This window comes from Triturus cristatus, chromosome 11, assembly GCF_964204655.1.
Source record: "Triturus cristatus chromosome 11, aTriCri1.1, whole genome shotgun sequence".
NCBI classification, from domain to species: Eukaryota; Metazoa; Chordata; class Amphibia; order Caudata; family Salamandridae; genus Triturus; species Triturus cristatus.
Window position 1 is genome coordinate 20,813,178 of NC_140594.1, and position 576,716 is coordinate 21,389,893.

At 47.4% G+C, this 576,716-nt stretch overlaps 1 protein-coding gene and 1 long non-coding RNA gene across 3 annotated transcripts; one reads left to right on the forward strand and one right to left on the reverse strand.

Annotated features, from left to right (window-relative positions):
- Nucleotides 1-136,423: 136,423 nt before the first annotated feature.
- Nucleotides 136,424-463,472, reverse strand: SLC15A4 (solute carrier family 15 member 4). Of its 2 annotated transcripts, none has more exons than XM_085632757.1 (8): nucleotides 461,700-463,471; nucleotides 355,012-355,307; nucleotides 324,455-324,626; nucleotides 323,381-323,455; nucleotides 279,830-280,004; nucleotides 223,704-223,859; nucleotides 185,441-185,599; nucleotides 136,424-138,449 (listed from the first exon to the last, which is right to left on the reverse strand). In XM_085632757.1, the coding sequence occupies exons 1-8, from the start codon at nucleotides 462,294-462,296 to the stop codon at nucleotides 138,301-138,303; spliced, it is 1,779 nt and encodes a 592-aa protein (XP_085488883.1). In that variant the 5' UTR covers nucleotides 462,297-463,471; the 3' UTR covers nucleotides 136,424-138,300. The 2 variants fall into 2 exon arrangements, with proteins under 2 accessions (XP_085488883.1, XP_085488885.1); XM_085632759.1 differs by lacking the exon at nucleotides 136,424-138,449 and adding an exon at nucleotides 212,354-212,419 and having other exon boundaries at nucleotides 185,467-185,599; nucleotides 461,700-463,472.
- A 41,149-nt stretch (nucleotides 463,473-504,621) lies between these two features.
- LOC146783171 (uncharacterized) lies at nucleotides 504,622-544,050 on the forward strand. Its single transcript, XR_014970455.1, has 3 exons — nucleotides 504,622-504,689; nucleotides 532,624-533,173; nucleotides 543,969-544,050. It is a non-coding gene; the product is annotated as an uncharacterized LOC146783171 (long non-coding RNA).
- The last annotated feature ends 32,666 nt before the right edge of the window (nucleotides 544,051-576,716 follow it).

Below are 576,716 nucleotides of genomic sequence, written 5' to 3' on the forward strand. Positions count from 1 at the left end.
ACATTCCCCATGCATTCCAATGGGAGGGCAGGCCTATCTCACCACATGCACTCAGAGTGCGCACGCACTTTACCCTGGGACACAGGGAAAGTGCGCAGAAACCAAAAACCACTATCACCAAGTCACCAATAAAAGCAAAAAAGTTCAGGGGTGAACCTGCCAGAAGGGCGAAGTCCAACAGGCGCTATACGGCGGAGCGCAGACAATCAAAACCGGAGCATACCTGTGGCCGGTGAAGGCTCTTCAAACTCTGTCTGGTGCCTGGAAGCGTTCGAGAAGACCAAGTGGGTGCGGAATGCCCCCCCCATGCAAAACCCTCGGTGAAGGAAGGCATAGCGACCAGAATAAAGGCAATCCCTGCCGACAGGAAAACGGCTGTTTCAAAAGTGCAGACGCTGCTCGCACGCTTAGTCAGGAAGGGGTGGAGAGCGATGGCAGAACGCCCAGCGGTGAGCAACGTCCCGGTGATCCTGCAGTAAAGCCAAAATTTCAGACGGTGCCTGGGATGTTCTCCGGAAGGGGGGCAAGCGGCAAACAGGTAATACCGCCCCCTAGAAACAAGATTGTCAGTAAAATAGCGGATTTGGATAGAGACTTAGACCCAGGTACTGTAGTAAATGACACGCTCAAAGTCTCTCATGAGGCTGTTATATCAGAAGCTTCCATCTCAGATTCCAGCGACTCAAAAAGGTCTAATATGGGATGTAAAGAAAGGGTGAGGCAGGAGGGAGCAGAGCATAAAGATAACGAGCAAGCTTTCAGTTTGGAACTGATTGGAGGCTCCAGGCCTAAGGACCAGGGCAATGACACAGCAAGGGCTGGTGATAAAAAACGTTGGTACTCCGGATGGTGAAAAATTATTTTCTTTAACAGATGATTCGGATCATACAAATGTTAGCGATCCTGACGATACTGAGCCCGAAGCTACAGGGGAGGACAGTGATAGCCCCCCTACAACAACAGGTACTTTGAGGACGGCACCAAATCGTACAATGAAAAGGAGCCTTACTGGTCTAGGGAAAAACAGAGGTTCTTGCTCCGACAACAGCCAAGCTGGCCATCTACAGTGGGACTACTCTGCCGCTCAGTTGGAAACAGGAACTGAGGAAGGCAGTATGGATGAGTCCCCGTTTAAAGATCTCAAGGCTACAGGGAGCAAGACAGACCCTACTCCCTCTAGGGGACTAATATACGCTACGCTTAAATCAATGCAGGCAGATGCTCGTCAAGAGCATAAGAGGGCACAGCTAGCAAATAAAAAACTCCAGGGTGCGATCCGTAAAACGACTAAAGCTTGCTCAGAAATTGCGGCACGAACCACCACCTTGGAGGAGCGCATGGTGGAGCTTGAGGCTGGATTAGAGAGTACTGATCAAAAATCCACAGCAAATGAAGCTAGAATGAGTGATGTACTCTGGAAGCTGGAAGAATGCGAAATCAAACAGCGAAGGAATAATTTAAGATTGTTGGGAATTGAGGAAAATGTGGAAGGAAATGACATTCGCAGGTTTGTCTTGAAACTTGACAAAGGGGCTTATCCAGAGCTGTCACAATGGAATTGGGAAGCCGAGCTGCAGCAGGTGCATAGGTTCCCAATGATGTTGTAAAAAGTAATCCTGGCCAAAACGTGAAACCTCGAGCTATGCTCATTTTTTGGGGGAATTTTCTTTGCACCAAGCAATATTCAAGAAAGCAAGACCGGGTGCAAAAAGAACAGTGGAGGGGCACTCTTTCTTCGTTTGCCAGGACTTCTGCCATACAACGGTTGAAAGAAGATGGAGGCTTCACCAAATGATCAGTCCGTTTAAAAAAAAAGCTGCAAGGTGTTTTTAATGAACGCGGCACACTTAAAGGTTATCTTTCAGGGAAACACCAGAGTATTTCCCTCAGAGATCCTGGCCCAAAACTATCTGCAGGAACTTACAGGGGGCTGAAGGAACTTATATATGCTAGTAATTGGACAACTGATATTGCACATATTGCGATGGGTGAAAACTCTGCTTTAAGATAATGACTATTTGTATTGTTTGGGGTTCTCTTGTATTTTTTTTGCTTCCTTGCATTGGCTGGGGAAGGACCTGGGAGCACAGCGGAATGCAGGAGGCCTCACAAGGGTCCTTGGACTTTTTTGCCTTATTGAATGGGGGGAGGGGGTTGGGGAGGGGAAAGATCCAAATGAAGATATTGGGAAGGCTACACGTTTTAGACAGCGGTCTGCTAGACTTGTTTGGATGCTATCACGGGGTGCTTTAATTTTTCTTAATGATGACGGGAAACCTTAGGATTTCCTCAATAAACATTTGTGGGCTAAATAATCCCGCAAAAACATGTAGAATAAGTCTAGATATCCAATACCTGAAGGTCGACATTGTCTGCCTTCAGGAAACGCACATAAAAGTTGGTAGGCAGAAGATGCTGGCACTTGATGGATATCAATTGATTTCTCATACTACGCAGGTTGTTAGGACAAGAGGGGTGGCAATAATCGCTAGGAGGGGCGTAGCCACTTTTCCGTGAATCAGTGCTGATAAAAAGGGAAGATGGGTAATCACGCAGTGTTGTGTGGGCAATAGTATGTTTACTTTGTGTTTGATATATGGTTCTGTGCTTGACGACGCAGCACTATTTGATTGGCTGAATGTAGAGCTAGTTGGGTGGCCTCTCCCGCTTGTCATCTGCGGAGATTTTAATATAAATTTGAGCTGCTTGGTCTCTAACCACCCTGAAAGCACATATCAAGGGCGCAAACCCAAAGTCTATAAATCCCTGCTACAAATGAGATTATTGCATGGTCTGACGGATATTTGGGCTAAACAAGCAAAGGACGACCCTTGTTTTACGTATTTTTCCACCCCTCACAAGACACATGCCAGATTGGACTATTTTTTTTGTCACAAGAACTGATATTAGGTAGCAAAATATTTAAATATCTCAGGATGATGTCAGACCATAACCCGTTGGTTTTTGAAATTAATATGAAAACAAAGGTATAACCTGGTCGATGGACATTTAACAGAGCTCTGCTTAGCGATGAAGGCTATATTCATCATATGGAGTGGTTGGATTCCTAGTTTTATCAAGGAAAATATTAACAGCACTAGTATACAGGTAGTCTGGGATACATTAAAAGCTGCCATAAGAGGGGAAACATCTAAATTTGGATGGGAGATACAAAAGAAGGAAAAGCACCTGCTACATATATTGTATGATAAACTGAGCAATGCTGAAGCTCACTTGATTGAGGTTTTATCTGAGGGAGGCGATCCAAGTATGGCGCAATCAAAGATTATTATCGCTAGGTCCGCAATTACAGAAATTTCCATTAAAAACAATGCTGGCAAATATATGGCTTGGCGGAATAGAGCTTATGAGAGTAATGAAAGGGTCGGGCATATGCTTGCAGTTCGGACAAGGGAAAAAGCTATACAATCTTGAATAACTGAAATTATAGACCACAATATAGGTTTGGTTAAAGATTCTAACACTATTTTATCTGCTTTCCAAAAATTCTATCAAAAATTATATACAGAGGACAAGCGAGCGGAAATCTGCGAGATTGAGGAATATCGAAAGGAAATAAATTTAGAACTATTAACACCCGAGGAGAAGGAAATGCTAGATTCCCTAAATGAAATTGAAGAAGTAAAAGTGGCTATTGATTCTTTGCCATTAGGGAAAGCAGTGGGTATGGATTTAATACCAGGGGAATTCTATAAAAAGTTTAGGGCACATCTCATGTTAGAGATCTTCTGCAGAGTTCAATCAGGTGGGGCCCCACCTGAAACTTGGAAATCGGCTAATATTGTAGTTTTCCAAAGAAAGACAAACCTATAAATGAACTAGGGTCATATCGACCTATTACGCTGAACAACAGTGATGTAAAAGTCTATGCGAAAATTCTTGCTAATAGGCTGACCTCGGTGATAAAGAAGTTAGTATCCCTGTGTCAACACGGATTTGTGCCTGGTCGTGGGACTACGGAACATATTCGCCGGACCATTGCCCTGTTTGACTACACTAAGGTTACGGGAGACCCTATGGCTTTAATAGTCTTAGATGCCGAAAAGGCATTAAATAGGGTATCCTGGCCCTTTTTGTGGGCAACTATGGGAAAAATGGGTTTTGGCACAGGGTTCATCACAGCTATTAAAAGTATGTATCGGGAACCTACTGCAAGAGTAACATCGATGGGTGTCATGTCTGATATAATCAATATTACAAGAGGCACGAGGCAAGGTTGCCCCTGTTCTCCTCTATTATTTGCTATTTATATTGATCCCTTAATTAGAAAAATAGAGGAGGACCAGCAAATCCAGGGTGTCAACACCAGAGGAGGAAGCACCAAGATTCTAGCCTACACTGATGATCTGGCAATAGCCACACCTAACCCTCGGGGTGCCCTTATTGAGTTAGAAAAACTAGCTAGCCATTCTGGTAAATTCTCTGGCTATCACCTCAATGAAAACAAAACGATAAATGTTAAAAACCATAGAATAAACTTGAATGATCCCCGAATAGTTTGTTATGCTAGATATCTAGGGGTAGAGATTAGCGCTAACATAGATGAAATTGTTGACCTTAATCTAAAACCTGTGATACAGAAATCCAGTATAGATTTTAATAGGATAAATAATCTGCACCTTACATTAATGGGTAGGTGCAATGTAATTAAAATGCTATTTCTCCCTAGAATCTTATATTTTTTAAGAGCTATCCCACTGGAAATAAACAAAGCTTGGTTTGTAGCAATAAATCAAATCATCTCCAGGTTTCTATGGGCTGGGCAGCGCCCCCGAAGAGCTTTAAAATTCATGACTCTACCTAGAGATCGAGGGGGATGGGCGGTCCCAAATATCCAGATATATTGTTGGGCAACAGCTATGAAACAGATGGCCTATTTGCTGAAAGGTGATCTGGGGGATATAGGAGATACCATCTCCATATATGAGTTAATATATGGGGTAGAAGTTCAAGGGTGTCTCATGCGTCAGATTAACTTTGCTTATTTTAAAAGGGTTAGATTTAAGGTATTTTTGGGTGCTTTCAAATTATGGACCGACGTTCGGAAAAAAGTGAACATAGGTAGATATCATAGATATACCCCAATAGTCAATAATGAATTATTGCCAGATATATTTTACGACGGATATATGGGAACGTGGGCAAAAAACGGGGTACGATATCTGGGTGATCTTATGGAAGACAAGGTAATTCTTTCATTTAGTACAATCAAGGAGAAATTTGGGATTGGGAATAACCACTTATTCAAATATCTACAGCTAAGGGATTTTTTATTAAAAAAGGAGGTTTGCGGTAGTAAAATTCCTTTACTAGATATGGTTTTTAGGGATCGCCCTATACTGTCCTCAATATATAAATTATTTATTATTGCATGGAGCGCCTGGCAAAGGGCTCCTAATTACGCTGTTTTACAATTTATCCACTGTCTTTACATTGCATATTTTTTAAAAATTGCACCAATACCTTTTATTAATTGAAAAATATACTTGCGCCGCATTCTTACCGCCTATTGTAGCACACGATCCCCGGTCCACCACCGAATCTTCGGATTGTGTGGAGGGATTCCCCGTGCAACAGGAAGGGGCCGGCACTTCCGGTCCAATCCTCCAATCAGCTGCCGGCACAGATAGTGAAAGCCAGATGCCCAGCGCAACGCGCAGCGGACGCGCGCAGCGGGCGTGCCGCCGGCGCGCCGAAGGCAAGCCCGTCTGCGCCCGTCTTTGAAGGGCCGGGACCAGGGGCCACATCCCCTGCACAAATGTGTAGCCCCATCCTAGAAAAAACGAGCCGCCGTACTCATTACTCTAGTGATGAGCTCAGGAGCCTCAATATTTTAAAGGCAAGCAAACCAGCACTATGCGCACGAATGGGACCATTAAACACCACAGGCCCTTTCTGTTGCATTAACTGCAGATGGGAGAGTGTTAGCTGGCATGACCCCACTCCAATAAGTACCCCAAATCTTGCCCTCAAGTGCATCTACATTAACACAAGATCCCTACCCAAACATGCTATGGAGATATGGGACATTTTGACTGAACTCAAACCCGACTTAGCCTTTATAACCGAGACCTGGCTTGATCATCATAGCACCCCCGATATTGCAACAGCCCTCCCAATTGACTATAAAATACTTCATTTAAATCGAGTGAAGAAAAGAGGTGGAGGGGTAGCCCTACTATTTAAGGACTCCCTCTCCTGCAGACAAGAGGTGATCACACAGGCCAACAGCCATGAAGCTATGGCCTTTTCGGTGTCTATAAACACTAATATTCTATTTGGCGGAGTGATAATTTACAACCCCCCAGGCAGCACGATGGATTTCTGTGTCCAGCTTCTTGCACAAATCATGCCAGTCTGTCTCAAAAACAAAAACATCCTGTTGATAGGGGATTTCAACATACACCATGACAACGACAATAATGCCCTTACTAAACAGCTACTAGAAGATATGGAAATCCTACAGCTGACTCAGAGAATTGATCAGCCCACACACATAGCAGGACACACATTGGATCTGTTGTTCTCCAATATAGGAACCATCGACATCACTGCAATAAAACCAATGACTTGGACAGACCATTTTTTGATTGTGTTTTCTATCAACTTATTCTCTAGACACCTCAAATTACCGACCTGGGCATCAGTGAAAACAAGGAGCTGGAAAAGATTTTCGGTAGAAAAATTTCAGCAACATTTCTCACACACAAACACAATAACCACTAACACGAATGATGAAATACAACTACTCCAGAACAACATCAGCAGTGCACTGGAACACTGTTCCGTCTCACACTCTAAACACAAAAATAGATCCACTAGATCAGAGAAATGGTATGGATCTGAACTAAAGTTAATGAAAAGGAAATGCACACTATATGAACATAAATGGAGACTCAATAAAACTCATGAAACTAGAGCCACTTACAAAAAAGAACTTTCACTTTATAATAAAGCCATTAGGAAAGCGAAGAAGGAATATTTTTCAAATAGAATAACAGAAAATAAAAATTCTTCAAAAGAACTTTTCAAAATAGTCAAAGAACTATGCAGCCCTACGAGTCTTTCAATTGATCTCACTCCTTCGCAAGAAAATTGCAATAAAATAAACAAATATTTTTGTGAGAAAATAGACACAATCTATGCCTCTTTTTCAAATACCGATCTGAAACATACCGAACCTCATGTACCATCTTTAACCCAGGCTAATTGCCTCAGGTTCGGCCCCTTCTCAGAGGAGGAGGTGAGCAAAGTTATGCTAGAAGTAAAATCAGGCTCCTCCTCAGATCCATGTCCACATCACATATTTTCACAATTAACTTCGACAATATGTCCGGCCGTTACAAAAGCATTGAACTCTTCTCTAAACTCCGCTGAATTTCCTAAAATTTGGAAAAACGCCATAGTCACCCCCCTATTAAAAAAAGCGGGGACTGATGTTAACAACCGGCAAACTATCGGCCTATATCTCAGTTACCCTACTTATCTAAGGTGTTGGAAAAACTAGTCAACAGACAGTTGTCTAACTTCCTGGAAGTCAATGATCTACTGGATATATCTCAAACAGGGTTCCGGATTAACAACAGTACGGAGACAACTCTACTAGCAGTGATGGATAACATCAGAACCCAGGTAGATCAGGGGAAAATAGTCGCCCTGATATTATTGGACCTCTCGGCGGCATTTGATACCGTACCCCACAATCGGTTACTGGAAATCCTTGCAGCGAAAGGAATCCAGGAAAAAGCCCTAGGGTGGCTACAGTCTTTCATGCAAGACAGGACACAATCAGTACAGATGGGTGACTTCTCATCCCCTCCCCGGAACATCAAGTATGGGGTCCCACAGGGGGCGTCATTAAGCCCGACTCTGTTCAATGTGTTTGTCTCCTCACTGGCCAAAATAGGACGAAAATGGGGTGTTGATATATGTTCTTATGCAGACGACACCCAATTGATGATCACACTGGACGAGGAGGACGACCCTAAAGATAGACTACTCAATTGCCTTACGGAATTAGCTACTTGGATGCATAGTCACTGTCTTAAACTAAATGCAGACAAATCCGAAATAATGTTGTTTGGCAGACATTCACAGCTATGGGACAACAGCTGGTGGCCCGCAACATTAGGCACCCCCCCCCCTAGCCCGACATCGATGGCCAAGAATCTAGGGGTGTCACTAGATAACACCATAAGTATAAAAACCCACGTATCAATAATCTGTGGTAAAGGCTTCGCATTACTGAAAATGCTCAGAAGAGTCTTTCCATGGATTCCCATTGAATGTAGAAAGATCTTGGTTCAGTCTCTACTTATGAGTAGACTGGACTATGGAAACTCCTTGTTTGTAGGAATGGCTGACTATCTCTTTTCCAAACTACAGGTCGTACAAAACGCTGCAGCCAAGGCAATATGCAACAAAAGAAAATACGACTCAGCCAAGAGCTGTATGAGAGAGCTGCAGTGGCTGCCGATGAGACAAAGAGCTATCTTTAAGCTACTGTGCATAACGCATAGAACATTACATAATACAGGCCCCGGTATTCTAAAAAACAAAGTCAAAATTTATGTCCCATCTAGGAATCTACGCTCCCAAACTACAGCTAGAGCCAGAACCACACGCGTGAAAACAACAAAGATGGGCGGGCGAGCCTTCTCCCACCTGGCGGCTACCAGTTGGAATGAGCTGCCTGTGAATCTTAGACTAACAAACAGCCACCTGCTCTTCGGGAAGCAGTTGAAAACATTTCTCTTCCTTAAACCTGACTAAAATTGAACCATCTTGTACTTACCTTTCACTTCCTTCACTGCCACAGTAGCGCCGTGATATCCTATCTGGGATGATTGTTTGCGCTCTATAAGTACCTTAAACATTTAACATTAACATTAACATTAACAAGGCAATGGGGGATGATTTCTTTGAACACACAAATCAATGGCAGGAGCTTTTGCAAGCAGGGATAGGAGTATGTGAGGATTCTCTTCTGCTAAGCCAGACAGCAGGTATCTCTGCAAGCCTTCAAGTACAGTGCTTCAAAACATGGCTTAATTTATATATAACGCCTGCACAGATTTTTAGATGGGGTGGGACGTCTGGCATACAATGTTCTCGATGTGCGGCGGTAGCATATGTTTGCCATATGTCCTAAGCTTGCTCCTTTATTGACTGCTATAGGTCAAAATCGAAGTATAATGCTGGGATTCATTGTGGAGATCACACCTCAGGTAATAATTCTTGGGTTAACCAACCAGGAAATGGTTGAGTCTAATAGGATACTGATATTTATAGCTATGGCGGCCTATAGACTAGGGGCCCGATTCACAGAACAAACTTAAGACTAAATCCTAAACTTAGTACCATTCTGGTATTCACAGAATGCACCTAGTACTTCTGGTATTCACAGAATGAACTTACTACTTTTGCTATTCACAGAATGAACTTAGTACTTTTGCTATTCACAGAATGGATTTACGACTACTAAACTTACGTCCGCACTCGGGCCGGAAATTCCGGCCCGGAGGCGGAGCTTCCGGCCCGGAGGCGGAGCTTCCGGCCCGGAGGTGGGGATTCCGGCCGATTTAGTTATGGCCGAAATCTCCACCTCCGGGCCGGAAGCTCCGCCTCCGGCCCGGAAGCTCCGCCTCCGGCCCGGAAGCTCCGCCTCCGGCCCGGAAGCCCCGCCTCCGGCCCGGAAGCTCCGCCTCTGGGCCGGAATTTCCGGCCTGAGTGCGGACGTAAGTTTAGTAGTCGTAAATCCATTCTGTGAATAGCAAAAGTACTAAGTTCATTCTGTGAATAGCAAAAGTAGTAAGTTCATTCTGTGAATACCAGAAGTACTAGGTGCATTCTGTGAATACCAGAATGGTACTAAGTTTAGGATTTAGTCTTAAGTTTGTTCTGTGAATCGGGCTCTATGTGTTGCTAGCGTCTGACTAGACTGAGAACCTCCCTCGATACACTGCTGGATAGGGAAGCTGCTCGGGATTTATAGATGGGAGCTGGCAGTATATAAAAGAAGGGGATACAGAACAAAGAAAAGAGGTTTCGAAATGTGGGAGCCTATAAGCAGATGGATTAATGAAGATACCGAGTTAATGAACCTTACGTAGTTATGGTGACTATATAGCCCCGTGATAGGGTTTTTGTTTAATGTGTTTTTTTGTGTTTTTTTAATAAGGTTTTTCTGGCTAATTACTTTAATAATAAGCCATGCCTTTTGGATCTGGAGGGAGGGGGGTGGTTGGCTTGAAGGACAGGGGTTAGGGTGGAGGGGTGGGGAAAAAAGTGTAAAAATCTTGACATAGATCTTCTTTGATTTATGTAAAGATTCATTTGTATTTTTTTTTCCTTTGTCATGATATCAAATAAAGATTATAAAAATAAAAAAAGAAAGTTATCAACATGTTATGTTTCCTCTTCTTGCACTGCTTGAAAGCAGTGGGGTGACGCCCTTCCGCCATAGCGGAGGAGCCGCTACTGGGGGTGCGTCACCCACAGGTGATAGGCCGGGGCCCGACTCGACCCCCAGGCCTTCTCCGCTACGTGTACCATCTACTCCTCACCTGGACATTGACACTGTGGCGCAATCCGCTGCACTCTCTCCAATTGTGTGACTCAGTCAGCAGGAGCCTCAGCCGGGTGGGATTTCACAAGCCTGGGTACAGCAGTCGGCGCCAAGTCCGCTGGGGTACCTCCCGATGCAGGTAATGCAACAGGGCCCCCTAAGTCATGAAGTTGCAGTGCTCCCACCACACAAGTTTGCTGCACTTCAGGGGCCTCACCCTCTATAGCGTCCGGCCAGAACAACATCCTCCGGCTTGTGTTACAGAGAGGCGCAGACCACCATTCGTAATCTCATCCGTGCAAGCCGGTGTAGTGGTGACGCATGGTATGCAATTCAGACCTCCCTATGTCAATGCGCAGGAGCGCCTCTACCAATCACAGCTACAAAAGGCGCCAGGCGGCCCTCTCACAGGGGTCAGCAACGTATCTCCATGCGACCTGCCAGACAGCGCCACCAGGTAAGGGCGATCGCTGACGCCTCAATGTCTACCGCCACATTCCACAGGCTTGGGCATGACGCAGCACCGCTGCCTCCCACACCGGGTCTCAGACGCAGGCCCAGCGAGGCCTCTGGGCCCGGGGACTATCCATGCTTTCAAGGTTTTGGATGCCGTGGTGTTGCACGGAGGACGCAATGATAAGTGATTCATCACTTGGTTTGCCCATCGATGCGCCTCTTTTCATAGATGTAGCCCTGAGTTTCCTCTTCCCCTGGGACTCTGGCTGGTCATCCTGGCTGTTGGGGGATTGGGGGGGGGGTTGTTGATCTGTGCTGCACTTGGCCCTGGCTGCTCCATTCTGCACTCCATTGGTTTTGTTTCCTATTTTTCATTGGAGGTGGACTTATAGGTGGACTTATAGGCTATTTTCACCTCAAAAGGCAAAAAAAGTCATGTTGGGCTGATTAACGTGAGTTTCTTTGCTGCGAATGGGCCTTTTGTCAATTTTGGCCCGCTAACATCAGAATTTGTATCACCTTCCCGATAGTGTTGGCGGCAGTTTTCACCGTGGCTACCTTGTACATACATCGATAACAGGGTGATAGTTTTTGGTGATAGGCTGCATTTAGAAAACTGATGGTAGCTAGCGTTCGCGTTAGTTAGCCGCAGTTCTTGAACATATACCCCAAGATGTTTGTGTGTGCTGCAGTGGTCGAGCACACTCACCGTTGGGTAGCTGCAGCACTGACAAGAAAGGTCATGCCAGCATCACATTCCCGGTGCACATACAATGGCTGCGTCATGCAGCACATGAGAGTGTGTAGTATATGCAATGTACGCTCTACTGTCCCATCATACATGGCATGTAAGTAAGCAGGTCCATTTTTATTGTTTAGTTAATAAATACCTTTACAATTCAAACGCAGTTACACATCATCCAGTTAATACTTAATAACACCTCTGAATAAAACACAGTTTTAAAATCACCCAAAAAAGAGAATATAATGCATTCATTTATTTTCCAAGATTGCTAAAAATGTGTAAATAAGCTTAATACATAGTTGCCCGGGTTTGAAATGTTTTACCTATCAACAAGTACCGAGGAGCAGAACTTTGTTTTTAACAAGTGTCCTCGAACATCCTCCTACTAAAGGCATTTAAACATTTAACTGAGTGCTTTTGAGCGCTTTTGAGCGCTTTTGTTGTCTTTCTTCGTTCTGGAGTGGGTCTCCCCCTTTCTTTCTTAAAGGGTTTCCTGATGTGTTCTTCTTACCAGGTGATCATAAAATTTTAAATATTTTATCAGTTTGCAATCCAGCTGCGAATCTGAGGGGTCCAGAGCTTGTAGGATTGCTGCTCTACAAGTCTGTTGTATTTTATCATCTCAAATGTCTTTCTGTCCATGGTTCTCTCCACCCACCCCTCTTCTGTGCATGGGTCGCTCCAGAATGTTGTGAACCTTCCAAGGTGCGCTCCCCATTCCATTTCTTATACCCAAGGAAGGGGTTGTACTAACTCAGGCGACCCAGCTATGGGAGGGTCAGGAAAGAGGGCTGGCTACACCCAGTTTCTTTGTCCAGTTTCACGCCAGATCAGGGGCTGGTAGCCCCTGCAACCGATTTGAACTGGACTATGCACAGGGACACCAAATGTGCCCCCAGTGCTGAACTTCATAGCACTCTTGGAGTGCACCCACCCAGCCCTAATCCACTAAAGCCTGTCTGGGAGGTGATAACACCTCCCTGTGACAGGAAACCTATTGTCCAGGCCTCCCCTGCCGGAGTTTCGGTCAGCAGCAGGAGGCCAGACTTGTGTCCATTTTGTGATGCCAGGGCTCTGTTAGCTGGTACTGGGTATACCGGTGCTGTCATGTCTCTCCCTCTAGAAGGGTGGGATCATACTCCCACACCAGTTACTAGTGTTGGGGTATGATTCCAAGGTGTTTGACACCAAACACAACATGTTTCTGTGCAGCCATCCCAAAGTTAGCATGTACCGCGAGGTTATAATGCACTTAAAAGTATATGGTCAGGCTGCATCACTGACAACCCCGGAGAATAGATTCCGAAGGCTGCAGAGGGGCTCTGCTCATGCAGGGGCACCCTCTCACATAAAACCAAGCACCCTGCCTTCAGGATTATTAAGGCCTGCCATGGGGTGACTGATAGGTTTATATGTGCAGTGATAGGGTGAGATATAGTGAACCTATATCTCAATAAGGGGTGCATGCACCACCATACTCAGGCTGCAGTAGCAGACCTGTGGTGAAATTTTGGAGGGCTTCCCAGTGGTGGCATAATACATGCTGCAGCCCCTGGTAGGCCTCTGCAGTGCCTATGCCCTGGGTACATAGTATACCATATACTAGGGACTTATAAGGGCACCCCAGGATCCAATCTATGGTGTACCTAAGGTACATGGAATCCATTTAGAGAGGAAGCATCTAGGCTGTGGTCCTGAATAGCAGGGCCCCAGCCAGACTAGAGTCGAAAAACAGTGAAACATCAGCAAAAAGTGGGGGTAACCATAAGAAGCTGATCCTACTCTCCTACACCCCTTATAAAGAAGCGTGGACTAAAGAAAGGGATATTACCAAGAACTTTCTAATTCCACCTTCCAAGAGATGAAGGATAACAAATTTAAAGTATCTGGAATGAGACCTGAAGGGAATCCGTAGGGATGTCTCAGAGCTGGGGGACAGAGTAATCATAGTTGAATAAAATATGGATTAAGAATCCGATGACTGTAAGTGCCTCTAGACAGGTATGCTACAGCTAGAAAAAAAAACATATCATACTGCAAGGAAAATGAGAGGACCTAGAGAATCATTCAAGATGGAACAATATTTGCATTAAAGGTGTGCTGCATGGATTTGAGAGAGAAGTGATAGACCTATAAATATTGAATCTTTTTGATGAAATTCTAGAGCGAGTGGGACAGACCCTGATCCAGATAGATAGAGAGCACAGAAGCACAGAGTGCCCTCCCACCGCATTGAATAGAAACTTTCCTCAGGAAATTCAAATGAAAGTAAAAATCACTACTGACAAGAGATAATCATCACCTAAGTACATCAAGGAGGACAGATGTTCTATAATGCTGCACAACTGCAGTCCTTCCAAGACTTGTCCTCAGAGACTTTAGTGAACCGCATGGCCTTCAAACCCGCTTCTGACCTTCTATGAACCCAGGTAAACAGGTATCAGTGGCACCACCCAATCCGATTGCCGTCATTTTGGGAAGTGAAACTGTATACATTACTCTCACTAATAGAAGGTCAAGCAGCACTGAGAATGAAACCAGAGGAGGACAAGGGCTTCTCCCACATGTTGGGGTCGACTTTGCTGACCAATCGAAAGAGATGGCAAAGGTATGTCCTAGTGATGCAGTGGTAACTGCCTGGACACAGCCGAGATTACTGCAAGTAAAGAGAGATTGAGCCAAGAGCGACGCAGACTTAGTGGACACTCTGAAATGAGAATACAGGACAATCATGGCAAGTGGTGGCTGTGGATAAATTGGAACTTCTTTGAACATCTGTGCTTGCCTGAAAGTGCAAGGCTACTGAGTTATCTACAGACATGCACTCCCTTCATATGGTCGATGGGGGAAATTCAGTATTTGGGTGCCAAATTGACTCCTGACATGCACTTATGTGCAATGGAAAGTCTCACAGTCCTACTTAGGGTGTTCAAAGCAGCAATCATGTCCTGGAGCTCTCGCAGGCTGTCCAGAGAGGGACGAATAGTTCCCTTGAAAATGGTGATTCTCTTACATGATTGAGAGTAGCCCTGGGCGGTAAATTCCATTCAGCTTGCTGAATTTGTGGAATTTTGGCAATTCCGCGTTCCACGGAGAACGCAGAATTGCTGAACCGTGATCTGCGGCGTAGCGGAATTTTTTCCTTGTTCACGCTTTCAAAATGCATGTTCGCGCACGCGGTAGCGACTTACCAGGATCCCTGCATTCACCGACGAGTTTTCTTATCCGTTCGCAGCGAGAGTGTGCGATCGCGAACATGTCATTCGGACACGCCACGGGCATCCGTGTTTTCACGAACAGGAAACATGCATTGCTAGCGGGCAGACAAGTGAAACAAGATGGCCGCGCCAATTGTCGACCGGATGGGTACGTTCGTGAGATATTTCCCCCGAGCACGCAAACAGCGTTCCTGAACATGAAAAACATATCGCTAACGGGTGGAACAAGCAATTCCGCATGCTCGCGGAATTCTGCGAAGCTCGCGGAGATTTTTTACCATTTTGCGGAACTTTGCGTAACGCCCACCCTTAATTGAGAGGGGAGACAGAGAAGCTCTGGTGTTCAATCAAAACGTAACCTAACACCAGCTGCGCAAGATCCCCTAGGTTCTGAGAAATCAACAAGAATGAACTCTGTATCTGTCTCCTGTCACCAGGGTTACTCTCACAGTATAGTACAACATGACTCGCAGCTGCTCTGACCCGCTACCCCTTTCACTCCACATACTGGGAATATTCACTTCACCCCAGGACTGGACAGAAACCAATTCAGATTTGGAAGTAACAGGGGTGCTTTAGACTAGGGGACCTCTTTAACAGACGAGCAGTTAAGTAGTTTGATAATGTCACAAGGAAATTTGAGATTCCTGAACCAGAACGCTTTCACTCCTCACAAAAAATACTAGGTTCTCCTTCCTGGAGTTACAACGGGAGTACCAAATCTGTTGCGCAATTGTCACCTCATCTCTTTACTACCACACTGGGAAAAGAGTTCTGCAATCAATTTGTAAAAAAACATTCAAATTGAAAAACTGTTAGCCCTACTACAAATCAGGTTTTGACAAAGTGCTGAGCATGACGTCACTTCTCTTCTGGATGATGTTAGGAGTCCGGCGGATGGCAGTGGAGTCCGAGCTGGGCGTAGTTCGAAAAGTTTCGCTACGTGGAATGACAAAACAACTCCGCAGAGTTCTGCAAGTGACAGAGTGCAGTGTGAACTGCCGTTCATGCTGATATTCCTGCCGCTCGAATAGAAAGTCTACCCGAGTGGCAGCTTGCGTTCGCCAACTTACCGTTACGAGCGCGAGCGGGGTAAAAACAGCTGCACCACGTGAAGCGGAGTTTTCTGCACTCCGCGAGCTCCACAGAGAGCGGAGTGTAGAAAACTCCGCAAACTCTGCGAACGGAGCAGAGTTCACCGACCAGACCTAGCTGTACTACTAATAGATCTTTCTGTGGTGTTCACCGCCATGGGCCATCCCACCCTCCTGTAAGGATTGAATGCAAGTGGCCTTACAGGACTAGCCAAACAATGGCTGGAAAGCTTCCCAAATGACAGGGGGCAAACTCTTTCTCTGATTTTTTTTTGATCCAAAGTTAAGAGCATAAATCAGAGTGTCTCACAGGAATCTATTCTATCCCCACTTCTTTTTACCATTCAAAATGATTGACGCTCTTTGTCATGAAATCTCACATGTGCGCTGGAGGCACCCAACTGAGTGTGAAAGCAAAATAACACAATCAGATCAATACAATCTTGTCTTGCACCCATCCGATGGTGGATCGACAACGAAACTTCTGAAGTTAAACCCACACGAAGTTGAGCCACTAATTAAGAAAAACGACCAAACAACTTGTCCTCTGATTTCTGGCCAGATGGGACAACCTCCCAAACCGGCAAACTCCGCCCGCTAACTTGGAATTCTAAAATTGATGCTTGCTTCCCAGTAAGTCTCGGAGTAAAAGCACCAGTCCACTCTAGGCTGGCCTCTGGGACCTCTGTCTATCTAGGCTCCCTCCTCAAACTAGCAAATCCAATCCAACTAGCTCTAAACACTACTGCACATCTTATCTACAGCCTCTTCTGCCTAGACCACATTGGCCCCATCCTGAGTAACATGCACTAACTCCCCACGTGCAGCAGTACTATTTAAGTGCATGCCCATTGCGCACAGTATCATTTATAAATCCACCCTGGTTTTTTATTTTAATATGCATCTGTCACCCACCCTGTTGTGCACTGTGCTCTGCACAACGAGACCTGCTTGAGGCTCCTAAGAGCGGAACACTCAGATCTGGAGACCGCCAAGGCCTGGAGTGTCCTACCTCCCACCCTACGCCAAGAGTCGTCTCCACCTGCTGCCGCCAGGTCTCCCTAGCACGCCACACTTCGATTCCCACCATTCTTAGGTTAACTAATGAGCTTTCTGACAGTGCCATGGTGCTGCAGAATATGAATGGACGACAAATAAAGATATAATATGACGTCCCATAGAACATGCCGAGGGATTTACGCCCTTTTAGAGGTTCCTTCAATTCCTGTCCTCTGGAAGTAATTTTGGGCCAGATTTATTTCCCGGCAGATGGCCCGTGGTTCCACCAAGGCAACGGAGCAAACTACTCCATCGCCCTGGTGGAGGTACCGCCCCCTGATTTGTCAATGACCACCAAGCTGGCTGTCATTTATAGAGCATTAGCAGGAACCTCCGTCACGGCGGTCCATTTCACTGCTTGGTGCAGGGATCACCCAGCAGGACAGAGCCCGGCACCAAACAGTTTTCGCATTCCTGGTGGAGTAGTTTATGCAAGAATCAGCCTATGGTCTGCCCGCATCGAAAATTAGAGGGTGCACCATTATCTTGATGAAAAGCATACTTCGTTGCCATCGCGACGAAGTATGCCCTCTGCCAAGATACAACTCGGCCCTTAGTCTCTATCCTCTATTGGATCCCAATCTCTCGGCAGCCCAATCCAAGTGCATTGGGAAAGGAAGCGAAACCCAGCGTTGGACACCAAGGAGTGGCAGGAAATCTTCTCTTGAGGGAATAATTATACTTAACATGCATGGGGGAAAGAGACGACCTGTCACATCCTCTGCATGTTACCCTCCACACCAGCTAATCTCCACTCATTCGATGAGACATACCGAGGTTTGCTGAAGAGGATGTGGGTGATTAGGCAGGACTTACGTCAATAGCCCATGGGGCTACCCAAGATTAGAGACATGAGTGGTGCATATTCCAGAGGGAGCTCAAGAGGTAGCAGGAAGGGGGGGGAGTGATACAATACGCATGGGATGCCAAGCTCAAGATATTCACTCCCACACTCCTTCATAGCAATGGCTACTTGCATCCCTTATTGGGCCATATTACACAAAGTGTCCGGGGACGCAACAGGTGTATGCACCTGCTATGCACGCCCCAGGGCACTTTGGAATTGCAGAAGGGGCCACAGACGCTTGTACAGCACCTTCTGTAATACTGAAAGCACGGATGCACATGCAGCGCCAGCGCATTCTCAAGAGGGCATGCTGTCATTTGCATGGGGGTGGCTTCATGCAAATGAGAGAATCCATTTGCCTCTGCACCCGTGCTGTATTATAGACGTGGGCACAGAGGCAAAGAAGCTATCCGGCGGTGTACCGACAGGGTGCCACATAAAAGGTGGCACAATGTCAGTGCGCCGCCTGATGGCAGCCCTCTGGATGGAGGAAAGGGGTTCTACGAACCCCCTAGACATTCCCTTGCATGTGGGTGCAGTCACTCAGTGCTCCCGCCTGCAAGGGGATGTCTAATCCCCTTTAAAAGTACAGGCAGTTTGCCGCCTGCACGTTGAAACACAGAGCGGCTGCTTCAAAGCTGCTCCGTTTTTCACCTGAATGCGCTGCCCCTGGGGCAGCTTGACTGTGCAGCTGCCCCGGGACAGCGCATTCTATGTAATACGACACACTTTCCCTGTTTGCATCCGGCACACCTGTTTAAAGGTGCATCTGGCGCAGATAGGGAAAGTGTGTCCTATACATAATAGGGCCCAATAGCTGCCAAGCAAGCCATTTTGTCGCTGTGGGGTAAGAATCAGGTTCTAACGATGACATATGGATTCAGGAAGTGAAGAACTAATGAGTCCTGATGTTTGGGGCATGGAACAGGTACTCTGAACCTTTTGGACCTCAGCGCTCTCCTCCTTGAACCAGATGACATAGAGTAACGTGTCCAAAGAGACTAGGGGGCATATTTACAAGCCCCTAGTGCCACCTGAGCCTCATTTTTTATGATGCTCCTGTGGCGCTGTGTGCTGGCCGATATTTACAAAGCCACGCAAAGCCATTTTGCATGACTTCACACGGCCTTGTAAATATGGCCGACTTTAATGCAGCACTCTGTGAAAGGGGCATGTCATGGCTGTTGCTGTGGGTGTTCCCACGCAACACTCATGACTTTTTGACAGCGCCCCAGATTTACCAGGATCTGTAAATCCGAGGCAGCGCCAAAAAATTACGCCTTTCCAGGGGAGGCATTAAAGTGCTGCAACAAGGAGAATTACTTTTATTTCTCCTTGTTTGTTTGCTCTTTCCATGTGTACTACATTCTGCGCAGGGGAGGGCACAGGGGTGTGCCATATTCCTATAAATACGGTACATCCCTACTACACACCGGAATATGGATAATTGGAGGTAAGTAAACAATTAAATAAATAAAGCGAATTTCGTAGCGCGCGCTGCATCACCAATCCTGGTGTCTCTCGTTCTAAGTTCTGTTCAGAGCCTAGAAGAAGTGGACGGAAGACTACTTTGCCATTTTATTTGAAAGATTATGTCAACTAGTCTCTTTTCTGTTAATTTCATGCTAAGGCTTGTTACTCTTGTTTCTGTATTACGTACCTGTACATTTCTCTTTATTTATTATTGGAAGGGAGATGTGTGGTGTTCTCCTTCTTCCTGTTCCTCGTTCAAGGAACTATGGAATATAGAACACTGTTTGGTGTTGTGGGGGTTTTCTAGGAGTCAGTTGCTCACTGGCTACCGATGGCTGAGGTGTTGAGAAATAAACCTCCATGCTGACTGAGCTTTACCTGCGTGTCCCTCTTTATTAAGAACATTACAAACGCTAAAGTACTTATATAATTTGACCGATTCTAACACATGGCTCTTTGCCTGCCATAAAAAATGTGGCTTTGCCTTGTTGAAGGAACTCTCAAAACAGTCCACCAGCTCAGGAGTCGGTTTTCAGTCGGTCAATTAGGCGCTGCAAACCTACCAGCGTTTGGCTGAGCAGGAGGATGTAATCTGCGTTGTGGAAGCAATGGCATCCTAGTTATTCCTGTTGCAGCCTGCAGGGGTCGCTCTCCACTTGAGCCAAATGGGTTTTAAGTAACCCTGGGCAGAGCTGGCGTAGTGCCACTACGCGGAGGTCCACGGAGTTGGGAAAAAACGCCGTGGAACCCCGCAACCCGCCCCCAGCCCCTCCTAATACAAAATACTTAAAATGTAATTTAAAAAGAAATAAAGTCACTGACCTGTACTGCGGCATCCCTGGGCTGCCCTCCTCCTCTCCCTACATCTTGCGAGAATTCCTTTATCCTCTAGTAGCAGTGCTTTAAATGGGCCGGCATTCACCGGTACTGAGTACCAACACTTCTTATTTTTACCAAGCCGAGTACCGGCACTTCTCCACTGTCAAGGAGAGTACCGGTACTCAGGATCAGATTGATGAGTTGGGCACTGGACTGGAGCCCGACGGCCAACTGTGAGCCGTATGTTTTGGCAGCACGTTTGCCGTCCGTCAGTATTATTCAGCTGTGGCGGCCTATTGAAGCCAAAAGGGCAAAGGGCCTCTGCTTCGTTCCCACCCAAATGGAAGCTCTCCTTATCCTCACCACCCCCCTGCCAGGTGTCGATTCTGGGTCCTCCTGTTAGTGTTTGGGACATTGGCGAGGGCCTCTGCCTGACCGGCCAAGGAGGAACCCAGGTAAAAAGAGCCATTTTCACCACCTGGCCTCCCACTGGGGTCTGACTGTCAAATCCACCCCCACCCCGCCTGCTGGGACATTGAGTTCATGATGGGCAGGGGTGAAATTGGCCTAAGTGACCTCCCTGGTGCCCGGGTGAGGCAGGAGGAGGTCAAAGGACCTCCTCATGGGAGGCCAGTGTTGTTCTTCCCCTGACCTCTATCCTGCTGGACTCTGCACGCGCTCGGGAGCCTGTCTGCCACTGTAAGCTCTACGGCCGTGCGTGGGGCCTCCTGTCGATGGAAAGGCGGGAGAATGGGGGTGAGTGAAGGTGAAGAGTGAGGTGGAAGGAGCAGAGAGTTTAAAGTAGGAAAAGATAAAGAGGCAGAAGTGAGAAGGGCAGATCGATAGGGGACAGATCCAGAAGGCTATTGAAAGTAGAAGAGAGGCGCAGAGATGGCAGATTAGAATACAATTGGGGTAAAGAGTGGGACAGAATTAGCTACAAACGGGAGAGAAGTGAGTGCGGGAAGGATCACAAGTTTAGAGATGTGAAAACAGATAGAGTGTATCTTTGTCTCTGAGAGAGAAACAAACTCTTAGAGGAAGAGAATCAGCAGGTAGTCGAAAAGAAATGCGTGGAATGATATTGTTTGTGTGTGTGCACTCTTGAATACATAAGGATTGCTCCAAATGCAAGCAGGCAGGAACAGTAGAACTATTATAATATTAAGAAGCTGCAAATCTTACAAAACAAGAAAATGTGAACATTTGGTGTTTGGCTTTAATTCTGTGTAACGAGTTGACACATTTTGTTTTTATTCAGACATTTCTTTCATGTTATTTTCTATCCTACAACCTGTGTAAGTGCCAGAGTCTCTCCTGTCCTAGACATTGATTATTAGCCAGAGAGTGATAATAGTAGGGTTGATGGCTGGGCACATTCAGGGTTTTAGCAGTTGATCTGCGCGTGTGGGAAGTTTGAGACCACTATCCAGGGCAATGCAAGGGCAAAACGAATACTCAACAGAAGTGTTTGTAACACCATGTCTCACTCCGCCTCTAACCCCGCCCAATAGCCACGCCCCTAGCTCAATTTAATGAGTGCCTGCACTTATTTTTTCCCATTTAAAGCACTGTCTAGTAGAGCTCCTACAATGGAAAAGACAGTAATCCCAGTGTCTCATCGGACACCGAGTTCCTAGTCGGGACCTCCGTAACATGAGTGGGGGAGGCATCAATGTAGGCAACGGTGCAAGGAGACCTCGTCCGGCACCACCGCGTACTGAAATACCAGAGGCAAAGTGCCCCCAACCTACGCCTCCTGGGACGTGAAGGTATACACCTATGGAGCAGTAACTTAATTTGTAAAATGTTAAGTGCCAGGGCTCAGACCAGGAGGCCACTGCAGCTTGCACCACCCATCGCCCCTGGCATCGCTGCCAAAACAACTACTAACCATCGCTCTCGCATGTGAATGCGACAGTTCAGATTATTCCACGAGGGTGAGAAGAACTGCACTGGGTCCCCCGCATGCAGACTGGCAAAGCGGTAACCATCTGCAATGTGCGGCTACAGGGAGCGCCCACACCACCAGTCGCTGGGCATGACCCTACACTCCTAAGGGACCCTGCGGGGCTCTGGCCGGAGGCTCTGTCCCTTCCGGGGAGTCTGTAGCAGCCCTCACCCTCATGATGGAACTGGGCCAGGCCAACCAGAGCGTCTTCGAGACACGGGACTCTCCCTTTGGCACCACGAATGCTGTCACCAGATCGCCTCACACTCCACGTACTCCCTGCCGTAGGGGGACTACTGAAGCAGAAAGCGCACCCCACATGCTTGTTAAAACAGGATGCGCTCACCTCGCGCTCCTCAGCGGGGAAAGATCAATGAAGCATAATTTACTCTCTAACAAATACCTAAATCCACCCCCTTGAGCACCTGACCAGCCTGCGGGCACTTGGCTTCATGTGTGAATCTCTGTAAAGCGCCCTGATGCCCTCGGGTCAAAGTCAGCGCTATATAAAACTCTACAAATAAATAAACTAAAGCACTCATCACGCGCTTCATTAAACAGGACGTGCTGCTCCAGGAAACTTCCTTTTGGGAAAAGGGAGGTCTCCACAGGTCCCTTACCAACAAATGTTCACCCCGCACACTGGCAGAGATGAGTGGCACAAACAGCACTCTATGGAGAGCACTGGGGGACACGCAAGCAGGAATGTGGGCATCAGGCCAGCCCACAGGGTCCTTGTGGGCAAAGAGGCAGTCCTTCCAGAAAGGTCAGCACAACAAAGCAAAGTCCACGTGGTGGTCTTCCTAGCTGCACAGCAGTCCCCTGGGGTAGTATGTAGAGCCTGCACCGTCTGGTTACAAGTCCCATGCAGTGTCTAAAATCATGGCATCGGAGTGGCTGTTGTTATACTAAAAATGTATTTTATATGGAGGTACCATCAAAAGAACTTTTTGACGGGCACAACACCCCCAATTCAATACTAGTTCTGGCTCTAGACATCAGCAGGGTGTAAAGGAGCCCTCTGTGGGCGACAAAGCTCAAAGAGTCATAAACACATAGAAATGACCACTTTCTAAAAGTTAAAACAGGTGAAAATGCCTGCAAGGTTTCCAATGTTTGTGGATCCTGAGTGGGACCGTCTGACAAATGCCACGGCTGGAATGTGAAGAACGTGTAATGTACTAAAATTCACTCCCTCCATGAGAGGTCACTTAATTTCGAATTGAAGTCTACTTCTGTGTACCACTGAAGAGACCTATTTGATATATATTGTGCCGACCTTGAAATTATCGACCAAGGATCGAGGAATGTCACAAGATCCATTTATGTCCACAAGATGGTCTCATTGGCACATTGCGATGAAGACCGAAATATCGATGAATAACCCATTCTTCCTTTTAGTTATTGTTCAATTAGATTACTTTTTCAGTCTTGAATCCTGTGTACAGGACAGACTAAATTTTTGATTGTGTGAAGATGGGTATTTATACATTGATGACCAGTATACTTCCATCTTCGATTCATCTGTGATCTCTGTTATCTATGTACGTGACAATTGTTTGCTTTTGAACACCTGTTTTTTGCATTTTGAATATATATCAAATTATTTTCGATACAACCGGTTACTGTAATTTATTTTCTGAATGTATTGTGTAAGTTTTGATTTAATTATTTTATGTTGTCAGATGTTGTCACTTTCTAGAAAATACATTGAGTTTTTGAAGAAAACATTTTTTGAATGAATCCCTGTTTACCTGTTTAACTTTATCACCTAAGCTTCAAGTGTATATTGGGTTGCCTAAAGTCATTGATACACTTTCTAAAAGTGGTATTTGTAAATTAGTAATAAAAAATCCACCGTCACCAATAAGCAGGATTTATCACCACTATTAGAAACATACTAACCATGGCTACGCTACGCCTTTCTGATCAGAAATTACCACTGAAAAACGTACCAGATAATTCCCAATGCACACCTAAGAGAGGAGCAGGCCTCGAAGTAGTGAGAAACCAAATAGGCAGTTTGTCACTACCAGGACATACCACACAATGAAGACCCATTTCCTACCTTTTACCTGCACAGCACCCTGCCAATAGGGATACCTACCTTAGGGGTGTCCTATATGCAGTAAAAGGGGAGGTTCAGGCTTGGCAAGTAAGATTAAAAGCCAAGCCACGGTGGCAGTAAACTGCTGAAGCAGTCCCTGCAGTGGAAGAGGCCTTAGACAGGATTGAAAGGCTACTTCTATGGGTGGCACAAGCAGCGCTGCAGCCCCACTAGTAGCATTTAATTTACAGGCTTTGAGTATATGGCATACCACTGAACCTGGGACTTACAAGTAAATTAAATGTGCCAGACAGGTGTAAATCAATCATACCATGTTTAAAGGAGAGAGCACATGCACTTGAGCAATGAATAGCAGTGGGTTCCAAGGATTATCTCCCCATCTTTCCATGTGAGGTGCCTCAGATTGAAGGTTTGTGACAACGAGAATAGACCAATTGCCGCTGGTGCCCTTGGAGGTATTATGTTAATTACAAGGGTTTGGGCGAAATGATCACTTCGGCTCCGGGAATTGTGGCGAAGTTGTTGATCCATGGGAACAGGTCTGGTTCTGCCAGGGTGTGATCAAGGATGGAGTTGGCTCTATATGTCAGTCTCTTATATGCTGCAGGCTGATTGCAATGTGAACTCCTGTTGAGTGTGTATAGCCTCATGGCTTCCACGGCCCTAATGCAGTCCTTTCCATTCTGATCTGTTCTGGCGTAGCTGTGGTTTATTTGCGGCATGTGGGGAGGGGGCTTCTTGTGCGAGCCTCGGAGTAGGTTCATGTTAAACCCTCCTGAGAGCACTATATGAGCTTATGGATGAGTGGATATTAAGGTTTTAAGCAGGTCGGTCAGCATCTCAATTTTTAGAGGTTTGAGGAAAGATTGACAAAGGTAAATTGAGACGAAAGTCTGACATTACGACTTTCAACATTCTCAAAGGGCATTTACGAGTCGTAAAGCTAGACTTTTGTCTCAGTTAAACTTAAGTTTTGTGCTTAAGTTTAACTTTTTGGTTTCAGTTAAACTTAAGACCAAAACTTACGTTTAACTGAGACAAAAGTTACACTTTACTACTCATAAATACCCTTTGTGAATACCGGAAGTCGTAAAGTTAGACTTTCATCTCAGTTTACCTTTGTGAATCGGGCCCTTGGTCTTCTTGCCCGGGAGAATGTATGGATTGAACACCAGCAATGTGAAATTCTGCCCTGTGGGGGAGGGGGGTAGCAATCTGATAATTGTAGATTTTCCCTGGTGGCTTCTATCAGGGTGGGTCCAATTGCCCCCCTTCGCAGCCCTTGTTGTGCACTCTGTTTTTCCACAGGTGCCGGTGATTGCATGAGGAGTAGGCTTGGGTAGCAGATGGGTTCTGCTTTCCTCATGTCAATACCCCACAAAGAAATGTGTTCCCCATATAGCCAGACCGGAGGTGCTATGCCTGCGTCTGACCAGGTGATGTGGGTGATTTCGCAGCCAGGTGCCACTGGGTGAGGTTTACATTCAACTGCGTCTGTGTTCTTGGAGCTGTTTGTGGTTCAGCTCTTGCACTGCTCCCGTCAGTTGTAATATTTTGCTCCTGTTTCGGACGTGCTGGTGCTCTCTCGATTTACAACGGGTGTCATCTCCATCCTTGGTAGATCCTGTGTCTTACTACCTGCCCCTTGTCCCTGGGCCAAGATTGCCACGGTTTGTGATGGCGACATATTTGACTGCGCCTGGCGAGCAGGTACCTGTGTGGTTGGGTTCATGTCCCTGGGGGCCTTTTGTTTGTGTGGATAGTGGAGGAATAGAACATCGGCCTGCAAAGGTGGGCGGGGCAAGTGATCTAACTAACGAGCTTCACACAATTAAAACATGAGATCCAACCAAGCAATACATTCTTCAGATCCCCTCAGGCAGGAACCAATCAAACCCAGTGTTCTCTCTGTACTTGGTGTCAGCCTTCTTCTCACAGATAATACAATGACAACTTCTCTCATAGCGACCTTCACAGTATCTCACAAAGGAGTATGCACTTTCTCACTTTCTTACCCCGTACAGGGGCTGAAATCACTGTACAAACGAACTCATTGATTCCCTTTGGCCTTCAGACTGTAAGCTAACAAAGAAGAACATTTCCAAGTGAGCACAGGGTGTATCTGTAACAGATGATGTGTTATGCACAGCATGCAGAAATGCAGCGTTCATTTCAGAGATGGGGAAGGCACCTGGGCCTACCTATGTCAATGTTAAATGGCCCACAGGCAAACTCAAGTTACTCAGAATATATGATTCATTGAAACTGCTAACCCTGAATATAAGCAACACATTGGATAATGAGAGAAATAATATGCTGAAACAATGACTAAATCATGTGACAATCATGTAAGCTGTGGTTATGTAGGTTACAGGTTAACATACTAAGCGCAAGTAAGTGATGGTGACGCTGCGTCATCACAGGGGAAAGGGACAACAGCTAAACAGGTTCTCAGTACCAGTGTTCTTTCCTCAAAACTGTGCCACAATTGGCACAATTTCAGCAACCCCTACAAATCCCAAATAAATGGTACCCCTGGTACCTGGGGCCTGGGTACTGAAGAGGGCTCACTAGGGCTGTAGCACAAATTATGCCACCTTAGAGACCCCTCACCAAGACCATGCAAACTGCCACTGCAGGCTGCATGTCTTGGTGTAGAGAAAATTGAAGAGTCGACATGGCAGACCGCCCTGTGCGCCACGCCCTCAGACACTGCCTGAGATATAGGTAAGTCACCCCGAATGCAGGTCTTACAGCCCTAAGGCAGGGTGCACTATATCCCATGTGCGAACATATCTGCATGAGGAGAGATGACCCTACAATATCTGAGCCATTCTTGGATATTGTAAGTGCACAGGGAAGCCATGGAGAGTACATGGGCTGGATACTTGTCATTATGGGTTTCCTAGCTCTATGGTGGTTTTGCTGTACCCATGGACATTTGATACCAAACATCTTGTCTTAATAAATCCTCACTGATGTCAGTGTCGTATTTATTAATAAATACACAAAGAGGACACCTTAGAGGGTCCCCTGAAAACCTACAAAACACTGGTGTGGTCTCTGACTAGTTTTAGCCAGCTTGCCACCAGACAGGTTTCTGACATCATGGGGTGAGAGCCTTCACTCTCAGAGGCCTGCAACAATGCCATTCCAATGCAGGAAGCTTCAAAGGTGATGCTGCTTTTGAAATGTGACCCAGGCAGCTCCAGGTAGTGGAGGATGCAAAACCACCTGTCCTGCTCCCCTTTTGGTGGGAAGACAGGTGGGAGAATTAATTAGATTAAGAGGTGGGCCCACATTCAGCCATCTCCACCCCTAAGATGAGGCAGGTGATGTGGATCCCACTTTTCAGTTTCCCCCATCTTGTGTGAGAGGTAATTAGTGAATTAGGGTCAAGGTTGTGCTCCCTCTCCAAAAGAAGTGGCCACATAGAGGGTAGAAACACCCTTGAGGTAGGTATCCCATTGGCTACTACCTGTCTCCCCCTATAACACCCCTAATTGTAGTACTTAGATGGCATCCCTGGGCCTGAACTTCAGATCTGACCGACTTAAGAAGAGCAATGGACAAAGAAGAGCTGCAAACCGAGAACCGACTACCTACTGAAAATATTGGTGCCAAACACCTGCCTGCTGCTTCCAGGACTTAACCATTGCGGCCTGCTGTCTCGTCCTGCAACTGTGAGGCCTCCAAGATCTCTGGAGCAATCCAGCCTTCGACAAATTACTGAGAACCACCCTTGGAGTAGAGGAGCTTCACCCCTGCAGCCTGCTGGAACCGAACCACGAAGTTTGGTTTACCGATTTGTTGCTCCCCGGTGACTCCGACACAGCACCAAAGGAAGAAGAGGCACATCAGCTCCAGAGGGTCAGATCTATCTCCCCACCAAGTGTGAAGATGCCAAGACCTACTGGAGACGTGCCAAACCAATACCCAGGGTACCAGACCCCCTGCAACCAAAACAAAGAGTTTAATCCAGACTCCAACTGCCCAGGAAGCAAGCCCCCATCGAAGGATGTCGAGACCCCTGAGACCCACTTCATGAGTGGCCCAGCTGTCCAGAATCACCCCTGCAACCTGCCTGCTCCTGACGCCAAGTACATTCTCGAAGCACAACGCTTGGCTGCCCTGCCTGCTCTGCACCCAGTCCTCCCGGACTTTGTAATGACATATCAGCTGTGCTCCCACTGTTCCAATGCCCTTGCAACCTGCTCCCCCAAGTGGGACCTCCCCGGACTTACCTTTAAGTCCAGCTGTGGCATGTGTTTTCAGGTGGCCCCCTTCTTCATAGCGCCTGCTACCAACACCCTTTATACCCTGCTCCTGGCTGAATATGGGACGCACAGGATCTTCTGCTGCTGGAACATTGGCTCTGGCCTTGATAATTTCCCAAATCCAGAAGGTGAACCACGAGATCCCACCGTATGATTTTACGTGCTTTTTCCTATTTTTTCCCATGTATTTCTATTGTGCGTAATTGCGTACAACAGTATTTCTTTTGCGAACTTGAAAAATTCATAACATGGAAAGTACTTACCGTAGAACATAGTTATTGGTCTGAAATATTATAAAAATCGATGTTATTATTATAATTTGGTCTTGGATTTATTCTTGAGTGTGTGTCTCATTTAGTGCCTCTGTGAGTACAACAAATGCTTACCACTACCCCCTGATAAGCCTGACTGCTCGCCCACACTACCACAAAAAGAGCGTTAGAATTATCTGCTTTAACCTCGGTGTACCAGTCTGGGATGCACTGGACTCTCGGCACAGTGAACTTCATTTTAGTGAACAATTTAGAGAGCCAGCTCCCTAAAATGGGGACAAAGGGTTGGGATTGGCTGCTCGGTGAAGTCAGAGGCGTGAGTGCTGCATCGGTGGAATGGAATGCAGACAGGAGAGGGTTGAGGAGTCTACTGGAAGAGAGATGCAGAGTAGGAATGGTGGAAAGAAGGTGCTTCAAACTTATAGTCACAAAATGGTGGAATGGTGTGGTGTGTAAGTCAGGAGTAGAGAGACCCCAGATGAGGGTCATTTTAAGAAAAGGCTTCACCACTGTGCACCAGAAGCCATACAAGGGCTGAGGGCTCAAGAGAGCGTTGAGGCAGAGGGGTGTTTTCGAAGACGTTGAAGGCTCCTAAGCTGAAGGGTTCTGATGGAGCACAAGGCAGAGGAGATGACCATTCAAGTGGTGAGCTCTGCTGGTATAGTCTGAGAGCAGAGAAGTGTGGGTGACGGATGCTGCAGCGCCATGTAGTGTCGGCAGGATTTCATGAACAGTAGTGGCCTTTGAAGAGCGTATGATGCAGTCAAACAGTGTGAGTGGCGCTTGTGATATACACCCAGGTGGTGGTGGGTGGAGTCTGATGGTGGTACAGGCAGGTTACTCTGTGATGGAGTCTTATGGTGGTACAGGCAGGTCGCACAGTGGTGGTGGTTGGTGTATGAACGTGGTACAGACAGGTTACATAGTGGAGGTTGTACAGGCTGGTTACGCAGTGGTGGGTGGAGTGTGGGGGTGGTACAGGCAGGTTGCACAGTGGTGGTTAGAGTTTGGTGGTGATACAAGTAGGTTACGCAGTGGTGCTTGGAGTGTAGTGGTGGTGGTACAGGCAAGTTACACAGTGGTGGTTGGTGTGTGGTGGTAGTACAGGCAGGTTACAGAGTGGTGGTTGGAGTGTGGTGGTGGTACAGGCAGGTTACGCAGAGGTGGTTGGTGTGTGATGGTGGTACAGGCAGGTTGTGCAGTGGATGTTGGAGTGTGGTAGTGGTACAGGCAAGTTGTGCAGTGGATGTTGGAGTGTGGTAGTGGTACAGGCAAGTTACGCAGTGGTGGTTGGTGTGTGATGGAGGTACAGGCAAGTCGCTCCGGGTGGTGTTGAAGGGACTTTGGAAGTGGTCTGATGCGGTGCGGTGTTGTGATCAGGGACAGTGTTAGACCTGGCACCATTGGTGTGGGTCTCCCTTCCATTTTTTTGCTGTTGCCTCCTAAAAATGTTGCTATGTTTTTGCTGGTCTAGATGCTTTGGGCGCTTTGCCACTGCTATTCAGTGCCAAAGTGCAAGTGCTCCCTATTTTAAATTGTTGTAATGGATTAGTGACTCCATGATTGGCTTATTTGATTTACCTGTCAGACCTTAGTACAGTGTACCATGTGTGCCCAGGGCCTGTAAATCAAATGCTGCTGGTGGGCTTGCAGCACTGGTTGTGCCACCCACAGAAGCAGCTTGTAAAGTGTGGCTCAGGCCTGCCATTGCAGAGCCTGTGTGCAGTCTGGGGCTGACATGTCGACTTGGCAAGTGCAAACACTTGCCAGTCCCTAAACCTTCCCTTTTCTACATGTTAGTCACCCCTAAGATAGGCCCAAGGTACACCTGTTGGCAGGGTGCATTGTATGTGACATGTAGGACATGCCCTGGTGTGTGTGGCATGTCCTGATAGTGAATTACAGCCCATTTCGTTTTTCACAATGGCTATACGTTCCCTTAGGCCAGAATGGGCAGTTTAATTATAACATCTTATAAACATAACTGACCCTAGGAACAAGATAGGAAAATAAAGTTTAGTATGCCTGAACTCAGAATGTTAAAATACATCTTTTAGTGTGGATGATTTTTCCATTCTGTGTTTGAAAATACCACTTTTAGAAACTAGGTATTTTCTTGCCTAACCATCCAGTATGCCTCTGCTAGGTTTGTGTATTCCATGCCTGGTTTGTGAGTGACAGGGGGCTGGAGAGGGCTTTGGCTCCAATAGCCTGATGAGTCAGGGCTGGGCTGAATAGGACGTGGATTGAATAGAGAGTAGGGGGAGGAGATTTCCTTTCACTTGCCTAAGCCTTCATACAATAGAGAGTAGGGGGAGGAGATTTCCTTTCAGCTACCTGGGCCAGCTCTGCTTTCAATAATTATGTCTCCACCTCCTGCCAGGAAGCTGCACCAGGTAGACAGAACTGGTTTTGGCTGGGCACAGACACCCTCTGCCTTCAGAGGAAAAAGGATTTTGCAGTATAAATATTGGGGCCCAGAGCCCAGAACTTTAGATCACTTCTGGGAATCAAGACGAACCTTTACCAAGGAGAGAAACCAAGGACAAGGAGGAGACTGCCCATTGCGATAGTGACTGTTTGGGGTTGGCCTGGAGTGGTTACTCATTGCCAAGGAAAGAAGAAAAGGAACTTTGTGTATGTGCTTTATCATCTTGAGGAAGATCTCCAAGGGCTTGAAGTTGAGCTTGCCTCCTGTTCTGAAGTCTCAGGGACACAAAGACTTCACCACTAGCTCCCCCTCAATTTACTTGCTGGGAATTCTACCTGCAGAGAGGTGCCTGCTGTTGTTTTGAGCCCTCTGGAGACTGCGTGCCGCTGGGAGCTGGAAGCGTGACGCAACGAGGAAGAAGCGTGTCGCCGCTGCAGCTGTTGTCATTGCATCGCTGAAGAAGCATGCCGACGCCGCAGCTGTTTGCCATCGCATCGCCGAAGGAACGTGTTGCATCACCGGAGAAGCGTGTCGCAGGGCCTGTCGCGGCTCAAGAAACCATCAATTTTGCCGCGCGGCCGTCGGGCGTGCACGCATCGCATCCACGTTGTTGCATCAAAGATGCCATTTTGTCGCATCGCACTGGATCGTCGCATCGCATCGAGGCGCCATCTTGTCGCATCGTAACCGGAATGCAGTGAGAAACCGACGCCTCACCTCCCTCCAAGCAAGGAACCGACGCATCACCTTCCCTGCGACCCTTTTGTTTATGTTGCGTTAAGCATCCAAGGTACTTTGAGAGTAAAGTGTCGCATTTACCATCTACATTGAACTACGCTAGTTCTATCATTTGAAAGTCGTATTTGGATTGTGGATTTTTGTCGTTTGGGTTTGTGTTAAGTCTAGTAAAGTTTATTTATTTTTCTAAACTGGTGTGGTGTCCATTTGTAGTGTTTTCACTGTATTACTGTATGTGTTCACAAATGCTTTACACACTGCCTCTGAGATAAGCCTGCCTGCTCGTGCCAATTTACCAAGGGGGTGAGCAGGGGTAGCCCCCTTACGCTGATTAGAAGCAAGGGCCCCTACTTGGTCAAAGGTACCTACTTCTGCCAACTAGAGACCCCCATTTCTAACAGACAGTGTTTGAGGTCTCTGCAGTGGGGGTTATTTTGCATCATGTATGGAAAGATGCTCTCATGCTGGCTTTTGCTGAGGTCCCAGGCGGAGCATGTGATGCACATGTGCACCTGGGACAGGGTTTGTCAAATCTTGTTTCAAGGCACCTTTAAACAGGTGAAATGATGAAGGGCGTAGAGAGGCGAGAGATCATTGACTTTGTGACCGAGGAACAGGGGAGTGAGGAAGAAGAATCTTTGCGTCTGCAAGAAGGGGAGGGGCAACGAGGGGGGGGGGCGGGTGGAGTAGGTGGAGCAGTACCCAGAATGTTCAAGCTGGCATGATCGGAGTGACATGGGTTGATGCTGGGTGAGGTGCGGGTTATGGTGCCTGACCTCAGTATTAGAATCAGGGGCTTTCCTTACTATATTTGGCTGAGGAGAGTGTGACGAGAGGGAGTGGCCAGGCACAAGCTGAGACAGAAAAGGGGGGCAGTGGAGTTTATTGTTGCTGTACAGATAAACCCCCGGTTAGGGCGAGTAGGCCTGGGCGGAGTTCGCAGAGTTCAGCTGTGCGGATCTCAGCAAAGTGACAAAGATACTCTGTCATGCTCCGCGGAGTTCCGCAAGCAGCGGAGTGAGATAAGTAGCACTGCTGGTGCTGATTTTCAGCACCGTCGTTTGTCCTGCGTTGTAAAATCTGCGCGAATTACACCATGCACAGCGCAAGAGGGTGCAGCTTCTTTCTGCTGCTCAAGTGGATGTTCTACGTGAGAGGCAGCCTCCTCAACGCCAGTGGTGGGTTTCTAAATGAGAGCCATAGCAACCTGCTGTGACCGCCCACATTGAGAAATCTCGCCGGGAAGTGGTTGGATTTTCCTCTCTCACGCTCCCCAACTTAATGTTGACAAGCTGCAAGAGAGGAAAAACTCTGCTCCGCGGAGTGGGAAGAACTCTGCAAACTCCACGAGCGGAATGGAGTTTACCGCCCAGGCCTAAAGGCAATAGGAGTGCTGCTGGGTGGAGATTAAAAGACGGCATCAAGGCCAAGAAGCCCTTAGGGCGTGAACGGGGACAGAGGGTCCCAATACTGAGGTTGAAAGGGACAATGACCGACGTGGAAGGCTATTCCAAAGAGGGTGGAGTAGGCGTGTGTAGAATGGTAGAATGTATGGAACCTATAGTGGAAAGTGGCGGGGTCCATGGGAAGCATTGCAGTCTATAGGGCCAGTCTAAAGGGCCAGTGGCAGCTCTGGGGTGTACTGCTGGGCTGTGGGTGTGTCTAAGTGATCAGTGATGAAGGAGTGATGAAGGAGGGTCTCAGCTTTCGTTGAGTCCTTGGAGGGGGTGGGGGGCAGCCAGCAATGACTCAACCCCATTAACTATTTGCACACCGACCCTTGTCGACACCTCTCCTCTGTTGTTAATCGTGGGACATATGGGGCTGTCTGCAGGCTTTTACACACACAGCCACCTTTCTGTATTTTAAGATGCGGTTATGCCACATGCTGTGTGTGTTGTGATGTGCGGATACCAAACTAAGGGCGGGAAGGGGACTCTGAGGAAATGTCACACATTTATCCTATCACTACACGGACACAAGGGAAACATAGGAATTAGAACAAATGTGAGATACAAAAAATGACTGCACGTGCCCATGAGCTTCATAGAAATGCCTTTTTCTGTAAATGTGAATGTCATTGCCCCCCTCCCCCCCCCCCCCCTCCTCAGGGCGCATTATGTACAGTCACCGTTCGTCATTAGGCCCTATTCTTAAATACTAATTGAGGTTTAATTACAGCGAGTCACTCATGAGCCTGGAATTAATTAATGCATTGTTTCACGTGGAATTCTCCATCGAAAAACCGTCCTCCTGGGAGAGGCCTGGAAAAGGCTGCGCGCGCCAGGCGCCACCGGCACGCGCACTCTGCCACCCCCACCCACTTGAGACTGCACTAGGGATTCACTAGCCACACATTTCAGTAACACGTCTTAAGGAGCAGTCTGCAGGGGGCAGGCCCCCGTGCCCCCCGTGGGACGTGAGTCATGGAGTACAGTACACCTTACCAGGGCAACTACCCACACCGGGTACCTTTTCATCGCAGAACTCCAACTTTGCATGACAACCCTCCTAGCTGGGGGCGGTCTCCATGGAGACAGTCGCTAGGAGGAAGCGAGATGGAGGTAAGCTCTACATTAACACATGCGCCGGTTACTTTACAAGGTACGCGGTCCTTGCTTCTGCTCCCAAGAGCCCCTGGCCTGCAGATCTTGGCCAGCGCACTAGCCACCTGGGCTCATTAACAGGCCGCGGCGCGTGCGTTGCGCACTCGGGAGTCACTATGAGTTCACAGCCCAGAAGGACATTAATGGCGGGAAATCCACCAAAGCGGAAAACAGACGATAGTCGCGGACCAGGTACAAGTCCTATAAAAAGAAGTGGGGGGACTGACCAAGTTATACACTATGCCACTGACATCACGACGCCCTCCATCACAGCACAAGACGTCACGACGTAGCGCTATAAAAGAAATAAAGAGTGCTATTTAAATTATTTGTGTAAATACTGGGCCATGCCAGGCCCTCTGACAGTCTTACAGTGTCGGCACTTATGTAGATGGACAGAACAAAGGCAACAGCTGCCTCTCTTAAGTACCTGTGAAGAAATGCCAAGCTGTGTGCGTTTGTTTCCCTCTGTGGCATTTACATTCAAGTGAGAGGTTCCAGAAACGAGGCCTTATGGCCCATTTATTTAGGCCCAGCTGGAGGAGAAAAAAAACCAGCACCTTCCGGCGTCACCAAGAGCTGCAACGGAGCTTCCAAGGTAGGGGGTCCACCAGAGTTGCAGGGCTAGAAAAGGACCCTCTGGTACCCAAAGGGTTTTAAATGTTGTGCACCGCATCAGACGCCCCCTTGTCACAAAGAAGCGGGCAGAACACAGAGGGTGCCTTCACGGCCATCTGCACGCTGGACTTGAGCAAGCGCTGGTTCCTTGGGTGGAGTCAGGGTCACAGACACCAGCCGGCTCAACACCACTTCTGGAGGAAGGCATTGAGGGGGGGTGCATTATGGATCTCCTGATAAACAGCTTTGAAACATACATTTACAAAAAACAGAACATTTGCCGTACCGCTCTCCACCTCATAGAACACAAGAGTCCACCATCATTGGCCTCACAGCGTCGTCATCTCCTTCACTTCATGAACACCCTAAGAAGCTCAGAGCGCCATTCACTCCTCTGCGGCGTCAAGGTACTCAGTCAGATCTCAAAACCACCCTCCTGCTTGTTGAGCCTTAGTCCTAAAACCTGATCCTTCTTCTAACCAATCACATTAACAACCATGCACTACCGCACCCGGCCGGTGTCTGGGGGTGTTTCTAGTACTGGCTTGTCCGCAACACTGTCTGGTTGTGTTTCTGGTATTGACATGTCTAGAGTCTGGCGGTGTTCCTGGTACTGGCTCTTCTACAACACGGTCTGTTGGTCATTCTGGTACAGGCCTCTACACAACACAGTCTGGTGGTGTTTCTGGTACTGGCTTGTGTAGTGTTTGGTGGTGTTTCTGGTGCTGGATTGTGTAGTGTTTGGTGGTGTTTCTACTACTGGCTTGTCCACAACACTGTCTGGAGGTGTTTCCGGTACTTGTTTATCAACAACACTGTCTGGTGTTGTTTCTGGTACTGGCTTGTCTAGTGTCTGGTGGTGTTTCTGGTACTGGCTTGTGTAGTGTTTGGTGGTGTTTCTGGTACTGGGTTGTCTACAACACTATCCAGTGGTGTTTCTGGCTTGTCTACAACACTGTCCAGTGGTGTTTCTTGTACTGGCTTGTCTACAACACTGTCCGGTGCTGTTTCTGGTACTGGCTTGTCTAGTGTCTGGTGGTATTTCTGGTACTGGCTCGACAACACTGGTGGTGTTTCTGGTACTGGCTCTACAATACTCTCCGGTGGGGTTTCTGGCTCTGGCTTGTCTACAACACTGTCTGGTGGTGTTTCTGGTACTGGCGTTTCTGGTACTGGCTCAACAACACTTTCCGGTGGTGTTTCTGGTACAGGCTTGTATAGAACACTGTATGGTGGTGTTTCTGGTACTGGGTTGTCTACAACACTGTCTGGTAGTGTCTGGTGGTGTTTCAGTACTGGTGTGTCTACAACAGTGTCTGGTGGTGCTTCTGGTATTGGTTTATCTCTTGTCTGGTGGTATTTCAGTACTGGCTTGTCTACAACACTGTCTGGTGGTGTTTCTGGCTTGTCTAGTGTCTGGTGGTGTTTCTGGTACTGGTTTGTCTAGTGTCTGGTGGTGTTTCTGTTACAGGTTTATCTACAACACTGTCTGGTTGTGTTTCTGATACTGGCTTGTGTAGTGTTTGGTGGTTTTTCTGGTACTGGTTTATCTAGAACACTGTCTGGTGAGGTTTCTGGCTCTGGATTGTTTACAACACTGTCTGGTGGTGTTTCCGATACTGGCTTGTGTAGTGTTTGGTGGTTTTTCTGATACGGGTTTATCTACAACACTGTACGTTAGGGTTTCTGGCTCTGGCTTGCCTACAACACTGACCGGTGGTGTTTCTGGTACTGGCTCTACAACACAGTCTGGTGGTATTTCTAGTACTGGCTTGTCTACAACACTGTCTGGTGGCGTTTCAGGTACTGGCTTGTATACAAACCTGTCCGGGGGTGTTTTTGGTACTGGCTTGTCAACAAGACTGTCTGGTGGTGATTCTGGCTTGTCTACAACACTGTCTGGTGGTGTTTCTGGTACTGGCGTTTCTGGTACTGGCTCAACAACACTTTCCGGTGGTGTTTCTGGTACAGGCTTGTATAGAACACTGTATGGTGGTGTTTCTGGTACTGGGTTGTCTACAACACTGTCTGGTAGTGTCTGGTGGTGTTTCAGTACTGGTGTGTCTACAACAGTGTCTGGTGGTGCTTCTGGTATTGGTTTATCTCTTGTCTGGTGGTATTTCAGTACTGGCTTGTCTACAACACTGTCTGGTGGTGTTTCTGGCTCTGGCTTGTCTACACCACTATCTGGTGGTGTTTCTGGTACTGGCTTGTCTAGTGTCTGGTGGTGTTTCTGGTACTGGTTTGTCTAGTGTCTGGTGGTGTTTCTGTTACAGGTTTATCTACAACACTGTCTGGTTGTGTTTCTGATACTGGCTTGTGTAGTGTTTGGTGGTTTTTCTGGTACTGGTTTATCTAGAACACTGTCTGGTGAGGTTTCTGGCTCTGGATTGTTTACAACACTGTCTGGTGGTGTTTCCGATACTGGCTTGTGTAGTGTTTGGTGGTTTTTCTGATACGGGTTTATCTACAACACTGTACGTTAGGGTTTCTGGCTCTGGCTTGCCTACAACACTGACCGGTGGTGTTTCTGGTACTGGCTCTACAACACAGTCTGGTGGTATTTCTAGTACTGGCTTGTCTACAACACTGTCTGGTGGCGTTTCAGGTACTGGCTTGTATACAAACCTGTCCGGGAGTGTTTTTGGTACTGGCTTGTCAACAAGACTGTCTGGTGGTGATTCTGGCTTGTCTACAACACTGTCTGGTGGTGTTTCTGAAACTGGCTTGTGTGTGTTTGGTGGTTTTTCTAGTACTGGTTTATCTACAACACTGTCCGGTGGGGTTTCTGGTACTGGCTCTACAACACTGTCTGGTGGTGTTTCTGGCTCTGGCTTGTCTACAACACAGTCTGGTGGTGTTTCTGGTACTGGCTCCACAACACTGTCAGGTGATGTTTATGGCTCTGGCTTGTCTATAACACTGTCTGGTAGTGTTTCTGGTACTGGCTCATCTACAACACTGTCTGGTGGTGTTTCTGGCTCTGGCTTGTCTACAACACTGTCTGGTGGTGTTTCTGGTACTGGCTCCACAACACTGTCCGGTGGTGTTTCTGGTACTGGCTCATCTACAACACTGTCTGGTGGTGTTTCTGTCTCTGGCTTGTCTACAACACTGTCTGGTAGTGATTCTGGTACTGGCTCATCTGCAACACTGTCTGGTGGTGTTTCTGTCTCTGACTTGTCTACAACACTGTCTGCTGGTAATTCTGTGCCTGGCTTGTCTAGTGTCTGGTGGTGTTTCTGGTACTGGCTTGTCCACAACACTGTCTGTGCTGCAGACTGCAAAGGGTGTTACAGCCTGTGAAGAGTTTCTCCAGGTTCCTTACCAAAAGTGTATACCAAGGGAGTTGTCCTTAGATCAGGAAGAAGTGACACTGGTAGATACAGAGGTTGCACAAATGTTGCTCATTGGGGAGAATTGCATGGTCATGGCTTGTCTACAACACTGTCTGGTGGTGTTTCTGATACTGGCTTGTGTGTGTTTGGTGGTTTTTCTGGTACTGGTTTATCTACAACACTGTCCGGTGGTGTTTCTGTTACTGGCTTGTATACAACACTGTTGGTGGTGTTTCTGGCACTGGCTCTACAACACTGTCTGGTGGTGTTTCTGGCTCTGGCTTGTCCACAACACTGTCTGGTGGTGTTTCTGGTACTGGCTCTACAACACTGTCTGGTGGTGTTTCTGGTACTGGCTCCACAACACTGTCAGGTGATGTTTCTGGCTCTGGCTTGTCTACAACACTGTCTGGTGGTGTTTCTGGTACTGGCTCTACAACACTGTCTGGTGGTGTTTCTGGTACTGGTTTGTCTAGTGTCTGGTGGTTTTTCTGGTACTGGTTTATCTACAACACTGTCCGGTGGTGTTTCTGTTACTGGCTTGTATACAACACTGTTGGTGGTGTTTCTGGCACTGGCTCTACAACACTGTCTGGTGGTGTTTCTGGCTCTGGCTTGTCCACAACACTGTCTGGTGGTGTTTCTGGTACTGGCTCTACAACACTGTCTGGTGGTGTTTCTGGTACTGGCTCCACAACACTGTCAGGTGATGTTTCTGGCTCTGGCTTGTCTACAACACTGTCTGGTGGTGTTTCTGGTACTGGCTCTACAACACTGTCTGGTGGTGTTTCTGGTACTGGCTCCACAACACTGTCAGGTGATGTTTCTGGCTCTGGCTTGTCTACAACACTGTCTGGTGGTGTTTCTGGTACTGGCTTGTTTACATCACTGTCTGGTGATGTTTCTGGTACTTGCTTGTCTACAACACTGTTTGGTAGTGTTTCTGGTACTTGCTTGTCTACAACACTGTCTGGTGGTGTTTCTGTCTCTGGCTTGTCTACAACACTGTCTGCTGGTAATTCTGTGCCTGGCTTGTCTAGTGCCTGGCGGTGTTTCTGGTACTGGCTTGTCCACAACACTGTCTGTGCTGCAGACTGCAAAGGGTGTTACAGCCTGTGAAGAGTTTCTCCAGGTTCCTTACCAAAAGTGTATACCAAGGGAGTTGTCCTTAGATCAGGAAGAAGTGACACTGGTAGATACAGAGGTTGCACAAATGTTGCTCATAGGGGAGATTTGCATGGACATGGATTCAGAAAAGAGTTTTGTAAGTACTGTCTTCCAAGCAAAGATGGAGAAGGGCTGGTGACCAGTAATACACTTGAAGGAACTGAACAGGTTTTTGGTTTACAGGCACCAAAAGATGGAAGGAATCCATAGTGTGTTGGACGCTTTACAAGAAAAAAACTGGCTTGTGAAGTATCTCAAGGACGCCTACTTTACAATTCCTATGGATCTACATTCACAGACGTATTTACGGTTCAGTTGGAGAGGTATTTTGTACCCGTTTTCTGCCTTCCCTTTGGTCTGTCATAAGCCCCTTAGTGCTTCACCAAGGTCCTGTGCCCAGAAGTTGCTTTCTTGAGGAAGAGGGGAGTACGTTTACTGATTTATCTAGACAACATCCTACAGATGTCTCAGGATCAGGGGGAATTGGTGAAGCACATGAAGTGGTCAATGGATCTTTTACAAGCTGTAAGGTTAATTAACAATGTCGAGAAGCTAATCATGACTCCTACTCAGAATTTGGAATGTCTGGGATTTCTGGTGGATACCGATCTGACCCAGCTTTGTCTCCCTCAGAAAATATTGTCAAAGATGAAGGAGGAGGTAGCCCACATTCTAGCGAGGGAAGTAATAACTTTAAGAGGTCTAGCAACAGTGGTAGGACTTTTGTCATCCTCCATTCAGGCCGGTTCCTCAGGGCCGTTGCATTGCAGGGCTCTTCAGAGACTGAAATCCATGGGTGTGAGGAAGGGTCTGTGGTATGCAGATACAATTCCCCTGTCCCAAGAGGCTCGAGAGGACCTTCAGTGGTAGATGAGCAACCTGGACAGCTGCAAGGAAAAATATGGAAATGTTCCGGAATTTACTGTAGATTCGAATTCAAGCAACCTTGGTTAGGGTGCAAGATTAGAAACAGGAGGGAAATGGTCCAAGGGGGAATTATCCTTACACATAAATTGTTTGGAAATGTTGGCAGGCCTGAAGGCTTTGCTGAGTTTCAGGTCTAGTCTAACAAACAGTGTGGTATTGATCCAATGGACAATTTTACCACAGTATTTAATAGCAATCAACTAAGGGGAGCCAGATCAAAATAACTTGCAGATCTAGCCAGGGCAACGTGGTATTTTTGATGGAATCAAAAACATTCTTTTGAAAGCAGAGCTTATCCCGGGTCATCAGAACAAGAGATCAGACTGGAACTCGAGATTTTTGAGGGACATCAGTGACTAATAATTAAGTCCAGTGTGTTTCCAAAATATTCAGAACCTGTGAGGTCCTTTTCAGATCGATCTCTTTGCCAGCAAATTGAAATTCCAGGTATATCGGTGTTATAGCTGGAGGCCAGATCCCGAGGCATTGGCAGCGGATGATCTGCTACAGATGTGGAACGGAGAGATTGGAATGCTTCCCTCCATTTGCACTAACCCAGAGGGTGTGTCACGGTCCCTGCCCTGCCCGGGGAGGGGGAACGAGCTGACAGAAGAATGGTGGACAGAACCTGCTCCCAATGGTCTCCCTCTTTCCTCTCAGCAGGATGATTGAACAGACAAAACCTGCACAGAACCGGTATCAGACGCGTATGTAATACAGCCTGGTCCCTTTAATTGGAATACGGCCCACGACGACGACGCCCCCTCGGCATACGTCACCCACCCGGGACGAATAAGGGAAAAGGGGAACCGGAAGGAGGCGGAGAAGACCTTCAGGAGATGCGGAAGCGATCGAGAAGAGGACGCCGCGGGAAGGACGCCGGAGAAATCTGCCGGGGGAGGATCACCCCTCTAAGCAGCCCGAGAGGGAACCGAGAAGCTTGGAAAGTCAGGAGGCCACCGGTTCAGCGTTGCGCCCAGCCATGCTCCCAGAGAAGCATGGCTCAGTCAGGTACGGGAAAGAGTTGCAGGGTGGGTTGGGAGGAGGGAGAACTCCGACGTATAGGGCACTTCTCACTCTCTCTATAGTTACCCACGGCTCCCCTATACCTGAACACCAGCACCATTGTTCTTTTTCACGGTACAGCACAGAACGGGTGTTCCCTCACTCCCTTCCCCTTTGGCCTCAGATTAGAAATGGCAGTGACAGCCTTTCTTTTCCTCTTTTTATTTTATTTTCCTTCGCAACCAAAGACTTTGCCTACTGACAGGCGTAAACTTTATCGAACAATAAAACCTCGTGTAACCCCACTTAGTCTCGAGCGGAGCATCCTTTAGTGCTAGAAGGAAACTGGAACCTTCTTGTCTGGCGGATTTCAGGAGATCTTGTAGATACTCTGACCTTTCAGGAGAGGCCAAGAAGCCATTGCATGAGCCATGGGCACCAGGTATCAGGAAAAGATACACAGGATTGGGGAGAAAGTGTTGTAGTTGGTGCTTGGAGAGGAGCTCAGGACCCATGGAGGATCCTACATCAGAAGTAGCGGATTCCCTCGCAGAGTTGTCCAAACAAGGCCCGACTTAAAGAACTGTTAACTGTTACAGATCTGGTGTTTCGGCAGGGCATTCCTTGGTGAATGATTTTTCTATTGGTAGTGATCCTTTGATCCGCAGAGTAATGAAGGGAATAAAGCTTAGGTGTCCACCTGGGGATAGGTATGATTCTTTATGGAAAGTTTATCGTTGTTTTTGACCTGTTTCTCTCCTGGCCTAATAATTCCTATCTTTCCATGAGTCAGATATCACAGAAGTTAGCAACTTTACTCTGTCTCATATCTTTTAGAAGAGTCATTAAGGCATTAGAGGTTTGTAATAGGTTTAATTGCCCAGATGGGGTCCATTTTGAGATCTGTAAGAGGACCTAAACCAGGTCTGAAAGCATCTTTTATCCCGTTTTCAACGACTGCAAGAAATTGCGTGCAGTGAGTTGCATGAGAGATTATGAACAAAGAATACTGGAATTTAGACCAGATGGTGAGGATCAGCTATCAATTTCCTATGTTAAACCCTATAAGGCAGTTTCAACAGCTACTATTTCACTATGGGTGAGAGCAGTCATGTCTGGAGAAGGAATTGATGTATCCAAGTCCGGGGCTAAGGGCTGGCTTTAGGGCAGTGAGACTGGTGCAGCCACACTGGGTGCTGACCTGGAGGGGGTGCTGACCTCAGGGGGGGACTGTGTTTAGCAATAACTCATGATTTAAGAACACCTGCTGCAGAGTTACTTGTGTCCAGTTTTCAGGCAGCAATAAAAATGTCTAGATAACTCTTGTGATCAATGTTCCTGCTAGAGAGAGAGATCAGAGTCTTGTCTAGTGGCAGTTTTCACTTACTATTAATTAGTACAGATGGTTAATATGCCTGCTAAAAAGAACCCGTCCCGTGCAGATCACAGATCTCTACTTTTGTGGTCAGCTGAGTGGATTTCTGTTTTAGTCACAGGGGTCCTTTTGTCACTGCAGTTCATAAGATACAACCCTACAACAGAGCAGTGACTGTGACGAACTGTCGTCAAAGAGCACCATGCAAACTGCATAAAATAGGTTAGGATGTTATGTATCCCCCCTCCCCCCATTCTTTCATTATCTATTCCTAATGTTGCTGAAAAGGGTATGTTTTGGTCGTTACTCATTCTTTTTTAGTAAAGTCAGCCTTTACTGGTACTTTAAAACAAATTAAATGTGTGTGAGAGAGGGGCTTTGGAGAGATGAGGGGCACTTTTGCCCGGTGGTCAGGAGGGAAACCGAGGAGGAGGTCATGGGAGGCACCGGGCATCAACAGAGCTAAAGCCGGCCCTGTTGGGGCTCATTCTTCTAGGGGCACAATGCCCAGTAAAGTGGTTTGGGCATGTGGTACACTTGCAGACATTCTGAAATTGGCAGACTGGTCAAATGTTAACACATTTGTGAGATTTCTTCTTCAGCCTGTGGAGCATGTGAGAAGTGTGGTGCAGGGAAGCTTTAAACAAGCATTACGGAAGCCTCCGGTCTTGTAACGAAATTACGATTTTCCAATTAACATACAGAGAGAATCTTGATTTCATTGAAGACAACGGTGACTAACATGATCCTGCCCACCACTCCCATTTACATTTCTTACAGTTCTTTATTTGATGTAGTTGTTTACTATGTTTTATAGTGATTATATCATTAACTTGATGTTTTTCCTTTCAGATGTAAATTATTATTTACTGTAGAATAAAGTTTTTGGTTTCATCACTTGGTTTCTTGTTTTTCAGATACCTCTTTGCAGTAAGAAGATGTGCCAGTTAAGACATCTTTTGTTTTTTCTATTCTTGGTGACGTGGAGTTATACACTGTCTTGAAAGTTCTTAAAATGGAAAGTTTAGTAAATGATGTATTTTATGTTCTTTAAAGGGCAGCATGTTGGGGCATCAATGAAAGGTTATTGCATAATGTTAGCCTCTGTTGTGTTTAATAAAATCAAGATTCTCTCTGTATGTTAATTGGAGAATCGCCATTCTCTCTTTCTAGCTGAGTCCACGGCCACAGCAACAGTCAAGGAGGAGGAGGCGGTGGCTTCTCCCTCTCTAGATGAGCCCACAGCAAAAGTCAAGGAAGCGAAGGCGATATCTTTTTTTCGAATTGAGCCCACCACCACAGCAATTGTCAAGGGCAGGGGCGGCTTCTCCCTCTTCAGCTGATCCAACCTCCACAGAAACAGTCAATGGGGAGGAGGCGGCTTCTTCCTATCTAACTTAGGCCACAACTACAGCAACGATCTAGGGAGGCGGCTTCTCCCTCTCTAGATGAACCCACCAACACGACATTGGTTGGGAGGATGCTACTTCTCCCTCTCTAGATGAGCCCACCACTACAGCAACCGTCAGGGGGAGGCAGGTTCTTCCTCTCTAGATGAGCCCTCCACCACAGCAAGGGTCAAGGGGGGGAAGCGGCTTCTACCTCTCTAGAGGAGCCCACCACCACAGTAACAGTCGGGGAAGGAGGCTTCTCCCTCTCCAGACGAGCCCACCACCACCGCAATGGTTGGGAGGAGGCGGCTTCTCCCTCTCTAGATGAGCCCACCACCACAGCAATGGTTGGGAGGAGGCGGCTTCTTTCTCTCTAGATGAGCCCACCACCACAGCAACGGTTGGGAGGAGGTGGCTTCTCCCTCTCTAGATGAGCCCACCACCACGGCAATGTCGAGATGAGGCGGCTTCTCCCTCTCTAGATGACCCCACCACCACAGCAACGATCAAGGAGGAGGAGGTAGCTTCTTCCCTTCTAACTTAGCCCACCACCACAGCAATGGTCGGAGGAGGAAGCTTCTCACTCTCTAGATGGGCCCACCACCACAGCAACGAATGGGGAGGCAACTTCTCCCTCTCTAGATGAGTCCACCACCACAGCAAGGGTCATGGGGGGAGCGGCTTCTACCTCTCTAGATGAGCCCAGCACCACAGCAGCGGTAGGGAGGAGGCGGCTTCTCCCTCTCTAGATGAGCCCACCACCACGGCAATGGCCGGGGGGAGGCGTCTTCTCCTTCTCTAGCTGAGCCCTCTATCACAGCAACGGTCAAGGAGGAGGCGGCTTCTCGCTCTCTAGATGAGCCCACCACAACAGCAAGGGTCAATGGGGGAGGTGCCTTTTCCCTCTCTAGATGAGCCCTCCACCACAGCAAAGGTCCAGAGGAGGCGGCTTCTCCCTCTCTAGATGAGCCCCCCACCACCGCAACGGTTGGGAGGAGGCGGCTTCTTTCTCTCTAGATGAGCCCACCACCACAGCAATGGTCAAGGAGGAGGCGGCTTCTACGTCTCTAGATGAGCCCACCACAACAGCAAAGGTCAAGGGGGGAGGTGGCTTCTCCCTCTTCAGCTGAGCCCACTGCCGCAGCAAGGGTCAAGGGGGGAGGTGGCTTCTTTCTCTCTAGCCGAGCTCACCGCCACAGCAACAGTCGAGAAGGAGGAGGCAGCTTCTCCCATTCCTACAGAAAGCGTTTTTTGGTCTGGACGGTTGTCTCTGTACTTTGGATGTCACTCCATGATTGCATCTCCACAGCTATAGTAAATTACTCGCAGCCCGCCTCCTTCCTGTAATAATCCTGCAAACAATTATTGTTTGCCGTGGTGCGTGATTCAGAGCAGTCATTTAGTCTGACAGTCATCTTAAAATGAGGATTCCAATCTAATGGCTGGCTTCTTTCAATATTATGCGGTCAGGCTGGTTCGCCGCGTCCCCAGCCTCTGACATTTGACTCCGTTCCAAATTGAAAAGCCTCTAAAAATATGCGATATGTTCGAATAAAAAGAAATCCCTCAGCACAGCAGAGAGCAATTTAAAAGGTCTGTGGCACTTCACATCTTCTGGCTAAGTGCTGGGGCTTGGACGGCAGAGATATGGGCGCACGCAGAGGCTTAGGGTAGCTGGAGACCAATCATGCTCCTGAAGACGTGCGTCAAAGAAGGAGCCAAGGGTTCAACCTCATGCCACTGTCCTCCTAATGGAACCAAACCTTCACAATTAGGAAATGTTGACTCAATGGGAGAACCTGTGCGTCACCACTAGCATTATCAGTTGATGCACATGTAAAGGTGCTCTGGGGGTGGGGGGGGAGGGTAGGGGAGGTCAAGAGATTGCCCGAGAGGTGCCCAGCACCCCACGCCTCTGCCTTACCCCCAATCAATCAATCATTTGTAAAGCGCACTACACACCCGCGAGGGTCTCAAGGCGCTGGGGGGGGGGGGACCTGCTACTGATCGAACAGCCAGGTCTTGAGTATCCTCCTGAAGGTCAGCAGGTCTTGGGTCTGTCGTAGGCTCAGTGGGAGGGTGTTCCATGTCTTGGCAGCGAGGTGGGAGAAGGACTCCCGCCGGTGGTTGTTCTTCGGATGCGCTGGACGGTGGCAAGTGAGAGGTCGGCGGAGCGTAGCTGGCGGTTGGGGATGTAGGAGAGCCGTCTGTTGAGGTAGGCTGGGCCGGTCTTGTGGAGTGCTTTGTGTGCGTGGATGAGGAGCTTGAGGGATATCCTCTTGTTGACGGGGAGCCAGTGCAACTTTCTCAAGTGGGGGCGATGTGGTCATGTCGTGGTACGTCAAGGATCAGTCGCGCCAAGGCATTTTGGATGCGTTGTAGTCGTTTGATGAGCTTGGTCGGGGCTCCCGCGTAGAGGGCATTTCCGTAGTCGAGTCTGCTGCTGACGAGGGCCTGGGTGACTGTCTTTCTTGTATTTGTTGGGATCCATCTGTAGATCTTGCAGAGCATGCGGAGGGTGTTCAAGCAGGAGGAGGAGACGACGTTGACTTGCTTGGTCATTGAGAGCGTTGAGTCGAGGATGATTCCCAGGTTGCGTGCATGGTCAGTGGGTGTCGGGGCTGCCCCCAGTGCCGTCGGCCACCAGGAGTCGTCCCAGGCTGAGGGGTTGGAGCCGAGGATGAGGACCTCCGTCTAGTCCGAGTTCAGCTTCAGGCGGATTATCTTCATCCAGTCGGCGGCAGCCTTCATTCCTTCGTGGAGGTTGGCTTTGGCGGTGATGGGGTCCTTGGTGAGGGAGAGGATCAGCTGAGTGTTGTCTGCGTAGGAGATTATGTTGAGGTCGTGCTGTCGGGCGACGTGTGCGAGCGGTCCATGTAAATGTTGAACAGTGTCGGGCTGCGGGAGGATCCCTGGGGTACGCCGCAGAGCATCTGGGAGGCTTCGGATCGGAATGGGGAGGCGGACGCTCTGGGTTCTGCTGGAGAGGAAGGAGGTGGTCCATTCCAGAGCCTTGTCTCGGATCCCTGCGGTGTGGAGGCATGCGCATAGTGTGCGGTGGCAGACGGTGTCGAAGGCGGCGGAGAGGTCTAGGAGGATGAGTGGTGCGGTCTCAGCGTTGTCCAGCAAGGTCCTGATGTCATCGGTGGCAGCGATGAGGGCAGTCTCGGTGCTGTGGTTGCTGCGGAACCCTGACTAGGAAGGGTCCAGGATTCTGTTTTCTTCGAGGTATCGGGTTAGCTGTCTGTGGAAGATTTTCTCGATGACCTTGGCCGGGAAGGGGAGCAGAGAGATGGGCCCGGAAGTTCTTGAGGTCTCTTGGGTCTGCCTTAGGTTTTTTGAGTAGGGCGTTTATCTCTGCGTGTTTCCAGCTCTCTGGGAAGGTTGCGGTCTCGAGGGAGAGGTTGATGACGTTGCACAGGTGGGGTGCAATGGAGCTGCTTGCTTTGTTGAAGACGTGGTGCGGGAATGGGTCTGACGGAGAGCCGGAGTGGATTGTGCTCATGGTCTTGGTGGTGTCATCGATGCTCACGCTGGCCCAGGCTAGCAGGGGGTCGTGGTGGATGGTGTGCGGAGGGTCTGTTGTGTTGCTGTCTGTTGGGGCTGTCTGGGTGTTGAAGCTGTCGTGGATGTCTGCTATCTTGCGGTGGAAGAAGGTGGTGAGGGAGTCGCACAGGGCTTGCGACGACGGCATGTCGTTGGTGTTGGAGAGTTCCTTCACGATGTTGAAGAGCTCCGTGCTATTGTGTGCGTTGTTGTCGAGACGGTCTTTGAAGGAGGTCCTCTTGGCCGCCCTGATGAGGTGGTGATGGTTGCAGATGGCATTCTTGTGTGCTGCGTGGCTGTCTGGAGTTTGTTCACTGTGCCATTCCTTCTCTAGTTTCCTGCAGACTTGCTTGGAGGCAAGGAGTTCTGGGGTGAACCAGCTGGCCCTCTTGCTGGTGTCTCTGTGGGGGGGTTTCTTCAGCGGGGTGAGGGTGTTGATGCAGTCCTCGATCCAGTGTCAGAGGCTGTGGGCAGCGCCGTCGGTGTTGGAGGGTGGGTGGGCTGAGAGCGAGGTTTGCATGTAGTTGGTCTTTGGTGATTTTGCTCCAGCAGCGGCGGGGGATCTGTTGAGTGCGGTGGTGTGTGGTGGGTAACTGGAAGGCGAAGTGGATGCAGCGGTGGTCGGTCCAGAGGAGTTCGGTGGTGTGGCTGACGGAGACATGCGGGCTTGAGGAGAAGACGGGAGTCGAGCAATTGGCCGGCGGAGTGGGTGGGCATGTCGTCGGTGCTAGTCGAGACCCTGATGCTGTTCTTGTGGACGATGGCGATTCCTCCTCTGACTCCGTTGGTGCGGTCTCTGCGGGTGATCGTGTAGCCGTCTGGTTCCGGCAGGTGAAGGGACCATGTGTGCGTTTCGGGGCGGTCTTGAAGCAGTTGTGGGTCCGTCCGGAGTTTTGAGCGTGCAGAGTGCTGGCATCATAGTGGCAGCGGTCGTCGTGGTGGGTGCGGGGGCCAGGGGCTCTGGGCGTGGTACAGGCGCGGATGGGCGCGGATGGGCGCAGGCGGGTTTGCCTTATGTGCACCTTCGGCGCGCCAGCGGCGGCATATGTGGGGAGGTGGGAGGGAGGAAAAGCTGGGAGGCGGGGGCAGCGAATGGGCAGTGGGCAGTCAGGGGCGCGGGGCCGCAGGGGACGCAGCGGCGGGGGTGGTGAGGGACGATGAAGGGAACAGAAGGCAAAAGGGCACAAAAACGAGGGAAAACGAGTGTCACAGAGGGCAAGAGGGCAGAGAAATACAGGAAGAATGAGTGTCACAGAAGGCAAAAAGGGCAGAGAAATACAGGAAAAACGAGTGTCACAGAAGTCAAGAGGGCACAGAAATACAGGAAAAACGAGTGGCACAGAAGGCAACAAGGGCACAAAAAAACAAGGGAAAACGAGTGTCACAGAGGGCAAGAGGGCACAGAAATACAGGAAAAACGAGTGTCGCAGAAGGCAAAAAGGGCAGAGAAATACAGGAAAAACGAGTGACACAGAAGGCAAGAGGGCACCGAAATACAGGAAAAACGAGTGGCATAGAAGGCAAAAAGGGCAGAGAAATACAGGAAAAACGAGTGTCACAGAAGGCAAGAGGGCACAGAAATACAGGAAAAACGAGTGGCACAGAAGGCAAAAAGGGCAGAGAAATACAGGAAAAACCAGTGTCACAGAAGGCAAAAAGGGCAGAGAAATACAGGAAAAACCAGTGTCACAGAAGGCAAAAAGGGCAGAGAAATACAGGAAAAACCAGTGTCACAGAAGGCAAAAAGGGCAGAGAAATACAGGAAAACGAGTGGCACAGAAGGCAAGAGGGCACAGAAATCCAGAAAAAACGAGTGGCACAGAAGGCAAAAAGGGCAGAGAAATACAGGAAAACGAGTGGCACAGAAGGCAAAAAGGGCAGAGAAATACAGGAAAAACGAGTGTCACGGAAGGCAAAAAGGGCACAGAAATCCAGCGGCGGCATATATGGGGAGGTGGGAGGGAGGATAAGCCGGGAAGCGGGGGCAGCGAATGGGCAGAGTGTCACAGAGGGCAATAGGGCAGAGAAATACAGGAAGAACGAGTGTCACAGAAGGCAAAAAGGGCAGAGAAATACAGGAAAAACGAGTGTCACAGAAGGCAAGAGGGCACAGAAATACAGGGGCAGCTGAGAAACAGAAGGCAAACAAGCATTGGCATAGCCAATAGGTCTCGCCTTTGGGACCTTATAAGTGTTTAGCCATGCAACAGTTGCATAACTAAACACTTATAAGGTCCCAAAAGCGAGACCTATTGGCTATGCCAAGCGGCCGTGTGGCCGCTAAAGTGAAAGTAATCGCGGTAAAAGTCGCACGTCTGCGCACATGCACTCTAGCTTTAGGCTGGCCTGGTAGCACTTTTTGGAGCCCTCTCAATAAGTCTCGCCAGACCAGCGCATGCGCTGGGTCAGGCGAGACCTAAAAAGGGAGGAGAGGCACGGGGGCAGCGAGGGGTACAGAAGGAAAAACCGTGCAGAGACACGGGGGCAGCAAGGGGTACAGAGGAAAAACCGGGCAGAGACACGGGGGCAGCGAGGGGAACAGAGGGAGGAAAACGGGCACGGACCACGAACAGGCAGCAGGGGAAGACAGAACAACAGCAGTCACAGACACAACAATGAAATACAGGCAATACAATCAAACAATAGAGCGGAAGATGAACAAACCTACGGCCTACCACTGGCCACCAGGGATGAGGCACAGGTGGTAGCCTGAGGGTGGTGGAGGGCCTCGAACTTCCTCAGCAGCAGCGGCAGCTAGAGCAGGGACACACAGGCGGTGCTGTGCGGAGGGGGAGCGACTACCTGGTGGGGTCAAGGGTCCCCCACCAGCGTTTCTGTGGTGCTTTCTTCCAGAGCATTTACCATTATCTATATTTTCATAACTGCTCAACCAGTTGACGGTAACAGCGCGTCTGCGACAAACATTTCAGCATCACAATAATTTATAGCCCGTCTTCATGACAGTCCAGGAAAACCGACCAGACAAGGGCAGAGGGAAGCAGCCCACAGGCTGGACCCTGGCTTTAATCGGGCCCAAACTGAGATGAACCTCTGGCTGCCAGAAATCATTGAATGAGGTGAGAGGGTCGTACTTCCTCCCACCTCCCAGGTGACGAGAAAGCCTGCTCTGTGTGTACTGGAAAGAATCAGCAGCAACATGTCATGCAGACACATGTGATATGAAGCCACACTTAAAAACAGACACGGGTTGGGCGGGCCACAATTCTGGAACTGTCAGTAGATACCATATTTTGCATCTTATTAAATACCTCAGTAAAGAAATAAATATACTAGCGAAGCCCAATCAAGACTCAAGTCGCCACCTTTATCAGCCAGGCTGAATACCCATCAAGTAAGGAGGTGGTATTGGGCATAGGGGAGGCGCAAAAGAAAAAATACACTAACCGTAGGGAAACTTGCACTATTTAGGGACGGTGCAATAAGGAGGAGAGAACCACCCACTACTCCTAATCAGCAGCCAGGGCCGCCACAAGACACAAACATAAATCCTTAGCACACGTCAATATTTATAAACAGTCACGTTCAATCAGTAAAGTTGTAAGCAAGAATACAGATCAAATTCCACAACTGGCAGCAGGTATTTCTTGGTATTTCTTCACTCTTCAATCCATATTGTCATTCTTTGTTTTTCAGTAATTATTCAACGTAGCTGGCCCAGAGTTACACCGTACAAAGCCCGAAGCCAACACGTGTTTCGTCGCTATTACTTATGTGTATATGCAACTTTTTCAAGGCTGTAGAATAAATTGTCCTGAAGCTGCTAAAAATAAAATCCGCTTCAAACAAGCATCCAGTACGGTGTGGCAGCGTAGCAAGAAAAACATCCAAACGCAGAATCCGTGTACAGATCAATAGCCTGTATTCATAACCGGAAGCTATCTATAGTATAGCTAACGTCTGCCACAGTTCGGCCGTTGTTCTCGAGTAGGTACTTTTAGCAGCTTCAGGACAATTTATTCTTCACAACGTATGTGTAGAGAGTAAATGAATCCAAGCTTTTGGGTTCACACCCAGTGAATGCACAGCACCGTCTGTCCTTGAAACATATGAAGTACAGGGATATAGCTATGGAGGCTGCGAAAGCCCAATACCTCGCTATCCAACATCGCCTTTACAAGGTGGGCGATAGGGCTGGGAAGCTCCTCGCATGACTATATGAAAAGGAGAGAGCAAAAAGGTGGGTGGTTGAAATGATAGCTGCCACAGGAGAGCGGAAGCGAGACAGACAGGGTATAGCAAATGCCTTTGAGTTTGTGGACTACTATGTATAATCGTACTCCCCGACGCTAACGACCACAGTGGATGAGTCTTGTGAACTGTAGTCTGATATTCGACTCCAATGCCTTCCCCACTCCAACAGAATGGTCCTGGTGCAGCATATCACAGAGGATGAACTCGTACAGGCAATCCGCGACTTTCAATCTGGGAAGGCAATGTGTCCTAATGGCCAACCAGTTGAGCTCTACAAGCTTACGGTGATCACCCCTCATCGTCTCACAATGTCTATTGAGAGTCGTGAAGCAGGCTCCTTACTCAGAGACCAGAGAGTGGCCACTATTGTTGCTATTCACAAGGAAGGCAAAGTGCCAGAAGATTGTTCCTCAAACAGGCATCTTTCACTACTCAATGCAGAGGTAAAAGTTATGGCAAAGCTTCTGGACTCACAGCTGGTCCAGGTGATCGCAACGCTGATCCACCCCAATCAGTCCGGCTTTATGCTAGGGTGCAATACCACTCTTAACCCCTTCAGTGCCCATGACGAGCTGGACTCGTCATGGGCTGCGGTGGCGCTGTGCCCATGACGAGTCCAGCTCGTCATGAACTCCGCCCGCTAATGGAAGGCGCGGCACTGGGCGGGGAAAGGGGCGGGCATGCAAGGGGTTAATCTGTGGCGCCTTCTTGGTGTTCTGGGTTGTGCGGTGGGGATACTGGAGGGCGCCCTTGTGCTCTCTGTTGATGCTCATATGACCTTTGACACTCTTGAGTGGCTATTTATGTTCGAGGTTCTGCAACGGTTCGGCTTTGGCTCGTGTTTTCTGTCATGGATACAGCTACTATATACTGACCCTCTAGCTCAGGTAATGGTGAATAGTGGCACATCCTCGGCATTCTGGCTCCAGCGTGGCACATGTCAAGCCTGTCCTGTCTCCCTCTTAATATTCACCCTAATCTTGGAGCCACTCACGGCTTGGATATGGGGAGACCCCTTGATCAGATGACTTCAAAGAACCTCAGACTGGGAGGATTAGATCTTCCTCTACGCAGACAATATTTTGCTCTATGTCTTGGATCCAGATCACACCCTAGATAGAATCAGGCATATACTGTGAGAAAGTGGCTCTGTATATACTGTTCCCAAATAGGTACAGAGTGTACAGAGTTCACAGTCCCCAGAGGTTAAAGTTAGATATAACCTTACTCTCTAAAGTGGTAGCTTGGTCGAGCAGTAAGGCAGTATCAGAGGACAGTGTAAAGCATTTGTTGTACACACTCAGTCAGCAAATGTTCTCACACACTCAAGAACTGAACTCTAGGCCAATGGTTTATAGAAAAAATATATGGTTGTTTTATTTTAGAACCAACAATAGGTATCAAAATGTACTTTCTCAGAATGAGATGCTTTAGTTAAATACTGTGCAACAGGCAATTGACTTTTGCAGATAATAGTTACAGTTTTGTTGCAATAGGCAACACAATTTCAAACACAATAATACATTGAGCTCAATTGGAATTTTAAGTTATATGCAATTAATTACTTTCAGGATTACTTTTCTAACTCCAGGACTGGATCCTAGATTCAGTCCTGGGACAGTTCTTGGAAACAAGTGAGTAATTTCGCTGTAGTTACTGTTGTGATTTTTAAGCAATATTTTGCTATTTTAAAAGTTGACACTTAGAAACTTTTGCTAATCAAATTACCAATGTTATCCTATGGAAGGAAATTCACTTAGCAGATAAGTGGGGTTATGGTTACTTTTTCTAGGTCAGTGTTGGATCCTAGATCCAGCACTAGGGTACCACCTGTAAGCAGTTGAGAAACTGCGTTTAAGTTACACAGGCGATTTTTAAGGAATATTTATAAGTTTGCAAAATCGACACTTCGAAGAAATTTCATAGAAAAACAGTCAATGGTTTCCTATGGGAGAAAATTTAAGTTACAGGTAAAGTATGTTCTTGTTACTTTTGTAATCCAGCGCTGAGCTCCTAGGCTCAGTACTGGGGCATCTATCTAAAACAGGTAAGTAATTGCGTTTTCACAGTTGGTATGATTTTTAAAGAATATTTGTAGTTTGCAAAAATCGACAGAAGAAATTTCACAGAAAAACAGTCAATGGTTTCCTATGGGAGAAAATTGAGTTAGTGGTAAGTATGGTTGTAAGTACTTTTCAGGGTCAGTGCTGGGCACCAAGATCCAGCACTGGGATCTCTCCTAATAGCAGGTGAGTATTTCCGTTTTCGTTACTCGGTTGATTTTAGGTGAATATTTTAAAGTTTAGAAACTCAACACTTAGAAGAAATTTCAGAAGAAGCCAGTCAATGTTACCCTATGGAAGAAAAGTGAGTTATCGGCTTTTGGGTAAGTACTCGACTGGCAGAGTTAAGGTTCTGGGCATAGACTCAGGGGTCTCCCAGGGTCAGGTAAGTACAGTTGTTACACCCTCAGAGGCACAGGGGCAGCCGGGTGCAGAGTGAGTTAGGCCCAATGTTATCCTGTGGGAGGCAGGGGGGCCTTGGTTGGTGGCTGCTGACTAGCAGGCCACGCGGCTGTGGGAGCTGGGCTCCTGGTCACTTGCTCAGGGCAAATGGGGAAGTAGGTAGGAGTAGAAGTTGCACGGCCAGGGCCACTCGGGCGGCTGGGTGCTGGGTGCTTTTGAGCCTTCGGGCGCTCAATGGATTTCAATTGGAAAGCTCCAGGACGAACAAAGGCTGCAAGCTTGGGGACGAAGATTCTTCAGGTGCCACCACCACTTCAAGAGGTAAGTTGGGTAGTTGGAGGATAGGTAGGTACCCAGGAGTCGGGCACAGGGGGCTGCAGGGCGTCGGGTGCAGGGGTGCCTTTTGATGTCAGGAAATCTTACCCTCTGTTGATCGCGGTTCGGGGGTCCCTGGTTCTGAGGCTGCAGGCATCGTCAGGAGCGTCGAGGTGGGTGCCGGATTCGGGGTCACAGTCACCGGGAAGACGTCCTCGGGGTCTTTGTCCACTCCGGCACAGGCCAGGCTTGGCGGGTGCAGTGTGTGCAGGGTTCGCGGTTCCGGGCTGAAACTGGCTTTGAGCAGAGCCACTGCTCGTGGGAGTCCCAGGTGCTCAGAGTCACAAGGTAGCCAGGTCCTCCGGGGTTTGTGAGGTTGCTGGCCACAGGAGGTGCTGGGATTTAGCAGGAGCAGGTTCGAGGGTCGACAGGCTGGTAGGGCTGGAGGCCAAAGAAATTGGTGTCTTCCTCTTCTTAGCAGCTGCGGGGCAGGTCTTCTTTCTTCTTGTTCTTTTTTGCTAGTTTAGAATCTTGAATCTGAGGAAGGAAGGTTCAGGGTGCCCCTAAATACTAAATTTAGGGGCGTTAAAGGTAGGTAAAGGGCAGGTACCACTGGGTCCCTGTCCTGGGGTGGGTATCCTATCCTGCCACTCTCCTGTGGGAGGGGGGCAGTGGCCTAGTCCTGATTCGGTAGGGCTCCCCATCTTCAAGATGGCGAGAGCCCGGAGATGTGCTTTACCTCGCCTCCCCCACCTGAGGGGTGGGTTTGGCAGGGCTGGCACATCCCCTGTCCTTACTTGAAGTTTCCAGCCAGTCTTCCCGCCAGAGTGGGGATCAGAACCGGTGGGGGCCAGTTGCTGAGTACAGCAAGTGGCCTGGAGAAGCTCACAAAGGCGGCATGCCTTTGAAGCTTCCCCCTGCCCATCCTGGGGGTGGAGACCTAGCACCTCGCCCAGGATGTGCATTGTTGCAGGCCCAGGAGAGCGGGGGGCTCTCCACCCAGGGGTCTAGCAACATGTACGCCAAGGTGCCAGGTCTAACACAGGGTATTGGGAATCAGTGGTGGCCTGCCTGAATAATGTCTGCGAGAGTGATGTTGAGATCTCCCAAAGTGGTGTCTGTTAAATATATGGGAAGACATTGACCTCACCCGCATGGACCAAATCCTGATGACGTTGGGATAAATGGTAACTAGATGCAATATTGCACGTGTTTGGAGAGCCAAACAGCCACCATAGTTGAGTGACTGGTGGTTGGATATGGATTGGTGCATGCTGGCAGAGAGGGCAGTCCTTGAGAGTAGGGGCTGTCCGGACCAGAATATGGGGGAAACAGAACGATTACCGGGGTGGGTTGTGGGCCCCGTTTGGATCCTTGGGGATTAATGCTTGGAGCCCGGTGCACCTGGAGCCTGCTCATGTTTAGTAGATTGCTTATGTGGTGGGTGGGGGGGGGGGTAGGGTCAAGGGAAACGATAAAGGAATTCATCTGAATTGGCTGCGTCTTGATGCTACACTGCCTTCTGCTTTTTGCTGTGATTTTACTGGCAATAAAAAGGTTTATTAAAAAAAAAGAGAGGAAGCGCAGTGCTAGCTCATAAACAGCGATATGCACCACACTCACATAACATGGTCAGTAGCTCTTCACAACAGACTGCAAACACTACGGAAGAACAGAGATCACCTTTGACCATGGTCTGTGCCAGAAACAAGCTGTGCCCATACAACTGTTGAAGCTAGCTGTGACAGTGAGGGCGCTGGGTGCTGCGTGTGGACCAAATCCACCTCCTCCATCCAGAGCTCACTCAGCACATACAGAGTTGTTTCAGAGGTAGACACTGGGACACTGGCACTGAGCGTAGGTTTGGACCACATCTAGTGCCCGCTCTGCATGCTCGAAGGCAGCACAGGATGCACAGGATGCTCTGGTACAGCCCACAGCCCTGGAACCAGAGTCCAGTGCACACATTGTCGTACGGACAAAGTATATTATAACAAAAGGTAAACCAAACCTGTTGTGTTTTTTCCTTATGGTTCTGTTTTTTTAACGCAGTGGGGGGTTGGCCACACAACTTGTCCTGCTGCCAGACCCTGCGCCCAACCGCTGCATGCAGCCAACCCCACGCCGTGCAGTGCCTTTGGCCGTGTGCAGCAGGAGTTGGGAGCTGCGCTGTGCCTGCGGTCAGGACCTGTGGTGAACCCCCGGCCGCAGGGTCTCACCTGCAGCCAGACCCTGTGATCAACCAACCCCAAAGACAGCCAACCTGGGAGAGGGGCACGCATGCTGATTTTAGACACGGGCACCACATCTCCTGGGGCCTGTCACATTTGTTTTTAGAGTAGGGGGTGCGTGTCCCCCTCCCATGGCTACATTTTGGCCCCTGAGACCTCATGTCCTGGGGCCCGGCCTTATTGTAAATGGGGAAGGGGTCATGCAGCTCCCTTCTAGGGCCGTTTTCTGGCCCCAGGGTCCTCATCTCTCAGGGCTCGGCCATATTTAGAAAGGGGGAGGGGGCATGTGACCTAACTCCTTGGGCTGATTTATGGCCCTGGAAACCCCATCTCCCAGAGCCTGACCTTATTGTAAATGGGGAGGGGGCAAGCAGCCCCTCTCCCCAGGCAAATACTGTCCCTGGGGACCTCATTCCCCTGGGGCCACATCTTTTATTTATTAGGGAATGGGGCCAAACAGCCCCATAGGCTGAATTTGCCCCAGTAGCCTCCATCTTCCGGGGCCTGGCCATTGTTTGAAGGGGGGGACGCAGCCCCCCTCCCTGGACCAAGAGTGGCCCTAGGGACCTCATTCCCCAGGTAAAATGCAATTACTAATTGGGGAGGGGGGCGGCACCCTTCCCTGGCCGATGTAAGACCCAGAGGACCCCATCTCCCGGGGCCCAGCCAGATTAAGAATGAGGAGGGGGGGCAGACAGCTCTCCTCCATGGTCCAACATTAGCCCCAAAGCCTGCCAGTAAGGTGTGGGTGCCCTGGAGCCTCAGAGAGGCCCTGGGGACCCCAACTTACAGAGCCATAGTACATTTCAAAAAGGGAGAGGGGCCACTCAACCCCTCTGCTGAAGCATTATAGACCACTGTGAGCCTCCCCAAGGGGTCGAAATATGACAAAAAGGCCCTCCTCCACGAGCCTCAAAGAGGCCCTTGGGACCTCATCCCCTGGGGCTGTAACACATTAGAAGAAAAGGGAGGGGCCCCCTCCTCCAGGGCTGGCTCACACGCTGTGCCCTGGAAAACCCATCCCCGGGACACCGCACTTAAACATGTGTTTGCTCCCGCTTGGCAGCTTTGCAAATGGTCCTGCTGACTGGGAGCACACTTGAGATCTGTTACCCCGCTCGCACAGATGTGGGCAGAGTAACAGATCAAAATATTTCTCCCATTGGGAGGGAGCATTAGAAGGAGCTGCTCCTCGCAGGTGGGATCAATGCTGGCTCCAGCTCTATGCAGGAAGCCAAAGACACACAATTGATGGACAGAATGTAGAACAAATCAAAACATTCACCCCAGTCGAGAGATCTGGGTTAAATGGTTAATGGCTAAACTGTGGTGGCATGGTGAGCAAAATAATGATGGATTTAACCCAGATCTCTTGACTGGGGGTGAATGTTTTGATTTGTTCTGAATTCCGGCCATCAATTGTGTGTCTTTTGCTTTCTCACCCTAAATGTGCAGGGTATGCCCTGACGTGGGTCCCGGGTTCACTGTGCCACTGGATTCAAGCTATCTTGGCTGATGAGGTGTGAAACCCCCAAACCAGTTCTAGGATGCTTGTTTCCGGTCCAGGGAAGACCTGGCTTGGCAGTTCGGGCTGGACTGTTCCCATGAGGCACAGGGTCAAGACTAATTTGCATATGGACAGGTCTAAACTGGGGTGGCATGGTGAGCAAAAGAATGATGGTTTTAACCCAGATCTCTTGAATGGGAGTGAATGCTTTGATTTGTTCTGCATTCTGTCCATCAAGTGTGTGTCTTTTGCATGCGGGAAGCCGCTGGGACCGTGGGGGCCACAGGGCTGCCTCTGGCCCCCAGTCAATGTAGGGTAGGTGCCATGGGTGAGCACCAGGGGATCCACCTTTAATAAAAGCAGGCCTTTGGGGATGGGGGACTAAGCAAGCCCCCCCTCTCGCCTTTGTTTGAAGTAGTGGAGCTGAGTCGCCAACCCCATGATTTGTCAGCGGGAGTGGTGTTGCTGGGCCTTATTAGGCAAAAAGAGATTAGTTTGCAGGGAGTCAAACTCACCAGTTCGATTTAAATATGACTCCAATACACAGCACTGGCTGTGTTGTCTTGTAACTGTATGCACGGGACACAGTTGCCTCTTGGGGCCTATAGTCTACAGTCTTATTTTTGCTATTTGTGAGTGCCTGTGTAGGACTGCAACCCCAGGGCTCCTTTCCTAAGCACGGGACACTAGGTCCAAAGCTGGGTTCCATGACGTATCGCAGATTCTGATAGGCTGCAGCCAAGGAGAGAAGTGAAAGCTTTTATGTAAGCAGTTATCTGACACTTTGAAGGAACCAGATAAGTAATTTATTGATGTCTGCACCCTTACATGAAACCCCAGGGCCTCATAAGGTTGGGGGGGGGTGGGGCGGCACATGAACCTATCCCCTTAAATAATAAAAAGCAGCCCTGGGGCATGGGTCCCAAGAGGCTAATAAGGCTCAAGGATTGGGGTAACGAGGCCCCCTACACAAAAGATTCAGCCCAGGGAATGTGTTACCCGGGGCTAATAAAGGGTCGAGAGTGAGGCTGCCCTGCCCCCTCCCCTTGTATTTATCTTTCGGCTCCGAGGGGTGGGGTTCCCGGTGCCTAACAAATCTCAGGGAGTGGAGCTGTGCAGTCAGGCCCTGTGGCAAACCCCCTGCCATGCATGGCCGAAGGCCGTATGCAGCATGGGATTGGCCGCCTTTGAGGAGGTTGGCTACAGGGCCTGGCAGGTTAGTCTCTGTGGCCAACCGCCTGCAGCACATGGCCAAAGGCTGTGTGCAGTGTGGGGCTGACGGCATGCGGGAGGCCTCCTGCCATGCATGGTCACAGGCCATGCACTGCAGGTTTGAATTATCATATAAAACACAAGCAAATCTGAGATAACCACATTATAATATTCTAGGTATTGGAAATAAAAAGCATATTCTTATTCATTCATCTTTTGATGTTTATTCTTATTTTCTTTGAAGTCAAATTCACAATAATGCCAACACGTGTTTCGCGCACACTGCGCTTCTTCAGGGCTCTAATCAGTAGCTAGTCCCATTTCTTGAAATACATCTTAGGGAAAAGTCATCCGTGAAGTTGTTGAATTCCCTTTATAGGCATAGGTACCTTAGTATTAAATATATTCCACAGTGCTAGTCAAATCTTCAAAGTATATGTTTATTCATGATAAATCCTCAAACTAGCGTTCCTTGATAAGATCGCTAGGCAAAACAGCGTCCGTCTGACCGTATCTCCTGCAAGTTAACATATGTTCATAAAAGTTTACTTTACGTAAAAAAGAAAACTAGAAATTCACTGAAAAAAAACAAAGGTTATCTTAACATTATATGTAAATAAAATGTGCACTAACAACGTTATGTTTAAAGCTCGTAAAAACACAGAAAATGGCCAGTTAAAGTTATGTGAAGTAACTATAACTTGTGCCGTAATGTAACTATAACTCGCGCCCTCGCCAGGCAGTACTACTCACCCCACAAGTTACATCACCAATGACGTCTTCTATGACATCATTCATAATATCACCGAAACTTTTGCAATGAAATTATTGATGAGAAAACTGTGCACGGCAGGGTGTGAGGTATAGTGTCATTGCATGACTCTCCGCCTCTGATTGCAAAGGTGTGTTCTGCAAGAAGATATGAAATGCACAAACCAGCTGTACCATGTTCTGGCCTGATCAGTGCTGGAAAGCAGTGGGATTTTGCTGGATTCCTCTTCTGGTAGCTATATCTGGGCCGAAGCTGGGATCCAGCCGACCCAAGGAAACATGCTGGGTTTGTCTTGGTGTCATTTTCTGACACGGGACATAATTCAGCAGTGCCCGCACGTTATCTGCATCCATTCGCAGCAGCAGCCTGCAGACAGCGAGGGATGTTTCTTACTTTTACTTCCAGCCGGGCACAAGACAAAGGCTTGATTTAAAGGGCCATTATTATCCCTTCTATTGTTTGAGTATCACCCTGGCTGGGAGCTATCTGGAGCCATTACTAGGCTCCAATGCTATGGAAGGAAACAAAGCCACATAGCCTATCACTCCACAAGTACTTTAGAGAAGCCATGACTTGGAGGCAGGTTTTTCCGTCGTTCCCCCCTACATAAGATGGGTCTGCGCTGCAAGAATGCACAATGCATCTGTGTGTATGAGCGACTACACTAATAGTGATTTAACCCCTTCGCCGCGGCAGGAATTCCGCCGCGGTGCTGGGGGGGGGGGGTTCCGTCATGACTCCGCCCACGGCGCTAATCGCCCGCACAGGCGGGGAATTAGCGCCGCGTGGGCGGAGCAGCCGCCAACGGCCGCAGCATGACGGAACCACTCCGTCATGAGCACACAGCACCCGTGGCTCATGACGGAGTGGTTCCGTCATGAGCAGGGAAGGGGTTAAATGGCACCTGCTATTTTTCAATTTAATTGTTTTACAATGCTTCTCATCCCATGAGCTTTACATCACGCACAGCACAATAAATTATACAAGTGCGTAAATCAATGTACAGGAAATGTTACACAAGACAATGAGGGTCACAAGGTTTAGGAGTCGCACCTCATCTATACTTATAGACAAGTTTGCTATATGTTAAGAGTGAATGGACAGGAGAAACACAAAGTGAGGATATGAAACGTTACTTAGTGATTGTCGTTACCTATATTAAGAAGACTTTACTGCTACTCAATGGAACCTTTCTTTGCAATCCTAGAATGACAGCAGGTTGATAAAAAAACATGACTTACAGTTTGGCTGCAGCTCCTTGAAGCCGTAAATAGAGCACTGCGCTATATTAGAGAGTATTCAACTTATGAACTGGAAGTAACAAAACGTAATCAGTGTCGAAAGCAGGAGCCGACCTACCTACCGACATAAAATACCAATCTGTGCTCTGCAGCCGGCACATTACCCTCCATGCTACTTTATGAGTCAAAACTGTGACTGAACAAAACACAGGTCTCTTTCAGAGCGCGGGTAACCACCAGCATCCTCCTTCCTCTGTTATAAACCCCTCCTAATTTCTGTGCACACAGAGATCTCTGCAGCAGGTGTCTTAACCCTGTAAGATATTTTAAAATTACTCCTCTTGGTGGCCAGTTGAGCAGCCTAGAAAAGATTTAATGTGACATATGTCCTTGGTGCTAATTTCTTTGTAGCAGATTGTTTTAAAATAAATATATAAAGTCACTATTAGGCTGTGCTTTCAAGCTCTGCCCCTGGTGACGCCACCCCCTTACCTCTGCCACACCTTGACCCCCAATGTACAGGTTCCTGCGGTAAATGTTTTCCGAGTCAAGCATTCCCAATGACATGTTCCTGTCACATATACTTTCTATGATCCACAAACCACAGTGTTTTCTGGTAAAATGTCTGCCGACACCCGAGGTTAATTCTGAACTCTATGCAAGCTTTAAATAAAATACACACAGTTGCTACAATTTTTTTTCATGCCTTTGGTAACATGTTATTATTAGTGTTCGTTACATTGGCCAGATGTGTTTACACGCTACTTCTGCCAACATACAATGACTGTATCGCTTATTGGCGCCTCCCCCACAGGATTCATGCAGTTAGTCATGCAGAGTTCAATGCTTCCTGTTTTCATGACAGTAAAATGAATCCCAGCCTGCCCACATTCTGAGGATTTGCAAAACACCTACAAAAATCAACAAAAACTTGGTCATAATTTCACACTGCCATAAGAATATCAGATTTAATCAAATATAGTCAATTAATCAAAAATTAAAGGAGTAAGAGGGACTATTGAAATGTCTTTGAATGAAAAGTCTTTCTAAAAAATAATCACTCCTCCCTACTCCACTAAAATTAACAGTTGGGTGCCGATTCCGATCCGTTAAAAAAAATGTGTGTACGACTAATATCCTTATATTTTTACGTACAATTCGTACAAGTGCCCTACAACCGGCGAAGTACGATTCGTACGTTAAAAATACATACGAATAGCGTCGGGAAAAGTGTCCGATAGGGAGCCGGACATTTTTACGTGCAAATCGTAAAACAGAAGTCCGAGCGCACAAGTGCGATCCGTACCGCCCATCCGAATACACAACCGCATGTAAAAGGCCCCGTACGGAGCGATCGCTGTAGCACACATGTACACGGGTAAACTTGTGACCGGAAACGAGTCGTACAGCCCCCCGCATATGTCAGCACCGTAACCCCCCTCCGCATCGTACCCCAGGACCGTACCCCAGCCGCGCACCTGTACGCGCCGCACCCCAGGCCCGTCTCCCAGCCCCACACCTGTATGCACCGTACCCCAGGCCCGTACCTCAGTCCCCCACCTGTACGTGCCGCACCCCAGGTGCGTACCCCAGCCCCGTACCTGTACTCACCGTACCCCAGGACCGTACCCCAGCCCCGCACCTGTATGCACCGCACCCCAGGCCCGTCTCCCGGCCCCGCACCTGTACGCACCGTACCCCAGGCCCGTACCCCAGCCCCCACCTGTACGCGCCGCACCCCAGGACCGTATCCCAGCCCCGTACCTATACGCACCGTACCCCAGGACCATACCCCAGCCCCGCACCTGTACGCGCCGCACCCCAGGCGCGTACCCCAGCCCCGTACCTGTACGCACCGTACCCCAGGCCCGTACCCCAGCCCCCCACGTGTACGCGCCACACCCCAGGCCCGTATCCCAGCCCCGTACCTGTACGCACCGTACCCCAGGACCGTAGTGCCTGTACGCACCGCACCCCAGGCCCGTACCCCAGCCCCCACCTGTACGCGCCGCACCCCAGGCCCGTATTCCAGCCCCGTACCTGTACGCACCGTACCCCAGGACCATAGTGCCTGTACGCGCCGCACCCCAGGCCCGTACCCCAGCCCCGTACCTGTACGCACCAAACCCCAACACCGTACCCCAGCCCCCCACCTGTACGTGCCACACCCCAGGCCCGTACCCCAGCCCCGTACCTGTACGCACCGTAACCCAACACCGTACCCCAGCCCCGCACCTGTACGCACCATACCCCAACCCCCCACCTGTACGTGCCGCACCCTGGGCCCGTACCCCAGCCCCGTACCTGTATGCACCATACCCCAACACCGTACCCCTGCCCCGTACCTGTACGCACCGTACCCCAATACCGTACCCCAGCCCCCCACATGTACGCGCCGCACCCCAGGCCCGTACCCCAGCCCCGTACCTGTACGCACCGTACCCCAACACCGTAACCCAGCCCCGCACCTGTACGCACCGTACCCCAACACCGTACCCCAGCCCCCCACCTGTACGCGCCGCACCCCAGGCCCGTACCCCAGCCCCGTACCTGTACGCACCGTACCCCAACACCGTACCCCAGCACCCTCACGCAGCATCGCGTATGTACGGACCTTACCTACGCGAAAAAGACTCGTACAGAACCAGGACAAGGAGGGTCAATTCGACTCGCACAACACCACAAAACACGTCTACATGACAAAATACATCTCAATGACTGACCTGGCACATCCAAACAGGCAAACAGAGGCCCTAAATCACAACCACCTCTTATAACACACCCACCACAAATTCAAACCCAGCCACACTCACCAATGGACCAATAAAAAGGGCCCACACACACAACCCATGAGCCTTTGCAACAGGCCCACTGCTGCCAGACCCCACAGACAAACAACTGCACCTTACTTACACCTTAACTACACCTTAACTTACACACCTTCACACAACCTCCTTCACAAACACCCCCTCTTCACATTCACACACACACTGTCACATTCACACCCACACACCCACACCCCACACCATGCCCACAGACAAGAATCCAAAGTTCACAAGGGCGGAGCTGGACCTCCTCGTCAACGAAGTCATCAGAGTCGAGCCACAGCTGTTTGGAACATTGGTCAGACAGACCAGCATAGCCCAAAAAACTAGCCTGTGGCAGAGGATCCTCGATAAGGTGAATGCTGTTGCGCCCATCCGAAGGACCAGGCATGAATGCCAAGCCAGGTGGTACGATCTGCGCAGGGCAGTCAAGCGGAAAATGAACGAGGGATACGCCCAGAGCAACATCACTGGAGGTAGGCTGCCCCGCAGACCCGTACATTACAATCCCTGGGAGGAGAAGGTGATGGCCCTGCTTCCGCCGGTGGGAGTACACGGAGTCGAAGGAGTCGCAGAGCCTGGTGAGTACACAAACTACTTATGTAACATGGGGGCAATGGCATCCACACCCCAAATGCACCAAATGCACGCAACTAGCCCCATGCCCTCACCGGACACAACCACACTCAAAAACTACGCTCATGCCACTAACATGTCCATGCCCCGTTCACTAAGCAGGGCAATGCCATGTCCCAGGCTACACGAACCACAAACCCAAGACTGGATGTCCGGGATGCTGGGAGGGTGGGCCTCACAAAACACATCGTGACACTCAGAAGCAAACACCGATGCCCTCAGCCCATATGGCCCAGGAACATACCCATGCACCATGCCCAAGGCACAGGGACTGGCAAAGTACTGACAAGGTAGCTGACACTTGGCCCTGCTGTATGCAGCACAAGGCCCTCCTGTGACCACTGTACACTCAAACACCAACTCCACAAGCTCAGATATCTAGCACAGGAACTCACACTCACTGTCATGCCAGCATACACCATGAGGGGACAGACACATCACCTGGGAGACCCAATGACAAATCACACTACACCCAACAGCAGGCCCGGTCACACACCCCCCCTCACACAAGCACACACCCCCGGGGCAGGCCCGGTCACACACCCCCCCTCACACAAGCACACACCCCCGGGGCAGGCAACGGATTCATCCACTCTCACAATGGACATGTGACACAACAAGACCAATCCATAGCCAAATAAGCATTCTAGCCAAAATTCTACAGGTCAAACACTCAGGAGAACATATCAATCTGTCCCCCGCAACATACCCATCCACAAGTGGACATTGAGAGGAATGCTAGGCACATCCAACTACCTGGAGGAACTGTGCAAACTTGAATATATCTGAAACATGGATGTCGCATGAAACATCATTGACATTGTCTCTCTCTCACACACAGGGCAACCTCATGGATCTCCCCCCAACACTGGGGGGAAAGACACACAGGACCCAGCTCGGCGTGACGATGATCCCACCGGCAGCGACGACTCTCACCACTCCGTGGATGACCCCGACCAACCTGGCCCCTCTGGTGCCCAAGCCCCTGCAGCACCTGCTTCAGGTACATCTGTGCCAACCACCACCCCCATTCCTGCCACATCCCAGGAGACACCCAGGAGCCCTGCTCGCACTGAACAACACAGCCAGTCTGACCAGGAGGGAGAAGGTTCTCCGGGCACCCAGGAGAAGGCAGGCAACCCCGCAAATGCCATCCCTCAGGGGTTCCGTAGACCCGATGTGCCCACAACGGCAGGCCAGGCTCGTGTGGGCAGGGGTGGTGGGAGTGGAGGCAGGCGAAGGCACGAACCTGACCAGCCAGCTGAGGGAACCGGTATGTCACACATACACCACATCCTGGACACATACCGACGTGACACCAGGGGCATCAGCCAGGTAGTGGGGAGCCTCACAGAGATGAAGGGGACCCTCGACGAGATGAAGAACCTGCAGGCCGAGCAACACGCCAGTCAACAACAACACCAAGGACGGATGGAGGCAAGACTGGGTGAGCTCCTGGCGGTGCAAAGGGACATAAACCATTCACTCCGTCGGATCGGCGACAACATGGGCAACCCTTCCTGTGACACCAGGCGCAGACCAGCACCAGCCACAGGGAGGGAGGAGGAGGAGGAGGATTCGTCCGACGGAGCGTCCCAAACATCGTCAAGGCCTGCATCTGAGGGTCCCCGGAGGAAGGTGGGTCGTCCATGGAAAAGACCGTGAGAGGCAGCGGACCATCCACATCTCCCAGGTCACCTGGCCTGGCACATGGCCCTCTGGCGCAACAGCAGCACCACATCCAATGACATTCTCTGCCACATGGACTTGCTGGTCACAGTCTGATAAATGATGACCAACACTGTGGTCTGGACTCTGATGACTTCTAATGCCAAGGATACCATCTCCCCCTGTGAACTTTGGATTCCATGCACCCGGTAGACCACCTCATTTTATCTACCAAAACACATACCCCACCGCAAATAAAAAGATTTATTTTGTATCATGAGATGTTGCAGTCATTTTGCATTAGTCCACAACATATGTGTGTGTAAATGTCAAACTATGCCTGAGTGTTGAACTAACTCCACCCATCCATACTCTTGGATCTGAGTCTGGTACAGGACACACGTGGGTCAAAATGTATCATTCAATGCAGACATTGAGCACAATACTCACCTGTGATGGCCTCAAGCTGCTGAGGGTGGGCTTGCAATACTGTGCGGACAGACCTATTTGGAAGAATATCATTAAGGCGTAGAGGTCATGGTTCATGTGGAGGTTCCCGGGGAGGGAGTCCCAGGTATGTTTTCCCAGGTGGGATAACTATGTCCTGCATGCTGGAGTACGGTGGATGTGAAGAATGGTGGCCAGGGCAAGGTTGGATGCACAGAGATGGCCCAACGGGGTCTCGGATGACAGTGGTACAAGGTTGGTTTTGGGTCGAGGTTGTGACCTGCCTCCTGAGTGTGGGTGGGGAGTCTGAAGGTCATCCTGCAGCACACAGTGATCCATTGCAGCTATCTATGCTGGACGGTGATGTAGCTGGGGCGCCGGATGTTGAAGCTGAGGTGTGCAGATGCACCCTGGATGTGTACTAGTTTGCCGGGAGTTTGGATGTACTTGCTCCATAGAGGGCAGGGCAGTATTTGACACGGGCGTTGTCGTGGACCTGGGGGATGGTCTGTCTTTCCTTGGAGTGGATCTATCTGTGGATCATGTGCATAATGTAAGGGGACAATCTGCAGATGATTACCTCAGTCCTGTACAAGTCCAGCCTCAGGTGGCTGATGTTCAGCCATCCATCAATGGAACTCATGCATTCTTGATCATTTGAACTGGCAATGTAGGCGTCTTTGGTGAGGGTGAGGAGCACCTGGCTGTCAATGGCATACGAGCTGATGATGAGGTGCTGTGTGCATGTGATGGTGGTGAGGGGGGTCCTGGACACATTGTAGATTGACACGCTGAGAGATGATACCTGTGCCATGTGCCAGATGACGACACCATACTACATGCAGAAGCCTTGAGTCCCACGCACATGGCCTTGCTGGGGTACAGAGCCGGTGGGGAGTAGGAGGGACATGACCTGGTTGGTGTGACAGGGCCTGGAAGGCATGGCAGCGCTGTGTAGGCAGTCGGAGTTGCACACTCATCATGCAAAGGTGTTGTGTGTGCGCTTAGTGTATGCTGAGAGCAGCCGGTAGATATGCGGATGGACATTGCATGGAGGGTGGCTGCAACATCAGACTGTAGTGTGATGTGGATCATGAAAGGACATGAGGGTCGTGCAATGTGCACGTTGCATGTGCAGACGGTCCAGCCTTTGGCACCGCGTGGCCGCAACAGTGGCACAAACAAGCTGATGCCAGCCAAATGAATGGGTGGGGGGAGGAAGGGAGGAGCATCTTTGAGGCGTGTGTGTTGCCAAATCCGGAAACTCTGTGTGCCCTTGCTGCAGGGGCTGCAGCAGCAGGCGGCATGTCCTGGAAAATATGCCACAAGTTGCAGACAAAGACAAGGATCTCAGAAAGGCCAACTGCAACAGGCGTATGTAAAGGAAGGAGTGTCCGGTTTTCCATGGCACACCCAGAGACAATGGATGCACAATCACCAAAGATGACTGACACCGGATCATGAAACTGAAGGCCGAGCTGCGCACAGGAAACACACCCTCAGCAGGTGTTGAGGGCCCGTTGTGGGGACCAACATGGCCAAATACATACACAACCATGGACTTCATGCACAATAGAGATTCAAATCCATGAAGAACACCATGCATGTTGCTCATCTAGACATAGACTCATATGCACAATCTTTGACAACTATGCCAGAGATGCCGCATGCACAGTGGCACGAGACCTGCATTGACAGAGATGAGGCACCTTGGAGGGTTGAGGCACACCTTTATTACTCAGGCCAACAGTAAGGGAAATGCATCAATATGAACAGACTCACAGGTCATTTGGCTGAACATGTGGGACCTACACTGGACACCCCCTTCACACCACAGATGCTGTAAATCCATTGAACTGGCACATAAGTGAAGGGGGTGAGCCAAACCTCCCCTGCTGCACATTGAGAGGCTGCAATTCCCCATTGAGCCTCTTATGGGGATGTCCCACACTATGTCCACCCGTAGCCTCCCGTATGTTTCAGAGGGAAGTTTCACACACATTGATGCCTTCCTCACAATCCACAATCCCATTACAGATGACTGTCACGTAGGGTGACTATCAATTCATGGGAGTCATGCTACATGTCAGGTGCCCCATGGTGAGTCGACATGTATGCATAGTAACAAAACATGCACAGGGGCAGTGCCCACACATTCCAATCAAATACCACACCCAAAAAGCCTTGTTGCAATCCTACCCAAAGGAGAATTTTCACCATGTCCGTGCATGAAACGCTGATTCAGCACACGTTGCAATACTCATGAGGAATAGCAGGAGCCCAACAATGCCACGAGCAGACAGCATGCGCAACTACCTGGGGATGACAGACACACAAGAAGTCACTGAAAAGATAGTCAACCGCATGCATGGTCATTGACTCTACAGGAATAAGGTTGTCACCATGCTAGTTTTAAATTTACTGTCTCAGCCACAATGTGTGGAATGACATCATCACTCGAGTGACACATCAGAAGACACCTCTAAGTCACTTAGCATACAGTCAGCTGGACACACACATCGCAACACATGCCACACAACGCTAAAAGCATGCACACTCAGACCCAGGGACTCACCATTATGAGAAGAAGTTGCGTATGAGCTGACTCCGGATGTCCTCCTCCTCATCCTCCTCCTCCTCACTTGCCTCATGACCAAGCCCTTCATCCTCCATGGGTGGATGTTCCTGCTCATCCGGATCCAGGATGAGTGGCAGAGCTTTCTACACTGCCATGTTGTGCAGCATGCAGCACACGATGAAGATTTTACAGACCTTGACCGATGCATTTGGGAGGGATCCGCCTGTCTTGTGAAGGCACCGGAATTGGCTCTTCAGGAGCCAAACGTCCTCTCAATCACTCGCCTGGTCTGCCCATGGGTGTTGTTGTAATGGTGATTTGCAGCTGTTCTGGGGTTGCGGAGAGGCGTCATCAGCCATGGCATGTTGGGATAGCCAGAGTCCCCTACATGGAAACATAATGTACAGAAGTGGGTCAGGAGACGCTGTAAGATACAAAGATACCGCTAAATACAGGACAAACAGAGTATACCCACCAACAAGACATGCTCGTTCGTTGTGCAGCCGCTGCATAATTTCTGGCACCCTGCTACGCCTCATGATGTAGGCATCGTGTGCTGACCCTGGAAAACGTGCACAGACATGGGAAATCAGGTTGTTAGGTAGACACACCACAAGGGCATTAATGGAGTGATAATGTTTTCGGTTTTGATAGGCTACCTCCTGTGCCTGTGGTGGCACCAAAGCCACATGTGTCCCATCAATGGACCCAATTACATGGGGCATCACTCCCAGGGCATAGAACTCACCCTTGACACCGGTCAACTGCTCACGAGTGGAAAAATTGATTAATTCATCCAGGTGCTCCAACATGGCTTCTAAAACATCATGCAGGACACGGCTGAACATGGTCTGGGACATGCCACCCACATCAGCTATGGTGAATTGAAACGTACCGGTGGCAAAAAAATGTAGGGCTGTCATCACCTTTATCTTGGGGGTCAGCGCAGTGGGATACCTGTGTAGCGGTTGGAGGTGTGGTTCCAGGCGGGCGGTCAAGTGCTCAATCAACTCTTGCGAGAAGCGGTAGCGTTTTATGCAGTCACGTTCCCTCATGGCACCCAAGTCTGGCATTGGTCGGGGGAGAGGCGGTGCCCTGCAGAAATTTGGAAGGAATAACGAAGAGTGAGTACATCACAACACCAATGTCAATAAACTGAGCACATGTTCAACTGCTAATACACATCTGCGAAATACAGAGTCTGGTCTGTGCAATACATCCAGGACACGTATGCCAGCCAGATGAGACTCCTACGAAGAGCCAGCTACAACCGTTGATTGTCAAGTTCTACATTACATGCCCTGAAACAAGCTGTCCACAGGTCATCACACATCTATTGTGCAAAAACATGAGGAGAAATGTGCCATATCACTGCCTGACACACATAGGCCCTGCACAAGAAGGACTGCACTGACAATGACTTGATGTTCAGCCTTGTGCGAGTGTGAGACCTCCATTCCTGTCCTGTGCACCTCCTATCACCAGTGGAAGATGTGAAACGCACCGTACACACGCTCTGAGGGCGTGTGTATGGTACGTATCACTATATTGGTGTTGTCGTAGGAGTACGCGTGTGTGTAAGGACCGTACACACGTACGTGTACGACCAGTGCGTACACGGACGTGTACGACCAGTGTGTACACGGACGTGTAACACGGTAGTACACGTCCGTGTACACACTGGTCGTACACGTATGTGTACGACCAGTGCGTACACGTACGTGTACGACCAGTGTGTACATGGACGTGTACTACGGTAGTACACATACGTGTATGACCAGTGTGTACACGGACATGTTCTACGGTAGTACACGTTGGTGTACGAACAGTGTGTACACGGACGTGTACTATGGTAGTACACGTACGTGTACACACTGGTTGTACACGTATGTGTACGACCAGTGTGTACACGGACGTGTACGACCAGTGTGTACACGGACGTGTACTACAGTAGTACACGTACGTGTACACACTGGTCGTACACGTACGTGTACGACCAGTGTGTACACATACGTGTCAAATGCACTGTGCAACTGGTGCCATAGGGGTACATGTCAAACGCACCGTACCTGTGTGTGGATTGTAAAATTACATATGGGACACATGAGGGACAAGTATTATGGCCTAAATGCATGCTGGTTGTCATGGAGACCGAGGTTCCAGTTCAAATTTTTTCATCAGGTGGCCAGCAAAAGTCGGTTGGAGACAATATACAATGTTGCAAAGTGGTTGTTGACTTGACATGATGTTCAAATTTTGAACCATGCAAAGGCACTCACTGGTGTATGTTTAAAGGGATTGGAGGAAATGTAGGATGCAAATGAGTCTGACCAATCACTCTGTACTCCTTTAAATGAAACAGCCCAGCAAGGCAGATATAAGGCAGCCAGAACACATGAGAGGGCACTTGCCTGCACAACACGTCATTGGACACCACTGTTGCTGTCATTGCTTCCTCTGTCACCATGTCCAGGTCTGTGGAGAGGGCCCAGCCATTCACCCAGGCGGAGAATGAGGCGTTGCTGGACTTCATCCTCCCACAGTACCCCAGCCTGTATGGGAGACCAGGGGAACAGGTGAGTGCTGACTCCACTAGCTTTGACTGTGCACCTTTTTTGTGACTGTCACTTCTGGCATTGTGTCCAGGTGTGACAGACATGCAATGTTGTTTAGAGTGGGTCCCAGGGGGGGAATGCCTTATGGTTCCCATGCAGAGCATGATGTAGTTCATGTCTGCACTCCTCACTTGCATTGTGCTTACTGTGACAATCACTGCATGGTGCATGGCACATTCAGCCTGGCTAATCCTCTTGGGCATTTTTGTTCTATAGTCCTGATGTGATTCTGTGGTCCCCCCGGTGTGACAGGTGACTGTACCCACAGATGTGTGTGAGTTGAGTGGAGCTGTGGTGAGAGTGTCCAAATGATGTGTACGCCCCCTGGACATTGATGTGTGTGAATGTTCCTTGTCATGTGGGTGAGTGTCTATGTGGAGTGTTGCACCACAGCTGCATGGAGGAGGCAAATGTTCTACCCATCTGATGTGAGAAGGAAGCCGTGCTGTGTGTGTCTGACGTGCTGAGCTAGCCCCACACCTGTGACACCCCCCAGTCAAGTGGCACATGTGCAGAGTGAGGTTTGTATCCGCTGTTGCCAATGGCAGGTGATTGATCTGTGCCTGTGTGTGTCTGTCTAATCTGCTGAGGTTGCGTCAGTGGCCTAGGGCATGTGACTGCTTTGAGGTGCTGTCCATCAGCCTTGTGTTGCTTGTGACGCACAGTGTGAGCCATGATCAGTGAGTGTGTCGCACCCCTCATGCCACCTGTGTACTTTCAATGCCATGTAGTGCATTTGGGCTTCCCCAGAGGCTAATGTCCCTATGACAAAGGTGCTATTAGTTGGCAGCATACTATGCCCTGCTCAAAAAAGCTAAGATGTTCAAATGTGTGTCTCTGTGACATGGAGCAGGTGTAGTGATCTTGTCTCACTTTGTCATCCTCACAGGTAACCGCCTACGAGAAGGGGAGAATTTGGAAGCGGGACGTCAGGGCCGTGATGTCGGTGGAGGGTCGGTGTCGGCGCCTACCCCAAGTGAGGAAACGCTGGCAGGACATCCGGTGCTGGACCAGGAGGATCGCCCGGGTCCTGCTGGGGGACTCACCTCCACGCCCCTACGGCAGGCGTCGACGACTGACCCACCAGATGAAGCGTGTCCTGGCGGTGGACTTCCCTGACATGGATAGGCGGTTACAGGAGGGACAGCAGCAAGGAGGGGGTAGGTACATGTGTGTTTGTTGTGTGTCACCAGCTTTAGGAACTGCTCAGTCGCATGGATACACTGCCAGGGTTTATATGTGCAGTGCATATCCTGTTGCCCCAAGTCAACCAGGGCTGTTCTTCCTCCCTTCCCCTCCTTGACATGTGTTACCTGGTCTGTGTGTAATCACTCTTGCACATGGTCATCTAGGCTGCCAGTTAATCCAAGTGCACAATGCTTGCTGCATCATGTGTGGGGGTGGTCTGTGACATGTGTTGGTACCTTGCCTGTGCCCTGTCCTGTTCAGTCATTTGGAGGTCCATAATTGCTGGCACTGATGCTGAGTCTCAACATAGGAGTGTGAGGCTTAAAATGAACCGACTTGCAGCATGCATGACCGATGTAGTGGCCTCAGACATGATGTGCATGAGTGGGAGATATGCATAGTGCCGGGACGGTTGCTCCTGTTACAGTCAGATCATTCCAGGACCATGGAGCAGTGTGCCCACTAAAGTCCCCTGAGACACCTTTTCCTAGGAATCAAGTGTGTCATCCAACACTGTGGACATTCTCGGTGTGTTCAGCATAGGTTGGCCTCTGTGGCATTTTTCCCTGGCCTCATTTGTATTTACGTAAAGTGTGCTACATGTGACCCCATTTGGCTTGTGCATACTCACACTGGCCAGTGCCTGTGTGTCTATGTACAACTATCTGATGATGGTTGTTTGTCACTAATATGTGTGATCAGCCTCACAAGGTGATGTTGAGTACATTTAGGAGTTCTTGATGCACATTTTAGTAAACCCAGATTAAGAGGTGTAACTTCTTGCTCTGTCTCAATCACATTGTCTCAGGTAGGGGGGGGGGTTGTGCGGGCAAGGCCTACATGTCCAAACCTTATGTCTCCTTGCCAGGTCTGACCTGTGTGTGATAATTGTCTGGACAGACACTCAACATGCAGTGACCCATTCATGTTGTGCAGGGTTTAATGTTTGTGCTTTGCAGCATGTGTCAATTGTTTAAATACATGATTCCTGCTCATACATTTTTTGCACCAGTGTGTGGTACAGATGCTACCTAGTTTGGTCTTTGTGTGCTGACATCTGTGTGGACATTCTGGCTTGCCATGGGGGTGTCTCCTCAGTGCAGGTATGCCTTTTTACGACACAATTGCAGGCCCATTGGCTCATGCATTGTCCTGGGTTTGGACATGTGTGCCACTCCACATGACAGGCAGTGGGTCAGATGTGTTGGCAACTGTGTCGTCATGTAACGGATGGCCATATGACAACTGACATAATTCAAGTTGTTAGTCACAAGGTATTGTACCTTGGCACTCACAACACTTGTCTACAGGTCTTCATGTTTTAAATGCTTTAGTTTGATGTTTTGTTGTTAAGAACAATAATGTGCCTGCATGACAGATGTCTCCCAAGGACGTGCACACCAAACCACCTTTACACTTTCTGGGAACACACTGGCACAATTTTAAATAAGGCACTGTTCTAATGAGACTGTTTTTCTGATTATATATACACATGTTCCCCCAGTGTTGTGGAAATTGGGTAAGTCCTTGGTTGTTGGTGATACCAACTTACGAGTGTCAAGTCATCAAGACCTCTGTGGGCCCATGTATATGTACTTTCTGCAACAACATTTCTTTCTAACAGTGGCTTCTTTAAAGAAGGCTGCCAGCTTCTTCAATGACTGGGTAAATGTAGTTTTGTGTGCACCTCCTTGGGAGCTATCTGTTATGAAGGCACATGTGTGTTCTGTTCACAAAATGGCACATTCCCACATTCTGACCATGTCGATTGTGTAAAGTATTGTGATTCCCAAGGGACCAACATTTTTTCGTTTTGTGTTCCAAAGTACTTACAGGTCTCTGAGTACGGGGACACCTTTGGTATTGAGGTGTGTTACTTTGCCTTGGGTGCACCACTACTGTTTTTTTCAGGGTAAACAAGAGGTGGCATGACTTCATTGTATTGCTGTGCTCACCTGTTCCCAGACACTAGCTCCTCAGTGTATTTCTCATTCAAGTTTTGGGCTGGTGTGTCCTATTTTTCCTTGTGTCCAAGTGGCATGGTGGGTCTACCAACAGGGCTTACATATGTGCGGAGTAATCTAGCTGTTACTCATGATGCATTGACTGATATGCACTGTGACCTATTGGTTTTGTACTCATGTGTCAGATGTATACAGGTGACTGATGTTTTTCTGTATCTTCACCTTGCCCACAGCATCATCATTGGAAACCGAGGAAGACACCTGCACGGACCTGGATGAGGGACCCAGCACCAGTGCCACCAGTGCTGGCGAGTCTGCGGGAGCCAGTGGCACGGAGGGCGAGGGGAGTCAGTCGGAGGACCTGTCTGGTGGCGATTCCAACTACGACGCAGACGGGTCCGAGGCTGACCTCATCGAGGGGGCGGAGGCTGCTACAACACCTGGCAGCAGCCCAACCTCTGTCCCCGCCTCCTCCATTCCCATCACCGCCCTCCCAGTTGCTCCGGTCCCTTCTGTCCGTGTATGGCAACAACATGTCTCCTTCGTGCCAGGCACCGCACCTCCTGCCCCTGTCACCCCTGCTGTCCTCAGTGCAGAGTCTGTGGACATACTGCGGCAGTTGCAGGTTGGTCAGGCATCGGTGCTGACTGTCTTCCATGGCCACACCAGACTGCTGACACAGATGGTGTCGTACATGGAGGGCATGTCATCAGCGATGTCTGACCAACGGATGTTGCTGAGGTCCATGGACTCGTCACTGACGGCAGCAGTGAGTCTCCTGCAGCGCTTCGTCCCCCCCTACCACAGTCCCATCCACAATTCCCTCTCCCATACCTGTCCCAAGCACACCCAGACATTCCCAAGCACGCACCCCACCAGACACAGGCAGAACACCACCAAGTAAGGGCAAGCGCACACCTCCTGGCACGCACACTCACGGGGATGTAGGCCCACCCACTGGGTCTGGGGCAAAAAGACATACACGCAGCCACAGTCTGAGTCCGCAGGCCTCACAACCCAGTCCCTCCAAAAGCACTCCCCCTGGCTTCTCTGCCAAACTGACACCCAAAGAGGTCGACATGGGTGAGCTGCCCATCACCACCACTGTGACTCCACCCCGCAAGCGGGCGAGGAAGTCCCCGGGCAGGGTAGTTGAGTCCCACCCCCTGACCATCCCCTCCCTCAAGAGCGCTGCACCCCATCCCTCAGCCACCCCCCCTCCATTGGCCCTGGGGTTTCTTCCGGTGCAGGGCTTACCCTGGACACCCTGGCAGCAGTGTGCAGCGAAGTGCTCACCTCCACCTTTGGCGCTGCCCCACCCCCTGTGGTGGAGACGTCCACCGCTGCACCCACCACACCTGCCCTTCCCCCTCCTGTCCCTGCGGTGCCTGGTCCTTCCCCACATGATGCCCCCCCCCCGGTCGATGAACCTGAGGGTTCCACTGTGCAGGCAAGCTAGGGGAGACGCGTGCCCATGTGTCCTCCCAAGGACTTCTATTATGGACTGGCCATTGGCATTTGTATATAGTGTCATTTCATTATTTGTTTTTTATGCTGAATAAAGCATTTTATTTTTACTTTGAACACTATTGCATTTCAGGTATTGATGTTGGTGCTGAGGCTCCAGGAGTTGGTGTTGTGGTAATGTGTTATGGTTCTGAGAAATGTTCTACTCTGATGGTCATGAGGTGGACCATGGTATCTGCGTGCCATCACAAGGTCTCTGCAAAGAATCATTGGTAGTGTGTGTTATTTTGGTTTGGAGACATTGTCCCAAGGAGTGATCCTTCCTCTGTGGCCTCTGACATCTTCCCTGCAAAGAGTTGCACAATTGTTGTGCTGACCTGTGTCTACATTTCCTTTGTTGGTGACGGATCCCTTCAACTATGGCCATACCTGCTCAGCAATGTCTCCGGCTGCAACGTCTGTGCCATCCTTGCTAGTCACTGTACGTGTGTATTGAGTATGTCGAAATGCCTTCATGGAGAAATTCTCCCTTTTCAGCACTATGCATGTGTGTACTCCTGGCCTAGAACATATATGGTACTTGTTCTGCAGGGTATTTGGGCACCTGACTCACAATTGTGGGCATTGTATCTGTGGGAACTCCACCCTAGTCCTTCCATGAGAGACAACATCTTGGTGGCTGGCCCAGCACTTGAACATTCCTATCAGTCCTGGGATGTGCGTGACAGTGTGTGTTCCCTTTGGCTCTCTTAGTTTAGTAGGCAGTGACATGACTGTACAGTCTTGTGGCATGATCTCAGTGTGTGTATTGTGCTGCATCCGCCAGGGGTGGGTATGCATGTGTTATTTGTCCTCACACCCACATGTGGTGTGTCATGCAGTGGGGGAAAAACATCCATCCTCCTGGGAGTGGGGCACTGCTGTCAGTGATGTGTTGTTATGGCACTATCATCATTGTCCAAAGTTAGGGATGCGTACATACACCCATGGAGTTGTGGTCATCTGATAATGATGTACACCCCCCCATGTCTCTGTCCACTGCTGGGAGTCCTCTGCACCCACCCATATATGTCTTTCCACTGCTGGGAGTCCTCTGTGCCACCCCTCACATGTCTGTCCACTGCTGGGAGTGATATGCACCCACCCCCATGTCTCTGTCCACTGCTGGGAGTCCTCTGCACCCCCCCCATGTCTCTGTCCACTGCTGGGAGTCCTCTGCACCCACCCCCATGTCTGTGTCCACTGCTGGGAGTCCTCTGCACCCACCCCCATGTTTGTGTCCACTGCTAGGAGTCCTCTGCACCCACCCCCATGTCTCTGTCCAATGCTGGTGGTGATATGCACCCACCCCCATGTCTCTGTCCACTGCTGGGAGGCCTCTGCACCCACCCCCACCCATATACGTCTGTCCACTGCTGGCAGTCCTCTGCACCCACCCCTCACATGTCTGTCCACTGCTGGGAGTGATATGCACCCACCCCCATGTCTCTGTCCACTGCTGGGAGTCCTCTGCACCCACCCCCATGTCTCTGTCCACTGCTGGGAGTCCTCTGCACCCACCCCCATGTCTCTGTCCTCTGCTGGGAGTCCTCTGCACCCACCCCCATGTCTCTGTCCACTGCTGGGAGTCCTCTGCACCCACCCATATACGTCTGTCCACTGCTGGCAGTCCTCTGCACCCACCCCTCACATGTCTGTCCACTGCTGGGAGTGATATGCACCCACCCCCATGTCTCTGTCCACTGCTGGGAGTCCTCTGCACCCACCCCCATGTCTCTGTCCACTGCTGGGAGTCCTCTGCACCCACCCCCATGTCTCTGTCCACTGCTGGGAGTCCTCTGCACCCACCCCCATGTCTCTGCCCACTGCTGGGAGTCCTCTGCACCCACCCCAATGTCTCTGTCCACTGCTGGGAGTCCTCTGCACCCACCCATATATGTCGGTCCACTGCTGGGAGTCCTCTGCACCCACCCCTCACATGTCTGTCCACTGCTGGGAGTGATATGCACCCAACCCCATGTCTCTGTCCACTGCTGGGTGTCCTCTGCACCCACCCCCATGTCTCTGTCCACTGCTGGTGTTGATATGCACCCACCCCCATGTCTCTGTCCACTGCTGGGAGTCCTCTGCACCCACCCCCATGTCTCTGTCCACTGCTGGGAGTCCTCTGCACCCACCCCCATGTCTCTGTCCACTGCTGGGAATTCTCTGCAGCCCCCCCCCCATATATGTCTGTCCCCTGCTGGGAGTCCTCTGCACCCACCCCTCACATGTCTGTCCACTGCTGGGAGTGATATGCACCCACCCCCATGTCTCTGTCCACTGCTGGGAGTCCTCGGCACCCACCCCCATGTCTCAGTCCACTGCTGGGAGTCCTCTGCACCCACCCTCATGTCTCTGTCCACTGCTGGTGTTGATATGCACCCACCCCCATGTCTCTGTCCACTGCTGGGAGTCCTCTGCACCCACCCCCATGTCTCTGTCCACTGCTGGTGTTGATATGCACCCACCCCCATGTCTCTGTCCACTGCTGGGAGTCCTCTGCACCCACCCCCATGTCTCTGTCCACTGCTGGGAGTCTTCTGCACCCACCACCATGTCTCTGTCCACTGCTGGGAGTCCTCTGCACCCACCCACATGTCTCTGTCCACTGCTGGGAGTCCTCTGCACCCACCCATATATCCGGTCCGGTCCGTACCACGTATACCCCTACGGCACCACTACAATGGTGTTACGGACCGTACACACGCTCTGAGGGCGTGTGTACGGTCCGTACCACGCATACCCCTACGGCACCACTACAATGGTGTTACGGACCGTACACACGCTCTGAGGGTGTGTGTACGGTCCGTACCACGCGTACCCCTACGGCACCACTACAATGGTGATACGGACCGTACACACGCTCTGAGGGCGTGTGTACGGTCCGTACCACGCGTACCCCTACAGCACCACTACAATGGTGATACGGACCATACACACGCTCTGATGGCATGTGTACGGTCCGTACCACGCGTACCCCCACGGCACCACTAATATAGTGCTACAGACCGTACCCACGCTATGGATGTGTGAGTACGGTGCGTATCACTATTGTAGTGTTGTCGAAGGGGTACGCGTACACGTCCACTTCCGTTGTTGCGTGACGCAGGGATTGGTGGACACGCCCCCCGGAGTGACCAGACCCTGGAGGTAATGTATGTCCTCAATATTGTAGGTTTTAATTTGGGTAGGGGGTATGTTTCCTGCCCCTCACCCCCCCTTGGCCCCTGGGTGTTGTTCTCACCTTCTGTGGCATGTGCGTCGGGTTCAGTGCACCAGGTCGTAGGCTAAGAGGGCCGGGATGACACGTAGGATGGGGTCCATGGCTGTCCATTGCGTACCGGGGCTCCGTTTTCGCTTCGGACTCAGTTTTCCGGCATTTTTTGGCTGCCGTAAAAAAATAGCTGTGCGGAGTGACGTAGGGACGAATCGTATTTGCTGGTCCGTAAAACGCTGCCTGACTCCGTACGGACATCGCGTACGCGCTGTCCAGGATCAGACTCGTAGGTATTTTTTAGTCGTACGGTGTTTTGTACGAATCGTACGGAAATACTATTTCTGTACGAATCGTACTTGCTGGATTGTACAGTGGATTTCCCGGGTAAGAGTCGTATCGAGAATACACTCCGTATGACGAATCGTACCCGGGTTTTACAGGATTGGAATCGGCACCTAATTGTTTTATTCGTACTGTGCCCTCATTGTAAAGCGCTCTTTTACCCTACCCTGGGTCTGGTCCGCGCTATAGAAAACTCTAAAAATAAAATAAATAAAAAAAATAGTAATTGTTATTCCTGAGCTATTCAACACTTTCCCTATTGTTGCACTTACTGGAGTTGGAATAGTAATTTTTACACCTCCGCTATCCAACCCTTTCCCTACTGTTGCACTGACTGCAGTGGTAAATTTAAGTTTAAGGATTTTTAAATAGTTTGATGTTTTAATTTATAATAGAGTCTTTGTTGGACAGGCCACACGAAGGGCTTGCTCCCTCCCCGCACGACAGGGCCCGAGCTCCGGCCCACCAGGCATAACCCACGAAAAGCACCTGTACCCCGTCTCCCGACGGATCTTCTGCCCTCGGACCTCTACTCATCACGGGGCCCAGCCCCACCGGCTCCCCCGGCCGGTTCAAGCCGCCATCTTGGGCCCTGCACCACGAGGCCGCGTGGCCTCGCCCCGACCCTAACCCCGGGCCTGACCGGCCCCGACATCCCGGCACCACCATCCACCCGGGAGGTGAGCGGACCACTTGGCAGGTCAATGGGAGGACACAGTGTCAAGAGCTCTTCCCCCGCCAGGTGCCGATCGCCTCCAGCTCCCCCAGGCGCTGGCTCCACCCCCTGCTGGGTGTCTGGACACCTTCATCCCGGGCCCTCCGACCTCCAAGTGCGAGGGTCCGGACATCAAAGAGCGCCTGCCCTATAACTGGGGCAACTCCGGAGCAGGAAGGCAGTTGAAACCTGGAGTCGAGAGACACCGAGAGAACTCAGCCTTGACGGACTACTGGCGCTGCCGTAGCCCGCTCTTGTGAACCATCGTCCTGCCTGCTGGCGCTGCCGCGGCCTTCTGCAACATCCATCCTCGTCGGGACCTGCTGGCGCTGCCGCGGCCCGTTGTAACGACCATCCTCACCGGGACCTGCTGGCGCTGCCGCGGACCGTACATCGACCATCTTTCCGGGACCTGCTGGCGCTGCCGCGGACCGTGTACCGACCATCTCGACCGGGACCTGCTGGCGCTGCCGCGGCCCGTACCAACTAAACCACCAAGCTCGAGGATTGTGAGCTAGTCATCATCTCATCCGAACTACCTGACTGGTAAACAGACTGTCCCGCTCCCCCTTACCCTGCATTGAGAGACTTGAATCGAGGGGACCCCTGAGTCCAGACCTCCTTGTACCATTCAACCGTACCTTAAGAAGTGCTTATAAAGAACACTGAACCCTATCCGTGTGTGGTATCTGTCTGTGGGGGGGAAGTTACTTGTCTGTACGATCGCTGGAGACGGCTCTCCCCGGAGACCTCTCCTCCTGACCCCGGCCGACCCTCCCGGTCCGTCTACCCTTTCTAACATTGGTGGCCAGCGGCGCGATCCGAATCAACGCGTAATCGTACAGAGAGTAGCTCACCCCACGACAAAAACACGATGTCAGCCAAAGATAGCAGCTCCACCGAGAAATTCCAAATGGATAAGTTAGAAGAATACAACCACCGCGAGACAATTCTGCATAGAACTTGGCATTGCTACCACCGGCCTGAGTACCAAGGATGATCTAAAGCACGCCCTAGAGTCGTGGACAGAAACTGGGGTCGCCGGACCCTCCGACCAAAGCAGCATCACACCAGAGGGGAACGCCACGGCTCCCGAGGAGCGGGGAACGGGCCTCTCGCAGGAGGAGATCCGAGAAAGAGAAAGAACCAGATTGCACGAGTTGGAAATGGCACGACTCAAGATGGATGGGGAACTCAAGTTAGCTGAACAGAAACTCAACCTCGAGCATATGCGGCTCCGAGAAGAACGAGAAGAGAAGCAGAGACAGAGAGAGCTGGAGGAAAAAAAAATAACGCTCGAGCACGAGCGCCAACTAGCGGAGATAGAACTTCGGAAACAGAATAAAGAACTGGGGGTGCCTGAGCGACCACACACCCCGGGGCCAATCGAGAAAAAAGTCCACATCCCCAAGGATGTTGTCCGCGAGTATGTCCGAGAAGACGACATACAACAGTGGTTTAAAGCCTACGAGATCGCCATGACCTCCCACCGGATCGACCGGAGTGATTGGGGAGCCGGACTTTGGGGGAGGTTTGTCAACGAGGGTCGCGATGCCCTACTGCAGCTCCCAGATCACCAAATGTCGTCCTACGACCACATGAAGGCTGCCCTCCTCACCCGCTACGGCCTCACACCCGAGATGTACCGCCAGAGGTTCAGAGATTGCACCCGGATCCCAGGTACAACTTGGGTAGAATACGTGAACTATTTTAGCCGTGCCTTCGAGGGTTGGATCAAGGGGAGCCATGTCACCACCTACGAACAACTCTTTAACCTTATGGTATGGGAGCACCTGTCGAACAACTGTTTCGTCGAGCTCAGGCAGCACCTCCTCGACAGTAAGCTAACTGACCCCCGGCAGCTCGCCGCTGAAGCTGACCGATGGGAAAGCACCCGGGTGGGCCGGAGGGGGCCACACGAACAGAACAGAAGCAACCCAGGCCAGCACCGTCCTCGGGGAGGAGGAGGGGGCCAGGGGCGAGGGAGAGACGCCTTGCCAGCAACACCCGTGGCCAGCACCCCGCCTCCGGCCGGCCGGGGCAACCCCCCGTGGCGTCCTGGGTTCCGAGCCAACGTCACGTGCCACCGATGCCAGCGAGTCGGCCACTACGCCAATGACCCGAGCTGCCCGCAGAACCAAACACCCAAGCCCCGCCAGGTAGCTGCCGCCGCCCTGGGGGAAGAGCAATTACCGGGGGAACCAGAAGAGTATGAGCTGGCCCAGCAAGAGTGGGAACCGGCCGCCATGGTCCTGGCGTGCTTAGGGGGAAGAGACATGGCCCCACGGGCTCCCCTACCCGCTAACACCAGGAAATATGGTCAGTGGGTGACCATTAATGGACAGCGAGCCGAGGCCTTGCGTGACACAGGCGCCAGTGTGACGGCCGTCCGCTGTCACCTGGTGAAGCCCGAGCAGATCCTGCCGAACATTCTCTGCCCCGTCCGCTCGGCAGACAACTCTGAGAGTATGTGTCAAATGGCCTGCGTCCCGTTCGAATGGGGAGGGGTCTCCGGCCTGTTGAAGGTGACGGTCCGGGACGATGCCCCCGTGGACTGCCTCCTGGGGAATGACCTCGAGAGTTCCCCGTGGGCCACCGTTGAGAGAAGAGAGCACCTGGGGATGCTGGGCCTCCCGGACTGGGCCTGCGTAACCACCCGGTCCATGGCCGCCCGTGCCGTCCCCCGATCAGAAGAACCGGAATGGCCAGCACCTCCGCCCCCGGTCGCCCCAGTAGAAGACAACGACGAGGCCAGCCTCCCAGACCCGACGACCGAAGGGGACGCGCAACCCCAGAACCTTCCTGACCTGGCTCAGTGGCGTCAAGAAGGGGGGCCCACCCAAGAACAGTTCCGCCAGGAACAAAAGACCTGTCCCTCCCTCGAGGGACTCCGCCAACAAGCCAGCGCCCAGAACGCAGGGGACTCCACCGGAACCCACTGGGTCTACTGGGATAACGACCTGCTATACAGCGAGCAAAGAATCGCCGAGCTGGGGGCCGGTCGAGTACTGGTGGTACCTCTCCGCTTCAGAGACTTTCTGCTCAACCTGGCCCACGATGTCCCCCTGGCTGGACACCTGGGCCAGGACAAAACGTACAGCCGCCTAGTGACCCACTTTTTCTGGCCGAAAATGAGGAACGACGTCCTGAACCACTGCCGATCTTGCCCCACATGCCAAGCCAGCGGGAAGAGTGGTCGGAAGCTGAAAGCCCCTCTGCAACCCTTCCCTGTGGTCACCACCCCGTTCGAGAGGGTGGGGATAGACATTGTGGGGCCTCTGGACCCCCGCACGGCACAAGGACACAGGTTCATCTTAGTACTGGTGGACCATGCCACCCGCTACCCCGAGGCGGTGCCCCTACGGACCGTGACAGCTCCGGTGGTTGGCCGGGCCCTAATGGGGATCTTCTCCCGGGTAGGCTTCCCCCGAGAAGTCGTCAGCGACCGAGGCACGAACTTTATATCCAAATACATGAAGTCCCTCTGGCAACAATGCGGGGTCACCTACAGATTCACGACCCCCTATCACCCCCAAGGGAACGGACTAGTGGAGCGTTTTAACCGCACTCTCAAGGGGATGATTGGGGGATTGGAAGAGCCCCTCCGTCGCCAGTGGGATGTACTACTCCCGTGCCTCCTCTTCGCCTACCGAGAAGTTCCCCAGAAGTCCCTCGGTTTTAGCCCTTTCGAACTCCTGTACGGGCACCCTGTGCGAGGGCCCCTCAGCCTAGTAAAAGAAGGTTGGGAGATGGCCCCCCTAAAGACCCCTCCAGACGTCTTCAAATACCTCCTGGCCCTACGCAATCAGACCCGGCGCTTCAGAGAGATGGCCAAGGCGAACCTCGAGGCCAGCCAGGAGGACATGAAGAGGTGTTATGATCACAATGCCTCCTCCGTTGAGTTCGAGCCTGGACAACAAGTATGGGTGATGTCCCCCACCGAACCATGTGCCTTGCAAGATAAGTGGACGGGGCCCTTCAAAGTGGTCGAGCGCAAAAGCCCCGTCACTTACCTCATCGACCTGGGGACCTCCCGGAACCCCCTTCGGGTCCTCCACACCAACCGACTCAAGCCACACTTTGTGCGCTCAGAACTCAGCCTCCTGATGGCTACGGACAGTGGGGCAGAGGAAGACTCCGAACCCCTCCCGGATCTTCTGAAGACTCAGGAGAATGACGGCTCCGTGGACGGGGTCCGGCTCTCTGACGCCCTCACTTCGGAGCAACGCCAGGGCTGCCGGAACCTCCTGCTGCAGTTCGCCACCCTGTTCTCCCTCACCCCCGGGGTCACCCCTTGGTGTTTGCACGACGTGGACACCGGGGACAGTCCCCCTGTCCGACACCGGGCCTACCGCGTACCAGATCGGGTACGGGCCTGCATACAGGAGGAAGTGGCCAAGATGCTCACAATCGGGGTCATCGAGCCCTCGGACAGTCCCTGGGCCAGTCCGGTTGTATTGGTCCCCAAAGCCGCTGCCCCCGGCACCGCACCTGAACTGAGATTCTGCGTCGACTACCGGGGCTTGAACGCTGTCACCCGGACCGACGCTCATCCGATCCCCCGAGCAGACGAGCTGATCGACCGGCTGGGGGCCGCCCGCTACCTCAGTATCTTCGACCTAACAGCGGGCTACTGGCAGATCGGCCTCACACCCAGGGCTCAGGAACGGTCAGCCTTCTCTACCCCCGATGGCCACTACCAATTCAAGGTCATGCCCTTCGGCATGAAGAATGCCCCCGCCACGTTTCAACGCCTCGTGAACCAGGTCTTGGCGGGGCTCGAAGAGTTCAGCGCTGCCTACCTGGACGATATCGCTGTATACAGCCGCCACTGGCCCGACCACCTCCGTCACCTCCAAGAGGTCCTACAGGCCCTCCAGCGGGCCGGCCTCACAATTAAGGCCGGCAAGTGCCAAATTGGCCAAGGGTCTGTGACCTACCTTGGGCACCAAGTGGGAAGCGGGCTGGTGGCCCCGCTACAACTTAAGATTGCTGCCATCCAGTCCTGGCGGCCCCCCGTCACCCAGACCGAGGTCCGAGCCTTCTTGGGGCTCACCGGCTACTACCGGCGGTTCGTGAAGGACTACGGCAGCATCGTGGGGCCCCTCACGGGTCTCACGTCCAAGAACCAACCGAAGCGGATTAACTGGACCCCCGATTGTCAAGCGGCCTTCGAGAAGCTGAAGGCCGCTCTATGCACCGCCCCTGTGCTCCAGGCCCCCGATTACAGTCGGGAATTCGTGGTACAGACCGACGCCTCCGACCACGGCATCGGAGCCGTCCTTTCTCAGTTAAACCCCGAAGGTCATGACCAGCCGGTGGCCTTCATCAGTCGACGTCTCCTGGCCCGAGAACAGCGCTGGAGCACCATCGAGAGGGAGGCCTTCGCAGTGGTGTGGGCCCTCAAAAAGCTCCGGCCCTATCTCTTCGGTACCCACTTCCGGGTACAAACCGACCATCGACCCCTGCAGTGGCTGATGCAGATGCGGGGGGAGAACCCAAAACTCTTGCGCTGGTCCATTTCCCTGCAGGGAATGGACTTCACTGTGGAGCACCGAACAGGCCAAGACCACGCCAACGCGGACGGCCTGTCCCGCTTTTTCCGCCTCGACGAAGAGAGTCCCCAAGGAGATGGGTGACTCTCCCCGCCTTCAGCTGGGGGGGACGCATGTTGGACAGGCCACACGAAGGGCTTGCTCCCTCCCCGCACGACAGGGCCCGAGCTCCGGCCCACCAGGCATAACCCACGAAAAGCACCTGTACCCCGTCTCCCGACGGATCTTCTGCCCTCGGACCTCTACTCATCACGGGGCCCAGCCCCACCGGCTCCCCCGGCCGGTTCAAGCCGCCATCTTGGGCCCTGCACCACGAGGCCGCGTGGCCTCGCCCCGACCCTAACCCCGGGCCTGACCGGCCCCGACATCCCGGCACCACCATCCACCCGGGAGGTGAGCGGACCACTTGGCAGGTCAATGGGAGGACGAAGTGTCAAGAGCTCTTCCCCCGCCAGGTGCCGATCGCCTCCAGCTCCCCCAGGCGCTGGCTCCACCCCCTGCTGGGTGTCTGGACACCTTCATCCCGGGCCCTCCGACCTCCAAGTGCGAGGGTCCGGACATCAAAGAGCGCCTGCCCTATAACTGGGGCAACTCCGGAGCAGGAAGGCAGTTGTATCCTGGAGTCGAGAGACACCGAGAGAACTCAGCCTTGACGGACTACTGGCGCTGCCGTAGCCCGCTCTTGTGAACCATCGTCCTGCCTGCTGGCGCTGCCGCGGCCTTCTGCAACATCCATCCTCGTCGGGACCTGCTGGCGCTGCCGCGGCCCGTTGTAACGACCATCCTCACCGGGACCTGCTGGCGCTGCCGCGGACCGTACATCGACCATCTTTCCGGGACCTGCTGGCGCTGCCGCGGACCGTGTACCGACCATCTCGACCGGGACCTGCTGGCGCTGCCGCGGCCCGTACCAACTAAACCACCAAGCTCGAGGATTGTGAGCTAGTCATCATCTCATCCGAACTACCTGACTGGTAAACAGACTGTCCCGCTCCCCCTTACCCTGCATTGAGAGACTTGAATCGAGGGGACCCCTGAGTCCAGACCTCCTTGTACCATTCAACCGTACCTTAAGAAGTGCTTATAAAGAACACTGAACCCTATCCGTGTGTGGTATCTGTCTGTGGGGGGGAAGTTACTTGTCTGTACGATCGCTGGAGACGGCTCTCCCCGGAGACCTCTCCTCCTGACCCCGGCCGACCCTCCCGGTCCGTCTACCCTTTCTAACAGTCTTTTTGTAAATAGATTTTATGTTATTGATGTGTGAGCAATGCAGGAAGTGCCGAAACGCATTACAGCGTATACTGAATAAACCGAGACAGAATCGTTGAGCCAACCTCTGTGTCTGTGTCCGTCTCTTTATTGAGGGAATCGGAAGTGGAGTTGATATATACATATATTTATACATTTTTATATAATTTTAAAATTATAAAAACAATTAAAATTAACAGTTTAATAATTGTTTTAAAGTAAATATATATATTTTACGTATGTGTTTAACTTTTTTAATTTCGTTTAATTGTTATAATTGTTAAAATGTTTAAAAAATCTACTTTATTAAAAAAATATATTATTTATATACTTAATATTTATTTATTATATATTGTATGTCAATGGTCACGGTGGACCTGCACCATTGCGCAATTTGACACATACTGCAATGGAGCACAAGTCGGATACACCAGCCACGTTTATCCTAGTCAAAGACTCTAACTCCTTACTTTAGTCCTTTAACTCCCATTCCACCACAGGAGTACACTTCTAAAGTCCCCCAGGACCTCACGGGAGGCAAAGCCCCCCAGGACCTAAGAGGAGGTACTTGGAGACTCACAGAGTGTCAGGCACAGGCCAACAGCAGGGTCCAGATGAGGTTCAGTTGCCACTGGTCAGCTGGGCTGTTGCAGGAAAGGTTTTTTGAAGATTGTTGTATACCTGCACCTTGACCAGGGGACCCTTGGAGGCCATTTATTTGTCCTGGGTGCAAAAGAGAGAGCAGGTCAAGTTCTTCATGGCTCTTCCCAGGTCACAGACAGAAGGGCCAGTTCTCTTCTGTTCTTTTTGACTGGATCAGGAGTGTTTTGAGGTACCTGGAGGTGTCACATTTATGCCTGGCACAAGCTAGCGGGTAGGAATGACTCATGGGCACACCCTAACCAATGTAGTAAAGGTTCCTGGGGCCACCCCTACCCACTTTGAGCATTTTCAAGATGGTGAAAGTCTTCAGCCACACTAAACTTGGACTTTGAGGGTTGAAGTGTGTGTTAGGAGTATACTATGCTAAGCCTAGTGTCCTCCCACAATGAACACTAAAATCCAGTTTGGGGCAGTCACTGTGCCCAGATATAAACCCAGAGACAGATGTTTGGCAGAACAAAATTAGGATTTTCTAGCAACCGGACAGTGGATACATAAGAATTATTTTGACTTCCTTTTCCCCTTCCACTCAATTCAAAGTCTCAAAATTAATGCTTTATTTCAAACAGCCTTATAAGTAAGCTGCCAATTAGCCTACAGCCTAATTGCCTAATATTTCTTAACACAATATTCCTAAGCGATCTACCATTCTACATACTTATCTGAAAGTACCACATCATGATATCACACCTCCCCCTTTTTCTGCAGACAGGATTACATAAAACAAGACAAAATTTATTAAAGCAGATGAAATACCAAATTATATGAAGCAATTAACATTGCTCAACCAACCATTGAGGTTTCTTGATGCCTCTTGCTGATTTCCAACTTATGCCATTAATATCACTTCGATTTCGAACATTAGGTTGCAAAAACAGTTCAGTTTGAGGGTACTGCAAGATTATAGATACTGGCTCTGCATTAAAATCCATACGTTCATCATTGAATTCAGATTCAATGCAATTTCCTTTTCTTATTGGTTGTTTAAAACATTTGAAATGTGACCCATTTCTCATTATAGCTTTCTCCTTATTCTGAGCAGAAATCATTTGCCCCTTATTGTTGGTCACGGTTAAAGGATTTGGATCAACTGGCAATTTTGGGTTCTGGCATCTTTGTAAGCATATCCTTTCATCTGCTCTTTTGCTAACTCGTTCTGTTTTACAACTTCTTTGTTGCGCTCTGTAGGTCTTGCAAGAAGTTGTGGTAACCGAGTTTGCCTCATTTGTCCAAACATCAGTTCTGGTAGACATCTACCAGTAGAGTCATGGATGGTGTCTGATTAATCTCTGAACACTTGGCATTAAACTTGATTTAGTGTCACATATGTTAACTTTGCTCTCTACACTGTTTTTTTTTATAGTACTCATAAATCGTTCAATCATACCATTTGCTTGTGGCCAGTTTGGAGTTATTTTCCATTGAAGTGCTCCCATGTAATGTAAAAATCCTTTAAACTCTTCTCCATAAAATGATGGCACAGTGTCAGTTTTCAACACAGCTGGTATTTTCTAAGTTGAAAATATCTCATCTAGAGTCAGAAGCACAGAAGATGCTGTAGTTGACGCGATTTGCTTCACTAATCAAAATCTAGAGTATTTATCCAAAGCAATAAATAAAAAGTGCCCTGAATCCATGAGTCCAAATAAATCCTCTGCTAATGTCGTCCAGAATGCCTGTGGTAATTTTTACATTCTAAACTCTTCTGTGAATGTTTTTGTACCAGTAAATTGACACAAATGACAAGTTTGAACAATGTCTTTAACACAGACATCCAATACAGGAATTCACACTTTGGTCATTTCTTTTTTGTCGCAGTTTTTCCTCTGTCGATGTCATGAGCTATGTCAATAACACATCTTTGCAATGCATGAGGTATTACTATTTTCATTCCTCATAAAATAATGCCAGATGAAGCAATTGCAAGTTCATTAAGTACATTTTTAAAAGCTAACAAACGTTTTTGTAAAATACTGTAGATATACGTGTCAAATCCTCTATTTGTCTCCATCTATTCCTATTCATTATTGTTTTGTCTTCTTCTAAGACTGGATGCATTAATGAAGCTTCTATTCATTCTTTTTCTAGAATTCTTTCAGGAGTTGCAGTTTTAATTAGGGAACAAATATATTCTTTAGCTATTGATAGTTGATATTCATGAATTGAGATAGCATGTTTAGACAAATATTTTGCAAGATTTAAGTTTTTTCCTGGTGTATGCCCAATTTTAAAATCCTAATCCATTAACCTCATACCCCATCTTTCAATACGTGGTGGCATTTGCCCCTTCGGGTTACCAAATATTTTCAATAATGCTTGGTGATCAGTAACCAATACAAATGGTTTTACAGATAAAAAAAAGTTGGATAATGTTCACAAGCCCAAGCAACTGGCGGACTTTCCTTCACTGGCTGAGAATGTTTTCTTCCAATTTCAGGAAAGCGTCTGTTGGCATGAGATATTACATATTGAGAACTTCCTCTTTCACGTTTGTGTTGCACAAGTATTGCTCCACATCCTATAGGACTTGCATCCACAATAAATTCTGGGAAAAGTGTGTGGCCAAAATATGATAAATGAACTGCAGATGAAATGTCTTTTTTAATTTGTGAAATCAATGTCTCACGCTGTTCATTACATTCAAACTGGATTCCTTCCTTAGTTATTTCACGTTATAGCACACTTATAGTGACAAAACCTTTAATATATTTTGAACGAATATGTGATGTTACATCGCATGCACTACAACGCATGTGATTACAACGCGGTTGTCACAACGACAGTGTTATTACAACGCAAGTCATTACATTGCAAGTTGTTTCTACGACTTGCTCTAGGGGCCGGGCTGGAGCTCCAGCGTGTGCAACAGTAGGGAAGGTGTTGGAATAGTAAATTATACTATTCCTTAGTTCCGCGATCCGCCCGAGATCCTAAGAGTCCCCTTATTTTCTTTTCTACTCTACATTGTAGATACATTGGAACACTTCTATGTATTTGTGCTGCAGGTTTAATCAACTCAATAATATATAAAAGGATGGCTTTACCTTTCAACTTACCTGGACTTTGAAATAAATTTGGAAAGTTTCCTAGAATTGAGCGCTGCGTTGTGATGTGGAATGTCGTTGCAATTAAAACCATAAGCTGTGCAGTTACATCGCTCAATAAGGAGGGATCCAGGATTTCTCCTTGTAGCACATGAATTTCACTTGACATGCTCAATAGGTGAGGATTTCTGTAGGTTTTCCTTTATTATTGATAGGATGTTTAGCTCCCTATTGAAATACATTTACATTGGAAGAGCTCAATGCAGACCTTTAAACTATTTTTTCAAACTAGGGCGCACAAATGGTGTTGCAGCTTGCTCCACTATCCACAATAAATGGTACTTGTGATGACCTAACAAGATATCAACTGTGGCCCTTTTCTTTATGTGATCTCTTTATATTAAATCATATTTTTTCAGAGTGCACATTAGCATAGGTGTGCCTTGCATCGTATATAGTCTTTCTAAAGAATTATTTTTATCTGAGAGTCCTTGTAATGACTCAACATCACAATCTTCCACTTGTCTTATGTATTTGTCATACTTTTTTATCTTGATTTATCCAATCTTTTATATCTCTTTTTGTTGAAACCTCTGTTCTGGCTTTCAAGTGTCACTCTACAGATAATCGCAAAATTATTAATTTTCTCACAATATATTTGTCCCATAGCTAAACAATATCCTTTATGTGGAAATTGTAAAACACATCTAGATTGCTTTTTTTCTTCGCTTTGATTGTTTGACTTGTTACCTTTCCTTTCATATTTAGTTGATATTTGTCTCAGTTGTTCTATCGTTTTTAAGCATTCCTGTTACATGTTCACAGTGTGAGTGTTTGCTCCCACTTCTGCATGCGCCCTCTTTAGTATGGCTGATAAATCATATGTTTTTTCCAGCAATTTTATTCTGAATTCTGTCAAGTTGCAGCCTACAATTATTCTCAGTCTTGCAGCTTCCTCATCATTAAACTGACCAAATCCACAGAATGGAACAACTTTACTCATTCTGCTAACACAGCCTGTGAAATATGGAAGTGGGAATATTCTAAATGTATTTGCTCTGTGTCCATTAATTTTAAGAGTGTTGATTCATTCTCATGGAATAGGGTTTGCTGATTCTTATTATTTAGTTATTTATTTATTTTGAGACAACATTAACATTTTGAACTAAACACAACACAGAAATTCATCAGTCATGTTAGCAGAGTTAACTATAACGTGCACCCTACCATGCATATTACAACACTCATGACATGTTCCACGGCATCCTTTATGACATCACTGATGACATCACTGATCCCCCGAGGCCGAATAATTAATAAAGTGAGGGGGTGCTTGGCCCCCCTCGCTGAGCCTTTTATATGGATGGCGATCCTATCCCCTGAGGCGTGCATTATTTAAAAGGGGAGGGGGCTGCCTGCTCCCCCTGCCCCTAGCCTTATTAGGCCCCAGGAACCCTGTCCCCCGGGGGCAAATACGATAAAAAAAGGGGGAAGCGACTGTGTGACCCTCCTTCCAAAGCTATCTCCATACCAGGGACCCACATCCAAGGGATGTCTATTTTTTTTAAAAAGGGTAAGGGGGCAGCATGTGTCCCTCCTCCCCGAGCTTCATTAGGCCCTGGGGGCCCTATCCCCTGGGCCGCATTAATGTTAAAGGAGAGGGTGGCCATGTGGCGCCTCTCTCTGATTCTCATTAGGCCCTGGGGACCCCATCCGTCAGGGTCAGATTTATTTCAAAGAGGAGAGGAGCTAAGCAGCCCCCTCTCTGATCCTCATTAGGCCCTCTGGACACCATCCCAAAGGCCTGTATTATGTTTAAAGGGGAGGGGGCCACACAGTACTCATTCCTGAGCCTATTATTGACCAGGGTACCCCAGCCCGTGGCCCTCCGTTTTAGATAGGTGGGTGTCCTGGTGTCCACTTGGGGCACCATGCACATATTGGGGCCACGGAGGAAGATTAAAAAATGCTTCCCCAAGACAGGAGCAAACACATGTTTTTCTGCCCGTGTCGGTGCGGGCAAGGAAACCAATGTGCCCTGGGGGTGGGCTCCCCAGGGCACAGCATGTGAGCGGGCACTAGGGGGGAATGGACTCTCTAGGGCCATTATGGGCTCAGGGACGGGGAGATGCATGGTCCTATCAATGCACAAACTAGGCAAAAAAAAGCACTTTTTATTTTAGGAAGTTTCATGGAGATTCGTCAAACGGTGCCTAAGTTTTTAGTAGCACAAAAATGCAGTTCATGTGGAAACACTGACCCAGCTATAAATCAGTGGCGATGGACAGGGGAAAGGTAACTTTCTAAAAGTTACTTTTCCTTAATATTTCTTCAAATCCGACCACAACTGAATTGGATTTTTAATAACTATTTAAGCTCTTTAATCATTTTCCTATCTAGTCCCATCCCCGAGATACAGTATTAGGATTTTAACCTGTATTCTGGTTTTCTACATTGGGCAGTTAGGCCTATACCAGTGAACAATAGCTTTTAGGTGATTCTCACCGAAAAAGAGATGTTAACATTACATTTATACTGCACCCTGCCTTGTGTACTACAAGTCCTACATATGAGTGACATATTAATATTTAAAAGAGAGCTTTGACCTGTCAAAAAGGGTTTATTTTGACAGATCGAAGTGTAGTTTTAAACTGCTACAGTCCGGCTGGTAGGCTTGAAGCCATGTTTTACACCATCACTGATGTAGATGGCAAAATAGGTGCTGCAGCTGAGAGCCATGTCTGTCTGGCCCACTATGTGTGTTAGCATGAATGATATATCTGATTACGTGCACTTGCGGAGTACTAGCATTATTAGTGGTTTTAGGGTTCCACCATTTCAGCCTACGTCTACGATCTCTCAACTCGACATTGAGCGTCCATTGTCCGTTTTTCCCCCATTGGCTACATTTTTGGGGGCGTTGCAGCCTCTTTGCACTTTCTCCCTATCTTTACCACTTTTCAAGGACAAGCTGGCATCAGATGGTTTTGCCCCCAACAGTGTTGTTGTGCGAGGGACCATGGGGATCTTCTTTGCATTTGTCTCCGTCCTCACGGTGGTTTCTGTGTTTGGTGGGCCTTTCGGGACCTTGAGCCAAAGAGTTTCGGCTCGGTCCCTTTTGTGTTTACTTCCTTTTAATGTCTTTCTCAAAGGTTCTTTTTTTTTCAAATTTAATGACACTGGATCCTACCCTTTCGACACACCTCAGTGTCTTTGGGGTTTTCCTCCTCATCACTGGGTGAGGCCGATGTCCTTAAGGGGGGGCTATTTTTGTTTTGACTGGATCATGGCATAGTGCACCCACCTTTACTTCTCTCTGGCTTTAAGAATCTTGGGCTGGAACTCTGCACGCCCTTTGCAGCCCTCAGCGCTACAGACCTTTGGCAAGCAGAGGTTACAGATCTTGTGAGTGTCATTCTGTAAAACCTTGTGGTGCCACTATGAGCAGAACCTATAGGGAGTTTTCCTATCCTCAACAATGATAATTTATCCAAGGTTGGGCATTCTCTGGCCGTACGGTCAGGTCCCCATGAAGGGAAACCTGATGATTTCAGTGTTTTTGATCGTTCTTAATTGTAGAATTGTTGTTTCGTCCTATTTGCTGGGTGTTCATTGACTACTTCACCGCTCTGCTGTGACCGCCCTAGTGCCTCTGAGAAAGCTTTCTGTGGAGGACACCCATAGAAAAGAACCACAAGCATTGGCATAGCCAATAGGTCTCGCCTTTGGTACCTTCTAAGTGTACAGCCATGCAGCACATTATCAGCTAGTGTCAGCGCAGGGTGAGCTAAGGTGCACTACCACAGGTAGTTACTAGAGGTTCATGGATAGGAATATACAGCACTGGGTGCACTATGTTGCACTACCACATGTTACTAGAGGTCAAAGAGAAGGAGGAGGAAGAGGAGAGGTGTGCACAAAGAGAGAGGGGGAAGAGGAGAGGTGTGCCCGAATTAAGGGGGTGGGGGAAATGGGGAGAGGGAAGAGGAGAGGGGAGTCAGCAGAACGGAACATTTCACCCACCCCCACTACTGATTGTGTTATTAGTAGGAATAGTGGCTATGCTAATCAGTTTTATTGTTTCTAGCCATTGAACAAACATTTACTGCGGTCTCTGCATCAAAGAATGCGGTGAAGGTGAAGTTATGGAGGGTGATCGAGGATTTGAATTGGGACCTTCATTTTCATCTAGGGTGAAGTGGAGTTCACATTTATGGTTGTGGTAAACTGGGATAGTGATTTTCTTTTGTGTTCTTTGAATCTAGGAAGGAAAAAACGTGTCTGTCCAGGAGCATATGTCCTCAATAAAAATGTAAAACATATATGGAGCCCAGTTTGAGATTATGGTATTTGTCACTGACTGAGGTTTCTAGGTTACCGGCAGGGCTTTGCATTTTAACATGCATACAGGGGTCAGAGGCTGATCTTGTGTGAAGCTCTTTTCGTTTTAAACCAGTTGTCAAAAATAATATCATATAAAAATAATTGATTACTATTGGTCTTAAAAGCAGATTATATGGGGTACAGCCACAATATCCAGTCATGGAGTATCACTCAGGACAGAGAGTAGTGAGTTATTGTTCATTACATATAAAAGGTTGCATCAGTAGGACCCCCCACCCTCCGCCCCCATTTGATTGGAAGCATATCAACGTGCAGAAATCACTATGACTGTTGACAATTTTTAAGAGCCCACATCATGTATACATGCAAACATTCATTAATCGAAAGTAAGCCGTGTTGTGGTATCAAATGTGGGAGCAGCAGCACTTTTGAATAAATCACATTTATGTACAAAATGACCCTTGGTCCAAAGTCAACTGGAGGTTGGCACCACATGCAGATGCAAAATGACTAGAGAGAGGACAGTGGCAATATTATTAGCATACTGTTGCTTAACTACAGAGGTGCGAGAAAAAGGCTCTCTGTTGTATTGCACTGCCGCAAACCATAAATTGAGACAAAAGGAGCGAGAAACTCAGCAGAGGCAAGCGACGGAAAAGACCACCGAGGGAGGAGAAATAGCACCGGAGGGGATGAGGAAATTAGAGCGACACCAGAGAGAGCACGTGATTAAAAAGAATGTGACTGAGGTGCTGCAGACGTAAGGTGAAAGACGACTTGCAGCAGTGAACTCACAGACAGCGCAATGGACCGAGACAAGAGAGGGGAGACAGAACTTCCCAAGTATGTGAAGAATCAGAGACTCTCCATATTTTTGCCCCTCACAGCGCACTGATTTCAGTGCATGCCCTTTGATGCACCTTCTTATGGCGTGAAACTGCCCTTTGTCGAAGCAGCGCACCGAAAGCTACACACAGCTACAGTCTCTAAACCTGACCTCCGTTGTCCGTAGAGAGAGCTGCGCGGCGATTGGAGGAAGCCTGAACGGTGTGATTACAGTGGGTTGAGACCTCCAACCTACCCATAGCCGCGAGCTGTAACCCCCGCCTAAACAGAGCAATCAAGTCACTTGGAAATGAGATCAGAACACCACACTTTTATAAATATAAAAGCGGGCATCGTGCTCAAAGTATGATGCCCGAGCATATAAAAGTTATAAGCATGGTGGCTGGCATGGCATAAACAAGTACTTTGCTGAGGAGCAAGTGGGAGGGGGGGAATAGGCATCAAACCTAATAGAAAACAAGCAGGAAGTGGGATAAGGGAGGGGGTGGCAAATGGTGTGCACTTTCGCGGCCGCTTTGATGTTCTCAGTGGCCGCGCGGCTCACTGAGAACATCAAAGCGGCTGCGAAAGTGATCAGGCAGGCTGCCAAAGGTGCGCGCACCCGGCGCACATGCACTGTAGTTGGCGGCCTGAAAGCACTAGTTTGCACTTTCAAATCCACTTTTAACAAAAGCTCTCGCGAGAGCAGCGCTAAAGCGCTGGCTCAGGCGAGACCTAAAAAACTAGAAGAAAAAAAACAATTCCTGACCCAACCACTAGATGGCAGAATAATGCTCAGTTTGTGAATCCATAAAAGATTCACATAGCTAAAGATATTCATTTTAGAATAGTAGACATCATTCCGAATTGAGCAAGTTGTCAATAGCACAGACTGGCCAAGTTTTCCCTAAATAAACAAATTCCAATTATATTCCTAAAATACCGGCTATAAATGGGGATATAGAGAAATTGGTGTTAAGAGTATTATTGGTAACATTTTACATTGAAGGAAGATCTGCAAACGTATTGTTTCTACATTTGCAAGTAATTTCTGATTGGAGAAATCTAAAATAGTCATTGTTTGTCTAATACATGAGGTAGCCACAGCCTACAACTGAGCCACAGCGTACGATGATGTTCATTCACTGGGTTCGGGCCTTGCATCGCCTGACAGTGGAAAATGAAATTTTGCACTCACAGAAGCAAACTGGACTCACTCCTGCCATAACTCGTCACAATTCTGCTAGACTTTTAAATGTGGTCATTAATACCTAGTTTAGAGCGCTGGGTCTCGATCTGTTTCTTTGTGCAGATGGTCATCAACTATGTTTTATATTATCAAACAACATGAATAACTTAAAAGTATCAGACAAGTGTCTCAATGTCATCTAATATTGAAAATACTGGTTAACACACATAATTGGAGCAAAAAGGGAACTCTCAACCTTTGGAGAAATCACTTATTCAAACATTTGCCCACAACTAGGTAATGACATCAAAGTCGTTCACTAGCAGTCCAGGCCACATGCTGATGAAGCACTCACTGAGTAGGGATCCAGAGTCACCAATCTTTCAGAGAACCAAGGCCTGCACCTTTGCTTCTGAATAAAGCGCACTCCCCTATGACCCCCCCCCCCCCCCCCCCCCCCCACCCACAACCTCCACATATCACTGCAGCAGCAATAATGGGACGACGGGAACCTATTCTGTACTAATCCCTCTGGTGATCAGTTGAAGGATGCTTCACATCCCAAGTGCCGTCATCACACCCAAATGCCTGCGAGGATCAATAGTCGCTGTTTCTAGAATGAAAGACCCCACAGCCAGCATCAGCTGTCCCCACGGCATTTTTCAATGTGACCCCAGTAGGGTTTTCTTTCCTACATGGTGACTGTGGTAGGTCTTTTTTAAATTTTTTAAAAAGTTTTATACAGCGTGAACTTCACTCGAAGATATCCGGTATCAGAGCGCTTTACCGGAGCACCAGTTCCATTACAGAGGGACACATTAATGTTTGTTTGGCAGGGGGAGATTCATTGATTTGCCAGAATCACAGGATGTTGAGAGTCGTTGCCGAGATTCGAACCCGTTTCCCAGCTCCGAGGTAGACTGCTCTAGCCCCAAGGCTACATGCTCTCTTAATTGAAGGAACCATTAGCCAGTGATCGCAGCTCTCCCCTGGGGGGCGTGACCCTATTGCAGTAACAGGTGGAGACGTCACAGGTCCCTCACGTTATTTCCAGCGCTATGGTCGAGATGGTGTGAGTTTCATCAGTGTGCACATTTAGCAGGATGTGTGGTTGTGATGAGGGATGTGTGATTGTGATGAGGGATGTGTGGTTGTGAAGAGGGCTGCGTGGGTGCCTGGACTCTGGATGGAAGGTCCGCACTCCTGCAGCACTTGTGTCACACTCGATCTCAGGGGGAAATTCACATTTCTTGCACAAGGAACTCTCTTCAAACTGTGCTAGAAGAAGCCTGCAAACAAGCATCATTTCCGGGAAAAAGAGGTTAAAATCGAATTTATAGATGCACATTGATATAGGTTTCACATATAAATGCATAAGTATTCATGTTATTCATTGAAATGTGCTCATCAGCCAGCTTGAATATATTCTGCCTATTTTGAAATGCTTTTCCAGATATTGTTTTAAAAAGAATTATCAAGGTTTCCTAGAAATTGGCAGCGTGACTTCTCAGTAATGGTTTAGAACAATACGTGATGATACGCAGAACATAAGTAAGTGAAAGGTTAGAGGGTCTTTATCACCAATTGTTTACTTGAAAAATGTTCAACAATTCTCCGAATAAAGTTTATAACCTGCAACACCTTGTTAGAGGTGGGTCCTTTTTAATTAAGTCATAAAATAGACTGACTGTTCAGAGCCACAATAAATACATTAGTATAAACTTTCACTGCCCATCTTTCCCATATGGAACTCCTGAAATCAACTAAGCTTCAGAGTAGGTTCTCTAAAGAAGGGACCCAATGAAAGGTATGTTCGGCAGGCTGTTACTAGTGGCAGAAAGCTGGTGTGTAAACAGGTCAATACACCCACCTCAAAGTGTCAACCAGACCTACTGACGATGCTTCTACTGAGATGCTGGCCAGGTCCTCTCACTCAACAAGGGGGTGAGCTCACCCTCCTGCACTTCAGACATCTTGCAAAGCTCAGAAAATCAAGGGGGGAATGGATCACTTTTCCTGTGAAATCAGGGTCTTGGTAGTATTGGAACCATATAAAAACCCTCATAAACGTACACCGGCAACTGGCGGTATATCTTGATTCTCCGCCTTGGCGTACCGTTACAGCATCATCATAGGGTTTTTATATAGTATATATGCTGTCCTCCACCTGGAGGTAGACCAACTGATTTGCCAGTAGTGTCCAGAGATTAAAAGAGGGCGTGGATGTGCTCAAGTGCAGTGAAATTAAAATTCCCTACATCACCGGGTGACGAAGAACTTTATTCAGAAAGATGGTAATGTGAGAAATTGAAACATAAAAAATGGTGCGTGTGTAGACCCAGTTACCAGTCTACCGCACTAATAGGTCGTAGGTCAACATGTTTCAGCCTTCTCACATCTTCTCGAGGCTTTCGTCAGGACCAATTGTGTTTAGGTGCTCGCTGTGGCTCGTAGTAATGCGGTAACTTACCACGTATGCTTATCTGGAGTCAGATCTATCGTATCTGAAACTGCAAACAAGAAATTAACATTATCATAGTTCTTGAATGTATACCCGATTCAATCAACTAGGTCACTGTTGTGCGCCATGTTGGAACTCATAGATACTGTCACAGTTACTGAATGGTTTGACTATCTTGGGTCAAAATCTCAACTATAAGATGAAGATGTCGAGCTGGCTCAGAGGAGGGTGGCATGCCGGGCGGGTATAAACTATACAAAGGAAAAGGTTCAGCTGAACTCTCCTATGGCCAGTCTTAATAGGTGTGCTCAAAAAAGATAGGGGTTACTAAAGCTGATGTTCAGTTTGTTGCAGTGCTTGTTATATTTAGAATCATACAACATCAAAACCCTGCGTAGTGTTTGTAGAAGTGCAAGGGTTCACGAATCATAACACGTCTAAGATAGAGCGCTCAGTTTATAGCAACGTCCGTGTTGTTTAAAACCTCCAAAATGAGCAATTTTCAAACGTTCATTAAGCCAGAAAACTTATGTGCAGTGAGTTAAACGAACAGTTTTGAGTGCGGTAATAATACGATTTAACAGAATGGAAGGATTTTCCTTCAAAATGCCATAAAAACCTTTCAATTCGGCAATGTTAAAGCGTCTACAGAACCAAGCGTTTTCTTTCATAAAGGGCGTGTTAGGCAAATCGTTTTCGGGGCATTGACATTTAAAAAGAATCAAATGAAAGAGTTTACCTTCCGAATTCCGTTTTCTGCTTCCTTCGAGATGCCGTGCGGCGATATTAAAACCTCATTCTGAAAAGGTAAACGTATTTACTCTATACATCTTACCCAGATTGTAATTGCCTCGTCACGTTCAACGGCAGCTCACCGGTTCAAACAAGTCAGTGCCTTGTTCTGAGTCCATGCGCGGCTCCCGGCAGGCGCGGGCCCGCGCAGGGAGCCTATTTACATAGAGACGAGTATGGGAATGCTGAAAGGACTTCCCGGTCAATGTTGGTTGGCATAATTGGTTGGCACATCTAAGGTCCAATTGTTAAAAGCAAGGAAAGGCTGTTGTGACTGTACTTTCCTATTTAAATTGACATTTAAATTCCAAAGGTTTTATAAAGGATATTTTTAATGAGTGTTAGTTTATTCTATTGTGCATCACCTCGAGGAATACGTAATAGTTCGTTTTCTGAGTTGTTCAAAGGAATACAATATTTTGGTGATATTCATGTAGTGGCATAAATAGTTTATCGGTAGATGGCATTTACTGCGGTCAAGGAAAGGGGGATACCTCAACTTTGTTCCTAGTTATAATGGCAAGCTCATGATTAATGTCCGAACAGCCATTACCACTCCATCTTTCGCTCTTTTTTTCAGATGGATGTTTTAGGAGATACTGGTCCACTGGTCCATCTGTCTGCGTCACTCAGTGTACCTCTTGTTAGCAACGCTAGAAATTTTTTACTGTCGGACCCTGTGGTGACATGTTTATGTCAAAGTATGCCAAGGAATATTATCGTTCAATCATTCACAGTCCATTTTCAAGCGATGGATCCAACGTTGTTCATTTTCAAAAAGAACACGTTCTGCGTTGTTGGATTTTACATGTAGTGTCTCTAGTTCCACCCATTTGAGATCCTCTGCAGAGAGGTTGTTCTCAACAGAGTGCCTGCTCGTCTTGGTGGTAGCTCTCTTGCCGTTAACATTGCTCTTATGTTCTCCAATATGTAATTTTATTTTGCGGCATGTCATCCCTATGTACCTGCATTCACAAGGACATGTGATCATGTAAACCACATGGGTGGTATTACCATTCGTGGGCTGACGTAATATCCAGGTAAAGTTCGGTGAGAGTTGTAATGTCTTTGTAACCTTCGTAAGTTTACACACTGTGCATGATCCGCATGGATAATGACCCACTATGGGAGTCAAGTTCCATGCCGCTGCGAGGCTCTCTTTGCTAGTCACTGGCGATGGTCTTGTATGCACTAGATGGTCCTTTATGTTCCGAGTTCTTTTATTGGCAAATCTAGGTTTAGGCCATTGGAGAGTGTTGGATGTAAGAATCCTCCAGTTCCTGTTGACGATCTTCTTTATCATGTTCAATGACGTGTTGTATGTTGTTACACAGGTTAATAAATCTGCTGGTATTTCTTGTGGTATTGTTTCCAGCAGGCTCTCTCTTGGTTGATTGCGAGCTCGTTTTTGACATTTTCTGATGATTTTAACTGGGTAGTTTCTCTTCTCTAGTTTATCCTCCAGTTCTTGGGATTGGTCTTTCTAGTCCTTGAGAGTGCTGCGGTTACGTCTTATGCGTAAGAACTGGCTGTATGGTAAGTTATCTCTCAGAGGACGGGGTTGAAAACTGTTATAGGACAGTATGCTGTTTCTCGCTGTAGGCTTATAAAAAGTCTTAGTCTGGAGAGTGCCATTCGCAACGTAAATTGTGATGTCTAGAAAGTCTAGTTGTGTCTTGTCCGATGTACATGTGAACTTCAAGCATTCATCTCTACTGTTTATCCATGTTAGGAATTCCAATAGGGCTTCCTGGGTATCCTCCCATATCATGATGATGTCATCTATATAACGTCGCCAGAATCGTATCCGTGTCAAGAAGGGATTACCTTGATTTTGTATGTATTTTTGTTCAAAATCACTCACATACAGCCCTGCCACACTTGGACGTGTTATGATTCGTTAACCCTTGCACTTCTACAAACACTACGCAGGGTTTTGATGTTGTATGATTCTAAATATAACAAGCACTGCAACAAATTGGACATCAGCTTTAGTAACCCCTATCTTTTTTGAGCACACCTATTAAGACTGGCCATAGCAGAGTTCAGTTGAAACTTTTCCTTTGTATAGTTTTTCACCGCCCAGCATGCCATCCTCCTGTGAACCTGCTCGACATCTTCATCTTATAGTTGAGATTTTGACCCAAGATAGTCAAACCATTCAGTAACTGTAACAGTATCTACGAGTTCCAACATGGCGCACAACAGTGACCTAGTTGATTGAATCGGGTATACATTCAAGAACTATGATAATGTTAATTTCTTGTTTGCAGTTTCAGATACAATAGATCTGACTCCAGATAAACATAAATGGTAAGTTACCGCTTTACTAGGAGCCACAGCGAGCACCTAAACACAATTGGTCCTGACGAAAGCCTCGATAAGATATGAGAAGGCTGAAACATGTTGACTTACGACCTATTAGTGCAGTAGACTGGTAACTGGGTCTACACACGCACCATTTTTTATGTTTCAATTTCTCACATTACCGTCTTTCTGAAAAAAGTTCTTTGTCACCCGGTGATGTAGGGAATTTTAAATTTCACTGCACTTGAGCACATTCACGCCCTCTTTTAATCTCTGGACACTACTGGCAAATCAGTTGGTCTACCTCCAGGTGGAGGACAGCATATATACTATCTAAAACCCTATGATGATGCTGTAACGGTACACCAAAGCGGAGAATCAAGATATACCGCCAGTTGCCTGTGTACATTTATGAGGGTTTTTATATGGTTCCAATACTACCAAGACCCTGATTTCACAGGACAAGTGATCCATTTCCCCCCTTGATTTTCTGAACTAACCATTGGAAGCCGAATGGATCACAGCTTCTTATTCCCTCCCCCCTTGATTACCACATCTTCCAAAGCTGACGAGTTGTCCCCTTGAGAACATTTCTAACCATGGTTCAGGTTTCGACTCGGCCGCAGGTGGGGCTGCCCCATGGGACCCCAGTTTGATAGTTCACGGCGGCCCAGCTTCGGCCAGAGTGACACTGGTGGGGGACTGTTTTAAACTGGGTGCCGTTATCCCGATGGAGGAGCTCTGTGACCATCATGTCCTACCCAATGGCCAGTTCCTCGTTTATGGGGCATTGGTGTGGTTGTGTTCAAGATGAACCTGGGAAGAGAGGTGCCGCCACAGCATCCATGCTGCAGCCGCGGCTCTCCATTGGCTCAGCACAGCATCCGGTGACCTGGTTGTACAAGGCGCTGGATGACATGGGACAGAAACCACTGGTGACTCTTAGGAACCGATGGGAGGACGCCCTGGGCACTGTCACTCCAGAGAGGGAATGGGATAGAATGTTAGGTTACCCCAAACCAGGGTTGGATTGGGATTCAAAATCGGTCCAGGCACGCTAAAACAAAAATGGCCCACATTTGCATATTGCCTTTCCTCAAAACACTACTTCAGCGAAGTTTTATAAAAAGAAGGGTGGGGGAGGGGGAGGGGGACTCTGACAGAGACATGTTTTCTTAACTTTAATTAGACTTTAAAAAAATGCACAGTCAGGCCACTTCTGCTCAGGCCCCCGCTCAATATGCATACATTAATGGGCCGAGAAAGGGAGTGACACCTCTGCCCATTGATAAAAGGGAGGTAATGGGCACTCATCTGCTTCTAAAAAGGATACTCAGGGTGCCTGGCCACTGGCGGCATCTGAATAACACAGACACCGCCCAAATCGCTCCCTAGGCTGCCCAAAAAGGCAGTCGACAGCTGGAACTCGAATACCGCCCCCCCCGGCCATTGCCCGAGTGCCCATTTTTCCAATCCGACCCGGCACCAAATGCATTTCTGGCAACATGAGGTTGAAATGCATACAATTCATTCTCTTACATATGACCAGGGTTGAGTATTATCGACGGAGGGGATGCCCGCAAGTGCCCGTTGTGTCGGTCTCATGACGCAGATTTCCGTCACATGACACGGGATTCCCCTCCCTTCAGGTTTATTGGAATGCAGTTCTGCTTCGCCTCCATGCAGCTGTTGGACGTACAGTACCTTGCACGATGGAAACGTGTCACCTGGGAAGCTTTTCTAGACCCAAAGCTTGCAGTGTGGGCACCCGATTTTTAGATTTGGCCCTCGCATTGGTCAGGCGCAGGATAGCACTGACATGGTGAACGCAGATGGGAACGGTGGATGAGGTATGGGCAAAGGATGTATTTAGGCCCAGATCTCTGTACTGGGGTGAATGTATGACATTGTTCTGCATTCAGTCCATCAACTGTTGTTTTTGCATTTGTCACCCCGAGTGAGAAGGGTATGCCCAGACGTGGGTCAGGTGCTCTCCATGCCACTGGAATCAAGCTATCCTGGCTGAAGACGGGTGAAACCTCAAAACCGGTCCTAGGATGCTTGTTTCCAGTTCAGGGAGGACCTGGCTTTGTAGTTCCGGCTGGACTGTTGCCATGAGGCACAGAGATTTGCATATGGCTGGGTTCAAACTGGAACGGCATGGTGAGCTAAAAAAAACGGTGGATTTAGGCCCAGATCTCTCTACTGGGGTGAATGTATGACATTTTTCTGCATTCTGTCCATCAACTGTTGTTTTTGCATTTGTCACCCCGAGTGAGAAGGGAATGCCCAGACGTGGGTCCGGTGCTCTCCATGCCACTGGAATCAAGCTATCCTGGCTGAAGACGGGTGAAACCTCAAAACCGGTTCTAGGATGCTTGTTTCCAGTCCAGGGAGGACCTGGCTTTGTAGTTCAGGCTGGACTGTTGCCATGAGGCACAGAGATATGCATATGGCTGGGTTCAAACTGGAACGGCATGGTGAGCTAAAAAAAACGATGGATTTAGGCCCAGATCTCTCTACTGGGGTGAATGTATGACATTTTTCTGCATTCTGTCCATCAACTGTTGTTTTTGCATTTGTCACCCCGAGTGGGAAGGGTATGCCCAGAAGTGGGTCCCTTGCTCTCCATGCCACTGGAATCAAGCTATTCTGGCTGAAGAGGGGTGAAACCCCGAAACCGGTCCTAGGATGCTTGTTTCTAGTCCAGGGAGGACCTGGCTTGGCAAGTTCGGGCTGGACTGTTCCCATGAGGCACAGGGTCAAGACTGATTTGCATATGGCTGGGTTCAAACTGGAACGGCATGGTGAGCAAAACAACTATGGATTTAGACCCAGATCTCTATACTGGGATGAATGTATGACATTGTTCTGCATTCTGTCCATTCTGCAGCATCCATTTTGTGATGCCCAGGTCGAGAAAGCTGGTACCGAGTAGACCGGTGACCCACAGTAGTGGTTCTAGAAGGGAGGAATCATACCTCCCACACCAGTTACTGGTGTGGAGGTATGATTCCAAGGTGTTTGACTCCAAACATGACATGATTCTAAGCAGCCGTTTTAAAGTTAGCATTTACCGCAAGGTTATAATGCACTTAAATATATATGGTTGGCTGCATCACAAACCGCCCCGAAAAATAGGTTCCGAAGGCTGCAGAGGGGATTTGCTCATGCAGGGGCACCCTCTCACATAAAACCCAGCACCCTGCCTTCATGATTGATAAGGCCTGCTATAGGGGTGACTGATAGGTTTATATGTGCAGTGATATAGAATAGATATGGTGAACCTATATCTAAGTCAGGGGTGCATGCACCACCTTACACACGTTGCAGTAGCAGACCTGTGGTGTCAGTTTGAATGGTCTCTCAGGGGTGGCACAATACATGCTGCAGCCCCTGGGAGGCCTCTGGGGTACCTATGTCCTGGGTATACCATGGACTGATAAGGGTACCCAAGTATCCAATCTGGGGTGTACCTAAAGTACATGCAATCAATTTACAGGAGAAAGCAGCTAGACTGGGGTTCTGGATAGCAGGATCCCAGTCAGTTTCAGTCGAAATCAGTGATACATCAGCAAAAAGTGGGGGTAACTACAAGAAGCAGATCCTACTGTCCTACAGTGACCATGAAAAAAACCCACTCAGGAGCCCCAACGAACCCCTGTCCACCGCACATATTCAACAGGGCCGCTGCTGCCATCGCATCCCAACTAGGATGGACCATCAACGCCTCCTTCATGTCCGGCATCTTCCCCGATGACTGGAAGCGGGCGGAGATTAAACCCCTCCTCAAGAAACCAACGGCCGACCCAACAGAGCTGAAAAACTACCGGCCCATCTCTCTCCTCCCCTTCGCGGCCAAGGTCACCGAGAGACTCGTGAACGCCCAACTGACCGCCTTAATTGAAGAGAACTCCATCCTGGACACCTCCCAGTCTGGATTCCGCAGCAACCACAGCACCGAGACCGCCCTCCTCACCCCCACTGACGACATCCGCATGTTACATGACCAAGGACACATTGCGGCCCTCATCCTTCTGGACCTCTCCGCAGCCTTCAACACCGTTTCACATTGCACACTCACAGCCAGACTCCATGACGTGGGGATACATGGAACCGCCCTTGACTGGATCCAATCCTTTCTCTCAAGCCGAACCCAGAGGATCAGACTCCCTCTGTTCCTCTCCGAACCCACCGATATCAACTGCGGAGTACCCCAAGGATCATCGCTCAGCCCCACGCACTTCAAAATCTACATGGCGCCCCTCGACACCCAGCTCATCCTCTCACTCACGAAGGAGCCCGAAGACACCAGACGCTGTTTTCAGGAAGAAATGAAGAACGTGGCAGCCTGGATGAAAGAAAGCTCTGAGAAGACCGAGGTCCTCATCCTGCACCTCTGCCTGGGACAACACCTGGTGGCCCGCTGCCCTTGGGAACTCACCCACCCCTACTGACCACGCACGAAACCTTGGCATTGTCCTCGACTGCTCCCTCTCCATGAACCGCCAGATCAACGCCGTCGCCACCACCAGTTTCAACTGCCTACGCATCCTCCACAAGATTTTCAAATGGATCCCCCCCCCCCGACTGCAGAAGAACCGTCACACACGCACTCAAACAGCAGACTGGACTACGGCAATGCCCTATACGCCGGTATCAACAGAACCTTTCTACACAAGCTTCAAGCCATCCAGAATGCCGCAGCCAGACTCATCCTTGGGAACACGAACACATGACCCAACACCTACGAGACCTCCACTGGCTCCCCGTCGAAAAGAGGGTCTCCTTTAAGCTCCTCACCCTTGCCTACAAATCCCTCAACATCGGACCCAAATATCTCAACGAGAGATTATCCTTCCATGTACCCAAGAGGAACCTCCGATCTGCCGACCTCGCCCTGGCAGAGGTCCCCCGCATCCGCAGAAACAGAACATGTGGGAGAGCCTTATCCTACATTGCAGCCAGAACCTGGAAGGAGCGCCCTGTGAACATCAGATGCTCCCCGACCCTGCACACGTTCAGGAAGGACCTCAAGACCTGGCACTTCGACTGATCCGGAACTGCTCTCCCCCCCAGAGGCTTGAGACCCTCATGGGTGAGTAGCGCGCTCTATAAATCCCTGATTGATTGAGTGTATGTTGCATTCAATGCCTTAGGGCAAGACAACATGGTCGAGTATAGTTAATTTTAGGCCTTAATGTTCACTGGTAACTGTCTTGAGATTAGGGTCCAGCTCTGGTAGGTGAATCCTCTTACGGGAAGTGGGTCAAAGGAATGGAGTCATGGGGACTCATCCATCCCCTAAAGGGATCCAGAATCAAAGTTGGTGCCGGTAGCTGGATCAAGACTAGTAGCGCTTGTTGGATCAGGGAGACTGGTGGTGTTTCTTGGTTCTCGGATCTAGGGATCTGCAATAAAGCATGCTCATGCTACACCAGCCACGATCGGGTTCTGACCAAAGGACGGCGTTGCTACACCATGGATGGAGGGAGCCACACAGGAGCTGCACCAGGGATAGAGGGAGCCACACAGCAGCAGCACCAAGGCTGGAGGGAGCTGCACCAAGGATGGAGAGAGCTGCACCAGGGATGGAGAGAGCTGCACCAGGGATGGAGGGAGACACACAGGACCAGCACCAGGGCTGGAGGGAGACACACAGGAGCTGCACCAAGGATGGAGGGAGCTGCACCAGGGATGGAGAGAGCTGCACCAGGGATGGAGAGAGCTGCACCAGGGATGTAGGGAGCCACACAGGAGCTGCACCGGGGATAGAGGAAGCTGCACCAAGAATGGAGGGAGCAGCAGCAGGGATGGAAAGAGCTGCAACAGGGATGGACAGAGCTGCAACAGGGATGGACAGAGCTGCAACAGGGATGGAGGGGGCCCCACAGGAGCTGCAACAGGGATAGAGTGAGCTGCACCAGGGACGGAGGGAGCCACACAGGAGCTGCACCAGGGATGGAGGGAGCCACACAGGAGTTGCACCAGGGATGGAGGAAGCAACATAGGAGCTGCACCAGGGATGGAGGAAGCAACACAGGAGCTGCACCAGGGATGGAGGGAGCCGCACAGGAGCTGAACCAGGGAAGGAGGGAGCCACACAGGAGCTGTACCGGGGATTGAGGGAGCCACGCAGGAGCTGCACAAGCGATGGAGGAAGCCACGCAGGAGCTGCACCAGGGATGAAGAGCGCTGCACCAGGGATGGAGAGAGCCACAAAACATCTGCACCAGGGATGGAGGGAGCCACACGAGGGATGGATGGAGCTGCACCAGGGATGGTGGGAGCCACACAGGAGCTGCACCAGGGTTTGAGGGAGCTGCACCAGGGATGAACAGGAGCTGCACCAGGGATGAGCAGGAGCCACACTAGAGCTGCACCAGGGATGGAGGGAGCCACACTGGAGCTGCACCAGGGATGGGAGGAGCTGCCCCAAGGATGAAGGGAGCTGCAGAGGAGCTGCACCAGGCATGAAGGGAGCCACAGAGGAGCTGCACCAGGGATAGATGGAGCCACACTGGAGCTGCACCAGGGATGGAGGGAGCTGTACGATGGAGGGAGCTGCACCAGGTATGAAGGGAGCTGCAGAGGATCTGCACCAGGCATGAAGGGAGCCACAGAGGAGCTGCATCGGGGATGGAAGGAGTCACAGAGGAGCTGCACCAGAGATGGAAGGAGTCACGCAGGAGCTGACTGGGGATTGAGGGAGCCACACAGGAGCTGCACCAGCGATGGAGGAAGCCACACAGGAGCTGCCCCAGGGATGGAGAGCACTGCACCAGGGATGGAGAGAGCCACAAAAGAACTGCACCAGGGATGGAGGGAGCTGCACCAGGGATGGAGGGAGCTGCAGAGGAGCTGCACCAGGCATGAAGGGAGCCACACAGGAGCTACACCAAGGTGGAGGGAGTCACACAGCGGCTGCACCAGGGTGGAGGGAGCGGCACCAAGGTGGAGGGAGCAGCACCAGGGATGGAGGCAGCTGCAGAGGAGCTGCACTAGGGATGGAAGGAGCCACACAGGAGCTGCACCAGGGATGGAGGGAGCAGCAGAGGTACTGCACCAGGGATGAAGGGAGTCGCACAGGAGCTGCACCAGGGATGGAGGGAGAGGTAGAGGAGCTGCACCAGGGATGAAGGGAGCCACATAGGTGTTGTAAATTGAAACAGAATGTGATTAAGCATTTACTAAAGACATCAATGCTTTCCCTTTAGATCATGTTTTTCTTCGTTATGTTGACCGAAGTCCGGACTCCATTTTGTATTGACATGCTGCCATGTGTTCACCACGAGGAGAGTCCGACCTCTGTGTTAGTTGCTCTTGTAATCTGCCTAGTAACAGTTTATAAATAGCTCTCTCCTGTCCATCTGGCGCATGCCCAGACTTGACCACATCTGTTATAATTAGCCTTGCTTGACCATGTGTTTTCGCGGGCTCAAGGAGTGTGTTGGCTCCGCCCATGTATTGATTCAGTATTGAGAATGACCATAAATGGTAATGTTCTTCGGCCTCATGTTGTATCCACCCACTTATGAGCCCCTCTGTTGTGTATAAAAGGGGACTGTGTACGAATGTATACATCGGGGATGGAAGGAGTCACAGAGGAGCTGCACCAGAGATGGAAGGAGTCACGCAGGAGCTGACTGGGGATTGAGGGAGCCACACAGGAGCTGCACCAGCGATGGAGGAAGCCACACAGGAGCTGCCCCAGGGATGGAGAGCACTGCACCAGGGATGGAGAGAGCCACAAAAGAACTGCACCAGGGATGGAGGGAGCTGCACCAGGGATGGAGGGAGCTGCAGAGGAGCTGCACCAGGCATGAAGGGAGCCACACAGGAGCTACACCAAGGTGGAGGGAGTCACACAGCGGCTGCACCAGGGTGGAGGGAGCGGCACCAAGGTGGAGGGAGCAGCACCAGGGATGGAGGCAGCTGCAGAGGAGCTGCACTAGGGATGGAAGGAGCCACACAGGAGCTGCACCAGGGATGGAGGGAGCAGCAGAGGTACTGCACCAGGGATGAAGGGAGTCGCACAGGAGCTGCACCAGGGATGGAGGGAGAGGTAGAGGAGCTGCACCAGGGATGAAGGGAGCCACATAGGTGTTGTAAATTGAAACAGAATGTGATTAAGCATTTACTAAAGACATCAATGCTTTCCCTTTAGATCATGTTTTTCTTCGTTATGTTGACCGAAGTCCGGACTCCATTTTGTATTGACATGCTGCCATGTGTTCACCACGAGGAGAGTCCGACCTCTGTGTTAGTTGCTCTTGTAATCTGCCTAGTAACAGTTTATAAATAGCTCTCTCCTGTCCATCTGGCGCATGCCCAGACTTGACCACATCTGTTATAATTAGCCTTGCTTGACCATGTGTTTTCGCGGGCTCAAGGAGTGTGTTGGCTCCGCCCATGTATTGATTCAGTATTGAGAATGACCATAAATGGTAATGTTCTTCGGCCTCATGTTGTATCCACCCACTTATGAGCCCCTCTGTTGTGTATAAAAGGGGACTGTGTACGAATGTTCTTTGTGCTACTCCATGCAATACTGAAGAGTGTTGTGTGGATTGTAGGACCACCCTTAAGGGTTAATAAATGCTGTTTTTGTACTTTGCAGTTTCCGTGCCAACTTCCTTATAGATTCCGTTACAGGAGAGCGAACCCTTGTGTCCTGCGGGCCTAGCTGGGGCCTGTATTCATCAATTGGCGCCCGTCACGTGGGGCTCATCGGCGACTCGGATGCTCGAAGGACTGGTCGCGATGAAGGTGAGGAGTTTGGCCGGGGACGTGATCACTGCCAGCGGCGTCTTAGCCCTGGCATCCCGAGGTTTTTTCTTCCTTCCCTTCCGAGCTGACCGTCTGGGTGGCGCCGGTCATCGACTGAGACCTCTTCTGTCGGTCCTGCCGTGAGAGCCGTTTGGGCGATTGTGGAGCTTGGCAGTTGGAACCTGGACTCTTGATTGGTAAGAACCGTTGTACGGTACTTGCTCCGAGTTTTTGAAGCCTGGGTTGGCTATTTGAGTTTGATTGATGATGACTAGTCATATTTTGAATTTGTCTTTGTGAAAATATATGCGTTGCAACACATATAGGCAGGTTATGTGGAGAGATTTCTCCGGAGCTGTGTAAACTTTGAACGGCGCAACGATTAAGTGCCATTTTTCCTTATAATATTGCATATTTTGCATTATTCCTAGCATGCCTGCTTTTAGCGCACTCCGTAAGTGGTGCTGCTGTTTTGGTAACCGGTTGGACCTCGAGGAATCTGCTCCAGCTCCCCCAGAGGGGACTCCTAATAGGGATATGTATGTGAAGCATGGTCTTTCTTCCATAATGTACAGCACACTATGGAGGAAATACACGAAGAAGGATCCTGAGTTGCGATGGCCTTTGTATGGATCGTTTGATATACGTAAGATTGAGTATGTGGAACAGTGTATGTGTAAGCGACGTGCTCGTCAGGATATGTTTGAATGTGTGCGGTTGTGGGTGAAGGAGGTGCGTGAGCGAGAGAAACGTGAGAAAGCGCTGTTTGATAAAGAGCAACGGAAGAATGATCATGTGCGAGAGCAGGAAGCGAAGCGTCGGGAGGACAAAGAGCAAACGGACAGACAAGAGAAAGAGCGTAGGCTACAGGTCTCGGGTCAATATGTTGTTCGTCAGCCACTTTATCCTGTCCTTAATAATCCTGATGATGATTTTTATTTACTAGATCGCTCTCCGCCCCCTTATGTTGGCGCATCCGCTCCGCGGCCGCAAGATTCTGGCCCGGCTTCGGGTAAGGTAGACACACGGTCCATGTTATCGGCCGAGCATATGGCTGAGCTTCGGAAACTTTCCCTCCGTGCACTTAAGGGCAAGATGTCTAAGGAGGAGTTGTTTCATACTTGGGGGTCGTGGCAAGATAGAGAGAGGGTGTATTTTCTGTCTCATTTCGCGGATGAAGTAATTGCTGCTTTCCGAAAATATTCTAGTGTCCTTGAGCCTGACGAAGTGTCTTCGGATGCCGGAGCATTACGTAATGGTGTTTTTTCTCCCCCTAAGGCTCCTGAGGCGGCTCGGCGGCTGTTCGCTTTGCGGGACGAGGTGCTGGCCCTTAGAGAGAAAGCACGCCAACAAACGGAGGAGGAGAAGCAGTCGGATTCGTCTGCAGCAGGGGGCCACCCATCCGCCTCCCAGTCAGATAAGGATGACATAGTGCATGCTAAACCAATGCGAGAGGCGGCGCCTTTGTATGTTCCTCCTAAGGGAGCAGGGACTAGCTCGGATATTAACTCCGCCGATGCAAGGGGATATTTCGTATATAATTGGGTTTATACTCCATGGCATAGGGCCGATGTTATGGCGTTAAAGAATGCATTGCCTGACCCCCGCAAGAATCCAGCGGCCTTCTATGAAGAAGTCGAGGGGGCCTTGAATTCTTGCATTATGACCTTAGCGGATATAGACCTGTTCTTTGGCCTTATCCTACCGCCGGATACGTGGCGCTCTGTCCGAAAGGTAGATGATGCGGTTGCCTTCAAGGCCCGGTGGTCTGACCTTGAGGATGAGGATAGGGAACGGAAGCCCGCACAGAAACCACCCCAGAATATTTTAGATCTCCCTGCTGCTATTGTGACTAAGTTAAAGACGATTATCCCCCCTAAAAAGATTGACTGGAATATGTTAGCTGCATGTAAACAGAAAGTTGACGAGTCAGTTGCAGATTTCTTCACGCGCTTTGAGGAAACGTTTCATGATTTTAGTGGCCAGTCGCTTACTGACGACACGGGCCGCCACCTTTTCGCGGACAAATATGTGGCTAATCTGCTACCGGCAGTTGCGGCCCGGTTAAAAGCGAGCGAGAGTTCCTGGTCCTCCGCGACGCCGACGGCCCTTCTGACTATCGCTCAGTATTATGAGCGTCAGGAGCACGAGGCGAAGGGCCAGGAAGAGAAGAAATCGAAAGACCTCAAGACTAAGGTGATGTTAGCACAAGTATATGGCCCGCCCCGGCGGGGTAATAATAGAGGAAGGGGCGGATCTTATGGTCCCCCTTCGGGCCGATCTGATTTGAATAGGAACCAGTGTGCGTATTGTAAGCAATTGGGCCATTGGGCCAGGGATTGCCCAGTGTTGCGTGCTTCACGTCAGGGGCATACTCCGGGTGGCCCGAGAGGTAGAGGGGGTTCCTCGAACTTTAGAGGGAATTCTAATGATAATGCCCGTTTCGATACTGCTGGGCAGCACCGAGATAGCTCAAATGTGTTCGATCGCCAGCACCAGTATCATGTGTCGGACATCGATCGATCGGGATATCACGATTCGCAGCATGCATAGGAATGCGTTGGATGGGGGTCTGAATCAGTTGAGGTGCCGGTCGATCAGACGGGTCCTTATGTATCGGCTGAGGTTTTAGGTTCTACTGATCAGTTCCTAGTAGATACAGGAGCGACACGTAGTGCATTGTCTAGGTACTTGGTTCCGGGGGCTCCCCCATCCGGCTCAGTGGTTACATCGGTAGGGTTTGACGGTACACTCTCCCGAAGCCCTCTTTCACAGCCCCTTACATTTAAGGTTGATTCTTTTTCTGCGCCCTGTCCGTTTCTGCTTGCTCCGTACACACCGGATAACATTATGGGCCTTGATATGTTAAAGTACTTTAGGGCTACAATCCGCTGCTCCCCTGAGGGTGTGAGGGTGATCTTAAATGACAACTACCCCCGGTCTGGGCGGATGTGTACGATATCAGAGGATGCGTTGTTGGCTACCCTCCCCCGAGCTTTATGGGCGACTTCGGACACAGATGTGGGACAAATGGTGATTCCTCCGGTCCACATTAGTGTCCAGGAGGGGGCGGTGTTACCGCGCCTCCCGCAGTATCGTATTTCCCAGGAGGGCGAGGAGGCTCTCATACAGATTGTGCAAGACTTGATCGCAGTAGGGGTAGTGGAAGAAGTTCCCTATAATATCTGTAACAGTCCGATTCTCCCTATTCTGAAAAAGGACACGGATGCAAAGGTCTATCGGTTCATAATTGATTTGAGGGAGGTGAACAAGATCGTGATACCTCAGTACCCGGTGGTTTCCGATATCACGACGTTGCTTACCTTGGTCCCGCCTACGGCGACCATGTTTTCAGTGATTGATTTGAAGAATGCCTTCTTTTCCATTCCCATTCACCCTGATAGCCGATTTCTTTTTGGGTTCACATTAAATAATAGATCTTATCGTTTTTGTAGAATTCCCCAAGGCTACACAGAAAGCCCTAGTATTTACAGTCAGGCTTTGAAACGACAGTTGGATTCCTTTGTTTTACTCGAGGGGGTCGCCCTCATTCAATATGTCGATGACATCTTGTTGGCGGCTGACACCCTGGAGTTGTGTGAAAAAAGTACGTTATCCCTACTTTCCTTTTTAGCATCCCACAATCATAAGGTATCTAGGAAGAAATTGCAATTCTGTAGACCAAAGGTGACTTATTTAGGTCACCTTTTGTCTAAGGAGGGGCGTGCACTCACACCAGATCGTATCCAAGTAATTTTGGACACACCGAGACCATCCACGCAGAAGGATGTGCGTGCATTTTTGGGCCTTGTTTCTTTTTGTAGACAGTGGATACTGGGGTTTTCACACATAGCTAAGCCATTACTAGCTCTTTTGACAAAAGACACGCCTATCCCAATCCCTTGGTCAGATGAGTGTGATGCTGCTTTTCAGCAACTGCGACAGGCCCTTTGTTCAGCACCAGTGTTAGGGACCCCTGATTATGCAAAACCCTTTTCGTTGTATGTGCATGAGAAAGATGGATGTGCATTATCAGTTTTAGTGCAGATGCACGGCGACAAGCAGCGCCCTTGTGCATATTTTTCGGCTGTGCTTGATCCTGTCGCCCGAGCATTACCAGGGTGTTTTCGCTCGGTAGCGGCGACAGCTGTGTCAATACGCCAAAGTGAAGGAATTGTGTTGTCCCATAAATTGTTGGTGTTAGTTCCCCATGCTGTGGATGCCCTGCTCAATCAAACAAAGACGCAGCATTTGACCAGTGCCCGCTTAACGGGATATGAGTTGACGCTTTTGGCTCCTCATATTACGTTGAAAAGGTGCGTAACGTTAAACCCGGCCACATTGTTGCCATACCCCGAGACCCAGCCTGAGGCGCAGAAAGCGCATGATTGTATTCTTGTGACTGAGGAACAAACAAAGGGTCGTATTGATCTCCAGGATACGCCCTTTTCAGATGTAGATGGAGAGTTGTGGGTAGACGGATCATGCCTGAAGCTACCAGATGGTACGACTTCAGCAGCGTATGCAATTACCACATTACACACGATAGTGGAGACAGCACGCATACCACAGAAATCAGCTCAAGCAGCGGAACTGATAGCGTTAACACGAGCATGTGAGCTCAGTACAGGATTATGTGTGAATGTTTATACAGATAGCCGCTATGCCTTCGGAGTAGCACATGACTTCGGCCTACTCTGGAAGGAGAGAGGGTTTTTAACGTCACATGGAGTACAGATAATGCATGGAGAGTTAGTTCATAATCTTTTAACTGCATTGACATACCCAAAGAAAATTGCTATCGTTAAGTGTAGCGCCCATAGGAAAGTGGTTGATAAAGTTGGAGAAGGGAATGCGTTAGCGGATCGAGTAGCACGGGAGACTGCGATGCAGCCCGGCGCTACTGCCATGTATGTAGTAAAATCACAGGTGGAGAGATGGCGTGATGCGAAGGAGGAAGTGCGAGAAATGCAAAGGACCGCTTCTGATAAAGAGCGGGAGAAATGGGCTAGCGAGGGAGAGTTGGATGATGAGGGTTGTTGGAGAAATAAACAGATGGATAGATGGAAGTTACCCACGGCTTTCGTATGGTTCAGATGGCACATGGGCTAGCACATGTTGGAGCTTCCGCAATCGTGAAATTGCTTACCCAAGTCTGGGAGCATCCAGAGATTGCTAGCACGGCAAAGAGGGTGGTGCAGACCTGTATGATCTGTCTGAAGTATAACCCAGGGAAAGGCACTCGAACTCCAGCAGGAGGATTTGCGACACCCACTGCACCCTTTGAGGTTCTACAGATGGATTACATCCAGCTTGAGCGCTTGAGCGCTGTAACAATTTGAAGTACGTTCTAGTAGTGGTTTGCGCTTTCAGCAAATGGGTTGAGGCGTACCCTACGAAAGACAATACTGCAATGACCACGGCGAAGCTACTGCTAAAAGAGTTTTTCCCTCGATACGGCGTCTGTAGACTTCTGTGGAGTGATAATGGCCCTCACTTTGTAGCGGATGTTATAAAGTATGTCTTGAAGGGCCTAGGCATCACTCAGAAGTTTCATGCCGTGTTTCACCCCCAGTCTGCCGGACTAGTCGAGAAGTATAATGGTACACTGAAGCTTAAGATAGCCAAAATCCAAGCTTCAACGTCTTTGACTTGGCCAGACGCCCTGCCACTGGCGTTATTGTCAATTAGGTCAGTGCCACATTCTCGAACCGGCCTTACGCCGTACGAAATAGTATTCGGACGCCCAATGAACATTTGGGGTCTACCAAGGCCTAAGGCTGTGTATGATGTACCTTGTGTAATGATGAGCGATTATCTGGCACAGTTAACGGATAACTTGGTTTCTATTCATCAACAGGTTCGAGAGGCGCTCCCTGATCGGTCTACCGGCGAAGGACATGGTCTCCGGCCTGGAGATCATGTTATGGTGAAAGTCTTTGACAGAACGAACAGTTTGGAGCCGAGGTGGGTAGGACCTGAACAAGTCCTCCTTGCAACGAGGACGGCTGTGCGAGTCTCGAACCGAAAGAATTGGATCCATTCCTTGCACTGTCGAAAGGTACCGCCCGGATTGGTGGAGTCTGCCGTGCTGACCGATCAACGAGAAATCCTAGCAGCAGAGACAGGCCGTGCTGCTGAGCCACGAGACACTGAGGAGCTCTTTCCGGACCACACGACTTCTGGAGGAAGGCGATATCATCTTCGACCAAGGAAGTAAGGTTTCCAGTGCCGGGACATACTGTCAGAACGGCCCTTGGGTTAGTGAAACGGAGAGCCGATGAGGCAAGGGGGGGGGATCAGCCCTGCATTAGTGTAGTGACACCCGTCTTGGCCCGCTGGTGAAGAAATCAACCGCTGCCCAAGGGGAAGAGTTCTGACAGACCTTTTTAGTTTCAGGAAGATATCAGGGTATTGTTTCTTTTGACATGGAGAAGAAGAAAATCCTTTGTGCGTTGGGGTTCATGCTAACAGTAGCTATTGTTGGGATAACCACATGGTTTGTGGAGGAGGTAACTCCTGCTCGGAAAACACTTGTGTTGACAACTCCGGTGCCTGAGGAGCACTACTTTTATACATTACCGTATCAAGAGTTGAAGCATCGACAATCTTACTTGAACAACACTTTCATCCAGATGCTGCATCATACCCACGTTGCTACGAACGCTACGAACTGTTGGATATGTGGGATGATGCCGGCTCATCAGAAGAAAGGAGGTACGCCGTTCATACCACTCCCTTTCTCTCATAATGGCTCTTGTAGAGCATGGTACACTTTGCTTTTTGCCACTCGGAAACCGACAGTGGGTCGATTGCTTTTTAGACTTAATAGAGAATGCCATCAAGACAAGAATGGGTATCCACAAGCGAATGGGACAATTTGGGAATGGGAAGAGTACCGACCGGACAATGAATCCATTCCCTATATCTTCACGAACACCAGAGACACTGTGGGGAAGGACAAATTCGTGATCCAAGTGGCACAAGCTCAAGCGGACCTGTGTGTCCAGAGTGTGGGTTTTATCCCTGTTGGTGTCAGTGATTGTATAACTGTACTGAATATTGACGGGTTGAACAACAGTACCTTCCTAGCGTCCCATAATACTTACTTTGTATGTGGAAATAAAGGTTATTACCGTTTGCCGGCTGGGTGGTCTGGGGTATGCTATGTATCATTCCTATTACCTCCTGTATTTCTAGCACCCGCGTCATATCATAAGGATTTGAAATTGTTGAATAATGTGACTGTAAATAGGTATAAACGTACTCTATCAATTGATGATGTGGATCAAACCGATACTAGCTTGCAACAGTATATTGATTTTAACTTAGGACTGTTTTTCTTTGTTGGAGCCGCTTTGAATAGTAGGAAGATCCGAAGATTAACAAGAGTGGTAGAAGCTGTGACCAATCAGACTGCTGCTGCTCTTGGGAATCTTACGGAAGAGTTACAAATAACTAGGATTGTTGCATTACAGAATCGTATGGTATTAGATGTAATGCTAGCTGATCGAGGTGGAGCCTGTAAAATTATTGGAAGTAGCTGCTGTGTGTTCATCCCTGATCATACGCCATCCGTTTATAACGCCATTAACAAGCTGCATAAAATAGCAGCTGAAATCCACACAGAAAACGGCACTTGGTCCTTTTCTGGATGGTTTTGGGCGTTGGTTACTGCCTGGGGATGGAAGGTCTTAACTGGTTTCTGTATTATTATAGCAATTCTGTTCTTCTTCTGTATGTGTGTTCAATGTGGACCATTGTTCTGTTCCGTATGCATTTCATTCTGCATTCCGGATAAGAAAGCTATTGCCGATGTTGCTCATCAGAAGCGTCTAGCTAAAGAGGTTAAAGGAATGATGATAATTGACATATATGATGATTTTTGGAAACCGGATGTCTTCAGTAAATGCTGAAAGGGTCGTCTGTTGTAAATTGAAACAGAATGTGATTAAGCATTTACTAAAGACATCAATGCTTTCCCTTTAGATCATGTTTTTCTTCGTTATGTTGACCGAAGTCCGGACTCCATTTTGTATTGACATGCTGCCATGTGTTCACCACGAGGAGAGTCCGACCTCTGTGTTAGTTGCTCTTGTAATCTGCCTAGTAACAGTTTATAAATAGCTCTCTCCTGTCCATCTGGCGCATGCCCAGACTTGACCACATCTGTTATAATTAGCCTTGCTTGACCATGTGTTTTCGCGGGCTCAAGGAGTGTGTTGGCTCCGCCCATGTATTGATTCAGTATTGAGAATGACCATAAATGGTAATGTTCTTCGGCCTCATGTTGTATCCACCCACTTATGAGCCCCTCTGTTGTGTATAAAAGGGGACTGTGTACGAATGTTCTTTGTGCTACTCCATGCAATACTGAAGAGTGTTGTGTGGATTGTAGGACCACCCTTAAGGGTTAATAAATGCTGTTTTTGTACTTTGCAGTTTCCGTGCCAACTTCCTTATAGATTCCGTTACAGGAGAGCGAACCCTTGTGTCCTGCGGGCCTAGCTGGGGCCTGTATTCATCATAGGAGCTGCATCAGGGATGGAGAGGCTGCAGAGGAGCTGCACCAGGGATGAAGGGAGAAACACAGGAGCTGCACCAGAGATGGAGGGAGCCACACAGGAGCGGCACGGGGATGGAGGGAGCCACACAACAGCTGCATCAGGGATGGAGGGAGCCGCAGAGGAGCTGCACGTAAGCAACATAGGAGCTGCATCAGGGATGGAGGGAGCCACACCAGGGATGGAGGGAGCTGCAGAGGAGCTGCATCAGGGATGAAAGGAGCCACATAGGAGCTGCACCAGGGATGGAGGGCACTGCACCAGGGATGAGGGAGCAGTAGAAGTGCTGCACCGGGGATGAAGGGGGCCACACAGGAGCTGCACCAGGGATGGAGGGAGCCACACAGGGGCTGCACCAGGGATGGAGGAAGCCGCACAAGGGATGGACGGATCCGCACCAGGGATGGAGGGAGCCACACAGGAGCTGCACCAAGGATGGAAGGAGCTGCACAGGAGCTGCAACAGCACCTGAGGTTGTAGGAACTGGTGGACTCCTTAGTTTCAGTTTCATGCCTAGAACATCAATGACAGAGTCCAGGCCGAGTATCAAGGAAAGCATGGAGATGAAACATGCAGAGGCATCTGAAGAGACAGGAGAAACTGGGCAACTCCTGATGCAAATGCTGAATGGTCGGAAAGTTTTGAGGACCAGCAGGTCCAACGCATGACAATCCAGACTCTCTGCCAGGGATGCAGGGGCCATTTTGTGCTCCTCAATGAAAAGGGCCAGTAGAGAAGGTAACAGGGCCACATACAACAGGAGTGAAGCAGTTGGGCACCAAGATGTTGGCGGTGAAAGGGCCAGTGCCTCAGTGTGTTTTCCTACTCCGCCTCTCGGACCCATTACCTGTGCTTCTTGTACAGAGGCTCTCTGCTCGCTTAGAGTACCTGGGGAAACCTATGCTATTTATCCTAATGGGAACAAGTTACAAATGATCCACATGAGTTGGCTGTCACCTTTTGACTCCCTCCTTCCATTGGTCAACTGCTAGCACTGCTTTAGATGACCCTGTTGCAGGGATTCTATTCATGCACAGAACTATGCGCAGGAAACCAGGACCTCGGTGTATTGTGTACCAAAAAAGCCACCTCAGTGCCCAGAACCCCAATCCGACTAGCATTAGTGTCTCATTCGTTCTCCGTACTACAGCGAAGCTACCAATGATTAGACAACCTAGAACATGTGACTTAGTAAACTCTCAGGAATAGTGGGAAACAAGAACACTCTTTCGTTCACACTCATACTTGTCCACAACTTGAGTATAGTTTAAAATGTTTATTTTTAACTAACGTGCTCTAAGATGCAGTACTCTAGCCAATACGAGCAGCATAATGCATAAATACAATATAATTAGCATTGTTACAATTCCATAAAGCACAAAAGAGTTAATCATATTATAATGACAGTGGAAACAGGACTATAGCTCCTTTTACCACCCTTCCCGTGCTCATGAACTAGTTTAGAATAATTATAGAAGACCTCTGGGCTTTGTCAGCGAGACCCCATACCTACGAGTTTAGATTGCAGTGAATTACATCTCAGGATCAGCACAGCTCTTCTATGAAGGAAAGGTTTTCTCCAAGTGCCTTCTCATGCATGTAATGCCATATTAAAAGCACCAGAGTTGGGCCGCTGTGCTTCATGTTATGTCTATGTGCGTGGGACTGACCAAAGTGAATCAACAGCATACATTGTTATTCAACCTTGAACAGGCTGTACAGACAGAGATCGCGGTGCCCCACTGGACATGTGAAAGGTAGACAGTTCTCATGTGAAGCAGCTTCAGCAAAGTATTTCACGAGAACAGAGCCCTGTAGTGTCGCGTGCAAAAGCAGCAGAATGGCAGCCAAGCGTATACTACTCATGCTAACTTAGCAATGTCTGCTGTTCAACCCATTTCCTCACTACACCCTCCCCTTAGTCGGACCAACGGACAGTGGACACAATAGAACACAGAGTTCAAGTAAGAGTGAGCAAGAATTAAGTGAAGCAGCAGGCAGTGGCAAAGTACCGTAGCATTCAAGCATACGACTACGAAGCAGCAGCAGCCGATCCCCGGCTGTTTGGTGCCACAGGAAGAGCATCCATTTTGCAGCAAGCAAATTAACAGCAGGACAGCGGCTTGTGCCAGTAACAGCGGCAAGCCACCGAAAACGCTGGAAAAATAGAATGAATAAATGCTGGTATTACACCAAATATAGTTTGAAAAGAGGTCACAAGGCCAGAACACACAGTTTTAAAAAAAATGGGCAATGCCTGTTGTGTTAGAAGCATTGAAGATAGTATGAATCACCGCCCCACAATGTAGTGGGAGATCGGTATTAAGAAGCGCATATACTTCTGTACGGGTGTTAGCCACGTGAAGGACGAAGGTCTCATGGGTAGATGTGAGAGCAACTTCTTTTTGGGACAATAATGCTCTTATTTTGCTCAATTTGTTGAACTCTGCCTTCAAGGTCGGAATGGAAGGCCAAATCGAGAGGTCGAGCCTCCCATGCGTGGGTGGAAAAAGCAAATTTTTACAGCAAACCATGCGCTTTGAGACTGCTACAATGTAAAGGATGCCAGCAAGCATGCCGCAGCAATCTTCATTATTTAAAAGCAAATAGCTACCGTTTGCTAGCAGGGTAAATGGTATGATAGCTGGCTCTGGATGACCCTTCAAATACACGCCAGATTAGGCGCCGATAAATTACATGCGCCGTGCAATTGTATATTCTTACACACAAGAGAATGATTAGGTGAAGAATCACATGATTCCCCAGTGAGATACACCTCTATCATCCCGCAAGCATATGTATGTGAATGGTAAAGACCACACCTTGTGAAGAAATGCACTACCTAAAGGTTCATAGCGGCCTAAGGGATACTGTTTCATACATGAACTACATTTAAACAAGGAAAATGGCAGAGTTATTACCCCATGGATGAGCCACACTGCAGAATTAGTCTCTGCAACCGAAAAAGGCAAAGGTTCTAATTTTTCAATATGTAACATAGTGCATGTGGAATCCTTCATGGACATAAACTGTTGTCTATCTGTCAAGTTAAATGTCGTAAATAACGATGACGTGTTCATGAAATCCTATGGAACTTTTCCCATTTTCAAAGTTTGCAACGTCCAGGCAAACTGCATAATAGAACACAACTGATTTTGTCCATGATACAAAACAGACACCTCATCATGAACAATATCCATAAGAGATGATACAATATTGTCCAATGTATAAATACGGGAAGAAAGAGTGTTAATACTATCATCAACAACAGCAAGCACTTTTTCTAACTTAGCTTGGTCTATTGCCCTTAGACGTGAATCAGCTTCAATTTGGGACAGCTTTCAGATTTCGTCGTAAGGGGCATAAATAAATCTTTTTGGTCTAGGACTAACAGGCCCTTAAAATCAGTCACGTCAACGTCACCTGATAACGACAAATGGCGTTTAACTGACGTAAGGGTCGAGTGTTGCATCCAATTTTGACATACTTTGCCCACTGAATAAGTAGCAACCGAATGGGAGTCAGAAAAACGTGGATCAGGTCGATCCTGAATGCATCCTGGGGCCCTGCCTAGAAAACGGCGTTGGGAAGAATCTGAACTTTTTTGCCAAACCAACCAACCCTGGGGGTCCAGACTAGAGATATTAAAATAAATATTGGGAAGCAACAATTACAAATCCTCAATGGCCAAATCAGTATGATTATCCCAGGTGTCATAAGGAGCTAGTGTAGGTATTTTAGGTGCATTCATTTGTTTTGCAGTGGCCAAACCTAATCAGGTTGTTTGATAAATCGAGCTATTAAAAAATAGGATTTGTTTTGGGATAAGGCATGCACGATGCAAAGCTTCAGAGCCTAGTACCTGCCAGAATTTAGAACCCCAAACAGACTCAAGATCTACAGTATCCTTCCACAGCTCATAGCCACTAGTTGATCAATAAAGAATTTGGAATACACTAATGTAGTGTGGGTGAGCATGACCTTAGAAGTGGACGTAGTATTGAATTTGAAATAAAATTAATCCGGGTTGGAAATGTTGAAATCAGTGTAATATACACATTTTTTCAAGAGTTTTGGAACTGCCTTCAATGGGAGCTGGGCAATGTTCCCATTGTGTGTAGTTAAAAACATTTCTAAATGTATTAGCTTTATGCAGGTAATGATGGCCAAAATGCTGGTAACAAAATAAATCAGCATAGTTCGCAGTATTTAAATACAAATCCTCAGCATCAAATGCAGTATAATACTTTAAATCAGAAAACTAAGATTCAACGGCTTGTACGTCCCAATCATCAGAGCGTATATTCCGTTTCACTACATCCCCCATAGAAACACATAGTACATTGGGAACATTAACCACCTCTATTGGGCCATGAGTTTGGAAGTTCACTGCATCCCACACTATTCCATCCGCAACTGGCCAGGCAGAGATGTTGACAAAAGTCTGGTCCCTTTTCATGATGTGTGATGAGGAGTGGGGTGCCAAAGTTCCATCAATTACTTTAACTGCAGAGCGTTCAGTGAGACAGTGACCATTGATTAAAAGGAAGAAAAATTTCACAAATCCAATCGACATGAAGAAAAAAACGGCGATGAGCACCAACCAAATGTATGTCCAAGGAGGAACCAAATAATTTCTTTTAAACCAGGTGATAAAAATAGAAAATTTGGAGGGGGGACTCAATGATGTGGAGTTAGAGTCAAAGGAAAAACGCGACTGGTTCAGTGTGTTGTCTTGCAAACCAGGCAATGACTCTGTAGCGGGATACATATATTCAGTTTCTTCATGAAGACTGCAAGCCGGAGGGTGTAGCAAAGGATCAGTAACAGTGGTCATCTCTATGGCAGTGTCATGCCCGATGTTGCAGGAATTAGCCAAGACTGTATTCCTGGATATTGTTGGACAAGAAACAGCAGGTGTCATACTATGTAGAATCGTCCAGGAGTTGTAGTTTGACATTGTCCACTGAGATGTATCTGTTATCTTTGCAACCAGGAAGTGGTGGTAAAATGACTGTTCGAGTACCCTTCATGCCAAGCACTGGGACGGGTGCACGATAAGATGGGCCAAACTCTTTCTTGTTCTCCAACTACTCATGGACCAGGTCACCGATCTTGGGTAGCCAGTCGACTACCGGAATCTGCAGCGCCGCTTCAGTGGCGGAGGGTAAATGTTCCTTTGCAAGACTGTCTCGAGCCTCTTGTAGATTCTGTAACACATCAGAATGATTATCTATGTCAAAGGATGCAGCTGTAGCCGCCATGTCTAGACCATCAAGGTCTAGCAAGGGGAGCCTCATTGTAATTTTGCGAATCACCGAGCTGTTTACCTGTGACCTGTGGACCTGGGGCAGAGGCTTGGGACCGTTGGGTGTCCGGGGTCTCTCCTGCTCGATCCCGCCGACGCTGCTGTGGTTCCAGCTAGCAGCGCGCGGAGTGCGAGGACTACAATCCCCAGAATTCCTGGCTGTGGAGCCCGCCCCCAATTGACCAGACTTCCGCGCCCGGAGGCGCTAAAAGCCAACAGGCTTCCTCCGCGTCGCGGGACGTGCCGGGTGAAGTCCGGGCAAAGGGCGGGCCGTCTGTGGCCGTCCGGGGCAGAGTGAGGCAGGGCTGGGTCACCCCCTTTGGTTCCCGTTACATGTATGCCCGACGCAGAGGTAAGAGCAGCTAACTATTGGAAACATTGCTGGGGAGTCTACGGGTTCGGAAAACGAACATTTGAATTATATTAATTGCCACAGAGATAGTGCTGGTGTTTACAGTTGAAATGGGGAAAACTGCCACTGGACCATCTCGTCCCAACACCAGGCAGAACAAATCTACAAATAACCCTCTTCCAAGTCTAACAGCCATAGACAGGATGTTACAAAAGACTATTGGGGTCGTCGCCACAGCGATAGAGAACACGGAAAGACGCCTCTCGCTTCCTATTGGCTTAGACCCGCATACATTACCTGTTAATTCTTCCACAGTTATGGCTAATTCTTTTGACTCTATGCTGATGACATCGTATGCTGGATTACCAGGTGCAGACAAAAATCCTGAGACATTCAACTCTAACCATATTTTGCACTCGGATTTGTCCCCCCTGGTAAGCAGACTTTCAACTACACCAGTACTCCAGGAGCAGGACTTAAGCATAGAAGTCCAACTAGTCAATGACACTACGGATTTAGATAGTAATAATACCAAACTGTCGTCCATCACTACATGTATGGCCAAGAAACATGTTGTAATTTCACCTGTTAGAACAAGAGGGCAAAAGGCCAAAAGTAAACAAAAGCATATTAACAAAGAGCAAACTGTACACAAACATAGGGGTAAAGGCAGCAGAATACATCACAAAACTGCTCCAAATCTGCTGGGCCGTAAGGGGGATATGTGTGAAGAACAGTCAAATGCTATAGATGTCCAGCCTAATGGAACCAAGAACGAGCTTAGCAAAGATGGATTGTGGGAGAGAATGGAGATACTTTTATCAACACTCTTAGTGCCAATTAGTGAGAAAATTTGTGTTATTGAAGCCAGGGTAGGTTCTATTGAACAACATTTAACGGAAATTCCCTATTTAACTAAGTCCACTCACGCCTTACCAGCTGCCCCCTTACCCGAATCCACCTTAATTAAGGTTGTGTCTGAATCTGTTTTACATACGACCGAGGGTGTTAAGGATAAGATAAGGGGAACAGTTATGCAACGTACAGTTCCAAGTATCTTACCTGAAAGTATTGGTAATATCAGTAGTCGTCCTATTGATGGGGGAAGATGCGAAGGAAAGGATACAACTTTGTTGGAAAAAGGTGTTACCTTAATGGAAGGCACTGGGAAACAAGGGGGCCAAACAATAGACCAGTTAAGGGGCTCACATCACCCAGAAGATTTTAAAAGTAATAATGTACCTTCCATGATGAATTTGCCACCAGAATGTGGAGCATATGTTACAGTTCTTTGCAATGTTCCCAGATTACGGGAGGGGCAATTTGAAACTAATGAAACCCTTAAAAACAAAACTCTCCACTGGTTAACTAAAAATTGTGGTTTTTCAATATTAGATGCATATCAGATTATACTCACACAAAGAGTGGGGTGGATAGGCCCCACACCTAAAACATTTGACGGGGACTGCATCATAGTTAATTTTAGGTAACCAGTCTGGGCACACAAAGTTTTATTTAGAGCCCCTCCACCTTCTTGTTGGGAATTTAACACAACTTTATTGCCACTTGCCTATTTTTATAGACACTCAATGGTAAATAATCCTGTCACCAAGCCTATGGCCTACCATAACAGGGACAGCCTTGTCCTGGATCACGTAATTTTTGAGAAACCGCACCTTTCAGGTTTGGGAAAATAACTCACGATCAGCGGCAATCCCCCTCCAGTGTGGGGTACCACAAGGCTCCTCCTTAAGCCCCACATTATTTAATGTGTACTTGGCCCCAGAGGTAGTCGCCCCGTTTGGTGTTAAAATCGTGAGCTACGCTGACGACACCCAACTGGTCGTCTCTCTATCCCAACCCGACCACGGACCGGGCTCCCTCCACACCTGCCTATCAAAAATATTTACCTGGATGTGTGAATCCTCCCTGAAACTGAACGGGTCTAAGACCGAGATTATGCTACTAGGGCATAAAGGATCCACCCTCCCTCCATACATCTGGCCCACCTGTTTGGGGGAGCCCCCCTCCCCAAAAAATTTGATCAAAAGTCTGGGGATCTGGATGGATCAGGACCTCTCATTTAAGACCCAAGCAAAAAAAATGGCGGGAACCTGCTTCGGCCTCCTTCGATCGGCTCGGATAGTCCTGCCTCTCCTCCCACAGCCCTCTCGGAAGCAGCTTATCCAAGGACTTATTCTGTCCAGATTGGATTACAGCAATGCCATCTTCCTTGGGGCACCGGAAACCACTTTTAACAAACTCCAACAGATCCAGAACGCTGCAGCACGGCTTGTCACGGGCACCCCAGCCAGAACATCAGCCAAACCAGCACTTAAACTTTTGCATTGGCTCCCAATACGCGAAAGGGTAAAGTTTAAATCCCTATGTTTGGCACACAAATTGTTGCAGGATAAGGGCCCCCCCATCCTAAAGAACATAGTCGTGCCCTACAAAGCCAACAGACCACTCCGCTCAGGTCATGAACGCCTAGCCACAGTGCCCAGAGTAAAAACAAATACGTACAGGAGGACGGCGATTGTCAGTCAACACAGCCAAGCTTTGGAATTCCCTTCCCTTCAAACTCAGGATCGAACCCTGCCATCTGCGATTTCTGAAACTCCTAAAAACCTACCTCTTCCCTTGACCCCTTCCTTTTCCCTGACACCCCCTCTGGTCTCTCTGTTTCGGCTTAGCGCTGGGATGCTTTCGGGTAACTATGCGCTCTATAAATCCGCATTCATTCATTCATTTGAGTAATAACTGGTTACCAATGGTGCCGGCAACCCATTCAGTGCTATCCCCCTACCATTATATAACAGGTTTCAATGTCTGACACAAATGGAGGATAATGATTGACACATAAATAGAGCGGGGTCCATTGATAGGGGGGAAACGGAGAGTTCTAACTTAAATACAAGGCAAAGTGTAATAAGTAATACCCATTCTTCGCATATGGATTCCATCATGATGAATGAGTTATCGGGCACTAATGGTACTAATGAGATTGATATTTTAACATCTAGCATGCTTGTAGAGCCTATTGTGAGTTTGGATGTGCCCACAAACCTGAATAATGCCAAAGGAGCAATAACACAAGAGGGGTATACACTGACAACATGGAATATCGCAGGTATTGGAAATAAATTAGGTACGCCTTTTTGGGAAGACTTTATTACTTGCGGTAGCGATATAATGTGCCTACAAGAAACATAGAGCACAGATTTTGTTACAGTTGACGGCTATACCTCATATTGTGTAAATGCGACACCCTCTTTAATGGGTAGAGCCAAGGGTGGACTACTATTGCTAATTTCTACAAAATTGATTGGATGCAAAATTATAACCTACTCATTTATTGGTAATCACAGTCAAGTTTTGCGACTATCCTTCCAAAACGGTAAGGATCTGGTGATAATAAACCATTATAATAACAATTTTCATAAAGACAGGGGAGCACCTTTAGACCCTTTGGAAAAAGAGATAGACAGGGTACTAAAAATTTCAAACAAACTGGCGGTTGTTTTGTGGGCGGGCGATTTTAATATTCAAGCATGCCCCGCTACATTTACTAACTCATGTGGGTACATGAAGACCTATACGACCGCTGCGGGGACAAAGGATGACATGTTACATTTCCCACATTGTGAATATGGTATGACCCTTAATACTCTAATGGCAAAATTCGATCTCGAGCGGTTAGATTGTACTAAGAGAAAGGGCCATATTAAATGTCCAACATTCACTGGTAGGGAAGCAAATAGTAACATAGATCACATCTTATTCACGAAGAATAGCCCATATACGAACCTTTGGATATCCGAACAGGTGGTTAGTGACCACAATAGCATTTCCATAGTTCTGTTGGCTTGGGGCAACAGACTGACTAATACTGCCCATCCAATTACAGATATTCTCCCAATCAGGCCGAATGGTATGAGAATTAAGTGGGATGGCATGGACCCACATAAGATACAATCGGATGTGGTTAGTAAATGCAGAGACAATATTAATTACTGTCTCAGTGAAGTGGTTACCCCTGAAAAGTTATGTATGGAATTTTCTAATATAAATAATGTGGTTAGGAATATTTTAACCAGGAAAACTAAAGGTCCGAAACAAGATGGAAAGAAGTGGTTTGATTCTGAATGTACCGAGATACTATCTAACTTAAAATCAGTATTAAGGTCTAAACCCCGTAATCAAATTCTTGTTCGTAAGTTGCGAAACGATTATAAACAAGCTGTCCTGGCCCATAAAAAGGTGTTGAGATTAGATGCCTGGGATAAATTAGGTATGGCAAGTGAAACCAATAATATAAAACTTTTTGGGGAAATTGTAAATAGCCCCTTTTTACAGGATGATCATATTCCTGAACTGACGTCTTATGTTAACTGCACAGAATGGATTGAACACTTTTCTAATATTTTTAATCCAGATAAGGTCTTTTTAAATCCTCTTTTATTAAATGATTCTACATGGCCCACATTGCCGCTAACAATTAGTGTCGAGGAGGTGTGTGAAGGGATGGTAAACAGTAAAAGGGGCAAGGCACCAGGCCCGGGTGGTGTTCCGATTGATTTATACAAGGACGAAATGGACCTTTGGGCACCAATTCTTACAAGAATTTTTAATGCTGCCGCTATGGGGAATTTCCCAACATCATGGGCTGAATCATTAATAGTCCCCCTTTATAAAAAGGGTTCGCGTTCCGAAGTATGCAACTATCGCCCAATATCACTACTTGACTCTTCAATAAAAGTGCTAAGTAGGGTACTCCTAAAAAGATTGGAAACATGGGCTGAAGAATCGAAAATATTGACCCCAGTTCAATATGGTTTTAGGAAGGGCATTGGGACCATCGAACAATGTTTAAATTTGGATTTACTTATCAACAAATACACAGTGGTGAAAGGGGGTAATCTGTTTTTATGCTTCGCAGACTTGAGTAGTGCGTTTGACCTAGTGGACCATTCGCTCCTTTGGTCAGTATTGATTGAACTGGGGGCACCAAAGGAGATCGTGTTTTTCTTAGCTAGGGTATACGAGAAACTTTCTTGCAGTGTACGATATGGGTCTACTGGTGAGCGAACCCCTTTCTTTACTGTGCGAAGAGGCATCAGACAAGGGTGCGTACTGGCACCTTTTTTATTCTCCCTTTTTATCAATCAAATAGCCTTGCTTTTAAACAAGATCCCGGCTGATGCCCCCATAATAGATAACACTGTTGTATCCGTATTGCTATATGCGGACGATGCTGTCCTAATTTCACGTACTCCTTTGGGTCTGCAACGTCTTATCGATGCTTTTACTGATTTTATAAATGGCAGGAAATTGCTGATTAACAAATTAAAGACATTTACCATGATATGTGGCAAAAAATTAAAGTCACCGCGGTCCTTCTTTTTAGAAGGCTCAAAGATTCAAGCTGTTAAGACCTTTTGTTATTTAGGTATTAGCTTTGATGGAAACGGTAAATGGACCAATGAGCAAGAAAACATTGGACATAAAGTGATTAGAAACTCCAATGGTATTTTTCGTTTTGCTGCAAAAATTGGGGACCATAGAATAAAAGACATGGTAACCATATATAACGCTAGATGTGTCTCTTCGGCTTTATATGGAGCTGGATTATGGGGTTATTCCTCCACGGTCCAACTTCAAATAAACAAAAATAATTTCCTTAAACGATTGTTATGTGTCCCGGCTGCAGCTTCATCTGATTTAATACATCAAGAAACTGGTCTTAAATATATATCAGATCTGGCTGCCTTACGCCCTTTATTATTATGGCGTTCAATTTGGCACAAAAAGGAAACTGAGTTTACACAGTCAGTAATTAAAGACTGCCTCAAGTTAGACCATTGCTACCGCATTCCGTGGTTGAACTATATTATCTTTTGGTATAACACATTATTCGGAATTAATATCTCTAAAGACTCAGACTATATAATACCACTCTCTAAGAAGGAAATAAAAGACATTTCTGCTTCACAAGACGGAAGAAATAAATAAATTGCTCCGGTCTCAAAAGACTTCTGTATTTTATAGGCAGCTTAATCTTAAGAGTGGGTTCCAGTCATACTTGGTGGACGTGACTAGAAAATTGCATCGATTTGTACTAGTACGTTTAAGGTTGGGCATTGCACACCACCTTGTATCCTTCCCCGTAATCGGGGCAGGCTCTAACCAAAAGTGCCCTTGTGACAATGTCTCTAAACAAGGCTGTTGCCATTTTTTGCTATTTTGTAAATGTTATGTATTTTTAAGGAAATTTGATCTGAAACCTATCTTTTTAAAATACAATATTCATTTAACAGTAGATGCTATGAATTTATTATGTTCTCTACAGAGTCCAGATGTCTGCTTCCATGTTGCACTATTTATTTTGGAATGTAGAGCTGCCAGGAAATCCATAATTATATGATTAATGTAAAACTATGTTCTGTTATGGCCTAATTTGCACCTTAGCACAAGTCACTTTACGATAGCGAGGTAGAACTCTTTTACTTTGCTATGGCCCATTTGTATCTGTGCACAAGTCACTTTATTATGGCCAGGGAGAGCTCTCTATTATGGTGGTAATTAATGCGTTTTGAGCAATTCCATATATTGTTGTAATATTACAATGTTAAGATTTATTCTGCACATTTGCACAGGTCACTTTGTTACTGCGAGATGGCGCCTTTTACTGTGAAGGAAACTAATGTCTTCATGATTAATGTGAAATTGTGTCTACTATAGCCTAATCTGTACTTATGCAAAAGTCACCTTTTATAGCGAGGTAGATTTTTCTACTTTGTTATGGTCTTTTTGTACCTATGCACTTGTCACTTTATTATGATAAGGGAGAGCTCTTCAATACGACGGAAATTAATGTCTCCTGAGCAATCTTGGATATTGATGCCATACAACAATTTTTGCACTTATGCACAAGTCACTTTATTATAGTGAGGTGGAATTTTCAACTCTGTTGGAATTAACGTTTATTGAGTATTTCCACTTATGTAGTAGCGACACATGTCTGATTTTATCCTTAATTGATGTTATATTTGTTTATTTATTGCTGTATTCATGAGTAGTGTTTCACCATTCCTTGCGAGATACTAGGGCCGGTTCAGGAATAACTTTTTGCTTTTTTAACTGCTAAATTTGTGTGCTATAATATTTTATTGTATATTATTTTTGTGTAGCTTATATGGTTGTATTCATACGAACCGAATAAAAGCTTTTTTGACTTGACTTGACTTGACTGTACGAGTACCCTTCATGCCAAGCACTGGGACGGGTGCACGATAAGAGGGGCCAAACTCTTTCTTTTTCTCCAACTACTCATGGACCAGGTCACCGATCTTGGGTAGCCAGTCGACTACCGGAATCTGCAGCGCCGCTTCAGTGGCGGAGGGTAAATGTTCCTTTGCAAGACTGTCTCGAGCCTCTTGTAGATTCTGTAACACATCAGAATGATTATCTATGTCAAAGGATGCGGCTGTAGCCGCCATGTCAAGACCATCAAGGTCCAGGACAAACATCTTCATGCCAAAGAGCATTTCGTATGGGGTCCGCCCACCCAGAGATCTTCTAGGGAGATTTAGTACACATTGTACGCTATACAAATGTGCGAACCAGTTCCTGCCAGTACCTATAACTCTAGCTGTCAAGGCTTGCTTTAAGTCACGGTTCATTCGCTCCACAACTGAGTTGCCCTCAGGCCTGTATGGAGACGAAAATTTGACTTGCACCCCCAAAGACCTCATGGCATTCTTGTACGCCTTAGAGGCGAAGTCGGAATCCTGGTCAGAATGAAAGGTGCTGTTGGACATGGCCCTTCTGGCAGGTTCACCCCCCAAAATTTTTGCAATTATCCTAGCTTTTTCCCTATGTTGTGTGAGTGGTTTTAGGCCTCTAGGCGCTTTTACACTGTGTCCCAGTGGAGAGTGCGTGTGCGCTGTGTATGTCTTCAGTGAGACTGACCTGCCATCCCATAGGAATGCATGGGGAATGTGTGTGTCCATGGTAGTTCCTGGTGCGTGGGGAGTGCAGGGTCGAGTTTGGTATGTGCGAACTCGTGAGAGTGAATGCTGCGCGATGATGTGTGCGGCGTTACTGTGTCTAGTATAGAAGTGCCACTTCTAGATGCTGGCATAAAAGTGAAGTGTCTGTCTAGCGTGTGACTGGCTGGTGTGCCTGGCTCCAGGAGTCAGGATGGGTCTGCCCCAGTGGTGAGTGGAGAGATCTGCATGGATGAGTGGGAGGAGTACACCTGGGACCTGAATAGGGCTGGGCTTTCCCCATACAATGCTGGATTCCTGGCTGAAGAGGGGTGAAACCCCGAAACCGGTCCTAGGATGCTTGTTTCCAGTCCAGGGAGGACCTGGCTTGGCAGTTCGGGCTGACTGTTCCCATGAGGCACAGGGTCAAGACTGATTTGCATATAGCCAGGTCTAAACTGGGGTGGCATGGTGAGCAAAAGAATGATGGATTTAACCCAGATCTCTTGACTGGGGGTGAATGTTTTGATTTGTTCTGCAGTCCATCCATTAATTGTGTCTCTTTTGCTTTGGGCAACGCTATGGTGGGACACAGTGGGCCCTGCTGCTGTCACACTTAGAAGGCGAGGTAAATTCGCCTTATATGATCGCTGTAACAGGACACAGAGAAGATATGCCTCACGCCAAACGTGTGGGAACACGCTGACAAGATCTGTTGTCCTGTGATGGTTTCGATTACAAAGGATTTTGCTCTGAAAATACAGCGCCAATGACGTAACACTACACAGAAGCATGAGAATGTGAGTTACAGGTCAGGAATGGCAAGGTATAGCCTCACAACTACATCAGACATGATTTGTCAAATTTCCCTTCACAGTTACCTGCCAGTGAGATGGTTCAGGCAGAGAAAAATATCAGGGGTGGAAGCATACAGCTGTCCCCTGAGCAGCATCCCATCCACGTCGCCAAATTTGAAGACAATCACAGAGAGGCAGATGCAATAAAGGCAGGATTTATTGTTGAAATTGTAATTCTTCCAATCTCTTCTCAGAAATCCGCAACTGCCACTCACCAACTTTCCTCAGACTAATGCAAACAAGCTACACCGCTGTTTGGCACAGAACACACAAAGTGGAAGGAAGGGGGTGGGGGACAAGGGAAAGGAATGCACAATGTAGATAATACATTCACCAGTCTGATTCCCAAAAACAGAACTCATGATTGATTTGAGTTTGAAAACTCACCAGTAAGAACCCAGTCAAAAGAAAGACAGCAGGTCACAGAAAAAGCTATGCGTCTCTTACCCGAAATTTGAAACAAATCGCAGAAAAGAGCAAACATTACAGTTTGACAATTTTTATTTCAAAATATGTCTTCTTTCCATCAGAAAGCTTAAAAATACTTTTACAGGAATAAGGGTTAAATTCTCTAGGTGAATAAATACAATTTAAGAGATAAAAGTAATATCTTTCTTCTAAACTCACAACCCCCGAACTCTTAGTCTACAGCCAAACCAGTAACTGAAGGCACTTTAATTCAGGAACAAATATGCATTCGATACTTAAGGATTTTCTTTTATTCGCTTAATCAAACAGAAGAAACAAACTGTTAAAAACACAAGACAGCAAAAGTAAGGTCAGTAAAATTGACTTCAGAGATAAATTAGTTTACAATACAATTCTTCTATTTTTGTTACATAATTGTATGTAAAGTGTTACAGTAAGGAGTTGGGTCTCGCAGACTAACCCAGGAACAAAAAAATCAAAATACCCCAAAACCCATGATAAGGAAAATTGTGAAGGAGATGATCCAAGAGTGTGTTCCAGTATTCCTCCCGCCCTGGGACTGAACCAATGGGAAGGCTTATTGACCAATGTTGAACAATCTATTACTGGTCAATGGTCCAACTTGGGCAGAAAGAGCCGGTCCCACCTCCCCTGCCTGTATCATCCTACCCCTACTGAACGAGATATAAAGAGTGAGAAGAACTTAGCTTAAATGTCTGGTCCTAGGGAGTCAAAAAACATCACTTGCAGATTCATTTCGGGTGCCAGAACACTAGTATAGCTACATCATTTCACCCCGCCAGGCATGACGCACACTACAAAGGGGTGGACAAACAGGGGACACCGAATATCGGTAACAGGGTCATTGTTTAGGGTAAAACATATATGTACTCAACTGGTGAAAGACCATCATCTCCGGACATAGTAACAGCAAAGATCTCAGTTTTCAAAGCATGGCTGATGCAGCATATCCTAACAAGCATTGGTATGCTAATAGGTACATAAGCCCTACATGAGAGCCAAAAATACCGTGTTGATTTGGTGGGAACAATGGAGACCTCAACATTACACCACACAACATATGACAAGCCCTGACGAAAGAATCACAAAATATGGTAAAGTAGAACAGTGATCGGATTCAAAACAGTGCTTATAAGAACATCGGTGTGGTTCCCAGAAGCTATGGAATCCCCTCTACCTCTTTCCTCAAGCTGTCTCCAGCCTAATTCATCCATTCAACCGCCTCGGGCACACCTCGTAATGGAACTGCAGTCTATATATACCAGTAACAGATGCTTGGGGCAGAAATATGCACCTCTAGAAAAGCACAAGTTGATCAAAAGGGTGAAGTAACGGAAGACTGATTCTCACCCAGAACAGGTTCTGTATCATCACACACAAAAAACACAAGAGACTATGATTATCTTGAATTCTATAGAATATTAAAATATTATACATATGTATCAAACCATCGTGTGGTTATAAAACTATGAGAAATAACCTGTCATATGTTGTTAAATTGTTGAAAAGAAAATTCAGACTGGTGAAGCAATTTCATACCATAAACACAGAGTAAAGGCATAACACTTCCACGGTACGCCAGGTGGAGAGAACTATAACGCCCAGCGAATGACCTTCTTCAGGAAAAAATAGTGCAAAATTGTCTTGGACCTTTAAACAAGCTGGGCACTTAGCCGGTAACAAATCAGGATGAAGGAAGGTAGCTCGGATCGCAAGTGCAGCATGTGCTAAAATCCACAGATGGCGATCAAGAAAATATTTTAACATCTTCCGCTGATTCAGGAATCCACAGCCAGACTTTATGTCACTGATGGGCTGAGATTCCCTATGGCACTGACACGCTAGTTCATATTTCATCGGTGCACCTTCAATCGTTATTGCATAGATGAGCTCTGGAGCTGCTCTTGGTGTCAGGTCCTTCCATTGGCAGAGTGTCGGACTACCCTAGACCTCTGGCGCTCGAACCGCACTGAAACTATGAGGAACAGCAGCAGCGTCGCACCCTGGATTCCCGCCAGCAGGAAGAAGTATTTGTTCAAAAAGCAGCGGTTGATGTTTCCTGATGATAAATCAAAAGAAAGGTATGATATTAAAATCAGGTGTAGATCGCGGTAAATACAGCACTACAGAGTTATAGTCTTTGCAACTAGCGTATAGAATTGAACCTATTCGCCCGAGACTTACCATCAGTCCTAGTGAAGGTCCTCGCCCAGTTACATACTTTAGACTCTAGTCCTACGTGAAGGACCTCAACCAGTTACATACTTTAGACTCCAGTCCTACGTGAAGTGCCTCACCCAGTTACATCCTTTAGACTCTAGTCTTACGTGACGGGCCTCGCTCAGTTATATACTTTAGATTCTAGCCCTATGTGAAGGGCCTCACCCGCTTATATACATTAGACTATAGCCCTCTAGCCCTACGTGAAGGGCCTCACCCAGTTATATACATTAGACTCTAGTCCTCTAGCCCTAAGTGAAGGGCCTCGGCCAGTTACATGTTTTAGACTCGAGCCTACGGGAAGGGCCTCGCCCAGTTACATCCTTTAGACTCCACCCTAAGTGAAGGGCCTCACCTGGTTACATAATTTAGACTCTAATCCTACATTAAGGGCCTCCCTCATTTATATATTTTAAACTATAGCCCTCTAGCCACACGTGAAGGTCCTCACCCAGTTATATACACACTTAAGTCTCTAGTTTTCTAGCACTATGTGAAGGGCCTCACCCAGTTACAAACTTTAGACTCTAGCCATACACGAATGGTTTCACCCAGTTATATACTTTAGACTCCAGCCCTCAGTCCTATGTGAAGGGTGTCACCCAGTTACATACTTTAGACTAAAGCCCTCAGTCCTACATGAAGGGCGTCACCCAGTTACATAATTTAGACTCCAGCGCTCTAGCCTACATGGAGGGCCTCACCCAGGTAGATCCTTTAGACTCTGGCCCTACGTGAAGGGCCTCACTCAGTTATATACATTAGACTCCAGCCCTCGGTCCTACATGAAGGGCGTCACCCAGTTACCATCATTTAGATTCAGCCCTACTTGAAGGGCCTCGTTCAGTTACATACTTTAGACTCTATCCCTGGGTGAACGGCCTCGCCCAGATACATACCTTAGACTCTAGTCCTATGTGAAGGGCCTCACCCAGTTCCGTCATTTAGACTCAGCCCTACGTGAAGGGCCTCGCCCAGTTACATACTTTAGACTCTAGCCTACATGACAGGGATCACCCAGATACATACTTTAGACTAGCCTACATGACAGGGATCACCAGATACATGCTTTAGACTCTAGTCCTACATGAAGGGCCTCACCCAGTTACATACTTTAGACTCTAGAACTCTAGCTCTATGTGAAGGTCCTCGCCCTGTTACATACTTTAGACTCTAACCCTCTAGTCCTACGTGAATGACCTCACCCAGTTATATACTTTAGACTCTAGCTCTATGAGACGGGCCTCACCCAGTTACATACTTTAGACTCGAGCCAGACAGAATTTTACTGCTAAGCTTTTCCTGCAGCTCCCATACAGACAATGGAAGGAGTACGCACTAGAGCGCTCTGCGTAGTAGACAACAGACTGCTAATTCTATTTAACACCTAGCGCTTTAACACCAATAATTAACAATTTACTTCAAGTAAAACAAATCCTATAGGTGATACAGGTTAATGGCATTTGAGAGCAGCCTGCCTGCCATACTCCGCAAAGGATAACTTAGTGTAAGTCAGACCTTCCTTCCCAAGGTTGTTTCAAGTAAGGGCTCCCAAGATGATCCCAGATTACACATTAGGAAAGTGGCCTTGAAGATGGAAGGTTAACGTCCATTAGTAAATGCGCTCTAAGTGTCGCTACAATGTCACAAACAATAGCACATGGCCCGCTTCCAGCCGCCATGGCCAGCAGCGCACTTCAGCGTATTATTAGCGGAGGCAGGGGAAGCGATCCATCAGTAGTACTTCTTGCAAGCGGGGCAGACTCCGTGCACGTAGGCTTTGCATGCAACGGCCTTCATTAGGCAAAGTTAGGTGCAATTGTATCAAATTATATTAAAAGCGATTAAATAGAACTCCTCTCCTCCCAGCATTTAAAACAGTGTGTATTTAAAAAGCAGTAATTTTCCATTACTGGGTGACATGGTAATTATATGAAAATGTTACTTTTGTCTTGCAGGAACAGCTGAATCATTTCAAGTGCTGCATTAAAATTTGAAGTTTGAACATCTATGTTGAAAAACAACACAGTCTAATTCAGGAGCCTGCATAAGAAAAGGCCAACAGAGTTCTCTCAGCGCTCCCTGCCGACCGAGCACATGCACTGGTTGCATCTGTCTCCGCCAAAGATTCCACCATGCAGCCCTGCTTGTCTCATAACAGAGACAGACAAATGGCTTCTGTACATACACTGAGATGCCATTATGAGACCATGGGCCCGATTCAGATCATGGCGGACAGATTACTCCGTCATACTGATGACAGATAGTCAGTCTGCTCAAAAATAAATCTCATAGGATATAATGGGATTTACTTTTCGTCGGACAGGATATCCGTCACCATAGTGATGAGTAACCCACCCACCAAGACCTAAATCAGGGCGTATGTGTTTGAAGCATTTATGTTTTTCATGTTCGTGACTGCAGCTGAATGGTTCATCCAATATTAAAATGTAAACATAAGCAATGCCCCTCAAGCAGTATACGCCAATCAGTTTGACATGTCAGGACGTCACAAGTTTGGGGGGAGGAGGACGTAAGGCCACTTCATGAGCTCCTCCTATGTTGAGTGCTCTGGTAAGTGACAGGAAAGGTCTTGGTGCCAGTCAAATATTTCAAGTGCGGTAACAGCCTGATTGTGACCACTCTGCGTCATGTATCACAATAAATTTATTTTGTGAGGGAATAGTCACTTCACCAATCCTACTTGTGCAAGCTAGCCGTACAGAAGTGGCCTTGGAGGGACTATTTTGACAGAGATTCCCCTAAGGGTCCTTGGCTCACCACTGGTAGCCAAGCCAGAGCAGCAAGGCAAGTCCCCTGAGAGAACCGCAGGAGACGCTCAGCCTACGCACAGCCACAGTTTCAGCAAAGAGGGTGCTTGAAGATTGCCTTCTTTGGTGCAGTGCCCCACCAGCGCTGGGGTGAGCCCCCAAGAGGAGTGATGCACATGGGTCTCCTCAAAGCTAGCTCTGTCGGGTCTGGGCCTTTGCTTTACTTGTACCTTCTGTGCTTTGGTGAGGCTGAAGGCGTGACCTACACCAGGGAAATTAAAAAGCTATTTTTCACTGTGGTAGTATTTTCTTTTTTTTATGATTCTTTTTCATTTAATTAAGTGATGACCTCTTACCAACCATTTTCACAATATTGAACAGAGATCAATACTTCATACTGAATCATGATTCATAAGATCCCTTTCCATGTCTTACGTATGCTGCTCCTACTCCTAACCTATACTGCTACTCACTGGTCATGGTGGGGAGCTGGGCTGTCGGTGGGAGCAAGGGGGGGGAGGGGGGATGTACAGATGTTTCCTCTGTAAACATTCCACTTGTCCCATATTTACAACCACTTTTTGGGGCACCCCCGAGATTCATACACTGTATTTTCCAATAACATACACCAGTCCATGTATTTTTTGCATTCTGTAATCGTTGGTGTCTACTGTACACCTCATGCTTTTGCAATGTTATGTTTTGCAACCATCATTCCCAACATCACCCAGGTTTTCTCTTTACTTGTGATGTCTGTGGGTTTCCAGATGTTTAGGAGGCACAGTCCCATCTTAGGATCTATCCTTGTTTCTAACGCCTCCCCAATACATTAGAGCACTTCTGACCAACACCTTCTAATGTGTACACATTCCCAGATGATATGAATAAATGTACCCTTCTGACCACACCGCCTCCTACACTCGGAGTTTACTCTGTGCCCCATTTTCATTAGTGCAGGACCTGATAAGTATATTCTGTGTTGCACTAAGTTGCACCAAACGGAGTCTGGAGGAGATTGCAACTTCTTTGGGGGAGGCCAGGGCTTCCTGCCAGTCGTCATCCCCCAAGTCCGCAATGTTCCTTTCCCAGTGTTCATGGAGCAGCAGGAGGGGGGTCGAGTGTGTTATTAACTAGCTTCCGATAGGTCATAGGGATCGATTTCTTGGGTATGTACTCATCGAGGATTCTGTCTTCTAGTGAGGTGGACTCAGGGGGCGATTCACCCTTAGGGATAACGGATTGCAGGGCGTATCTTATCTGTAAATACCTGAATCTCTCTGTATTTGTCAGTTCAAATTCTTTTTTTAGATGATCAAAGGGAACTACTTCTACCACCTTCCACAGGTCCCCTAGCCGGGAGATTCCCATCATATCCCACTGTGGTAGTATTTTCAATGCATTCTAAGCAGCGCATTAGTCCAAAAGCACTAAATGGATGCACACACCCAAATCATCAGGTTTTCAAAAGAATCTCTTGTATGGAGGGTAAATATGCAGAAACCAAGCTGTACCAGGTAACACCTGTAAAGTTGTGTTTACAATCAATGTAAAGCAACTAACCAAGGGCTCTTACCACTGGGATATCACAAAGGGTCTAGAACCAGGAGAGCTCTGAACTAGGACCACGATTCAAACTTCTCAGGTCACGGATGCCCGAGGATGGGTTTTCCATGCAAGAGATTGTTGGACAGGCCACATGAAGGGCTTGCTCCCTCCCCGCATGACAGGGCCCGAGCCCCGGCCCCCCAGGTGTTACCCACAGAAGCAACCCGCACCCCGTCCCAAGACGGGATTCCTGCCCCCGGACATCTCTATCATGGGGCCGAACCACTACCGGCTCCCTCGCCCGGCCCGGCCGCCATCTTGGACACTGCACCACGAGGCCGCATGGCCTCAGCTCGACCCTAACCCTGGGCCTGGCCAGGCCCGACATCCCGGCACCACCATCCACCCAGGAGGTGAACGGACCACTTGGCAGGTCAATGGGAGAAAGAAGTGTCGATGGCTCTCCCCCGCCAGGTGCCGATCGCCCCCAGCTCCCCCGGGCGCTGGCTCCACCCCCCTGCTGGGTGTCTGGACTCCCTCATCCCGGACCTCCCGACCTCCAAGTGCGAGGGTCCGGACATCAAAGGGCGCCAGACCTATAACTGGGGCAGCTCCAGAGCAGGAAGGCAGTTGTATCCTGGAGTCGAGAGACACCGTGAAGAACTCATCCTTGACGGACTACTGGCGCTGCCATAGTCCTGCCTTGTGAACTTTCATCCTGCCTGCTGGCGCTGCCGCAACCTTCTGCATCCTTCATCCTCGTCGGGACCTACTGGCGCTGCCGCGGACCGTTGTAACTACCATCCTCGTCGGGACCTGCTGGCGCTGCCGCGGACCGTTGTAACTACCATCCTCGTCGGGACCTGCTGGCGCTGCCGCGGACCGTTGTAACTACCATCCTCGCCGGGACCTGCTGGCGCTGCCGCGGACCGTTGTAACTACCACCTTCACCGGGACCTGCTGGCGCTGCCGCGGTCCGTCCATCTCGAACGCCGAGCTCGAGGATTGTGAGCTATCCATCATACCATCGCATCTACCTGATTGGTAACAAGACTGTCCCGCTACCCCCTTTCCCAACCAAGAGACTAGAATCGAGGGGACCCCTGAGTCCTGACCTCCTTGTACCATTCTATTGTACCTAAAGATTGCTTATAAAGAACGTTAAACCTTATCATTGTGTGGTGTACCTCTGTGGGGGGGGGAAGTTATTCGTCTGTACGATCGCTGGAGACGGCTCTCCCCGGAGACCTCTCCCCTTGTCCTCGGCCGACCCTCCCGGTCCGTCTAACATTGGTGGCCAGCGGCGCGATCCGAATCAACGCGTAATCGTACAGAGAGTAACTCACCCCACGACGAAACCACAATGACAACCAAAGAGAGCGGATCCACCGAGAAATTCCAAATGGAGAAATTGGAAGAGTACAGCCATCGTGAGTTGAAACAATTCTGCATTGAACTAGGCATTGCTACCACCGGTCTGAGTACTAAAGACGATTTCAAGCACGCCATTGAGTCGTGGGCAGAAACCGGGGCCGCCAGACCCCCGGACCAAAACATTGCAGCATCAGAGAGGAACACCACGGCTCCCGAGGAGCGAAGAACGGGCCTCTCGCAGGAAGAGATCCAAGAGAGAGAGAAAAACAGACTACATGAGTTAGAAATGGCACGGCTCAAAATGGACGGTGAACTAAAATTAGCCGAACAAAAACTGAACCTAGAACATCTGCGGCTCCGAGAAGAACGGGAAGAAAAACAGAGGCAGAGAGAGCTCGAAGAAAAGAGATTAGCGTACGAGCACGAGCGCAAAATGGCAGAAATAGACCTACGGAAGCAGAACAAAGAACTGGAGGTGCCCGAGCAACCGCGCACCCCAGGAGCGACAGAAAAGAAAGTCCACATCCCCAAGGATGTCGTTCGAGAGTATGTCCGAGAGGACGACATACAACAGTGGTTCAAGGCCTACGAGATCGCCATGACCTCCCACCGGATCGATCGAAGTGACTGGGGAGCCGGTATATGGGGGAGGTTCGTCAATGAAGGCCGCGATGCCCTGTTACAGCTCCCAGACCATCTGATGTCATCCTATGATCACATGAAGGCTGCCCTCCTCACCCGATATGGGCTCACACCCGAAATGTACCGCCAGAGGTTCCGAGACTGCACCCGGATCCCGGGTACAACTTGGGTGGAATATGTCAACTATTTCAGCCGAGCCTTCGAGGGTTGGATCAAGGGAAGCCACGTAACGACCTACGAGCAACTTTTTAATCTCATGGTGTGGGAGCACCTCTCTAACAACTGCTTCGTCGAGCTCAGGCAGCACCTCCTCGACAGTAAATTGACTGACCCACGGCAACTCGCCGCCGAAGCTGACCGGTGGGAAAGCACCAGAGTAGGCCGGAGAGGGCCGCACGAACAGAACCGGAACAATCAAGGTCAGCACCGTCCCCGAGGAGGTCAGGGACGAGGAAGAGACACCGTCCCGGCCGCTCCCGCTGCCAGCACCCCGCCCCCGGCCAGCCGGGGCAACCCCCCGATGCGCCCGGGGTTCCGAGCCAATGTCACGTGTCACCGATGCCAGCGAGTCGGCCACTACGCCAATGACCCGAACTGCCCACAGAACCAAACTCCGAGAACCCGCCAGGTAGCTGCCGCCGCCCTGGGGGGAGAACAAATCTCCGAAGAACAGAAAGAATGCGAACAGGAACGTCAAGAGTGGGAACCGGCCGCCATGGTTTTAGCGTGCCTAGGGGGAAGAGACATGGTCCCCCGGGCTCCCCTACCCGCCAACACCAGAAAATATAGTCAGTGGGTGAACATTAATGGACGCCGGGCCGAAGCACTACGTGACACGGGGGCCAGTGTGACGGCCGTCCGCTGTCACCTGGTAAAACCAGAGCAGATCCTGCCGAACATTCTCTGCCCCGTCCGTTCAGCCGACAACTCGGAGAGTCTATGTCGGATGGCCTGCGTTCCCTTCGAATGGGGAGGAGTCTCCGGCATGTTGAAGGTGACGGTCCGAGATGATGCCCCCGTGGACTGTCTCCTGGGGAATGATCTTGAGAGTTCCCCGTGGGCCGCCGTAGAAAGAAGAGAGCACCTGGGGATGTTGGGCCTCCCGGACTGGGCGTGCGTAACCACCCGGTCCATGGCCGCCCGGGCCATCCCCCGATCAGAAGAACCAGAATGGCCAGCACCTCCTCCCCCGATCGCTCCAGTAGAGGACACCGACCATACCGACCCCCCAGAGCAAACCCCCGAAGGGCTCGCTCAGCCCCAGGACCTTCCCGACCTGGCTCAGTGGCGTCAAGAAGGGGGGCCCACCCAGGAACAGTTCCGTCAAGAACAGAAGACCTGTCCCTCCCTCGAGGGACTCCGCCAGCAAGCCCTCGCCCAGAGCGCAGGGGAGACCACCGGAGCCCATTGGATCTATTGGGACAACGACCTATTGTACAGTGAACAGAGAATCGCAGAGTTAGGGGCCAGTCGAGTGCTGGTGGTGCCCTTCCGTTTTAGAGACTTCCTGTTAAATTTGGCCCACGATGTCCCTCTGGCTGGACACCTGGGCCAGGACAAAACCTACAGTCGCCTGGTGACCCACTTTTTCTGGCCAAAGATGAGAAACGACGTCCTCAACCACTGCCGGTCCTGCCCCACGTGCCAGGCCAGCGGGAAGAGCGGCCGCAAACTCAAAGCACCTCTGCAACCCTTCCCAGTTGTCACCACCCCGTTCGAGAGGGTGGGAATAGACATTGTGGGGCCACCTGGACTCCCGTACCGCACAAGGACATCGGTTCATCCTGGTACTGGTGGACCACGCCACCCGCTACCACGAGGCTGTGCCCCTGCGAACGGTAACAGCCCCGGTGGTCGGCCGGGCCTTAATGGGGATCTTCTCCCGGGTGGGCTTCCCCCGAGAAGTCGTCAGCGACAGAGGCACAAACTTTATTTCGAAATATATGAAGTCCCTCTGGCAACAGTGCGGGGTCACCTACCGATTCACGACCCCCTATCACCCTCAAGGAAACTGACTAGTCGAGCGGTTCAACCGCACGCTCAAGGGAATGATTGGGGGGTTGGAAGAGCCCCTCCGTCGCCAGTGGGATGTGCTACTTCCGTGCCTCCTCTTCGCATATCGAGAAGTCCCTCGGCTTTAGCCCTTTCGAACTCTTGTACGGGCACCCTGTGCGAGGGCCCCTCAGCCTAGTCAAAGAAGGTTGGGAGATGGCCCCCCTAAAGACCCCTCCAGATGTCTTCAAGTACCTCCTGACCCTACGCAATCAGACCAGGCGATTCAGAGAAAAGGCGAAAGCGAACCTTGAGGCCAGTCAGGAGGACATGAAAAAATGGTACGATCAAAATGCCTCCTCCATCGAATTCGAACCTGGCCAACAAGTGTGGGTGATGTCCCCCACCGAGCCATGTGCCTTGCAGGACAAGTGGACGGGGCCCTTCAAAGTGGTCGAGCGCAAGAGCCCCGTCACCTATCTCATCGATGTGGAATCTCCACGGAACCCCCTCCGGGTCCTCCACACCAACAGACTCAAACCCCACTTTGTGCGCTCGGAGCTCAGCCTCCTGATGGCTACAGACAGTGGAGCGGAAGAAGACTCCGAGCCTCTCCCTGATCTCCTGAAGACTCGTGAGAAAGATGGTTCCGTGGATGGGGTCAGACTCTCAGATGCCCTCACCCCGGAACAGCGCCAAGGCTGCCGGGACCTCCTGCTGCAGTTTGCGACCTTGTTTTCCCTCACCCCAGGGGTCACCCCCTGGTGCTTGCACGACGTGGACACTGGGGACAGTCCCCCTATCAGACACCGGGCGTACCGCGTACCAGATCGGGTAAGGGCCTGCATCCAAGAGGAGGTATCAAAGATGCTCACGCTTGGGGTCATCGAGCCCTCGGACAGCCCCTGGGCCAGCCCGGTCGTGCTGGTCCCCAAAGCTGCTGCCCCCGGCACCACTCCTGAGCTCCGATTCTGCGTCGACTATCGGGGCTTGAATGATGTCACCAGAACCGACGCTCATCCCATCCCCTGAGCGGATGAACTGATCGACCGCATGGGGGCTGCCCGCTACCTCAGCATCTTCGACCTGACAGCGGGCTACTGGCAGATCGGTCTCACACCCCGGGCCCAAGAACGATCCGCCTTTTCTACCCCCGATGGCCACTACCACTTCAAAGTCATGCCATTCGGCATGAAGAATGCCCCAGCTACTTTTCAGCGACTAGTGAACCAGGTCTTGGCGGGACTCGAGGAGTTCAGCGCCGCCTACCTGGACGATATCGCTGTGTACAGCCGCCACTGGTCCGACCCCCTCCACCACCTCCGAGAGGTCCTGCAGGCCCTCCAACGAGCCGGCCTTACAATCAAGGCCGGCAAGTGCCAAATTGGTCAGGGGTCCGTGACCTATCTCGGACACCAGGTGGGAACCGGTCTGGTGGCCCCTCTACAACTCAAGATCGCTGCCATCCAGTCCTGGCAGCCTCCAGTCACGCAGACCGAGGTCCGAGCCTTCTTGGGGCTCACCGGCTACTACCGGCGGTTCGTGAGGGACTATGGCAGCATTGTGGGGCCCCTCACGGGACTCACATCCAAAAACCACCCAAAGAAGGTCAACTGGACCCCAGACTGTCAAGCGGCCTTCGAGAAGCTGAAAGCCGCCATGTGCACTGCCCCTGTGCTCCAGGCCCCCGACTACAGTCGGGAATTCATCGTACAAACAGATGCCTCCGACCATGGCATCGGGGCGGTCCTCTCCCAGTTGAACTCCGAGGGACTTGACCAACCAGTGGCCTTCATCAGCAGACGCCTCCTGGCCCGAGAACAGCGCTGGAGCACCATCGAGAGGGAGGCCTTCGCAGTGGTGTGGGCCCTCAAAAAGCTCCGGCCCTATCTCTTCGGTACCCACTTCCGGGTGCAAACAGATCATCGGCCCCTGCAGTGGCTAATGCAGATGCGGGGGGAAAACCCCAAACTATTGCGTTGGTCCATCTCCCTGCAGGGGATGGACTTCACTGTGGAACACCGACCGGGCCAAGACCACGCCAACGCGGATGGCCTGTCACGCTTTTTCCGCCTCGACGAGGAGAGTCCCCAAGAGGATGGGTGACTCTCCCCGCCTTCAGCTGGGGGGGGACGCATGTTGGACAGGCCACATGAAGGGCTTGCTCCCTCCCCGCATGACAGGGCCCGAGCCCCGGCCCCCCAGGTGTTACCCACAGAAGCAACCCGCACCCCGTCCCAAGACGGGATTCCTGCCCCCGGACATCTCTGTATCATGGGGCCGAACCACTACCGGCTCCCTCGCCCGGCCCGGCCGCCATCTTGGACACTGCACCACGAGGCCGCATGGCCTCAGCTCGACCCTAACCCTGGGCCTGGCCAGGCCCCGACATCACGGCACCACCATCCACCCAGGAGGTGAACGGACCACTTGGCAGGTCAATGGGAGAAAGAAGTGTCGATGGCTCGCCCCCGCCAGGTGCCGATCGCCCCCAGCTCCCCCGGGCGCTGGCTCCACCCCCCTGCTGGGTGTCTGGACTCCCTCATCCCGGACCTCCCAACCTCCAAGTGCGAGGGTCCGGACATCAAAGGGCGCCAGACCTATAACTGGGGCAGCTCCAGAGCAGGAAGGCAGTTGTATCCTGGAGTCGAGAGACACCGTGAAGAACTCATCCTTGACGGACTACTGGCGCTGCCGTAGTCCTGCCTTGTGAACTATCATCCTGCCTGCTGGCGCTGCCGACACCTTCTGCATCCTTCATCCTCGTCGGGACCTGCTGGCGCTGCCGCGGACCGTTGTAACTACCATCCTCGTCGGGACCTGCTGGCGCTGCCGCGGACCGTTGTAACTACCATCCTCGTCGGGACCTGCTGGCGCTGCCGCGGACCGTTGTAACTACCATCCTCGTCGGGACCTGCTGGCGCTGCCGCGGACCGTTGTAACTACCACCTTCACCGGGACCTGCTGGCGCTGCCGCGGTCCGTCCATCTCAAACGCCGAGCTCGAGGATTGTGAGCTATCCATCATACCATCGCATCTACCTGATTGGTAACAAGACTGTCCCGCTACCCCCTTTCCCATCCAAGAGACTAGAATCGAGGGGACCCCTGAGTCCTGACCTCCTTGTACCATTCTATCGTACCTAAAGATTGCTTATAAAGAACGTTAAACCTTATCATTGTGTGGTGTACCTCTGTGGGGGGGGAAGTTATTCGTCTGTACGATCGCTGGAGACGGCTCTCCCCGGAGACCTCTCCCCTTGTCCTCGGCCGACCCTCCCGGTCCGTCTAACAGAGATGAAGCTCATGAAATCACTTGTGTTCTGAAGAGGACATAACATATCGACATTAAGGTGACTATACGGCAAAAAAAGGTAATAAACAATGTTTAACAGGGCATGGATCTGCGACTGCCCCTTAGCAGGACACCTTGGTCGCCAGGACCTGTAAGGCACTCTACAATGGTAGTGAAGTTGGACAAATTCAGTGAGGGAGGGTGGTTGGAAGGACCTCAAGGGTTTAGCACGGCATCGATCTGCGACTGACCCTTAGCAGGACATCTTGGTCGCCCGGCGCTGTAACGCACTTCAAGATGGTAGTGAATGTGGACGAATCAAGGGAGGGTGGTTGGAATGACATCAAGAGTTTAGCAGGACATCGTGGTCCCCAGGAGCTGTAACGCACTCCAAGATTGTAGTGAAGGTGGACGAATCCAGTTGAGGGAGGGTGGCTGGAAGAACCTCAAGGGTTGAAGCTAAATGTGTTTGAACAGCGGACATCTTATTTCTACAACAAATCCTGCTAATTACGGACAAAGATGCCTCGAAGGTATGATGCACAGGTGTTTTACCACTTCAGGTCCTGCAGGGCATATTGGACACACTAAAAGGCCCCGGTGTGACAGACTGGACGCTTTCTCCCCAGTGCAGACGAGCTGGCGGTAGGTTGGACTTTAGTTGGGCATGAGAACGTTTTCCTATCCCTGTTTAATCTATTGATCTTCTCAACAGGAGGTAAATGGATTATCTTTACCAGGTGAACACAAACCACATGTTCAATTTGGGGTGGCGGGGGGAAGGGGTGCAGCATGGCGTCTATGTGTTTATGTAGTAGGTTCTTGAGCTTTTAATTAATACGCACTGAGGTTGTCCTTTAAAGCGCTATTTTTTTCTGCTGGCTTCGCTTTCAAGAGATCAACGTCAAGAGATGTGTAAAGCAGGCATCAGCCCCAAGAACTGGTAACCATGAGTAACCACCAGAGCAACTTCAGATTTTAGGACATACTTGATGACTCCACAAAGACGGTATTAAAAGTATACAAGTTCTGCGGGAGAACAGTTTAACCAATTAAATTAAAGAATACATCTCCCAAGCAGGGGCGTAGCTTGCTCAGTAAGATTGAGGGAGTGTGAGCTTCTGACACCCCAACAATCACGCTGGCGGATCATGTTAAAATACATCATACGACAAGTAGGGCGCATGAGACTGTCGTAAGGGGCAGGGAAGAGGAAAGCGAATTAGTAGGAGTACGAAGTGAGAGAAAACAATATTTCGTAGGATAAACATCTTTGAAGACTTTGAAAAGAGAGAGAGGGAGGGAGTGTGTGTGCGTTTGTCTGTGTGTATGCAAATCCAAAGTGAAACCCTACAGACATCCCACCACACCGATCTGAAAGCACCTGCACCCAACTAGTGATCAGAAAATACATGTATTATGGGGGGCGTATTACCCCAAGCAGCCCCCCCAAGCTATGCCCCTGCTCCCAAGAGTAGGTTAACACTCCGAGGGCTTCCCCGTGTAGTTCACTTGCTCCTGAGCCACATATAAGCAGTTGTATATGAAAAAGACACGGAGCACTCAGCCTAAATGAATGGCCCAAATTTAAAAGATACTTTCACATTTGGCAGGCACTCATTTCTGCAGGAGATCACCCAGGAACGCCTCGTCTGGCTTCAGGAATAATGGCTCTAAAAAGCAATAGATTAGAGGGGCAGCTAATATCGATGCAAGCAGATCATTCATTACCATTCAGGCTAACCCGATAAAAAGCCTGCAGGGATTCACGCTCAGCGGCTGAAATAATAAGATATTGAAGTATTCACAGAGCGCGCGGCATCTGCTTAGGTTTGATTGGCAGCTGTGGACTGTGCAGGACGAACTCTGGAAACGAATGACGCTCCGAACAGTGGACAAGCGCTATCCTGGGGCGCTCTCTGCAGTTGGAAATCATGCTCGCAACAGTGGTCAAGCGCCTTCCTGGGGCGCACTCTGGTTTGGAGTGATGCGCGCAACTGTGTGCAGGTGTTATCCAGGGGCGTTCTTTGTGGCTGGGAATGGTGCTTGGAACTGGGCGCAGGTGTTATCAAGGGACGCTCTCTGTGGCTGGGAATGGTGCTTGGAACTGTGTGCGGGTGTTAATCAGGGGCGCTCTCTGTGGCTGGGAATGGTGCTTGGAACTGGGCGCAGGTGCTATCCAGGGACGCTCTCTGTGGCTGGAAATGGTGCTTGGAACTGGGCGCAGGTGCTATCCAGGGACGCTCTCTGTGGCTGGGAATGGTGCTCGCAACTGGGCGCAGGTGCTATCCAGGAGCACTCTCTGTGGCTGGGAATGGTGCTTGGAACTGGGCGCAGGTGTTATCCAGGGACGCTCTCTGTGGCTGGGAATGGTGCTTGGAACTGGGCGCAGGTGCTATCTAGGGACGCTCTCTGTGGCTGGGAATGGTGCTTGAAACTGGGGGCAGGTGCTATCCAGGGACGCTCTCTGTGGCTGTGAATGGTGCTTGGAACTGGGCGCAGGTGCTATCCAGGGACGCTCTCTGTGGCTGGGAATGGTGCTCGCAACTGGGCGCAGGTGCTATCCAGGAGCGCTCTCTGTGGTTGGGAATGGTGCTTGGAACTGGGCGCAGGTGTTATCCAGGGGCGCTCTCTGTGGCTGGGAATGGTGCTTCGAACTGGGCGCAGGTGCTATCCAGGGACGCTCTCTGTGGCTGGAAATGGTGCTTGGAACTGGGTGCAGGTGCTATCCAGGGGCACTCTCTGTGGCTGGGAATGGTGCTTGCAACTGTGTGCAGGTGTTAATCAGGGGCGCTCTCTGTGGCTGGGAATGGTGCTTGGAACTGTGTGCAGGTGTTAATCAGGGGCGCTCTCTGTGGCTGGGAATGGTGCTTGGAACTGGGTGCAGGTGCTATCCAGGGGCGCTCTCTGTGGCTGGGAATGGTGCTTGGAACTGGGCGCAGCTGCTATCCAGGGACGCTCTCTGTGGCTGGGAATGGTGCTTGCAACTGGGCGCAGGTGCTATCCAGGGACGCTCTCTGTGGCTGGGAATGGTGCTTGGAAATGGGCGCAGCTGCTATCCAGGGACGCTCTCTGTGGCTGGGAATGGTGCTTGCAACTGGGTGCAGGTGCTATCCAGGGGCGCTCTCTGTGGCTGGGAATGGTGCTTGCAACTGGGCGCAGGTGTAATCCAGGGGCGCTCTCTGTGGCTGGGAATGGTGCGCGCAACTGTGCACAGGTGCTATCTAGGAGCGCTCTCTGTGGCTGGGAATGGTGCTTGCAACTGGGTGCAGGTGCTATCCAGGGGCGCTCTCTGTGGCTGGGAATGGTGCTTGGAACTGGGCGCAGCTGCTATCCAGGGACGCTCTGTGTGGCTGGGAATGGTGCTTGCAACTGGGCGCAGGTGCTATCCAGGGACGCTCTCTGTGGCTGGGAATGGTGCTTGCAACTGGGCGCAGGTGCTATCCAGGGACGCTCTCTGTGGCTGGGAATGGTGCTTGGAACTGGGCGCAGCTGCTATCCAGGGACGCTCTCTGTGGCTGGGAATGGTGCTTGCAACTGGGTGCAGGTGCTATCCAGGGGCGCTCTCTGTGGCTGGGAATGGTGCTTGCAACTGGGCGCAGGTGTAATCCAGGGGCGCTCTCTGTGGCTGGGAATGGTGCGCGCAACTGTGCACAGGTGCTATCTAGGAGCGCTCTCTGTGGCTGGGAATGGTGCTTGCAACTGGGTGCAGGTGCTATCCAGGGGCACTCTCTGTGGCTGGGAATGGTGCTTGCAACTGGGTGCAGGTGCTATCCAGGGGCACTCTCTGTGGCTGGGAATGGTGCTTGCAACTGTGTGCAGGTGTTAATCAGGGACGCTCTCTGTGGCTGGGAATGGTGCTTGGAACTGGGCGCAGGTGCTATCCAGGGACGCTCTCTGTGGCTGGAAATGGTGCTCGCAACTGGGCGCAGGTGCTATCCAGGGGCGCTCTCTGTGGCTGGGAATGGTGCTTGCAACTGGGCGCAAGTGCTATCCAGGGACGCTCTCTGTGGCTGGGAATGGTGCTTGGAACTGGGCGCAGGTGTTATCCAGGGGCGCTCTCTGTGGCTGGGAATGGTGCTTGCAACTGGGCGCAGGTGCTATCCAGGGACGCTCTCTGTGGCTGGGAATGGTGCTTGGAAATGGGCGCAGCTGCTATCCAGGGACGCTCTCTGTGGCTGGGAATGGTGCTTGCAACTGGGCGCAGGTGTAATCCAGGGGCGCTCTCTGTGGCTGGGAATGGTGCGCGCAACTGTGCACAGGTGCTATCTAGGAGCGCTCTCTGTGGCTGGGAATGGTGCTTGCAACTGGGTGCTGGGCGCAGGTGTTATCCAGGGGCGCTCTCTGTGGCTGGGAATGGTGCTTGGAACTGGGCGCAGGTGCTATCCAGGGACGCTCTCTGTGGCTGGGAATGGTGCTCGCAACTGGGCGCAGGTGCTATCCAGGAGCACTCTCTGTGGCTGGGAATGGTGCTTGCAACTGGGTGCTGGGTGCAGGTGTTATCCAGGGGCGCTCTCTGTGGCTGGGAATGGTGCTCGCAACTGGGCGCAGGTGCTATCCAGGAGCACTCTCTGTGGCTGGGAATGGTGCTTGGAACTGGGCGCAGGTGTTAATCAGGGACGCTCTCTGTGGCTGGGAATGGTGCTTGCAACTGGGTGCAGGTGCTATCCAGGGGCACTCTCTGTGGCTGGGAATGGTGCTTGCAACTGGGTGCAGGTGCTATCCAGGGGCGCTCTCTGTGGCTGGGAATGGTGCTTGCAACTGTGTGCAGGTGTTAATCAGGGACGCTCTCTGTGGCTGGGAATGGTGCTTGCAACTGGGTGCAGGTGCTATCCAGGGGCACTCTCTGTGGCTGGGAATGGTGCTTGCAACTGGGTGCTGGGCGCAGGTGTTATCCAGGGGCGCTCTCTGTGGCTGGGAATTGTGCTTGGAACTGGGCGCAGCTGCTATCCAGGGACGCTCTCTGTGGCTGGGAATGGTGCTTGCAACTGGGCGCAGGTGCTATCCAGGACCACTCTCTGTGCCTGGGAATGGTGTTCGCACCTGGGCGCAGGTGCTATCCAGGGGCGCTCTCTGTGGCTGGGAATGGTGCTCGCACCTGGGCGCAGGTGCTATCCAGGACCACTCTCTGTGCCTGGGAATGGTGCTTGCAACTGGGCGCAGGTGCTATCCAGGGACGCTCTCTGTGGCTGGGAATGGTGCTCGCAACTGGGCGCGGGTGCTATCCAGGACCACTCTCTGTGCCTGGGAATGGTGCTTGCAACTGGGCGCAGGTGCTATCCAGGGACGCTCTCTGTGGCTGGGAATGGTGCTTGGAACTGGGCGCAGGTGCTATCCAGGGACGCTCTCTGTGGCTGGGAATGGTGCGCGCAACTGGGCGCGGGTGCTATCCAGGGACGCTCTCTGTGGCTGGGAATGGTGCTCGCAACTGGGCGCGGGTGCTATCCAGGAGCACTCTCTGCGGTTGGGAATGATGCTCGCAGCAGTAGACTAGAGGTAGCCTGGGGCACTTTCTGGGGCTGGTAATGATACTTGCAATAGTACCCGAGTGCGGTCTTGACCAGGTGAGTAGCTTAGTTAGTGAGGTTTAGGGAGAGTGAATCTCAAATGACCAAAACTCGGGATTGACTGTTCCATTGAGGTGAAGGGTCAGTAGTGATTTGCATTAGGTGGGCCTCTGGGGCTCATTTAGAGTTTGGAGGACAGGCATTCCGTTGCAATGGCGATTTTTTTTTTATTGTCCATCACTGTCTGGTATAACCTGGTAGTGGAGGCAGTAAAAACAGAAATACGACTCCCACACCATGGAAGATATCTCCTATTCTATGGCGGCCATTCATATTACTTTAAACTAGTTTTCAGAAACAAACTCCTTATTTGGGAGTCGGTATTAGAAAAATAAAAAACTTTGGAAAAGTTTGACGGCCTGCTGTAAAGTTTGACAGAGTCTTCCGTCCAACCTTTCCTACATAGACTGGAAGTGCCAGGACAGCGGTTCCTGCCAATGTATAGACATTGCCGTGGGGCCTGCGGACATCTCATTGTTTGACTGGTGGAGTAAAGGCAATAAAGGCATCTGCCAGTCTCTCTGCCTTTACTCCGGTCTGCCTTTACTCCATCTGCTAAACCGTAAATCAAGCCTTCTGTCTGCAGTTGGTAGAGTGGGCGATAAACAATAGTTTGTAATAGGACTCCGAGGGATTGCCAGTGGTTAGAATATTTGTAAGCGTTTGTCCAATCACTTTTCGGGTGTTTGACAATACTATGCCTGGAAACCCGAGATTGGGCAGCTTTCTTTAAAAAAAAAAAAAACATTTTTTATTATTAATGCAAAGGGAGATCGTTGTAGCATATACAGATAAAAGGAAAAGACGGCAAACAAATAAAGCTGGGCGGCAATCAAACCACAGTATCTATTAAGCAAAAGTAATACATCAAAAACATATATAAAAGATGAGTCATATTTAAATTGTTAATCCTCGAGTACCCTATGCTATGGGTAGCGCGCATACCTCTAGTTTTTGCCACAGCTCTTTCCCTTTCACAAATGTCAAACAACATGGTCCACCATTCTACTGAGCTACTAGGTTTAGGAGAAATCAAGGCCCTGGCAATTGTAGGCCTTGCAGTGACTAATAAGATGGCCATGAATGCTCGACGTGCAGGGCTGGGGTCATTCTTAAAACCCAAAAAGGAACAAAATGGGGAGTAGAGAGGTACCACTCAACATGAGTAGTGGAGGTGGATACATCCTCCCGAGGTTAAGTTTATAAACATAGTGATCCACCCACAGGTGTGTATGTACGTCAGGTCCTCCCAGATTAGGTATGTAGCCCCACAGTGGTGGAAGATACACATTAGTTGTTCAAATACCCCTCACACACCAAGAGGGCCCTTGGTGTCATGCTTCATCATAGGGGTCTTCCCCACCCCTCTACGGGACGGGGCATGCTGCGACCTATGTTTGCGTGGGAGCACTGTTTTTGTGAGACAACTATGTGTCGTGCAGGGGTGTGAGAGGAAGGGTCGGGAGTGAGTTAAAAGATACCTGGCTCAATGGTCTAAAATATTTAATATACCCTTGAGCTGGTATCAATAAAAGGTGGGGAAGGAGGTCTGTATGCCTCAATGAACTATACCTCCTATACCTGCCGACATGTTTCGAAGCTCCCCAAGCTTCTTCTTCAGGACCTTAAGGATCCCTTCCTATACTCACAGTGATGTGTTTGCATAGTTACAAATGTACGGTGTAAGAAAAATCATATAAGCAGCGGAATTTGCTGCATAAAGTTATAAAGCCTCAATCGGACTTTGTAGTCATTTAAACTTGAAGTTTGTAGGGTTTTTTGCACCATGAGCCTTTGAACGGGTAGAGGAGTGCCTGATATGCTATAACTCCTGGGACAGTGCCCTGCCTCGTGCAACCTCCTCGAACGGCTCCGCTGGATACATTCTTAAAACCCATCATTATTTCCTGTGTAGTAAATCTTAGTTGTAATCCCAGTCTATCTCCACAAACATGGCTAATATCCTCCCAGAATCCCCCAATAGACGGGCATGTAGCAAACATGTGTATTATGTCGGCTGCAGTGGTTCAACATTTGGGACATTTTGTTTTCTCATCCAGGGCTTGGTCGTCTCCTTTCACCAGTTAACTTGCTATCTTCTTGGGCGTATAATATAACATACATAACGTGTTGGAGCTTTAGATTGATTGACACTACTGCCTCTTTTAATGTGGTGAATGCGTTCTTGATCACTTCAGCGGAGATATCTAACCCCAGCATACGGCTCCACTTCAGCGCAAGCTGTACACAAGGATCTGTTCTAGACTGTGTAAAGTGTTGGTAAGCAATGCGTATTGAATGCTTAGGAAGTACATAATGGATAAATGTCTAGATCTCATGTGAAAAAATTGATTCTAACCCTTGCGCTCTCAGAAAAAAATCTCTGATCTGTAAATACTTATAATAAAAATGTTGAGGAAGTGAAAATATATTTTGAAGACTTTGAAAGGTATTGAAGCCAGTAGTGTCGTATAAATGACCAAGTCTCTCCACCCCGTATGTAGCCCAGCTTTTTGTCAATTTATCCTTAAAGATCTCGGGCAGAAATGGGTTGTCCCAAAGAGGGAACCTATTGTGAAAAATTGGGAGCGAATAGCCATGAACAATGTCCCGCCAAATAGCAACTGTGTCTATAATAGTCTTAAAACGAACACGTTTATATTAATTCGGGTCTAGTGTGCAATATAAGAATCTAGCCCTTTCTTGACACAGTAAGAACTGATGATAAAAGTCTTGGTCTTTATTTACAAAAAGACTAAGGAAGCGCCCTGAGAAAGAAGCTCAAAAATAAAGCTTAAAGTCTGGTAGTTGGAGCCCACCTTGAATGTAAGGATGTTTTATAAATGTTATCGCTCGTCGAGCCCGCTTATAGCCCCAAATAAAACTAATTATTATACCGTCAAGCTTTTTGAAAAAAAAATTGGGGACTCTTGAAAGAAAAGCTCAGAATAAATATAAAAATGTAGGTAGAATCGTCATGTTTATTATATTGCATCTACCAATAATGCTAATGGGAAGATTATGCCATCGCTTTAGCTTTTTAATAGTTTCCTGTAACATTTATTCATAATTCAATTTAAATATATTTCGTATTTCTGAGGTAATACGCACGCCGAGATAGATTGCTACTTGACATAAGCCCGCTATGGGTCTAACAGGCTTAAAGTTAGCAATCACTAATGTCTTACTGGTGTTTAGTTGATAACCTGAAAATGAGCCAAAAATGTGTGCCTCTTCTGTAATAATTTCTAGAGAAGCAGCTGGATCTGCTGTGAAGACCGTGATGTTGTCAGCGTAAGCCGAGACCTTAAGTAGTGATATTCCAGAGCATAATGGTATAATTCTATTATTGATCGTCAAAGTCCGTATTAAAGGCTCAATGTAAAGAGCAAACAGAAGTGGGGACAGGGAACAACCCTGTTGTGTCCCTCTATATATACGGAAGGGCATGGATTGAGTGCCCGAGTAGCTCAGTTTAGCCTGCGGTGTTCAATATAAGGCTCAAACCCACTTCTGAAATCGGCCAGTTATTCCGAAGGCAGTAAGAGTTGACCATAAGCAATCCCAGGCTAAGCGGTCAAAAGCCTTTTCCGCGTATAAAAGTATCATGCCCAGGTTGCTACCAGTGTGATTAGCATAGTTGAAGGCCATGATTGCAGTGTTGGTATGTTCTGTAGTTATTTGGCCCACTATGAAGTCATGTTGCTTTCCTAAGACCAGACCCGGCATCAAAGGTGCCAGACGATTCGCAAATACTTTAGCGTAAAGTTTGGCATCTGCGTTTATGAGTGAAATAGGCCGGTACGAACTGCATTCATCAGGGAGTTTGCCCTTTTTAAGAAAAAGACGATATCTGAGATGTCCCATGTTGGAGGAATAGTCCCAGTGGTGCCGATCTCTTGTATGACCATAGCAAACACGGGTATCATAATGTTCTCAAACCGTTTGTAAAATTCCATATGTATGGAATAGTCTCCGCAGCCTTACCAGGTGGCATTGCCGACAAAGCCTTAAGTAATTCCTCCTGAGAGATGTCAGAAGTCAGTTGCAAAGCAGCTTCCTCCTGTAAGGAGGGAAGATCTGCTTTGCCTAAATACCTAGAGATTTCCTCGGTATTTATAAAATCAGATTATGCGTATAACGTTTCGTAGTATCTTGTAAACTGTTTATGGATCGAGTTAGTTCTTCTGACAAGCATGTTATTAATCCCTTTAATTACCTTAATTAACTTTGTAGCTTTTTAATTGGCCAGTTGATAAGCTAAAATCTTACCCACCTGTTCACCATATTCAAATTGCGAGGATCGTAGTTTATTGTAGTTCGCACCAATTTTCTCCCTTAAAGAGCGAACAACTAAAGCTCGAGTTGAAACCAGATCCAAGTAGATCTGGAATTGGCTCGGTTCATTATCTTTAACAGCAATAGCATGAGATCTTTCCAGTTTGGCAAGTAGCTCACAGGCAGTTTTAATTGTAGCCTCTTCAGTTTTATTCTGTCTCCAGATAAACTGCTGAGTAATACCTCTGATGTAGGCTTTCATTGAATCCCAGAGATTACAAAAACTTGTAGAGTTAATATTATTTTGAAAAAATTCTAACAGGAGTCCTTCCATATGTAGAATATATTGGTTATCTGATATTAAATATCGGGGAAATGAGACGGAGCGACTAGCTCTGATTGTCGGACATGTTTGAAAGCTGAGAATCAGAGGGCTATGGTCCGAAGTGATTTTTGGGCACACCTCAACCCTCCCCATCTTAAGAATATGATCATGAGCCCACACCATATCGATCCTGGAATACTGCCTGTGTGGGCATGAATTGTAAGTAAAGCCGGAGAGACCTGGATGTAACATTCTCCATACATCCCTACGTTCATGTATACGTGCTAATTCCAGAATCGCTGCCCTAACTTTGGGCATTCTACCAACGGTGCAATTACTATTAGAATCGATAGAGTAGTTCATCACCCAATTAAAATCTCCCATAATTATCAGTACCCCCTGTAATTCCAGTAGAGTTAACATTAGCTCTTTGAAGATCTCTAGGTAGTCGACATTGGGGCCGTACAGATTAACTAAAACATATTTCACATAAAAAATAAGCATCTGAGCTATTACCCACATCCCTCTTGTGTCTGCTAGAGCTCTAAGTGTTGTGTACATTAGTGTTTTATTAGCAAGAATAGCAGTTCCTCTAATTGAAAGATTTTATGATGTACAGACGACGATATGGTATTTCAATTAATTGAGAAGTCTACTATCTTTATGGGCTAGATGCGTTTCTGATAAAAATACTAAGTGTGGTTTGTATAAATGTACCTCTTCCCGGACAAGTCGGCGTTTGCTAGCGGCATTCAAACCAGAAACTTTCCAACAAACATTTAAGTAGCGCCATAAACCATCGTAAGTTGAACCCAATATGACCCAATACACGAAGTTTCCTTTGCCGAGGAGTAATCCTTTTTTAGTAGAATACATGTATAATAGACCTGAATCCTAGTACCACCCCAGCACATAATCAGCTTAGTACCTATTCTCTGCCTTGCCATTGGTATACTCCCTTTGCTTTTACCCAACCCCTTAATTCAGCACCCACCCATCATCCGAAAACTAACCCACCCAGATCCCACCCTGTGTCCTAGGAAAAGAATCACCCACCTCCCTGCTGTCGCTGAAGAGGCAGCTACTGAGAGCTTCAGCACCCTAAGAACCACCCCTCCCACCCACCCACTGCACCGTGAAACACAACAAAGTCTATTCAACCTAATAAGAGTAAGAAAAAGGCCAAATGTTGAAAAAAGGAGAAGCAACAAAAAAATGGTATTGATCCTAGTTCAGAGAAGAAGTCCCTCTAATAGTGAAAACAAGGCAAATAGAGGGGACCCTACCCAGTAAAACCACCTCTATCATCTTCAGCATTACGGTGCACTATTTGCTGGGAGTACGAGCCCCTCGAAATAATTTTTCTTCCTTCCCTGACCGTACTTTGTACTATTATTAATTATATCATTAAAGTGAAAAGAAGGGGCACAACCAAAAAGTCAGCATTATAAAGTTCCTGACTGCAACTTTGCCAAAACCTGCTGAGCAGCGTGCACTAGATGAACTTGACCATTTTTGATGATTTTCTCACGAGCCGGCTGTTGTAGGAAAAACTGCACTCCTGCAGCTTTTAAAGGGTCTATCACCTGATGCAAGTTCCATTGTCTGTCCATCGTGTGCTTGCACAAATACGATCTGCAGAAGATAGAGTAAGATCCCACCTTAATAAGAGCAGTGGGGCGGGCTTTAATGGAAACTGAATAGTTTCCGAAAAAGATGAGAAAAGGCCGAGGGAAGCGGCGATCTGCCGAGTTGTTAACAGCGGAAGGTAATCGATGTGCCCATTGTATCTGGCAGTTCCAGTCGTCTAAGTCTGGGAATGCACTTTTGAGTAGTTTTACTATAAATGCTCTTGGGTCAGCACCTTCCTCATTTTCAGGCACACCAAACAGGCGGATGTTATTACGTCGCTGCCTGTTCTCTAAATCTTCGACTTTGCTTTGCAAAAAGACAAGCTGGTTTTCATGTGCGTCAGAGGTCTTAACTGCCCTTGTCATATGGTGCTCAGTATTGGATACTCGTTGTTGCAACTCCGTGATATCTGCAGTTAATGTGGCGACTTTGCCGTTTACCTCGGTGAGTGCCTGCTTAATCGCTGAACTATCTGCCTTGACCTGCGTATAGTATGCCTGGGCTTCTTCCCTCTGAACCTGAAGCGCCTGTAAAATAGCAGCGGCAGAAGAATCCAGTAAGTCAGCAGGTGGAGCGTTCATTTGAGGCTGAGTGGAGACTAAAGATGTCATAGTAGAGGAAGAAGCAGAGCTTATTGAGTGGCTTATTTCATTGTCGGATGTTAAAATCGAGTCCTGTGGCGAGGTTGAGGCTTGACGTAGCAGGGCAGGGCCAGATGCAAGCCCTGGACCCATAGTACGGTCACTAGAGAGACTAGAGTCTGAGCCAAGGCTATAGCCAGAGAGTCTTGATATAAAAAAGTTCTCACACCACCCTTTGCAGTAACCCATTTGTGAAGCGGGCTATTAGTAATGGCCAGTTTAGTGGAAACAGATTTGGTGCTACGCCCGTCGCTTTCTTTATCACTCCCTTTTTTATGAATTCCGGCATCTTTAATATTAGAGTTACGTCTTTTCTTATTCTTCTTTCTTCTTCTTTCCACTAGATAAGCAGACAGATTAATCTATTATCTGCATGTCGCTAGACGTCCCATTACCGGAAGTGTCTGCCGGTAAATCATGATTTTGCAGAGTACTTTCTCTGCAAGGTATCTGAGCCCCTTTAGTAGTTGATGAAGTATGAGAAAAGGTGACTTGCTCGTACCTCACAGTAGAGGAGTACTGAGAGTCATTGAACTGTGCATCGCCTTCAGGTCCCAAGGGAGTTTCGCCTATTTGCCAGCTCTCTTCTGTACTTTGTTCGATGGATAAAGAAACATGGTCTACGCTGTCTCCATTAGGGGGTTGTTCTGAAGTCACTTGTTGAGGGAGAGCTGGTAGCGTGTCTCTTATCTGCGTGTCCTCTATTATAGAGTTGTCACCTTCTTTAGGTGGAGTTTCGCGAGATAAGCAGTTCGAGACCTCACCCATCAGCGCTTCTCCAAGTGAGCAGTGAAGCAGAGTCCTGCGCCAGAAGGCATTCTGTGCAGAGAAGAGTGATCCGAAGAGCGAGCGCTCAACTGCTTTCAGCCACTTTGGGCAGCCTCCAGTAGTACTTCTACCATTTCCCCCTTCAGGGGTGAATTTATGGTTCCCCCAGGGTGAATAAGCTCGCTCATCATGTCTGACTGCAAAATTTTAAGAATAGGGCGCCCAACCTTGGAAGTAGAGCGCTTCGCAGTGCCTTTTGAAGAGTGAAGCTGTGGTTCCTCCTTACTCAATGCGGTTTGCTCAGAGACAGCTGTGCGGGCGCGGGTGGCAGCTCTGCTCCCTTTCTGATTTGTCATTCTAGGTGGTGCCATTCTGAACAATAGAGTGCAGGAACGGGGGGAGTAAGACACAAAAGAGACCCTAGAAGGGGGGAGCGCCAAAGTGACAGTCTCGATTTCCCAGCAATCCTAAACCGCATCGAGGAGATGCAGGTTAGTTTAACCAAGGCTTTACTTGCTTAGTCAAATTTATCCCCTGTGAACAGTCAAAATAATTATTGACACAATGTAGCAAAAAGCAAGGAGGATATAAGCAATGCTCCGAGCAGTCGGCAGCAGAGTGTGAAAAGCGTCTAATAAACTCGGTATAACCGATGCAGGATAAGTGTGTAATACCAGCAAAAGTCTCAGCCTACGCATTCCTCTTAGCCCCAGTGTTCAATCGAACAAGCAGGCTCCTCCAGAGACGTTTCTCATAGTAGTGGAAGTGAGCAGTATCTGCAGAGGAGACAGGTATCTCAGCAGCGCACACCCTGTTCTCCCGGCAGAAGATTACATGCAGCGGCGGCAGGCTCCCAGCCGTGTCCCAGCCTCCTTCACAGCAAGACCAACACCGATCAGAACGGAACCGGAGCCCGACCCAGTCCCTCTCGGCAAGTTCCTTTTTCAGCAGACTTTCACGTAGGAGGCAGCTGTAAGTGAGTAGAGCTGTACCGCCGTGCTAGCGCGCTCCGTTTTGCAGCGGGTGGGCAGAGCAATGATTACTCAGGACGCAGCTCTCGGTGGCGGCGTCAATCCGCCATCTTCTTTTCCCCCTTCATTTTTTTTTTTTTGTATCCGGAATTTAAATATATAGTGATCGGTTTACCAAAAAAGTAGCGGATTTGCAACCATACAAGTACCCCTTGAATGGATGCAAAGGTATTACTTTTTGAAGTACACAAACGTTGGTGGTAGTAGTAGGCGTAGTTTTCTACGTTTTACTCATCCAAAAGCCTCCTCCTACTTCTAAGACCTAAAAAACAAATTTAAACAATGAAATCCTTCTCTCTTTTATCCCTCCACTATCCTTTTCAATCAAAATTAACAGACTAACATGTTCACTTCTCAAATTCCATATTCAACTATACTAATTCACCACTAATCCTTCCAGAGTAGCGTGCTATTCGCCAATAAAGCGTCTCAACACCCCATTAGTGTTACAAGCGCTATATAAATGCAAACCTTTTCCATTGTCTACCCCTCCCCAACCCTTCTCAATCCAAATAACTGACTAACATATCCACCACTAAAATTACTTTCTTGTTTCACCATACTAATTCAACACTAATCCTTATGGGTTCCAGAGTAGCGTGCTACTTGCGCTTCAAAACCCCATCAGGGGTAGCAAGCGCTATATAAATACAAACCTATTTCCCTCTTTTATCCCGCCACCTACCCTTCTCTACCCAAATAACTGAATAACATATACACCTCTCAAATGACTTCATATTTTAATATACTAATTTTCAACACTAATCATTTATGGGTTCCGGAGTGGCGTGCTACTCCCCAGAAAAGCGCTTCAACACCCATCAGGGGTAACAAGCGCTATATAAATACAAACCTTTTTTCCTTCTCTATCCTTCTGCTATCATTCCAAATCCAAATAACTGACTAACCTATCCACTGCTTTAAATGTACTGGCATGTTTCACTATTCTAATTCAACACTAATCCTCTATGGGTCCCGGAGTAGCGTGCTACTCGCCGAAAAAGCGCTTCGACGCCTCGTCAGGGGTAGTAAGCACTATGTAAATGCAATTGCAATACAATAAATACTGAAGTACTTTAAAGGTGTGCCAAGTCAATGAAAACGTTTGACCCCATTTAATTAAAAATGTGCAGTGGGTGCCCCTAAATGTTGTTAATTATCTCCATGTGTCAGGGCTAGAATTACTTGGTTACGGAGGGGTCCCAAATGCCACAGGCACTCTGTTAATGCCAAGAATTACACACAGAATGCCAGTGGCACAATGTTGCCATTGTCTGTATCCATATATATGTGCTGGGTGACCCAAAGGTAAAATATACCACTAGACTATGTCAGGCCAGAATGTTGTTGTGGTTGCCTGTGCCCCTGTCCAATATGCCACTGTTGTCCTCCGTAATGCCCAGGCTATCTTTAGTATGGTATCACCAGCATTTTGCTATAGGTGTCCCATAGGCCAAGAATCATCTCCAATAGGCCAGAGCCATCATTTTACCACTGACGTCGCGTAGACAACAAACTACCTCGAGCGTGCCCATTTTGCCATGGGTGGCGCATCCCATATGCCAAGAATTACCTCCAATATACCTGTGGATGCATTTTGCCATAGGTTTCCCTTGTACCAAGAATTATGCCCAGTATGTCAGCACCAGCGTTATGCCGAAGCTGTTCCATATGGAAGGAATTACAGCTTGTGTGCCTGCATGTTACCTCGTACATCATAAAGCCAGAATGACCCTCTCCCCGTGATGAGATGGGAGAGGATGAGCTGCCAGCATGACTGATGGGTAGCCCTGGGTGCGGTAGGGCTGACCACACGAGCGCCCAGGGCTAGTGACACTACAGCGTGCCTATAATGGGGAGGTCTTGAGGCCGGGCAGGATCCGCAGGCCAAGCCTCTGCTAGTCCTGGTCAAGCTCGCTGATGACTGTTGCAGCTGCCTCTATGCGCCTTTGCCATAATATTATTTATTAGAACAGTGAATAATAGGTTCACATTTATTAATGGAATTATCAAAAAAAGGGGCCGAAACAGGGGGGCGCACTACTGAAAAAAACAGGTTTTATTGGAACCCGCAAGAAGGGAATCGGGAGGCGGAGCCGCTCTTTCTCTTCCGCTCGTCATAAGTTCTTGTCCCAGGGATCCTGCCCGAAGCCCTTTCGCCCCTTGGGTTGCTACTAGATTTCTGATTGATGTTCTAATCAGAGTGGAAGACCTAGTTGATTGAGAGCAGGATTCTTGCGACCCTGTACAAGGCGCTGAGACTGAAATAAGTGTCAGTTTTTACAACTGCAGCATTTCAGGCTTCACCAAAGCTACTGACCCCTCAAGCCTAAAAATGCAAATACCGCACACGTTCCTCCAAAGACGAGCCTCCTGGTGCTAATCAAGCAATGTTTTGTGAAAGGTCGCGCTCCTCAAATGTGGCCACTTAAGTGGGGCTGCCCGGGCCCTTATCCGACCCTGCCCATGGGTACCGCGCTCTGCAGGCCTCTACCGAGGGCAGCGAAGGGCAGGCCTCCTCATCTTCCTCGCCAGCAGTGACCCTCTGCTACCGGACATGGGTGGGCGAGGAGAGGCACGAGGGAGGCCACAGCGGAGCTTTGGATGAAGTCTGAAGGGAGGTAGCAGTTCTGGACACGAGGGGGTTTCGGTTTTAGATTTTGCTATTCGACACCTTCCCCACCCATGAGGCTGAGGGGTTTATGTAAATGCAGCCGCTCCAGTCGATGCGATCAAAGACAAGCATTTGCAATGCAATAGGTCTCGCATTATAAAAGTGTGAGCAGCTGGCATTGCTAATAATAATGCAACACTAGCTATTGGTTTTGTAAATGATAAATAAATGCCATTATGTGTTTGTTTTATAAAATAGATTAAAAAAGGCATCGTCATGAACAATGCCAATAGCTTAAACTTTTGCAAATGCGAGACCTATTGCATTGCAAATGCTTGTTCATGCGGCTCCCATGAGTTATTCGGTAATACTGAATTAAATCCATACAGGAGGCTCCATCACGATTAACGCACTACGGATGGTTACTACAAATGACCCTGTAGAAGGCCTAATGTCCATGGAATGGCAAGACTAGGGTTTACAGGTACGATCATCTCGATGGACACCCCAATAATGGCGTCAGCAAGCTGTTATCGATAAAGTACCCACCACACATGAGGGAGGGGTTGCGCTGCCGTCCACTGGAGCGCTGGGGGGCATCCACTAAGAGCACTGCACCTATAAACAACAGTCGTACCTTTCGATAAGGTTCTGGTTTCCACGCGCCGCGGCGCTGAACTGCGAAGCCTGGAATGGGCTGACTTGAACGCGCATGATAAAAGCTTCGTCGTAGCAAGGGAGATAAACCGATGCCACTCGCCTCAAGCCTCGAGGAAGCGCTCTTCTGTGAAACACGTGTCGGCTGTAGGAGTAAATATATATTAATACAACGGTACTCTCTGGACTCGGGTATTTATCATCAAAGAAAAACGGGGTGATTCTGTGGACCACGCTGGATTGTGCACTGTTATTTGAGGTGGTTTGACGTATGCCCAAACCATATTGGATTTGCTAATAACTAATGCTTTGTTTACTTCGTATTATAATGGTGTCCTGTTCATGTCCCTTGAATACATTGGAACCCATACCAGCGATCTGCTGCCCTGGTCATTGGCTAGTGTTCGCAATGCATCCTGGGATCAGCACTCACCACTGCAGGCCCTCGGGGGAGCCGTACATACGGGCTCTCCTTGGGACAAAGGGCAAAAGCCCCTGACCCGAGCTGGAGGCTGGCTAATTGGAGAGAGCTGCTGGGTGTGGGAGGATCTCTCCTCCCCCACACTGATGTAGATGCAACCCCCCACTTCCCATCCATTGTTGGTGGACGGGGGGGCCCCTGACAGTGCGCCGCGGGGACCCTCTGTCCCAAGAGGAGGAAGGGCTGGCAGGCTGACTACAGAGCTTCCAACGTGTAGTCTTTCAGACATGGGGGGCGAGGTGCTTCCCTGCTCCAAGCTCTCTCTGCACCACGCCCCATAACTCAATAAAATGCATTCTGGAGTGATTAGCCGCAGAAGCCTTCCTGGCCAGGCCTGCTCCCAAGGGGCGAGCAGGGGCTGTGGGCAGGCAGCGAGTGCTTGGAAATATAAGGTCTTTTGCTGCAGAACATACCGGGCTCGGAGATTTTAACAGAGATATCAGGGCACCTGCAGTACACAGTAGGAAATCTATGCGATGTAAACGTTAGCCCGTGAGCGACCTGCTGGAAATACCAGCTGACCAGTTACAGATGGTTCTATGTGGGTCGGGTGTTGAGCCATGCCACCAGATTCTGTTGGAACATGAAAGTGAAATCAAAAGTGACTATTTCCAAAGTATTTGAATAGCTGTTGTGAAAAGTTGAATCAGTGAAAAACATCTGCACAGTTCCCACTGGTTCAACACAAAAGACACGCCAGCCCCCAGCTGATGCTTGTCCTGAATTTTTACTTTCACAGTCCTGAATTTGCAACAGTGCAAGGTGGTCACCCTAGCTGTTCGAAGCAGTCATAACAGCAGGGATGACAACCCAATGCCGAGCAATAGGTCTCGCATTAGCGAAATTTTAAGCTATTGGCATTGTAAATGACAATGCCTTTTATTTCTCTGTTTTTAAAACCAACACATAGATAAAAGGTTTGTCATTTACAATGCCAGTAGCTCAAAGTCTCGCAAATGAGAGACCTATTGCATTGCAAATGCTTGTTTAAAGCCCTCCCAAGAATGTGTGTAGACCACAAACATACTAGGATACCAAAACACAAAACAGTTACTGAAAACGAACAAATAAATGTACTGCTTTGAAAAACCATTTAAAATGTTCATTTCTTTCATGTTTACTCAAGATCACACAGGGCTTTCTTTAATACATCACAGAGTTACCACCTCAAGGTGAGAGGACTGGAACAAAACTCTGCTGCAAGAATGTAGCAGCCAGGCTGCTTGGCGCTTCAATCTCAAAGATGTTATCTTTTGCAATAAAGAATTCTGAAATGACAAAGGTAAGCACTGTAAACTGCCCCAGATCACCATATGTGAAAGTGACGCCAAGACTCAAATGGTTGTTTTGTACTTTAAAATCGCTGTGGTTTGTGAAAAAAAGAACATCAGCATGCACTTTTTTTTCCGTCTGTGGTTTTCAGTTCCGGTACCTCTTTGCCCTGCAACACCTTCACAAATAAGGGTAATATGCGATGCTACTCAGCCTATTCTCGCGAGAACTACGCATCAAACGACCACGATCCAAGTAAAATGTGTCACGACATGGCCACTGGAGAAGAAACGTCTGTAATTAAATCTTTCGGAGTATTGAAAGAGCGTGGTCAAAATAAAACGTGCGCACCTTTAATTTGAAAACAATGCTTACTATTTAAAAACGGACAGAGTACTGAGGAGTGAAAGGGTTCTTACAACCAAGGTGGCTAGAGCCATGAAAAAGCAGCACATGCGGGTGCTGGTGTATTTTCTCCACTTTCATGATTCTTTTTAAAACGTGAGCTCAGTTTAAGAACTCGGATTAACTATCTCTCGGGGATAAAGAACTTTATGAATAAGCAATTGAATACATTGGCATGGAAAAGTGCATGTCTAAATTCACCGAGGCGCAGTTTGTCTTACGTTTCTAGTGCGCTGGTCAGTTGGCATTAGAAACAGACACACTAAGCAAACTTATTTAGAAAGCATGCTGGATTTGGAATCGTCGTGAAATAACTGAGAAATAAGGTGCAACTGGATAACAAGCGCGCACTGAAGTTGACGAGGAGGGAGTGGGAGGGGGAGTGGGGGCGGGCACAGTGCAAATGGTGTGCACTTTGATGTCCTCAGTGGCCGCGGGGCTCACTGAGGACATGAAAGCAAGTGATCAGGCAGTGCTTTTCAGGCTGCCAAATGGTGCGCGCGCCCAGCACACATGCACTGTATTTGGCGGCCTGAAAAGCCACTGTTTGCACTTCCAAAACTCGCTTACTATAAGTCTCGCCAGAGCAGCGCTAAAGTGCTGTCTCAGACGAGACCTAAAAAACAAGCGTCTGAACACCCTGGACAGGAGGCCTTGGGTGCTGACAGGGGCGCTGGGCGGGGAGGGGGGGGGGAGGAGTCACAGAAGCGAGGCGGAGGGCGCAGACGGGAGGCGGTGGGCGCAGAGGGGGGGAGGCGGGCACAGAGAAAGAGGTGGGCGCAGAGGGGAGGCCTTGGGCCAACAGGCGCAGCAGCGGGCGCAGAGAGGGGAGGCAGCAAGTGCAAAGAGGAAGGGGAGCGGGCGCACAGGTGGGAGGCGGTGGGCGAAAGGGGGGGCATTGGGTGCAGAGGGGAGGCGGTGGGCACATGGGGGAGAAGGTGGGCACGTGGGGGATGCGAAAGGCCTAAAACGTTGAGAGCGTGTACAGGAGGCAGGTGGTGGGTACAGAGGGGAGGTGGTGGGCGCACATGGGAGGCCCTAGTCTTAGGGGTGAGACAACGGGCACAAAGAGGGGAGGTAGCAGGCGCACAGGGGGGGAGGCAGTGGGCATGCAAGGGAGGTAGCGGGTGCATAGGGGAGGGCCTGGGAGCAGAAGAGAGTCCCTCCATGCAGGACACAGGGCATGGGTGCACAGGGGAGGCAATGAATGAACTGGGAGGCAGCGGACACAGAAGGGAAGCCGTGGATGCAGAGGGGATCAGTGGGTTTAGAGGGGAGGCTGTGGTTATGGAGAGGGTGTGAGTGGCGGCAGCGGGCACACAGGGGAGGGAGCCATAATTTCCTAAGGGGGGGCAGACACACATTATGCTGTTCCTTACCTTTCCTAGTTCTCAACCGTTACAAACTTATCTACCAGCGGGTGGATACTCGATGCATCTTAACCAGCCCGTGGCAGATTTCAGAAAAATAAAAAGCATTCCTCATCAGCATCGCAGGCGCACTCCATGGTGGGTGTCTCTGGCGCACCTTTCTCAGCACCAGAACCCCTGATTCCATTTCATTGAACCCGCAGAGCCTGCAGTGAGCGGAGTGTTAAATGTTTGAATCCTGGCTAGCACTACAGAGCCACTGACATCCGACGCATTCTCAGTCTTGGTTCCTGGCCACGGTGCAGGCCATCACCCTTCGGAGGCTGGCACACAGCCCACGCCCCCATTACGCCACCCTTTCACCTCACACGCTCAGAAGCGTGCAGTTTCTTCACATCTCAAGGACCTACAATTTCTAAGCACAGCCATTTAGAGGAATATGATCTTTTGAATAGCGATGACTGCCCTCATATGTGACGTCTCTTGACATCCACATAGCTCTGCCATGTGCCCAGTGATATTTATTTATTTATTTTTATTTACTTGAGTTTTATATAGCGCTGGCTAGACCCGGAGGCATCAGAGCGCTTTACATGAGGAGAGTTGCGTAGCTTACAAATTCTACATTGTTACAGCAGGTACAACAGTTACAAGTTACATTTTTAGTAAAATGGCATGTAGAGGGGTAAGGGGTAAAGTAAAAGGGTGAGGGGGGAGAATTTAACGGAGCATAGGCAAAAGGATAGACAAAACCAGCAGGTGGAGAGGAATTCAGGGGAGAGAGGAAGGGAAAAGGGAGGTAGCCAAAGGATGAAGGAGGGAAGCAGATGTGGAGGGGGTAGGGGAAACAGCGTGGTGAACAAGGAGAGTAGCTGTGTCTGAACGTCCAGTTGGATGGGGCAGGGATCATTTTTCAGTCCTCAGTTATGTGGGATTCCCAAATTCACGGTGGACTCAGCAATGTCACTGAGACTCCATGGCATAAGATGCAGGATCCCTCCCCAACAAGGGGACAGGAGTGCTTTGGTCACGGGCACACTCTGAGGTATGAAGGAGGGAAGAGGTGGGGGAGAGGGAGGGAAACCCAGCAGGGACGCAGTGCCCGACGTCCGGCAGGGTAGAAGGCGGTTCCCAGTGGTAAGGGGATCAGTCCCAGTCCACCACTAGGTGTGTCACCCTTGTCACTGTGGACTCTCCCAGAGGGATCTCTGAGACTCCAGGGCGAAGAAGCTGGATCTATCCCCAACAAGGGGAGTAGGAGTGGTTCGGACAAGGGCAAAGTTGTGGGTCGGAGGAACCGAGAGAGGAAAACATGAAGGCCGAGTCCAGATGGTGGGTGTCGGGCTGCAAATCTGGAGTGTGTCGCGGGTCATTCCGGGCAGGGTCCGCAGAGAGCAGTACAAGATGTCGAGTCTAAAGTATATAGTACATATATAAATATAAAGTGGTCCACCTGTGCCACCATGTCCACTGGCATGAAATAGCCCAGTTCTGCCACCGTGTCCACTGGCATGAAGTAGCCCAGTTCTGCCACCGTGTCCACTGGCATGGAATAGTCCAGATAAGATGTGCGACCACTGATGCAAAGCATTTCAGTTCTGTCACCATGCCCTCTGGCACTGAGTAGTCCAGCACTGCCTTGTGCCCAGTTATATAAAGTTGTCCAGCTCTGCAGCGTGCCTGTTAGACCTGGTCCTGTCTGCAGGGCCTCCCCCAAACGGTTTGCCTTCGTCTTACCCTTTTTGTTGACTTTGTTGGCTTTAGGACTTCGGGCACTTTGCCACTGCTAACCAATGCTTAAGTGCATGCGCTCTCTGCTTAAAACATGGTAACATTGGGTTATCCACAATTGGAATACTGAATTTACTGATAAGTCCCCAATAAAGTGCACTACATGGGCCCAGGCCTATAAATTATGCTACTAGTAGGCCTGCGGCACTGTTTGTGCCACCCACTGGAGTAGCTCTTTAAACCCACGGCCTGCCACTGTAAAGCCTGTGTGTGCAGTTTTAAACTACCATTTCTACCTGGCAAGTTCACCCACTTGCCAGACTCAAACCTTCCTACTAATACCTATAGGTCACCCCTAAAGTAGGCCCTAGACCGCCCCAAGGGCAGGGTGCAGTGTATTTAAAAAGTGGGACATGTACTTGTAAGTTTTACATGTCCCGGTAGTGAACAACTCTAACATTCGTTTTTCACTATGGCAAGGTCTATTTTTCCAACAGGTTAACAATGGGATTAGCTTATTACATCTTCTAAGTTTAATTTCCAATTGGGACAAGCTGGATAGTTCGGGTCTGGTGTCCCTGGACTCACAAATTAAAATCCAAATTCTGATAAAGTCGGATTTTAAATTGCAAGTCTGAAAATTCCACTTTTAGAAAGTTGGCATTTTTTAACTTTAATTATTCTGTGCCTCTGCCTGTCTCGGAAAACACGAATGGGGTGGGTAACAGCTGGGCTTTGTGCATGCCCGCTAGACAGTCCCACATAAAGGGAGCGGAGGTTTGCTGATGGGCCATTCACATCCTGATAGTCATCCTGGGCAGGATGGGAGGGAGGAGCTGACTCTTGAATTTGAAAATGGCAGTTCCTGTCCCTACACAAGGAGCTGCATACCCCACAGTAGTGAGTCTGGAGCCAGGGTAGGGACCTTGTGCACTTCAAAGGTCTCTCTTTGAAGTCTCCCACACTTCAAAGGCACAACTGGGTATAAGTATTGGACCCCTGACACAACCAACTCAGTACACTCTGGACTTGAGGACACTCTGCCAGGAAGAAGGACTGCTGTGCTGCTGAAAGGACTGACACTTTGCTGGATTTGCTGGACTCCTGCTCTGCTGTGTCAGCCCTGCTATTTCAATTAAAGAGAGTAACCCTTGGTCACCCAAAGGACTAGGATTAAACTGAATGAAAAAAAGCGCGTCCTCTGGGGCTTCTTTATAAACTTATTTATACACACCTCATTCATATCAACACACTACATACACACCACTAGCATCCAAAAAGGTCACCGCCAACTTGGTGGATACAGTATGTTAGCCCAAAAATTCACTAAAGATCAACAGTATTTGCGATTCCCTGAGACAATTTACTAACATTATTTTAAAAAAGCAGAGAAGATTCAATAAAAACATTAATATTCAGAAATAATCACAAGCATCATATTTCATAATGAACACAATTGGTCCCATCAGCAAAGAAATGTCTTTAGAAAAACAAATTATAAATAAAAACACGAGAGATCGAATACCCGCCGAGAAATTCACAAAGAACGGGGGGTTTTATTATTTGAGTCTTGATAAAGAAGGTGGAATAAGATAAAGCCTTCGAAACGCGTCGACGCTTTGGTTATTGTTGCCATGAGCCCAGCCACACAGACATCGCCCTAGATGTTGATGGTCTACAAAAGATCAGGGAGTGTATACGTGAATGTTAATCTGGGCTGTGGCCATTAATGACAAAGAGAACGGTCTGTTTTTATCTCTCGTGTTTTTATTTATAATTTGTTTTTCTAAAGACATTTCTTTACTGATGGGACCAATTGTGGTCATTATGAAATATGATGCTTGTAATTATATTTCTGAATATTAATGTTGTTATTGAATCTTTCTTTGCTTTAAAAAACATTTTTTTAAATAAATGGTCTCAGGAAATCGCAAACCCTATTGATCTGTAGTTCATTTTTGTGCTAACACACTATATCCACCCGGTTGGCGGTGACCTTTTTGGATGCTTGTGGTGTGTATGTACTGTGTTGATATGAATGAGGTGTGTATAAATAAGTTTATAAAGAAAACCAGAAGACGCGCTTTTGTTTAGTGTCAGGCCTGCTGTACCTGAATCTCTAAATTCCCAGAATCAAGTAACTCTCAGGGAGATCAATGACTTCCTTCAACCCTGCTACAGCCTCTGGACTCTGCCAACTGCGAGTCCTACCCTGCCAAGTGGTGTCAGTCCAGTACCTGGGAGTGGGTTTTCAAGCTGTTTTCCTGCCGAATCCACGCATTGTCTGCTTTGCGCCGGTCAGAACTGATGCATTCGCCTTCAACGCGGATGCATCGCCGCTTCGAGGACTCCACAGCGCTGACAGCACGGCTCGACTACAACACAGGGCCTTCATCGCCAGGGTTCGGTGCCGACACATCCCAAAAAACTGTGTATCTCAGAACCAATGCATGACCGACAATTAAATTGGATTGAAGACAATGCATCACCTCAGACTGCTCCTCGAAGTCTACACTCTTCTCCGTGAAGGCACTGTTTCAGAACGACCTGCGTGGTTTCTGTATATGAGCCGTGTTCCATCACGGTCGGATTGACTTTTCAGAATTGACCTGGTCCAGGGCAACCAGATAGCCCTGGTGGCGCTTTATGACTCCAAGCTCTATATTTCAAGATATTCTTTGAAAATCATGACTCCGGTCTACCTATTGGATTTTTGCTGTTTTGGTTTTGTTTCGTTCATTAAATTATGCAATAATTTTCTGATCCTGGTGTGGATTATTTGTGTGTGGTGTTTTCATTGTTTTACTACATTAAGTGTTGAGCAAATACTTTACACATTACCTCTAAAGGACAGCCTGACTGTTCTGAGCCAAGCTACCAGAGGATGAGCACCGGTTAATTTAGGGTGTGTATCTGACTTACTCTGACTAAAGTTATTGTAGCTTCTTGGGGCGGGTGCATACCTCTGCCAACTAGACACCCCATTTCTAGCAGTGTCCAATAATATAAAGTAGTCCAGCTCTGCCTTGTGCACACTGATATAAAGTAGTCTACCAGCTCACCTCAAGGAAGGCGGCCTGTCTGACTATTCTAAGGAGTGATGGGCAACAAGAAGAACTGTTCTCTTGAGTGAGGAAGCCAGGGTGAGAGGCTAAGGAAAGGAGTGGTCTGACCCAGATTGGAGTTGGCTGCTGGACAAGTTATCGATGCTGCAGGTAAAGAGGCTATTGTGTGCAAGCCTGGCCTATCAGTGGGGGATTTAACCAGCTGGGTACAACCCAGGGATGCGGGTTATCCACTATCTCGAAGGTCAGGATATCAGTTAATTTATCAACACAAGAGATAAAAAACATTGAGTACCATGATCCTTTGAGATAAGGGGGAACACCGCTAGGGTGAGGGTAACTCCTAGAACACAGAATCAAACATAGATAAAGAACGGAAAGGAGGGTTTAAAATGATTGGACGTCAGGTAATCATGGAGGCATCCAATTTCTGCCCGTCTCAGATCTGAGTGTAGCGGCTTGTTAAACACAAACGTGGAGCACTGCGAGAACCAGCACATTGCTGGTCAAGAATACGGCCTTTCTTTTTCCTCGATCGCACTGTGCATCACCAAAGTGTGTTTGTTGGGTGGGAGGAGGGCACATGGTCATGTGTCAGTTCCGCTCTGGAGCCATGGATCGGAGCACAGGCTTGGGAGGAGGATTGCATACCTGTGGGTGATTTTACTTGAGGAAAGTGCCTCCTGAAAGTATGGTTTGCTTATTAGTTCAAGGTGCATTCTGGTCCACTGCGCATTGTAATAGAATAGATGCACATGTAGGAAAGGGCACGGATACAAAGTGGGCAGCAGGATGGTGACGCACAAGGACGACTTAGGATAACTGGACAGATGAGCAGAAGTGTGGGGGGAACAGTAACGCTGCCAGGTGAGGGAAGACTGCACACCGGGGTAGGTAGAGAAAAGGACTGCATGCGGGAGACCACATTATGATGGAGCAGAGAAAACTGAACAAGGGACAGCGGGCTTGTGGGGTTGGCTGTCCTGCAAGGTTTGGGATTACAGGAGAACATTGACATGGAAATGACCAACTTCACTCAGTAGTAAACTCAGTTGGTGAATGCTGACTGAAGTTCATGAACCTCTATTAAACAGGTCACTGCGAAGACCCGGTGACTGAAGGACAACAGACCTACTCACTAAGATCAAAGCCCAATGATGGCCTTCACTGAAGCCAAGCTTTAGACCAATCACCGATGGACTTGACAAACAGAGCCAAGATACCTTTGCTCTTAAAGGGCCGGCAAAGATGAACGCTCAGACCAAATATGCCATACAAGCCATTAAAGCTGGTCTAATATCCTTCAGTTGGTTCTTCACTGAAAATCAAAAAAAGCTTTGAATTTGAACAGCTTGTCTAAATAACACCCACATTTTGAATCTGTGCTTGGGAAGTAGGAAGCACGTTACAAGAATGTTATACAATTGTTAATAAAAAGATAGACCTGTGACATGAGCAAACGAGGAGAGCGAAGGGTGAAAGCAGAGTGAGAAGGAGCAGCAAGACAAAGGTGGAACATTAGGGGCTGTTGAAAACTACTCACAACAGAACACACTGGCCCAAAAATAAGATTCTGAGGGGTTTATGTAAAAGGGTTTATATAAAAAGGGTACATTTGGAACTGTAGGAATTATTGTGGACAGGGCAAGGCGCCACTTGGGACATAGCCTCGTCCATCAGTGAAGCACGCGGAGCTGCAGGTAACATCACCAGCAGCTTTGCTCTTCTGCCTTTAGAAGCAGGTGAGCTGCCGAAGAACCTTGAGGAAGTATTCGGATCTGGAAGAAGTTCCACATTAAGAACAGAAAAGTTATGTATGAGGAATGTGGGGTTGGTGGATATGAACTCAAGGAGGGCGAAACCTCAGGGTTCCCCAGGGAGTTGGGTTCACGGTTGGCAGAGAGGGAGACCCTGGATGGAGGGGGTGTTGAAGGACAGAGTCAATGTTGTCTCTAGCCTCCTCAAGAATGCAGAGTGGATTGAGTGCTTCCAAGGAGTGCGAGCAGCCCTTGTGCACTCAGACCTTGTACCTCACTCTTTCTGTAGGCTCAGTTGTGGCTTCCAGTGCAGAAAATGATCTGAAAACCTAGTGGTCTATCACATACTGCCCACATGCAGGGGAGTTGAGGAAGTCCACTCATTACAGACTACTTACATTGTAAGAGAGGGAGCTAGCGTGCAGTCACAATTTAGGGAGTATCACAACTATTTAAATCCGCAGCAGAGAGGGAGCTAGCGTGCAGTCAACACAATTTAGGGAGCATCACAACTATTTAAATAAGTAGCAGGGAGGGAGCTAGTGTGCAATCAACACAATTTAGGGAACATCTCGACTATTTAAATAAGTAGCAGGGCGGGAGCTAGTGTGCAATATTCACAATTTAGGGAACATCTCGACTATTTAAATCAGCAGCAGAGAGGGAGCTAGCGTGCAATCAACACAATTTAGGGGGCATCGCAACTATTTAAATCAGCAGCAGAGAGGAAGCTAGCGTGCAATCTCCACAATTTAGGGGGCATCCAGACTATTTAATCAGTAGCAGAGAGGGAGCTAGCGTGCAATCTCCACAATTTAGGGGACATTGTGACTATTTAATCAGCAGCAGAGTGAGCTAGCATGCAATCTCCCCAATTTAGGGAGTATCACGACTATTTAAATAAGCAGCAGAGAGGGAGCTAGCATGCAATCTCCCCAATTTAGGGAGTATCACGACTATTTAAATCAGCAGCAGAGAGGGAGCTAGCATGCTATCTCCCCAATTTAGGGAGTATCACGACTATTTAAATAAGCAGCAGAGAGGGAGCTAGCATGCAATCTCCCCAATTTAGGGAGTATCACGACTATTTAAATCAGCAGCAGAGAGGGAGCTAGTGTGCAATATCCACAATTTAGGGAGCTTCAAGACAATTGAAATCAGCAGCACAGAGGGCGGAAGTGTGCAATATCCACAATTTAGGGAGCATCGCGACTATTTAAATCAGTAGCCAGATGCAGAGAGTCTTATAACAGGCTGCTCATGGTAAAAAGTCGTAATGACAGGAGCACCACTTTTGGTGGACGGTCAAGAACTGCACAAGCGGAGCAAGGCACAGAATGCGCACAGTGCCTGTCTAGGAACTCAAGACACACATGCTCTCTACATGAAAACATAGGAGATCTACCACTGCATACAGACGTACGACAGCACTCATAACTGATGCAGAACTGTGATGTGCCGGCGTTCGGACCTGCAGCAGGAGACGTCAGTGCCATGAGTGGTGTGAATTGAGGTGCCCCCTCCCCTCACCATCGCCCCTTCCTTCAACTGGTGCAAGCAGAGGGTGATGGCAGTGGTGGAGGCCGCTGAGGGCCAAGGAACCAGAGAGCAGCATCTTTGCAGCAGGCTGCCGCAAAGCATGGGCCCGAGGCGCCGCGGAGATGGCCCAGTCAGACCGGGTGAGGTTTGTGGCTTCCCAGGTGTGCTCCCACTTTCCTGCTCATTCCAGGCATCTCCAGACATCACACGCGCTCTAGAGTGTGCCCGTTAGTTGCGGCCAGGCGGTGCCCTAAAATAGGCCAACGGCAGTCCCAGTTCAGCCCTACAACCAAGAGCCGGTAAGTTCAGAGCCACTACCATAATTCTACCTCTTGGGCCACAGTTTACCTTCTTTGCCCCACCGTCCCCACTAAGAGCCAAACAGACCTGGTGAGCGAGTGTGCGAATGGTGCATCCATGACCAGTAGGATCACTGCTGGCGCCTTGCCCCCCACTGCAGAGGACTACAACCTCACCTTATCTCACCCTATCTCGAATATCATCAGGTAAAAGGGGCGTCAGCCAGGTAAGAAATCCCAGACCGTCATCCCTGTGGGTCTCTAGGTCTCCCTTCTCCCCCGGACTGTATACAGCCCCCTGCACCCACCAGCCCACATTACGGCCCACATTACGGAAGGTGCTTAAGGCTACATTCACTAAATCCTGCAGTCGATGAGTTCTGGGAAAGTCAGGAAGGACCCAGCCAAATGCAATTACAAAAATCCACAGCTGGAGACCACCTTCGTCATCACCGACGCCACCATGGACACGGTGGAGGCGGCCTCATCACATCTAGAAACACCGCAATCCGTCATAACATCAGGCCAAGAGCAGCACCACTCCCTGCCCCCTCACGGCATACCAGCCGCACAAGTTTCATCACGGGCAACAACATCTGTTGGCTCCAGCCCTGACAAGCTAAATCCCGGTATGTCTGCCTCGGCAGTATCCACCACAAAAAAAGCGACACTGAGAGACTATTTCTGGAACACTGTTATTGCCTCTAAGTCAAGATCACGTCAAAGTCACACACCTGTCGTGACGTTGGATGCCCCCCAGACAAGCCCAGTTTCAGGCTATGATCCATGGCATTCCAAGTGGGACAAGTTACAGCCCACCCCCGTTTGGCACCCAGATGCCCATTGAACGTTACCCAAAAGAAGAAGCTGAGGGCTGTTCACCATTTTAGGCCCACGAAGACTCCTTCTATGACCTACTAACCGTGCACCCACAAGTCGCGCTAGTTTCTCAGTCAATCACCATCCTAAGCGAGGACCCACAGTCCATTCCCCAGCTCATTTCCAACCCAAACCCCTTCTCACCCATCACACCCAAATCACAAATCGATACCGATGATTGTGCAGTGAGCAACAAAACACCCTCCCCTCAAGACACGAAACGGAGAATAACTTTTCCAAATCTAACCTCTCGGTGCCACCATACGGCCAGCCTAGGCAGGGGCAGTAACACTAAGACCAACACCCCCCTAGACTTGTCCTTTTTAACCACCAATCTCAACAAGTCTATAGGACAGGAAAATCGCCAGCTGACCGACACATGTGCTCTGGTCCCAACTTCTGCAAACTCTTCAATCAACGGTATGACGCTGCTCTACAATATTTCATTCCCTGTCCTCGCTACCTCAATTCCTCTCGTCAGTGCTAACTGAAGTTAAGAAGTTACCATCGCTGGGACAGGCCCACATCCCACAACAGTAGTTCCTGAATCGTCTGTTCAGAAGGAACATAATAGGAAGAACGGTTCCACCAGATGCAAAGTTCCAGTGGACAGCTCGACGTCAGCCAAGCAAAAAGTTCCCTCAGTCCCTAACTCCACACTCGAAAATCAAAATACCAACCAAAAAGAGTCCTTCTATTCGCCAACATATGTTAGTTAATGTGGACTTTAATGCTTCAGGCTAGCTTAGGCGACAATACAAAAACGGACACCCCCAACAGGCAACAAGGAGACAGAATGCGCTAATACGGACACTGTTACAACAACAAATTCACCGCAAGTGCATAGGCTGTCTAAGCGGGGAAAAAAAGACTTCGGAAAAATCGCAATAGACACGAATCCCTAAATACAATCAGCAGCTATTTTTCAAAAAACAAACTCATCACCACATCGGGTTTGATTACTATTTCCAGTACTACTAGCAGTCTGTCATCAGCCTATCAATCTCCTACGCTCCAAAAACCAACCCCAAAAACCAATCGCTCACCAGTAGTACAGGGGCAAACGGCTCTAAGTTACCCATTGAAGTCCATTTTTCCACAGACATCAGGGAATGGTTGATCGCTATCCAACGTGGAGCTGGAATCCGTTCAGGAGCAAGCCCCTGCTATGAGTCATCTAGTGATACGCTCAGGCACTAGCATCTTCTCTTCACCATCAACTAGCAAGACCAGACCAGTACAGAGAGCGGGGGTCCCACGACATCCTATAGGCAACTCCAAAAAGATGCTGAAGATAAGCCTCCGACAACACTACCTAAGCAATCTGTCCTGGAAACCCTGCGCGAAACAGTCCCCAATACACAGTGATTTTGAATAATCCGGGTTCAGCTCAAGCCTTTTTCCTGCAACAACCGCCCACTCTCCAACGGAGAAAGGTACAAACCCCAAAATCGGCCGAGCCTTCAGCTACTGTAATAGAGCACAGATTGGCCACAGACAGTTCCCAGACCAAACTGCTCTTAACCCCAGAGTATACCCCTCAAGGCCCGCATGACGTTTTAAATCGAGGGAACATCCTCAGGCTCTTCAAATCAATACCAGAACTGTGTAATTTGGAATCTAAAGACAATCTCAATTGAATTAAAACCCAGCGACAGCTATCGAATAACTGAAACAACCCTAATTACACTAGTGTCCACGGCCATAAAGTAGCTAGTCCAATGAAAAGCAGATCAATTCAATAACTGGGGCATCAAACTAACAACGCCCAGCGACCTCCGGTATCCCTTAATATTAGCAACCACCCAGGCGATCCCCAGTAATCCAGTAATGCCTCCTTTCTCAGTAATAAAATCAGCCCAAAGCCGCTCTCCAGCTGGAAATGACGAGCCAGTTGTAGATCGTCGAATTAGGGCCGATTGGATTTGGCTACCAGCCGCCCTGTCCAGGGGACTGAAAGACTGAAATAACATCAATACCGGTATAACAATATGCTCATCGAACTTCAACGGCTTTCCCACGAAATCTCAATCTTTGAATACGCTCGAATTCTTAAAAAGATATGACATCATACTTCTTCAGGAAACTTGGTCGGCGACAAGTATTCCCATAGAAGGTTACCTGAAATTCAGGTCTCCCACCTCAAGACAGCATAAGTTTGGCAGACCGCGAGGAAGGCTCTCGATCTAGGTCGCCTGCAAATTATCTCTACGCATTAATCAGTTAGAAATCAACAAAGATTCGATCGCTGGCTTTGGCGTTAGAAGCACAGACTGGAGCAGACAGGTGCTCTTGCTCAACGTTTATATTTTTCCCTACACCAGCGAGAAAAAGCCCAAATTGGACCCCCCCCACCCCCCTTTTGTTTTCATACTGCTGGCTCAAATACAACATACCGGAGTCGTGGAAAGGGGCCATAATACATCCCATCTATAAAGGAGGCAGGAGAAATGATCCCCAAAACTACAGGATGATAGATCTTTTAGACGTTGAATCCAAATACTACGCCAGCCTACTGCTGGAAGAACTATTGTCCTGGGCACATGCAACACAGCGTCTACCTTTTGATCAGATTGGCTTTGTGGCCAAATCAGGAACCAGAAGTAACTTACTTGTATTATCCGTACTGATGGAAAAAGAAGAAGTCCACAGAATGCCACTACACGGTTGCTTCATTGGACTTCAAAACTGCCTTTGATCGGGTGCCGCGGGGCTGTCTGTGGCAAAAACTGCAGAAATGGGGTACACCTCCCGTTCTTTTAAAGGCCATAAACCAACTCCACTCAAACACATGGATCCGTATAAAGCTGGGAGAGGGATCCCATGTGTCAAGAAAAATACAGACTTCCAGTGGTGTTAAACAAGGGTGTGTGTTGGCTCCCCTCCTTTTTAATCTTTTTATTTCCGATTTATCTCAATGTATGGACAACGTCAATTCCCACCCTTCACCCCAATTGGGTGGAATTCGCATTACCAACTTGCTATACGCTGACGACTTGGTTCTACATAGACACACAAGGGTAAGACTACAAAAACTACTTGATTCGCTGCTCCCCTACACAATAAGTAATGCCCTACAATTAAACCTATCAAAAACAAAGTCAATAACCTTCGAGAGGCAGAAGCAGCTGGGTGGCAGGTGGTTCTTCGACGGAAAAACCATCGAAGCAGTGTCATCCTATAAATACCTGGGGATTTACTTGGACTCCAAAAGGAACTTTCCTAAAACAGAAAGAAGTGGTCAGGGCAAAATCCCTGTCACTTTAGACTGCACTAATGAAGCTCGCGAGGCAGCTACCCGGCCCGAGCCTATCCCTGCTGTTAACAGTAATGAAAGCGAAGATTACAAAGTTTCTATCATACGAGCATGAGATCATGATGGGACCAACTTTAACACACTGAACAAAATAACAACCAGAATCTCCATGCGAGTATGGCACCTCCCGCTCTGTTTAATGACAGAAGGTCTCTGTTGCGGGGCAAATGGAACAAACTTGGAGTTCGATCGTGTCCACAAGCCATCATAGCCACCATGAACCCAGAAAACACTATGCTCAACATCCGGCTTACCCAATTCATCACAAGAGCGGCCAAAACCTCGGAATGAGAAGCTTGCAAGCACCCTGCTTCAACTAGTACATTTATGATGTCGCCCGTGCCGCTAACAAACTCTTGAACTTTCTGAACGGATTTAGAAAACGCTGTCCTGTTTTTATTGTTTAACTTACCTTAACTACACCTTTTAGAATGTTAACGTTGGTCATTTCTGCCTGACTTCAATAATCACAATACTGCTTTAGTCAGCTTACGCTTTACATCCGATAAATTAGAAATCCGTACAATCATGATCAATTAATCATCGGGGACATCTTACCCCAATGAAGTTTTTGCAAGAATACCACATTTTTAGGTCTCGCCTGAGCAAGCGCTTTAGCGCTGCTCTCGCGAGAGCTTTTGTAAACGGGGGATTTGAAAGTGCAAACTAGTGCTTTCAGGCCGCCAACTACAGTGCATGTGCGCCGGGCGCGCGCACCATTTGGCAGCCTGCGTGGTCATTTCGCGGCCGCTTTGATGTTCTCAGTGAGCCGCGCGGCCACTGAGAACATCAAAGTGGCCGCGAAAATGCACACCATTTGCCACCCCCTCCCTTATCCCACTTACTGCTTGTGTTACCTTTAACCAATCCTCTGAATTAATTTTCTCCGAACCAGTGTCCCGAGATTCTATACTCTTCACCTATTTTTAAATCTACAATTGCAAACTTACTATCGTCAATGTTATGTACGTTTGTGATTACAAAGTACTATCGGAAATTTCCATGTAAAATAGATATTTCCACTTTTGGTTACTGCAGCCAGTTACTACCATTATCCTTTCAGTAACAGAACTTAGTAAACAACCTTGTAAATAGAGTGCTTTACATGAGCACCAGTTGTGTTACACAAGGACACATTCATTTTCATTACAGATCATTAACGTGCACGTTACACTCAAAACGTCTGCATGGAAGGGAAGTTGGGAGCTTGTTGCTAGCCCTGCCCGCTTCCTCTCTGGCATCCAAAGGTAAGCAAGGATGAGGAGAATGCAGTGGTATGATCAGTCGAAGCCTGTATCTGGCCATCATTCGCTAAATCCAAGTAGAGATGTTCTCCAGATTTCCTTTTGGTAAAGATATCCTCCAATCGAGCTGGCCAAGAGGAAATAGTGGTGCCAACGCAGCGGAAAAGATGCATACTGGGGTACACTGAACAATGTTTTAAAATAAAGTGATATTTGGCTCACAAATAACAGTTTAGAAAGTGAAAGGCAAAATAAATAACACTTTGTGTAAGAAAGGAGAAATGTGTTCTGCTGGGTAGTAATTGAAGCCATGATTCAATCTACTGCTGCTACTCACTCACCAGAATCCTCATGACTACTCATCCATCCGATGGCGTCGATGGAAACCAGCGCCAGGAGTCCCGAACCCACAAAGGAGCCGATACCAGAAAAGAAGAAGAAGAGGCCCATGATGGCGCTCTGCATACACTTGGGAGCTGCTGAATAGGCAAACTCAAGACCTGGAGATGGAGCGAAAGAAAAGAGAGACACAGATCAGATGGACATGCACCATGCGGGTCTCTCAACAACATATGAACATTATGGAATGGATTGCTTCGAGGTGAGTATAGAGCAGAGCTGTAGAAGACTGGAAAACGCATCCACAAAGCAATAACTCCTGACTATGGTGTATACATCATGATGTGGAGACTGCCAATGTAACCCCTGCGATATATAACAGGAGCGCACCTCCTCGTACACATCTGCGGGCTGCTGTGATGCCAAGTGCGACCCTGCAAAATGCACCCTATTTATCCAGTACAAGGCGAGCCTAACCGATATTGAATAGGTTATTCGACGGGGAGCATGTCTAAACATTAATGACTGAAACAATCTCAATGACATTGAATTATTACCATTAAAATACAAACGTGAGAGTAACGATTACTACTAAGGTCCTTAAACCATAATCATAAAATGTACAAAAATCAAAAAGAAATTGAACAAACCAAGAGAAAAGCTAAGGCTGTTCTACATCTCGAACATAAACGTCACGCTTGCGTTCAATATTTAAAGAAAGCCTAACCACAGCTGTGAGTTTAAGGCCAGAGCCCAGCTTAAAACGAGTATTGCTAGACTGAGACGAATACTATCCTAAGCCGCCACCTCCTTACTGACCCTAAAACTAACCACAGCTGTGAGTTTAAGGCCAGAGCTCTGCTTAAAACGAGTATCGCTAGACTGAGACGAATATTATCCTAAGCTGCCACCTCCTTACTGACCCTAAAACTAACCACAGCTGTGAGTTTAAGGCCAGAGCTCTGCTTAAAACGAGTATCGCTAGACTGAGACAAATACTATCCTAAGCCGCCACCTCCTTACTGACCCTAAAACTAACCACAGCAGAGAGTTTAAGGCCAGAGCTCACCTTAAAACGAGTATCGCTAGACAGAGACGAATACTATCCTAAGCCGCCACCTCCTTACTGACCCTAAAACTAACCACAGCTGTGAGTTTAAGGCCAGAGCTCTGCTTAAAACGAGTATCGCTAGACTGAGACAAATACTATCCTAAGCCGCCACCTCCTTACTGACCCTAAAACTAACCACAGCTGTGAGTTTAAGGCCAGAGCCCAGCTTAAAACGAGTATCGCTAGACTGAGACGAATACTATCCTAAGCCGCCACCTCCTTTCTGACAATAAAACTAACCACAGCTGTGAGTTTAAGGCCAGAGCCCAGCTTAAAACGAGTATCGCTAGACTGAGACGAATACTATCCTAAGCCGCCACCTCCTTTCTGACAATAAAACTAACCACAGCTGTGAGTTTAAGGCTAGAGCTCAGCTTAAAACGAGTATCGCTAGACTGAGATGAATACTATCCTAAGCTGCCGCCTCCTTTCTGACCCTAAAACTAACCACAGTTGAGAGTTTAAGGCTAGAGCTCACCTTAAAACGGGTATTGCTAGACTGAGACGAATACTATCCTAAGCTGCCGCCTCCTTACGGACCCTAAAACTAACTACAGTTGTGAGTTTAAGGCTAGAGCTCACCTTAAAACGAGTATCGCTAGACAGACGAATACTATCCTAAGCCGCCGCCTCCTTTCTGACCCTAAAACTAACCACAGCTGTGAGTTTAAGGCTAGAGCTCACCTTAAAACGAGTATTGCTAGACTGAGACGAATACTATCCTAAGCTGCCGCCTCCTTACGGACCCTAAAACTAACTACAGTTATGAGTTTAAGGCTAGAGCCCAGCTTAAAACGAGTATGGCTAGACTAAGACGAATACTATCCGTCATGAAAATCTTTTAGGAAGTGACATTCTACATGTGTGTTTTCAACATAAACATTTCAAATTGTAAGTATATTACCTATACATATTCAGCCACAGGAATCTACAGCACATACATTAGAATTCAATTGGTTTAGGGCTGGTCCTCTAACCCTGCACTGCACATCCCTTTCAACAATAACTGCTACAACCCCATTCGACCAGAAGGTTGTCTTCGGGTCTGGCCTCTGAGCAGCTTTAGCTGCCTCAACAGACTATTGTATTTTTTTTAAAGACCCTAAAATACAGAGGAGCTTCCGGTCAGCGGGCTTCATCCACTGGTCTGTTCAATCGTCAATCAGCACACGTCATGGGGGAGGGAACGAGACAGCCCACTTTATCTATTGGGTCCCCTCGCTTTAAAACAACGCAGAAAGGCTCTGTACACTGTTCACATCCACTGAAAAACAGTTCCTTTCTTTTCATTGACAAAGATGCAGGAGTGTTTATTTGATATTTTATATTAACTTTAAACAGTGGTTAGTTATTTGGCCTGTACACTGGGTACTCCATTAATTGGCGATTTATCAGTTTCTGTCATAAAGTGTGTAAGTGACATTGTAACTCTGTCGCGGTCTTCGATTTGAATGCTTGGTTATGTGATGATTTGCTCTGGTCTTCTTCAAGACCATAAAATTAATGGCTCAAATGAAACAATTACTTTAAAATGTTACTAGTAAACGGCTCCAAGAGTGAATCTTGTTTCATTGTATTTTGTTTATTGCAAGCATGCGACAGCCACGTTTGGGTGCTGCATGGTTTCTATTTTTATTTTGTTGCATATGCCTGCAATACCAAATGAAATAACTATCACACAAGTCTGCAAAGGCTGGACCATTTAGCTTTGCTAATGCTTGTTTTAACTGTTATATCTGGCAGCTTATGAAGCGGCTAACCACAATCGGACCGGCTAATCTGGCAGCTGGGCAAACCTATGAGGTGAGAGGCTGCTCCCCACTGTCAGAGGTTAGGAGCAGGCTGTCTTTAAATCATTTAAACCCTGCATGTCCTGAGACGCTTAAACAATTTAACCAACTGTCATACTATAGCCTTATAGCTTGCTGCCGAGTGTTATACCATAGCCGCAGGTCTATAACGAGGGCGAGGGCTTTTAACAACAGGTGTAGCCTGAAGCAGAAGGGCTATAAGGCTAGTAGAAAATTCCAGCCACTAAGGGTAGAATGCTCTTGGATTGGATTGTTGGGAGCAGAAGGCTTCTACCAGCCATTAGAAGTTCAGAGCCATCTCACGGTCTTCAGTGGAGCGCTCAACATTCTAATGTTCTAACGCAGCTTCTAAGGTTTGCCCCATTAATGGTTCTAATCACATTAGAGGAAAAACTCCTTAGCTCACAACGGGATAATGGAGCGGGCCAAGAGAGGGGGTAGGGCCAAGCCCCAAAGGAAGCTTCAGGGGGATAGTAGCAGCGTGGGTTTAAATCATTTACACTTTCTGAGTCTATTAAACTTAGAAGAATTTAAGGGCAGGATTTAACCATCAGTTGTTGTGGTTAAACCATCAGTTGTCGTGGTTGATAAGGTTCCCCTCTCTAATGGGAGTACCCCATTAGATAAAGGAACTTGGGCAGGACCTTTAGGGATACATGCCTGATGCACCAAGAAAAATGGGAGAACTATTAAAGGCAGGAGAGAGATCTAGCTGAGGAAGGAGGGGAAATTGGAATAGATAATCACAACATTTTTGAAGACAGTAACAATGTGCTTAAGAGGGGTAATTCCATTTAAAAGTTACATTTTTAATATAACGTTATACCCCCTGCCGAGTGCTATACTGGTTATTAAGGGCCCTGAACACAAGTTATAGGGCTGAGACGCAGATGAGGGGCCATAACAAGGGTGAAGACCTGCAACAACTGGTATAGACTGTGCACCCACTGACTGTGGAATGTTCTAAATGAAACAGGGAGAAACAGAAAGACAAACATTGGAATGTTGGACCTCCGGGCTTTTACCGGCTATTATAAGCCCAGAACTACTCTACGGTCTTCAACGGTGCTCTCAACATTCCAACATTCTAATATAGCTTTATAGCCCACCATACTGGCCATTAAACACCCACTCTCAGCTAGGGCCTTTAACAAAAGAGCAGGCCTTTAACGGCCGGTATAGCCCAGCTACGGCTGGCTATAAAGCTATTACAACATTCCGCCCCATGAGATACTCATTCGACATACTCTGGTAAAATGACCAGACACTCCATATTTTTTGCAGTCCATCCCAGAACGGGACATTGCTTGAACGAAGCATCATTGAACGGATACCCACAACAATAGCAGAGATTTCCACTTTTTTTCTCCAAGCAGAAACAGGTTTACTTGGCAAGGTTTTGGTCTCTTTGACCACTAGATTATCTTCAGTTTCCTTAGTCCGCTCCTTGACAGATAGTTTGGGATCCTGAATACTGTTCGCAATGTCCACTGCTTCTTCAAGAGAAGGATTTTTACAATATAGTAACCTCTCTTGAATTTCCTTATTAAAACACCTGCTAAGTATCTGATCTCTAATAAGTTGGTCAGTAAACCCCCCAAATTCACATTTGGCCGCTAACACACGCAAAGAAGCGACATACAAGTCTACAGATTCTGTAGGATGAGCTCTCTTGAAACAAATGTATGCCTCCTTACCACCAAATGAGGCGGTAAGCGGAAACGCCTCTCTCGTCTCTTGACTGCTTCAATGGACCCACCCAGTTCTTCCTCTTCATCTTCAGGTACAAAGAGGGGCAACTGGCCAAAGATCTCTAGGCCATGCTAAGTCAGTGCTCCAAAGTCCATTTCTTTCTTTCAGGTTTAAATTTTAAGCCATCAAGACCCCCAAGAGAAGCACTGAACGCCTTGAACCACTTCTTCCAAGCCATGGGCGATTCACCAGGTGATGGCAGGAACGGACGAGACGTAAGGATTGCTTGCACGCTGTATTTAATGTAGTGCTTTAACAATTGTTGTTTTACCAATAGAGTGACTTTTGTCCACCAGTTTAAAACTCTTGTAAAATCTAAAAAGAATGGAAGCAAACTGAGCAATAATGAGAAAATAGCCATGTGCATGAAAAATACGCTTTGCAGAAATATTAAGGTGCCAAGTAAAGCACATAATCGCCTTCCTTTGGTGTTAGCGTAAACAACTAGGTGCCTTCCCCTCACACCAACACAGAGTCAGGCAAACAAAATGGCCAATTGTAGCCAAAGCATGCGTAGGCATGCGTGATGACGTGTCAGAGATCCCTCCAGGAAACCGATGTTGGCCGAATGGCGGTTGAAGAGACCCAACGGATGCGAAAGTACAGTGAGTACCCATAACAAAGCAATTCTCTTAGGTGGGGCCAAAATACTGAAGGCAACACCTTCCGCAAGTCAAATGCTTCCAATGAAGATATAATCGCCCTCGACGTAACGCGTCTCACTGCTCCTCACACATGTAGCGAGCTGGGCCGTCACCACCGCTCCATATATGTCCAACCCTTGTTGCCAGTGTGGTAAGCAGCTTCAGCGGACACCGTTCGAGTTGTACAAACTCAAGTTTATTCAGTATCCGGATACAAATGGAAGGATGGAAACCACCAAGTGTCCTCTAGGTTCCAAGTCCATTGCCTTCTCCCCGTCATGCTCCAAATCACCTCCCCAGTCTACATTCCACTGGGGAACTCTCAGAACCCCAAGCCAACTTGCTGGCAAGGACAGAACAGCATGTCAACACATGTAATCAAATGAACCTATGCTAGGCATGTCATCACATGTAATCAAATGAAGCTAGGCTAGGCATGTCATCACATGTAATCAAATGAAGCTAGGAACGGTATGTCATCACATGTAATCAAATGAAGCTAGGCTAGACACGTCATCACCGCAAGTCATAAAAAGAAGCTAAGTTAGGCACGCCATCACCGCAAGTAATCAAATGAACCTATGCTAGGCACGTCAATATCGCATGTAATCAAATGAAGCTAGGCTAGACCTGGTTCAACTAGGTTATGTGCAAAGCCCACGTTACAATACCAGTGGAATCACTTTCTTCTTATCCTGACAGAGATCAGGTAAGTTTAAGCCATAAAATACACAACAGCTCACATTAAAACCCATGTTACCTAATTTCCTGTTTAATAGATAAAATGCTGAGCACGTATTTCTTCCATCTGCTCGCGGATGAGAAACCAGTCGCACTTCAATTACATTCATTTTTGCCCTCTCCTCCAAGCAGTGGAAAAGCACAGGAGACATGGGCGAGTTGAAAGAATGAAACCAGCTATCAAGCAGCTGTGCTCCTGGGTACTGAGTCCAAGTTTGAAATATTGGAATAGTTAATTGGTTCCCTTTCAGGACTGCTTGTTACACCTATGGCTTTTAAGATAATAGATTTCAGAAGTTGTGCACCATCTGGCCACAATTTCTCCCAAATTTCCTTGGGGTGAATCTCCCAGACCCCAAGAAAGCGTCAAGCGACAGCCCCTACAATACAGGCTAGTATGAGGAGATCTGCCGAGCCTGCTTTGGGTTCAGAGTCCTGCCCTTGACGTCACCGAAAACTTCAACACTGTGAGAGGGGACATTCGACAGCAAGAGACGCACCAAAGTCCGAGAGAGCCCCCGACAGAAAGAGAGGCACCGCAGTATGAGAGTGTCCCCCGACAGAACAAGACGTACTGCAGTCTGACAGTGCCCCCGACAAAAAGAGACGCACTGCAGTCTGAGAGTGCCCCCTGACAGAAAGAGATGCACTGCAGTCTGAGAGTGCCTCTGACAAAGAGACGCACAGCAGTCTGAGAGTTCCCCCCGAAAGAGATACACCGCAGTCTGAAAGTGCCCCAGACAAAAAAGACGCACAGCAATCTGAGTGCTCTCCCAAACTCTTCGTGGTGGGACATTCGACAGCAAGAGACGCATCGGAGTCTGAGAGTTCTCCTAAACACTGAGCGAGGTTACGCTGCGGGCAGACTCACGATGCTACCTGTTTACTCTTCGCCGGCCGCGATGCAACCCGTGGCCCCCCCTCCTTGCCTTTCGGGGGCGCCACGGTACAGCATTGCGGCCCGCTGTGGCCATTTCAACAGCGTCGCGAAAAGCACCCACGATACCCGTTGGTTTTCGGGCACACCGCATACTTGCACGGCGGCCCATCCGCTTCCCGAGGCACTTTAGGACATTACACTCACCTGGTGTGGGCGTCTGGTGATCCCCCTTCCTTGGGGGTCATATTGTTGCTCTCCACTTCACCTTGCTCCCAGAAGGCAATAGGGAGGGTTACTTACCTTCCTAACATGGTGATCTTTCTGTAATGCACTTCACTCTTTTCCCAATCCAAGATGGCAACACATCTCCTTCCTGTTTTGTCACTTTCTGTATGTCACTTCCTGTTCCGGTATGTCACTTCCTGTTTTTCTGTATATAAGGGATCAGAACCTTTCCATCCTTGCGTTGCAACACTCCTTGTTCCTGCTGGTGTGTCCTCGCTTTTGTTGGCTCCTGAACTCTTATTTTGGCAATCCCTTCCTTCCGTTGGCATTCCTGGTTACCTTGCAACTTCTGCTCCAGCTTGACTTTCGGTTTTCTCCTGGTTCCTTTTGGGCTCCTGGTCTTCCAATGTTTTCTGGCTCCTTGTCTTCTCCTTCATTCCTGGAGTTTCATCGCATCAGAGGTTTTTTCCCTTCGGGGTTTTTCCTCTTGGGACTCCTTCTGGAGGGCACTGGCTGCTTAGGCTTTCATTGTCGGCAGCACCGTGGCTATCGGAAGGGGTCGTCCCTATCTCGGACTAAACCGGTCTTACAAGAACCAAAGCCGGGAACCGTCCCAACGCCTCAAGACTAGTAAGAAAGACCCTAAACCCGACAAGCGATGGGACATTCGACACCAAGAGATGCACCAAAGTCTGAGAGTGCTCACAACTGAAAGAAATGTACAGCAGTCCGAGAGTGCTCTCCCAAACACTGAGCGATGGGACATTTGATAGAAGGAGATGCACCGCAATCTGAGAGTGCCCTCCTAAAGATTGAGTGACGGCACATTCGACAGCAAGAGATGTACCAAAGTCTGAGAGTGCCCCCAACAGAAAGACGAACCGTGGTCCGAGAGTGCCCTCCCAAACATTGAGCAATGGAACATTCAACAGCAAGAGATGCGACGCAGTGCGAGTGCCCTCCCAAACATTGAGCGATGCCAGAGAGGCGATGCAGTCTGAGAGTGCTCTCCCAAACACTGAGCAGTGAGACATTCGCCAGAAAGAGATGCACCGCAGTCTGAGAGTGCCCTCCCAAACACTGAGCGATGGCACATTTGACAGAAAGAGACGTACATCAGTCTGAGAGTGCCCTCCCAAACACTGAGCGATGGCACATTTGACAGAAAGAGACGCACATCAGTCTGAGAGTGCCCTCCCAAACACTTAGCGATGGCACATTCCACAGCAAGAGATGCACCAGTCTTAGACTGCCCCCGACAGAAAGAGACGCACTGCAGTCCGAGCGTGTCTTTCCAAACATTGAGCAATGGGTCACTCGACAGCAAGAGATGTGACGCAGTCTGAGAGTGGCCTCCCAAACATTGAGTGATGGCAAAGATGCGATGCAGTCTGAGAGTGCCCTCACAAACAAGGAGCAATGGGACATTCGACAGAAAGAGATCCACCACAATCAGAGAGTTCCCCCCCAGACACGGAGCAATGGGACATTCGATAGAAAGAGACGCAACGCAGTCTGAGAGTGCCCTCACAAACACTGAGCGATGGGACATTCAACAGAAAGAGAGTGCCCTTCAAAGCACTGAACACTGGGACATTCATGAGAAAGACGCACCGCAGTCTGACAGTGCCCTCACAAACGCTGAGTGATGGGACATTCAAAAGAAAGAGACGCAATGCAGTCTGAGAGGGCCCTCCCAAACACTGAGCGATGGGACATTAAACAGAAAGACGCACCGCAATCTGAGAGTGCTCTCCCAAACACTGAGCGATGTGACATTTGACAGCAAGAAATGCGCGACAGTCTGAATGTGCCCTCCCAAACACCGAGCACAGGGATAATCAACAGAGAGATGCACCGCGGTCTGAGTTCCCTCACAAACACTGAGTCACGAGACATTCGACAAAAGAGACGCACCGAAGTCTGAGAGTTTCCTCCCAAACACCTGGCGATGGGACATTCGACAGAAGGAGACATGCCGCAGTCTGAGAGTTCCCTCCGAAACACTGAGGGATGAGACATTCCACAGCAAGAGTTGTACCACAGCCTGGGAGTTCCCTCCCAAACAGTGAGCGATGGGACATTTGACAGAAAGAGATGCACGCAGTCTGAGAGTGTTCTCCCAAACACTGAGCGATGGGACATTCAAGAGAAAGAGATGCACGCAGTCTGAGAGTGCCCTTCCAAACACTGAGCGATAGGACATTCGACAGCAAGCATCGCAGTCTGAGAGGACCCCCCCCCCCCGAACAAGGAGGGACCATGCCAGCTGGTGGAGCCAGTGTACGGCTGGACACTGGTCCATTCAGGGAGGGACCATGCCAGCTGTCGGAGCCAGTAGACGACTGGACACTGGTCCATTCAGGGAGGGATCATGCCAGCTGGCGGAGCCAGTACATGACTGGACACTGGCCCATGCCAGCTGACGGAACTATCAAAATGTGGCTGCAAAGGTTACTCAAGCTCCCTGGTTTCTACTAATCAAGTAAATAAAACTCAGTGGGAAAGGCAATGCTCTATGATGCCTGACGTAGGCAGCCTAATAAACAGTCCAACTTATGGCGCGCCCTCTGGCAGTCAGATGACCACACTGCGGGGAAATGTACGTGCCCCCCCCACCCCAAGTCACAGAATGCTCAGGTGCAAAGGAGAAGCAAGTTCATTTACCAATACAAACAAAGCACTTTGTTATTAACAGAACACGCTGAAAGGGGAGGGGACCATGTTTACCAAACCCCAAGAGGTACTTTAACTGCAGCAGAAAAACAAAAAACAAGTTTGGCAAAGCCAATAGGTCTTGTGTGTGCAAAAGCTGTAGGCTTATGCAACATGTTTTAGCCATGTTGTAAGCCAGTGTGACTGCTGTTCAGCATGGTTAACAGTACGTGGGTAAGGGAGGGTGGTGTAGAGTGGACTATCTTAAAGTGGAGTAGCGTGGAATGTTTTGGAGGGAGTAGAGTGTCCGAGTGGAATGGCGTAGAGTGGATTTGAGTGGCGTAGAGTGGATTTGAGTGGAGTAGAGTGGCGTAGACTGGAGTAGAGTGGCGTGGACTGGAGTAGAGTGGCGTGGCGTGGACTGGAGTAGAGTGGCGTGGCGTGGACTGGAGTAGAGTGGCGTGGACTGGAGTAGAGTGGCGTGGACTGGAGTAGAGTGGCGTGGACTGGAGTAGAGTGGCGTAGACTGGAGCAGAGTGGCGTAGACTGGAGCAGAGTGGCGTAGACTGGAGCAGAGTGGCGTAGACTGGAGCAGAGTGGCGTAGACTGGAGCAGAGTGGCGTAGACTGGAGCAGAGTGGCGTAGACTGGAGCAGAGTGGCGTAGACTGGAGCAGAGTGGCGTAGACTGGAGCAGAGTGGCGTAGACTGGAGCAGAGTGGCGTAGACTGGAGCAGAGTGGCGTAGACTGGAGCAGAGTGGCGTAGACTGGAGCAGAGTGGCGTAGACTGGAGCAGAGTGGCGTAGACTGGAGCAGAGTGGCGTAGACTGGAGCAGAGTGGCGTAGACTGGAGCAGAGTGGCGTAGACTGGAGCAGAGTGGCGTAGACTGGAGCAGAGTGGCGTAGACTGGAGCAGAGTGGCGTAGACTGGAGCAGAGTGGCGTAGACTGGAGCAGAGTGGCGTAGACTGGAGCAGAGTGGCGTAGACTGGAGCAGAGTGGCGTAGACTGGAGCAGAGTGGCGTAGACTGGAGCAGAGTGGCGTAGACTGGAGCAGAGTGGCGTAGACTGGAGCAGAGTGGCGTAGACTGGAGCAGAGTGGCGTAGACTGGAGCAGAGTGGCGTAGACTGGAGCAGAGTGGCGTAGACTGGAGCAGAGTGGCGTAGACTGGAGCAGAGTGGCGTAGACTGGAGCAGAGTGGCGTAGACTGGAGCAGAGTGGCGTAGACTGGAGCAGAGTGGCGTGGACTGGAGCAGAGTGGCGTAGACTGGAGCAGAGTGGCGTAGACTGGAGTAGAGTGGCGTAGACTGGAGTAGAGTGGCATAGACTGGAGCAGAGTGGCATAGACTGGAGCAGAGTGGCATAGACTGGAGCAGAGTGGCGTAGAGTGGTGTAGAGTGTCATGGAGTGGTGTTGAGCGGAGTGGCGTAAAGGGTGCTGCATAGAGTGGGGTGGAGTGTTGTAGAGTGGAGCGGCTTACAGTGGAGAAATGTAGGAGAGTGGAATGGCATAAAGTGGAGTCGAGTGTTGTAGAGTTGAGAGGCATAGAGTAGAGTGGTGTGCCACAGAGTGGAGGAAAATGGAATGGAGTGGTATAAAGGGAGTTGTGTAGTGTTGCAGAGTGGAACAGAGAGAGTGGTGTAGCGCTTAATGGGTATAGTGTCAGAGTAGAGTATCGTAGAGTCGAGTAGCCTAGACTGAAGTGGCGTTAAGTACAGTGGTGAAGAGTAGTTGGGCGTAGAGTGCATTGGTTTTGAGTAAAGTGGCGTAGATACATTGGCATAGAGTGGACTGACGTAGAATAGAGCGGCTTAGAGTAGAGTGCAGTGGCATACGGAAGCTCATTTCAGAGTAGAGGATAGTGGGGTGGGGTGGTTCAGGATAGAGTGGAGTGGGGCAGGGTAGAATGCAGAGTTGTAGAGTAGAGAGCAGTGGAGAAGAGTGCAGTAGTGAAGAATAGATCAGAGTGGCGTGGAATGAAGCACTACTAGACAGTATTCTCTTGCCCACAGTATCCCGGGTGAGTTGGACTAGCCCATTACAGTCGGGTAGATAGTGCCCGTCATATCTGACTTGCCGCCGGAAGACACCCGTCTCAGACCGCTATCCCAAGGAGTTCTATGGTGCGTTCAGAGATATCCTAATCCCCGCTATTGGCGCTGTATAACGAAGCTGCAAAAGCGGATCATTTCCCAATGGAACTCGACATTGCCATGGTAGTAGTCACTCCAAAATTAAGCCATGCACCCAACACCTGTGCGGCTGTTGAACCTGGCCTTTTATAGGGGTTATCCCCAAACATTCTGCCTTCCTCCTCCTATTTTTCTGACCCTCTTTTATTATTTTTTGGACTCTGGAACCTTTACCATTACTGACCAGTGCTAATGTGCATGTGCTCTCTACTTTCAACATGGTATGATTGGTTTACACATCTTTTGCATAGTTAATTTTCTTTTAAGTTCCTTGTAAAGTTGCATCCCATATACCCAGGGCCTGTAAATGAAATGCTACTAGTGGGCCTGCAGCGCTGACTGCCACACCCACAGAAGTAGTCTTTCAAACCTGTCTCAGGCCTGCTACTGCAGGGTCTGTGTGCGCAGTTTACTGCCACTTTGACTTGGCATTTAGAACTACTCTGCAAGCCTTCAATTTCCCTTTAACTACATACAGGTCACCCTTTAGGTAGGTCTGAGGTAGCGCTATGGGCAGAGAGCTCTGTAGGTAAAATGTAGGATATGTGCCTTTATTGTGTGGCGTGTCCTGGTAGTGATAAACAGCCTATTTGGTTTCTCACTACTCTGTGGACTACTCATCTCATAGACTAGCATTGGGCATTCTCTTATATGTGTTTAAGTCACAATTTTTGATCTGAAAGGAGTAACATTGCTATTGGAATAGAAATCGTTTATGCTCATGCATGCTGCATGTAAGTTAGCATTCGCTGCGCAATTTCCTTCCATAGGCACCATTTTAGGCTGTTCAATCCTGATCTACTTAAATTCCGAGAAATGCTCCTTTGAGTTTGGTTTCTTCACTCTGGTTTTGTTTCAGTAATGACCACACTGTTCATGTCAGCACATAGTTTTCTCACCAGATAGAGGCCCTCTTCCCCTTGTCTAGTGGCAGGCTCCACATGGAACGACCTTGGACCATTTAATTTTGTGTAAGATAGGAGCGCTGAACCGTTGTTCTGTATTTCACTGTTTTACTGCACCTGCCTGGAAAATTCCACTGTGGGGGTGTCTTTGCCTGATCACGAAACGTCCATAATGCATCTCTATGCTTGCTGATTTCCGTTCTCTCTGCAGCACTCCTAGCGACTGGGCAGACCGGGCTCCGCTCTGAGTGTATATGAATAAACAGTTATTAGCTTGTATTCTCTACTTTCTGACCGACTCTTCATTTAGTACGGAAGGCTGAGAGGTGGTCATTAGTGACCCGGGTGGCCCTAAACGGGTCACTTCCTTCAGTTGCCATGTATGGCATGTTTAGAATGGTAGTGAGAAATCCTGCTTACTGGTGTGGGTGGAGTTTACATTACTATTTTAGAAATGTCAATTTTAGAAAGTGGGCATAATTCTGTGCGTATCATTTTTTACTTTGCAGCCTGACTCCAACCCACGTCTGGGCGTAGTTGCCAGCTCCACTTTGTGCAAACTTTCCAGATAGCCACCACACAGGACAGGAAGGGTTGGGTGTGACAGGGTTACATCTGCATTCATCTGCATACGGATGGGCTTCCTGGGATGGGAGAGGGCGTTCAAGACTTGCCATTTGTATAGGATGTGTCTTGCGCCCTCACACAAAGGGCTTATTTACCCTCACTGATGTCTGGAGCCAGGGCTGGGGCTGAAAGGCAGTTGTGCACTTCGAGGTTTCTTTTGAAGTTAATTCTTGGACAAAGATTTTGGAGTATAAGTACAGGGGCTCTGACCCCATGTGTGGGAAGCACTTTTGGAACAAGGATTGAACCTCTGTCAGAAGGGCTGCTGCGCTGCTCAAAGGACTCATCTGGCCTGCTTTTCTGCTGTTGCCATGCGGCCTGCTACTTGCTGGGTGGCCAAAGGACTCACAGGATTGCTTTTCTGTTTGTTGACCTGCTGCCAGCTGGTCCCTGACTCTGTTCTGCATGGGTACTGTGAAGCTGCCAGGAGAGGTCGCTATTAGGATTGCTTGTCTGGTTGTGCTGGTATACCTGCCTACTGCTGCCTGCCTTGTGCTCCCCAGTGTTCTTCCACGGCTTATTGGCTTGCCCTGTGTCCTATAGAGTCAATGTGTGTGAAACTGCCTTACAAAAATCAGTGCATGGTGAGCGCTCCTGCCTTCTAAATCAGCGCATGGTGAGCGCTCCTGCCTTCCAAATCAGCGCATGGCGTGTGCTTGGCTTTCCCCGAAGTCCAGCGTGCTAGGAGGAGGCACTGAGGCACAGTGCCAGCACGTGTTCAGCACTTAGGAGGCCGGATGAGCGGTGGGTTCATTTGTCTGATCCCCTTCATCTCGGCCTGTATCGTGAGCTTCACCGTGCCGTTTGCGGAACTTCAAAACCAATGCCGATTCACGAGAATCCCCCCCCCCCCCCCCCACACCCGAGTGGCCCCTCCAGCAATGCTGTAGCCACTCTCAGCGTGCTGCGGCATATTTCAGATCAGCGTGTTGTGGTGCAGTCTCCAGGGACGGATAGGCACTGCAGGCAGTCGGGCATCGGCCGAAGGGCCGGTGTGTCAGTACCCTTTGTGGGCCGTTATTTTTTTCTCTCCCAGCCCACAGAAGGCACTGGACATGGACAGTAAAGCAGCTTCGCTGGGGGGGCGTGCGATATGATCCCCCTTGAGCGACGATCATCTGTAGCCTCTCCCTGACCCCCTGCCTTGCCAAGCTATGGCCCTGATGGTGGGCTGGGGAGCAGGTGAAGGAAGAATCGGCATCCCTGGGGGCTAGGTGTTGCTCGGGCCCTTTGGCCAGTCTCGCATCGGCCCCCTGGGCCCATGTAGCACAAAAACAGTGTTTGTGTTTGAAACCTCGTCCACAGTACTTCTTGTTCAGGGCACGGTGGGTGGAGGATGGTGGGTTTATGATGTGGCCTAGGTGTGGGGGCAAGGTGATGTGACTTGGGCATCTTCACCTTAGCCCCTCCCCTATGGAGGGCCAAGCAGCTGTGTTTTATGGTTTATCCCTCCCCTGCCAGGTCATTGTCCTGAGGCAGTGGAGGGCTGGGGGAGGGTTTGAGAAATTAAGTAATGCAAGGGGGCCTGGCATTTGTTCTGTTGCTCAGCTAATGGAGATCTGGGGAGGGGGTTCAGTAATAAGTAAACTTGGGGCCTCACTGTTCTACTGCACATGGTGTAGGCCATTGTCACCTTGGCACCAGAGCACTTCCCAAGAACAGTATCTTGGCCCTTTCATGCCTTGCGTGTGCATAGGCATATGTGGCCTGAAGGTCAGAGTTGCAGGGATGGGGATCAGGTTCGAGTCCCTGTATCTGCTCTCAACATCCTGTGATTCTGGACAAATCACTCCATCTCCCAGGCCCTTAAATTAAAAAAAAAACTGATCTTGTGCACTGTGATTGGTGCTCATGAATAGCACTCAAATAGCCTTGGACTGAGTTCACAGGATATAAAATTGTCAAAAGGAAGAACAATAAAAAACAAGCATTGACAATGCTAATAGGTCTTGCATTTGCGAGAGTAAGAGCTATTGGCGTTGTAAATGACAATGTGTTTTACTCATGTGTTATGGAATGGAGGTATATGGTGTAGAATTATGTGGTTCGGATTGGAATTGTTAGTTGTGGAATCATGTGGTGTACAATTATGTGGCATGGTGTGAAGTGGAATTATATGGATAGGAATTATGTGATTTTGAGTGTATTGAAATTATGTAGAGTGTGATTGTGTGTCATACAGTGTAATTATGTGTAATTATATTTTGTGTTGTGTAGTGCCATTTAATTGTGTGGTGTGGTGTGGTGTTGAATTTTGTAGCATAATGTGGTATTGTGTGGTGTGGATTGGATGTGTGGTGTGGATTGGATGTATGTGGTGTGTTGCTGAATTGTGTGGAATGATAATGTGTGGAGTGGAATTGTGTTGCGTGGAACTGTGTGGCATTGAGTGAAATTATACTGATTAGAATTATGTGGTATTGTGCGGAGTGTATTTATGTGTATTGTTGCTATGTGGCATCAAATGAACTTAAAAGCCACGATGCCTTTCTGATACCAGCAAAGCAGTGGTAAAAATGTGAAAACATAAAAAGACTGAGGGCGGCCTTTCATCCCACAGAAACGCATGCTTAATTACATATTGTAAATTGTATTAATATTGCGCTTACTACCCCTGACGATGAGTTGAAGCGCTTTATTATGAGTAGCAAGCTACTCCGGAACCCAAGATTAGAGGTTAATAGTAGATTAGTCACCTTTTTTTCTTTGAACATTAGTTGCACATCTTTGCAGTTGTACTGTACAGCGCTGATGTCTCCTTGTCTAGACCTATACCAGTGACATGAAAGATGTGTACATCATGACCGGAGACACTGCTGTGCTGTCCTGCAAAATCTGCATCTACAAAGCGGGCTTCTGTGAGCTACAATACACTCCAATTATTGCGGGGTGCAGAGACGCCATCCAGGTGCACCCCAAGAGAGCACTATTCTGGGCTGCAGTGCTGTCCGTACGGATACCACGAAGGGATATGTACTAGGAAAGCTGTAGTGTTTTGTTACGGTGCCATTTCATGGGAAGGATGAAACTTTTAGCTGACTCCAGGTTTCAACCTCCACAAAGTGCGTTTAACCCACTGAGCAATCGTCCGAAGTGAGAAGGCGGAAGAGGTGAACGGGCGCAATAAAAAAAGAACATAAATCTGGAAATAAAAAGAAATAAAATTCCATGTAGATTCCATGTAGTGGGAAGCACTTTTTATTAGGTTGAGCAGCTGTTGATAATTGTGGCCCACAGAACGTGCTTCAGATTTGGTGCTACAGCATGTGTCTTACACATGGAGGGCACATGGAGGGCATGTGAACAATTGTGAGGGATTGTTACTCAGATGGAATATTTAAACCAAAATCACTAGCTGTCTGCGGGTCACTTGAACCGTGAGTCTGAGAACAGAGGGTGTTTTCTGCTTCTTTTGAATTCTGTGTGGCCTTTGATGCATGGTCTCTTTGGAATGTGAAGGTTCACTTTGCAGGTTTACATGTGTTTGTCTAAGACCATAAAGTATGACCTATATCACTTGCCCTCATCATCTACTTACCTCTTCCTCATTCTATAGCTATGTACCTTTTCTTCCGGCTACCCGATCTTTCCGTCTTTACCTTATGTCTCTCCCTTCACACGCATCACTACCTGATTTCTGGTTCTACTTCACCTCTCTCATTTCACTGCCTCTCTCCCGCCCTGTTCACCTCCAGCCCCCAGTTGGTACTGCCCAGCAGAACTGGGGATCACTGTCTAACGAGAGCAGTGCACACGAAGAAAGAGGGGGTGGGGGACAGGGCAGCAAAAGGTACTTACATTCAGGGAAAAGTGCAAGATCTGTGAGGGAGCTAGATTTCATTTCTCTTTAGTGTTTTGGAAAATGTTTTTATGGCTGAAATGCAAAATCTATTTCTTTACCGTTTGTCATTCGAGGTTCTATTCTCCAAGGCAGAGGTTCAGAGCTGCTCTTCAGTGGCGTGGGGGCCCCCCTGCCACGTACACGGAGGGGCCCCCACTCCAGGTTTAATCCGGAGCTCTTGGGCCGGAGTATCGTGCTGAGGCCTCCCCCCTGAGCCCCCCCCCCCGCTCTTCCTCTTACTGTTCTATCCAGAGATTCCAGTCTTACCCCGTCACCTTGACTTAGTGCTATGTTTCTGATTCATTTGCCGCCGACCGCGGCCCCCGCAGGGGGCCACTACAGCGGTCGGCACCCTAGTGCCACCGGGGCACCGGTCACCCCTCCCCACCCCACCCCCTCCCAAGGGGAGGGGGCGGGGACGCCGACTGGTGTCCCCCTCCTCGTGCCGGCCGGAAGTGACGCGCAAGCGCGTCACTTCCTGGCCCCTGTGGGGATGGGGAGGCTATTTAGCCTTCCCCCACCCTCCTGGCGACCTATTTGTCGCCCACCACGCCACCCCGGAAGCCGTGTCGGCGCCCCACTAGTCCTGCGGGCGGTTGTGGGCCTGAACAACTGGGGGTTTGATAAGCGACGCTCCGCCCTGAGAGGGGGGGCGTGAGTAAAAGTTACCAACGGCACGTGATCGTAGAAAGAATCACATAGATGGCAGCAATGGCGGGCATCGCTCCCGCGCTGCCCGGCTCATCAGGCGGCCCAGTTGGTTGCCTGCCCTTGGATCGCCCGTAAAATAACCCACCCATTACATATTCTGGATTATGTAATAAACCTGCAGCAATTTTACCCAACTCAACAGTCTCTGTGTGTGTTATTTGGGTATGCATGTTGGGGGAGGGGGGACAGAGGGGTGCCCCTGGGGGTACTATGCCGCCGACCGCGGCCCCCGCAGGGGGCCACTACAGCGGTCGGCGCCCTAGTGCCACCGGGTCACCGGTCACCCCTCCCCACCCCCTCCCAAGGGGAGGGGGAGGGGACGCCGACTGGTGTCCCCCTCCTCGTGCCGGCCGGAAGTGACGCACAAGCGCGTCACTTCCTGGCCCCTGTGGGGAAGGGGAGGCTATTTAGCCTTCCCCCACCCTCCTGGCGACCTCTATGTCGCCCACCACGCCACATCCCTCCCTACCGCTTACCCGGCGTAGGCGTTGGGTGGGGGGGTTTTCTGAGCGTTGTAATGTTTCTTTTTTCGTTGCAGGCGGAGTTGCAGGGCGATCTGGAAGCAGGCCGGTACAAAGGGTACCTCTGCGCGGCACCATAGGGGGGCCTGAGCCAAAACCGAAGAGCCTCAGGGGAGCGTCCCGGAAGCCGTGTCGGCGCCCCACTAGTCCTGCGGGCGGTTGTGGGCCTGAACAACCGGGGGTTTGCTAAGCGACGCTACGCCCCAAGAGGGGGGGGCGTGAGTAGAAGTTACCAACGGCACGTGATCTTAGAAAAGAATCACCTAGATGGCAGCAACAGCGGGAATCGCTCCCGCGTTGCCCGGCTCATCAGGCGGGCAGGCGGCCCAGTTGGTTGCCTGCCCTTGGATCGCCCGTAAAATAACCCACCCATTATATATTCTGGATTATGTAATAAACCTGCAGCAATTTTACCCAACTCAACAGTCTGTGTGTGTGTTATTTGGGTATGCATGTTGGGGGAGGGGGGACAGAGGGGTGCCCCTGGGGGTACTATGATGGTCGGAGTCAAGGACACAGCTGCCTGGGAGCATCGATCTACCTTGTAAAGACTGTAGGTAAGTACTGTTTTCAGAACCGCAGAGCTCCTAGTCTCTACCAATGTTACTGGCTCTGGAAGCTTTAAAATGCCGAACATTTCTCTACAAATGAGAGTAACAAAATGGAGTTTCATTTTGCACACCCCGCGAAAGTGTGACACTTTTGTGGGCAGTGCCCGGGCCAAATTGTGATCCCAATCCGACCCTGGTAGCCTCCCTACTCGGCCTGGAGCAAGAGGACGAGGGATTTCTGACCCAATCGCATAAAGCCAGGTGAGGAGCGACGTGGCGGGAGTTGTTGTGGGGCACGCCCCGCGAGCTATAGGGCACTCCTTGTGGACAAGGGGCTGAGGTAGCTGCACTACGTGTTCTTCTGGCAGTGTGCAAGTCCTTTGTTGGACATCACTTTGGGGACATCGGTTTTACTTCCCTAGTTCTACAGGGGAAGCCTCAATGGAGGTTCCCGGAATTGTCAATATCCCTACAAATTGGGGGCTTAGCAGCTGCACCGTGTGGAAGTGGGCAGCTGCCTTTGTCTTTCCTGTATGTGGGGGGGAATCCAGCGAGGTCTCCCCACTGGTCCCAGCAGTCTCTGCCTCCCCCTACCTCTGGGTGCGCTTGACCTGCAGGGCCTTGGTCCATAACCCCACACTATGGGGCGGCTCCTCAAGGGAGATGCCGATCTTACTGAAGCTGTGTTACCATAATAATGTAGTAGGTGTGCAGGGCTCCTGTAGCCTTCGTTGGGTGACAATTTTACCGCAAATCTTGCAATATGAGCACAAGTACGCCGTGCCCTTATATTTTCCTAATGAGTCATGTGTTTTCACTGGATGACTGTTACTGGCATGCTTATGGTAATTTATATACCACTAGTGATCTATGGTGACTGTTAGAAGGCGATCTCAGAGGAGCCCGGAGGGGGAGCCCTGGCTATCCTGAGACCAACCCTCGAGGTATCGTAGCCGGACACCGGCGGGAGACTCCTCAGGGGAGGAATCTCGTATCTAGGATCGTACACTCGGCACCACACGACAAAGAGACACCACACCAGGAGTTCTTAAGAGCAAATCTTTATCAGATCGGAGTAGTAGGATCTTTATGATCAGCAAAGCAAATATATACAAGTGGAGTGCGGGCTCACAGAGTCTTGGAGGGGGGGTAGGAGGTAGCGGGACAGTCTTTGGGGATATGGATCAAATGCAGGAGCGTACCTGGCGCACAGCTCACAATCCTCGAGCTGGGGGATACGCTTGTCGTCGTCGGGGTCCGGCGGGACCAAGAGAGTCTGTGGGAGCCGCGAGTCACTCAGCAGGGCTCAAGCACAAGTTCGGAGGTCTTACGATCTTCAGGGAGCCGCGAGTCACTCAGCAGGGCTCAAGCACAAGTGCGGAGGTCTTACGATCTTCAGGGAGCCGCGAGTCACTCAGCAGGGCTCAAGCACAAGTTCGGAGGGCTTACGATCTTCAGGGAGCCGTGAGTCACTCAGCAGGGCTCAGGTGTTTCCGAAGGCGAATCTGCCGGACAGTCCCAGAGCACCCCTTGTTATAGGACGACTCCTCTTTGATGTCCGGAGTCTGTGCAGGCAGGGGTCTTGTCACCTGGGGGTCGCTTGACGGGGTTTCCTGCCATTGTCTTTTGATCCTTTCAGGGCCGGGTCGGGAGGAGTCCCAGACACCCAGCAGGCGTGGAGCCAGCCCTCGGGGAGGTCGGAGGGCCGATCGAATCCCACCTTCCCAGGGGAGCTCAGAGGTGCGATGGAAACTGCTCCTCCCTCTCTTATCCCAATGGGAGCGCGATGTCCTCCAGCCGGAGTGGCGCCTCTAGGCCAGGGTCGCGCTGGGGCCGGACGGCCATCATGGTGCATGGAGTGGGCACGCGGGCCCGGTGTGGCCGAAGGGAGGAAGGCCACGGACGGGGAAGCCCGGGTCGGGTGTGTGTGTGTTCTGGTGGGAAGGATCGGCTAGGCCGTGGGCTCGGGGGCTGCGTGAGGTGCAGGGGTCAGGTTATGTGGTGCGGGGACAGGGATGGCTATGTTACGAGGGCCGGGTCTAACAGTGACGTGGTAATTCATGTGTTTTCATGTCATAACCTGTTGCATACCATGTCATAAACATTGCCTGAGATTGTAACGGAGGTCGTTTTGATTCTTGCACTGTCAGGATAATGTGTACTGTACCAGGATTTGCGTAGTAGGTACAGTACTTATGATTTATGTAGTTTTGGTCTATGTACAATATATATACTATTTTTTTTATATAATCTTGGGTGGAGTATCTTTTGTGGTGCATTCATTGTGTTTCTGGTGTGAGTGTGTTGCGCAGACGCTTTACACATCACCTTGAATGATAAGCCTACCTGTCTGTGCCAAGAAACCAACGGGTGAGCACAGGTTATCTTTGGAGTGTAACTTACTTGCCCTGACTAGAGTGGCAGGTTCTGTCTGGCTTTGGTGCGTACCCTAGCCCACCAGAAACCCCATTTCTAACAGCAGCCTACCAACCTATTTCTCACGGAGAAATGAAACTCTTTGCCAAGATACTGTCCACCCGGTTGAAAATGACCCTAACCACCCATATTCATTCTGACCAATGTGGCGTTATGCCGTCGAGAGGTATGAGGCACTGCCTGAGGAGGCTGCACGTTGCCCTTGCGCGTCAACAGTCTCTGACACCTTCTTTTGTCTACTATCAATTGATTTCGAAAAAGAGTCTGACATGGTGGACTGGTCATTTTTATTCCAGGTCCTGAACAGGGCTGGACTGTGTTCCCGCTTCTGAGGATATGTCAAACTGCTTTATTTGAACCCATCGGCATGAGTACAAATTAACGGAGTGGTCTGCGACCCATTTCCAATTCGCAGGGGTACGAGACAGGGTTGGCCCCTCACCCCCTTTCTATTTGCTCTCCTTATAGAGCCGCTGGCAGGTTCAGGGCTGGAGGTGAGAGACTGTCCACGAGGACCGCATCGCTTTATATGCGGACGACGTTCTCTTATTCCTGTACGACCCACCGACGACAGGCACACACTGCCTCCGTATTCTTCAGCTCTACGAGGAGGCGTCCGGCCTATGGGTTAATCATGCCAAATAAGTACTGGCTCTGCTCCATTCTTTCTGGAAACGTATCGAATGGCAGGCGCCCATTCCTGTGCGGCACTTGAACTTTCGCTACCTGGGATTCTCCTCCACGGGATGGAGTGGATCCTTAATTTTACACCGCTGGTCCAAAGGGTGAAGGCCGACCTGAAAAGGTAGGCGGCCCTTCCACTTAATATAATGGGGAGGGTTGCACTCTTATAAAATTATCATTTTGCCATAGTTTCCGTACCTCTTTCAGAACTTCCCGATAGGTGCCCAGTCAGTGATTCAAGGAAATGGACTCCCTGGTGAAGTAGTTCCTCTGGCATAAATCCAGGTCGAGAATTGCTCTAGCCAAATACCAACAGGCTTCCCATGACGGGGTTTGGGCATGACCAATCTCTTCCTGTACTACATCGCATCCCAGACCACTGTCCTCTATGAGTAGATAAGCAAGGGCTGGTTGGATCCGGCATACAGAGTGGAATTAACCTTAAAGGGCTTTAACGCTGTGATGGAGATCAATCAATCAATCAGGGAATTGTAAGCGCTCTACTCACCCGTGAGGGTCTCAAGGCGGGGGGGGGGGGGTTGTGCAGCTCCGTTCAGTCGAAGATTCCAGGTCTTGAGTGTCTTCCTGAAGATGTTCAAGGAGGGGGCACACCTGATGTTGGTCGGGAGCTCGTTCCAGGTGTTATGGAGCCCCCCTTCCTCAGGTACTCTCTGAGGTCACCAAGGTAGTCCTTCTCGGTTGGCGTGCAGAGCTTCGATACACGGGCTAGAGACTCCAAACTAAAAATGCAGAACCCTTTTTGGAGAGGGACCTGGCTACACGAGACGGCGGGCTAGAAGGGCTTGACCCAACGGGACTTAATAGGCATCACTTTCCTGGGGGACATCTGGTGGCCACTTCCACTCCTTTCAGAAGCTCCAATCGTCGTATGAATTATCATCCACACAGTTTCACAAGTACCTGCAGCTGCGGCACGTCCTACAAGTGCACGTCTCTCTGGGCACCAACCTCCTCGACTATAGCCCCTAGAGTCAAAGTTCCTGCTGGGTGTGCTGTTGAAGGGCAGAATCTCCCAAATCTACCACTCTCTGATCATTAACGCTCCAGACACATTTGTGCTGCTGCAAACCCAATGGGAGGGGTGGGTTGGACGAGATGCCAGAATGGCTCCTGCATCATAACAATGTCCTCTAAGTTGAGTCTCATACACACATACTGCCTTCATCATGCATACCTCACCCCTAGCCACCTACAGCGAGCGCGTCTCCTCCTTAGCCCCACGTTTCAGGCGCCCCCGTGCCCCAGCAGACTTCTAACATATGGTATGGACGTGTCCCTTGATTGTCAGCTACCGAGGTGACCCGGACGCTATCAAAGGTGTTGGGCTGGGAACTGTAGATGCCCCTAGGGCCTTTCTCCCGGGGGATTCTTGAGGGTATGGGGGATACAAGAGCCGACCAGGCACTGATCGGAGTGGCCACCATAGTCTCAAAGCGAGATTTAGCCCGGGGATGGAAATCACCCATGTCGCCCCTGCCGCCCCAGTGGCGTTGGGTTATTGACTGGCGTGCACAGCAACAGACGTCGGTAGACGAGATTCGGGCTGCCCGAAAACACATCTCAAGATCTGGAGTAAATGGTGGGACCCCTTTGGGCTTGACATGCTGTCGTGTAGCTGTTAGGTGCGCCCCTGCGTGGGCTTTGACGATGGTAACTGATGATGAGGGGTGTAATCTGAGACTTAGATATTGTATTGTGATGGGGGCCACGACTGGCTAGTTGCTACATATGCGTTTCTTTTTTATATGCACAAAATCCTTAATTTTAGTTACAAAAAATGTTTTAATGAGAACCTAGGAATCCCTTGATACGGTGACAGGTGGCAAAGACCAGGGACACAAATAGCAGGTAGGAGAACGGACTAGGAAGAAGATAGATGAACAACAGCAAGAAATAGGGGAGAACGAAAAGAGGCGGTGCAAAGATGAAGGACAGACTGGAGGGAGGCGAGAAAAGAGCGATGAAAAGGAAGGAAGAAGAGGACAGGAAGAGACATGAGAACAAGGGGAAGGAGAGAGTTATAGTAAGAAGAAATGAGAAGAAAGCAGGGTTTGAAGGAAATCAGAGATGCTGCGGGAGGAAAGGAGGCGATGGACCCAGAAAGACGCAGTGAGGGCAGGAGGGTGGCAGTCAAAGGAGTATGCAGTGAAAATGTTTTGCAAAAGGCACAGATATTGGGGGGAGATACCGGGGGAGAACCGTATAAACAGTCTTGTAGGGGTGAGCCCCGCGTGGGGGTTGATTTAACAAACACTGCGGGGCTACTTTTAGCTTTGAGTCCGGCTCTCGACTGTCTTCAAGATGTCCTGGGACGTCACAGCAGAGGTATCCCAGCAAATGCACTTCATCTTAAGAGTGCTACCGTGCGTTTAAAGTTCTCCCAGGAAGTTTAATGAACATTTCTGTGAAGTGAAAGCTCGCCACACAAATCAACATTTAATTAGAAAAAGACGCATCCCGAGTAAACGAGTCCTAAGCGAAGCCAACACTGCTACTTTATTCATTCTGCTTTCCAGGCAGTAAGTGGTTTCTAATGATGTGTAAACGGGGATACCTATCAGTAAGGCTGCGATGCAAACTGTTCTCGATTCATTCTGCAATCCCACTTTAGATGAACTTTAATTATCTCCGTCACGCGCCTCGTGTTTACACAAACCACCACCTTGAAATGAATCTAATCCGAATTCAAAGAGGCGCAGATGTTCGGCTGCGGCGTCGAGTCTGTCGCTTCCTGATAGCGAGGTTCCACCTGAACACCCCACAATTTATGAAATATGGGAGGTAATGAGGGGGGTGTGGGAGCCTCAGCTTGGCGCACACTGGATCCAACTGAAGAAACTACAAACTGAACAAGTAAACCTGCCTCTGGGAAAGAGCTTCACACCAACTCCACCCCCGGCGGGGGGGGGGGGGGGGGGGGGGGGGGGGGGGAGGAAGCAGCGTGACGTTTGAGCACAGGAGGAGGCCGGAACCTCTGCCCGGAGTAGCCGAGGCACTACCTAACCCATGAGGGCACTTGTCTGCCCCGCCCGGCTTTATCTCACCCCTGTACCCCGCAAAGGCTTGGGGAGCTGTCGAGTGCCTCGAAGGGGTGGCCCATGCGCAGCTGCTCCTTTTCCGAAGCCCTCCTCAGACAAGCTCTCGCTCCTAAAATGCATCTCAAGCAAGCCCTATACATGTTTGCCTCTGAATGAGGCTGGGGAGGAAAAGGGCAGCCGTGCTGATATATGAGGTTACAATGGTTACAGGGCCCCAGAGTGGGGGTCACTGTGACGAGGCAGGGGCTGGGGGTGTACAGTTTAGCCCGGACTCCACATCCTCCCAGCAGCCCCCGCTACAGGAAGCTAGGCACTGCAGGGGAGAGTTCATAGGTAACTTGTGACTGTAAAATGCCACCAGACCACATATGCCGCATACGGGTAACTAGGCCTGAAAAGAGCTTTGGTGAAGACAGACTCCTTCCTAAGTTAGATACATAAGACAATGGTCCTGGACCAGTATTTCAATTCAATCAATGCGTGGAGAAGTGTGGCTCAATGATTGGAGCGACAGACCCTGATGCAGAGGTCTAGCCCGGGACCAGGGTTCAATTCCCCGCCTCGGCGGGTCTTGGGCTCAAAAATTCCACGGACCTGATAATTCTCGCCTCGGTGCCATTCCAATCATGGAGTCCCACTCTGCAACTCTGGGCAATAGCTTGCTTAATCTCCACAACGGCCCCCACAACGCTAAGGATGCCTGGCCTCCACCTTGGGGGTGCCCAGGAGTGGACGCCTCACAGGGAAAGCCATGATGGGTTCCACAGCGGTATTCGTACAAGCGCCTTGAGACCCTTGCGGGTGAGTAGTGCGCTATACAAGTATCAATTTACAATTTACATTGTGACTTAACATATTTGTAAATTAAGTACTCAACATAAAAAGTGCAGCAACGACCACATTCTGGATCACCATATATTTTTTTGAATCGATTGGTAAGACCCAAAGCAGTATTCAATACATATAACAATTAGAACAAATAGGGGGTTGCTCCAAGGGGAGACGTGCAGAAGACAGGGTGCTCAAGAGTGAAGTGATAAGAGTAGATATTTCCGCAGAAATACATAGGAAATTCGATATGTCGAAGCATAACACAAGGGGACTGGTTGTAAATCACCGTCCTAGAGTAGCCTGGCCTAAATACAATCACAGTAATATATTGATTCAAACTGAAAATAAATTCCAAGATGGCACGTGGGATTCGGGCTCAGGGTCAAGGCAGGATTAAAAGGGCGTCGACGTTTCGATCCGACTTGAGGCCAAAAGGGCGATTAATTCCTCGGCCATGCGGATCTTCATCAGGACTGGGCGGGGCAACCTAAAAAGGGGGGTCAGGGACCATAAGTTAGGTCGATGCACTAGAATTAAAAACCTAGATTTGTATGTGTATAAAGCGTAGTCTCAACCGCTATTTAAAAAGGTAAAGACTGGGGTCCGTGGTTCCTGTTAGAGAATCCGACAGACGTGGATGCGCTTCTCCAGCGTTATCTTAAGGGGGAAGAAATAGTACTTATAGTAATTGTACATGGCAGTTCGATTGGATGTTCTCATTAATTGAGGGAATATTTACCTTAAAGATAATTTCCAATGGATATGCCCCCGTGGCGTCAAATTAATTGCTGCAGTTCCAAGCCAACTGTGGATATCAAATAGAACTGGTTCAATTCAAAACTAAAACATCTCCCCCATCAACAAAATTATATACCAAAATTAGTAAATTATTCCACATCTCAACGGCCTGGCCAAAACTAGGAGTTAATGAGCCCAAAACCTCCGCTAAACAGGAGGCAAAACCTTCAAAACTAACAAAAACAAAAGGAGGGGTAATGCACGCGATTTAATTAATTGTAAAAAAAACCCCAGTGTAACTGATCTCGAAGAATGCGTGGTAAGCGTCAAGTATTGCAACCGGAAAATTAAATATGTCCTATAATTCAACCCAAATACAAACGAGAGTTAACTAACGTTTGGTATACTTTACAAAAGCGGGATGAGGCGCTTAAGGACATGTCCGTAGACAGGGGCAGAGTACTCACAAGCGTTGCATATAACTTAGGGATACCGGGGGAACAACCAGGCTCGCGCTTCAGCGACCGTCTCCGTGAGGCTGCCTAATGGAAGGCGGTCGACGCGCGGGCGTATTAAGTCGGTAATCGACTTCAAACGTGATGTATTACGTTGCCGGTATGGAAGGGAAAGGAAGGAAAGACTCTCCCGGTTTAGATACGAAACTTTCAAAGATAGATTATACAGAATCAGAAAACACATCAACAGGACCAAACATTGCAAAAAAGAGAGACGTAGTAAATTTTAAAAAACATCCTCAAAATAATTAAGCAAGCTCCATTAAAAAACATAACAGACAGCATCGACAAACTGATAGTCACTATATTATTACAAAACATACAATTTCCATTTGAAAACATAACGGACAACATTGACAAACAGATTAATTACTGTATTATTACAAAACATACTCAGAGGTATACATGTAATTGAGCAATTGCATTCCTACACTAGATCCCTAGCGAACTATGTGGGGACCCACTGGCTATTTACAAACACACAGCCAGATCCCTGGTGTATGAATAGGATCACTACCTCAATCAAGTATTAGTGAGTACAGACACCTGTCTACTAATTTCCTCAAATTCATTTAGCCCCCGGGCCACTGTGTTCAAGGCATGTATCCATTTACACTCACGTTTGTTCAACACAATGCTGAAGTCACCCCCTCTTGGGTTCGGTATGACCTTTTCAATGACCCACCATTTGAGACTGTCTGGTGCATGGTCAAACATAATGAAGTGTTCAACCAGTGGGGCACCTTGTACCTTACATCGTATACGGCTAACGTGCTGCAAAATACGGCATTTAACTCTCTGAATGGTTTGTCCAACATATATAAAACCACAAGGGCAGGCGATTGCGTAAATAACGCCGCTAATGTTGCAGTTACTGTGTTCGTATAATGTATATGTTCGGCCATTGTGTGTGAAATCAGTCATTTCTTTAGACATGGAACAGGCTTTACATGAGCCACATTTATGATGGCCCTTAATCGCTGGGAGCCCCCATAGAGTGGTCTGCCCAGGAATCCTAAGTGTGTGTAGTAGAGATTTGACCACAGAGTCCCTGATGTTCTTACCTTTCTTAAATGCATGTAATGGGGTTGGTATATTCCCTAGTTCATCAGATACCATATGCCAATGCTGATTAATGATCTTTTTAATAGCGTTGCTCTTGGTATTAAAAGTGATTACACAGACTAGACGTTCTTCCTTGGAATTAGTTTTAGCATTAGGAGCTAGTAAAAACTCCCTATGGTTATGCCACGCACGTTTACGTGCTTTCTTCAACAGGCTGATGGGGTAGCCTCGTTCACTTAATCTAGCTAGGAGACCTGCTGACTCCTCAAAATAATTCTCCTTTCTGGAGCAATTCCTCCGTATCCTCAAAAATTGGCCAAAAGGCAAATTGTCCCTTAGATTCCGAGGGTGGTGGCTTGTGCATCTCAGGAGAGTATTACGCTCACTGCTTTTCCTATACAAACTCGTATATAGTTTACCTGACTGAGCATTTATTTTGATATCCAGAAGACTGATAGTATCTGTACTGGAATCAATGGTGAACTGAATGTCAGTAGAACAGGTATTAAGCCACTGATGAAAAGATATAAGTTGTTCCTCATTACCCTTCCAAATCATTAAGACGTCATCAATATAACGTTGCCACAGCTCAATGCAGTCTCCATATGGATTACACTGGTTTAGAACAAATCGTTGTTCATATTCATTCATGAATATGATTGCTAAATTTGGGGCGAAGCTCGCCCCCATAGCCACGCCTTTAGTTTGTACATAGTATTCCCCCAAGAAAGTAAAATAGTTTCTGGTCATGGCAATCCGTAAAAGTTCAATGATAAATTCAGTGGGAACCCTATGTGGTGTGGGCCGTTTATTTAGTACTGACTCAATGCATGTGAGAGCAGTTGCTTGTGGGATATTAGTATATAATGACGTTATATCCATAGTTGCCAACATGTTAGTACTAGGGTCATAGGGACGCTCATCCACTAATTGAATCGTCTGCATAGTGTCTTTTAGATACGTGGGGGTACTTTCGGCAATGGGTTTCAGAAACACGTCAATGTACTTGCAAAGTGGTTCCAAGGTGGAGACACAACCTGAGATTATAGGTCTGCCTGGTGGGTCCTCCATACGTTTGTGTATTTTGGGGAGGGTATAGATCGTAGGCGTCCTAGGGTATTTATTATTGAGACACTCATATTCCAGTTTACTCAGTAAACCTGATTCAAGAGCCTCATGGGTGACCCGCTTTATCATGTTACTGATTTCTTGAGTGGGGTCCTTCCTCAGCTTTTCATAATTACCTCTAATAGATAACTGTGCTAGAATTTCTTTCTTATAGTCCGCAACACTTTGTACCACAATCGCACCACCCTCATCCGCTGGTTTTATTACTATACTTTTGTTGGCTTTTAAAGATTCCAAACCTTCCCGTTCCCACTTACTTATATTGTATTTCACATACTGTCGATTAGCCAAAATCTTATCCACATCTCTCAGTACCACCTGTTCAAAAGCCACCAATTTATGAGGTAATAAGTGCGTAGGAGGATTAAACTTGGAGGGTGGTCTTAATCCACTCCCTGAGAAAGTCGGGTGAAAGGGAATTTTTAGAAAATGATGTTTCAGCCTGATTTTCCTGAATAACTGGTGAAGTTCTACCTTCAGATTGAAAATATTGGGCATGGCAGTCGGGACAAAAGACAGGCCTTTTTCCAGGATCCCTTGTTCATTAGGTTTTAGTGTGTAGTCCGATAGATTTACTACTGGGTTTAAAGGCGCATAAATTACCATCTGTAATGTTGACGGCGCATTTGTATGTCCCCATGTGTCTCTTGTTGGAAGTGTATCTGTTTGTTTGGTCTCCCTCTGCCTTGATTCCACATCGGGCCTCTGGTCCCCCTGGGTCTGCCCCAGGGGCGTCCCCGGCCTCGTTGACCCCACCATGAGTCCTCTACTAGTTGGTCAGTAAATGTATGACCTGTGGTTGGTGCGGCTGTACTAGGGCCAGGGCGCTCAGTGTCGCTATCGGAACCACTCCCTAATGATGACCCTGAGAATGTAGTGTATCTCGTGTAGCCACTCCTGCCTCTACTCGAGTAGGTACCCTGTTGTTCTCTTGTGTAATAGCCCTCCTGTAAGTATGGATAGGTCTTTTTCTTATCATAAAATTTAATGTCCCTTGCTACCATATCCAATTTAGTTGCCTGAGTGTAGATATCAAATTCACGGATAGTTCTCTCCAACCTTTCTAGGGCCTCCTTAGCATTAATAAGGGTTTTATCCTCAATAATCCTAACTTTGCCTGAAAAGAGCTTTGGTGAAGACAGACTCCTTCCTAACTTAGCATGAAAAGACCTCTGGTGAAGACAGACTCCTTCCTAACTTAGCCTGAAAAGAGCTTTGGTGAAGACAGACTCCTTCCTAACTTAGCCTGAAAAGAGCTTTGGTGAAGACAGACTCCTTCCTAACTTAGCATGAAAAGAGCTCTGGTGAAGACAGACTCCTTCCTAACTTAGCCTGAAAAGAGCTTTGGTGAAAACAGACTCCTTCCTAACTTAGCCTGAAAAGAGCTTTGGTGAAGACAGACTCCTTCCTAACTTAGCATTGAAAAGAGCTCTGGTGAAGACAGACTCCTTCCTAACTTAGCCTGAAAAGAGCTCTGGTGAAGACAGACTCCTTCCTAACTTAGCATGAAAAGAGCTCTGGTGAAGACAGACTCCTTCCTAACTTAGCCTGAAAAGAGCTTTGATTAAGACAGACTCATCCTAACTTAGCCTGAAAAGAGCTTTGGTGAAGACCGACTCCTTCCTAACTCAGCCTTAAAAGAGCTTTGATGAAGACAGACTCCTTCCTAACTTAGCCTGAAAAGAGCTTTGTGAAGACAGACTCCTTCCTAACTCAGCCTGAAAAGAGCTTTGGTGAAGACAGACTCCTTCCTAATTAGGCCTGAAAAGAGCTTTGTGAAGACAGACTCCTTCCTAACTTAGCCTGAAAAGAGCTTTGTGAAGACAGACTCCTTCCTAACTTAGCCTGAAAACAGCTTTGTGAAGACAGACTCCATCCATCATGTGCACTTACAGGGGCGTGAAGCCAATTCTGCCTGCTCTCTGGCACACTGCGCTCTGGTGGCACAAACACTCTGTACCACTTGGTGGCCCCTCTGCTCTCCAGCTGTGGCTTCCAAGAGCTCGTCCACACAGCACGGGTTGGCAGGCAAGGAATGCTCTGGGCACCTGTGCCAGAACAGCCTTAGCATCCAACGCCAGGTGGGGCTCTCTGCGGGGGACACTGGGACAGGGATGACTGAGCTCTGAGGACACCCTGTGCACCCCGAACACAGCATCAGCCACTTCTCAAGGGAGCACAGTTCACCCCCACTTCCAGATATTTCTGTGGCCATCACTCTGGTCTCATTAGAACCGGCACAGGCTCACACACATCCAATGTTAGAACACCTCCTTTGCTCCTCTGAAAACAAACTGTTCTGTGGACAGAAGTTGTAAAATATCAAATATTAAAAATAACCTACCACTGTCTTCATCGCAAGTACCTGGAAACAGCTGCCTCCTTTGTAGATTACCTACAGTACCTGAGATGACTGGGAAAGGCATGTCCCTTACACTTCCGTACTGGCTTTTAAAAAACAGGCAAACATGGCAATGAGAGGAAGAGGTCAGTGACGCCTGTGTGTCACCCTTCACTGTTATTTCTGTGCTGGCACCATTTGTGAGCGAGGGAACACACGCAGTCAGTGCAATCAAGACCCCCACAGACACACGCATAGTCAAAAGGGCATTAATACCGTCAGCTCGTGAATTATATTTGACAAGGTAGGGCATCTGGGATAGAGAAGCGTAGAGGCATGAACACTCGGGGTTACAATAGAGAACTGAACACTGGTGAGGTTACACTAGTGAACTGAACACTGGTGGGGTTACACTAGTGAACTGAACACTGGTGGGGTTACACTAGTGAATAGAACACTGGTGGGGTTACACTAGTGAAGTGAACACTGGTGGGGTTACACTATTGAAGTGAACACTGGTGGGGTTACACTAGTGAAGTGAACACTGGTGGGGTTATACTAGTGAAGATAATACTGGTAGGGTTACACTAATGTAGTGAACACTGGTGGGGTTACACTAGTGAACTGAACACTGGTGAGGTTACACTAGTGAAGTGAACACTGGTGGGGTTACAATAGAGAACTGAACACTGATGAAGTTACACTAGTGAAGAGAACACTGGTAGGGTTACACTACTGAAGACAACACTGGTGGGGGTACACTAGTGAAGACAACACTGATGGGGATACACTAGTGAAGTGAACTGAACACTGGTGGGGTTACACTAGTGAAGTGAACTGAACACTGGTGGGGTTACAATAGAGGACTGAACACTGGTGGGGTTACACTAGTGAAGTGAACACTGGTGGGGTTACACTAGTGAAGTGAACACTGGTGGGGTTACACTAGTGAAGTGAACAATGGTGGGGTTACGCTAGTGACGTGAACACTGGTGGGGTTAAACTAGTGAAGTGAACAGTGATGGGGATACACTAGTGAAGTGAACGCTGATGGGGATACAGTAGTGAAGTGAACGCTGGTGGGGTTACACTAGTGTAGTGAACTGAACACTGGTGGGGTTACACTAGTGAAGTGAACACTGGTGGGGTTACAGTAGTGAACTGAACACTGGTGGGGTTACAATAGTGAAGTGAACTGAACACTGGTGGGGTTACACTAGTAAAGAGAACACTGGTTGGATTACACTAGTGAAGACAACACTAGTAGGGTTACGCTAGTGACGTGAACACTGGTGGGGTTAAACTAGTGAAGTGAACAGTGCTGGGGATACACTAGTGAAGTGAACGCTGATGGGGATACACTAGTGAAGTGAACGCTGGTGGGGTTACACTAGTGAAGTGAACACTGGTGGGGTTACACTAGTGAAGTGAAGTGAACACTGGTGGGGTTACAATAATGAACTGAACACTGGTGGGGTTACAATATTGAACTGAACACTGGTGGGGTTACACTAGTGAAGTGAACACTGGTGGGGTTACACTAGTGAAGTGAACACTGGTGGGGTTACACTAGTGAAGTGAACACTGGTGGGGTTACACTAGTGAAGTGAACACTGGTGGGGTTACAATAGAGAACTGAACACTGGTGAGGTTACACTAGTGAAAAGAACACTGGTTGGGTTATACTAGTGAAGAGAACACTGGAAGGGTTACACTAGTGAAGTGAACACTGGTGGGGTTACACTACTGAAGACAACACTGGTGGGGGTACACTAGTGAAGACAACACTGATGGGGATACACTAGTGAAGTGAACTGAACACTGGTGGGGTTACACTAGTGAAGTGAACTGAACACTGGTGGGGTTACAATAGAGGACTGAACACTGGTGGGGTTACACTAGTGAAGTGAACACTGGTGGGGTTACACTAGTGAAGTGAACACTGGTGGGGTTACACTAGTGAAGTGAACAATGGTGGGGTTACGCTAGTGACGTGAACACTGGTGGGGTTAAACTAGTGAAGTGAACAGTGATGGGGATACACTAGTGAAGTGAACGCTGATGGGGATACAGTAGTGAAGTGAACGCTGGTGGGGTTACACTAGTGTAGTGAACTGAACACTGGTGGGGTTACACTAGTGAAGTGAACACTGGTGGGGTTACAGTAGTGAACTGAACACTGGTGGGGTTACAATAGTGAAGTGAACTGAACACTGGTGGGGTTACACTAGTAAAGAGAACACTGGTTGGATTACACTAGTGAAGACAACACTAGTAGGGTTACGCTAGTGACGTGAACACTGGTGGGGTTAAACTAGTGAAGTGAACAGTGCTGGGGATACACTAGTGAAGTGAACGCTGATGGGGATACACTAGTGAAGTGAACGCTGGTGGGGTTACACTAGTGAAGTGAAGTGAACACTGGTGGGGTTACACTAGTGAAGTGAAGTGAACACTGGTGGGGTTACAATAATGAACTGAACACTGGTGGGGTTACAATATTGAACTGAACACTGGTGGGGTTACACTAGTGAAGTGAACACTGGTGGGGTTACACTAGTGAAGTGAACACTGGTGGGGTTACACTAGTGAAGTGAACACTGGTGGGGTTACACTAGTGAAGTGAACACTGGTGGGGTTACAATAGAGAACTGAACACTGGTGAGGTTACACTAGTGAAAAGAACACTGGTTGGGTTATACTAGTGAAGAGAACACTGGAAGGGTTACACTAGTGAAGTGAACACTGGTGGGGTTAAACTAGTGAACTGAACTGAACACTGGTGGGATTACACTGGTGAACTGAACACTGGTGGGGTTACACTAGTGAAGTGAACACTGATGGGGATACACTAGTGAAGTGAATACTGGTGGGGTTACAGTAGTGAACTGAACACTGGTGGGGTTACACTAGTGAAGTGAACACTGGTGGAGTTACACTAGTGAAGTGAAATCTGGTGGGGTTACACTAGTGAAGTGAACACTGGTGGGGATACACTAGTGAAGTGAACACTGGTGGGGTTACACTAGTGAAGTGAACACTGGTGGGGTTACACTAGTGAAGTGAACTGAACATTGGTGGGGTTACAATAATGAACTGAACACTGGTGGGGTTACACTAGTGAACACTGGTGGAGTTACACTAGTGAAGAGAACACTGGTGGGGTTACACTAGTGAAGTGAACACTGATGGGGATACACTAGTGAAGTGAACTGAACACTGATGGGGTTACACTAGTGAAGTGAACTGAATACTGGTGGGGTTACACTAGTGAAGAGAACATTGGTGGGGTTATACTAGTGAACTGAATACTGGTGGGGTTACACTAGTGAAGTGAACACTGATGGGGTTACACTAGTGAAGTGAACACTGATGGGGTTACACTAGTGAAGAGAACACTGATGGGGTTACACTAGTGAAGAGAACAGAAGAGAACACTGGTGGGGTTACACTAGAAGTGAACTGAACACTGGTGGGGTTACGCTAGAAGTGAACTGAACACTGGTGGGGTTACACTAGAAGTGAGCAGAACACTGGTGGGGTTACACTAGTTTACTGAACACTGGTGGGGTTGCACAAGTGGAGTGAACACTGGACAGGGGTTACAATAGTGGGGCACAAAGACCACACGCACGAGTTAGACTAGTGTGGTGCAGAGGCATGGACACTGACACTAGTGAGGTGGACACTGCTAGGGCTACACTAGTGAGGTGCGCAGACCCTGTGCACAAGTTAGATGACTGCGGTGCAGAGTCGTGGACACTGCCACTAGTGGAGTGAACACTGGGCAGGGGTTAAACTAGTGAACTGAACACTGGTGGGGTTGCACAAGTGGAGTGAACACTGGGCAGGGGTTACACTAGTGGGGCACAAGACCACACGCACGAGTTAGACTAGTACGGTGCAGAGACATGGACACTGACACTAGTGAGGTGGACACTGCTAGGGTTACACTAGTGAGGTGCGGAGGCCCTGTGCACAAGTTAGATGACTGCGGTGCAGAGTCGTGGACACTGCCACTAGTGGAGTGAACACTGGGCAGGGGTTACACTAGTGAACTGAACACTGCTGGGGTTGCACAAGTGGAGTGAACACTGGGCAGGGGTTACAGTAGTGGGGCACAAAGACTACACATACGTGTTAGACTAGTGCGGTGCACAGGCATGGACACTGAAAATAGTGGGGTGGACACTGCTGGGGTTACACTAGTGAGGTGCGGAGACCCTGTGCACAAGTTAGATGCCTGAGGTGCAGAGTCGTTGACACTATTGGGTTACACTAATGAGGTACAGAGATACAGTGCACAAGTTAGATGCCTGCTGTGAAGAGGAGTGGGCACTGCAACTAGTGAAGCAAACACTGCGCTGGGTTACAATCAATCAATGGTCGCCGGAGCTCGTTCAGGGCAGCCCCACAGGTGGGGCTGAAGCAGAGGCTCCCGCGGGACTAGGAGCTCCCTCCTTCCTGTCAGCAGGCAGTCAGTCCCCCAGGTCCTAGGCAGACTCACTGCTTCTCCCACAAGATGCCCACATTTCAGACGATGCCCCCTCACGTCTGGGAGACTGGCATGTGCCACCAGCAGCCGTGGAGCACAGAAGCTCTCCGGGTACTCTGCAGGACGTTGCATCTCTTCTGAGGGTCGCATTGGTAGTTCTAGGAAATGGCGAGCTGAAGGCAGTCACTTCCAGTGGCCAATGTAGGTGCTCGAAAGATGCTGCACGGAGGCCATCTCCGAGGGCGCGCCTACATCTTCATGTGCATGGATGAGAGAGTAAAACGCTCCACTCCGTAAAATACAGACGCCCCCATGCTTCTGTAGTGAGCATCACAGCACAGAACCATGTCACCAGGGTACGGGTTCAGCAAACACGAGGCTGGACTGGGTCTCAAATGCCCCCTCACCTGATAACTTATCTGAAGGACTTTACAGCTTCAAGACTTGTCCTCGCATTTCATGGAGATGTCCAACTCGTCCGTGCTCTGCATCTGCCACCATTTATTTTAGGACAAGGTTCACGAGCCATGCATTTGATTACTCATACTCATACACCATTTACGTATTCATTGAAGCGCAGGGAAATGAACTTCCTACTTTCAGTTCCGGTGGGATGAGGGTGTCCATCCGGCCACTTCCACTCTGAGGAACCTACGAACAGCTCAGTGCTGCCCACACCGCTCTCCAGGGCTCATCACAGACATAAACGCTCTACCCATTTACAAATCACTTATGGATAGAAAATCCAAGTTTTCTGTGCCTACCGGCTCCCACACTGTGTGTGGGCTCTCATAGTTCCACATGACTGGCCCCTTTGCACTTCCTGCTGCAGTTACTGACTCCAGAGATGGCACAAATGACGTCAGTCACCGGCCCACAGGCTGCAATGGGCAAATCAGAGACCGAAGGCTCTCTAGCCGAGCGATGCCCACCGATGATAGAGACGGGACACCGGGCAACAGATGGTACTAGGAAGAGCCGGGTCTGGAAGCTCTCCAGAGGTAAAAAACACAGCCCCATGGATGCCCACCGATGATGGAGACTGGGCCACAGATGGCACTGGGCAAAACAGGGTCTGGAGGCTCTCCACTGGTAATGAACCCAGCCCCATCAATGCCCACCGATGATGGAGACTGGGTACTGGGTCACAGATGGCACTGGGCAAAGCAGGGTCTGGAGGCTCTCCACTGGTAATGAACCCAGCCCCATCGATGCCCACCGATAATGGAGACTGGGCACTCGGTCACAGATGGCACTGGGCAAAGCTGGTTCAGAAGGCTCTCCACTGGTTAAGAACCCAGCCCCATCGACGCCCACCGATGGTAAATGATGAAGACGGGACACCGAATCACACATGGCACTGGACAAAGCTGGGTCAGAAGGTTCTCCACTGGTAAAGCACCTCGCTCCACCGATAATGGTGACGCGACACTGGGTCACAGATGGCACTTGGCAAAGCCGGGCCCAAAGGCTCTCCACTGGTAAAGAATCCAGCCCCATCGACGCCCACCAATGATGGAGACAGGACACTGGGTCACAGATGGCACTGGACAAAGCTGGGTCTGGAGGCTCTCTACTGGTAAAGAACCCAGCCCCATCAATGTCCACCAATGATGGAGACTGGGCCACAGATGGCAACGGGCAAAGCCGGGCCCAAAGGCTCTCCACTGGTAAAGAACCCAGCCCCATCGATGCCCAAGGATTGAAAATTATGAAGGGTCACTGGGCCACAGATGGCGCTGGGCCGGGTTGGCGAGGAAACAAATACGGTGCACAGCACAGCGGGTGAAGTAAACAAAAGCCTTACCTGCTATACTTGCAAACACCTCACTGAAGCCGATCAGGACATACTGGGGAATCTGCCACCAGATGGACAAATTAGCAGCAAAATAAGTCGCATTTCCAATGGTCTGGTTCAGTGGATCCACTTTAACGATGTCGAGTCTTTTGCTTTCCAGGATTCCTAATGGGAGAGAGAAGGTACCAAGGTGACATATATGGCACAAAACTCTGACACAATATGATTCCGCTTCGACAGTATTCCTGAACAGGTATGTAGAATTATTTACAAAGCACAGACAGAATGAGAAGCAAAGGAGCACAGTCCATGAATGGAGGGACAGAGAAAAAAACAAGATCGTGTGCATTCCGTGTATGCATGCAGTGGGATATATACACACAGAGGAGATGGCAAGCAGTGGAGCAGCGTACATGAAGCTTGGAAGGATATGGGGGGTGAGGGTGGGTGCTGTGGTAGAATGTTTACCGCAGTAGGCTTAGGTGGAACTCATTTCTACTGTTAGCCAGAGTGGACCGCTTCTTCAACGTTAGCCATACTGGACCGCTTCCCTAATGTTAGCTGACAAGACCTCTACTCTAATGGTAGCCAGAGAAGAACTCTTCTCTCTTCTTCAAAGTTAGCCATCCCTAATGTTAGCTGACAAGACCTCTTCTCTAATGTTAGACTGAGTGAAACTCTTCTCTAATGTTAGCCAGAGTGAAACTCTTCTCTAATGTTAGCCAGAGTGGGACTCTTCTCTAATGTTAGCCAGAGTGGGACTCTTCTCTAATGTTAGCCAGAGTGGGACTCTTCTCTAATGTTAGCCAGAGTGGGACTCTTCTCTAATGTTAGCCAGAGTGGGACTCTTCTCTAATGTTAGCCAGAGTGGGACTCTTCTCTAATGTTAGCCAGAGTGGGACTCTTCTCTAATGTTAGCCAGAGTGGGACTCTTCTCTAATGTTAGCCAGAGTGGGACTCTTCTCTAATGTTAGCCAGAGTGGGACTCTTCTCTAATGTTAGCCAGAGTGGGACTCTTCTCTAATGTTAGCCAGAGTGGGACTCTTCTCTAATGTTAGCCAGAGTGGGACTCTTCTCTAATGTTAGCCAGAGTGGGACTCTTCTCTAATGTTAGCCAGAGTGGGACTCTTCTCTAATGTTAGCCAGAGTGGGACTCTTCTCTAATGTTAGCCAGAGTGGGACTCTTCTCTAATGTTAGCCAGAGTGGGACTCTTCTCTAATGTTAGCCAGAGTGGGACTCTTCTCTAATGTTAGCCAGAGTGGGACTCTTCTCTAATGTTAGCCAGAGTGGGACTCTTCTCTAATGTTAGCCAGAGTGGGACTCTTCTCTAATGTTAGCCAGAGTGGGACTCTTCTCTAATGTTAGCCAGAGTGGGACTCTTCTCTAATGTTAGCCAGAGTGGGACTCTTCTCTAATGTTAGCCAGAGTGGGACTCTTCTCTAATGTTAGCCAGAGTGGGACTCTTCTCTAATGTTAGCCAGAGTGGGACTCTTCTCTAATGTTAGCCAGAGTGGGACTCTTCTCTAATGTTAGCCAGAGTGGGACTCTTCTCTAATGTTAGCCAGAGTGGGACTCTTCTCTAATGTTAGCCAGAGTGGGACTCTTCTCTAATGTTAGCCAGAGTGGGACTCTTCTCTAATGTTAGCCAGAGTGGGACTCTTCTCTAATGTTAGCCAGAGTGGGACTCTACTGTAATGTTAGCCAGAGTGGAACTCTACTGTAATGTTAGCCATAGTGGAACTCTACTGTAATGTTAGCCATAGTGGAACTCTACTGTAATGTTAGCCAGAGTTGAACTCTACTGTAATGTTAGCCAGAGTTGAACTCTACTGTAATGTTAGCCAGAGTTGAACTCTACTGTAATGTTAGCCAGAGTTGAACTCTACTGTAATGTTAGCCAGAGTTGAACTCTACTGTAATGTTAGCCAGAGTGGAACACTACTGTAATGTTAGCCAGAGTGGAACTCTACTGTAATGTTAGCCAGAGTGGAACTCTACTGTAATGTTAGCCGGAGTGGAACTCTACTGTAATGTTAGCCGGAGTGGAACTCTACTGTAATGTTAGCCGGAGTGGGACTCTTCTCTAATGTTAGCCGGAGTGTAACTCTACTGTAATTTTAGCCAGAGTGTAACTCTACTGTAATTTTAGCCAGAGTGTAACTCTACTGTAATTTTAGCCAGAGTGTAACTCTACTGTAATGTTAGCCAGAGTGTAACTCTACTGTAATGTTAGCCAGAGTGTAACTCTACTGTAATGTTAGCCAGAGTGTAACTCTACTGTAATGTTAGCCAGAGTGTAACTCTACTGTAATGTTAGCCAGAGTGTAACTACTGTAATGTTAGCCAGAGTGTAACTCTACTGTAATGTTAGCCAGAGTGTAACTCTACTGTAATGTTAGCCGGAGTGGAACTCTACTGTAATGTTAGCCAGAGAGTAACTCTACTGTAATGTTAGCCGGAGTGGAACTCTACTGTAATGTTAGCCAGAGTGTAACTCTACTGTAATGTTAGCCAGAGTGTAACTCTACTGTAATGTTAGCCAGAGTGTAACTCTACTGTAATGTTAGCCAGAGTGGGACTCTTCTCTAATGTTAGCCAGAGTGTAACTCTACTGTAATGTTAGCCAGAGTGGGACTCTTCTCTAATGTTAGCCAGAGTGGGACTCTTCTCTAATGTTAGCCAGAGTGGGACTCTTCTCTAATGTTAGCCAGAGTGGGACTCTTCTCTAATGTTAGCCAGAGTGTAACTCTACTGTAATGTTAGCCGGAGTGGAACTCTACTGTAATGTTAGCCAGAGAGTAACTCTACTGTAATGTTAGCCGGAGTGGAACTCTACTGTAATGTTAGCCAGAGTGGGACTCTTCTCTAATGTTAGCCAGAGTGGGACTCTTCTCTAATGTTAGCCAGAGTGGGACTCTTCTCTAATGTTAGCCAGAGTGGGACTCTTCTCTAATGTTAGCCAGAGTGGGACTCTTCTCTAATGTTAGCCAGAGTGGGACTCTTCTCTAATGTTAGCCAGAGTGGGACTCTTCTCTAATGTTAGCCAGAGTGGGACTCTTCTCTAATGTTAGCCAGAGTGGGACTCTTCTCTAATGTTAGCCAGAGTGGGACTCTTCTCTAATGTTAGCCAGAGTGGGACTCTTCTCTAATGTTAGCCAGAGTGGGACTCTTCTCTAATGTTAGCCAGAGTGGGACTCTTCTCTAATGTTAGCCAGAGTGGGACTCTTCTCTAATGTTAGCCAGAGTGGGACTCTTCTCTAATGTTAGCCAGAGTGGGACTCTTCTCTAATGTTAGCCAGAGTGGGACTCTTCTCTAATGTTAGCCAGAGTGGGACTCTTCTCTAATGTTAGCCAGAGTGGGACTCTTCTCTAATGTTAGCCAGAGTGGGACTCTTCTCTAATGTTAGCCAGAGTGGGACTCTTCTCTAATGTTAGCCAGAGTGGGACTCTTCTCTAATGTTAGCCAGAGTGTAACTCTACTGTAATGTTAGCCATAGTGTAACTCTACTGTAATGTTAGCCATAGTGGAACTCTACTGTAATGTTAGCCAGAGTTGAACTCTACTGTAATGTTAGCCAGAGTTGAACTCTACTGTAATGTTAGCCAGAGTTGAACTCTACTGTAATGTTAGCCAGAGTTGAACTCTACTGTAATGTTAGCCAGAGTTGAACTCTACTGTAATGTTAGCCAGAGTTGAACTCTACTGTAATGTTAGCCAGAGTTGAACTCTACTGTAATGTTAGCCAGAGTTGAACTCTACTGTAATGTTAGCCAGAGTGTAACTCTACTGTAATGTTAGCCAGAGTGTAACTCTACTGTAATGTTAGCCAGAGTGGAACTCTACTGTAATGTTAGCCAGAGTGGAACACTACTGTAATGTTAGCCAGAGTGGAACTCTACTGTAATGTTAGCCAGAGTGGAACTCTACTGTAATGTTAGCCAGAGTGGAACTCTACTGTAATGTTAGCCGGAGTGGAACTCTACTGTAATGTTAGCCGGAGTGGAACTCTACTGTAATGTTAGCCGGAGTGGGACTCTTCTCTAATGTTAGCCGGAGTGTAACTCTACTGTAATGTTAGCCAGAGTGTAACTCTACTGTAATGTTAGCCAGAGTGTAACTCTACTGTAATGTTAGCCAGAGTGTAACTCTACTGTAATGTTAGCCAGAGTGTAACTACTGTAATGTTAGCCAGAGTGTAACTCTACTGTAATGTTAGCCAGAGTGTAACTCTACTGTAATGTTAGCCGGAGTGTAACTCTACTGTAATGTTAGCCAGAGAGTAACTCTACTGTAATGTTAGCCAGAGAGTAACTCTACTGTAATGTTAGCCAGAGTGTAACTCTACTGTAATGTTAGCCAGAGTGTAACTCTACTGTAATGTTAGCCAGAGTGGGACTCTTCTCTAATGTTAGCCAGAGTGTAACTCTACTGTAATGTTAGCCATAGTGGAACTCTACTGTAATGTTAGCCAGAGTGGAACTCTACTGTAATGTTAGCCGGAGTGGAACTCTACTGTAATGTTAGCCGGAGTGGGACTCTTCTCTAATGTTAGCCGGAGTTGAACTCTACTGTAATGTTAGCCAGAGTGGAACTCTACTGTAATGTTAGCCAGAGTGTAACTCTACTGTAATGTTAGCCAGAGTTGAACTCTACTGTAATGTTAGCCAGAGTTGAACTCTACTGTAATGTTAGCCAGAGTGTAACTCTACTGTAATGTTAGCCAGAGTGTAACTCTACTGTAATGTTAGCCAGAGTGTAACTCTACTGTAATGTTAGCCAGAGTGGAACTCTACTGTAATGTTAGCCAGAGTGGAACTCTACTGTAATGTTAGCCGGAGTGGAACTCTACTGTAATGTTAGCCGGAGTGGAACTCTACTGTAATGTTAGCCGGAGTGGGACTCTACTGTAATGTTAGCCAGAGTTGAACTCTACTGTAATGTTAGCCAGAGTGTAACTCTACTGTAATGTTAGCCAGAGTGTAACTCTACTGTAATGTTAGCCAGAGTGTAACTCTACTGTAATGTTAGCCAGAGTGTAACTCTACTGTAATGTTAGCCAGAGTGTAACTCTACTGTAATGTTAGCCAGAGTGTAACTCTACTGTAATGTTAGCCAGAGTGTAACTCTACTGTAATGTTAGCCAGAGTGTAACTCTACTGTAATGTTAGCCAGAGTGTAACTCTACTGTAATGTTAGCCAGAGAGTAACTCTACTGTAATGTTAGCCAGAGAGTAACTCTACTGTAATGTTAGCCGGAGTGGAACTCTACTCTAATGTTAGCCAGAGAGGGACTCTTCTCTAATGTTAGCCACAGAGGAACTCTTTGCCAAGGTTAGCCGGAGTGGAACTCTTCTCTAACTTTAGCCTGAGTGGAACTCTTCTCTAACTTTAGCCTGAGTTGAACTCTTCTCTGTTAGCCAGAGTTGAACTCTTCTCTGTTAGCCAGAGTGGAACTCTTCTCTGTTAGCCAGAGTGGAACTCTTCTCTGTTAGCCAGAGTGGAACTCTTCTCTGTTAGCCAGAGTTGAACTCTTCTCTGTTAGCCAGAGTTGAACTCTTCTCTGTTAGCCAGAGTTGAACTCTTCTCTGTTAGCCAGAGTGGAACTCTTCTCTGAGTGGGACTCTTCTCTAATGTTAGCCAGAGTGGGACTCTTCTCTAATGTTAGCCAGAGAGGGACTCTTCTCTAATGTTAGCCACAGAGGAACTCTTTGCCAAGGTTAGCCGGAGTGGAACTCTACTGTAATGTTAGCCAGAGTGGAACTCTACTGTAATGTTAGCCAGAGTGTAACTCTACTGTAATGTTAGCCAGAGTTGAACTCTACTGTAATGTTAGCCAGAGTGTAACTCTACTGTAATGTTAGCCAGAGTGTAACTACTGTAATGTTAGCCAGAGTGTAACTCTACTGTAATGTTAGCCAGAGTGTAACTCTACTGTAATGTTAGCCGGAGTGTAACTCTACTGTAATGTTAGCCAGAGAGTAACTCTACTGTAATGTTAGCCGGAGTGGAACTCTACTGTAATGTTAGCCAGAGTGTAACTCTACTGTAATGTTAGCCAGAGTGTAACTCTACTGTAATGTTAGCCAGAGTGTAACTCTACTGTAATGTTAGCCAGAGTGGGACTCTTCTCTAATGTTAGCCAGAGTGTAACTCTACTGTAATGTTAGCCATAGTGGAACTCTACTGTAATGTTAGCCGGAGTGGAACTCTACTGTAATGTTAGCCGGAGTGGGACTCTTCTCTAATGTTAGCCGGAGTTGAACTCTACTGTAATGTTAGCCAGAGTGGAACTCTACTGTAATGTTAGCCAGAGTGTAACTCTACTGTAATGTTAGCCAGAGTTGAACTCTACTGTAATGTTAGCCAGAGTTGAACTCTACTGTAATGTTAGCCAGAGTGTAACTCTACTGTAATGTTAGCCAGAGTGTAACTCTACTGTAATGTTAGCCAGAGTGTAACTCTACTGTAATGTTAGCCAGAGTGTAACTCTACTGTAATGTTAGCCAGAGTGGAACTCTACTGTAATGTTAGCCGGAGTGGAACTCTACTGTAATGTTAGCCGGAGTGGAACTCTACTGTAATGTTAGCCGGAGTGGAACTCTACTGTAATGTTAGCCGGAGTGGGACTCTACTGTAATGTTAGCCAGAGTTGAACTCTACTGTAATGTTAGCCAGAGTGTAACTCTACTGTAATGTTAGCCAGAGTGTAACTCTACTGTAATGTTAGCCAGAGTGTAACTCTACTGTAATGTTAGCCAGAGTGTAACTCTACTGTAATGTTAGCCAGAGTGTAACTCTACTGTAATGTTAGCCAGAGTGTAACTCTACTGTAATGTTAGCCAGAGTGTAACTCTACTGTAATGTTAGCCAGAGTGTAACTCTACTGTAATGTTAGCCAGAGTGTAACTCTACTGTAATGTTAGCCAGAGTGTAACTCTACTGTAATGTTAGCCAGAGAGTAACTCTACTGTAATGTTAGCCGGAGTGGAACTCTACTCTAATGTTAGCCAGAGAGGGACTCTTCTCTAATGTTAGCCACAGAGGAACTCTTTGCCAAGGTTAGCCGGAGTGGAACTCTTCTCTAACTTTAGCCTGAGTGGAACTCTTCTCTAACTTTAGCCTGAGTTGAACTCTTCTCTGTTAGCCAGAGTTGAACTCTTCTCTGTTAGCCAGAGTGGAACTCTTCTCTGTTAGCCAGAGTGGAACTCTTCTCTGTTAGCCAGAGTGGAACTCTTCTCTGTTAGCCAGAGTGGAACTCTTCTCTGTTAGCCAGAGTGGAACTCTTCTCTGTTAGCCAGAGTGGAACTCTTCTCTGTTAGCCAGAGTTGAACTCTTCTCTGTTAGCCAGAGTTGAACTCTTCTCTGTTAGCCAGAGTTGAACTCTTCTCTGTTAGCCAGAGTTGAACTCTTCTCTGTTAGCCAGAGTGGAACTCTTCTCTGAGTGGGACTCTTCTCTAATGTTAGCCAGAGTGGGACTCTTCTCTAATGTTAGCCAGAGAGGGACTCTTCTCTAATGTTAGCCACAGAGGAACTCTTTGCCAAGGTTAGCCAGAGTGTAACTCTACTGTAATGTTAGCCAGAGTGTAACTCTACTGTAATGTTAGCCAGAGTGTAACTCTACTGTAATGTTAGCCAGAGTGTAACTCTACTGTAATGTTAGCCAGAGTGGAACTCTACTGTAATGTTAGCCGGAGTGGAACTCTACTGTAATGTTAGCCGGAGTGGAACTCTACTGTAATGTTAGCCGGAGTGGAACTCTACTGTAATGTTAGCCGGAGTGGGACTCTACTGTAATGTTAGCCAGAGTGTAACTCTACTGTAATGTTAGCCAGAGTGTAACTCTACTGTAATGTTAGCCAGAGTGTAACTCTACTGTAATGTTAGCCAGAGTGTAACTCTACTGTAATGTTAGCCAGAGTGTAACTCTACTGTAATGTTAGCCAGAGTGTAACTCTACTGTAATGTTAGCCAGAGTGTAACTCTACTGTAATGTTAGCCAGAGTGTAACTCTACTGTAATGTTAGCCAGAGTGTAACTCTACTGTAATGTTAGCCAGAGTGTAACTCTACTGTAATGTTAGCCAGAGTGTAACTCTACTGTAATGTTAGCCAGAGTGTAACTCTACTGTAATGTTAGCCAGAGAGTAACTCTACTGTAATGTTAGCCGGAGTGGAACTCTACTCTAATGTTAGCCAGAGAGGGACTCTTCTCTAATGTTAGCCACAGAGGAACTCTTTGCCAAGGTTAGCCGGAGTGGAACTCTTCTCTAACTTTAGCCTGAGTGGAACTCTTCTCTAACTTTAGCCTGAGTTGAACTCTTCTCTGTTAGCCAGAGTTGAACTCTTCTCTGTTAGCCAGAGTGGAACTCTTCTCTGTTAGCCAGAGTGGAACTCTTCTCTGTTAGCCAGAGTTGAACTCTTCTCTGTTAGCCAGAGTTGAACTCTTCTCTGTTAGCCAGAGTTGAACTCTTCTCTGTTAGCCAGAGTTGAACTCTTCTCTGTTAGCCAGAGTTGAACTCTTCTCTGTTAGCCAGAGTTGAACTCTTCTCTGTTAGCCAGAGTGGAACTCTTCTCTGAGTGGGACTCTTCTCTAATGTTAGCCAGAGTGGGACTCTTCTCTAATGTTAGCCAGAGTGGGACTCTTCTCTAATGTTAGCCAGAGAGGGACTCTTCTCTAATGTTAGCCACAGAGGAACTCTTTGCCAAGGTTAGCCGGAGTGGAACTCTTCTCTAACTTTAGCCTGAGTTGAACTCTTCTCTGTTAGCCAGAGTGGGACTCTTCTCTGTTAGCCAGAGTGGAACTCTTCTCTGTTAGCCAGAGTGGAACTCTTCTCTAACTTTAGCCAGAGTTGGACTCTTCTCTGTTAGCCAGAGTGGGACTCTTCTCTGTTAGCCAGAGTGGGACTCTTCTCTGTTAGCCAGAGTGGAACTCTTCTCTGTTAGCCAGAGTGGAACTCTTCTCTGTTAGCCAGAGTGGAACTCTTCTCTGTTAGCCAGAGTGGGACTCTTCTCTGTTAGCCAGAGTGGGACTCTTCTCTGTTAGCCAGAGTGGGACTCTTCTCTGTTAGCCAGAGTGGGACTCTTCTCTGTTAGCCAGAGTGGAACTCTTCTCTGTTAGCCAGAGTGGAACTCTTCTCTAACTTTAGCCAGAGTTGGACTCTTCTCTGTTAGCCAGAGTGGGACTCTTCTCTGTTAGCCAGAGTGGGACTCTTCTCTGTTAGCCAGAGTGGAACTCTTCTCTGTTAGCCAGAGTGGAACTCTTCTCTGTTAGCCAGAGTGGGACTCTTCTCTGTTAGCCAGAGTGGGACTCTTCTCTGTTAGCCAGAGTGGGACTCTTCTCTAATGTTAGCCAGAGTGGGACTCTTCTCTAATGTTAGCCAGAGTGGGACTCTTCTCTAATGTTAGCCAGAGTGGGACTCCTCTCTGTTAGCCAGAGTGGGACTCCTCTCTGTTAGCCAGAGTGGGACTCCTCTCTGTTAGCCAGAGTGGGACTCCTCTCTGTTAGCCAGAGTGGGACTCCTCTCTGTTAGCCAGAGTGGGACTCCTCTCTGTTAGCCAGAGTGGGACTCCTCTCTGTTAGCCAGAGTGGGACTCCTCTCTGTTAGCCAGAGTGGGACTCCTCTCTGTTAGCCAGAGTGGGACTCCTCTCTGTTAGCCAGAGTGGGACTCCTCTCTGTTAGCCAGAGTGGGACTCCTCTCTGTTAGCCAGAGTGGGACTCCTCTCTGTTAGCCAGAGTGGGACTCCTCTCTGTTAGCCAGAGTGGGACTCCTCTCTGTTAGCCAGAGTGGGACTCCTCTCTGTTAGCCAGAGGGGGACTCCTCTCTGTTAGCCAGAGGGGGACTCCTCTCTGTTAGCCAGAGGGGGACTCCTCTCTGTTAGCCAGAGGGGGACTCCTCTCTGTTAGCCAGAGGGGGACTCCTCTCTGTTAGCCAGAGGGGGACTCCTCTCTGTTAGCCAGAGGGGGACTCCTCTCTGTTAGCCAGAGGGGGACTCCTCTCTGTTAGCCAGAGGGGGACTCCTCTCTGTTAGCCAGAGGGGGACTCCTCTCTGTTAGCCAGAGTGGGACTCCTCTCTGTTAGCCAGAGTGGGACTCCTCTCTGTTAGCCAGAGTGGGACTCCTCTCTGTTAGCCAGAGTGGGACTCCTCTCTGTTAGCCAGAGTGGGACTCCTCTCTGTTAGCCAGAGTGGGACTCCTCTCTGTTAGCCAGAGTGGGACTCCTCTCTGTTAGCCAGAGTGGGACTCCTCTCTGTTAGCCAGAGTGGGACTCCTCTCTGTTAGCCAGAGTGGGACTCCTCTCTGTTAGCCAGAGTGGGACTCCTCTCTGTTAGCCAGAGTGGGACTCCTCTCTGTTAGCCAGAGTGGGACTCTTCTCTGTTAGCCAGAGTGGGACTCTTCTCTGTTAGCCAGAGTGGGACTCTTCTCTGTTAGCCAGAGTGGGACTCTTCTCTGTTAGCCAGAGTGGGACTCTTCTCTGTTAGCCAGAGTGGGACTCTTCTCTGTTAGCCTGAGTGGGACTCTTCTCTGTTAGCCTGAGTGGGACTCTTCTCTGTTAGCCTGAGTGGGACTCTTCTCTGTTAGCCTGAGTGGGACTCTTCTCTGTTAGCCTGAGTGGGACTCTTCTCTGTTAGCCTGAGTGGAACTCTTCTCTGTTCGCCTGAGTGGAACTCTTCTCTGTTCGCCTGAGTGGAACTCTTCTCTGTTCGCCTGAGTGGAACTCTTCTCTGTTCGCCTGAGTGGAACTCTTCTCTGTTCGCCTGAGTGGAACTTTTCTCTGTTAGCCTGAGTGGGACTCTTCTCTGTTAGCCTGAGTGGGACTCTTCTCTGTTAGCCTGAGTGGGACTCTTCTCTGTTAGCCTGAGTGGGACTCTTCTCTGTTAGCCTGAGTGGAACTCTTCTCTGTTCGCCTGAGTGGAACTCTTCTCTGTTCGCCTGAGTGGAACTCTTCTCTGTTCGCCTGAGTGGAACTCTTCTCTGTTCGCCTGAGTGGAACTTTTCTCTGTTAGCCTGAGTGGGACTCTTCTCTGTTAGCCTGAGTGGGACTCTTCTCTGTTAGCCTGAGTGGGACTCTTCTCTGTTAGCCTGAGTGGAACTCTTCTCTGTTCGCCTGAGTGGAACTCTTCTCTGTTCGCCTGAGTGGAACTTTTCTCTGTTCGCCTGAGTGGGACTCTTCTCTGTTAGCCTGAGTGGAACTCTTCTCTGTTCGCCTGAGTGGAACTCTTCTCTGTTCGCCTGAGTGGAACTCTTCTCTGTTCGCCTGAGTGGAACTTTTCTCTGTTCGCCTGAGTGGGACTCTTCTCTGTTAGCCTGAGTGGGACTCTTCTCTGTTAGCCTGAGTGGGACTCTTCTCTGAGCGGAACTCTTTCCTAATGTTAGCCATAGTGGAGCCACGTCTGCAAGGTCCTCACTGGAGAGGATGAAAAGGTAACTCTGGTCCACATATTGTTGGAGTCGACTTGGGTGTTCCCTCTCAGCGAATGTGCTAGAGACAAGTTCACTAGATCTAGGCTGGTAGTTTGCCAGGCTCTGTGGTGTGCGGATGGAGTTTTATTTTGGGAGGGTGGTAATCGGAAAGCGTTTGAGAAGGAAGTGATGGCAAGGCTGTGCCTTGAGACCCTCAGGGATGAGTAGACGCACCATACAAAATTCCTGATTGATTAACTGATGGGAATGACTCCGAGCAGGAAGGCACTTATCTCAACAAAGTCTTAGGGGATACATTGTTTGATGGAGGCAACTGAGCACATTTTCATGGGCAAGCTAGACTTGTCTTCTTTAATGCCATGCTTGCGCACCTTTTCGGACTCCAAACTCTTGAAAGAAATTAAGTGGTAAAAAATGGGAACAGGTGAAATGGTACAGTGGTGGTCTAACACGGGGTATGTAACCGTGGATATTTTAGAATGCAAGAACTAGATCTCTGCAGTCTTGTCGTGATGAGCAGAAGTTGTTCTTTGGGGTGTCTGGATGAGCCAGTCCTTCAAAGATGCTGAACACCCGCCCTGGAGGACTCTTTTACTGAGCTGTGAAAGCTCGACCCCTATGGCTTTACAGAGCTGTGTGGTAAGCACTTGCGAGTTCTCCAGGACACGGCTTCAGAAACTTGCGCAAAGTCCACTCCAGGACACGGCGTCAGAGACTTACGCAAAGTCCACTCTGGGACACGGCGTCAGAGACTTATGCAAAGTCCACTCCAGGACACGGCTTCAGAGACTTACGCAAAGTCCACTCCAGGACACGGCAACAAAGACTTACGCAAAGTCCACTCCAGGACACGGCATCAGAGACTTACGCAAAGTCCACTCCAGGACACGGCGTCAGAGACTTACGCAAAGTCCACTCCAGGACACGGCGTCAGAGACTTACGCAAAGTCCACTCTGGGACACGGCATCAGAGACTTACGCAAAGTCCACTCCAGGACACGGCGTCAGAGACTTACGCAAAGTCCACTCCAGGACACGGCGTCAGAGACTTACGCAAAGCCCATTCCAGGACACGGCGTCAGAGACTTACGCAAAGCCCACTCCAGGACACGCCGTCAGAGACTTACGCAAAGTCCACTCCAGGACACGGCGTCAGAGACTTACGCAAAGTCCACTCTGGGACACAGCTAGATCACTTTACCTCAGCTGGCTCCTTACTGAACCCTTTGTTCTTGGCTTTGATGCTCAGCTTAGGGTGCCTTGTTTTGGCAGGAGGCTAAAGTAGCATAACCTGTATTTGTAAAGTGCATGGTCACCCAAGTTTGTGGTTTCTCGACGTTGAAATTACAGGTTTATTGCTACCCAGGTCAATGGAACTCATGTCGAGAGGGATAGATGTGTTACACTTAAGGTTGTCGAGTCGTGTTCTGCGTCTGACCTTTGCAGCATTTTATGATATCTTAACGTCCGAAGCCAGATTTACTAAAGACCCCTAAATTGAAGTCACAGAGCTGTGGGACTAAGGGCGCTGCTGAGGATCCTCTTTTCATTGGCTCGCGTGGCTGCCATTTAAAAATAGAGTATTTGTGGAGGGGGGTTTGTTGCTGAGTCAGCACATAGTAGGGCAGGGAGATGAAAGACAATGGAAGAAGTGAAGGATGTCTCGAGATCCGTGGAGCCTCCTCACAGCCTCACAAGGAGCCCTGCTACAATACCAGGTTTCTGTCAAGAAAGAGCGCTTTTGAGAATTCCGCTGCCGGCTCTCAAACGTGGCATTTTAGAAGCCACGGAAGCATTAGTGAATGGATTAAGGTTGGTTTTCCTACAACAATCTATTTAAATATACTTTTTAAATTACTGTAAAGGTAAAATTGTATGAAAATCTGCTTGACTTGACAGGATAAGGTTCTGTTGGGCCACGTGCAATGGCTCCAGGGTGGGGGATGGGTAGGACAGAGACCGCCTCTGGCACCCTCTTGTTTCCAAGGAGCTGAAGATTTACAGAGCGAGAGGAATGAACTGTTAGGGTTGGAGCCACTCAAGAGAGCAGCTGTGACAATCAACGTGTGGAGCACTGACCGACAAAATCATAAACAACAAAGTAAACGTCTTCAAGCTTTCACCCTGTTCTAACCTAAACATTTAGTTTAGCATTAGAGGTGTCGAACTTTAACCGAAATTGTGTCTCTAAACAAGTTTGCATTTTGCAACCAATAATTTCCTGACAAAACCTTTTCCAAATCACATACTTTGTTAAAAGGACAAAGCATTTATCGAAAATGTCACAGGTTGACCTCTTGCAATAGCTCGCCCATACATACGTAGGGGGACGTCCATAATCTCCGTAGGGTCCTGTCTACAAAGAGGGTGACTGCTTTGAGGCACATCAGTGACCTTTAGTTTGCACACTGAGCGGTCCTTCTTACAGGGAGAGGGGATGGCTGCTGTACCTGTGGGGCCAGGAGGGTAACGAACACCTTGAGGAGGGGCCGTTCTTGATGCCTCTGGAGTGATGTGATCACAACTCTTCTGCCCGGTTCTTGATGCCTATGGAGTGGTGTGATCACAACTCTTCCTGCTTGGTTCTTGATGCCTATGGAGTGGTGTGATCACAACTCTTCTGCCCGGTTCTTGATGCCTATGGAGTGGTGTGATCACAACTCTTCCTGCCTGGTTCTTGATGCCTCTGGAGTGGTGTGGTCACAACTCTTCCTGCCTGGTTCTTGATGCCAATGGAGAGGTGTGGTCATAACTCTTCCTGCCTGGTTCTTGATGCCTCTGGAGTGGTGTGGTCACAACTCTTCCTGACTGGTTCTTGATGCCTCTGGAGTGGTGTGGTCACAACTCTTCCTGCCTGGTTCTTGATGCCTCTGGAGTGGTGTGGTCACAACTCTTCCTGCCTGGTTCTTGATGCCTCTGGAGTGGTGTGGTCACAACTCTTCCTGCCTGGTTCTTGATGCCTCTGGAGTGGTGTGGTCACAACTCTTCCTGCCTGGTTCTTGATGCATCTGGAGTGGTGTGGTCACAACTCTTCCTGCCTGGTTCTTGATGCATCTGGAGTGGTGTGGTCACAACTCTTCCTGCCTGGTTCTTGATGCATCTGGAGTGGTGTGGTCACAACTGTTCCTATCTGGTTCTTGATGCCTCTGGAGTGGTGTGGTCACAACTGTTCCTATCTGGTTCTTGATGCCTCTGGAGTGGTGTGGTCACAACTCTTCCTGCCTGGTTCTTGATGCATCTGGAGTGGTGTGGTCACAACTCTTCCTGCCTGGTTCTTGATGCATCTGGAGTGGTGTAGTCACAACTCTTCCTGCCTGGTAACTCTTCTTGCCTGGTTCTTGATGCATCTGGAGGGGTGTGGTCACAACTCTTCCTGCCTGGTTCTTGATGCATCTGGAGTGGTGTGGTCACAACTCTTCCTGCCTGGTTCTTGATGCATCTGGAGTGGTGTGGTCACAACTCTTCCTGCCTGGTAACTCTTCTTGCCTGGTTCTTGATGCATCTGGAGGGGTGTGGTCACAACTCTTCCTGCCTGGTTCTTGATGCATCTGGAGTGGTGTGGTCACAACTCTTCCTGCCTGGTTCTTGATGCATCTGGAGTGGTGTGGTCACAACTCTTCCTGCCTGGTAACTCTTCTTGCCTGGTTCTTGATGCATCTGGAGGGGTGTGGTCACAACTCTTCCTGCCTGGTTCTTAATGCCAATGGAGTGGTGTGGTCATAACTCGTCCTGCCTGGTTCCTGATGCCTCTGGAGTGGTGTGGTCATAACTCTTCCTGCCTGGTTCTAGATGCCTATGGAGTAGTGTGATCACAACTCCTCCTGCATGGTTTTTGATGCCTTTGGAGAGGTGTGGTCACTAATCTTCAGGCTACGCAAACCCTGGCCACTTGGTTTTGGATGCTCAGACCTACACCTGAAGCACAGCCTGGCCACCTTACTTCTAGAACCATGGGGGTGATAGAGTATGCATGTTTTTATTTAGATTTTCACAGACAACTGATGCACATTCTTACATGGACAGTGAGTTACCACTTAAAGATTGAACACAAGTCAAAAAGGGATATCATAAATTGAATAAGCCGGCAATTTCTATCATATTGTCCAATGTGAAAAAGGAGAAGTAACACAATACGCTCAAATTCTTCAACCAACCTTACAAACATATCTATGCAAATATATCTATAATATTTACAAAAAAAGGAGAAGAAAAAGCTACTCTGAATATCTTTAAAGAAAACATTGGAAACTTCCTACCAGAGATCAAGGTTAACACAGGAAATAGGACTTAGTTTTGAGTCCTCTAGCCATCCCTTGCTTTCCCCAAGATAGGACAAGTACGAATGAAAGACTATTATTAAAGAAATGGCCCCAAATATAATTTAACATGTGAGGTTGATCATTACGTTTATCGATCAGCCTCTTGTGTACTTCTATCAAGGATATCGAGTCCATCCAATTCTTAGATGCAGGCTTCGTTGTCCTATTCAAAAGTCTGAGAGGACATCATTTTGGCAGTGCAACAGCTGAGTCGTTTAATTGTTTTACGGTTATTCATCCCTCTAATCTTGTGTGTGTCTTGTAGCATTGCAAGCACTGGTGAAGGGTTAATGGACAAATCCCAATTTAATATATATATTTTTTTTAAAGCAAAAGGCGTCAAATGAGACATCAGTAGATTTGTATATTAGGAAAGTGCCAGTGAGTGTGATGTAGGTCACCCTCTGCACGTCAGCGCCGCCAGCTTGAAGAGAGGACATTTTAGCCCTTGAAGCTTGTAACGGGTCCAGTCCTGTAGGACCTTAAAGAAGCTAAATTTAGAACATGCTTCGTTAAGACCTTCGTCATGAGTCCCCGTAAGATCTGACCATTCTTCCTCAGTGCATGTTTATGGGAATCCTGCTTGCCACCTACGCCTAAGGAAGCGTTCCATCTAACCAAACAGCCAGAACGGTGGCGTCACATCATGGCTGTGACTCGAGCTTGGTCAGCGTCTTAATTGCAAATATTTCCTAAACTGGCTTTAGTGCACATAAAGCTCCGTAGAGAGTTCTGTGAAGGATTTAAGAGCACCAGATGAACTTTTGTGCTCAATGGTCTGGATCCCGTTGTCCAGATGGTCATGTCATATAATGGCCTATACTCTATTGTTAATGCTGCATTATTCCAGAGAGGGTCTCCTGGATGAAGGAAGCCCCTCCTCTGAAGGGTTTGTACAGTAGCATTGGATGCCCCAGGCATGGCTTCGCTCTGGGTTCACTTTATTTTATACACCGCAAAATGGGGAACTTATTGATGAGGTCCATCAGGGGCTTCTAAAGTGAAATCTGGAGTACTGGTTGTTGGAGCGGAATAAGTCCATAGTTTACATTGAAAGCTCGTCTCTCTCAGGTTTAGGAATCAGGGAAATGCATGCCCTACAGAAATGTGGTCAAAGGACTCCTTCTCTGTAGCATCTTTTGCTTACAACACAGGAAATATCCTCTACAGAGGCATTATCTGCAGGACAATGTTTTATACAACTGCAGAAAACCTGTTGAAAAACTGCATCAGTTCAGACACTGAAGTCCTTCACTTCCCACATGACGTGCCTGTGGAGGCAGTTCATTCTTCTTGGGGCTAAGTGATGGACAGACTATCATTGATGCTGATCAGAGTCATCACATCTCTTTCCTAGATCAGCTGAGGCAAAAAAGCTCTCTCATCAAGTACAAGATGTATTTCAGATACCAGGAGATCGTGTGGCTTAGACACCCTAACTTGGATATTCTAGAATAGGTGAATTCCAGTCACAATTTACATTTGCCAAACTAATGATGGACTATCAGGCAACTCTTTGCCCTACTAAGAAACCGCGAAACAATGAGTGAGGGCAGCTTTGTCAGAATTAAAGCCTTGGGATTTCTAGAAGTTTACCAGAAAGTAAGATTTACCTCATTCTGTACATGATGGTGTTGTTAGCAGCACTGCATAAACTTCAAGTGACCCCCATATACTCTGGGTGTCGTTGCACGGGTTCAACATCGCCCATCATTTTTGTTATGTCAGATCAGTTTTTTAGAAATCCAAGGACAGGCCCGTGATTGGTTTAAAAGATGTTACACTTAATGACTATTGATGACACCACATCTGTCCTCCTGCAGAAGCTTGGATTGTGAAGGGCAGCAGTCAAGACTGCCTTGGAGCAGTCAACATCTGAGCACCTTTTTGTATTCCCTCACAAGGGTGCCTGAATAAATTCTGACTGAAGTAGTGCAATGCACCTTATCAATATTTGAAGAAAAAGTGATCCACAAAATGAAGCTGGAATAGAATGCGGCGTTCACTGAAGCTGAAACAGGCTGTTCATACCTCTTGAGATTGGCGTCGCTGCATTGTGTGCTGGTACCCGAACACAGGGGTCATAACATCGCTATCACAGGAGCTACTCTACAACGGTTATCATTCTATCGCTCAAACTACTCTTTCTTCATAGTATGGGACTGAAACCTATCCCGGTCATCCCTCTTCCGAGTTGAGTGGTGTTCCCCAAGGCGCATTCATGAAGACTCTTCTATGCTCTGCTTACATTATCTTTCTTGGTGAGATTTCTACTTTTGGCTACTCCTACCATCTGTACCCCATCTGAACACAAATCGTTTTCCTTTTCCCAACTTGTTTACCCAAATCCAATCACGAATGCCAGACGGACTACAATTTGCCAAAGGATGAGCTATTCACGCTTGATGCTCCAGTTCACAAAAATGTAGTTCCTTACTTTTCTTCCACAAAAGCACCCCTCTCTTGGCCCCACTTCCATATGCTCCAGACCTCCCCCCAATGGTCCAAGCCACAACTTAGCTTTCTCTCCATCAGGTTGAAACCTCAGAGTTATTCTTAGTCGCTCATGGAGTATGGACTCATTAAAAACAGTCAATACCAGGTCAGCTTAGTGCAAGTGGGAAAGCACACTCCTCTCTCCCATTCCACAGTCACAATCCATTAAGCATCTTTGGTACTCTCCAGACTGGACTACTGAAACTGCGTACTTATGGCCCCTCAATCTATACTCCTTCTTTCCATTTGGAAAGGTTATTCATTTCCCCACTCGAACTTTACTCATCCTTCCTAAACTCAAATCTAACACATCCTCGATGGTTGTCAGCTAAAAAACAGGGCACTCTACAAACTAGAGAATTTATATTGACATAATCCACCCTCGTACAAATCATCCCACAGCTAATCTGAACATTCCAGTCTCCTACACCCAGCTCCAAAAGAGCATGAACCACACTCAGTGAGTTTCAATTTGCCTTGAAGAGACACCTCATGCGACCAAAGATCATGACAACTTGTTCAATTATTGAATTTAGTTTGAATAAAAGTAATCTCAAAATTTGTGTAAGGTTTCGTAATCTGCTACCTCCTCATCACAGCACCACATCTATAATACATTCCAGTTTACGCGCCTCTAAGATGCCTGCGTTTCTTCTTGCTCCTTCCGAGGCTGGGTGGTTTCTCAGTCAAGAGCTGACAACTCTTCCTGGCTTGTTCTACATCTCTGTTGTGAGAGACAATGCTTTGGAAGACTCTCTGTCTTCGGACACACCAGAAAGCATCTGAAGGCCGCCTTTGATCCATATTGAGTTGCTTCCAGAGTTTCTCAGTGTCTTGATGTGCTACTACAGAAGCTGTGCTTTATTAAACACCAAAATACAAATACAAGTGGCCCTTCGTGATAGTCGTGGGACGTGGCTCAGTGGGGTGCCTTCATTCTCTTTGAGGTGTGTAGTATTGGTTTAGGTGGCCCAGGGGTCAAAGGCAGATGGCAAGGGTTGTAGCGGCCGGCTTGGGGTGTGGACGGCTGGTTAAGGAGAATAGACAAGTTAGAAGAGGATCCGTCGTTGCTTTGTTGGCCAGCTTTCTTTCCTCTCATACTGTAGACTCTTCAGGCAGCACATGCAGCATTTCTGTGCATTGAAGTAAGGATGAGTTACGTGAGGTTCTAGAGTCAACGATGACGTGAACGAAGGATGTGCCTCCGGAGCATAGACTGTGCAGCTGCATGTTCCTCCACGTGGACCGTCGCAAGGTCCCACCTCACCCCGTTGTTTGGCTCACGTACGATATTATGGGACAGTTCATCAGAGAGTTGGGACTGTGATGCACATGTCAGTGGAGTTTAAGAGTTGTCATTACCGTCTTCTCACACATCCGGGACCTTCAGGCTATTTGGGTGCTGAGGGGGAATTAACTAGTAGGTTGACTCCTAAGGTCCTGGGAGATCTCAGAAGAGCTGTGATTGAGGTGTTGCGCTAAAGCTATATGGGGGGGGGGGGGGGGGATTCAGCAGCTCATAGTCACATGTGGAGATGTTGCTGTTGGGTAGATCTGGAGCCTGTGAAGGAAGCTGCTGCCCACCCTCCCCTGGGATGTCTTTTGTGACTGACAGAGTGGGTTGATGGGGGAGGGGACACAATGCCTTTGTGGCATGGCAATCTTCCCACTTGGAAAGCTAATGGGCGTGTCTGTCAACCCTTGTTTAGTATGGGTGGGCTTGAGTGTTCTGGCTTCAGGGACTGCCCCCTTCCTCTCTGTTGTCGAGACTGCGAGAATGTTTTGATAATAGGGTCCTAGAGCATCAGACCCCCTTAGTGGTCCTTCGTAAGGTGGCGGGAGGCTTTAAAAGCCCACAAAGTCTTTTTCCATACAAAGAATATATTAAAACACATTATGCAGTTGCATCTAGTAAACTCCATAATGAAAGCAGATTAATTTTCCACTTGGGCAGGTTTAAATACTGCAGCAGAGAATTCCCAATAAAGTGCACGGTGCATACATAGCAGATGTTCATTAGAGCCAATCAGAGGGGCTCTCGCAACAATTTACCGCATACGTGCAATCCTTTAAACTCAGAAGTAGCTGGCCATTTACTTACTGACCGTGAGTGCTTGCATTAATCACAGGCAAGTTTAAATGGAAATTTATACAGCTCCTCATACATAATGCATTTTTTTACTTCACCTATTAAAGCTTAAGCACCAGTTGTTTCATTTTCCATAGTGACCTGCGTTATTAAATATGTTTATTTTTAAGAAGGCAGGCCTTGAAATCAAGCCAGAATGTATCTGAACTCACTTAAAGGCAGCCAGTCAGAAAGCAAATGGGGTTATTGCGTCTATATTCAACCAGGGGCGACCCCAGATTTCCGCCTTTGAAAGATGATGAAATGAGTGCACTGCGGGAGAAAAGGCGAAGGGTTCCTGTTTGTTTAAAACTTGTACTCAGCTCTAGCATCCCCCCTAAAGCCAGATATTCACAGAGGTGGGCCATGACTGCCCAAAACACTGCCTAGCAGAGACAGCGAGTGGGGGAGGCGGGAATCAGCAAACATGAAATACAGGGAGCAAATAAAGAACTTCCAGCCCATTCAAAGGTAGCTATAAAAACCAACAAAAATATTATATCAAATAAAAACTAAACGCCAGCTAAAACTTCAGCAGTAAAAGAAAAAGGCATCATAATAAATAAAAATTAAAAATTGTTTTAGGGGTAAGCATATGAAGCATAATAGTAACGAAGCCTTGAAAGTTAGGCCCTTTAAAGTTTAAGTTGAAAACATAAGTCTTCAAAGTGTCTTAAAAGGTCATTTTCTTCGGGTTTGGATCAACGGACTGTCAGGGCTTAGGGCTGGACATCCGTGCAATGAGTGGGCGCTGCGCCATCGTGCTACGCTATCTAGGTCTGGCCTTCGAGGCAGCTTTCACTAGAATATTCTTTGTCCAAAAAAATACTATGATATATATATACATATAAACAGACTTTTGATCACTTTGTGCTTCATCCATTGAGCTGCTAAACCTGCTGATCGGATGTTGCATCCGCCCACCACAGCATATAACAGAGGGCAGCGGGTCAGCCCACTTCACCCATTGGCTCACTTCACAGGAAGTGACGGCATGGGTCAGCCCACTTCACCCATTGGCTCACTTCACAGCAAGTGACAGCACACCGCCTCCAAACATTGTCCCTTTCTCCTCAGCGCTAAACTTGGCGCCAAGGGTGCTTTTTTCATTCTAGTTATGTTTTGTATGAACTTTAAATAGCAGGTGCTTATTTTGCTAGCACGTCAGGCGCCCAGGTAGATTGTGATTTATTTTCTGACTACTTTTTTAGGTTTTAGCATGTTTAGGTAACCCTGTAGAGAACTGTACTTTGAGTGCTTGGTTAGCTGGTGATTTATTCTTGTCTCCTTCACATCTAACGGAAATAATAAATGCATGGTACAAATGGAAGTCTTTATATATAAAATGACTAGTAAAATGGCCACATCAGGGACTGTTTTTTTAATTTGAAATGACAGGTTTTTAATGCACGCCTATGGCAGCCACTGGTTTTCTTTTTTTCAGCACATTCTTCCAATAAAAATACATTATCCATCTCAACAGCCTCACAAGGCTAGACTCACTGGCTTTGCAAAGCTTGTTTACCAGCGTGGTTGGCATCTTCAGAACCCACTGGAGGTATTTCATGCTGTTCTTGTTTATTCCGGCAGCATATTCAAAAAGCACCCTAACCCGTCGTGGGGGGTACTTGGTACCCCCTCACCAAGCAGTAGATAGAAATACGGTTAATAGTAGCTGCTCTGAATGAAGGGAAGCAAGACTTCTAACTTGGCGTTCTGTGGGACATCTACACCCCCCACTCCATTAGAACAATGTATTACCTCCCAAATAACTGGGGCCCTTCACTTTCTCTAGGGTGTGTGCTGTGCAGTTGTGTCTACAAGGGATGTATAGAGTGCTGTATGAACACTGCCCTCTTTAGGGGTTAAATCCATTCTGGCTTGAATGTCCTAGGAGCTGGTCTTGCAGAAACATCTGGCTAAACCACTCTGGATGCTGGGGTGCAACGGAGTCCCCTGATCTGACGTAGCCGTGGCTGTCTGGTGCGCGCCTTCCAATACACATCCATTTCTGGATTCATCTCGCATAGATTCATGCAGAAAGCTTCAGAGATGGTCACGAGAGCTGGTCCCTGCTCTGGAAGTGGCTGATCTGCAGACTGGAAGGCAAACACAAGGTCCTCGCACCAGGGGCCGGAAGCTTGCATCAGCAGCGACTACACTCCATAGGTTTGCAGCACCAGGTTGCTGTCTTTGCAGAAGTCCAGGATTTGTGGAGGTCCTGATGCTGCAGCCCCCTCCCCTGAAGACTCATAGCTGAGCTGCAAGAACTCCTCCAAGCATCGGTCTCAATGTGCTGGCCAGAATCGTTATATTCCTAGAATAAAAGGGGCAACCCGGTAATCCCGGGACAACTTGAAGCCTTCTCACTACCTATTAAAGGCTTCCAGATAAAGAGAGTTGCCATAGTCAAAACGAGACAAGACTAATGTTTGAACCACAAGTCTAATAGCAGTTGGAAGTAAGAACAGTAAGATTTTACTGCGCATTCTCAGAAAACAAACAGCGGGCAGCTCATTTTTGCACTTGCACCTCCAAGGTAAGCTTGTTATCTATCCAGACGCCCAGACTTTTGAATGCTCTTTAGGGCATGGGGTGGCTGCCTGAATATTTGCCCAATTGTTAAAAGATAAAGTGGTCTCTATGGGGGAAGTATAGCCCTTGACTTCCACGGCAATAGTGTTAAAGCAGGGATCGAAAAAAAAGTCTGAGTAAGTTTCAGTTATGGGCTTCGTGCATTTGTTATACATATCTTATTTAAGAATATATGAATCAAATCAACAGTATAGTATATTACTTATACATGGTGCTCCTAACAGGTGACGGTGCAGTGAAAGTGATATATAGTGAGCAAAAAGTGCATACATGCTATGTACAAAAATATATACACGTGGCTAAGGACAACAGAATGTCTCAAGTCAACACCCACAAGACGAGTGTTGATATCCACCATCAAATTCTTCAAAGCACAGTCCACATATGTTATTTGTCGACGTTTCGACCCCTGAGCATTGAAATTTAGAGCAGGGTCATCATCAGGACGCAAAATATATATCAGAAGCACCAAAGGATAGGGGCTGAAATTCCAACACTCAAGCACATGCCAAAATATCCTGGAGCTACTTCAACATGGATATTGGCATGCTGTAATGAAATAGCACAGGTATTACCCACAAGAGTAGGCCCTCATAATTCTTTGTAATGACAAGTCTGATAACCCTGTGTTACATACCCGCGGATCCTCTTACACTCATATTCCAAACATTACAAAGCCCAAAAGGTCTATAGTTGTAGTGTCACAAGTACTCAAATGGAGGGAAAATGTATCATATATTTATTGGGAAAAAGGAGTTTAAAAATTGTTTCACACAAGCATTCAATCATAAGTTAAAACATTTTTCCATACATAAAAAGATGTTTCATGACTATATAACATTTCCATTGTGCAATTCATGATAATATCAAAATAAAGATATAAAAATAACAAAAAGGTTCCAATGCAAGCGTGGCCTCAATATTTAACACAATATAATAAAATACGCTGTAGTTCACACAAGGATTAAAGTTGGAAATAAAGTTGAGAGACAAAAAGAGACAACATATACGGCAGTACACTTCTTTGTAGTTTGTGAACGAATCCATAGACAAAATAAAAAAACAGGCATATGATTAGTACAAACTTCCTTATCAATTATGCCAGCATTTTGAATGGATTTAGTATATCCAGTGCGTCGACGTGTTTCGGCGGTGTTATATGAATGGTAACCACCTTTTTCAAGACAGAATTTCTATGTCCCTCTTTGGAACCCATGTCAATTTAACCAATGAGACTCTTAGGGTTGTCCTAATCAAATGTGGAATCCTTATAGATAAGTGAATCCTTCGCTGGGCCTTATGGCTCCATTCCCAAAATGAAGGGGTACCATTATATATGTTCGTTTGTTTTATGCCGTTGATTAAATTAGTCATATCAGGACTATCACCAACTGCAAGCGTGTTCCCAATCACTCGTATATCGGGACCGTCGGTCTCCTAGGAGCCTAATTTCACTCAACGTCCGGGCAAATGCCAGCATCTGTACAGCCTACCTTCTTGCTATGTATTCCATCACCTGGTCTAGAACAGGCCTTCAAGGTTTCAGATTACCTGAATTAGGGCTTTTTGCATTCTGCAATCCTGTATGCAGGAAATGATCTTCAGTGTTTCTGAACATCCATGAAAATCCCCCTGAACGTAACGTTCTGAAAACTGATACCACTTCTTCAGCTAGTATCGAGTACATTTACAATGCATTAAAGTCAAAGAGACAGCACAGATTGTATGTGCATTCCTTGTTCTTAAGGATTAAGGTAAGGTATTTTCTTGCACCTCTTGTCTTCAAAATAAGAAACAGTAAAGTTGGTATTGCAACTCTAGTTGGTATTAAAATAATCATAAAAGGGGCAATGTCTGGGCGGTGAATGCGAACATATTGCTCTTTGGTATTCACAATGACTCGCTGGCCCAGACTGCTTCAAATTTAAAGGCCACCTACAACACAACGAGCCGTGTCTTTGGCCTCACCTTCCCTCCCTCACACAGGCAGCCTTGGGATGAAGCAGGCAATTACGAAGCAGAATGAAAAGTACCTTATGAGACCAGTTAAGCGTCCAGCACTATAAAATGACAGCCTGCGAATGAGAGCCATCATTTATTTAAAGCCATAATGCTATATCAATATGCTCATAATGGCGAGCTAAACGAAGCAATGGCTTCTGTGAAGCGTCGATTGTACGTGAAGCCACCACTCGCAACACGTGCATCAATCACAGGGAATTACCACTTAAGCGGTCAAAGGGATCATCAAATTCCTGCCAAACTAATGCAAAAATACTATGCTAATAACCACCAACATCAGGGAAGGAAATATTCACAGTGAAATGAAAGTCCAACTCCGCACAATTTTGACATGATTGTTTCACAAAGGCGTGCAATGAATAACAAAACCATAATTCATAAAAACAATATAGCACACAAACTGCATCATGAAAACCAAAACTATCAAAAACAATACATCAAAATGGTGGTACAAATGCGTAGTGCTCTATTGGGACTAATGCACATGCATGTCGTGACAACAATCACTATTGTCACACCCAACATCCCGCTTCATGCGCTTCCTGTGTACCCACAGCACTAGTCCAACAAGAGGTACTTTTCATTCGCCTACAAGACAAGCGGGTCCAATACAGATAACCAGGACCATTACCACTGGCTTCCAGCACCACAGAAGTCTTCACCTGAGCCCCTTCCCGTTATACAAACAAAAATAGTATTTCAGTCCTAACTGCAGATTAATCACAAAGCTAAAGCCTGGTGGAGGTTTGAAAAGTCTGGTTATAGCACCTGTAATGTAGCCAGTTATTAAAGTCCTCCAGGGCTTCTGCTGTCAAACCCAACAGGATGAGTTCAACTGTTTGGGCCATGCTCCCCCACTGCAGTCTCAACAGGTGATACAACAATAAATCCGTATCATAGTTGGAAACACCAGTGTTGGAAACAACCTCGATTATGCTCCCGGTGGCACCTGAGGTGATGTATCTCAAACAATCCAATACAAAAAAATGATAAATCCAATGCGGAGACATGCGAGAAACAGGATAGCAGATATCACAGATGGACACTCAGGTGAAAGCAGTCAGCTCAACAAATGTAGGTCAGTTTTGTTGTTTGGTTCCAACTCTGAGATCCTAGTGCTTGCTGAGCCTTACGCAGAGAGAGACAAGGGCAATAATGGAGACACCAAGACTTCGGTCCACCTCATCTTCCCACTTGCAAATGAGAGAAACATTCCCTCCATCTCGGATACATGTGGCTCTATCATTCAATGATATTAGCTTGTTTCAATCATTCTGTGATATTAGTTTTGTTCGATTATTCAGTGACAATAGTTTGGCTCAATAAATCTGTGATATCAGTGTGGTTCAATCATCTGGAGATGTTAGTTTCATTCAGTGACATTGGTGTTGTTCAATCATTCGTTGATATTGGTGTTGTTCAATCGTTCAGTGATATTAGTGTGGTTTAATCATTCGGTGATGTTAGTTTTGTTCAATCATTCACTTAAATTAGCTTAATTTAATAATTTAGCGATATTAGCTTAGTTCAACGATTCAGTGATATTAGCTTAGTTCAATGATTTAGTGATGTTTTTAGTTTCATTCATTCAGTGACAGTCTTGTTCAATCATTTGGCGATAGTGGTGTGGTTCCCTCATTTGGTGAGATTGGTCTCATTCATTCGGTGACATTAGTGTGGTTCAATCCTTCAGTGGTTTTTTATGTTTTTCAGTCATTCACTGACATTAGTTTGGCTCAATGATTCGGTGACATTGGCGTGCTTCAATCTTTCGGAAATGTTCGCTTTGTTTAGTCATTCAGTGACATTTGTTTTGTTAAATCATTTGGTGACATTGGCTTGGTTCCATCATTTAGTGATATAAGTTGTATTCATTCAGTGACATTCGTTTTCTTCAGTCCTTCACTGACATTAGATTGATTTAATGAATTGGTGACATGAGTGAGGCTCAATCTTTCGGAAATGTCAGCTTAATTCAATCATTCAGTGATATTAGCTTAGTTCCACCATTCGCTGGTATTTGTCTGGTTCAATCAGTCAGTGATAACAGAGATTAATTTAAGTGCCATCTGCATATAACTGTAAAAACTATTTTCAAGAGAAAACAAGAACAAAAAGTAAATTTGATCTTTTTATAAGCGACTTTACATTCTTCCATTTTTTTTAAAGAGATTCTCTTCACTGATATGCAGGATCCCAGAATCACAAATTATATTCCACGATCCCACACATAAGCAAAGATATTCTGTATCGATGTATAATAATGACAATCATATGATGGAAAACCTTCGGTCTCTGCAGATTGCCATAATGTGGTATAAATAGTAATTGAGGTGACTCCTCGTCTTTGGAAAGATTGAGTATATCGAAGGAATATAAAAAAACAATTCAATCTATGAACTAATCTCCTGAGGTATTAATTCATGGGGCTTTCCTATGAGCGAAGAGTGTTCACTTGAGCCGACAGGCTATGAGATCATGTTAGTGAAGTGATCATGATCGTCCGTGTTGTTTATATTTGTATTTTTGTGCTGGGTGGGATGTAAAATCACAGATGGAGATTAACTGTGAGAATATAGGCATTTGTTGAGTGGCTGGGTGGGACTAAATGTGTAGTCGTACAATTAAATATATTTTATCGATCTTAAAGGACTTGAAACTTATTCATGTCCCTTTATGTTCGTTACAGCCTAAAAAAGGGGTAGCACCTGGAAACAAATATTGGCTGTGTGGCAGCACTGTGGTTGAAGAGTTTATTTTTTTAACTCAAATATGGAATAAAAGGATACAAAATTATGGAAGCATTTGAGTACATCGTGATCAGGAACATCTACTTTGTCAATGACTAAGTAGTATCCTCCCATTGAGATAAAATTAATCTGGACTGCACCAATAGGGGTTGGGTTCTAGAGGAGAGAGGCGACGGGCAGTAATTCTCCGGAGGCTCTTTTCTTGTGGAATTTGTTGATGTAAAGGAGAAGAAAGGCAGCCTATGTACTAATTTTTGGATTTATTTGGATATTTCATTTGGAACCAACAGAAGCTAAATTAATATGGTGAAACATTTAAATAAACATGAAGTATTAGCTAATTAAGTGTTAATAAACTTTATGTGGAGAAGATGAACATAGAGTTCAAAACCAAGAGGACTCAGACTTAATTCTTAAAGTAGAAAGATTAACAAAACAAGAATCCTCCAAATGGTGGATTCTTTAACATTGAAAAAATATCTAGAGGTCGATTGTAATCGAAGAGGTCTCAGAATTCATTTTTCCTACAGTAGAGGATTTAGAAGATGAAAGTGCAAATAGATGAGATAAAAAATTGAAAGAGACCTCTAGAGATCATATGTGCATGCTTTAAGATCACGGAAGAGATTATGGTCCTACATTTTCCAGAAACACAGAAAATAATTGCACTATATTGGAAGAGGTGATGTTTAAGTTACAAGAAGCAAAATATTTTTTTTTTTTGTTTACATGATGAAAGGAACTACCAGTCTGTGTGGGTGTATACCTATGCACACAGATATGATATTACTATTCGTAAGAAAAACACAGATGGTAGGGAAGGCAATAGACGGGATATTGAACTACAGAGCGTTCAACATCCACGCAGAAGGCAATTTAAGTAGGTCAGAGTCTCATATTTCAGTGACCAGTATTCAGATGAGCTCCAATAATGATAACACACAGATTACATTATTCACTTTTTTAGAAGAACTAAAGCAGATTAGATTGTTAGGACAGGGAACATTAATGAAAGGAAAGACAAGCCCGGGTCCTCAAGGACAGCGAGGCAAACAATAACAGCTAAAACTGGGGGGAAAAGTAGCAATAGAACAAGAGCCCAAGGGGAGGTTTCAAGGAGACAGCATAGTGACAAATCTATCAGCTAGACCTCTAGAGAAGAATGAGTTCGATCTTTTGAAGAAAGAAAGTTTTGCTCCTTTGCAACATGGATACAATACAGATCAAAGTTGATTAATTAAGATTTACACATTTCCTATGCTTTGGGGCAAGCTTATACTCCTTCCTGTGGCCAAAAACAAAACCTCGGTTTATGGGTTCAGCCAGGAGAGCCCGATGCAGTTGGGCTCTCCTGGCTCCAACATCTAGCAGAAAACCAAGATTGATGTTCAGCCACCTTCCATCTGACTGGTTTCATTAAAATATCTCTCACCTCTTGGCCCAGCTCTTCAAATACCACCCTGGAGCGTGTGGGTTCCAGATTAGATATTAAACAGCGGTCAAGTGATGTAGGTAGGCTGCACAAAGGTTAGACATGATCGCTTTCATGTTAACCCCCTACAAACTAGCCTTCTGTTGTCCTTTAATTCCAAATCCCCCCAACTCCCCTTACCTTGGGTCACCTCACTGCTGGGGTGGCCACTATAATACTCAGCGGATCATGATCACTAAACATATTACATTCAATTGACCCGTAAAAAACCCGCGGTACTAGATGTCTAGAAACAAAAATGTCATAAATCACCAACTGAAGTTCACCAGAAATATAGGTAGGAATAATATTACAGGATGCCCCTGTGAGCTCCATACTATTAGACATATAAAACCTGGAGACGTAAAGAGACGGATAGTAACCACTTCAACCTTGCCCCTGTGGGGTACACCCCCACGTATCTACTGAACACAGGCTTTCACCATCAAGGGCACTGGAGTCCCCAGCTAATATCGCTTTTAGCCCAACATTCCTCGATTGCAACTCACCTATAGATCGATCAAAAGAGTAAAAAAGCATGTATTAAATCAGAATCTGTGTTTAGCACGGCAATACTACACCCCAGAGATATTTTGAACCAAGTGGCAAGCTCTGTCCACGCATGTCCAACCGGCAAGGGAGTGCAGACACGACTGAAAAGCAAGATTAATCCCCACTAAAAACATAATTGGTCGACCAGGTTTCCAAAGAGTAAACTACATCAATCAATCCAATATTTGTAAAGTGTGAACTAATCACCGTTAAGGGTCTCAAACACTGGGTGTTGTCAGGGCAGTTAAGTAAGCTATTGCCCAGAGTCAGATGATGCTGAGCTGCCGCCAGTGCTGGGGATCGAACCGTGAGCCCCGCGCTCTGGAGTTAGCCACTCTGGCCGCTACGACACACCTCTCTCTCCTCCTGACATATTCCAGCCAGCCATCATTCGGGAGCTAACCGGCCAAACCAGCGACATTCCAACTGAGGATTTTCAATGACCTTTGAATACCATGGGAGTTATCTAGCCCACTGGTTAACGCTGGAACACCACATTGTCATTCATTTCCGAGATGGGAAGAATCCTCTTACTTCCACCAGGAAATCTGCTCTCAAGCCTAGAGGAGTAGAGTCAAGAGCAGAGTTTCACTCACAGCAACCCTCAACCATGTCCCCCAAGTCAATCACAACCCTGTAAATTTGATAAAACTGAAAAATGATTATATAAGGGTAACTCTGGGTGGGGTGTGTCGCATATTCAACGAGCTCTTCTATCAGAAGCCTGTTGGACTTGGCCCTTCTGGCAGGTTCACCCCTGAACTTTTTTGCTTTTTACTGGTGACTTGGTGTGGTGATTGTTTGGTTTCTGCGCACTTTCCCTGTGTCCCAGGGTAAAGTGCGTGCGTGCTCTGAGTGCATGTGGTGAGATAGGCCTGCCCTCCCCTAGGAATGCATGGGGAATGTATGTGTCCCTAGTAGTTCCTGATGCGTGGGGTGTGCAGGCCCGAGTTTGGTATGTGCGGACTCGTGGGAGTGAATGCTGCGCGATGATGTGTGCGGCGTGCATGTACCTAGTGTGGAAGTGCCACTTCTAGAAGTGGGCACTTCTGTGTGCAGTGTGTCTGTCGCGTGATTGGCTGGTCATGTCATGTGACGGGCTAGGGATTCCCCAGTGTCAAGATGAGTCCCCCAGTGGTGAATGGGGAGATCAGCAGCTAGATGGGTGGGAGGAGTACACCTGGGTCCTGAATAGGACAGGGTTTTCCACACACAATGCTGGCCCCGCCCCCTGCGGTGCGACTGACGACCCTAGCCCTGCCAATGAATAGAGTGAGGGGCTGAGCACATCAAGGGTGCTCCCCAACCAGCTGCGACTGGTTTTCCCCCTCACCCTGAACCCAGAACAAAGGGGTTTGATGTATAAAAATGGGGCTGTGTCCCCACAGAAACTGTTCTCTGCCAGGATCTTACCTGAGGGGGGCTGCTGCTGCTGCTGGACCAGAGGACCGCCACCTGGACTACCTCCCTGCCTGGAGGCCCAGTGAGCTGGCTCTGGGTCCAGCCTTGCCCCCCACCCCTGCCCTGCTGCATGCAGGGAAGAACATTGCTGGACTTTGGTACTTTCCTGCTCCCCAAAGCACCTGGGAGCGCTTTAATTTGCCAAAGCGCTGGGAGCGCTTTATTTGTCCCTCAAGCGCCTGGAAGCGCTTGTAATTGCCTTTTAGCGCTCAGAGCGCTTTATTTCTCAAAGCCGGTGCCCACCCGGCGTTTGCCCCGTCTGTACAGATTCTGAAGTCCCCTGGCAGGTGCCCACCCTGCCAGGGACATTGCCGTGGTCATTGGCGGGTGCCCACCCAGCTTGTTTGTCTTAATTTCACGGCGGGTGCCCACCCCGCCGTATATTTCATATCGCGAGGGAGCCTACCCCTCTTATTGCCGAGAGAAGTCAACGCCGCGGCCGGGCTCGAAGGAAGTCAGGCAGGCCGGGGGCGGGACTCCGGGACAACAGGAAGTGGGAGGGCGGGAGCCTACCCCGCCTCCCTCCGAAGACTCGCGACTGTTTGGTTGGGCCCCGGAGCAGGCAGGAGCCTACCCTGCGCCCCGGTGCCCTCGCCGGAGAAGAGAAGCGGACGTGTGGCAGCTTCCCCTGCAGGGCTCCCGTGAGTGGTGAGAGCCCTGCAAGGTCCAGCGGAGCAGCGCGCCAAGGAGAGAAGCGGAGAGCCTCCCGCCGTCACCGGAGACACCAGCGCAGCCTCCGATTCAGCCGGTGAGTGGGGAGGAAGGAAAGGGGGCCCGCCTTTGGTACCTAAGCCCCGAGGGGCCCGCGCTCCCGTAGCTGGTGCCTGCTTTGGGGCACATTGACGGCTCTCGCAGCTGCCCCACTTGTCAGAGGGCAGCTGCGCCCCGTGAGCAAAATTTGGATTCCCCTTTCTGAGTCCGCAAACGGGACTCCAACAGACGGGGGCATTTCCTGGTGATTAGAGCGGCCCCGGAAGGCAGCGGGCCGCTCCAACGTGAACGGGGCACATTATTGTTCAGAGCCAGCGAGGCTCAAGGGGCATATTATTTAGAGCCTGCGAGGCTCAAGGGGCACAATATTGATTCAGAGCCCAGACAGGCTCCAACGACTGCCATAAGTGTCCTAAGGGCCAGGCCCCAGTCCCTACAGCTGCCCAGCACTTCGTGGGCAGCTGCAACGTTTAGGTTGTGCCTTGTGCGCCGGGCTTGCGCAGCCTGCGCAGTCGCGCCCTGACATTCTTGTATATTGGGTATTTCTGCATCCTGAGAGGCCAGTTGGCCTGCGGACAGTTATCTGGTGTTGTGCCCTCCCCTAGGGCGCTTGGTGATTTTTATATATGTACTTTTGCGCCTGCGCAATGTCTTTATGATATTCTCCTTCCTAAACTGTGTTTATGCATTGGAGATTGTTTTACTAGTAGTAATTATACTAGTGTGTTCTTGTTTCCTTTCCTGCACCTCTGAATGTGTTTATGCGTCATGTGCTTTACACCTCTAAATGTATTTTATGCCTCCTGTGTTTATGTGCTTAGACCCCTACAGGTAGAGTGATACTTAGGTGGTTGTTTTTCCCCTAGTACAGGTGGTACTAGTGAGGTCCTAGTTCCCTGCGTGGTATTCCTAAAGGTGGTTAGGGTTGCGTAGGTGGTACGTTCTGATACCAGTAGTTACTGGTTGTGTGCTACATGTTCTATTTTTAGTGCTACAGTGATTGTGTGCTATGTTCTCAAATATTATTCCTACGTTCTAAGTGCTATTCCTACAAAGTGCTAATTCCTGACAGTGGTCCATGTGGCCCTGTCCCCTGTATATATAATCCCTTGTAAATTCTGCCCGTGCCTGTTGGCACATTGTAAAGTGTGTGTTTTTATCTAATGTGTTGTGTATAATACAAAGGTTATTTTTATATAATACCTTGTGTGGAGTTTCCTTTGTGGTGGGCCTTGGGTGTTGTTGCTGGGTGCGCGCGCAAACGCTTTACACATCGCCTCAGGGATAAGCCTGTCTGCTCGTGCCAAGCTACCAAGGGGGTGAGCAGGGGTTATCTTTGGCGTGTAACTTCCTTGCCCTGACTAGAGTGGTGGTTTCTGCCTGACTTTGGCGCAAACCTTAGCCAACCAGAAATCCCATTTCTAACAAAGCCCAACAGTGTTAAAGACCCTACAGAAAAGACCCAGAGGAAGGACTATACATGCCTGCATCCTGGAGATCTTTTCTGCCTGTATGTGGGTATACGTACAATGTTGATTGTTTTAAGAGTGTATGATTTTTACTTCTGATGTTCATTTTGTATGCTTTTGGCATCATTGAATAAGGTTAAATCAAGCTGAAATCTACATATACTATGATTTACACATAGATTGAAACTAAATTCATATTTTGATAAGATACTAGAACAGAGACCACACTTGGAGAATAAGGCGGATGTAAGTGAGCGAACCATCAATGAATTGGTAGATACATACCTACATTGATTAGTTTGGAAGAAAATAAAGATATTGAGGATTTAGCATAACAGCTGGAAATAGTTGAAGCAACCCCTAGAGAAAGTGGCCTCAAATGTATATCTAAGTTTGCTCCAGAAATGCAAAGTGATAATGTGATGGATACCTCTTACGAGCTAGTACTTCAAGACTTTGATGTATTTACTCACGAGAAACATTTCAATTTGCATAAAGATGAATATGCAGCATTGAAATGTTTGAAGGGTGTTACTTCAATAATTATCAAACAAGCAGACAAGGGGGGTAATGTACTTGTAATGAAATACTCGGACAATGACATGCAAGTAAATTGAAAACTTGATATCAATAACGACCTGCCAAAGAATGCCTCTGTTATTAGGGAGTCCAAACAAAGATTACATATAACGTTGTTGGAATAGCTTTACATTGGATTACTAAGTGAAGATAAATTCAGATATGTGGATATCACAAATGCTAAAATCCTAATAATTCACTTTATCCCAAAGATCCATAAGAGTGGCAAGGTTCCTCTAACATATCCAATGATTTCTGGCACAGGATCTCACACAGAGCGAGTCGATCAATCAATCAATCAATCAAAGACATTTATAGAGCGCACTACTTACCCGTAGGGTCTCAAGGCGCTAAGGGGGGGGGGGGGGGGGTGCCGTTACTGCTCGAACAGCCAGGTCTTGAGCTTCTTCCTGAAGGAGAGGTGGTCTTGGGTCAGGCGCAGGTCGGCCGGGAGGGAGTTCCAGGTCTTGGCGGCCAGGTAGGAGAAGGACCTTCCTCCTGTTGTCGCTCTACGGTTGCGTGGGACGGCGGCGAGGGCGTGGCTGGCTGATCGGAGGTGGCGTTTGGGAGCGTAGAAGTTGATTCGGTTGTTGAGGTAGCTCGGGCCTTGATCGTGTAGGGCTTTGTGTGCGTGGGTGAGGAGACGGAAGGTGATTCTTTTGTTGACGGGGAGCCAATGCAGGTCTCTCAGGTGTCCTGAGATGTGGCTGTTTCGTGGGATGTCGAGGATGAGTCTGGCTGAGGTGTTCTGGATCCGCTGGAGTCTCTTCTGGAGCTTGGCGGTGGTTCCGGCGTAGAGGGCGTTGCCGTAGTCCAGTCGGCTGGTGACGAGGGCCTGGGTGACGGTCTTCCTGGTCTCCGTGGGGATCCACCAGAAGATCTTCCGTAGCATGCGCAGGATGTTGAAGCACGACGAGGAGACTGCGTTGACTTGTCTGGTCATGGAGAGGGAGGAGTCCAGGATGAAGCCCAGGTTGCGTGCGTGGTTCGTCGGTTTGGGTGCGGTGCCCAGGGCGGGGGGCCACCAGGAGTCGTCCCAGGCGGTGGGCGAGGAGCCCAGGATGAGGACCTCCGTCTTGTCTGAGTTCAGTTTCAGGCGGCTGGTCGTCATCCACTCGGCTACATCCTTCATCCCTTCGTGCAGGTTGGCTCTGGCGGTGGCGGGGTCGTTGGTCAGGGAGAGGATCAGCTGGGTGTCGTCGGCGTAGGAGATTATGTTGAGGTTGTGTTGGCGTGCGATGGCCGCGAGGGGGCTCATGTAGACGTTGAAGAGGGTAGGGCTCAGCGAGGATCCTTGAGGGACGCCGCAGATGACTTCGGTGGCCTCTGACTTGTACGGTGGTCGGCGGACTCTCTGTGTTCTTCCGTCGAGGAAGGAGACGATCCATTCCAGTGCCTTCTCCTGGATTCCGACATTGCTGAGGCGCTGCACTAGGGTGCGGTGGCAGACAGTGTCGAAGGCCGCGGAGAGGTCTAAGAGGATGAGGGCCGCTGTTTCTCCGTTGTCCATCAGGGCTCGGATGTCGTCGGTGGCGGCGATGAGGGCGGTCTCGGTGCTGTGGTTGGCTCGGAAGCCGGACTGTGAGGGGTCGAGGGATCCGTTCGTCTCGAGGAAGGCGGCCAGCTGTTTGTTGACGGTCTTCTCGATGACTTTGGCTGGAAACGAGAGTAGCGAGATGGGGCGGTAATTCTTGAGTTCGGTGGGGTCTGCTGTAGGTTTCTTGAGTAGAGCGCTGAGTTCGGCGTGCTTCCAGCTCTCGGGGAAGGTGGCGGTGTTGAAGGAGGTGTTGATAATGTCCCGCAGGTGGGGTGCGATGACAGCGTCGGCCTTGTTGAAGACGTGGTGAGGGCAGGGGTCGGTCGGAGATCCGGAGTGGACGGAGTTCATCATGCGGACGGTGTCTTCGGTGCTGATCGGAGTCCAGGTTCGGAGGGTGGTGGTGGGCGGCGTTGCTGTGGTCGTGGCGTGCGTCGGTTGAGTGCTGAAGCTGTTGTGTATGTCCGCGATCTTGTTGTGGAAGTAGGAGGCGAGGGAGTTGCAGAGGTCTTGCGAAGGGGTGATGTCGTTGTTTCCGGCGTTGGGGTTGGAGAGCTCTTTCACGATGTTGAAGAGTTCCTTGCAGTTGTGTGCGTTGTTGTCCAGCCGGTCCTTGAATGCAGTTTTCTTGGCGGCGCGGATCAGTTGGTGGTGCTTCCGGGTGGCGAGCTTGAGGGTGGTCATGTTGTCCGGTGTAGGTTCCTTTCTCCAGACTTTCTCGAGGGCTCGGCAGTTCTTCTTGGAGCTCTTGAGTTCGTCGGTGAACCATGGGGCTTTCTTGCTGCCGGGTCTGCTGGGCGGGGTCCTCAGAGGGGCGAGTTCGTCCGCGCAGTTGCTGATCCACTTCGTGAGGTTGTCGGCGGCCTGGCTGGGGTTCGCTGAGCTGGCAGGAGGGTGCTGGCTCAGGGAGGCGGCGAGCTGGTCGACGGTGATCTTGTTCCAGCTTCTACGGGCAACCTGTTGCTGGTGGTGGTGGATCGTCGTTCTTTCGAAGGTGAAGTGGACGCAGCTGTGGTCCGTCCAGTGGAGTTCTGTGGCGTGGCTGAAGGCGATGTCTTTGCTGGATGAGAAGACGGCGTCGAGTGTGTGTCCGGCGAGGTGGGTGGGGGTGCTCACCAGTTGCTTGAGTCCAAGGTTGGCGAGGTTGTCGAGCAGGGTGCTGGTGTTGCGGTCGTTGTTGTTCTCCAGGTGGAAGTTGAGGTCCCCCAGGAGGATGTAGTCAGCGGAGGGGAGGGCATGCGGGCTGACGAAGTCGGCGATGTCCTCGCTGAATTGAGTGCGTGGTCCCGGGGGTCGGTAGATCAGGGTGCCTCTGAGGGTGGTCTTTGGGTCGGTGTGGATCTGGAAATGCAGGTGTTCGGCGGTGGTTAGGGTGTTGTCGGTGCTAGTCGTGATACGGATGGTGTTCCTGTGGATGATGGCGATGCCTCCTCCCATCTGGTTGGCGGTGCGGTCCCTCCGGGTGATCTTGTAGCCCTCTGGGATGGCGATGGCGATGTCGGGCGCTGAAGAGGCGTTCATCCAGGTCTCCGTGAGGAAGGCGACGTCAGGGGCTGTGGTGTCTAGGAGGTTCCAGAGTTCGATGGCGTGTCTGCGGACGGAGCGGGTGTTGAGCAGGATGCACTTGAGGTGGTAGCTGCTGGTGTTCGGCTTGGCAGGTGCTGGTGCCGGGCAGGTCCGGATGCAGGTGAACTTGCAGGCGTGGCATCTGAAGGGTCCGTGGGTGCGTCGTGGGGTGGCTCGGTAGCATCCTGGGATTCGGCCGGTGTTGAGTGCGATGAGGGTGGCGGCGGTGTATGTCAGGCGGGTTGGCCGGGGTCCTCGTGGGCCAGGGGTCCTGGCACTGGGCACGGTCCAGGCGCGGACGGGCGTAGACGGGCTTACCTTTGGCGCGCCTTCGGCGCACAATCGGCACGCCCGCTGCGTGTGACCGCTGCGCGTTCGCACGGTCGCCATATATGGTGAAGTGCGCGGGGGGGCGGAGCAGCTGGGAGGCGGGAGCGGGGAGGGTACAGAAGGCAAAAAGGGGCGGGGTTAGCGGCGGTGGCGGGGAGCGGGGAGGGAGGACGCAGGGGGCAAAAAACAGGCAATACAGAAGGCAAAAACAAATTACAGGGAAACAGGCAACACTAAATACAGTTCTAAACACAAATGACGACGGGGGCAGGTCAGGCGGTCACGGACCACGCCGCTAGAAGGCAGGGGGCGTGGTCACGCGGCGGCAGCTTGGGCAGCGGGCAGTAAGGCGGGGAAGACACACGCAGCAGCTGGTGGCCGTGCGGCGCGGGGGTGTCCTAGAACTAGCTCACACTCACCTGCGTCGCACGGTCGCCATATATGGCCAAGTGCACGGGGGGGCGGAGCAGCTGGGAGGCGGGGAGGGTACAGAAGGCAAAAAGGGGCGGGGTTAGCGGCGGTGGCGGGAAGCGGGGAGCGGGGAGGGAGGACGCAGGGGGCAAAAAACAGGCAATACAGAAGGCAAAAACAAATTACAGGGAAACAGGCAACACTAAATACAGTTCTAAACACAAATGACGACGGGGGCAGGTCAGGCGGTCACGGACCACGCCGCTAGAAGGCAGGGGGCGTGGTCACGCGGTGGCAGCTTGGGCAGCGGGCAGTAAGGCGGGGAAGACACACGCAGCAGCTGGTGGCCGTGCGGCGCGGGGGTGTCCTAGAACTAGGTCACACTCACCTGCGTCGCACGGTCGCCATATATGGCCAAGTGCACGGGGGGCGGAGCAGCTGGGAGGCGGGAGCGGGGAGAGTACAGAAGGCAAAAAGGGGCGGGGTTAGCGGCGGTGGCAGGGAGCGGGGAGGGAGGACGCAGGGGGCAAAAAACAGGCAATACAGAAGGCAAAAACAAATTACAGGGAAACAGGCAACACTAAATACAGTTCTAAACACAAATGACGACGGGGGCAGGTCAGGCGGTCACGGACCACGCCGCTAGAAGGCAGGGGGCGTGGTCACGCGGCGGCAGCTTGGGCAGCGGGCAGTAAGGCGGGGAAGACACACGCAGCAGCTGGTGGCCGTGCGGCGCGGGGGTGTCCTAGAACTAGGTCACACTCACCTGCGTCGCACGGTCGCCATATATGGCCAAGTGCGCGGGGGGGCGGAGCAGCTGGGAGGCGGGAGCGAGGCGGGAGCGGGGAGAGTCACTGAATACATTGAAATTCATCTGGCACCAATGGTTACAACCCGTCCCTCGTTTATTAGGGATACTACAGATATTTTGAACCAAATTATGGATACCATAGGAAAAAGACAATTATTTAGTTTACAACAGATGTGTACAGTATATATATATATTAGTATAGAGCATGAAAAAGGCTTGGATGCTGTTGACATCTTCCTGCTTGTGAAATCAGCTAGCTAGCATCAGCTAGCTAGCACATTCTAGAATGCTATTGGAGAATATATCATATATATTTCTATCTCAAGATAGACTATGCCAACACAAATGGGGTGCAGCGATGGGTTCCAGGTTTGATCCCTTTTTCGCCATCCTATTCATGCGTTGGTACAAGAGGGAGTATGACTGGAATAATCATCTCTTTTTAATGAAAAGGAGGCATACTGTGGTAGGTTTTGGCAATATTCTTATGATTTGGAAAGCTAGCAGGTCTGAATTGAAGATCTAGCATGACTACTTAATCAGAATAATTGCAAAGTAACGTAAAGTTTAGAATATCATCACAACCAGATAACGTTTTTGGATGTCGAACTTTATGTTGAGAGGAACATCCTACAAACAAGGAGGTTTCTGAAAGCCACCTCTGTTAATACTATGTCACATGCACGGTCTGTGCATGTGCGGAACCAGAAAGGCACTATACCTTATGTAGAGTTCTTAAGAGCGAACAGGAACTGTAGTGATGAGTATAAGAAGAAAGAGATGGCCATCACTAAAAATGTATTGAGAGATATTGTAAACCTGAGCTTTTCCATAAAGCTCTGGTTAGATCCAAATCAAGGAAATGTTCAACTCCCCTAATAAACGAGGATTTCAGCACAAAAAGACGAAAGACGAAAAAACAAGGTTTATAACAGAGTACAGCGCTGATAATAAGTTTCTACCCGTCTTCTAAAACATTGGTCCGTACTCGTATAAGATCTAGACTTAAGAAAACATTTGTCAGCTAAACCACTGATTAAATATATTAAATTCTGCAGTTTCAAAACAATTTCGAGCCCCAGTGATACCATCAGGTTTAACAGCACGGAGAATCATGAGATTGGGTGGCTTCCTAGTGCACCGAAAGGCTGGTACAAATGTGGGCATGTGACTGTTGCAAAGATGTCTTAGACCGAGCCTAAGAATTTACAGATGGACAAGTAAGTCGCAGTTAGCAGATTTATTCATTTCTTAATTGCAATCTAAGATTTGAATTTAGTTCATTATTTGATCTAGTGGGTTGCAATATGATGGGTGTACACCCAGAAAACTTAAAGAGAGGCCAAGAGAGCATTTGAGAGCCTTTAAAATGGAGAAAAGAAATATCCTCTTATTGTACATTCACCGGCTGCATAAATGTTTCCCTTGGTTGGGAGAGAGGTTGTAGAAATGAAAATGAAATCTGAAGAATCAAAAGCAAGTATGGCCCCACTTAGAGGGTATCCGCCTACGTTTTGTACCATCAACAGGGAAGCTGTGAGGGGGGGGGGGGGTAATAGAGAACTGGTTAAGTGCACTAATGGAACTAAAAAACCCTTTCCATAAGAAGGCACTTTGACTTGCAACATTTGATTAACCTTCTGAAAAGTCTATAAATCATAAACACAACCCACCTCAAAGCTGTGGTTGGTCTTCCTAAACTGCTATCGTGAATTTAAGAAACACCAGCAGGAATCACAAACGAGGGGTCTCAAAGACACCCAACAAAAACATATACCAGCTTGTATCCTATATTATATTTTCTGAGCTTTACAATTCTGGTGGGTGATTAGGCCACTCGAAAATGGTGCAGTGCCAATTGAGAAGCATGCGGATGGGGTGCGGGTAAGGGCAGTGCAGCTATGCGGAGCACAAGAGGATGCAGTGAGCGGTGGCGTAGCAAGCTGGGGCGCAACAGACAGAAGCCCAATAAGCATCCCAATAGGTGAACCACCGTTCAGAGGCATCTGGTGGGAGGGCTTGAGTACAAGGCTAGAATATCACTCGAGGTAGAGTGAGGCAAACTACTAAGCAGAGACCACAAACACATACCCCGTCCCTGTATGTGAGCCGATCCCTCAGAGATGACAACAGTGGAACTCAAATAACTACTCCCACATTAACCCTGTTGGCCATCTATCCATGCGACAATATTCTGGTCTTAGGTGGGGGTGGGAGCAGGTTACCTTTTCATGTCCCTTGAGCCTCATCCAATCTCTTGAACATTATTAGAGGATTTCCCGAACTTCAGTGAGGTACTGCAAACATTTTATGAATGCTACAACCGTGAATGAGCGAATGCTAACCAATTGTTGCTTGGCATTATGCTTGAAGACATCAGAGACTGGTTGATGGAAAAAGCCAACTGACCCCTGCGCTCTCCTGGGGAAATGTCGATTTAACTAAAGATGTTTTATTAAATGCCATTACTGAAGTTTGTTCTACTAAAACTGATTGGCCAGAAATCAACAACTGTAAGCCAAACAAAGGGGAAACCGAAGCGGATTCCTTAGACCCCTTCGAAGACATCTTTGATCATCCTTCAGGTATTGCGATTGCTACCGAAACTGCTCAGGAACCAGTTGGAAACAAAGCAAAAAGTTGTCTGAATTAGTTTCTGTAGCAAATCATTTTGTAGCGGTTCAAAAGTGTAAGCAAGGGTCTGGCTGGGCAGGGAGGTAAAAGGGCAATGAGAGGCCAATGTCGGGGCGGAGAAGAGTTTGCCCTATCGGGTAACTCTGCATGTTTCAATTATGGCCAATTAGGGCACTGGAAATCAGAATGACAAATCTACCACTGAATTCTGATGATCAGTGCAACAAACTGACAACCTCCTTCAAACAGGTTTTATCAATTTGGAGCAGCCCAACGTGACTGATCTGTGCATATTTGAATCCCCACAAACCAGAAAGGGCCATACATACATGTGAGTGAACTTAACGGAAAGCCACATCCGTTAATGAATGATACTGGGGCTAGTCCATATTTGAATCCCCACAAACCAGAAAGGGCCATACATACATGTGTGTGAACTTAACGGAAAGCCACATCCGTTAATGAATGATACTGGGGCTAGTCCATCCACTCTAAGAAACTATGCGTTACCCTCTCTTCCAGGCCACATGCTTGATGCAGCGGGCACTTCTAACGCACCTTTGTCCTGTTATTAATGTCCTGTCAGTTTTTCTGGCTCCTTTTACTATCCTAACCAGAATGCTTTCCTTTTCCATCCTACTCCAGAGGGACCTTTGTATGAACTGAACTCCAGTGGACACTGCACTAGCGGTGGGGTTTATTTGTATGCTCCAACTGAAAATGAAAATGCTGCTTTAGTTGCAATTGGAATGCGCTTCTATTGTTCAAAATACTGTGAAAGGCTCACCTCAAACACTGCATATGCTTTGATCAAAATGTTGTTCTATGTGTGGTCACAGCTTGCTAGTGACAGGCTGTACTTTAACTGCTGACCCCTTCAAGGTTAGGTTTGACCCAATGAAAACATCTTTCCTGCAGGCAACTATACCCACTGTGCCCCCAGGCGGAAGCAGGAACCAGACCGGTTATTGCTCCTCTGTTGAAACGAAAGGCTGTGGTTCCCACTCTTAGCATCTGTAGAGCTTTCATTCTACCTATCACAATGCCACGTATAAAGGCATGTTGTTTTCCATCGGATCCATGTGTCACTAATGCAATTGTATTAGCAGGCTTTTCTGCTATGCTGAACCCAGCATTCATTCTGTCATATGTTCCATGCACTGGCACCTGGTTTACTGCTGTCTAATTATCACATCCAAGAGTCAGTTAATTTTCTTGTACTTTCAGCAGACCCCACATCACATGGGATTAAATTCCTGCTGAGTACCCAGAGTCATCTTCCATCTTTTCAGAAGCATTCAGGAAAGATTTGGACGGACTTGTCTTCACCAGTAGTCATGCCCTGGTTCAGCGTGCCGATGGTTTCTTCGATTCCCCAGACAAATGCATACAGGATTCCAGAAATTTGCTGAATTAAATATCTAACCGAGGGCATAAAGCCTCCACAGAGAAAATGCAGTTTTGTTTATGTCGTATACGATATTTAGGTCATGACACAACACAACATCTTGGCGCATTGAGGCTGCCAATGTTTCTCAGCGATACACTCCTTTGGGGATGGCGAATTATTGCAGGCAGTGGATTCTGGGTGGTTCTAGTATTGTGAAGAATGGCTAGTCCAGAGCCACTGCCCTGTACGCAGAAAGCATAACAGGCCTTTGAAAAAAAGTGTGTCCTTCTGATCCTGCTCCGAGTTTACCAGATTACACCAAACCTTTCATGTTCGGTTGTCAGGAGAGTGGGGGGCTTTGACCTTTGAGTGTTGGTACAAGAATATGGTGATGAGAAGAACTGGATTACTTTGGTCTCAATGCCATGGAGGCAGGGATGCAGCTTTGTTTGCATGCTGTCAAAGAAGTCACACCATTTGTAAAAGTGCATGAAAACACTGTTCTTGAATTGCCCCTTACGGTGATTCAAACTGTGACAGCAGTATTGTCATCCACGACAAAAAGTTTTTTGAATGTTAAGGTTTTCTAAGTACGACGTGATGTTACCCTGCATCATTGTCGTGTCGTGAACTAAAACTCACTGCTTCCCAGTTCCCTAAACTCCACGTAGACCTAACTGATAAGTCCTTATCTAATTGTAAACATGAATTTTGTGTAGACGGTTCAAGATGCACAAACAATAAGGGGGCATGGGTTGCACGTTATATACTGTTCGCACCTCACAGAAAATAGCTGAAAGCCAATGTCTATTCCAAGTATTTTCAGCTCTCATCTGCACATGCGTATCCTAGCTGATCAGAAGATTCTAACTATTTTGTACTGATATGAAGTACGCATTTGGGGCTGCTCATTTTTTACTTCTTCTGAAGCAGCAAGGATTTCACATGTCCGCAGGGACAGCAATCAAAAAGGATTCTCACGTTAAGAGGTTGTCCATCAGCAAGACACAAGTCTGCCTAGGATGATGTGACGTAGGCCAATGCTTTTTCTTACAGTACTACAAACCGTTTCTTTGTCCTGACTCTGATGTCATTGTGCCTGCACCTCAAACTGCTGAACTCCTCACACTAAACCTACAAGATCTCCCTGACAAACAGGAGCAAGTACCAGAAAACAAAAATGTGATTTGATCAAGTCATGGCTGTTAAAAACATTCAGATAGGGCATGGCGTGAAAATAAAGCTAAAATAATTTCTGTTACCCCATTTACTACTTACCTAATTTGGCCCATTTGCATCACGGTATAGCTAATATCTGCTGAAATGTTGCGATACTTGTTTCCAGCACACACTAGGTCTCCTTTCCTTCCCTAACATTTTTCAGGATTATTGTCACACATGCCATTTGCCAGGCCCACAACATTCGTAAGAGCACCGAAACCACCCCAGCTGCCCAGCCGGCCTCCTTCGTAGACACTGGCTCACGCCCAGATAGAGGTTATCCCAATGTCACAATGGTGTTCATGCCGGTGCATCCTCATGTTGGTGAACATGACTTCTGGTTGGGTGGAAGACTACCTTTGCGCCGATGCCGATGCCATCACCATGGCAAAAAAGTCTATTGAGAGACTTTATCTCCAGGTTTAGAATATCGCTCCCGATCGGATGCAACAAAAGAGCTTACTTTGTGCCATCTGCAGTCCAAGAAGAACGCAAAGCTTTAAGGATTTGAGATTAGTTCCACTGTGCATATCGCCGGATACGCGTGTGCAAGGTGAACGACCTAATGGGGCTCTAAAAATAAAATGTGCAAAATGTGTGAGAAAACTGGACTCAACTGGAACAATGCCCCCACCCTTGGTGTTGATGTCAGTCCTGGCCAACTCTAGTCAGATTACCAAATTAAGTCCACATGAGTGTCACATACAGAGCTATGCTTTCCACCCTCCTGCCTTCACCCCAACATCTTCCCATAGTGCTTCCAAGGTTTACTCAATTTGCCCTCGACTGTTGATGTGATTCTAGAGTACTGCAAACCACCACTCTATCGCTGTCTGAACAGATTCCATTTTCAGGTTGAAGCTGCACTGTCCACCGGCTAACCGAAGTCTGCCACAAACTAAAACCAGCCAACTGCTTGGAGATCAACATCCTCCAGCAGAAGTCATTGCTGCAACCCCAGTGCTGTGGACTATTGCAGGGACTATTGCAGGGCCTGATCATCTGCCAAGACTGCTGTCAAGAGTGGAGGCCTGCCCACCTTGAGCCACACATCAGAACGCAGGTGGACCACAGGGCAGAGGCATTTCAGACCTGCTGACAGAGCTCCTGTTTCTATCAACGCACGGCAGTGGGCATGCAAGGACACAGCACCTCGTACTGCTGACAGGTACAGCTTGCAACCTTAGTAGCGGGAAACCTCCCAACTCCTGATTCCATTGGAGGTCTGGCTGGCTGTTTAAATTGAAAGTTTGTCTGGTTAGTTTGTTATGTGGCTGCTCCAAGAGGGGTCTGTTGGTGGGCGAGAAGATGACCATTGCCCATTTCTGAAACGCGTGTTAAATCTCCAACGAAAATACAATCCTGCAAGGTCTGGATCATTACAAGCAAGGCCTGAACCTTTCTTCATGCTGACTGCCCTATGTGTTATTGACACCTGTGGTGGTGAGACTATGATTCCGATTCATTTTGAGGAGCTGAACACTGCCTGAATGTGACAATCAAACCACCCGTGAAGATCGGACCGTGCCCATGCCCAATCAAAAGATACGGCCCCTTGATATCCTTTAGACTTGACTTCCAATAGAATGGTGCGCAGAGCTGAAAAATGAAGCATCCTCATGAGGTGCAGGGACTGCGACATCTGTATACCAAAGCAAACTGCTCTTAACCCTTTCCCCTTTTAGAATTGAAATCACTAGGACTATTATTGAGTCTGGAGTATTTTTAACAAAAGAGGAGTCCCTAATCAAATTGGAAATCAGGCATATGTATGGATACCCACAGACTGGTTGGGTCCTGCTATCATACATAGGTTGTGCCTGCCATCAAGGGTTCTGTCCACATCCTCCTATTATGATGGTAGAAAGAAAAGAGAAATTTCAGAGACTGCACGATTCTTCGCCTTTCTGATTCCAAGTTACGGGATGGGTCTATCCATCTACGTAACACGCCAAGTTGCTAAGATACTGAAAGAGAGCGCTAATTCAACCACAAATGCCCTTGGGCTGGTAGCTCAGCGTACTGTTATTTTTCAGAACAGAATGCACTTGGATTTAGCTTTGTTGCTATAGTTAGACTTGAGAGCTGTACCTTTATCCTCGATGCTTTAGTAGGGTTTCATGAAGCAACAGAGACTCGACGTGAATGCATCGAAGACCTGCACACTACGATGATGGATATGACCTGGGACTTTACACCATGGTTGCAAACCATTTTGTGAGGGTGGAATATGAAAATACTGACATTGATTTGATAGTTATTGTTGATTTACATTCTTGTCTAAGTCTGTATTGTCTGCATCTCAAATCTAACAAGAGGCAAGAGTACCTCCCTATCTCGCAGTCTATGAGGATAACCACTGGGAATAGGATACTGATGAGAAGTGTGAGATTGGAACAGTGGGAAGAAGCAAAGATAGGGAAAAATATGATGTTTGATACATTTTGGGCTGTCTTATTTGTGCAATAAAAAGCACCAAAAGGGAGGGATTGTAGAAATAGTTAAACCTGGAGAATGATAGGGAAATACTCTGCTTTACATGATACTGTAATGTCAGCGGAAGGAGGGTGACACTGGTTCTCCAAGGCACTCATTTTGGAAAATCACAGAATGTTTATGATAACAAAGGACCTGATTCTGCGAATCATTCACTCAGTGTAACTACCACTAACCAGTTAACTTTTCATGATAGATGCCACGTTACGCAAAAGGAGTGCCCAACTATTGGAAAGATATCACAGTTAGCTCCCAAGGAGAGATGTCTTCCCATCAGTGGACAGATTATCTGGATACTTTAAAAACAAATCCCCTCTCACTGAAGCTCAAAGCACCAGAGATGTGAACTTTTATGAAGGAAAATTGTAGACCCGACTTTGGTCAGTAAAACCAGGAACACAGCCTTCTCCAGGCACACTTTTGGAACAATGCTCTTGTACCAACACCAAATGCAGAACCTCTTCCACTTGAAGGCATGGGTAAACCTCAAAGCGAGACCCTTGGTTTCGTCAGACTTCATGCATCAGGAGAAAGGTTTAAAGACCACACGGCGGGTAGTCAGGAGTAGGATCACCGGTGGTAACAAAGGATAAGGTGCTCCATCCCGGACAGGATATTCAACCAGCACAGCAATCCATTATGTGCTTTCTAGAACAGGTGACAAATACCTGGAAATGACTGCTAGCATGGGGACATGAAAGCAAACCCGATCATTAGCCTCATCTGGTTTTAGTGCTTTCAAATTAATTTCAGCCAATGAAGAACAGCTGAAAACGCATTGGCGCTTTCATTCATGCAACAAAATAATTACGAAGGGGTACTTGCTCTCCTACAATATAGGCACATCCTCCCACAATCTTTTCTAAGGAAACTGCACTGCCTGATCTAACCAATTCAGGCACCATACTTTTTTAGGAGGAGAGACTTTCATAGCTGCGCTCTAGAATTTTAGTGCGTACGTACTGTGTATAATGCAGAACATCAATTTTCTTATATGTTCTGAATTCTGGGTGGTTTGTGATTCCTCCTCCGACCAAGGAGCCTGACTGGTGTATGAGAGGGAGGACTGCTGCTCATTGTGCAGAGGAGGTTTGTTACCTGCGGCTGATATCTATGTCAGCCTCTCGGTTCTGCTCTTCACCTCCCCTCACTATGGGACTTCTGTTAGTATGGATGTCAATTCTTCCAGTAAGGTGTTGAAGTCTTTCTTCTTTTTTTTTACTTGTCAACATCTGTCCTCAAGCTGTGGATCTGACATGCATGAGATTCAAGTAGGCAAGATGGTGAGAAACACTTTTTGCATGCCCTCTGGCACCAGGATTATGAGCAGAACCAGGGAGTGGAGAAACTGTGGTAGTATCAGAGCGCATAAAGATCCTACTATCTACCACTACAATTCAGCTGGTTTCAAACTGAAAGATTTGTGTGAATCAGTTCAGTAAGATCTTATGTTGCCTTTGGGTAGATGCTCCGAGAATTAATCTAAAGAATCACAAACTCTGGTAATCTCTTCTACCTTCCAAGCAAACCCATTCCACCCATCACCACCAAAACCAGAAGCTGAGGTACTACAAACTGTCCTGCCCACTGCATGCACACAACTGTTTCTCGTCAAATGAGCAGACATGGATGTTTATTGCTGAACCCACAACAGAGTCTGTAGGTGGGTTTTTCATTAGTCTTATTTTTGTCAAGAGCCCAGGATGGTTTTTCACACAAAGATTGATATGCCTTTGCAGAGGCTGGAGTCAGAAAATTCTCCACACTAGTCCCCAGAAGAGTCTGAACCAAAGGAACCAGATGTTGAGCTTGTGTGCTGGATTGAAGAACCGTCACAGTGATGGGCCTCCGAGTTTAAAAAAACATTTTGAGGATGCTGAGCTTAACAGCAGCTCCACTCACCATCTTGCTGTAGGTTTTGAGATCAACAGGAGAAATCCTGTAGGATTCTGATGCTGGTCAGATGTTCACACTTGAGGCATGGATGGTGAGGGAACACTAATCCCATTGACCTGCTTGACTGAGTAAATCTTTTGTCTTTGACTAGGGGATAAAATGCTAGAGCTAGAAGCCGGCTTTGTAATTGTGGCATTAACGCTGCCTGGTTCTTCCTTCCCTCAAATCGTCACTGTCCCATAAACTTCCTTACCAATGCCCTTCCTTCAAACAGGTTACTGATATGCAGTGTCTAAGCATAATGGCCCGTAAATGTCAGCGATGTGGTGTGTGCTGTTCCGAAGCAATGCTGACGCATCACATGGGAGCGGGAGAGCCCTCAGAATCTGGGCTGTGAGGCACAATGAGAACTGACTGCTATTCCCTCCAGCGAGAGCAGAAAGGGAAGCACTGGTTTCAGTGCCAATGGCGCAAGAAACGTCTCCCTTGGCAACCAGGATTTGAACCTTTTCCTTCAAGAACCTTTCAGTGATGATAGTTGCAAAGTAGTATCCCTATACATCACCTTAAAGTCAAATGGAAAAGGTGCAATCTATGACAATGCTGGAGAATTCAGAACAGGTGTCCGGAGGGAAGGTAAATACCAGCCTAACCCTCTTGAGGGGCGGGGACCACCTGCAGATATAGGGGTGCTCATCTCAGATGTTGACCTGAAGCATTTCCTGAGGACCCCGGTTCTGAATGCAAGCTTGGTCTCCCTGCACAGCACACAACTGATCTTGGTAAATAGTACAATTTAGCAGTATGTGAAAGTTCTGAAGACAAACAGTACACGATCAGCTTTGTTTTGGACTTTTTTTCCCCGATCGTTAATAAAACAAAGACAAGATGTTGGCAAAAAAAAGCAGCAGAGGAAACAGCCAAGAAGGAAAATTCAAAGACAATCCTTCTAGTAAAAAACAAGCTCAACAACCAACAGATGCCAATTCAAACTAAAATACTGCACCCAGATCGTATATGCCAAAATAGTGAAGTAAAAAGTCCAGATTTCTAGGATCCTCGCTGTACTGAGTCAAAATGTGAAAAATGGGATACGCTCAGAACTGCGTTGGATAACCATGATGTGAGGGCATTCTGGAACCTGATGAGTACAGGATCCACTGAGGGCAAATCGGCCAGATCAGCAAATATAGGGGAGGAAGTTTGGAGAGCCCATTGTAAATCCCTATATGCATTCGCAGAGGAGGAAGTCGGGTTGGTGGAAATGAACCCCCCCCCCCCCCACCTAGAGCCAATCCATCGAGACCCGCCCCTGTTCTCCTTGAAGGAGATTACAGAAGCGCTGGGCAAGATACTACCAGCAACGGCGCCAGGGTTGGATAAGATTCCTGGTGACCTTTTCCGTTCCGAGCCTTATGTCTGGCCCCCCTACATGTGGTCCCTGTTTAATGCCATCCTTCAGGGAATGGCGACTCCCACCACTTGGGCTGGGGCACAAATCATTCCAATATTCAAAAAGGGTTCACCGCTTAATCCTGTCAATTATCGCCCCATCAGCCTCCTAGACGTAAGCCAGAAAATATCTGCATGTGCACTCTTGGGGCAACTCCAGTCCTGGATAGAAGAGCGTAATGTACTCACACCCCTCCAAGCTGGGTTTAGGGCTAAGATCTCCACTACTGATCACATTTTTAGAGTACAGCTTCTATATTGGAAACCTGTGACTATAGAGGGTGGCAACCTCTACCTTATATTCGTGGACCTTAAATCCGCGTTCGATCTAGTCCCGAGGGATAAACTGTGGGGAATATTATTGGATATGGGAGCTCCAGAGTACCTTTGTCATCAGATGAAACGCCGACACCAATGCAATTTTGCACAAATAAGGTATGGCAAAAATGGAGAACTCTCAGCTCCCTTTCCACTAGAGAAAGGAGTACGCCAAGGCCGCGTCTTGACCCAGACTCTTTTCTCCCTTTTTAATAATGGCTTAATAGAGTAATTGTTGGCTGGAAAACATATTGATGCCCTTAGGCTAGCGAACCACAAGATACCTGCCTTGATGTTCGCTGATGACACCCTCCTGCTTTTGAAATCCCCTATGGGCATGCAAAGGGTTCTCGATGCATTCAGTGTTTTTTGTAGAAACAGGGGTCTGGATACCAACCTCCAGAAAACGAAGTATATGGTCTTTAATGCGAATAACAGCACTCGCCCAAACCACTGTCTAGATGGAGGAGCCCTAGAGAAGGTGTTTATTTTTGAGTACTTGGGGATCACTAACTGAGAAAATGGAATGGGGGGCTCAAATAAAGAAAGCTAGCTTAAAGCTGGCCCACTCCACAGGGGGTATCTCAAAGGCATATAAGAACTGCAGACACAAAGTGATAGGCACTGCGGCTGAACTCTACAAGGTACAGGATTAGGGCGCTGCCTTGTATGGAGCAGAATTATGGGTTCATTGTCCAACCACCCCCCTATTGCTTATAGAGAATTCCTTTGCCAGGCATCTTTTGGGTCTCACCCTAGTTCCCCTTTAATTCCCCTTAGAATGGACCTCGGGATTGGCTCCATCGCAGATGAAGTATCTTTAAGACCCCTATTATTTTGGCAACGCCTTTGGAGAACTCTCGAACTAGCCTCATACAGGGATGAGTTGAGAGAAGTTACGAGCCTCCAAGGCGTGGGAAAACTCCCATGGTTGGCACATATTAGAAACACCTGCCAGGCCCTGGGGAGGGCAAATTTGTGGAGCTCAGCTGAAGAAACCTGCCCTGTGACCCCCAGAAAGGTACTCCTGGAGACCTATAGAGAATATAAATTTGCTCAGCTATTGAGGGGGAATTCGCTTGGGCGCTTATCTCTTAGGTTTATGGAAGTGAAAATGCAATATAGGCTAGAATCGGCGCTAGATGACATCCAGACGCTTCTTGCGAAGAAGCTATTCCTCCAATTCAGACATGGGGTTCTCCCGCTCCGATCTTTTACCAACAAGTGGTCGGGTGCCCGCAGTCTCGATTGTCCTGCGTGTTGGAATGTAGAGGAAACTGAAATGCATGTACTTTATTCTGCCCTACTTACAGAAGGTCAAGGTCCCGCTGGCTGTTACAGCTGTGCAGGAACCTGGGGTCTAGACACTGCTCCGAGGTCTTTAAGACTACTGAAGTATGACACAGATATACCCACTGTGTTTTCCATCTCGCGTTTCTTGTATTCAATGTGGCATACTCGTAGAGCCATCCTAAAGAGGAACTCATTGGCCAACTCGAGCTCTACATTAGCTACTATGCCTTTCTGGATATGTACCCTCCCCTTTTAAATTGAATATACATCTAACCACTGCCCCACCGGGACATTACTTCTTTGTATATAATTAGTCTCTACGAGTTTTTGAAACTAAAAAAAAATTTGGGGGGGACCTTTTATCTTTATATGTCTTTTTATATGGAATTGCTACTGATCTACATTTGGACATTGCTATACACTGTACCATCTACGTATCACCCTAAGATATCATATCCGGATGAAAATGATCTCTCACCCAAAATTGGCTTCTTGTTCATGCACATGCACTTTATTGTCCTTCATCTTGCGGCAATTGTAGAGGCCATGTATTGAATATATATTGCACACCCTTGCTCGAGGATGTCTAGAAGAGTTGTCTTTCCTAATCTAAGTTTTCAGATAGGAATGTACATTTTTCTTAAAAGTGCTATCCAATTATAGATTTCTCAAAGGATGCTGCTATAAATTGTATATAATGTATTGTTTTTCTTATATGTGCTTATATGGCCCTAGCGGCCGAAATAAAGATTTTTTGATTGATTGATTAATAAAACAAAGACAAGACGTTGGCAAAAAAGCCGCAGAAGAAACAGGCAAGAAGGAAAATTCAAAGACAATCCGACTATCAAAAAACAAGCTCAACAACCAACAGACGCCAATTCAAACTAAAATACTGCAACCAAATTGTATATGAAAAATAGTGAAGTAAAAAGTCCAGATTTCCAGGATCCTCGCTGTACTGAGTTTAAATGAGCTTAAGGTAACCAGGAACTGCAGTGCATTCTGGGTCTAGGAACAGTTTGACTGACTGCTCGCCCAATAAATGAATACTTCAAGGACAGTCTTGCATCCTGCCGTGTCAAAATAAACTGAGATGGGTCACAACAGACACCTGCCATATGGCGACCAAGAGATCCCTCGGGGTGAACTTGCACTTGACCATAAGACATACTAGCATATGTCTCTTACGCAAATAGAAGGACATTCTTCAATCAGGATTCTGTCCATCTAAACCACTTGCTTATTGTTTTCCTTTTTAAAACGAGGTAATAAAAATGCTCAATCCTCTCAGCTGGGGAAGCAGTTTAAAAAAAAATAGAATTGTCTTTAAAAAAGAATATTTTTCTGAATGGCACAATGAGGGTGAACAGTTTAGATCTGGCTCCATGGAGGGCACATAGCGATGTCCTATGTGCACACTGAGGGGTTCTGGTTACAGCAGGAGGCCGAGTGGTTTGCAAATCTCACCAGAACCACAATATAGAAACCTATTACACGTCACTGTTACGTATTTTTGTATTGCCATTTATTGATGCAGTAACCATCAAAAGGTTCTTATTTTTCAAAATTCAAAAACTGAGAAATGCTGAACTAAGCTTGTCGGTTGTCTGGAAAGAAATGAAATAAATACCGAATGATGTAATATAGAATTTACGGTTTTAGAAAAATCTGCTTTCTTTTTGTAAAAGGATTCTTTGGACAGTAGCCAGCTCTTAGAAGCTCTTGACCTCAAGACTCCATTATCAATGGGGCATGACCGCCACAGAATATTCAGGCTTTTTCTTAGCTTTCATCAAGATGGTTCTGATTAAACAAAATGCAATGATGAACCCTGCAGAGTGGGAAACACCCGTCGTTAAATAAATGCACCGTTGTGCCTAGAGACGAATTAGCTGGAGAGAAGGCAATCAAAGAGACTGCGCTTCCCATGGGAGGAAATTCGCATTTCACAGGAATGGTCATATATGTGAAATAACATCTCCACTCTGTAAAATATGGACTAGAAACAGTGCTTTTGTCAGTTGTATTTTTTAATGTTCATGTTATGTATTTATTTAATGTTTTTGTTAACAGTTGAAAAACATGTATTATATTGAAATATGTTCACTCCGACGCGACTTATCACGGTATACCACCAGTGAAGTGCAGAGCAACATGATGACCAATCCGTGAATCACGATTGACGCGCCTGCTGCAAATCTTATTCTCAAATTATAAACGTGAGATTCAGCACTTGACTCCATCGATCTATCTGGCCGTCTATCCACCCAAACCCACCCACCCATCCATCCATCCATCCATCCATCCATCCATCCATCCATCCATCCATCCACCCACCCATCCATCCATCTCACCCACCTGCTGATCCATCCAACAACTGACCCACTCACACATCCACCTAGTAAATGGTGCCCATGATACCTAGGACATTGGTACTAGATAGGATCCACTACGGCTGCAGCACAAATTGTGCCACCCCTAGGGACCCCTCATCAAGACCATGCAAACCGCCACCACAAGCTGCGTGCTTCGGCGCAGAGATAAAGGAAGAATCAGCACGGCCCACAGCCCTGTGCGCCACGCCCACAGACACTGCATGGGGTATGGGTAAGTCACCCCTACTGCAGGCCTTACAGCCCTAGGGCAGGGTGCACAATATCTCATGTGTGGACATACCTGCATGAGCAGAGATGACCCTACAATATCTACGTCCATTCTTGGATATTGTAAGTGCACAGGGAAGCCATAGTGAGTACATGGTCTAGATATTTGTCATCACGTGTTTCCTAGCTCCATGATGGCTTCACTGCACCCTAAGATGTTTGGTACCAAATATCTTTCTAAATAAATCCTGATGCCAGTGTTGAATTTATTAATAAATGCAGATAAGAGACACCTTAGAGGGTCGCTGAAAACCTACCATATACTGGTGTGGTCTTGGACTAGTCTTAGCCAGCCTGCCACCACCACAGCTGTTTTCGACCTCATGGGTGTGAGAGCCAGTGCTCTCAGAGGCCAGGAACAAAGCGTGCTCTGGGCAGAGGTGCTTCACAACCCCCCATGCCCAGTAGGAATGGCATTCCAGGGCAGGAAACTTCAAAGGTGATGCCACCTTTGAAATGTAAACCATGCATCTCCGGATAGTGCAGGATGCCAAACCCCTGTCCAGCTCCACATTAGGCAGGAACATTAGTTAGATTAGGAGGTGTGTCCACATTCAGCTTGCACGACCTCTAAGGTGAGGCAGGTGTTGTGAGCACTACTTTTCCAATTCCTCCATCTTGGGATGGCAGGAATTAACCTATCAGGGCTAGGGTAGTGCGCCTTCCCACAGGAAGAGGTCACTTAGAGGGTGTAAACACCCTAAAGCTAAGTAGCCCATTGGCTACTACATGTCACTCCCTTTATTGCCACTAAATTTAGTATTTAGGTGGCATGCTTGGACCCTGAACTTAGATTCAACTGGTACAAAGAAGACACGTACAAAGAAGAGCTGCTGCCCCGAGAACCGAAGACCAGATACTGAATTTTGGCAAAACCCAGCCTGCTGCTCCCAGGACCTAACCATCATGGTGTGCTGTCTGGTCCTACAACTGTGAGGCCATCAAGAACCACAGAGCACCTCCAGACCATCATCAATTGCCAGAGAACACTTCTGGGGTAGAGGAACTACTCCCCTGCAGTCCGCAGGCACCGAACCTGCAGAATTCGGTTTACCGATTTGCTGCTCAACAGCAACTCCAACGCAGCATCCAAGCAAGAAGAGGTACATCAGCTCCAGAGGGTCAGATCTATCTCCCCACCGAGTGTGAAGACACCAGGACCTGGATACTGTACCCCCTGCAACCTACACCAAGATGAACCAGGAAGCAAGCAACTGTCAAGGGACGTCAAGACCACTGAAACCCACTTTGTGAGTGGCCGAGTGGCCCAGCTGTCCTGGAATCATATCGGCAACCTGCTTGTCCATGGCCACGAAGACATGTTGACACATGCCGCCCACGCTGACCTATCTGCCCTGCACCCAGCCCACCTGGCCTGGGTACTGTCAAACCAGCTGTGCTCCCGTGGTCCTGAGGCCCTTGCAATCTGCGTCCTGGAGTGGAACCCCTCGGCCTTACCTTTAAGTTCCCTTGTGTAGTGTGTTTTCTGGTTTCTCCCTTCTTCGTTGCGACTGCTACCAACGACCTCAGCACCTTGCTCCCGGTCAAATCTGGGAGGCTCCTGAGAAACCGCTGGTGTTACAATGGACCTGGCCTTGCTAGTTACCCAAATCCAGAAGGTGAACCTCGAGATCCCACTGTATGATTTTATAGGTATTTTCCCATTTTCTCGCATAGAATTCTATGGTGTGTAATTGTGCACAAGAGAGTTATTTTGCAAACTTTGAAAAATCATAACTAAAAAAGTACTTACTGTAGAACAAAGTTCTTGGTTTGAAAAATCACATACAATTCTGTGTTATTTTTTCTAAATCGGTCTTGGATTTAGCCTCGATTGTGTGTCCTATTTATTGCCTCTGTGTGTACAACAAATGCTTAGCACTTCACTCTGATAAGCCTAGCTGCTCGCCCACACTGCCACAAATAGAGCATTAGTATTATCTACTTTTGCCTCTGTGTACCAATCTGGGTCACTCTGGACTCCCTGCAAAGTGTACTTCATTTTAGTGCATTATATCGAGGGCCAGCGTCCCACAGTGATGTATGTCAATGAAGATCCCTTCATTTAGAACCCCCACTCAATATAACAAAGCACAGGGGATGAAGAAGAACATGCACCAGTGACCGCTTCTCTTACCAGCAGCAAAGGCCGAGCACATCACAAAGAACATCCCCACAGCAATCCTCCGCAGCGAGGACAGCAGCATGCCTTTCTTCTTCAAGTAAGGGTCCACAAGCTTGTCCTTCAGTGGGATGAGCAGGATGATGAGGACGGCATCGAACATGGTCAGCCAGGCAGCCGGTAACTGGAACTGAAGCAGAAGCACGGTGTCATTGCCATGCTGCACATTTATTGACTTGGGCAGGTTTATTTCATCATGCTAGATCCACGAAGACAGAGCGCTGAACAAGAGATACAAGCAGCAATGCATATTATGTATAACACAACACCTGTAAACACACCTTTACAGGATAATAGACTCTTAGCACAGGAAAGGTTCAAGGACATGCAGATCAAGAGGCATGAGCCATTAAGAACAACATCTTGCAGTGTGAAGAATCAAGACCTATCTGACAGTCCTGAGCTTGGAACGAGGGACTGGACAGGAATAGAAATGATCCAGCATGAGCTAGGGAAAGAAACTTGGGCCTGTGGGAAGTAAGGTTACAGGGAATGTCTCTACAAGCTGTTGGAGGCAGAAGGGTAGGAGAGAAGAAGAAAAGAGGGGAATGAGTTTCCAGCCTTACGGTCATTGTTGATAAAAGGATGGAACAGTGGGCAGTGAGTCAGCGGACATGACAGAGCACGCAGTGGTTGCAGTGGTGGCCTGCAAGTGAGAGCCTATGTCACAAGAGCATCGAATGGGTGCAGCTCTGAGCCATCAGCCAGCAGGTACTTCATCCACAGTGTAGAACGGAGGCAGCAATGGGCCATCGCGAGCACGTGTATCACAAAGAGTGCAGGATGGGTGCATCGGTGAGCTGTCAGTGAAAGAGCACGTCCCACAGTGTTAAATGGGTGCAGCTCTGGGCCATCAGCAAGCAGGTCCTTCACCCAGAGTGCAGAATCGGGGCAGTAATGGGCTTTCGGAAAGTGGGGACATAACCTACAGCATAGAATGGGTGCAGCAGTGTGCCATCAGCAAACGTGTATATCACCCAGAGCATGAAATGGGAGCAGCAGTGGGCCGCCCGTGAACACGTATATCAGACAGAGCATGAAATTGGTGCAACAGTGGGTCGTCAGAGACAGTGTATTTCACACGGACAATGCAATGGGTGAAACAGTGGGCTATTAGCGACTGTGTATGTCACACAGAGAATTGAATGGGTGCAGCAGTGGGCCGCCAGTGACCGTGTATGCCACACAGAGAATGGAATGGGTGCAGCAGTGGGCCGCCAGTGACTGTGTATGTCACACAGAGAATGGAATGGGTGCAGCAGTGGGCCATCAGCAACCGTGCATGTCACACAGAGAATGAAATGGATGCAACAGCGGGCTGTCAGCGACTGTGTATGTCACACAGAGAATGGAATGGGTGAAACAGTGGGCCATCAGCGACCGTGTATGTCAGAGAATGGAATGGGTGCAGCAGTGGGCCGTCAGCGACTGTGCATGTCACACAGAGAATGGAATGGGTGCAGCAGTCGACCGCCAGTGACCGTGTATGTCACACACAGAATTGAATGGGTGCAGCAGTGGGCCGCCAGTGACCGTGTATGTCACACAGAGAATGGAATGGGTGCAGCAGTGGGCCATCAGCAACCGTGCATGTCACACAGAGAATGGAATGGATACAGCAGCGGGCTGTCAGCGACCATGTATGTCACACACAGAATGGAATGGGTGAAACAGTGGGCCATCAGCGACCGTGTATGTCAGAGAATGGAATGGGTGCAGCAGTGGGCCGTCAGCGACTGTGCATGTCACACAGAGAATGGAATGGGTGCAGCAGTCGACCGCCAGTGACCGTGTATGTCACACACAGAATTGAACGGGTGCAGCAGTGGGCCGCCAGTGACCGTGTATGTCACACAGAGAATGGAATAGGTGCAGCAGTGGGCCATCAGCAACCGTGCATGTCACACAGAGAATGGAATGGATACAGCAGCGGGCTGTCAGCGACCATGTATGTCACACAGAGAATGGAATGGGTGAAACAGTGGGCCATCAGCGACCGTGTATGTCAGAAAATGGAATGGGTGCAGCAGTGGGCCGTCAGCGACTGTGCATGTCACACAGAGAATGGAATGGATGCAGCAGTGGGCTGTCAGCGGCCATGTATGTCACACAGAGAATGGAATGGGTGCAGCAGTGGGTCGTCCGAGACCGTGTATGTCACACAGAGAATTGAATGGGTGCATCAGTGGGCTGTCAGTGACCGTGTATGTCACACAGAAAGTGGAATGGGTGCAGCAGTGGGCCGTCAGCAGAGTAGGTCACGTAGAATAAAATGGGTGCAGCAGTGGGCCGTCAGCAACCGTGTATGTCACACAGAGAATGGAATGGGTACAGCAGTGAGCCGTCAGCAACCGTGTATGACACACAAAGAATGGAATGGGTGCAGCAGTGGGCCATTAGTGACTGTGTATGTTACACAGAGAATGAAATGGGCACAGCAGAGGGCCATCAGCAAACGTGTATGTCCAACAGAGAATGGAATGGGTGCAGCAGTGGGTCGTCAGCGACCGTGTATGTCACACAGAGAATTGAATGGGTGCAGCAGTGGGTCGTCAGCGACCGTGTATGTCACACAGAGAATTGAATGGGTGCAGTAGTGGACCGTCAGCGACCGTGTATGTCACACAGAGAATGGAATGGGTGCAGCAGTGGGCCGTCAGCAACCGTGCATGTCACACAGAGAATGGAATGGGTGCAGCAGTGAGCCGTCAGCGACTGTGTATGTCAAACAGAGAATGAAATGGGTGCAGCAGTGGGTCGTCAGCGACCGTGTATGTCACACAGGGAATTGAATGGGTGCAGCAGTGGGCAGTCAGCGACCGTGTATGTCACACAGAGAATGGAATGGGTGCAGCAGTGGGCCGTCAGCAACCGTGCATGTCACACAGAGAATGGAATGGGTGCAGCAGTGAGCCGTCAGCGACTGTGTATGTCACACAGAGAATGAAATGGGTGCAGCAGTGGGCCGTCAGCGACCATGCATGTCACACAGAGAATGAAATGGGGGCAGCAGTGGGCCGTCAGCGACCGTGCATGTCACACAGGGAATTGAATGGGTGCAGCAGTGGGCCGTCAGCGACTGTGTATGTCACACAGAGAATGAAATGGGGGCAGCAGTGGGTCGTCAGCGACCGTGTATGTCACACAGAGAATTGAATGGGTGCAGTAGTGGACCGTCAGCGACCGTGTATGTCACACAGAGAATGGAATGGGTGCAGCAGTGGGCCGTCAGCAACCGTGCATGTCACACAGAGAATGGAATGGGTGCAGCAGTGGGCCGTCAGCGACCGTGTATGTCACACAGAGAATGGAATGGGTGCAGCAGTGGGCCGTCAGCAACCGTGCATGTCACACAGAGAATGGAATGGGTGCAGCAGTGAGCCGTCAGCGACTGTGTATGTCAAACAGAGAATGAAATGGGTGCAGCAGTGGGTCGTCAGCGACCGTGTATGTCACACAGGGAATTGAATGGGTGCAGCAGTGGGCAGTCAGCGACCGTGTATGTCAAACAGAGAATGAAATGGGTGCAGCAGTGGGTCGTCAGCGACCGTGCATGTCACACAGAGAATGGAATGGGTGCAGCAGTGAGCCGTCAGCGACTGTGTATGTCAAACAGAGAATGAAATGGGTGCAGCAGTGGGTCGTCAGCGACCGTGTATGTCACACAGGGAATTGAATGGGTGCAGCAGTGGGCAGTCAGCGACCGTGTATGTCACACAGAGAATGGAATGGGTGCAGCAGTGGGCCGTCAGCAACCGTGCATGTCACACAGAGAATGGAATGGGTGCAGCAGTGAGCCGTCAGCGACTGTGTATGTCACACAGAGAATGAAATGGGTGCAGCAGTGGGCCGTCAGCGACCGTGCATGTCACACAGAGAATGAAATGGGTGCAGCAGTGGGTCGTCAGCGACCGTGTATGTCACACAGAGCATGGAATGGGTGCAGCAGTGAGCCGTCAGCGACCGTGCATGTCACACAGAGAATGGAATGGGTGCAGTAGTGGGTGCAGCAGTGGGCCGTCAGCGACCGTGCATGTCACACAGAGAATGAAATGGGGGCAGCAGTGGGCCGTCAGCGACCGTGCATGTCACACAGGGAATTGAATGGGTGCAGCAGTGGGCCGTCAGTGACTGTGTAAGTCACACAGAGAATGAAATGGGCGCAGCAGTGGGATGTGAGCGATAGTGTATGTCAAACAGAACATGAAATGGGGGCAGCAGTGGACTGTCATCGACCGTGTATGTCATACAGAGTATGGAATAGGTGCAGCGATGGGTCACTAGTGACAGTGTATGTCACATTTCGAATGGAAAGGATGCTGACGCGGGCCGTCAACATGCCATAGGATGTGGAGATTCCTCCCAAGAATTGAAGAGAAGTAGAAAAGTACTGGCGTAGGTGAAAGTAACGAACAAGGAGCCCAAGGCCAAAAAAACAGTGAAACTATCCACGCTAGGATGTGGCAGTTTGGTGGCGGGCCGGGATAATTAAAAATTTGGTGGATTCATAATCAGGTCAAGGGAGCAGGTAGATGATAGAGGAGGTGAACGAGAGCAGGCTAAAGTATGACGTACGGTCAAAATAAATGCATTCAGAGCTAAAGAGTGAAGTCATCATCACTGGCAGCAGGCCAGTCGGTTTGGTGGCTGGGGGCGCGTGCAAGAACTTCACAGAGAGTGAAAGTGTAATGGCATGACCAGCATAGATTACAGCAAAAGAAGCAGGCAGTGGACGCAGAGAAAGAGAAATCAGAATGGATCAAATGGGGGGGGGAAAGGAAGTAGTTAATGCCATGGGGAAGTGCGCACGAGCGCAGATAAGAGGCTGGCAATGCTGGATGTCAACCAGAGAGCATTCATAGAGGAACAGAAGTTGCACTATTTAAATAGTGTGACACAGTGTAAACAGGAACAGAAAGCCACAGACTCATCAAGGAAGAAGGAATGCATGATACGGGAAGCATGTGGGGCACCAGGAAACTGCGTCAATGCTGGTGAACACCAGGTGAGGGGATAGGAGCACGAAAGAAGGCTGCATGCAGAGACAGTGGAGGAAACAGGGGCTAGGTCATGGCAAGTGAAGATTTGCCACGGTAAACTCTAAAGTCATCTCAACGTGCCATATTTGCTGAACCCCCAAACTAAGCTTTGTGGGAGAGTGGACTATCTCACCCAAGTCATGATCAAGATTTTTTCTTTTTTAACAACCTTTGTTCTGTGTGATTTGCGCCATCTTGGAAAAGATGCTGAAGGAGAAGTGAACGCTCTTAAAGTGGAGCTGCTTGGCCAGTTTGTACCGGGGGTAAAAGGGCTTGAAACGTAGTCTTGGCTTTCTTTGGGTGATTTTATCTCTAAACTCTGCACACTACTGCATTTGTCCCAGAAGAATGGCATACTCCAGGGGTCATATGGACCACAGAACCACAGCTTTTCCACATATAATCTCAAATAAGAGTTTATCTAATAGAAAAAACAAAACCACAAGCTCCCAGAACTGTTGAGATACATCAACAACATGACACAAAAAAGCCAGTAGCTGCAATGACACAAACCCACAATCGATAGCCTCAGATAAAGTAAGCACTGCTCTTCCCCAGAAGACTTGCATTTCAGAACAGTATACAATGCTGAGAGTCTGTTGGACATTGCACACATCTTCAACACTCACAACCTAGGCTGGTGTCCTATTGTGTCATGCAACTGGAGTGTAATTCATTCCACGTATGAGCTTGAACTGTAGCAGTTTATGTCTGTAGTTCAGTGAGATCTGCTCCAATTGGGCACAGCAATAGTGCTATGTGAGCTCCTCACCTATATGTCCCCTGGTCTTCTAGCACGTCTCTGCAGACTAGTCCTTCAATTCGTAACTAGGACACAGTTCAGAGACCCAACATACCCAGCATGTAGAGTCCTAGGTAAGCCTTAACTGAGTGAGAAAAGATGGAGCAGTCATGCATGGCGTGCTGAAGTCTGAAGCAGGTGAAGAACTCCAGCAGGGTGTTCTACCATCAAGAACCAACTCTTTCTACAGGTGTCCTAAGCACCCAGACTTTTTGCGCCAGCCAGGGCAGCTGCAGCAAACATTTGAGATTTCAAAGAAAACCAGGAGATCATCCAAGAGGGGTACAACTGGTGCCCTACAATGGTACACATCTCACCCTATGCCCAGTGTGAAAGTCTGTATGTGGCTTAATCATGACAGTAGCTAAAGCAGAATTCAAAGAAGCAAACAACCTGTATCTTCTTAACAACAAATTAGTGTGGAGTGAAACCAGTTGGAAGTGAAATGGGACTGAGTACTTTAGAAATACGTTGTTAAATCTGACAAATTCCCTATCAAACTGCAGAGTCAAAGCGTCCCATCTTACCTGGGGCTCCTTGCAACCCATGTTAACCTGTTCATCACACAACGTAATTTAGAAAGTAAGTTTCCACTCTGTGGTCAGTGAATGTTAATGCAATGAAACCAGAATCTGAGAGGAATACTCTACCCACCAATGGAAGCTCTAATACATTATGGGTCCAAAGTTACCTGTAATTATTGTCTCCCAATATTCAAGTATTCAAGTATGTGATCCCAAGATCTATGCATGACCCTGATGAGTGATCTATGTACATCCTCCTTGGGTAAGCGGGCACATTTCAGATTTCTCTCAGTTAATGTTCACACAAGAAAAATGCCCAATGAAAACAGTGTCTTTAATAATGGGCTACAAATTAACACCAGGACATCTAAGAAGTAAATGAATTTTGTCTCCATACAATGACACTAATTACAATGGGGTGAGTAACTGGCGCTTCTCAATGTGTTATGTGAAATCCCCGGAGGCTTGGGAGAGGAGGGCAGTGGTGTGTCTCGGCCTGTCCCTCCCCAATGTGGCTATGTGCGAAGAGAGTATGGCACATGGACGGAGTTATGACTGTGGTGAGAATCTGAATAAGGAACCCAGTGGGAATCCATTTTGGATGGCACCTGGTCTCGCAAGGCACACGACTGAGGGTGGATAAAGTTTTCCCCGACAACGGAAAAGCAATGACTGCATTCCTGGGTGGGAGGGGAGACCAAGGCACTGAAGAGAAGAAGCGATGGAGAGCGATCAGACCACTAGAAATTCAACTAGGACCTTATTAAAAAAAAAAAGGGCTAGTAGCGACTTCTTCCAGAGCACTGCCATTTTGTAGATTCTAGGGATCAAGGGTGGGACAATTTCTGTTGTGGAAGCTGAGGACGTTTCTGGACAGGGCCTGCCCTTTTATCTATTCTGGACTACTACTTCAGGAGAACAGCAAGGTGCAGAAATCTTACACTTCAAGGTGCCCTTATTTTGCCTACACCAGCTTGCAGCTAGTTTAATTGCTACAACTGTGAGGAACAACACCCTACACCAAGGTTGTGCCTGAGGACCAGAAAGAAAATTATATTAACAGACAGCCAATTCAAAATGGGTTCTGTTGAACAAGTTACTTACCTTTGGTAATGCTCTTTCTGGTAGAGACTCTTTACCCACAGATTCCTTGCCTTTTAAGTATTCCCTGGAAACTTTCAGCACTGCCTCTGTGCACCCAAAGGTGGTACCTTGCATCACATCACTAACTCAGTTTCACTCCGGAAATGATGGGGGGGCCTATATAGGTGCCATTCCCGTACGCTGACGTCAGATTGCTTTCAAAACTGTCCATGGCCCCAGACGCAGAGCCCCCAAAAAAACAATTACCAGAAGTGCAGACTTCTAGACTTGGGATATTATTAATAGATAGAGTCTAAACACAGAACGGGGAGAATGGGAGGGTTGGTGAGGAATCCACAACTAGACAGAGTCCCTACCAGAAAGAACGCTACCGAAGTTAAGTAACTTGCTCTTCTGATAAAGAATTCTAGCTGCCGACTGCTCACCAATTAAACAGATTCCAAAGCAGTTCCTACTCGGAGGTGGGACTGTGGATAGACTCGCACCAGAAAGGCCTGCAGGACCAAGCAGGCAAACGGCACTCTCAGAAAACCTGACTGTCCAGGCAATAATGCTTTGTGAACGTCGGGAAGGACATCCACGTAGGCATCTGACAAATGTCTATAACAGGGACTCCGCATACCAATGGCTCTGGTAGAAGAAGCACTCAGTCCTTCCAGAGCCTGATTCTTTGCCAGTGCAAAGAAGATCTTAATGCAGAGCACGATTAAGTGGGAGGTGGCGCTCTTCTGCACTGCCTTGCCTTTTTTCGCTCCAACAAACCCACAAAGAGCTGATCGTCCACCCGGTGGACCTTGGCAGGATCTGTGTTGAAATTCTGTGCTCTCTCGGGGTACAAGAGATTAAGTCTCTCCTCTTCCTCCTCCACGGGGTGATGTTGTGGCACCGTTCCACGTTGGTCAAAGTTTTTGACAGGAAGGATGCTCATGTCCACAGAACCACTTTGTTTGGGAAGAAGAAAGTGTATAGTAGATTGACACAAAGACTCACTCTGCGTTGAGGCGATGGCAACGAGGAGCACAGTCTTGATACTAAGGAGCCGTAAAGTAGCTCGAACGGAGCTCACAACAGATAAGTCAGGACCAGAGCAAGGTACCACTGGGGCATGACAAAAAGGATAAGGCGGAAACATGTTCCAGCCCTTTCAAAATCAAATCACAACCAGTGACTTAAACAACAAGGACTGATCACGCAAACACAAAAACGCTGGAAGGGCTGAATGATAACCGTTAACTGTGCACAAAGCAAAGTCTTGCCAGGCAAGAGTCAGAACAAATACCAGATTGCTCAGCCTGGAGGGGGTCAATCCAGCATGTGCCTTAGCAAGCCACAAATCTGCCCAAACAACAGGCGTATACTGTCTTCACTGAGGGACGCCTGGCTGACAAGATGACATCAACCACCTCTGGAGGGAGATCAAAATTGCTCAGGTGTTGCCGCTCAATACCCACGCCTGAAGGCGGAGATTGTGACGGCCCGGGTGCAGAATCCTGCCCTACTGCTACGGAATGTCCTTTCCGAGGGGCAACCTGATCGGAGGACTTATGCTGAAACCCAGAAGTTCTGGATGTCATACTTTCTGTGCCCAAAGTGGAGCCACTTGGATGGCATGGGCCCGGTCTGTCCTGATCTTCTTAAGCACTCTGGGCAGGAGTGGTATCAGCGGAAAAGCATACAGTGTACTCAACCAGAAGAATGCAGGAGGCCATCAGTCTCAGCAGCCTCAGAGTTAACCTCACAGAAATACAGGACCGAGGCTGAAAGATCAGGATCACGGTCTGAATGTTCTGGACTCTTTCCTGGGGGAAAAGCACAAAACCAAACTGTGTCCAGAATGGTTCCGTTAAGGGGAGCATCTGAGAAAGAGGCGGGTGCGACTTTCGCAATGGACAGTGAAACCCAGGAGGTTCACCATAGTCTGCAGGAAGTTGATGACTGCCTGGTGTGAGCCGGCATTTAACAGCCAATCATCAAGGTAGTGAAGTCTGGCACACTTGACCTCCGAAGGTGTGGTGCCAACAGTGCTACAACTTTTGTGAAGACCCGAGGGGCACAGGTGAGACCAAAGGAGAGCACAGCAAACTGAAAATGCTCCTCTCCCACCATGAACTGCAGGTATTGCTGATGGGCCGGCAGGACAGGACTATGGAAACAGGTGTCCTGCAGGTCCAACGAATCGTGATCTTTGCAGCATCACAACCACCTTGAATTGCCGGAGATTGAACAGGTCAAAAGTCTTCAGGCACACCAGCTAGGACTTGTGCCACTGAATCCCGAAGGGCGTGCAAGTAACGTCCCAACAAACAGTTGGCGTTAAGAGATCGGAGTGCCAAGCTGGTAGAAGAAAAAACAAGCTTGCCAAATATCACTTCCCTCAATTCCCTATCAGAGGGAGTGGTAGGAAATGTATTTGAATAAGAGCGGCTGGCGAAAGCTTGCACTACTAGCTTTTTGGCAAGGGATGCTGCAAAATCAAAACCAGGTCGCCAGGGCCTGGGCAATGGAGCTTGGAGATTCTCTATTGACTGGAGGCCAGAACAAGGTTTGGCCCAAGCCCGAAGCAAGGTTCCGGTCAATGCCTTGTTAAAGGGAAGAACAGACTCAGGTGTTTCCTCCGGCTGGAGGACTTCTGTAAATTCATTGGTCTTAACCTCTGAGGTGGGGATTTAGAAGTCAACAACTTTGGCCGCCCTATGCATTACCATGGCGAAGGAAGCAAACTGCTCTGTGGCTAGTCCACGGGGACAAAAAAGATCTGTTTCTGGGAAGGTATCAAGGTCACTAGCCTCTTGTAAGTCCTCATACTAGTTGGAATGCCTGAGCAAACTCATCACCCAGGTCATCTATCTGAATCAGTCCCATAATGTAACTGCAAAGAGTTTAGCTAAGCCTGTGGTCATTCTTGTGGGAGAAGCAATGCCTCAGACGGATTCGGGCGCGACATCGGGTAAGATCACACCAGCCTCAGAGGGGACAATCGTGGCTGCTTCTCTAGGTGGCAAAGTCATCATGGCTTCGATGTACCCAGGACCGGTTCATTGTGCCTACAGCAGAGTCAGAGGAAAGACAAGTGCAGAGGGTTCAGCTGGTGCCGAGGGAGAACCCACCATCGGTATCCCAGGTGGAAGAACTCTCTGCTTCTTGAGGCCCAAGGGCGCATGAGAAGGAGTCAGCAGGGAAACAAAGAGCCGGAGCACGGCTGCGTGGAACTCTTCAATTTGATGAGGCATGCCTGAGGGCCCCAGAAACTCATATTGTGCCATAACCAGATGCGAGATCGGCTCTGAATTCGGCCGACTTTATGAGTGAGATCGAGAAGGGTGTGGCCGGCCCGCTCTTGGTCAGGCGAATGAGAGTGCCGCAAGAAAGCGGAATCCCATTTTGATTTTGTGCGTTTCTTATGCTTACCCGAGATTTGGAGTGCTATGAATACCGACCTCTGGAGTTGCTTTGTGAGCAAAGAAGGGGATCAAGAGCAGACCTTAGATGTGGAGTAGGAATTAGAATGGTCCCAGAATGGAGTCTCACTATGCTTGGCGACAAAGTTCCGCCACATGTACCTGATGGCCTTCAGGTTCATAAACACATATGTGCCACAGGCCTTAAAGTTGTGGCTCAACCACAGGCGCACCTAATGTGGATCTGTCACAGACATTTGCTTGTAACAGTCCCTTCAGGGCCTGAGACCTGTTGTTTTAGGGGGTGACATCCCTTGGCCATTTTGTGTAAAATATTGAGGTAAGAGTGTCGGAGAGACGAGGGGGATTTCCAGATCTGCGTCTGGTGGTGCAGAAAGAAAGGAAGTTATATAGGCACATGGGAGTGGTGCCTATATAGGTCCCTCATATCATTTCTGGACCAAAACAGTGTCAGTGCGGAGCAACAATGCACCAATCTTCTGGCGTGCAGAGGTACTGCTGAAAAATTATAAGTCAGATGCACGAGGAAAATTCAAAAGGTGAGGAGAGAAATCTGTGGCTAGAAGTCTCTATCAGAAACTTTAGACAATTGAGCCACATTCCCTGCCTGGGAAACGTGCATTAAGTATGATCCAAACAACCCCACTTGGTTCCAGTTCCATGCTTTTCATGACCAAGGATGGGCTCCATAAAGAACTTGACGCACTGTTGTGTAACAAGGGCTGGTGAGTTCATGACATCAAAAATGAGGGAACATCAGCTGAAGTCTGCACTTTCTGGTGGCGGAGCAGAGTGTCAGCTTAGAAGCCTGCCGGTCTGCCAGCTGAGACCGGAAAGGAGTGCATCTGACACCTGAGGAGGAGAGACTGTCCAGGAGGAGAAGCTCAGTATATTCCAAGCATGGGGAATAGCCAAACAGAGCAAGGGAGCGAAGACTATGTATCTTGTGTGTGGAAGGGGTGCCCCGGTCTACCAAACCGATTTTGGAAATGAACCTCATCAGGACTTCTCAAACCTCAAGCACGGACTGTGGTCGGCAATCCATCATGACAGAGATTGGTGCTCTCGCTGCCGACATCACAGTCCAAACGTCAGTCAATACCAAGGTAGAGCTCCTTGATCGGCCGGAGGCTGCAACTGTCAAAGTCATCCATGAGGCCCAGATCAGCCAACCAGAAGCCCACACCTACTAAGCAGCGTCCCGTCAGCACTCGGCCTTCAGTAGCCACATCTGACAATGAGCTGCCACAGGTGCCGCTGCACTGAGATCTCTGAATTCCAATGGATACCGCTGCCGCTACGCTGCCAAATCTGAATTAATCGGCAGCGGAGCAGGAACGCTGTACTCGTCCATCCTGCATCTACCAAAACTCAAGTAAATGTAGGGCTTGAGAATTGTGCTAGACGGAGTTGTAGTCCGGTTTCTGCAGAACGGACTACGACTTTTTATTCATAGCCATAAAGACATGTTAATCGTACTGTACTGTTTGGTGCATTTACACCTTGGGTGAGGGAGTGAAGTGCACCTCTGCCTACTCCAAACCTTAACCCAAACTATATGAAGGCCTTCTGACACTGGGAAACTCCTTACAGAGGGACAGGATTTCAACCCTGTGTTTTATTCGTCTAATTGTGCTGTATAGTAGTGAAGTGAAGTGGAGTGGAGGGGAGGTCCCCACCCCATTACTCCAGCTTCCTGCTCCCTGCCACCTTAACTATAGCATCAGGCTCTCCAAGCTTGCTCCCTATATTGTTCTGAATCCCCCTGGCTCTGCAACCCCTGGCTCGGCCAACCTGTAATCATCAGAGCCTAGGGTAGAGAGGGAAAACACAGAGAGCAAGGGGGCCATCTGAAACCACCCCCGGTTAAAAACACCAGCAAATCACATTAATAATTGCCAATATCTGCCAGCCTCATAACTACGGGGGGCTACACCTCGTTACAGGGCCCGAGCCCGGTCGTCAGTCGACTGAGGAGGCAGCAGAGGCTGTGGCGAACCCTTGCCTTCCCTCGCTCACTCCAGCCGCCGGCCACTGGGTCCTGCCTCGGTTTGTTACCATGGGGGAAGTACAGCGCTGATAAAGTCCCTAACTCAGCCCCTGGAGCAATAGGGCCTAAGGGACATCCGTGCATGGGCGCAAAAAACCTCCAACAGAGTCAATGGAATGATCCTGTAGGAACCTAATACTAACACTCCCTGGTAGAACTCACGTCTATTATACACCTCGCTCGCAATGAAGCCCGACGGTCTCAATCACAGCTCACCCCTCCCGGGATCGGGAGACACGTTTCGTGAGGGAATTGGCCACTTCCCATCTATTCGGGGAGACAAAGTACACAACCCAATCAGAGTGCTCCCAACCAAATTCTCTCCCATTGTCCATAAATAGAACACTGACAGCCGCAATCAACATGCTCACCTGGCAAAGATTAGAAATCCAAATGGAAACTATGCAGGCGATCGCAATCTCCATAACATATTTAGCAGCCAAAATTGACAACTTAGATGGCAAATTGGACCCAACCAAGTTTCAGCATTCAGCAGTATGCTCATGACTACCTATCGTCGAAAAGCTCAGTTCCTTGCCAGAAGTCTTCTCATCATTAGTAATCGAACTGAAACAAAGGCAACAATCGAATACAGATCACCAAGGCCAACATACAGACGTTAGGGTCCTAACTCTAGCTAAAAACAATGACAGGGTAAGTAAAGTAGGAGCAGACTCCCTTCCCACCTTGTCACAACTGACAACGTCGAAAAATACAAATCAAAACCATCCGGACAAAGGTTTAGAAGCGAGGTCGCCAAGGTCCCCAACCCAGCCTAAAAATGTTAAAAACCAAGAAAATAATACCACAGCTGGAGCAGACACCCCTCCTTCCGCTTCACAGTTGGCAAAAGCAAACCAAAAAGAATTTCAATACAATCAGACGACTACGGGCAAAGCTGCAAACAGCAAGAAAAGCTCATCAGACTCTTTTGAAGTGACCACTGACCCGGGCACAATGCTATCTCAAAGAAACGTCTCAAGAAGCAAGCAAAAAACAACAAACAACGCCTCTGCGCAAAGGAATTACAACTGCGACTGGAAGCATCAAACAGCAAACCAGGCCGCAGAACGGACCCAAGAGTTGATTATTCATCGAATATAACAAGGGCACACAAATATTACCTACGTTTTCAAAAGGCAAGACCTACCACCATCCTAGGTACATACCAGTCAACAATGTCACCAGTAGCACAGTCATTTACAATATCATGCCAGGGGGGTGGCGCCGAAGGACGGAAGCAAGCCCTACAGGAGTTCAACCATTCCAAAGAAACACACAATAGGAGGAGCAACGATATAGCACATTACTTGACTAGGCAGACACAAGTAGGGCTACTATCTAACAAAGACAGGGTAAGAACATTCCATCCCAAACTAATAGTATTGGGCCATGGGGGAATGGATCACCGCAAGCTCACACGGGCTCGCATATAAAAGCCAATGAACCCCAGGCAACATCTGCAGTTCCCACAAGGACAGGAGACCAGGTTCGAAGGAAGCCAGAGAACAAAATCACAGTGCTAACGCCTGAATATTCACAGCGTGGAAATATGGACATGCTAAACAGGAACAATATTCTACAAATACTTCAATATATTTCAGAATTAACAGACGTCAAAACAGAAGATTTAACCAGAGTACAATTTAATAGTACAAGGTAATCAACAATAGTTACATGGAAACCCTGCATGCTAGCACAAAGGATTATGACAGAAAAGGCCCAATTTGGGGGATTACTCTACCTGAACCAGAAGAGGAAAAATACCCAGATATATCCTATCGGAACAACCTTAAGAAACAAACATTGGCATAGCCAATAGGTCTCGCCTTTGGGGCCTTATAAGTGTTAAGGCAGAGCTATTGACTTTACCAAAGTGTTTCAGCTGTGCTGTAGAGAAGTGTGGCTGCTGTGCAGCATGCTGAAAAGTTGTAATAAAAAAGTGTCAGAAGCATTTTTGTTACCTTATATATGACCAAGAAGGCATCATGTCCAACAGAACGGCCATATTAAACTTGATGTACAACAAAAAAATATCCTCATTTTTCTTTTGTTCTTGCAATGCTGGCAACTTGTTTTTGGCTATTCCAATGGTTGTTTGGTATTTTTTTTTTTTAAGGGGGCATAAACACTTGGAGGTTGAAGGATGTGAACTAGTACCTGTATTATAACACTGGAGGAAGAAGAGGAAGAGGAGCAAGAAGAGGAAGAGGAGGAAGAGGAGGAAGAGGAGGAAGAGGAGGAAGAGGAGGAAGAAGAGGAAGAAGAGGAAGAAGAGGAAGAAGAGGAAGAGGAGGAAGAGGAGGAAGAGGAGGAGGGAGAGGAGGGAGAGGAGGGGGAGGAGGAGGAGGAGGGAGAGGAGGGAGAGGAGGGAGAGGAGGAGGAGGAGGAGGAGGAGGAAGAAGAGGAGGAGGAGGAGGAGGAAGAAGAAGGAGAAGGAGGAGAAGAAGAAGGAGAAGAAGGAGGAGGAGGAGGTGGTGACTGGTGGTGGTGACTGGTGGTGGTGACTGGTGGTGGTGACTGGTGGTGGTGACTGGTGGTGGTGACTGGTGGTGGTGACTGGTGGTGGTGACTGGTGACTGGTGATGCTGTGGTGGCGCCGAGTGATGCTGTGGTGGCGCCGAGTGATGCTGTGGTGGCGCCGAGTGATGCTGTGGTGGCGCCGAGTGATGCTGTGGTGGCGCCGAGTGATGCTGTGGTTGCGCCGAGTGATGCTGTGGTGGCGCCGAGTGATGCTGTGGTGGCGCCGAGTGATGCTGTGGTGGCGCCGAGTGATGCTGTGGTGGTGCCGAGTGATGCTGTGGTGGTGCCGAGTGATGCTGTGGTGTTGAGTGATATTGTCGAGGTACTGAGTGATGCTGTGGTGATCCTGAGTGATGCTGTGGTGGTGCAGTGATGAAGGGGAGTGAAAGAAAGAGAGAAATAAGGTGATAGAGAGAGTAAATGAAGGGGAGAGAAAGAGAAAGGGGCAGAGAGAGAGAGAGAATGAAGGGTGGGGGAAAAGAGAGAAGATGCAATAAAAAATTAATACATTAATACATTGCTAAATGGCTCTGCATATGTCGCCTTGCCCTGTTTCTGGAGAAAAAAAAAAAGTCCACGAGGGAATAACAAATGCTATTGTTTAAAAAAACATCCATGTAACATAGATTGTGTCGCAATAGATAGCTAATATTAATATTTTAAAGCACACGCAAAATAAAAGCCGTGCAAGAGTGAATAATGCTAATTTGCCATTAGCACGCGCTGTAAAGCACACGCAAAATAAAAGCCATGAAGGAGTGATTAACTAATGCTGATGTGCGATGTGCGCGCGCAGTAAGGGTGCCCTCGAGCGATGCACTTAATTAGGAAGACAGAGGAAAGCCAGAAGGCGCCTCTGCGTGTAACTGTGCGCGTGACCACGCACTCTAGGCCACACAAAAAGCATGTGGTCGGATTTTTCAATGCCCACTTACTAAAAGTCTCGCCAGAGCAGCGCATGCGCTGTCTCAGGCAAGACCTAAAAACAACAGGGACGCAGCAAAAGTCCATCTAAAGAGGCACAACTCTTGTAGCTCCCCCCAAAACACTTTGCAATCTAAGAATACATTTAACACCCACAAACCTTGCAACAGGGCGTAGAATCACAGAAAGAGTAAAAGCTGAACAATGAATAAATGACCAAGAAGGAGCGGCAACAAACCTTCTTAGACGCAACCAAACTACTCCTAGCATAAAGGGACAAAACAGGCCAATGGGCAGAATGGACGAGGTCTTAAAAGTAAAAACCTGGAATGTGCTGTATAGTATTATCTTATGCTGTGTAATTAAAATAGTTTCTATTATTCAAATCATACACACTGGATTGGACAATACAATATTCGCTGATTGTTGAGTTCGGAGCTCCTGCACCCTCACACTCTCTCTCTGAGAAGCTCATACTCACTACCCTGAGAGTCCAATGCAGAAAGCGTGAACTTGGACCACTTTGCAAAGGTACAGTATAATGTACCTTAGAACACCAGTGGCAAGCTATTAAGTCTGGGGGCAGCAGTCCTATCTGCCCTGTGGGCCCCTTAACAAGGTCTGCCACAAATCCATTCATGAAGTTAGGTCAAGTTCACTCGAGTCATCTTAGCTGCATCCAGCCTGCTTGGAGATGCTGATCCACTGAGAGACACCTTGAATGCCTTGGAACCCAGCAATGGGAAACTTGCCCATAGAGTCCTAAGTCAACAAATACATTCAACAACAGTTCTGCAGATTTCATTGTAAAGAATGAATCCAGCAAAGCCTCTTTTGTGCCTTCACATCTAATGGAGCACAAGCAAGAGAGCCCTCAAACGTGTAGAGGCTGCATAGTAGGATTAAGCCAGACGAGTTCCTTGATGTTTTGGTGGCTTCGACTCCGGTGTTACTAGGTGATGCTGAGACGGATTCAATGCGGTCGATAAATGGCTTTGCCGGGCGCAGATAAATTGGCCCCAATCACAGCGCACAAGTCATGTAAAAGAGGCTTATCTGCGCCTTGTTCTCTGAGGCCCCAGCGGCAGAAAAAAACTGCAAAAGGGCAGAGAGACTGTTGCAGATACTATAAAGGAGAAAATAAGGCTGCTTATTGGGCGGCCTTGAGAAAATACCATGCTACTGCTAAAGCAGCCAAGAAAGCCAATTTTGGTGATAAAATTGAGGCTGCAGAGAATAAGCCGCTAAAATGTTTAAGACTGTAAAATGATTCCCTGCACTCACTGCTTGTGATAGAAGTTTGCCTCCCTCCTTAGAATGGTGTGAGAAGCTTGACACATTCTTTTAAGATAATACAACCTAATCTCGTCAGCAGCTATGAGCGGAGAAAGAGAAGCTCTCCTCCTATTATGATGGTAGAGGATAGGCTATGTTCACTGCCTCGATTCAATCCCATTTCTATAAAAGATTCTAAAGCTGCTATCTGCAGCCTTAAATCTGGCTCTTCTATCGATCTGTGTCCTACCGATCTGCTGGTCAAGGGAGTGGAAGGGATCAACCCAGGGGTGAACAAGTTACTGAATGATTCACTTTCTATGGCAGTTGTTCCTCTAGCAGGGAAGCAGGCTAAAGTACTCCCCTTCTTGAAAAATCATTCTGCTCATCCTAGCAACATGGTAAACTATAGACCTATTTCCTCACTACCAGCATTTTCAAAGTTTTTAGAGAAACTTATTAATCACCAGTTCTCCAATTTTCTTTCGAGACTAATTATCTTCTTCACTCTAGCCAGTCTGGGTTTCGGCCTAATCCGAGAACTGAAACTGCTCTTGTGGAGGTGACAGAACACATAAAAGGTACTCCAGATATCGGTGGCAAGATCGTGCTGATATTATTAGATCTTTCTGCGGCATTTGATACGGTATCTCACCATATGCTCCTTCACCATCTACAAACGAATGGCTTGAATGGCTTACCATTGAGCTGGATGAAATCCTTTTAGGAGAATAGAGGCCAAGAGGTTTCGACACACAAGTTACTTACCTTCGGTAATGCCTTATCTGGTAGAGACAGGATCCAGACGCAGATTCCTTACCTTTGAATTCTCCACAGGTCCCAGACCAGATCCGGAAAATGTTTCCAGCAATACCTCTGCACGTTGGTAGAGGGCGTGGTGCGACGCCGTAGCAATGTTATCCACTGGATAGGACATTGATGCAGTTCATTTAAGCCCCTCCCCGATGCGCTGACAAATTATATCTGGTGGATGACGTTGCTACGGAGTGTCAAGATGCCCTCTACTGATGCGCAGAGGTACTGCTGGAAACATTTACCGGATCCAGTCTGAGGCCTGGGGGGGTTCAAAGGTGAGGAACCTGCGGCAAGATGTCTTTATCAGATGTCCCCTCCTTCATCAGGTGCAAAGGTTCTAGCAGTGAAGTTACCACAGGGGTCTGCTCTAAGCCCTACACTTTTTAATATCTATTTGACCCCTTTGAGCCACCTTGTAGAATCCTTTAGAACAAAGATAATTTTGTATGCAAAAGACAAGCAGCTGCGGAGATTGAGGCAGGCCTTATTAAATCGTACCTGGGAGCAGTTTGCAAATGGAAGCGACTATGTCAGCTTATATGTAATGCAGATAAGACAGAGGTCCTCCTTTTTGGTCTTGCTTTTCCTTTTGAGTGGTCCCAGTGCTGGCCTGAGAGTATTCCCCTTCAGCCTCTTTTACTGAAGTGGTCAAAAACTAGGGAGTTGGATAACCAGCTCTCCTTCCAGCTTCAGGACTCGGCATTGGTGGGGACATGTTTTGGGCTTCTCTGCACATTCAAAAAGTTCTTGCATTTTTGTAGAGAAGTAGGCTCTGCTTTCATAGTTACCCCCACTTTTTGCTTGATGTCAGTATGTTATTAACCTAGGCTGACTGGGCTCCTGCTAATCAGGACCCCAGTCACTGTGCATTGTCCCTAAATTGACCATGATGTACATCTACAATTCACTACTGGTGTACTCTTGTAAGTCCCTAGTATGTGGTACTTCGGTACTCAGGGCACAGGTACACCAGGGGTCTCCCATGGGCTGCAGCATGTATTGTGCCACTCATGGGAGCCCACTCAAACTGACTACAGGCCTGCCATTGCAGCCTGTGTAAGTTGGTGCATGCACCACTTAAGAAATATATAGATTTCCTACCTAAGGGTCACTGCACTTAAAACCTATAAGTCACCCCTCTAGTAGGCCTTTACAATCCTGAGGGCAGTGTGCTGGGTTCTAAGTGAGAGGGTGTCCCTGCAATTAGCAGGACACCCCTGCAGCCTATGGAGTCCATTCTCCCTGGTTGTCAGTGAAGCAGCCATATACTAGTATTGAGGGGCATTACGTGACCGTGTGATGACCATCTCGAAAATGGCTGCAACGTACCCTATTGTGTTTAGTGTCACCGGTGTGGGAGTTATGATTCTACCCACCAGGAGAGCTCTCTGTGAGGCTCTCAGTGTTTCCGGTACCATCCTTCTAGTCCCGGACAGCACAAAAGGGTTGCTGCCAACCAGAGAGACATTTCTGCCCTCCTGCTGCTGAGCCAAGCTCGAGCAGGGGAAGGCAGGACAATAGGCATCCTGTCACAGGGAGGTGTAACCACCTCCCAGACAGGATTTAGTGTATTAGGGCTAGGTGGGTGCACTTGCCTGCGCCTGAAAGTCTTCATGAGGGGCGCATGAGGGCACATTTGGTGTCCTTGCGCATAGTCCAGTTTAATCCAGTCCTGGGAGCCATTGGCTCCCGCTCTGGCGCAAAACTGGACAAAGGACATGGGAGTAACCTCCCCCCAGTCCAGACCCTCCCCTGGGAGGGTGCCCTGAATCTTCCTAACCCTTTCCTTAGGGTACTTAAGGGCGTACCTGGGTGTAGGTCCCTAGATTTGTTGCGGACAAGATTCAGAACTGAAACCACTGCACTTCTACCGTTTGGGTACTCTGGACTTCGTTTGGGCCCGACTTCTTCTTCCTTTCAGTGTGCTGCCTCGTCTGTGCCTGTGCACCATAGAGGATCCGCGAAGGGCCTGTGGAGCATCCAAGACACCTGAAGGTAAAATCCCTTGGAGTGAAGGAGTCCCTCCCCTGCATTTGCAGGCACCGCAACACTGCTGACCGGTCTGCTAATGCCGATCTCCAACGGACTTCAAAGGGTTCAACACCACAGGAGGGGGTTTCTACATCCTTCAAGGCCCGAGCTGCCCTCTCACCCAGAATAAGACCAAAATCCTTTGTGGGGGCTGAAATACCCAAACCCCTGTGCACCGTGTACTTTTACAAGTGCAAATGCTTGTTGGCAATTTTGCAGCATGTGCATTGGCCTCCAAGTAGCCCCAACCACTGGCAACTTCTCCTGCAAAGATCTTCACCCACATCGCACCATGTGCTCAGTGGCCTGTTTTGTAAAGCTGCCCGAGGTCCTCCTGCAACTCCAGTGTCTTCGACCTGTGGGTCCTGTGGAGGGTCAACTATGTCTTCTTTGTGCTCCCCCGATTGCTCTAGGATTGTCCTGACTCCCGTGCTTGTGGTGAGTCTCCTGGACCTTGCTGGTCCCCTTAGTGCAAGTTCTTGACACACTGCGTGGGTTTATTTTGCAAAGGCTTGTTGGTGCTCCCGCCGGACACAACCCCTCAGCGCTTGACATCCTTCATGGGACAGCTCGTATCCAGCTCCTGGTCGTCCTCAGCATTGCCTGGTCCCTGCAGCTGCAGAGTCAAGGTCATCGACATGTCTCCTGATGCACCCAACATCGGTCGGCATTAGTCTACCGAGCCCCTGGTCACTCTCAAGTGACCCAGACTCTGTCCCCTCTGCTTTCATGTACTCTTCATCAAGAATCCACGTTTGGATTCCCACGGATACTTTCTCCTCTTCCAGCAGTGGCACTTCCCTGAAGTCCTCCACTGGATTTGACGGCAGTTTCCAACGCCACTTCACACCTATGCACCTGGCTCCCCTGGGATAGGTAACTTGGGAACTACGGTATCCACGGGTGGAGTTACTCTCCAACCTCGCATAGAGGCTTGTTCCAAGGCTCCTACAGGGGTAACAATGCCAAGGGCAAAGGTAGGGGCGCTTCCCTATGTGGAACAACACCCTGCCTCCAAGCAATGCCTTTCCTGTCCTACCCCCGACCATATAACTGTCGGAGGTTGCTTACAAGATTTCCAGCCGACATGGCAAAACTTTACATCAGGCCAGTGGATGTTGTACATTGTCCAACAGGGCTATTGTCTGGAGCTCATTACTACACCCTGCAGCATTCCACCTCGCACTCACAGGCTATCACTGGAACATCAAACATTGCTCACACGGCACGTTCAAGCTCTTATTCTCAAAGAAGCTATGGAACCGGTCCCTCAACATCAGGGATGCTCAAAGTACATCCCGCAGGCCTCATTCGGCACTCCTGACAATTAATTGTTGCCCCCTGGTGAACAGCAACAACAGCGCTACTGTTCACTTTGAGCAAAAACTATTTTAAACAGGCAAACTTTATTTACACATTAACTGAAGTTATGGTAAAGAAGTAAAGTAGGTGTCCTAGAAAACTTATACTTAGGGACATCTTGTATTAAACATGTAAAAACATGATAAATTCTCTGTAAACTTTAAATAAAAAGTGAATTTTATTAACATGCATGAGCGTTTAACCTTAGTAGATCAGATGATATCACTGCATTGAGATGCATTTAGAAGTTATAGTTTCCAAACATGAACCTGGAAACATTCATGCTGCCCCATTCTGAAAACAATGCCATTAGTGACCCAAGAGGCAAGTCCTTTGTGAAGTGCACCTTGTGCGTGGGCCCAGTTCTATAATTGGAACAACATTATAGTTTATTAAATAAAACACAAGAGAGGGGCATGTACCGCACACATCCTGAACGCGTGTATTTAAGAGGCTCTCATACGTGGTAATAAAGAAAAAGGAGGCAAAGTGAAATCAGCCTAAGATCACGCACTTTGGTCGAGTGGAGAAGCCAGGACTGATCTCAGTTTTTCTGGTTTCACATTTTGCAATTCAGCCACCAGATGCGCATCCCTTTCCCTCTCACGCTTTACATTAGGAGTTAATGCTTTGACTTTAATCCTTGGTGCATGAGTATAGAGCGTTGGCGGCAGACAGAAGTCACGTGAAGGTTTGGTTTGTTGTCCTCACCATGCATCTGCTTTGCGTCCTTTCATCACCCGACCCTCACCCTACTGGCATTGGTGCAGCCCTCAGACATGCAACAGACAGTACATTGTGGCCGCAGGGAAATATTTGCAAGTACTCATGCTTTAAGACGTCCTCAGGGGTTAGGGGGTATGCTCTCATTACTTCCTAGTCCCCCATACAGGACAGATCTTTAGGGCCAATTCTAGACCTCAGACGCCTAAACAAATACATCCTATAAGATCACTCCCACATGGTCACCCTACAAGACGGGATACCTCTTCTCCAGCAAGGCGACTTTATGGCTATAGTAGACCTAAAGGACCAATACACCCATTACATCGCAGATATTTCAGGTTTGTGGTGGATGGCAAACATTATCAGTTCAGAGTCATCACTTTCGTGGTGACTGGTGCGCTTCGTGTGTTCACCAAGTGTCAGGCGGTGGTAGCTGCCGATCTACGCAGACAGCAAGTCCACGTTTCTCCATACCTGGACGATTGCCTTATTATCAAAGCCAACACTTGTCAGCAGTGCCAGCAACACACTCAGTTTACAATAGATCAGCTCCATCGATTAGGGTTCACCATCGATATCACCAAATCATCTTCAACCTCTGCAGGTTCAAAATTTTCTAGGCGCTATTCTAAACACAGAAATAAAATTAGCCTATCCCAATCCTGCAAGAATCCAAAATTTCCAAGCGCTAATACCCCAATTTCAGAGAAATTAACAACTCACAGTGAGGACAGTCATGCAGCTCTTGGGTATGATGGCCTCCTGCATTGCGCTAGTATCGCACGCGCCACTACACATGCATCTGTTACAGGAGGGCCTAGCTCAACAGTGGCCTCAGTCACAGGGTCACATAGAAGATCAAGTGTTGATAGACCGCCGCACTTATCACTCTCTGCAGTGGTGGAACACCAACAACCTATTACAAGGGCAGCCTTTCCTCGGCTCTGTTCCCTACATCACTGTCACAACAGACGCATCACTCACGGGATGGGATGCACACTTGCAGGACCTGACAGTACAGGGTCTTTGAGACCCAAGCACCTGGGTCTCCACATCAACTATCTAGAGCTTCAAGCCGTTCACTATGCATTGAAAGTGTTCCTGCCTCACCTAATCGGCAAAGTTGTGCTAGTCCGGACAGACAATATGACAGCTATGTATTAGCTACAAAAACAGAGGGGAGGGGCACTTTCCCACAGCTCTCAGGCACATCTCAAACCATTTGAAGATGCGCTCTACATCACAGCATTCATCTGTTAATGGAATACCTTCCGGGAACAGAAAGATTTTGCAGGCGACCTCAGCAGGATGCAGCAACAACTCCATGAGTGGGAACTCCACCCCCAAGTCCTCCTCCAATACTTTCACAGATGGAGGGTGTAGGAGAGTAGGATCTGCTTCACATGGGTCCCCCCACTTTTTGCTGGTGTTTCACTGTTTTTCGACTTTAGTCTGGCTGTGGCCCTGTTAATCAGGACCCCAGCCTAGCTGCTTCCTCTCTAAAATGGTTTCCATGTACATTAGGTACATATCTAATTGGATTCTGGAATGCCTTATAAGCCCCTAGTATATGCTATACTATGTACCTAGGGCATAGGTACCTCAGAGGCCTACCAGGGGCTGCAGCATGTATTATGCCACCCCTGGGAAGCACTCCAAAATGTCACCACAGGTCTGCTACTGTAACCTGGATAAGGGTGTGCTTGCACCCCTTACTGTGGTATAGGCTACCTATATCACTACCTTATACAGACACATATAAACCTATAAGCCGCTCCTATGGCAGGCCTGACAATCCTGAAGGCAGAGTGCTTGGTTTTATGTGAGAGGGTGCCCAAGCATGAGCTGAGCCGCTCTGCAGCATTCGGAAATACTTCCTCATGCCTGTTCTGTCATACAGATTACAAATCCATATGTTGGATAATGGTGCCCTCACACACCCTTTCGGGTGTCATGCTTCATCATATGGGCTGCTCCTCGTCGGGCCGGCGGTGCAATGCCCAACTGGCTCCCTTAAAAAGGGTAACTTTGTCGGAGATCTTCAATCCAACTGCCGTATGGTGAAGTGCGGGTGTGGGGCCTGGATGGTGTAGATGTGTATTAGTGATTTAAAACAGGGTTAACAATGCCTGGCGGGAATCCGTTTTATTCTGGGGGCCTCCTTCCCTGATTAAAAACGTGTGAACATAGCACTCATCAGAGTATGATGTCTCGTGTTAAAGTGTCCTACGCTAATAATTATGGGTCAACATGTTTCTCGCATAGAGGGTGTGTGAGGGCACCATTATCCAACATATGGATTCTCAACCATGGACACATGGTGGACTTGGTTGGATCCAGCCTTCTCTTTGATTTTACTAACTCTTTAATAGAGGAACAGCAGAAACTCATTTCTTTGTAATCTGTTACTGGGGCTCCTGTTTTTGCTGGACCTCCCACTCTTCTGTGAGTGGAAAAAGCCCCTCCTGTCCATCCTTTTGTATTTTGTTCTGTGATACAGCCATACCATATACTCTTAAGTGCATTATAACCTCGCGGTAAATGCTAACTTTGGGATGGCTGCATCAAAACATGTCGTGTTTGGTGTCAAACGCATTGGAATACTACCCCCCACCCGCCAGTTCTGGCGGAGTGGGTAGCATTCCACCCATCTAGAGGGAGAGACATGTTCACACTGGCTTAACCCGGTTAAATCCTTTCAAAGCCCTGGCATCACAAAATGGATGCCACTGCCACAGACACGGGTCTGGCCTCCTGCTGCTGATCGAAACTCCGGCAGGGGAGGCCTGGACAATAGGTTTCCTGTCACAGGGAGGTGTAACCACCTCCCCAGACAGGTAGATGTGTATTGGGGCAGGGTGGGTGCATTCAGAGAATGCTTTTGAGACACTGCCTGGGGCACACAAGGTGTCCCTGTGCATAGCCCAGTTCAAACCGGTTGCAGGGGCACTCAGCCCCTTCTCTGGCGTGAAACTGGACAAAGGGGAAGGGGTGTAACTTAGTATAAGTATAGGAATCCAGTCCCTAGGACTTTAGATTACCCTGGACGAACCTCTGAAATATATATCCTGGACCTTCGACTTTCTTTCACAACTAGAAGACGGAAGAAATCTCCCTTGGGGTTAAGGAGTGACTCCCCTGCTTGGCAGGCACCATAGAAGCAACTGACCGGTCTGCATTACTGAAGCTCCCGCCGGACGCCGAAATCTCTGCATCCCCAGAGGTGGATTTCCAGACTTCCCCGAGGCTACCTTGAGTCCACAGCAAAGCTGGGACCTGTGGCTATCGTGGGTAACGTGGAACCGTGACCCCTGGACACTGAACTTTTGCAGCAACAACACCTTCCTGGTCATCCTCGAAGTTGTGCTTTGGGCTCCGAGTAGCCCCAGCCTTGAGCACCTCCTGCACCAAAGATTGTTGGCCTCCACTTCACGAGTGACCCGTGGGCCAGCTCCAAGTGCGACCGCTCGAGGCTCCTTCGCGATCACTAGCCCGTTGGCCAGCGGGTCTCCACGAAGGCAACTTCACTTCTACTTGTGCTTTTCTGGTTCCTCCAGACTTGCTCTTACTTATCCTTGCTGGGTGAGTCCATCAGACCTTGCTGGTCTGCACCACAGTCCTTTCTCTGATTTCCTGAGACTTGCCGTTGCCAAGGCTTGTTGGGTCCTTCCTGGTCACCGACACCGCAGCCCTCGACAGACTTCGTGGGACAGCTCGAATCCGGCTCGTGGACTTCGTCGACGCCTCCTGGACCTCGTGGCTGAAGAGTCAAGACACCTGCAAACTCACCTGAAGCACCCGACATCTGTGGGCATTGGTCCATCCTGCCCTAGGTCACTGGCAAGTGACCCAGACTGTCCCCTCGGCTTTCAGAGTGCTTACATCCTAGGATCCAGGCTTGGATCTCTCCGGACACTTCTCCTCTTCACGACAGCAGCAGTTCTTTGCAGGCTTCCATTAGAATCGACAACGCGACCTGACACCAAAAGACACCTATGCACCCGGCTTCCCTGGGTGAGGTAACTCAAGTACTCCGGTACTCTCGAGGGTGCTAGCCCTAGAACTGTCTTAGTCCAAAAGGGTTTGGTCCTAATTCGATTAGAAGTGTCCCTAATCTTTAAAATTCCAACCGCGACATTCCCCATAGAAAGTAATAGGAACCCGCGGTTGTGTTTCCACAATGCATACGGCTCCCGTGGGTCCCCTGTGTCACTACCTTGGGTGGGTCCCGGCGATTCTAGAGGCAATAGGCACACTGCCTATTACAGTCGTGGTTCTTATACCACTTTTTTAGTATATGGTTTGGTACGCCCCTAGGGCCCAAACGTGTACTTGTGCTTTTACTGATGCTTAAACACTTTTAACTAAAGTACTTCGAACTCCAGTCTCATAGAGAGACTAGAGGGGTTTGTTTGATCTTAAATACATATATTTTCAATATATACCTGGTGTGGTTGTCTTTTCATTTGATCATTCAAGAGATTATAGACTGGTAAAACAAGCTGCTTTACATTCCTTCAAGACTTAGCCTGAAGGCTGCTCTCCATAGCTACCACTAGGATAGCTTTCAATAAAGGTTGTCTTTGACCTATCACCATAAGGGGTTGTTTGGACTTATACAAGGTGCCCACTAGACCTAGTGCTCAGCATACATCAGGCCACCTTCTCACAGAGGGTTACTAAAATAGCTCTGTTCACAACCACAGACAATGCCAAGTGCCCAAACTTCGCGTCCAGGTTCCCACACCCACTATCCAAGGGCTACGCACTATGGATGAGTTGGTCAGGGATATCTGCCTACGCTTTTCCCCCTCTCTTTCTCCTTCCATTTCTGGTTCGGAAGATCAGGCAAACATTTGTCACACTAATACTAGCAGCTCCCACATGGTCCCATCAGCCTTGGTACACCAGAGGGATAGTCAAGGGCATTCAAACATGTTACGCTAAAGCCAAAAGAACTCTACCTACAACTCCTAGAGCACACCCTCCTCGATAAAAGGGAGCATCTGTGGCTCTCCTTTTAAACATTCCAACAGCGGCCATATGCAAAGCAGCTACATGTCTACACCACACACTTTTACTAAACATAACTGTGTGGATGTTCAAGCACGCCAACAAGCTAATGTGGGACAGGAAGTGCTGCATAACCTCTTCCAAGCAACTGCAACACCCACAGGCTAGCGACCACTTCTGAGGAGGACTGCTTTACAGTTCATGCAAAACATGTGCATCTACAGCCCCACATGCCTCAAACGGTAGATGTTACTTACCCTGTAAGCATCTGTTCGTGGCATGCAGTGCTGTGGATTTACATGAGCCCACCCTCCTTCCCAGACACCTGTGGTCATTGCAGTTTATTTAGTATATACATGGACTTCTCATTACTTACACTTGCTTTACAATCCATTCTCACCGACTGCGGAAAAACAATCTAACAGTAGAGTCGATGTCCATGTGCACTCTCGCCAAGAGGAGGAGTCACTCTGCCTCGTGACTCGAAAGACTTCTTCGAAGAAAAACAATTTGCACACATACGGATCCAACACTAGATGGAGGAGTATGCAAAGCACGTGAATCTACAGCTCTACATGCCTCGAACTGTACGTTTAGAACAAGGTCGGGGTCTCCACCTTAAATATTGTTAAAAGCATCATATCTTGTGCAAAAATCAAAAGAGTCATCCAAATTGTCTAGCAACTCAATATTGGGGCTTTAACTACAGAGTAACGAAGTGTGTATCCAAAAGTGGCACTTGCATCATTAAAAATCTGCGCTCTGGGTCGGCATGCTTGTGTCTAACTTTAAAATCCAGCACTCTGCACACTTGGGCGGCACCCTCCAGGAGTGCGAACTGAAGGAAGCAAAAGAATCCGTAAGGTTCCAGCTTCAGAGATGATGCATCTGATTTTGTGGCTGAAAGTGTCCATCCTGCAGCAGAGAAACAAACGCCAAGTTGGTCCAAGTACAGCCCAACCTGCCGGGGCCTTGCTCCAGTCCTTCCCTTGCTCCTGTCCTTCCCTCGCTCCACTCCTGCCCTTCTCTCGCTCCACTCCTGCCCTTCCCTCGCTCCGCTCCACTCCTGCCCTTCCCTCGCTCCGCTCCACTCCTGCCCTTCCCTTGCTCCACTCCAGTCCAGCCCCCTCGCTCCACTCCAGTTCAGCCCCCTCGCTCCACTCCAGTCCAGGCCCCTCGCTCCACTCCAGTCCAGGCCCCTCGCTCCACTCCAGTCCAGGCCCCTCGCTCCACTGCAGTCCAGGCCCCTCGCTCCACTCCAGTCCAGCCCCCTCGCTCCACTCCAGTCCAGCCCCCTCGCTCCACTCCAGTCCAGCCCCCTCGCTCCACTCCAGTCCAGCCCCCTCGCTCCACTCCAGTCCAGCCCCCTCGCTCCACTCCAGTCCAGCCCCCTCGCTCCACTCCAGTCCAGCCCCCTCGCTCCACTCCAGTCCAGCCCCCTCGCTCCACTCCAGTCCAGCCCCCTCGCTCCACTCCAGTCCAGCCCCCTCGCTCCACTCCTGCCCTTCCCTCGCTCCACTCCAGACCAGCCCCCTCGCTCCACTCCAGTCCAGCCCCCTCGCTCCACTCCAGTCCAGCCCCCTCGCTCCACTCCAGTCCAGCCCCCTCGCTCCACTCCAGTCCAGCCCCCTCGCTCCACTCCAGTCCAGCCCCCTCGCTCCACTCCAGTCCAGCCCCCTCGCTCCACTCCAGTCCAGCCCCCTCGCTCCACTCCAGTCCAGCCCCCTCGCTCCACTCCAGTCCAGCCCCCCTCGCTCCACTCCAGTCCAGCCCCCCTCGCTCCACTCCAGTCCAGCCCCCCTCGCTCCACTCCAGTCCAGCCCCCCTCGCTCCACTCCAGTCCAGCCCCCCTCGCTCCACTCCAGTCCAGCCCCCCTCGCTCCAGTCCAGTCCAGCCCCCCTCGCTCCAGTCCAGTCCAGCCCCCCTCGCTCCAGTCCAGTCCAGCCCCCCTCGCTCCAGTCCAGTCCAGCCCCCCTCGCTCCAGTCCAGTCCAGCCCCCCTCGCTCCAGTCCAGTCCAGCCCCCCTCGCTCCAGTCCAGTCCAGCCCCCCTCGCTCCAGTCCAGTCCAGCCCCCCTCGCTCCAGTCCAGTCCAGCCCCCTCGCTCCAGTCCAGGCCAGCCCCCTCGCTCCAGTCCAGGCCAGCCCCCTCGCTCCAGTCCAGGCCAGCCCCCTCGCTCCAGTCCAGGCCAGCCCCCTCGCTCCAGTCCAGGCCAGCCCCCTCGCTCCAGTCCAGGCCAGCCCCCTCGCTCCAGTCCAGGCCAGCCCCCTCGCTCCAGTCCAGGCCAGCCCCCTCGCTCCACTCCAGTCCAGCCCCCTCGCTCCACTCCAGTCCAGCCCCCTCGCTCCACTCCAGTCTAGCCCCCTCGCTCCACTCCAGTCCAGCCCCCTCGCTCCACTCCAGTCCAGCCCCCTCGCTCCACTCCAGTCCAGCCCCCCTCGCTCCACTCCAGTCCAGCCCCCCTCGCTCCACTCCAGTCCAGCCCCCCTCGCTCCACTCCAGTCCAGCCCCCCTCGCTCCACTCCAGTCCAGCCCCCCTCGCTCCACTCCAGTCCAGCCCCCCTCGCTCCACTCCAGTCCAGCCCCCCTCGCTCCAGTCCAGTCCAGCCCCCCTCGCTCCAGTCCAGTCCAGCCCCCCTCGCTCCAGTCCAGTCCAGCCCCCCTCGCTCCAGTCCAGTCCAGCCCCCCTCGCTCCAGTCCAGTCCAGCCCCCCTCGCTCCAGTCCAGTCCAGCCCCCCTCGCTCCAGTCCAGTCCAGCCCCCCTCGCTCCAGTCCAGTCCAGCCCCCCTCGCTCCAGTCCAGTCCAGCCCCCTCGCTCCAGTCCAGGCCAGCCCCCTCGCTCCAGTCCAGGCCAGCCCCCTCGCTCCAGTCCAGGCCAGCCCCCTCGCTCCAGTCCAGGCCAGCCCCCTCGCTCCAGTCCAGGCCAGCCCCCTCGCTCCAGTCCAGGCCAGCCCCCTCGCTCCAGTCCAGGCCAGCCCCCTCGCTCCAGTCCAGGCCAGCCCCCTCGCTCCAGTCCAGGCCAGCCCCCTCGCTCCAGTCCAGGCCAGCCCCCTCGCTCCAGTCCAGGCCAGCCCTCGCTCCAGTCCAGGCCAGCCCTCGCTCCAGTCCAGTCCAGCCCTTGCTCCAGTCCAGCCCTTGCTCCAGTCCAGCCCTTGCTCCAGTCCAGCCCTTGCTCCAGTCCAGCCCTTGCTCCAGTCCAGCCCTTGCTCCAGTCCAGCCCTTGCTCCAGTCCAGCCCTTGCTCCAGTCCAGCCCTTGCTCTCCTTCCTCCCTGGTCTGTACCCCTCTCCTCTCATATTGGGACTCGGTCACTTTTGGTTCAGTGAAGCCCTCCCCTGGGGTTCCCTTCTGGGACGTCTGGCAGCTGGAGGCCGGGGTGAATGATCAACGAGTAGACTCGTTGCACACGGAGGACGTGTTGTGACTATCCCCTTGTCTCTACTTCAGCCCCGCCTGTTTCACTTATATCTGCCCCCACCCCCGTCCCTGTGGATGGGGGTCGGGGGTGTTTGATGTACTGGGGAGCAGTGGTCCTGGAGGCAGGTAGAGAAGCACCTCTTTGGATCCACTCCTGGGGGCACACCTGTCCAAACCCGCCAGAACGAGCCGGTGGCGCGTAGGAGTAAAACACAGGACACACAAAAGTAATGTTTATGGGTGAGGCGTGAGTATTAATCAGCAGTTCTCCATAGGAAGGGGTTGTGTAAGGGGGGGGGGGGCTTCACCAGCCCGTGACTAAGCGTCATGATGCTGCCCGCATGCGCTTTCACTTCCCTCCACCGCTCACGGCACTTTCAGATCCATTTTATGGCAAACCTGCAAACTTTACTTGGAAAACAGATCCATCCTGTGCACTAAACTACCCTGTGCTTGGTTCCAGTCCAGGGAGGACCTGGCTTGGCAGTTCGTGCTGGACTGTTCCCATGAGGTACAGGGTCAAGACTGATTTGCATATGGCTGGGTTCAAACTGGAATGGCATGGTGAGCAAAAAAACGATGGATTTAGGCCCAGGTCTCTGTACTGGGGTGAATGTATGACATTGTTCTGCATTCTGTCCATCAACTGTTGTTTTTGCATTTGTCACCCCGAGTGGGACGGGTATGCCCAGACGTGGGTCCCATGCTCTCCATGCCACTGGAATCAAGCTATCCTGGCTGAAGAGGGGTGAAACCCCGAAACTGGTCCTAGGATGCTTGTTTCCAGTCCAGGGAGGACCTGGCTTGGCAATTCGGGTTGGACTGAACCCATGAGGCACAGGGTTAAGACTGATTTGCATATGGCTGGGTTCAAACTGGAATGGCATGGTGAGCAAAAAAACGATGGATTTAGGCCCAGATCTCTGTACTGGGGTGAATGTATGACATTGTTCTGCATTCTGTCCATCAACTGTTGTTTTTGCTCATGGAACAAGGCAGTACTCACCCAGACACAGCGACGGTCAGACAGTGTGGGAGCCCTGGCTTCCAGGACTGTCAGTCACACAGAGTGCTGAAGGAAACCCTGGGGCTCTGGGGAAGGTCTCACAGGCTGTCCCCATCACACACTGATATTCCCTCATGAGGAACGGAGGGAGCCTCGTGAACAGAGAGACCGTCGTGAACAGAGGGAGCCTTGTGTGCCTCGTGAACGGAGGGAGCCTCATGAATGAACGGAGGGAGCCTCGTGTACGGAGGGTGCCTTGTGAGTGAACTGAGGGTGCCTTGTGAGTGAACTGAGGGTGCCTTGTGAGTGAACTGAGGGTGCCTTGTGAGTGAACTGAGGGTGCCTTGAGAGTGAACGGAGGGTGCCTTGTGAGTGAACGGAGGGTGCCTTGTGAGTGAACGGAGGGTGCCTTGTGAGTGAACGGAGGGTGCCTTGTGAGTGAACGGAGGGAGGAAGCCTTGTGAATAAACGGAGGGAGGGAGCCTTGTGAATAAACGGAGGGAGGGAGCCTTGTGAATGAACGGAGGGAGGGAGCCTCGTGAACGGAGTGCGCCTCGTGAACGGAGTCCGCCTCGTGAACAGAGGGAGCCTCGTGAACAGAGGGAGCCACGTGAACAGAGGGAGCCTCGTGAACAGAGGGAGCCTCGTGAACAGAGGGAGCCTCGTGAACAGAGGGAGCCTCGTGAACAGAGGGAGCCTCGTGAACAGAGGGAGCCTCGTGAACAGAGGGAGCCTCGTGAACAGAGGGAGCCTCGTGAACAGAGGGAGCCTCGTGAACAGAGGGAGCCTCGTGTATGAAGGAAGCCACGTGAACAGAGGGAGCCTCGTAAATGGAGGGAGGGAGCCTCGTGCACGGAGTGAGCCTCGTGAATGAACGGAGGGGACCTCGTAAATGGAGGGAGAGAGCCTCGTAAATGGATGGAGCCTCGTGAATGAACGGAGCGAGCCTCGTGGAGGGAGGGAGCCTCGTACATGGAGGGAGGGAGCCTCGTGAACAGAGGGAGCCTCGTGTATGAAGGAAGCCATGTGAACGGAGGGAGCCTCGTGCACGGAGTGAACCTCGTGAATGAACGGAGGGGGCCTCGTAAATGGAGGGATGGAGCCTCGTGAATGAACGGAGCGAGCCTCGTGGAGGGAGGGAGCCTCGTACATGGAGGGAGGGAGCCTCTTGAACGGAGGGAGCCTCGTGAACGGAGGGAGCCTCGTGAACGGAGGGAGCCTGGTGAACGGAGGGAGCCTGGTGAACAGAGGGAGCCTGGTGAACAGAGGGAGCCTGGTGAACAGAGGGAGCCTGGTGAACAGAGGGAGCCTGGTGAACAGAGGGAGCCTGGTGAACAGAGGGAGCCTCGTGAACAGAGGGAGCCTCGTGAACAGAGGGAGCCTCGTGAACGGAGGGAGCCTCGTGAACGGAGGGTGCCTCGTGAACGGAGGGTGCCTCGTGAGTGTACGGAGGGTGCCTCGTGAGTGTACGGAGGGTGCCTCGTGAGTGTACGGAGGGTGCCTTGTGAGTGTACGGAGGGTGCCTTGTGAGTGTACGGAGGGTGCCTTGTGAGTGTACGGAGGGTGCCTTGTGAGTGTACGGAGGGTGCCTTGTGAGTGTACGGCGGGTGCCTTGTGAGTGTACGGCGGGTGCCTTGTGAGTGTACGGAGGGTGCCTTGTGAGTGTACGGAGGGTGCCTTGTGAGTGTACGGAGGGTGCCTTGTGAGTGTACGGAGGGTGCCTTGTGAGTGTACGGAGGGTGCCTTGTGAGTGTACGGAGGGTGCCTTGTGAGTGTACGGAGGGTGCCTTGTGAGTGTACGGAGGGTGCCTTGTGAGTGTACGGAGGGTGCCTTGTGAGTGTACGGAGGGTGCCTTGTGAGTGTACGGAGGGTGCCTTGTGAGTGTACGGAGGGTGCCTTGTGAGTGTACGGAGGGTGCCTTGTGAGTGTACGGAGGGTGCCTTGTGAGTGTACGGAGGGTGCCTCGTGAGTGTACGGAGGGTGCCTCGTGAGTGTACGGAGGGTGCCTCGTGAGTGTACGGAGGGTGCCTCGTGAGTGTACGGAGGGAGCCTCGTGAATGAACGGAGGGAGCCTCGTGAATGAACGGAGGGAGCCTCGTGAATGAACGAAGGGAGCCTCGTGAATGAACGAAGGGAGCCTCGTGAATGAACGGAGGGAGCCTCGTGAATGAACGGAGGGAGCCTCGTGAATGAACGGAGGGAGCCTCGTGAATGAACGGAGGGAGCCTCGTGAATGAACGGAGGGAGCCTCGTGAATGAACGGAGGGAGCCTCGTGAATGAACGGAGGGAGCCTCGTGAATGAACGGAGGGAGCCTTGTGAATGAACGGAGGGAGCCTTGTGAATGAACCGATGGAGCCTCGTAAATGGTGGGAGGGAGCCTCGTGAACGGAGGGAGGGAGCCTCGTGAATGGAGGGAGGGAGCCTCGTGAATGGAGGGAGGGAGCCTCGTGAATGGAGGGAGGGAGCCTCGTGAATGGAGGGAGCCTCGTGAATGGAGGGAGCCTCGTGAATGGAGGGAGCCTCGTGAATGGAGGGAGACTCGTGTATTGAGGAAGCCACGTGAACGGAGGGAGCCTCGTGAACAGAGGGAGCCTCGTAAATGGAGGGCGGAAGCCTTGTAAATGGAGTGAGCCTCGTGAATGAACGGAGGGGGCCTCGTAAATGGAGGGAGGGAGCCTCGTAAATGGAGGGAGCCTTGTGAATGAACGGAGGGAGGGAGCCTTGTGAATGAACGGAGGGAGGGAGCCTCGTGAACGGAGGGAGGGAGCCTCGTGAACGGAGTGCGCCTCGTGAACGGAGTCCGCCTCGGGAACGAACGGAGGGAGGGAGCCTCGTGAACGGAGGGAGCCTCGTGAATGGAGGGAGACTCGTGTATTGAGGAAGCCACGTGAACGGAGGGAGCCTCGTGAACAGAGGGAGCCTCGTGAACAGAGGGAGCCTCGTGAACAGAGGGAGCCTCGTGAACAGAGGGAGCCTCGTGAACAGAGGGAGCCTCGTGAACAGAGGGAGCCTCGTGAACAGAGGGAGCCTCGTGAACAGAGGGAGCCTCGTGAACAGAGGGAGCCTCGTGTATGAAGGAAGCCACGTGAACAGAGGGAGCCTCGTAAATGGAGGGAGGGAGCCTCATGCACGGAGTGAGCCTCGTGAATGAACGGAGGGGACCTCGTAAATGGAGGGAGGGAGCCTCGTAAATGGATGGAGCCTCGTGAATGAACGGAGCGAGCCTCGTGGAGGGAGGGAGCCTCGTACATGGAGGGAGGGAGCCTCGTAAATGGAGGGAGGGAGCCTCGTGCAAGGAGTGAGCCTCGTGAATGAACGGAGGGGGCCTCGTAAATGGAGGGAGGGAGCCTCGTAAATGGATGGAGCCTCGTGAATGAACGGAGCGAGCCTCGTGGAGGGAGGGAGCCTCGTACATGGAGGGAGGGAGCCTCGTGAACGGAGGGAGCCTCGTGAACAGAGGGAGCCTCGTGAACAGAGGGAGCCTCGTGAACAGAGGGAGCCTCGTGAACAGAGGGAGCCTCGTGAACAGAGGGAGCCTCGTGAACAGAGGGAGCCTCGTGAACAGAGGGAGCCTCGTGAACAGAGGGAGCCTCGTGAACAGAGGGAGCCTCGTGAACAGAGGGAGCCTCGTGAACAGAGGGAGCCTCGTGAACAGAGGGAGCCTCGTGAACAGAGGGAGCCTCGTGAACAGAGGGAGCCTCGTGAACAGAGGGAGCCTCGTGAACAGAGGAAGCCTCGTGAACAGAGGAAGCCTCGTGAACAGAGGAAGCCTCGTGAACAGAGGAAGCCTCGTGAACAGAGGAAGCCTCGTGAACAGAGGAAGCCACGTGAACGGAGGGAGCCTCATAAATGGAGGGAGGGAGCCTCGTGCACGGAGTGAGCCTCGTGAATGAACGGAGGGGGCCTCGTGTGCGGAGGGAGCCTCGTGTGCGTAGGGAGCCTCGTGTGCGTAGGGAGCCTCGTGTGCGGAGGGAGCCTCGTGTGCGGAGGGAGCCTCGTGTGCGGAGGGAGCCTCGTGTGCGGAGGGAGCCTCGTGTGCGGAGGGAGCCTCGTGTGCGGAGGGAGCCTCGTGTGCGGAGGGAGCCTCATGTGCGGAGGGAGCCTCGTGTGCGGAGGGAGCCTCGTGTGCGGAGGGAGCCTCGTGTGCGGAGGGAGCCTCGTGAACAGAGGGAGCCTCGTGAACAGAGGAAGCCTCGTGAACAGAGGAAGCCTCGTGAACAGAGGAAGCCTCGTGAACAGAGGAAGCCTCGTGAACAGAGGAAGCCTCGTGAACAGAGGGAGCCTCGTGTATGAAGGAAGCCACGTGAACGGAGGGAGCCTCATAAATGGAGGGAGGGAGCCTCGTGCACGGAGTGAGCCTCGTGAATGAACGGAGGGGGCCTCGTGTGCGGAGGGAGCCTCGTGTGCGGAGGGAGCCTCGTGTGCGGAGGGAGCCTCGTGTGCGGAGGGAGGCTAGTGTATGGAGGGAGCCTCGTAAAGGGAGGGAGCCTCGAAAGGGAGGGAGCCTCGTAAAGGGAGGGAGGGAGCCTCGTAAATGGAGGGAGGGAGCCTCATGGAGGGAGGGAGCCTCGTACATGGAGGGAGGGAACCTCATGAACAGAGGGAGCCTCATGAACAAACGGAGGGAGCCTCATGAACGAACGGAGGGAGCCTCATGAACGAACGGAGGGAGCCTCATGAACGAACGGAGGGAGCCTCATGAACGAACGGAGGGAGCCTCATGAACGAACGGAGGAAGCCTCATGAACGAACGGAGGAAGCCTCATGAACGAACGGAGGAAGCCTCATGAACGAACGGAGGAAGCCTCATGAACGAACGGAGGAAGCCTCATGAACGGAGGAAGCCTCATGAACGAACGGAGGAAGCCTCATGAACGAACGGAGGAAGCCTCATGAATGAACGGAGGCAACCTCATGAAGGGAGGGAGCCTCGTAAATGAAGCAAGGGAGCCTCAGAAATGGAGGGAGGGAGCCTCAGAAATGGAGGGAGCCTCGTGAAAGAACAGAGAGAGGGAGCCTCGTGAACGGAGGGAGCCTCGTGAACGGTGGGAGCCTCGTGAACGGTGGGAGCCTCGTGAACGGTGGGAGCCTCGTGAACGGTGGGAGCCTCGTGAACGGTGGGAGCCTCGTGAACGGTGGGAGCCTCGTGTATGGAGGGAGCCTCCTGAACGGAGGGAGCCTCGTAAATAATGGCATGCCGCTCAAAACTTGGCAGGGACCCTTTAGTGTTAAAAGGGCATCTGGGCTCTAGAAAGCAGCAGCCTTCTCAGGAGTAAAAAGGAGGTGAACAGTAGTTACCAAAATCTGGAAGGCCCGTATTGAGGTCAGGCTACGACAGGTCAAGGCCTGAGTGCAGGAGCCTGAAAGGCCTTGTATTCAACTGCTGCAAGAACACCAACTTCAGCAGTGAGCCCAAGTCATGCAAACAAGTGGGAACTGAGTCCTGAAGGCAGAGGGTTCTCACAAAGCAAGAACGGACATACAAAAGGCGAAAGACTAGTCTTCAGGAGACACTGAGTCTACCCAACTAGAGACCGGTTGTGGACAGCCCTGGGCAGAATCCAGAAGTCTATCTTCAGATTCAAAACAATATTTCACTAATGAAGTGTGAGGATGACTTCATTTGACAAAAATACATGGAGCAACAGGCAAAAAAGAAGAGATGACCCAAACCTTACTGAGACAAACACACAGTGTAAATAACAAAGAAGTTCCTTGCAGTTAGGACTGAGGTTCTGAAGGATTCTAGCCACAACCCCAAATCAGGCTCCAGAGTCATAAGTATCAGTGGAGGGGCAGGACCCAACCCAACCGTCTCCACGGTCGGATCATGATCATTGGTTAAGAAGCAGGAAAGATTCATTGAAGTAGATGGACACAGAATCAGATCCAACGAAGGCCCTTCCGTGGAAGAAGGCAGCTGTGGGACAACATTAAAACTCTAGGTGACAGATCAGCGTGAGCAAAGGAAGACGCAGAGTAGGAAGACGCAGAGTAGGAAGACGCAGAGCAGGAAGAGGCAGAGCAGGAAGACGCAGAGCAGGAAGACGCAGAGCAGGAAGACGCAGAGCAGGAAGACGCAGAGCAGGAAGACGCAGAGCAGGAAGACGCAGAGCAGGAAGACGCAGAGCAGGAAGACGCAGAGTAGTAGGCCACAGCAAGCTGCTTCTCCCAGATGCAGCACCAGAAACAGTGAAGACTATAAACTGTACCAACAAGAAGCTTCTTGTTCTGAAAATAGGAGTTTACCGGCTCCAACCAACCAAGGTAAAAGTGAAATCAGAGACCCTTTTCAAGGTCAATACAGAAGCAACATGAGGACAAGCGGTAAGCCCTGAAGGAAAGGGCGAAGGAGCGGTTTCCACCAACTCATGTTCCTTTTGCTTATCTACTTGCCATCTCAACAGATGCTCTATTGAGTCTTCCATCTAATGTCTATTGGAAGTGGCTTCCATCAGGTGGTTTGACACCACAGGAACTCACATTATATTTTTATGGTGAACATTTGTATCTTAGAAGCCATGAGTTCTCATGTGAAGGTTCTTTAAAATGGACTCAGCAAGACCCTTCCTTTCTCTATGGTCCATCTGGGGAAGTCGGGCTCCACACACATTTGTATTTGTCACTTTTCCCTTGGTACATATAAAACAATAAAAATAACCTTCTAAAATTCAAAAACCCACCGAAAAGTGAACTTCGTTCCAACCCCACAAAGATGTTGGTGCTAGGGTACCAAGAGAACTGATCTCAAAGCAAGAGTTTAGTTAACAGCAGCCATCTAGGATTCAATGGTCAGGGAGCTGGGTCCTAGACACAGTTCAAGAGAGACAAACTGCCACTCCAAGTGCTATCAGTCACTACAGTTGGTTGGATGGGCTGTGCACCTAGAGTGCCCAGGAGAACCAATATTAGGGGCTTGCGTCGCAGAGAAGGCCCATCACGGCTGAGATATTCAGCTGACAGGAACACCAACAGGGCCCCCTAGATGGAGTGGTTTCCAGTGCAACTGGTAAAGTTAGAATATATGTTTGGATTACTAAACCTTTAAGCCAAAATAACTCCAGAAGAGTATGTTGGAGATGTACATCTCAAACTGCTCAGGAACCATGGTGATCAGTCTCAGGTAACGATCACACCAAAAGACCTAGGATGAAAGAGGTAAAAACTGTTTTCCTCTCATCTGAAAACAAGCTGATAAGACAGATACGCCAGTGGGCAGTACAGGTTCTCCATCAGGCGCTGTCCTTTGATTGATCAAGCACATTCTTGACTCTCAGGTAAAGCACATGGCCAGCAAAATACAGATTCTGTATGTAAAACCACTAGTCCTCTTACATACAGGCCCAGACTGTTTACATCCTCTCAGGGTCAGCGGGCCCTTCGTTTCTCCCAAGACTGTTCCCATTTAATCTTCCCAACGAGAAACAGCAGCAGGTCTCTTAAGATGGTGAGGCCCTGATCACACGTTTCTCTTTGCTGCAGAACTTCTTCTAAAATCCAGACAAACATAAGGAGCAGATCCCTGAGTTCAGGGACCACAGACAGAATGCAAGAACCATTCACATACCACATTCTAAACCCAGAGTCCTGCCCAACCAGAGCAAGGCTCATCTTCATGAAAGGACAAAAGGAGGGGTGCAGACAGACACTTCCTAGTAAAAGGACATGCTTCCAGAGAAGACAGTGAAAACTATGCAGTTTCCAGACAGACCTGGGTGCAGGGCAAAGGGAAGGCCCCTGAGGGCCCCATAATGTATCTCAGACTGGTGATGGACCAGAAATTATAGCACAGATAAGCCAGCCCCTAGCAAATCTGCAGGCAATCTGCCAAAGCACTAACATGGGTCTTTTCTACCAAAGCACTAACAGGAGTCTTTTCTACCAAAGCACTAACATGGGTCTTTTCTACCAAAGCACTAACAGGAGTCTTTTCTGCCAAAGCGCTAAAATGAGTCTTTTCTGCCAAAGCACTAACATGAGTCTTTTCTACAAAAGCGCTAAAATGAGTCTTTTCTACCAAAGCGCTAACATGAGTCTTTTCTGCCAAAGCACTAACATGGGTCTTTTCTACCAAAGCACTAACAGGAGTCTTTTCTACCAAAGCACTAACAGGAGTCTTTTCTGCCAAAGCACTAACAGGAGTCTTTTCTACCAAAGCACTAACATGAGTCTTTTCTGCCAAAGCGCTAACAGGAGTCTTTTCTACCAAAGCACTAACATGAGTCTTTTCTGCCAAAGCGCTAACAGGAGTCTTTTCTGCCAAAGCACTAACATGAGTCTTTTCAACCAAAGCACTAACATGAGTCTTTTCAACCAAAGCACTAACATGAGTCTTTTCTGCCAAAGCGCTAACATGAGTCTTTTCTGCCAAAGCGCTAACAGGAGTCTTTTCTGCCAAAGCACTAACATGAGTCTTTTCTACCAAAGCACTAACATGAGTCTTTTCTGCCAAAGCACTAACATGAGTCTTTTCTACCAAAGCACTAACATGAGTCTTTTCTACCAAAGCACTAACAGGAGTCTTTTCTACCAAAGCACTAACAGGAGTCTTTTCTGCCAAAGCACTAACAGGAGTCTTTTCTACCAAAGCACTAACAGGAGTCTTTTCTGCCAAAGCGCTAACAGGAGTCTTTTCTGCCAAAGCGCTAACATGAGTCTTTTCTACCAAAGCACTAACATGAGTCTTTTCTACCAAAGCACTAACATGAGTCTTTTCTACCAAAGCACTAACATGAGTCTTTTCTACCAAAGCACTAACATGAGTCTTTTCTGCCAAAGCGCTAAAATGAGTCTTTCCTACAAAAGCGCTAAAATGAGTCTTTCCTACAAAAGCGCTAAAATGAGTCTTTTCTACCAAAGCGCTAACATGAGTCTTTTCTACAAAAGCGCTAAAATGAGTCTTTTCTACCAAAGCACTAAAATTAGTCTTTTCTGCCAAAGCGCTAACATGAGTCTTTTCTGCCAAAGCGCTAACATGAGTCTTTTCTGCCAAAGCGCTAACATGAGTCTTTTCTACCAAAGCGCTAACATGAGTCTTTTCTGCCAAATGCTAACATGAGTCTTTTCTACCAAAGCGCTAACATGAGTCTTTTCTACCAAAGCGCTAACAGGAGTCTTTTGCTAACAGGAGTCTTTTCTGCCAAAGCGCTAAAATTAGTCTTTTCTACCAAAGCTCTAACATGAGTCTTTTCTACCAAAGCGCTAACATGAGTCTTTTCTGCCAAAGCGCTAAAATTAGTCTGTTCTATCAAAGCACTAACAGGAGTCTTTTCTACCAAAGCACTAACAGGAGTCTTTTCTACCAAAGCACTAACAGGAGTCTTTTCTGCAAAAGCGCTAACAGGAGTCTTTTCTGCCAAAGCGCTAACAGGAGTCTTTTCTACCAAAGCACTAACAGGAGTCTTTTCTGCAAAAGCGCTAACAGGAGTCTTTTCTGCCAAAGCACTAACAGGAGTCTTTTCTACCAAAGCACTAACAGGAGTCTTTTCTACCAAAGCACTAACAGGAGTCTTTTCTGCCAAAGCGCTAACACAAGTCTTTTCTGCCAAAGCACTAACAGGAGTCTTTTCTGCCAAAGCGCTAACACGAGTCGTTTCTGCCAAAGCACTAACAGGAGTCTTTTCTGCCAAAGCGCTAACAGGAGTCTTTTCTGCCAAAGCGCTAACATGAGTCTTTTCTGCCAAAGCACTAACAGGAGTCTTTTCTACCAAAGCACTAACAGGAGTCTTTTCTGCCAAAGCGCTAACAGGAGTCTTTTCTGCCAAAGCGCTAACAGGAGTCTTTTCTGCCAAAGCGCTAACACAAGTCTTTTCTGCCAAAGCGCTAACAGGAGTCTTTTCTGCCAAAGCGCTAACACGAGTCTTTTCTGCCAAAGCACTAACAGGAGTCTTTTCTGCCAAAGCGCTAACACGAGTCTTTTCTGCCAAAGCGCTAACACGAGTCTTTTCTGCCAAAGCACTAACAGGAGTCTTTTCTGCCAAAGCGCTAACATGAGTCTTTTCTGCCAAAGCACTAACAGGAGTCTTTTCTGCCAAAGCGCTAACAGGAGTCTTTTCTGCCAAAGCGCTAACATGAGTCTTTTCTACCAAAGCACTAACAGGAGTCTTTTCTACCAAAGCACTAACAGGAGTCTTTTCTACCAAAGCACTAACAGGAGTCTTTTCTACCAAAGCGCAAACAGGAGTCTTTTCTACCAAAGCGCAAACAGGAGTCTTTTCTACCAAAGCGCAAACAGGAGTCTTTTCTACCAAAGCACTAACAGGAGTCTTTTCTGCCAAAGCACTAACAGGAGTCTTTTCTGCAAAAGCGCTAACAGGAGTCTTTTCTGCCAAAGCGCTAACAGGAGCCTTTTCTGCCAAAGCGCTAACAGGAGTCTTTTCTGCCAAAGCGCTAACAGGAGTCTTTTCTGCCAAAGCGCTAACAGGAGTCTTTTCTGCCAAAGCGCTAACAGGAGTCTTTTCTGCCAAAGCGCTAACAGGAGTCTTTTCTGCCAAAGCGCTAACATGAGTCTTTTCTACCAAAGCGCTAACATGAGTCTTTTCTGCCAAAGCACTACGGAAGAGAGTCTTTTCGATGCTTAGTTCTCCAGCAGAGAGGAGGCCTATCATATACAGAATGCCACAAACGGGTTACTGACCATGATTAGGGAAGTTAGACATCGAACGTTATAGCTGCAAACGGAATATGAAGGAGGACCTCTATCGCTTGCTGCCCTAGTCATCCGCACAATTCATGTGCATCACAATTAGAACCAATCCCCTCACCCGCTCTGCATCTCAACTCACCATGTATGCACTATAGGAAGTAGAGGACCCCATTTATTGGAGGCCAGAGGGTATTTAAAGCGGGCGAGACCTCTCGTGGCGTTCAGATACAAAGACATGTGCCCTTCACTATATCCCCTGTGGCGACCAACAGTCAGCGTCCACATAGCCTGCTGAGGGATCAGGAGACACCCCTCTACTGTAGGCGGGAGCACACCTAGTGCACCCCAAGTCCACAGTCTTGAGCCATAACAGTGAACTAACATACAACAAGGACGACCTCGGCTGTACCAGCAGATGCCAGCTCACCCTGGGGGAAAACCCGGTTCAGCCAGAAAGAAAATAAAATAATTGGATGGAAGAGCTGCCTGCACAGTGCATGGCCACCCTTTCTTCTGTCTGAGGTTTACTTGGCACTGGGTTGTTCACTGAGCTAACCAGCAAGACAACGGAGGAAATTATCTTCATGCTTGGCCTACCTGACAGATGCCAACTAGGAGTGGGACTCTAGCTGCCATCTAGGATCCCAAATAGGAGGGGACTCTAGCTGCATCTCCATCCTAGGATGTGATTTTACCCACCTGACACCAATGAGTGTTAGAAAGCCAATAATTAGGAAGGAGGAATAACAGAGAAGTTAATCATAATTTCTGTCACAGGACACTAAGCACTGTCAAAATACAAGCAATAAAGTACCAGAGAAATGCTTACCGCGTTCGGGTTCTTCTTGTCGGCCAACCCTGGGATCCTCAAATGAAGACTTTGAAGCACGTACGTCGTCTGCATCTAGAGAGGTTGGAAACAGATTATGTTGGCCACACCAACAATATTATCATCTGGTTTTGTGCTCTTCGAGCCTTTGTAAGGTTTTTGTGATGCACTGTGCTTAAAACAGGGTTATTGAGGCGATACCTCAACATCTCATTGCTCATCAGAGCTGCTTTTAATCCACAGCCAAGTGGAAGTGACCACAAAGTGGTTTTGTATTGTTTAACATCACCTTTGAGACTCTACCGACCCAGCTTGTTGCTCAATACCAGTTAAAAGGGGTTGGTGTGATGGGAGCAGCTTTATTTACTGTCCTTCAACTAGGTTCTGTGTCTTGGAGTTGGACTGAGGATTTAGATAACCTGGCTTCTAATGTGTTTAAATCATATAGTTTTAATAACTGGTCACAAAGGGGCCTTTACACTCTATGTCTGCTCACACAGTGTTCCAGTCCTCAGATCACCCCTGGCACAAACATTCCTGCCTGAATTGACAAAGTCAGTCCAATAAACTGCGGCTGCATATTAAGTCCAAGTGTGACTAGGAGACCATTGTGCCTGGGGATGAATTGGTCGCAGCGCATGCCAAAGCGGAGAGGCACATTGTAAAACATTCTCATTTTTACACCAGCACATTTAAATGTTAATTTTATGAGGGTCGGGACATGAAAAGCTTTTAATGTTTACGATTCTGGTCAGGAAATAACAGCTACCCAAGGAACCCTAGAAAACAAATGACGACGGAGTGCAAGAAGGGACAACACACACAAATACAGGCTTCCTCTTTAGAGAACGCATTTTGTTCCCTCCAATGCCCTCTTTTGGAGTCTTATCTGAAGTGCATGACTGCCCATGGCATTTTCGCTCAAGTGATGGGTCTTCAGAGGGGGCTCTAGGGAACTGACTCACCTCCAGGGACAACCACAGCAGAATTGGTAGATGCCCCCTGCAGGCTCATCAGTGAAGCGCTCGCATCCATCATGAGCGGGGACATCTGCAGCACTTCTCACATGCTCACCTGGAAGTAGACCGTCCAGTAGGGTATGAGTGCCAAGAAGACGGGGAGGATCTTGCACAGAGATTTCACGTCTTCCACTTTCTCTTCTAGGAACGGGCCTCCATGGGATGACTTGGCCATGTCCAGCATGCTTGGCTTGGCGGTCTGTCGGCTGCTCCCGCTGCTTTCACTGCTGTATAAACAGTATTCAAAGTCAGTTCGAGATTGTAGACAGACTGCACTGAGACAGGTGTATAGGAGTTACCGTTGAGCACACAAGTACAGCTTCGCCACCATGAAGCACTGCAGAAACCTGCACAACAACACGAGTAACCAGATCGGATATCTGCCATTTTTGTCTGCAAGCAACTCTCCGGTGACTGTCATAGAACAACAAAGCACCTCTGTGCACTGGCGGCATTCCAATCCCAAATTGATGCACAAAATATCAGCACGTCTAAGATACATGGGAATGTTTTCTGGTTCCTTACAAGATTAACACCTATAGATTAGGAGGTAGGAAGGTGAGGTAGTACACCCAGCACAGAATGACAGACAGGGGTTTAGTGTTGAATCCCTATGAATGGAAAATAAACTCATTATGAAAAATACCCTTCTGCTAACAAAAATATAGGTAACCAAGATTTCTCGTGTTCTATGGAAAATGTATTGATGCTCCATGCTGGGGACATTGACTTCCACTAACACTGGGAACCAATGTGCCCCTTATGGAATATGTTGGTAGGAGAACGAAGAGCCCACACTCTTGCATGTCGACGGTGGCGATGCCCTGCTCTATGGCTTCCCAGACGACACACTGCCCGCCCCCAACTCACGAGCATCCTACAGGTCTCAGCACGCCTCATCAAGAGTCTGAAGAAAGAGGACCACGTCATCCTCACGATGATGGAACTCCACAGGCTCCCACGGTCAGTCACACCCTCTTCAAAATCAACTGCATCATCCACAAAGTCATCCCAAAGAGAATCACAGCCTACCTGGCTCACAAACTCATCATCATAAGCTCTTGGCACGCCAACAACCAACATACCATTCGAATGGAAAGAAGCACGAAAAGAAAAAAACCCAAGGCATCAGACTTTCTCCATCTAAACAGCCAGGGTCTGGAACAACAGCACCCCACCCCTGCTTCAATTCAGGCAAGAGTTGAAGACGCACCACTTTCAACAACACTAGATCACAATGCATGAACCAGTCACAAACCTGCTCTCTCTGCTGTCACTTGTTAGCTTTATGCTTGCCTAGGACCCTGTCCAGCACTCCGCTACCTTCTGGATAGGTCTGCACTATTAACATACCAAATACACAGACACACAGTAACTCATGAGTCTGTTCCACCTCTACAGATCAGCACCCGGACGGTTCCAGAGATTCCCTTTAAGGAGAGGACACCTCGGTCCCGCCATCAGCTCTATTCTGTACAAAGTTTCATCGCCCTCAAATGAGGATCAACCAAAGAGTAGCTTTCGAGCACTTCCGGTTTTCTGCACAAAGCTGGACACTTGTCTGGGCTTATGGGCATCTTCTGGAAGTGATGGCATTGGACAACGACCTGCTCTCAGGTGAGACCTATAGAGGGGACTCCCAAAAACTACTTGGGTGGACCTCTACACTGGATGAACCTTCCACCACAAACGCAGTCTTTAGCAAGGTCTAGAAGGCGGCTTTAACATGATAAACTGATTGCCTTTGCCAACTGCTGATTTGTGCAGCACACTTTGATTTGTAGGTAGTTGCAAGTCACAAACAGAATAACCACGATGACACATACACTAATAAGGCATATTTTTATGTGTATGGCACGTACAATTAAATTGCAAGCCACAACAATGCATTTAAATGCCTATTAATATATACTTATGCACTGTATCGAATTGTGTATTAAAGTACATAACACAGAAAGTAAAACAAATTAAATCATTTATTTTAGTTTTTTCTCCCACAATGAGATAATAAAAGAGTTTACAGGTATAAGCTGAAATTTACAAAAAAACAACAACTGCATAGTAAATATAGTTACTTAAAATATATTTCTCAAAACTCTTCTTAATCAATGATTTACCCTTTTTATATTTGTGTATTAATGCTATCTTAAAAAACAAGCTGTGCACACCCTAAGAGCCATAGGTACACTGAATCCTAAAGTCAATCCCTGAACACTTGTATCTCCTACAACCAAGCCCTAAAAACTAAAACATCCCTCTAAACGCCCTATACACACAGAATGCATTGTAATTACTACACACAGTAACTCACCTCACTGTAGTTGTAAGTGTGTTGTTCCGCTTCCGCTGTAAGGCCAAGAGCAGTGGTGGTGCCATTGTAAGGGCGCCTCACTGGGGGGATGAGTGCTATGGCCATCCACATTCAAACAATTACTCAAGCAGCAGACCAGCAGTATGTCCAGTTCTGAACCCTACCCACTCTGGGAGACCCAAGTAAAAAACCGGCTGTAATCCGAGTGTAATATCATTTACAATATGACACCTGAGGTGGAATAGTTTTAATAGAAAGAGGCTGCTCTAGCAGGCTGCGGAAACCTGAGGTTGCACTGGTGATGCATTATCGATGCCGAATGCCAAATTCTGGGCTTGGGAGATTGCCCTAAGCCATGGATTCACGGATTACGGCGACACCTTTGCAACCACAGCTTCACTAAACAATATACGATCCACCTGTGGAGAGACGGGCAGGTGAAACTTCTAGCACTGAATTCAAGTTTTCTGATATGATCCAGGGCTTGTACCAGGCATTGAGCATTTCCCTGGGAGGCTGGAAGGGTGGGGGATGGTTTTGTCACTTGGGGCCTGTTTTGCAGCGGTGCTGCAACATCGGTCACCTGTATTAGAAGCAGCAAGCGTTTCCAGCGGGAGACGACCTTTACATCGCGGTCATCACAACGCAATGCCATTACAACACGGTTGTTACAACGACCGAGTTGTTACCACGCAAAGCCATTACTACGAAAGTCATTACATCGACTTGCAGTAGATGGCGCGCTAACATTAGGAATAGTATAGATTACTATTCCAACACCTTCCCTACTGTTATGTAGGCTGGAGTTGGAATAGTAAATTATAAATTTCTAATGTCAGCGGGCCATCTACTGCAAGTCGATGTAATGACTTGCATAGTAATGGTTTTGCGTGGTAACAATGTGGTCGTTGTAACAACCGTGTTGTGATGACACGCGATGTAATGCCTTGCGTTGCAACAAGTCATATTCGTTTCCAGCCTCCTGGGGCAGGCTGTGCTTCCCCAGGGGCTGGTCCCAGAAAATTACCAGGGCTGCTTTGGGTTGGCAGTCCAGCCCCGATATTATTTACAGGTTTACTCTCTTCCACAGCCTCTGTTCGTTAACAGTGAGGTATCTTCAAGAACTCCGACACAAAGTACAACACCTGCCCTTTCTTTAGTAGATCATACCTCAGGAATCACAACACTGCCCACAAGGAAATAGGTCCCCTTTTAAACACCACTCAAAGACATTCCACTCTTGCACGTGGGCGAGTGGGCTACGTACTGATGAAAGAGCCTGGCCTCAGAGGCTTGTGTGGAAGTCCAAGGGGGATTCAAATACTGAGCACAACCACAGCACCGAAGAAGCGTGAGATACCATTCCGGGGGAATGCAAGCGCGCCTCTACCAATCCTGCAGACCCAGGACTCTGGGAGCAGGCTCTCTCTCTTTGTGTTTGTTGAATCAGATTGGAAGTGAAGCAAGCTTTCACCAGTCCCACTCTTTGATATTTCTTAGCAATGGAAGTGGGCACCGCCCGCAGGACACAAGTCGGGAGTGGACAGAGTCCCCCCTACCTCTTGAGAGAGGGGACTCTTGTTCCTCCTACCCAAGACACAGGAGGCTGAGAGGTGGTAGCCTGTACCCCAGCACTGTAGCTGCTGCATTTATAAATCCTGTAAGCAAGTGCCCTCGTCTCCGGGTGCATGAACAGGTTTCACAGCTAAAAGCTACAAGGAAGCAGGCAAAGCTGCATAAGAGGGAAAGCGTACATAAGAGCCACTGAAAGGGTAAAGTTATGGAACATTATATTTTTATATTAATAGGAAACCAAACGTGCTAATAGAAGTGGAAAACACAGAGAACGGGGGAATGCGTGCACTCTAATCAAGTCCTTTTAGAAAACAAACTAAAAGTTGCCGAAAAGACACTCGAGGAGGGTTAAAAGGAGCGGACCAGGGAGACAGTAAACACGCTATGCTCCCCCTGGAGGGCCAAAGTCTAGCTGGAAGGGCTCAAACAAATAAAACCATTGTATAACAAGCTAGAAAGTAAGACAAAAGAAAAAGGTAATGAAAAGCAATGAGCGGAATTAGCCCCAGGTCAGATAGGGACATGTCCCAAATAAGTATTTCGCAATCAGAGAGCTGCAATTTGTGACAGGCTTCGACCTAAAACAAAATAAGGAGAAAAATCGCCCTGCACATCTTGTTCCCTCTCCAAACACAGTTTAAAGAGGTCTTGCCATATTCGACATTTCTATTTAGCGGGGTGTCCTTTTTAGCGTAACTGCACCCTGATGAGTGGAAAACCTAAAAGTAATTTATAAATAGTAAAACAAAACAGGAATGGATTTTAACATTTGCGCATGAATATGTTAAATCATTGTTCAGTTGGAAAGTGGGAAATATTATAACCGTGTGTAAATGTGCTTACTGTGACGTCAGCGTCTGTGGTGGGGTCAGTATGAATTAAGTAGGTTAGTGGCACCATTAGGTTTCCTAGGACTTGCACCCTGCTGGTTCACATAGTTAGGGGTGCCCTGCCCTGTCACCTGAGGGTCATTGGTCAGCACCCCTTCCCAGCCCTGGTGCACAAACGCTGTCCACAGGGCTTGGGAAGAGGCATCAGCCGCAATGACACAACCCTGCAGCTGCCCCACTCCGCCCATCTCTGCCCTGGGGCTGTGCAGGGAGTGCCGAACTCCTGCCCACACCACGGGCCCGTGGGGAGAGCACCGTTACCATGGGGAGAGCACCGTTACCATAGGGAGGGTTTTTAGCAGGGTAATTAAGAGTGATTGCAAAACTCTTTACACAATGCAAGCCCTTCTCATCCAACCTGAGGCAGCCGCAGGCTACAGAGGGACCTTGTAAAGCAAACAGAGGCACCATCGAGCATGTGAACCTTACCAGACTCTAGGTGTCTGCAGCTCAAGCGCAGACAGTCCCTCAATGCGCCAACCACTGTACTATACCTCCCTACGGCGCTACTTAAATCCCCAGTGTGCCAAGGGCTGTACCTTACCTCCCTAGAGCGCTAACTCGATCCCCAGTGTGCCATGGGCTCTACCTTACCTCCCTAGAGCGCCAACTCATTGCCCAGTGTACCAAGAGCTGTACCGTACCTCTCTAGGGCGCTACCTCAATCCCCAGTGTGACAAGGGTTGTACCTTTCCTCTCTAGAGCGCTAACTCAATCATCAGTGTGCCAAGGGTTGTACCTTACATCCCTAGAGAGCTAACTCACTCTCCAGTGTGCCATGGGCTCTACCATACCTCCCTAGAGCGCCAACTCATTCCCCAGTGCACCAAGAGCTGTACCGTACCTCTCTAGAGCGCCAATTCATTCCCCAGTGCACCAAGAGCTGTACCGTACCTCTCTAGAGCGCCAACTCATTCCCCAGTGTGCCAAGGGCTGTACCGTACCTCCCTAGAGTGCTATCTCGATCCCCAGTGTGCCAAGGGTTGTACCTTACCTCTCTAGAGCGCTAACTCAATCCTCAGTGTGCCAAGGGTTGTACCTTACCTCTCTAGAGCCGTAACTCAATCCCCAGTGTGCCACGGGTTGTACCTTACTGTACCTAGCATCCCTAGAGAGCTAACTCAATTCCCAGTGTGCCAAGGGTTGTACCTTACCTCTCTAGAGCGCTAACTCAATCCTCAATGTGCCAAGGGTTGTACCATACCTCCCTAGAGTGCTATCTCGATCCCCAGTGTGCCAAGTGATGTGACTTACCTCTCTAGAGCGCTAACTCAATCCCCAGTGTGCCACGGGTTGTACCTTACCTCCCTAGAGCGCCAACTCAATCCCCAGTGTGCCAAGGGCTGTACCTTACCTCTTTAAAGCGCTAACTCAATCCCCAGTGTGCCAAGGGCTGTACCTCACCTCCCTAAAGCGCTAACTCAATCCCTAGTGTGCCAAGGGCTGTACCTTACCTCCCTAGAGTGCTATCTCGATCCCCAGTGTGCCAAGGGTTGTACCTTACCTCCCTAGAGTGCTATCTCGATCCCCAGTGTGCCAAGGGTTGTACCTTTCCTCTCTAGAGCGCTAACTCAATCATCAGTGTGCCAAGGGTTGTATCTTACATCCCTAGAGAGCTAACTCACTCTCCAGTGTGCCATGGGCTCTACCATACCTCCCTAGAGCGCCAACTCATTCCCCAGTGCACCAAGAGCTGTACCGTACCTCTCTAGGTCGCTACCTCAATCCCCAGTGTGTCAAGAGTTGTACCTTACCACCCTAGAACGCTAACTCAATCCCAAGTATGCCAAGGGCTGTACCGTACCTCCCTAGAGTGCTATCTCGATCCCCAGTGTGCCAAGGGTTGTGCCTTGCCTCTCTAGAGCGCTAACTCCATCCCCAGTGTGCCAAGGGCTGTACCTTACCTCCCTAAAGCGCTAACTCAATCCCCAGTGTTCCAAGAGCTGTACCTTACCTCTCTAGAGCGCTAACTCAATCCCCAGTGTGCCAAGAACTGTACCTTTCTGTACCTTACCTCCCTAGAGCGCTAACTCAATCCCAAGTGTGCCAAGAGCTTTACCTTACCTCTCTAGAGCGCTAACTCAATCCCCAGTGTGCCAAGGGCTGTATCTTACCTCCCTAGAGTGCTATCTCGATCCCCAGTGTGCCAAGGGTTGTACCTTACCTCTCTAGAGCGCTAACTCAATCCCAAGTGTGCCAAGAGCTTTACCTTTCCTCCCTAGAGCGCTAACTCAATCCCAAGTGTTCCAAGGGCTGTACCTTACCTCCCTAGAGCACTAACTCAACCCCTAGTGTGCCAGGGGCTGTACCTTACCTCCCTAGAGCGCTAACTCAAACCCAAGTGCGCCAAGGGTCTTTGGTTTCTAGAAAGCCACTGCAACATCTCTGATTGCGAGCCTCAATCTCAAAGGGGATAGCGGCTGCACCACAACATCTGTGAAGCACAACCTCAATCCACTGTGGACCAATGCAGCAGCACAACATCTGTGGGGCACATCATCAACCCAGTGGGACAATGGCTGTACCTCCACCTCCATGATGCACAGCCTCAATCCGCAACAGGATAGTGGATGGACCACAAGGTCTTTGAGGCACAACTTAAAATCTGCAGTATGCCAATGGCTGAACATTAAGGTCTTGATGAAACTACATCTATCCCTAAAACTCTCCAGACTATACCTCAACCCCCAGTGTGCCAGGGGCTGTACATTACATCCCTAGAGCACTAACACAATCCCTAGTGTGCCTGGGGCTGTACCTTACCTCTCTAGGGCACTACCTCAATCCCCAATATGCCAAGGGCTGTACCTTACCTCACTAGAGTGCTGACGTAATTCCCAGTGTGCCAAGGGGTGTACCTTACCTCCCTAAAGCACTAACTAATTTCCCAGTGTGCTAAGGCTTGTACCTTGACTCCCTAGAGTGCTAACTCAATCCCCTGTGTGCCAAGGGCTGTACCTTACCTCCCTAGAGCGTTATCTCAATCCCCAGTTTGCCAAAGGGTGTACCTTACCTCCCTAGAGCGTTAGCTCAATCCCCAGTGTGCGGGTCTTTGGTTTCTAGAAAGCCACTGCAACATCTCTGATTGCGAGCCTCAATCTCAAAGGGGATAGCGGCTGCACCACAACATCTGTGAAGCACAACCTCAATCCACTGTGGACCAATGCAGCACCACAACATCTGTGGGGCACATCATCAACCCAGTGGGACAATGGCTGTACCTCCACCTCCATGATGCACAGCCTCAATCCGCAACAGGATAGTGGATAGACGACAAGGTCTTTGAGCCACAACTTAAAATCTGCAGTATGCCAATGGCTGAACATTAAGGTCTTGATGAAACTACATCTATCCCTAAAACTCCCCAGACTATACCTCAACATCTTTAAGATGCCTCGTCCATTAACAAACATCTATGGCTGTACCTCAATATCTTCTATAGCAATACCTCAGTCCGAAATTCTTCAATTACTGCACCCCAACATCTTGACAGCCACTGTGTGTAGGAAAAAGGTAGACATGTCAATCCCTTATGCTCAATATTTGTACGGTACAACCTGAATCCAAAAATGACAGTGGCTGTACCGCAACGTCTGCAAGGCAAAACTTCGATCCCGAACAGTTCAATGCCTCTTCCACAACATCTGTGAGGTACAGCCTCAATCCTCAAATGCTCAATGCTTCTTATTTTTTTTTTTTTTATTGAAAGAAAAATATACCTGGTACAATCAATAATCGATACATTTTATACTTCAGTTTATACAAAGTTCCAACTAAGATCCAACTTTCTTTACAAAGATTCGAAAAAAAATTACAAAAATTGACAAACAACTGAAGAATTAAGGGGACAAGAAATAATCACCACTTAAATTTCAAATCTCCTACAACCCCCCAAAAAAAAAAAAACTCAAATTCATCATAATGCGAAATATACCACCTTAAGCAATTTTATAGTCGAGAATCTCCCCAGCTCTTGAGAGGGGCCCAAATACTAATCCCCAACTTATTCATCTTCCTTGCCTTCCGAGTATATAAGGAGGATTCGATGTTATGAATCCCCAGGAGTCTAGCCATCCACATCTGGAAGGTTGGTACTACAATATCCTTCCAGCCTGCCGCTAATAATATCCGGAGAACAGCCACAGATATAAAAACAAAAGCTTCATCCTCCTTGCTGAGACCCAATTTACTATCGACTCCTAATATCATAAGAGTGGGGGATAGATTAATCTTAACATCTAACAGCCCCTCCCAAATCTTCTCTATCTCTCCCCGAATTCCAATTAATTTATCACATTGATGAAAGATATGCATAAGGTTAGCAGGCCCTTCCAAACACCTTGGCATGTATCATCACCTCTTTTACCCCAATCATATAATTTAGCTGGTGTAAAATACAGATTAAACAGTGTTTTATAATGTTGGGCTCTCAAATTCGTGGAGCAAAACAGTTTCCCAGCCAGTTGCAATGCTTTATCTAAGTCAGCCTCAGGGTTTTGTAATTTCCAGATCATCTGGTATTGTAGATAATAGAGTTCTGTAAATCATTTTGATTTTAGTTCCACCTCCTAATAAGAACTCAATGATATTAATTTTCCCCCCTGGAGATAACCGTAGTCTGATACCCTTCAAGGTTAGATATATCTGTACAAATTTATACCCTTGATTATCCGAGATTTCAAATTTCCGTTGGATATCATCAAAGCTCAACAGATTGTCCCCTACAAATAAATCACCCATTCTTCTGACTCCTTGCTGTGCCCATATTCTTCCCATCCTATCATTACTAAAATGCGGAAAAATACTGGAGTTCCAGAGAGGTGTATAATAATTAATTCTAGGAATTGCCATTATTCTTTGGACTGATTTCCAGACTTCCCACAAACAATCTAAAACCTTATATCGTTTTTTATTATAATAACGTCTGTCAGTCTTACGCAACAGCAACCCCAGAGCTTCACTCCCCAATAGTAATTCAAAAATAGACGGCGGGTTCACATTGCCAAAAGGAGTATCCATCAAATTTGTGGCAGAATCGAATAATATTGCCATCTGGCTAATTAAACAAGCCCATTGATAAAATCTAATGTTGGGAATTGACAACCCTCCCTTTTCATATGGGAGAGACAAATATTTAATAGACCGCCTAATTTTGCCATATTGAAATGCTCAATGCCTCTACTGTTATTTTCATATAGTCACCCCAATATAGGCTCAGGTAATGAAAGCGCCTTTCACCTACATTCCCCTGATATTACTCTACATAACGGTTCTTAGGACTGACTTTTTACCTAGTTACGGTAATGACCAAAGATGACATTGGGTTTTCTCCTACAGCGGCTGCCGCGTTACTAGGTGGACGGCGTCTTCGGAGTCACGGAACCGACACTAGAATTTAGTGTGTACTCCCCCCGGCCCTGTATGCAGCACAGCCCAGGAGGGTGTGCTTTTTAGCTACGGTACCACACTTTTTTAGGGTGCTGTATGCGTGCTCACCACTTAGTCTCTTATAGACACTGGGCACCACCAAAGAGGTGTAGGTAGCCGCAATAATTCCCCGGTCCTGATGAATTGCCATTTATTATATACAAAGGCAAGAAACATGTTGACCTATTGACCACGTCAGCACATACACTCACTTAACTACTGGTGTCACATGTGCGGACTATACATTTTTTAACCAGGATGGTGACCACACTGTATTAAAATTATTTAGTGGATCACCTACCCCTATTTTAATCTCTTCACTTCAACCTCATATGCACCTACACTCACTTATGTCTTAATATTGGGTTTTTTCCCACCCCACACACACATCACTCACCGGCGTTGGAATAAAAGATCTCCGCTAGGAAGGCCCTATTAGGTGCCTGATCGGGCATTGCACCCGCCGGCCCGATAAGGAGCAAAGACCCGGTGATGAAGCAAGACACCCGCTTGTTGGGTGTGTGAGGGTCTTCTTTTCCAAACAAGGAGTAACTTTTACTCCTGCTATTCACCACAGTTCCTTGCTACCACCGTGTTACCCCCTTGCTATTCTGTCACACCTTGCATTCACGTTAGGAACTGCATACCTTCTGTTTTCACTTATTCATGGGCATGTATGCTGGACCTTGATAACAATAAAATTCATTGTTATTACTTTAAGCCCTCTCTTCCCTCGATTTGTTTGATATTGGGTTTTCTCCGAAAAGCTTAGGCCTCATTCAATATGCATGAGGATTCTTGGAATCACAGCAGGCCTACCATCTCCTGCATAATAACTATGTAGAAGGGTCATTTCTTCCGTCATCGCAGTCCGACACGACACAGCAAGGTATATCCACAGGGGGTACCACTTTGGGTATATATACACCATATCTTTCTGAGGTAGTCAGAGGACAAAAGGACTTACATGCCGACACACTGACGCGAGGCGCTTAGGCTCCTGCATACAGACACTCCAGCTCGCAGTGGTCCAACATCCCTTGCAGGGTTTCCACCTCGAGACAAAGACGGGGTCCCACAGTCTCTCACTTCAGGTAATGGGGTTGACTTTATCCTAGAAGGATTCTTGGCTTTTGCACCCACACACATGCTAGGTACACTTAGGTACATCTAATTAGGGTTGCATCATAGGAGTACGCATTCTACTGTCATGTATTTTATATACTTGCCTTTATTCATTGTTTTAGCACGAAGGTAGAAATCTGCCATCCTTTTACTCCCTTGGAGCTTACGATCATTTATATCTGCTTTAGTCTTATGGTTGCTTCAGCACACCTATTTTACATTAGAATGACGCTGGTTCAATAAATGCTTCTTGAAAAACGTCCCCACCGTTTATTCTGTGAATCTCTCTGAGACAAGTGAGCACGAGTGACTGAGCGAAAAGTAGTGCACTGTATCCACAATCCCTGATGGGATCAGGGTTCTCCTGTTCGATAGTTGCCAATAACTATTCTCTCCTTGGTAAGAGGAGTTTCTAGTGCACTGTGAGGTAGCAGGTATACAGGCTAACATACCCGGTAGGGGTGTCTAGAATCAGTCCGGACACCAATACTAAAGTGTATGTTGTCTAAATGCACAGATCTTATATAGGTTTATAGGAACTACATGACACTACCACAACCTCTGCGAGGCAGAACTCCAATCCCCAACAGGTCAATGCCTCTGCCACAACGTCTGCGAGGCACAGCCTCAATCCCCAACAGGCCAGAGGCTGTATTGCAGCATCTGCAAGGCACAGCCTCAATTCCTAAATGGTGAACGACTGTACGGCTACATTTGTGAGGCATAGTCTCAATCCCCAACAGGCCAATGGCTGTATTGCAGTGTCTGTGAGTATTGGTCTCAATCCCCAACAGGCCATTGGCTGTACAGCTAAGTCTGAGAGGTACAGTGTTAGACCTGGCACCTTGGCGTGAGTTTCCCTTCCACTTTTTGCTGATGTGCCTCATTGTGTTTTGTTGGTGTTAGCTGTTCAGGGCACTGTGCCACTGCTAATCAGTGCCACAGTGCAAGTACTCCCTTTGAAAAGTGTATACATTGATTGGTGTCCATGTTTGGCTTATTTGGTTTACTATCAGCCCCTAGTAAAGTGCACCAGGAGTGCCAGGGCTTGTAAATGCAAATGCTGCTGGTGGGCTTGCAGCACTGGTTGTGCCACCCTCAGAAGCGGCCTTGTAAAATGTGACTAGGGTCTGCCATTGCAGAACCTGCGTGCAGTCTGGTACTGTGAGGCTGACTGCGCAAGTGCACCTACTTGCCAGTCCCTAAACCTTCCCTTAACTACATATTAGTCACCCTTCTGGTAGGCCCAAGGGCAGGGTGCATTGTAGGCATAAGGCAGGACATGCCCTGATGTGTGTGGCATGTCCTAATAGTGAATTACAGCCATTTTCGTTTTTCACTATTGAAGGCTACCTGCTCTCCATAGGCCAGAATGGGCTGCTGGAATTATTACACTCTATAATCCCAGCGGACTCAGAGAGCATGGTAGAAAGTCAAGTTTAGTATGCCTGAACTCAGAATAATAAAATACTTCTTTTAGTAAAGTTTATTTTAATATTCTGTGTTTGTAAATACTACTTTTAGAAAGTTAGTATTTACTTGCTTAGCCATTTCAGTCCGCCTCTGCTTTGTGTGTGTGTGCTGCCTAGTTTCAGTGAGGGGCAGGGCTGTGGAATTCCAGGAGACAGGCTGGCTGCCAGGTGGTGGGTAGAGAGATTACACCAGGCTGGGTGGGAGGAGTACACCTTGACTCTGAATAGACCTGTGCTCTGCCACCACAATGCTGGCTCCGCCCCCTGTGGAGCGGCTGATGTCTCTGCCCTGTGCACTGAAAGGAAAGAGCAGAGTCACCACAACAAAGTGCTCCAAAACCGGACTGAGCCAGGCACAGGCCCCCTGGCGACAAAGAACAAAAGAAACTGTGTATAAAAGAAGGAGCCCTGCTCCTAAGAAATCAGATCCTGTTTACGCCAAGAAGAACCTCTGCCCGAAGAGAAGGACCTGGGAAAGCTGCATGGAGGAGTACTGTCTCTAAGCCTGAGAGACTGGCCTGCGGTGGGTGCCTTGCTGCTGGAAGGAGAGGAGAAAGACTGAGAAAGACGTTGAATTCAACTTGTGCTTTAAGAACAATCTCCAAGGGCTTGCTTGTGAACTTGCCCCCTGAACTGCGCCCCAGGAACAGTGGGCGCTACCCTTCCCTGGAAGAAAGCAGCTGCTGTGGGTGGATTGCAAACGCTGACCCCAGAGAACCTGTGTGCCCCCATCTTGCCGAGCAACGTGACTTCTGATCGACCGTGCTGCTGTGAGCACCGTGAAGGCCTGCCCTGCATGGCCTGAGCAAAGTAAACTGCCGCCCCCTCGAGCCGGAGCGCGCAACGTAAGGAAAGACTGTCCGGCTCCAAGCGCCGAGCCTCTGCGACCCCAGGCCGTAGCGACCACTGCAAGGACCGACGACACACTGGTTCGCCGATTCTAGCCGATGCTGACAGCGATGTGCGCTGAAAATCACCCCCGAGCCGCCCCTCCTGCTTCCCACCTCGAGGTGTGCCGTGACGTCCTGAGGCGCCCCACGAAGCATCGCCGTCCACTGACCAAGCGGGACTGCAACACGACGCGGGACGCCCTTCTAAAGACTGCTGAGGCCGCCACGAACTTTGCCCCCAAGAATAAGGCACTGTGAGCCCAAAGCGCCCCTGTACGACGCGTACTTTCCTTTGTACGGTCCGTACTGCGCTGTCGTCCCGCTACGCTACTCACGCGGGAAGCGTGAGGTGTTGCGCGGTTCGCACCAAACCCGTACGGCGCGTCCCTGCACCTGTACGGCCCGTACAGTGTGAATATATAGCCGCTTGCTCACGCGGGAAGCCTGAGACGAGGAAAGAACCGTACTGGTGGTGTACGAAGCGTACGACGACGGAAGAACCGTACTGGTGGTGTACGAAGCGTACCGAAGTAGGTACGACGCGTACTGACGCCGGTACGAAGCGTACTTTAAAGCGCTACGGTGCGCACAGACCCCAAGAAGTCTGCATCACTGCTAAAATTGCCTTTTAAGAACTGTGGCCTCATGGAACATTTATATAAGTAACTGGAACCCCCTTTTGAAGTGAAGAACTGTATTTTTGAAGCCTGCTTGAAGAGTCTTTTATATAAAGAGCTTTATTTTTACAAAATACAGTCTTGTGTCTCTGTGTGGTGGGTTGGTGGTTATTGTGGGACGCCCTGAATGCTTAACCTCATGCCCTCTGGAATCTAGCCTGACTGCTCGCGCCACGTTACCTAGAGGGTGAGCAGGGGTTATTTTCTAAGAGTAATCCCTTGCCCTGACTTGGAGGAAAGGGTCCCTGCTTGTCGCAAGTGCATACCTGCGCCAACCAGAGACCCCGGATTCTAACATACAGCCTCAATCCCCAAATGGTCAATGCCTCTACCACAACGTCTGTGAGGCACAGCCTCAATCCCCAACAGGTCAATGGCTGTACTGCAATGTCTGTGAGGTATAACCTCAAAATCCAACAGGACAGTGGCTGCACGGCAGCGTCTGAGGCACATCCTCAATCCGTAATGGGAAAGTCTCACCATCTAGCCAACAGCGATATTGTAAGGTCTCCGAGGCACGACTGCAGTTCTTGACGGACCCATGGCAGGGCCTCAATTTCCCCAGTCGCACTCCCTTAACCTTCAGTGTGCACATTGGTGCCCACCAATACCCCCCACGGCAAAACCCTTGGTGTGGACACTGGTGCATGCTAATACCCCCACGGCAGAACTCCTCTTGCTTCCAGTGCCCCACGATTACATCCCTCACTGATCGACCGAAACAGCCCCAATGGGCAACTTAACTGATTTTGTTGTTTATCCACTGTTTCCTCGAGGTCACAGTGTGAGCAGCTGAGGGTGAGAGTAAAGAGAAAGGTTCTCAGATTCTTGTGACCCCCGAATAATCAGTTAAGACAAAGGCAGAAGGAAAAGCAATTCCAGAGCATCAGAAACAAGTAAGAATAGGAACAAACTCCGTCCGTAAGCAACAGAGTTTGGGAATTTGCATGCAAAGACCTAAGAAAGCATGAGGTGTAGGGCCTTGTCAGAACGCCTTTCAGAGGTCCTCGGGGCACACATGGGGTTTGGGGGTCGATCCTGGTACTCCTGATCTGTTCTCAGCGATGTAGCGATGTCCTCTCGGCACCCTCCTAAGTCCATGGACAAATCAGGGGCAGGTCTTGGTCTGGTTTCCACTTGTTCTGTCGGCAGTCTGAACGTCTCAGTACGTGGTACCAGAAGCCCCTCCTGGCATAGGGGGCGGTCACAGTACTCTCTGGGAAAGCATAGGAATGCAGCAATACACAAATCTGTCTGGGAGATTCCTCTGCTCCTCATGTCTTCACCAGGCAGGTCTGGGCTTCTCACATGGAAACCAGAGTCCTCCATGTAATACATTGAAGGCACACTTGGCCTCAGTGTATCGGCACTGTACACACACACTATTTAGTACTATTACCTCCATGAATTGTGTCCTCACGGACACACACACATTCAGCACACACATTTGCTCCGCTGCCATGGTGTCCGGCCTGCAAACACACACACTGCTAGCACACACATTCACCTAATGAGTGCTGCACAGCACTTCACTCTTCATGTATCGTACTTTCGCAAGCACACATACACCCAGCATATGCTTTCACTGTGCATGCACTGCACAGTTCTACATCTCTCATGATATGTATCCCTCGCAGCTAAACATACACCCAGCACACGCACTCACCATGCATTTACTGCAGAGCACTGCTCCATCCCTGTATTGTACCCTTACCAGGCGCACATGTCAACATCCCCCATTTCGGAACATCAACATTTCCAGTTGCCGAGCTTCGACGTCCCCAGTTGCCGAGCTTTGACGTCCCCAGTTGCCGAGCTTCGACATCCCCAGGTGCGTATGTCTGAAGTTCAGCTTGCACCAGCAGCTGAGTTGGTGTTGCTGCTTTAAATTCATTTGGGTTTTATAGTGCACAGTGTGTGCATATTTGGTTACTTCAGAGTGCAAGATGAGGCAGAAACAAAGTCTATGCAAAGAAAAAGCGCTAGATGAGAACAATTATTGAGGTGGGTAGGTGGTAGGTGCCTCCAGCGCACATCCTGCATTCAGAGTGCCTAGAAGCCCTGGCTTCCAGTTACCACAAGAGTCTGAAGAGTTCAGGATTCAGGAGTTTTCTCAAGAGGTCAGGCTGGGATGTGCGGTGGGCTGGAGGGGTTCTATCCTTTGGCCTTAGGAACCTTACCATGTTTCATCAGTGGGACTGAGGTCAAAGGATACGGTGGCTACCAATGAACAGAGATCTCTAGCCGCAGCACAGTGTGGTTAGGCCCGGCTTTGAAGAGATAGTGAGTATTTTACTCAGAAGGCTTTGTTGTTGGTACCAAGAACTCTGGATTTGATTCTGGTGTTAGCTGTGATCCATTGAAGAGCTGTCCGTTTTGATATGGTCCAACTTACAGAGGTGAAGACCCGCTCCAGCTGCCTGGTTCTGTAGCCCCTCTAACCTGGTGTCAGTCTTTTGGGGAGACCGATGTAGATGACGTTATATAACAAGGGGAGCTCTTTGCTATGGTGCACCCATCATTACAGAGTAGACGCGTAGTAAGATGAAGTTTAAAGAGAACACTGCAGCTTTAGGGGTTACCCCACAGGCACCCCAGAGAGTGGGCTTTTGGGTGTGAGGTGTGGACAGGCGCTGGTTCTCACTAGGAGGGGCGGCTGGGGGGGGGGGGGGGATCTTTACACGGCTGCATGCGTCACATATTGTACAGTTTAATAAAATAAGGTATATTAAAAAATGGGACCATAAAACGTCTAGTTTCTCCTGGTGTGTCCAACCCGGACTCAGGCAGGCCACAAAGGAGTCATTTGGGGATGCTGGCTGGCCCTGCAGAGGTTTGCCAGAGCCCAGAACTGAACTGGCTGTAATGTGGCGAGCATGAACTTACTGACGCTTTCAAAGTACTGTTCATATATTTTTATTAAATAATAAAACATTTTTTAATAATGTTGAATGTAAGCACAATTATGTGGTTTTTCTCTGGGAATAAAAGGCCACCTTCAATTAGCTGTAAAGTGCGCCCGGCCCCCTGGTTTCTGTGGACTGCCTGCCCCGTCTCTGACCTGCTGTCATCCTGTAATCCCTGTTCACACCGACTGATGTTTGCTCCTGGCGATAGGAGACTCTGCAGCTTGTATTTAATCTGTAGTCTCAAGGAGACACTGTGTCTACACAGAGATGTGTTAACACTCAGCAGGTCTGAGGGAGGAGGCGCTCTCTCGCTCACAGAAATCGGAGTGTGTCTGTGCATGTCTCTCTGTCCCAGATCTGCGTGCATGCTTGTGACACCTGGTTTGTGTGCACGTCTCTCTGTACCAGATCTGCGTGAATGCTTGTGACACCTTGTGTCCGTGCACGTCTCTCTGTCCCAGATCTGCGTGCATGCTTGTGACACCTTCTGTCCGTGCACGTCTCTCTGTACCAGATCTGCATGCATGCTTGTGACACCTGGTTTGTGTGCACGTCTCTCTGTACCAGATCTGCATGCATGCTTGAAACACCATGTGTCTGTGCACGTCTCTGTCCCAGATCTGCGTGCATGCTTGTGACACCTTGTGTGTGTACACGTCTCTGTCCCAGATCTGCATGCATGCTTGTAACACCTTGTGTCCGTGCACGTTTCTCTGTCCCAGATCTGCGTGCATGCTTGTGACACCTTGTGTCCGTGCACGTCTGTCTCTCTGTACCATATCTGCGTGCATGCTTGTGACACCTTGTGTCCGTCTCTCTGTACCAGATCTGCACACTGCTTGTGACACCTTGTTTGTGTGCACGTCTCTCAGTACCATATGTGCATGCATGCTTGTGACACCTTGTGTGTGTGCACGTCTCTGTACCAGATCTGCGTGCATGTTTGTGACACCTTGTGTCTGTGCAAGTCTCTGTACCAGATCTGCTTGCATGCTTGACACACCTTGTGTCTGTGCACGTCTCTGTACCAGATCTGCATGCATTTTTGTGACACCTTGTGTCTGTGCACATCTCTTTATATCAGATCTGCGTGCATGCTGGTGACACCTTGTGCACATGCACGTCTCTCTGTACCAGATCTGCATGAATGCTTGTGATACCTTGTGTCTGCGCACGTCTCCCTGTACCAGATCTGCGTGCATGCTTGTGACAACGTGAGCGCACGTGCGTGCATGCTTGTGCGTTTGCTTTCAGGGGGTGTGTGGGTGCGTCTGTGCACATCTCTCCATGCGTGCATATACGTTTGTGGGTGGGAGTTTGTGTGTAGGTCTGGGTGTAAGGGGGCTTGCATATGCGTCTGTGTGCGAACAGCCAGCTTTGGTCAGCACCTGCAAGCTGTGAAGTCACCAGATGCTTTTAACCATCAGAGTAATATGCCTGTGTCCGCAAGGCGCAATCACGGGCGCGTGCCTGCAAGGCGCAATCACGGGCATGTGCCTGCAAGTCACAATCACGGGCATGTGCCTGCAAGGCACAATGACGGCAAGCTCAAGGGCAGTACCAGCAAATGGATGCAAACACTCGAGCGGCTACAAGATCACCCGCAGGGACGGCCCAACGGAGTAGGAGGTGGAATCGCCATCATCCACAAGAACACCCTCAGGGTCTCGACCAGCACCGACGACACCCTCAGCACAGCCGAACACCTGCACTTCCAGATCCACACCGATCCCAACACCACCCTCAGAGGAACTCTCGCCTACAGACCCCCCCGGACCCCAGCCTCAGTTCAGCGACTCCATCGCCGACTTCGTCAGCATGCACGCCCTCGCCTCCACGGACTACATCCTCCTCAGAGACCTGAACTTCCACCTTGAGAACAATGACACCAACTCCACCACCCTGATTGACAACCTCAGACTTAGACAGCTCGTCACAACGCCCACCCACTCCGCCGGCCACACACTTGATCCCATCTTCTCCGCAAGCCCCCACGTCACATTCAACCACACCACTGAACTTCACTGGACCGACCATCGCTGCATCCACTTCAGCTTCCAGAAACCCACCATGCACCACTGCACTCAACAGATCCCCCGCCGCAGCTGGAGCAAAATCACTGAAGACCAGCTAAACACCACCCTCGCCCGAACCCCACCCGCTGACCCCACCGACACCGCTGCCCGCAACCTCAGATGTTGGATCGACAACTGCGCCAACACTCTTGCCCCGATCAAGAAGCCCTGCAACAGACACACTAACAAGAAAGCCAGCTGGTTCACCGCAGGCCTCCAGGTCTCCAAGCAAACCTGCCGTACGCTAGAGAAGAAATGGCACCGCGAACAGACACCAGAGAGCTACGCAGCCCACAAGAACGCCATCCGCAGACACCATCACCTCATCAGATCCGCCAAAAGTGCCTCCTTCAAGGACCGACTTGACAACAACGCACACAACAGCAAAGAGCTCTTCAATATCGTGAAGGAACTCTCCAACCCCAGCTCCAACACCAATACATCCCACCATCGCAAGAGCTGTGCGACTCCCTCGCCACCTTCTTCCATCGCAAGATCGCAGACACCACAATAGCTTCAACAACCTGACCGCCCCAACAACCACCGACACCTCAGACCCCGCGGCCACCACCCACATCGATCCCCTGCTCAAATGGACCAACATAAACGACGATGAAACCATCAAAATCATGAACACCATCCACTCCGGCTCTCCGTCAGACCCATGCCCACACCACATCTTCAACAAGGCTAGCGCCACCATCGCACCCCATCTCCACAAGGCCATCAACATCTCCTTTGAGACCGCGACCTTCCCGGAGAGCTGGAAGCACGCCGAGATAATGCCTTACTGAAGAAACCCAAGGCGGATCCAAGGGACCTCAAGAACTTCCGGCCCATCTCCCTGCTACCATTCCCTGCGAATGTCATCGAGAAGACCGTCAGACAGCTGACCCGCTACCTCGAGGAGAACAACATCCTGGACCCGTCCCAGTGCATGTTCTGCAGCAACCACAGTACCGAGACTGCCTTCATCGCCACCACCGATGACATCAGGGCCCTGCTGGACAACGGCAAAACCGCTGCCCTCATCCTCCTGGCCCTATCAGCCGCCTTCGGCACGGTCTGCCACCCCACCCTACGCATACGCCTCCACAACGCAGGGATCCGAGACAAGACTCTGGAATGGACCACCTCCTTCCTCTCTGGCAGAACCCAGAGCGTCCGCCCCCCCCATTCCGTTCCGAAGCCTCCAAGATCATCTGCGACATACCCAAAGGATCATCCCTCAGCCCGACACTGTTCACGTCCGCTCGCCCACGTCCCCAGACTGCACGACCTCAACATAATCTCCTACGCAGACGACACCCAGCTGATCCTCTCCCTCACCAAGGACCCCCTCACCGCCAAAGCCAACCGCCAGGAAGGAATGAAAGCCGTCACCGAGTGGATGAAGAACAGCTGCCTGAAGCTGAACTTGGACAAAACAGAGGTCCTCATCCTCGGCTCCACGCCCTCTGCCTGGGACAACTCCTGGTGGCCGACCGCCCTGGAAGCAGCACCAACACCCACTGACCACGCACACAACCTGGGGTTGATCCTCGACTCAACACTCCATGACCAAGCAAGTCAACGCCATCTCGTCCTCCTGCTTCAACGCCCTCCGCATGCTCCGCAAGATCTACAGATGGATCCCCACTGAAACAAGAACGGTCACCCAGGCCCTCGTCAGCAGCAGGCTGGACTACGGAAACGCCCTCTATGCAGAGCCTCGGCCAAACTCCTGAAACGACTACAATGCATACAGAACGCCTCTGCTCGCCTGATCCTCTACATCCTGCGCCACAGCCACGTCACACCACACCTGAGAGACCTGCACTGGCTTCCCGTCAACAAGAGGATTACCTTCAAACTCCTCACACACAAGGCGCTCCACAACACCGGACCAGCATACCTCAACAGACTCACCTTCTACACACCGAACCGACAGCTCCGCTGACCTCTCCTTCGCCACTGTGCCCCGCATACGAAGAGCGACCACCGGCGGCAGATTGTTCTCACACCTTGCCGCCAAGACCTTGAACACCCTCCCTAACCCCCTACGGTAGACCCAGGACCTACTAACCTGCAGGAGGCTTCTCAAGACCTGGCTATTCGAGCAGTAGCAGCACCCCCCCTCCCCCTCACCCCCTCAGCGCCTTGAGACCCTCACGGGTGAGTAGTGCGCTTTACAAATGAATTGATTGATCTCAATTTGCCATTAAATTCATCTTGCTTCACTATTGCCTCGCCGGTCAGCGTCTTCCTTGACACCAACGTCCCAGTGCGACAAGGTTGCCTTGGGAAGAGAGGTGCCTGCCACAAACTTCTCGAAGAACTCACATGAACAATGCAGATTTTCTATATTCCAAAGAGGAGGGAGTGAGAAGTGATATAGGGTTGGCTTATCTTCCCGCACATCTGAATGTTGGAAAACAAATGGAGAGAAGCCAATCCCAATTCTCTTCACCTGCCTGAGTGGGTCTCCCTATGGTGTTTAAAGGCCTCTTACCCTGTCCCTCCGGGATTCCCCAGCGACAAGCTTCTTCAGAGGGTCCCGGTCCAGATAACGAAGGATGTGTCTGGATGGGCTCAACCTTGATAACCGAGGGAGCTCTTCTGGTTATTGGGCAGGATCCTAGATTTAAAATAGCATAAGGTGTCCAGAGGGATGATCTTATTTTTACAGGGCACTCTGGTGGAGTTACAAACAGCAGGGGATACACCAGAGGAAATGAGTACCCTTTGTATCCCTGGGTCAGCATGCTTCAGCCATCACACCAACGCCTCACCGGGCTCGCTGGCTTTTGTCAGGACCTCACAAGGATTCCGTAGGTTTCTTCAGTACCTGCTGTGTGCATTCACTTTGTGGAACTCGTATTCACCATATTCATACCTGCCATACAGACCGGTCTCTGTGTTTGTATGCTGCTTGTAGCATCCTATTGATAGCACCATGAAGGGAAAGAGGCAGGCAGACATTGTAGTCAAACTTTCTCCATAGGTCTCGTCCTGGGGTTCTTCCTTCAACGGCATCTTAGAACCCATTTTATCTTCTACATGGGTGTGAGAGCTGGGCCACGGTACAGTGCAAAATATCTAAAGTGCTCGAAGATCTTAAAAGATATTACTCGCACTGGCCTTTTGCTTGAGAATGACATCCCGCACATGCATTCACCCTCCATGCATGGCAACATCACCACAGCCATCTTGGATTGGGAAGTGCCTAAGAATTCTCACGGAGGTGACCGATGGTCATCAGGAATTCAATTGTTGTGACAAACAGTGGAGTATGCACATCATTTTTTTGTTTTAAGGTTTACTCTTTCTTACGCCAGGGCAGAGGTTAATTTATCTACACACAATTTACAAGGTACTTTTATTAATAAATATGTTGGTCAAAGAGCCATGACAGTGGAGTACAATTTAGAACAGTGTCTGCTTATGTACAAGCCATGGAGGCGGACGTACATTTCCTTACTAACAGTTCAATAAAAGACCCTGTTTTTTCTCAGATCAAAGTGGATACAGCTCAACAAGGACATTTGTGAAACCACTGCAGTTGAGCCACCAATATTTGTGGGTTGCCCCGGTGAGAAATTTACTAATCCATTTATTCATCCACTGGATATTAGACTCATCCGGTTCGGTGAGGTGTTCGGTATACATTACACATACTTCTTGTACTCTTCTCATATTTACTCTATCTTAAACACCAATTAACATGGCTGCAGGGTATGTCCCAGGCTCATTATTTGTGTCAGGAAAGGGCAATCCGCTGCTACCCTGGAAACAATGGGAGACGTTGTTTGATGCAATAGGTGGGGACCACAGCGTGACCTGCTTCATAATTAAGGGGAAGAGTGAAGGAGCATGCATGAGAGTAGGGATGAACTTCCCTTAGCTGATGATGACGGTCAACCAAGAGACGCATTTGAAATGTCAGTTCTAATGCTAGAAAAGCATTTCATTACTCAAATTAAGATTGTCCGTATGATTTCGGAGCACTCCCAAGCTCCCGAATTAGGGGCCAACTTATGAGATGTGTCAGATGACTAAGAGTTCAGGGAAAACGCTTGGCTTACAATCCAGATTTGATAGACAATGTTGAAATAGTCCAAGTGATGAAATATATCACTACTTGGATACGTGACATTCGTGAAAATCACAGAAAAGATTTGAAGGAAGCAATGGAGTTAGTGAGGGAGTGAGTACTGTGTCCAGCGACAAAGAGGAAGGCAGTGTGAAGAATGTGAGTGGTGAGTGTAAGAGATCTCCCTAGAAAAAGAAAGGCAAGGGGGACGATTTAAAGTTCTAGATGTGGAAGCAGAAGTCATCTTCCCAACAATCTTGGGTGTTCTGACAAGAATGCCACCTATTAGAAATGTGGAAAATGGGCTATTAATGCCTGGATCTGCAGGGGTAACAAGATTCAAAGTGCTGAGTGTGCTTCAGATACTATGAAAAAAGTGATTTTATGTTTCAGAGACGATGGAGGTGCTGACTGTGCAGTGCTGAGCATGCCGGAGAGTGAGGTGATATTGAAGGCAAAAAAATGATGGGAGTTGGGGGACTCAGGTTCTCCTTACACCATCCTAGGTGACCAGAAACAGACATAGCACTTTGGTACAGATGGTACGGAGTTGCTGCCTGCTAAGATTATCCTGGTGGGGTATGGTGGGTCAAAAGTGAATGAGCTTGGCTACACAATCATGAAGATTTGGGTCTATGTTGGTAGGCGCCACTATGGTGAAATTAGCATCACATTAAGACCCAGTGCCCCTGAAACAGTTCAATTGCCATCCAATGCCAGTGATGGTGATGATATTTATTTGGAATCTCCTGCTGTTTTTGAACGAGAGCTGGGATACTGTAGTAAATTGAGCACAAGATTATGCTAAAACAAACTGCGCCGTGTATCCACAAGGTCAGGAAGGTTCCTAACACGATGTTCAGGCCAATCAAGGATGAGCTAGAAAGGTTGTTGAAGTTAGGTGTCATAAAGGAGATGAAGTCCTCTGAATGGCTTTCCCTAGTTGTGCTGGTAACCAAGGAGTGAGGAACATAAGAATGTGTCAAGATGTCCTGGAGATGGGTTCGTAGCTGATGTTCTTGAACTGAACTTGCCATTACCTTCATTGTGCTTCACTTGTGTCTTGTAGGCACCATCCTTGGTGCTAACTTAACGGGTACTAAAAAGGAGAGGTAAGGAGGCACTTTGATCTGGGCATCTTCACCGATAAACAATAGGATTCAGATGCACCTCAACATGAATTTTCTAACACAGTGAAAGCCTATTTTTTGTTAAAGGAGGGCAAGTGCCAGAGATATGTTTGTTATGCATATTCGTATAGCACCTCAATCATCTGGCAGGGCATCCAGGTGCTTTGCTGGATGTTTTAGGAACTGTCTCCTTGGAGAGGTTATTCAAAGAGCCAAGTCTTCAGCTTTCTGCGGAACTCCAGAAGAGATTAGGCTTCAACGTGGTGTGGGAGGTCTCTCCAAGTCAGGGGGGGGGGGGGGGAGGGGGGAGGTTGTCATAAGTGCATGCAGCTGTTGAAGTACACTAGGCCAGTGCTGTGGCGTGCTTTGCATGTGTGTGTGAGAGGTGTGAGCTGGATGGTTTTGTGTACACGTTCAAGGCACTACACAACTCAAGCCCCACCCACCTGAGCAGTTGCAAATCCCTCGACCAGCCACCCAGATATCTCCCCTCCGCAAGACTCAAACTTGCACACATACCATGCATACACAGAACCAGATCAGAAGGGCAAGCATTTTGGAACATTGCTCCCAAAGCGTGGAACAACCCCCTACAACACGCCAGAGCCTCTTCCTCTCTTCTAGAATTCCGCAAGAAGTTGAAGACCTGTGTTTTTTTCAATTAACCAACCTACCACTGGCAGGGTTCGGCACACACACGTGCTCAGCACCAAGATACGCTTGTGGGTTATAGTGCGCTTTACAAATATACATAACATAACAGTCTGGGTCCTCTGATGTTCAGTGAGGCTGGATTTATCACCGAAGCTGTTCAGAGATTCAGAGCACGAATAAGATTCTTCTTTGATGTGAATCATCTTATGTTAAGCGAGAAAAGACTTTAGACTAGAGATTTTCAAGCATTCAGAGCTCTGACATTATCCTCTCCATCGTGTGCTGGTTCGTGTTGAGTGAAATGGGGTTTTCTGACTAAAACGTGTCTGGGATTCAGGGCACGGATAGGTTTTTCTCCAGTGTAGGTTCTCTCATGGTGATTGAGCATGGCATTAAACCTGCATTTATAACATTCAGAGCACTGATAAGCTTCTCCCTCAGGGTGGGCCTCTCTTGGTGAGACTGATCTGACTGAAGCTTTTGTGACAGCCCTAACACTGAAAAGATACACCTACTTCAACTCATGCATTTTAGTGGTTGTCCTATTGCTGACCCGCCAATTTGCCTACAAGCAGAATATTGTTGCAGCTTTCCACTGTGATGGCACAAAAATATCAAAACTTGGCATGCAGTTTTTGACAACAATGAAAACAAGTCACTAATAATAAACTGCTCCCTTAGGCATGCGGCAACCACCGTAATCTGTTTCACAAGATTACACTCTTTCTTCACACTAACAACCAAGACTTTCTGGCCTGGGGCACTGACCTCCTTACGGTGGGCTAAGCTACTCCCTTTTATATTGTTCTCCTCTCACCTTTCCATTTCCAATACAAGCCAAACAAGCTTATCTTCACCTACACCATGACCGCTCTACTCAAAACTTATGCAAACAATTTTACTGCCTACATAAGGGTTTCCCACCTATCTTCAATCACAAATACCTTCATCACTGGAACCTCGGTACTAATGGCCCCACGCTCCTCACAGGCTCAAAAACAATTATGCAGGCCTGACCAATGAAGTAACCCTCTACTTCTTCAGGTGAACTTGGAAATATATACTTTCCATCTCTCCTTCTACACTGCCACCTACTGGTGCCTTGCCCCTCTTCATCTATTTTTCCTCACTCTCTTTGGCTCCTAGGCCCATCCTTCACTCATGAAGCAGTCACCGATTGCTTGGGACGCTGCTAGCTGTATTGTGTGCATAATCGTGCTTTTAAATCGCCTGATTATTTTTAACCTCACTCTGCTGCTGCTAGTTCATCATTCAGGTTTTTACATTTGTGTTATAACTTGTGAAAGTTGCATTTGTGTCATAACGTGTGAAACCTCTTACCTGCTTATTTCTCCCTGGCCCCGGTCCGACGCGGCAAGTGCCGTTGCGCGGAGGGCTATTGGGGGCAGATTTCACTTCCTGCTGGGGTCAGCGCACCAGTTGTTTTTGGCGCCCCACCAGCATTTAAGGCCCCTGAATGCGCGCGCGCAGCGGACGCGCGCAGCAGGCATGCCGTCGGTGCGCCAAATGCAAGCCCGTCTGCGCCTGGACTGGACCCAGGGCCACTTCCCCTGGTCCTGAGCCCTTAGGGCACAAGATACTTAGATACTCAGTCATGGATCTGGTTAACTTACGCCCAGCACCTATTAATGCCCTCATTGTAACTACCTACCCTCTCCACGATTTAATCGGCAGGCCTGTATAACACACTCCTTGAACCCGGACAGTGGAAATATTAGCGCAGCGCTGATCAATGCGCGTTCTTTAGTTAAACACAAACACGAAATCGCAGACTTGATAATTGATCATAAATTTGATGTTCTCTTCATAACGGAAACCTGGACAGATCCTTCATCAGGACCGGATCTCATAGATGCTACCCCAGAGAGTTATACCGCTTTAAGGCAAGACAGAGTAAATAAAAAAAAGGTGGTGGGCTTGCGATAAGTTTTCGCAATAGCCTCACAGCTGAAATCGAACATATCCCCATGCTAACCTGTGAAGCTCTATATTTTTCTATCCAGCTCACCCCATCTCAAACTTCTAAGGGCATTCTACTCCATCGCCCACCAGGACCCAGGACAGAGTTTCTTTCAACTTTAAGCACTCTGTTAGAACCTTTAGCGGTTGAATCTACCTTTACGATTTTAGGGGATTTTAATTTTCATTTAGAAAATCATCTGGACAACACCACCAATAATCTACTTTCAGATCTGGAAGCGGTAGGCTTATCTCAGCGAGTCTCAAACGCTATGCACCAAGCCGGCCACACTTTAGATGGCCTCTTCTCAAACTCCCAAGCCATTCGTCTACAGAGTATTCTCCCTTTAGTCTGTTCTGATCATCATGCAATCATTTTTGATATTCAGACCAACTTCAAGCACTCCCCAGCACCTTAACGATCAAGCCGGGTCTACGAAGAGCGTGGAAGTGCTTAGACCCCCAGCTTTTAAAAATACACTTGTGCTCAACCCAACCAATAGTCCCGACAGATCCCAATGTGGCCTCAGTAAACTACACCAACTGGTTAAATGATGCTTTTGACCGGCTGGTGCCCAACAAAATTATCTCAAAAAATCGGAGCGCGCCTTCAGCTCCTTGGTTTTCTGAACTCCTTAGAGAACAAAATTAATTGTGCAGGAACTGTGAATGAAAATGGCGTAGATCCTATAACCTTCAGGAAAAACTAGTTTATAAAGCAGCACTTACCAACTACAAACACTTGATCGCGCAGGAAAAAAGGAGATACTATACTGTTCAGATCGAAGCTGCACAAGATTCTAATAAACACCTATTCCAAGCAGTTGCCAAACTGTCAGGCCAAACATCCTCCAGCAACGTGGCCCCTACTCAGTCACTATGTGACTCTTTAGCGAACTTTGGTGTTGAGAAGGTAAACAATATTTACTCGAAATTTGCTTCTGAAACCAACACTATGGCTCAACCGATAATAAGGGACTCCTTTGAATTCTCCTTAGTGAAATTTGACAATACCACTTTCGATCAGATTGCTAGTATAATATCCTCCGTAAAATCAGGCTCCGCTAATGATCCTTAGATCAAGTGGCACCTGTCTTATCTACTATCTGTAATTCCATGTTTGCCTCAGGTATCTTTCCCACGATTTGGAAGAAAACGATTATAAAACCACTCTTAAAAAAAGCAAACCTGGATCCCACCGAAACTAAAAACTACAGGCCAATAGCTAGCCTGCCTTTTCTGGCAAAAATCTTTGAAAAGGTTATGAACACCCAACTTTCCAAATAAATTGAAGACCACCAGCTGTTAGATGCCACACAATTCGGTTTCCGCAAAGGCCACGGAACAGAGACCGCACTCATTAAAGCGACCGAAGACATCAGAGTCATCTTAGACCAGGGAGGCACGGCTGTTCTTGTGTTGCTGGATCTCTCAGCAGCCTTTGACACGGTCGATCATGCCGTCCTGATCGACCGGGTCACTGAACTGGGTATCCAGAAAAAAGCCCAAGAGCTGCCGGCCTCTTTCCTCGCCAACCGTACTCAGTCGGTAAATTTTGGTACCTTTCAGTCCACCCAATTGAGCCTCCCGTGTGGTGTCCCGCAAGGCCCATCCCTAAGTCTGACACTTTTTAATGTCTATGTGGCGAACTTGGCTAGAGTTATCAAGGGACATGGGTTGGGCCTCACTTCATATGCCGACGATACTCAGTTGGTGTTGACAATACACAATGATGGAGAAGAAGTAGCAGCAAAATTTCAAGGAGGCATGCTGGCCATCAGTGATTGGATGACCAGCAATTGCCCTAAATTAAACTCTGATAAAACAGAGGTTATGACCTTCGGTAAACTATCCCCTGCCTGGTCCTCAACCTGGTGGCCGTTGTCATTGGGTCCTCCGCCACCCCCTGTCACTAGGGTTAGGAATCTAGGCATCATATTTGGCGATAGACTGACTTTTCTACCTCATGCCAACCCGGTAGTCTCAGCTGCATTTTACAAACTACGCATGATAAACAAAAAATACTACCATTTCTTCCCCTGACATCAGGAAAAACTCTGGTTAGCACTCTAGTCATGTCTACCATTGATTACTGCAATGGGCTTCTCCTGAATGCCCAATACAAGGTTATCCATAAGCTGCAAACTATTCAGAATGCAGCTGCCAGCATTCTGTCGGGAACCCCTAAATATAAGCCTATATCACATGTTATTCAGAAATTTCACTGGCTCCCTGTGAAGAGTTGTATAATGTTTAAGGCCTTGTGTATTGCATACAAGACATCCCGCAACACAGGGCCTCAGTTTCTGATTAGAGATTTAGCAGCCTATATCCCAGCCCGGGCTCTTCGCTCATCTACGGCATCTCTGTTCAAAGTGCCACGCACTAAAACTGCCTCTTGGGGCGATAAACGTTTCATTGTTGCGACTGCTAAACTTTGGAACTTGCTCCCATTACAGATCAGATCATCCCAATCCATATTAACCTTCAGGAAAATGATGAAAACATGGCTGTTCACACAATAAGTTTCCTTGGTATAAGTTTCTAGCTGCCCGTCCTTAGCGCTGAGACACCCATGGGTATTTGAGCGCTTTATAAATCTCATAATCATAAACATAAACATGACCCATCACACACTCTATGAATACCTGAAACAGTCCTGTCTGACTGAACATGACAAAAAAGACCCGAAACATCACCCCAACGACTGCTTCATAGCACTGGTGAACAGAAAATACTGCGACTATCACCCTATACCTGCTATTAGTCGGTGGCTCATGACAATGTAACAAAGAATTGATCCCTTCAGGCTCGTCTCCTGTAAACCTCAAAAAAGCAAGTGAGGCCGTGTGTTCAAGGACATCCTCAGCTTTTGGTGCATGCAATACACGGATGGAGACTCAACATTCTGACCAAATCTACCGAGGAGCTTAAACTGCTTTGTTTGCCTAGAATGAGGATTTGGAATTTATTATAGTTACATACATGACAAAATGAGTAGACATTGATGGCACCTGTAGTAATGGAAGGCTGTGATGAAAAGAGAAGGGTAAAACGACTGGAACAGTCTATATGGCGGTAGAGAGGAAGAATGGAAGTCAAAGCGGATTCAAACAACAGGGATAAGATACACAAGTTCATTAAACAACCCTACCTAGTGATGATGACAGAGGTAAAAACCACTCTTTACCTGCTTACAGAGCTAGGCAGACATGAAATTAGTCTGTACTTCTGTCAACAGAAAATATTGTAAATCTTCCTCCTCTCACCTCTCCTTCAACTTCACTAGGAACCAGCTCAGCTTTCTTCGACTAAGAATCACCTATTTTTGCCTCTCCACAGAATACTGAAAAAAAGAAAAGGCGAAACACTCCTATGGAGACCGCTTATCAATCTACATGCAAGAGACATAGGGGAGTACATACCTGCTGGCTTCGTGGCGAGGTGAACTTTTCCGGACACAACATGAGTATCCAACAATCCTAAACATGTCCGTGAAGACACTGCCATCGGGGCGCTTGGTGATGAAGAACATCTTCCCACAGAGGAAGACCAGGAGGGAAACTCCAACGCACACCGTGGGGATGATGTAGCCAATCAGGAAGCTGACATTCTGTTGAACGTATCCGATCCCACCTAGAGAAATGATGGCGCCAACATTGATGCTCCAATAAAACCAATTAAAAAACGTGCGTGTGGCTTCTGAACCCCGATCTTTTACCTAGAGACGAAGATATAAAAAGGCATTAGTGGCTTATGAAATGTCTAGGCATAAATCAATACTCTATAAGGGGCCTAGGAAGAAACATAATGGTACAAAAACATTTAAACATTTGATGCCTTCATTAACTGGAGTCATAAAAGCAAATACTTTGGAGGCCATTTCAATTCCAAAATTAATGCATTGATTTTTTAAATATTAAACATAAAAGTCTCTTACAAAGAGTGAAAAAAACTAGAAAATACCATTAAATCACAGTACAGAAAACTTCAGAGTATCCTAAAAAAAGAAGAGTAAACATTTTAAAAGAAACACTGGGTACAAATATATATTTCAAATGCAACTGCAATAACTCATTTCTCTGGGGACCCCCTGCTCGGAGTAGGAACTGAGCCACAGCAAACTGATTGAGAGAATTAATGGTACAACATCATGGAAAGCGAGGTTAACACAGAGTTCTCCCCCTCTCAGAACCAATCAGAGAAATAACCAAAGGCTTACGCACGCGGCGAACTCCAAGGCAAACAAATCAGAAAAACCGCGCAGTGACGTTTCAAGGTTTGCATCGTCACAAGGATGCAGGTCCCAGCTGTGGAACAGAGGGTCCCCAACTTGAGCGGAACACTGAGTCTCCCATCTCAGTAAGTCTCAAAAGGCCACCAGAACTCAGCAGAAAATAAGAAGTCAACCTCATGAGACAGTGACTATCGGGTGCCCAAGATGCTACCCTAAACGCTGCCATATCGCGGGCAGTCAATCTCCCAGGAGACACCCCACGTAATCTAATTACAATCCTCCAAAAGAGATCTTGACATGCATAAGGCAGACTATCACCTCCTGAACAGTTATTGGAAATCAATCAGCATTTGTAAAGCACAATACTGTCACCCCTAGGGGTATCTGGGCGCTGTAATGTAGCATTACAGTTACTTCATATTCACTCTCAAAATAGAAGAGGCGTTGCATGTTTAATTCTTCAGGCCCAAGCTCAGCAACTGGCAGGTTGAAGATGTACGCTTCGCGTTGCTCCACATCGCAACTCATGGCAGAGCACCTCACAAAGCCTTAGCAGAAATTCACATCCAACGTAGAGGACACAGAGGACCAGTATTTGGGGCTCCTTGGCTTTTATTCTCCTCAGGGTCACCACGCACGGTCAATTCACATCTTCACCAAAATGGTTTAAACTGAAGGCTGTCTAAAGCTTGTTGCCATATCTTAGGTTTCCTTAGTTTAAGAAAAGTTTTTTTTAACTACAGTAGAGGGTTTTCAGAGTAGTCATCAACACTGTGTCATTATGTAAATGTGATACAGGCAGCGCTTAATTTGAGCTGGTGGTTGCAGAGGCACCTTACCTTACCTTTAGAGATCTGCACTTATTTTTCTGTCAGATATTGACTTACGGAAAGACGGAAAATCTGTCACAATGGGAGAAGGTAGTCGCCAACAAGAGTGAGATAAAGGGGTAGGGAGAGTCTAGCAGTATATTAAGAGGCCTGAGGTGGTTTTAAGTCTCTTGGTATTCAGTGCCCCAACATAGTTGCACCTACCACAGGCTTCTAAGAAGAGCTTCGCGCCCCCCCCATTCTTTCTTTTACAAATTAAGCTCTGAATATAGATGCAGGCTGAGGATATGTCTATGGAAAACTGTATGGACCATTCCTTGGGGGAGATGAGCTAAAAAATAAGGAGACGGAATCAAAATATAAGAAGTGTCTATTCACTTCAAAAACTGGGACAACCAGAGCTACCTGCCCTGAATGTGGACTACCGCCAGGCAGGATTAGTGCATTAAAGCAGCCATAAATATACAGAAGCCAAATTCCAAGGGACTCGTGGAAGTTGTCTAGAACACAGTCTAAGCCAGGGCCCCAGTTCACTGTTGTGAACCAACAAGGTGCTTTCAAGATCCCCCATAGTCAGGGAAACGATCCCACCCACGCCTCGCTAGCTCCAGCTCGGCCACCACAACGGTGTCCTCTCCATCCATGCAAGATTTCAAAACTGAAAGCCAACGCACAATATCAATTTACTGAATTCACACGCCAACCCTCACACATAAACAAGCTTCTCCACTAACTAGGCTTTGATACAAACAACTGAGGGATAAAGCAGTTATATTTTAACTCTTTATTAACAAGCTTGATTTTGTTGCAAAATTGCAAAAAAACAATCCAGTATTTCGTCTGGGCACAACAGGTTTAGATATTGTCCTCAGGGTAAATTTCTGTATTAAAAGCTTTACTCTAACCTTTTATTCTTAGTAAATTACGTTTCATGTGATTTTCAGAAGAAAACTGAACTGGCTGTATCTAAGCACCGGGTTTTAACTATAGATCACACGAGAACACGAGAGTGAGGGTCGAAACGTAGGAGAAAAAGAGACAGAAACCCAGAGACCGAGGGTAAGGGCTAAGAAGAGGGGGCAACAGAGAAGTTGTTTTGTTAGCTTAGAAGAGAAATGCTCACTTTGGTTGTAAAAATGCTAAGAACCGCCCAGCATAGTGTGAAAGTACAAGAGCTTTCTCTTGGCCCAGATATCATCTCGCCTCGCACACGTGGTGGTGGGTGATTTGAGGTCATGGAAGTGGATTAATGCTCCCTGTCGGCTCCCAGAGGGATCAAGGCAGAAACCCAGCATAGGGCCAAATCAGATCAAGGCGACAGCTACAGTCAAGCCTGTACCGAATCCTACTCTTGGAATTAATCAGGACATAGGAACCAAGGGAGACATCTCCACAAGGTTATGGAGATGCATCTCCAGTGTGAGGAGTTGTCATCTTTGATGGACAGGCCCGGCACCATTGTGGACATTTTCAAAAATGAGGACAGTCAGCCTGATGAAATATGGCTGAACATATTATATTATATTATAGAAAAAAAGTCAAAGTACCTTTTCCATGAAAATAGTGTGCTTTTGTGGAAAAGGCAGATGTAGGCAAAGGAATGGTAAGACGGAAAGAGAGGAGAGTGTATAGGATGGATGAAAGAGTGGATGGTGTAGGGGGAATAATAAAAGTTAAATAAAAGTATTAAAGAAAGGGAAGGAGATTTTAAACCATTGAAGTGAGTAAACGGAGGCAACAGGGGAAGGATCTTTTTTATGGAGAAAATGTCAATTGGGTTTGGGACGAAGTAAAAGTAAAGAAAAAAGTTACATGGGACATTAAGATGTACGGGAAGTAAAAGCGGTAATGTAGCAGGGCAAGTGTATAGGATCGGGACATGTAGAAGAGGTAGAGGGGGAAGTAAAATTAAAAAGTATTAACGCTGGAGGGCAGAAGATATATGGGTGTTAAAGGAAGGGAAGTGGAGGTAAAAGAATAGCAGGTTCTAACAGGTGAAATTGTAGAAACCTATTAATTTGGACGACTTTGTCAAAACAGGTTCGACGAGGGAAATTTGTCAGAAACCCACAAACACAACAGAGGAGGGAACAGAGAGTATACAATTAGTAGGCCAGAAATACGCCAACGAAGTGCAAGGTGACATGAACCCTAAGACAGTGAAACAGAGAAAGACGGTATGGAGCAAGAAGATATGAAACGGGAACAGAAGATGCACACACACCGGGAGACAAAGACAAGGAAACTGGGGCCAGAACATGGCCAGAGAGAAAGAGACGCATTGGGACAGCACTGACTGATAGAATGGGGTACGGACTCCCCGATACACCAACACCCACACAATGCTCAAACACAAGACCAGTGAGTGATCCGCAAGGAATGGGAGAGCGCAGTGCAGCGCACTAGATAAACCCCATCGTCCAATGGTTCATGGCTACTCATCCATTTTCAGTCTTCATCATCAATTTTCTCACATTCATGAAAGAGGTCAAAAGTAGACATCAGCCCTACAGCTGTGCTTCAAGGATATGGAACGCCTTTCAAGTCGAACCCTTCTCTGCATCCAACTCAGTGTTCCAGTGATGGAGCAAGGTTGCCATGGGCCCCAATGCCAGCAAAGGAAGTGGATCCCTTCTCTAAGCTGCTAGTTAGAAGAGAAATAAAATCTGTAATTGGGGTTCCGTGAGACGTCACACCCCGTGGTCACAAGCGCCTACTACTTTCTGGATAACCAAGTGCCTGGCTGCTTCCGAAAGGAGCTAAAGGCCATGCTCTTCAAGCTGCACAGCATCACTGTGTGATCTCAGGCATCTGGACATCCAACAAACTGTGCTCAGCCCCACTTCAACCCTGCCCACCAACCACGTATTCACCACCCTCCCCAACACTCATGCATCCACCCGCACTGGTCCATGCCCACCTGGAGGCTGTAATGCAACCCCTAATACTATACAGTCATACAATTGACGGGTTTGGGCCATAAAATCACATTAAAAACATCTCTACCTGCTTCTAAGCACTGCACCACTTATTAAGAGTTTTCAATTTATGGTAAATCGGCTTCACTTTAAGTGAAAAGAGGACAGGAGGAGAAGGCTGGTAAGATGCACAGGTTTACAGCATGTGAATATCTATAGCACGGATGGAAAGTGCAGGTTGATGAACATAGCGCCATGATGCAGTACTGTGATTAACCTCGGATACCTGCCACTACCTGAGGCTCCTCCACAAATGTTCACTTCCTACAGGAAGAGATGTTTCGAACAGCTTAAAACTGAAGCGCCCAGGTCTGAGTCTATCCGTGACCAGCCCCATTCCCTAGGCCCAAGGCTGTGGTGCGATCCACCACCGCGGCTCAACTCTCCTCTGTTTATTGAAACCACGAGTTAAAAAGACTTTACAGGGACTCGCCTCGTTGGGCTGGTTGGAGTCTTTTTCTGAGTGACATTTTTCTTGATACTGTGTTCACGCGGATAATAATCTGCACTTTTCCCTCATTTCGTCTATTTGGGACAATTCAGCGCTCGCAACAATAACTTCAAATAAATGAGCACAGAAAACGATTTTATTCCGAAATCTTCATATTAAGACTTCATTAATCTGAGCATAGTCCGTACCAGCAGTGCGAGTCCTAAACGCCTCCGCAGTCATAGGACATACACCCAGTATCTGTCGCCGGTAATTCCAACTCCCCCGAATGATCAGACGTTCCTGGATACCTGCTCCTAAGCGAGGGACTCAAGGTACTCCAGAGGGGGGATTACCGGGTCACTGCGCGTCCTGTCACTTCCAACCCACGGTGAGGACATCACGGCGACCGAAGCGGACATTACAAGGCGCTGGCAGGGGTCTGTCCTCCACAGATGGTAAATGAACTTCCCACTGATGCTGCAAACTTACAAATCAGCGAGGCTGGGGAAGGCCTGGGCTCAGCCCCGCAGGACGTGTAAATTACCAGCAGAGATCCGTCTGGAATTGGCCCTGACCTGCAGGGCGGCCGCTGATTGCCGCATAATGTCCCATTTAGAAGGCGCTGGGACTTCACTTCACATTACTTCTAGGAAACACTCAGGACCACGGCCTGGCTCCCCGAAGAGGGGTCACTGCCGATCTGACATGTCATTACCAGCCCGGCGGCAGGTCTGTGGGCTAGTGAGGGGGTCTCACCCCGCCTCCCCTGACAGCTTCTCTCCGGCATCCACCAAGGGCCCTTCGGTCGACCCTTGTCTCAGATCAGGATGGACATCATGGCCTCGGGCACGAGAAACCCCGAAGTCCGGGCCCTGGAGGGACTGAACTCTTCCCGCCACAGAGTCCAGGATCATCACGCCACGGGGCTCAGACCTCCCATCACCCTTTGATCCATCAGATTTCGGTCTATGAAATTAAACATAGTCTTAACATGACGAGTGAAATAAGGGCCCACTGCACACGCTGAGGAGTAGCAAAACACAGAGAAATTGACTTTTAAATATCGCAAAATATGCTTTTGCTAAAACCCCATCTGTAGTGTTCATCAAGTGTTTTACAGCCCTCACGGTTTATATTGTATACTTAAGGCATAGGAATACTTTTCTTTCAAAATGCATAAAAACGATAATTCGAAAGGTATGTAACCAATGGATGGTTAAATGGAAGTACAAAGGATGCATTTGCGATCTCCCACACATCTGTGGTACCGGAACACAGTCATGTGTACTGTAAATTCAACTGCCACTCAGAAGGATAGCAGCTAGCGCTGGGATATGAATTGACAGTCTAGCGCCCACGTTCTTCATATCTCCTCTGCAGGGTCAACTGTACTAGGGTGGAGCATGTGGTCTGACTGAGCTGCGTGCAGCTGCGAAGCAGGGGGGTGGCAGCGTTCATCACACGCGAGGGCTATCTGACCTATGTGCAGGTGTGGGGCTGACCCTGGGTTCTTTAAAGGGCTGGTGTAGCTGCGCGGGCCTATAGGCCGCTAGCTCTAGTTTCTTTTAGGGCTGGTGGGGGGCCGCTGGCCGTGGGTTCTTTAAAGGGCTTGTGGGGCTGCGCGGGCCTCTGGACCCCTAGCCCTGGATTCTTTTAGTGCTTGTGGGGCTGCGTGGGCCTCTGGCCCTGGCTTTTTTTAGGGCGCGTGGGGCTGTGTGGGCCTCTGGGCCGCTGCCCTGTGTTCTTTTAGGGCTTGTGGGGCTGGGGGGCCGCTGGCCTTGGGTTCTTTAAAGGGTTTGTGGGGTTGCGTGGGCCTCTGGCCCTGGCTTCTTTTAGAGCTTGTGGGGCTGTGGGGGCCTCTGGGCTGCTGCCTCTGGGTTCTTTTAGGGCTGGTGGGGCTGGGGGGGCCGCTGGCCTTGGGTTCTTTAAAGGGATTGTGGGGCTGCGCGGGCCTCTGGACTGTTGGTTCTGGGTTCTTTGAAGAGTTTGGGGGGCTCTGAACCGCTGCCCTGTGTTTTTTTAGGGATTGTGGGGTGGGGGGGGGGCCCTCTGGGCTGCTGGCCCTGGGTTCTTTTAGTGCGTGTGGGGCTGTGGGCCTCTGGGCTGCTGCCTCTGGGTTCTTTTTGGGCTGGGGTGGCCGCTGGCCTTGGGTTCTTTAAGGGATTGTGGGGCTGCGCGGGCCTCTGGACTGTTGGTTCTGGGTTCTTTGAAGAGTTTGGGGGGGCTCTGAACCGCTGCCCTGTGTTTTTTTAGGGATTGTGGGGTGGGGCTGCTGGCCCTAGGTTCTTTTAGTGCGTGTGGGGCTGTGGGCCTCTGGGCTGCTGCCTCTGGGTTCTTTTTGGGCTGGTGGGGCTGCGCGGGACTCAGGGCCGCTCCAACCCTCTCTTCCCCTTTAAATATTTGTAAGAACATAAGCTGCTGCCGGTGCGGGCGCATGATCCTGAATCAGGGGCCAGATATAGGTTTGCAGTCATGGGACACCGAGATGATGTCGAAATACTTTAATAAACAGAGCACGTTATTGTGCGCACATCGCTGGGTATGCTGCTGAACCCAGCTCTCGCAAGACGGACGGACAGACAGACATTCGACTTCTAAATTACAGGAGTCCACAATTTTGCCTTTCCAAAGCATGATTTCTGGCTCCCCAATGTCACGCTGCCCTGCCCTCTGTGCTTTCCGTTTGACAACAGGAAACTAATTGACAGACCGGCGAAGTATGTTGTTGTGGGAGCCGCGCCTGCCAAGTGACAGTCACAGCTTGCCTAACAAGAAATGTTTGTTGGAAACAGGCTGGTTGTGTTAAGAAACAATCTTTGTATAAATGCCACGTGTGCAGCGTGCGTGCTCACAGGCCCCAGAGAAGGATTCTTTTCAGGATTGCTGCAAACAGCTAGAGGCCTCCATTGTTCGAAACTATAAAAAACTTTCACTGAATAAAAACAAACAAGCATTTGCAATGCAATAGGTCTCGCATTGACGCGAGTTTGAGTTATTGACATTGTAATTAACAATTCCTTTTATTTATGTTTTTAAAAAGAAAACAAAAATAAATGGCATTGTTATTTGCAATGTCAATAGCTCAAACTCGCGTAAATGCGAGACCTGTTGCATTGCAAATGCTTGTTTCATTTGTATCCATGATGGGGAGGAGTCTAAAGGAAAGGGACTCCAAATATTCTTGAAAACCTCCACCCCCAATCCTAATAATCACACTGTGGATACTTGTACATGTTAGCAAGGCCTGCCTGGGCAGAATAGTATGTTTGGCAATCATGTATTTGATTGTATTTTTAAAATGATAACATAACTTAACAGCAATATTTAAATAAGTCTAGACGTATTTAAACATTGGCAGTTTAATAGAATTATTGTGAAAGTTTTTGAGGGGGGTCCGGTGATCCCCCCCCCCTTCCCCCCCCCTCCCTCCCTCCCTCCCTCGGGCAGTCCAGAATTAAAAAGTTTTAAGACCACTGAGTTGCATGCAGGGACAGCATATATATATATCAACAAACTTACATATCTAGGCCCAAATGGATAGGACTCATAAGGGGGTCGTGCTCTAAAGTGGAGCCACACATTACAGAGTGCTTTTTCAACATGAACCAATATTCACATTTATTCAATCACAGAGCAGCTTCAAATGAGCCCTATTTATAAGACAGTGTGGTTAGGCAGTCGATGACTCAACTAAAACCACAATGTCTCAGCCACATCCTGTGACTAGGAAGCCCAGATTACCAACAAGTCAGTCTTGCACAATTGCTCACACTATTACAAGTCTTTGCAACAACAGCTAAATCACTGCGGATTGTGGAGATGCAGAACACTATCTGTTCCAGGCAGTCTACTCATGCACTCAAGCTGTATGGGACTAAAGAGGTGCAGAATAGTCATGGCTTCAGGTCTTCGAAGACGGACAATATCTTTCAAAAGCAGATAGACAACTGAACAAGAAAAATAATTCATATCATTCTGAAGTCTGCGTGCCACGTGTGAGCCAAGATATTGTTTGCATACATTTGTACACTTAGTAACTTTCGTTGAGGGCCACAACTGCTATACACAGATCCTGACCAGTTTCATGACACGGATTCCTCACATATCACAAACCGTAACATCTCCACTGTCTCTATGTTAATACAGGCACCATTTTCACACTTGCTTCCTTTACTGTGAAGAGGTGGTGCTACTAAAGAGAAAGCCCCTATGCTCTGCATCACAGGTGGGTTCCTGGTCCACAGCAAAACCTCCAAGGCATGAGATATAGTCTAGTGTAAGAGAAGATCAAGGGAAGGAGTAGCTCAAATTCACGAAGACCGCATCAAACGCAGGACCCAAAATAAACTGAGCTTCCAACACTTCCAATGCTTGAGAGCCGAAATTAGCACCAGGAATACAACCTTGCTCCATGTAGCATTATCTATCATTGCCCTGGACAAAAAAACTCTTCAAGTACATTCTTCCAAAGTGTATGTAACACCAAACACATCCTACTTGGGTTACTTCAATAGCTGTTCGGGAGACAGTCAACACACCAGCTCTTGCACACTCACAAAGAAGCTAATCTCAAACAACTCAAGAACCACCTCTCACAACAAAGGCTCCACTCCAGACTGAATCAATGCTAATGAAGGCCAGTTTACTCTGACAAAAGCCTTTTCTGGTCGAATAGGAAAGACCCCTCAATGGAAACAATTTGAAGTGCTGTGCTCTTCCATCCAAAAATGCTCTCATGGTATATAAAACTAAAACCCACAAACTCTGGCCAGAACATATGAGCCTGAGCTCTCTCGGCTGGAGGAAATGTAAATGATCTAATCAATTATAACACTGCTTCAGCTGCAGTTCAATAAATAGCATCGATGGTTCTTAAGAGGAAACATTTAAAGCGATCAGTGCCATGGTTGAAAACAACGAGAAAATTATAAAGGGAAAGAAACAAAGACTGTTGATCCTCAACGTAAACAATCTCAAATTTGGCAACACAACATACTAGAGGCCAAAGCTTTCTTCTTCCAACAAGAATTAGATTAAGTGAAAAACCAGCCCAAGCAAAGTTGATCTAGTAAACAAAATTACTAAACTAAATCAACCCATCCAAATGCCCTGAAAAACAAATGCAACCGAGTCACCAATTTCTTCCAGGGCAAGGGATAACAAGTCAGAACCACTACCAAATAAAGTCCAAAAATACCAACCCGGATATAAAAAGGGAAGTTTCAGACCATTGGGGACTCCTGTGAACTCTTTGTTCTAACTCCCTAGTAAAACCCATTAAAAAATCTATGTCCTTATTATGGTGAAAACCACAATCCTGCTGCTTGAAATCAAATTTTGGAAACCCACATATACCCTTTCTGTTTAAACCTCAAATTTTACACTGGAATAAAGACTGTTCCATGAGTGCTTTAAAAAGGCATGTTCCTAGTCCCTTCTAAAAAGCAATCGGCAGACACTGAAGAGCTTAACCTCAGGCCATTAACTGGACTACCGTTCTTGAGCACAACACTGGAGAGTTTGGTCAAAAGATCACAATAAGAATAACAACTTATAATCAGGATCACTGGAATTATGCAATTGTGCTGCAGTGGCAATTTTCTCATAATTATAGATTAGCCGCATTTGCCACACAATCCATTATTTGCTTCATAATCTGCAGATTTTAACAAATAAAGAGTTTCTACCCCAAACGGTTCAAAAGTTACTAAAAACGCAGTAACACATGTTGCCACGCAGTAGAAGCCAATTTGAAAAGTGTTGGAAGCCGGAGTCCCAGTCCCGCACTACTGTCACCAAGGGCGAGACCCGGGGCTCCTCACTCAACGTTAGGCCAAGAAAGGACACCGTTTGAGATAACCCTGCTCACCCCCTTAGTAGCTTGGCACGAGCAGCCAGGCCTATCTCCAAGGCACAAGTGTACAGTATGTGCCACCACACCCAAAGCAATCCCCTGGTGACACCACAAATGGACTCCACACGAGTTTGATTAAAACAAGTATAAACTTTATACAAAAAGATATACGATCAGACCACACAATACAAAAGCCAACATAGAATAAAGGGTAATATTCGTTCCGGCTGGCTGGTAGGTTCAAATCCCAACCGCCGCTTTCCAAATGCTATGCTGGTCGTAATGCTAGAATCACACACGTTGCAATGGACAAACAATAATGCACTACTTAACGATACAATCCTGTGGTGAGCAAAGGAGAAATAATACAATGCGTAACGATACATCCCAGTACCTTGCAATGGGAGAAATAATGCAATACGTACTGCTACAATCATGTACTGCGCAATGAAGGAGTAATGCAATGCGTCACACCCCAATCACGTACTTTGCAATGAAGGAATAATGCAATGCGGGCCGCTACAATCCTGTACTTTGCAAGGGAGAAAAAATGCAATGCGTAGCGCTACAATCGTGTATTTCGTTATGCAAAAATAATGTCAGGTGTCATAAGACAGTCCGACAGTTCGTTAGCAGCAATATTGACAATGTGTATACGACAATCAGCCTCTTTGATAACAGTTGCCCCCACACGTATCAATAATGACACAAAGCACAGCTTCTTACTCGGGACCCAGTACTGCCACTCCTTTTACCCGTACGGGCCCCAATCTGAGCCGAAGCAAAGGCTCATGTTGTCAGAAGGACTGAGAGGCCGAGAGAGTGTCCCTCCGAGCCCGCACCCCGGCCAGGTAGTGATCCACGTTACCTGGGGATGCGACCAAACTCTCCTCTCCTCCTTCCATGAACTGGGCCTTCCATGCAGAACTTTCTCAATGGGCCTCAGCGGCTCGGCTGGGCAGCTTAGCTCCTCTAGGGCTGCCGGTCTGGGCCGCGACTGTTAGGAAGGTCTCAGGCGACCACGGGGCACACGTACCCCAAGCCCCTGAGATTACTTTACTCCGGGTGCAAGTTCACAACAGCACACTCCGGGCCTCCTCTGGCACGAAGCCACACACACAACGCTGATGGGACTCCTCGTCGACTCAGAGTGCACGCTCACCAGGCACTTTTTCCTGCGGTCTCAGTTGGCACCAAGACACGCACACCACGTTGCAGGGACTCACTTTCTGCCTGTGCACACAATGATCAGCCGATCACCTACACAGTCCCAGGTTGCACCAAAGCACACACGCTGCTTTACTGAGACTTACTCCAACTCCGGTGCCTCGATATCCAGGAGCTCTTCACCAACGCCTTTGGCCGCACCACGACACGCTCACCGTGTCCGAGCCTCACTTCTCCTCCGGGGCACTTGATGACCAGGAGCTCATCACCAACCCCTCTGGTGCACGCCGACACGCACTCTGCGCATCCCAGACTCACTCCACTTTCAATGCACACGTTGATCAGGCGCTCCTCACCAACGTCTCCAGTGCACCACGACACGCACCCTGCGTGTCCGAGACTCACTCCACCTCCGATACACACGCCAACCAGGCGCTCTTCACCAGCGCCTGCGGTGCACCACGGCACGCACCCTGCGCGTCCGAGACTCACTCCACCTCCGATACACATGTCGACCAGGCGCTCTTCACCAGCGCCTGCGGTGTGCCACAAGACGCACCCTGCGCGTCAGAGTCTCACTTCCGCTTCGGTGCACACGCTGACCAGCTGCTCTTCACTAACGCCTGCGGTGCACCATGACACGCACCCTGCGCGTCCGAGACTCACTCCAGCTTTGAGGCACACGTTGGCCGGGCGCTCTTTACCCGCGCCTGCTGTGCACCACGACACGCACCCAGCGCGTCTGAGCCTCACTTCTCCTCCGGTGCACTCGATGACCAGGTGCTCTTCACCAATGCCTCGGGTGCACCACGACACGCACCTTGCGCGTCTGAGACTCACTCCAGCTTCGATGCACATGTTGGCCGGGCGCTCTTCACCCGCGCCTCCTGTGCACCACGACTTGTACCCAGCGCGTCAGAGTCTCACTCCTCCTTTATGTGTCCAAGATCACAGGGCACACCTTCCGAGGGTCTCAAGCTGCCACAACACGTGCCCACTGCATCGCTTGAAACTTCTCCGGAAACTTTTATGTTCCTGTGTTTCCAAACAGGGAGCCAGCTCACCTCGGGCCCTTGGGGTTACAAGACACAGCACAGTCTTCGTCAAGCAGGGGGACACAGCGCACCAAGCACAGTCTCAACAGCCTCTTCCTTGGTTAGAATAGAAAACTGCAGACCAGCCCCAGATCATAAAGCAAGGGTTGGTCTTTCCCCAGCAGTCTCTTCGGTTGTTCCTTCCTTAGCCGAGGTTCCTCTTGACCATGAAATGGGTCCAAGCCTTTTCAGTCTCAATCCATTCGTCGTTCAGGGGTTTCAGCTCTCATAGTTACACCCCTACATGTCTTTGAAGTTTGTTGTGCTCAGGGGTTCCTGACCCCTGCCTAAATCAGTTCTGGGTGTCTCCCTCCCAGTGTCACCTTTCTCCCCTTGATACTGGGGGTCTGGATACTTAATCATTCAGCAGGAGGCGGGTCAATTGTTTTATGGCAGCAACCCAGGCCTCAATCTCCCAGGGCTTCTCCTCGCCTACTCTCCAGATGCAGGTCAGCCTGGTGTCATCTCAACCCCACCCTTGGGTCAAGACCTCCCCCAGCTCCTCTCACCTCTCAGATCCAGACAGAAAATCCACATTCAGCAGAGACACACAGAAATGCTTAAAACACAAAACTCAGTCACTTTCTAAAAGAGTGGTTTCTGAACACACAGTGACAAAACCACTTTCATAGAAAGATGTGTTATGACACTGAGTTCATACATACTAAACTTCCCCTCTCCATTATAAACTTATAGGAAACTAGGCTAACAAAAACCAATACCCAGCCTCCCCCATTCTGTCCTATGGACAAAATGACCTTTCACCAGTGAAAACGAAATTGAGTGTTTTTCACTCTCTGGACATAGTACACACCTCAGTATATGTACTGCCTTTTACTTACACTGCACCCTGCCCAGGGGTTACCCGGTACCTACCACAACGGTGCCCAATGTGTATGCAAAAGGGAAAGTAAGGCCTGACAAGTGGTTGCACTTGTCAGGACAACGTGCTAACTTGGCAAACTGTGCGCAGGCCCTACACTGCAAGTCTGAGGTTTCCTTCTATGTGAACCTTTGCATTACTAGCCCTGGCACACACAGTGCACATGACTAGGGACTTTACTAGTAAGGCAAACATACAAATCGTGGCCAACCAATTACCATTACACTTTACATAGTGAACACTATCAGCAGTGGCAAAGTACCCAAAGCATCTAAATTGGCAACTCTATTTCAGGAAAATGGTCTGGGGGAAAGCAAAAAAGTTTAGGGAGCTTTAGCCCAAAAGGCCAAGTCCTACAAAAAGGTTGCCTATTGCTATATGTGGGTGTTAAAATGAGGTGCAATCAGAACCCAGACAGTATTAACAAGCGTAATTTGACTTTTCTTGCTGCATAAGTTACTCAACCCGGTCGCTTAATTGGGGCCTTCACTGCTGCATAATTCCAGTGCCCTACTTATAATACCTCAACCAGTCAGATTCTGCAGAATGGTGCAGCATGGAGACAGCAGCCCGATCTGTTGAAGAAGCTCTTATAACGAGAACAGATGAAGGAGGACCCTGCTTTCAAGTGCACTTCGGAGGTGCAGCAGCATCTGACACAGCTCATCACAAGAACCAAATCAACATTCTCCAGGAAAAGATGCAGCTGGGCGGCAGAGTTGTGTAATGGGTAAGAGGTCACCTGGAAACAGATCATCAATAGCTAAGATGAGACGTCTCCTCAGATCCTAGTCCTTCGACAATGGATGTACCACAAGGCCCTGTACCAGCCCCAGCACTATTGATCATTTAGGTCAAAACAATCAATGATGCAATGAGAGAACGGCATCAACAAGCTTTTAACTTAAAGGTCCTGAAAAACTCACACTTGGGCATTCAAACTCTTTCTACATCTCACTCTAGGTAAAGCTGAATTTTCCACCTTCTAACATATGGACACCTACCCTCGAATGGTCACTAAATTCAAACCCTTTAGGAACTAGACTAATGATAGGTAAGGAAGCCATTTCCTTTGGCTTTAGACTCTGGCTCTTGTTAACTGATCAAATTAAAAAAGGTTAAAAAATTGGATCTACCAAGGATGGTCCATTCTTTATCTCCAGGCAGGACTATAGTAAAGTCTTACTCAGCGGCTGCTTAGATCAAGATTATTGCCCCTAAATCCCGCCGCGAGGGTAATCACAAACACAATGAAACTGAGCACATCCCTCCAGTCCCAAGGTTTATGAGACGCCTTCCTGCGGAAATAGGCTGCGTTTCAAGGACAATATTTATAGCCTACAAGGCTGCACACCACCAAACATCAAGCAATTTATTACAAAAATGCGTTTTGTAGGAGAACAGAGATATTCTAAAAACAAATGTACAGTGGTGCTTGAAACCCCTAAGTTCAAAAAGCGAAAACATCTTCACCAATCCTTCTCTGGGCAGCAATCATGATGTGGAATTACATTTCCCTGTACTGAGAAATATCCCTACAAACAGCGTCTCCAAGAGGGATAAAAGAGATCCTAGTTGAACACAAAACTACACATTTACCATAATTAACACCTTGGACATGCCTGGTTCTGAATTGTAGTTCTAGAACATACCACATAACACTTTCCGTAGTCACTAATCGTTTCTATATTAGACCTTAATGTCTAGCATTGACCATGTACAGCTGTAAACCAAGAATTTTTGTTTGATGCTCTGTTTCAGCCTGTTCTCTGGGACAAGTGTACATGTGTGTAAAGTGGCATTTCAAAACATACTCTCTAGTCTGCTTCTGTCTTTATGTATGTATACCCAACACTAGTTTCTTCTCATTGCATCACTCCAATGCAAAGTTCTCTTAGGTGACCTGATGTGCGCTGTTCTGCACAAAACCTTAGAAAATCAATGAACATTAGGCAGTAGCGCCATTGTTTGAGACTTCTACCCTCCATAAAACACGTCACTTACAATTTACTCTCATTTAGGGGAGTATTCAAAATCGGTCTCTTAAGACCGATCTTAAAACTTTTCTTTAGGCGAACATGCATGATAAAGGCCTGAGTTGTACACCCTGTTAACAACGTCCTGCTCTACACACAAACTTAAAAATACATTAAATACTTATGAAGTAGAACATTTCTTTTCAAGTCTGACTTTCGACATATTAACCTGGGACTGGTATCCAAAGAACAGGCAATGAAGGGATATTTGGAGCATCGATACTAAAGTTATAGAACTTTCCCCGCAAGTTCTATAACTTGGGGTTTTATTTTAATCTTTGAAGGATTAGGACAAAAGGCAGAGGCTTCCTGACCAAGACGCGACCTCGACAGACAAGAAGCAAGGTTTGATGTGCTCAGAGCGATTTGTGCCAGAAAGCTTGAGTGAGACCCCCAGGAGAAGGTGTAAGACTTTCTGGAGCCCTACCTGGCTGCAGCTCCGACACTGCCCCACTGACCGATTCCAAACTCCAGAATAATAAAGCACGGGAGTAGGACACGGCATCAAACAGAGATCAACAGCACAACACCTTGGCAGCCACAGGTACAGCATCTGTCACGGTGGGAGTTTTTGAGGTAGGGCTTGAAGCTTCACCAACGCCATGTTACCACCAAACCAGGCCTCATGGAGTCCACTCCCATCTATCCCCGCTGCTGGATTTTGATGTTCAAGAAAAAGATAGAGGCACAATGTAAAACTGAGCCTGGCGAACGTCGGCCCCTCACCAACCTAACTCCATCCCAAGCCAGCTACAGGTGGCATCAACGATCCGGTCTATCACATCGCATATCTAAAATTCACTATTTTGTCTCCTGTTGTGTTGTTTCAGGAATTTTGAATCTTGGTCTCTAAATTCACTTTTTGTCGTCGGGTGATTTTTCAATCGTTACATTTTATGATACATACGTTGGGTGGAAGCGTAACATATTTATGTCGTAACTTAAGTGGTCATTGGGAGTTGCTGCTCAGGTACGACACGCGCTAGCCTCGAAGGAAGGCCTCTATGCTGGTGCCACGCAACCAAGGATAACCTCAGCCATCCCCACAGAAACCTGCCTTTCCTCCTAGCCATTAGCCAGGGTTGGATCTCGGCCACAGCTCCTGTGAAGATTGACGAATCTTGCACACAAACAACCAGTGCCAGGACCCTCTGAGCTAGTGGGGACACGCAAGGATGTCGTCAGACTGTGAGCGATCGAATAAGTTCACGACAGGCTCAAAACGAGAAGGGCTCTTAGTTTTTAAAATGCTCAAAGCAGCTTCCTTGTCTGTTCCCATCCGGTTACATCACTCTAGACTGAACCAACACACACGTACAGTCCTCCTTGGTGTTAGACAGTGGAGCTCTGCGTCTGCACTTTTCAACAAGGCATTCACCTGAAGACTACGCAGTAAAGGGTAAAACAAGAGCCAGGCTTTACAAATTCCTTTCGCTGGTGTGCTCGACTTTGCTCAATCATAACAACAAAGTCCTCGACCTTTAGATGCAGCCACTAAAACATTCCAAGCCACCTGGCCAAAAGAAAGCACCACTTCAGATACCGTGTTTGAGCAGCGCAGCAAAGATGTACTGCACGCCAGTCTGACAACTAAACAACGAATTCAAACTCTCACCCATTCGTTGTCAGTTTATGCGCCTTTAAAATTTGAAGAATGTATTGGCCAGAAGAGAGTCTAGACTCCTACTGTATAATATTAATACAATGGATCAAATGTTATTATTTAAGTACAAATCAAATAATTTCTCATCAGGATACAGTTCACCAAGCATCACCTGCCTATAAAAGCATGCCACAGATATTGGTGAGTAGATATATATATAGCGCTTGCTACCCCAACAATGTGTTGAAGCACATTCTGGATGGGTAGCATGCTAATGTTAGTTATTTAATATGCAATATTATTAGAGATGATTTACTGGTTGGTTGCATGCACTTCTAGCCCCCAAAAAGTTAATTTTTTATTAAGGCAGATGCTTTGGTATCCATTTGCATTCCCAAGGAATGATGAGACCAATCCATCCTCACTGCGTACTTCACACCATGTGGAGCTTTTGTTCCTGATGTACACAGCTCTTCTATCCATGATTCCCATAGGCAATGTTGGTGAGACCTCAATAAGCACTAGTTTCAGACAGCAGCTGTTTCAAAGGAGCCAACACCAGAAAGGTAAGGGGTTATTATCTCCTCAACAGAGCCAAACCTTCCAGATCTGAAGCTTTTCATCACCCTCAACAGAGTTTCACCTAGGGATCCTGCCAAGGCAGTTCAAAGTTGGAGCAACTCGCTTCAAAGGACACCTGCCGCCTTGCCACATTTGAAAAGTTTTGTCCCAGAAACGAGACTATGGTTTAAGGTTATCCTTCCCAACTGGGACCCAACTAGCGCTTGAGACAACGCAAGCCGATCACCACTCGACAACACACAATACCTCATCCCCACTGAAATATTCTATAAGGTTGCGTAAAAACATTTCTTAACTTCTTTTGCCCACTTTCAAGACAGCAAACCCAATCGCTATTTTTGCTCCATTTTCCTCTATCAATCTCTACAATAATGTTAAATAAAGTAAGTCCTGTTTTTATAATTCATTTTTTTGTCTCAGCTTTTAAACTCTTAACCTCTTAATTTGATAGAAAACGTTTTGTTGCTGTTGGTCTGCATCTTCATTGCGGGCAGAGTTTGCCACAGCACCCATTAGGTGAGTCAGAGGGTCAATATCGAGGCATCTTAGATCCATCTGCAAACCTCTCGATGTGTGACTTGTAACACTCGCCTGATCCATCTCCGTCTTCCGGTGCCTAGGTCCAAGTCTCTCGATGTGTGACTTATCACAATCGCCTGATTCTTCTCAGTCTTCTGGTGCATAGGTCCAAACCTCTCGGTGTATGACTTATAACAGTCGCCAGATCCTTCTCAGTGTTCCTGTGACCAAGTCCAAGCCTCTCGATGTAGGACTTGTAACACTCGCCTGATCCTTCTCAGTCTTTCGGTGCGCACGTCTCATTATTCACACTCATACTTGTGTTTGAAGGAATCAAAATTGGCTACGTGCTCACCTTCCTGCCTAAACACACGGAATAATTTATGTTTTTGTCTACTGCACAATGTGTCCCCAATAGAAGACATTCACATGTCTACATACTGCTGAAAACTTGACAAACTAGTAGAGTACAAAGAACAGAGAAGTTGAAAGGATGCAAGTGCAACCAAGTGAGGAGTATCTGGGTACGAGAGGGACCACAAAGCCTGCAACCATTAGATGAAAATAAAACATGTATGAGTGACGTGCTGAATTTATACATTTTCTCCACCAAAAGTAATGTACGGGCCATCTTCAAATTAAAACATTTAAATTAACATGCTACTTTTTGAACAAACTGTAAAACATCTAAATACAGATAAAGCTATGGTTTTCTGTGCAGTGGGCAGAAAATTAATACCAAATAGTACTGTGCACTCTGTATTTGTGCAAGTATGGCATTAAGATCCTCGTTAAGCGGGAGAGAAGGAAGCAAAAGATGGCGCACAGGCAGTGGTGTAGAATGGGTTAAAGAGATCATAACGTGTAGGTCTCCTTGGATGGTGTCTAGTCACACTCGACAGGACTGCTGTTTCTGGTCAACTGACCTCAAGGGCAGTGATGCTGGAGTCAGAATGATAGTAAGTTGATCACAGGATCCAGCAGTACAGGGCCTTCAATCTTCCAGGTTTTACAGATCAGAAAATATTTACACAGAAAAGGCATGGATGTGCACAGGATCGTTATATGGTAAAAAAAACTAAAAAGGTGGACAAAAGGACCAAGGCGGCCAAGAGTGGGGGTAGGCCAGGCTGGAACAACAAAACCGTAGGCAGCACTGGAATGACAATCTGGCTGTGAACATCTATTCTGTTGATATCATTTTGATCCCCCTTGTGAGATGCAGATCAACCACCACAAGGCCTGCACAACACCAGTCATGAAGCACCAGGGCCACATTATCTTCCAAACAGACTACTGATGGGTTATAGTTCAAACTAATTTAAAAGAAATTTTTGAAATAAACACCAATTCTGCGCAGTGACTTTTTTTTTTTTAATAATCGTATCGTATGGGAAAGATGGCCCTCCTTTCTTTACAATAGCAGTAGCTCTCGAGTGAGACCCAGGTTGTTTAGTTTTGTTGGGAGTGCTACAGGATCAATGCAGTAGTAACTACCCCACATGGACCAATGTAGGGGGCTGTGTGTAGGAGGAATCAAACAATAACAGGAGAGTCCATATTAGAAGCAATATTTCCCAAGGAAAGAGATCTCACTTGTACCTGTCGCACTTCCACCGCATGCCTTGACTGATTCTAGAGCCAGTGGGTCTTAGGATGTTATACTCCCAAGATAACAGGCGTCGAGCTTTCACAATTTTGATAGTAGCTTGCTATTTCAAAAGATCTTTTTTTCAATCTAAAACATTTAGATTCCAGGCCCTATCTACTGTTCAGTAGCCCGTTAACCCAGAAGAGACCGGCGTGATATGCAACAAAAAACAATGTCTCAACTGGAGGGTATTTTTGAGGAGGAAACAATTTAGCGAAGTGAGGTAAATCACAAGAGAACGGAGGGCAGGGAGGGAGACCACAGCGTGAGCCAAGGGTGGAAAAAATGAGGTTTATATACAATTCTGCAAGTAGTTAAGAAGCACTACAGTAAATCTACTTGTACAATGACCGTAACACACAAGGTGAAAACTGAACATGCTGCTGAATTGTGAACGACGCAGTGACATAGAAGTGTGAGAAACAGCATGAATGGCGCAGTAGAGAAGAAATACAAAGGTCAACAAACAAAGTAAATATATACAATTGGGTACAAAAAATTATTTTGATGGTTTTGTTGACCACAGGAGGGCCTAAGTTCTAGGCTGTGTAGTCGACAGCGTTTCAACCTCGATAATTTCAGGTCATCATCAGGACAGAGGTCATAGGTTAAAGGGTAATGCTTCTGATAGAAATAAAGCGTTGCATAAATAATTGGATAACTGAGTGGACGCTGTATAATTCAAGGATTCGGGCTCCAGGGAAAGAAGGACGCAACCTGGTCGGCCGACCAGAGCGTGAGGGGGGCCAGTAAGGCGCAAGGGCAGTGTTCATGTTGTATTGGTCCCAGATGAATAATATGGGGGGAGGAACCGGTATTGAGCACGAGGGCGGAATTGAATTGTAAAGTCCCAGGCAAGTACTACGTGGAGAGTGAATCAATCCAGGAATGAGGAGCGAAACCTCTAGCAGTCGGCAGAAACATCCGAGGATCTATCTACTGTTCAGGCTAGCGATCGTCAAGTAATGCGCAAACTTGGGTCACATTGGGCGGGGCTCTAATGCAGGAAAACACACCATTAGGTCAGTCTGAAATGCTGTGGATGCCAGAGGGCGCGGTTTCATCAGACCCTACTCTGAGATGGACTGAATTGCTATTTGCTAGTCTGGATTACTACTTGCAACTACTGAGCAAAAAGGCAGATTTACACAAAGGGATCTGACAACGTGAGCCAGCAAGCTGCGTCTTGATGTTGACTTCAACGAAGACTGGGTTAAGTCCACATATTACCAATGTCACTGCACTGTATATCCAGCAGCTGCTGAGAATTCGCCCCCTAGACCTGCCTGTTGATTTGGGAGGAGGTCTCTTACAATAATTGTGGGAATATTTAAGACATCATTGTCTCAGTTGAAAAGAGAAATCTACACAACAAAGGCCCTAGTATTAAAGCCTGCACACAATACACACCACAACCCCTTGTTTAGAGGTCCAAACTCAAGCCACTAACCACAGGGAGGAAAAAAATCCGGAGGCAGGGTTTTCTGGCCTCAGCTAGTTTTAGTTAGCACACTAGACTCCATCAGAATGTCCTGTTCCACAAACACAAAAACGCTGCATGGGTGAAACTCCCCCAAGCACCAGAAGGCATTGAATTTGTCCTTACATTTTAGCATTTCCTACAGTGGCTCCACGCCTCCACATCTCCTGGATTTGTCGCAGGACCCAGACATTCTTGCTGCCTTCTGCCTTGCCGCGATGAGTAAGGAAGAGGAGGGTGGATACCATACATTAAAAAAAAGTACAACGTAACCAAAATGGATAAAATTAGCCTGAATTCATTATAATAAATGCTAAGAGTTTACTCAAAATATTGACGTGATCTATTTTTTACCAAGACAAGACCATAGGTTAAAGCGCACACTTACAAAGTCTTTGAGGACTTTGAGGGGAAGAAAAGCACATTTGAAGCCTGATCCTGGGACCTACAGAGGATTCAGACTAATAACCATACAAATGCTCAGACGCTGAAAATCAATCATCGACTCCGTCACATGAGCCTGAAGATATCCTGAGCACTCCTTTACTTTGTTGCTCTACGGTACGGCGGGAACCTTAGCAGAGTCCAGGTCATGTAATAATAACAGTGGAGCATCCCTAGGGTCCGCTGAAGCCCTACTCTTACCCAGATAGAAGGTACCAGATAGTCACTATCTCCGCTTCTACGTCACACCACACTAGTAGGAGCCAGAATAGGCTTCAGTCCTACCAATAATTATTTACGAAGATCACCTGAAAACACAAACCCACCTCTGAACACCTCATGCTACACCATTCTCCAGGCCCTAACAATGGCATTATTTCTGATGTCTCCCTCTCTAATTTATGACCCCTTCTAAAGAGGTGACAGGTCTTCTTATAACTTCAATGTATTTCCTCAGCATCCTCTCTTCCCTCTGACACCAAATGGCCGACCAATGCCATGCTCTTATTAGGAAGCACTGAAGTTATAAGGCCCAACCTCTGCTGCTCGGTCCCTCTTCAGTCTGAAAACATTTGAAGAATATGCGCTGGAAAATGAACCCATTTGTGGCTTTTAGCGGTTAAGAGATGTCTTAAAAGGCAGGAGCCTTGAGAGCTGATGAGTCACTCTACTGATATTTCAGAACATCCAGTTAGAATGAGCATAATGAACAGATGAAAGGAACCAATCTATATCAGAGAAAAGAGTGATGTGTGAGAGAGAAGCAGAATACCCAGCAAGCTACTTTGGAGATGGTGACGGTATCTCTGGAGACAGAGGAAGCAGGAAAGCAAGAAACTTGCTTCAATTTGGAGCATCGATTTTCAAAGATTCGGCGTCTAATCCTCATTTCCATCTAAAGCAGTTCTACAAAAAACAACATACACTTGTTTTGTACTCCCTTAAACGTTTGTAGTTAGAAAGCATGCCAAAGCCATGGAATTTTTATTTAGATGCAATTTCCATATAATAATAGAATTGTAATGCTCGGCACATATTCAACATGTGGCAAACGGTGTGCGTATCTTTCATCGAGTCACCAGCTAAAGTGGACCAAAAGTTACTAAAAACAAAGCACGTAGGGTGCTCTGCAGTCAAGACACTCGGCTTAGGTAACCGACTCCTTTCAACTGCGCGGAAGCTTATTAATACTCTACAGGCTCCGTTCGTTCGTAGAAATCGCAAACTCTCTACGATTGAATGATTCCTTCTGTGTACTAAATGCATTTTATTTTACTAGCCATACAAATTCACATTTGCATCATAGGAAATAGTCTCTAAGACCAGGGATCACTGAGTGTTAACAACCACCCTAATCATCCTGTTTGGAACCGAAAAGTGCGTCTTTTTAGGTCTTGCCTACACAGCATGCAAGTGCTACTTTCGAGTGACCTCTTGAAATTATGCTGGGCTTTTGTGGAAACTCATGCATGTTCTGCACTGTTTCCAATGAGCCCTCGTGCATGTATGGTGCTTACCTTGTGGGAGCGAGCAGCAGCGCCATCTGCTTGTAATTATCGCGCCCGCCGCTGCTCGCTCCCGTAAGGTAAACGCTGCGCATCGCTTTAACTTTCGCGGTTGCGGAGCCGCGCTGGTCTTTTAGCGCTTGTTCTTTTAAGTCGACATTCCATCTGCCACCTTGTCAGTTTCTTTTGCTGTTTGCATTGGCTCCCATTTTATTGTTATTACTATTACATCTTGAGCGGGTCTGTCTATTGTTTGTCTTAGCCAAGCTCTCTCTGGAGAACAACGGGCGGCTGCCAGGTCAAATATAGTAAATAAATGACATGTAACGTAGGATTTCTACGAGTTCAATTTAAGATATTTCTGGCATAACCCAGATCGCAAAAACATGCTAACAACAGTGGCTTGTGATAGCGTCCGGACTCCAGATCAAACAAAAGGTCAATTACGCTGGACTGGATCATCGAACTTCGGCACTTGCATGCTTTTCCTTCTTTCTAGTGTCTCCTGTTAAAAGAACATGCAGGGTAGTAAGATCCGCGCCGACCAATCAGAACAGTTGTCAAAGAGTCTTCTGTGAAAACCTGGTGCTCCTTGAGCTGTTGCTAACACCCTGCACACTGCATCAATGAAACGTAAGTAGTACACCCCCCTCTCTCCATGCCCTCCCCCCTCTCTCCATGCCCTCCCCCCTCTCTCCATGCCACGCCCCCCATCTCTCTGTGTAATAACCCAATTAGGCCTAAATCTTTTTTACCCAAGAAAGTTGGGTGGCGGACACACCCTCTTTCTTCACAACTAGACAGTCAATACCACAGATCGATGGGTGTCACATATGATTCAGGGCTACAAAATGTGGTAAGACAAGATCTTACTCTGTATCGTATGAAAGTAAATCACCATTAAAGGATTCACAATGTTATGATAAGATGCACCAATGGCCTACAAGGATACCATGCACAAGTATCTTGATTTGTTAGGATAGGAAAGGATGGGGTTCACTGAGTTCTGAATAATATGATTTTTGAAAATTCACAAATCTCTCACAGACCCACCAGGTACACACATTATGCCATCTAATGGGGACTCCTGAGGTACACAGCCATCTATTTGAATCACTTAATGCTGCCATTTGTACTAAACTTACTATCTTGCTGTCGCAACAGAACAGATTTTCTCAGAAGAGTTACTGACACACACTGGGAACCTTCCTATCTCTTGATTACCATTGAGGTTAACTCACTTTATACTTGCATTGCGCATGGACAAATTCTCTTGGCATGTAGAGACTTTTTCAGGAGTAGGTCTATCCAACACTAAGATCACACGATGATGCTACTTGAGATGATCAGATTTTGTCTTCACAATAATATATTTTTCTTTGAGGAGACACACTTCATGCAACTATCTGGACCTACCATGGGCACCTGCTTTGCCACCAGCTATGCACATTTGTTAAAAGGCTTCTTGGAGGAGCAAGTGGTACAGACCATGATCAAATACCATTTTTTTATTACGGATTTGTTACATCAATAGCCATTTTTTAATCTGTGACGGTGCCTATACGGAGACATTGAATTTTATAAAATTCACTCCAAAATAGTGACCCGAATCATAAATTAACTTACAAAATACACACTTTTCTGGACTTTAAGATTCAGGCGGACAATGCCATGTTGGCCACTAGTGTCTTTAGAAGAGACACTGTAGGGAACATCACCCTCCATGTACACAACCATCACCCTCAGAAAACTAAAACGGAGCGTCCTCTATGGGCATTCATAAGAGCTAAGAAACTGTTGCAGTGAGTGCTTGAACCTAGAGGATAAAAACAGTATACAAAACAAGTTTATCCAGAGAGGTTACTCATACCAGGTGATTGTGGGTGCCTCACCAAAAGCCTACTTTAAATCTAGCGGTGGATTGTTAAACAACACATTAACTAAAGACCCCAGTACAGCCAATCAGATAAGAAATCTTGTTACTTTAACCACATGTTCAATAAAATCCAAAAAATCTAAAAACAGCATTGGAATGTCTTGAAGGTTATACCACTGATCAAGACATACTCCTATCGCTTATCACAAATCTAAATCAATCTAAAACAGAAATTGGCAAAAAACCAGTGGAAGGGTTTTACAAATTTGACGCTAGTGAGGCCAGCAAAAACAGAGACAATGTTAAAGAAAACGTACCTGTTATCCCATGGTGTAAACAGAAATACCAAGAAACATATTACATGCTCCTATGACATATGTGTTAAAATGTCCTTATAACTTAGTATATGTGGATATCATCATCTTTCCAGTTCAAAAGAGAAGTTTAGAACATATGAGAGTCTGCAACTTGGCTCTGAAGAGCTTGCTTTCTTGTCCTATGTTGATCTCCTGGCAAGTCTGTACCTCAGTGAACATGATAATCATGCAAGTCCACTGAGGGTCTCACAGTTTACACGGGTTGAGACACTTATTATTATTATTATTATTATTCCGATTTGTAGCGCGCATGGCTGCCCCAGCAATGGGGCGTCCCAGCGCGGCCCTGACCGAGACCAACACCCAGGAGACAGTCGCAAGAAGACCGCTAAATATATGAAGATTTAGCCGGACCAGAAGATTGGCTTCCAGTTCCAAGGGGCATACACACAGCACCCCTCTTTTACAGAGTGCTACTGCTCCCGCTACCTAGGCTGTGGTAGACTGACAGTGGTGGCACCATTTGACTATACTCGGGGGTAGCTGTACCCCCTGTTCTCTTTAGGAGGGGCTGCCGACCAGCTCCCCTGTGGTAAAGTCTGTACAGTCTCACTTAAATTGGTTCGTTTTGCCTGGGTCATATCTGGGATGTATGTTTTGCGAGCCAGTGGGTTCACTGGATGAAGATGGTAAGCCGATGTGTTGAAGTAAACCAAGCTGGTATCTGTTCTGCTGGACACTACATCTTCCCCATGCATCACCCTATTCCATGTAGAAGCTTGGTGGGTTGGGGTGGGCAGTAGCTCTTATCTCTATTTAGCTCATACTCTCTCTGCTGGGATGACCACGTCCTTTTCTGCTGGGTGATGGTCAAGGCCTCCTGATCTGGAGTTATTAAAAATGGATCCCTGGAGGACAGTCTGGACAGGAATTAAGAGACTGGGAAGGAGGACCTTCTCACGCACTGATCACACAGTGAACATGCAGAAAACATGCCACATGTTTGCATGGGCACCCAGGATTCCAAGCCACTAGGTCCCCCGATTGGATTGACCTGTCAATCAGGGAAAGATAAAAGTCTGGCTTAATCAACCAATTGGTATTTCAAGGCCATTCTCTTTTTCTGACAAAGCACCTCCAACACGGGCATCGAGGAAGAAGAGATCCAGGAGGAGAATCCAGGGGTTGGATTGTCATTTTCCTTTCCAGACCAGGGAACAGGGTGAGGACTTGAGAAGGTGTCTGTGACAGATTGCTAGTAAAAGTAATTTTCCACGCTCATGAAGGCACTGTGTTTCAGCTCATCAGGCGGCATCCGGGCAGAGAAAGAGCCATCTGTGAGGCTTGAGGAGGTGAATGGTGTTTTGAAGCACAAGGAGCATGCAGGCAGCTGCTCAAAATAATGAAATGTACTGCACATCAACATTGAGGAAGACAGGGTGAGCTCCATACTGTTATTTATGATGACTGCTTCACCCCGGACGCCTTTCCGGACCTGTGGGAGCCTGTGAATGCTTCCAGTTACCATTTACAGCTGGGTTAAGAGTGCCCGGTTGAAGAACATACTATTTGAACCCTTGATCCCTGCCCCAGGACTTACAGTCTCCAGCTTTGTCCTTGCTTTCCCTGCACTGGTAGCACATAGCACTGTCCCCGTGGGTGCCCTCTTATTACAAAATATTTAAGGTGACTCTGTGGTGCAGGCCCTACCCTTTTTGTGGCACCCAAGCCAGACACTACCTTTCTACAGCTAACCAGGTGGCTAGTGGGACTTTTGCCACCACCAGCAGTGTCCACACCAAGGAAGGGTGGACACTTCTGTTGCTTTGGGGGGAGGTGGCCAATACAGGCACCAATACAAGTATTCATACCCATTGCTTGAACATAAAATACCTTGAAAAAAACAAGAGATAAGAGGCGTTTGGCAAAACTGGAACAATTTGTTTAAACAAACAGTATGACCAGCAGCACAGGCATAGGGTCAGAAGACGGTCTCAATTTACAATCGGTCTAACAGACTTTTATACAGTTCATTGGAAGCAATAAAATGGAGTTGCAGTCATTTTTTGGAAAGGAATGCAGTCTGCGGTCTTTGGAGCCATAAATTAATGTTTTGAATAAAGAATCCAGGTGTGGACACAATGCAGTCAGTAGATAACGGGTCCAGATGTCCAGTATGGGGAACACGTGATCACTGCGTGTACTGCGTGTGTTGTATCTGGATAGGCTATGTGTTTCTAACTTTATGTTGCATCTGACTTTATGGTGTTTTGGGAACGGCTGCATCCCTCCAGCCATGTGTGCTTTATTGGGGCCAATCTCCCTGGACCGTAATGGTGTCGCTGCACCTATCTATGGAATTGATCTGGATATCCTGTTCGCATGACCTCAGGTCTAGGTATCAGTGCCTGCCAAACTACATATTTCTGAGTCGGGTTGATATAGAGTTCACAACGGGTGAATTAGTCAATAAAGATGCAATTTCGTTTTTGAACGTGAACGTATCGTTATTCACACCAACATTGACTTTTTCAATATTAACATACCATTAAAGAATGCAACATTTTTTCATAAAATATATATACTTTTTTCAATTAGTATTATATATAATACTTAACAGGTATTAATGCATAATAAAAATGTTCTTTTTTTTATGTGAGAACAAATTAATTGAAGTGGTATTTCAAAATTAATAGTGCTGTGAATTTATTTTGAACTAAATTTAAAAAAAAAAGAAAAACAAGATTCAACAAAAATATTTTTCCTAGTTTAATATAAAGTTTAATAAGCATTTATTTTTTTCAAACAATTCCCTATACTTTACCATAGGGAGATCTCCACCCCAACTATGGACTCTCCTTATGGCAAAGCATAGGGAAAATGTAAAAATATATTTTATATATAATGCTTTGCCCAGAGGGGCGTGGTATTTAAAAGTGTGCAGGTGCGCTGAAGTCATGCTGTTTAACTCCTGGGGCCCGAGCCAGTGATCAAGGGTGAATGGATACCCGAAACGCGTATGGCGAGAAGAACTTAATCTACAAGGGCAATGCTGACAAAGGTGCTTATGGGACACTACAGAATCCTCCACAAGCTGCCAAATAAATGGGTAAAGAAAACTCGATGTGTGTGGCGCCTCATTGCGTGAGCAATTTTCTGGTGGATATATATATATATATATATATATATATATATATATATATATATATATATATATATATATATATATATATATATATATATATATATATATATATATATATAAAAATGAAAAAACCATTGGTTTCAGGCTTGATATACTTAGGAATTCGCATTTAAAAAACCTTTGAAATTCACTGAAAAAAACCATAGGTTTCAGGGGTACAAAACCATTAAAATTCCTCGGATATAGTTAGTTGTACTAACTACATCTTGCGTGCCCGCAATCCACTGCTGATTATGTCACATATTACATCATTCATGACATGGTCAGTGACATCACCGATGACATCTAAAATGACATCACTGATTACATCATCCACGTGACAATCAGATACACCTCATCATACACTAGTATAACCATTCATCACTCACTGTAAAATACAGAGTGCCAGATTTAAAACCAATGACACACCAATACAAGTTTCTAAACACCCACTCAGTGATTCCTAGATCTATACACACATCTAATCACTTACCTATAGATTCACTCATACATGCTGTCAATGATCAATAGAACACTATCAAATATACTTATACACCTATATCGACATTACACACCAACACACATCCTAATCACTTATGAAGTCATCCTACTCACTTATGCAAACAATGGATCATACTTACTTTTACTTAGCTATACACTTATAAAAACACCACTTCATCTATTCATATAGATAATAGCTCATACTTAGTGTGTTATAAAATCACTATTACAACTATACAGTTATCCATACAGTCACTCATACAATCACTGAGTCTTACGTATACTTATTTATATACAACAACTGACACATACACTGGCTTTTATTTTTCTAGTTTGTTGGACATGTACCATTGAGACATATATTTGCTCATCGCCACACCCATAAAGATATTCACTCACCCAAACAACTGTTATAACATGTAGTTTTAACTTCATATACCTACTGAATCAACTATTCACACATCTTTGGGCAGTCACATACCCCCCACCGAACCACACACACATTCACTCTCCCATACAAATACTCAGTTAACTAATCAATAAATAATATAGACTTTCACATAACTAGTAACCAACTAGAGCAGCAGTTTACACAACAACTGACAGTGGTACAGATATTCACACAGTTTAGTCACTATCCAATATATTTAGTGAGACACTATAAATTAGTCAAGTAAACAGTCAAATCACACTGCTACTAGATCCTCCATCCTGATATTTATATTTATATATCCACTCATTCTTCAATGCAAATTGCTATATATATAATACATATTTAAATAACGAACCAAACCACATTCACTGGATGAGGTCATCAGTGATGTCCTTTGAGATGTCATCAGTGATGTCACTGACCAGGTCATGAATGATGTAATATGTGACATCAGCAGTGGATTGCGGGTGCGCGAGATGTAGTTAGTATAACTAACTATATCGGAGGAATGTAAATGGTTTTGTCCGACTGAAATGTCCAGCTAACTATAACACCCCTAAAACCTATGGTTTTTTCAGTGAATTTCTAAGGTTTTTTTAAATGCTAATTCCTAACTATATCAGGTCTGAAACCTAAGGTTTTTCCAGTGAATATATATATATATATATATATATATATATATATATATATATATATATATATATATATATATATATATACACACACACACACACACACACACACACACACACATACCACCAACCTCGCTTTGCTGTCTTCTTCAAAACAAGCGAGCATAGACCCAGGTTTAGTGCAAATATATTTATTCCAACACACCATCAGTCGCCATGACGCGTTTTGGCAGATCCCTGCCTTGATCACATGACAACATTGCCTTGTGTAACCTCCTTTTCAAAGTGACAGTGCAATTACTCGGTACTGAACATAGAAAACATACTCAGGAAATGTGTGCCTCAATGCATACACTTTTACAATGTTCGAGTACATTTGTATTTCATGTCATTTAAAATAAAAATAATGCATGGCATTACTTTCTGAGCATTTCCAATTTTGTGTTTTGTTGTTATGAGGTAAAAAAAGAGAATTTCTAGCTCAAATGCAATTTTCTCAATTACCTCCATCAGAACTATATAAAGACCGATAAAGTCAATAAAACAGAAAGTGGGGAGAAAAAAAATGAAAAAAAGAGAAAAGAAAATATAACAGTAAGTGAAGTGCCCTAAATTCTAACTTAGTAACTGTGCCGACCAGTACCACCATAGTAAAGTGCTAGTGTATAAAATACGAAACATCTTGTCTATTGCCTAAAAATAGTAAAATGTAAATACATTATCTTCTGGTTTTACTATTCTGGCATAAGGAGACATGTGCAAACGACAGCATGTGCAAAATTGAGTTTTTTCATGGGGTTTGAGCCCTAAAAGTGACCACTGTGCCCCCGGCCTGGTTGCCCCCTCGCCCACTGCCTGCTGCCTGTCTCCTTCCAGCTGCCTACCTGCCACCTGCTGACGCCTCCAGCCCGGCGCCCCAGCCGCTGCAGGGCCGCCCGCCTCGATCGCCGATCCAGCCCGGCGCCCCAGCTGCCGCAGGGCCGCCCGACGCCGATTTTCGCGCCGGTTTTTGCCGCGACCCAGCCCCCACGCCTGCTGATAGGACCACGCGCTCCCCGCCTCCCAGCTGACCCGCCCTCCCGGCTCCCTTCTTATGACGCCCCCTCAGCGACCGCGCAGCGGACGCGCGCAGCGGGAGCACCGAATGAGCGCCGAAGGTGCGCCAAAGGTAAGCCCGTCTACGCCCGTCCGCGCCTGGACCGCGCCCAGTGCCAGGACCCCTGGCCCCCGCCGGACCTACGACGCCGCCACCCTCATCGCACTCAACGACGGACGAGTCCCGGGATGCTACCGTGCCACCCCGAGACGCACCCACGGACCCTTCAGCTGCCGCACCTGCAAGTTCACCTGCATCCGGACCCGCCCCACACCAGCACCCGCCAAGCCGAACACCAGCAGCAACCACCTCAAGTGCATCCTGCTCAACACCCGCTCAGTCCACAGACACGCCATCGAACTCTGGAACCTCATCGACACCACTGCTCCTGACGTTGCCTTCCTCACGGAGACCTGGATGAACGCCTCTTCAGCGCCCGACATCGCCATCGCCATCCCAGAGGGCTACAAGATCACCCGGAGAGACCGCACCGCCAACCAGATAGGAGGAGGCATCGCCATCATCCACAGGAACACCATCCGCATCACGACCTACACCGACGACATCCTGACTACCGCCGAACACCTACACTTCCGGATCCACACCGACCCGAAGACCACCCTCAGAGGCACCCTGATCTACCGACCCCCGGGACCACGCACACAATTCAGCGAAGACATCGCCGACTTCGTCAGCCCGCATGCCCTCCCCTCCGCTGACTACATCCTCCTGGGGGACCTCAACTTCCACCTGGAGAACAACAACGACCACAACACCACCACCCTGCTCGACAACCTCGCCAACCTCGGACTCAAGCAACTGGTGACCGCCCCCACCCACCTCGCCGGACACACACTCGACGCCGTCTTCTCCTCCAGCAAAGACATCGCCTTCAGCCACGCCACAGGACTCCACTGGACGGACCACAGCTGCGTCCACTTCACCTTCAAAAGAACGACGACCCACCACCACCAGCAACCGGTCGCCCGCAGAAGCTGGAGCAAGATCACAGCCGACCAGCTCGCCGCTTCCCTGAGCCAGCACCCCCCCGCCAGCTCAGCGAACCCCAGCCAGGCCGCCGACAACCTCACGAAGTGGATCAGCAACTGCGCGGACGAACTCGCCCCACTGAGGACCCCGCCCAGCAGACCCGGCAGCAAGAAGGCCCCATGGTTCACCGACGAACTCAAGAGCTCCAAGAAGAACTGCCGAGCCCTCGAGAAAGCCTGGAGAAGGGAGCCAACCCCGGACAACATGACCACCCTCAAGCTTGCCACCCGGAAGCATCACCAACTGATCCGCGACACCAAGAAAACTGCATTCAAGGACCGGTTGGATAACAACGCACACAACAGCAAGGAACTCTTCAACATCGTGAAAGAGCTCTCCAACCCCAACGCCGGAAACAACGACACCACCCCATCGCAAGAACTCTGCAACTCCCTCGCCTCCTACTTCCACAACAAGATCGCGGACATACACAACAGCTTCAACACCCTACCGACGAACGCCACGTCCAACCCGACCGAACCACCGCCCCCCACCTCCACCCGCCGCACCTGGACCCCGATCTGCACCGAAGAAACCGTCCGCATGATGAACTCCATCCACTCCGGATCTCCGACCGACCCCTGCCCTCACCACGTCTTCAACAAAGCCGACGCCGTCATCGCACCCCACCTGCGTGACATCATCAACACCTCCTTCTCCACCGCCACCTTCCCTGAGAGCTGGAAGCATGCCGAACTCAGCGCTCTACTCAAGAAACCAACAGCGGACCCCACCGAACTCAAGAATTACCGCCCCATCTCGCTGCTCCCGTTCCCAGCCAAAGTCATCGAGAAGACCGTCAACAAGCAACTGGCCGCCTTCCTCGAGACGAACGGATCCCTCTACCCCTCACAGTCTGGCTTCCGAGCCAACCACAGCACCGAGACCGCCCTCATCGCTGCCACCGATGACGTCCGAACCCTGATGGACAACGGAGAAACAGCGGCCCTCATCCTCCTAGACCTCTCCGCGGCCTTCGACACCGTCTGCCACCGCACCCTAGTGCAGCGCCTCCGCAACGTCGGAATCCAGGAGAAGGCACTGGAATGGATCATCTCCTTCCTCGACGGAAGAACACAGAGAGTCCGTCTACCACCGTACAAGTCAGAGGCCACCAAAGTCATCTGCGGCGTCCCTCAAGGATCCTCGCTGAGCCCAACCCTCTTCAACATCTACATGAGCCCCCTCGCGGCCATCGCACGCCAACACAACCTCAACATCATCTCCTACGCCGACGATACCCAGCTGATCCTCTCCCTGACCAACGACCCCGCCGCCGCCAGAGCCAACCTTCACGAAGGAATGAAAGAGGTAGCCGAGTGGATGTCGACCAGCCGCCTGAAGCTGAACTCGGACAAGACGGAAGTCCTCATCCTGGGATCCTCGCCCTCCGCCTGGGACGACTCCTGGTGGCCCCCCGCCCTGGGCACCGCACCCAAACCGACAGACCACGCACGCAACCTGGGCTTCATCCTGGACTCCTCCCTCTCCATGACCAAGCAAGTCAACGCCGTCTCCTCGTCATGCTTCAACACCCTGCGCATGCTACGGAAGATCTTCCGGTGGATCCCCACCGAGACCAGGAAGAATGTCACCCAGGCACTCGTCACCAGCCGACTGGACTACGGCAACGCCCTCTACGCCGGAACCACCGCCAAGCTCCAGAAGAGACTCCAACGGATCCAGAACGCCTCAGCCAGACTCATCCTCGACATCCCACGACACAGCCACATCTCCAGACACCTAAGAGACCTGCACTGGCTCCCGGTCAACAAGAGAATCACCTTCCGTCTCCTCACCCACGCACACAAAGCTCTTCACGACCAAGGCCCGAGCTACCTCAACAACCGCATCAACTTCCACGCTCCCAAACGACACCTCCGATCAGCCAGCCACGCCCTCGCCGCCGTCCCCCGCATCCGAAGAACGACAACAGGAGGAAGATCCTTCTCCTACCAGGCCGCCAAGACCTGGAACTCCCTCCCGACTGACCTGCGCCTGACCCAGGACCACCTTGCCTTCAGGAAGAAGCTCAAGACCTGGCTGTTCGGGCAGTAGCAGCACCCCCCCCCCCCCCCCCAGCGCCTTGAGACCCTCCGGGTGAGTAGAGCGCTCTATAAATGCCTATGATTGATTGATTGATTGAAACATTGAGATAAATGATTCCCACAATCATAAATATATTCTTTTAAATATGTAAATAAATAGTTCATAAATAATTACATATAAAATCTATAAATATAATTCATTTATCCTAAAACCTTATACAAAAACTTGAATGTTAAAAAAAGGGAATTTATTTCATTCTAAAACTCATATCAAAACATTTCATTGTAGAAAAGGTGCAAAATTCAGGGACAGATTTCTTATACCTTATGTGACCAAAACGACAAATAACATCTAGTAATATATGAAAGTCTATGTAACTAAAATTGATTATTCTCATCATATTGCTTCATAGAAAAGAGGGCCTCACTATTCATAGATATGTATGAAATTCCTCACTCATGTTAAGCCCCCCAGGTTGTTGGTGTCCAGCTCGAGAATATTGTGAGTCTCTAATCGTCTTAGCTTCCCTTCTGTGTCTCCGCCTCTCCTTTGTATTGGAACAATGACGTAATAGCTCAGATGTTTTAAATATATATATTTCATACATACATATACATATATATATATATACACACATATATACATAAATATAAATTATAGTTATAGTTAGGACCGAGTTTCCATAGGAAATCTGAAAACTTCTAATTTGAATAACTTTGGCGCCGGTTGACGAATCCTCGCAAAATAATGGGGCGCTCCGCTCAGCTCCTACCCTGAAAGTCTCGGGGTGATTCGTCAAGCGGGGGCTGAGAAAAAAGGGGGGTCCCAAAACGCGTTTTCCCCATGCAATTTCCCATAGGACCTTTAGTCGAAGGTACAGCCCGAACGGCTGAACAGAATTACTTGAAATTTGGCAAAGAGGTAGTCCTCAGGTCAGGCATGTGCCTTTTGCATATATGGTGTCCATCTGTTCAGTAGTTCCTGAGAAAATTGCAGTTAAATGTACATAAATATCTATATGCGCGCACCGTGCGCGTACCCTAACGTGCGCGAGCGTAATTCTGATTGGTGGTTACATGTCAGTCAACATTCGAATCGGTCGAAATCAGGAAGTGTCGGCCGCCATTTTGTGTGTTTGGTGTGTGACAGTGAAAAAGAAAGGTGGAAAACGTGAAAAGGGGGCAGGGTACAGAGTTCCTGACCCCCTAGCCTTTGTCAGGGGGTCCCTGAAGGACCCCGAAGGGTGAAAAAAACATTTTATTTTTTTTCAAAAAATCACGAGGTGAGCGCACGGTGCGCGCACGGCAGGAAAAAATCATAAAAAAGATAGAAATAAAAATCAAGTCTAAGTGTTTAGATGTTAGGTGGCTCTAAAAAGAGCCGTTGTGTTAATTGAGGAACAGAAGAACAAAAAAACGAAAAAAATTAAGGGGTGGAGCATGTGTGCTGCTGTATCTTCGTCTTTATTAGGTTAATGCTGGTGTCACCATAAGAGAGAAGAGCATTGCACAGATTGCACCGTATATGAACCCTCTTGAACAGAGGGTGCATATACAGAGGTCGAGAAGCAGGTGAAGCTGCGGCCGCAGATGAAGTGCTCGGCTGAGCAGCCGATGATGTGCTCGGCTGAGCTGCTGCGGATGTGCTCGGCTGAGCTGCTGGAGGGTTGTCTCTAGCAGCTCGCGCAGACTCCCGAGCAAAAGCCACAGGATGTACTCCTTTAACGTGCCGTGTCATAGAAAATACTAAAAGAGTATTTTTTTTTAGGATCTCCTCTTGATAAGACCACTCCACAAACAGTGCAGGTGACTTTAGGAGCATTCACTTTCTTCTGGCCCTCTGGATAAGTAAAACATTTCTAAATAAATGAGTCCTTCCATTTCCTCTGCCTTGGTGGCACAAAGGTCTCCTCCTCACTCCCAGAAGATGAGTGCTGCTCTGCCATTTTCAAGTACTGGAAAAGCTGCCCAGCTCCTTTCCCAGGAAATCAGAAGAAATAAGGGGAGTGGGTGTGGTGTTGGAAGATTCTGGAACTGAAACTACTATGAACCAATGAAAAGTGTTGTTTCGTAATCACATGACTTGCCGTGCGCGCACCGTGCACGCACCGTGCGCGCATGCAGCACACGCACATGCGCGCACGGAGCACGCGCGCACGCGCTCCACGCACGTACGGAGCACGCTCGCATGCGCGCACGGAGCACGCTAGCATGCGCGCACGGAGTACGCACGACGTATGCATGCGCACACGGAGCACGTTCGCATGCGCACACGGAGCACGCACGCATGCCCACACGTGCACCGTCAATAACCCTAAAAAAATAAAATAAAAAAAATGTAACTGTTTATAAGTTTATAGAAGATATTAACTACGCTGTTCAACTTTATTCAAATAAAAAAAAAGCTGAGCCATTCCATATTACAGGAGACAGTCAATCTATAACTATATACATAGGTAGTTTATTGTAAAATAAATATATAAAAAATATAATACATACATAAATTAGCATTTAAAAAAACCATACAAATTCACTAAAAAAACCATAGGTTTCACACACGTTATAGTTAGGAATTAGCATTTAAAAAACCTTGCAAATTCACTTAAAAAACCATAGGTTTCACACACGTTATAGTTTGGAATTAGCATTTAAAACACCTTGCAAATTCACTGAAAAACCATAGGTTTCACACATGTTATAGTTAGCTGGACATTTCACTCGTAAAAAACCATTGAAATTCCCCCGTTATAGTTAGTTCAGGTAACTATAACTCGCGCGACCGCAATCCACTGCTGATGACATCACATATTACATCACTGATGACATCATCCAGTGAATATGTGTCTTTCTGTAAAATAAATATTTTTTATATATGTATATCTAAAGGTTAATGGAAGAATAAACGGGTAAATAAGTGTCTAAATGGATGTTTTTTTTTTGTAAAATTAATTGTATAACTGACTTATTAACAGTATCTTAGTGAATACAGTGATGTAATATGTGACGTCAGCAGCAGTGGATTGCGGTCGCGCGAGTTATAGTTACCCGAACTAACTATAACGGGGGAATTTCAATGTTTTTTTTACGAGTGAAATGTCCAGCTAACTACAACATGTGTGAAACCTATGGTTTTTTCAGTGAATTTGCAAGGTTTTTTTAAATGCTAATTCCTAACTATAACGTGTGTGAAACCTATGGTTATTTAAGTGAATATATACATATACATACACACATATATATGTATATGTTCATCAAGCAATGAGAGATATTTCAGATACTTTTTCAGAAAATGTGACAGAGGACTTGCGTCATCTGTATCGAACATCTTTGAATAAAAAGGAATGTCATACTTGGAGAGATATAACCCTTTTTACCGCCATCAAGAAATCAACAACTCTGAAGAAGTGGTAGTAAAGCCTTCGGACAAGGGAGCAAACATAATATTATGAGACAAAGTATACGCAACAAAAAGCTCTGGTACAGTTGAACAATATGCAATGCTACAAACTAATATCAATGGAGGAATACATGAATACAAAAGAACAATTCACCAGCAGATTGGAAAGTTGTAAAGAACAAGAACTTATAAATTGGGATGAATTCTGCTTTTTGAAACAAGGCCACACCATGATCCCAGTTTTTTATACAATACCAAAAATACATAAAGCCCTCCATAGACCACCAGGCAGACTTAGAATTGCTGCTCAAATAGCATATCTGAGAATGTGTCAAAATATATTGATTACTTTTTAAATCCCATTGTTACTACTCTACCTTCATATATACAAGATTATTCAGATTTTTTTAGGACACACCTAGGCAGCACGCATGCGCTGCTCTAGGAGATGACCTTTAGAAATCGGTCAGTTCTTTTCAGTAGTGGCATCCACCTTGCAGGAGCGAGCAATGCGCGTGCTTGTTTACATTTGCCTGCTCGCGGTCACTTTCACGTCGGCTCCGGCGTTTGGAATGAGCTTTCATGCGCGCACATGTTTACATTCAGTGGTGCGTGCAGGGGACATCTGTTTTGCACTTTTTTCTATAATTGCTTTTGTCCTGCCTGACACGCTCTTCGGCAAAGCGTTTTTTTATTTTTAAACCTGCCCCACACGCCTGATGTTTCACTGCTAAAATGCTAGACTTCTTTGTGTCTGTTATATGTTTACTAACGGATTTGAAAGCAGTAACGAACAGCAGCGATAGCTGGTGTGTTGGCCTTCTAACTGTTGCTTCCTCGCTGTGCTCACTGCTCAGACTTCCAGCATCCCACGCACCACAATTCCAACCCGTGCCGTCAGCGAAGGTGCAATGGGAAAGGACTAACAAACACTTAAATACACACCACAAACACACACTGTTTTTTTATCGTGCCTCTCTGAGGTGCTGGGATGGGACCTCCCCAAAGCTAGTCCTGCTGCATGTGATGGATGACATAGGAGGGAACATATACAAGCGCCATCTTATGCTACTGGGGTTGGCTAAGCGGGACATTGCTAAAGCGTGGAAGAATTCGAGGGCGCCCTCGGTATCCGTTTGGAAAAATTGCATGGATTTTTATATGGGGCTAGAAATCTCTATCTTTGTGGCTAGGGGGTGCCCGCTTAAGCATTATAAAATTTGGTGGCGATGGGCAGTTTCGAGGCTTGGAGTTGGAACCCGTTTCAGTAGCCAGGCCCACAGACTTGGCGTCCCTCCCGTAATGTAATATTGCCTGGTGGATATAGAGGTACAGTATCTGCTGGGAATGTGTCCTCTGGTGCTGCTTTTGGGTAGGCGTGGGTGCGATTGGGGGGGAGGGGGTTGTTTCTCTTCGTTTCTCTTTATTTCTTTGGGTACTATTACAATTGTATTGCTCTCAATTTGTCCTATTTTGCTCCAGAAAGTGTCAAAGTCATTTCTGTATACATCTTCTTTGCATGAGTTGCTGGGTGGCAGTGCTCTGCAATATCTTTGTTATTTGACAAATAAAATCTGTTTTTAAGAAAAAAAACACACACTGTCTGAACCCAGTCACCGATCACCTCACTTCCGGATTAAACACAATGACGTAGCTGTGTATTTGGAATGTTTCTGCTGCTCTTACGTTTACTTTTTTTGCACTTCTTTCAGAGAGAGAGCATTGACCATTTTTGTAATGCATCAAGGGCCTAGATGTCATGAACGCAGCAGGAGCAGTGGGTCCAGGCCTACTATGTTGTTTTACACTACCTCCCCCCCCCCTCCTCGAGATGCTGGGACCCACTCTCCTTTATTACATAAGGAGCGTGGCAGGCATAGCATATACACGTGCTACTGCCTACAGTAGTCCACTTATAAGGTCCCAAAGGTGAGACCTATTGGCGATGCCAATGCTTGTTTAAACATATATATATATATGATGTGAAATGTGAGTGTAATATGCTATTGATGACACTAGATGTGTCTACTAGGTACACTAGTATCAGGCATCAGGATGGTCTGAGGGCAGCTCAGCATTTCTTGAGAATGAGACCAATAGGTTATGCTTTGCACATTATAATGCTGGTAAAAAATTGATGCAATGGTGTCTGACAAAGAATATTTTCATGTTTAACAATAAGCTGATCCAACAAGAACAGGGTACGGCCATGGGCACCTGAATCGCCCCCAGTTATGCAAAATTGCATCTGGGCTGGTGGGGGAGCAGGTGCTCGGGGGACCGACCATACAACAGAGGGACGAGAATGTCACAATGTGGCTTAGGTTTATTGAAGATGTCTTCGTACTGTTGCAGGGTACAAAGGCAGAACTTTTCATTCTGAACCTCAATGATAACATACTCAATTTGAAATTTATAGGTAAAATGAGTAAAACATCAATGTAATTTTTAGACGTCAGAATCTGGATAGGTGAGGGAAAGCTAGAAACAACAATATTCAGTAAACCAGCGGCAGGCAACACTTTTGCATGCCTGCAGTTCGCATCCTGCAACATTAATAAACAAGCATTTGCAATGCAATAGGTCTTGCATTTGCGAGAGGTTAACCTATTGGCATTGTAAATGACAATGCCTTTTATTTATGTTTTAAAAACCAACACAAATAAAAGGCATTGCCATTTACAATGCCAATAGCTCAAACTCTAACAACTACGACACCTATTGCATTGCAAATGCTTGTTATATCATGTGATAGTAAAGGAAGTGATATGATGATGCATGGCTGGGACCGGGTAATTTTACACTTGGTGACTATTCTGGTAACAGAAGCCTTCACTCAGAGTAAGGAGTGACAGAGAAGGCGGATAGGGATGTAGTACACATGATAACTTTTTATGTAATGCTTCATTCATCAGTTTTCCTATTTCTAAGTGTTGTAAAGAACTGGTGCGATTGAATACCTTTAAAATTGATTTTATTTGTACATCTTTGAAAGGATGAAAGACAAAGTTCATTGTGCAGGGATTTCAACTCATTGATCTGCAGGTCACATTGACTGCTCAACTCACGGAGCCATCTTGACAGCTAAATATACAAGCACTTCCATCTTCCTATTTTTCTGCTAATACAAATTACCTACAATGGCTAAGCTGTGTTTGGCATCACCAACAGAGAGGAAGAGGGATGCTGGGAGAACAGGCTAACATACCATTGTGACAAATATGCTAGGGTATCTTGTCCTTATTTCTACATAATGTACTATTTATATCCATTTAACAGAGTGCGTTTCTGCTTTCACTTCGGGGTGCAAAATTACCAAGTAAATTTGTAACGGGGAGACCAGGTCATAGGTGTTTTATGGAAGTCCGTTCAGGCAAGTGGATTGAGACACAAACATGCCACGTGAAGACCCAGACAGAATCTACTTAGCAATAATGAGAGGACTCAATGAAAGGTGCCCATTATTATTACGTACCAAACAACGTGAGCCCTGTTGAAAAATATCATCAGATAGTCCTCAACACATGCTAACTCAGGACATGGAACTGAAGACAGTCTTTTACATTCACCTATCGCACTCTTCTAACCTGCCTTTATGCTTGCAAGCAACAAGTGGCCAACAGATCAATTTGTGACACCCAAATGAGTCACCTCAAATGGTGGTAAGCAAAAATTAAGAAAAAAACATACTTCGTCATCACCGAAGTCACCAGTATGGAATGACTAAGTCAGGTGTGCTGTTGAGGACACCTCCCTGTCCAATTGGCTAAAAGATATTGGTGCCGCATAGTGATCAACAAGTTGGCTCCATAGCAGAAAACAGGAGGCATTGTGTATTTCACTCATTATATTAAAAACGTTCTGAAACAATGATGGATAGCTAGGCCTTGGGGTACAGCAGGGTTAGTGTCAGATTACAGTGCTGTCATCACTACTAAATGAGGGTGCGAGTTAGGAAGGAAGCAGGGTAGGGATTCACGTTATTAGACTCCAGAACTACGGCAGGGAATTTGGATTACAGGTCTGTGGTCTGGATTATTACAACAGGGTTAGCATTTGGATGACCACAGGGCTTGAACCTGCAGTAGTGCGGGTCCTGGATGGAGATTATGTAAGTGTTCAGGCCTGAATTTCTAATCTGTGGTTATGATTACGCTATATGCATTATTGGCAAGATCTGATTGGAGCAGGTTGTAACGTGTAAAACACAGGCATGGGATCTGATTTACATCAGAAATTAAATTCGTATTATTGTCTTGGGAGAGGATTTCACTTGTTTTGCAGTCTCTTGGTGAAAGTGTTGTCGTTTTTTGCTGCTGTCGATCAGCAATGATGCGATGGTCTCTTGGGTTGGGTTGCCAGTCAGAACGAGGGGGTGTGTAGCAGTTAAAATTGGTTCATTTTGCTATAGCCCTTTGGAGGGTAAGTGGGTTTAGGGAAGCTCTAAGTGGCACTGTGTCATGTGCCCCCAGTAGTCCCAGTAAGGCTTACTGTGTCCCATTCTGCTTTCGAAGTAAATGCGACGATGTGCTCAATTTGGCCGTAATTATACTGAAACTACCTCAGTTTCTGGTCTATAGGGATACATTTTAAGGCACAAGTTAAATAAAGATAAATGGAAAGTACATTAGTGTAGGGAAACTAACGCCTCGTTGATTGTGCGTGAGGGCAGAGATACTAGACATCGCGGACTGGAATGACATACAGAAAATAATTAGGTTGTGCGATGCTGTGGCTAAGTGTATCTTACACGATCAAATAAGCTTAAAACAGGTTTTTTTAAAAAAGGATGGAGTTGCATGCTCATGACTTACTTACTGTTGTACGAGTCTCCGGGTGGTGCGCCTGCAGTGTCCCTCCGTCTTGAATGTTGGGGGCTATCTGTCTGAACCCGGTATAAGTAGACAGGAGTGAGTTGTTAATGCGCCAGTATTGGTTTCAGGTGCGTTGTATGTTTTGGGAAAAGCGGGGCACGCCGTTTAGAGAGGAGCCCTATAGTTTGTGAAATTACATAATGACGAAGATAGTGTTCGCATTGTGTATCTGGCTAGGGAATAGACATAAAGAAAGCCAGATCAATGCTTTATTCCAACTCAGTCTTATTTATGTGGAATTTTGACTCTTATGGGAATGTGCTTTAGAAAAAATCTTGGTAATTAATTACGCCTAATAAAATCACCTAATAAACAAATGTTAAATAGTAAAGATGATAACTAATTTCGCTTACTGAAAACATGGGACGACAAGCCCGCGAGTGGTGAGCGATCTGTTTTCAATTATCGCGCCCGTGTGTTTGGGCACGATAATTGAAAACAGATGTCGTCGTGCGGGTAACAGACACCAATAGGCCATGGGCGGAGCAACGCGACCGCCTTTGGCCTATTGCGTGCGGTCTTTCTAAAAAAGACAACCGCAAAACACCAATACCGTGGACCAAAAGGAATCGCACATGCACGAGCGTGTGCGATTCCAGGGTCCGTTTTGGAACCCTCCACAAAAGGGCTCTCGCTTGTGCGAGCAGTGCTGCGCACTGCATCGCTAGGGGCGAGCCCTAAAAAGTATTACCTTTGGAGAATTTTATCGGGCAAGGAGAGAATGCAGTACAATAGAAAAATACAGTAAAATTGAGACAGAAATTACAGATCACTTTATACAGAAAGGATATCCCCGCACAATATTAGAAGCAGAATCCAATAAAGCCAAAGCCATGGACAGAGAAACTGCTCTCTTCAACCCCTCCAATACATCTAACAAGAAAGGACATATAAAGAAAGGGCCCCATAGATGTATTACTACACTCAATGTATAGCATGCTAGAGTTAGGGAGATCTTATGGGAGCACTAGCACCCAGTCAAGCAGGATCCTGTAATAGACACTACTATATCAAAACAACCACAAATCACTTACAGGAAAGGAGGACATGGCCGGCAACGGTTTGAGAAAGTGGTTTTCCTCCCGCTCCAGCCTGCCGATCATGGCCTAGTGTAATCCTGCAGAAATGAAACCGCTTTGGGAGCCCTGACTACCCCTCCACCCGAACCGCCATTGCATGGGGGAACTAGTTCTCTCTCTTAGCTGGGGCGATAAACAATTTCAACTCAGCACGAGCTGAAGCTGCTAGGCCGCAACTCAAGATAGCAGCAGACCTCAGAGGAGCGATAAGCATGCCGCTGGCCCGGCATTCTGGCTGTGCCACAGCAGGTGACCAGTGGAGGCTGCTCCCTGGTGCCCCTGACTTGGGGTGCCCTCTACGACCCCGACAGAGGGCTGTCCAGATCTGCAAAGTGCGGCTTTGCAGCAGAGAGGGAAGAAGCAGCGGTTACGAGGGGATGTGCTCCTGGTGCCAAGGGACGACTCGGAGGGCGGCCCCCTGTTGTGCTGGGGCATAGACAAGAATATTGGCCGGATCAGATTTCTGGCTACCTTGGGGTGGAGCACCAGCTCTACAGGGTGGCGCAACATTGACCCAACCTGCGACGGAGGAGCGGAGGCCGAAACAAGGTGTGGTCTAGAACCCCCGACCGGGAGTGACTATTCCGTGAAGCCCAATCGCCGCCAAGACAGAGGTGAGGCGGGGAGTGAGGAGCTCAGCTTGGGCACATTCAGTTGGTGTTTCGGCTGGCGCATGAGGAGCAGCCATCAGCTAAGATTGGGCGGAGCCAGCGGATGGTGAGGGTTGCAGGGGGGGGGGGGGGGTCGCTGCCTGCACTGGGACCCCCCTTTGAGTTATTTGTCCTCAACTCCCTGCCCAGGTGTGGCACTCCAGCAGAGACTGGTGGGTATCGCCAGGTACCCAGGAACCGGTTAACAGTAGGCTGCTCTTATTGGGATGGACACGACTGGTGGAGAAGCCTTCGCCCACGAGCGGGCCTTAGGGGGAGCTGGAGCCTTTGCCAATGGTCCGGTGATAACTTTGGGACTCCCATGTAGGTCACATCATCATGCGCAATTTACACTGGTGTGGTACGGACACCTGAACTTGCACTGTCAGGGGCGACTACTTTGAGTGGGGGACCCCTGGAGGGATTGGTCCCACAGGGCGGAGTTCTGGAGATGCACAGGTGGCCTGCCGCCTCCAAGACGTATCCCCCGGTAAAAGTCACCTTGCTGATGGATGACCAGGACCTGCTTGCTTACAGTGCCTTTTGTTAATTACCTCATTGAGCTCACCAATATCCCTGCTCTAATATGCGAAGCAAATGAAGACCGTGCACCCTCCGACACTCTGATCCTGCTGCTGGAGGTGGGGGCCCACCTGCAGGGGATGAAGACAGGTCTCCCCCCAAATCCTGTCACACCAGAGTATGAGACTGACTGTAAAAAGCCTGCGGGATATGCTTTGGATGATGAGAGGTTTCTTCCTTATCAGGGACAGATAGACGACCCAAACTACAAGCAATTCCTCCGGACCTTGCGGAATCCTAGCAGACACTGGAACCTACAACTTGCACCCTGGGTTTCGATCTGTCCTAGCACCCACTTTGACCTCTGCACGTCTTATGCGTTATGAAGTGTACAGATCCTTGTGGAGAGGCCCGTGCTGCTGGGGCTGAGGCTGAGGCTCCCCCCGCTGCTGCTGGTGCAATGGAGAAGACTACCAGGAAACGAGTTCCACAACCCACAGCCCCAACTCACGAGGACATAGAGGAGTCTAACCCAACAGAGCTTAACAGCCTATCATAGCGTGGACCCTGATGCTGGGCCAACACTACATGATATTCTTCAGGCAACAGTAGCCTCCAGGACAACCAGAAACTAACAGACACCTTTAGGGAAGATATGGGGCTCCTAATAGCAGACTATCGCTGGCCAGCGGAACGGGTCACAACAACAGAGACTGAGGTAGCGGAGATGAGGCTGACTATCATCTGCAGCAAGCAGACTGACTGGGTTAGAGGTACAAGTCTGCATACTCGAACTAAGGGGCCGAAGATGCTGTAAATAGGTCCCGCGGCAACACATGCAAATTATTGGTCTTCCAGAGAAAGTGGAAGGCGGCAATATGGTGGAATACATGGAGAAATGGATTTGGGAGGAAGGCCTGTCCCCATACCATGCTGTAGAGCGAGCCTACAGAATGCCTGCGATCCCCCAGCCCCCTTCAGGAGGCCCGCGGCACCCGGTGGTGGCGAGGTAACCGTTTTACAAAAAGATCGGGGCTAAGTGCTACGACGGGCCAGCCAGAAAGGTCATCTGGAGGTCAACAACAGGTCCATCAGGATATTTCCAGACTTCTCAAGGGAAGTCCATCAACAACGTTCGTCCTACTTGGCAGCAAAGAAAAAGTTTGGAGATCCAATATGCAATGCTGTTCCCCGCACGGCTCAGGGTGGTGACTCAGACTAGTGCTCGGTTCTTTAACTCAGCATAGAATTTGTGGGACTGGACTGATCAACAGGCTCCCCAGAATCCTGATAAGATCGCTAGGGAGCAACATACGAAAAAGAAGAGGTCGACAATGCAGAGGGAGGGGCGTGTCCTTAGCGGCCCGCTCTCATCCCGAAACCCAACAGGAACAAGATAGAGTGGTAGCAGCGATCACTTCACTGAGCGCCTCTGGAACAAGTGAGATACCCTCGTTGACTGGAGATTATGCTAAAGACTCAGACTCGGACCACAGCTCTAGTACGATATGGGGGGGTACTAGCCAGTAACTTGCCGACAGTAACTCCCAGAACTGCCGTGGGAGATCATCTGATAACTGTCCTCCACTACAAGTATTATGGATGGACTGGGGGGGGGGGGGGTTAGACTCATGTGGGTAGTAGACCCGGCTTTGCGTTCGAATGGTTGTGTGGGACCCTCAGTACTGGCACCCATAGCGACTGTACCATTCACTGGGTAGGTGAGAGACCCAAGGAGCTGGGGGCAATGGGTTAACCCTTTGCATAAGAGGCTTGCAAGAACCCCACGGGCTTTCAACTGTTGCACTGTTCGCATAAGTTTGGATGAGAGGGATTTGCTCACTTGTCCTGGGGTTGGGGTGATATAGTGCGAGAGGCTGGCTAAGTATATGGTGCTCACATATGTAAGTGGGGAACGACCCCACCGTGTCCCCACCAAATTCATTGTGGACCTTGCCTCTCTATCATTGAAAAGAAACTATTTTAAATTCGAATCTGAGTTCTTCATCCAAGTGAAGTGAAAGGTACCGCCATGGGATGTCCTTTGCACCCCGAGATGGCGGTCCTGTACATGGCCTGGTACGAGAAACGATTCATCTATAACAATAACCCTTTCAACCACTGTATGGCACAATGGTATCAATATATAGATGATGTTTGGTGCATCTGGACTGGGACAGAAGATGAACTGAATAGATTCCATGAATTGCTGAATGAACGACACCCTGACATACAATTCAGTCTTGCTCACAGTACTACCAGCCTCACATTCCTAGATGTGGAGGTTAGACCAACTGAATCTGGCTTGATTACGACGTTATACACAAAGCCAACAGACAAGAACACGGCCCTCAATTTCAAAAGCTATCACCCAAAAAGCCTCAAGGATAATTTGCCATATGGACAATACTTGCGTGATCGCAGGAACTGCACACGCAAAGAAGATTATGAAATACATTCCAACATTTTGACTGTAAAATTGAAAGAAAAAGGCTATCCGTAAAAGTTATTAAAGCACTCATGCAAACGTGCATGGTGTACCCCACACGAGGTCCTACTCACAAAACAGCCACAAAAAAAAACAATGACTCGCTTGGTGTGCGTTTCTATGTTTGGCCCACTTACGAATTCATTCAAGAAGATTGTACGCCAAATTTGGCATCTGATAAAGGATTCTGACAAGGAACTTCAGGTTCCACTGTTTGCACTAAAAAAGAATGCCAATATTGGTCAACTATTAATTAGAGCATCGGATGACCCCCCAAAAAAAATCTGAATCGCTGCAGTCTTTTTTGAACTTACCACCAATAACAGGACACCACAAATGTGGCAAGTGTCAAGCCTGTAGTACCACCATAGAAGGCACGGAATTCACCAACGAGAATGACAGGTGGAAACACAATGATTTCACCAATTGTAAGTCACGGAACATGGTTTATGCCATTATTTGCCTTTGTTCACTTATCTACATAGGCAAAACTACACAAGAGATCAGATACCGCATTACCCAACACCGATCCTGGTTTAAGAACAAGGTGGCCAATACACCCCTGGTCGCTCATTTTGAAGCACTAAAGCACATAGAGAAGGACTTCAGATGGATGTTCTTTAGTGCAATTAAACAGAACCCGAGAGGTGGTGACATAGAAAGGATGTTACTTCAAAAAGAAGCTTACCTCATCATGCGTTTTAATACGGCACTCAGTGGACTGAATGAAATGTCTGAAGTCAACAGACTGTAAATTTCATTCAAACAAAATAAATTGCCAAGTTCTAGATACGTTTAAAGCACAAAAGTGGTTCAGTGTCATATACACAACTACATTGACCAGAATTCCACGCTCCATCCACGTGACTAGTTTGGTTGAGGGCATTCCACTAATTATGTCTGAAAACGTTTCCTTAGCGTTTCGCGCTACCGAGAAGACACACATACTCAACCAGAGAGGGAGAATACTGATACGCTTTCAAAAGAATTCAGGCAAGTTTCTAACTGAGCATGTAAGCTCGCGTTTTACACCCGAGCGCAACATTGTTTCACGTTGTTTACACAAAGCTCACGATCTTCTTTAAATTACAGAAGACAAAGTCACATAATGAAGAAACGTCTGCCTCTCCGCCGCATTTGAGCGTGAATTTTCGCTCACACGTTCAAGTGAGTCTCTTTTTTTCCACCCGTGTCCCTTTTGATTTATGTCAACATCGCACAAGGTTTAATACAAGTTCTTATATTGTGTTCCCCACATTTATGTATTGGCAGGTTAAGACACACCATGCAGAGCGAATTCCTTCGCGTCCACGTATGTATCTAAAAAATCGTAGATTGCACACAACAGGGATTTACCGGCTTGTGGAAAAAGAAAAGAAGAAGACACAAGGCAAGTTTATTTCAGATCTCTGAACTTGGCAACTCTTTTGTATACAGTTTCTTAGACCCCACTACGTGGGCCATGCAGTGCATATAAAGTGTGCATATTCGTTAGAATGCACCTAAACATTGCTTTTTCAGATTAATACATTGAACCGTGTTTTCCATTGGGTTATTGACTGCCAGAACACACTATTCCAAAAGGTAAGATTAGACCCCAAAAAGGAACGATATGCAGTAGGTTTTAATATAAGTCTATAACTTACACTCACAATTTCACAATATTTTAGTATATTGTAGAGATCGACCATGCCCTGGTCAAGAAGAGAACCCCAAAACGAATACAGGGTTCAGAAACGCATCGACCACATACAGCTAGCCGCAACCACCACGGCCCCACTGAATGATACAGTGTGCATACAACGCATTCAGCCTGTTGCAGAATCATTGTCGACTAGCTAGTTTTAGCAGGTTGCAGTAATAGAAATTGAGAAAAAGTCTGCACCGCTATTGTTTCTTTTCTTATTTAAGGACTGGTCATTTATGTTGAATTAGTTGTTATGTATTTGTTAAATGTCAATTTGTTTGGTCTTTATGATTTAATGAAATGTTAAATCACAATGTAGGTCTTGTTCTTATGACATGAGTTAATGTATTGGATGTTAGTCTAACTAATGCTGAAAGTAATAAGTGAAATAAATACACTAAACCCTCTTTATGAGTTAAAAGGGTTCATCTAAAGAGATTTGGAGAAATGATACATCCACGCGATTTTTGTTTTCTCATATATGTAAGTGTAGCACCCTGCACTAATCCAGATAACCCTTAAGGAGAGTTTAGTGGTCTTAGACAACCCTAGAAAGCAGTGGTAGCTGTGGAGAGCAGCCTTCAGGCTTAGTCCAGGAGGAGTGTAAAGCAGCTTGTTATACCACTACTTAATCTTATGGTATGGGTTAAGTGAAAAAGAATCACACAGTGTAGTTATGAAAACAGGTATTTGATTACAAACACTAACACAATGTATTATTTCCTACCTGGAGATAGAAACACAATACACACAATACTTAGTAAACACTTAAGTAGCACAAATACACAGTAGTCTCCAGGTGGAGACCAAATCGTATACTAAAATAGTGGAATGCGAACCACGACCTAAGCCTCTTTCCATAACTTTATTCGATCTAATTTGAAGACAGAGATCATCAAAGTATAAAAAATGTTAATAAAATAAAACCGTGTCATTCTTTTCAGTGCAATGCAGTTCAATAATCATAAGTTATTATTAAAACTAACAGCTTAAAAATCAGAAGAAATAGAGAAATGTAGAAATTCGAGCTCCAAAACAATGAGGGTATAAAATTGGAGTATGCAAATTACACAATTCAATAGGTACTATTTGTTCAAGGGATATAATACAAAAGGTACTGAGCTGCATGTTCCCAGTTATCTCATAGATAAGTAAGTTTAAAAACTGGTGAATTTAAATAAGAATTCCTAAAAACTTACAATTAAAAAAAGTCCGGAAAATAAGCTTAGGGAATGTGCAAACCCCAAAATGCCATAATATTGTGTTCAAAGAGGCACGGTGTGTTTAAAGCTAAGGGTCAACATAGCTTTCCAATTCTGATAAACCTCTCCTTCGTTTACAAGCCCAAAGAAGTTAGGCGACACAGAAACATACAAAGGGATCATAAAGCTTCTTAAGATAGAACAGGGCGACGCGGCACTGCTTAAAACCTTGCAGCGTTAAGAGGTCTAATATATCTGGCTCTCTGCTCCTTATAAAAATGGCAAAAGAAAAGAAAAAAAGGTGAAGGTTGGACTGGGCTGAAGATTTATCACATGGACAGGTTGTCAGGTCACTATGAGCGTACTGTTTTGAGGGAAAGCCTAGCATTAGAGGGATTACATTTAAACGGAACCTGAAAAGAATAAACCTATGCTGCAGATTCCTTACAGCATCCAGATAAAAATATTCAATCTGGCACTGGTGAAATCGAATAATAGGTCTTCACAGTAGTTTTTAGCTTGTGGGACTCCTCCCTTTCATATGCTAGCTTTGCCAAAAATAGTGCCTTTAACCTCTTCTTAGGGAACCAGGTACACAAGATGGGATTAACGTACAGCTCAAGGATTCCTAGTGAGTACAAAGTCGATTCAACATACTCTAACCAGGGAATTTTATGAGCTTTGTCCAGTGAGCGGCAATTTAATACGATAGTCTAGTTAAGATCCACTGTGTCCCTATTACATACTGAGTGCCACAGCATGATCGGTGCCACTCTCACCATGTCAGACACATAGGGCATATCCAATTCTAAATGAGTGACATGACTTAAGAACGAAAGAGGGAGGGAGGCCATACTTTTTAAGAAACCATTCTCCATGTTCTGTAAGGGGTCGGTGTGAGAAGTTGGCCTGGTATATGCTGTCCACTAGTTATAGTGGGCACCTTGCACCAGTCCAAACAACCCTTATTGATGACAGGTTTAAAGACAACCTTTATTGAAAGCTATCCTAGAGGTAGCTATGGAGAGCAGCCTTCAGGCTTAGTCTTCAAGGGGTGTAAAGCAGCTTGGTTTACCAGATTATAACCTCTTGAATCACTAAATGAAAGGGGAACCACACAAGGTATATATAAAATATATATATTTATTTCTAAACACTCACTACTAATCTATTTATGAGATTAGAGTCCAAGATACACAATAATTCAGTTCTAAAACAACAGTAAGTAGCACAATATACAATGGGCCCTAGGGGCGGACCAAACATATATAAAGTGGTATAAGAACCACGACTTGACTAGACAGTGCCTAGAGCACATAGAATTGCAGGGACCCCAACGAACCACCCAAGGTAATGACACAGGAGACCCACGGGGAACATGTGCAGTGTGAGAACACAGGCACGAGCCCCGTACTATTCTATGGGAAAGTAGCGGTTGGAATTTTAGAAGTTAAGGACACCTAGGAGAGGATATTGAGCAAACCCTTTAGACTTGGGGAGTTCTAGGGCCAGCACCCACGGGAGCACCAGAGTACTCGAGATACCTCACCCAGGGAAGCCGGGTGCATAGGTGTCAAATGGTGTCGGGAATCGTCGTTGATTTCAATGGTGATCTGCTGCAAAGTGCTGCTGCCGGGAAGAAGAAAAGTGCCCGGTGTGATCCAAGCCTGGATCGAAAATCAGAAGAACCTGAAAGCAGAGGGGACAAAGTTTGGGTCACTTGCCAGTGACCAGGGGCACGATAGACGAATGCCCACCGATGTCCAGTGTTTCAGGTGCGAAGAGGTGAAGCTGGACTCTGCAGCCACGAGGACCAGGAGGCGTTGAGCTGTCCCACGAAGGATGTCGAGTGCTGCAGTGTCGGTGCTCGGATTGAACCCAACAAGCCTTGGCAACAGCAACCCACGCAGGAAGAGAAAAGATGCTTTGGTGCGGACCAGCAAGGTCCTGGGGACTCCCCAAGCGAGAGAGTCCGGTCTGGAGCAACCAGGTAAGCCCAATTAAAGTTGAAGTTGTCTTCACAGGGACCCACCAGTCGACGGACCAGGGATCGCGAAGGGACCTCGAGAGGAATCACACAATACCAGCCCACAGGACACTTTGTGAGTGCAGGCCAGTAATCTTCAGTGAAGACACTGCTCGGGGTATGGACTACAAGTAGCCAAAAGCACAGCCTCAAGGATCGACGAGAAGCATATGCACTTGCAAATGTGCACGGTGTCCAGGGCTTCCGGTTCCACGATCCCCACGAGGGCTACGGGTCTCAGCTTTGCTGGGAGCTCGGGTCAGCCTCTGGGAAGTCTGGGAACCCACCTCCTGTGTTGCACACTCTTCGGAGTCCGGCGGGAGCTTCGGAGATGCAAACCGGTCAGATGCGTCTTAGGTGCCTGCCTTGCAGGGAGTAACTCCTTTACTCCAATGGAGATTCTTCAGTCATCTAGCGCCTTGTAGATCGTCGAAGTTCCAGGATTCTGTATCAGAGTTTCATCTAGGTGTAATCTAAATTCCTGTAGCCACGGGTTCCTTTCTTATACCCAAGGAAGGGGCAGGACAAACTCTAGGGACCCACCTATGGGAGGGTCAGAAAAGATGGGTACCACACCTATTTCTTTTGTCCAGTTTCGTGCCAGAGCAGGGGCTGGTAGCCCCTGCAACCGGTTTGAGCTGGACTATGTACAGGGACACCAAATGTGCCCCCAGTGCAGGACTTCAAAGAACTCTTGGTGTGCACCCACACAACCCCAATACACTAAAGCCCGTCTGGGAGAAGGTGACACCTCCCTGTGACAGGAAATCTATTGTCCAGACCTCCCCTGCCGGAGTTTCGTCCAGCAGCAGGAGGGCAGACTCGTGTATGTGGCTGGCAGCATCCATTTTGTGATGCCAGGGTCTGTTTAGCGGGTACCGGATATACCGGTGCTGTCATATCTCTCCCTCTAGAAGGGTGGGATCATACTCCCACACCAGTTACTGGTGTGGGGGTATGATTCCAAGGTGTTTGACACAAAGCACGACATGTTGCCGTGCTGTTATTCCAAAGTTAGCATTTATCGTTTGGTTATAATGCACTTAAGAGTATATGGTCTTGCTGCATCACAAACAACCCCGGAATAAAGGTTCCAAAAGCCAAATGCATGGGCACCCTCTCACATGAATCCCAGCACCCTGCCTTCAGGATTGTTAAGGCCTGCCATAGGGGTGATGGATAGGTTTACATGTGCAGTTATATGGAGAGATATAGTGAACCTATATCTCAGTAAGGGGTGCATGCACCACCTTACCCAGGCTGCAGTAGCAGACCTGTGGTGCCATTTTGGAGTGCTTCCCAGAGGTGGCATAATACATGCTGCAGCCCCTGGTAGGCCTCTGGGGTACCTATGCCCTGGGTACATAGTATACCATATACTAGGGACTTATAAGGGTAATAAAATAATAATAAAGAATTTTATTAAGCGCACAGCTTCCCCCAACGGGGTGTCCCGGCGCTGGAGCAGACAAAGAGCAGAGCAAGTGAGCAGCAAGGCTAATCGAATCGGCTAAATAGCCAGGTTTTAAGAGACTTACGGAACTCCAGATCTGACTGAATCAGGCATAGCACAAGAGGTAAATTATTCCAACATTGAGTGGCACCCACCTCAAAGGATTTGCTTCCCATTCTAGCTTTTAAGAACCGGGGTGTGACAAGAAAATATTTGTTGTTAGATCGAAGAAGTCTGGCTTGATGGTAGGGGTGGAGTCTCTTCCTTAAATAAAGCGGCCCTTTACCTTTACTTGCCCAAAAAGCTAAGGTCAAAGCCTTAAATTCTATTCGCTTAGCAATGGGCAGCCAGTGAAGTTGGCTTAAATAGGGGGAAATGTGGTGACGAAGTGGGACCCCGCAGATCAGGCGTGCCGCAGCATTTTGTACAGTCTGGAGTCTGCGGATCAAGCTAAGTGAAAGACCCAGATATAATCCATTAGCATAATCCAGATGGGAGGTTATCAGCGCATGGACCACTGTTTTACGGGTTGCATTGGGCAGATAATTAATGAATTTTCGGCCGAAACCGTTTAAACCTGTGTAGACAGGGACAAATGTTTGTCCCATCTAACGCCTAGATTCTTGATCGAATCCTTAGGTAGGGATGCAGAGCCTAGTTCATCAGGCCACCACAGATTTGAGGGGAGAAGGTTGATTAAAGAATAAGATCTCTGTCTTGTCCGCGGTGAGTTTTAAAAAGTTACGGTCCATCCAGGCTGCAGTATTCTTAAGGCACTCTTTTAGCGGCTCAAAAGTGGAGGTGGATACATCCCGAAAGGTGAACAGTAACTGGGTATCGTCCGCATAAGATATAATTTTGATCCCAGTTTTAGAGATCAGTTCTGCCAGCGGGGTCAAGTAAACATTAAAAAGGAGCGGGCTCGATCAGAATCCAATCTGGAGTGTACCTAAAGTACTGGTAATCTATTTAGAGAGGAAGCAGCTAGGCTGGGGTCCTGGTTAGCAGGGCCCCAGCCAGACTAAAGTCGATAAACAGTGAAACATCAGCAAAAAGTGGGGGTAACCATAAGAAGCAGATCCTACTCCCTTACAGTCGGTTAGTGCTGTGCCCCAAACCCCTGCCCCCTAAGTAGCTGCCAAGATAGTTTTAGCAATGTATATCTTTTTTGTCATGGTTAGGGGTACTACCCATCATGAGAGACCAGGTTTGTCTGATGTCAGAAACACCCCCTGGGTATGATAAGGTCTCCACAACAGCTAATTTTCGAATTCTATGTGGAACAGCTGGATATTTTTTTGAGGGTGATAGCCCTGAGACTAAGATGAATGTTTGGACTCACTGGCCTTAAGGTCCATAGATGTAAGGAAGCCTACATAGGTGTCTATTAGGCATTGCAGTGCTACACCTGTCCTGGCTATTAGGACGGCGGCTTCCGCGTAAGCCAGGATTGGTAATGGACCTGAGGGAAACTGTGGGACATCAGACGAGCACGTTTTCAAGACTCCTTCCACTCCGTTTGTATAAAGTGAAAATAAGAGAGGGGCGAGGACGCAACTTTGCCTGGCACCTCTCATAATCCTAAATGATCTGGCGCATTACCCGTCCCTTCCATAAGGGACTAAGGCTGTTGCCTCTGAATACGTTTGCCGTAGAAGAACGATCAGTTTGTGATCTATGCACATCGCACCCATGGTTGTCCAGAGTTTAGAGTGGACTACGCAGTTGAAAGCCAAGTCGAGAATAGAAACAAAAGATGTAGAAGAGCCGGGGACCCAAGGAACCACCGTAGGAGAGTATCTAGGAACGCCACGGAGGTTGTGTGCAGAGTGGGAACATGACCGCTTGCTCAATATTACTCAATAGGTAAGTCGCGGGGCAATTTTAAAGAAGGACCCTTCCAATTGAACCCTGAAGAATCCCAGTGGAAGATGGAAGGTTGAAGAGTCACCCCACCCATGGATACCCCAGGAACCAGCATACCTACACCAGGAAGTCGGTGCATAGGTGTCAAGTGACGTCACAAACAGCCGTAGACCTCAATGGAGGACTTCAGGAATGATGCCGCTGGTGGTGAAAACAAAGGAGTTCGGTTGAACCCAAAGGTGGACTCAAGATGAGAGGTACCTGCAAGCAGAGGGGACAGAGTCTATGCAACTCAGGAGTGACCAGGAGGCACGGAAAGTGAATGCCCACCGATGTCGGAGATGCAGGAGAGGTTGACGGTGCCCTAGTATGTGTAGCTGTGCGGACCAGGCGATGTTGTAGAAGACCAGGAGACGTTCACGAGCTGTCCCACGTCGGATGTCGAGAGCCAAGGGGTCAGTATCCGGCAGCAGGGGAACCAACAAGCCTTGGCAGTGGCAAGCAACGTAGTCGAAGATAAAGGTGGAGTGTCGGGACCAGCAATGTCCAAGTGACTCACCACAAGCAGGTAAGTCAGAGAAGGCCCCGAGCAAGCACGGGAGCCCACTTATGCCCAAGAAGACCCTCAAGAGGACGCAAGAGGACCTCGAGCAGCTCACCAATGAAGAAGGCCCACAGTACAGAGGAAGCGGTGAGGGCAAAGATCTTGCCTGCAGGAGTTGCTTGAGGTTGGAGCTTCAGGAAGCCTGAAGATCTCTGGAGAAGAGAGTCAACACGCATTGGCACTGGCAAGTCGAAGCCGTGCACAGGGGTTCTGTTCCAGTGGTTCTGAGAAGGGATACTGGCCTCAAACTCAGTATGAAGACAGTTCAGGCCTCGAGGGAGTTGCAGAACCACCACCTGTGTTGCTGAGCCTTTCAGAGTCTGTGGGAGCCCAGGATCAGCAGACCAGTCAGCTACGTTGCGGTGCCTGCAGATTCAGGTGAGTGACTCCTTCACTCTAAGGGAGATTCTTTCAGGTGTCTTGGATATCCAGAGGCCTGGTGAAGAATCTGTATGGAGCAGACATTGCAGAAGACCAGCAGTCAGACCAGACCAGGAGCAGCAGGGATCTTCCCTGTTGCAGTCTCGGTTCCCAAAGCAAAGTCCAGATGGTCAAAGTTGAAGTGGTGTATGATCTGGATCTTGTCCCATGATGAATCTAGGGATCCACTCACAGGTAAGCCCTTAAGTACCCTTAGGAAAGGGTTGGGACAATTCATGGTTCCCTCCCAGGGGAGGGGTTGGATAGTGGGGAGGATACTCCCATACCCTTTGTCCAGTTTTGCGCCAGGACAGGAGCCAAAGGTTCCCTGAACTGGTTTGAACTGGAGTATGCAAGGAGGGCACCAAATGTGGCCCTCCGGCTGTCTCAGTGGCGCTGGCAAGAGCCCCTACCCTGCCCCAATACACTGAACCCTGTCTGGGAGGTGGTCACACCTCCCTGTGGCAGGATATCTATTGTTCTGCCTTCGCCTGCTTGAGCTTGGCTCAGCAGCTGGAGGGCAAAAACATGTCTCTGGTTGGCAGCAGCCCTAGCTTGCTGTCTGGTTCTGGAAGACTGGTACCGGGAGAACTGAGGGCTTCCCAGAGTAGTGTTACAGTACATGGAATCATACCGCCAACACCATTTACAGTGTGGGAGGTATGATTCCAACATGTTAGATACCAAACATGACAGGGTTTGCTACAGCCAGTTTAGAGATGGTCATCGCGCAGGACACTTGGCCACTCCATGTCATGTTTGTGCCCGAATCGGCGCTGCGGTGCGGGGGGAGGCGAGGGTGGAGTCATCGTCGGCATAAAACGCGACGTGTAGAGAATGCAGACGCTTCGCGTTCTAGCTGTTTTCTCGCTGAGCACTTCCGGGTATCTATTGTCTCTTCCGGGTCCCGGGCTCCAGCGTTGCCGCGTCGCGTCTGAGGATTCCGCTTCCCCTTCGGAGCTACGGAGGTTCCACATCTGCTCCCGCACCCCGGTTCTTCGAAGGCGGCTCGAGGATCTTCTTCGGACCTTCTCCGCTTCCTTGGCACCTGTGTATCGAAATCTCTGGGTTTGGCGGTAACGCGCTATCGCTCGTTAGGTGGCCACGCCCCCCTCCCTTGATTGGCTCCCTCCGCTTATTCGAACGAGGGCTCGTTCTCGAGTAGGCTTCAGGCATCTGCATTTTCCTTATATTTTCGAACAAGTGTTTGCATATGATTTGGCATCCAATTGTTTGACGTGATATATATATATATATATATATATATATATATATATATAGTCCCCATAACGGCCATCGCGGCTCCTGAGGCAAGGAGTACATAGTGGCGCAGCACAGAGCACAATATTAATAGAGGTGGGCAGTCGCCTCTATTTCTTTGGGGACTCGCTACAGATCCACTGACGTAATTGATTGGGTGGCAATCTACTGCAGCCTACTGAATTTTTGTTGCTCGGTTGGAAGATCGTGCTGTTAACCAAAATACTTCTATATAGCCACCAAGTATAACGTATTCCTCACATGTTTGGGGGGGTAAGATAAACTACTATTTTCCCACATAAGTACCCCACTAGGAAGCATTGTTACCAGGTGTTAACTTTACTTTTTGTGTTTAGGAATATCGCTTCTGTTGTACTTTTACATGCACTGTGGACACAAGCGGAAGAGGGGAGATTTCCAGGTAAAACATTTTGCAAACCACTAGTTATATATGTTTGCTCTTTGTCTGTCCAGTTGTTGATTTAGCCTTCTGTTCACAGGAATTCTTCCGGATACCAGTGGAGCTGCCGTGGTGTTGGTCGTGTGCTGGACCTGCCCTGTCTCTACTTCTCCTTCCCTGGTCTCCCCTCTTCCCCTTATTAGCTGGTACCGCTATGACCTTGTTGGGCGGACTAGTGGTGAAGGGAAGTTGGGAATTATTCATCTGACTCCTGCCCCCGCGGAGACCTCAGGTGAGCCTGACACTCCACATGTTATAATGGCTGATGCACTTACAACTAAACAAAAGAGAGGAAGTAAAATGGGTGGGCTATATTTAATGAGGTCCAGCGTACATGCCCTGGAAAGACATACAAAGAAAGAGTATGCTGTTCCTCCTGGTCAAGAGTGATTCTGTGAAGTACACAATCTACCCCGGGTGGAGATAAAGCGCATTTGCTTCCTATATAGTGCATGCACACGAGGAGTCTTCAGCTCCATCACACTAATGTACATTTATGATAAAGTGATTTTAATCGATTTTTGTTGGCCTTCTATGCTTCTTCCCTTTCTTCTAGGCCACTCCATTGCGAAAGTGATAGATTAATTCACACTTTCTTAGGGCAGACTTGACTAGGTACATACACATATGTGAGACCCTGTCATACACCCTCACGATTGTAGATAGTTTGCACCACACTGGTCCTGATGAATTGCCGCTGGATCCTCCTGACCATTAGGCGAGAAACATGTTGACCATCCGAGCTGAGCGTTGTTAGTCCTTGACTCAATGAGTCCAGACTACCGCCACTCACACTGTTTTTAAATAGGGTGGTTTACTGACCTAATAAATTACGTTATTCAGACTAATCAACCCTTTTTAATACACCCACCCAACATCTACACCTACCTGGCCCTTACTTGAACTCATCTTACGGCAAGGAACAAAAGATCTCCGATAAAGAGCCCCTTACAGGGTGCCCGTTGGGTATTGCAGCGCCGACCCGACGAGGAGCAAAACCCAGATGATGAAGCATGACACCTAGCTTGCTGGGTGTGTGAGGGTTTTAGTTCCACCCTTGTGGGTCCCCCACTCCCTTTTCATTTTTGACATCGTTTTTCATTTTTCACTTTATCTCCACCCGGGGTAGATTGTGTACTTCACAGAATCACCCCTGACCAGGAGGAACAGCATACTCTTTCTTTGTATGATGCACTTACAACCCGGGAGAATGGACTCCAAAGGGTGTAGGGGAGCCCTGCTCATGCAGGTTCACCCTCACACTTACAACTGAGCACCCTGCCTTCAAGATTAAAAGGTCTGCCTTAGGGGTGACTTATAGGTTTTAAGTGTAATGATCGCAGATATATGGGAACCTAAATCTGTCGGAAGTGGTGCTAGCACCAGCTTATACAGGCTGCAATGGTAGGCCTGGAGTCACAATTTGAGTGGTCTCTCAGGAGTGGCATAATGCATGCTTCAGCCCTTGGGAGACCCCTGGTGTGCCTATGCCCTGGGTCCTTAGTACTATATACTAGGGACTTAACAGGGTATGCCATCAGCCAATAAGGAGTGTACCCAAGTACTCACCATGTCCAATTTCGGGAAGAAGCACAGAGACTGGGGCCCTGATCAGCAATATCCCAGTCAGACTGTCAGAAAAACATAGTGACACCAGAAAAAAGCGGGGGTGACCATGGAGGGAGATCCTCCTATTTTACTACATATAGGGTTATTGGTTAAGGGATCTGCAGATGAAGTAAGCCGGGGACTTACATACTGGAGCACGATGGGGGGCTCCCACCTCTCCGAGCTGTGGGAACATGTCTGGAGGGCAGACTCCAGGCCTTTTCTGAAACACATTAATGGCTGACCTCACACTATACAAGGTTTTCACATGGAATATTAGAGTTATGCACACCATGTCCAAGTGCTATAAAATATTCTCCCATTTGAATAGGCGCGGAGTGCACATCACTCTATTGCAAGAGACCCACTTGCTGGCTACGAAAGGGACCGTACTCAAACGCAGGTGGTGGGGTCAGGTATACTACACATCGTACTCGGCATTTGCTAGAGGAGAATCAGGGTGGGGGTCCCCTTTCAACATACTGAGACTTAATAGACCCGAGGGCCGATACGTGGTAGTCACCGGTATGCTGGATGGTCGAGATGTAGCAATAATTAGTGTCTTTGGGCCCAACGCTGAACAGGGAGCTTTTTTGTCGAAGATTTCATGCACCTTGGCGACCTACCTACTTCACTCCACAATCCTGGGAGGGGACTTTAATTGTATAGCTGATCCCTCGATGGACAGCTCGCATCCCCATCTTTGAGAGATGCCTGTACATTGCGTGTTGAAGGTGTTTGCAGATTGGCAGAGTAGATGGGAACTGATAGATTTCTGGAGACATCTCCACTCTAGGATTCAAGACTATTCTTATTTTTCCCACATGCATGACCTCCATGTTCGGCTGGACATCTACCTGTGCTCCCCGGATAGCCATTCCCTCACCCATGATGTAGAATACCCCACACACATGGTGTCGGATCATAACCCAGTCCTCTTGCACCTACGGTGGGGGACTCCCAGTCAAAACATACCTACTTGGCAGCTCAAACCGGAAGCATTAGACGACCAGATTTTCCTTGACGATATAAGGGGATACTTCTCAAATTACTTCACTGAGAATGCCAGTACGGCCTCTTCCAGATTGAGCGAATGGGCTGCCTATAATGTGGTAATCAAGGGTAGATGTAAGGCAAAGTCTGTAGGAGTCCAACATATCCTAGAGACAGAGTTGGAGGCAGCGGACCAGGAACTAAGGTCCCAAGAAAGACTGAGACTGGGGCACCCTGAGCTGGGCCAGGCCCTGCTGGATGCCAAAGATGGGGTGGCCACACAGGTTGGGCGGCCGAGCTGTTTTCATTATAAAAAAATATATATGGAACGAACCCATGCAGAAAGAGCTAGAGTGGGATCTCTGCTGGCTTCACTGGCTAATGCGGCCCGGAGGGGCTCCCCAATCATAAAAGTTGAGGACAATGATGGGCACCGGCTATATAGGCAAAATGAGATCAACCAGAGGTTCCTAGGGTTCTATTCTACCCTGTATAAGAGTTTGACAAGACAATGGGCAGAGACGATCCAGTACTTCCTTGCGCCGCTCCCTGTCTGACGGCGGAGGAGGATGTGGAGGGGCTGGGGCCTCCTACAGACATGCAGGAGGTTAGAGCAGCTATTAAAGGGCTGGCCAGAGGCCAAACACCAGGGACAGTCGGTGTAGAGTTTTACGCCGCTTACATAGAGGATCTCGCCCATAGGCTGGTGGACATGTTTGAGGCAGCAGCAGCGGAGGGTTTCCTTCCCCACACCATACGGGAGGCACAGGTTGTTCCTCTTCTCAAACCAGGTAAAACCCTTATGGACTGTAAAGCCTTCAGGCCCTTTTCCATGCTTAACCTGGATTTTAAGATGTGAAGTAAGATATTAGCAACAAGGCTCTTGCCATTTAGGACCATACGCTCATCCAGCCAGATCAGGTGGGATTGATCCCAGGCCGGAATATGGCGCTCAACATACATCGCCTCCTGACAATAATGGAGGCATAGGACCGGGCGGGACAGTTATTAAAAGCCGAAAAGCTGAAAGTCTTCAGTGAATCTTTATTTCTGGCAACCAGAAACAGGTCTCTCGTGCAGCTTGGCCAAGGAAAGAATGCCTCATGACAATCCATGAGGTCATCTCATTCTATGGCTTGAGCCAGCTAATTACAACACATTTCCTTTACCAAAACATAAACAAACAAAGGCAAAATAGGCACATTACATGTGAAAATTGCTAAAGTGAAAACAAAAAAAACAAGAGAACAACATGCTAATACAGAATATAGTCCTTAAATTTTGCAGGCAACAACTTGTGCCTACATAAATTATTAGCGATTTTGTTCTTCTCCAGAGAAGCAAAATCACGAGAAGACTCAACAGTATGGTGAGACGTCTCAGTGAATTTAACAAGTCTGGACATACTCCAGGTACAGCCATTGTCCAGAGTTAAAATATTCTTCCTACTGGCAGTGATGATAAAAGGACCTAGGAAATTAGATTTATTTATTTATTTATTTCGCGATTTTTATCGCGCAAACAAATACCCAAAGGTGTCTCGGCGCATGTGACAAAAACGAGAGACCAAACCGCAGGATTACTGATTGAACAATGAACCTTTGATGAACCTTTGTAACCATGTTCCAAATTTTTCACTAAAACACAGTCACCCAGGTTCCATTTCTTTCTCCTCACCGACATCTAACTGTCATACCTCAATTTGTACTTCTGTTGATAGTTGGTAAGCCTAGTTTAACTTAGCTCATTGGAGAGAACCTCTGTTTTACACTTAGTAAGCAACACCGGATTCAACTTAGAGTTGGCCATTCTACCTCTTAAAGCTTCAAAGGGGGATTTTCTAGAAATGGCATTGGGAGCAGTGAGATGTGCCCACCAGGTTTCTCTTAGCACACTACTGAAAGACATTCTAGAATCGAATGCTTGTTGAGCACAACTCTTGACAACTCTATTCATCCTTTCTGTGAGGCCGTTGGACTGTGGAGAATATAAAGCAGTTTTCTAATTAACAATCCCGAGGTCTTTAAGGAAAGCATGCATCTAATGAGAGGTAAATTGCACCCCATTATCAGTGACTAAGTGTTTGGGAATCCCTTCTGATGCAAAGACATCCTTTAGAAATTTGATCACAGTTCTAGAGTTAACAGCACTCACACACTTGGAAATCACCCACTTGGAGGTGTAGTCAACAAGGAGAATAACAAATCTCTCGTGAGGGGGCATTAGTTCAAAAGGACCAATTATGTCCAAGCCCAACTTGGACCACACAATATCTGGAACTTCTTCAGGAGACAAAGGAACACGGTAAGTGACATGAGACTTATCATTAATAGCATACAAGTGGCAGTCCTTGACAGCATTTACAATCATCCGATCAATGGCAGGCCACCAACACCTCTCTCTGGCAAGACTCCTACCCAGATGTCCTTTGTGGGCTAGATACACAATTTTCTCTTTAAGCTCATCAGGAGGAACTAGCCTATCGCCCCTCATAAGATTACCATGGCAAAATGTGAGGTCCTCTCTCACAGTCCAGAACGGCTTTAGGTCATGATCAAGATCCTTGCAATCTGGCAAACCTTTGGAAATGCAAAAAGAACAATTGATGGACAGAATGCAGAGCAATGTCATACATTCACCCCAGTACAGAGATCTGGGCCTAAATCCATCCTTTTTTTGCTCACCATGCCATTCCAGTTTGGACCCAGCCATATGCAAATCAGTCTTGACCCTGCACCCAATGGGAACAGTCCAGCCCGAACTGCCAGGCTAGGTCCTCCCTGGACTGGAAACAAGCATCCTAGGACCAGTTTCGGGCTTTCAGCCCTCATCAGCCAAGATAGCTTGATTCCAGTGGCATGGAGAGCACAGGACCCACGTCTGGGCATACCGGTCCCACTCGGGGTGACAAAATGCAAAAAGAACAATTGATGGACAGAATGCAGAACAATGTCATGCATTCACCCCAGTACACTTTGCTACTGGATTCAAGCTAGCCTGGCTGATGAAGGGTAATACCCCGAAACCGGTCCCAGGATGCTTGTTTACGGTCCAGTGAGGACCTGGCTTGGCAGTTCGATCTGCACTGTTCCCATGAGGCACAGGGTCAAGGCTGATTTGCATATGGCTGGGTCGAAACTGGGGTGGCATGGTGAGCAAAAGAACGATGGATTTAACCCAGAATTCTTGATTGGGGGTGAATGCTTGATTTATTCAGCATTCCGTCCATCATTTGTTTGCGTTGCACTTTCACCCTTAGTGGGATGGGTATGCCCAGATGTAGGTCCCTTGCTCACTGTGCCACTGGATTCAAGCTAGACTGGCTGATGAAGGGTAATACCCCGAAACCGGTCCCAGGATGCTTGTTTCCGGTCCAGTGAGGACCTGGCTTGGCAGTTCGGTCTGGACTGTTCCCATGAGGCACAGGGTCAAGACTGATTTGCCTATGGCTGGGTCCAAACTGGGGTGGCATGATGAGCAAAAGAACGATGGATTTAACCCACATCTCTTGAGAGGGGGTGAATGTCCGATTTATTCAGCATTCCGTCCATCGTTTGTTTGCGTAACCTTTGGAAATAACTTCCTTGAGAGAGGAAAACACTTTATCATTGTTAACACAGGATAACCATTCATCTTTTGACAGGGAGGGTTCAGTTATCCAGCTCACATACACACAAACTCTTTCACTACGTGCCCATTCGTTAAAGGCAACCGTGACAGACAGTCAGCAGACTTGCTACTTTGCCCCGAAATGTCCTGAATCCGAAAAAGTAATTCTTGAAAACCTTCACTCCATCTCTTGAGCCTGGGGGTCATGTGGTCACTATGATGACAAGAGAAAACTTGGACAAGAGGCCGATAATCAGACTTAACAGAGAATGGAATCCCCCAGAGATAAAACTTGAAAGGACGCACTGCCCAGAACACACTCGGCTTCTCTTTCAATACAAGAGTAATTAACCTCTCCCTCTCTAAGAGCTCTGGAGGCAGAAGCTACCACTCTCTCCTCTTCATCAACAATTTGAGAGAGCACAGCTCCAAGGCTCTTAAGACTAGCGTCAGTGGTTAAAATCATTTTCAAATTGGTGTCAAAGTGTCCTAGAGTTGGCATCCTGCCAATCTCAAACTTGACTAAACCAGAAGCCGCCTCACACTCAGGGGACCACTCAAAACATACACACTTTCTCAACAATGTCCTTATAGGCTCCACCACACTGGCGAAACCTTTAACAAACTTGGAGTAAAACTCCGTCATTCCTAGAAAGGACCTAAGCTGTTCCTTGTCCTCAGGCGCAGGAGCCTTCACAATATTCTCAGCAAGTTCCAATTTGGGTTGTATTCCTTCTCCAGAAATAACATGACGGCAGGTAACAGACTTCAGCCCAATACGACACTTGTTAACTGTGAGACCTTTCTCTCTCAACCTCTCCAATGCAGCCCTCAAGACAACTCAATGTTCAGATTTATCCTTACCATAAATTAAAATATATTCCTGGAAGAACATCACATTCAATAGATCTCCCAGGGCAATCTTCATGATCCTCTGAAAACAGACTGCCGCCGAGGCTAACCCAAAAGGCATCCTCAAAAATCGGTAAGCTCTCAAAGGAGTTACAAAAGAGGTTAGGTGTCTGGAATCACCATGGAGTACAATTTGATGATATGCAGACGAAAGGTCCAGTACACTAAAAATCTTGGCACCCTTCAATAAACTGATGGACTCAGAGATGTTAGGAAGGGGCTGACGGTCCACCCTGATCCGCTTGTTCAGTCCGCTTAAGTCCACACACATTCTCACGGCCGCACCACCATCCTTAAGAGCTAAAACAATTGGAGCCAACCACTATGTGGCTTTTATCTCTTCAATCACTCCCAAATCTAACATCCTTTTAAGCTCCAGCTTCAGGGGCTGGAGCACCTTGAACACACACGGCTTGCGCACCTTGTACACACAAGGCTTGGCTCCATCCTTCAAAATGATCCGATGTTCAAAACCCTTAAGACAACCTAGAGTGTCTGTAAATACTTCAGGAAAATCCTTAAAATGTTTGTGTCCCTCACTCACACTATCAACTAACATAACTTGGTCTTGGAGATTACTGGCACCCAGATTCAAAATTATGCCTAAATCATGCGGATGCCTCCATCCAAGCAAAGTGCCCCCTCTTTCACATACACTTTTCCAACAGTCTCTCTTCCTTTGAATACAATTTTAGCCACAAGGTACCCAGTAACATTTATAAGAGAACCACCATAGCTAAGGGGGCTGATGTCAGGAGGTAGTAATGTTACATTGTCCATCCCTATTTTCTCGTCCCACTGCTTATTACCAATCAAGACAAAGAGTGAGCCAGAGTCAGCCATAAAACTACATTCTTGTCCATTCACACCAATGTTACAAAAGGCCATGTTAATTTTCCCCAGAGTCGACATCCCCATCACAGCCAGTGACACTGGAGACAACGACGGTGCGAATTGTTTTAGGCGTACTTTCAGCCCCTCTACCCTTACCAGAAGATCTGCAAACACAAGCATAATGCCCCTTAATGCCATACTTGTTACACACAGAATCTTTAGCATAACAGTTAGGATAATTAGATGAATGGGAATAACTTCCACATCTATAACATCGCCCTCTCCGATTGTCAATAGTGTTTCTTCTTCCATCAGGATAGCGTTGTTGTACATCACGTTCAGCGCGTGGTTGAATGTCTTTGTAAGGAGGATGTCTCGACTGTGTATTCCTTGGAGCACTTCTACCCTTCGTGTCTGTTAATTCTTCACAAATGTCAGTATCAGATAAAGCATGACCACCACCCTGGCTTTGTTTATTGTCATCACCCTGTTTTTGTTAATTATCTTCACGATTCTTTCTCATCTCCTTCACCCAAAGAAGTATTTTCAACACCCTCCACAATAGCAATGGCTTCAGTCAACGATGGATTTTTGGATAAAAACTTTACCTGTATCCTGGTACTATTTGTGCACCTTACAAGTTGGTCTCTCACCAGGGAATCTGAAAGCTCTCCAAACTCACACGTGCAAGCACGGGTTTTCAGAAAAGCAACATAACTGCCCACACGTTCACTAGGACCTTGGACTCTGGTGGAAAATCTGTGACGTTCCATAACTACATTTATGCGAGGTCTGAAATAATGCCCTAGCATAGTCTCAATGACAAATTAGAGCTCCAATGTTTCCTGTAACATGTCTCCTGGTCTGCACCTGATTTTTTGACATTCTGGCTATTCGAAGCAATAGTTGTAACCTTAACACAATGACCTGGTTTTAGTTTGATTAGCATTTGTTGATTGTTCACATTTCACAGTCATTATCGATGTGTGCATCACTAAAACTTTGTTAACCATGTTTTTATAATTAAGCAATATTCATATGGGAGGTTTACTTGGTATGTGTCACGTGAGACACATGTTTACCACAGCTACTCAATATCTTTATAGGCATTATTGTGTAACCTCTTCATTATACCGTATTGGTACATACTTGGATAGGCCATGTGTAAATATTTTGAAATGTTGCAATTACTATTCTTTAAGCACTTCGTGATTCAGATGTATATAAGACTTTGCACATCTGCACCTTTAGTGTGAACAATGGCAACATGAGATTACTGATCGATTTGTTTAAATATTCTACTAATTACCTGTTTATAGACCAGCATATTAGCCACATAAATTGTAAATGTAAAATTGATACTTGTATAGTGCACTACTCACCCGCAAGGGTCTCAAGGCGCTTGTACGAATACCGCTGTAGAACCCATCCTGGCTTTCTCTGTGAGGCGTCTACTCCTGGACACCCCCAAGGTGGAGGCCAGGCATCCTTAGCATTGAGGGGGCCGTTGTGGAGATTAAGCAAGCTATTGCCCAGAGTTGCAGAGTGGGACGCCATGATTGGAATGGAACCGAGGAAAGAATTATCAGGTCTGTGGAATTTTGAACCCAAGACCCGCCGAGGCGGGGAATTGAACCCTGGTCCCGGGCTAGACCTCTGCATCAGGGTCTGCCGCTCTAATCATTGAGCCACACTTCTCCACTCAATGAGCCACACTTCTCCACATACAGGTTGTTTAATCAATGATAGGTTTACAACCTTTCATGATCACCAGCAGTAGATCCTTATGTTAATATATACAAAATGTAAAACACAATGTATATTGTATATTGTCGATTCTCCAAAACAGGTTTAGATTTTTGCTATTTTCATTTTGTGTATAATTTGTGCATTTTTCTTTGATTTTATTCCTTCATCTTTTCATTTTATCCTGTATTCACCGATCTCGGGTGACTTTACTTCTCGTAATCACATACTTTCACGTTCATGCACACGCAAACATGGCCGCCGTGCACGTCATTTAAACACACATTAGTCTTTCGTCAGTGTTCAATATTCTGAGCACGCATGCGTAGGAGATTGAGAGGTATATGTAAGATAGAATGCAACAGAAGAGGTTTACACGTCGGTCATCAAGACTTTCACGCATGAGGTTCTGCACGTCGTCAAACAGTAAGTCTTGTGTTAGAGTAATGGATTTTTGTAACGGGGAGCATTGACCCCAGTTTTAATTCTGGTTATGCCCTCGCTTACGTAAGTTTATTTGTGTTTTCTCTTGGTGTAGCGAGAAGTTCATCCTCATGAACATCCCCATTCGAATGCCCATCAGTTGACTTTGTTGTTTGAAGGTGAGATGCACCGGTTTTGGTCACTCTGGTGATAAGGTACATGGGTGATATGGACTTTTTTATGGAAATACTAAGAGTCTTTCACGTTTTTGACAGGACATTTTTGGGCGTTTTTTCACTGAATAAGGATTTGTCTTGGTGTCTGCTTTAAGTATCGTCAGGTGAGACAGTCATTTCAACGTTAGACCAGTAATCATTTTTTATTACATTCATAGTTGGAAGACTTAGACATTGAGTTTTATCATTTTCAGATATTTTAATCGTTAATCAGAGCCCAGGATCACTGGCATTACAGTAACGGTTGGATAAGAGAGAGAAGGTACCTTTACTAGGATTCTTCTTGGGAATAATCAACATAGATATAGCATAGTGCACATTTTTTCCAGCCACACTGATTGTCACTCTGCTCACCGAAATGGGCATAATGGGTTCTCTCTCATTTACTCTCAGCATGTTCTTTTCTTATTTCACAATTTCTTTCACTTTTCTGGATCTTTTGAATTTAGGTTTTTTCCATCTGGCACTTTCGTTAAGGTATACCTATTCATTTTAATACAATGCAGTTCCTGAGTAGTACACTTAATAATATTCTTATTTTTATTATACATTAAATCTCTTGTTTTTTCCTGGTAATTTTGAGGCCATTAATTGTACAATTTGATTAATTAGAATGATTTGTTAATTCACTGTATATGTACTCGTTACAGATTTCCCCTGACGAAGGGTGTATGTCACACCCGAAATGCATTGGGATTATTAATCCTCAAGTCTGTATCATAATGCAATTTAACATAAAGTTCATGGTTCATCAACGAAACGTGCTTTTGAATTAAAGAAGCATTGCATTACGCCGGATTGAAATTATGTCATTATGTTTATGTACATGTATACCAGTCAACAGCAGAATGTTTATTTTGTTCACTTGATGTAATAATTTTATAATTGCTCCTAACAGAATTCAGTATAACATTGTATACACTCTAGGCAGAGTGCTTTATTGGTAGTGCAGTCTTTGTCTATGACTTGTTGTCTTCGATACACTCTTCTTTGTTGAATTAGTGGGCAGGTAGAACCACTACAAAGACAGCACACCTACGCAGACAAATTTACAGATTATAGTTTTATTGAATCAAAGGTACCAACCAGAGTGCACCGCAGATGATATTTTATACGCTAGCATAGTCATTGACATCTCAAAAACTTCGGCAGGCTCTCCATCACCATTGCCTACTGGTATAAGGTCCGTGCTATCATAAATATTTCTACCTTCAACACCCAGGTTATGTAACCGAATAGCTTGTTTCCTGAAGGCTGAAAACGTTTCTCCCCCAATTGCCACAATATAGGAAATAAAATAACGTTCTCCACCTTTTCCTCCACCTTGGGAGAATCGGATCTCCCTTTTCTGACAAGAAGGCAGGGGGTTGGGACATGCTTGTACTTGTGGCCATGGTGATTGGTAAAATAAAATCTCAGTTGCTTCAAAAGAAAATTCACTTGCCCCTAAATGTCTTGGTTTTGAATCAACAGTAAGGTCTCAAAAAAAGGTTCACTTGCCCTAAAATGTCTTGGTTTGAAATAAATAGTTAAGTCTCACCGTAAAACTTATTTGATGAACATTAAAATACCGGAGCGTTGAGGATTGCTTTAGCGCTGGTTAATATGCAGTTGAAAAGTAGTAGAGATCGCATTGCGTGCATTTTGAAGGATTTCCTGACCTTCAATAAGATGGCCGCCACACGTTGCGTGATACAACGCGTACGTCAAGCATCAATAACAGCACGATTGTGAAGATGGAGGAGACCGAGAACGCAAGAAGATATGGAACGCAGGCACGCAGACAGTTTTCAAAAGTATGCCTATAACTGTCACTTACTGTAGTGGTTAGAAGAGAACCATCAAATTCAGTAAACTCTGTAATCTTGTGAAATACACACTTTGGTGTGTATTTGACATCTGTAGTTGAAGCCTATATTTAGAATCGTCGTAAGCACTGTTGCATCATTTCCTTCTAGTAGGATATGTAGGAGCTGAAAAGCTTCTGGGGCCCATTCAGATCCAGCCCACGTTCTTCAATGTCACTTGGTTCTTGTAGCACGTCTTCTTTCTTTGTTTCTCAACAACTGTTGAAGGAGGGCATTTTAATTCGACTCACCAAACAGTAATGTCGATAAATAGACTGAGATGTCAATCTTGCGTGGGATGGTAGGGGAGTCGCCAGTATTAAAAGCCGAAAAGCAGAGAGTCTTCAGTGAATCTTTATTTCTGGCAACCACCGACAGTTCTCTCCAGCAGCTTGGCCAAGGAAAGAATGCCTCATGACAATCCATGAGGTCATCTCATTCTATGTCTCGAGCCAGGTAATTACAACAACAGTCTTTGCGATCAATATAGAAAAAGCCCTCAATAGCCTTGAGTGGGAGTTTCTATATGCGGCCATGGAACATATGCCGCTGGGACAGGGCTTTTTGAGACGGGTCAGGTGGTTATATATGGATCCCTTGGCACAAGTCCGGACAGGCTGCATAATTTTAGAGCAGTATGGGGTGGAGCAGGGTATGAGACAGGGGCACCCCCTCTCCCCACTACTGTTTGCCCTGGCCATGGAGCCGCTGGCCAGTCTCGCCCAGACATGCAATTGACACTGCAGCAGACAAATAAGGGGACATGCACACCATATAGCATTAAATGCTGATGACTTACTGTTCCTGGGAGATGCAGAGGGAGCTGATGACCAAATTTGGGTAGAAGTCGGGACTTAAGGTCAACTGGCAGAAGTCTTGGTTTTTCCCACCGACAGGGGGTAGACACCCACCAGATGGGCTGGGAAGCCTGCAGTGGGAACCACGCTGTCTGGGGTATCTCAGCGTGAAATATATACCCTTCTCAATCTGACTTATTAGAAGGGAATAGGGACTTCTGGAAAGGCTTACCGCTGTCAGTGGCTGGGAGGGTGGCACTTTTAAAAATGGTGGCACTCCCACGCCTGTTGTACTTCTACACGGCATTGCCTATATAGATACAGGGGAAATGGTTTACTGACCTGAACTCCCCATGGACAGCCTTTCTCTGGGGCAATGGCCTCAAACAAATAGCCCTGAAGACGATGCAGCGCCTGACAGTGACAGAGGATGGAGGGGTGCGGCCCCCGACTTTGAAACTTATTACTTAGCAGAGCAACTGTAGTGGTTCAGACGATGTGAAGCGGGAACCTCAGAACCAACTCATCACAACACTTGCAGATACATCGGCACTGTGGGAGGCAGACTTAAAGCAGTTACATACCATTATAGAGCGATGGGTGAGGATGCCCTGCAACTACTGACAGTGCTGAGGGGCCACTAGACGACAGACTTGGGCGCCCCTACTGATGGCAAAATGACTGAGTAAAAGTTTTGACCAGGAACCCCAAGGTATAGAGGCATACCCGATTTAGGCCAATTAATTTCTTTATCCTATACAGAGGGTACTTCACCCAGGGGCGCATTAACAAATATTTCCAGGGAGGGCAAGGGATGCCCACAGTGTGGGGAATTCGGAGTGTTGACATTGCATGATTACTAGGACGAAGTCACGAAAACAGTGGCAGCAAACATTGAGTGTTCTATATCTTGTATGCTGGCCCGCTGCCTCCTGGGCCTGTTCCCCCACACCTCCATAACATGGGTCCCCTGCAGGTTCCTAGACCTGGCCTTTATTCTGGCTAAATGAGAAATAAAGAGGCATTGAAAATTACCAGAAGGGCCTCCAATAACACTGTGGAAGAAGGAACTAGAGAAATGGGCTGGGATGTGAGGGAAGGGTCTTGCTCAGAAATGATCAAAGGGGGAGGATGAGCTCGGTTGAGAGGGCCAGGGCCTGGGAGGCACTGGAGATAGCATGAAATAATATAGATACAGCGATAACTCTATTTTATCAGAAAAATAAATAAGAATATTTTTCTATTTTCTGTACCCACAGGTCTCTGTTCGCCTTAGTACATGCCTCTTTATCTTGTTGTATTAAGTCATAGTTGTCCTAGTTTTTTTTTCAACATTCATGAATATTATCCCTGCCTTGGGCAAGTTATCTTGTAGCAGGGGACCCCTCTTCCTATACACAAGATACCATGAAAGACCCAAAACCAGAATCAGGGGAATCCACGCCATGGATGCGATCCCTTCCTGGGAGTCCAACACTGCACGACCCTGGGGGAGGGGAGCCCGGATGAGACCCGGAGGTGTTGAGGGTAGTCAATAGCCAGCTTGGTGAGCTGGGAGAGATCACGATTAGGCGAATACACGGGATTGGAGTGGGAAATGTCCTGTTCACGTCCCTAAGACATGGCAACGATCTGCTGAAGGGGAGGGGCATGGGGGGAGTTTGCACAAGGGATGTTATGAACGAATAATGAGGACACATGTTGTTATACACTATTTTCTTCACCTCTATTCAATACCATGGCAGAAAGAGTCTACTGGCCAATGGATATGCTACATGAATATTAAATGCAATACAAATCTGTTTACAATCAAATCACTTACAGGAAATCTAAATCATTAAGGGATTACATGGTTAAGAGTGACTTTACCTCTCAGAAGGCCAATAGAACATGGCTTACCCATTGGAATGGATTCAGAAAATGTTTGAAATGTAAGACGTGCTGAAAAGGTGAGAATCTAACTACATTGATCATGGCCTTTAAGAAAACCATAAATATAAGGTGCAACCTGACATGCAAATCCAGTTTTGTTGTGTATATACTCAAAATGTCCCTCTGAAAAACTTTATGTTGGGAGCACAACATTGCCTGCAAACAAACGTAGGCTACAACACATCCTTGCCATCACCAATAACGACTGCAGCTATCCTATAGCGAGGCATTTTGAGAAATGTCATCAAAGTAATTCCACCGATCTTCGGTACACCTGCATCGCCCAAGTCCCCAGAAAAAAAGGGAGGCAGGGAGAGAGAGAGAGAGCTCCAGAAGCTGGAAACATTCTACATTCTAGAATTGGACAGTAAGGAGCCGAATGGGTTTGATATAGATGAAGAGTTATACCCAAGCCTGTATTAGACCTGCCCCTGAGCGCCTACCTCACACAAGGAAAACCATGTTAATTAGTTTTTAATTACCATTTTAATGGAGGAGTGTGGCTCAATGGTTAGAGCGGCAGACCCTGAAGCAGAGTTCTGGCCAGGGACCAGGGTTCGATTCCCGCCTCGGCGGGGCTCGGGCTCAATTTCCTCGGACCTGTCTATTCTCGCCTCGGTGCCTATTCTAATCACGGGCCCCACGCTGCAACTCTGGGCAATAGCTTGCTTAGCCTCCACACCGGCCCCAACAGCGCTAAGGATGCCTGGCTTCACCCTGGGGGTGCCCAGGAGTGGACACTTCACAGGGAAAGCCAGGAGGGGTTCCACAGCGGTATGAGTATCAGCGCCAGGAAACCGCAAAGGTGGCCGTCTGGTGACAGTGCGCTCTATAAATACCTTGACATTTACAATGGGTAGCACTAAGTCACTTTGAACACAAAATACATAGGGAGCCTCACTGATACCATTTAAATACCTTTGCGATATATACCTTTGCGATATAGACTCCATTCATTCTCTTCTGTAGGGATCTAACATGTATGTGGTAGACCAGGCACTGTTCATCTTGTCCATTGTGAAAGGAGATATCATTTCAAAGTAGGATCAAGTCTATTTAGACTGGGGATCCATGACTTAAATGTTCTTACAAGCAGAATGCATTTGAGATGCAAGAAATTGGACACTTGTCATGCGTACAGCAGTACACTATGTAGATCGGACTTAAATCTAAGTGGGGCATGTTAGATCATTTAGATGTTATGATATCTCGCCCTATAGAACTTTAACAGAACAAAAGAACAATGTAGAGCCGATTTGGAGATACGTAGTGAAATGATAGTGCTTTGAAGATGGAAGTGAGGCTAAAAATGTATATTGTAAATCGTACAAAGCACTTTGATGTAGTAGCACTTGCTATAGGACAGTAAATCCCAGCACTTTAATTCAAGCGCTTTAGACTGTATAAATGGCACTAGTATGTAACTGTATTATTTTCATGAATTTCATTTTTTTTTGGTGGAGATGTATATTGTGATTTATTTTTGAGAAATCATCAGAAGTTGAGTAATATTAATTTCACTTTTAAATTGTAGATATTTAATTACCCTCATCATAGAATTGATTCTGTTTAAAATGGAAAGTATTGCCGTTCTTGCACGTTTAAAGGCAGTGCCAAGACAAACTGTCATTCTGGTGTGCACTTGAACACTGTTGTTTTCCCTTATCTATTTTGTTTCAGCTGAAACATATTTAAATGAACAGATACATGGCGGGAGTCATCCTGAACAAGGTTGTCAGAGGCAGCCAAAACGTTCAGATGAATTATTCATTTCCGAAATCCTAAAATAAAATATCTTTGAATTCCTATTTGCAAATGCCGTTTACGTCCTTACTTAGAACGTTGATGTGGAAAAAAATATATATACACACATATAATATATATATATATATACACATATACACACACATGTATACGAAAGCTAATTGTAAAATATGTGCATTTAAAATATTAATGTAAATTAATTATATACACTTATTTTAAATGTTGACCCACATTTTATTTTTTTAAATGCTAGAGCACTATTAACCTGATTTTTTTTAATCCAACTATTTATTGGATTCAAATACATTATCAAAATATTTTTTTTCTGAGGTTAAAATTAAAACAAATTCCCACCAAAATTTAGGAAACATACAGTTTATTCAGTCAAAAGTACTTTATTCGGTTAATTAAAACCATAAAATCATGCCGTACACAAAATTTAAACTAATAAAACATTAATTAGCAGCAAAGATATTACACCAATTCTAAACATTGAATGATCAGGGACAGAATCTAAAATGTAACATTATAAAAAATCTTGATTCGTTAAAATCAATTTATATAAGCTAGATCATAAAAATCGCTCTAATTTTTTCCTCCTTATTCTAACTGCTGCAGTAAGAAAACTTGCTATGCTAAAATTCTCCCAGACATTGGACAGCAACTGTAAATACATAAGTGCTGGTTTTACTTGTAGAAAGCCTTTGTCTTTTAGAATTGGGAGGATGAAACACTTACGAATGTGCAACAAAATGCTCACAAAAGAAAAGAAAATGCAATGCGTCCTGGGTGGAAAAGTTGTCACATGAACATACACCCAAGTCCTTCACCATTCTCGATCCCGGGGGATCAGCAAGGAGAAAATGTAGCTGATTCAACCTGAATCTTACCAGGAGAAAGCGGTGGTTAGGATTAGATACCACATTCAGATAGGGTTCAATTGCACAAGACGTTTTTAGCAATTGGTGGGCGCGTACAGTTGATTTTACCAATTCCCTTTCTTCCCTTTCCGTAGAAGCCATATATAAATAAGATTGCTTCACCCACTGCATATCACCCTTAACTAGTTTGTCTGGTGAATTAAATGGCTCTGGCCGTCCCAGTTTTACTGCTAGCCTTTTGACGTGACTCAGCCAGGGGATGCGACTCGCTTGATCTAGAGCCAAACAATCTCTCATAACTTCACGATTCAGTTCTACTTCGGGGTTTAACCAGGTTGAAATCCATTTCAAAAGAGGTGCTATTACAATTAAATCCTCCACGAAGCTAGTCCCAGTCGCTTGATGGATTATATATATTGGCGTGGATTGTGGCACCGATAACAAGTTTCTTAAAAATGTATTCTCAACTACTTGAATTCCCCTTGCCTCTCTAAAACCCCATATATCCGCACCACAAGTTGCAATGGAGGTTCATTTTGCTCCATATATTTTTAGCAAAGCTTGCATTGGTTTTGCCCCTAACCTGTGTGCGAAGCCTAGAAATGCAGATGTGGATCTAGCCAATACATTTCTCTTTGCATGTAATTGCGGTATCCATGTGCCTCGGTCATCAAATAAGACGCCTAGATAAGGGAAAGTGGTGACCCTGGTAATCACATTACCCTAGCAGTGGATAGTTTTACCCTTTTAGGCTTGGAGCCAATTATCATTGTGTGAGATTTTGAGAAATTGACACTTAAATCCAAGGATATCATAAAAGCAGCAAAGGAGTTTAAAAGAAATTGTAAACCAACCGCCGTTCTCGCCAAAAGGGCAGCATCATCCGCGTATAGGAGTGCCGGGATCAATCGCTCCCCCACACGCGGAATATCTTTGCTGGCTTCCCCTAAAACTTGATCCAAGTTATTAATGTAAAGGGTGAAGAGTAAGGGGGCCAAAATACACCCCTGCCTAACACCGTTAGCGATGCATATTCCCTGGGTGCAATTCCCCCTTTGATCGTACCTCACAGTGGCTGTCAGATCTCTATGCAAATCGGCAAGGAAATGAACGATATTTCTATCCACACCTAGCTTGAGAAGTATAACTCATAATTTGGACCTGTTCACTCGGTCAAAGGCCGAGGAAAGGTCCATAAACGCCAGATAGAGTGTTCCCTTCTTGGCAATGGTATACTTCCCAATTAATAGGTGCAGATTAAGGCACTGATCAGTGGTCCTCTTCCTTTCCTGAATCCGTATTGCAGATCTGATAAAGTATTGGATTCAATTAACCAAGTTGTGAGTTTACTAAGTACCACCCTTCCAAGTACCTTTACGGCAGAGTCGATGAGCGATATTGGTCTATAGCAGCTTGGGTCCCCTCTATTACCCTTTTTAAAGATCGGGACAATCACGGACTCTGAACATGATCTAGGTAGACCTATTTGACAAGCCATACTAAAAACATGGGCCAATATTTTAGACCAAAGCGTTATTAATTATTAAAAGTGATGTACAGAAATAATGAAAAGTAATTTAATTATATTTGAACTAAAACACTGTTACATTCACATAAAAAAAATCAAAAATATTTAAAGCTATTTAACATTAAATTATATGTATATGTTTAACTACTTTAAATACATTTTTTATCATTATTTCCTATGTGGTTTTATTTTAAGTCTGTATCTCCATTATTTTCTATGAGGGAGTATTGTAGACCAGTGTGTGGTACTAGACTTACTCCCGCTCTGAGCTGCAGTAATTTACTACTTTTTTTATTCCCTTTTTGGCTGCACTAACTTTTGAAGTGCAGTTTATGAATAGCAATGGGTTTACTCTTTTGTGGGTGGGGTGCACTGCCCTTCCTAGAGCCCTTCTTCTGCTTCCCTTCACCCCTCCCTTTTAGCAGTAAGTATGCTCTTTTTTTCCAGCCACTCCTCGGTTCTTCTCACATTTGATACTAAGTAGTAATCTTACATGTATGAGGATCTCTCCACACAAACTATAGGCAAGGTGGAGAGTTGCATGTGTGGGTTTGTGAATAGCATTTTGTAGTAATTTAGTAGTAACTATTGTAGTTCTACAAATATAGTTTGTCAATAGGCCCCTTAGTTTATTTGTATGATAAGTTTTATACTCAACAAATAACTGCAGAAAATCACATGCAATTATTTACAGCGATTGTAAATTCAAACAAACTCAGCAATTAAAATGTATCAGTCAAGTCCGTCATAAATCGTTACTAGAAAGCCTCGTATATTAAGACATATCTTTGTTCTAGCTCAGCACAATACAAGAAGACCCGCTGTTGGGATAAAACCAATTCTTTATTGATAATTTGACTGTCCTTGAAATTGATTGGACCCTGAACGATTTAACTTTGTATTGTAGTCAACATGTTTCGAAAAGAGGAAAAGGAGGGGTGAGAGGACCACACAAGGGAGACTGTTGACAAAGAATTCACTCTCATGGAGTGTTTAAACATAAACAAAAAGGAAAAACTAGTTATTTAAAAGTGAGCAGAGGAAGCATAGAAGCCAGATATTCAAAGAGATGGTAAACAGGCTAAGCTCCGTGGGAGGGACAAACAAGAAAATCCATTGAACAGAAAGCAAGCAAATATGAGTGTCAGTAAAACTAACCAATGGTAAGCGATGGTCTTGGTAAGCCCACAATATGTATTTTCAAACCAGACAGTATATAGGCTAGACTTAACAAGCACTGGCAAAGTCAATAGGTCTCACCTATACAAGAGCTAAAGGCTTTGCCAATTACTTTAAGCTGTGTAACTTTGCTTCCAAAGGCAAAATACTTCTTTTAGTATGAACGTAGCAGTGCGGTGTCTTGGATTGTTATCTGTGATATTGAATTGTTTTAAGTGGTATTGTTTGTAGCGCGCATTATGACTGCAATAAAAAGTGCTTTGTTGACTTTACCAGGTATTTGTTTTGGCTTCAAAGTGGGCATTAAAAAAACATATGCTGCTGGCTCTAAAACTGTCCCATGTGATTACAGGCAGAGCTGCGGACTTTGGAACTGTGGAAGTAAGTTTGAGTCTTCGCGTCGGCTGAACATCCTTTGATTCTGGGCACAACAGTGAATCTCTCTGTGCGTAAAAACATGAATGTGATTTTAGGATAAAACAAACCAAACAGCTCCTGAAATGATTTAAATCCATCACAATTGTGCGCACGGGAGAGCAGCACAGCCTTATGGTAAGTGAAGGTCAGATGTTTTATGCACGCGAGCGGCTTCCAGTGCCATGTCAAAGGTGGCATGTGTGCCCACCAGTTTGGTGGCTTGATGCTGTACTGGGGGTTAGGTGGAGCAATTAACATGCCAGAATGGGCAGGGATTTTCTTACCTTTACCACATTGTGCCCGCACTGCAAACATATGCATTTCAAAGTGAATGGTGTTGCACAGCGAGCTAAACACAGTCACACTTAAAGGTAAAGGAGTAATTCTGTTAAGTTTGTCATCTCACCATGATCACAATTATTGCGCTGTAAACCGAACATGAAGAGGCACTGTACGGTCAAGAAGGATACTGTAAACACACGCATCTCTCGGTACAACAAGGCGAACACCTACTGCTAAAACGAAGCATCGCACAGGGAACTTCAGCACAGTTCGGCGAGTCTGGTTGTATGACCAGCTGAACTGAGCGGCATCGAGCTCCAAAGGAGGTGCTCTGTGTCTTAAAGGATTCACCTCACTGTAAAGACAAACGCTGCATGGCAAACCCCAAAGACAGAGGCCCTGTATGGGTGAGAAGGTTTGACACATCAATCCTGAGACGAAGGTTGAACACATTTCATGGTGATGAGACTTCACCAGTGATGCTTTAGGGTGACCAGACGTCCCGGATTTGCCCGGACAGTCCTGGTTTTCCACCAGCTATTCGGGCAGAATTCGGCAATTTTGTCTCATGTCCCGCTTTTTAGAAGGGGTTGACTGAAAACAGTGAGAGGCACTTTTTTGGGTGTTCTAAAGCTTTGCTAGTTAGCAACTGTTATAAGTAAGTGTTATAACCTAGTAAGTGATTAGTGCATCCTCTCTGTTGCTGCCCTTTGCCTTGCTGCTCAGTCTATGTGATGTCATCAGAATGTTGAGTGCTTGAGTGGAAGAAGGAATGAGTTGGTGTGGAAGGGCTGAGCAGCAAGGAGGCTGCTCCTGGTGGGGCATTGTACGAAGCATAGCATGAGACTCAACCTGGATCCTATCTGAAGAATAAAGCTGGGATCCTGAACTACATCACTGGACCACGTATCTTTCATTTCCCTGCAACACTGGCGACGATTTTAAAGAACCTGCGAGCTATTTCAATGGAGATTGGACTTTTAAAACTGAAGAAACTACAACCTGTGGATTTGAACAAACCTGGCACCCCTAATGCCCCACCAGCGACCATTTCATCGGTCGCCCCAACCAGTAAGTGACAGTTTGTCTAAGACTTTCCTTCGTTGTATTTAAGCCTGCCTGTCCTTGCTGAACTGTTCCTGTCCTGTAACATGTTGACAGAGAACATCATCTGTGACCTGGACATTATTTGTGTGTACTAGTGAGTACTGTACATTTGGATTTGTGTTGGTTCCTGCTGTCGTTGGATTTTGGGAACGTTTTAGAGCTGGAGCGGGTAGTACAAAATTTTGCATACCCCCCACTTCTGCATGTTTATATTAATCCGAATAAGCTATTAATTGTAATATTATTAATCGGTTTGAAGTGATATCTAACCAACTATATTAATGAAAGAATTACATGTGGGATTTGCATGGCTAAACTCATTTGTATACTAATATATGTACGCATACTAATAGTAGAAATTAGAATATTGCATGCTATATGTTGCTTTTGTGACGTAATTGTAAGTTGCACCAGATGACATCGTTGGGTGAATATAAACGCTTTGAATGTTGCTATCCTGCTAGATAATTACTTACACAGGGGGAATTAGTGAGGGTTTAACATATTATTAGCCATTTCAATGTTTTAATTACGTTTTGTGTTTATTTTGCTTAAGTTGACCAATTTGGGCCTTCGTAAAAATGGCCGACCCATGGACACGACGGCCTAGTCACTGTTCCACGAGGTTTTGGGTGAAGTGCACCTGCGCCACAGCCAGCAACCAGTGGCCTCGTCTTGACCTCATGTGAGATGTACCCATCAAGGACGCACCGGGAGAGTTGCCAAGTTTGCTAAACAAAGACTGTCTTTAAAACCGGAACCAGCAAGCGTGATGATCTAACTAAATAGACTATGTGAGAACTTCACCGAATGACCCCAAATCCTCCAATCAGGACTTTCTAAAACTGATTGTTACATTTTGACATTAAATTTATTATAAAAGATGGTAGAATAGTGAGGGACAATGCTATGCGGTGCATGTAAGGCTGAGAATGCTGACGCTGACGGAGAGGACGATGACACTGCTGGACAGCTGTTTATCCTGAACCTTTGACAGACTGAATTGCTGCCTGACTTTGATGAATTAAAGGCTTTCTCACGACTTGATTGACTTAGAGGACGACGAATAGGCAGATTAGGTAAATATGATGAACGGTGATTTGGTTTATGACTTATTAAAATTGCAATTGATTAGATACACAAAATTATTATTCTAACAAACAAATGTGTCGGGTGATTTATTTAGAGAAATTAGAATAAGAATAAATGTAGATTAAAGAAAGTCACCAAATATCCAATAGCAACTAACTGATCCATCGACTAAATGGAGGGAATATCTCGAGGTTCAGAGTTTAATAAAGGTACTTAATGTATGTTCAAGTAAATTAAGTTCTTTAGTTGAAAAGGTATTCCTTTCATGTCAGCGTTTGGACAATTTATCTCTCCCGTGAGAACGGATCAACGAAGTGTGAGTGTTGGTGTTATGGGCCCCACCAATGACTGTATTGATTGTATACATTGCTATCATTCTAAAAGACAGCTGGGAGGTGTCCACCTCCAGGCTGGGCAAGATTGGTAACAATGAGGGCATGGTCTTTTGTGTGAAGCTCTCACCATCTTTTTCCTTTGTAGGTCCGCTGCTATACAGGCCACCTGATTGTCCTAACTGTTGTACGCCAGAACTTTTCAACACTATTGCTCAGTTGAGGTTACACTATGCCAACTGTACAATCCTGGGAGATTTCAACCTACATGTTGATGATCTAAGTTGCCCCCAGGCTTCCCAGCTAACGTCGACATTAGATGGCCTTAATCTCACTCAGCTTGTAGCTTCACCAAACCCACAGAGCGGGCCATATGCTGGACTTACTTTTTACAAATCATCAAAACCTTAGAGTGGAGAACCCTCTCCGCCGGTTACGGACGGACCACTTCCTGGTCCCATTCTCTTTTAGTTTTGAGACTAAGTTATCTATAAACAGAAAAAACATGGATGCGAGGAGGACTTGGAGGAAAGTCATTAAAGAAATCTTAGGGCTGGCGCTTCAAGAAAATGTGCCACGGCTGACAGGCAACCCCGATAGAGATTCTTCCCATTTCAACTTGTGGGTCACGAATGCCTCAGACACAGTCGACCCCTTGGTTCTAGGCCGAACTTAGAGTAGAGAAAATTCTCTGCAAGAAGTTAGAGCATTGTCCCGCAGCAAAAAGTGCGAATAAAGAGACTCTGAGAAAACTCTGCAAAATGGCGCACAGTAATATGAGGGAATACTTCGTAAGACGTATTGAGAGTTCAGATAACCCCGTTAAAGACATTTTTCATATCGTAAAATATTTTACCACTCCGGCAGCGATGGACAGCACCTTTCATCCCTCTCACACTCTGTGCACGAGTTTGTAGGACTTCTTTGAGGGAACAAAAATCCCCAAACTTTATTCCTCATTCCCAATGGATGTGGAACTAGCTGCCAACCAGCCACTATCACCAAACTCCCTAATCTCCTTTGCGGAATATCTCCCTATATCAGTCGAGGACTCATTGGCGGAACTCCTGCTGTGCAAGTCTGGCTCTGAGGGGACCCTTGCCCTTCTAGGTTTTTTAGAATGATGGCCCCCTGGTTAAATCCAATATTGAACCAGATTTGGAACACTTCCTTGAAATTTGGCATCTTTCCTCCTACATGGTGTTCTTGCTGCCATTGCTAAAAAAAAATTCTTCTGATCCAGGAGTGCTCAGCAATTTAGACCCATTTCCCTGCTACCAGCTCCTACCCAAATCCTAGATATGTTGGCTCAGAGACAGTCAGCCGACTCTGTAGAAGCGAACGGCCTCCAACATGATTCTCAATCGGGCTTTGGAGCTGGGTGCTACACAGACTGCTCTTCTAGAAGTCTGCGAATCAGCGAGAAAGACTGCTGACGGAGGCGCACCTGCCATTATAGTACTGTTAGACTTGTCTGCAGCATTTGATATGGCCGCACACTCGATCTTGCTGGAGAGATTAAGACATTTGGGCGTGCAAGGAATGGTAATTGCCTGGATTCGATCCTATCCTATCTTGAAGACGGTTCCCAACAGGTCTTTCTTCGAACCTTTTCATCCTCAACAAACCAATGGTGTGCTGAGTGCCACAGGGCTCAACCCTGAGCCCGCTGCTCTTCAATCTTTACCTTGCCCCATTGGCCACCCTGATTGTATCTTGGGGCGTGAAGGTAGTTTCCTATGCGGATGACGCGCAGCTAGTGTTTTTTTTGTTTTTATTAAATAACACTCCGCTGTGGCCTTCCATAAATTCAAGGAATGCCTTAAGAATATCTCTAATTGGATGAATGGTAATTGTTTAAAATCGAATGCTGATAAGACCAAGTTCCTACTCTTTAGTCAGGCGTCACCCCCCTCCCATCAAATCTTTGGTGGCCCCTGGAGCTCAATCCTACCCCAATCCCGACTGATTCTGCAAGAAATCCGAGAATCATGTTGGATACGGATCTCTCATTTATGGCACAAGTCCGTCAGATCTCTTCAACCTGTTTTTGGAAGTTGAGATCTATTAGGAAATTCATATGGTTTCTGCCAGAGGAGAGCTGTAAGATTATGGTCCACGCTCTGGTGATATCTCAGTTGGATTATGCCAACAGTCTCTCTCTGGGGGTTCCTGCCTACCTGATTCACAGATTACAGATAATTCAGAATGCAGCTGCAAGGTTAATTCGATGGGTACCCTTCCGGCACCATATCACCCCTCATTTGAGGCAGTCACATTGGCTGCCGGTGGCCAGGAGGATAGAGTTGAAGGCTCTGACTTTTGCCTTTAGGGCCACTACGGGCCAAGGCCCTTGCAATCTTAGGCAGAGGTTGAATCTTTATCATCAGGACCGGGCCCTGAGATCAAACCACTGGAGACTCCTTCGTGTCCCACGATATTTCAAAACCGCCTAAGGTGGCAGGTCCATCACGGTAAGGACCGCAAAACGCTGGAATGCACGGTCTCCCCATCTGAGCCTGATCGAGACAGTACAGGAGTTCAGGAATGCCCTAAAAACCTGGCTCTTCTCTCAGGTGTAGTCTCCTGGCTGGTCTTTTTCTTTAGTCTCGCTATTAGCACAGGGACACCTCTTTGATGTAGCAGTGCGCTCTACAAATGATTATTGATTGATCAATATAATAATTATTATACATTTTGCGGACAGTGCAGAGATTCGAGCTGGCGAAATGCTGTGCTGTTCAGATGCAAGTATGACCACCAGACTTCAAATTAAAGGTAACCCAGGCCATATTAAATGGATACAGATATGCAATGTCACAAGAAAACTAAACGTTGTCAATGAAAATGTTGATCTGCCGAGAGAAGCATTTCCCCGAAGTTCTGCTAGAGCAACAAGCCACGGCAACACAAAGCGCCCCGGGCAGCAGCGCCTCGTGCCTAGCAATCAATCGGCAATCCAATAGTACCATCAACTGCATGATCCGAACAAGTATAATAAACATTCACAACAGTTTGCTGTCAAATCATTACCAATGGTAAACCTCCTAACACGCTACTTATCAGGTAAGTTCAGTGACTGTATTGCAAATTGATAGCACCCATTAAACATTTAATCATGTATTAATGGTTTAATCATGGAAATAGTAAACAAGGAATGGCTGTTTCATTTAATGTACAGTATGCATTAAACCCAACACCTTATTTTCATATTTTTATAACCACTCTTTGAGGCAACAGAAGTGCCCCCCGGGGTTTAATTGCCAATATGGCGTCGGCCCCTGGGACACCCGAGCTTTGCCACCTTCACGCTTCTCTTACATACACCAATGTTACATTCAGTGTAGCATGCCAGAATTTTGCTTTTCTTTAATAGGTGTGGATATATGTATATGTACGCTGTATTCATAATAACACTCCTTTGCACAGTGGGCTTCTTCTGCGATGTGTTAAGAAACCAACTGTGTGCCCACGTAGGGGCCTCTTCCTTTCAGTCACAGGCTACTCAAGGACCTTTTTCGTCCGCCCCTGTGCGACTGTATTAGAAGTGGAAATTGGGACACACTGAGTATCAGTGCCCAGTTCCTTCTTTTAACTTTTAAAAATGCAGAACAAGACACTATTACTGTACTTTTGTTTGTTGTCTAGAAGGCGGTCTAGCCTGAACCCGGCCGGCATGTGTATCACTCAGGGCCTTCGAGCCGCTAGAAATGCGCTGACCTCTTCTGCATAAAGTTGTTGGATGAAATAATTGCAGACCAGAAGCAGCGCTTTACCTGGGCACTAGTTACATTCAACATGTTTTTATTTTAGGCAAGGAAACATTAAGTGATTTACCCAGAATCACAGACTGTTGAGCCGACGCCGAGGCTTGAACCCGGTTTCCCAGCTCTAAAGTAGGCAGTTATTTTTTTAAAAATCTTTTTATTGAAAATTCGCAAAACAATATAATAAAAACAAAAACATAAAAAAGGGAGCAATCGTCAGGAATAGCACAGCATGTAAAAAGAAATGCATCACATATACGACCCATAAATGAAAATAAACTATAACAATGACATTGGGATCCATAAGAATATTAAGTCCTCAGGGGGGGACTACCTATCCACATTTTACGGGGCGTCCTCCGCAAAGGGGGTACACAGGAGGCCTCTATACTCATTCCATGGGCCCCATATTTTAGTACATTTGCCTGGGCAACCTCTACCTTCGTAGATCACCCTCTCGGCTTGCAAACACCAGTCCATGTCTCCGGCCCAGTCTGTACGGCGAAGCATGACTCCCCCGTCCATGTTCTGGCGATGTTTCGCTTTGCTACAATACAACCCAATGAGACCCACAGTTGTGCGGTGCGGTTGAGATCGTTAGCATCCCAAATATTGAAGAGACAAAGCCTGGGAGAGGGTTCGATCGGTTTCCGACATATTTGAGACATAGTGGACAGAATCTCATTCCAGTAGTGTTGGAGAATCGGGCAGTCCCACCATTGATGTAAAAAAGCACCCAAGGCACCACAGTCACGGGGGCAGAGTGGGGAGGTTTTTAATCCCATCTTAACTAGAGCAGTGGAGTGTAATAGGCTCTGTGCAATATTTTTTTTTATTTTTTTTATAAATTTTTATTGGGGCATCAGAAATAGAGCAAAATACATCAAAGCAAAAAAAACATATCCGATGTCCCGTTTTTTTTTTTTTTATAGATTTTACCCCCCCACCCCGGTGGATCAATACAGGGGAGAAGAGAAAGACAAAAAAGGAAATCTAATCCATACAGAGAAAGAGGGGTACTTTACATCACATTAGCTATGCATCCAAATTTAACCACTTGTTTAATGGATCCCATATCTTTTCTCCCTTAGCCCTACTTCCTTTTCTCCTGAACACAGAAATCTCCCAGTTATAAAAGAAAATTAATTTACTAAACCACACATGTATCGTAGGAGAATCCTGATCAAGGCAAGCAGTAGCCAAACAAAGTCGCAGTACAACCATTGCAGTATAAACCAACTTCCTATTGGACTCCTCTATTTCCTGATTACATATCTCTAATATCATAACCTGCGGGGTCAGTGGGACTAGATAACCCAATATAGATTCTATACGCGATTCGATTTTAATCAATAGTTGAGAGAGACTGGGGCAGGTAGCAAACATATGCGTGCTATCTGCTGCCAGCAGCCCACATCGAGAACAATGTATCCCCGAGGACCCCCCCATCGATAGATACGTGCCGGAGTTATGTATAAGTTACACCAGGTCTTATAGCATTGTACCTGCAAACTTGCCGAAATGCATGCCGTTTGGCTGTACATGAGGGAGTCTTCACATTCTCCCTGCCCAGCTTGTAAAACCGTTTGCCATCTATCGAAATGTTTGGCTAGGTCATCACCCATCTTACCATTAAGGAATTTATATAAAGAAGATGTCATAGCTTGACCCCCAAAAATCATATCTAATAAAGGAATTCTATTCCGAAACGTTAATTTTTTAGTAAAGAAATCCCTTATTTGTAAATATTTAAAGAAAAAATTATTCTTGATCCCAAATCTCTCCTTTAAAGCCTCAAAGGACAATATTTCAGCATCAGAAATGAAATCCCCTATACACAAAATACCTTCCTTGATCCAATGTTTAAAATATTCGTCTTGAAATATATCCGGAAGTAAAGTATTATTTACTAAAGGGGAATATATCTGGAGCCGCCCAATCCCGACCTTTTTCCTGACTGCTGTCCAAACCCTATACGGGCCAAGCAAAACAAAAGATTTAACCCTCTAAAAGTAGGCATAGTCTATATGACGCATAAGGAGTCCTCTGGCTTCTATCCCGTAGATCAAATGATAAATTGATATTTCCCCACCTCCCACATTCCCCCCCTTGAGCAATTCCCCCATCTGTTTTAGTACAATTACCCAATAATAGATTTGAAAGTTAGGGACAGACCACCCTCCCCTATCTCTGGTTAAAGTCATATATCTAAGAGCCCTTCTAGGGCGCTGCCCCGCCCATAAAAACCATGAGACTAGCTGATCTAGTTTCTGAAACCAAGATTTATTTATATCTAAGGGAATCGCTCTAACAAAATATAACATTTTAGGCAAAAATAACATTTGAATGACATTACATCTCCCGATTAATGTCAAATGTAACTTATTCATTCTTTGGGAATCTAACTTAATTTGCTGTATTAATTGTGTCATATTGATATCAACGATATCCTGAATTTTAGAACATATTTCGATGCCTAGATATCTAGCACTTGATGTTATCCGCTGATCATCCAGGATAATTTTTCCATTAATGACAATTTGAGTTTTATATTCATTCAGTTGATAACCAGATATCCTGCCGAATTGCGATTCTAGATTATTTATTTCCACCAGAGCGGACCGGGGATCAGTAGTTATAATGGCTAGGTCATCAGCATATGCCAAAATTTTAACATTCCCCCCTCTGGCATGGACAGATTTAATTCTTTGATCTTCCAGAATCTTCCTAATTAAAGGGTCAATATAGATGGCAAATAACAGGGGGAACATGGACACCCCTGTCTCGTGCCATGTGATATATTAATTATCCCGACTGAATTCCCATTGATGCAATTCTTGCGATTGGATCTTTATACAAACTCTGTATAGCCCTTATAAATCCATCCCCTATGCCGTTATGCTTCATAGCCGCCCATAAAAAAGGCCAGGAGACCCTATCAAATGCCTTCTCAGCATCCAGCAGGATAAAGGCCATAGGGTCTCCTGTAACCTTACTATAATCAAATAGTGCAATTGTCCTGCAAATATGATCAATGGTTTCCCGCCCAGGCACAAAGCCATGTTGTTGGGGAGAGACAACTTTTTTTTTATAACTAATGCCAGTCTATTTGCCAAAATTTTTGAGTATATTTTAATGTCACTGTTTATCAAAGTAATAGGCCTGTAAGCCCCTGGATCAGTCGCTACTTTCCCTTTCTTTAAAAATATGACAATCTTTGCCATTTCCAGGATTCGGGAGGGGCATCACCCCTCTGAACTAGGCGGAACATCGCCAGCATAGTCAAAGTCAACTGAGTTCGAAAAATCTTATAGAATTCGCCAGTTAAGAAATCGGGGCCTACAGCTTTACCGAGTGGCAGTGAGTCTATAGCAGCCTGTATTTCTTCCAGCCTAATCGGAGCATCCAATATATCCTGATCTAAGGAGGTCAATTGATCTAATTTAGCCTCCCGTAGATATCTCTCGATCTCAACCTGGATCCCAGAATTATCACTTATATCTTCCGAGTATAATTTCTGATAAAATCTCTGTAAGGCCAGAAGAATTGCACTGGTATCAGTTACTAAACCAATATCTGGGTCAAGAATTCCTGTAATCCGTGTTTGTGTCTCCTTTTCTCTAGCCCGGACAGCCAAAATATGACCCACCCTTTCATTACATTCATAAAGCTTAGACCGCCAAGCTAAATATCTGCCTGCAGATTTGGCAAGTGAGATTTGGGTTATAGCCGATTTAACATTTGTAATTTTTGTTTGAGCGGTCTCAGCAGCCCCACCGTCTGAGAGTACTTTTACAAGGTTAGTCTCAGCTTCCCCCAATGCTTCATACAGCTCATTGATCTTTAGCTACTCTTTCTTTTGTGTCTGCCAACCAAACTGCGTTGTCTCGCCCCTGATCCCTGCCTTAAGAGTGTCCCAGACATTTTGAATCCCCGTGCTTCCAATATTATGCTCTAAAAACCTGACAATCCATTTTGCCATATGATCTATATAGGATTTGTCATTTAACAATGCCCTGTTAAAAGTCCAGCTAGATATTTGTTTTTGACATTTAATATTCAATTCAAGAACCAGAGGGTTATGGTCGGACATAACTCTAGGAAACTTAATGATCTTACTGCCCTGAACCATATTTTGAGAGACAAAGAAATAATCCAACCTTGCATGGGTTCTATGAGGAGCAGAAAAATAAGTAAACCCTGGGTCATTTCCTTCTAATTGTGCCCATATATCAACTAACCCGTGGAGGGCTTTTAAATGCGTAAGAGACTTATACACTTTTGGTTTCCGCCCTTGATAAGTCATCTCAGGGTGATTAGATATCACACAGCCCAAATTTATATTAAAATCCCCACATAATATAATTGGGGAAGGCCAGCCCACCAATTCTAAACTCAGCCAATCATAGAGTTCAGGGTCATCCAATACAGGTCCATAAACAGAACATAATGTAAACATACTACTGTCAATTAAACACTGTACAATTACCCATCTGCCATTTTTATCTGAGAGGGATCGCGTAAAGTCAACCATACCCCTGCGAGCCAATATAGCAACCCCCCTAGTTTTAACCTCTTGCTTTGTCCATGAAATTAGTTGAAATCCATCGAAATGCATAATTTTATTGCTACTAGCTACCACATGGGTTTCTTGAAGGCAGATAATATCTGCCTTCAAGATTCGGATATCCTCCCTTATCCTTCGCCTTTTAACTGGGTCATTTAATCCACATATATTAATAAAGGCAATCCTTATACATCCCATTCTAGATAAAGAGCACATCAAAACAGACTAAATCCCAAATAATTAAAGAAAGTAACATCTAGATAATGCAAAAACAACACATAAAAATCCCCTCCTTCCAATAAGATCCACCACCCCAACCCACCCACTCCCCCCAAACCCGCCTCTAGGGCAAAAAAGGTCCTCAGACCCTTGTGATGCCTCCCGTGTCCCATGGTGCGCCCCTGTCACTTCCTGACCAACCTAGAAAAATAACAAATACCAAAAAAAATAAAATAAAAGGAAACCCAGCCATTTTTAGTACAGCCTGGAAATACAATTACCCCCCCCCCCCCCTTCCACCCTTTCCTGCCCCTTTCTGAAGAGAGCAGACAAGAAAACCCAATTTTGATCACGACCAGTTAGTTCCTTTAAATATATCTCAGCCAGGATCTCGGAGGTGAACATCCTAACTTTCCCCTGACAAATAACCTTCAACCGAGCAGGATTCATTAAATACACTTCACATCCACTTTTTTGAAAGGGAGTGATCAGCTGCCGCAGCCGCCATCTTCTTTCCACTGTTGTATAGCAGAAATCTGGCCGGACAAAAAATGTCTGTCCTTCGGCTGTTCTCTTTGCATCTGGTCTAGCTTTTTCAAATATCGCCTGCCGCAGAAGAAAGTTACCAAAAAAAATTAAAATTGCTCGGGGCTTAGTGTTAGGGCCAAGGTTGCTCTTCAACATCAGAGGGAATCGATGTACTCGCTGGATCTCTACCTCCCAATTCCAGTTCGATAGTTCAGGAAAAGCAGATTTAAAAAGTTTGAGCACAAATCCTCGCACATCGTTCCCTTCAACTTTCTCTTCGACACCCAGCAGGCGTAGGTTGTTTCTACGCTGTCTGTTTTCAGGCTACTCGGACTTCCACAAAATATCCGTCATTTTGACATTATTTGCAGATGTTTTCTGTTCTGTGCTTTCCAAGCCAGCCTCCAGCCCTACCACACGTTCCTCCAAGGCAGTAGTTCTGGCTACAATTTCAGTGCAAGCTTTAGTTGTTTTGCGAATTGCGCACTGTATTTTTTTGGTCGCGAGTTGGGCTCTTTTATGTTCCTGGCGAGCCTCTATCTGCATTGCCTTAAGTGTGGCGTATATTAGACCTATAGAGGGGACCGGTTCGAGTTTACTATCAAGAGCCCTAGAATCGTTGTCCTGAAATCCAGGCCCAACGCCAGTCGCAGCTCCCAGCTGGGAAGTGGAATAATCCCATTGTAGGTGCTCGTTGATTTCTTATCTTTGTAGGCCATCAGAGCTATTTCTTTCCCTTCTAGAGCGGCTGATTACCCTCCTCAAAGTATCTGTTGTCGTAGGGGGGCTATCGCTGCCATCCCCCGAGGCATCTATATCTGTGTTGTCAAGGTCGGTAGCGTTATTAAGATCAGAGTCCTCTGTCAAAGAGAAGAAATTTTCTCCATCCAGAGATCCAGGCACTTGGGCCTTTAAATCCAGCTCCCTAAGGTACTCGCCGCGAGCTAATGGAGGTGTATTATCCTCTGCCACCCCCTGTTTCTCCCTGTTTAGTATTACTTCAGCCTCGCCTGCGTAGGTATTTAAGGTAACAGAAGTATAGGGAAGACTGCAAGTCTCTACACTGGAAAAATCACTGGGAAAATCAGATGTAGCAGCCCCTTCCGCCCGATCCGATACATTGTAGCACGCAGTATCAGTGACAATACTTGTATTTCTTAGGCTACTTGTTGCTTCTTCCAACGGAGCTTTAGCCCGTTTCCCGCTTACCGGTTTACCAGAGAACATCCCCGGGACCGTCGTCGTCTTCGCTCTCGTACTCGCCTCAGGAGGACACCGAACTCCACCGGGAGACCCGCTCTTCCCCCCCTCCGTTCTCTCCTGAGCGGGAGTTCGCACAGCCTCCAGCTCTTTAGGAGCGGGCAGCTTCTTAGATGCGGCGGCGATTTTGGATCCATTCGCAGCCTCCTTCAATACACCTCTCCGTGGAGCCATTCCGTCTACACACGACCGCTGGCTCCCGACAAGCCACGCCTGCAAAGTCCGTAGGTAGTCGCAGCCTCGCTGAATGCCGAGACTGACCCCTGCTGTAGCCCGTATCAAAAGTTTGGACAGATCGTGTGAGACGATCATTTGGGGGAGCGAACTGTATTTCGAATCAAAGTCTCTTTAAAAAACAAGGCATAGGTTCACATGAATACCGATTAGCCAACACATCGGTCAGGAAGTGACTCCGCAGTGGTCACACGGCCGCCATCTTGCCCGCTATCCTAGGACTTCTACACTTTTAATTGCAATGTGCAATATTTTTAATTGTATAAGTTTAAATCGGGATCGGATAGCCAACTCCCTAGGAGATGCTAAGGCCTCGTCCGGCAAGTCCCCTATGTCATCTACCCATTTCATACGGATTTTGTCAAGCGGTTCCGGTAGGTTGTTTAGTATCTTGCGATAAGTCAAGGAAAGAGCTTTGTTCGGAAGGTAGTCATCTAGGAGTCTGTCCTCTAAAAGGTGATGAGACGGGGAGATCAAAACCCTTGGGGATGGCCTTGGTAAGTGCGCTGCGCGCTGGTAGATAGCGGAATGTTTCACCCTTGTGTAGCTGTTATTTTGCCCGCAATTCAGCAAATGAAACCACCGCACCTTTCACCCACATATCCCCAACCGCGGAGAGACCAATCAGGTCCCATATAGCAAACCCGGGCAGACTTGACAACATCCCCAGATGGCAGGATTCCAGTAGTGGAGTGACTCAGGAGAGTTTGTACTTCCAGCCCAGTGCTTTTGTAGCAGTGTGCCAAAGTGAAACCGTGGTGGAGGTGGGTGGAAACAAAGGTAAATGTTTCGGACCACCGTATAGTGCCCTCATATAATTGCCTGCCGCCATGTTAAAGCGATCCATTCTATACGCCGGGTCTGTGATGGGACGGTGGGTGCGAAGCCCAGTAATACGTTTGAATAGCAGGAAGTGCAATCCCACCATCATACCAGCCACGTAGGAGTTTAACCAGGGCGATTCTAGGAGTGCCACCATTCCATAACAATGAGCGGATCTCAGAGTCAATTGTTGAAAAGTATTGTGGTGGGATAGGGTAGGGCGCATTTTGCAGGGCATATAAAAAGCGAAGGAGTGCCATCATTTTAAAGAGGGCGGCCCTACCAAGTAGGGTAAGGGGCAATGCCCTCCAATGCTGCACGTCGGCTCGGAGGCGATGCAAGGGAGGAAGGAGGTTCCTCTTGTGGAAGACGTCCACGTCCTTTGTGACGTAAATATCCAAGTATCGGAAACCTTCCGTGACTACACTGGCCGTACAGCCCTGGGGAAGCTGAGGAGGATCACCACTGAGGACATATCAAGGATTTGTCCCAATTAATGGTGTATCCAGAATACTTCCTAAAGAGAGTAAGGATATGCAGCACTGTATGCAGCAAAGACCAAGGTTTGGCTAAATATAAAAGAATATCATCGGCATAAAGTGATATCCTATCCGACCAATCCGGAGCCCAATTCAGCCCCCGGATAGATAGGTTCCCTCTAATCCACACCGCCAAGGGCTCCCGTGCCAAGGCGAATAGCAGCGGCGACAGGGGGCAGCCCTGCCTCGTGCCCTTCCCTAGCTCAAAAATTGCGGATCTGCCCCGTTAATTGAAACTCGGGCCAGGGGATTGGTATACAAGAGGAGCACCCAGGCCATAAAGCGTGGACCAAAGCCGTATCTTTCCAGAGAGGCAAATAGAAAAGGCCATTCCATTATATCGAACGCCATTTTAGCATCTAAAGACACGATTACCGCGTCTTCCCGTATGGTGGAGGCCCTGCCTAACACTCCGAAGAGGCGACGGAGATTGAGCGCCGTGTTTTTTGTCGGCATAAAGCCGGATTGGTCCAGGTTTATTAGTTTATGAATGTGGGGTGACAGGCGAACGGCCAAAAGTTTCGCTAGGATTTTGACCTCTGGGTCAAGGAGGGAAATTGGTCGATATGAACCGCATTGATCTCGGGTTTTCCCTTCTTTGTATATGACTGCAATATTAGCCAGACGTTGCGTCTCGGGCAAACTACCATGTTCTATGCTCTCGTCATACATTCGTATTAAGTAGGGAGCTAAAACCGATGAGACTATTTTATATAACTCAATTGTGAGGCCAATAGGGCCCACGGCTCTCCCAGAGTGCAATGCCCCAATAGCTTTAGACACCTCCTCGTAGTCAAGAGGAGCGTCAAGATCGGTCACATCCTGAGGGTCCAACCTTGATAGGGGAAGGGTAGAGAGCAGGTCGGCGGCCTGCTCCTGCGTGGAGGTAGACGTAGGGACGTAAAGACGCTCAAAATGATTGGCGAATATCTGTGCAATGCCATCTCGGTCACTCAGTTTCTCACCATCTGGGGCAACAATTTCAGCCACCCATCTATTGGCAGCTTCTCGCCTGTCTAACCATGCCAACAGTTTACTGGCCTTGCCCCCTATTTTGTAAACTCGATACTGAGTAGAGCGATAGTGCGCCTGGGCTGCTTCACTAGCTAGATCATGATATTCCTTCTGCTTCACTGCGAGTCTATGCGAAGTGTCCGGGGAAGGAGAGGCAATGATGACGCGTTCAAGAATAGCTATTTCCAATTCAATATCCTCCAACCGCTTACGTTTCTCCTTTCGATGGCCTGCCACCGCTGACAACCCACACCCACGAATCACTGTCTTGGATGCCTCCCATAATGTTACATCCAAGTCGACAGAGCCTTCATTTTCTGCAAAATAATCAGACGTGGCTTTTATCAGCATGTCCCGTATCTCTGGGACTCGGAGATACCATGGGTTAAGGGCCATCTCTCAATGAGAGTGGGGAGGAACACCCCCATAGTGGGTGATGATCGGGGAATGGTCAAAAAAGCCCCAAGGTAAAAAGGTTATGTCGCTAAACATGGAGAGCTGAGAAGCTTGACCGAACAGATTCGAGACAGGCTCCCATGGACCCCGGAGAGGGAGGTATACTGTCGATCTAAAGGGTGGAGTGTACGCCACATGTCGATCAGTCCCAGGGCCATCAAAAAATCTGACAATAACTTCCCCTGCGATTCAGTCCGTCGAGCTGGTAGACGGTCCAGTTCTCCAGCTAGGGCGGTGTTACAGTCACCCCCCAGTAACATGTCCCCCTCTGGTAAAGTCAGCAGGTGTGGGCCAAGAGCTGTCAGGGTGGAGGAGTGGAGTTTGGGGGGGATACACAATGAGGTCACATTAAGGGAGCGGCCCTCCCAATCCCCGGATACAGTGACAAATCGCCCATCTGGGTTGCGTGTAATTGCCTTAACCTGAAAGGGAAGAGAGGATCGTGCAAGGATACCCACCCCTCTGGATCCCCTGGTGTACCCCGCGTGGGCAAGTAGTTTGTAACCCCAGTGAGTCAATGCTTTATATGTAGTACCTGGGATATGTGTCTCCTGGAGAAGTACCAAGTCAGGGGAGCGACGCTTCAAATATTGCAAGACAAACCCCCTTTTGATTCGATCGCCCAACCCGTTCACATTCGAGGTGATCAATTTGAGTCGGCCCAGGGAGGTGGTACATACTCGAGTGTCACTCATTAGAATCATAAAGCCAGAGCCCCATCTCCCACCGGCCCCACATAATCAAGCTACATAATAGAATAAAGTGAAAAAATAGATAAATGTAATCACAGTGCACGTCAGCCACTATCATCACAAGTGTGCATACTCAACATAAACAGATTGCTCAAAACCTGGAACAAAAAATAAAAAAATTCCCTAAAAAAACATTTTAGAATCCCTCCCCACCCTGCCTCCCTGCAACGTGGACTTGGATCTGCCCACCACCCCAACTTGCAGAGCGCTTGGATACCCATAAAGAACCCAATTAGAGGGAAAGGTTACAGAACCAACAGAAACCAAGATTCGGCCCTCTTCCCCTAAACGAAACATTATATTGCCCAAAATAAAACTTTGAGGATTGGATAACTTCAAGTCGGAAGGCTAAGACATCGAGCCCCTCAAATACGATAATCCAGCCCTCCCGCTCTCTCAAACAGACCAGCCCCAGAGATAATGAAGGTCGTAAAGTTCAATTATATAAGGACAGAGAAGCAATTACCGACATATGATTAACAGAGGATTCTTATTTACAACAATCCAGGAGTGTGGCCTAGGGACTCAATCAATGTCATAACCAATTGCAGAATACAAGGAAGGAATCCCAGATTGGATTGAATACAGCGATACCTGCACCATATGAGTTCAGCCAGTGAAAGTAGGCAGTTCTGACCCTAATGCCACATCCTCTTCCCTTTGAGTTTGGTGCGGATGTTTGATGCTCATAAGAAAACAGATAAGGAGCCTGGTGCCCACTGCTAGGAACCATTGTTGCATTAATATTGAGGCTTCCTGTTTTCCGATTTTACTGATTTTTACAGATAAATACAGACAGAAAACATTTATTTTCTTGTTTGATTTTATTTTAAAATGTGGATAAAAACGGAAATTGAGTTGCTTTTTGAGAAACTCTAAATATTGTCTGCCAGGCCAATGGCTGTGCGGATTGATGAGTAATGGGGTAAAAAAAAAAAAAAGGAATTTTAGTAAAGAGGCTTTAACAGAAGTAGATATGCATAAGGTTGATACTGAAATGTGCATTTTTTTTTATACAAGTGCACTGATTTATCTTTTGCAGGTGTTTGTAGCATTGAAACCTGGTACGCATTCAAGCACGAGTGCATATTTACCGGTTACATAAATGTGGAAATATACTAATTTCAGCTTCATTCTCAACAAAAACTAAAATAAATAAGGATAAATACAGATAAAATTAACAAAAATATAAATATGGGTAAAGACAGACGGAAATGTCAAAAGAATAGATACCATAAAACCAGGAGCCCTAATGAATATATACTTTTCTTGTTCAACTCAATATTGTAACTAGAGCACGTCCAAAATAACGTGGTGGGATTAAGAAAGAAACGCAGGATGCTTATGGGTGTAATCTGCGATTCAATATAGTGCATACTCGGTCCGGGGGCATCCAGTGCTTCGCAACACAACTACACTGCTTTCATGTGAGTGCCAAACATTACATTTTATACATTTTCTCAACTGTTTACCACGGCATGTTGAGCGATGTATCTCGCATCATGAAATACTGGGCTGATCCTGGATTCCCACCTGGTCCTGTAATTACAAAGGCGACAACTTTCGACATTGGCCACATTGCTGCCACATCTCGGAGATGGTAAACTTGTTCACAGTGACAAAGTGCCTTTTCAGCATTAACGTGCTAATTACAAAGACAAAACGAGGAGGAAGCTGTGAGCAAACATACTGCTATTGCTCAGGAACGGGCCGGGGATTAGCACCCATGCCCAGCTGAGGCAGATGCTCCAAAACAGTAGCAGCGGGGAATGCTAAAACAAGGCAATGCTTACAACTGTACTGCCCAAACCCTATGAACCCTGCTCGGCTGATAACCACCAAAGAGGTTTGAATACCACTGAAACAAGGAAGGCTACCGAGGTGTGCACTTGCAAGGATGATTCAAAGATAAAGAAAAAAGTAGCCCCCAGAAGAAAAGCAGTGGATGGACACAAGTATGTGGGCCATGCTCCATGAGGAGGTTACGCAGACAAAAAAAAGCAGTTGTATTTACAATCTACAATATTTTTTGCACTCTGTCACTCACTCGAACATTATCATTGCTCATCTAGAAACAAAACACCTCCGCTCCTCGCCATTGGGGGAGACGTAGCCCACACTGGGTTGCTTGCGGTCCCAGTGTGAGGAGGGAACCCAATGATGAATCGTGTCACCTTAGGGTGAGTGAAGATTCTCGTTCTAACAGTGAAGTGTTCTCTTTCTCAGTCTGTCCTCTAGGTTAGTTTATTCTTTCCACCGAAACCACCAAGACATACAAATTGTGTGCGAGTACAAAAAAAGTGACCCAGCAAGTGCAGACCATATAGAAGCAGGCAAATGAGAGTAATGAAGCTGCCAACCAGTAGCATGCAAGGGGCGGACTGCAAGCCTACTGTATGTAAACAAAATGTCTGGCAGAGACTGCGCATGCGCTGTCTAGGCAAGACCTAAAAAGTGCCAGTGCCCATCTATTATCAATTGGTCACTTGGCAGTCAATTCAATTCTTGGGTTTAGGACACATCTGGTCTAAAATTAAGATTGGAAGCACTGCCAGTAAATGTTTATACGACAAAATGGAATCATTGAAAGAATCCCTAAGTAACACTGACTGTAATAGGTGTTGAACTTAGACTTGTGTGTGCACTTCCTTCTGTTCTGTACAAAAATCACAAGGGGATGCAGGTGATGATGGTTACTATCCCCGTTTACAACAAAGCAGGGGCGACTGCAATGCTACAGGCCTGGCACACCCGCTATTCACAAGCCTGAAGCAACGTGTTTATAGTCTGCATGTGTGGCAACACAATATAAACCCTAAAGAGTCAACGGGACGACACTCAGACGCAGAATCTGCAATTGGCTCTACATTCGCACCAATGCTAACCTTATCTTTTTTATTCACATTTCTATTTTTATTTCTACTATGAGCATTTTTTCTACATTATCTGTTTTTAGCAATATTTTTTGCATGGCTTATAAGCGAGGCAATACGTGTATTTAAATTAGGATCATGTGGTTCTAGTTATCTGCTTACACTGGCTCCTCCCTCTGTGTCACCAGCAGACCTTTCCACACCAGACAGACTTGTCGCTTCTATCAGTCATCGGGATCAGTAAGGTCACTCCACAGCCTTCTGACTGTGGATGAGCACAACATATAAGTACATAGTTTCAGGTTTCCACAGCTGTATAAACAAATACCTCTGGACCTTCACTTAACTGAAGGAGAACTATTTCACAACCACGTGAAAACATCCTGCTCCTTCCTAATGACTCTTGGTCTCTCTTTACTGCTAGCACTTATGAAACTCCATTCAAGGTAACAGGATAACCCTGGCCCAACAAAAGAACAGGGAATGATTAACAGCCAGGATGTTCTCCCAGATTAGTTTGGATTCACCACTGATGGTGGAATATCGTGGAATGTACTTAGTAAAGGCCTAAAACCGACTTCTAGGCCTGAGCCGCAGCTGTGCACTCATACATTAATACATTTCAGATCAAAAAAGCATAGAATATTATCGAAGGAGCGACAAAAGCACTTGAAAATATCATACCCAGTTGTGGAACACGAATGAGGCATGAAGCCACAGCAGAGAGCTTTCAGGAGGATACAGAATTTCAAGTCGACCTCCATTATCCTTGTGCATGCACAGTCTTCACATACAATATGCGGGTCTGGCTAGGGTCAGTGCGTGTGATCTCTATGATGGGACATGATCCAGGTCTGGGGGTACCTTTAAATGCCCGCCTCCCCTCCAGGCCCATATGCACAGAGCACAGCAGTTCACTGTACTGCAACTCTTGCCCCAATGGCCTTTCTGCAGACTTGCTGGGTTATGTGTCACACTGGTTCCCAAACCCACCCTTGGCACGTTTCTCTCTGGATATGGCAAGACTAAACTAGCTGGTTCAAGCTTCCAAAACTTACATGAGGGGTCAGCTCCTGGGCGCTAGACTTAGTGGCCCTGTCGGTCTTTCTCTGGGTACAGACCTACCCAATCAGTGCTGAGAGACGCAGTGAGCAGAGCAGGGGTGTGGGTCTCCCCTGCTTTCAGAAAGGACATCATCAAAGCTGCAGATATCTGCAAGGTCTTCTTCCTCCAATGGCTGTGTTTGTCCAGGAGTGCAGCGCTCAAACTTAGCAGAAGGCAGCTGCCAGTACAGAGGTAGAAGAAATAATGCCACTACTTGTCTGTAACAACTTATTACAAGCAGCTACTGGTAATTCTCTTACATAGGTACATCCTGATGGTGTCAGAAAGAACCCTCAAAGTACAGATCTTTGTAGACTTCCACCGTAGGCCCACATAGTATCAATAATTCAACTTCACTTCACTGCAAACGTCCGTTCATAATTCCAAGGGGCTTTTTATTTAACAAGTGTATAATGTCTCAAATGTAAGCAATGACTGTTCTAAATACACTGTTCTTGGCCGCCACTTCTCTTCTTTTCTGCTACCAGATTATATAGTCACCAATGGTTCATTATCATCGCTTGCGTAATAATCATGGATGCAAATGTTCACTAATAATTGTAACGCAATCAGTCCCTAGTATAGGTCATGTTTACACTATATAAAATACAAACAAACTACGATAAACTAAATCCAAAGACAGTGATAGTGTTGTCTGATTTATTCTTCTAAAGGTCACCAAGCGTAAACATGTAAATAAGACAGATCCTCAAATACCTTAGAACAAGATCAAAACACACTGCATAACCTCATGTGCAAGTAGAAGCTAAGGAACTGGGGGCATGTTTATCTGTCAGGATCTGCTAAACTCACCATGGGATCCCATGAGATACAGATGACACAGAAGAAAATATTGATTCTGTCTCGATACAAAGCTGGCGGACACAAGGGACGTTAAAATGAAAAGAAGTTGTCAATCAGTGGCAAAAACAAACTGCGTTTAAGTTCCACATAGCAAGTATTTTACAGCCAGATTCGAAATTGGCATTGAAGGTGTAAACACGGATCTTTGATATGAAAGTTGGACAGTTTTATTTTACTCCTTACACAAAACGCCTGAGATGTCATGAGTTTCATCTAAAGTAATTTTCCTAAAACGCATGATGTAATTGGCAGCTATTCATTGCATTAAGATCAGGAAGTTGCTACGGGCTTTGAGTGTTGTGGACAAATGTACAATTTTCTTTTTCAGTAGAACGTAACTGATTTCTTTGAAGCATTCTTTCTAAATTTCCAGGTAGGCATTGCTAAAATGGTTTGCAACTTCCAACTTGCCTATTTACTAATTAAATTATGAACTGGTTTCATTTTAAAATTTCACAATTATCATTCCATGCTGTCAAATCGAGAAGAATCTTCAAACCTACTTCGTAAATTGTTGGGGGATAATTATAACAGTATTCAAAACCAACAAACACAAGAAGCAATCAGAATTTGTAATGTGGGGTAACAGCTTTAAAAGAACACGGTGACTGGTGGGGGAATTCAATAGCCTTAGCAAGACCACCAACAAGGGACTGATTAGCAACCAGTCACCTACATGTGCTGTGATGTCCAAAGTTATCGTTCAACCTGAAAAATACTTCAATCAAAATGAGAATTCTGAAGGTGAAGATTTCGACCGAGCTTCTTGACTGGAGGGCAGATTACAATTTCATGTTTTTTGATTAAGAATATCATTTCTGTCACATTTGCCTTAAAAGGGATCTTTCTTTACACAACAAAAAGATATATCCGCTTGTCACACACCATCAATGGGCTTTGCCTGTTCCGACACCAAGCATTGGCAGATAATATGAGGGTTCACATCTTGATAGGGAAGCAGAATATAGATTTAAACAGTCACAAGGGAAGCTCTGAATAACACCAGTTTAAAACTACTAACTACATCAGGAACTGGTCGGCCTATACAGCATTTTAAAATGTTCAAAGAGATGAATTTTGTTGTGTCATTTCCAAAGTTCGTAAGGGCGAACAGTGAAGATTTTCAATGTCGATTTGAAGAAAACATTCGCTGTAGTGCGTAATATAAAAGACACACCTGTGATGCTGTCTACACCTGACCATCCTCACCTTTGCCCAAGATATTCAATGATAAAGCAACTTCCTCTCAAAATCAAGTGGAACGCGCAGAGCAAAGGAATCAAACATTGAGGGGAAAGCAAATTTAGCTTGAATGATTCCTAGTAAAATGTAGATGCCTGCCAGCTTTTACACTAAAGTTAAAAGTGTTAAAATTACTTGTAGCAACTACCACAGGCCGGTTTTACTTCTGCTTTCTTAACACTGAGACAAATGGTTACCCCTCAAGTCTGGAGTTTCAGATTATGGATGTGAAACTTATAAAGGCTTAGTAGTCATACAGGTCAGACCGGAAAAAACTGCAATGCCCTGGTGCCCCATGTGACAAAAAATAAGCATTTTAGTGATATCCAAGCACAAAGGGTCGAATGAGAGCTCAGAGGCACAGGTTGGCTATTAGTTGGATGAACCCCCTTCTAGGGACTTTTGAACTCACGACTTTCTAAAGTTAATAACCATGTTAATAATGAGGGGGGCAAGAATTTGCAGTCAGAAAAGGACCAAAGAACTGGAAGACTCATTAGCAAGGCTAAAATATATAAACCTGGCTCTTACTTTGGTTTGAAAGCACGGATCGCAGAGGCCTTACAACTATAAGTGTGAAGACCCCAGCCTGGGTCTTGTCTACAGACTCACAGTGCAAGGTACTAGAGACTAACAGTATGAAAATGACTACAACAAAAATTCAACAGAGAGATGGCCCATGGTCAGGCACAGTGCTGTCCCTTACACTCCTCTGTTGCGAAGTTAGGACTGCCTGTATTTAATAGGAGTCTTGAAAAGCACTATAAGTTGTAGCCTGGCCTTGTGGCTACTACAAGATGCAGAAAGGAAGAGAAGTCTAACTTGGTATAGGTACAAGAGCTCGGGTTCAACCAAACCTAAGGTGGACACGTCCTCTTTGGTACTGCTATGACTAGGGAGAAGGGACCAACACCAAAGAGGAAGTAGATTAAGAAAAAATAGCTGCTTAAAGGTAGAAGACAATCTAATTAAAATCCATTTACTATGGAATACAGTGTTCGAACATTGGTCCAATCTACGTAGGAGCTGGATGCCATACAAACAAGGCATCTCAGATCAGCTAACACACCGAGTTTCTGTCTGCAAGAGTTCACTTGACAAAGACATTGGAAAGCGATCCCAAAGCATACAGGCACCTATGTTCTAAAGCACTCTCAGTCTATCCATTCCATTCCAATATTCTTTATTCGGCTGAGTACCAGCCATAAAAGAGAACATCTTAAAAACATTTCATGTGAAAAAAAGCACAATAATCAATGGCAGTATCGATTAAAAGTAGCCCAGTGTCAAATCACTTGTAACAAGCTGATCACTGCTAAGTATAAATCAAAACTTAGCAGCGTTTTAGTCTGATCAAGACCGGGCACACGATTTAACATCTATATACAAAGACCATTTAAATATTTCTACTAATTCCCATATAACAATTTCATCATGAAAGTATACAATACAATACTAATAAAATACTAACAAGAACCCACCGGCCTTACTATACGTACAACATCATGTATGCACAATAACCAGATTAATGAAAGTGTGCATAAGCAGCTAACAAATACCATTAATACTTCATGTCCAGGAACCCTCTAGCCAGTGGGTTGAGTAATGGAGGGCTTGGTTCTTCTCATACGTATCAGCCAAGCACTATCAAGGAATTTTGCTACTCCACACACCATGGCTGAAGAGGTCGTGTCGGTGCAAAGAACCCGCAGGGCCATTTTATGACATCTTAAACCCATCCCCTTGCATAAAGGTTTTAGCCATATCCTCCTGAGCACCCTGTAGGCGGGGCAGGCAAAGAAGAGGTGCGCCACGGACTCGCTAGGGGCTGCACAACCCGGGAAAGCCCTCACTGTACCTCTTTGGTTATTCCACCCGGAGGTGAAGACATTTACTGGGAGAATCCCAAACCTGGCTTATAGGTAGAGTGATCTGTCCAGGGGTTTCTCTATGAAATCAAGGAGCGGTTCGAGTAACCTGAACCATTTAAACTCCAAGAACCGCTCTGTGAGTATACCCCCTTCACCTCTACGTGTATCCTCCATCTGAACCCAGTCCCAGTACAGCTTCTTAATGACTAGCTTGGGAGGCGGTGTTTGGCTCTTCCATGTGTCACTCAAGCCCAGTTGCACAACCAACTGCCTCAAATTACTCAGCCATTTGATCCTATTGCCTGTGTTAAGCAGAATAAGTTCATCTAAAACAGCTGAGTAATTTTTAAGCTCCCCGGTCCTTCTCAATCAAACCCAAAAAAGTAATGGGCGAAGGCGCACTAAGTCTTTGAGGGGACGCCTACCCATGTCAAGACGTAATGGAATTAACGGAGTGGAAGCAAGTAAAGCTACCAAGTCTCTCAAAAATTTATTTTCTGAGGTAATTAGCTCCGATATGTTTTCGAACCCCCATAGTTCGGAACCATATAGGGCGGATGGTAATACTTGGCCCTCGTAAATTGCGAGAGTTGGTGCCACGGGTTTACTCAATGACTCCCGCTGTTCTCTCAAGACCGTCCCTGAGACTCTTTTAAAATTTAGTGACATTTTGGCCAGATGGTGACTCCAACTCATCCGACTATTTACCCTGACACCCAAATAATCAAAGGAGTCTACCATCTCCAATAACTCGCCATTAAGCAAGAGATTATTCCTGAATCTCTTAGAGTGTGAAAGGGCCATAAGCTTAGTTTTAGAGGTATTGATGGTAAGACCTCTGTCACTACAAAACACACTAAAACGATTCAGGAGCTTTTGGAGGCCTGCTGGGGATTTAGAGATCAAAATGGTATCATCCGCAAAGAGTAGGGTGGGTGTTTTTTCCCCTGCCAGGGAGGGCGCATCTGCCGGTTCCTCTCTCAGATGGTCCACCACACCATTCACAAAGAGAGAGAACAGGGTTGGTGCCATAACACATCCCTGGCGAACTCCCCTCCTCACGGGCACCCTCTCAGTCAGTTGTCCCTGGGTGCCCCATCTGATCCTCGCGTAGTTCCCCTCATGAAGCCTCACAATAAAATCCAAGAGTGGTCCTGGGAAGCCCATCTTCTCTAAAATGTCCCAAAGCCTTGCTCGAGGGACCAAGTCGAACGCCATCCTGAGATCTATGAAGGCCAGGTAGAGACTACCATTGTTGATGGTCACAGACTTCCAATAGATCGCAAAAAAACGGAAGACCTGGTCCATCGTGCCCACCTTTTGACAAAAGCCGGCTTGGAAATGAGAAAGAACGTGCTCCTCTTCCATCCAGGCACCCACCCGCAGGATAATGACCCTGCACACCACTTTCTGGATCACGTCAATCAAACTGATCGGTCTGTAATTGGCAGGGTCATCTCTGGCACCCTTTTTATACACGGTTATCACCTCTGCTCCCTTCCACGGATCTGGCACTGGGTGTTCCTTGGAGATCAAATTCATTATTAAGGCTATCCCTGAGGGAACAGCCAGCTTACCTTGCAAATGTTAAGACACACCTAGGATGGAGGCCAGACTTCTGGCTCGGATCACAAAACTAACAAACAGGGAAAGAATACAAGATGCGGCCAAATAAAGTCAATGAGTTGGACTCCAAACACTAGTCCGCTACAGTTAATTTTCCACCGCCATAACTTGCCTACCATACAAGGCATAAATACAAGACTCCTTTAATGTAATAATCAAACTATATTTGAATACTTTTTCCTTGTTCATACCAACCAATACCAAGCACTTTACATCACATGCAGCTAAAATTCAGAATGATAAACACTGTATCTGCAATAAGGTGCCCTGGAGTGGCCCCAGGCAATCTGTTTGGCCTTTAAGGACCATATTTCAAATAATCAATGAAAGAAAGACTTTAACACAATAAAAATGCAGCTTCATTAAACCTTTCAGCTCAAATGGTGTCAAATACAGCGACTGCAGATGCACATAGGAGGGAGTACATTTTCTTACCTGGTCAGCACCAAAGGCAGTAATATTTGCTTTTACGACACCCACTCCAAGCCCCACAATGGCAAGTCCAATAAAGGCGGTGATGGCACAGTAGCCACCTCCAACACCCGTGCAGTTTATATAGTCTTTAGAACCATTAGGAGTGGAACAGTTTTCTATAGGGATTAGGGGCACATCTCCACAGAAGATAAGGCGGGTCTGGGGGGAGGCCATTAGTGGAAAGGCTAGCATGCCAACCAGATAGAATACCATACTGAACAAAATTGTCCAAAAACGGCTGAAGTGGGCATCAGCAATCCAGCCTCCAAGAGGTGCCATTAAGTAGGTGAGGCCCATGAAGAGCAGCAGCACTTGGCTAGCTTTGCCCCCCTCCCATGAGTTTGGAGGCATGTTCAGAAAGAGGACCAGGTTGGCAGTCAAGCCATAGAAAGCAGCACGTTCAAGAAGAACAGCTAACAGTACAGCGGCACAGGCCATGCGGCGCCCTGAAAAGCCAAGGGCAGGTCCTGAGGATGATGAGGGCCCTCTCCAAGAGGAGCCCGAGCGCCCACTTCTACTTCCCAGGAGTGGGGTCTGCTCATCCGAAGAGTTGTCCATGGCTGTGGGTGGAGAGGAGCACACGTGGCAGTCAAACGTGTCACCTAAAAAGGCAAACAGGAATAAAAGCGAAGGGAGGAAAAGCAGAGGGGAGAGGATGAGGTGGTCACAGGTGGGGCATGGCAGAGGAGGAAATGAGGTGGTCAGAGATGGTTAAAAACGCCAGGGCGCAAGAAACTGTCAATGTCAAATCTAATATTCAAAGCAGATGATCGATAGGTTTTTGTTCGGAAAGTTGGAGAAAGAAATCTGAGGGCTGTAGGGGACACAGCTGGGCGATTTCTTAGGATGAGATGGCCGCTAAATCAGGTGTTAGGCGAGGGGTCTGTGCAGTTATAAGAACAAAGGCTTGGGAAAAGAAACAGGAAGGACAGAGGGGTCAATGGTCAAGAAAAGTGATTAGAGAGTGGTGCTTGGGTGAAAAAAACTCAAGGACGAATCAATTCCAAGGCACAGAAATCACTGGAAATGGGTGGGACACAAGAGGGTCTGGTAGAGGGGTGGGGGGGATAGAGGCTAAGAGGTATGTGAGGAAGGAGACCCAAAGGAGAGTCTGAGGAACGGGAATCACTGCAAGGAGGCACACGAGGTACTGTTAAAGGAGCTGAGGGTAAGGGTCTAGAAAAGAGGCTGCAAAGAGGTTAGCCCTAGGGAGGCTGTGGGGAAGGGGTCACAAGAGGGATTGTTACAGGGCCTTAAGAGACAGAGATGGGGCGCAGTAAGGAGGAAAGACTCAACGGAGGGTCTGAGGAAGGGACCACAAGAGGGGTGATAGGTAGCTGAGAGGACGGAGAGGGAGTGGGGCAGGAGTACCTCTGGAAGGGGCCACAAGAGAGGCTGAGAGGACGGGGAGGGAGTGGGGCAGGAGTACCTCTGGAAGGGGTCACAAGAGGGGATGTTAAGTAACTGTGGAGACAGGGACGGAGGTCCTGTATGGATGACAGCCTCGAGGGAGGGTCGGGGGCAGAAGTATCACTAGAAGGGGTCACGAGCGGCTGTGAAGGGCGCTTAGAGGAAAGACAGGCACCAGGAGGCGCTCTGTGAGAATGACTGCCCCACGGATCGGTGGCACGGTGTCTACGCGGTTGAAGACCGGCTGTATGTCCAGGTGAAGCCGCGGCGCTGGGGCAGCACGTCCTGCTTCGGCCACCAGCGGTGCTCGACTTCCTGACACTCTCGCAGTGCAGAGCCGGCTGGGAGCGCGGGGGCGGGGCCAGCGCGGAGCGCGTGCGGCCGCCGCCATCTTAGAGCGGCGCCTGGCGCGAGCACGGGGCGGGGGGACCTGCAGTGAGGCGGCAGACGGGAGGCAAGACGTGCTCAATCATTGACAGGACGTACTCTGCCTCTGGTGTGACATAAAGAGCTGATATAAACTCACAACTATAAAAACTTATCTGCGCGCTGTCCGCGCCTGGATTCTGGTTTTTTCTCGAACCTGTGTGCAACAGAAGATAAAGATGTTCTCTGAAAGTCAGCCGTTCCCAAAGTCCCCCCGTATTCCCGCTCCACGTCGGTGCATTTACTCCACTTCAGCATGGCGCCCGGTCCGCCATCCGAGAGGTCTCTCCGGCAGCGTAGTCCGTCTTCCATCTCTAGCGCCTCTGTGACAATCACGCTTGGACCTCGGTGACTGGCCCCGGAGAGCCCGCCTACTCTCCGACTACTGAATGGGCGAGGGCGTGGATGAGGGGCGGACACTGGGCGGGCCGCTTCCCACAGCTGATTCGTTGCTTTGACCGTCCAATCGGTGATTATGTAATTCACAACAACAGCACGTGGTGCGGCGTGCGCTGTGTACAAGCTGTAGGAGCCCGGTAGAGCGAGCCCTGGGCGAAGTGCATGCCAGCTTGATGCATGCCAGCCCGTTGCATGACAGCTGAATGCATGCCAGCCTGTTGCATGCCAGCTCGATGCATGCCAGCCCGTTGCATGTCAGCTGGATGCATGCCAGCCCGTTGCATGCCAACTCGATGCATGCCAGCCCGTTGCATGTCAGCTGGATGCATGCCAGCCCGTTGCATGTCAGCCCGTTGCATGCCAGCTCGACGCATGCCAGCCCGTTGCATGTCAGCTGGATGCATGCCAGCCCGTTGCATGCCAGCTCGATGCATGCCAGCCCGTTGCATGTCAGCTGGATGCATGCCAGCCCTTTGCATGTAAGCTCGTGGCATATTTATTTGTTTATTTAGTGCATTTTTATAAAGCACGGACATTACCCGAAGGTGTCAGAGCGCTGTACAATAGAGGTAGTTACGTTACAAGAGAAAAGTGGTACAAAATTGAACATTACAAAGAAAAACACGAGACTAAAAATGAAGGGTACACAAACACAAAATCCAACACAACACGCAGGGGTGAGGAATGTACAGGAAAAATAAAAATTTACAATGAAGAGCGAACTTCCAAGAGGGGCTTGAGAATGAAAGTATTAGTTCTGAAAGTGTCTTTGGAAGAGAAGAGATTTGAGATCAGCTTTGAAGATCCGGGTAGAGGATGTGGCACGGAGCAATGGGGGGAGTGAATTCCAGATTCTCACCGCATTGCCTGAGAAGGATTGCGCCATCGATCTTTCCCTTTTGAAGACGGGGGGCTCAAGCAGAAGCTTTTCCGCATTGCGTGAGGGTCGACAGCCTCCGGACAATATCAGCCCCTTGCATGCCAGCTCGTGGTATGTCAGCTGGTTGCATGCCAGCTCGATGCATGCCAGCCCGTTGCATGCATGCTCGTGGCACGTCAGCTCGTTGTATGCATGCTCGCGGCACGTAAACCCGTTGTTTGCCAGCTCGCTGAATGCCAGCTCCTTGAATACCAGCTCGTGGCATGCCAGCCCTGCCTTGCTGGGCGAGCTGCAACCGAAACCCTGCAGGCAAAAGAAGCAGCAACAGAGGTATGAAGCTGGTACAAGCGCCTTATCACCATGCAATACCTTCTTCATTCCAAAGAGTTAATCTCCTTGGCAGTCCTTTAAATCGAAAGAAAAGTGCAGATACTCACACACTCCATGGTACCTGTGTACTCATGAGAAGTGCAAGGACTCGCTAACCTCAGTACCTGTGTGCTCATGAGAAGTGCAGACACTCGCTATCCACGGTACCTGTGTGGTCATGAGAAGGGCAGGTACTCGCTATCCACCGTACCTGTGTGCACGCTATCCACAGTACCTGTATGCTTGTGAGAAGTGCAGGCACTCGCTATCCACAATACCTGTGTGCTCATGAAAAGTGCAGATACTCGCTAACCACAGTACCCGTGTAGTCATGAGAAGTGCAAGTACTCGCTATCCAGAGTACCTGTGTGCTCATGAGAAGTGCAGGCACTCGCTATCCACGGTACCTGTGTGGTCATGAGAAGGGCAGGTATTTGCTATCCACAGTACCTGTGTGCTCATGATAAGTACAGGTACTCACTCTCCCCAGTACCTGTGTACTCATGAGAAGTGCAAGCACTCGCTTTGCACTGTACCTGTGTGCTTATGAGAAGTGCAGGCACTCACTATCCACGGTACCTGTGTACTCATGAGAAGTGCAAGCACTCGCTATACACGGTACCTCTGTGGTCATGAGAAGAGCAGGTACTCGCTATCCACAGTACCTTTGTGCTCGTGATAAATGCAGATACTCACTCTCCACAGTACCTGTGTACTCATGAGAAGTGCAAGCACTCGCTATCCACGGTACCTGTGTGCTCATGAGAAGTGCAGGCACTCACTATCCACGTACCTGTGTGCTCATGAGAAGAGCAGGCACTCACAATTCACAGTACCTGTGCTCGCTATCAACAGTACCTGGGTGCTCGTTAGAAGTGCAGGCACTCGCTATCCACAATACCTGTGTGCTCATGAGAAATGCAGGCACTCACTCTCCACAGTTCCTGTGTGCTCATGATAAGTGGAGCCATTCGCTATCCACGATACCTGTGTGGTCATCAGAAGTGCAGGTACTCACTATCCACAGTACCAGTGTGCTCATGAGAAGTGCAGGTAATCACTCTCCACGGTACCTGTGTGCTCATGAGAAGTGCAGGTACTCACTATCCACATTGCCTGTGTGCTCATGAGAAGTGCAGGTACTCACTATACACAGTACCCATGTGCTAATGAGAAGTACCAGGACTCACACTCCACAGTGCTTGGTGCTCATGAGAAGTGCAGGTACTCTCTCTCCACAGCACATGTGTGCTCATGAGAAGTGCAGATACTCACTATACACAGTACCTGTGTGCTCATGAGAAGTGCCACTACTCTCTCTCCACAGTGCCTTTGTGCTCACGAGAAGTGCAGATACTTTCTCTCCATAGCACCTGTGTGCTCATAAGAATTGCTGGTACTCTCCCAATAAATGTTTTGAAGCAGTGCTGAGAAGTGCAGGTACCCTCCCTTTCAAAATGCAAGTGCAAGTGCAAGTGCAAGTACTCTGTAGTGGAAACATTTAGACAAGACTTGCAGGGCTGGCCCCATTGTGCTCCAGGAAGAGAGGCAGAACCAGGTGGCCAAAGAGAGAGCCTCACTTGCCAAAGACCTCAAATCTCACTTACACACTCGTTGCAGGTGAGAGTTACACTTTTATTCACTCCAGGCAAAGTCTAGTCAAGGGTGATTTGATAGAGTTTTGGCTCCTCAATAATCTCATAAATGTTTAACTTATTCTTATCATGGTTGTGGTGCTCCAAAAGGTAGAGAGATTCACCCAACTCCCTGAAATTTAAATTTCAAAGATCACAAATACATAGCATTCCAGCCTCAAGCGCACGCTAAATTGAATATCAGAGTACACAAATGTATATTCTATAGCACGATTTATATCTTGGTGTTCTTTTTTTATTTCCACTTCTTCCTTTTTAGCCTTAGAGCTGAGAGGCCAGGTTCCGCTACCAGAATTTAACTAGGAACCCGAGGTCGATGTATCGTTATTACCTGCTGAGAAGTGTAAAGGGGATAAATAACTCATTCTATACAATTAAACAGTCTGTAATAACTATGACTCAAAACAATCACAGACTCCGAACTCCAAGTTAGTGGGTTTATTACAAAGCCAAAAACAACTGAATGTACAAGCACCTCAGGGGAGGTTGTAAAAGTGCATAGGAACTAATACAAAGCCATATCTACGGGTGAGCTTAATCCTATGGATCATGTAAAGAATGCAAAGTTCCAAGAACAAAACACAAGCAAGGACTGCTCTGATATTTAAGTCAGACTTCATCTGTGGCTGAAAAGTGAAAAGCATTAGACTATCCCTACTCTATCCCTAAAGTGACATCCGTACTTAGCATTTCCCAGGCAAGATCAACTAAAGATGTCAGCTCGTGAAGACTTCTTCAGAAGTACACTCATTCTGTTGGGTCAAGTAGCCAAAGCTACAGAGCTTGTTCTAAAAACTCTCTCCAGATCGATCTCCTCATCTCCTCTCCTAACTCAACCCCCGGGACACTGTCCCTAATACAAAAAGCAAAAATGTAAAACATGCCCACAGGTCACCTCATCTCAACGGACACCTCTCCTAGGTAATTTCCCACCGTCTTCCACACTCCTTCCAATGTTCAGCTCGATGACCTTGATTCCCAGGCCTTCTTGGTGAGAAGGAACACCGGCTCCCAATTATCGAGATTCTTAGCACAGTGTATCAACTCTCCTCCATGCCTAACTCCTAAAACAAAGAGCGTTAGTTTTAATTAACAAAAGCAGCTTCTTCCACCTGCAACTGAAACGTGAGAACAGAACATCCTTGCATGCGCATGAAATTCGCTGACTACCTCCAAATGCGAGAGCTTACCAGGGAAATTACATTTTCAGGCCTGCACAATCTGGCCAACATAAGAATAAACGAATAGGCCTATCATAGACACAGACATGAACATTTCATTTAGGCCCTTACACATCAAAATTACACACACAGATTATCGATACTTTCCTTTGCAAGCATCTGCAATTATTACATGTTAAGCACAATTAATCATTTCACGTAAAGACTTTAACATGGTGCACGTTTAAATCAAAATGCATTACCTTACACATAAGCGTTTTCATTAGGAGATTGCAATATACTAAAGATTACCTTTTCCAAACATAAATGCCATTTAGTTTCTTTGCATGACACAAAACAATTTCTTTTCTTTTCACTTAACACCTTCATTATTACAGCACATTTCTAATGACCAATGTTAATAAAACACAGGAATATATGTGGATGCGAACTATCCATGATTATGATGCACCCCTAAAATTTCAGAGCAGTATCGCGCTCCATCAGAGTTTAGCAGCGTGAGAAATAAAAAAGGCCACCTAAATATAAATAGTGTTATAGAGTGTACGTTTGTGTACTCTGATATTTAATTTAGCGTGTGCCTGAGGTTGGAATCTTTTATTCATTCCAGGTTGACTTGTAAAATATTCAACCAATCCAAAGCTGTAATACTGAACATGGAGTGGTAAAAGGCTTTTGTCATTTTTCATCTTAGCGTAGATGGCAGTGTGCTAATCCTGTGCTTAAAGACTTTGCTGTAAAACTGGCAGAACGTTTTATCACTTCTAGATTGGCATGGACGGCACAGTGTTAATCCAATGCTTAAAAATTCTGCTAGAAAAACAGACATTTAAAGTGAGCAGGTTCAGAGTGTCGGTGGTGTTGTAGGGTGTTCCATATAAAAGACCAGATCTCCATCTAAACTTGGAAGCTACCCAGAGCTCCCTGCTTCTTCTTTTGCATAATTCATGCAGCACTCAGCCTGAAAAGGAATTGTCTTTACACCTTTAAAGCTTCATGCACCCAGGCTAAATGTCAAGCCTGGTGGGATGACCTTGAGACAGAAATTTCAAGATTCCCACTTCTAAGCATGAGTAAATTATAAAGTGCAAGCATTGTCTTTCCATTTTGAGGGCTGTAGTCCTGAAATTATAATGGGTTAAATAAAATAGGACTACAAACAAAAAATTGGACTGAATGCCCTACTTGTAGTGTGTTGGGATATGCCTGTTGCACAATTGAGGACATGCACATTAGATTCTTTGGTTTGCGGTAAGACCACGGGCTGATCCCCTTGATGTAATACTGGGGACATTACATAACTTCCACAATATCAGAGGCTTAATGCACAAATCACATCTGCACATCAAAATATTAGTTTTCAACCCACCACTCACTTTAAAATCTCAACAACGAATAGAAGACATAGGATGATGCTCTCAGATTTTGGCGAGGGTGGTGTCCCTTGAAGGAATCGCTTGGGTTGGTAACTGAGTCTCAGGACTAATTGGCGCAACATTATCTTCACTTCTAGGCTCTGTGACCTGATTACCCATTCCTTCACCTCATAAGTTGGCCAGACACACCTTTGAACCACGACTCGGCACCACAGGCAGGCATGCCTTGACGAGGATCATTCTCAGCCAGCATCTCGGGCATCCGCATGACAATCTCCACGTCACATTGGCCAGTTATTATGGTCCTGCCAATAATTTACCTTCAAAGGGCAGTTGAGACTTGCTTCCAGGGTATTGATCTCATACTAGCACCACATCGCTCAGGTCTTTACACTTCGCCCACCTCTTTTGGCTAACAGCCACGCGCATTTTACTTTTCAAAACATTGCAATATTTGCCCATCATCAGTGGACCCAGAGGTCCAGCTAAGATTATGAAGGATGGCATCAAAGAGCACTCTACCATTCACGCCTGGCTAGAGGCTTAGCCAGTGGCCAAGTGTAGAGTTTGTCTATATTCATGAAGCAATGAATATGGCCTCCGTTCCAATGGCTGGTGGTCGCATGAAGCGTTATCTTTAAAAAAAAATGTTTTGAAAAGTTTTATAAAGCGCGAACATGATCCAGCAGGATACCAGAACACTGTACAACGCCGCCTGCTGGTTAAGCTAGAGCAGGAAAACATAATAGATAACTACGCAAATACATCAGAAGCACATTGGAGACAAAAATAGACATATAGACAGATACACGATGCAGATTGCCTCTTAGATAGGGGAGGGCAGGGTTGTAAGGTAATTTCAAATAGTTTGTGAGGCTTCTGTACTATTGTTGCATGTAGCTAGTCAGGAGCAAGCTTTTGACTTATTTTTTAAATGCAGAGGTCGAGGGGATTGTCCATATTCTCAGAGCGAGACCGGAGAAGGCACAGTTGTAGGTTCTCTTTTTCTTGAACTTTGGTGGTTTCAGCAGTAGAGTGTTCGAACTTCTTAGGGCGCGATTCCCACCCGATAGTTCAAGTTTATTTGTCACATAAGTGGGCATGTTTTGATGCAGTGCTTTGTGCGTCAAGAAGGTTATCTTATACCTGATCCTTGCATCGAGGGAAAGCCAGTTTAGTTGGATTAGATCAAGTGTGATATGGTCACTCTTTCTTGAGCCCGTGATGAGTCTGGCAGCAGAGTTTAGAGTGGCCCTTAAAGGCGCCAGTTTAGCTTTGGACGGCCTAGCCAGGGTCGCAATTCCGTAGTGTAAAAGGGAGATAACAAGGGATTGGACAGCTTGTTGCAGGTCAGTGGGTGGAAGAACCGTTTGATTTTCCTTAACGTGCAGACTTGGTGATTGGCTCCTCTTGTTGTAGCACTGATGTGGTCCTGCATATTCAGGCACTTGTCTAGGATTAGGCCAAGTGATCTAGTGGAGCTAACAACATGTGGGGTGCAGCTGAGGGCTGTTAGTTGTTTGAGCCAGTCCTGAATAGGCGCAGTATGATTGTGGGGGGCAAGCAAGAGGCATTCAGTTTTTAGTCGTGGTTGTGAGATAACCATTGTTGGGTTTTTTAAAGGGCATAGTTGAGGGTAGTGATGTAATCTGGTGAAGATATTTTGATATACAGCTGGGTACCATCCACGTACATATGATACTGTATGTTAGTCCATTTCAGAAGTTTGGTTAGAGGTTCCAGATATAGGTTGGAAAGAGTTAGTGAGAGTGCGGATCCTTCTGGAACTCTAATTGAGACTGGTTTGCTGTTGGAAAGGGCGTGGTTGACTTTGATTCTTTGAGTTCTACTTAGAAGAACGAAACAAACCAATTTAAGACTAGACCTGTTAACCCCATCCTTGTTTCCATGAGGTCAATTTATTTGTCGTGTTTGGCCGTGTCAAACACTGAGTAGAGATCCAGCAGTATAAGGAGGCTAGGTTTGTTCTGGTCAAGTAGTCTTAGGGCATCGTCCACAGTGTGTGTTAAAGCAGTTTCAGTACTGTGTCCAGATCTGAAGCCACCGTGGCATTGGTCAAGGAGTTGAAAATGTTCAATGTGATTAGAGAGTTGTGTATGTACGTATTTCTCAAGTAGAGTCACATAGAAATAGGTTAGAAGTTGTTAGGATCATATAAGTCTGCCTTATGTTTTTCTGGTATGGGGATGACTTGTCCAGTCTTGAGGCAGTCTGGGACGAAGCCTTGCATGAGGGATTCATGTACAATCTTCGACCAGAGAGGGAAAATGTTGAAGTGATTTGACGGTTTTAATGTGGTTATGATGTTAAGGAGCTCAGCATCGTCCGGTAGTCTGAAGATATTCAAAGAAGCATAATTTTTGGGAGCATCGGCAACCTAAACAACCAAAGGAGAGCTCGTCCAAGGTGAACCTGAAGCGGGGGTGGAGTGAGCTTGATTCTGTAAGTCTGGTAAGGAAAGTTGCAGGTCTAATTCGAGCTTTCTTGTTTTTTTCAATTAAGTGGGCTGAGAACTCCTCACTGCTTGGGATTGAGTCTTTAAGTGTCAAGGGATGATTAAAGGGTTGGTTTGAATGTTGATTGATGATTTCAAAAAGTTTTTTAGGTCTGTTTTTGGCCTTGTCAAGTTCCTATCTAAAGTGATCAGATTTGGCTCTGCGTATATGTTTGTTATAACCTTTTATTTATTTAAAAAAAAAAAAGGTTTTATATAGCACTGGCTGGACCCGGGGGTATCAGAGCACTTTACATGGGTATTAATAGCAATATAACAACATTTCAATGAGGTAGTATTCAAGACCAATACAAACAATAAAAAACAACTCAACTTTTGCATGAACAAATTATATAATTTGCAATGGGCTCCAGCAAGTCCTGAGAGATAAAACAACTTACATTTTACACGATCAAATTACATATATTGCAATGGGCTACAACAAGTCCAGAGAGATTAGGCAAGGGTGGGAGGGAAAGGATGGAGCAGAGGGGGGTAAGGTAAAGGAATGGGGAGAGGCAGAAGAGTGGGGGTGGGGGTAGGTTAGGACAAAAACCAAGTGGGACAAAGCAGGTCCTATGGGAACGGAGAGTGGTAGAAGTTAGTGGGCAATGAAATATGTGAGAGGGGGAGGAGAGAGGGAGTTTGGGATCCAAAAAAGGGGGGGTGGGACCTTCAACAGTGGGAGGTCGGGGATTAAGAACCCCAGTACTTGTTGAGAAGGAGGAGTTTGAGGTCTCTTTTTTAAGCTGACGAAAAAGGGGTTACACCGAAGTTCTTTAGGGAGGGAGTTCCAGATTTTAGGCCCGTTTCCGGTAAAGGAGCGTGATTGTGTGGATTTCTTGTTTAACAGAGTAGGGCAAGAGTGAGAGTGTTGGAGCTCCTCAATGCTCTAGAGCAGCCAGCTTTGGGAAGTTTATCTGAGAGGTACTGCGGGGAGCGTTGATGTAGGGCTTTGTGCGTAATGCAAGCTGTCTTGTAGGAAGTTCTTCATTCGACAGGGAGCCAATTGAGGGTTTTACGGGCAGGGGAGATGTGATCGAACCATTTGATGTCGGTAATGAGCCTGGCAGCCTGGTTCAGAACAGCTTTGATTGGGGCTAGGTGGACTTTAGGGGTTCCAGAGAGGATGTGTTACCATTGTCGATTTTAGACAAGACCAGCGATTGGACAACTAATTTAAAGTCACCTGCAGGGATGAAGGTTTTATTTTCTTGTGGTGATGGAGAGTGAAGAGAGCGCTTTTGCCGAATTGTTTATGTGGGGGATAAGAGTAAGGTTCTGGTCAATGTTAAATCCGAGGGATTTAACTGAGTTTGATATAGTGAGAGTGCAGTTGAGTGCGGTTAGGTCAGAGATCCAAGATAGAATGGGGAGCGAGTTGTTCTTAGGGGAGAAAAAAATGATTTCGGTCTTTTTTGGGTTGAGTTTGAGGTGGTTGTAGTGGAACCAGGATTGAATCTCACTCAAGGCTTCGTTGAGGTGAAGAATGTCCGAGCAGGATTGGATCTTATAGTAAAGTTGGGTGTCTTGTCTTCCTTAGCTGTTTGAGGTTAGCTAGGAAAGGAGAATTTCTCCAAGATCTTTCAGCAAGCCTAAGTTTACATCGTTCCTCGTTAAGGGAGCCATTAAACCAAGGTTTTGACTGTTTGCTAGGGATTCTTTTGAGATGCAGAGGAGCAAGTGCATCAAAAATATCAGTACAGGAGTGAATGTAGTGATCAGTGAGTTCCACCACAGTTTTCATGTTGGGGGGCTGCAAACGAAGATTGTTGCTCATATTGGTACGATCATTTACGCTAATGTTTCTCAGATCTCTAGACCATTGTTTGTTTTTTCGAGGTTGTCCATGTATGATTAGTACTTTTTCCATGATGTGAAATTAGATTAAGAGATTATCTGACCAGTCGCAAGGTGCTATCTCATCAAGATGTCCAATGTTAAGATTCAGGTCATATAGGAAGGTCTTGAAGGTGTTTACTAAAGGATCATTTTTGTTTTTCCAATGTAAATTAAAATCCCAAATGAATGAATGAATGAATGAATGAATGAAAGGAAATTTATAAACGCGCAACTAAGCCCGAAGGCATCAAGGCGCCTAGGTAGGAAGATATGGTGGTGAAATTAGTCAGTGTTCACTGATATGGTCTCCATCATTTGTTTACTGAACAGAGAATTATCTCCGGGGGAGCGGGGGTAGTAGATAGTGTGGAGTGTACATATTATTGTCTACAATTGTCTGCAATAGCAGCTGCGTGTCTTACCGCTGATCTGCAGTTAATAAGTATCAATTTAATGTGAGATTTGTTCACAACGTTTTTGGGGTGTGATGTTTGGACAGATAGTAAGATTTTCTTGCTCATAGATCTGAGGTTGACACTGGGTTCCCTAAACAGATTGGAGTGAAGAGTTTGTATATTGTATGTAGAGGGAGCAAATTCAATATAATCTGATTTGTAGGATAGTAATAGGGAATTAATGTCCATATTAGTCAGGTGATTGGTAACTCTATTTGGTCTGGAGTGATTGTTAGGATATGGCCGAGAGTTCAAGTGAGGACTCTGTAAGGAGGAGGACGGAGCGGACCGGAAGCGGATCGGGACTGTGCCGCTGAACTCCGCTCCGGAAGTAGGAAGCGGTCTAGCCTTAGACGCGGCTGAGGGGGAGGAGCCACCGACGGAAGGGGATGCAAGACGCCTAAAGAGAGGAGAAACAGGGCTGGCAGGGCGCGAGTCAGGAGAGAAGATAGAGAGAAAGCAAGAGTACGGCGGAGAAGGAGAGACCAAGGACGAAGGAGAGCGGCGAAGGGGAGGAGCGCAGGAGGAGGAAGGAGAGACGGGAGACGGCGAACCAAGGAGAGAGAATGTGATATTCACGGCGACCAAACCCGGTGGGCTGAAGGGAGGAGAAGACACCGCGGTCCGGGGAATGGGCCGTGGCTCAAGGCAAGTGACTCTACGGGGACCTTTTGGGTGGGGAAGTTGCGAAGGGAGGTAGGGCACTAGAACAAGGATGAGACCCTCCCGGACTCCCACACTTCCCTCCCCACACATGCCTTCGGTGATGGTAGCACGAAATACACCGCATAACTAGCAGCCCTGACTTAGACCTGTTTTTGTTTCTTTTCCTCCCTTCCCTCACCTATCGAGCGTCTCAAGTGGCGGATTCCGAACACAGACAGCCAAGACCCCTCCAAGTGTCGGACGGCCCGCGCAAGGAAGATTCCAGGGACAGTGACTGTACCTTTTGTTTGTTAAAACTGCTTATTCGGCCACATCATACCAGAACATACCCCTGACATACCTACAGAGCTGGCTAGAATAAAGATTCAGTACAAATTGCACGTTTTGAACTCAGTGGGTGTTTATTCTTGGGGTCGACCTTCCCGTTAGGGACTCACGAATACCACAGTTTGGTGACAGAAGTGGGATAAAGTCAGGTGTCGACAATGACACAGCCCGTGCCTGTTACTATAGAGAGCATCATTAACCAGCTGGCAGAGGGACAGAGACATCTCCAGTTGGCAATCGAAGAACAGGCCCAAACCACCCGAAAAGACAGGGAGGTGTTGCATAGCGCCTTAAGGGATCAAGCCGTCATACTTACCTCCAACCAACAAGTACAAGATGCAGCGATACTGAGACTGACAGACGCTATTGTCAGTACAAGAGTCCGTCCTAATGTTCCCGGGTCGGTCCTACAGAAATTTCAAGAAGGGGATGACCCCGATTTTTTTTTTGTTAACTGTGAGAGGGTAGCAACTACCGCTGCGTGGCCCCAGGAACGATGGAGTCAATATATAGCTCCTCTCCTGGCTGGGGAGTTACAAGCCGCCTATCAGGCCGCCAACCCCGCTGGAACGACCGCATACGAGGTCGTGAAAAAAGCCATTTTAGAACGGCTAGGCTGTGACCAAGAATACTACAGGACCAGATTCAGGAAAGAGAGGTGGAACACTGGAGACAATCCACGGGCCCTATATTACCGGATCAGAGACTTGGGAAATCGCTGGCTAACACCCCATGTATCCACGGTAGAGGAATTGACAGAAAGAGTGTATCTAGAACAGTTCCTCGACGCCCTACCCACGACAACCCGTACATGGGTAAAACAACACCCTAACCTCACAACCGCAACCGTGGTCGACTTGGCTTGTGCTTTCCACAGATCACCTGAGTTTAAAGTCGGAGTAGCCCGGACCCCCTCTTTTCCGCCGAGAAATACACCCAGACCTGAACTAAAACCTCGTATACAGCCTAGACCAGTACCTCCCAACACGATCACGGGTAGTCAAGGCCCCCAATGCTATCATTGCTCCGAGTTGGAACACATAGCCCGACAATGCCCTCACAAAATCCCAACAGTAGAACCCATGGAAGTAGGGTTTTCTAGGGGTCGGATATTATTGTGCAGTCAGGAGTCCCCTTGATACAAAAAGGACATACTGCGTAACGGAAAAAAACAAAAGGCATTATTTGATACCGGGTGTCACGTGTCCGTAGTGGATAGGTCCTTAGTTCCCCAACCACAACTACGAGAAACAGAAAGAGTACAAGTCACCTGTGTACACGGGGATACAAAGTCTTACCAAGTCGCATAGGTCCTCCTCGATATATCTAACGATCCCCAAATACGGAGAGTAGGGGTCATACCGTCCTTACCTGAGGCAATCATTATCGGTACAGACCACCCAAAGTTCGAGCGGTACTTGAATGAGACAAACCAAGAAGCACTAACATGGTTACATGAGGCACCCTTTAGCGAATGTGTCCTAGAGAATGGAACCGGCAAAGACCGGAAAAGCAAGACTGAAAGAAGGAAAGCAAAACAACTGTACATAGAGACACATACATCACATCACGCTTTTCCTATCTCCCTTACAGACCCCGTTGAGGCAGTTCCGATTAGCTTCCGCTCAGCCCAGAGGGATGATCAAACCCTTGTATCCACGATCCAAGATCTCCAAGATTCTGGAGAGGGAGCTTAATCGCTCCCTTACGGCATACCTGGTGGCCCACAATCTGCTTGACTCTTCTCAGCACGGTTTCCGCGCCCAGCACTCTACAGAGTCAGCACTTCTGATGGCAGCAGAAGAGGTGCGTACTATAGTCGACGGGGGAGGTCGGGCAGTCCTGGTGATGTTGGATCTCTCAGCTGCCTTCGACACCGTGAATCATACGGTGCTGATTCGGAGGCTGCAGGAGTTTGGTGTCCAGGGTACTGCATTGGCCCTATTAGCCTCTTTTTTGGAGGGTAGGGAGCAGAGCTTGTCGTGGGATGGTCTGCAGTCCGACCCTTTTCACTTACCGTGCGGAGTGCCACAGGGCTCTGCCTTATCTCCCACGCTCTTTAACATCTATGTTGCCCCCTTGGCCAAGCTCATTAGGGCGCATGGCTTCACGATCATCTTCTATGCTGATGATTCTCAGATTATTGTGTCTGCTGGGAACCAAGCCAACGATACGGCCACTAAGTTTCACAGCTGTATGGCAGAAATTATGAGCTGGATGCGACAGAATTTTCTCAAAATTAATACGGAGAAAACGGAGATAATTGAGTTTGGCCAGGGAAAACCCGTGTGGAGTGGTTCCTAGTGGCCAGCGGAGGCTGGCGAATGCCCTTGTCCCGTGCCTAAGGTCAGAAACCTGGGAGTGGTGTTTGATAATCAGCTTAATTTTTCTGCGCATGTCAGTAATCTGGCCTCTTCCTGCTCCTATCTAATAAGGACACTGCAGAAGATTTTCCCTTTTATTAAACTGGATCTTCGTAGGAATGTGGTGGTAGCCTTAGTGCTGTCCAGAATGGACTACTGTAATGCATTGCTATTAGGAATCAACAAGACCTTGATGAGTAGATTGCAGGTCTTGCAGAATGCGGCAGCTAGACTTTTGCTGGATGTTCCCAGAGCTCATTCTATCACTGAGGGAATCAAGGCACTTCATTGGCTCCCAGTCCAGCAACGCATAGATTTTAAGGCTCTATGCTTAGTACACAAGGCTGTGTTTGGGGGGGGAGCAAAGGAGGTTCGGAATCTTTTTGTTCCCTACTCTCCAGTTCGGGCACTTAGGTCCTCCTCTCAATCCCTCCTTAGGCTAAATCGTGTCAGGAAAGCCAGATGGGGTGGCAGAGCCTTCTCTTTTCATGCCGCCAGTCTCTGGAACAAACTTCCTGCCTCTCTGAAACTAACAGATAGTCATCAAATTTTCAGAAAACTGTTAAAAACACGGCTTTTCGATGTGTCCGGGTGTTAATCATGGAGGTGTCCTCTCTCTACCCACCAGCGCCAAGACGCTTCGGCATTCGTTCGCGCTTTACAAATGGCTATCCTATCCTATCCTATCCTATCCTTGTCCACGCCTGGGAGCAGGTACAGGAGCCAGATACAAACAAGGTAGGACCATATTTTATTATTAAGAAAGGTTTGCTGTATCGCGCTGTAAATGAGGGGGAAAGGGTCAAAACACAGCTCTTAGTGCCTCTTCCCTTTCGCACCCATGTATTGCAGTTGGCTCACAATCACACAGGGGGTGGACACTATGGGAAGGAGAATACATTGAAGTATCTCTTAGGCAGGTTTTACTGGCCGGGAGTCTATAAGGACGTGGTGAAACATTGTGCATCCTGTGTGAGGTGTCAATACTCCAATCCCGAAGGGATCAAAAAAGCCCCTCTATGTCCCTTACCAATAATCGATGTCCCCTTTAATCGTGTGGGCATGGACTTGGTAGGCCCGCTTACTCCCTCTGCTAGAGGACATAGATACATCCTAGTCATCATAGACTATGCCAGCAAACATCCCGAGGCTTTTCCTTTGACAACAATGACCTCCCCTGCTGTGGCTAGAGCCATGATTTCTTTCTTTTCCCGGGTGGGTTTTCCATCCGAAATACTTACGGACCAAGGAACCCCTTTCATGTCCCGTTTAATGTCCCAAGTGTGTAAGATCTTAGGTATCCACCAAATCCGAACATCGGTTTATCACCCCCAAACAGACGGTCTTGTGGAACGCTACAACAAAACTATTAAAGGTATGCTCCGCAAGGCTATCTCTGAAACAGGGAGGGACTGGGACCAACAACTACCCCTTGTCCTGTTTGCGATCCAAACACATGAACAGAAATCTACAGGTTTCTCTCCGTATGAGCTATTATTTGGGAGAAAACCCCGAACCCTATTAGACATGGCAGCCGAACAATGGGAAGCAGAGGACGAGGAGGGACAACCCGTACCCAAATACGCAGCTGATTTAAAATCCGCTGTTGCCAAGATCTGGGGTTTGGTACACGAAAACATGGAAAAAGCCCAAGGCACTCAAAAGTTGTATTACGACCGAAACAGCAGATTAAGAGAGTTCGCTCCCGGAGACAAGGTTCTTCTCTTGCTCCCAACGACAGAGAACAAACTTCTATCCAAGTGGCAAGGCCCCTACGTTATCGAAAGAAAAGTCACCCCAGTCACATACAGCGTTCTCCAACCTCTCAGGTCCGAGGGCAAACAAATTTACCACGTGAACCTTCTAAAAAAATGAGAGGAGCCCACTACACCCGATAAGCCAGGGCGATCGTGTCTTACGATAAACACAGAAAGGCCCCTAGAGATATCCACAGCAAACACACAGGAAGCCGTAAGTGAGAAAGCACCTGTTGGGCACATTCTGTCCTCTACCCAGCAGACACAATTAACTTCCATGCTTGACCGCTTCCCTGGTCTATTCTCTTCCTCTCCAGGACTGACATCCCTAACGCACCATGATATCATTTCACTAGATAACAGTATTGTAAAGTTGAAGCCGTATCGCATCCCTGAAGCGAGAAGAGAAGCAGTAGAAAAAGAAGTCACAGATATGTTGCAGGCCCATATCATAGAACCCTCCACAAGCAACTGGTGTTCACCAATAGTGATAGTACCGAAACCCGACGGAAGTCTGCGTTTCTGTATTAACTTTCGCCAAGTAAACAGTGTCACAAAATTCGACTCATACCCAATGCCTCGCATTGATGAACTCATTGAGAAATTAGGGAATGCCAGATATTTAACAACCCTTGATCTGACTAAGGGATATTGGCAGATCCCCCTAACACCCCAAGCCAAAGAGAAAACAGCCTTTGCAACCCCCTCCGGGCTCTATCAATTCCAGGTGCTCCCCTTTGGCCTCCATGGGGCGCCAGCAACGTTTCAACGTCTTATGGATCGCTTGCTGAAGACCCATACTAGTTACGCAGCCGCTTATTTAGACGACATAGTCGTCTTTAGCCCAACATGGACAGACCATCTGAAACACCTAGCAGCCGTATTTTCAGCCATTCAGGAAGCCGGTCTAAAAATAAACCCAAGGAAGTCCCTACTGGTTACTGATACCATACAATACCTCGGTTACACGATACAAGGGGGTCTCATAGAACCACAACTAAATAAAGTAGAGGCAATCAAATCCCTCCCTAACCCCAAAACCAAACGCGACATACGTTCTTTTCTTGGGTTCATCGGGTACTATAGGAGATTCGTCCCTAATTTCTCCTCCCTGGCTAGCCCCCTTACAGATCTACTAACCAAGACGTATCCGTCCCGGATACACTCTTGGACAATAGAACACGAACGCAGCTACCAAGCGCTAAAAAACGCCATATGCACGGCTCCCGTATTACATTGTCCGGACTTCAGTAAACACTTTGTCCTCCAGACCGATGCTTCCGGTCTCGGTCTGGGTGCCGTACTACAGTAACCTGACTCGGGGGTGATCTCAAACCTATCCTCTACATTAGTAGAAAGTTGTTTCCTAGGGAATGTCATTATTCCACAATTGAGAAAGAGTGCCTTGCTATAAAGTGGGCAGTTGAAGCACTACAATACTATCTGCTAGGACACCGCTTCACCATACTTACTGATCATGCCCCCTTAACATGGCTCGTGAAACACAAGGATTCCAATCATCGCATACTCAGGTCGTTCATGTCACTACAACCTTTCTCTTTCCAGACATTGCACATACCGGGAGCCAGACAAGGCTGTGCCGACTACCTGTCCAGGAATCCCTCCACTGAAAGGCCCCAACGTCCATTCCTAGAGGGAGAGATATGTAAGGAGGAGGACGGAGCGGACCGGAAGTGGATCGGGACTGTGCCGCTGAATTCTGCTCCGGAAGTAGGAAGCGGTCTAGCCTTAGACGCGGCCGAGGGGGAGGGGCCACCGACGGAAGGGGACGCAAGACGCCTAAAGAGAGGAGAAACAGGGCTGGCAGGGCGTGAGTCGGGAGAGAAGAGAGAGAGAAAGCAAGAGTACGGCGGAGAAGGAGAGACCAAGGACAAAGGAGAGCGGCGAAGGGGAGGAACGCAGGAGGAGGAAGGCGAGACGGGAGACGGCGAACCAAGGAGAGAGAACGTGATATTCACGGCGACCAAACCCGGTGGGCTGAAGGGAGGAGAAGACGCCCCAGGTCCCAGCGCCGCAGTCCGGGGAACGGGCCATGGCTCAAGGCAAGTGACTCTACGGGGACCTTTTGGGTGGGGTTGGTGGGGAAGTTGCGAAGGGAGGTAGGGCACTAGAACAAGGGTGAGACCCTCCCGGACTCCCACACTTCCCTCCCCACACATGCCTTCGGTGATGGTAGCACGAATTACACTGCATAACTAGCAGCCCTGACTTAGACCTGTTTTTGTTTCTTTTCCTCCCTCACCTATCGAGCGTCTCAAGTGGCGGATTCCGAACACAGACAGCCAAGACCCCTCCAAGTGTCGGACGGCCCGCGCAAGGAAGATTCCAGGGACAGTGACTGTACCTTTTGTTTGTTAAAACTGCTTATTCGTCCAAATCATACCGGAACATACCTCTGACATACCTACCGGGCTGGCTAGAATAAAGATTCAGTACAAATTGCACCTTTAGAACTCAGCGGGTGTTTATTCTTGGGGTCGACCTTCCCGTTAGGGACTCACGAATACCACAGTTTGGTGTCAGAAGTGGGATAAAGTCAGGTGTCGACAATGACACAGCCCGTGCCTGTTACTATAGAGAGCATCATTAACCAGCTGGCAGAGGGACAGAGACATCTCCAGTTGGCACTCGAAGAACAGGCCCAAACAGCCCGAAAAGACAGGGAGGTGTTGCATAGCGCCTTAAGGGATCAAGCCGTAATACTCACCTCCAACCAACAAGTACAAGATACAGCGATACTGAGACTGACAGACGCTATTGTCAGTACAAGAGTCCGACCTAATGTTCCCGGGTCGGTCCTACAGAAATTTCAAGAAGGGGATGACCCCGATTTTTTTTTGTTAACTTTGAGAGGGTAGCAACTACCGCTGCGTGACCCCAGGAACGGTGGAGTCAATATATAGCTCCTCTCCTGGCTGTGGAGTTACAAGCCGCCTATCAGGCCGCCAACCCCGCTGGAACGACCGCATACGAGGACGTGAAAAAAGCCATTTTAGAACGGCTAGGCTGTGACCAAGAATACTACAGGACCAGATTCAGGAAAGAGAGGTGGAACACTGGAGACAATCCACGGGCCCTATATTACCGGATCAGAGACTTGGGAAATCGCTGGCTAACACCCCATGTATCCACGGTAGAGGAATTGACAGAAAGAGTGTATCTAGAACAGTTCCTCGACGCCCTACCCACAACAACCCGTACATGGGTAAAACAACACCCTAACCTCACAACCGCAACCGTGGTCGACTTGGCTTGTGCTTTCCACAGATCACCTGAGTTTAAAGTCGGAGTAGCCCGGACCCCCTCTTTTCCGCCGAGAAATACACCCAGACCAGGGACCCTGGATCTCCGACCATCCACCACTACGACTCAGCTGCCCTCCTTGCTCGCAACCCCAGAAGGAACGACAATTGCCAGCTGTTCATGCCAAACACCACCCACGGCCAGTTCTCCTGCCGTCACTGCCGCCAGACCTTCACCACCCTCTGCACCCCTACGGTCACCGCCCCCTTGTCGGATGCTAACACCACCGAAGCCCTGAAATGCATCTTCCTCAATGTGCACTCCCTGCACAGACACGCCGTAGAGATCTCAGACCTCCTCAACACCCTCTCGCCAGACATCTCCTTCTTCACAGAAACCTGGATCAATGCCTCCTCCACCCCGAAATCGCCACCGCCATCCCTGACGGATACAAGATTCAGAGGAGGTCCCTCCAACTCTCCAACTCTCCACCACCACCACCACAAGCGACCCCTCCTCCACCACAAAACACCTCCACTTCCAGATCCAGCCCAGCCCTAGAACCACGCTGTGCGGCACCCTTGCATACAGACCACCAGGGACCCCACGCTTCGTTCGCCACAACCATCGCTGACCTCATCTTACCCCACGCCATCACCTCCATGGACTACATGCTCATCGGAGACCTGAACTTCCACCTCGACAACCCCAGTGATCCCAACTCCATCACCCTTCTGGACAACCTTGCCAACATTGGACTGAAACAGCTTGTCACCGCCCCTACCCACAAGGCAGGACACACCCTCAACCCCATCTTCGCAGGTGGGATCAACATCCGCTTCAGCCACACCACTCAACCACCATGGACAGACCACCACTGCATGCACTTTCTCATCGACAAACCCATGCCACCCAAACAGGCTCCCCACCCTCTACGAAGAAACTGGAGCAAAGTCACAGAGGAGAAACTCAACTCCACCCTCAACCTCAATGCCCCCACCACCTCAATCGACGCCAACCTCACAGCCAAAGAACTCCAAAGATGGATCACCAGCTTCGCAGACGAGCTCGCACCCCTATGCAACCCTGACAAACAGCACCCCAGGAAGGCTGCCTGGTTCACCACTGACCTCCTAGAATCCAGACGCACCTACGGATGTCTGGAGAAATATCAAAACCTCAAAAAATCGCACCGCCTACAAGAACGCCATGACGGAATACCACCAGCGCATCAGATTCACCAAAAGGACCTTCGTCCAGAACAAGATCCTCGCCAACTCCAGCAACTTTAAGGAACTCTTCAGCATCATCCAGGAATTCACCAAACCCCCCAGCGAATCCACGGCTATCACCCCCTCCCTGGACCTCTGCAACAAGCTCGGCTCCTGCTTCCATCAGAAAATCAAGGGCCTCTATGACAACTTCAATGACCAGACACCAGACTCCGAAGCCACCCCCTCCTCCAGCAACGCCGGCCAGCCCACCGTCTCCCACTGGACCCGAGTCACCACAGAAGACACCGCATTGACCATGAAAGACATCCAGTCAGGAGTCCCCATGGACCCCTGCCGACCGCACATCTTCCACAGAGCCACCGCCGCCATTGACCTGGAACTGCGACGCACCATCAACGCCACCTTCAAAACCGGCATCTTTCCCAACGACTCAAAACATGCAGAAGTCAGACCCCTAGTGAAGAAGCCCGCAGCAGATCCCATGGACCTCAAAAACTACTGGCCCATCTCCCTCCTCCCTTTCGCGGCCAAAGTCACAGAAAAAAATGTCAACACACAACTAACAAAATTAATCGAAAAAAACTCCATTCTCAACCCCTCCCAATCCGAATTCCGCAGCAACCACAGCACCAAGACCGCCACAGACGACATCCGCTCCCTCCTTGACCAAGGACACACCGCAGCACTGATCCTTTTACCGCCAGCCTCCCCGATGCCGGCATACAGGGAACCATCCTCAACAGGCTTTGCTTCTTCCTCACTGGCAGAACCCAAAGAATCAGACTACTGCCCTTCCTATCCGAACCCTCGGAAATCAACTGCAGAGTACCCCAAGAATCATCGCTCAGCCCCACGCTCTTCAACATCTACATGGCACCCCTCGTCGCCATTGTCAGACAGCACAGACAGCATAGTGTCCTAGGCCAACGACACCGAGCACATCCTCTCCCTCACCAGGACCCCATCTCCACCAGACTCAGCTTCCAGGAAGCAATGAAAGACGTTGCATCCTGGAGGAGCAGCAGCTGCCTAAAGCTCAACTCAGAAAAGACAGAGGTCCTTGTCCTCGGACCATCCCTCTCTGCATGGGACAGCACCTGGTGGCCCACTGCCCTCGGCACCCCCACCCGCCCCCATGGACCACACCCAAAACCTCAGCATCGTACTTGGCTCCTCCCTCTCCATGACCCGACAGGTCAACGACGTCGCCTCCACCTGCTACAACACCCTCTGCAACCTCCGTAAGACCTCCAAATGGATCTTCACCGAGTCAAGAAAAACTGTCACCCATGCAATCATGACCAGCAAACTGGACTACAGAAATGCTCTCTACACCAGGATCAACAAGTCTCTGCTCTGCAAACTCCAGATCATACAGAACACTGCAGCCAGTCTCGGCATCCATCGATACAAACACATCGCCCAACACCTGCGCAACCTCCACTGGCTCCCCGTTGAGATGTGAGTAACCTTCAAGATACTCACCCACGCCTACAAATGCCTCCACAGCACCAGACCTAAATATCTCATGAAAAGAATCTCCTTCCACGTACCCAAGAGGAACCTACGATCTGGCGACCTCGCCCTCTCCGAATCCCTGCGTGTCCACAGAGCAAGAACAGGTGGAAGAACTTCTCCTACATCGCGGCCAAGGCCTAGAACGAGCTGCCGGTCGACATCAGACGTCCACCTTCCAGATCTTCAGTAAGACTCTCAAGACCTGACTGTTTGATTGACCGGGGCTGCTCCCCCCTCCCCCAGCACTTTTAGACCCTCACGGGTGAGTAGAGCGCTTATAAGTACCCTGATTGATTGATTGATTCTATGTTCCAGTTGCAAGTAATTTCACCGCTGATCTTTTTAGCAGAATGTTGTTACCTTTAACAGAAAGTGACACGAATTCATGGAATTAAATTTCTGCAGCTAATATATCACAAGGTAATGTACTTCAGAAGAGCTTTGATCGCAAAGATTAGTTAGAAGCTGAGAGTAGGGATAAGGTTTTGAGTGCAATTAAGGGCAGAATAGTAAATGTATGTAGTGTTTTGGATACAGAAATGTGAATGAGGAAAACAGAGGAGTCTGAGAAGTTAGAGACACACTTAGTTTTTAGGAACCATTTGTGTTACAAGGGGAAAAAAAGAATTCCTCCCAAAGACTTAAGAGAAAAGATAATCAATCTTTGTCATGAAGATCATTCGGGTATTTCTCGATCATGAGGATGATTGAAAGAGTTGCATTGGTGGCCTAAAGTAGATTTGGAAGTTGAAAGATTTGTCAGGTTGACCTAGATGTGAATTCGCTAACAAATCACAAAAAATATCCCCATTAGGTTCTTCGGGGTGCCCTAGATTGCCTTGAGGGGAGCTTGCTTTGGACATCATAGGACCTAATGATTGGCCGGATAGTACGTGTCAACACATTTTAGTTATAGTGGACATGTTCTCACGTTGGTTAGAAGTGGAACTGTGGATAAAGTGAACACCATAATGGTGATAACATTGTTGGACAAAGTGTTTTGGAGGGAAGGTTTTCCTACAGTTATACTGTCTGACAATGGGGTACAGTTCAAGTCCACTGAGATGAAGGAATTTTTTTAAGCATTTGGTGTAGAGTAAACGTTTATGTTATGTTATGGTATGCGATTTGTAGAGCGCATGGCTGTCTCAGCAAAGGGACGTCCCAGCGCTAAAAGTCAGAGAGAAGGTGGAAATGAGGATACTGCTACTGAACCAGCCATGAGATTGGGGATGGTCCTTATGGAGAGATGCAGCGAGTTCCAGAGAGTTGGGGAGATAATTTTAAACGAACGACCCCGACTCTGGCTCTACTAATTTGTGGCGCTCGCATCAAGTGAAGATCCGCAGAGTTTGCTGCTCTGTATCATCCAAGTGGAAATGGTGTTTTGGAAAGGGTGAGCAGAAGTATCAAAGGTATTTTGCACCTATCTAATAAAAGCAACATTTCATGGGAAGATGAAATAAAGAAAATGGTGTAGGCATACACGGCTACCTTCCATGGTTCATTAGGGGTGAATCCATTTTCATTGATGAGTGTTAGAGTACTGTACTCCAAAATCAATTCAAGTTGGATGCGGAAAAGTGAAATTGTAGCCTGCGATATCCAGACGGTAAAGAAATGTATTATGGAGTCCCAGAGCAGAAACAAGATATACTATGATTGTAAACATGGTACAAAACAAGTAAACTTAAGTGCTGGTCAATGGGTGCGTGTGAAGTATGCCCGGAAAGTAGCAAAAGATAAAAGCAAAGTCAGTGAACCAAAGAGAGTGGTGTAAGTAATGAACGACACTTCGGTGTTAGACACTGGTGAAGTATGGCATTTGAGTCTCCTTGCCCTGGCAAAAAATATTGTTGGTGATGATAAAGCAGAGAAAACAAAAGCTAGTAACTATTGGTGGTTAGACCACAAAAATCTCATTTCAGAGAGTCTGGTCTCAGGAAATTGTGCTGTTGAATACAGCCAAGATGGTGCAGCTGGCTTTAAGGATATGTACCTTGCAATTGAACAAGTACCTTTGGACACTGTTCAAAATTCTGCTGTGAAAGAGATTATTACTTCAAAAGGCAGAGTAATTAAGAAACCCCCAAAGATTGGATGTGTGTTTGTGAGTAGTTTGCTTTATGTAAGTTATTTAGTAGTGTTTTACTTTGAGTAACCATTCTGTTACTGTGCACTCTTATTTCTTTGATTCTCTGTTTATATTAAGTGGGGTGAGGAATGTTGCCGCATTCTTCGCCGGTGGGGCGTGGAGGGAAGAGTTATCTTTGATGTGGAATAAAGAAGATACTTTATCCAACCGTCGTGGGCGGGGTTATTCTCTGAATATCACTACACAGACCCTTTGGGAAGGTCTCCTTTGATAATAAAGTTATAATGGTTTTCAATTGTTTGCAGATTTCATAAAGGCTGTTACCCGGTGTGCCTGTTTTAGCCTCATCAGAGTAATAGCCACACCCCATGTATTAAAGTAAAAACTCATTAACCAATGCGGATCAGAGGATAACCAACCCTAGTAGGAAGCACTACATTACAGAGTGTATATAAAACAAACACAAAAACAAACTGTGCATCCTCACTTATTCAGTTTCTCATTTCCATTTTCAGATGTTTCCAACTTCTAGAGTCTCATCCTAGCGGCCACTGGCAGGTGGTTGCAGCCATCAATATCGACCCTGCTCCATTCTCCTGCGTCGCTCCTTGAGAAAGGCCTGGTCTGGTGGCTTCTTGGACTAATGCATCCACTACAGGGGCCTGTGTTCGACCTCATAGTGACAGGTTCAATTCCTGGCAGGTCCACTCAGCCTTTCATCCTTTCTGAGATTGATAAAATGAGTACCATTGAGTTGGGTAACAATGACAATCCGTTATTCAGCACCAAGATACTCCTCCTGGGGTGGACGTGTGCTTTACAAATACACGTTATGTTATAAACCGAATATGGGGAAGGGGGCAGGAAGGAGTGGTCACCCCTCCCTTAGAGATGGAGTATCACAAAGGGGGGGAGAAGGAATGCCTAACGTCTCGCCCAGGTCATTCCCCCTTGCCATCCTCATCATCAAAATATGCTAGGATCACATCCCACACCTGAGGTAGCTCAGGTTTGCTCTGTCGCTTTTGTGCTTCCATATGGGGGAGTGTGGTTTCATACTCCACCCACTTTCATACTTCATGATTCCATATGGGGGAGTGTGCTTTCATACTCCACCCACTTTCATACTTCATGCTTCCATATGGAGGATGTGCTTTCATACTCCACCCACTTTCATACTTCATGCTTCCATATGGAGGATGTGCTTTCATACTCCACCCACTTTCATACTTCATGATTCCATATGGGGGAGTGTGCTTTCATACTCCACCCAGTTTCATACTTCATGCTTCCATATGGAGGATGTGCTTTCATACTCCACCCACTTTCATACTTCATGCTTCTATATGGAGGAGTGTGGTTTCATACTCCGCCCACTTTCATACTTCATGCTTCCATATGGAGGATGTGCTTTCATACTCCACCCACTTTCATACTTCATGCTTCCATATGGAGGATGTGCTTTCATACTCCACCCACATTCATACTTCATGCTTCCATATGGAGGATGTGCTTTTATACTCCACCCACTTTCATACTTCATGCTTCTATATGGAGGAGTGTGGTTTCATACTCCACCCACTTTCATACTTCATGCTTCCATATGGAGGATGTGCTTTCACACTCCACCCACTTTCATACTTCATGCTTCCATATGGAGGATATGCTTTCATACACCACCCACTTTCATACTTCATGCTTCCATATGGAGGATGTGCTTTCATACGCCACCCACTTTCATACTTCATGCTTCCATATGGAGGATGTGCTTTCATACTCCACCCACTATCATACTTCATGCTTCCATATGGAGGATGTGCTTTCATACTCCACCCACTTTCATACTTCATGCTTCCATATGGAGGATATGCTTTCATACACCACCCACTTTCATACTTCATGCTTCCATATGGAGGATGTGTTTTCATACTCCACCCACTTTCATACTTCATGCTTCTATATGGAGGATGTGCTTTCATACGCCACCCACTATCATACTTCATGCTTCCATATGGAGGATGTGCTTTCATACTCCACCCACTTTCATACTTCATGCTTCCATATGGAGGATGTGCTTTCATACTTCACCCACTTTCATACTTCATGCTTCCATATGGGGGAGTGTGCTTTTATACTCCACCCAGTTTCATACTTCATGCTTCCATATGGAGGATGTGCTTTCATACTCCACCCACTTTCATACTTCATGCTTCCATATGGAGGATGTGCTTTCATACTCCACCCACTTTCATACTTCATGCTTCCATATGGAGGATGTGCTTTCATACTCCACCCACTTTCATACTTCATGCTTCCATATGGGGGAGTGTGCTTTTATACTCCACCCAGTTTCATACTTCATGCTTCCATATGGAGGATGTGCTTTCATACTCCACCCACTTTCATACTTCATGCTTCCATATGGAGGATGTGCTTTCATACTCCACCCACTTTCATACTTCATGCTTCCATATGGAGGATGTGCTTTCATACTCCACCCACTTTCATACTTCATGCTTCCATTTGGGGGAGGGTGGTTTCATACTCCACCCACTTTCATACTTCATGCTTCCATATGGAGGATGTGCTTTCATACTCCACCCACTTTCATACTTCATGCTTCCATATGGAGGATGTGCTTTCATACTCCACCCACTTTCATACTTCATGCTTCCATATGGGGGAGTGTGGTTTCATACTCCCCCCACTTTCATACTTCATGATTCCATATGGGGGAGTGTGCTTTCATACTCCACCCAGTTTCATACTTCATGCTTCCATATGGAGGATGTGCTTTCATACTCCACCCACTTTCATACTTCATGCTTCTATATGGAGGAGTGTGGTTTCATACTCCGCCCACTTTCATACTTCATGCTTCCATATGGAGGATGTGCTTTCATACTCCACCCACTTTCATACTTCATGCTTCCATATGGAGGATGTGCTTTCATACTCCACCCACATTCATACTTCATGCTTCCATATGGAGGATGTGCTTTCATACTCCACCCACTTTCATACTTCATGCTTCTATATGGAGGAGTGTGGTTTCATACTCCACCCACTTTCATACTTCATGCTTCCATATGGGGGAGTGTGGTTTCATACTCCACCCACTTTCATACTTCATGCTTCCATATGGAGGATGTGGTTTTATACTCCACCCACTTTCATACTTCATGCTTCCATATGGAGGATATGCTTTCATACAGCACCCACTTTCATACTTCATGCTTCCATATGGTGGATGTGCTTTCATACTCCACCCACTTTCATACTTCATGCTTCCATATGGAGGATGTGCTTTCATACTCCACCCACTATCATACTTCATGCTTCCATATGGAGGATGTGCTTTCATACTCCACCCACTTTCATACTTCATGCTTCCATATGGAGGATATGCTTTCATACAGCACCCACTTTCATACTTCATGCTTCCATATGGAGGATGTGTTTTCATACTCCACCCACTTTCATACTTCATGCTTCCATATGGAGGATGTGCTTTCATACGCCACCCACTATCATACTTCATGCTTCCATATGGAGGATGTGCTTTCATACTCCACCCACTTTCATACTTCATGCTTCCATATGGAGGATGTGCTGTCATACTTCACCGACTTTCATACTTCATGCTTCCATATGGGGACGTGTGCTTTTATACTCCACCCAGTTTCATACTTCATGCTTCCATATGGAGGATGTGCTTTCATACTCCACCCACTTTCATACTTCATGATTCCATATGGAGGATGTGCTTTCATACTACACCCACTTTCATACTTCATGATTCCATATGGGGGAGTGTGCTTTCATACTCCACCCAGTTTCATACTTCATGCTTCCATATGGAGGATGTGCTTTCATACTCCACCCACTTTCATACTTCATGCTTCTATATGGAGGAGTGTGGTTTCATACTCCGCCCACTTTCATACTTCATGCTTCCATATGGAGGATGTGCTTTCATACTCCACCCACTTTCATACTTCATGCTTCCATATGGAGGATGTGCTTTCATACTCCACCCACATTCATACTTCATGCTTCCATATGGAGGATGTGCTTTTATACTCCACCCACTTTCATACTTCATGCTTCTATATGGAGGAGTGTGGTTTCATACTCCACCCACTTTCATACTTCATGCTTCCATATGGAGGATGTGCTTTCACACTCCACCCACTTTCATACTTCATGCTTCCATATGGAGGATATGCTTTCATACACCACCCACTTTCATACTTCATGCTTCCATATGGAGGATGTGCTTTCATACTCCACCCACTTTCATACTTCATGCTTCCATATGGAGGATGTGCTTTCATACTCCACCCACTATCATACTTCATGCTTCCATATGGAGGATGTGCTTTCATACTCCACCCACTTTCATACTTCATGCTTCCATATGGAGGATATGCTTTCATACACCACCCACTTTCATACTTCATGCTTCCATATGGAGGATGTGTTTTCATACTCCACCCACTTTCATACTTCATGCTTCTATATGGAGGATGTGCTTTCATACGCCACCCACTATCATACTTCATGCTTCCATATGGAGGATGTGCTTTCATACTCCACCCACTTTCATACTTCATGCTTCCATATGGAGGATGTGCTTTCATACTTCACCCACTTTCATACTTCATGCTTCCATATGGGGGAGTGTGCTTTTATACTCCACCCAGTTTCATACTTCATGCTTCCATATGGAGGATGTGCTTTCATACTCCACCCACTTTCATACTTCATGCTTCCATATGGAGGATGTGCTTTCATACTCCACCCACTTTCATACTTCATGCTTCCATATGGAGGATGTGCTTTCATACTCCACCCACTTTCATACTTCATGCTTCCATATGGGGGAGTGTGCTTTTATACTCCACCCAGTTTCATACTTCATGCTTCCATATGGAGGATGTGCTTTCATACTCCACCCACTTTCATACTTCATGCTTCCATATGGAGGATGTGCTTTCATACTCCACCCACTTTCATACTTCATGCTTCCATATGGAGGATGTGCTTTCATACTCCACCCACTTTCATACTTCATGCTTCCATTTGGGGGAGGGTGGTTTCATACTCCACCCACTTTCATACTTCATGCTTCCATATGGAGGATGTGCTTTCATACTCCACCCACTTTCATACTTCATGCTTCCATATGGAGGATGTGCTTTCATACTCCACCCACTTTCATACTTCATGCTTCCATATGGGGGAGTGTGGTTTCATACTCCCCCCACTTTCATACTTCATGATTCCATATGGGGGAGTGTGCTTTCATACTCCACCCAGTTTCATACTTCATGCTTCCATATGGAGGATGTGCTTTCATACTCCACCCACTTTCATACTTCATGCTTCTATATGGAGGAGTGTGGTTTCATACTCCGCCCACTTTCATACTTCATGCTTCCATATGGAGGATGTGCTTTCATACTCCACCCACTTTCATACTTCATGCTTCCATATGGAGGATGTGCTTTCATACTCCACCCACATTCATACTTCATGCTTCCATATGGAGGATGTGCTTTCATACTCCACCCACTTTCATACTTCATGCTTCTATATGGAGGAGTGTGGTTTCATACTCCACCCACTTTCATACTTCATGCTTCCATATGGGGGAGTGTGGTTTCATACTCCACCCACTTTCATACTTCATGCTTCCATATGGAGGATGTGGTTTTATACTCCACCCACTTTCATACTTCATGCTTCCATATGGAGGATATGCTTTCATACAGCACCCACTTTCATACTTCATGCTTCCATATGGTGGATGTGCTTTCATACTCCACCCACTTTCATACTTCATGCTTCCATATGGAGGATGTGCTTTCATACTCCACCCACTATCATACTTCATGCTTCCATATGGAGGATGTGCTTTCATACTCCACCCACTTTCATACTTCATGCTTCCATATGGAGGATATGCTTTCATACAGCACCCACTTTCATACTTCATGCTTCCATATGGAGGATGTGTTTTCATACTCCACCCACTTTCATACTTCATGCTTCCATATGGAGGATGTGCTTTCATACGCCACCCACTATCATACTTCATGCTTCCATATGGAGGATGTGCTTTCATACTCCACCCACTTTCATACTTCATGCTTCCATATGGAGGATGTGCTGTCATACTTCACCGACTTTCATACTTCATGCTTCCATATGGGGACGTGTGCTTTTATACTCCACCCAGTTTCATACTTCATGCTTCCATATGGAGGATGTGCTTTCATACTCCACCCACTTTCATACTTCATGATTCCATATGGAGGATGTGCTTTCATACTACACCCACTTTCATACTTCATGCTTCCATTTGGGGGAGTGTGGTTTCATACTCCTCCCAGTTTCATACTTCATGCTTCCATATGGAGGATGTGCTTTCATACTCCACCCACTTTCATACTTCATGCTTCTATATGGAGGAGTGTGGTTTCATACTCTGCCCACTTTCATACTCCATGCTTCCATATGGAGGATGTGCTTTCATACTCCACCCACTTTCATACTTCATGCTTCCATATGGAGGATGTGCTTTCATACTCCACCCACATTCATACTTCATGCTTCCATATGGAGGATGTGCTTTCATACTCCACCCACTTTCATACTTCATGCTTCTATATGGAGGAGTGTGGTTTCATACTCCACCCACTTTCATACTTCATGCTTCCATATGGGGAGTGTGGTTTCATACTCCACCCACTTTCATACTTCATGCTTCCATATGGAGGATGTGGTTTTATACTCCACCCACTTTCATACTTCATGCTTCCATATGGAGGATATGCTTTCATACACCACCCACTTTCATACTTCATGCTTCCATATGGAGGATGTGCTTTCATACTCCACCCACTTTCATACTTCATGCTTCCATATGGAGGATGTGCTTTCATACTCCACCCACTATCATACTTCATGCTTCCATATGGAGGAGGTGCTTTCATACTCCACCCACTTTCATACTTCATGCTTCCATATGGAGGATATGCTTTCATACACCACCCACTTTCATACTTCATGCTTCCATATGGAGGATGTGTTTTCATACTCCACCCACTTTCATACTTCATGCTTCCATATGGAGGATGTGCTTTCATACGCCACCCACTATCATACTTCATGCTTCCATATGGAGGATGTGCTTTCATACTCCACCCACTTTCATACTTCATGCTTCCATATGGAGGATGTGCTTTCATACTTCACCCACTTTCATACTTCATGCTTCCATATAGGGGGGGAGTGTGCTTTTATACTCCACCCACTTTCATACTTCTGGCTTCTGTATGGAGGAGTGTGGTTTCATACTCCGCCCACTTTCATACTTCATGCTTCCATATGGAGGATGTGCTTTCATACTCCACCCACTTTCATACTTCATGCTTCCATATGGTGGATGTGCTTTCATACTCCACCCACTTTCATACTTCATGCTTCCATATAGGGGGGGAGTGTGCTTTTATACTCCACCCACTTTCATACTTCTGGCTTCTGTATGGAGGAGTGTGGTTTCATACTCCGCCCACTTTCATACTTCATGCTTCCATATGGAGGATATGCTTTCATACAGCACCCACTTTCATACTTCATGCTTCCATATGGTGGATGTGCTTTCATACTCCACCCACATTCATACTTCATGCTTCCATATGGAGGATGTGCTTTCATACTCCACCCACTTTCATACTTCATGCTTCTATATGGAGGAGTGTGGTTTCATACTCCACCCACTTTCATACTTCATGCTTCCATATGGGGAGTGTGGTTTCATACTCCACCCACTTTCATACTTCATGCTTCCATATGGAGGATGTGGTTTTATACTCCACCCACTTTCATACTTCATGCTTCCATATGGAGGATATGCTTTCATACACCACCCACTTTCATACTTCATGCTTCCATATGGAGGATGTGCTTTCATACTCCACCCACTTTCATACTTCATGCTTCCATATGGAGGATGTGCTTTCATACTCCACCCACTATCATACTTCATGCTTCCATATGGAGGAGGTGCTTTCATACTCCACCCACTTTCATACTTCATGCTTCCATATGGAGGATATGCTTTCATACACCACCCACTTTCATACTTCATGCTTCCATATGGAGGATGTGTTTTCATACTCCACCCACTTTCATACTTCATGCTTCCATATGGAGGATGTGCTTTCATACGCCACCCACTATCATACTTCATGCTTCCATATGGAGGATGTGCTTTCATACTCCACCCACTTTCATACTTCATGCTTCCATATGGAGGATGTGCTTTCATACTTCACCCACTTTCATACTTCATGCTTCCATATAGGGGGGGAGTGTGCTTTTATACTCCACCCACTTTCATACTTCTGGCTTCTGTATGGAGGAGTGTGGTTTCATACTCCGCCCACTTTCATACTTCATGCTTCCATATGGAGGATGTGCTTTCATACTCCACCCACTTTCATACTTCATGCTTCCATATGGTGGATGTGCTTTCATACTCCACCCACTTTCATACTTCATGCTTCCATATAGGGGGGGAGTGTGCTTTTATACTCCACCCACTTTCATACTTCTGGCTTCTGTATGGAGGAGTGTGGTTTCATACTCCGCCCACTTTCATACTTCATGCTTCCATATGGAGGATATGCTTTCATACAGCACCCACTTTCATACTTCATGCTTCCATATGGTGGATGTGCTTTCATACTCCACCCACTTTCATACTTCATGCTTCCATATGGAGGATGTGCTTTCATACTCCACCCACTATCATACTTCATGCTTCCATATGGAGGATGTGCTTTCATACTCCACCCACTTTCATACTTCATGCTTCCATATGGAGGATATGCTTTCATACAGCACCCACTTTCATACTTCATGCTTCCATATGGAGGATGTGTTTTCATACTCCACCCACTTTCATACTTCATGCTTCCATATGGAGGATGTGCTTTCATACGCCACCCACTATCATACTTCATGCTTCCATATGGAGGATGTGCTTTCATACTCCACCCACTTTCATACTTCATGCTTCCATATGGAGGATGTGCTGTCATACTTCACCGACTTTCATACTTCATGCTTCCATATGGGGACGTGTGCTTTTATACTCCACCCAGTTTCATACTTCATGCTTCCATATGGAGGATGTGCTTTCATACTCCACCCACTTTCATACTTCATGATTCCATATGGAGGATGTGCTTTCATACTACACCCACTTTCATACTTCATGCTTCCATTTGGGGGAGTGTGGTTTCATACTCCTCCCAGTTTCATACTTCATGCTTCCATATGGAGGATGTGCTTTCATACTCCACCCACTTTCATACTTCATGCTTCTATATGGAGGAGTGTGGTTTCATACTCTGCCCACTTTCATACTCCATGCTTCCATATGGAGGATGTGCTTTCATACTCCACCCACTTTCATACTTCATGCTTCCATATGGAGGATGTGCTTTCATACTCCACCCACATTCATACTTCATGCTTCCATATGGAGGATGTGCTTTCATACTCCACCCACTTTCATACTTCATGCTTCTATATGGAGGAGTGTGGTTTCATACTCCACCCACTTTCATACTTCATGCTTCCATATGGGGAGTGTGGTTTCATACTCCACCCACTTTCATACTTCATGCTTCCATATGGAGGATGTGGTTTTATACTCCACCCACTTTCATACTTCATGCTTCCATATGGAGGATATGCTTTCATACACCACCCACTTTCATACTTCATGCTTCCATATGGAGGATGTGCTTTCATACTCCACCCACTTTCATACTTCATGCTTCCATATGGAGGATGTGCTTTCATACTCCACCCACTATCATACTTCATGCTTCCATATGGAGGAGGTGCTTTCATACTCCACCCACTTTCATACTTCATGCTTCCATATGGAGGATATGCTTTCATACACCACCCACTTTCATACTTCATGCTTCCATATGGAGGATGTGTTTTCATACTCCACCCACTTTCATACTTCATGCTTCCATATGGAGGATGTGCTTTCATACGCCACCCACTATCATACTTCATGCTTCCATATGGAGGATGTGCTTTCATACTCCACCCACTTTCATACTTCATGCTTCCATATGGAGGATGTGCTTTCATACTTCACCCACTTTCATACTTCATGCTTCCATATAGGGGGGGAGTGTGCTTTTATACTCCACCCACTTTCATACTTCTGGCTTCTGTATGGAGGAGTGTGGTTTCATACTCCGCCCACTTTCATACTTCATGCTTCCATATGGAGGATGTGCTTTCATACTCCACCCACTTTCATACTTCATGCTTCTATATGGAGGAGTGTGGTTTCATACTCCACCCACTTTCATACTTCATGCTTCCATATGGGGGAGTGTGGTTTCATACTCCACCCACTTTCATACTTCATGCTTCCATATGGAGGATGTGGTTTTATACTCCACCCACTTTCATACTTCATGCTTCCATATGGAGGATATGCTTTCATACACCACCCACTTTCATACTTCATGCTTCCATATGGAGGATGTGCTTTCATACTCCACCCACTTTCATACTTCATGCTTCCATATGGAGGATGTGCTTTCATACTCCACCCACTATCATACTTCATGCTTCCATATGGAGGATGTGCTTTCATACTCCACCCACTTTCATACTTCATGCTTCCATATGGAGGATATGCTTTCATACACCACCCACTTTCATACTTCATGCTTCCATATGGAGGATGTGTTTTCATACTCCACCCACTTTCATACTTCATGCTTCCATATGGAGGATGTGCTTTCATATGCCACCCACTATCATACTTCATGCTTCCATATGGAGGATGTGCTTTCATACTCCACCCACTTTCATACTTCATGCTTCCATATGGAGGATGTGCTTTCATACTTCACCCACTTTCATACTTCATGCTTCCATATGGGGGAGTGTGCTTTTATACTCCACCCAGTTTCATACTTCATGCTTCCATATGGAGGATGTGCTTTCATACTCCACCCAGTTTCATACTTCATGCGTCCATATGGAGGATGTCCTTTCATACTCCACCCACTTTCATACTTCATGCTTCCATATGGAGGATGTGCTTTCATACTCCACCCACTTTCATACTTCATGCTTCCATATGGAGTATGTGCTTTCATACTTCACCCACTTTCATACTTCATGCTTCCATATGGGGGACTGTGGTTTCATACTCCACCCCGTCTCATACTTCATGCTTCTATATGGAGGATGTGCTTTCATACTCCACCCACTTTCATACTTCATGCTTCCATATGGAGGATGTGCTTTTATACTCCACCCACTTTCATACTTCATGCTTCCATATGGAGGATGTGCTTTCATGCTCCAGCCACTTTCATACTTCATGCTTCCATATGGAGGATGTGCTTTCATACTCCACCCACTTTCATACTTCATGCTTCCATATGGAGGATGTGCTTTCATACTCCACCCACTTTCATACTTCATGCTTCCATATGGAGGATGTGCTTTCATACTCCACCCACTTTCATACTTCATGCTTCCATATGGGGGATGTGCTTTCATACTCCACCCACTTTCGTGCTTCATGCTTCCATGTTGCGTTAGATGGTGATCATCTTCTCTTCCACCACATCGCGATTTGTCTCTTGGCTAAGACCAAAGTCAAATCTATAATCCTGTTTTCTTGCTGCAGCATAAGGGTACATATCTAGAACGTGAGTGTCCACCGTGCACTCTACATGTCTATCTGTGGTCTCATCAAGTGATCATGTAACCTGGCGCTGATAGCCCCAGAAGTCCTTGCAGTCCCAGACCATGTGTTAGAAATGTGCTCCCTCTAGCCCGGTATCGTGAACATGTGGTCTTTGTGTTTGGATAATACTTATTGATTCTCTCTGGAGTAATATAAGCCTTACGTGTGGAGTTAAAGTACATTAATTTGAAGCCGGCAGTGCAAGAGATTGCTGGCGCAGTACAAAGCTTTCTGACCTACGTCTCATCCTCTATTTCTTCATCCAGGTCCTCTTCCCAACTAGTTTTAAGATCTGTCAGGGGCTTCTCTTTGCTGTTTGCTGTAATAACTCATTATATATTAATAACTCATTTTCTGTATATGGGCCAATTTTTTATGCCTATAGCCATGTGTAAGAGAAAGTCACAGGCCCTGGGAACATGTAGTACCACGATAGTCGGGTCTCATAAGTGCAGTAAATCTGGCTATTGGAAGGGCGAAGGCAAAACGTTTGGGGATGACCCTGCGGAGAGCGGCCAAGTCCAACATGTGGGGAAGCAGTCTATTGGCCAGAGCTTTACTAAGCATCTTATAGTCAGTGTTAAGAATTGAGAGCAGCCAATCGGAGGAAACCTTTCATGGATCTCTCTCCTCCTTAGGAATGGTCACTACTATTGCTTCGTAGAGCGATTGAGGTAGCTCCCACTGTCACCTTGCCTCGTTGTATATTTCTGCCAGTGTTGGAGTCAGTATGTCAGCATATAGGTCATAAAATTCATACGGAAGGCCATCAGATCTGGGCTTTTCCACCAAGTCGATTACTTCAATGCCTCCCTGAGCGCAGGTATTCTTACCTCTTCCCCCAAGGCGTCAAACACAACTGGGACAACTCTCAGAAGGGCCTACCTCAAATAAGTTTGGAGGGTCTCCTCTGCTGGGCCCCTCCACTGTCATACAGTTGTCTATAGTGCATCTTTGAAGTGTTATTGATTTCAGATTGGGCGTGTACCTGGACTTACTGTGTACTGGACCCCTCTTTTCTCAGGGTTAATTATCCATGTCAGCAAGCGTCACACCTTAAGTCTTTCAATAAGAAGCATAATTCTCTATGTTAGAAGGCGACCTCAGGGGAGCCCGGGGGGGCCCTGACTGTCCTGAGACCCACCCTCAAGGTATCGTAGCCGGGCACTGGCGGGAGATTCCGCAGGGGAGGAATCTCGTACCTAGGATCGTACACTTGGCACCACACGACAAAGAGACACCACACCGAGGGTTCTTAGGATTCAAGCTTTATCAAATCGAAGTGGTAGGATCTTTATGATCAACAAGGCAGATATTTACAAGCAGAGCGTGGGCTCACAGAGTCTTGGCGGGGGTAGGAGGTAGCGGGACAGTCTTTGGGGGGATCGGATCAAATGCAGGAGCGTACCCGGCTCACAGCTCACAATCCTCGAGTTGGGGGATACGCTTGTCGTCGCGGGGTCCGGCGGGACCAAAGAGAGTCAGGGGGAGCCGCGAGTCACTCAGCAGGCTCAAGCACAAGTTCGGAGGTCTTACGATCTTCAGGGAGCCGCGAGTCACTCAGCAGGGCTCAAGCACAAGTTCGGAGGTCTTACGTTCTTCGGGGAGCCGCGAGTCACTCAGCAGGGCTCAAGCACAAGTTCGGAGGTCTTACGATCTTCAGGGAGCCGCGAGTCACTCAGCAGGGCTCAAGCACAAGTTCGGAGGTCTTACGATCTTCAGGGAGCCGCGAGTCACTCAGCAGGGCTCAAGCACAGGTTCGGAGGTCTTACGTTCTTCGTGGAGCCGCGAGTCACGCTGCAGGGCCCAGATGTTCCAAGGCGAATCTGCCGGACAGTCCCAGAGCACCCCTTGTTATAGGTCGACCCCTCTTTGATGTCCGGAGTCTGTGCAGGCAGGGGTCTTGTCACCTGGGGGTCGCTTGTCGAGGTTTCCTGCTATTGTCTTTTGATCCTTTCAGGGCCGGGTCGGGAGGAGTCCCAGACACCCAGCAGGCGTGGAGCCAGCCCTCAGGGAGGCCGGAGGGCCGATCGAAACCCATCGTCCCAGGGGAGTTCAGAGGTGCGATAGAAACTGCTCCTCCCTCTCTCATCCCCTGGAAGCGTGATGTCCTCCAGCCGGAGTGGCGCCTCTAGGCCCGGGTTGTGCTGGGGCCGGGCGGCCATCTTGGTGCACGAAGTGGGCACGCGTGCCCGGGGTGGCCGAAAGGAGAGAGGCCATGGACGGGGAGGCCCGTGCTGCGTGTGTGTGTTCTGGTGGGAAGGATCGGCTGGGCCGTGTGCTTGGGGTCCCTGGTACCAGGTTAGGTAGTGCGAGGACAGGAAGAGCCATGCTACGAGGCCGGGTCTAACACTCTAGTTTTTAGTTTCGAAGCTTCTCAGTCTTTCCCAGGCTTGCACTGATCTCTCCTTCTCTTCTAATAAGACTGACTGCTTGCTGAGATCAACCATCCTCTCTCTCTATCATCCCACCCTCTCCTCCTGTTGATCTACCTCCCCATTGGGTGTGCTGGTGGTACCCACTCTAGTCTTGGTGCGATGCCCTCTGATGGTTATGTTAAGCGCTTCCCATTTCACCAGTAGAGATGACGTCCAGCCTCTGTTCTCAGCCCAATGATTCTGAATGACCTCCTGCATCTCTTGCCGGAATACTGGGTCATCTAGAATGTCTTTCTGAAATGTCCGTTTCGGAATCGGTGGTCACGTTCTCTGGCTCTGTAACATCGGTGGTAGTGGGTTATGATCTGTATAGGTCCTGCAAAGATACTCCGTAGCATGGGCCAGCGCGTGCACACTCAGGGTACAAATAAACGTATCGAGCTAGGCGCGGAGATTATATACTGGCAAGTAGTAGGAATCATCTCTGGCCAATGGGTGATGCGAGCGCCAAGAGTCCACTCGAGAACGGTGGGGCTGCCATGTGGCCATATCTTTGCAATCTTCACTGTTGGGGCAGTGGGAACCGGGAGATAGGAGCACTCAACCCCACGTCTGCACCACAGTTACAATCTCCCCCTATACGCATGGACCCTCCATCTGCACTGTGAGCAGGGGAGGGATGGAGTCAAAGAATGTGCCCTGATCTTGATTTGGGGAGTAAACATTTAAGATGGCTTGATCCATATTATGTAATCAGCCTCTCACAAACATATTCCTCAGTCACACTTATTTTTGCCCTCTCAGGCTGCAGCCACATATGTGGAACACATGTTACGGGATGAAATAGTCCTGATCGTGCCAGAACTCACAACACAGCTTGGCCAGCTCTAGGGGGGCCCTTATGTGAACACACTGGGATGATGTGCACTCATCATATGTGAAGCAGAGTGCATTTATGTGTCCCTTGGCCATGTCTTGACAGCGGTCTGCGCTGTTCCAGCTCTATTGCAGATTCAAGCCATGAGGCTCAACCTCAACCGCGCCTGTGCATGAGATCCAGCTGACCCAGACATGATGCTTGAGACTCGAGGTCTGTGAGAGTACAAAGCAAACAAGAAACATGTCAATCAGGCTAAAGAGGAAAGCAGTCACAGAGTGGGGAAGGACAGTGAAAGGGAAGAAAAACAATAGTCTAAAGGGAGGTTGAACATGGTAGGGGAGCTCCAGCCTTGTATGTATGCTATGTATGTATGCATGCATGCATGTATGTATATATGTCTGTGTCAGTTCCATAGCAGGGGCCTAGCCAAAGATGATGCTGGGTCAGAGACAAGCCTACAGTCAATGAGCGTTAGGGGAGGGAGCTCGGCTCTGGGAGTAGAAGTGAACAGTTAATGCCCTGTGGCGCGGTAATGCTGCTGGAAATGTAAAAAATGAACATGGTGAAGAAAACATGAAACATGAAAATATAGCGCAACATCAAGGCCAAGCAAACGCCACACAGCTGTTCGTGGTTAGAAACCAGTTTAGGCCCAAATCCTGTCCTGACAGGAACAAGGTGAAGAGTTCACTTAAGGGTGTAGTGGAAGAGGAAACTTAAAAGGGTTTTCAGTTAAAGACAAACTCATGCTTAGTGCACTTGAAAGCATTGACGACATCAGCACACAGGTCCTGGCACGCCCCTCGCGCCCCCAAACAGACTGTGACCTGATTAGACAATAGCTTTATAGAATCACATGTGCCCAGAGCACACGAGCCCTTGACTTAACAATGGGTGGAGGGAAGTAACTAAGTTGTGCGGACACAAAGGTCTTAGTCGCACAATGCTGCCAGCACACACTTCGGGTAGATTGCATGTACCATGAAACACGCAAGCATTCACAGGCAGAACAACCCTCGGTCGGTAGCCTCTGTTGGAAGTGTAATGACGAATGTGTAATGGATCATGAGGTCACGTGAGCTGGACTGTTTTGACATCTTAAATCTGTAACTCGCAAATCAACTATTATCTACTATGTGTAATAAAGCATTGTGTTAGTGTGCATATAAAGGCCTGTCTGCAAGCAGGCATTTGATAACAAGCATTGGCATGGCCAATAGGTCTCGCTTTTGGGAACCTATAAGTGTTTAGTTATGCAGCACAATATCCCTGCTGTAACAACATCAACCGTTGCAGGGCTAAACACTTCTAAGGTCCCAAAGGGGACACCTATTGGCTATGCCAATGCTTGTTGCTCCTGCTCTGTGTTTTTGGAGAGGGTGGACTGAACAGAAACGAAGCACGTTTTCACGAGACTCGGTGAAACATAAGTTAGTAGCTCCCAGTAGAAAGCAATTTAGTTAAGAAAGGCGACACTGGGAGCAAATATTGCACTCAATGTAAAATTCAACCAATCCGGATTCTTTCAATCTGGGTTAGGCTTATGCTCCTACAAGTGCATATGTTTGATCAACAGAATAGAATTTAGGAGTGCAAAGAGCTTTGTGACTCTGGTCCCCACAGACACAAGAAATGTAGCGTCCACGTCTAGCGCACAGAGGCCCAGTCTCTTTCTCGCTCACACTCCATTTCTGTCTGAGCCCTCTCTCACCTCTCTCTGTAAACTCTGAACCTACCTCCAGTCTTAAGATTGTGTTCTCAGGGTCTCCCCTCAAGGCTTGTGGCTGTGACAATATCAGGTTCTGAGCACCTGCAGTGCGAGAGGCCACAGTACCATAGAATAACATAATACAGAAAGGGGGGGGGGTTCATTTCGAAGATGGGCTTTGGTATGAAACCCCAGGAGGCAGGTAGGTACACCAACGGGTACTTTACTAAGAAACGACTGACAAGTGTGGGAACCCCTCCAGGAGCTAGGATGTAACAAGCTCCGCCCCCCCAGCTGCTGACAGAGACTCCAGCTGACAGGGATATCGCTCTCAGGCTAATGATAGCACATATGTCACGTGACTCAGTATTTTGCTCCAGGGCAGAATAGAAGTCCCGCCAAACTATGACAGGAGACGGGATGCCACAGGTTGAAAAGTAAGTAATTTTGACTCACTATTCAAATATGAGGGTCAGGACTACACCTTTGAGATAACATTATTTTGCCACCTTCCTTTTGAAGAAAAGTGCCCTCCTTTAATTGTTTGGTAACTGTACTCCATCAAAGTGCTCCGATGTCTCCGGGCCATGTGCGTGCTATAATTGTTTTGTAGCTGTACTCCTGCAAAGCGGTCTGATGCTTCCGGGCAATGCGCCTGCTTTGATAGTTTGGTAACTGTACTCCCGTAAAGTGCTCTGATGCTTCCGGGCAATGCGCCTGCTTTGATAGTTTGGTAACTGTACTCCTGCAAAGCGCTCTGATGCTTCCGGGCAATGCGCCTGCTTTGATAGTTTGGTAACTGTACTCCCGTAAAGTGCTCTGATGCTTCCGGGCAATGCGCCTGCTTTGATAGTTTGGTAACTGTACTCCTGCAAAGCGCTCTGATGCTTCCGGGCAATGCGCCTGCTTTGATAGTTTGGTAACTGTACTCCTGCAAAGTGCTCTGATGCCTTCGGGCCATGCGCCTGCTATAATTATTCGGTAAATGTACTCCTGTAAAGTGCTCTGATGCCACGAAGCCAAGTGCCTGCTATAATTATTTGGTAACTATACTCCTGTAAAGTGCTCTGGCGCCATTGACCATGTGCCTGTTATAATTTGTTGGTACCTGTACTCCTGTAAAGCAATCCGATGCCACTTCACCATGTACCTGCTGTAATTCGTTGGCGCCTGTACTCCTGTAAAGCGCTCTGGTACTTCCAGGCCAGGTGCCTGCACTAATTGGCAATTGTACTATAATAGTTTGGTACCTGTACTCCTGTAAAGCATTCTGATGCCTCCGGGCCATGTGCCTGCTATAACTGTTTATTACCTGTACTCCTGTAAATCGCTCAGTTACCTCCGGGCCATGTGCCTGCTATAACAGTTTGGTACCTGTACTCCTGTAAAGCGCTCTGTTGCCTCCGGGCCATGTGCCTGCTATAACAGTTTGATACCTGTACTCCTGTAAAGCACTCTGTTGCCTCCGGGCCATGTGCCATCTATAATAGTTTGGTACCTGTACTCCTGTAAAGCACTCTGATGGCTCCAGACAATGGGCCGGCAATATTTGCTTGGTAACTGTACTCCTGTAATGTGCTCTGATGCTGCTGGTCGTTGGACCTACTATAATTGTTTGGCAATTGTACTTCTGTAAAGTGTTCTGGTGCCATTGACCATGTGCCTGCTATAATCGCTTGGTAAATGTACTCCTGTAAAGCACTTTGATGCCACTTGACCATGTACCTGCTATAATTGTTTAGTAGCTGTACTCCTGTAAAGCGCTCTAATGCCACTTGACCATATACCTGCTGTAATTATTTGGCACCTGTACTCCTTTAAAGCGCTCTGGTACTTCCAGGCCATGTGCCTTCAATAATTGTCTGGCAATTGTACTTCTGTGAAGCGCTATGATGTCAAGTGACATGACCATCTGCCTGCTATAATTGTTTACTACCTGTACCCCTGTAAAGCGCTCTGTTGCCTCCGGGCCATGTGGCTGCTATAATAGGTTGGTACCTGTAGTCCTGTAAAGCGCTCGGATGCCTCCGGGCCATGCCTGCTATAATAGTTTGGTACCTGTACTCCTGTAAAGCGCTCGGATGCCTCCGGCCATGTGCCTACTATGATAGTTTGGTGCCTGTACTCCTGTAAAGCGCCCTTAAGCCTCCGGCCAAGTGCCTGCTATCATAGTTTGGTACCTGTACTCCTGTAAAGCACTCTGATGCATCCGGGCCATTGTGCCTGCTATAATTGTTTGGCATATGTACTCCTGCCAGGCGCCCTGATGCCCCCACTATATACAAGCACATCAATAAATAAGCGAGGTCGGGGTGCTACTGCGGTGCGCTGCCTTCTCTGCGCCTGCTCACGGCACTAAGACCCGGGAAGCTGCCTGTGCCTGTCTGCCGTGCTGCTGCCCTGCCTGCTGTGGCACACGCTCGGCGCTGTGCCTGCTCGACTGCTGCATGCCCGGCTCCGGCGGAGCAGGTGTGGAGGATGGCGAAGCGGCGCAGGCAGCAGCAGCTCGGGGAGGGGGGGTGGGAGGAGTGCAAGGAAAGTGCCTGCTCCGAATTATGTTGGTACACACACGAACAGCGGCGCAGGGAATTAAGTGAATTGCCCAGGAACAAAGTGTATTTTTTTTAAAGAAAATTCAGCTTCAAACTCCAGTTTTCTCCAATTCACAAGCAGTGATGTAGTTTGTGGACCATCTCTTCTCGACGCGTGCGGTCCTTGTGGGTGGGAAGAACTGTTGTGCGGGTTTAGGGTTTTTGTCCCCTGCAAGAAAAGCGAGTGATGCTCGCGCGCAAAAAGTGAAAGGAGGCTGTGCGCACAAGTGAAAGTGATCGCATCTGGCTGTACACATTGCAAAGCTGCCGGCTGCGCGCGTGCACGCTCGCGTGAACGCAAGCGCTAGGCCAGCCAGCAGCACTTTGAAAACTCATTTACAAAAGTCTCTCCGAGCAGTGCATGCGCGCTGACTCAGCGAGAGCTAAAAACCCAAGAAACAACATGAGCAGGGCTAATATGTAGTCTGTGTTGTATGCTGAAGTTTTTTCTCCCTGTCGTGACAGTTAATAAACGCTGTCTTTCCATTGCCAAGAAGAGTCTGTGTGTTTATTCCAGTATTGGGAGTTTTTGTTACCCCGCAACAGTTGTCCAGCCAGCATAGGAGATCCCTTTGTGCCCCCATCTGACTGAGGAACACCGCCTACCCCCGCTGCAGAGATCTGTCTGCATTTTATTCTGATGAGGTAAGCAGAAACCGTGTTCAGCTAAAGTCCTGCCTGTGCACGGGGATGGGGAGGATCCGGGGACTCCTGTCTTTTTTAAGGTGAGGACAGAGCGGATCACAATCTTTGTTTATGTTTTAACATGTTTTTCTTAACAATGCTGAGCGCAGATGTTAATATGTTGTAAATATAAGGTATAAGGCCATGAGAGACGTAGTTGCACGTGGTCAGTTTGGGTAATTTGAAATTGGAAGGCGCCAATTTATGTCCCATTTGACACTGAGGGACACCGAGGGATAGCTGAAAGGCTGGTGTCGCTAAACATTACCCCCAGGTAAAATCTGAACAATCTAATGTCCAGAAAGTCACTCCATGGTCTCTAAGATGCATGGTTTGAAAGGAATCTCCTGTGGGGCGTGGAGGGGTGTGGCCAGGGGTTGCCAGTTGCATTTACTTAAAAATAGAATAGAGCTGTGATTGTCGCTTTAGATGAGAAATGTTTATATTTTTCATGTGGGTGAGGGTGAGCGCATGCGCGTTTGAAAGAAATGTGGCCACATTATGATGTTGTGTAATATCGTATTATGTGCATATTGTTGTTTTAAATATACATTGCATAAACAAAAAGTTTAAATTGTAATGTGCCCAGTATAATTGGTGAAACGAAATATAAAAGTTGAACGTATATTACAAAATGATAAGTTAGAAAAGCAGAGACTTTTTCCTGTTTTAAGTTTCGTACAAATCTGTTTAAAACTAAGTAATATTTGAGGTGGGAAGGAAAGAGGTTAGAGTAACAAAATACTAACTATGCCTAATGATGGAGACCTCCTTAGAGCATATGCAGAAGGTATTCCTAAGTGACAAGAAGAAATTACAAAAGTATACCCTATACATCCAACCATGCGGAAGCGACGCAGATCCTCCACACTGCCATTGCAATGAATATTAAGCCCCCACTTTTGATCCTGATGGTTTCGGACTGGGTCCCCAGCAGGATGACTGTGGGGGTTAGCACAATAGTCTGGGTGGTGACTTCCCCTAGAAATTCCTGTACCTTAAGGAGGATTGAAGCGAGTTTAGGACAGGTTGCAAATATGTGAATTGAGTCGACACCAAACTCAGAGCACCGGGGGGGCATAGTGTCCCTTTGCCAACTCCCCACTTCGCAATTTTACTGGAGGTAATGTACAGAAAAAAGATGTTTTTAAAATGTTGTGCCTGCAGTTTGGCTGACAGCAAAATATTTTGAGAGACTGCTAAGGAGTTGAAAAATATGCTGTGTGAAGATTCGAGTTTGGTGTGCCATTTATCAGCTATTTTTTGTAAATCATCTGGGGTTTGTCTATTTAGTATGTTATACAAAAGACCTATCCGAGGGGCCGTGGTGTCACGCAGTGTGTTGAGAAGTTCCACTTCCATAAAACCTTCGTTGTCCCCAACCTTTCTGGAAAGAAAATTACGTATGGAGAGATACTTGAAGGCATCTTGGCTTTTCAGACCGTATTTAGATTGCAGGTTTACGAATGATTTGACTCCCTCACTAGTAATGAGATCCCCCAGTTTTGTGATGCCTGCCCTGTGCCAATCTGAAAAGTAGGACCTACCAAAAATAGCGGGAAGATTGCAATTTGTCGTGATAGGAGAGTAATAGTTGAATCTTCCCAACCCAAATATTCTGCGGATATTACGGAAGACCTTGTATGAGTTCATTAAGGTCTTGAATCTCACACGTTTGTAGTATCCAAACGAGGCCTCTCGGAGAAGACAGCCCCAGTGCTCTTCACCCAGTAGGAGTTGGAAAGGTGGGGAGAGCCCAGATGTAGGTGAGAGGGGGGGTCCCCTCACCAGCTCAGAGCTGTGTTGCATAACTGAGGCCCACTAGTAAAGCATAATGTTGGGGAAGGCCCACCCACCCCGCTCTCTTGGAAGAGATAGTTGCCTTAGAGCCCGCCTTGGTCGTGAGTAGGCCCAAATAAACTGCGTGAATATTTGTTGGAATTTCTGAAAATTGGCTTTGCTGAATTCCAGGGGTACAGTGCGAAAGAAGTAAAAAAGTTTAGGAAAGTATGTCATTTTGATTTCGTTGCATCTACCAACGAGGGTCAGGTGTAGGTTATCAATCTGTTTAAGGGCCTTCTTGGTATCTGCAGCGAGAGGGACTAAGTTATCTGTTACAATTTCGTCAATGTTGGCAGATATGAGAACCCCCAGATATCTAGCTTTTGACAGTACCCTAACATCAATCCAGGTGATTTCCCTGTTTATGATTATTTGAGTTTTATTCTTGCTCAAGGCGTAGCCCGAGATTTTCCCAAATTTTTGTGCCTCTAGCTCCAATGCCAGTATGGCATTCTCGGGATCAGGGGAAGTTATGGCCAGGTCGTCCGCATAAGCCATGATTTTAGTGTTAATGCCCCGGATGCTAATTGCTAAGATGGCGGGATTCCTTTCAATTTGTTTAATGAATGGGTCTAGGTAGAGGGCAAATAACAGAGGGGAGCAGGGACAACCCTGCCTGGTGCCCCGGGAGATGTTGAATTGGTCAGTAAGTCGCCCATTGATGGAGACACAGGCCGTCGGTTTTAGATATAGAGCCTGTACCGCCTGCGTAAGTCTAGGCCCAAAACCCATCCTGCCCATGACAGCCCACAAGAACCGCCAGGAGACCTGGTCAAATGCTTTTTCAGCATCTAGTAATGTTAATGACATCGGGTCTCCTGCTCCCTGCGCTGCGTCAAACAGGGTAATGGCCGCCTGACATGGTCCGTGGTGCCTTTTTTTGGAATGAAGCCATGTTGCCATTCTGAGACTAAGGACTCGGCCACAGAGGATATTCTAGATGCCAGTATTTTAGAGAAGACTTTGGAGTCGCAGTTGATGAGAGTGATGGGTCTGTATGAGCTCATCTCTAGTGGGGACTTACCCTTTTTGGGGAATATAGATATTCTAGCATTGGACCAGGAAGCAGGGGGGGAAGCCCCATTAAAGATAGAGGTTACCACGTCGGTGAAGATTGATTTAATTTGAGGGGCAAAGATCTTATAGAATTCTACAGGAATACCATCCATTCCTGCGGCTTTCCCATCTGGTAAGCTAGATAGAGCTTCCATGATTTCATCCCAAGTTGGAGTGAGTTCTAGCAGCTCGCTGTTATCAGAGTTAAGCTGTCTAAGGTCTATCTCACTTAAGTAGCTAGCTATCTCGCTTTCGAGTGAGCCAGCCACACTGCGGTTCTCCTCGGTGTATAACTCGGTGTAAAATTCCTGAAATCCCTTCTGTATTGCATTAGGATCATTAGTCTCATTCCCTGTAGCCAATTTAATTGCGTGTATTTCACTACTTGTGGACTGTTGCCTGGTTTTGACGGCCAGATGGTACCCAATGCAATCACTGCACTCGTAATTTTTTTCACGCAGAGATGCCCACTTAGCTGCAGTTTTTTCCGCAAATACTGCTCCTATTTCTGCTTTAGCAAAGACTACCTCTTTTTGGACATTTTCGATATCCTGTCCTGACTTAACCAATAGGACCAGGTTTGTTTCTGCTCTCCTTAGTTTCCCCTGCAGATCACTAATTAGCAGCTTCTCCTTCCTATTCTTCCTTACTGAGAACCTCAGAGTTTCGCCCCTGACCCCCGCCTTTATTGTGTCCCAGACAGTCATCGTTGAGGCAGTACCGATGTTTATTTCCAGGAATTCCTGGATCCAGCCTTGCATATGTGCCTGATAGCCTGCGTCTTGTAAAAGGGCTTTCTCAAAGCTCCATCTAGGTGCCTCCTTCCAATTCCCTAATCCCTTGATGTTTAATATGAGAGGATTATGATCTGACATAAAACGAGGTTCAGTGTCTATGGTGCAATTACTAAGAAGTGAAGATGAAACAAAAAAGTTATCTAATGTAACAAGAGTGTGGTGCGGGGCCAAAAAAAAGGTGTAGCCAGGTTGCGTAGGATTTAAGCTGGCTCAAATATCACTTAGCCCATGGATCTGAGCTAGGTTGACTAGTGTTTGAAATACCAGGGGCTTTCTGCCTTTGTACCTCCATTTGCTATCAATTTTCCAGTCGCTGGGCAAATGTATATTGAGGTCGCCACATAGGATGATAGGGGTGGGCCAGTGGGCTAGCTCCCCTGAGACCATGTTGATGATCCCTGGGTCATCTACGTTGCTACCGTACAGTGAGCAGAGGGTAAAAGGAGGGTTAGAAGAAAGGTGGCATTCAGTTATTACCCATCTGCCCAGTGGGTCTGATTTAACACAGGGATTATTAAGAGAAAGTCTTCTATCTACCATAATTCCTACCCCCTTTGTCTTGGCGCCCTGTGTGGTAGCCCCCATGACTTTAAACCCCAGTGTTTCTAATAGATGTTTCTATGAACCCTCTATGTGAGTCTCCTGGAGGCAGATGATGTTGCCCCCTAGAGAACGTAGACCTTGGGCAACATTTTGCCTTTTTGAAGTGTTGTTCAAACCACAAATATTGGCAGACACAAGCCTAAGTGAATCTATCTTAGCCATCTAGGTGTTGGAAGGAAACGTTTAACCTCGCCCAATATCTTAACAAGTGAGTACGAAGATGTGTACGTGCCAAAGAGTGCCCTTGATTCTTCTGTGCCATTTCTAGTGCCCGTCCCATCCCCCTCCCCCCTGCCCAGCCCACCCCCCCTTCTTCTGAGCAATCAGGAATAACCTTAGTGATGGTAGTCAGTCATGAGCCCCGGCTGTCAACCACGCCTAAAAAGAACCAAATTAGGGGGCTGGTGTTGCAACATATTAAGAGACACACTCCATCGGTGGCTCTCCTACAAGAGACCCATCTGACTGGCACGGCCACGAAGGCACTAGATAGATGGGGGTTCACAATGGTAGTGCACTCCGAGTTCACTTCCGGATCCAGGGGAGTGGGGATCCTTCTTCGGAAATGCTGCCCCTTGGTGGTGAACGGGAAATGGACAGATGACCAGGGGCGGTTTGCTGCGATATCGGGACAATGGGAGGGGTGCAGCTTTAATATTGTCTCGGTATACATCCCCCCTGCACTACACTCATTAGCTTTTCCGGCCCTGGGAAAGTTCCTCCTGGGCCTACCCCAGGGAGAGCTGATCATAGGGGGCGACTTTAACGCCATAGTGGACGCGGACTGGGATAGACACCCCCCGAGAGGGCCGAACACGACCCCCACACCCCTACGGGGCTTCCTGAACGCCATGGGGCTCCTTGATGGTTGGCGCATGCGACACCCCACAGAACGTCAATATACTCATCACGCTAGCGCACATAATAGTCTTTCGCGCATTGACTACCTCCTCACCTCCCCTACATGTATTGATCGCATACAAGAGGTTAAGCATCTCCCCAGGGGCATTTCAGATCACTCGCCGCTACTGCTCACATATTCCTCAGGCCTCTCAGGTAGGAGGCGCACTTTCCCGATACATCCCGGGTACCTGAAGGTCCCAGGAGTGAGGAAGACGTTGCATAAAACTACAAAACAATACTTTCCCGAAAATGTACACTCTGTCTCCTCGCCTAGTGTCCTCTGGGAAGCCTACAAAACAGTGCTGCGCGGACAGGCCATCGCAGTAATTACAGCACATAAGCGAGAAGCGTCACAACAGGTGGCGACACTGGAGGAAGCAGTGACCACGGCAGAGAGGGAGCACGCCAGAGACCCCACTGACGCGACCACCCATACACTTAACCTTGCGAAGCAGACATATAGAGACCATCTCTGGGAAGCGGCCCGCATGCGCCTTGCGAAAACGCAACATACGATATACGAGCTTGGGGATAAGGCGGGCCGACTTCTAGCATGGCTCGACAAAAAAGAGAAGGCCAACCGGTGGGTGGCGCGATTGCGACTGACCTCCGGGGAGGAGGTGACAAACCCGGACGACATAGCGATGACCTTTGCTACTCACTTTGAACAGGTATACACCTCTGCGGTGACGACCACCACAGAGGATAATTTAAAATTCCTCACAGACATACGACTTCCGCATTTGGCTCCAGATGACGCACTTGTGCTGGACAAGAGCTTTTCAGCAGAAGAGGTCGCCCGTGTTATTTATGGCCTACAGTCAGGTAAAGCGCTGGGACCAAATGGGATTCCGGTGGAATTGTTCAAGAGAGAGGCGAACACAATAGTGCCGCATCTGCTGCAAATGTATGAGACCAGTCTGGAGGAAGGTATACTTCCACGAGACATCAGAGTCGCGACTCTGGTCGCAATATTGAAACCCGGGAAGCCCCCCACCGAGTGCACCTCCTATAGGCCTATCTCACTCCTGAACGTGGAAGCCAAGATATTGGCGAAATTATTAGCGGCCCGTATACAACCTCATTTGCAGACACTTATCCATCCGGACCAGTCAGGCTTTATGCCCGCACGAAACACTGCAATGAATATTAGACGGCTGCACGGCATACTGGCCAGTGGGCCCCACATCCAGGAGGATGCTGTCATACTCTCGCTGGACGCGATTATGGCTTTCGACCGAGTGGAGTGGCCCTTTCTATTTGCGGTGCTTATGCGTTTTGGTTTTGAGCCAAAGTTCTGTGCCTGGGTACGGCTACTCTATACAGCGCCTCTGGCGCAGGTGGCGGTGAATGGCCGACTATCGAGAGACTTTGCACTGGGACGAGGCACTAGACAAGGATGTCCTCTCTCCCCTCTGCTGTTCGCCCTGGTTTTGGAACCATTGACGGCATGGATAAGGCAGGCTCCAGCGATATCAGGACTCAAATGGACAGAGAGCTGGGATGATCGTATCTCGCTCTATGCGGACGATATTTTGGTCTATCTGACACAACCGAAACGATCCATAGCGGCACTACTGGATATTTGTGACTCCTATGGTAGATTCTCTGGCTATTCGATTAATTGGACGAAGTCTGTGCTTTACGTCCTTCAGGGACCTCCGCCACAACTCCCCAAAGGAGTGATAATCCCAATGGCGGGGGATGGTTTCAAATATCTGGGTATACACATCACGCCTGATCAAGAGCTATTCCTAGAACGCAATTTGCTTCCGCCCCTAAAACGACTAAAAAGTGATGTCAAACATTGGCACTCCCTGCCGCTGACGCTGCTGGGGAGAGCGGCGCTATTCAAAATGATGGCTCTCCCTCGTTTCCTTTATGCGCTACAGAATGCGCCCGCCCCAGTCCCAGACTCTTATTTTAAATTGATCGACGCAGAGGTGGGCTCGCTGCTGTGGGAGGGTAAACCTCATAGAATAGCTCTCTGCAAACTTATGCGGAGTTGGTATGATGGGGGAATTGCGTTGCCCAACATACGTCTATATTATTGGGCGTCCCAACTTATAATAGTCAATCAATGGATACACGCGGAGCAAGATGAACCCGCTTTACGCATGGACAGGGCGCTGCTGGGACTACACGGAGTCCTCCACGCCTTATATGTCGCATCAGGGGCGAAGAAGCTACAAGGCCCCACAGCACACACGGTACAGGTGTGGCGCACAGCACAGCGCAGGTTGGGGTGGGAAGGGGTGATTACGCAGCAGATGCCGCTCTGGCTCTCCCCGAAGATAGGTATGGGTCACCTACGTAAAGAATTTGAGGGGTGGGACCTGATAGGCATCTCCAAGGTCGGTGACCTCTGGAAAAAAGGGGGGGTGGTGCCGTTTGCGAAGCTCCAATTAGAGTATCAGTTGAACCAGACTGAGCACTTTAAATTTTTACAAATACGGCATGCCCTACAGCTAGCTATACCCAAGGGGACCATCCTACCCGAGTCCTCCCCGCTAGAGGATAGGCTGCTAACAGACCACCTCATCAAGAAAGCTATAACATTGACCTACCGCAAACTGGTGAATCATCAAAAAGACCCCACGGAGATCCTTAAAAAGAAATGGGAGGCGGCAGTGGGGCCCATGGACGAACTAGAATGGTTTGAAGCGTTGGCGTCTCCCCGGGAGGTGGCTATCCCCTCCAAAGTAAAGCTGGTGCAGCTTAAAATACTGCACCGGATATACTACACTAGAGACATGCTCCATAAAATGGGGAGGGCAGCTACCCCGCTCTGTCTGCGGGGATGTGGACTACTAGGCACCTTCTTTCACACTATATGGGAATGCCCTGACATTACCTTGTACTGGGGGGAGGTCATGGCCACGATCTCACGGGTTACCGGTCGGGATGTCCCGCCGGAACCTCGGATGTGTTTACTGAATGTCTGGGACGATACTGACCTTAACACAGCTGACCAAACCTGGGTGGCCCTCGGACTAGCGTTAGCAAAGAGGACACTTGCGCAATACCGGGGGTCGCAGTCCGCCCCCTCCCATATGAGATGGTGCCGTGATCTAGATAGTGCCATGATGGCGGAGAGGGTGGTGTGTGTCAACAGAGGTTGCCCCCGGAGATGGCAGAGAATATGGGGAAAATGGAACACATATAGAGGCAATTTATGCGAACCCCCTGTACCGAACTCGGAGTCCGAGCTAAGCGACTAAACTCAGGGCAGTATTGTCACGTGGGACTCGACCTGAGGAAGGGTAAGGGAAGAAGAGGGAGGTGGCGGGTGGCGGAAATCAGGGCTTGGATGTACCTGTATGACAATCGCAATCAATGTCAGAAATTGAGTGATAGGACAGCACATTGTACCGCACAGATATACCATGTAATGTCGAAAGGTGTACTTTTGTTCGTTGTCTTAATAAAAATTGTTTTAAAAAAAAAAAAAAAAAAAAAAAGAACCAAATTAGACTTTAATTCGGCTAGTAGCCCCCTTATTTTGTTTTCCCCCTTTTGACGGGAAGAAGAGGAAAAAGACAAAAAAACGGAAGAAACAATCAAGAAAACAAAGGGCTGCCCACTACATCAATTGCAAGATTCACATAAAGCTGCCGTAGTGCGACCATTGTCACGGCCCTAGGAGGCTTGCAAATTTATAGACTGTAAGAACGAGAGTAAGAGCAGAAGGGAAATAGCAGGGGCAAAGGGTGAGCTTTTCATCTAAGACTCTTCCTGGATTTCAGCTCGTTCAAGTATTTGCCAGCTTTTACTTCGGACAGGAAGACTTTGGTGCCCCCGTTGAGGATTACTTTGAGTCTAGCAGGGTTCATTAAGTATACTTCGGCCCCCAGCTGCTGAAACGGAGAGATCAATTGTCTCAGGCGCCATCTCCGCTCTACTGTCTGATGGCAAAAGTCGGGTTTAGCGAAAAATGTTATGCCATTGGCCCCTTTCTTGGAATTAGGGCGAGCGTGGTCGTAGATTAACTGTCTAAGAAGAAAGTTGCCAAAGTAAACCACGAATACCCTTGGCTGTCCCCCAGTGGTGTTGCCACGGTCGTGTTGCCGTCTCTGGTTGAAGGGAAAGCGGTGCGCCCTCTGCACCTCGCGATCCCAGTCCCAACCCTGTTGGTCAGGAAAGGAGCCCTGCAAAAGTTTTACGATGAAGCGCCTAGGGTCGTCCCCTTCCTTCCCCTCCGGAATACCAAGCAGGCGGAGATTGTTCCTGCGCTGGCGGTTTTCCTGGTCCTCCATCTTAGACATTAGGTCTACCAGGCAGGCAGTATTGGACACGCTCTGTTGCTTGGCTGTCACGGATTCGGTTTCCAAATGCTCGGTTGGCGCTTCCACCATGGAGACACGGTCGCTTATGTCAGTGCAGGTTTTATTCAGCCGTCTTAGGCCTCCCTGAAGTTTCTTAGCAGCACCTTTGTCTGCGCGATTGTCGGCCCGAACCTCCTCCTGAAACTCTTTGATGGAAACTAAGATAGAGGCTAGGGATGGCTCAGCTGTGTCTGCAGGCAGTTTTTTTGTTGACCCCCACTGTGTTGTGCTGGGATCATTCTCGTCCAGAGGATAAGACATTTGAGAGTCTGAATAGTCCCATTTCAACAGGCTGCGCCGCTTGCTCTTACTTCTGAGTTTCTTTGGTCGTTGGACCGTGCCAGTGTCCTTATTTGAGGCCTCACTGTCTCCTTCACTTGTGTTGGACCCTTCCTCGCCCGAGGAGATAGGTGTGCTATCGGAGACGGAGTAGAAATGCTCAAGCCCTACTTCTGGGGTCCAAGGAGCTTGCGCTCCAGGGGGAGCCTCTAGGCTCTGGATGAAGTTGGCTGTACCCGTCATCTGCATCTCTGGCGCTGTGAGAGGAGCTAACAACATTGGAGCCATTACCAAGTTCCTGTGCTACAGAGGGCAGAGTTGATAAAGTTTGTTGCATGGTTGCCCCTTTTGGGAGATTAATAGGAAGTACACAGAGAGAGATGCCTAAGTTCGTAGCAGGATCTAGTAGCCCAACAGAGGTGCCATTGGTACTAGTGCCAGTCTCAGTGCGTGGCATTTTCCTGGGTCCAGTTTCTGCCAGGACAGTCTCTTGGTTAACCGCTAAGCAGGCCTCTTGCTGTGCGCCAGGTGCGGGTGCTGGTGCGATCAGCATGGTTAGTGGGGCCGTGGGGACACTCTCAGTGGGGAGCACAAGGGCCTTGGGATTAGTACCTGAGGATTGGGTTCTAGCTCCCATAAACATTTTTGCTAGGGGGGGCTACGTAGGTGATGAGTCTTTTGTGTCTTCGAGCGGCCCGCTCCCCCCTGCTCTACCCAACAGTTTTTTGCTGCCACTAACCTCTTGCCTGGGTTTGGCAGTCCCCTCTGTGAATGCAGCGTCCCTGGGTTCTCTGGGTTGGGAATGGCTACTGTCTTCATTTTGCCACCCTTCCTGGCCCCCCGAGCGCTCATGTCGAGGCTGCAGAACTTCCTGGCTGAAAAGATCAGCTGTCGTATCCGTCTCCTGCTGAATCCGTGGGTGATTGATGGGGCCAAAGGCGATGTGAGCGGCGAGGTCCAGATCAAAGCTGCGATGAAGCACCGAACTGGCAGTGCTAGGGGATCCGACGGAAGGATAGAAATGCAGAAAGTGGCCTTGATTGTTGCCTCGCTGATAGTGCCACGTCCGCGTCGTAGTTGCAGAGATTCGGGACCTCCCGATAGCAGCCTCAGCGTTCTCTGCGTTCTCCAGACCGTCCTCACATCGCAGGGCGCAGGGCAGCTAGCCGATCATTCACGCGTCTGGCGTGAGCAGCCGAGCAGCATGAGCACTCACGCTGACTCCATCTTGCTCAGCATCTACCCACTAATGCAGCTGCAAGAAGCCACAGCGGGGTGTGAGTCCACTGAAATTGGAACCCCTCCACATTCCCCAACATCCACCCCATAGGTTTCTCCACCAATACCAAAGCCAAGTACTCCTAGGCTGCAAACAAGGATAGGTGGCCCCAAATTTTCAGGGCAATTAGAAGTGCAATTCATACTGCATCTAGACCCAGCCTCTCCCCAGAAGAATAAGCGCGTAGAACAGAGTTCAGAAGATAGTGACGTCCAGTCACTTAAATCAGGTAATTAGAAAACGAGTGTCCTTCCCACAGCAGAGGCACACAGGGAATGCAGGATGGAGTGATTATGTGCATAGGACTGTAGGTATGACATGACAGCCAACATCTCAAGCAAAGACACCGGAGCAGAGAAGGACTGAAGATAGTTCACCCCCTTGGCAGAAGGAGAAGGGGGGTGCAGTAGCCTCACCAGAGAGTGTGTACGACTGGCTATCACTCATTGAGAGTAGGAGAGAGACAGGTGAAATGAGGATAAAAGGGTATGACGAGGACTTTACATGACAAACTCAGAGAAATTTTGGGAAGGTAACAGACAGAATAGAATCCATATGGCAGTGTGTGGAGAGCATGGATGAACTGCTTCAAACCCCAGAAGCAAGTCACCCCATCAATGATATCCAAGAGAGGCCACTCATTGACTTAGACTAAACCGACTGACACAAGGGAAAGAGGGCAGGATGTGCTCCCAAGAATTAGGAGGCCAGAGTGACAGAGCTTGAGCAGGTACGATTCCAAAGCAACCATGGCCAGTCAGACCCCAGAATGGGATCCAAGGAGGTTAGGGGGCAATTGACACTCCACAATTGAGCAGCGCAACAAATCAGTGCGCAATCAAATTTGCACAGCGCCGGCCTCTCTCCCAGTGAGGTCGCCGCTGAGGGAGAAAATAGATGGCACAGTGTCGTACCATATGTAGAAAATCTAGCAGACTGGACTGAGCGGTTAGCTCCACAAATGAGCCCATGGCCATAAGAAGGGTCCTTAGACCCATGTGACATGCCAAATGCAGAATTTTGCATTCTGTATGATGAGGGTGTTCCAGATTGGGACTACCCTTTTGTGAGAAAAAATGACTGCGTTTGTGGCAGAAGAACGCCAGACAGCACCATCCCCAGCGTGCCACCAACCCGTTGCATCAGATGCCGGTACACGCAAGAGACCTGTTGCACCACATTATGTTCCTTGGGCACAAATGGGAAAATCTTAGAAAACAGTTGCCAGCGCAGGTATCACCCTGGCAGTAGGGATGTAAAGGCTGCTTAGTTTGCTAATAGGGGATGAAACGGACACAGTATTTCAAAAGGCTGAATTAAGAACTGTGAGTCTCATGGATACCAGATGTGATGGGTCTCCATTTAATTTGATCAGATCTGTAGTGCGGGACCAGCTGAGGAAAATGTACCCGAAAGGTGAGACAGCGGATCCCTCATGACTCAGTCTATGCATCCAAACGAAGATCCTTCTCAATATATCAATATGATGAAAGAAAAGTGTACCCAGGTAGTGGATCAGGGCTGGGAAGTGACAGAAAGTAATACTGTTCTGTTTTATAATGTAGTCAAGAAAGGGTTGCCTCCTTACGTGCAGGACAGCTTAGATAAGATAGTGGCACCGGAAGCCAAGCCCTGGAAAAGCGAGAAAATGAAAAGAATAAACTAGAAGTAGCGCCACGTTGGTGCAGCAGAAGCTAGCGAAGAAGGAGCAATGGAAGGTGCTGTAGTGGCAGCGGCCACTCAGATGACAGCAATGCCTGTGGGAACATTCCCAGGGCCCGCCCAGTGGCAGTGCCCACAGCAGCAGAACAATGTAAGGGCACAGGAATGTAGTAGTAGAAAGAGGTGTGATGGGTCCTCTCAGAAGGGATTAGGCATGTCATTATTGTAAGAGGTTTGGGCATTTTATTAAAGGCTGCAACATGAAGGTGTGGAATGAGTCCCGGTATCCTTTTTCATGGGCTTGACGCACTCCCTCCGAGACTTTATTTGGGGTGCTGCTCGGCACAGGGTCGCGCTGCCCAAATTGTATCTCCCCGTTGGGCAGGGGGGACTTGCCATGCCATGTTTTGAGCATTACTATCTAGCGGCGCAGCTTCAATGAATAGCACGCTGGTTGGCAGATAGAGGCCGCGAAGACACCGCAACTGCGACGACCCCCTCTCTCTCGCTGACTAACCTTCTCGGGCACTTTCACCCGGCGGCAGAGCTGGAGAGTCCGACACCACTCCTGCTGGCAGTGGCCTATAAATGTTTTCGCCGGTGTCTTCTTCTCACCCGGTCCGGGACCCCTTATGCACCGGCCATTCCGTTGGAGGGCTCACCTGGTGGGCACGGAATACTTGGGGTTTCGGAGCTGGAAGACTGGAACGCAGTGGACGTGTGCACTGTAGCAGACCTTTACCGGGATGGGGCCCTTCTCTCGTTTGCCACTCTAGCGGAGAAAACGGGATTGGCCCCTGGTCAGTTTCTTTGACACCGGGCCTTGGTGGAAACACTGGCGGAGCGGTGGGGAGACCTAAATGAGGAGCCAGAACAGCATTTAGTGATACAGTACCTTCATGTGATGGGGCGTGGGAGACGCCTGGTCAGGTGGTTTGCGTCGGCCTTACGTGCGCACACGGCAGTGAGCCTGGCATCACTGCGGGGAAAGTGGGCGGCGGATTTAGACCGTCCCCTGACCGACAAGGAGTGGGATAGGGTACTACAGGGTCCGAGAAGGGTTCCCCGAAACATGCGTTTTGGACAAATCCAATTCTTCATTTTACACCGGGCATACCTTACGCCCGCCTCCATTAACAGATACTTTCGTTGCGCAGATGCTTGCTGCCCCCGTTGCGCGGAACTGGACGTGGATCTGATCCACATGTTGTGGAGCTGCCCCGTCTTGGGCGTCTTCTGGCAGGCGGTACGAGACGCGCTCCGCGAATGTACAGGACGTGATATTCCCTTCGAGTGGTCATCCCACTTGCTACATCTATTTCACAGAACACCCTCTACAAAAGTCACCTCTAGATTTCTTGATCTGGGGTTAGTGGTGGCGAAGCGACTTCTCACTAAGCGCTGGAAGGCAGACGCCCCTCCACATGTGAAGGCGTGGCGCGGCTCCTTCCTGGTCTGGGCAAAGGCAGAGGGCGTCGCCCTCCAGAGGGAGGAAACATTAGGGCTCAGGGCGACCCCCATAGCGGCACAGTGGGAGTCACTGTTGCAGTCCGTATTGCGACACTGACTCAGATGTCGATTTAGGCTTAGCCCGCCCACCCGGATATAAGATCTTTCATAAACCACATGTTCAGAAGAGGGGAGGTGGAGAGGGATTGATCTACGAAGATAAGCGGGACTTGGTTCCAATAAGTCCAGATGAAATTGTGGGCCCTGAGCTTTTGGTTATTTCCCTAAAAGATAGCAGGGGTATCTAGTCTCAGGTATTTTGTGCTGTCCTCCTCCAGGCCCCTCAAGCTCTCATTTACAATCCCTCATCAACATTTGGGGTAATATGGCCGTGGCCTGCTCAAGATTCCTTATTTTGTGTGACTTTAACTTGCAGTCAGAGGGGGAGCCTGGCCCTGCGATGAGAGATCTTCTTAGGTCTTGTGATAGTTTAGGACTGCAACAGATAGTGCCGAGCACGACTCTTCAGGAGGGGCACATCCAGGACTTTATTTTTTCTGCTCAAGATCTTGACATTATGGGAAATATTTTACCCCTCTGTCGGGCAGATCACTTTTTAGTGACCTCTTCCTTATGAGGAAAAGAATTAGCTCTGAAAAGGACCAATCCGCTGCTAGTTGTCGTGGCAGAGTATGGAATAAACCTCTCAAACAGCCTAGGGATAAGCCTGTGTTTAACCTCCCCTCTTCTACTGACTTGGCCAGATCAGAGGAGGAAAACTACTTAGACCTAGAAAATAGTGTCAGGCCACTTTAGACCGGGTCACCCCCTCAAAGGAATGAAAATGTCATAGGGACCTCTGGCTCCCTGGTAGAGTACCTTAACTTAAAGATTTAAAAATGAGCTGTAAACATGCAGAGAGAAAATGATGTACGTTTTATAGAGAAGAGGACAAAACAGCTCTAAAAGACTCTCTACAGATGTATGAGACTGAAATAAAGAAAGCAAAAGGGGAAGACTATTCTAGCGCTATCTTGGCTGCACCCAACTGCACAAAAAAGTGTTCAAAATAATGCGTGAACTGTCAAATCCAGACTTCCTGAACCACTCTACACCCGCATTTCAGGACTTATGTGACAACCTCGTGGGGTTTTTGAGGAAAAAATTAATAACATTAATGATGGTATTGAAACTACTCTTCCAACCCAGGCCTCTTTAAGAGACAGTGCTATCCAAGCTGATGCTGCAGGCAACATCCGAAGCAGATAAGTGAACTAGAACACTTTGAATGTTTGACAGAGGATGACGTTCGAGCCTTTGCACCCTCCACCTCACAAGGTTTGGAAGGAACAGGCGGTAGAACCTTTTCCATTGCTTTGCCAAATATTCCATTGGCCAGGCTGTCCTCGACTGGAGTCAGGATTATGGTAGCAAAGCGGCTGCTCTCCTCTCTGACAGAGAAACAGCCGGCAGCGTCCCTTCCCCCTTTTTCCTATGAGGGATGTATGTCGTTACAACGCACACTTTTACAACGCATGCACTTACAACGCATTTTTTACAACGCAAAATCCATTACAACGCATTCCATTACAACGCATGACACTACAACGCATTTTTAAAAACTACCTTTACAACGCATTTCCATTACAACGCATACTACCTTTACAACGCATACCATTACAACGCATAATATTAAATTGCATTTAAGGGAGGAGCCTAGCGCGCAACCAAGATGGCCGCGTAGGTGCGAGGCTCCCGAGGACCTCCGCGACCTCCTGCATAAATCCTGACAGAATCCTGTCCCAGTTGAGGGGACTGTATTTGTGAGCCCGAGCAGAGGTGACGCCCGTTTTCCGTTTTTAAATCGGACCTCGGACACCGGCAGGAGCATCGATTGAGGTTTGCGGCCTTCTCCACACGGGCCCCCCGTACTGGAGTTGTGGGGCGATCCGGACACAAAGTGAACAACAGCGGCGGGCAAGGCTGGGTGACTCGCGTACCCTGCACTTTCACTTTCGCTTTTGCGCCCTCCTTGCTGCCAGGCGAGGTTGGGTTGCGGGGCGGTGTGCGGTGGTGTGGTCTCGCTGGGGTGCCCTGCCGGTCCGCCAGCTGCGGTCCGTCCTGCGGAGCGGTGGTCGCTCCCCCCTGGACCCCTTGAACTGGATTGTCGGCCCCCCCCTTTCTTGAGGAGACTGACTCGTCTTGGGGATCGAAACCATGTCCACAAAACAAGATGGCGATCGGGCTAAGATAAAATCGACCCGCCGTGGCGCGGCCCAGCAATCCAACAGTATGGACCGCTCCACCCTCCAGAAGGGATCCCCAGAGGCGCCGCGTAGGTCCCCTACGGGCCCGACTGATGCTTCCGCTCTGCCCACGGACCTGACCCTCCGAGACGTCATGGGCGCCATCGCCGAGATGAAGGCCTCGGTGGACCAGCGCTTCGACACTCTGGCGCAGAAGATTGACTCGGTCCTCGTGGACGTGGGCCTCGTGAGGGCTGATTTGTCTAAAACCAACGACCGGGTCGACTCTTTGGCCCACTCTACCACGGGCCTCACAACGGACGTGGCGGCCCTCCAACAGGAGGTGCGCAGGCTTGGCCAGGCGAGCGCCCTGATGAATCGTCGGCTGGAGGATTCCGAGGGTCGGGCCCGGAGGAACAACGTTCGCATTATCGGGGTGCCGGAGGGACGCGAGGCGGAGGCGGCGGATCTATTTGTTGAGGACCTGGTTCTCACCCATCTCCAGCCTCGGGGGCTGAGTAAATTCTTTGCGGTGGAGCGTGCCCACAGGGTCCCCGGGGGTAGGCCTAAGGTTGGAGCCCCTCCGAGGCCTCTCATCGCCCGGATCTTCAATTTTCGGGACAGAGACGCTATCCTACAGACTTCCAGGCTACAAGGGCCGGTCAAACTTGACAATATGGACATCAATTTCTATCCTGACTTCACTCCGGCAGTCCAAAAGCAGAGACTGAGCTTTCTTGGTGTTAAACGTCGCCTAAGGGACCTGAATCTCAAATATGCGATGCTTTTTCCAGCTAAGCTGAGAGTGGAGGTGGATGGCCACACGCACTTTTTTGATCGACCCGAGGTGGCCGGGGACTGGCTAGACACTTTGCCCGGAGATCGGGGCCGGGGGGTGGGGGGGGTGCGGTTGGTGGGGAGGGCCCGCCGGATCAGGACTGAGGGACTAATGGTAGGCCTTGCTCTGGACTGCGTTGTTGTCACTATTGACTGTTAGGGTAAGTTCCCCTCCTGTGGAGGTCGTGTGGGGTCTCTTGGGGGATCTCCCTCCTCCTCTGGGGGACTAGTTAGTTTTCTTATCTATGGGGCGACAGGCACACTGCACTTTGGGGGGGCTGTTTGGGCTCATGCAGGGGTGCAGGGTGGGGGGAGTTCTGTTGGGTTGGGTGGGTTGGGGTGGGGTGTGGTTCGTTTCTACCGCAAGGCAAACCCGTTATTGTATTGTTGTTTTTGAGATGCTCTGGGGGGGACAACTGATGGCTTCGTTATGTGATGGGGGGTAGGGATTTGACATTGTTGTCCTGGAATGTTAACGGACTGGGTGATAGGATCAAGCGGGGTGTGGTCCTGCAGTATCTGAAACGGATTTCGCCTGATGTGGTCTTTCTGCAGGAGACACACCTTATTGGTAACTCCTTTTGTGCCATGAATCGCCGTGGCTTTCGCTTGGTGGCCCACTCGGGCTTCACATCAGGCTCACGGGGGGTGGGCATTATGATCAAGACCTCGCTCCCGCTAGAAATAGACGAGGTGCGCCATGATGAGAGGGGACGCTACACTGTCTTGGTGGGGAGGATGGAGGGCAAGGTAGTTGTCTTTGTCTCTGTGTACGTCCCACCGGGGCTACAGTCCACCACCTTTGCAGATCTGGGGCGCCTCCTCCTTGACCTCCCGGGGGGCTTCTGGTGGTAGGGGGGGATTTCAATGCGGTGGCTTCTGGGACTATGGATCGTCATCCCCCTAGGGACCTCCCCCGGGCACAGGCGTGGTTAGCGGGCCTTTTAGACACACTGGGATTGGTGGACTGCTGGCGTTTAAAGCATCCCACCCAGCTGCAGTACACCTTCCATTCGGGTGCCCATGGTAGCCTCTCGCGGCTTGATTATGTCCTTGTCCCTGCGGCTTATGCTGGGAGGGTGGGAGAGGTGCGCCATCTGGCGCGGGGTATTTCAGATCATTGCCCACTCCTATTGCACTTGGATGTCTTCCCGAGGGGAGAGGGCAGGGTAGCCCCAATCAATGCTTGGTACCTGCGTGACCCCACTATTCGTGCTGACCTGATTAAATCATTGCAACGGTATTTTGAGGAGAATGTGGGGTCCGTTCCGTCGGCTATCTCCCTGTGGGAAGCCTTTAAAACAGTTCTCAGAGGGGAGGCCCTCTCCTTTATCTCCCATGCCCGCAGACGCGCACAGGAGGAGGTGACCCGGGTGGAGGCCGAAATTACTGAATTGGAGGGTGGTCTGGGGAGTGGGGTGACTGACGCGGCGCTGCATGTTCTACACCTTAAACAGGCGGCCTATAGGGCCCTCGTCACGGAGGCGGCCAGGGGCCTTAGCAGAGAGCAACAGGGGCGACTGTACGATGTGGGTGATAAGGCTGGCAAACTGATTGCGTGGTTGGATAAGAAGGAGAGAGCTAGTCGTGTGGTCCCGCTGATTGAGAGGATGGATGGTGTACGAATTACTGAGCCGGAAGGCATTGTTTCTTGCTTCGCGGATTATTTCCGCGAGGTATATTCTCCGGTCTCTCCCTGCTCGGAGGAGGATTCCCATGCCCTGCTGCGGGACATCGCGCTGCCCTCGCTTTCAGTGGAGGACAGGGATTCGTTGGATGCCGCTCCCACCTCGGATGAAATCGCCCTCGCCATACGCTCGGTCGCCTCGGGCAAGGCCATGGGCCCGAATGGCCTTCCTATCGAATTGTACAAGCTGCGACCGGATGTACTGGCACCTCACCTCCGCGCGATGTTCCTTGCGGCCCACTCGCGGGGCTCCCTCCCGCCGGACCAGCGTCTAGCTACCATCGTGGTTATCCACAAGGAGGGGAGACCGCGAGACCGGGTTACATCCTATCGGCCGATCTCGCTCTTGAATGCGGAGCCTAAAATCCTCGCCAAGGTGCTTGCCAACCGGCTGGTCGGCGTGGTGGGCGATCTGGTCCACCAAGACCAGTCCGGCTTTATTCCCCATCGCAACACGGCCCTTAACCTGCGGCGCTTGCACGGGGTGCTCGCGCGTGTTCCATTCGTGCGGGAGCCGGCCATCTTGGCGTCCTTGGACGCCACCATGGCGTTTGACACGCTCGAGTGGCCGTACATCTGGGCGATGTTGGCGAAATTTGGATTTGGCCCGGGATTCATCAGCTGGGTCAAATTGTTGTACTCTGACCCATTGGCGCAGGTGGTGGTGAATGGTCGAGTCTCGGCCCCATTCGTGCTGGGACGGGGCACGCGACAGGGTTGCCCCCTGTCGCCGCTCCTGTTTGCACTGGCCTTGGAACCCCTGGCGGAGTGGCTGCGGTGGCACCCTTCTATCCGTGGTCTCCGTTGGACCCCTGAGTATGAGGACCGCGTGTCCCTCTACGCCGACGACATCCTGTTGTACTTAGCCTCCCCGCGTAAATCACTGATTGTCCTGGTCGATGTTCTGCGCTCCTTCGGCCGTAACTCAGGTCTTGTCATCAACTGGGCTAAATCCTGTGTCTATGTGCTTTCCGGGGAGGCTCCTGTTCTCCCGCGGGGCTGCTCGATCCAGATTGCCTCGCAGGGGTTTCGTTACCTGGGCGTCTATATTACGCTGGACCCAGTGGCCCGCTACGAGCGGAATTTGCTTCCCCCCCTCCAGCGCTTGAAGGAGGACGTCGCGCGCTGGCGGCGCTTGCCGCTTTCGCCGCTCGGCCGGGCGGCATTGTTCAAGATGATGTCATTACCGCGCTTTCTGTACGCCCTCCAGAACTCGATGGACCTGGTCCCGGCGCGTTACTTCCGTGAGGTGGAGAGTTTGCAGCGCCGCCTGTTCTGGGACGGGAGGCCGCGTATAGCCCTGGCAAAGTTGACGCTCCCGTGGTATGACGGAGGGATTGCCCTCCCGGATATTAAGCGGTATTACTGGGCCTCCCAATTAGCTGCAATTAATCACGGCCTCTACGGGCCCGCCTTAAACCCGGCATTTGAAATGGACAAGATGCTCCTGCCCGGTGGCGATTACAATCGAGCGCTCTACACTAGCGTGCCCGATTCCCGCCTGACGGGACCCACGCGTGTCATGGTGCGAGTATGGCACGCGGCCAATGCAGCTATGGGATGGAAGGACCGTTTGACCCGGGCGTCACCGTTGTATGCGTCTGAGAGGTTGGGCTCCCTATGGACCTCGAAGGGCTTCGATAGGTGGGACACGATAGGCATTAGTACAGTGGGGGACCTCTGGACGAGGGGAGGATTCAAAACATTCGAGACACTGCAGGCGGAGTTTCAGCTGCAGGGCAGTGAATACTTTCGATACCTGCAGGTCCGTCACGCACTGGGTTCTGTCTTCCCAGACGTGGCCGCCATCCCGGAGTCCTCCCCACTGGAGGATAGAGTGCTAGATGGCCACGTTCCGGACAGCACGATCTCCCTCATCTACAAGAAGTTGATTAATGACCGCTCGGGCTTACTGACTGGGCTCCGCGAGGCTTGGGTTGCCGATGGGTTGGAGCTGGACGACGAGGACTGGATTTCCGCGGTGGCCTCCCCGAAGGAGGTGGCCATCCCGGCTCGCCTTCGCTTCGTCAAGCTTAAGATACTTCACCGGGTGTACATGACGGGGCCAGGGCTTCTGCGTATGGGCTATGCCGAGGATGGACTGTGTAAGCGTGGGTGCGGTGCATTGGCGACTTTTTTACATATTCTGTGGGAATGTCCGAGGGTGGAGCGATTCTGGCGTGGTGTGCATGAGGTCCTGCGAGCGGTTACGCATGTCGTGCTGGTGCCTGAAGCGAGGAGATGCCTGCTGAATGTGTGGGAACCGACTGACTACTCGGTTCCGCAGACGCGATGGGTGACGCAGGGTTATATGATTGCTAAACGTGACATCGCTCAACTGTGGGGATCCCAGAGGCCCCCGGCAGTGTCGGCCTGGAAAGAACACATGGATTGGTGCATGTTCCGAGAGAAGGTGGTGTATGTGGCGCGGGGTAAGCCTGGGGCGTGGCTGAAGGTGTGGGGCCCCTGGAACGCCTACCGCGGGCGTATTTGCGAGCCGCCATTGTTGCCTCCCTCTTCACCAGCTCCGTCCCCCTAGATGACCCCCTCCCTCAATCCCGGGCACAGTGTTTTCCCAGTCCCAGACCTATTCCCCTTCCCCTCCTTCGATTTTAGTGTATGGTTGGGGTCCCCCCATTTGAGGAGCGTATGTTGTCACTTTCGCTCTCGGGTTGCCTTGCGGGTGTGGTTTTATGTTGTTGTGTTGTATAAAACGAAACCGTATTGTGGGCTCAGAGTCATGTGGCCCACGTTGCTGATACCTCCTGCTTTAGCGTCTCTGTAACGCCAAGTGCCTTATTGTATATATGTCATTTATTTCTGTCATTTTAGCGGCCGGCCGGAAGGTTGTAGGCCCATACCTGTATATATTTGAGATTGTAATAAACGGTTTCAAAAAAAACAAAAAAAACAAAAATAAATAAATTGCATTTAAGGTAAGTATTAGATAGTATAGGGGTAAAAATTACTTTTCTAACTCCAGGGGGTGCAACAGTAGGGTAAGTGTTGGATAGTATAGGGGTAAAAATTACTATTCTAACTCCAGGGGGTGCAACAGTAGGGAAAGTGTTGGATAGTATAGGGGTAAAAATTACTAATCTAACTCCAGGGGGTGCAACAGTAGGGTAAGTGTTGGATAGTATAGGGGTACAAATTACTATTCTAACTCCAGGGGGTGCAACAGTAGGGTAAGTGTTGGATAGTATAGGGGTAAAAATTACTATTCTAACTCCAGGGGATGCAACAGTAGGGTAAGTGTTGGATAGTATAGGGGTAAAAATTACTATTCTAACTCCAGGGGGTGCAACAGTAGGGTAAGTGTTGGATAGTATAGGGGTAAAAATTACTATTCTAACTCCAGGGGGTGCAACAGTAGGGTAAGTGTTGGATAGTATAGGGGTAAAAATTACTATTCTAACTCTAGGGGGTGCAACAGTAGGGTAAGTGTTGGATAGTATAGGGGTAAAAATTACTATTCTAACTCCAGGGGGTGCAACAGTAGGGTAAGTGTTGGATAGTATAGGGGTAAACATTACTATTCTAACTCCAGGGGGTGCAACAGTAGAGTAAGTGTTGGATAGTATAGGGGTAAAAATTACTATTCTAACTCCAGGGGGTGCAACAGTAGGGTAAGTGTTGGATAGTATAGGGGTAAAAATTACTATTCTAACTCCAGGGGGTGCAACAGTAGGGTAAGTGTTGGATAGTATAGGGGTAAAAATTACTATTCTAACTCCAGGGGGTGCAACAGTAGGGTAAGTGTTGGATAGTGTAGTGTAATATTATGCGTTGTAATGGTATGCGTTGTAATGGTAGTATGCGTTGTAATGGAATGCGTTGTAAAGGTAGTTTTTAAAAATGCGTTGTAGTGTCATGCGTTGTAGTGTCATGCGTTGTAATGTCATGCGTTGTAATGGATTTTGCGTTGTAAAAAATGCGTTGTAAGTGTAGTGCGTTGTAAAAGTTGCGTTGTAAAGGTTGTTCCCCTCCTATGAGTATAAGCCCATCAAACATGGAGTCCCACAAGGGTCATCAACTAGTCCAATACTTTTCAATATTTATTTGAGGCCTTTGATTTCACTTATTAATTCGCACAATGTCAGCTTGGTAAATTATGCAGATGACACTCAACTAATTCTGTCACTGAAAGGAAATCAAAGGATGACAATTGATGCCTTCCATGAATGATATTACAGGCTGGCTCGAATCCAGCATTACTTCCTTCATACTTCTGGCCAGCTCCCTCTTACAAGCTCCCATCACCGTCAGAGGCTGCCAGAAATGTAGGAGTAATTTTTAATGGAAGCTTAGCTTCGAATCTCATGTAAATAAGACGGGAGGGACCTGCATTTCTTTAATCAGAGCACTATGTAAGATTCTCCCATTACTTCCTCTCTCATCTACAGCATTGGTAGTTCGTAGTGTGATCCTAAGCAGGCTAGGTTACTGTAACGCCCTGCTGTTAGGACCTCTGGAATACCTGCTCAATCGGCTTCACAGAGTTCAAGACGCAGCGGCCAAACTGGCCCTGAACAGACCTAGAAGATCTTCAGTATCCCTGTCTCTGAGAGGCTTGCACTGGCTACCATTAAGACAAAGAATAATTTTTAAATCCCTTTTTATTGTTTTTAAATCTTTACATGGATTTTGTCTGATCCCTCTGCCAAAGAGGATAAAATGATACATCCCCAACAGGAGCTTACGCTCCTCTTTAGCGAATCTTGCCTATGTGGCCAAATTTAGAAACATCAGACAAGGGGGACGGGTGATCCTGATTGAAGCAGCTCGGCTTTGGAATCCCCTTCCAGATGCCCTGAGACTCTCCTCCGATCCAATGCATTTTAGAAAGGGTCTCAAAACTTGGCTTTTCCCTAGAACCTTTTAATACTGAACGACACTGATGAGTACTGTCACACTGTAGGGACATTTTAATCATCCCCTCCCCCTAGTAATATAATAGCGCCAGGAAACCTGGTAGGTGGCAGTTGCTCTTTACAAATAATATAAATAAATTAATTAATTAATGCCACCAAATATGACGCTTTAATAAAAGTATCATACATTCTCACAGATAGGCAGGACATCAGGGAAGAAATGTCACGCTTAAGAAAGACAGGTCGCTCCACCACCATGGATTGGACCCAGATGGTCCTAGATCTATATTGCTTGAGTAAATCACCCACCAACTGAGTGTAACAACTATTTTGTAAACCCATTTCCCCCAGACTGTGTTTGAAGGCCAAGGTTTAGAGTGACAGGGTCAATCTTTGCCCATGATCAGTGGCATCCCAACATTGAATTTTCCTGTAGGGCCGTTTCTTTATGGAATGGCGCTGATGTCAGCCCGGATGCAATAGGGAAATGTACACCCACCTGGGAGGAAAACATCTTGCGTTACACTTGGGTATATAGCACTGTAAGTCCCCAGACTGTCATGAAACAAACTTCTGCTTCCTTATGTTTCAGGGCAAATGGCACTATTGACATAGGTCGGAATATTGGTTGTGGGACCACATTATTCTACGCCGACATGCAAGGGGACACTTCCAGCCTCATGGTTTTGTTCTGGCAGTGTGGAGACCTACTGCACACCCATTTACCACTCAACTGGGGAGGTGTTTGCTCCAATGTGACTTTGCACGCTCCAGTTTTAGTAATTCCTGGAATAAACATCTTGAATAAATATATCCTCTTTGCATAAACACCCCATGAGCCGTCCAATGACCTTGCTATGCTGGAGCGGATAGTACAAAATTTTGTATACCCCCCCATTCTGCATGTTTATATTAATCCGAATAATCAATTAATTGTAATATTATTAATCTGTTTGATGTGATAACTCACCAACTATATTAACAAGAGAATTACACGTGGGAATTGCACTTTGCATGGCTATATTAATTGTGAATTAACTAGTGTACGCATATTAATAGTAGAAAAATTAGAATATTATTTGTTATATGTTGCTTTAAGTGATGTATTTGTATTTTGAGCTTTATTTAGTAAGTATGAACCTCTCTGAGTGTTGCTCCTGCTAGATAAATGCACACACATATGGGTATTAGTAAGGGGATAACATTTTATTAGTCATTTCCATCTTTTAATTACGTTTTGTGTTTCTTTTGCTTAAGTTGACCATTTCGGCCTATACAAGATGGCTGAACGAGACGTTAAACGTGACTGCCTTGACAACACGAGGTTCTGGGTGAAGTGCACATGCGTCACCGCCAGCAACAGTGGCCTGGACCTAACCCCGGGAGAACATGTACCCTCCAAGGTCATTCCGGGAACCCGTCCAAGACTAAAAGACAATGCTCAATTTAAAAGCCGGAACAAGCAAGTTTGATGACTTCATCATCGACACCCTGAGAACTGCTCATCGCCAGTCGAAAGTGACCAATAAGAACTCTCTAAACCCAATCTTGATACAATTTTGTTAGTATTTTCATTATAAAAGTAGGTAGGGATTTATGGTAGTTGTCGCACGCTCTACTCCCCACCTATGGATGCGCTCGCTCTTCTTTTACGAACTCGATTTCCTGACGTTATGCTGACGGAGAGGACGGTGACACTGCTGGACAGCTGTTATCCTGAATCTATGAGAGACTGAATTGCGGCCTAAACTTTGCAGAAAATTTCTCTTTGACTGACTGACTTAGAGGACGACGTTAGCCAGAATAGGTAAATATGATGCTCTGAAATGCTGATGATGATTTTAACATTTCCTTCAATTTTTTCTTAGATAAAGAATAATTGATTAATTGACAAATGTGTTGTGTCGATTATTTGAAGAAGAAGATTAAGAGAGAAGTAACAGAGCAAAGGTAGAGGAGTAAATCATCAAATACCAACTCAACTAAATGATCTATCTCCGCATGGGAGGGATATCTAGGTTAATGTCAATGTGTTTAAGGTGAAGTAATGGTATTCCTCTCATGCCAGCGTTGTGGAGTAGGTTTTCCCTCGGAAAACAGATCAACCGAGTGTAAGTATGTTGGTGTTATGGGCCCCACCAATGTGAGCAAATTGAATGTCGAGGTAGTTGGTCTGTGCCTGAGGGGTAATTTGACGTTCAGCGCTGCATCAGTTTTCTGGTAGCAAGATGATGGTTTTTATTGGTTTGGTGATTATTGCTTGTAAATAGCTTATTGATTATTGGTTATTGATATTGGTTTATGTACTAACACTCTATGGTGAGTCGTGTTGAGTTTTATGTTGTTTGCACGGCTTCTGGGATGTAGGAAGTCGAAGTTTGTAACGGTTCCTTAGTAGAGCAGAGGAAAGCGCTGTTCTCGGGAAAGACGGAATTGTTGTTATCCTGTAGGTACTCAGGAGAAAACGTGTAACGATTGAAGTTGCACGACGCATTGTCTGGGTTCGATTTGGTGATATCGCCGTGTGTTGCCATTAGAGACATTTTCTGTGTGAGAGAAGTGTGTATGATAGCGAAGGTTACCTGTGAAATTCTGGTCTTAGGTACCAGGGATCCAATGGGCATTCCGATAACGCTTATCACTGGAAAGGTAATAGGTACTCTCTGAGCTTGTTAGAAGGACAAAGGAGAGGTAAGCGCTGCTTTGTTAACATATGTCATAATTCTGTAGTAGGACAGACTGTTCGCTGTTCTCGGGAAAGTCAGGATTCTGTGTGAATGCACTACTTTTTCATGTGTGAAAGTGCGTGAATGTAAAGGCATTCGGGTTAATTGTGAAACTCTAGTTTTATTTCTCAGGAGCATTGGGTCTCCAACTATGTGTCTTAATTCTGGAGAAACGGTTAGCTAATGCTTGTTAGAAGTGTAAGGTAGAGGGATGTGCTACTTTATCAACGGAAGTAACGATTCCGTAGTAGGACAGAGGTAAGCGCTGCTCTTGGGAAAGACGGAATTCTCGTGGGAAAGGGCTATTGCTATTCTTTGGTTAGCGAAGCGGACAATGGAGATGTTTTCATGTTGTTACTAACAGAATTGTAGAAATTGAAACAAAAACTTACTGAGCAGATTTGTGGAGGAGGGGTAGACAGGAGCAGGAGCTGCCGCAGCGGCTGCTGACGTCAGAACGACCGCGCTGAGATTGGACAGTCGGTCAGAAACCTAAAACGTTCCAGATTGGTGCGTTAGTGTGCGTCGCGATAGGCGTGGAGGAATACAGGGTGACGTAAAACGCTCCCTATTGGTGCGTTAGTGTGAGTCGCGCTGAGATTTGAGAATTGTGACAGTGACGTAGACGCTCTGGATTGGTGCGTTAGTGTGAGTCGCGCTGTGATTGGATAGAATAGCGGTACAGTTGTAGGGAGAAACTAGTGAGACACGAAAAGAAAGGAAAATGTATGACGATCCACCAGAAAAAGAGAAAAAGTCATGGTTCAGAAAAATTAAGAAGTAGTTTAAGAAGGACAAACCGGTCAAAGATAGGGAAGGACAGTTACTTCCTCCACCGAAAACCCCTGCATCTTTAATGATTGCAAAATATGGATATCACACCTGTATTTGGTTAGACAACTGGGTTAAGTATACAAAGGAGGACGGAGTATTAGCTTTTCCAGAACATGGTTCATTTAATTTGGCTGTTTTGAGAAATTTGAGAGAGAAAATTATGAATTTAGAACCGAGACCTAGACCGACTCAATTTGAAGCTTTGACGGAATGGGAAGACTAAATGCATGACTGAGAAAGACAGAGAGATGGTAGAGGATATAGGTACTTGTTTGGCAGATCGTACGGACATGAGACGCATGATGATCGAATGAGAAGGTGGCGGAATGTGAGTATGGCTGAGGGTTTGTTTGCCGTAAGAATTGCAGGAGAGAATGAAGGATGAAAGTGTGTAGAAAAGAGGCATAATGTGGAGACGAAAGGGTAGGGAGTGAATGAGTCCGAGGATGATGTTCTTGATGATATGTTCTATAAGAATCCACCACCATACCGGCCAGAACTAGAAATATTAACTCCAAGTGCCCCAATGAAAGAAACACTACGAGTCATAAAATCGGAACCAGAGTTCCAAGATTTGGGAAGAAACAATCCTATTAGAGAGGTAGAAAAGAAGTCTGGAGGAAAATTGGATGGAGAAAATTCAGCAGAATTAGCAAAAACAACCCTAGAATTAACAGAGAAAATAAGAGAATTGACTAAGAATTTGGAAGCAGTAACTGTACCAGTAACAATAGGTCCAGTAATGCCTATTTTTGACAAGCAAAAAGACAGTGAACATTGTTCGACAGTCCCTTATAAAAGTAATAAATCGGTTGAACAACCAAGAGTGAGTCAGAGTGAGAATCCATGGAGACAGACTATGAGTATGATTGAACCGAATTTTTCAAACAACCCGTTTGTAGGTCAGAACTGTGCAGAGAAACGTAGAACAATGATAGAGACCATGTCAGAAACACAAAAAGATTTTCGACAAGGAAATGTAGAGAAGCCAGTAGGACCATCTACAGGGGAGTTGAGTGAATGGTTGAGAAGCTTGCAAAAGAAAGACAAGGAATCTCAGTCAATAGATGTAGCTAAATTACGAATGGTACTGGAAGAATTAATAGTGGGAACTATCCGGACAGAGAAGTTAAAAACGTACCAAGATGAGGAATTGTTATTTCTGTGCAAAAGCGTAACATGGAGAGCGTAAAAATCTTCATGAAAGATCAGGAGAAGTGGCAAATGAAATGGGCATTGATATTGAAAAGGTAAAAGCCTTACAGAAAACCTATCGAGTAGATTTCACTGAAAAAGACATTGAAAACATGAATACTACAGGACGAATAGGTCAGATTAAGGATACAATTATTTTGTTGAGAAAATGGGGAGATGTGGACAAATGGAAGAGCAGATGGTATCATAAGCGAGACTAAGTTTCAGACAAAACGTTTTCAGCTTATCCTGTCAGAGAGAAAGAGAAGGTTGTGACAGAATGCCCTATGAGAGAGATTCCGGGAGGAGGATATGTGCATGTCCCATGGACTAGACAGGATATTTTGTCATTTACGAATGGCTTCCCTCGACTGCGTGAAAAGCCCGTCAAGTGGTATAGACAGGTAGACAGATTTGTGAAATTATCCAAAGTATTGTGGATTGATTTGAATAGCCTGTTTGATATAATTGTACCAGCAGATCTATGGACAGAATGTAAAATAGTAATAGATTGGCCAACACAGGAATACCCAAGGGATCCTAAGACACGAGCTCCAGACCCTGAAGTAATGAAGAAATACGAACAGGTTATGGCATTTTTGAAGAACAAAGTACCCCCTAAGGAGACAGATTGGGTGAAAATTGACAGAACACATCAAAAAAGCAAAGAATCAGTACATGCCTATTATGAGAGGTTAATTTTAGCCTTTAAACAATTCAGTGGAGATGAGAATTTGAGTGACAAGGATTTGAGTCATTTTGTATACAGGTTTGTATATGTTCTTCGTCCAGAAATTAGTGAAATGATAAAACAGCATACAGTAGATTGGCAGAACCAGAACTGTGCGCGAGGGAACACTGTGAAGCTGTTGGTGCCCTCCCCTTCTCATCTGTAGCCTTACCGCCGTTTGCCTGGGCTCCTCTCGCCGCCACTTCATCTCGCGGCCCCACAGAGGGGGAACTACCGCTCCCAGGTGCCCAAGCGGTTCGTGACGCCTACCACGCGCCCGGAGGCGCTTAAAAGTCTGCTGCTCCCTCGGTGGAGCGGGAAACCAGAACTGTGCGCGAGGGAACACTGTGAAGCTGTTGGTGCCCTCCCCTTCTCATCTGTAGCCTTACCGCCGTTTGCCTGGGCTCCTCTCGCCGCCACTTCATCTCGCGGCCCCACAGAGGGGGAACTACCGCTCCCAGGTGCCCAAGCGGTTCGTGACGCCTACCACGCGCCCGGAGGCGCTTAAAAGTCTGCTGCTCCCTCGGTGGAGCGGGAAACCAGAACTGTGCGCGAGGGAACACTGTGAAGCTGTTGGTGCCCTCCCCTTCTCATCTGTAGCCTTACCGCCGTTTGCCTGGGCTCCTCTCGCCGCCACTTCATCTCGCGGCCCCACAGAGGGGGAACTACCGCTCCCAGGTGCCCAAGCGGTTCGTGACGCCTACCACGCGCCGGGAGGCGCTTAAAAGTCTGCTGCTCCCTCGGTGGAGCGGGAAACCAGAACTGTGCGCGAGGGAACACTGTGAAGCTGTTGGTGCCCTCCCCTTCTCATCTGTAGCCTTACCGCCGTTTGCCTGGGCTCCTCTCACCGCCACTTCATCTCGCGGCCCCACAGAGGGGGAACTACCGCTCCCAGGTGCCCAAGCGGTTCGTGACGCCTACCACGCGCCCGGAGGCGCTTAAAAGTCTGCTGCTCCCTCGGTGGAGCGGGAAACCAGAACTGTGCGCGAGGGAACACTGTGAAGCTGTTGGTGCCCTCCCCTTCTCATCTGTAGCCTTACCGCCGTTTGCCTGGGCTCCTCTCGCCGCCACTTCATCTCGCGGCCCCACAGAGGGGGAACTACCGCTCCCAGGTGCCCATGCGGTTCGTGACGCCTACCACGCGCCCGGAGGCGCTTAAAAGTCTGCTGCTCCCTCGGTGGAGCGGGAAACCAGAACTGTGCGCGAGGGAACACTGTGAAGCTGTTGGTGCCCTCCCCTTCTCATCTGTAGCCTTACCGCCGTTTGCCTGGGCTCCTCTCGCCGCCACTTCATCTCGCGGCCCCACAGAGGGGGAACTACCGCTCCCATGTGCCCAAGCGGTTCGTGACGCCTACCACGCGCCCGGAGGCGCTTAAAAGTCTGCTGCTCCCTCCGCGTCGCGGGACGCGCGCGGGCGGGCGCTGGGCTAAGCCCGGGCAAAGGGCGGGCCGTCTGTGGCCGTCCGGGGCAGACCGTGGCTGGGCTGGGCCACCCCCCTTGATCCGTACTACAGGTATTTAGCTGCTCTCATAATCTAAGTGGATAACTGTATATACTGAGCGTATGCTGACTGTGAATAATGGGGAAAACTACACGGATGGCTACTCGCTCATCTGTCAAAACCAAAGCCCCAGCCAAGACCCCTCTTCCAAGTCTAACAGCAATAGACAGGATGTTGCAAAAAACAATTGGAGTAGTCGCCAATGCTATTGAGAGCACTGAGAGGCGGCTATCATTACCTCCTAGCCTATGTTTGTTAGCGCAACAGCAACAGGACATAGAGGATCGCTCCAACGCTATGCTGAGTATGCAATTATCACAGGAATCTATATTAATGGCCTCTTATGCGGACTTCCCGGTCAAGGACCCGAACTGTGTTGTAATTTCACAAAGCACACCTCCTGATGATTTTATGAATCGAGATAACAGGTTGTCTCTAACTCCTAGATTAGAACCAAGTGAGGGACAATTTAATACAAATAATGTCCCCGATCACAGGGAGGAGATAATTATTTGTGAAAATGAAGATATAAACACTATGGGTTCGACAACTGGTGTAACCTCCCTGCAGGAGTTACAGGAGAGTAGACCAAAAACAAAAGTCGCGCAGATTGTGCGCAAGAAAGGGAAATCAAAAGGGAAAAATAGGAAAACTGTATTACCCCCTCGCCAAGAGAATGGAGTTAAAAGAAAGTCACTAAATAGTATTGAAGAAAACTCCACCTTACAAGAAGCCATTACATTGAGTGATTTGGTAGATTTCATGATGAAAATAGAGCAGGTAATGAAGTCCCTGATATTGCCAGTGGTAGGAAGATTAAAGACCCTCTTTGATAAAATTGAGGGCTTAGAAAAGCAAGGGGCAGGTACTCTAGAAACTTTGGAACATTTTGGTGCATTGATTAAATCTAAAGCTGCATTAAGTACTATCAGTACAGATGATGTTGCTATTAATGTACCGCACACATCAGCAGCTGCGACTCTACCTGAAAGGAGTAAGAAGGATGATGCACCCCTTATTCTACCTTTGGGGGCAAATATGTCGAATAAAATAGATATTGGTGAAAAAAGAATTGAAAAAGAGAAAGGTAAGGGATTTGATGAGAAGGAGGGAATGGCAGACCAAAACATTTATAAACAGAATGATAAGGACAAGAAAATACATATTGACCTCCCTCCACAGTCACTACCCTATACAGTAGTGCTGACCGGGGTACCAGAGTTGAGTAACGGAAAGGTAGAAAACTATCAGGAACTCAAGAATAAGGTAATTTATTGGCTGAATCACAATAGGCCATTGCCTGGACAAACTCGTGTAGAAATTTTAAATGTTAGGAGGGTACACTGGATTGGACAGAGGCATAAAGATATCCAAGGAGATTGTATTATCATAAACTTGAGGGACAGAAGAGCTGTGAGTTTTATCTGTCAATGGGAACCAAACTATAATACTGGCAGAATTCATACTTTAGATCTAACCTACTTTTATCCGTTATTGGATTTAAGGAGAGATGATACCTGGTATTCTGGGGATTATAGGTTTAGACATAGAGGTAATGTTAGCCCAAATTTTAAAATCCCCTTAGTAAATAGATTTCAGATCCTGCAGGGGCTAGAAGATATTGACTGACTCAAGGGAGACAACAGACCCACTGATTTGAATATTCTCAAAAGTCACAAGACAAGGGACCAAGGGCTTCGGAATACCTCCGCCGAAACAGAGACAGCTAAGGCGGTCCCTATTAGTGATAGTCCACAAATTGAGGTATTTTGTGGTGAGGAAATACCTCTTGATAGTAGTAATGATTTAGATGATGATCAATCTAGTGGGGAAACTTGGTCCCTTATGAGTTGGAACATTGCAGGACTGAGGTCTAAAGTGGGCAATGAAAACTGGGAAAAACTGGTAGGCAATTTTGATGTAATTAGCCTCCAGGAAACATGGACAACTGAACCTATACACGTTAATGGATTTAAAACATTCTTTTCCCCAGCGGTCAGCTCAGCTTATGGTAGGGCTAAAGGAGGTTTGTGTACGTATGTTTCGAACCTCCTAGTAGGAGTTAAAACTGAGTTAGTTTTTAATAATGTATATTATCATATTATAAGGATCAGAGTTAACAAGGGGTTTTCCATAATTTTGATTAATTTTTATGATAACATCCAAGGAGAAGACCCAATGGATGTTTTTAGATTATTAGGTAGTAACATCACTTCGGCAACTGGGCGGAGGACAGAGGATACCTGTATTATTTGGGTAGGAGACTTTAACTGCCAAATATGCAGGAGTGGTGAGAATGGGCTGTGTGGGATAAAACTGGATAGAGACATTGGCTCTAGTCATTTCGAACATTCTGGACGAGGGGATTGTTTAAATGAATTAATATTTGAAAATGATCTGGACTTTGTAAATAAGTTGATTAGTCCGGAAATCCCCTTTTTACCAACGTTTAATGGCAGAGGGGCAAATACAACTATTGATTATGCCCTAATGACCTCTAGACATAGGGATATGATCCAGAATTATAGAATTCTGGACTGCCCACTTAGTGATCATTTTCCATTAAGCTTTAAAATAACCATGGGATGTAAGAAAAATCGTGGTGGGACCAAACCTAAAGTGATAATAGATGACATCGTTATGGTCCGAAAAAATGGCTATGCTCTGAAGTGGACAAAAATTTGCCCCATTGATTTCCAGGAGAAATTCATTAAAAGCATGTTGCCTCAATTTTATGTATGTACAGATGTAAATGCCAATGATTTTGATTTTATTAGTAATTTTTCATTGATCATTGCCCAAACAAGGAAGTTATTGTGGGTTGATACAAAAGGAGGGAACACAAGGAAGAAGAGGTGGTTTGATTCTGAATGTACGAAGGCTTACAGAAGGCTAAAGCATGCTATACATGCCACTGAGAAGGATGCTGACCTAATCAGGAAGTGTAGGAGTGTCTATAAGCAGACCCTTAAAAACAGGAAAAATGCACTAAAACTAGAAGCATGGGATGCTTTATGTGACGCCTCGTTAAGTAAAGATTCTGCCTCATTCTGGAGAGTTGTCAATGCCCCCTTTTTAAATTTCAGTGATACGGACCCACTAGATGTAGCAATCACTGAGAGTGAGTGGGCCGAATATTTTACTAATTTGTACTCCATTGTACAGGATCATATGGTTAGTACCCATGATGATAATCAACTGAGAGACCATGTACAGAGGAGTATCCAACTCGAACCTAAAATAACAATAACAGAGGTGCAGAAATGTATTGATGCAAGTTTGGCGGGAAAAGCACCAGGCCCTGATGGAGTCCCTGTTGACTTATTCAAAAATAACAAGGAACTCTGGGCACCAATCCTTACACGTTTGTTTAATGCCACTCTGAAAAAAGGCCTCCTCCCATCGTGGTGTGAATCCCTGATAGTCCCAATTTTTAAAAAGGGTGACCGTGAAAACTGCAAGTGTTATCGCCCAATATCACTCCTGGATTCTACTATTAAAATTCTAGGAAGGGTAATCTTAGATAGGTTACATATATGGGCTGATGAAGCTAATATTTTAAGTGACCTGCAGTATGGCTTTAGGAAAGGTCTTGGTACTATCGAACAGTGTTTGAATTTGCATATTTTAATCGAAAAATATACCAAAGTGAAAGAGGGACGAATGTTTTTAACTTTTGTGGATCTTACCTCAGCATTCGACTCAGTAACACATTGTAAACTTTGGTTAGTAATGGACAAACTGGGTGTGGATAAGCAGATTATTGACTTCCTGAGAGACCTTTATGCAGGAGCATCGGCCCGAGTAAGATATGGGAAAAATGGTGAATGCACTAGATCCTTTGCAATCAAAAGGGGTGTTCGACAGGGCTGTGTCCTTGCGCCGTTTCTTTTTACACTTTATATTAATAACGTGGAAAAGACTCTGATAACAGAGTGTAGGGACGTACCAATGGTAGGAAATAGATCAATCCCAATTCTGTTATATGCAGATGACGCGGTACTAATGGCTAGAACATCGCAGGCCATGCAAAGAGTAGTCACTTCCTTTTCGGATTTTATGAATCAGCTCGATTTAAGCATAAATTGTTCTAAGACATTCACCATGCACTGCGGGCCGGGTGCACAGAGGAGGAAAAAAGCAATTTATATTGGAACTACCCCAGTAGAGGACACCTTAACATTTCCCTATTTAGGGGTCTTAATTGATAGCTCCGGGCTATGGAACAATACTATTAAGACAAGGAAACTGTTGTATTGTAAATCTATCATGGCTTTAAAAAATTTTAGTCGGAAAATAGGGAGGAAACCAATTAAGGAAATATTGACTGTTTACAAAGCAACTTGTGTAGCTATTGTCACTTATGGAGCAGGCCTATGGGGATATGCAAACGCCAGCATATTACAAGTTGTCGAAAACAATTTTATGAAATATCTCCTGGGCGTCCCACAGAGTGTCTCAACATATTCTTGCCATATTGAACTAGGGGAACCATACTTAGAAGACACAATAAAAACTGCACCAGTACTTTTATGGCATAGAATATGGACCGCAGATGAATCTGGTTTAAACCGAATGATTATGGGAAATGCAATGGGCTTAGAGAAGTGTGGGAAAATTAGATGGCTGCATTATATTAAACATTTTCTCATGCTATTGGGACTAGGGGATTATTATACTGATCCGCCCTCTCTCTGTAATATTTCTAGGAAATGTTGAAAAGATAGATGTATGACCTATTTGCAAGAGACCAGAGCTAATATAGAGTTTAAGAAATCTACGGTAGTAGCCCATGAGCAAATTGTAATTTGCAATAGTTTACAGCCATATTTAAAGCTACAAACGAGTGATTACGAAAGGTTTTTATTGACACGTTTTAGATTTAATCTACTATTTAGATCACTCAGCTTTCCAGCTATGAATAATTGGTCAAAAATTATGAGTAAATGTCCCTGCGATGATTTATCAATGCAACCAGATATGCATATACTTTTCTTTTGTAAATTTTATACCAGACCAAGACAAATGTTTGTTGTTCCTTTGCTAAAAATGATGGAAATTAATCGCTGTCGCCCTGCTTTTTTAGCTGTACAGAAACTGGATAATATTTTAACTGTCGTATTTATTTCCTCATTCCTTAAAAATGTTTTTAAATTACGGAAAACAATTGAGATCTGAACTTACTCGGTTTTTTAATGTATGTGGCTCTATAATTGTAATTTTTATATAAGTGTAATTTTGTCTTTGTACTTTTATGGTTATTTTGTACTAATAACCGAATAAAGAATAACTTGACTTGACTTGAGATTGGCAGAATAAGAAAATAGACGAAGTATTGAGACATGCTAAATATTTCAGTGATGAAATTGAAGCAAAACAGCGAAAACTAAAAGAGAAGGCAATGTGGGCACAGGTAAAAGTAGCAGAGAGACAGGAAGCACAATTAGTGGAACAAGCAGGGTCAAAACAAAGATTTAATCCTGGGAAAAATAAAGGGAATATTGAGGAAGCTAAGTAGAAGTTTCCATGTCATAACTACGGTAGTATAGGGCATTAGAAATCCAAGTGTAAATTTCCACCAAGTACTAACAATCAAAATCCATCATTAAATCCACAGGTGCAGAATGAGGTGAGTGGTCAACAGCAACGACAACAGCAGGGTGTAACACAACAGAATCAGGTGCCAAAACCACCTTTTCCACAGAACAAAACTTGCCAGAAGTATAGTAAGGAGAATGGGTTCTACAACGAAGAACAGGTAAATAAGCCACAACGCGCTGGCGCTGCTTCGCAGTATTGGCTGCAACGCGATGAAAGCGATTCAGAAGAGGGTTATTGACGGTGCCGAAGGGAGGAAGAAGAGTGCGTACTTGGCGCAACTCTAGAAGTAGACCAGACAGGCCCATTTGAAGATGGAAAAGTTAATAATGAAAATATTACTTTCCTAGTGGACACTGGTGCTACTCGATCAACTGTTAGATCAGCTGATGTTAAGAATCTTCCTCTCTCGGATGAAACGATCCAAGTAGTTGGGGTCTCCAACAGACAGATTAAAACTTACCTTACAGAACCAGTTCAAGTTAGTATAGGGACATTTTCTGAAATGCACAGATTCGTAGTGTGTGACACTAGTCCTGTGAATTTGTTCAGTAGGGATTTATTGTGCAAGATGAATTGCACTATATTTTGTACTCCAGATGGAATAGCCTTTGAAACACCTGATGATGATGTGCTATATAAGATGACATTGGCAAATAAAGAAAAAGAGATTACAGGAGCCAATGCTGTATTCAATCCTGACGAACTATCAAAAGAATTGAAACAATCAGTAAAAGCAGAAGTTTGGGACTTCACAGGAGAAGATGTAGGATTGATGAGGAATATAGATCCAGTAAAGATAACTGTAAAAGAAGGAGTAAGTTATCCAAATGTTCCACAATATAAATTAACTCCTGAAATAATCGAAGGAGTTACTCCTGTGATTGAGAAAATGATAAGGCAAGGAATATTGAGAGAAATAATGAGTAGCCCATGTAATTCACCGATAATGGGACTGAAAAAGCCTAGTGGGAAGTTCAGAATAGTGCAAGATCTGAGAAAGATAAACAAAATTGTTGTACCATGTTGTCCCATTGTACCGAATCCATCTGTGGTTTTATATCAGATTCCTCATGACGCAGAATGGTACACAGTAATTGATTTATGCCATGCATTCTTTTCCATCCCATTACACCATGACAGCCAGCAAATGTTTGCATTTCGTTTCGGCGAGCGTATTTTGGCGTGGTGCCGAATTCCACAGGGATATACAGAAAGCCCCTCAATATTTAATCAGCTATTGAAGAAGTCTTTGGAGAGTCTAGAAATGCCTGAAAATTCAGTACTAGTCCAGTATATCGATGACCTACTTGTGGCATCGAAAACCCGTGACGCTTGTGAGGTAGACACGGTAGTTTTGTTAAATCATTTGGCAGATGGAGGGCTAAAAGTGTCACCATCTAAACTACAATTTTGTAAAAGAGAAGTCCAATATTTGGGACACAGCATTGAGAAAGGACACAGGAAAATAACCATAGACAGAATCAGGATCATAAAAAGAATGAGTACACCAATGACCCAAAGAGAAGTGAGAATGTTCCTGGGAATGGTTGGATATTGTCGTCAATGGATAGGAAATTTTTCCTTGATTGCAAAACCTTTGGTACGACTGACAAGAAGTGATGTGAGAGATCCAATTCATTTGAACAAAGAGGAGTTGGCAGCATTCAAGAAATTGAGAGAAGGATTGTGTGAAGCGCCTGCATTGGGTATGCCTGATTATGATAAGGAGTTTGAGTTGTATTGCAGTGAGAGAAATGGATGTGCACTCTCTGTTCTAGTACAGAAGCATGGAAACGGAGGAAACCAATTGCGTATTTTTCATCCATGTTGGACCCAGTAGCTGTAGCCCTTCCTGGGTGTCTGAAAGCAGTAGCTGCTATATGTTGAAGTTTGGAACAGAGTGAAGGAATTGTGATGGGGTATTCTGTGAAAGTGTTTGTGCCTCATGATGTGGCGATTCTTTTAACAAGGAGTCGTACTCAGTATATGACGCACAGCAGACTGACTAAGTATGAAAAGGTCATTCTGGGTGCAACAAATGTGAGTCTTGTGAGATGCGTGAATGTGAATCCTTCAACATTCCCGATGAGGAGCATGTGGAGGTAAGAGATGAAGCAGATCATGATTGTTTGGATGTACTTGATTTTTGTACAAAACCACGACCAGATATAAAAGATGACCCTTTACCAGAAAGTGATTGTCATGTTTGTTGATGGATCCTGTTTACGAATAGAAGATGGAGTGCTAAGTGCAGCATATGCAGTATGTACAGTTGCAGCAGTGATGGAAGCATCCTATTTGAAAGGAGTAAGGTCGGCCCAAGTAGCTGAACTTATCGCCCTGACCAGAGCATGTAAGATTGGTAAAAGTGTGAGAGTGACTGTGATAACTGATAGCCAGTATGGCTACGGGGTGGTCCATGATTTCGGCCAAATTTGGCTGCAAAGAGGTTTCCTGACCTCAAGTGGGACTCCCATTAAGAATGCTGAAGTGGTTGGAAAGTTGCTGGAGGCAATACAGTTGCCCAGGCGATTGGCTGTGGTAAAATGTGCTGCTCATAGCCGCAGTGGTGATTACATTGCCACTGGAAACAAATTCGCCAACGACATGGCACAATATTGTGCACAAAATCAGAATTCAATCAATCGGGCAAAGGAAAAATAATTGGTTTCGTGTTTCCCAATGTTTACTAACACTGTGGGAACATGGAATGAGGTAAGACAATTGCAGGAAGAAGCAGGAGAGGAAGAGGTAAAACAGTGGGTAAAAGCAGGATGTGTACCAAGAGAGAAAGATCATGTGTGGGTCTATCGAGATGGAAGACCAGTAATGCCTGATAGCATGATGTCTGCCATGGCACGGATGTATCATGGACAGGGACATATAGGGAGAGACGCCATGATTCGGTCCTTTAAACAAACTTGGTATAATGCCAAGTTCAGGCTTGTGGCGGAAAGTATCTGTCAAAGATGTCTAATTTGTCAGCAATACAATACAATCCAGGAAGAAAGACAGTGGTGAGTCTAGGAACAATAGGTCGAGAGGGAGGGCCTTTCACCAGAATGCAAGTAGATTTCATTGAGATGCCTCCTTGTGACAGGTTGAGGTATGTTTTGGTTGTGGTCTGCCTATTCTCTAGGTGGGTAGAGGCGTTCCCAACAAGAAGAAATGATGGAATGACAGTGGAAAAATTATTGTTGAGGGAATTTATACCTCGGTTTGGATTCCCAGTAACAATTGAATCAGACAGAGGAGGGCATTTCCATAATGTGATCATAAAATTGATTTGTGAAGCATTGAATGTACGACAAAAACTGCATTGTGCCTACCGACCAGAGGCTTCTGGTGTAGTAGAACAAATGAATGGTACTATCAAAAACAGAATAGGGAAAATGTGTTTAGCCACAGGTATGAAATGGCCCGATGTCTTGCCTCTAGTACTCATGACTATTAGATCAATACCAGACAGAACTACTGGTTTGAGTCCTCATGAAATCCTCATGGGACGCGCAATGAGACATGTGTTTATACCAGTCAACAAGCTGATGACAATAACTGATGACATGGTATTGGAATACTGTAAAAGCCTGGCTGACGCAGTTCATTCTGTGTTTCATCAGGTTGGAGCGGATGCCACCACTCTTGAAAAGAAGCCAGCTCATGATCTAAGCCCAGGGGACTGGGTAAGGATAAAAGTACACAGAAGAAGAAACTGTTTGGTTCCCAGGTGGGGAAAACCAAGACAAGTCATCTTGACTACAACAACAGCTGTGAAGTGTGCTGGATTGAAGAACTGGATCCATGCAAGTCATACTTTGAGAATTCCAAATCCAGTTGATTGTAAAGAAAATGAGTATTTTGATGAATCAGAATCCAGTACTGAGTCAGATGACGGAGAGCCAAAAGACAAAGAAAGAGAAAACCCTGAAAGGGGGGAGACAGAACCAAGGTTAGCTTTGGTCCCCAGAAGTAACTCCCTAAGGAAAAGATTGCAGATGTCTGAATCCAGTTCAGACTCAGAGACAGAACAAAGAGCCCATTCATCCAAGAAAGAACAAAGGAAGAACAAAGAAAAGGACAGTGAAGAGACAATAAAAGGAATCTGTGAGAAGGAAGTACCAGATGAAAGATTGAGAGAAATTCCACCTGAAACACCACCTTTAGATGGACAGGTGCCAGATACAGAGAGAGAGGGAAAGATTATTGCGGAAGACCCCCGAGGAGGTGTAGGGAACTCCAACATCCAGTTAGAAGCAGGGACAAGTAGTCAGCAGGAAGATTGCATGACGGAGACTCGAGGAGGGACAGAAGTAGGGAAAACAAAAGAGGTGGAAAAAGAGCTTGTTGAAGGTAAAAAGCAAGTTGAAACAGAATCTGAAGAAAGCGAAGACGAGATACCAGAAGGCCGAGTTCTGAGAAAGAGAGCTTGGAGAACTGAAAAGAATGATGAAGGGAGTAAATTGAAAAGAGCGGCCAAAGACGAAGTGTGGCCAAACAAAATAAAGAGACTGAGATATCGGCTGACACGTGTAAATTCGCCAAGAGCTGAACAGGTGAATGAAGTAACGAGTCAGGAAAAATCGAATGAAGAACAGACAGTAGTCAAAGAAAGCAAAATAACAAGAAAACCTAACCAGAAGTATAAATCACCGGAATGGACATATGTGGCTCTGCCTGAAGTAAAAGAAGAGGCGGATAGCCAAGGAAATCCAGAGGTGGTTGTACCGGAAGTGGTTGAGGAAGACGTAGAATCGGAAATCCTGAGAGTTATCTTGTCCGATATTGGAGAAGAAGCAGATGTTCAGGACAACCTGTATGTTGAGAACGAAGGAAAGGTGAAAGATGATGAGATGCCAAACTGAAGGAGACAAGAAAAATTACTGATGGAAAAACAATAAAATACTGAAAAAGACAAAAACTGGTAGAACCACATAGGTGCTTAGAAGCCTTGGGTTAGTAACTAGTTGTGTAGTAGAAGAGGCTAAGTCAAAAGACACGGCTCATTTTAGAAAGATGGCAAACAAAGAAAGTAGCAAAAGTAGATCAACCTTCCTTAGAAGATGGTGCAAAATGTGTTGTTGTTGTACAGGATTATTAATGCTTCTTTGGAGTATTCTTGCTCTACTAATTTCATTTAAAGTTACTGTAGATACATTAGAAGGACATAGTGATAACATAACTAATATAGGGAAAGTTCAAAAGATAATTCCAACTAGAATAGATAAAAACTATTTACATAAAGACAGGTCAAAGTTGTTGTATGAATATGTAAAAACTATGGACGTAAGGAATTGCTACGTTTGTATGCAATTACCTGCATCTGTATCTGAAGGAGTGACTTATCATCACCTTCCTGTAACATATGGAATAACATGTAGTGTAATAGCTAGTTTGTTTTATCAAACAGGTAAATTAGAGTATTATTTTTCAGATGTAGATACTATATTTTCACAAGTACCAGCAATTAACAAGCTAAATAAAGTAAAACCTGCAAAAGTATTAGGTGAATTTTTCTTAGAGATGAATGAACTAATGTTAGAATATATATTTAGAAATAACTTGACTTGCAGTTTAAAGAAAGAGGAGAAGACATTTTTGGATATGGTTGAAGAAAGGAGATTGAAAATGCAAAGGAATGGTTTCAGAAGGGAAAGTGGAGAAAACGGTTTGGGATGTAGAAACGGAGAAACATTTAAGAGGAGAATCGAGTCCAACTATGGCTTTAGATTGGCCCCAGAAAGGGAAACTGTGTATAAGAAGGAATCAGACGGCATATGACAATTATTTCCTAGGGAATAGTGAGTGCCATGATACATACCGGATCATGGGAGGATGGGGATTTAAAGGTGGAAGAGATCCAGTCTTTCCAGGACTGTATTTCATTTGTGGGAACAGGGCATATTATCGTTTGCCAGACCATTGGTATGGCACATGTTATGTTGGCCTGGTTTTTCCAAAGATTTTTCACATGGATAGAGGAGAAGATGGTGTACATAGTTTAGGTAATCATTTAGCACGTAGTAAGAGAGAATCTTGGGCTGAAATTGTAGGTGACATTTTTGGAGCACTGATACCCGCAGTGGGAATATCTCTGAATGCAAACAAAATTAGAAAACTTTCAACAGTAGCGGATCGCTTGTCAACAAGCACCGCTGGAGGATTCTTATTGGTAAACACTGAAATGGTTGCCATGCGTGCTATGGTAATGCAAAATCGACTTGCCCTTGATATTTTATTGGCAAAAGAGTGTGGAGTCTGTGGAATGCTGAAAGTTCAACATTGTTGTACTTACATTCCTGACAAAAGTAAAGATTTGAAAATTTAAATTAAGAATATTACAGAATTGCATGACGAAAATGTACCACTGGAGGTTGAAGGTGTTTGGGAGAAGATCGGTAAGAAAATAACAGCTATTAAAGACTTTGTAGTAAAACTAGGTAGTACATTCATAGGTAAGATATTATTTCCATTAACTTGTGTGATTTCCTTAGTATTAATAATTAGACTAGGTTGTATTTGTTGTAGAAAGAATAAAAACCAGAAAAGAATAAAAAGAGAGAACCTAAGAAGAAGGGATAAGAAACAAGAAAGAGAATTTGAAGAAATAGAACTAGAAGAGTTAAAAGATAGCATGTATAAAACAGCAAAAAGAGAAGAAACAGGGGAAACTGAAATATGAATGAAACAAGAAATCAATTCAAAATTTCCGTAAAAAGAATACAACATTTTATGTTAGTGTGGTGATATAATCACCAAAGGGGGGATTGCTGGAGCGGGTAGTACAAAATGTTGTATACCCCCCCCATTCTGCATATTTATATTAATCCGAATAATCAATTAATTGTAATATTATTAATCTGTTTGATGTGATAACTCACCAACTATATTAACAAGAGAATTACACGTGGGAATTGTACTTTGCATGGCTATATTAATTGTGAATTAACTAGTGTACGCATATTAATAGTAGAAAAATTAGAATATTATATGTTATATGTTGCTTTAAGTAATGTATTTGTATTTTGTGCTTTATTTAGTAAGTATGAACCTCTCTGAGTGTTGCTCCTGCTAGATAAATACACACACATATGGGTATTAGTAAGGGGATAACATTTTATTAGTCATTTCCATCTTTTAATTACGTTTTTGTGTTTCTTTTGCTTAAGTTGACCATTTCGGCCTATACAAGATGGCTGAATGAGACGTTAAACGTGACTGCCTTGACAACACGATGTTCTCGGTGAAGTGCGCATGCGTCACCGCCAGCGACAGTGGCCTGGACCTGACCCCGGGAGAACATGTACCCTCCAAGGTCATTCCGGGAACCCGTCCAAGACTAAGAGACAATGCTCAATTTAAAAGCCAGAACAAGCAAGTTTGATGACTTCATCTTCGACACCCTGAGAACTGCTCATCGCCAGTCGAAAGTGACCAATAAGAACTCTCTAAACCCAATCTTGATACAATTTTGTTAGTATTTTCATTATAAAAGTAGGTAGGGATTTATGGTAGTTGTCGCACGCTCTACTCCCCACCTATGGATGCGCTCGCTCTTCTTTTACGAACTCGATTTCCTGACGTTATGCTGACGGAGAGGACGGTGACACTGCTGGACAGCTGTTATCCTGAATCTATGAGAGACTGAATTGCGGCCTAAACTTTGCAGAAAATTTCTCTTTGACTGACTGACTTAGAGGACGACGTTAGCCAGAATAGGTAAATATGATGCTCTGAAATGCTGATGATGATTTTAACATTTCCTTCAATATTTTCTTAGATAAAGAATAATTGATTAATTGACAAATGTGTTGTGTCGATTACTTGAAGAAGAAGATTAAGAGAAAAGTAACAGAGCAAAGGTAGAGGAGTAAATCATCAAGTATCAACTCAACTAAATGATCTGTCTCCGCATGGGAGGGATATCTAGGTTAATGTCAATGTGTTTAAGGTGAGGTAAAGGTATTCCTCTCATGTCAGCGTTTGGAAGCGTATTTTCCCTCGGAAAACAGGTCAACCGAGTGTAAGTATATTGGTGTTATGGGCCCCACCAATTGATGTATGTGAGCAAATTGAATGTCGAGGTAGTTGGTCTGTGCCTGAGGGGGAATTTGACGTTCAGCACTGCATCATAAAATAAACATCTTGAATAAACATATCCTCTTTGCATAAACACCCCATGAGCCGTCCAATGACCTTGCTACATCACAGTCAAAGGAAGAGAAATACAGAGTATTATGGCACAAGCACCTGGAATGGCGTTCCCCACGAGTATTGCCTGTTATATATATATATATATATATATTACCTACTGGCGGTCGCCAGTAGGTAGTTATAGTTACAACCTAGTTTTGCTAATAACTTTAGCGTCATATAACAAATCTTTATGAAATGTTCCAAAAAGTTGCACCTTTTAGGTCAGCTCCTATCTTGAATGTTTGGGGGTGATTCGTCAAGCGGGGGCTGAGAAAAAAGGGGGGTCTCAAAACACGTTTTCCCCATGTTAATTTCCATTGGAAATTTTGCGACGAGCTACAGCCCGAACTGCTGAACGGAATTACCCCTTTTTTTCAAATGGTGTAAATCCGTTCAGTAGTTTTTGAGAAATTCAAAAAATAAGAGTGAAAAAATCAATTTCCCATAGGAAACTTTGTGCAAGGCTACAGCTGAAACTACTGAACAGAATTACCCCAAATTTGGCGCAAAGGTAGTGCATGGGTCAGAAAGCAACCTTTATTTTAAATGGTGGAAATCCGTTCAGTAGTTTGATGTCCTTCACACCAGAACCTGTGCTTCTATGGGAATTCTCAAGGGCATATTATCAAGCCACTTATCGCCGCTTTAGCGGCAGTTTCCTGATAATGTTATGGCCGTTCTTGATATTATGGTCCCCAGTCTGCTGTAGCCCATACACTTGCACTGCCTAGAGGTGTATGACAGTCGCTGCGCACCCAGGCTGCTGCGCCGCATGCACTCCCACTATCCAGAGCTGACTGCCGGCCGCTGCGCATCCAGGCTGCTGCACCCCATCCACTCCCACTGGCCGGAGGTGAGTGCCCTCTGCTGTACAAACAAGCCTCTCTACTCACCTTCCGCCACCGGCGTGTGCGAAGAGAGTCAACCTCGTGCCGAAGGGCCCTCCTCAGCCTCAGTACACGCGGTCAACGGAGCTCACAATTCAAAATGGGTGTTGATTGCCAGGATGGCCACGCATCATCGCAGGTTCTGCACGTGTTCAGTTCTGGTGGTGTTGGGGGGGGACGGGACGTCAATTTGTGAATCAGAGCCTGTTAGATAAAAAGATAACATTGTGTGTCATGCGTCCATCAAAGGAGAGAGGAAGAGAGAGAGAAAGAGTGAGAGAGTGACACTGGAGAAAATCTTTGCAGCTCACCTTTGTGTCACCAGTGTGTCTCCAACCACGTGCCGGGACATAGTGCACCCTCAAGCTCCCACATCTGAAAGATAGTACAGAATTAGAAATTGTAGGAAAGACCAGTATGCAGGAATGAAAAGACAGAGACAGTAATTCTCTTGATGTGGTTTAATCCTCAGAACATGTTTTGTAAGCAGCAAGTATAAAGCAAGAATGACTGAACCCCTGTTAACTTCTACCTCCCAACCTTCTCACATTCAAAACATAACATTCCCAAAGCGACGCGAGGCAGCCACGAGCTGTGAGAAGAATGTCACGCTCGTTTCTGCATGCTTCGATGCTCCCAACACACCTTACCTCTTTAAAAAACAAGCATTGGCATAGCCAATAGGTCTCGCCTTTCTGACCTTATAAGTGTTTAGCCATGCAACAGTTGATGTTGTTGCACCAAGGATATTGTGCTGCATAACTAAATACTTATAAGGTCCCAAAAGCGAGACGTATTGGCTATGCCAATGCTTGTTCTTGTTTTATTTTCAGGGGGATGTGTTGTAGTCTCTAGTTGAAATAAGTATGTTCATGCCTCTTTAACTGTGATGCGGCCTCTTTAATCTTTGCGTACATTGTATGGAATGTTGCACAACCTAGGCAACAATGATATCAGTTATTGCTGAGCTGGCCTAGTGGGGACTGTGCTGTTACATGGTGGGTGCATTGAAGAGAAAAGAACTTCACTACGTATGTGTTCTCTTAACAAAATAATACTCGTTTACATTAGGTCTGATATGACCCTAGGTTCTCTCCTCTCTGCAAGTCTCTCTAGAAGCACATTTGGAAAAAAATGTGACGCCCTTTTTGCGGTTTTATATAACGGGAACTTGCTGAAGGGCACGGGAGCGCTTTACATGAGCAGCAGTTACGTATTTCGTAAGGTGAGAATCATTTTGCCCAGCATCACAAGATGTTATGCCAACACCGGGACTCGAGCACAGCTGCGCCCTTCCAAAGTCGACCCCTCTGGCCGTAGCCCACATATTCGCCGTTTCCGCCATTGCAGTTAGGTCTCTCCCTCTCCTCCGCTCCACTCAGGGGTGAAACATTTAAATAAATAAATTATTGTGACAGTGCATCCTCGAAGTAGGCGCGCGCTCGTGCTTGTGTGCGTGCATGTGGGTATGTGAGATGTGTGTGTGTGTTTTCTCCCAAAATACAATTTCCTACATTTCTCGACGAAAGAAAGACAGGAAACCTGATGTAGTAAACATTGTCATGAATGTTGAATGAAAATGCGCTTTGTCACCAGTCGATGTTCTCAGAGAAGCATGAAGAGAATGAATTCAGGGAAAGGGTGTCGGGCCTTTTCAGGACACTCACATTTATAGCCAATTGGAGAAACACATCTTTCCATCAGTACATGGTAGGTTTCTGCACAGAAAAAGAAACAAGCAGGGAGTGGAGGCCAGCAGAGTGACGCGATCTGTGGTAGGGGAGGGGGAGGGAATTGAAGCACAGAGAGAGGCACGCAAGGGGGAAGGGAATTGAAGCGCGGAGAGAGGCATGCAAAGCGCGCGCCCGCGCACATGCACTCAGGCCAGCCATGGCAGCATCTGGTAGCACTTTTTTTGCCCCTTACTAAGAGCCGAGCAAGCAGTGCTTGCGCTGCTCTGGGCTCGACCTAAAAAACAGAGAAAGGAAAGTTTGGCAAAATTTGATGGTAAATTTAAGGGTACAAAGTATGAAAAAAGAAATACTCAACTAATTTGCTACAGATGTGGGAGCAACGGACATTTGGACGACTGTAAAAACTGTCCTGCTATTGGAGAACTTGTTCAAAATGCAATAAGAAAGGGTAATGGCAGGGTATATACGACAACGTATGCCTAAATCGCTGTGCAGCCTTTCTGCATCCAGACTGCTGCACCCCATCCACTCCCACCGCCCAGAGGTATCTGCCCGCCGCTGCGCACCCAAGCCTCACTGCTCACCTTTTTGCGGTCACGGCACCCTCCACATCATGCACCTCCGTTCTGGAAGGTAATAGGTCTCACAGAGTGACACTTTGGCTTTTGCAACCAGGGTGAGGGTAGCACTCCAACACGGACACCCATTGCCACAGCCACTCTCTCACAGCTTGATGGAGTAAAAGACCCAGTGTTAGAGAACCACACATGCATGCCATCAGTGTCCTACATAGATGAAGTGTAAGGCCCAGTGTTAGAGGAACACACATGCATGCCATCAGAGTATTGCACGGATGAAGTGAAAGACCCAGTGTTAGAGGACTGACAAACCAATTTAAAACATGGGCGAGGTCAGTAGTTTGTTGTTGCTTACACTGCCAGCCTTCTCCAGTTGGTGAGCTGATGAGAGACATGATCAGAAAAGGAGAGTGCACATAGTGTGCTCTTCTGTACAATGAAGCCCAGCACTGGGTCACATTCCATGTTACATGAAGCTCTAAGTAAGCACATGACTGATTGTACTGGTGCTGAAGCAAACACCTTGAACGCACACAAACTCACTAGAGGCAAATCAAGGCAAGAATACATGATCTCCAGAACCGTTGGGAGAATTTTCCATCCCAAACAGTGTGTTTCCTGACCATATCACAGGCATATTTAGGGTCCCCGGTGTGAATGTGAAAATGACGGTTTGATTTATTCCATAGTACATTAGAAAATATTTGAAAATAAATAGATGGCTGTGTCTATGCAACTTAAAGACTTTTTTAGTGGAAGTATCAAGGTTCTGAGATCAACATCTTTGGATATTTTGTTGTCAGCCAGAATGTTTAAGGGTAAAAAGACCAAGGTAATGCTGTGTATTAACAAAGATAGGCTACCGTTGTGGGATGTGGGATCGTTAAGTAACAGTTGAAATCGGGAAAAGTGAATGACCTATGAGACTGTTAAGAAATTGTGGAAAGCTTTACAGACATTTTCAGTGAATGGTGGGTATCTTGAGAGGATCAGACTTGTTAAAGAATGCAGCACCACAAACACCAATTAAGAATGTTTTCCCTGGAAGTGACTACAAAGAAGGTAAATGGTCATCTAAGGTTTTGAGTTGATTTAATACGCTTAAACATGAATAGTTTTGCTTTACCATGAGCTCAGACTATTCACAGTGAGACAATAGAACTGCCTTTGAATCTATGGATGGCATTTTATCAATTGAAAAGGTATCCTTGTCAATTTGGAATTTGGAAATTGGGAATTATAAAAGACAAACATCTGCACATGCAGAAGCACATCAACAATGCCACCAAAGGAGCAAACTACCAGACGAGCGTTCTGAGGAAACTAAAACCCTTCCTCCCCAGGATGATCTTAAATCAGTGGTCCAAGCCTTGGTAATCTCAAGGTTTGACTACGGAAGTGCCACGCTCGGCAGCCTTCCCAGATACAAACTGGCCCCGCTATGGGCCTCCCTTAACACTGCAGCCAGACTCAACACTGGAACAAAAAGAAACAATCACATCTCCCCGGATCTAAAATCCTCAAACTGACTCTGTATGAGGCAACAATTAGTCTAAAAATCACTTGCATGACCCCAAGTTACCTGGCGCAAAAACAGGAACTATTGGGCAGTTGTAGGTCATCGAGTAGCAACAGCTTAATGTTGCTGAAACCACAGATTTTCCACTAGAAACAAACATGCAACAGAGCTTTCTCACGTATTGCCCCGGATAGCTGGAATTCTCTGCTGAAGGAAATCTGTCTGATTCACTCTACCGCCTCCTTCAAATCAGAAGTGAAATCATACCTGATGTCTAAATGGTTAGACTAAAATCCGTCACCACACTATTTATTGATCGAACTTACTTGTTGAACTCTTCTTTTCTTGATCGCGACCTCTGCCGTCTGATCACCTAAAGAGGTCACGCTCCTAGATTTGATACGCGTCTATGTTTATATTTAATGTCATTAATGCACTTTGTTATTGTCTTTTACCAATGTATCCACCCCCCGCCCACCCCACCACCCCCATGTAAAGCGCTCTGATACCCTCACGGGTCTTGTTCGCTCTATAACATTTTTTATAAATAAACAGGTTTGTCTTCGGCTGCCTCTATCTACCAGTTTATGATGACGCTATTCCAAGATCAATGAGACATAATATTTCAAGATCATATATTAAATTATGAGACAACTGATGACAAATGCAGATCTTAAGCCACTGTAGGAGACAAGCAATTTTGTTTTAAGGGAAATTGAGTATGTAGGTTATATCATAGTAAAGAAGACAGTCAAACAAAGGAAGCCCTAGTGAGAGCAATCACATGTACGACCCTAGTTCCACCTTGACCTTGTAACAAGGACCAAGTGAACACAGTCTTGGACATGACTGACTAGTATGCCAAGCTAGTTGAGCAGTTTGCCGAAATGTTTAGTGAACCTTATGTTAGAGTTCATTTTGGGTGGACCAATGTGTAAAAAACTTTAAGAGGGTGAAAGATTATTGTCAGATCTCCCATTCTAAAACCTGTTGATGTTAATAAGTTAACACTCTTATTATTGGAGACCATGCAGAGCAGGTGGTAAAAACATGAGGATGGCAGGTATAAAGTGCCCTGTGTGCCCTGCACACTCAAAGGAGCTGGACACATAACTTCAGTAATTGACTCTGAAATGTTGGCCACGCAATGGATTTAAGTGTACTTTAGGACATACATGTGGGGTTGCCCTTTTGTTCAACGGATTGATCACAAATCTGTGTTGTGGGCACTGTGACCTGATGAACCAGAAGAGGAGTCAGCAAGATTCGCTGCACATCTCAAAGAAATTGATTCTCATTGGAACCTGTGCCACGGTGGATTGTTTGGTCAGTGACATGGAAGGACATTGTGGAGAGAGTTCATGAAGGGCTTGAAGAACAGTGTTTGATAGCAAATGTGGGGAAACACTGGCTTGTTTGGAAGGAGGGGTATATGAAGAAGAAGAGGAGGAGACAGTTAAATGTGATGCAGCATGTTCATAAGGGATGTGGTTAATGAAGAAAGGTTTTTAAAGACAGCTAATGAGTTGTGTATTACGTATGGGTGATTAATATGTGAAGAATGGTTTATGCCTCCTTTGGGCTCTAACATAAACTTAAATCTCATATGAAGGAGATTTACATCTGAACCTGCCCTAGAAAGATTGACTGAATATTGTTGGACTAGCAACTTGTGCCATGGAGAGAAGGGTGGCTGGTAGTGTAAACAAAGTGAAAAAGATTGCATGTAGGGGGTGGCAAGGTGGACATGTGGGAGTGATGGAGCAGGGTTTTCGCAAAATAACATGGGAATTTAATTTTCCCAGAAAGTGGTACTTTTAATGTGAGGGTGTTTGAGAACTTGAGGAATCAGATGAATTTATTGAGGCCAAATCCTAGGCAGTATGAGGCGCTTGAGGAATGGGAACATGAGGTGTACAGAAGAGAGAGAGACAGGAAATACAGTGAATAGGTTTTCAGTGGCGAAATGGGATGCTCAAATGGAAAGATAGAGGAGAGATGTAATCTCGGAGGGATTCAATCTGGTGATTGTTGCTGAGGATCAGACTGGCGAGAAACGCAAAGAGAAAAAGAATAATGTAGAGAGTACAGAACAAGATCCAAATTAGATTGATGATGAATTATTGGATGAGATGTTATTACATAGACCTCCACCATATAACGAAGATCAGGAAGGAATTACTCCAAATGCTCCATTAATTGAAATAGAAGCTTCACAAGTTCCACAAGCTTTATAGGCTCCACAGTCCTCACAGGAGAGAGAGAGATGTAGATGTAATTGAGAAGGCGAAAGATGAATTGACGCAGAGAATTAACCAAATGAGTTTAAATGCAGAGGCGTTGTCAGTTCAAGTGACAATTGGTCCCATAGTCCCATTGTGGAGTGAGGGTAAGAATATTTCACGAGTACATGCATTAACAGTACCAATAAATAATGATAGGAATAATAATGATATTTCAGCAAATGATATGGGAAGTTTGATTGATGTAGCAGAGAGACAAATGGAAACTCCTAGGAGAAGTGTGCAAGTAGACCCTAGAAGATTGATGCAGAATGCGAAACAAGTAACTGCCGCTTCAGGGGGATTAGTAGAGCCGTCACACGAAGAATTAGATGAATGGATTAGAGGGATGGTGTCTAGTAAAATTAAACCGAGTATGGATGTGACCAGATTAAAAGCAGACTTGGAAGAAATTATTCTAGGTATGATTAGTCCAGAGAGATTGAATAAATACCAGGAAGAAGAGTTGGTATTCTTGTGTATGAATATTACGATGAGAGCATGAAGTTTGCATGAGAGGTTTGCTGCAGTTGCACAGGCATATGGAGTGGATATTAAAAAATCAAAAGCTTTGCAAAAGACATATAGATTGGATTTTAGTGACAAGGATCTAGAGAGTTTGAATGCATCTGGTAAACGACTGCAGATAAAAGAATTGATTAATACCTTGAAGAGATGGGGTGAATTGGAACGTTGGAAAGGTAAATGATCTCAAAAGAAAGAAGACATGCTTGTGAATAAGGGTGCAACTGCATCTCCTTTGCTTCTGATGAGGGACAGAGACAGTGAATGCTGAAATTATATATCCGATGAGAGAAGTTCCAGGTGGAGGATATGTCCAAATTCCTTGGTCAGGGCAGGACATATTGTCTTTTACGAATTAGTTCCCTAGATTGAGAGAAAAACCTGTTTAATGGTATAAACAAGTAGAGGGGTTTTTAAAAGTTTCCAAAGTTTTGCTGAAAGACTTAGATGGTTTGTTTGATATTGTGGTTCCAGCTGATTTGTGGACTTATTATAAAATTGCAGTAGATTGGCTGAAAGAAGAATATCCTAGAGATGTTAAAACTGGAGCCCCGAAAGAAGAAGTGATGAAAAAATACAATCAGGTAATTACCTACTTGAAGTTAAGATTTCCACAAAAGAGACAGATTGGGTTAAGATTGATAGACCTTCTCAGGACTCAAAGAAATCAGTGCATGCCTTTTATGAGAGACCTTTACAAGTGTTTAAGCAGTATAGTGGTTTCAAGAGCATAACCGATAAAGATATGGGACGCTTTGTATATATATTTGTGTTTGGATAGAAACCAGAGATTAGCAACATGATTCAGCAGCACCTGATTTGCGGGCAAACTAAAACAGTAGATGAAATACTGCGATACGCAAAATATTGTAATAATTATATTGAGTCAAGACATAAGACATTGAAAGAGAAAATGATGTGGACACAAGTGAAAGCAGCACAGAAAAATTGGAATTTTGTTGATTATTCTCAAACAGGTTTCCAAATAAAGGGGCAGAATCAGAATTTTCAAAATGGTCAGATTCCTAATGTGAATGGTGTTGTAACAAATGGTGGTATCCAGGTTCAGATTCAGGGAAAAGTTAGAAGTAGAGGTAATACTGCAGATATGAAAAGGAAATGTACTTGTCATGCATGCGGAAAGTTAGGACATTGGAAGAACGAGTGTAAGATTCTTTTAGGAAACAATGCAATGAATCAAAATTTTAATCAACAGATGCAGAATGATGTGGTTGTGAATCAACAGCAACAACAGCAGCAACAGGTAGTTTCACCATAGGTACATCAGGTAAAGCAGGTACAAATACCACAAGCTCCTATGCCTAATAATGTGAATGCTCAGGTACATAGATACAGTGCGAATGCTGGATTCCATACGGGTGAACAAGTTGGTAAGAATCAAAATGTACAAATGGTTTCACAATACTGGTTACAGTGTCCTGAGAGTGATTCAGATGCATCTCAATGAAGGTGCCTGAGGGGGGAGAAGGAGTGCGTGCTTGGTGCATCTTTTAAGGTAGACCAGTGCGGTCCTTTTGTGGATGGGAAAGAAGAGGATAATGTTGTTACATTCCTTGTGGTCACTGGTGCTACCTGTTCTACTGTGAGAACAGCAGAAATTCCAAACCTACCCCTCTAGGAAGATAATATCCTAGTTGTAGGTGTCTCAAATCCGCTTATCAAAACTCCAGTGACAAAACCAATGAAGGTGCACGTTGGAGAATTTAGAGATTTGCATCAATTTTTGGTGTGTGATACAAGTCCAATAAACCTTTTGGGTAGAGACTTGCTGTCTATTGTACACCAGATGGTATTGCTTTTCAAATGCCAGAGGAAGATGGTGTGTTCAAAGTGATGATGGCAAGGCAAGGGGCAGAAGTGAATGATTTATATTTTTTGTTTACAGCAAAAGATTTGCCTGTTGAATTGAGAGAAACAGTGATGACTGATGGGTGGGATTTTTCAGGGAAAGACCTTGGATTGATGAAAGGAGTTTGCCCTATCCAAATTTCAGTCAAAACAGGAGCAGAATTTCCAAAGACACCACAGTATAAAATGAACCCAGAGACTATTGCAGGGGTTACGCCTGTAATTGAGCAAATGATTGAACAAGGCATTTTGAGAGAGATATTAGGGAGTCGTTTAATTCACCTATTATGGGGATTAACAAACTGAGTGGTAAGTACAGGATAGTTCAGGACCTGAGAAAGGTTAATAAGATTGTGGTACCTTGTTGTACAATAGTGCCAAACCCAGCAGTGATTCTTTATCAAATTCCCTGTGATGCAGAGTGATTCACAGTGATCGATTGGTGCAAAGCATTTTTCTCGATGCCTTTGCATCCGGATAGCCAATATCTTTTAGAATTCTGGTTCGGAGACCGTGTTTTGGAATGGTGCCGATTTCCTCAAGGGTATACAGAGAGTCCTTAAATTTTCAATCAGATATTGAAAAAGTGTCTGGATCATTAGTAATGCCAGAAGACTCAGTGTTGGTGCAGTATATAGATGATCTATTGGTCGCATCAGAGACACAAGAAGCATGTGTGACAGATACTGTTGCTCTACTGAACCATTTGGCAGTATGTGGGCATAAGGTGTCACCAGCTAAATTACAATTTTGCCTGAAAGAGGTTCAATATTTGGGACACAGGATTGAGAAAGGAGTCAGGAAAATATCACAAGATCGAATTGCTGTGATCTTGCAATGGGTCCTCACAGAACACAGAAAGAAGTTTGGATGTTTCTGGGTATGGTCGGATACTGCAGACAGTGGATCAGTGGTTTCTCACTGACTGCCAAGTCATTACAGAGATTGACTCACACAGATGTAGTCAATCCAATTCAATTAGATGAAGAATGTATGAAGGCCTGTGTAGAGTTGCGAGATAGTCTTTACCGAGCACCCGCATTGGGAATGCCAGATTATTGCACAGGCTTTGTACTATACTGTTGTGAGAAAGATGGATGTGCACTTTCAGTCCTAAAGCAAACGCATGGAATGGCACATCGTCCAGTGGCATACTTTTCTGCCACTTTGGATTCAGTGGCGGCAGCATTACCAGGTTGCCTGAAAGCAGCGGTTGCAACTTGTGTGAGTTTGGAACAGAGTAAGTCAATTGTGATGGGACATCCGTTAAAGTGCATGTGCCACATTCTGTTGAGATTCTGTTGACAAGGACGCGCATGCAGCATCTCGCAAGTAGTCGTTTGTCTAAATATGAGTGAGTGATATTTGGAGCTGAAAATGTGACTGTGACGCGATGAACAACATTGAATCCTGCAACTTTGTTACCAAGTACAAGTTGTGAGGAAGTGGTGGATGAAGCAGACCATGATTGTCTGGATGTGACAGAATTGTGTACCAAACGAAGGCTAGATATAAAAGACACTTCATTGCCAAAGTCAGATAGTATGATGTTTGTTGATGGCTCTTGTTTGAGAGATTAAAGGGGTGTTTTGCGTGCTTCTTATGCTGTTTGTACAGTGGCCATAGTTCTTGAAGCATCGTGTCTAAAGGGAGTAAATTCAGCACTAATTTCGGAACTGGTTGCTTTAACCAGACCGTGCATAATTGGCAAGAATCTGAGAGTAACCATGTTTACTGACAGTCAATATGGTTTTGGGGTGGTGCATGACTTGGGCAGTTGTGGATGTAACGTGGTTTTCTGACTTCTTCAGGATCACCGATTAGAAATAGCAGAGATGTAAAGGATTTGTTGGTTGCGTTACAATTGCGCAAAGACATTTTAGTGGTCAAATGTCCGGCACATAAGTTTGGAAATGACTATGTGACAAGTGTGAATCGTTATGTTGATTAAATGGCACAATTCTGTGCACAAAATTCAGTTTCAATTAACGAAGGAACAGAAAAACTAAATACAAATTGTCACCTAATGTTCTCTTCTGTGGAAACATGGGAGGAAGATAGACAACTGCAAGAAGAGGCAAGTGAGGAAGAAAAGAAATATTGGATAAAATCAGGATGTACTCGAAGAGTGGAGGATGAAGTGTGGGTGTTTACCGATGGGAGACCAATAATGCCAGATAGCTTATTGTCTCCGATGGCAAGGATGTATGATGGCTTAACACATGTAGGGAAAGATGCCAAGATTAGTCTTGGTATAATCCAAAGTTTAGAGTCATTGCAGAGAGTCTTTGCCAAAGACGCACAGTATGTCAGCAGCAGAATCCAGGGAGAAAGACTGTTGTAAGTTGGGGACGATATGGGAAAGCAGCAGGACCGTTTACACGGTTACAGGCAGACTTCATTGAGCTCCCTCCTTGTAACGGACTGAAATATGTGTTGGTCGAGGTTTGTCTGTTTTCTCATTGGGTAGAAGCATATCCAACAAGAAGAAATGATAGGCTAACAGTTGCTAAATTGCTTTTGAGAGCGATAATATCAAGGTTCGGATTTCTACTCTCTTTAGAAACAGATAGAGGGACTCACTTTAATAATGAGATAATTCGGATGATTCGTGCAGCATTACTGATTGAGCAAAAGCTGCATTGTGCCTATCGACCAGAAGCCTCAGGTGTGGTCGAGCAAATTAATGGCACTATAAAGTCGAGACTATCAAACGTCTGTGCATCCACAACACTGAAAAGGGTAGATGCTTTACCTTTGGTTTTGATGAGTCTAAGAAGCATTCCTGATAAAAAGACTGGATTATCTCTGCATGAAGTGATTATGGGGAGAGCAATGAGACAGCCGATAGTACCAGCAAATCCACTGATGAATATTACTGATGATCTAGTGCTCAATTATTGCAAAGGATTGGCTGATGTGGTGCGTTCTGTGTCTCATCAGGTTTGAGAAGTTGCAACGGCAACACAGCAAGAACAAGCGCATGATCTAAGTCAAGGAGAGGGGATTCTGGTGAAGAAGCATGTGAGAAAGTCGTATTTGGAGCCTCGTTGGCATGGGCCATATCAAGTGATACTGGTGTCAACGACGCTTGCCAAACTGGATACATGCGATCCACACAAGAAGAGTCCCAAGTCCACTTGAAAGACTAGAGGAGGAAGAACGGCAACCGGCAGAGGGTCAAGAAGAGCCTGACACTGAACCTGAGTTCGAACCTGAGCTTGAACTTGAGCAAAGTCGAATGACGTGAGCGCCAGCTACTGGGTCTTGTGAGACTGCTGTTGAAGTCAATGAAAAAGAAGTGTTGAGTGAAAATAAAGATCAAGAGCAAGTACAACAGAGAAAAGAATCAAACAAAATAAATTGTGAAGTTGGCCTTGAAACTTAAACTGTGAAAATTAAGAAAGCCAGAAAAGGAGATGTGTGGCCAAAGAGACTGAAAAGGCTGAAATACACTCTGAAAGAAAAATCACCGAACACAATATTGGAATTATCGAGCCAAACAGAGCAGAGTGACTCAGAAGAAGATACAGATTGGAGAACAATAAGATCAAGAGTTCTGAATAAGAAACACACAGCACCTGAATGGACATATGTGGTGCCTGACAAAGCTGAACACACACACCAGTGCAGAGAGAATACTTGTGCAGAGTTGAGTCACGCAAGCAGCTATGAGCCATCCTAACTGAACTGCGAAAAATTAGGGTACAGAAATTAGAAAATGTGTTCAGAGGAATGTGGAGAAATTAACTGGAATTTAGTTGAAGGCTGTGAAGTTATAAAAAAAAGAGGGGTGAAACAAGAAGGTTAAAAGTGTTTGGATACACTATAGAAGGCAGAGTTTTAGGAAAAAGGCTGCTGAACAGAAGTCTTATGTACCTCCATGGGCTTTTAGAGAAGGTGATTACAAAAGGATGAGACATATGCTGTAATGACTCTAGATTGGCATTATAGATGAAAGCTTTGCTTACTTAGATTACAAACTGGCTATAATAATTATGTAATTGGTTCTAGTGAATGTGATCATGTTTTCTTAATAACGGGAGGTTGGGGAATGAGAGGAGGAAGTTATCCTGTTTTCCCTGGAATATATTATGTGTGTGGTAAGAATGCCTATGATAGGTTGCCTGCACATTGGTATGGGTGTTGTCATATGGGAATAGTTTTCCACAAAGTCTATCATTTAGACAAGAGTCATGGAGTCAATGAAAAGAAGAGTGTACTAATCCGTAGTAAGAGGGGAATAAGTGTTTCGGAAATTGTGGGTGATATTTTTGGAGCACTGATACCTTCAGTTGGGGTGATTCTAAATTCACGCAAAATTAGAAAATTGTCTACAGTGATTGATCGTTTATCAACAGATACCGCTGGTGGGTTTTTGATGATTGATACTGAAATGGTTGCTATGAGGTCTATGGTTTTGCAGAATAGACTTGCCCTTGATGTATTATTGGCTATAGAGGGTGGAGTCTGTAGCATGTTGAAAATTCAACAGTGCTGTACTTATATCCCTGACAAAAGTAAGAGCCTAGAGGGATATATTAAGAATATTACACATTTGCAGGCAAATTTAACTGAACTGGAGGTTGACGGTGCAAGGGAGAGACTTGGTAAGGGGTTTCTCTACAGTGGGGTATTGGTTTTCTACTTTTTGTAATAGTTTGCTAGGGAGGATACTAACGCCAATAATTGCGGTTGCTACAGGGATACTAATGATACTATTGATATATAAGTGTTTCAAATGTAAGAGAGGAACACAAGATGTTGAAAGGAGAGCAAGAAAAAAGAAGAGGGAAGAAATAGAGTTAGAAGACAGGAGAGGAAATTACTATGAAATAGTAAAGGATATAGATGGGGTTATGTTGAAGCAAAAGAGAACTACAGCTTTCTATAATGATTAAATGGTGACAAATTGTATGTGTGTGTTATTTGGTGATGGCTCAAAGACGCCATCAAAGGGGGAATTGATGGACCTGGGGTTTCCCGAAATTAAACCTACTCGGATTGAACTCCCAAAGTGTGAAATCAATAATCGTGTGATGTGCAAAGTAGATGCGAAAAGAGCTAACATAAGGGAAAGTGAAAACTGCACAGGCAAAAACTAAAATGCTGAAGTAGGCCGCAAATGCTTATGACTAATTGAAAATTAAAAGACTAATGCTGCTTGATTGGTCTATACTAATATGTGATGGAAATTACCTTAATCTGGGATGCGCATAGGCAAATGTATGTGCGTCTATGTTAAAGCATTATAAGTGATTAATAATAATTGTGTTTGTTTTCTGTAGAAATATGGTTTTCTGCTCTGCAGAAAAGGCCCGAGAGTCATTTTAGAAAATAAATGCAGGTTTAATCTGACGGAGAAAGGGAAGGTGGAAAACTGTTCGTCCTTCACGGGTCCTGTGTGCCTGCCAAAGTTTGTGTGGAGAAACAAAATAATCTTCAGAAGCGGAACACTTCCTCAGAGAGCGACACAATTGAACAATCGAGGCGCAAAAGTAGTTACATGACCGAGATGGAGGGAATGTGTACTATCACTGCAGCTCGAATTTTTATTTCCTGGGTTGGAAGTTGATAAAATGAATAAAGAGGACAATGGACAGTTTTACAGAAGCATCATGACCAGAGTGGTGTGACAATACACCCCATTCCTTAACCAATAGAATGAAGAGAAATTGTGTGTTATGATACATGTGTTTTAGGGTATAATATAAGGTACTTGGTGGGAGGGGTTTAGGCGTTGCGTGTGTTCCTTCTGTGCGAGAGGAGAGGGCTGTATTGCTGTCTCCAATTTGGGCTGGCTGTTTCCTGTTTGCTAATTCCCGACTTAGGGCCTTATGTAGGTAAACTACATTTACCACTTCATAAATACCGAATGTTACCGATTCGGTATTTATGAATCGGTAAATGTAATGTAGGTAAAAAAATACCGAATCGGTAAGTGTCGGTATTTTAGAGTCGGTATTTACCGATTCGGTAATGGCAACCTGTATCTCATTGATTCCTATGGGCCAGGAGGTCCATAGGAATCAATGGGAAGCCAGTTACCATTACCGAATCGGTAAATACCGAATCGGTAATGGGGGGAGCTCAATCAAGGGTGGCAGGGTGTCACATTGACACCCTGTTGCACCCCTGATTTCTGCATGTGTGCACATGTGGCACACATACATGCCCTGAGGGCATGTGTGTCTGCCACATTGCACACATCTAAGGGCTAACACATGCATTTACTGAGTCATTTGTCATTTACCACCAACTTACAGTTGGTGGTAAATAATGAATCCCCACACCCACCACACACTCCCCCTACATCTCATTTCTGTATTCGGTATTTACCAAATCGGTAAAATTACCGATTCGGTAATTTTACCGATTCGGTAAATTACCGAATACAGAAATGAGCCCCCTACATGTCAAAAGCCTAAATACCGGTCGGTAACGGTATAATTACCGAAAATCGGCCGTTACCGACCGGTAACGGCTACGTATATATGGCCCTTAGTCTTTGCTCTTCAAATCTTCTTGAGGGGCCTTGCTGCTCTCATGGCCAGAGAGTAGTTTTCTAAAAATCTTTGTGGGTTAGTATTATATTTCTGAATTTGCATAATTATTTTATGAATGTCTTTTGTCTCTAATCTGTTGTCTCTACGCCTATCCACTCACTCAATGCAACGTTATGAGATGGCATTTGTCATTTCTTGTTTCTTGTATGGTGATCAATGATTCAAGCTGTATTGTACTTGATGAGCAATCACATTATTTTAGATAAAGCATTATAAATATACAAGTGAGTTTGTCTTTATTAGAGATATTGAATTTAGTTTATAATGAGTTTTACTAGTTCCAGGTATTAGTTTGCCAAACTCTGATTACAAAAATAAAGATTGCATCGCCACAAAGTATGATATTCTAATTGGAAATTGGTAAGTTTGGTACTTTACTCACCAAGCGTGAAGGGGCTTATTGGGTAATGAATCGGGCCCTGGTTCATAGTCCCGGATCGCTGGATCAGGAGAGAAAAGGCTTCATTAGACTACTCAAGTACTTGAGAGAGGGAAATGATTTGTGTTGTAAAGGTGTTTACCACAAGTAATGTCAGTGAGGATATATATGAGGTACGTAGTCTTTGTGTTATGGGTGAGACCAAGCTTGGAAATGTTGAATATGTCCTAGCTTGGCTTTGGGGACTGTGATAAGGTTCCATTTGGACCGTCTCATGTTCTTAGTTGGAGGACTTGAGGGTCAAGGAGCCCGGCTTGGGGATGTAGCTGCATAATCAACAAACCCCAGGCTAGTCATGCTACATGTGAAATTACTACAAATATATTTAATCTTTTATATCAAGGAAAGCAATGTGCACTCTTTGACTCTCTTCCTTTCTGCTCTGCAGTTGTTCCGTTTCTCCCCTCTCTTTTCACCTCTTTAGTGTGTTCCAAACATTGCTGGGTTTTATATTATATCCTTTGAGCTCAAGTCGTATGTAGGTGGTACCGAATTATTCACCACCCCACCAACTCAATCACCCTTCTGAGTGAGTCTTTTGGGGCCAGGCACCACTGGAGAACACATGTTTAAATTAACTTTGATAACACAAATGTCCTGGTTGTGTGGGGGATTCCTCCACTGGGATGCCTTGCCGATGGCAGTCTTCCTGGATGAACTGCCTTGCCTAGACTTTAAGAATCAAACCCTTGTGCTTGTCTTAAAAACAATTTCTCCATAAATTACCAGCTTATTGTGGTATTAGCATCCTGCTTCTACCAGCTAAAATCCTTTATGAAGAAGCTTGCATTTTATTCCACACTCTCTGAACATCACTCCTTTCAACTTCTAACTGGCATCTTCAGAAATGTACACTGGGAGCTCGTGCTAGCTGAGGAAGTTTAACCAACTTCCGGAAGCCTGGGGCTCTCTGAAATGGCACCACCCACCCCCACCCCCCACCTCCACCGTTGTTCCCTTTGTATCTTTGTATCTAATCCTCACATATAATAACCCCGCGAAGGTGTTGTATGCCTCTGTCATTGTGGCTTACTGATGCAACATTTAGCAACCAGGGGCTCTGTGTCTTGGAATTATTCACACCTGACTGCTGCCAACAAACCTTCCATCAGGTTCTGATGAGCTTCTGCACGTGCATTCTTTCAAGAGGCCGTTCTACAGTGGGAGTGCCCTCGGTGTCTTCGAGACAACATTCTGGCATAGCGACGCATCATCAGCAATCTCTCAGCCTTCTGCCAGCCTTTGAAAACCCATTTCTTTTTTTCTCCAACAATTTTTTTCCCCCAAAAAGTTATATATAGCTTGATCATAGAATCGGACGAATAATGCCCTTCAAGATAAATACATAACCTATCAAGCAATACAACCGAAAGACGTGTAAGAGACACGTCATCCAGTGTGCCAGACTACACCTTGAATAAGAGTGCAAGTATTAACAAGCATTGCCAAAGCCAATACGTCTCGCCCTTGGGAGCTCATAAGTGTTTAGCCAGAGCGACTGGCTTCGCTCATGTGTTTAAGCTCTGTTGTAGAGTAGTGTGGCTTGTGTGCAGCATCTCGCAAACATGATAAAAAAAGTGTAATAAGCATTTATGTTACTTTGTCTGTAATTGAGATGAGATTATGTATAAGTGAACAAGCTTATTAAATTATATTTAAAACGTTTAGTGTTTTTTTGGGGGTGAATGTTGGAAACGTTTGCCTGCCTGTTCTAATGATTGTTATAGTTTTGGGGGGTTTTGGGTGGTGGGGGTATATAAACAACGGGAGGGAAGAGGTTGGGAAATAGTATGTGAATTATAATTTGAGTAGTAAACAATTATTAACGGTGAATTAACAGATGCCAGATTTTGAGTGTACTATGTAGCTATACAAATGGCTGAAATATGGAATAGACAATTAAATAACATAATACTTAATGTTTTTGGTCTTCCACCTGGTGCGTTGAAAAGGGCCGTGATATGTAATGTTAATGCATAAACTGGATAACAACCGAGCCCTTGAATTACGCTGCTCTAGGAACAGCCCCTTATGCTTCACATACTCCTGCTACAATAAAAAATTTCTCTGTAAATGATTCCTCCTTGCCTGAGAGACTGATGTGAGCTGGACTGGTTCTATATAAAACGCACAGGGTTTTGAGTGTGAGGAGCTGGGGTACTGGTGGGTACAGAGCGTGGGAATCCAGGGGTACACTGACAGGATGAGGTGTTGTGAGACGCATGGGAGGACAGGCACTGCGGGCTGGGTGGCATGGGAGGGCAAGTCACACATGTGGACTTCTGGTGCAGAGAGCTCGCACTCCTGTGGTTCGTGGGGGAATTCAATCCCTTTAACCAGTTGAGGAGTATAGCCGAGCACTCCACCCCCCCCCCCCCGCCCCCCGAGATGATGCACCACAGCCTGCTTCACTCTGCGCGCTCCTGGCTGGACCCTAGAAAGGGTCTGCTCTTCGGCCTTCAGAAATATCTCCTGGCCGAGCTCCAGTTTCCACCACATGATGTAGGTGGAAAAATGGCCGGACAGAGAGAAGTGCCCATATAAGCCAATTCAGTCATCTAAAGTGCTATGCCGGTCCAGACCATTGGCCCATTCAGCGTTGTTAGTGCAGCATACCCCCTCCAGAACCAAGACAAGTTTGCATGTCTGAACTGGGAAGCATAAGTTTAGGGTAGATTGGTTGGCCTCATCAAAGTTTGCTTTGGGTACAACATTTTGTGCTTTGCTACTGCTGAATGCCAAATAAGTAATTGGCTTCCACAAAAGTGCCTGGGTGCCCACTGCCCATAGCCTTCCACAAGAGTGCCTGGGTGCCCACTGCCCGTAGCCTTCCACAAGAGTGCCTGGGTGCCCACTGCCCGTAGCCTTCCACAAGAGTGCCTGGGTGCCCACTGCCCGTAGCTTTCCACAAGAGTGCCTTGGTGCCCACTGCCCATAGCCTTCCACAAGAGTGCCTGGGTGCGCACTGCCCGTAGCCTTCCACAAGAGTGACCGGGTGCGCACTGCCCATAGCCTTCCACAAGAGTGCCTGGGTGCCCACTGCCCGTAGCCTTCCACAAGAGTGCCTGGGTGCCCACTGCCCATAGCCTTCCACAAGAGTGCCTGGGTGCCCACTGCCCATAGCCTTCCACAAGAGTGCCTGGGTGTGCACTGCCCATAGCCTTCCACAAGAGTGCCCAGATGCCCACTGCCTGTAGCCTTCCACAAGAGTGCCTGGGTGCCCACTGCCCGTAGCCTTCCACAAGAGTGCCTGGGTGCCCACTGCCCGTAGCCTTCCACAAGAGTGCCTGGGTGCCCACTGCCCGTAGCCTTCCACAAGAGTGCCCGGGTGCCCACTGCCCGTAGCCTTCCACAAGAGTGCCCAGGTGCCCACTGCCCATAGCCTTCCACAAGAGTGCCTGGGTGCCCACTTCCCGTAGCCTTCCACAAGAGTGTCTGGGTGCCCACTGCCCGTAGCCTTCCAAAAGTGTGCCTGGGTGCCCACTGCCCGTAGCCTTCCACAAGAGTGCCTGGGTGCTCACTGCCCGTAGCCTTCCACAAGAGTGCTTGGGTGCCCGTAGCCTTCCACAAGAGTGCCTGGGTGCCCACTGCCCGTAGCCTTCCACAGGTGTACCTGGGTGCCCACTGCCCGTAGCCTTCCACAAGAGTGCCCGGGTGTGCACTGCCCATAGCCTTCCACAAGAGTGCCTGGGTGCCCACTGCCCGTAGCCTTCCACAAGAGTACCTGGGTGCCCACTGCCCGTAGCCTTCCACAAGAGTGCCTGGGTGCCCACTGCCCGTAGCCTTCCACAAGAGTGCCTGGGTGCCCACTGCCTGTAGCCTTCCACAAGAGTGCCTGGGTGCCCACTGCCCGTAGCCTTCCACAAAAGTGCCTGGGTGCCCACTGCCCGTAGCCTTCCACAAGAGTGCCTGGGTGCGCACTGCCCGTAGCCTTCCACAAGAGTGCCCGGGTGCTCACTGCCCGTAGCCTTCCACAAGAGTGCCTGGGTGCCCACTGCCCTTAGCCTTCCACAAGAGTGCCTGGGTGTCCACTGCCCGTTGCCTTCCACAAGAGTGCCTGGGTGCGCACTGCCCGTAGCCTTCCACAAGAGTGCCTGGGTGCCCACTGCCCGTAGCCTTCCACAAGAGTGTCCGGGTGCCCACTGCCCATAGCCTTCCACAAGAGTGCCCAGGTGCCCACTGCCCGTAGCCTTCCACAAGAGTGCCTTGGTGCCCACTGCCCATAGCCTTTCACAAGAGTGCCTGGGTGCGCACTGCACGTAGCCTTCCACAATAGTGCCCGGGTGCGCACTGCCCATAGCCTTCCACAAGAGTGCCTGGGTGCCCACTACCCATAGCCTTCCACAAGAGTGCCTGGGTGCCCACTGCCCGTAGCCTTCCACAAGAGTGCCTGGGTGCCCACTGCCCATAGCATTCCACAAGAGTGCCTGGGTACCCACTGCCCGTAGCCTTCCACAAGAGTGCCCAGGTGCCCACTGCCCGTAGCCTTCCACAAGAGTGCCTGGGTGCCCACTGCCCGTAGCCTTCCACAAGAGTGCCTGGGTGCCCATAGCCTTCCACAAGAGTGCCTGGGTTCCCACTGCCCGTAACCTTCCACAAGAGTGCCTGGGTGCCCACTGCCAGTAGCCTTCCACAAGAGTGCCTGGGTGCCCACTGCCCGTAGTGAAGTACTGGGTTTTTCAGAACCCAGCGGTGCCAGGGAACACACCCTAAGACTTCGAGTCCTTCCTGTTTCAGACTACAGAAACACAGAGTCTTCTTGGTGAAGTCAAAGATCGTATTTATTGGCTGCAACCAGTAACAGGTATCCTAGAAGTACAACACGGTGTATATTCTCAGGAGACTGCTCAACCTTACAAAGCCAGCCTTCTCTTTTTATACAGAATATTATGCTTTAGGCAAACATTCCTTATTTTACAGTTGACCATTCACATATTTTCACTACAAAGAAGAAGCAAAGTCATGATGGCAAGCCCATATTTCAGTTTGTCCAGCCCTCAATCAATTACCCGGCAAGGCTCGGTACTTTCATCAGATATCAACGGACCCCCAATATAAACGGGCACTTCCTCCTCGTAAAGCAAGTCATAGAAGAAAGTAACAGGGACAGGTGTGTGTAAGATTAGGCATGGTTTGTGTGTGATGAAGAGGTTTTATGATATGTTGTGCCTTGATACTAATCTCATTCGGCCACTGGGAAAGGAACTGGCCGAACAGGTTTGGCTTCAGGCAGTGGAGTCAGCTTGCCCAGGTCACCGAGGAGTCAGCAAAGGTGTATGTGTCCTTCAGACTCGTTTTTGGCCTTAGTCATTGGCCTATGTGAGGGCAATCACAAAATGGCTGCCGTTCAAATGGAAACCGAGGGTTCAGGATGGAAACTCTGATTTCAGGGTGATTTCGTCACCCGAAAATGACGACAATGCTTGTGCATAGTATTCTAATCATTCTCGGTCTGCTGATACCAAAATCGTCATGATACGACGATGTTTATAACACGGGTCCAGAATTTTCAGTACCACAGACCCTCCTTTTGCCCTTACATAGGCAATAACCTATACTCACGCTAATCTGAGTCCAGGTCTATATTCATAAAGTCGTTGAGATGTTGCTGTAGCATCATCCTATTACTTAGCTCGTCTCTTGATACAGGTTTCCTTACACACGATGTAGCACAGAGGCCACATATTGCAGGAGCACACTGTACACACAGACAGGACAGGAAAAGAATGGCTAAGATCATCCCAATGACTATCAGAATCTTCCATCCCCAGGCGGATATCAGTTCCCAGAACCACCCCATCAATGACCAATCTCCTTTATCCACGTGAATAGATTCGGAGATCTTATGCAGTTTGGAAATGGCCTGGTAAACTGTCGGAGCGTTATCTGGAATGAAAACACAGCAACTTGATTGGATCACTTTACATACCCCACCTCGGTCTGCAAGTACGACGTCTAATGCGACCCTGTTCTGAAGAGTCATAAGGCGATCCGACTGGAGCTCAGCAGTCAAATTACTAAGGGCACCGGCGGTTTCAACTACCGTGGATTCAACCACCCTTGTCAATTGCCTTATGTTCCTGCTGTTAACCATAGGCCCCCAAAAGGGCAGAAAACCCTTGACGAAATCTCCAAGTTCTTGTCCTGTAGTGTCTTCTTTACTGATGACACCTCTAACTATCCTTGTCTTATGGTAATCTGCCGCGGCCGTGTCGGTGGGAGGCAACAGGAACGAAACAAAACATGTGCCTGAGAAGTCAGGGGGCAACCATGTATAGGCTCTATTATGGCAGATGAAATAGGTACCCTTAGCTGCTAAGAACGAAGGAGAAGTCTGAGACGCAAAAACATATGTTTCAGTGCAGATACTTTTCCCTGACTGAGCTCTGGGATTCTTGCCATTACCTTGCAGACATAGGTGACCCTGATGGGGTACAATCCAAATCGGGGAGGATCTCTTTGCTCGCTGGTTCTCATTCAGAGTAACTCCATATCCTGTTATGTTCCATCCAATATATGCTAGTGTCTCATCTCTCGGGATAATCTCATAGGAAATATCTTCCCTAATCATATCTACTATACCCTTAACTAGAGCACTATTCTTAGGATTATCTTTCACAGAACGTAGGGGGTTGGCTTCATGAGCGTATATGAATATCGTTCTATATGCCCACACAGAACCATTATGGCTAAAAGGCAGGACCAGATAAGGGATACCTTTATCAGTAGTATGTGGCATAAGACCACAAACCCAACAGTTAGTTGTGTTCACTACTAATTGGTGTTGGCGTAGAAGCTGAACGAATGAATTATTGACAAATTCTAATCTTCTAGCGGACTCGTGTTCAGGCAGAGGGTGAAAAGAATGCGAGGAAACAGTAGAAGGAGGTATGGGCTGTGTAGTGGGTGCAAATGTCACTTGAAAAGAGAATGAAACATATCCTATTAAAAACGTCATTACACTAAGCAACATGAAAATACATAATTTCAAAAATCGTTTCATTGTCATCATTATACACATTCTGGCTTTAAAGTCCATCTGTTTGGCAGGTCTCTCATTCTCGAAAAACTCCATCCTCTCTAATTGCTGCTCGCGGTGGTAGGGTGTTCTATGCTAAGGAATGCTTCTGTTAGTTCAGGGCAACTCCCTTAGACCGACCAGAACTGTCGACCTAACGTCTTCAGCTGCACTCCAAAGACTTGGGCAACCACGACCCTACAGCTGAACCCGGATGGCGGTTCGAAAAACAAAAATAAGAATGTTTCTCAGAGGAGAGAGCTGCACTTTCAAAAATAGCAAAGAAAAATAATTTTTATTTGTCCATAGTTCTCGGCCTCAAATTATAACAGCTTTTTCCAGGTACTGTCTGGTTCTGGAACAAGAGTTCAGGCTCTGTAGTGTTCAATCGAATTGACGGTGGCACAGCTTCTTGCAAAATATTATCACTTTCTCGTTCAGAAAGTGTTCCTTTTACACGTGCATCGCTAAAAGGCAGAAAACGAGGCACGGTCTCAGTCTCAGAGTCAGCGATCCCCTCCTGGGCCCACCGGTCGTACGGTAGAGGCAAAGGGACCCTCTTGCAGTGTATGCCGTGGATCCAGTTCTTTTTCCCTTCCACTCGAACAGCTGATCTTGTTGAGAGAAGGACAAGGTGGGGGCCGGTCCAACGGGGCTGGTCATTCTTTGTCCGCTGGAAGTTCTTGACCAGCACCCATGATCCAGGATCGATAAGATGTCCTGGAGCTTCAGAGACCTGAGGCAGAGTATCGTGAACCTGTTGGTGTAAAACACGCAATTGAGCCGTCAATTCATACAAATAATCAAGCAGTACAGGGTGTTCGATCTCACTGAATTTTGTCGGCCTTGGCACTCCCCATATGTTGGCCGGGTGGCCGAACACAATTTCATAGGGACTAAGTCAGTCTTGCATTTTGTCAGCATTTTGTCAGTCTTTGGGTTTTTGTAGTGGATCTTCGGACGTCCGGTTGCTTTCATCATCTTCATGTCGGGCGCTTCCATCACCTTCAAGGGACTCGGTAGCGGGTAGAACCACAGACTTTGTTTAGTTTCTCTCCTGGAGGCCTTTGAGGTGACTAGGCTACCGCTCTGAGATTTCAACTTAGTTCGTGGTCTGCTTAGCCGAAGTTCCCTCCTTTCGTCGTAGGTTATACCCTTCTTTGGATGGCACAGTGGGATCGGGATATTCAGTCA

Coding starts and splice junctions, on each gene's coding strand:
- SLC15A4 (XM_085632757.1), bottom strand. CDS start 462,296: ATGGACAACTCTTCGGATGAGCAGACCCCACTCCTGGGAAGTAGAAGT. Junction 355,308..461,699: donor CTGCCTTTGGTGCTGACCAG/GTAAGAAAATGT, acceptor CTTCGTCTCTAG/GTAAAAGATCGGGGTTCAGA. Junction 185,600..223,703: donor GGTGTTTGCAAGTATAGCAG/GTAAGGCTTTTG, acceptor CTCCATCTCCAG/GTCTTGAGTTTGCCTATTCA.